The 463,218-nt window shown below is 37.4% G+C and overlaps 19 protein-coding genes across 29 annotated transcripts in view; 8 read left to right on the top strand and 11 right to left on the bottom strand.

Moving 5' to 3' along the window:
• Positions 1 to 21,626, bottom strand: part of LOC134670232 (protein spinster) — a 46,877-nt gene extending 25,251 nt beyond the window's left edge. For 2 of the 3 annotated variants that reach the window (XM_063527952.1, XM_063527953.1), the window contains exon 1: positions 21,125 to 21,626. In XM_063527952.1, the coding sequence (XP_063384022.1) occupies positions 21,125 to 21,329 (205 nt within the window). In that variant the 5' untranslated portion in view covers positions 21,330 to 21,626. The remainder of the gene's footprint in view (positions 1 to 21,124) is intronic. The other variant, XM_063527951.1, reaches the window with a different exon arrangement.
• The window catches only part of LOC134670228 (uncharacterized), a 122,206-nt gene extending 20,780 nt beyond the window's left edge, over positions 1 to 101,426 (bottom strand). Inside the window, exons 1-13 of one of the 2 annotated variants that reach the window (XR_010099033.1) lie at positions 101,218 to 101,425; positions 100,592 to 100,780; positions 100,164 to 100,474; positions 99,616 to 99,744; positions 99,356 to 99,510; positions 98,850 to 99,091; positions 98,622 to 98,771; positions 98,377 to 98,520; positions 97,966 to 98,189; positions 97,322 to 97,487; positions 93,967 to 94,131; positions 93,480 to 93,633; positions 92,444 to 92,540 (exon numbers count right to left, since the gene is read on the bottom strand). Coding sequence is in view for 1 of the 2 variants with exons in the window: in XM_063527945.1 (XP_063384015.1) it covers positions 93,476 to 93,633; positions 93,967 to 94,131; positions 97,322 to 97,487; positions 97,966 to 98,189; positions 98,377 to 98,520; positions 98,622 to 98,771; positions 98,850 to 99,091; positions 99,356 to 99,510; positions 99,616 to 99,744; positions 100,164 to 100,474; positions 100,592 to 100,780; positions 101,218 to 101,224 (2,040 nt within the window). In the remaining variant the exon portion in view is untranslated. Of the gene's footprint in view, positions 1 to 92,443; positions 92,541 to 93,475; positions 93,634 to 93,966; positions 94,132 to 97,321; positions 97,488 to 97,965; positions 98,190 to 98,376; positions 98,521 to 98,621; positions 98,772 to 98,849; positions 99,092 to 99,355; positions 99,511 to 99,615; positions 99,745 to 100,163; positions 100,475 to 100,591; positions 100,781 to 101,217 lie in introns of those variants that run through there. The other variant, XM_063527945.1, reaches the window with a different exon arrangement.
• On the top strand, positions 22,067 to 30,553 carry LOC134670226 (replication protein A 32 kDa subunit). The gene is made up of 6 exons (XM_063527943.1): positions 22,067 to 22,348; positions 22,427 to 22,509; positions 24,198 to 24,419; positions 29,394 to 29,579; positions 29,865 to 30,079; positions 30,385 to 30,553. Exons 1-6 carry the CDS (start codon positions 22,339 to 22,341, stop codon positions 30,467 to 30,469), a joined length of 801 nt encoding a protein of 266 aa, XP_063384013.1. The 5' UTR covers positions 22,067 to 22,338; the 3' UTR covers positions 30,470 to 30,553.
• LOC134669797 (LDLR chaperone boca) lies at positions 30,641 to 32,516 on the bottom strand. Its single transcript, XM_063527420.1, has 3 exons — positions 32,326 to 32,516; positions 31,996 to 32,250; positions 30,641 to 31,577 (listed from the first exon to the last, which is right to left on the bottom strand). The coding sequence occupies exons 1-3, from the start codon at positions 32,448 to 32,450 to the stop codon at positions 31,403 to 31,405; spliced, it is 555 nt and encodes a 184-aa protein (XP_063383490.1). The 5' UTR covers positions 32,451 to 32,516; the 3' UTR covers positions 30,641 to 31,402.
• Positions 32,774 to 47,398, top strand: LOC134670224 (spindle assembly abnormal protein 6 homolog). The gene is made up of 12 exons (XM_063527942.1): positions 32,774 to 32,982; positions 33,072 to 33,235; positions 33,678 to 33,834; positions 34,123 to 34,308; positions 35,455 to 35,612; positions 36,392 to 36,551; positions 36,788 to 36,856; positions 37,239 to 37,382; positions 45,022 to 45,229; positions 45,609 to 45,789; positions 47,074 to 47,186; positions 47,262 to 47,398. Exons 1-12 carry the CDS (start codon positions 32,866 to 32,868, stop codon positions 47,393 to 47,395), a joined length of 1,791 nt encoding a protein of 596 aa, XP_063384012.1. The 5' UTR covers positions 32,774 to 32,865; the 3' UTR covers positions 47,396 to 47,398.
• On the top strand, positions 49,751 to 53,918 carry LOC134670223 (leucine-rich repeat-containing protein 1). Its single transcript, XM_063527941.1, has one exon. It carries the CDS (start codon positions 50,052 to 50,054, stop codon positions 52,767 to 52,769), a length of 2,718 nt encoding a protein of 905 aa, XP_063384011.1. The 5' UTR covers positions 49,751 to 50,051; the 3' UTR covers positions 52,770 to 53,918.
• LOC134670227 (cationic amino acid transporter 4) lies at positions 64,257 to 71,962 on the top strand. Its single transcript, XM_063527944.1, has 7 exons — positions 64,257 to 64,535; positions 64,806 to 64,955; positions 66,373 to 66,621; positions 67,157 to 68,136; positions 68,268 to 68,484; positions 68,954 to 69,115; positions 69,581 to 71,962. The coding sequence occupies exons 1-7, from the start codon at positions 64,433 to 64,435 to the stop codon at positions 69,784 to 69,786; spliced, it is 2,067 nt and encodes a 688-aa protein (XP_063384014.1). The 5' UTR covers positions 64,257 to 64,432; the 3' UTR covers positions 69,787 to 71,962.
• On the bottom strand, positions 73,593 to 83,368 carry LOC134670231 (acetyl-coenzyme A transporter 1). Of its 2 annotated transcripts, none has more exons than XM_063527949.1 (8): positions 83,196 to 83,368; positions 82,880 to 83,110; positions 82,239 to 82,528; positions 80,835 to 81,189; positions 78,776 to 78,895; positions 77,940 to 78,122; positions 77,214 to 77,435; positions 73,593 to 75,181 (listed from the first exon to the last, which is right to left on the bottom strand). In XM_063527949.1, exons 2-8 carry the CDS (start codon positions 83,090 to 83,092, stop codon positions 75,014 to 75,016), a joined length of 1,551 nt encoding a protein of 516 aa, XP_063384019.1. In that variant the 5' UTR covers positions 83,093 to 83,110; positions 83,196 to 83,368; the 3' UTR covers positions 73,593 to 75,013. The 2 variants fall into 2 exon arrangements, with proteins under 2 accessions (XP_063384019.1, XP_063384020.1); XM_063527950.1 differs by having other exon boundaries at positions 83,230 to 83,368.
• Positions 84,376 to 89,447, top strand: LOC134670229 (uncharacterized protein F21D5.5). The gene is made up of 6 exons (XM_063527947.1): positions 84,376 to 84,596; positions 84,881 to 85,620; positions 86,028 to 86,297; positions 86,977 to 87,126; positions 88,196 to 88,401; positions 89,268 to 89,447. The coding sequence occupies exons 1-6, from the start codon at positions 84,464 to 84,466 to the stop codon at positions 89,389 to 89,391; spliced, it is 1,623 nt and encodes a 540-aa protein (XP_063384017.1). The 5' UTR covers positions 84,376 to 84,463; the 3' UTR covers positions 89,392 to 89,447.
• A 16,669-nt stretch (positions 101,427 to 118,095) lies between the features above and the next one.
• Positions 118,096 to 125,169, bottom strand: LOC134670204 (pickpocket protein 19-like). 2 transcript variants are annotated; one of them, XM_063527913.1, is made up of 10 exons: positions 124,996 to 125,169; positions 124,313 to 124,507; positions 123,759 to 123,896; positions 123,381 to 123,527; positions 122,888 to 122,969; positions 122,711 to 122,796; positions 122,082 to 122,281; positions 121,484 to 121,649; positions 119,153 to 119,262; positions 118,096 to 118,817 (listed from the first exon to the last, which is right to left on the bottom strand). In XM_063527913.1, exons 1-10 carry the CDS (start codon positions 125,103 to 125,105, stop codon positions 118,546 to 118,548), a joined length of 1,506 nt encoding a protein of 501 aa, XP_063383983.1. In that variant the 5' UTR covers positions 125,106 to 125,169; the 3' UTR covers positions 118,096 to 118,545. The 2 variants fall into 2 exon arrangements, with proteins under 2 accessions (XP_063383983.1, XP_063383984.1); XM_063527914.1 differs by lacking the exon at positions 124,313 to 124,507.
• Positions 125,170 to 127,349: 2,180 nt separating this feature from the next.
• Positions 127,350 to 128,339, bottom strand: LOC134670217 (uncharacterized). Its single transcript, XM_063527937.1, has 2 exons — positions 128,109 to 128,339; positions 127,350 to 127,645 (listed from the first exon to the last, which is right to left on the bottom strand). Exons 1-2 carry the CDS (start codon positions 128,301 to 128,303, stop codon positions 127,436 to 127,438), a joined length of 405 nt encoding a protein of 134 aa, XP_063384007.1. The 5' UTR covers positions 128,304 to 128,339; the 3' UTR covers positions 127,350 to 127,435.
• LOC134670200 (sodium channel protein Nach-like) lies at positions 127,470 to 158,581 on the top strand. Of its 2 annotated transcripts, none has more exons than XM_063527908.1 (13): positions 127,470 to 127,597; positions 147,157 to 147,310; positions 147,491 to 147,697; positions 147,768 to 147,933; positions 147,998 to 148,143; positions 148,409 to 148,550; positions 148,647 to 148,727; positions 149,319 to 149,571; positions 151,002 to 151,197; positions 153,580 to 153,686; positions 155,127 to 157,272; positions 157,570 to 157,723; positions 158,457 to 158,581. In XM_063527908.1, the coding sequence occupies exons 2-11, from the start codon at positions 147,222 to 147,224 to the stop codon at positions 155,369 to 155,371; spliced, it is 1,632 nt and encodes a 543-aa protein (XP_063383978.1). In that variant the 5' UTR covers positions 127,470 to 127,597; positions 147,157 to 147,221; the 3' UTR covers positions 155,372 to 157,272; positions 157,570 to 157,723; positions 158,457 to 158,581. The 2 variants fall into 2 exon arrangements, with proteins under 2 accessions (XP_063383978.1, XP_063383977.1); XM_063527907.1 differs by lacking the exon at positions 127,470 to 127,597 and adding an exon at positions 146,255 to 146,873.
• On the bottom strand, positions 151,564 to 151,988 carry LOC134669796 (acylphosphatase-2-like). Its single transcript, XM_063527419.1, has one exon. The coding sequence runs from the start codon at positions 151,929 to 151,931 to the stop codon at positions 151,626 to 151,628; it is 306 nt and encodes a 101-aa protein (XP_063383489.1). The 5' UTR covers positions 151,932 to 151,988; the 3' UTR covers positions 151,564 to 151,625.
• Positions 158,582 to 159,005: 424 nt separating the features above from the next.
• Positions 159,006 to 160,679, top strand: LOC134670193 (pickpocket protein 28-like). The gene is made up of 4 exons (XM_063527891.1): positions 159,006 to 159,175; positions 159,253 to 159,517; positions 159,984 to 160,182; positions 160,381 to 160,679. Exons 1-4 carry the CDS (start codon positions 159,018 to 159,020, stop codon positions 160,629 to 160,631), a joined length of 873 nt encoding a protein of 290 aa, XP_063383961.1. The 5' UTR covers positions 159,006 to 159,017; the 3' UTR covers positions 160,632 to 160,679.
• A 41-nt stretch (positions 160,680 to 160,720) lies between these two features.
• On the bottom strand, positions 160,721 to 162,491 carry LOC134670192 (uncharacterized). The gene is made up of 2 exons (XM_063527890.1): positions 162,124 to 162,491; positions 160,721 to 161,737 (listed from the first exon to the last, which is right to left on the bottom strand). Exons 1-2 carry the CDS (start codon positions 162,458 to 162,460, stop codon positions 160,785 to 160,787), a joined length of 1,290 nt encoding a protein of 429 aa, XP_063383960.1. The 5' UTR covers positions 162,461 to 162,491; the 3' UTR covers positions 160,721 to 160,784.
• Positions 162,492 to 164,325: 1,834 nt separating this feature from the next.
• On the bottom strand, positions 164,326 to 166,056 carry LOC134669795 (uncharacterized). Its single transcript, XM_063527418.1, has 2 exons — positions 165,755 to 166,056; positions 164,326 to 165,275 (listed from the first exon to the last, which is right to left on the bottom strand). The coding sequence occupies exons 1-2, from the start codon at positions 166,044 to 166,046 to the stop codon at positions 164,326 to 164,328; spliced, it is 1,242 nt and encodes a 413-aa protein (XP_063383488.1). The 5' UTR covers positions 166,047 to 166,056.
• A 1,585-nt stretch (positions 166,057 to 167,641) lies between these two features.
• LOC134670198 (WD repeat-containing protein 75) lies at positions 167,642 to 178,442 on the bottom strand. Its single transcript, XM_063527904.1, has 11 exons — positions 178,269 to 178,442; positions 177,987 to 178,191; positions 177,319 to 177,596; positions 176,190 to 176,380; positions 175,166 to 175,330; positions 174,351 to 174,538; positions 173,103 to 173,870; positions 172,042 to 172,183; positions 171,442 to 171,584; positions 168,608 to 168,796; positions 167,642 to 167,951 (listed from the first exon to the last, which is right to left on the bottom strand). Exons 1-11 carry the CDS (start codon positions 178,376 to 178,378, stop codon positions 167,655 to 167,657), a joined length of 2,676 nt encoding a protein of 891 aa, XP_063383974.1. The 5' UTR covers positions 178,379 to 178,442; the 3' UTR covers positions 167,642 to 167,654.
• A 465-nt stretch (positions 178,443 to 178,907) lies between these two features.
• Positions 178,908 to 186,808, top strand: LOC134670210 (ribosome biogenesis protein WDR12 homolog). The gene is made up of 9 exons (XM_063527927.1): positions 178,908 to 179,067; positions 179,150 to 179,446; positions 179,811 to 179,951; positions 180,632 to 180,807; positions 181,421 to 181,497; positions 182,324 to 182,468; positions 183,475 to 183,576; positions 184,651 to 184,780; positions 185,537 to 186,808. The coding sequence occupies exons 1-9, from the start codon at positions 179,009 to 179,011 to the stop codon at positions 185,676 to 185,678; spliced, it is 1,269 nt and encodes a 422-aa protein (XP_063383997.1). The 5' UTR covers positions 178,908 to 179,008; the 3' UTR covers positions 185,679 to 186,808.
• On the bottom strand, positions 186,710 to 407,162 carry LOC134670206 (protein alan shepard). Of its 5 annotated transcripts, none has more exons than XM_063527917.1 (10): positions 406,937 to 407,162; positions 217,499 to 217,711; positions 198,040 to 198,308; positions 197,114 to 197,172; positions 196,358 to 196,482; positions 193,668 to 193,862; positions 193,127 to 193,273; positions 192,283 to 192,546; positions 191,474 to 191,512; positions 186,710 to 191,329 (listed from the first exon to the last, which is right to left on the bottom strand). In XM_063527917.1, exons 1-10 carry the CDS (start codon positions 406,991 to 406,993, stop codon positions 191,198 to 191,200), a joined length of 1,500 nt encoding a protein of 499 aa, XP_063383987.1. In that variant the 5' UTR covers positions 406,994 to 407,162; the 3' UTR covers positions 186,710 to 191,197. The 5 variants fall into 5 exon arrangements, with proteins under 5 accessions (XP_063383987.1, XP_063383989.1, XP_063383988.1 ...); XM_063527919.1 differs by having other exon boundaries at positions 196,391 to 196,482; positions 406,937 to 407,160; XM_063527918.1 differs by having other exon boundaries at positions 192,283 to 192,537; positions 406,937 to 407,159.
• Positions 407,163 to 463,218: the final 56,056 nt, after the last annotated feature.

Raw genomic sequence — 463,218 nt, 5'->3', positions numbered from 1 at the left:
AATTTATTTATTGAGTATCTATCACAGTAGGTGAAATAGTTTTGATCAATAAAAAACAAAGTATGCTTTTTACATTCTAATAAAACTTTCTTCTACAATTCAAGGGATTTTTTTAAACCCAAATGATAAGAAAATAAAGTGGTAATTAATGTAGTGTAAAAGTGCAAGTATAGACGGAAGCAATATATAGAATGTAAGCGTGTAAATCTACTTAAAATGGTTATTTGCACCTCCATAAAAGAAATTTGTCAGAACGCAACCTCTATTAATGAAAACCTCTATAATTGACACAACGATTTTTTGAACCTCGTTAATTGACACGACCTGCTTAAATGAAAAACCTGGTTAATTGACAAAAATTGGCCGGTCCCTTGAGATTGCAATTATCCAGGTTCCACTGTATCATTATCTGTTATTTTATAAGTTAATTTATGGTAGGTACCTTTTATTTTTGGTTAAACTGACCAATTGTAGATTGCATTTCTGTTTTTAAACCATATACTTCCCAGCAAACATTTTAAGTATTTTTTCCTAGGCTCGAAGAAGATTTTACCAATTTAAGTGAAAATTACGTCCTAAGTCACCAATTATTTTACGTATTGTACACTTTTACTTCCAAGTCAAAATATAGGGATAATAAAACGTAAATTTCACTTCATAAATACACCATGAAGTCAGGGACTTAGGGGTTGAAAATAAGGCAAAATATTAGGTAAAATTAACCTTAAACCCTGACCAATAGGTCAAATCTACTAATAAGGTATTTTAGGTGTATTTGCGACGTAATTATTACTTATACGGGGACTATGAAGTCACGGACTTAATGGTTGAAAATAAGTCGTATTACTAGGTAAAATTAACTTCGTACCCTGACCAATAGGTCAAATATACTAATAAGGCCTTTTAGGTGTATATGCGACGTAATTATTTCTTATACGGAGACCATGAAGTCAGGGACTTTATGGTTGAAAATCTGTCGAAATATTAGGTAATATTAACTTCGAACCCTGACCAATAGGTCAAATGTACTAATAAGGCATTTTAGGTGTATATGCGACGTAATTATTTCTTATACGGGGACCATGAAGTCAGGGACTTAATGGTTGAAAATAAGTCGAAATATTAGGTAAAATTAACTGCAAAGTCTGACCAATAGGTCAAATGTACTAATAAGACATTTTAGGTGTATTTGCGACGTAATTATTTCTTATACGGAGACCTTTAGGTCGTCGATTTTATGTCGATTTAGCTACTAATTTTAGGTAAATGTTACTTAAAATAGATACCAAATTGCGACCATATAGTTAAAATCACTTGTAAAGTACTATCAATACCATAAGGTTGTGCCGCCATTTTCTTTCATTATAACGAGATGCTAAATATGAAATTGCATAACTTAAGTTGTTATATCTTGAATGGTGCCATCGCACGGTACTTCATTGTGCTAATATTCAAAATAAAACAATATTTTTGATCAAGTCAATACACTCACACACACAAATATTCAATTACAACACTCAATTACAAGCAAATATATGCATTTTGATTTTATAAAATGTTGAAAACTTAAATATTTCAAAAGCCCATCGATAGTTTTGTATGTAAACCTAACATACTGCACGAAAAAATTTTCTGTGCACTAGATTTCATCGTTCTTCATCAGCGTAATCGGCCTAAATTATTTTACATGACTTAGTGGCCGCCATTATCATTGCACAACTTAAAGTTGTTTTCTTGTTAGACATTTTGTTTCTGAGTGAAAAGAATATATAAGCGTAAAATGTTTGTGTCTCTTTTTCTCTTCATCGCGTCTCATCTAAATATTGCCTCGCAGAGTAATTATATGGATAAAAATATGTCGCCATCACGTCTAAAGGTGGTAAAGAATACCAAATTAGTACATTTTCACTACGCGGCACGTCGTGGCGACGTCGAATCCACGTCGGAAACATGACCTAGTGTTGACCTAATGGTTGTAATCACTAATTTACCGTCAATAAATACGTCGCCGGCACGTGCGTTTTTTCCCCATTTATGTCGCCGGCACGTGCCCACGACGTCGATTCGACGTGCCTCATTTTGGTCTCCTAAATTGTGCGACCTAAAATAGGTGCCTTTTTCGGAATATCGACCAAAAATGTTTGCTGGGTTATAAGTATCATTACGACCGTCTTTATCACTTGACATGTCTAGTCCATCTGCCGTAAGTGGACGCATGTTTTTAAAAGCACAGACCACCAACGTCCAGTCAAATGCCCAAGTCGATGTTTATTTTTAAGATAACATTTAATTGAAGTGCCATGGGAAACCGCTCGAAAACTCCATTGTATCATTTGTATCGGGTCAATGGGGACACCTGATATGAAGGGATCCGAGGGATTCAACGTGGCAGTGTAATGCTGGGGAATGATTCCGATCGCTTAACGCAGTTATTAATGTTATATCAAGTGAACCAGAATACTTGAGCTCTCCCATTACGTACACTTTATTAAGACCAGGTCAGATTTACACTGGATCGTCGCCTGAGCATTGGACTTGCCTCGGTAAGCAATTTTAATACGGCCAAAACAGTGAACACATACAATAAATCCTGGTGGAACGAGCGCAACGTAAGCCCATAAATTTGATCTGATCCTATTTGATCCCTTCATATGATGCATGTGAGCGTCCCGATTAATAATAAAGCCTGGGCTTTATTTTTAGTAAAACCAATATAATTGTGGTCTTCAATTACGAATAGTTGTTAAGGATCTAGAGGTCCAAGTTACTATGGCGAGTGGGTCGATTAGAGATTGAAATAAAATAACACTGCACGCACATTAGGAGGATCAAAACTGTGAGGGGAATAAATATGAATATTAATGTTCGACGCTAATTATTAATCTTATAGATTTATAAACCGTTTTTAATCGGCTTAAAAACAAACACAACGAACATTCTTTTACATTATTTATTGCTTTCGAGGCACAAAAAACAATGGCATTTAAGAACTCTGTGTTTTATATCTTTTAATCGCTTGTCAGACTTTTTTTTTAACATTATTAGATTATTACGTATGCAACATTTACTGGAGAGTCGTAAAAGCATAGAAAGGACAACATTTTATGTTATTCGATTATTCCACATAAATAACCAAAGAAGTTTACGAGTTACAAACCAACTTCAAGGGCCATATTCTATATTTTTAAATGACACGGCGACACATAAGCACACTTTGTCAAGTAGCAATGTCACCGGAAACTGTAAAATTTTGTCATCCGAAATTAGAAATGCTCCCGGTACTGGTTTTGTATGGCGAGAACCGGGAATTCACGGCTCCGCTACGGGACTATTCTTGCATAGAAAACCAGTACCGGGTGCACACCATCGGAAAAGCACCAAGAAAAGTTCAAGTAGGTTACTACCTACGAGAGGTTTATCCAAATATAATGTAAGTGCATACAAGTATTTCTTTTTTCTTTTGCACCAACTGTGCTCTAAGATTGGCTGGATAGTGTGAGTTTTATTATTATTTTAACAACAATATGAATAAATAAACAAACAAAAAGGCGAGGCGAGGTCACTAACTGTCAAGAATAATGTGGAACAACCCCACGTATTCAGGCGATAAAAAGCTTCATAACCGACACCCCAAGCTTCACCGCAGTACCCCTCACTGGGCAAAGCTAGCATAAGCTCTCCCATATTTTATTCATTAAAGGGACGCCCGGGCCCCGCAGTAACTTACTGAACAAATGGGGACAACCCTTTTTATTACATACACGGTGTAAGTTGTATCAATAGCCATTTAGAAAACATGACATTTTTAAGCTTATTGTAGTCCCATTTGTAGATAAAATTAATTTGAAAAAGTAAGACTAAATTAAATAGTACGAAGAAAAACATATGAATGAATAGGCAGCATAATACAATCAGAATGTTTGTATAGAAATTGAACGAATAATATTAAAGGTGGTGAATCAATCATAGAAATGTCTCTTGCTACTTTGGGGTCATCCATTAACTACGTCACACAAATTTCTAGGTTTTTTGACCCCTCCCCCCCTCCTTGTCACACTTGGTCACATTTGGCAAACCCCTCCCCCCCCTAGTGTGACGTCACATTTTTTCTACGAAATCGCCAAATCGAATTAAGTAAGTACCTAAGTATTATTAATATTTTATCAAAATATTTTTGACGATATAAATATTAGTAATTTTATAACCCAAAACTGCTTAGGAAAGAAAATTAAACGAATAAAAAGATTATCGTTTTAAAAACTTGTTATTTAAATGTACAGCGAATAAAATAATTCAAATAAATTTTCGGTTACTGATGAAGTTAAAGTGATGTCACAAAGTTTGTGTCTCCTCCCTCCCCCATGTCACAATATGTCACATTTTCTTGACCCCCTCCCGCCCCCTGAACGTGTGATGTAATTAATGGATGACCCCTTTAAAGTAGTTATGATTATATGACCGTCACAGGTAAAGTAGGTATTTACTTTTAGTTTTATTCCTAGAAATTCCATTTTTATGCATGAATAGAAATACTTCTACCAAGGCTACCTACGCAATTAGAATAGAACAAATGGGCTGGTCACTAACACTAAGGACGTTGCATAAATTAGAACATATATAATAGGGATTACGAAACATGGTTGATTTTTGTAACAAAGGATGTGTAGGCAACTTAATAAACATTCCTAAGCATAGATATTAAAATGGACATAAAGAATATTGCAATCAATAATTCAATATAAGAGTCCTGAATTTCTCGCATATTTTGGTTGATAATAAGACGCTACTGACATAGAACTGCGATTAAAAATGGCTACATGATATCTTTTGGCTGAAAATATCACAAACAGCCAACGAATTACCCAATACTGCAACTAATTACTCAACAAGTATTGCTTTTGAACTAATTAAATAGAAACAATTGAATGCAATTGTGAATCTTGAACCTACGCCTATACCTGACCTAAGGCGCTCATTAACATACATTAATATTTGAGTTAATGTTTAACAAGCAAGGAATAGGTTTTTTGTTGCCCGACATTCCATTCTTAAATAGTTATTCATAGCAACAGTATCTTCTACAGACATTAAGCTAAATAGAACACCATTTGCGCCTACTCCGAACGTCAACTTCGTGACTAAAAAAAGGTACTTGAAAATGAAAATCAGTTAACAAGCCTGTGATGTCTGGCCTTCAATAAAATACTTACTTACCACTAATATGTCGTTTACCTGACTTCGAAATTAGCATATTTGGCTTTCGTAAAAATCGCTAAACGCGATATCTGTTTAAATATGATGAAATTTTGACGGCGCGTGTTGCAAGTGACATATACGTATGTATTATTAAAATGCACAACGGGTTTTTCGAACTACCCGCACTCGCGCGGCTAGTAGATCTTGATGTCAACTTTAGCCAGTCTTCTCCGAGACCACGGGGACAACGCCGTCCTCGAAACGTCGGAGGTAAATCTTAAAACTTAAATACGCGAGTAAGTCCCATTGTGCAATTTAAGAGCGCTCTTACAAGAAAAGTCGAAATAATGCAAAATTGATGATACTAGTCGACGAAATTCAGGACTTTGTGCTCATTATTAGAAACAATGAGTACTTGTTCCAGTAAAAGCGTCTTCTTATCTTTTTAAATATCGTTGTAAATATTAGAAAAAGGACTTATTAAATTAGTAATGAATTTTTTTCTGATGGTCGTTTCCGAAAAACCCCGTGAAGCACTGAACGGCAAGCTCTTATTTGGAAATGTTGAGAAGTTTACTCTGCTAAACCTGGCTATTTTGTATTACTAATACCCTGTACTATAGGCATATCAAACGATATTTTTCCTACATACCTTTGAGAAAGAGAAAATCAAAGTAAAACGAACTCAATTTTCTCTCCGAAACAAGTGTCAATTTCTACGAAAATCTACTTAATATCGAAGTCATTTTCATACTCAAGCAATCTGCAACGTTTGCTTATACTGTTGGTATACATTAGTGTTTATGAAATTCTACTATAATTTTTTGGCAATTTTTTGAAAACTACTCTATATTACCGATGACGCGCGCTCGCCAGCTCAGTGCCGCGGCAGAGCTTGTACAGGCAGGACGTGTGTCGGTCGGCTCCGCACATTTTCAACGGCGACGACGAGGTTTTTTATCATTGTGTGCGGCGGGCGCCGTGTAAAACGCTATACTGTGTGCGTGTAAACCGCAACGAGAGACTTTGATCCTAGCACTGTTTTTATAGTATTATAATTTATAATGGTACAGTTTAATAAACTACCGGACAGGATTAAAAATATTTGAAACGACCTGACATTCTATATGTATTTATTTGACTCAAGTTAGTACTCAGGGTCTGATGATGGAGCCGGAAGGTGGTCACCGGTACCAATCAACCATGCAACTAAACCACTTTGTGTTTAGGCTCGTTTTATTCATCTCAACAAGATCTTTGACACAAGATAGTACTCAGGGTCTGATGATGGAGCCGGAAGGTGGTCACTGGTACCAATCAACCATGCAACTAAACCACTTCGTGTTTGGGCACGTTTGATTCGGCTCAACAAGATCTTTGACTTAAGATAGTACTCAGGGTCTGATGATGGAGCCGGAAGTTGGTCACCAGTACCAGTCAACCATGCAACTAAACCACTTCGTGTTTAGGCTCGTTTTATTCGTCTCAACAAGATCTTTGACACAAGATAGTACTCAGGGTCTGATGATGGAGCCGGAAGGTGGTCACCGGTTCCAATCAACCATGCAACTAAACCACTTCGTGTTTGGGCTCGTTTGATTCGTCTCAACAAGATCTTTGACACAAGATAGTACTCAGGGTCTGATGATGGAGCCGGAAGGTGGTCACCGGTACCAATCAACCGTGCAACGAAACCACTTCGTGTTTAGGCTCGTTTTATTCGTCTCAACAAGATCTTTGACACAAGATAGTACTCAGGGTCTGATGATGGAGCCGGAAGGTGGTCACCGGTACCAATCAACCATGCAACTAAACCACTTCGTGTTTGGGCTCGTTTGACTAGTCTCAACAAGATCTTTGACACTGAAGATACACAAGGTTTGATTATGGAGCTGAAAGGTGGCCACGGGTACCAGTCTATCATGTAACTGAACCACTTCGTGTTTAGGCACGTTTTATTCATCTCGACAAGATCTTTGACACAAGATAGTACTCAGGATCTGATGATGGAGCTCGAAGGTGGCGACGGGTACCTGTCTATCATGCAGTGTTGGCATCAATCTGAACTAAATCAATCTGGATTGATCAATCGAATTGACGCGTCAATCCGAATTGATCAATCCGAATTGATCAATTCGAATTGATTTAATTCTGATTGACGCGTCAATCCGATTGAATCTTTTTTTTTTTTTTATGAATGGGCTTACTCATGGCCACAGACTAGCCGAGGCGTAGACGTGGCCTACGATGGAGCGAGCTCGCCCAGAAGGTGCCTGTTCACTCTTGATTTGAAGGTTGCCGGGTTATAAGAACACGGAAATATAGACGCCGGCAGGGAATTCCATTCCTTGGCAGTGCGCATAAGGAAAGTAGAAGCAAAGCGCTTCGTGCGAATTGGTGGAATATCTACCATGTAAGGATGGAAACCGGCCGTGCGTCTAAAAGTCCGATGGTAGAATGGGGACGGTGGAATAAGCTCGTGTAGCTCTTGGGCACACTCCCCGAAGTGCAGCCTGTAGAATACCGACAGGCTGGCGACTTTCCGCCGATGGGCCAAAGACTGAAGCTTAGCCGTTAGCTTCTTGTCGCCAATCATCCTCCTGGCTCTGCGCTCCACTGAGTCCAAAGCGGCGAGTTGGTATTTAGCTGAGCCATCCCACAGGTGGCTGCAATACTCCATACACGACCGGACTTGAGCTTTGTAAAGTGTTAGAAGCTGTCCAGGTGTGAAGTATCGCTTCACCTTATTTAGGACGCCCAGCTTTCTGGCCGCAGTTTGTGCTTGGATCAATTGGAATTAACGCATCAATCCTCAATTCGGATTAAATCAATTCTCAATCTAGATTAACCTAGGGTCCCTTTCCCTTCCCTAAGATTAGTTTTCAAAGGTGTCCTTTTTAAGCACTTACTTACTGGACTTAAAGTCGATATCTGAGGTTCCCAGAGGTTCGAAAACATGTTCCTGATGTCAGTATTGACTGATGTCCCTTTTAGGGACATTTTTCGAAATTGGCCAATTACGTTCATATTCGTAATCGATGTCGACCATAGGTCCCGAAAAATGTTTCGCGCGTCAGTATTGAAGGATGTCCCTTCCATTTCGGGACATTTTTTTAAATTGATCGTTGGCACTTTAAAACGATATCTGAGATTTCCAAAGGTTCCGTAACATGTTTCCGACGGCAATACAGACGGAGTTTCCTTTTTTTTCTGGACATTTATGGGACATTTCTTCCAATTAACCGATTGCGTTCAAAATCGATATCTGAGGTGCCCAAAGGTTTCGAGACATGTTTCTGACGGCAATACCGAGAAATTACCTTTTTTCAGCAGGGTGGTATAATGCAGGTAGTAAAGTAAGTACGCGGCTAAAGTGTAGAATCTAAATATTGCCGTTGAAACCATATTTTGCACCTCAGATATCGATTTTGAATGCAATCAGTCACTTTCAAAGAATGTCACTAAAATGTCCCAAAACAGGACACCTTTCAATATTGCAGTTGAAAAAATGTTTAGAAACGTCTGTTTACCTCAGATATCGATTTTAAACGCAATCGGGTAATTTCTAGAAATGTCTCAAAAAAGGACATCTCTCAATATTTCCCTCGGAAACAAGTTTCGAAACCTTTGGGCACCTCAGATATCGATTTTGAACGCTATCGGTTAATTTTAAGGAAAGAACCGAAAATGTTCCAAAAAGGACATCCTTCATATAGCCGTCGGAAACATGTTTCGGAACCTTTGGTAAACTCAGACACCGCTTTTGAACGCATTTGGTCAGTTTCACAAAAATGGCCTAAATAAAAAGGACATTAGGTAGGTACATACAAAGTAATCGTCAATCCGAATTGACGATTGAGGATTGACCGATCAATTTGAATTAACGATTAGTAATCGTCAATCTTCAATCAGTAGATTTAGAATTAGTTTCGTCAATCGTCAATTCGAATTGATCGGTCAATTCTCAATCGTCAATTCGAATTGATTTTTTGCCAACACTGCTATCATGTAATTGAACCACTTCATGTTTGGGCTCGTTTGATTCGTCTCAACAAGACCTTGGACACAAGTTAGTACTCAGGGTCTGATGATGGAGCTGGACTGTGGCCACGGGTACCAGTCTACCATGTAACTGAACCACTTCGTGTTTGGGCTCGTTTGATTCGTCGCAACAAGATCTTTGACACAAGATACTACTCAGGGTCTGATGATGGAGCTCGAAGGTGGCGACGGGTATCAGTCTATCACATAACTGAACCACTTCGTGTTTGGGCTTCGTGTTTGGTTTATCACCTAGTGTCAAACATCTTGTTGAGACGAATCAAACGAGCCTAAACACGAAGTGATTTAGTTGCATGGTTGATTGGTACCGGTGACCACCTTCCAGCTCCATCATCAGACTCTGAGTATCACCTATTGTCAAAGATCTTGTTGAGACTAATCAAACGAGCCTAAACATGAAGTGGTTTAGTTGCATGGTTGATTGGTACCGGTGACCACCTTCCGGCTCCATCATCAGACTCTGAGTATCACCTAGTGTCAAAGATCTTGTTGAGATAAATAAAACGAGCCTAAACACGATGTGGTTTAGTTGTATGGTTGATTGGTAATGGTGACCACCTTCCAGCTCCATCATCAGACCCTGAGTACTGTCTTGTGTCAAAGATCTTGTTGAGACGAATTAAACGAGCCCAAACACGAAATTGTTTAGTTACATGATAGACTGGTACCCGTGGCCACCTTCCAGCTCCATCATCAGACCCTGTGTATCTTCAGTGTCAAAGATCTTGTTGAGACGAATCAAACGAGCCCAAACACGAAGTGGTTTAGTTACATGATAGACTGGTACCCGTGGCCACCTTCCAGCTCCATCATCAGACCCTGTGTATCTTCAGTTTCTTGTAACTTGTTTCTTGTAAATAAGCGAGTACCTATAATTTCTTTCGAGTAATATACGTTCATAAGTACGAGTATGGGGCTATTCATAAATTACGTCGTTTCAAATGGGAGGAGGGGGGGGGGGGGTCTGGACATCGGATGATGGTAGCATGACGTAGGAGGAAACAGAGTCATCCGAAGCATGATTTTTAGATGATTTGAGGGATGGGGGGGGGGTCAAAAATAGATGACGTAATTTATGAACAGCCCCTATGTACATTTGCACTGCATTTAGTATTTTCGTACTTACCAAATAACAGTTTTAGGACTTTATAAGTTAAGTACAGTTAGTGTTGTTATGGTTGATTTCAATATGCTTCGCGATGGATCAAGAATGTTTAATCCATAATTGTAGTGCGAGTGTGGTAGAAGGGATCGGAATACTGAGCTCGCACGGCCTGCCGCAGCGCGTAAAATACCTAAACTCGCTCAACCCCGAAATGTAATAGCACTCTTAATAATGTTTAAAAATCGTGAAAGTTTAAATCAGTATATATAGATGGATGAGTTCCCTATAAGATGACGAAGTTTGCGCTGTGGATCTGTATGCTATTTTTGATTTAATTTTTAATTTTTTACAGTTTAAATATGTCTGTGGTCCCTTCATATGGAGATCAGACCTCCATCATGGCCCAAAGCTACGTTTTGTCACGTCACGTAAGGTGACTATGCGTATTGTGAAGTGCATCACAATAAGGCCCAAATCGTTTGAATCACAAGTATCAAAAATACATTGTTGTTTAGGGCGCATGCCTGTTCAAATACAAGTTTAAGAAATAAGTAAATACAGTATATACGTTATTTTGTTCCGGCAGAAAACACCTTATGATTAACAATATTGTTAAGATTCTAGCAGTGATAAATACTATAAGCATTTTACGTTGAACTTAAATCCTCAATTGCAATTTTGTCATATCATATCGGACCTAACATAGTTGCCGGGAAATAGCACAAAAAAGGAAAGCAACGACGAACAGTGACGTCACAGACAAATAAATGGCTAGTCAGTTGAAGGGCGACTGGACTTGGTCAGACGGACTGGCGCGCCAAATGCACCAATGTAACTGGATATCATAAAACGTGACGTCACAACTGTGACTCACCACTCACCGAGCGTGACATAGTACGATAACCATACATCGTTATCGCGGGAGCAAATATAAATTTATTAAAGAAGTGGTAAAACAGACTGCCCGTTTAGTAAAAACAGACCTTTCTGCCTACACATTATAAGCCTCCAAGAAGTTCATCATACATAGCACGAAGTTTTTGTTGCATAATGTTCATAAATCTTGCTTTACACTCTGTTAGTAAATAATGACCCGGAATCGACATATCAAATAAATATTCATGATTTATTTTGTACAACATTATTTAATTTTTGTTGATCTTAAGTGATTTTCGTAATATACGACATAAATTTTCTCTATGTTTTCTACTCTTAATCTACTCTTAATTATACGACAAAGAGATGGATATAATTAGAGACGAATTAAAAGACGCGTATATATATGTAAGTGTTGATGAAACCACAGATGCTATAGGTCGTCAAATCGCTAACGTTATAGTAGGTGCTATGCTTGAAGATGATGTTGGAACTCCACACGTGCTGTCAAGCAAATGTTTAAATGAAACGAACAATATCAGTATAACTAATACTGTAAAAAATGCCCTGGATGATTTGTGGGGCCCTGGTCACAATAAGCATGACAAGGTGTTGTTGTTATTGACTGATGGTGTGGGGTATATGTTGAAAGCTGGCAGAAATTTGAAAACACTTTTTCCGAACATTGTCCATGTTACATGTTTAGCCCATGCTCTTAACAGAGTTGCCGATCAAGTTCGTGTTCTTTTTCCAGAAGTTAACCTATTAATTTCAAATGTAAAGAAAGTATTTCGCAAATCTCCGAAAAGAGTAAAAGCATTAAGAGAAATGTTTAATGGAATTCCTTTGCCTCCAAACCCAACAATTATTCGCTGGGGAACATGGATCGAGGCTACCACTTACTACAACAAGTATTTTGATGAAATAAAAAGCGTTATAGACACATTTCGTAATTCAGACGCACAGTGCATCGTCAAAGCAAAAAAATCTTTACTCAGTGCAAAAGTTCGAAAAGATGTAAATTTCATAGCAAAGTATCTGCAAGTAATACCAGATGCTATAAATAAACTGCAGTGCCAAAATCTATCTCTTAGTGAAAGTTTGACCATAGTACAAAATACATACAAACATATATCCAAATTAATTTTGAATAAAGATGGAAAACAGATTTTAAAAAAGTTCATCAACAAAAATTAAATAATGTTATACAAAATAAATCATGAATATTTATTTGATATGTCGATTCCGGGTCATTATTTACTAACAGAGTGTAAAGCAAGATTTATGAACATTATGCAACAAAAACTTCGTGCTATGTATGATGAACTTCTTGGAGGCTTATAATGTGTAGGCAGAAAGGTCTGTTTTTACTAAACGTGCAGTCTGTTTTACCACTTCTTTAATAAATTTATATTTGCTCCCGCGATAACGATGTATGACGATAACTAGATTACGTATATGGTTTTCAAATTGGTACATAAAGCCGACCACTGACTAACAGTCTGCCGGACGATACCGACCGGTCAGTTGTTCGGAACTGTCAAATTTTTGTTCTAACTGACAGGCCGATATCGTCCGGCTGCCTGTTAGTCAGTGGTCGGCTTGACACGATCCCTAGCTCACTAGAATATGCAACCAGACGTCAAACCAGAGATTCACCGTATTGCAAACAAAATTAAGAAAACATATTCAGCATTTTGACCGAGCATCTATCTTATCTACGCGACGTAAATAATTAGATCTTTCCTTTATGATGTGTATGGGGACATGGAAAGAGTTAAATACACGTATTTAACTAGAAAAGCAAATACTAGGACAATGAGCGGAAGACGCTGCTTAAACCACTTTCTTTGAAGAAGCTTAACACATTTAGGTTAGTTGCTCAAATAAACTTAAAACATCAGTTTAAACTACTCCCCTTCTAAAAGGCGATTAGTCACAACCTTTTACAACGTCAGTTAAGGCAACAAGGAATAGGATATTAAAATGTCTATTGACTAGTTTAGTTTTTTGTTCTATAGTGTTTAAATAGTCTCGGTGTTAATGTTAACTGTCATACAAAGGAAGATAAATGGTCAAGGTTAAAAGCAGTCACCTATGACGGTTTCAAGTATCTACGTAGGTCAGAAAGATCTTATATTTCATACTTATATAATGCATGTTTATTTTACAGTCGGCTACAATATTTCACAGGAAAATGTGTATAAAATATCGGATACCCTCTCACGTTACTTTACAGAAATATACGGATAATTAACCAATATGCGACATACATTTCACATTTCCTAAGTTTGAAGCCACGTCAACTCACTGATTCGGCCAATTTTATCATATCAGTGTAAAACAATGAATTAAGATTAGAACTTCTAAAAACTTCCTCAATAACCTTATCTCCACCGTCTCTAGCGTTCTTCATTGTCAAACCACCTGCCCTTAGTATCATTAGTCATATCTCCAGTGTTTACATTGTGTTATCCCCAAACAGCTGCGTTCTGCAAATCGAGCTTCTGATTGCTTTAAGATTTTAATCAAGATAAGGGTCGAGAGGGTGGCAACACTTGTTGAGCGCCCCTTGGGGAATCAACCCTTGTCACATACCACACACTTCATCCCAGAAACATCCCGCATGTAATTAGTGCTCCTTAAATAGTGTGAACTACCTACCGATTCACTGGTTAAAGAGAGGGTCTCTAGGGTTTTTGCTAGCGTATCTAAATGCACAGTTTTTTTTTATATTTTCACTGTGTATATAGAATATAATCTGGTTTGAAAGAGACATGCGTTTATACGAGGGTAGTCCCAGAAGTGACCGACCTGACAAAGAAAACAAAAGAAAATCTAAACTTTTTTTTATTATTTTTCTACATAATCTCCTTTTAGTTCCATGCACTTAGCCCAGCGATGTTCGAGAGCTTCAACACCTTGTTTGTAGTGAGATTTGTCGAGGTCTTCAAAATACCCATCAACCGCAGCCTCCACTTCATCATTGCTGGCAAATCTTTTACCACCAAGCCATTTTTTTAAATTAGGAAACAAAAAATAATCGGAAGGGGCCAAATCAGGCGAATAGGGTGCATGAGGAAGTAATTCGAACTTTAACTCGCGGATTTTGGTCATGGCCTTGGCACACGTGTGTACTGGTGCATTGTCTTGGTGAAACAAAATTTTTTTTTTCGCCAGATGTGGTCGTTTTTGACAGATTTTTTCACTCAATTGATGCAAAAGGTTGGCATAATACTCGCCATTGATAGTCTTTCCTTTCTGAAGATAATCTATGAAGATTATCCCACGGCAATCCCAAAAAACGGAGGCCATGACCTTTCCTGCTGATGGAACTGTTTTAGCCTTCTTTGGGGCCGGTTCTCCTCTTCGAGTCCATTGCTTCGACTGTTCTTTCGTCTCTGGTGTGAAATAATGCACCCACGTTTCATCCATAGTAATATAACGCCGCAAAAACTCCGCTTTATTGTTGTGAAATTTTGCCAAACACTCGGTCGAAATATCTTCGCGATGTATTTTTTGTTCGTCTGTGAGCAATCGCGGCACCCACCTTGCGCACATCTTTTTCATATCCAAATTTTCAGTTAATATGCGATGTACAGCACTTTTTGAAATACCTGCCATGTCTGCTAGCTCGCGTACTTTCAATCGACGGTCATCTAATACCATTTTCTGGATTTTTTTTACAGTTTCTGGCGTAGTCACTTCATTTGGTCGACCACATCGATGTTCATCTTCACAACTAGAGCGACCTCGTTTAAACTCTGCCACCCAATATTTTACTGTTGTAAACGATGGAGCAGACTCCCCCAAAGTAGAATCTAGCTCCGTTTTAATACTAGTTGGACTAAAACCTTTCAAATGAAAGTATTGTATCACATAACGATGGCCAATTTTCTCCATGTCGGAAAATTTGTTCACAGCGTTCACTATTGATGGCTACTAAACAAAAGACAAACGACGCTATGTGTTCGAATTTCAAATTTAAACTTTATAAAGAGGTATTCTGTTTTAAAAAAGTATTTACTCAAAATAAAAACCTCTTTAAGTGTGTCAGGTCGGTCACTTCTGGGACCACCCTCGTATATTGCCCATTTTATGGTCATGTCATATGACTTATAAATAATTAATGATAGTAATTTTATTTATTTTAAGTACTATTATATGTAATGACCTTTATTGGTTCCTTCTGATAATCTGTGGCTGTACTGTAGATTTCGTTGGCAATTTCCTTACCTATTTATTTGCGTAGCGTATGGGAAAAACATCACGCCATAGGATGTTTTTGTTGGTGTACTCGTTTTATAGTTTATCCTCTTCGTTATTTTCTTAGTTTAGAAATATTTTTTATAAGTAGAAGTACTTTTTGAAACACTTCCTATAGGGTATAGGCGTAAAAGTGTTATGAATGTTACGTTTCCAGCTGTCTTTATAACTATGTCTTTTTTATCTCGTTTGATCTAGCGTGAATAGTATTGCGTCCATTTTGCTGTGACGTATCAAATTTTGTACTAGTTTGATGATGATGATGTTTTCAGACAAAACTGGAGTACTGTAAGCGATTTTCTAAATTCTTACCTATCCATAGCCTTATTACATTTTAGAATAAAACTCAAACTACCTACGTATGTATTGTACTTACTATTAAGAGATGCCTTTCATTCACCGAGCTATGAGAACCCACGCACGTGAGCGCACCATGGAGATTAGGGCCCTGATTACGTGACGTCGACCTCTCCTCGCCTCTCACACTAAGCCCTTTAATTGCCATCGTAATAGCTGTCCTTACAAAACCACTCGTTCAGGAATGAATGGTTCTCAAAAATGCGTTTTACGACTCCACGGTAATTGAAAGTCAAGTAACAAATTCGTTCGATTACATGAAACGGTTTGTAATGGCACTCCTCAGTCTATGGTAGTATTATATCGTGGGAGGTGCATTTAAAACCTACGTCTATGCAACTTCTTGTAGGTAGTAAGTAGGTATTATGCCTCTGGATTATATAGGGAAGTGAATAGGGACAAAGATGTAAGAGTGATGTAGGAGTGATTCATATTGTTCTAAGAGAATTTTACACGAAATTAGTTATTATGTTACCTATTTATTTTTATTTCCATTATAAGACAATGTTTACCTTCTCAGGAGGTATTTAAACAAACAAACTTACTTAATCATAATAATTTCCGTAATAAAATTAACGAATTACTGATTTGCCTAGCTTCTATACCTGATTGTGTTCGGTTCGGTTTTACAATAGGCATTCATTCCGTTATTGTTAGATAGGTACGTTAGGTATTAGGTATAATTATTTTTATGATCTCATCACTATCTAGGTACTCTCCTGTCATCCAGTAAAGGTATAGAAATATATTTTATGAGAATCTAACAATGAGAGGACTCGATAAAAACACCATTCTCGCTTTTACTGCTGATAGATTTCTTTGAACCTTAAACCGCTTTCAATTTAATGTTTTTTTATTCAATTCAGATAAAATGTTCATGGGGCTTGAACGACAAATTTATAAGATCCAGCTTAATCTGTAATAAAATGAAACTGTAATAAAAACAAGTAGCAATTAAAATCAAATTAAATCATTGTATTATGTGTAAACTTGTAAAGTTATATGTGAGACAGCCTATACTTCGTTTTTTTAGCATTAGAAATTAGGTAAACAATCTTGATGTGTCTTTTAATTGAAAAACACATTTTAAAAATGAATTACGGCAAATATGTAACAATTATGAATCTAATAAGATCATTTATATTCTTCTGCTTTCATAAGTAATAGTTTTTGATTTTTAAAAAGCGTTTTTCAATTAAAAGATATGTCAAGATCGCTTACCTTCTTGCAAGTTCTTTCTAATGCTAAAAAAAACGAACTATAGGTAAGAAAGCACATCAAATATTTGATGTAGGTATTTCCAACCAGTCAGATTTAAGTACCTATATAATTGTAATTATATTTCTTTTATTAATTTTATTTTCTTGTGCTTTTGTAAGATTTTGATGTTTTCTGAAACAGCTATGTATTTGTATAATTTGACACACAAATATATTTGTAAATCAAATTTCTATAAAGAAAAATACTTACTGTATGTAATTGCATGAATTCTATAGTTTAAATTGTATATTTTCTTATTTTTCTTATTTGACTCGTAATGCATGTTAATTATAAGACCTGACGAGTTTGTTGCCGGTCCCATATTGGGGTACCCTCCTCCAATTGAGGGGGGACTTAAATCTTCTCGAGGCAAAGGTGTAGGGTTGGAGCCGGTGTAGTTATTTGACGTAAGCGCATTGTAATATGCCTACTTTAATAATAAACTATCTTTATCTAATTGATTGTAATGACTATTGGCTTCGTGAGTTACTAGAAAATGGCATTTTCACTTACCACTTATCTACAAAGGACCTGTATAAGGTACATGATAAGGTGATGATGATTTAATTAATTTCATTCTAGAGTCTACATGCACAATTACTTAGCTTTCATATAAAGGTAATAAACATCATAAAAATGTTTTATTCATAAACTGTATAGCATCATACAAAAGATTGTATTGTTTGTAGGCAGGGTCTATCAATTAAATTAAAGCAGCAAGCAGGCCCGAAGGGAAATTGCTTTCATCACTACAGCACTCCCGTATTCCTATATACTGTACTGTACCTACTCATTGAGTATATGTACATTATGTACAGTCATCTCCAGAGATAACAGAATCCGAAATTTGTTTGCAGGGGGGTCACCTATCTCTGCTATTGACTGTCATTTTATAATATTAATATTTATTTGTAAAGTCCACATTAATATCAGTTCCGGTGTACCGTGAACAATGTAGAGATAGACCTATGTCTGTATCTTTAAGTATTTAAAAAACCGGGCAAGTGCGAGTCGGACTCGCGCACGAAGGGTTCCGTACCATAATGCAAAAAAAAGAACAAAATAAAAAGCAAAAAAAAGCGGTCACCCATCCAAGTACTGACCACTCCCGACGTTGCTTAACTTTGGTCATAAATCACGTTTGTTGTATGTGAGCCCCATTTAAATCTTTATTTTATTCTGTTTTTAGTATTTGTTGTTATAGCGGCAACAGAAATACATCATCTGTGAAAATTTCAACTGTCTAGCTATCACGGTTCGTGAGATACAGCCTGGTGACAGACGGACGGACGGACGGACAGCGAAGTCTTAGTAATAGGGTCCCGTTTTACCCTTTGGGTACGGAACCTTAAAAAAAAGTAAACAAAATCTACCCTCAAATTGCTTCTCAAGCCAGTAGATGAAAACATTACATGATAAAATAATGTAGGTTAAAGTCAGGTCGTTCAGTGGCAGATCCAGGTGGTTTTATTTGGTTGCTTAATCAATAAATGTTATAACTACCCGACAATGTAAAAATTATTTGTTTATTTTTATTTAAGTACCTAACTTAAGATACAGAGTATAATAAGGAACCTCCAAAAATTACGTAATGAGGCCTAAAAAGTTGTTTACATTACACAGAGATTAGGAGGCTTAACTTTTTCATCCCGGGTTTTAAAGACCTTATCTGCATGTTACGCAAAATAGGAGCATGCCTTACCTATTTTAGTAAGTAATTTAGAAAGAGATTAGATTACACATTCTCATCCTAATATATGCTTGAGTCATGAGCTTCGTAAATCTTCGTTAATGAGTATGCTAAGCCAGGATACGATAACGCAAACGAATACCAGCGCTTACTCACAGGAATACCATCGAAAAATGCATTGTTCGCAACGCTTCTTGATACTTTCGCATCACTAGTGCATTGCATTCTTTGAGGGCCTATCGCAAAATCAAAAGTTTCGTTATCTGCCTCTTTATCGCTCGGATATGCTAGACTTGCCATGATAACGCAAACTAATAACAGCGCTTACTCATAGGAATACCACCGAAAAATGCATTGTTCGCAATGCTTCATGATACTTTCGCATCACTAGAGCATTGCGATCTTTGAAACTTTGAAGATTTACCGCAAAATCAAATTTTCGTTATCTGCCTCTTTATCGCTCGGATATTCAAGAGCGATAGAGAGTTAAATAACGATATTTCTATTTTCGCGGCCCTCTATTCAGAGGGCCGCGAAAATAGAAATATCGTTATTTTGATTTTACGATCTTCGAGGTCTAGTTATAATGGTTATGTAGTAATATCTCACGGCCCAGAAAAAACTTTGGTAAAGTAGCTGAAGACGCAAGATGACTTAGATGACGTAATATCACGCCACATCAATTATAAGACACAATAGGAAGATGATATTAGAGAGGACAATTACGGGGCAAAAGTTAAACTCTACGTAGGTTTCATGATGATGCCCACTTGATCATTATAATGTTATTGTGAGAAATAATAGAAGTATCAGCACTTATAATACTGCATTCGAAAGTAGGTACTTACATGTACAATATACCAACACTACATAGATTTTGGTTCAATAGTCTTAGCGTACAAAACAGAATTATGTGTGAAGCCCAAAATACTTGCTATAAAATTTTACAGAGCCGCCGGGCTACAGCCCTTAAATAGTATCTCATTATAATTCTATTCTGCATATTTATTTTGACAAATCAAAATTGGATATGTCTTAGCAAATTTTGATGGGTGATGGCTTTAGTGAGGTGTACAAATGTTTTATAAAATTATATACTGACAATAGGTATTATAATCTTTGAATAATCTAGGGATTCTAGGGTGATCTAGGAATATTGTAACTTATTATTGTACTCATATTTATTAAGTGTGAAAGATGCAGCTTTTTTTTTTATAGTATATATTTGTTTAGGTAGTTATATTTTGGTGGAAATGTACAAACTTTATTTTGTTTATTATTTTATCATGAAATTGATAAGGTCACATTTAAACAAATTTTATATGTAAGCACTAAGCATACACAATTACATTCCATTTTGTAAAATTAATAATAATGTAAGAAATATTGAGAAACATTAAATAACTTTATGACTTTCACAGCAGTCATAAAATATCAAACAGGTGCGGTCAGTAACCAGCACCTGCAGAGAAATGGCTAATTCTTATGCAGACACAATGTAGCATGCAATTGTTTAGACATAACTGTCTCACTGGTTGTGTATTTACAATTATCATAAATATGAATATTCATTTTGGCTTTGATTACAGTCGGAGTAACATAAGAATTAATTTTTAAGTTAAAAATTGACCCTTATACATATGAAGCTAAGACTTAAAAAATGGGTCGGAATGTCAGAAAATTAATAAAAGATTAAGAGCGCTATGCGAAGCTTTTGACAGAAGATTTTGTGATAGCGCCAGGTTTTAACTTTAACATTGTAGATGATCTAAAACTGTAGTTAATAATAAACTTTCATAATTTACTTTACTTACAACTAGTACTTTTTACCTGACTATGGCGAAGCAAAATGAGGATCCAATATGTATGTTTAAATAACCTGTGAGGGGTTTTTGTTTCAAGACAGGTCCTACTGAATCGTTAGAATATCATTAATTGTTGATAGGGGAATAAATGTCTATTTTGAGCCCGCCACAGTAATAACAGTAGCACATTGCTAATTTTTACCATTTCTTGTTAAAAGTAATAAGTAATTAATTAGGTTTGGGTACTTTCAATATAACTATGCTCATTATGATTACTTTAATCAAGACTTATTTGCCCTAGACTCAGGTTCTAATTTAAACCCAATTAGAAAAAAATGGGATTGTCGCTTAATAATGACATTATTAACATGTCATTTACTCCCGAGCCACCAAATTTGTATGAACATGAACGCATATGTGCATTGCCGGCAGTGAATGCGTTAATGTTAGAATCACTATCAAGGCAAAGGCAGGTAATTCCCTGTTAAATACATTAACTGCACTTACCGGCGATGGTGAATCTGTCCATATAGTTGATGAGATTGATGAAGCATAGTATCCCGACCGTCATGTACTCGACAAAGCTGACGTCCCTCAAATTCTCCCGCCTCCTCGCCTGTTTCTCTTGCAGCAGCGCCGTCGCGGAGTCATTGTCCCCGTTGCTAACCAGCTGCTGATTAGAAGTATTAGGTGTTATACCACTTTGGTCCATGGTGCTCACTACACACACTCAAGTCCTTTCAGTGATAACGATAACCGCTTTCCGATTAGGTAACAGTCAGACCGAAATTTTGAAAAAACTTGCATTCACCAACTTTCACTAATTGCGTTCGGTTAAAATATAACTAACCACTGAGAATTAGGAACGGTACTGATTAGATATTTACGAAATTAAGACAATTAGTAATTGTTACAGTATTCGTAGCATAATTATAGCGTAGTTCAAATGTACGTCAGCAACAACCCGTCCCGCCGACGTTCGTGACGAGAATAATTTTTAATCCAATTCAATTCACGTTTGACTTTGACAGTTGGAGTTGAATAGTTGTCAGATTTTTATAAAATTGCTAGGAGAAAATATTATTTAAAGCAACTAGAATTTTGACTAAAAAGCATTAATTTTACCTTTAAAATAAAGTTAAATAAGATGATATTCTAAATTATAGTTCAATATCAGGTAAATTCTTACTTTAGGCTTTGGTTGCCTCAGACTGACAACAGACGCACGGAATTTTCTGCAATTTTCTGTATGGAATAACATGTGCAAGCGAATCAGCGCTATGCATGTGTAGAGCGACGTCCCGTTCCCACCTCTCATTCCGTACGGAAACCGTGCGTCTATGGTTAGCCTTACTCTTTGCATTTGTTTTGAAACGAGCCCTAAAGTCGTTTCGCGGTTATTTGTACTGTCAAATTAAATTATAACGTCAAACTGCGTATCCAACTATCCGTTGTATTGTAATCCTTAAAATATTAAACTTTTACTTACAAGATTTTGTGTTTCCGTAGTCTTTCCGCCTTTATAATAAGTTTAAAATCTGTTAGGTCAATAATTGGAATAAATAAACCAGTCCTGTGTGTCGTGACTGTTTATTCAATATCCGAAAGTGATACCGCCAATTGCACCAGATTTAGCCATAACCCTTGTGATTCAAATAAAAATTTGAAATAACAATACTGTCTACGTAAGAAAATCAATCTTGCTAAAATCAACCGTAAATATGTGGAACGGTATGTACTTTTTCCCATTATTGAGTACCTCATTTTTAAGGTTATAATAACATTCTAATGAAATAAATGTTTTTTCAGACCAATCAGCGGCCGGAGGTGGATTTTTTAATTCTCCTAGCCAGTTTGGAAATGCAAACACACCAAACCAGCCTCAAAAAACGGTATGTTATATCTAAGTTTAATTTAACAGTTTTGCATTGTGATTCCATATCAAGACTTCTACATACAGATAATTATGCCAAAACATTACAGAAAAAAATCTATCAGTTATAAGTTATGAATCTAAACTCAATCATAAACTGGCTATATTCAATATAAATATGATTTTATATCTCAATAACAATAATATGGTCACTGATAATTTTTTTTTTAATTTTATGTATAATCAACAAATGCTTACATTAATAATGAAAAAAATATTACTTTCAAAATATACTATGGGATGGGAATGGAACCTGCCTTCGGCTTACTCTCCTCAGCAATCAGTTTTTTATAGTTTTTGTAGTGGCAATTCAACAATTCATAATTATGTTTCAATATCAGAAAATAAATAGCACTACTCTGAACAGGAGATTTAAATAAATCTGAGACTTATTATCTAACAGTTGAGGTTGAAATTTCTTTTGTAATAAACTTTTAACACTTTCGCAACCGGGCAAAAAACGGTGCACTACCCCAGAAACCGGTCGTCTATATCTGCGTACAAAAGAACCCGCTGGGCGGGTTGTCCGGCATCTGAGCAAACATTACGAGTGCCTACCAGGCGGGTTCTCGGTAGTCAAAGTGTTAAGTGCATATGGATAAGATAAGATTAGAGGGCACAGATGTATCACTTGCAATATGAATTGAACAAAAGTGAAACAAATGTCAATTTTGTGCAAGCCCAGTGTTATGAAATCATGGTTTGTTATATTATATCTTATAGTTCTTAACACATTCATTGCCACCCAGCCAAACAAGATGTCCACGTCTGGCCACAACAATTTCATTGTATAAAGCAGTACCACAATCCTGACTATTGCCTAGGAACAAAATCATAAAATACCCGATAGTTGGGTTTTCGGCACTGAATGTGTTAAGCATGTTTTCAAGCTTTTGTTGCTGATTGTACTTCCCCTTCATTTTTAGGGTTCCGTACCCAAAGGGTACCGTCTGTCCGTCTGTCACCAGGCTGTATCTCACGAACCGTGATAGCTAGACAGTTGAAATTTTCACAGATGATGTATTTCTGTTGCCGCTATAACAACAAATACTAAAAACAGATAAAAATAAAGATTTAAGTGGGGCTCCCATACAACAAACGTGATTTTTGACCAAAGTTAAGCAACGTCGGGCGGGGTCAGTACTTGGATGGGTGACCATTTTCTTTTTTTGCCTTTTTTTGCATTATGGTTCGGAACCCTTCGTGCGCGAGTCCGACTCGCACTTGCCCGGTTTTTTTTTTTTTATTATTAGGTGTTGAGTGTTTTTCTTGCCTTAACATTCTAATTGACTTTCTTAATTTACACTTTTTGAAATACCGTCTTCTTATCCCTCCATCCCATTTTAACCAGAGTGACCTTGTTATAAGTAGGAACAAGGATGGCTAACACAAACATAGAATTATTTAAGTGATAGATATGCAATTTTAAAAATCCTTGAATGTTTGGGGTGCCTCCCAAAACTAATTTGGCTTGGGTTGTCTTTAGCAGTATATAAGGCCCTTCAATTCTGGTCGAGTCATCACATACAGAGTGATTTCCTTTTCCACAGGCTGTTGTTGGATAATTTAATGCAGCCGTTACAGGGTAATTCTACTTATTTATCAGACAACCTGAATGTCGTAAAAAACATCTACATATTATTTCAGGGCCGAAGAGCATCTCGCACGGCACCCATCGTAATCCGCCAGGCACTGCACAGTGGTGACGACGGTGTGAAGATATGGGGCACAGAAATACAAATAGTTTCTATTGTAGCGAGAGTCAGGAACATTCGGATGCAGAGCACTAAAATTACGTACACAATCCAGGATATGACGGGCAGGATGAGAGCTGTGCTTTGGTTGGACCAGGAAGCTATGGATGAGGATGTAAGTGTATAATTTGAAAATACATATATGTATAATTTGAACATATTATATCTTGCCAGCGGCCTATGTCCAGCAGTGGACGTCCTCTGGCTGATATGATTATATCTTGCACAAAAATATCCAAATAGAACAGTGTTATTTGCTGAGCCTTGTCAGCCATAATCTGACACCATCAAGGCATTAACTTGCTTTTTATTGCTATGAAAGGACCTTAAACGCGCAGCCCCCTGCAGCATACGACGGCCATGCTTCACACATAATTACAGTTTACTTTGATAGTAGTAGGGCTTACGGCGATATTTACATCGAAAGCTGCATTTTTGGCAGAAAGCAAGCCGCTTTGCCCAGTGATACTAGGGACCAATCTGAATGATTTCATCCGAGGAAACACAAATTTCATTCACTAGAATTCAAGATGGCGGACCTTTTCCAAAATGGCGGCTGCAATATTAAAAAAAATTATAACCACAAAACGGCTGCACCGATTTTAGTGATTGATATATCAATCAAATTGTATTGACACCTGTAATCGAATAAAAAATATGGCATTTAAGAAATTAAAGATGGCGGCCGAATATTGAGAAAATTGTGTTTTCTTTCTTTAATTATTTTCCTTCTAATGAAAATAACAACAAAATATTCTATAATATGATCACATATTCTTTAATTTAAATGAAACCTGATAATATTATCTACAAAATAAAAAAATAATCTCAACAATCCGTTGAGTAGTTTTTGAACTATACGCATTTCAAAAAGCGCGTAACTGCCGTCCGAATCGGCCCGCTCGCGCGGCTCGCGTCAAAACTGAGAACTTTGATGATTTATAATGATGATGATGATAAAAAAAGAACTGGAAAAATATTTACTGTATTTCTTGAGCTATAAATAAATAACTAAATTGTATTTCCGCTTATTATTTGTGACCAACACGGGAAAAGGTATGGTGGCTGGCGCTTACGTCGCTTAGCACCGCAATAGTATTGGAGCGGCGTTCATAATAGCGTAAGCGCCATCCACACTAAGGTACCTATATCTGTGGGATCAAATTTATTCCTCTCTATCATCTTTGTCCGATGTGGTTGAACAGAGAGAAAAGAAAATTCGTATGAAATCAGAACAAAACATACCTAATATCATTAAATTAAATATATAGAGATGAACTACGTCAAACTAACTTCCATCTATTTCAATGTGTGTAGTATTTAAATAGTAATGGAGGGGCGGGACAGTTTGATGTGGTTTATCTATAAGTACCTTTCGTTTTTGCAGTTGCCTTTGCATGTGCTGCATTGCACTGTACAGGGTAGACCCACCTTCCGACACGTGCAGCGCATTGGTTCGCAGCCTTTTTTACAGCCGCAATGCTCCAGATATGATAATAGGTCAGGAAATGAATGCTCAAAAAACGTTGTAGAGGGAAATGCTAGGAACACAATTTTTGACTCCGTAACTTTGTTTAGACTAGTTAGGAGGTGAACATATCAAAAGTCCCCGGCTGTAGCCCCGGTGCTGCGGGGCAGAGGGGGGTAAGAAGGTCGAATTTTTCGGTTTTTCATTGATATCTTGGAAACTTTGCATCTTAGCGACATGACTACTAAGACAAACCGAAAGCTCATAAAATTAGTTACAAGTTTTATTTAATCAAGTTTTTCGATATCTTGAATAGTTTTTGAGATACCCGCTCTTGAAAGTTTATTTAGAGATTTTAATTTTATCTTGATATCTACATCAGTGATGCTGTAAGGCCGTGTTTGGTATCAATTTCGTATAAATCGGGGGTGCAGAATTCATTTATGGTATCACATTGACACTATTCCGAAGTAAAACCAAAATTTAAAAATATATATATTTTTTAAATCCCTCTTCACGCTTAAACCGCTGAACCAATTTCGTTGAAATTTGGTATGGAAATAGTTTCAGTCTCGACACAGGACATAGGATGGTTTTTATTACCAAAAGCATCTTTTGAGGATGTGAAAAGTGGGGTGGAAGTTTGTATGGGGAGTCAATAACAGCTGAACCAGTTTAGGTGAAATTTAGGATGGTATACATCTGTGATTTAGATGAAAATGATACCTAACATGACTTTAAACCTTGCCTTAAGCAGTATTAACCTCAGGAATTCGGTTTCGTCGACGAAGTTGAATTCCCCCCATACTCCATTTCACAACTTTAAAGGATGATTATTGAGATAAAAAGTATCTTATGTCCTGTCTTGGGGCTCGAAATATCTGTATACCAAATTACAATTAAATCGGTTGAGCGGTTTAAGCGTGAAGAGGAATTTAAAAAAAAAGGTATTTGTTTAAAGTTTATATGTTTTTTCTTAGGAATGCTGTCAATGTGATACCAAAAATGAATTCAGCACCCCCGATTTATACGAAAATGATACCAAACACTGCCTAGCAGCTTCACTAATGTAGATATCAAGATAAAATTGAAAGCCCTAAATAAACTTTCAAGAGCGGATATCTCAAAAACTATTCAAGATATCGACAAACTTGACTGAATAAAACTTGTAACAAATTTTATCAGCTTTTGGTTTCTCTAAGTAGTCATGTCGCTAAGACGCAAAGTTTCCAAGATATTAGTGAAAAACCGAAAAATGAGACCTTCTTTCCCCCCTCTCCCCCCGAGCACCGGGGCTACGGCAGGGGACTTTTGATATGTTCACCTCCTAACTAGTCCAAACAAAGTTACGGAGTCAAAAATTGTGTTCCTAGCATTTCCCTCTATAACTTCTTATTTCTTGGCCTATAAGTAATTCACGCCATCTCCTTGGCATCAGACCATTGCGGTTCCCAACTGCCATTAGATGACTTCAAACCCCAAGAGGATGGCAATGGCACAGAGGCATCATCAATAATAAGGGCATATCACCCCATAAGTGGCCTTCTTGATATGTGAGACGGAGCTCGTGTTTATGTAATGCTGCCGGTGTTGTTGGGATGCTGGTTACCAATTTATTTTTAGTAGCAAATAACTCCTTGTGTACCAAGTTGACCGACGAATGTGCTATTTGTGGGTCATATAGGTAGCAGGTGAACTTTTCCAGCATAGCCATGATTTCTTCAGGAAGGCTTTGTTCTGCCTGATCTTTTGCGTGAAGTACGATGCGGCCATCAGCTTCTTCCGCATGTGTTCCTATTCACAAGATCAGGCAGAACAGGGAATTAGGCGTATTTTGATTAGATCTTCCGATACAGATGTTTTGGTGTTATTGATATCATATCATCAAACTTAAATTGAGAGTGGCCTGCAAGAGCTATGGCTATTAACTGGGACTGCAAATAAACGCCGTTATGTCGAGGTTCATGCATAAAATAGCAAATACTTTGGGTCCTGACAGATCAACCGCTCTTCGTGACTTTCACGCATCGTACTTCACGCAAAAGATCAGGCAGAACAAAGCCGTCCTGAAGAAATCATGGCTATGCTGGAAAAGTTCACCTGCTACCTATATGACCCACAAATAGCACATTCGTCGGTCAACTTGGTACGCAAGGAGTTATTTGTTACTAAAAATAAATTGGTAACCAGCATCCCACCAACACCGGCAGCATTACATAAACTCGAGCTCCGTCTCACATATCAAGCAGGCCACTTATGGGGTGAAATGCTCTTATTATTGATGATGCCTCTGTGCCATTGCCATCCTCTTGGGTTTGGAAGTCATATATAGTGGCAGTTGGGAACCGCAATGGTCTGATGCCAGGGAGATGGTGTGAATTATCATATCTGGAGCATTGCGGCTGTAAAAAAGGCTGCGAAACAATGCGTTGCACGTGTGGGAAGGTGGGTCTACCCTGTACAGTGCAATGCAGCACATGCAAAGGCAACTGCAAAAACGAAAGGTACTTATAAATAAACCACATCAAACTGTCCCGCCCCTCCATTACTATTTCAATACTACACACATTGAAATAGATGGAAGTTAGTTAGGCGTAGTTCATCTCTATATATTTAATTTAATTATATTAGGTATGTTTTGTTCTGATTTCATACGAATTTTCTTTTCTTTCTGTTCAACCACATCGGGACAAAGATGATAGAGAGGAATAAATTTGAACCCACGAGTATAGGTATAGGTACCTTAGAGCGGATGGCGCTTACGCTATTATGAACGCCGCTCCAATACTATTGCGGTGCTAAGCGACGTAAGCGCCAGCCGCCATACCTTTTGCCGTGATGGTCACACATAAGAAGCGGAAATACAATTTATTTATTTATTTATAGCTCAATAAATACAGTAAATATGTTTTCAGTTATTTTTTGTCATCATCATCATTATAAATCATCAAAGTTCTCAGTTTTGACGCGAGCCGCGCGAGCGGGCAGTTTCGGACGGCAGTTACGCGCTTTTTGAAATGCGTATAGTTCAAAAACTACTCAACGGATTGTTAAGATTATTTTTTTATTTTGCAGATAATATTATCAGGTTTCATTTAAATTAAAGAATATGTGATCATATTATAGAATATTTTGTTGTTATTTTTATTAGAAGGAAAATAATTAAAAAAAGAAAACACAAATTTCTCAATATTCGGCCGCCATCTTTAATTTTTTAAATGTCATATTTTTTATTCGATTACAGGTGTCAATACAAATTGATTGATATATCAAACACTAAAATCGGTGCAGCCGTTTTGTGTCTATAATTTTTTTAAATATTGCAGCCGCCATTTTGGAAAAGGTCCGCCATCTTGAATTCTAGTGAATGAAATTTGTGTTTCCTCGGATGAAATCATTCAGATTGGTCCCTAGTATCACCGGGCAAAGCGGCTTGCTTTCTGCCAAAAATGCAGTTTCTTTTCGCTAAGCTCTATCACTATGACATTTTGAAGAGTTTGTAGACATCACACCACTGAGTCAAGTTGATTAACTGTGAAATTTATGTGAAATGCCAGAAAAATTAGCTAAATATATATATATATTTTTTTATTTTATAACATACAATTATGTTTATTTCAGGATAAATCTTCACCCAAAGTCAATGTCAATGACTACATCCAAATTTATGGCAACGTGAAAACCAACAAGGGCAAAAAAGTGGTGATGATTTTTAAAATAATGCCCATTACAGATGTCAATGCAATTACATTCCATTATTTACAATGTATTAATAATAAGGTGAAAATGGAAGCAGAGTCAAAGAAGGTAGGTAAAAATATTTTATGAAAATTATTAATAAGTATTTTGCTAACTACTTTTGGTAATGAGAATGAGGATAATCGCGCTAAACACAGACACAGCGCAGCAATAAATATTTCCTTATTTAAAATGAAACAAAAACCGAAATCTTGTTGTGAACTCATAACTCAAGTTCTTTCGTAAATATGTGTGCCTATGCCAAATCTAAGGGACAATAATGAAAATATCATAACCCAAAACTTAAGCTGGTCAACAACCTGCATATCCTCTAAAATATACTGTTTCATTCAGGAAAAACCTGTCGCCAACTCAAACTCTACATTCAATGGTGGCCTGCCAGCCAATTCTATGGTCGGCGTGTCGGACAATGGCGGCTCCGTAAACGGCCTGAACCCGCGCCAGATGATGGTGTTCAACCTCATCCGGGCCTCCACACAAGAGCAGGGTATCAGCAAGCAGGACATGTATGCGTCGCTGAAGGAACGCATGCCGCAAGTCGAATTCGAGTAAGTTTTTCGATCATGACATGTGATACCCATTTTTATTGCTCAGATGTCTCAACACTTGTTTGAATATTATTTTTGGGTAGACTTGCCTTAACTGATGTTACGGGACCCACAAATAGCGCAAAACCACACCATCATCATCACAGACTTAACACCTTCACCGCAGTAATTAATGCTAAACTCTATTCACTTGATACACTGACAGTTATTTTGCCGCTTTAACTAAAAAGCTTTAGCTAAAAGAATATGATTGTAAAAGTATGCATCTTCGGAAAATTTATTTCCATTTATTATTTTTATTTCAGAAACATTTTGGAATGGATGTGTGGTGAAGGTCACATCTACTCCACTATTGATGAAGAACATTTCCGAGCTACTGATGCTTTTTAACTTAAGTAATGATTATATATACTTTTTGTAACCCATCTGCTGTTGAACGGCCAGTTATTTTTGTAATAAAGAAGCAAGTTATAATGTTTGATTTACTTTTATACCCATACTACCTCATCTGATAGAAATAAACTAATATTCATTATTAATAGGGATTATAAAAAACAGTACTAGAAAATATAATATTTATTCTTAAATAACAATCTCAGTTCATTCATATACAGATCAATAATTGTTCTACATTTAGTTTTACTTATTTTAAAGGTGGGTGTTTAACCCTCTTCCAGGCATAGTACGATTTATCAACCACGTGTCAATTTAAGTTCAACCTTAGCAATCCAATTTACGATTCAAATTAGATTGGTTTATGGGGAAATGTGATTTGTCTTCAAATGAATCGCCAATACGTAATTATTTGGAATATATTTCGATTAGTTTGAAAACCCTTCTAGATTGGTACAACCTGGAAAAGGATTAACTTTTTGAGCTCTGCATTTATTTCAGTATAACTCAAATGCCACATGATAAATACAATATTGAACCTTATTTAAATGCAAAAAGGTTGACATTACTACACATGCAAATGGATTTTTTAATCTCTTGTTGATATTGGTGGGTAAATATCAATCCAAAAGGTTAAATGTTATTGACACAAAGAAATATTCATGCAAATATAATACACATATCTACATATATATTTTAAAGTAAATACATCTCTTCATAAAGTTTACAAATGCTTCTAGTCTTTAGAAGTTTGTTAAATCTTGCAATTGAGGTTTTCCAGTTTGATAAGCAAGAAAAGTCTTATTTGCACATTCCCTGCACCCAGAGATTGGTATATGCATGTTTGCACAGCAACAACTACTGAATTTTGTCTGTCTGTCAATGGTTGATTCAGTATAAATGCACCCTTATGATGGAAACCTAGTCATCTTATAATTCATCCCTCAGTGCAGTATTTCTGACATCAGCCTTGGTGCCCTGATATGTTTGGCTCTCCAATTGCACGTCTTTCAATTCTTCTTGTTCCAAGAGATATTTCTTAGCCGTCCATGCCTGAGAGCCATCCTTAAACATGAAAATGGCTCTGTCATCAGCGATTAGGTACCTAAAAGGAGAAGTATACGGGTCTCTATTGTTTCCCAAATACTTTTAAGTCATAGTGTATTGTTTGTCCGAATTTTCGTTAGTCATAATTGGTTTTTCTCAGAAACTCGTAACTTCTCAGGATTGCCATAAAACAAACCTAACCTAACCCATCTATAGAATAACCTTACGAAAATCCTGAAAAGTTAACGGTTTCAGTTTTATGACTAACGATAATATGACAAACAATACTTTATGGGAAGCAAAGGGACCCCGAAGAATACATTATGGTTTGGTTAACACAGTTTAAATGTCATTCCTGTGAACAAACCCAAATTCTATATAAGTCAATATGTAGTTTGGGTATGGCTGACAGAGTTGACCCACCAAAATTAGGAAAAACAAGTGTTAATTTGGTCAAATGTAGTTTGTATACTCACCTCTCTGCCTGTATATGGTTACTCCAGAGACCTGTTTGCCATATTTTGGTCAATTCGTCTGTACGCGCTCTTGAGGGGTTATTAGCCACCGTAACAAACATCATTACCGTCTGCCCTTTCTTAGTGGCTTCCAACACTGCTTCTGGATTCGACATATCCATTTTGGTTATGTCTATTGCCGGTGGCTTTCTAAGGTGTTCTGGCAATTCATCTTCAGGGAGCGGCTCTTCATCTTCTTCCCATTGATCTAGCAATCTGTAACGGAAAATAAAAATAATATTGTTAGGCCCTGATCATGTCAGGAATTTCGAAAATAAATGCAATAGGTACCTTTCCATGTCAGCTTCAGTAAAATCTGTTATATCTTTCTTAGCCCATTCTGGTTTCTTTTCGGCTTTTTTAGAAATAACACCAGATATGCATATTGCTAGTAATATACATAGTAGTTTAGCCATTATTACACACGATTTAAAAAAAAATACTAACTATACTAAGTAATAGTAGGCGGCAAGAGCCTGCTAAACAACACGTAAGTAGTTAAGTACAAATAGATGAATGAATGGGTGAATGAAAAATTAAATGTCAAAACTTTTCAAAAAATAGTTGCCATAAGAAAAATATCTTCTAATATTTTTTGTGTAATGGTGGTCAAACTGTATGTCTAGTAAAAACTTGGCGAAGTTTTGTCGTCTCGTTTTACTTGGCGCATACGTTAAACACTAGTATACTTTATCTGTAGGTCTCTATGTCTAGAAAAAAAAGAATGACAGTACGAACGGAATTGACAACAAAACAAATTTCAAACACGGCCGTTTATTTTGTTTATTTCAATATAACTTTGTACTACATTCTTGCTTTTGGTGTTTTAAAATGGAATGTAAGACATTCCATAAAGGGAAGTACTATATTACTTTTAAACGAGGATTTGAAGACAGTAAGAGAGATGTTACTGTTACTATCATGAAGATTTTCGGCAGTGACAGCTTGGTTAGTATATTATTTCATCAAATCTACATATTCTTGATCAATGTATGATATATTTGTATGTAGATCTTAAAACTGTTGTTTTGTTACAGCGAATATCTCTTTCCGACGAGGAAGACCCTACTTTTTTATGTATTCTCAATGTTTCGCGGTGCGACTACGAAGATCTGAAGAAGCAGCAAGGCCTGTTGATAGATTTCGATAATTTCCCCTCGCAGCTCGTTAGACTCCTTCAACAATGTGCATCCAACAATATGTACGCTAAATTTATTTGATATTATAATCTGATTTCATTTGATTGCATATTGTATCTCGACATTCGTCAAGGCTTTGGTTGCTATATATTATGTACCACATATTTGGTACATAATATAGCATACGCCTTTTTTTTTTTTTTTAACGTTGGGGAAATGCGTTTACGCATGCCACCTGGCCCGGGGGAACCAGGAGCGATGACGGACTAACCAGTATTAGGACTACCGTCTAAAACCACCAACGAATGCCAACTCCGCCTTGTAGAGGAGCGCCGCAGGATCACTGTCAGCATTCGACTGCGTACAATATAGCATACGCCTCCGAAACTTATATGTAGCAAGGCCCATAGTGACAAAGTGATTTTTTTTTTAATATGTATCTCCAGATTTTCTTTTTCTGTTTGAATTTGTATGATGCAATTAATTTGTATTTTTATCTTACAGGTTCCTGATCGTACAACAAACAAATCCAGTGCAATTTTATTTTGAAATTGTAGAGCACAATGAGTTTAGGCGTTTAGTTCATTTGTCATTGAAGACAGGGCCAGCTACGGACGCAGACATAAAGCAACATATGGCAGACACTATCAATAATTTAAAGGTAGCTCACATCTTATCTACTTCTGTAAGACTATTTATTTTATTAGTCTTGTCCTGTATGTACTTTTTATAGTCACTTTACAGTGGACAGTTTCGAAAAATTTACTTCACAATCTTTCCACAGTCTTAATTCATTTTTGTTTTATCCCCCAAGAAATGATTTAAAACTCCCTATAAAATCAAACCTGGGCTCTGAAGCAGCAACTGAAAATGTAACCAGGATTTATGCTAAGATGAGTAAGATGACATTAAAAACATTTTTATACAAATATTTTATTAATGTTTTCAGAATACATTGGCGTCTTGTAAAAGTTCAGCAACTAGCTGTGAAGTGATGTGGAAGGAGAAGTGCATCAAAATGGAGCAGAAGATTCAAGAGTTGACCAACAACTTGGCTGAATTAAAAGACGAGAGGAGAAAGAGTGAGAGTGAGTTTCAAGAAGCATTGAAACAGGAGAGAGAAAGGACAGCCCAGGTAGTATAATATGACCAATTCAGTGCATTTTTAGCTTCTGCCTGAGACAGCCTATGTAGAATGATGATTTATGTGAAAAAATCTTATTTCTTACCAAATTTCATCTAAATCAGTTCAGCGGTTTAAGCATAAAGAGGTAACAGACTTAAATTTGCATTTATAATACAGTGAAACCTGGTTAAGTGGGACCTGGATAAGTGAGAAACCTCTATAGCTGGGACTCATGGTGCGGTCCCGACACTTTAGCACTGAATTACCTCTGTTAGTGAGATAAAACGAAACTCTATAACTGGGATTAGTTGTTGTGATTTTATAGTCACATTTACCTCTATAACTGAGACAGAGAGTGTATTTTACCTCTTTTACTGAGACTATATTTATAACATTACATTTTCCTAATTGTTTTTTTAGAATTTTATTTGAATCACCTCTGTATCTGAGATAACGTCAATCTATGACCTCTCTAACTTGGACTTTATTGATCTATTTCCGTATTCTTACTAACTCTTAGTCTATCCACAAATTCCGCTTTTGCTTAATTGTGTCTAAACGACTTCTTTAGTTACTTTATGTAGTTAAAACTATAGAAACGAAAGCTGAAATCTTGACAAGGAACAAGAATAAACCAATTTTCATTTAATAAATTTCTAAGACGCAATGAAGTCCGTATCAAATTTAATTGAAAAAATCTATCCTTTGGAAAATCATTCAAAATTCAACGAAATATTTAAACAGACTTAAAAAATATTTAGGGACAAGGATTATTTTACCTAAACATTTAAAGATAATTACAAAATATCTTATTAACCACCTCTATAACTGAGATATATCCTCTATTCTCACCTCTATTAATGGGACCCTCTGTAAATGAGACAGAAATTTATTTGTACCTGGCTAACTGGGAACCTGGGTAAGTGGAAAACCTCTTTAAGTGAGACAAATTTGCTTGTCCCTTCAGATCTCACTTATCCAGGTTTCACTGTATTACTATGGATTGGGATAGTCCATGATTTGGATTGACTCTTTGCAAGATAGGTTTTCAAGTAATAATTAATATTTAGATTATTTTACACATTGTGTTATTATGGTAAAATATTATTAGTTCACAATTTCAGTTTAGAGTATTAAAACCCAATCATGTTCTAGGAAAGACAACAGTGGCAGAAGAATGCAGAAATTAATGCAAAAGCTCAGCTTGCAAGTTCAGAAGAAGCCTTAAACAGAAAAAACAGACAAATAGACGAGCTAAATACAATATGCCAGCAGTTAAAAGATAAAATAGGACACTTGGACAGCCAATTGAGGTGAGTATTTTAAAATCACTTTAATCGTCATCTTTATCACAACAGCCTTATTATCGCCCACCGCCCACTGCTGAGCATAGGGCTCTCTTTGCTACTTGTCCCGGTCCTGAGCATGTCTCATCCAGAAGTGACTCTCAATCTTCCGAATGACGTCCAACTATAGAGATAATGAATGCCAGGTGTTCCTTTCATCTGAAACTTGAATACTTATAATTAGTAGTAGTAGTTATATAGTAACTCTTGCATATTTATAAGTCTGTATCTGTTGCCGACATACATACCTACCTTTATTAGTGTAGCTCAGTGGTTCTTAACCTGTGGTCCACAAATTTATAAACAGAACAAACGTTTGTTGAGTTAATTAGGTATAGGTATTACCTTAGAGGATATAACCAATGGAGACGCCATGTCTAAAATTTTCGGTACAAAATAGTCTGCCGTTTTTTGCGGGGGAGGGGCACATCAAATGTATAGGTACGTCATGTCAGATAAACGTCAGTCCATACATATGGTTGACATGTGGTTGACCATTGGCCGCCTATTTTCGACAGAGGGGAATGCCTGTTAATGGCGGCTCCATTGTTAATTACTCCGAGGGTATTACCATTCAAACAGTAGGTGGTCAATTATGTAAATTATGTTGAGTGGTCCTTTTTCCATGAAGGATTAAGAACCACTGGTCTAACGAACCTAACTCTTTGTATTGACTGTTAATAATTATTTTATTTCTGTAAAGTTTAATTTATAAGATTAATAAATAATTATTTGTTTTATTTCAGTGAAAAATCTCAAAGGTTAATGCTGTTAGAGGGAGAGGTTCAAAAGTCACACATAGAAGTGGCTACATTAAAGGCAAAAAATGCAAGCTTAGACAGAGAAATTACTGAAAAAGAAAAGCAAATTAGCAACTTGAACACGAGGTGTACCTACTTAGAAAAGGTAAACAAATTACCCCCTTTCATAAAACTTTACGGGCCTGATTTAAATTATGTTTTATCCCTTTCTTACAAATACATAAGTCAAAATGACAGATAAAGACAAATAATTTGGCTGATTCAGACGCGTTTATGAACGCCATTAAAATATATTTAAAATCCTTTGAATATTATTACATGTAATATAATGTGTGACACAAACTATTTTGATATGTGTTGTTAGTGCTATCTTTGTTTTAGATTGGTAAAGAGAATGCTGATCTTGTTGCAGAGCTGAAAAACTCTTTACATGTAGTTAAAAAAGAAAAGGTAAGAACCTTTGAAGGTATGAGATGTGATAACCTATATGTCTAAGGCCCACAGTCCTAGAGTCTAAGCATGAAAAGTCTGCATAGACCTTGATAGCACTCGCAGTGCAAGCGTTATCCCAAACGTCAAACTTCTGTGAAATTATGACGTATAAAATAACACTTGCACTGCGTATGCCATCAAAATCGCTGCAGACTTTTCCCGGTCTGACTCTACCCATAGTATTAATCACTTCAATGTAATTTAAACCATTTTCAATAGAAACAAAAGAAAATATTCAATCATATTGCCTACACTATTTTTAAATTCGCCCCAACAGACCAAACCTTTTGAGAAGAGGTCTCAAATTAATGTAAAAATGATTTTGAATTTCGTTTTTCAGATAAATTTAGAAGAAAGACTAGCTCTAAGTGAATCACTGGCGAATAGAAACAATGAAGCTGCAAATTCAACTTCAGAACAACTGCTGAAGGCCAACCAAATAATTTCGAAACAAAACAATGATATCATTGAAATGAAAGAAAAGGTAAATTAATATTCATCGTTTTTTATAGTACCACTGGAATATTAAATATTGTGAATTATTAAATATCATTTCTGAGCATTTAACTGATAGACATGCTAAGTGTTAAGAGCCCTTCAACGTGCACACTAGCGCCACTACTAAATTATCGTGATTATTAAAATTTCACGAAAGATATTTAAAAAAGGAAGCCGCTACGGACTGTATTGTGTATTTAAGTACCTTTTGAATACATCTAACTAGTTTTTATGTTGCTGGATTTGTCAATCTATACGTCCAAAGTAAAAACGGCCGTTTTTGTTTTGAGTTCCTAGATCGACGAATCCAGCAACATAAAAACTAGTTTGATGTATTCAAAAGGTACTTAAATACACAATACAGTCCGTAGCGGCCCCCATTTTTAAATACCTGTCGTTAAATTTAAATAATCACGATTATTTAGCAGTGGCGCTAGTGTGCACGTTGAAGGGCTCTTAAGAAGACATGCGTGCATACAAAACTTTGTACCTGTGTAAACATAACTTCAATAGATGGCTCTGTCAAGACATGTACAGATGGGTTAAATCTGTTTCCCAGTTTAAGGTGGATGTCTAGGGATGGGATGCCGATTATCAGCCAAAAGATGGCGTCACTGTGCACGAATTGTGGATTTTCACTATTTCTCCCAAAATACAAAGTTTCATAAGATGTGTTGATATGTGCGAAAACTATAAAAAATACTACATCGAAATCGAGACATGTTCAACTCAACATTGTCTCATTTCGTTATTACCGGAATCCAACTGCAAAATATTGCAATTTCTTGCATTCACGCACACTTACGTACTTAAAGTCACCTTAAAGTCAGTGTCAAATGTCAGCAGATTCGTAATGTTACAGTAAAGTAACCTAGAGGGCGCAGCGGATGAAATGTTTATTGTTGAAAAAAGATTGGAAATTAAATAATAAATTCTAGTTTGAGCAACGATTAAGAATTACAAGGCATTCAGAAGCAACTAATGTTTTCGACCATCAACTGTCATGTGCTCGTGGCACCCGTATCCTCTATTTTGAAAAAAATCAGATTGTAGCTAAGATACATGGTTCAAACCCCGACAATGCCAATTTTTTTTTATTTTATAATTTTAGCATTCTCTTTTGAATTATTTTAAGCGTATGTTATTCTTCGAAACTAAACTTACGTGAGTAAAACATTTTCAGTATTTTAATTATTTTTTAATAATATGGGAAGATTTATAATAAAAGTATTTTTATTTTCCGGTTTTCAAAGGATATAAATAATGATTAAAATAATTTAAAAAAAGTCATGCATGAGGCTAATTAGGATCGCAGAATAGGTACATAAGAAGTCAACTATCGACGAAGTATAGCTGGTCAAGCAGATCTTGTCAGTAGACAAAGGCGGCAAATTTGAAAAATGTGGGCGCGAAGGGATATCGTTCATAGAACATTTGGATTTCGCGCCTTTTTTTACTGACAAGATTTGCTTGACCAGGTATAAAATAAAAGATTCCAAAATTTTCTTGAAATGATATACCTACATGAAATAATCAAATACAACACATTTACTTAAAATAACTTTTAAAATAAGGCATATAAAATTACCAAAAAGATGAAATAAAATAAATAAATAAATACAAAAAGAAATCTTTGTTCGTGGTTTGAACCCTGTCATACTGTTCAACTTGTTAGACTTATACTCAATAGCTAAAAGCCACTAGACCATTTGACCATAGTAGACCCGGGCGAAAAATGCCTTCTTATTTAAGTAACCCATTACTGTCAAAAATATCAAGTTTGAATTGATTTGAAATATAATTTTTCATTGTCGACTTATTGAAATCCAAACGTTGCGAGCATGTTGTACTCTAAACCATTTGGCAACGTCGCACGTTTTATATTTTGATATTTATGGATATATGAGGATTCTTCTACTTATGTTGCAAATTGATTAAATTATCGAGAGAAAAATGCTAATGCAAAGAAAACAAGAAATATCCGTTTTGATTCGGTTAAATTGTGTTCTAATGTATGGGGAAGATAAACTAATTATAGCCAGCCTTTTATGAATGTAGTATGATACCTTAGGGTATGGTGCTTTACGCACACTAGCGTCCCTTCCCCTCCCCCTGACGCAACCCCCCCTTTTTGCATGAAATATGTCCCGGTTCACAGTTTTGTACATTTTTTGAGGAAAGTATATATTTTAGGAAAAAAGTGTCAATGAAAGAAATAATCCTTAATAAATTCTTAATAAAAATGGTCATATTCATTTTTTTACATGATGCACCATATTCATGTATTAGCTTGTTAAAATTCGAAATAACATAGTTTTTACTTAGGATTCGAAACTCATTTATTATACACGGTGTAACACGAGGAAACCGAATAATTTTGACAGCGTATTCCTGATCATATTTAGATACAAAAATGTCCTATAAACTTTTTTGAAATGCGGCTAGCTTCAGAGTTAATACCAATTAAAAAAAAAACAAGTTTCTATTGTTACATAGTTCGAAACGCCTTTTTGATGGCGATGTTGTTACTATGGGATTTAGTCTAAATATCCTTATTGATATGTCAAAAAGTGACAATTAAGTAACACGTTGCAAAAACTATGTTTTACGAAAAAAAAGTAAAAATCCATGTTAACTGACAAGTTTACCAATAACATTTACTTTTTATGTACATACATATATATTCAAAAAATTAAAAAAAAAGCGGCCAAGTGCGAGTCGGACTCGCGTTCCAAGGGTTCCGTATATTACACAATTTTTAACAATGTATTTTTATTTTATTTATTTAGATATTTAATTCAGGGAACAAGGCCCATATTACAAATACCTTACAGACTAACATACATATGTATTTTATAAACTTAAAACTAAACATTATTTATGCGAAACGTGAGTGAAATCTTTAAAAAATCCGTAGGAGTCGGATCAAAAACTGTAATTAAATCCGACTCACGCTTGACTGTAGATTTCTAATAGGTTTTCCTGTCATCTATAGGTATAGACCTATTTTATGTATTTTTTCAAAATTTTAAACCTAGTAGTTTCGGAGAGAAAGGGGGGGGGGGATAGTAATTTTTTGCCTATTTTCTTGAATAACTTCTAAACTGTTTATTTGAAAATTATAAAAAATATATATTTAAGATCCTTACAATAAGCTCTTTCATTTGATATGTAACATGATATAGTTAGAATTTTTTTATTTTTGAATTTTTTCATTTACCCCCCAAAAGTGGCCCCCATGTTTAAAATTCATTTGTTTACAAACTTACATATGTGTATCAGATTTCAACTTGATTGGTCCAGTAGTTCCGGAGAAAATCGGCTGTGACAGACGGACAGACAGACAGACGCACGAGTGATCCTATAAGGGTTCCGTTTTTTCCTTTTGAGGTACGGAACCCTAAAAACAATAAAAAAAATTGTTTTCGGCTAAATTGACCTAAACTCATACATACATTTTTTCCTTCTTTTGACCTCAGAAATAAAATCTTTCGCATTTCTTGAGGACACCTTGTATAATAAGTGTTATAAAATGAATATAACTTTTTTTACTAAGAATTTAATAAGGAACTATTTCTTTCATTGACACTTTTATCCTAAAATGTAATATGTAATATGTGTTTAGGTCAATATCGCCAAAAAAAAATATTGTTTGGTTTTTTTTAATTTTATGAATGAATTTGTACATAAAAATTAAATGCTATTGGTAAACTAATAATAATAATAATACTACAAGTACTCACCTGCGCCAGTTCTCGAAAATGGTCGTGCCACGCTCTATTGGGATCGATCTATCATCACTGACAGGACTATTGTAGCCAATAAGCCTGACATCGTGCTGATAGATCGATCGCAGCGCCGGGCCGTGCTCGTCGACGTCACCATCCCCCATGATGAGAATCTCGTGAAGGCCGAGAAGGACAAATCCAGCAAGTACCTAGACTTAGCTCACGAGATAACCGCCATGTGGGATGTTGACTCGACGATCATTGTTCCTATAGTCGTGTCAGCGAACGGTCTCATAGCGAAGAGTCTCGACCAACACCTAGAGAGACTCTCGCTAGGTGGTTGGATCAAGGGTCAGATGCAGAAGGCGGTAATTTTGGACACGGCGCGTATAGTACGTCGGTTCCTCACTCTGCGGCCCTGACCACCGGCAGCTTGGGCCCTGCCCCGCTGCCGGCGGCACCCTAGGTTAGGTTTTTTATAATGTGTTTATAATTTTTTTTATTGTTTTGTAAGTGTTTTTATATTTTACTTTTATATTCATATTATAATTAACCTAACTTAAGAAGAAAAATAAATAAAGATAAATAATAATAATAAATAATAATAATAAATAAAGTGTATTCAGTAACATAAAGTAACATTTCAGTATTCATGCTGGTGCCTCTTTTTAAGTATTCGAGATACCTGTATTAAGAGACAACCGCTCTTCCACATAGGGTTAACAATTTTGAATCTTAAGTACATGACTTATAAGTAAGTAATTAAAGCTAAGTTTATACAAGGAATACTCTCGCGTGTGTGTGTGTGTGTGTGTGTGTGTGTGTTCGTGTGTTTTCTGCTGTGTGTAGTTTCAGATTATGCAGTATATGTATACCTATATATATATTTTTTTTTTTTAAACTTGTCACTTAAAATGTTTTTTTTTTTCGTAAAACTTAGTTTTTGCAAAGTGTTACTTGTCACTTTTTGACATATCAATAAGGATATTTAGACTTAAATCCCATAGTAGCAACATCGCCATCAAAAAGGCGTTTTGAACTATGTAACAATAGACTTGTTTTTTTTTAAATTGGTATTGGATGTTTGCGGAGGCTAGAGTGGACGCGTTCATTGCGATAATCCGTAAACGCACCGCCTCCCTAATGCGCAGAGTACGTGACAGTTCCAACAGTCTGCTTCAGCTCATTCCTGGAGATCCTGCTGGTTCACTCTGGAGGCACTGGAATGACCTACATATGGGATCCAGAGGCACAGTTTATAATTTAATGTAAATATGTAGATTTTAATTTAATTTTAATGTAATTTGTTGACATGTATTTTTAATTTTAATATGATAATATTTTTAATTGTAATTATTTTATTTTAATATTTTTGTATGGGTATATTTTTTGCCTGAAATAAAATTTGATTGATTGATTGATTAACTCTGAAACTAGGCGAATTTCAAAAAGTTTATAGGACATTTTTGTCTCTAAATGTGATCAGGAATACGCTGTTAAAATTATTCGGTTTCCTCATGTTACACCGTGTATAATAAATGAATTTCGAACCCTAAGTAAAAACTATGTTATTTCGAATTTTGACAAGCTAATACATGAATTAGGTGCATCATATAAAAAAAATGAATATGACCTTTTTTATTAAGAATTTATTAAGGATTATTTCTTTCATTGACACTTTTTACCTAAAATTTATACTTTCCTCAAAACATGTAAAAAACTGTGAACCGGGACATATTTCATGCAAAAAGGGGGGGTTGCGTCAGGGGGAGGGGAAGGGACGCTAGTGTACGTAAAGCACCATACCCTAAGGTATCATACTACATTCATAAAAGGCTGGCTATAATTAGTTTTTCAAAAAGCACAATTTGACCGAATATATGAAAGAGGGTCATTGTTGTTGTAAAAGGTGTGCAGGAAATGATACGTTTCTGCACTAGAGCAGTTTAGGTTCCAATTCCAAGTACGAATTTATTATTCTTTTTACAATAAGCAATTGAAATTTGGGTATAAATGGATTTTTTATACAATTTCCATTCTGATATTTGACTCCCCATTCCATAAATAACGATACTTTTGGCCAAATTGTTAATTGAAAATACCTACTCTCAAAAATACCTACTATAAAAATGTATTTAAAAAAACACATGCATTTTACTTTCCTCGTATGCGAAAAGAAAAGTAGAGTGTTTTAACTCGGGTGAAAGGCAGCATTTTTGAAAAAAACCAGGCAAGTGCGAGTCGGACTCGCGCATGAAGGGTTCCGTACCATAATGCAAAAAAAACAAAAAAAAAGCAAAAAAAAAAACGGTCACCCATCCAAGTACTGACCACTCCCGACGTTGCTTAACTTTGGTCAAAAATCACGTTTGTTGTATGGGAGCCCCATTTAAATCTTTATTTTATTCTGTTTTTAGTATTTGTTGTTGTAGCGGCAACAGAAATACAGCATCTGTGAAAATTTCAACTGTCTAGCTATCACGGTTCGTGAGATACAGCCTGGTGACAGACAGACGGACAGACGGACGGACAGCGAAGTCTTAGTAATAGGATCCCGTTTTACCCTTTGGGTACGGAACCCTAAAAATATCATCTACTAATGTTATTGTTATGCACAAGCAGAAGATATTATAGAATCTTGTTTATTTACAAGAAGATGACATTTTTCTCCACATACCTATATATTTTTGAGAAAAATATAGCTAGGTATTTTAGTTTAAAAATCATTGTTACAATAAATATAGGCTTTTCCAGAGAACATTTATATTTCTACCGAAACGAAAGCAGAATTCACAAGGGTTTTCGGTGGACGACCGTAACGCGAATTATTGTTTGGACTGACCTTTCTATAAATATATAAATGTATTTTATTGTGTAATAATCATAATAATTATTAAGTTATATTAAATCTGGGAATGAAATTATATCAGAAAGGAGATTCTTAAATGAGTAGGTATACTCGTAACATGCTTTGTGCATTAAATATACCTCCCTCTATTGAGTGAAAATAAAACAAAATACACAGGTAATCTGTGTTGCGGTTTTAAAGTGCCATCTGTTACACCTTTGACAAATTAAAAATGATTGCTTGTCAAATGAAGTCGCCATGTTAGAATTACACCGATACTATAAGCATCACTCACACAAACAAGCAATGAGGCAAAATTTTACCAATATTCAAAGGCTTTTTTCTTAATAATTTTAATCAACATCTAGTATTTTTTTACGTTAAGCGAAGACAGAAATATATATACTACCCAAACATTACATATACAAGTGAAGAAACCCTATATAATAGGAGCTAGGGTGCCAAGAAAGTTGTATGAAAATCGAGCAAGGAGAACCACCTATGTCTATTTTTGAGGACTGGCTATCTTTGGAGGAGGCCTTCACCTGCAGAGGGGTTCTTGCAAATTAAAATAGTATCAAATAATACCAATACCATCTGTACTAAATTTTATGTAAAAAAAAAACAATGAAAAAAAAAATTCGTTTTCTGTTCCAGATTAGCTAGGTCTGTATCTTTTAAGCCAACATGTGTATCGTCTGCAAATAGGGTAACCATAGCGTAATTAGGTATGCACTCAGGTAGATCATTTACATAAATTAAGAATAAAATTGGGCCCAAGATAGACCCTTGCGGTACACCAACATTGACATTGATTTCACGAGAACATGTTCCATTAATGTATACTTTTTGACTTCTGTTATTAAGATAGCTTTTTATTAAATCTAGTTCTTGGTGTTTGAATCCATAGTAATCTAATTTATGTAATCTAATTTGTGTTTTTGTAATCTGCAACGAAATAAAAGGCTTTTTATTTTATTTTATATGTCTATTTTTACGACAATTATACTTTTATGTTACATTGAACTGTTTTTAAATTAACGTTTCAGATACTATGTCGAACAGCCATAGCATTAGAACAAGAAAAAGTTATAGAGAAAAACAACAAAGAAATTGAGGAGCTCAAGTCTGAAATAAATATTACTAAACAGAACATTGTCAGCCTCAAAACAGAATTGGACAAACTCAAAGAAAAGTATGAAATAAATGAGGCGGCATTGAAGGATAAAGAAAAAATGATAAAGAATAATAATATGGGTAAATATTTTGAGTATTACAGTCAGACCAAGACAAGTCTGCAACGATTTTGATAGCACACGCAAAGCAAGTGTTATTTTAAACGTCAAACTTCTATGAAAATTTGACGTAATAACACTTGCACTGCGTGTGCTGTTAAAATCGATGCAGACTATATCTTTGTTTATGTGTCAGAGATGAGTAAATATTAAAAACGGCTGATCTCCTTAAACCATTTTGTACCTATTGCAAATCTGGAACTCAAAAAATACCTAATTTTATCTAAATCGGTAACGGACAGCGTTACATACGCATTTATAATATTGAAACGATTGAAAGATTTTTTTTGGAGGAACATTTTTTGTAAGTATACTAATCTCTGGGCTATTTTTATTGACAGTGATCCAATGGCTGCATAAAAAAATGGAAGACACTTGCGAGCCAATCAGTGCAGTAAGAAACAAATCATTCAATGGAGCCGCCAAGCACAGCTCGACGCCGCACATTCAACCAAATGAGAATTCCGATCTCGCCGAGGGCATCTCAGAAGAATCTATCAATTTCTATGCTACATCAAAATTGTAAGTGTTGAGTTGTCTATTTCGCTAATCTTGATTTTATTTGTAGGTAAGGTGCAGGAGGGCAATTTCGACTGCGGGTTAATATAGATCTAGGTCTTCTTCTTCTTCTTAGTCGGTACACTCTTGCCAGAGTGGTCGTGGTCATCATTGTAAATCTCGATGAGTGATGATCTTGCTAATACGGCGCCATTCGTCGCGGACTGCAGCTTTCCGGGTACATTCGTAAACCGAGCACTTAGTTGCGGCCTTTATCTGGTCTGTCCATCTCATTGGTGATCTACCACGTGGCCTGGTGCCTTCGACCTTTCCCTGCACTACGAGGCGCTCTATGGAGTCATTACCACGACGAGAAATATGGCCGAAGAAGGTCAGAATGCGTGACTCCACTGTGGTTGATAGGCGCTGTCTGATGCCAAGTTCTTTTAATATGGAGTCATTTTTACGAAACTCTGTCAACGATACTCCGAGCATCCGTCTCCAGCACCACATCTCCAACGCGTCAACTCTCTTCTTCTCGGTTTCACGAAGGGTCCATGTCTCCGACGCATAAAGGAAAATGGGGAATATTAGGCAGTAAACGAGTCTGGTTTTCGTGGCCTTGGTAATGTTCCTATTACCCCAAATCTTTTTCATTTTGTCCATAGCAGACCTAGTAATCGCCATGCGCCGCTTGATTTCATCTATGCACCCGCCTTCGTTGGATATTAACGCCCCAAGGTAAACATATGATTGGACAACCTCACAATTTCCTATGTGTGTGATCCCTGGTAAGTTGTTATTGACGCGGTCGACAATCATCATTTTGGTTTTTGTGCGATTGATTTTCAATCCAAATTCACGGCTTGTAGCTTCCATGTTATGCAGCAGATCTTCCATATGACGAGCACTAGTTGCGAATAAGGTCGTGTCATCCGCATAACGTAAGTTGGAGATCCTTCTACCGCCAATTACGACCCCGTCCGGCCAATCTTCCAAGGCAATCTATCTAGGTCTAGAGTGTCATATATGTCCAGATAGCGAAAAAGATGTGTTGTGTGCGACTCTAGTTAATAATGTAAAACATGGAAGTTATTTCGATTAGTTGAAATTACCCCGAAGTCGAAATTGTCCCCCTGCACCTTACTCTTTTGTTCGTTGGGGACTCCAATGGGCAAATACCAATTTTGCTTTTTCATTGCAAATTCAACAAACATTTGTTTTTAACTTTGTGTATCTTGTATCTGTCCCGAGCATAACAAAGAAGCTTAGTCGCTCTAATGTATTATAGCAAGTGTATTATTCTAGGTCTACATTTGAAGGAAGCCCTTTAACAAAAACTCAAGATAACGGCAACAACATCGGCCTAGATCCGAAATACTTAAGACCGGCGGATGACAAAGCAAACAAGACTGCTAAAGGTATATTTCTTACACATTTTGTTAAAGTTTTTCTTTCAGCCAAAGCCTGTTTCTAATAAAAATCTTTGTTTGCAGATTGCGGATCACAGAAGTCCGTAAAAGGAAAAGAAAATGACAAATTCAGTTTACCTCAAGTGGACTACAGGGAAAAGAAATCCTCGCGAAAAAATACCTATCGGGCAACACCGGTATCTGCATATTTTCCATGAAAACTTAATTCCAATGTGGTGTTTAAAATCAGCGCTACCAATTCCCTTTAGAATAAGGGTCGGCAAACTCCGACTCGACTCTTTGGAGGTACAATTGCGGCTCTTGAAGTCACCCATAAAATTAACCCTTGAGAGTTCTTATACCTCTTTGAGCATCCTAAAACTGGTGATTTCTACTAGGGTTGGCACTCCTTTTCGAAAGTTACCGACCTGCCTTAGGAAAAGGGTTACCAACCTAAAATAAAATGAGGTTGAAGGCTAAAAGCAGTGGGCCCTTCTTTTCCGAACCAGAGAATGGGTAACAGTCGTATATACGAAAAAACACACCTATATAATATTGAGTTTTTGAGAGATTTCAATCGGAGTGTCTGTTACTACATTCGCTTAAAAAACAGCTAAAAACACGGGCAAGTGCGGCCTGTGGGCCTATTTCGGGGATACCTTTTCAAGTTGACAGTTTCAAGAGGCATTGTATATTTAAAGTTAGAGGGATTTTAGTGAATAGCTAGAATAGCAGTGATAGCCCACTGTATAAATAAAGATTTATCTGATATAGTGACTATAGTTGGTCAGTCAGTAAGAACCAGAAAAACTATACTCATCCTTTTCTTTTGGGTGCTAGTACTAGTGTAAGACAAAGATAGTATGATTCTCTCTAACCTATGCTTGAAATGAGACAGTCCTTTGACGAACTATATATTATGGCCATACAGTGAAAAGTAGCGATGTCGTGTCGCCGAGAAGCCCCCTCCAGACTATGCGCGTGAATCGCGGGCGAAGCCGCGAACGCGAGTGTGGAGTCGATTTTTGCAGACAGCGAAATCGACTCCACACTCGCGTTCGCGGCTTCGCCCGCGATTCACGCGCATAGTCTGGAGGGGGCTAGAAAGAAACAAAACGTGCAGCATTTGCGACATTACCTAACGACGTCGAATATCGCTTCCGTTTTTTTTTTAAAGTTTTTAGACATCGGAATTGTGATAAAAGTTAATTTATTAAATGTTAGCTAATGTAAGTAATGCATTTAAGCCGAGCAAACTGTTGATTCGGAGACTAACCGAAAATTTGAATGGCGGCGTTTTAGTGAAATGTTGCCACGTAATTAATATTTTAGCCTGCTCGGTTAAACTTTTAGCCTGTTAGTTGTTGACGTTTTACACATGCATATTATATAATACCCAATACATATGAAATATAAATAAGACGCAAACAAAATCAAGTGTTTTATTTCCCAGTAAAGCCTGACAACAGTTTATTTAACCCTGAGACAGTGTCGCTGCAAACAGCTTACGTATGGCAATAATGTGCGTACGTCATGTATAGTCGGGGTAGTGGGCATTGGCTTCATGTTGATACTCTTATAATGTCAGAATTGTATAAGAGAGCAGTGAGACCCGCTCTTCTTTATGGCTCCGAATGCTGGCCGACACGAAAAGTGGACGAACAGAAAATGCACGTTACGGAAATGAGAATGCTTCGCTGGTCTGGAGGAGTAACGCGTTTAGATAAAATAAGGAACGAATACATACGCGGAACCTTCAAGGTTGCTAGTATTCCAGACAAAATGAGAGAAGCCCGCCTGCGTTGGTATGGCCATGTTATGAGGCGTGAGGATGACCACGTGACCAAAAGAGTACTTGCCATAGAAGAGGGTAAACAAGGCCCAGGACGACGACAAGCAACCTGGACACAAACTATTAAAAACGACCTAAAAGCTAGCAATGCAGTACCGGAGACAACCCACAACCGTGTGATGTGGCGCAGAACTACTAGGAGGGCTGACCCCAAGTAAAATGGGACAAAAGCCAGGACCAAGAAGAAGACTCTTATAATGTCAGAAACATTGCTTATAAAATGAGAGAGAAAAATCCTTGACTCCCTGTCAAAACTTGGTTTAATACCAATATAACTAATTTTATCAAAGTAACGTCTGCGAGCGATACCACAAATTTTGACCAATGGAAGAATTCATCGCCTCCGGCAAGACTTGAACCTGCGACCTTACCGGTCCTATCGCTACCAACTAAAATTGACAATAACAGTGATAACAGTAAAAAAAAGAATTGAAAATTTCTGAACAGAGAAGGCCCTACAGGAAATACGAAATCGATTTTTTTTATCTGCCTCTCTCCCGAATGAACAAGAGCGATAAAGAGGCAGATATTTTTATTCGATGTTGGCAGTGGGTCTTCTTTTTTTCTATGGAATGAAATACTAATTATTTATAAACAAACGTTTATTTTAATAAGACCGAGTTACAATTTTTTATTTAAATACGTACTTAATAAATAAAATATAAAAAGTATTATAGAAACAGTAATGAATGTAATGATGTGGCTTTTGGAACGCTGCTCTTGCCATGGCGTAAAAAAAAAGAACGAATGATCTGTCAGATTGGATAAGTATGTGTTGGGATGGGAAGGTCAATCACAAGTTTTTTGAGTTGAGTGATTCATTATCGAGGGGTTCAATTATTTTGTTTCCTGTTACATCAAATTTTAATACAATAAGATACAGTGCCATTTAAGACAATCAAGTGTTATACCAGTATGATAATAACAATGTTTTTGTACATGAGTAAGGGCTACGAGTGAATAGTTCAATGGAACGAATATTGTAAATTTGTGTTTGTGTATGGAAAGTGCCTTTCTGTACAATGCCTTTCGACTTTTTGTGTTGTGTGAGGCCGGGGGTGGAGGATGTGTGCGAGTTAGACTATTCCCACCAGTCCTTGACGGACGTTCCTACGGAAGTGTTCGTCTATGAAAGGACGCTCGAGACTCTACTGTGTAATAGCAACCGCATCAGTGAGTTGCCGCGCCAACTGTTTATGTGCCATGGCCTGAAGCACCTGGATCTCAGTGACAACGAGCTCCAAGCCATCCCTACGGCCATCTCGTCCCTGGTCAACCTTCACCACTTCAACATCAGCAGGAACACGCTCGCTTCGTTACCTGACACCATGAAAGCCCTGAAGTATTTAACATTCTTAGATTTATGTGTTAACCCTTTGGAAAAACTTCCCGATGCCATCACAAATTTAATTGCTTTGCAAGAATTATATCTAAACGATACCTACCTTGAGTATCTACCGGGTAATTTTGGACGACTTGCAAATTTACGCATACTTGAGTTAAGAGATAATTATTTAATGATTTTACCTAAATCTCTTTCTCGCTCAACTGAACTTCTCAGACTTGATTTAGGTCAGAATGAATTCCAACAATTCCCTGAAGTGATTGGAAGATTTACAAAGCTGAAAGAACTGTGGATCGACAACAACAGTCTGACAAGTATACCAAGTGTGATAAAACCTTTGGAGAACTTGATACATTTGGAAGCTAGCAATAATATGATCGAAGAGCTTCCTGTAGAAATTGGTTACTGTTCAAAATTAATAGACATCAGTTTATCAGCAAATACTCTCACTCAGCTCCCAGACAGCATCGGACAACTTGGCAACCTGACAACACTGAAGTTGGACAATAATAGGTTGTATTCTATCCCGGAGAGTATAGGCCAGCTCTCAAATCTAGAGGAGTTAATGCTCATGTGCAATTACATAGACAAAATTCCGTCTTCTATTGGTCTACTCAGAAAATTACAATATCTCAACATTGATGATAACATGATTAGAGCAATACCTCCTGAGATAGGAAGTTGTTCAAAGTTATCAGTATTATCACTGCGAGCAAATAAATTGACTAAGGTTCCACCAGAAATTGGTCACCTTTCTTCCTTAAAAGTACTAAACTTAGTGAGAAATTCGCTGAGCAGCCTTCCTCAGTCCCTACTGAATTGTGATAATCTTGTTGCCCTTTGGCTGTCTGAGAATCAAAGCAAACCTCTTGTGCCTATGCATTCTGAAGTGGATCCACACACCTATGAGCAAGTCCTCACTTGTTTCCTCTTTCCCCAAGTGCCTTTGACCCCCATTGAAAACAAATTGGAGAATGACAAATCTGAAAATGCAGAAGTACAGCCTTCTGCACGCCATATTAGTTTTGTAGACATGAAAGTAGCACCTAAAATACCTGAAAAGCCAGGTCAGTTAAGAAGAGCGCCAACACCTTATCCAAAGGAGTTGAGGGCTCTGGCCAAACACGCCAGAAATATTCACAAAGATGGTACACAAGATGTGTCGCCTCCTATGCAAAATGCTGTATTAATCAAAGCTGCTAAAATAACACCTACACTACAGCAGAGATTTGCATCAGATAACAAGAAAGAAATTGAAGATGAAAAAGATAATACAGATGGCAATACTGATCCTATGAAGGTTTCTATGTATGATAATGTTACACCGGATAATGCATATGACAGACCTCTAGATCTAGAGAAGACTTATAAAAGTGTAGACCATGCATTGTACCCTGATAACAATGATGATGAGAATAATGATTTTAAACCTGGTAATCACTATAACATGTCACAGAAATCACATTTTGGGAATGAACATAATACTGAAGTTTATTCTTCGAGACAGGAACTTGATAGGAATATTGTTCCGGTACCTCAAAATGTATATGCCCATATGGAACCTAAGAATTATCATAATAGCAATGAAAATAATTACCAAAGCAATTTTAATAGAGTACACAGTCAACTACAAAGATTAAGTTTAACCTCTCAAGATAGACGGTCAAATAACGAAACCATAATATCAACACATTTTGATGACAACACATACAATCACAGACCTGTAATAGACAATGCTAAAAATTTTGAGCCCATTTACCATAGAAGAGAACATCCCATAACAAAAGGAAATCACCATGAAAGAATTTATGAAACTGAGAGCTATGGTTATGCTAATGACAAGAACTACAGCCAAAGTAATTACGACTGTTACAGCTATCACCCTCATGGCAATGCGCCAAACCCGCGAGTACACACTATTAGCCAGGTCGTCAGCTCGACAACAATGCCTAATTTGAGTAACTACAGCAGCGCCTATCCAGGCCCCACTGTAGATAGTCATCATTATTCAACATCATCTCCAAATGCCAATATTTATGGAATGTCAGCCTCAAGTCCTACTTACATCCCTACTCAGTCTCCAGAATTGTATTCACCAACAGGGCATACAAATACTACTAATCCATACAGGATGACGAACACGCCTCTTATTTCGGATGACGGTAGTTACAATCATGTACACGCTCCTTCTACGCCTAACATGTATGATTTGTATGATGCTATACCAAGTCCGTCAATGGGAGCTCCGTCGAACCCACCGAGTGTGATAAGCCATCGCCACAGCCCAAGCAGTGCAATGTCTGAGCCGGTATACGGTAGAGGGCAGCCTCCGCCTTACCATATAGTAGCTCCTTACACGAAACACGCTCAATATTTCAATGGAACGGGTGGATAGTGTTTAATGAAAGGAAAACAGAAGATCTTACACAAACCCTGCCCATATCATCAATAACAAGTAAGCGGCAAGTGTTAGTGGTCTGATGTCTGTTTTCTAGACGTGCAATTTAAATGTGATACCTTCATATGTTGAAGTTGAAAAGGAAATACTGAGGTGCTACAAGATGGATTTTATTGTTGGAATGTGTCCAAAGGGATATTTTTATGACTGTTTCCTTAGTGCGATGTGAGTGCTTCATACGTTTATCGTGTGCTCGGAAACAAAAACCAACCGTTAGTCACTGCGATAGTGGAAAGCTGTGGAGTACAACGGCCGGGATTACTTCCGAGCACTGATCAAATTGATCATGATTGTAACTAAAAGCCAGAAAAATGTGGCAGCTGGCGTAGCTATTGTCAATCAATGCCAAAGTAGTGACTTCAGCTACAGTAGAGTAATTACCTAATTAAATTGAGTAGGATTTATGGCATATATGTATATGGCAATTTGTAAAAACGAGCACTCTAGGTGAAAGCGTAGGTACTGGTTTAGTACATTGTGTAACAACTATGTTGTTTCATTATACTGTTGAATATGATTGTTAAAGTAATAATTAAATTGATAAATAAAGCCTGCACAGAAAGTCGTGAAGCTCAGCTATATGGCAGCGTAATCGCAACAATTTCTTCTCACTGACAGCAGAGACGAGTTAATACTTAAAAACTGCAAATATTTATACAAAGTTCCGTACTATAAGAGTTTCACTACGTACGAGTAGGTATGAAAGAGAGGTCCTATTGCGGCTGTACAAAATGTATGGGTCTGAGACCTTAATTATTGCCCTGCAAAAAATATTATTTACTCCAAAGGTCTTTACCTGCAGTTATTAATACAATTGTTTTTCTTGTGCTCACACTAATTTTGATAGTTGCAATTATTAACTGCTCTGATTCAGTAAAAATTTGGCTGATAATCCGTCCGCTTCCCGAAATTGGGCGAGCGAAATCACCTAAAAACTTTTTATAAGAAAGTTTTCTGAGCAGGCATTGCATATTTACATTTTATCTAATACAATGTTGAAATGAAGGCTTGCACTAAACATTTTAAAAATATTTTTGTACAATTTGTCTCATGTGATATGATGTTTGTATTGTATATAGAACTAACTTCAAATATATATTTAATTTTTACTGTGTATAATTGGAACTAAATCTTATCTTTGAATTTCATTACTATATTTCTGTATATACATACATATTTAAATGTTTTGCCAGGAGGGGTATCAGGGTCGCAATTGTCTTTGCCAGGGGTCAACAAACCGCGACTGTCCTAGTTTAATAATAGTTATTTACGATACAAGTGCGGAAAATAGGTAATTCGAAACGAGTGGCGATAAATTGTTGCGAATTATCTATTCGCACGTTTATCGTACAACGTTTTACAGTACATAATATGGCCCTTTAAACTTTTGAAAAGCACTATTTTACGCACTAGTGCGGGAAGACACGTTGCTCATTAGTTCCTGAAACAGACTTTTTTTTTCCTTAAAAGACAAATGCGGCCATGAAAACGATAGACGCACGGTCATAAATAAAAGATCTAACTTTTTACAGGGCCTAGGTATATTTATAGAGTGCGGAAAGAGAAGAGTCGTAGAATGTATTGGATCCCATACATTTCACGACTCTTCTCTTTCCGCACAGACTATTTAAAAATCGTTCGCATTTTTTCCTAATTTTTTAATTTGTTCATAATCAACTGTTAATTACTATTAATGTAAGAAAGATGCAGCCTAGCCTTGTTTATGGTATGGTAATATGGTGGAAGTTAACCCCTGATAATTCAAATTGGCCGCTAGAACCCAATAATTAATTCCTAAAATCCATGAATGAATGATCGTACTTAGGTAACAGTAAAAAAAATATCAATGGACAACTCTCCATCTCACATTATACATACAATTGTAATTCAGTGAGAGATTTATACAATACCTATGTAAAAAGAGGTTGACTATTTATTTATTTTGGCTAAGTAAGTGACATGCTGTAATATTTATTTAAATTTAACTGCCGAAGATTTATTTTAACATGCAATTAAGTATTAAGCCTGATTTATCACAATTTGATAACGTTTATTTTTCTATAAGTTTATTTTTGTATGTAATGCTTTAATTGTAAATATAAAATTTATTATTTTTTATAAGATGACGTCGCAATAATTACTTGGGTATTTTTCAATTTTAGTGTTAATTAACATTATTTGTGCCATTGTCAAATTAACGCATGAAATTGACCTTTCCTATCAGTACCATAAAGGACAATAAAAACTTAAGTTTTATGATTTCTGAGAAGTTATCTTTGAAGTAAAGATACGGCTCTAACATAAATACATTTAAAACATACGTAAATAGTTTAAATGACGACTAAAGTATTAACCAACTCTTTGAAATATTCTAGTCAGTATGCAATTAAGTTAAACGGATTTTGGTACATAAAGCTCTAATCGAAATTAAAAACATTGGGACCATTATAAGAGCGTCAAAATTATTCTACGTTCTTATCTTCTTATTGTAATGTAAATACTTTTGTATTCTTAAAATTGTTATCATGTCCCATTAACGTGTGACACTGGTAATAAAATTTTGCCTGATCTGTTGCAGTTTCAGTTTTAAAAGGTTAAAATCTAAAATTAATAATTGAAAAACCTGATTTGTGGTGTAACCACACGATCGTGATTAAGAAGTATGTAAGTGATAGTAGAACTTGTACAGTCATGAGTAGTACATTTGCAATAGTTAAGACCTATTAGAATTGTAGGACCAACATTAAATACAATAAGCCAATTTTAGTTCAAATCATTTCTTAGTCACAAAATCTATAGGTATGTTATCCAAGATACCTATAAGTATTTAAAATTAATTGAATGTCTCAATTGGCGAGTAGTTTTAAACTATAATACGAACACATATTATTTCGAGTTAACTAAAACTGTCCATAGTTTTATACATAGTACGTATTATGCCTAACATAAATCTTTCAGACCGCAGGTTATTGTTACAGTCGAGATATGTGGTTTCATTGAAATTATACTTGTTTCAAGTATAAATATGTTTACGTATCTGAGGTACGCGTAGCAGGCATAATGGTATTAGTCATGAGTTCATGGCCTTTTAATTAGTATTTTGTTTGAATTTTACCAAAATCCCCGTCGCTTTAGAAATTAAACTTAATTCTTTATTTTGTCCCAAGTACTTAACTTTCCCTTTAATTTAATGTAATATACCTTTTTAAATGTCCTCGTATTTAATGTCAAAAAATCCGATCCATTTATTTCATTTATTAGTTAGATAGATTTCCAAATCATAAAAAGCTATTTATTTTCGTAATTAAACCTATTTTGAAACATAAATGATTAGTCTACGTTTAGGTAGCTATTAATATACAATTTATAAACGCATTTAAAATGCACATAGCTACTTTAGATTTTGCACAAAGTAAGGTGGACCTCAAACACAATTAATAACATGCATCTCTTATTCCAACAATATATTACTTACCGACTATTTTATTCCAGAAATTAAACAAAATTACCTACTTATTCCAAATATTTTACCATTTATATTACTTGTCCAAAAGTCAATTGAATTGAGATAATAGTTAATTACTTACATATAAAGTACTCTAGTAGATTGAAGACTTTGAATTATTTTGAGAGCATGTCCCACCTTTCATAAAAATTTGGGATCTCTATCTAAGTATCATTCTGTTTACCAGTAACATATAAATTATTCTATATACATCCATGTAGGTATATATATTATATTATATGTAACAGATGATAATTTTTGTAATTTAATTAATACTAGGTACATTCTGCATAATTTATTAATTTTAATACAGATGTAATACAAAACGCTACATTCTGAAGACTGAAACCTAAAACATATCATTATTTTCTTGTTTTATATTAAATAATTATGTAACTCTATAAAATTTTGTCTGTACTTAATTCTCTGGTCATTTCCATGGGGCAATATCTGCATTTATTAAAAATGTGTCTAATCCAAAAATGTCCATCTACAACTTTACTAGCTTAATATACCTACCTATATCTCTGCTACTTCTATATAGAGCTATTCATTGTCGCTTTGCATCCGTCGAAATGACCTCCACTGCAATAAAATATGTACTTAATTCCTAATTTTCACTTCACCTTGATGTTTTAATTTTTCATTAAAAATCTTCTTTCGTAGTAGTTCTTTCGCAGTATCAGCTCTTATCAGTTTTGTATCCAAACAAATTTAACTTAAAATCCTTAAATACTCGTAAATATCACGTTAGAATGTACATGCGAGAATGATAAGAATAAGGAAGTATTTTCAGAGTGATTTTGATTATATTTATTTATGCTCAATAGTATTTTTATTTTATTCCAATTTATTGTAGCTCGAACTCATGAGTATAGTTGGATTGAATAATCTAAAATGAGAGTTCTCGGATTTATCCTATTGGTGCAACCAGGGACAAAATAAGCTATATCTGATTATAATCGCAATTAAAGTGTAATTGTTATTTAGAGTATGATTTTCATAACTCATCTGCTCACTTTACACTAACATTAGATTGTTTATGAAGTCGTCTTTATCTAAAATATCTAGACATATTCACTAAAGGCAATGAATGCAATCCGATAATTGTAGATATTGAGGTTTTAAGGAACTGGCTAATTAAATTATACAAGGCACATAATAGATACAAAATAAATTGTTAAGGAGATCTTTACAAAGTAAAAAAGTTAGAGAATAAAAATGTATTACGTTTTCAGTTTTAAACTTCTTAGTGTACTTCTTAATACATCTGTCGTATGTAACTACTTAAATACAGAAACTCTTAGTTATGATTCTTGTTTCTTCTTATTCTTCTTATAATTGTACCTACAGCTCCTAAATATGGTCAAAAAGAAATTTTAATAACTTTGTTGTTGAACTAAACAGGTCTTAGGTGTAATATTTTCAAAAATTCAATAAATCTCTTATACAAAACAAAAAAGAACTTTCGTACGATAAAAATGCATTTAACATTTTTAAATGTTTTGTACCATATTTTATGCTTCTTGACTATTGAAAGAAATTTTGTGTCAACCGTAGTTTAAAAAATTTCTTTAGTATATGACATCTATTTTCAATAAAATAATTAAACTTATTATATTTTCGCATTCTAAAAAAAATACGATATAAAGGAACCCACAGCATATGCAAACAGGCCCGTGGCAATGGCTTTCATTGGGACTTACTATAATGAACGACACTAATACAAACAGTAATGTAACGTATGTTAATGGTAATTTAAGGGTTAATGTGAACTAGCTTAGTAGAAAACTACTGAGACGAGAAAAAGAAACATGGTACAATGGTAGGTACATACTACATACGTAACGTAAAACAAGTAAAATTCTGGTAAGAAAAAATATAGATCAGAAAGCTTTATCTTAATGTACCTACGTATATTATAAGATTTCTAAGAATGTAATAGTGATTTTATGAGGTTATGAAAGATTTTATTTATTGTGCCATAGATTTAATTAGAGTACTTAAAATGTTAAATAAAAATGTTCTATTTCGATGACTAATAAAATAATACTAATTGTAAATTAAATAGGTATTTTCGTTTTTCTAAAAGTTAATTGTCCCAAAAGTTGGCGGCTACTAGTTATAGCCGGTCAAAGAACTATCAGTAGAATAAGGCGCGAAATTCAAATTATATATCGATCACCATTCGCGCCTACATTTTTAAAATTTGCCGCCTTTTTCTACTGGCGTAAATGGCTTGACAGACTATACTTACAATGTTGAAATACGTTTTTGTTAATTTATCTTCATACTCTTTTATAGTGGAAGATTATGATTCGAACACTACACTACACCTCAACAGAGGTTAAGAAATGAAAAGAAGAAAATCTAAATTAAGTACGAGTATAATACAATGTACTTAGTTTTTTTTTATAAATCAATCGGACTGTTATTTCATCATGTCGAAAATGTTTTTCTTAATTATTGGGTTGTTTATTGTAGCCTAAGGATATAAAGGCCTCGGTTAAGACGCGGTTAGAGTTAACTCACGACGTGTCAGTGATCTCCCGCTAAGACGTGTTTGAATATTTGCGGAACCTAGCTATGTGTCAGAATGGTACTGCAACTATTCTAAATGATAATAATACATGATTCGACAATCCTGAAAAAGCAATTTCTAAAAAAATATGTATAGTTTATTTCATAAAATATTTTTTAATCTTTTCTATTGCTCTAAATGTAATTTTTGTACTTTCATAGGGCCAAAACGTATTACGATAATATTTGAAATTTAATAAATACATTGTTGATTTTTTGGAAAGGATTAAATAGGTAATTGCAATTGAAAATATTAAGATTAATCCAAGAATTTCTAGAACCCAGTAAAAAGAGGTTTATACGGGTATTGTACAAATACATTGCATCTCAATTTGAATTATTATGTTAAAATATTACATTAAAAATATAGTTTTCTTAACTTATAAAATAATAATTTGCGATATCTAATTATTTTATATAAACAAGAATTATTATAGTAATTTAGTTAATAATCTTACGTATTAGTTAAAAGCATAAGTAAATGTAGATATTTTGTATTTTATTTTTATTTATCAAGTTTTTATTACGCTTTGTCTGCTATGTATGATTACTCAGTGGTTAGTAGAGTATAGGGTTTAATAAAGAGTTTGAAACTGTATCTTTTTTATTCTTAGACCTCCTACATATGCATGGCATATACTTATACACCTCAGTATAAATTTTGGTAAAATTTTGGAAAACAAATGCCAAAGGCAATATAAATCTTCAGTGGCATTTCATAATAGACTGGTCATATTTTTCATAAAAACGATTTCGACTGGCAAAGCATATTACTTTTTGGCAACCGGGTTTTTTAACCTAATTAGACCCCGCTGAATCCGAATTTGCCGGTTGCTTGATCGAATTCTTGACCGGAAGCGAGATATTTGACATTAAAGGTCCCTTTTTTTCTTTTTTCGTAAATAACTCTTAAACGGTGGCGCATAGCAAAAAATGTTCTATTACATAAGTAATCTGCATAAAATTACCTACAAGAAACATTCGGTACAATTTTTCGCTAGGATCAATATTCAAAGAGATTTCAACGCGGGAAATTTAATTATAATCACTTCTAAGGTCCCGTTTTTTAGGTTTTCGTAAATAACTCATAAACGGTGGTCAATATCAAAAAATGTTGTTAGACTTTAATAATCTACACAAAATTTTAAATAAAAAAGATTCAGTACACTTTTCGCAGGGATCAATATTTAAAAAGATAATAAAGAGGGAAAGTTAATTATAATAAATTCTAAGGTTCCTTGTTTTTATTTTTTCGTTAATAATTTGAAAAGTATGACTCATAGCAAAAAAAATCTTATACATAAATAATAAACGTAAAATTTCCTACAAGAAACATTTAGAACACTTTTCGCTAGGATCAATATTTAAAAAGACAAAGCAGCGGGTAAGTTAATTATAATCAATTTTAAAGTCCCTTTTTAGTTTTTTGTAAATAACTCGTAAACGGTGTCCCATAACAAAATAGGTTTTTAAGAACAAATTATCTACATAAAATTTCCTCCAAAAAACATCTAGAACACTTTTCTCTAGGATCAATATTTCAAGCGATATTATAGGAAGAAAGTTAATTACAATCAGTTCACAGGTCACTTTTTTTTAGAGTTTCGTAAATAACTCGTAAACGGTGGCCCGTTGCAAAACAATATTCTACATAAATACTAAACATAAAATTGTCCACAAAAAAGGTTCTGTACACTTTTTCGCTACGATCAATATTCAAAGAGGTATTAAAGGGGGTAAGTTAATTATAATCAATTTTCAGGTCCATTTTTAGGTTTTTGTAAATGACTCGTAAAATAAGGCTCATAGCAAAATAAGTTCTTAATGTTCTTGTAAATAAATAATCGATATAAAATTTTCTACGAAAAACATATGGAACACTTTTCTCTTTTTAGGGTTCTGTACCTCAAAATGAAAATAAGCCGGCCAAGCGCGAGTCGGACTCGCGTTGCAAGGGTTCCGTGCATTACCCAATTTTTAACAATGTGTTTTGTATATGTGAAACGCGAGTGATTGCCTTTAAAAAACCCGTCGGGATCGGTTCAAAAACTAAGTAATGCCCGACTCGCGCTTGACTGCATAATTCTAATAGGTTTTCCTGTCATATAGAGGTTCTATTCTGTATATTTTTTCAAAATTTAAGACCCAATAGTTTCGGAGATAAAGCCCCTCCCCCCAAAATAAAACATTAAAATACAAAAAATTACCATCGGGGTGATGGTCTGGCCTTTATCTCCAAAAATACTGGGTCTACATTTTTAAAATAAAATAAAATAAAAATAGTTCTTTACCTATATAGACGAAAACCTAAAAATAGGGACCTGGAAATTGAATATAATTAACTTACCCCCTTTAATACCTCTTTAAATATTGATCGTAGCGAAAAAGTGTACAGAACCTTTTTTGTGGACAATTTTATGTTTAGTATTTATGTAGAATATTGTTTTGCAACGGGCCACCGTTTACGAGTTATTTACGAAAAACTAAAAAAAAGTGACCTGTGAACTGATTGTAATTAACTTTCTTCCTTTAATATCGCTTGAAATATTGATCCTAGAGAAAAGTGTTCTAGATGTTTTTTGGAGGAAATTTTATGTAGATAATTTGTTCTTAAAAACCTATTTTGCTATGGGACACCGTTTACGAGTTATTTACAAAAAACTAAAAAGGGACTTTAAATATGATTATAATTAACTTACCCGCTGCTTTGCCTTTTTAAATATTGATCCTAGCGAAAAGTGTTCTAAATGTTTCTTGTAGGAAATTTTACGTCTATTATTTATGTATAAGATTTTTTTTGCTATGAGTCATACTTTTCAAATTATTAACGAAAAAATAAAAACAAGGAACCTTAGAATTTATCATAATTAACTTTCCCTCTTTATTATCTTTTTAAATATTGATCCCTGCGAAAAGTGTACTGAATCTTTCTTATTCAAAATTTTGTGTAGATTATTAAAGTCTCACAACATTTTTTGATATTGGCCACCGTTTATGAGTTATTTACGAAAACCTAAAAAACGGGACCTTAGAAGTGATTATAATTAAATTTCCCGCGTTGAAATCTCTTTGAATATTGATCCTAGCGAAAAATTGTACTGAATCTTTCTTGTAGGCAATTTTATGTAGATTACTTATGTAATAGAACATTTTTTGCTATGCGCCACCGTTTAAGAGTTATTTACGAAAAACCAAAAAAAGGGACCTTTAATGTCAAATATCTCACTTCCGGTCAAGATTTCGATCGAGCAACCGGCAAATTCGGATTCAGCAGGGTCTGATTAGGTTAAAAAACCCGGTTACCAAAAAGTAATATGATTTGCCAGTCGCATCAAGAAGGAGAACGATTTTGAATATTTTTGTCTAGTCTATAAAGCGGCAGTCAGCCGAAAAGTTCATACAGGAAAACTAAAAACACTTGTAGCAATGATTTCGGTAGGTAATTATGATAAAACATGTCTAAGAACCGTCACTAGATGCTTGCAAATAAATCGCTTCGGTCAATAAAAAAAGACCTACGCATTATGTAATACTATGGTACTTATTATTAATCTGCAATACAAAATTCTTTATTACATACCAAAAAAAAACTTTATCTTAGATCAGAGGTGGGCAAATTTTCTTCATGGGGGGCCAGAAACTTTAAAATGTAAGTGGAGGGCCAGAATTGTAGCTAAAATTTATTATGATTTGCGATTATCGTGGGCCAATGCCGTATAATTACTAATTATTTCATAGGACCGGCTGCGGGCCGGATAAAATCCATTCGCGGGCCGCAGATGGCCCGCGGGCCGTACTTTGCCCACCACTGTCTTAGATCCATAACTGGATGTGATATTAAATTGTTTCACATTTTCGTGTCTGAATAGACTCTCAAGAGTCGGCTTTCACAGGCAAATGCGTGCGATTTCCACGAGAATCGCGTAGGAGTAAGTAAGTACTTATACTTACACCTACATTTATTGGCTAGGTAGATTTTGAAATGAAAATTGAATAAATCAATGGCTCGATATAATTAAATATGCTTTTTATTTTTGCACAATACTTGTTACTTATATACGATTTTGGGAAATACTTGATTAGGTACAGGTAAACTACTTAGGTACCTAGGTAACAGTTATATATTTCCATTCATTAATATGATACCCACCTACACATCATGTCTTTGTTTCACGATCAAGGCTACAAGATATGAGATCGTTGCTTCGCCTACATATCATATGTTAACTAGGTAGGTATTACCTATATACTATACGTACCTACCCATATGATTTTCGTATTAACGGGTCAGTGACTACGACTAGGTAAACATTAAAGCTACTTAAAAGCAAGTTAATGGCTGGTCTTAATAGCTATGTGCAACAGGTGAGTGGCACCGAACCTTTGTAACTATTCACAAAACATCTATCTCGACTTCAGCAGGTCGCCAGTATAAAGTTCAACTCCAGATTCATAACAAATATTAGACAATCGGGATCAAAGTTTCTGGTCTGCTCCTGTGACTGACAATGTTCGGTACAATAAATATTGTAAACATTAATTTTGTGCCCACCTAATGTGCCATGCTACACGGTCACGGAAGCTTAGACGATGAAATCATGCAGTACCTAATAAAACCTTACATCAAGAGTTGGTTTAGTGATTAATAAGCAGGGTTAAGTGGGTCTAACGTATGATGTTAGTTACATCAATATGTCCCTTTCTTTGTGCATGTAAGGAAAATAAGAAAAAGAAATACGATGCAAAATTATTTGCATCGTATTTAGTTGCACAGGATCGGGACAGGTGGCACGCTCTCGTTTCGGAGGCCAAGATTCTCTTTGGATCGCTGAGCCAAAATAGTTAGTTTTTTTTTTAGTTAGTTATGCATAATTATTTGGTCGTTAAACCTACTCTTATAGTTCATACTAGCGACCCGCCCTGGCTTCGCACGGGTTACACAAAACCTTAACAAATTATACACCTTCCTCAAGAATCACTATTGATAGGTGAAAACCGCATGAAAATCCGTTCAGTAGTTTTTGAGTTTATCGCGAACACACAAACAGACAGACGTGGCTAGGGACTTTGTTTTATAAGGTGTAGTTATTATAACACCGGATCCCATAATATGCCTATTAGCTTTTTACAGTATAGAGAAACTGGCAACTGCAAACTTGCAGAGCTAAAAACCGCAAACTAACGAGGTCGGCGAAGCTAAAAATTGTTTTGTTTTTAATTTGCATTCCGAATAAAACTAGGTCTTCCGTAACTAACATGGAGGCAATTCATCCATACGTTTCCAATTAAGAAAGAATTTAATATGTGCGCTCTTCCACTGTACCTAATGTACCTATACATTTTTCTGTTAGGGTAAACTCTTCAATTATTGGCACTTTGAGCCTAATATTATCAATTGACAACTAATTTACGTCTTTACAGCTTTGGTGATAGGAGTGATCGTATCAATAATTAGAGTGCCTACAATAGAGCTGTTTACCCTACATAGGTACTTATTATGTAAACAAGGTTGTATATGAAGGATCGATTAGATGCGCGCGCTGCGCACTTCGCTTCAGTAAGTTCCCGTAACAGCGAGCCTCAATCGCAAATACAGTCAGCTGGGGTTGAAATACAAGGTAAGTTTGTATTTTCTACGTTTGATATCTAAATAACTATCAAATGCACTTATGTACACGGCCAAAATGTTATTAAGAAAGTGCAGTTCAATTCTAAGATGTGTGCGTAACAACGATATTCAAAATTATTCAAAGTGCTTTTTTGCACAAATTGTTTCTTCATCACGTTATTCAAAAACTGTTCATAATGTCCTTACCTCTTCCATTCAGTAATCAGTGACGAGTGAAAACAATAGCTTCTTTAATTGATCGAAATTGTATTTTGCTCAGGAGCCAAGATGCCGGGCGCCAGGCATAAAATACTGGGGCACGTCCTGTCGGGATTCTGCCACAAGATGAACCGTCGCAAACCTCTGTATGGGGATGCAATGGACACTCCGCTTAACCGATGTCTTACCACCTTGGACATCACTTTGCTTGGTAAGAAAACTCTGTTACAATTACAATAAAAATGATACCTTTGTGTGTTAGAAATTAAGTACCTATACGTTTCAAGTAGAAATACCTACATTTAAAAAGAGAATTTAAAATTATCACGAAAGTTGGAATCATTATGTTGTCAACCCAGGACCCCTATTCGACAAGCGACGTTTGACGTATCGTGTTGATCTCCCGTTGGTGTGGGAAAAATCATAAGTTCTCGAATACGTACAATGTCAAAATTTGACATTAACAATCCACAGTTAGGGTGACAAGCGAACCAAACCGACCATCCTTAGTTTAGAGTGGAGTTTTGGTTGTACCAAATGATATTATCCACCGTTGATGGAATCAACACACAGTATGCGATAAAATCAACTGTTGATTTGACGTGGATGCGAAATCTGACAGTTGTACATGTCGAATTTGGCCCCTGTGTTCGCAGTAGGTACCTAATTAGTTTGTGAATTAATTTGATTACCTATAAGTACTACTGACTGCGAAAGTATACCTAAAGTTAGTAATTTTCATAATGGCAATGTTTCGCTATGATGACTGGTTTATTCATATTAAATGATCGGCAGTGGCACTTCAATGTGGGAGTGGATTAGATAATGTACATTGCACAGCACTTCTTGAATTTGATACCTAGGTACGTGCGGTCTACGTGAATTACCTAACTAAATAGGATACCTATTCTATCTCAAAAAGTAATAATAACTTTTGAAATGTAAATTAGGTACTGTCGTCTTCCACAAATCGTCCTTATCGACAACCGGCAAAAGTTTCATTTTCCCTAACTTCCTAAAAAAGAAGGAATGTCATTTATGTACAGTCACCACACGGGATTGTTATGCCAGTTAGGGTTCTTGCTAAATTGGGAATTCTATAGCGTAAGTATTGAACAACCAATTTATGTAGGACCCTAAATGGCGCATTATCTCTAGGTGCTTACTTTATTATCCAGTGGTGCAGCTAGGCGTGGGCGAGAGAGGCTTTCGCCCTCGGCCTCGCACTTATTAGGGGGGCCTCGCAAAGCCAACCATTTTATTGCCTTGGAAAAACACATTGAAAAGGGCCTCGCAGGTGTGGTTTTCGCCCACGGCTAGATTGGTTCACGCTACGCCACTGTAACTATAGTTCGTTTTTTTTTAGCATTAGAAAGAAGTTGCAAGAAGGTAAGCGATCTTGACATGTCTTTTAATTGAAAACGCTTTTCAAAAATAAAAAACGATTACTTATGAAAGCAGAAGAATATAAATGATCGTATTAGATTCATAATTATTACATATTTGCCGTAACTTATTTTTAAAATGTGTTTTTCAATTAAAAGACACATCAAGATTGTTTACCTTATTTCTAATGCTAAAAAAACGAACTATATCTATAGGTATACACAATATAATCCAATTTCCAGGCGTCGGGCACATGGTAGGCGCTGGCATCTACGTCCTGACGGGCGCAGTGGCGCGGCACATGGCCGGTCCAGCCACGGCCCTCAGTTTCCTCCTGGCCGGCGTTACGTCTACCCTCGCGGCACTGTGTTATGCTGAATTCGGTACCAGGATACCGAGAGCGGGAAGTGCTTATGCGTACACTTACGTTAGCATTGGAGAGTTCTGGGCCTTCATCATTGGATGGAACATCGTCTTGGAGTATATGATCGGTGAGTCGCTCTAAATACTCTAAATACCTTTGTAACAAGGGGCTTATCACGTGATTGATACCAGTGATACCGCTTCGGTGCACAGTTTTCTGCGGCACCTTGCTGCGTTTTCGCGGAATTTGGAGAACCAAAACCATCCTAAAAAGGATATATGTAGGCTGCCTATACCTACCTAGGTACCTAACTTTGTGCACCAAGCGTTTACAGACCTCTAATATTGTCTAACGCGACAAAAGAACCAGCCTCAAAGAAAAATAATGTTACCAAAATATGTTGTAAATTTATCCTGTTATAAACACCGCTCCCAATATCTACTACATAATCGTTCATTGTTTAACACCCCACTATGAACTTACAGATAAACTTATTACACGGCTCACTGATTGTTGAGCGATAGAGATCTCTCCGCTCCGTGTGAATGGTCGCGCTTTTATCAAATTTAATTATTTCCTGAAAAGCAATTAAATCATGGATACCCCATTATGACTTTTAATAGGACTTCCTTGTCATTAATTAATTCCTATGTGGTTTTCAGGTGCAGCGTCGGTCGCCAGGGCGTGGTCCGGTTATTTAGACGCAATGTTAAACGGTGCTATAAGCAATGCCACCGTATCTGTCACCGGAGAAATGCATGAGACTCTTCTTAGTCGATATCCAGACGTTTTAGCGTTTTTAATATGCATCTTAGCCTCGCTCATTTTAGCGGTAGGTGTTAAAACCTCTGCTTACATCAACAACGGCCTCACTATTCTAAACCTTTTGGTTATAACGCTAGTAATATCGCTAGGTTTTTACTACGCTGATATATCGAACTGGTCGGCTGCGAATGGAGGTTTTATGCCTTTCGGATTTAGTGGGGTATTGGCAGGGGCTGCTACGTGTTTCTACGCCTTTGTTGGCTTTGACAGCATTTCGGCGTCTAGCGAGGAAGCTAAAGATCCTTCGCGGTCCATCCCTATAGCGACAGTTCTTTCCATGGCTATCGTAGCTTTTGGATACATTCTTGTCGCTCTAGCTTTGACTCTTATGGTGCCATATACGAGTATTAATCCTGAAGCAGCTCTGCCGTCCGCTTTAGGTGCAGTACATGCCGATTGGGCTAAATATGCAGTTTCTGTTGGAGCCGTTTGCGGAATGACAACTACTCTTCTTGGCTCTCTGTTCTCTCTGCCCCGTTGTTTATATGCTATGTCTACTGATGGCTTACTATTCGGTTTCCTCAGCGATATTAGCAACAAGTCTCAGATTCCTATTGCAAACTTAATTATTTCTGGATTATCATCCGCTGTTATAGCTCTATTGTTTGATTTGGAGAAGCTTGTAGAATTCATGTCGATCGGTACATTATTGGCGTACACGATCGTGAGTGCCGCAGTTATAATATTACGGTATCGGCCTGCTCCTACGGTTGACGATAAGACTTTTGGAGTTCCGCCGATAGATTCTCCTGGGGACCGTGAAGATAGTTCAGCAACTGGTACACCAGCGACTGATGGCGGGTCTTCTTCTTCAGAGGTGAGAATCACCAATGTATTTTATCTTTAAGTTTGTAATATTTTCCAGAACCAATTTTTTTATTTGATTGAGTATTAAGCTATTAGAAAGAAACCAATTGCTATGAAATTTCATTTAACCCTTGATTTCAGATGTTCGAAGCTCTAACAGTGGGTCGTCTCCGCCCGCAATACGCCTGGCTCGAGCCACTCGTCGGCGGCCGAGCGCCCGGGGCGGCCGTGTCGGGCTGTGTGTACACACTGACCGCGGCTGCCGCCGCGTTGTGCGCCCATAACCACTTCGTGGCCGAACAGGCGGGCTTGTGGGCGCTGCTCCCGGACCTGGTGCTCACTTCCATAATTATTGCTTGTAAGTATCCTGCTGCCGGCTGATTAGAGACCAAGTACCTACACATTGCTTGAACCGCTTGAGCCACTCGTCGGCAGCTGAGCGCCCGGCGCAGCCGTATCGGGTCGTGTGTACACATTGACCGCGGTTACGGCTGCGTTGTGAGCCCATAACCACTTCGTAATACTTCGTATTAATAAATGGCAGGACAGGCGGGCTTGGGGGCGCTGCTCCCGGACCCGGTGTTCCATTATTATTGCTTGTAAAATTTCTGCTGCTTAAAATTCGGCGTCTATTGAACAGGGTGTACCTACAGATTGGACACAAGCTACAAGAAAAATGATATTACGGCTCATTTGCTGGCTTCGTGATGGCTGTCAGACCTGAGATTGAATCGGTCCATAGTCCGGTTCTTTGAATTAATACATGAACCACTCGATACGAATTGAATTTGATAGCACTCTTACAAAAACAATATGTATTTCCTCAGGCTTATTCATAATCTGGGCGCACCAGCAATCACCAGCGCGGCTTCCATTCAGAGTCCCGTGGGTGCCGCTGCTGCCCGCTGCCTCCGTCATGCTCAACGTGGAGCTCATGGTCAACCTCAACGCGCTCACCTGGGCGCGGTTCGCTATATGGATCACTTTCGGTAAGTTCCCCAAGTATTTCATCATATCAAAGTAGATACTTTGCGCGCACCAGCAGTTCTCAACGCGGCTTCTATTCAGAGTTCAGAGTACGGTGGGTACTCAAAGTTAGTCTACTTCGGTAACAGAGGGATGACTACATTTGACGCAAAACCACGAATTTATGCTTGTTTGAGGAAAGTAATCCAAGTCTTGACAATTCAAAGAGTGGGATGACTGGGTGTGTAGAGAAACGGATTGAGTGGCGCATTTCAACACCGTGGGGATTACCTAAGTTAACAGTTGACATGGCAGCAGTCGTCAACCCCGGCTGTTTCACACAATTTCACAGGTGCCTTCACCAAAGAAATTAGAGAAGCGAATTCGCATGCCGCCTTTTGTCCAATCTGACAGAAAAAACCAAAGTATATGTGCAGTGACTCTTCCATCAACCATCGAAACTAAAACTATATCTGTTCATATTCCAGGTCTACTCCTGTACTTCCTCTACGGCATCCACCACAGCAAGCTTGGCGAAGGCGTAGCGGGTCTCCTCTCCCGATCTGCGAGCGCCGGTCGCGGTTGGGGCGCCATCGAGAAAACTTCCCGGCGAATTGGCCGGTTCGGCCGAGAAAAAAGCGACGATCGAAAACCGATCATAAGCGACGACGAACTCGCGCGGCGGGATCCGTGATTCTAAAGTAAACTGTATGTGTTCTGTCTTAAAGTTGCAATTGGAAAACGCACGTTAAAATTATAATACTTGCTTTTATTGAAGAATCATAAGTATCTACTGTTTGAGAATAGGTAAGGTTTTTCATGACTGCACTTATTTAGATTGCAGCACTGAAACAAAAATCCTCATTGTAATTTTGGGGGACGCCGAGTCGAAAGACACCAAATGTAGGTATTGAAAATGAAAAGACACTTTTAATTAACTTTTAAACGTTGAGAAATTTATCGATATAAGTACCTACGAGAATGTCAAACGAGAAACAACAATATGATATTTTACTTTAAGTCAAATAAACCTTAAGGTGCGTTTTCAAAATGTAACGACTATAACTACTCATATAATAATTATTTAGAAATCTGTGTTCAGCTCTATAACTGTCGCTTAGTTTCTTCGTTTCAAAAGTTACACAAAAGAAACAAAGTTGCATGTGATTGTGTTGTGTTATTATATGCTTGGTTACCACATATGAGCGGCACAGTAGGCATAAGATGAGATATAATTATGTACACGGCTGAAATCGAATAATATATTAGGCACAAATTGACTTCGCATTTATGTTTCAATGGAAAATAATATTTGAGAAAATTTGTACCTATTTGATGTTTTATGCAATTGATACAGCCAGCAAAGTTATCAGTTTAGCACCCCTGCATATAAATATGTATGGAATGGTGCTAAGCTAGCTTTGCTGACTGTACATAGCCACATAGGTACTTATAATTTAAATTATTCAAGTATAAAATGACAATGCTAATTACCCGTGTCATCGTGTGACTCAACTTTTGAATGAAACTTTAACTCAGGGTCAATTATTGTAGGTAGTACCTACATACCAACGTTGAATTAAATTAACTTTAACGAATTTGACAGTAAAAATGTTAAGCGGTATGACCAAAGATCGCGCAATTGTTTAAAAATACATATTTATAAGATACAAACATGCCAAAGACTATTATTATAGCACAAAGTGAAGTCAAACTTCAACTGGAATTTCTAATTCTCATTGATTATTCAAATCTATTTAACATTAAATTACTAGAATGTTAGTAATTTTCAAGAGAGATACTTTTCAGAATCTTCAAATAAATAGGTACAACATGGGCATTTTTTTAGCTAATTAATAATTATGCGAACTGTTGTTTTATTTGTTGTGACGTAACTTTCTATTAGTGTTGCCAAAAAATGTAGTGTTTATTTTATAAAAATGGAAACGTTTTAATTATTAGTTTTTTTATAATATAAGTTATTTAGATACCTATCTTAGATTATAAATTAATTAATTTTCTTTTAAATAATCTTCCAAACCATGTGGTTTACGAGTTTTTGTAATTAATAGCATGTATTAAAAATACTCAGTTGATAAATACACTTCAAAATTGATTGATAACTGAGTATTTTTTACAAACTGCTATTAATTTCAAAAGCTTGTAATCTTGTAATTGCTTTGTGTGAACTTTTATGTGCTGGTAGATGAACATATCGTGTAGTGAAAAGGTATATCACATAATATCGTCGGGTGACAAGCAAAATTCACTAACTAACACCGTTGAAATTATTGGACAATAAACCGTGTTACAAGTGTAATAAAGTGCATTGTTACTTTAATTTTTTGACAGTACTTAGTGACTTTTGCTTGTCACCCGACGTATATTCTTTGAGTATTACGAGCAGCTTAGTGGCAGCTTTTTAAGTGCGATTCCAGAATATATAAATAGTGGTACATCATAATATGTTATTTAGCTTTCAAAAATGTGTATATCGTTTAATGAAGTTCCAAATAGGAATGAACCGCCGAACTAAACTATATTCTAAATAACTAATTGATAAAAAAAATCGAATATATGTTAATTTTACGAAGTAGTATATAAGTATTGTCCTTGTAGGTAAATAGATTTGCAGATATATCTTTTATTAAATAAAATAACTAGACTATTACATAGTAACACCAAATGTGATCTTTTAAAATGTCCAAGTACCTTTCTTTAAGATTTTTAGCCAGAATGTTATTGTTTTGTGCATACTTATAAGTTTATAGAATACCAAGAATGTTTATGAACTTCATATAGCATTGTTAATACTCTAACGACATATTTTAAGAAAAGTTGATGTGTACATAAAGCAATTATAAAAATAAGGGATTTCATTTACCTAATTTTAAACTATAATATTAGTAATTTGTCAATGAAAACACGTATTTCAGAAATGTTATCTTAGTCAATTTATTTAGTTTATAATAACTCTACAACTTCTGAATTATCACAAAGTTATTTACAATTTAAATCCACCACAAGTTGTGGATATTTTATTGAGTTGTTGGAATGATTATTTTATTTGTACAGTAATAACGCTAAATTAAACTATTTTTTAAATATTCAACAATAATACTTAAAAATAAAATGAAATGTTTATTGTACAGTCATCTGTAAAATTATGGGTGCACAATTCATCTCAAAAATATGTCCCATAGCTCTTATGTCACCGAATTAAGAACTATGGGACATATTTTTGAATAAGTTGGCTACACCCATATTTTTACAGTTGACTGTACACAAGGGAACCTGATCATAAGAACAAATCGCTGATATAGCGTAAACTATACCAAGTTGGGTTGGGTTATAATTATAGGTAGGTACCAAGTAGGTACTAAGAAACGAGACTTAATAAAAATATATATCACAACCATAACCCAAACTCAAGAAACTTAAATGTACAGTCAAAGAATTTAATTTCCGTAACATTTTGTAGAGTTAGACCAAGAAAAGTCTGCAACGATTTTGATAGCACACACAGTGCAAGTGTTATTTCAAACGTCAAACTTTTATGAAATTATGACGTGTAAATAACACTTACACTGCGTGGACTATCAAAATCACTGCAGACTTTTTTGGTCTAATTCTATCACAAGTACCTTATCACAGTGACAATCAATATAAAAGTCGCTAGGGACGTCATAGTATTGTCACTATGACAGGGTACCAAAATGGTTCTGAAATTGAATTCCTTGACTTTGACTTGTACATCATAACGAACTGTCATTCTATGAAACTTGCTAACTATGTAAACAACCGCCATGTTGAAATTGTCTCCGAATGATGAATTTACTAGTGACTTTTGTTTACATAGTTAGCAAGTTCCATAGAATGACACTTTAATGATATCTACGAAAAACGTCAACACGCAGATAATAAAATTTTGAACTACATATTTTCAAAGTAAAATTAACTAATAAAAATAAATAAAATTACGTTGTCATTACCTAACATTTAAATTAAAATAATAGATGATTGCGACATTTTTTGCGATTAGACTTTGGGGGTCATCCATTAATTACGTCACACGTTTAGGGGGAGGGAGGGGGTCAAGAAAATGTGACATATTGTGACATGGGGGAGGGGGGAGACACAAACTTTGTGACGTCACTTTAACTTCATCAGTAACCGAAAATTTATTTAAATTATTTAGTTCGTTGTACATTTAAATAACAAGTTTTTAAAACGAAAATAGTTTTTAATCTTTTAATTTTCTTTCCTAAGCAGTTTTGGGTTATAAAATTACTAATATTTATCTCGTCAAAAATATTTTGATAAAATATTAATAATACTTAGGTACTTACTTAATTCGATTTGGCGATTTCGTAGAAAAAATGTGACGTCACACTAGGGGGGGAGGGGTTTGCCAAATGTGACCAAGTGTGACAAGGGGGGGGGGAGGGGTCAAAAAACCTAGAAATTGGTGTGACGTAATTAATGGATGACCCCTTGGAGCCAGTGCTGCTGAAAATTAATACATTCTTGTATTATGAAATAAGTAACCGATCATCAAGAAAAGAACACATTAAACGATTCGGCACTCTATGTACCTAAACATAAGGTCCATGTTTGACTGACCTTAAAATAATATGGGTATACCTTTCCGTACACTGATTCCTTTTACTTAAAGTAGTTATAATTCACTAATAATTCGGAAGAGCGTTTGGGCCCTATCACACTGACGATTTGCGAGCGAGTCGCCAGTGTGGTAGGGCCCTAAATGATAAAATTGATACAAGACGATACAAAATTAAACTGTCATATATAGTTTGTTTTTTTAGCATTAGAAAGAACTTCGCAGAAGTAAGCTTGTGGTTCCAAATCCGGCACTTTTAGCGGTAATAATTTGAAGTAAATTATATGTATTGACCATGCTATATTAGATAATTCAATAATTATTAACAATTAAAGAGCCTGATAAAAACTGCACGCTTGCTTCTGTGGAGTTCTTTCTAATGCTAAAAAAAACGAACTATAATTATACGTAGTTAAGTAGAGTTGATGAAAGGAATAATATGTATACATCTACTTGACATCATGGGACGGCAGGGTGGCGCCGTACGACCCCGCTCATTAGGCGGCATTATCCGTGCCTCAACGTAACGTAATAACATCGACGTCGTCAGGCGTGGCTCACTCCGCGATTTCGTCGCTTTGCTACAGGTAGCTAAATTTACATCCGTTCGACCCCAATTTTGGGGTTTGCCATAAGCCGCGCGTGGCGCTGTCGCCACTTAGCGGCCATATCTGTGCTGATCGTGACAGACGCGTTTTGTTAGAGAGTGAGTCTTCTGTACCTAGTACTATTATTTATTCTGTGACGTCGTGAAGTGTAATGTAACTAGGGTTATACACTATCCCCTTTATTAAAAAAAAATACGGGCCTGATTTAGTTAAATTAAGTTTTATCCTTTTCTTACAAATACATAAGTCAATATGACAGATCAGGACAAACGATTATTAGCTAATTGAGGTTTGTGGCGCGTTTATGAATAAAGGGGTATGTAGTTAGTCAAGTACTAAAGTCTGAAAATCAACACCACAAATCTAGTATTCCTTGATCTATGTTGGTAGGTACTATAACTGTACTGTTTTTTTTTAACACCCGACGGCTCCCGATGCTGACAAATAATTAATTATTACATTGAAATACAAATACATTTACCTGCCTAAACAACATCAAAAAATACTAGTCATATTCCCAGTTTGAGACCTACTAATTACACTCAATGTAATTTAAATCAATTTTACTTGGAACAGAGTTGCATATATTTCCGTTCGATTGTACGACAAACCAAATTCAACTCTGTTTTCATTTCGTAAGATTCAAATTCCACTGCCAAATTTCTTGTGGGGCTATTATAATTAAAACAGTCTTATCTTAGCGACCTGACTTGCCACGCCGAGGCGGGCCGGCGCTGCAGCCTGTTGATGGTGGGGCGGCCCCACTGTAGCCAGAGATAACCCACGGCGAGGCAGATGGCCGTTTCTATGTAGAACCCGTCGATTCGGGTAAGGCAGGTGCCTCCGGCGTTTTTACACAGCTGAAAAAAAAACCTCTGTGACAATATTTCGCGATCTATACTGCAAAACGTAATTCAAGACCAAAAAAAGTAAGAAAATGTTGCCACCTTTTACTAGCGCGTCTCGTATTTATGTAAAAATAAGTAATAAAAGTAGTTTTTTAAATCGTACGAGTTAAATTACCAATAAATAAATTATCTTAGCGTGATTATTTATCAAAAGGAAATTACAATTTTACAAACAAATTGTTGCAGTGGCAACATTGTCTTACTTTTTTTGGTCTTGAATTACGTTTTGCAGTTTAGACGCAGTTAGTAAATGTTCCCTATCAAGTTTTTATTAAGATCCTTGGAAGAAGTCTATGTCAAACATATAATACACAGATTAAAGATAATGGTGAAATTTGCAGTTAACGAAACCTGGAACTTTTTATTTGGTTGTCCGAAATCTATACGGGGTTCATTGGAACCCGTATCGCACTAGAAGGCGAAATTTATTCCCTGGTCGGTACGGGGTCCCTGAGACCTCGTATATTTTGAATATACCACTTTGTTATACTTTTGACAAGAAATTCAAATGTATATTTGTCTTTATCATAGTCATAAAAATATCCAAGATACAGCTTCCGCACCAGCGAGTAAACACGATTTTTTAGTCTCCGCACTGAATGATGACATCTACGGGGCTTAAAAGCCCCCGTAACGCAGTGAACGTGTTAATCTTTATTTCACTATACATGAAGGTACAAATGGCGGACTTAATGCCTTAAGCCCCTTAAGGCATTCTCTACCAGTCAACCAATGCGTTAAACCAGAAAGATTCATAAACGTTTACTAAAGTTGACAAGCCGATAATAATCGTTTGTCTCTTTCCGACGTATTGGTATGATGGAAAGGGACAAACGATTATTAGCAGCTTATCAACTTTAGTATACGTATGTATAGTTCGTTTTTTTTAGCATTAGAAAGAACTTTCAAGAAGGGAAGCGATCTTGGCAAGTCTTTTAATTGAAAAACGCTTTTTAAAAATCAATAACTATTACTCATGAAAGCAGGAGAATATAAATGATCGTATTAGATTCATAATTGTTACGTATTTGGCGTAACTTATTTTTAAAATGTGTTTTTCAATTAAAAGACACATCAAGATTGTTTACCTAATTTCTAATGCTAAAAAAAACGAAGTATATGTGGTTGTGGTGGGCAGGTTGGTGGTGTACAATTTACTAATTAGTTTTGCAAAACCGGTTTCAATTACAGCCTAAAACGTGCCTTAAGGTTGAAAATTGCTAATTTAATAGGTAGGTATTAGTTTTAATGTAGGCAGAAAAATTATGTCATTCAAGTAAACGTGTTTATTTTTGCTGACGCAGCGATGTCTTATTCGTGATGTTGCTACTGTCTTACTTTCTACTTAATTGAGTTCTATCTGCATTATCCATATTATTCAATATATTGTTCCCAGGAAAAAGGCTCTGGCGCATTTGATCATCATTATAGTTCGTTTTTTTAGCATTAGAAAAAAGATAAACAATCTTTTTGAAAAATAATTCACGACAAATATGTCTTATGAATCATATACGATTATTTACATTCTTTTGCTTTCACAAGTAATAATTACTGATATTTAAAAAGCTTTTTTCCATTAAAAGACTCATCAAGATCGCGTAATCATTTTCTAATGCTAAATAAAACGAAATAGTAAAAGCATACACTGAAAGAAAAGCTTAGTACAACAAAAACACACTTAGAATTACAAAAATAAACTTAAACCGGGGACAAGGAGAGTTAACTAATAGGAACAAATTGACTTTTGCAATTTCTATTAGTTCTTGCAATTTCTATTATCTGTTTGTTGAAATTATATTTGGGATTACTGAGCTGTTTGTAGAAATAAACTTTACAGAAATTGTGAGACGTCCATAATTATTACTAAAACTTAATTTTTTCCCCCAGTACAGAACTGTTTTTTAATTCCTGGTGATGATTTTTCTCTCAGTGTAAGCGACTCGACCCTTTCCCTTGATAACAAAAAACATTATTTTATACTTACATCACTTTCAAGCTTCGAAGAGCAAGTATTGTCGCTCATCTCAGGCAGTGAACAGCTCTTGAAAGTCAAATGGTCTATAGCCCACAGGGCTAAAGTGTTAGGCCAGTTGGTCCCCAGATTTGATACAGTGTTGAGTAACGTCATGTAGGTGCCACCGACCGCCGGGTCTGACACTTTGGCGAAGAAAGCCATCACTGCCACAAACATGCAGTAGAGACAGGTCTGAAATGATAAAGATGAAATATCTAAAGCCGGATACTCATTAGCGAGCCGTAACCGTAACCGTTGCATGTACTGTAACCGAGGTTCGCAGGTTTGCAAACCAACCACACACTATGTTTTTTGGTTACAGAACACGCAACGGTTACGGTTACGGCTCGCTAATGAGTATCCGGCTTAAAAAAACCGGCCAAGTGAGTCGGACTCGCGCACAAAGGGTTCCGTACCATTACGCGGAAGACGGCAAAAGAATCACGTTTGTTGTATAGGAGCCCCGCTTAAATATTTATTTTATTCTGTTTTAGTATTTGTTATAGCGGCAACAGAAATACATCTATGAAAATTTCAACTGCCTAGCTATCACGGTTTTACCTTTTGGGTACGGAACCCTAAAAAGGTGTTATTAGGATGTTTGTTTTATTGTCTATTCTTGCCATGGTGGCGGAAAATGTAGCCTACCTACCTACACATATAAAAACACTAATTAGGTAGGTATTAGCAACTAACCTGGTGAAAGACGTACAAAGCCATCAATACCAAAAGGTACGAGTAAGAAGGCCCGGAGTCCCCGAGCAGCGAGGGCGTCAGGGCCACTAGACCAGCGGCCAGCGGACCCACCATCAGTCGGAACGGGAACGCGTGCAGCCATAGAGAGAGCGGCGCGGGCCCCGTCGTGTAGCGGGCTAGTAACTGGTAATTATAAATAAAAGTAAAAATAATGATTGTACAGTTGGTTAAACCATTTGTCAGTAAATAAGAACAAAAAAACTATACACATAATTTTATTTTTGGGTGCTATACTGAAAATCGTAGTTCAAGACCAAAAAAAGTAAGACAATGTTGCCACTTTTTAGTAGCGCGTCTTGTATTTTTTTTAAAATAAGTAAATAAAAGTACTTTTTTTAAATCGTAGGAGTAAAATTACCAATAAATAAATATCTTAGCGTGTTTATTTAGTAAAAAGGAATTTACTATTTTACAAACAATTTATTGCAGTGGCAACATTGTCTTACTTTTTTTGGGCTTGAACTACGATTTTCAGTTTAGTGCTAGTGTAAGACAAATATAGTACCTATGATTATCTCTGTCTATGTTAGAAATGAAACAGTCCTTTGACAAACTATATCTACTAGAATAAGCGTAACCGTAACCGTGGTGCGCTCTTAACCCTTTGAACGCCTATCGTGTGCGCTGCGTCATCGTGAACCTTGTGTGAATGCACGAAGGTTGTTATTGTTATTAGACTGTAGCCGCGCCCGTCAATGGCGGTTACAGGGTTAAGAAAGTTTTTATTGTAAGTACAACAAAGATTAGTGACAATCTATATAACAGAAAGAACATACCACTGGTAGTATAATTTGAACTGGGACTAGTGGCACGGCCAACAACGCCATGTCTTCCCTCGGCACACCAGCCTCTACTAACTTGAGACCGGAAACTGCGTCACTGGCGCAAAAACCAAGCTGAAATAGACCGTACAATTAATAGCTAGACCACATAATTTTTTTAAAATGTTGATGTTTTACTATCATTATTTTTAAAATAGGATACTGCACTTTAGTGGCGACAAATCAAAGATATCTACTAGACAAGACGGAGCTAATTTGGTTCGCGTATTCTTAATAGAAACTTGTACTATAAATTACTCAATGGGGTTGGTGGCGCTATCATAGGTTGCCCCTTTTTCTATGAGATTTGGCTTAAAGGGCTGGCATCCAGGGTATTAAAAAAACATAAATTTGACACAATTCTAGGGATTGACAGGGCAAGCTATGATGGCGCCATCTGCTAAAAATATCGACCAGCCAACCCCATTAACTGAAATTAGGCAACCCTATGGGACTCGAGTTCCATAGCCGTCCCTCTAATGCAGCATTTAATTTTATACAATTCAATTTGTTATCGCATTTCAACAAATATCTTTAATATTTCTGATATTTTATTAATTGTATCGTTTAAACTGAGAAATAATTCCTCGTAATAAACATACGTCGTAAAGTTGATATCGTTTTCTATGCAGCATAGTTAAACCAATGAAACCTGTATAGGTAATTGCAATTAAGCTGCAGTGTAAGCTATAAATGAAATTGATTTTCATCCATGTTTATACAGTAGATGTCCTTGAAATACTTGATAGGTAATAATAATTAGTCATCGTGACATACCTGTACATACATATAAAGGTCCCTGTACACGATGGGCCAGCGTGGGCCAGTCTGGGGGACGCGTTTATGCGTTAGAGGGAGCAAGTGATATTGCTATCCCATCCTACCGCACGGCTGCGTCCCTTGGACTGGCCGGCGCTGGCCCATTGTGTACAGGGGCCTTAAAAGTAAAGATATTTTTCTCAAAAATGGACGGCAAAGTCGACTTTGCCGTCTAAAAAATAGGTCGCGAAACGCGTAGTTTATGGTCAGTCAAAAATTAAAAAGTTAAAAACATTGCAGTCTCGATTTTGGGACTGCAATGTTGCATACAAATTCCATTATTTGTCGAGTTCCAAACTTTTTAAAAGTTGAAATGGCCATATCAAATGAAGGCACAGGCCCATTAAACAGCCAAACAGATGATTAGTACAGCGACTATTTAGCTGTCTCAAATAGGTTGGCGTATTTTCGGCAGAAAAATACACTTCTATTTTTTTATTAAAAAAATAAAAAGGCGGCAAGGGCTTTTTTCTGTGAAAATATATACGTAAGAACGTTGCTTTTGTAAAATATTTCTATGATATTTATGTTTCTTGCACCATTTTTGAGAAAAGCACTATATATGACTCGGCTGGAAGGCTACTTGCTGGCTTCGGATTCAATTAAACGGACTCCCAAGGTCGTCCGTTTAAAACGAATCCTCAGCCTGCAAGTAGCTACTTCCGAGCCTCGACAATAATGTACTATTAAGGCTTGGCCACACACAGAGCGCGACGCAGCGCCGCGTCCGCGCCGCGTGATGCCGACGCGAAGCCTGGTCAAACAGGGCGCGCGCCGATCGCGCCGGCCTCACGCTCTCAACACGCCCTCAAGGCGCGCGTGAACGCGGCGCGGCCGCGTGGGAACGCGGCGCACCGCTCGCTGCCTAACGTCCGATCCTACTGATGTGACCTTGCGCGACGCGGCGGGCCGCCGCGTTCGCTCGGCGCAGCGCTGCGCACGCGCCGCGCGGACGCAAGGGGCCGCGCGGCGCGGGGCGCGACAGAAGCGGGGCGTGATACCAGCGGGACGCAGTCTGTTTGACGTCGGTAACCTGTTAGCATGTGCCGCGGTCGCGCGGCGTGGACGCGGCGCGGACGCGGCGCTGCGTCGCGCTCTGTATGTGGCCAAGCCTTTACTGTCACGTAAAATCTATTAATATTTACGACCATCTTAAAATAGTAAACTAATTCGACACTAGAATTACGTAACTTACCTTGGCTGTGAATAGAACTAGCGCTAAAGTCCGAACGGCAGGCAATTTCACAATAGTATACAATTGTTTGTAGGCATCAACAATGTCACTCATTCCTTTAGTCTCGTTCTCTTTGTGATCCGTTTCTTTGGCCTCGTGTTTGAAGACTGCTATCAGAGTAGTAGAGACAATGAAGATCCATCCCCAGAAGAATAGGAAACTGGCTAGAGTGACGAGGCCGACGTCTTCTGGGACGATTCTGAGATACTTGTTGCAGAAATATGGAGATTCTAGGGCCAGGAATAGGACGTAGCCAAGAAAGAAGCCAGCGGTTTGTCCTACTGTGTTACAGGTGGAGGCATGCCCTACATTGCACCTGAAAAGAAATTTTTGTTAGCTATATTAGTGAAGCAGTAGACTATGTTATGCTGCAGAATGTTAGTTGGGGAAGGGTAGATCAATGGCGGATCCATATTAGAGGCGGCAGTCTTTAGATGGATGCTGAGAAAGTGACAGCTAGTAGTTACTACAGGGCCTGGGGCCTAGGACGGCCAACACTGCAAATCCGCCACTAGGGTAGATATAAGTCAAATATAAACATCATACTTTTTCTGAACAGTAGCAGCAAAGTCACTGATAAGGATCAGTGAAGTTACATCAACACACATATACATACTCAGATGCAAAGTTATAAATATTTAAAGATCATAATTAGGACTGATCTTAGGTTATTGTCCCTACTTATTTTTGAAATTGGTTAAAAATATGTCAGTGTTAAAATCATTAACACTCACAAAATCACTAAAATAAAATAAATAAATATTATAGGACATTCTTACACAGATTGACTAAGTCCCACAGTAAGCTCAAGAAGGCTTGTGTTGTGGGTACTCAGACAACGATATATATAATATACAAATACTTAAATACATAGAAAACACCCATGACTCAGGAACAAATATCTGTATCATCATACAAATAAATGCCCTTACTGGGATTCGAACCCAGGACCATCGGCTTCGCAGGCAGGGTCACTACCCACTAGGCCAGACCGGTCGTCAAAGATAAAAAAAGATGTAAAGATGTGATTGATACACTAGTAGTGAATAATTCTTTCCCTTTGTACTTTCACGGGAGCAAACAAATATGTAATGTTATTTCAGTCATCTCAGTGCAAAGAGTACTGAGCTTGACTAAAGTCCGAGAAAATATGATGGGAAAGGATAATTCACTGCATCTGTAGATTGGTAAGTTACTAAGGAAGGTGCATTAAGCAGGATACTGGATAATTAATTTCTGGTAAATCTTAATTATCAACCTTAGCTCTTAAGAAAGAAGATTCACATTGTAATGATAGTTTGTGTAAAGAAATTTCATCTCAAATCAGTTCTGCTATACACTTATAGTATTCTAAATAAAAGTTACCTTTTTAACATAGTCAGAGCCCAGCCATCTACTGCTATGTCTTGAGTAGCGGCCAAAAAGTTCAAAAATAAAAATGTGACTATGAGAAGTATCATGTTGGGAGATTTTTCATCAGACCCTAGCCAGTCTGTGATGCTGCTTGACATGATGATCATGACGATGCCAATGAGGTACTGCACGGGCACCAGCCAAGTCTTGCGTCGGCCAAACTTTGGCCAAAATAGTGCATCAACTATTGGAGCCCATAATAATTTGACACTGAAGGGCCAATTTACAAAGCTGAATTCTGCCTAAAAATTAAATACACAATTTATAAACACTATATGAGTCGCTTAACTTCAAACTCGAGTAAATCCATCTGTCAAATTATGCGATTTTGGTATTAAAAAAAGGTAATAGGGTAGATATTTGCTGAGAGGGTTGAATGGATTTACCAGAGTTTGAAGCTAAGGGACACATATAGTACACACCAGTGATAATTAGCTTACTTTACACACTTGAAGGAGCTTTTATTTATTCATACTTGACTTGACTGAATTTTTTTACTTATACCAAGACTAAAAATAAAAAGGCATTCAACAATAATCATAAGAATATGCAGGTATTTGTAAAGAAATGTGTAAATAACATAGCTTTCTTACCTGTTGTGTGTAGGTGATTCCCCGGTTTTGTAAAAGCATAGGCACAGCTCCAGCGAGGCCCAGGGGAATACCTTGCAAAGTGTACAGAAATAATAGTACGGCGATATTGAGTTCATCTCCTTTTATGTTACTTTGACCAGTGTTTATAGGTGCAGTACCGTTTTCAATCAATTCCTCCTTTTCGGGCACATTTTTTCTTTTAGTTACGGACATGATTAAAGCTCGTATGGCCTAAAAATAATAACAAATCACAACATAATCAACTTCCTTGTTCAATGCCTCGAAGATACGTGCAAGACAAGTTTATTTCACAAACCTTAATTTTCACACACAGTTATGAATGAATATACCTGAGGCGCTTTTTTTGTTGTCTTTATTGAAATAAATATTTCAAGTTCAATTCATAAATTGACATGAATTTTCCACGTTAGCAATGGAAAATAATTTCAAAACGCGAGCTCTCACTCTTAGCACACGTCAGTGGGATGAAATGTCAAACCACAGATAATGTATAATGTATATGTAAACTTAGGATACGATTGAAAACGAATGTTATCGTATTTATTTTAACCTACGATAAAGCGGGTTACCAAAGAATATGCGGGTTAAGCCCCCTCCAGACTATGCGCGTGAATCGAGGGCGAAGCCGCGAACGCGAGTGTGGAGTCGATTTCGCTGTCTGCGAACATCGACGCCACACTGCGTTCGTGGCTTCGCGCCGCGATTCGCGCACGAGTGTGGAGGGGGTTTACACTCTGGCAAGCAAGATTTTTGTGAGTAAAAAACTTAGAGGATATAACCAATGGAGACGCCATGTCTAAAATTTTCGGTACAAAATAATCTGCCGTTTTTTGCGGGGGAGGGGCACATCAAATGTATAGGTACGTCATGTCAGATAAACGTCAGTCCATACATATGGTTGACATGTGGTTGACCATTGGCCGCCTATTTTCGACAGAGGGGAACGCCTGTTAATGGCGGCTCCATTGTTAATTACTCCGAGGTAAAAAAGGCAGCAAATTTAAAAAATGTAGGCGCTGAAGCGTAAGGTTTGACGAAAATGGCTTGACAGACTGAAGATGACTTGAAGATGGCTTGGCTATTATCTGATATTGTTTATCCCCGACCTACGTTGAAACTTTAACGTGCATTGAAAAAGCGCTCGATAGTATGAGGCCTAAAGCCCCCTCCAGACTATGCGCGTGAATCGCGGGCGAAGCCGCGAACGCGAGTGTGGAGTCGATTTTCGTAGACAGCGAAATCGACTCCACACTCGCGTTCGCGGCTTCGCCCGCGATTCACGCGCATAGTCTGGAGGGGGCTTAACGCACAGACTTGGCACTTGGCACGACTCTATTACGAGAAGTGAAAAGTGAAATAAGGAGAAGTTTTGGAACGTTCCGTTTAACAGCTGAGAATTGTCATTGTCAGTTCTAATATTTTCTGATTGTTCGTTTGAAATGTTTGAATCAGAAATAAATGTTTTCTTTATATTGAATATATTGTAATAAGTTACTAAATTTAAACCTATAACAATTGAGTCGGACTGTTTGTTTGTTCTCATGTGTTAAAACCTGAAAAATAATGGTTCGCCAGTGCTTTTTACGATGTTTACTAGATTCGCATGCGCCTGTCAAGTTGCCGCACAACGTTGAAATCCTAGTGGGTCGAAGTAAAATCACCAAGATAAAAGATCAGTCGTGCTCTCGTCATCAATGTAAGTGTTTATCGCATCGTATCGTGTGAATCGAGATATAAAGATTAATTCAGGCACATATTGCACTAGATTTGGACTTACCTTGAAATACAGTCTTGATAGAAGGGACTTGTGACCGGTATTCATTCCGAACGATATATTTTAGGTTTTATTAGATATTTAATTTTAGTCAGCTTGTTTTAAGTATCTAATTGAAATAAAATATCCAGTTGAAATATATATCTAAATAAAATGATTGCCTAGTTAAAACTATTACATATTTGATTTTAAATATTTGTTTTCAGTGAGTTTAAAAGCAGATTGTGATGAATGTGTAGTTGAAGTCAAACAACTTGGAATAAACCCGTCCGGTCTAGATGGATTTGCTATGAAAAAAGATGCCACATACAAACTAGGACACGGTACAAAAATTGAAATATTACTAAACTTCTATTCTCATGTGATAGAGTTTGATCCTCCTCCAGAAGGGTCTGATACACCCAAAGTTAACACCAAGAGGAAACTAGAGGAAGAAGAAGAATCACCTAGGAAAAGAAAAAATCTGAAGGTTGAAGAAGAGTCATCAGACACATCTAACTCTACGAAGAAGAGTGAAAAAACAACAATGAATCAAGATATGTCAGAAGCAGCTGAAAATATATGGGAAGAAATAGACAAAGGAGAACTCTATATATTTACATCTAAAGGTGTTAAATCCAGCAGCAAAATAGCTGCTTTTGATATGGATGGAACATTAATTAAAACTAAATCAGGCAAAGTCCACCCTGTTGACACTAATGATTGGCAGATTGCTTTTCCTCCTGTGTCTCAAAAGTTAAAAGATTTATTTGCCAAAGGCTATAAGGTTATAATTTTAAGTAATCAAGCTCCAATTGGAAATGGTAGAGTAAAAATAGAGGATTTCAAGAAGAAAATAGAAAATATAGTTGCAAAAATAGATGTTCCTATACAAGCATTTATAGCTACTGGTAAAGGTTTTTATAGGAAACCTACTACAGGCATGTGGGATTATTTAGTTGAAAAGGTAAGTGTATTTATTGAAGCAAAAATTATAATTTAAAGCAGTGGCGGATTTGCCCTAAGGCCAAGTAGGCCCGGGCCTAGGGTGGCAAGATATTAGGGGCAACAAATTCTGACAAAAATTTGCTGATGATAACAAGAAATAACTCAAAATGTAGTCCATATGACCGATCACCCCCCCCCCCCCCCTTTCTCAGCACCGATGCTGAGATTACTACAGGGCCTGGGGCGGCAAAGATTGCAAATCCGCCACTGATTTAAAGACAATTTCACTGTAAAATCTGGAACATAAGAAGTTTTCTACACTTAATTGTTTGTTTTGTATTCCTTTATTCATAGAATTTTATTTGGTTAATTGTATAGGATGTTTGAAAAAAAAAATTATTGAAAATTGTGGTCTATTATTTTCAGAAAAATGATGGTTTAGAGGTAGAAATGGATAAATGTTTCTACTGTGGTGATGCTGCTGGCAGAGTAGCCAACTGGGCTCCGGGAAAGAAGAAAGACCACTCCATGGCTGACAAGCTTATGGCCGAAAACTTGGGTCTCAAGTTCTACACACCTGAACAGTATTTCCTGGGGCATTCTATTGCTAATGTGCCTTTTAGCAATCCGGAGTTTGTCTCTAAACATCTGGCCCCGGAACCATTTAATGATAATCTAATTGGTAAAGAGAAAGAGGTAATTAGACTAAGTACTGTTAAAGTCATTAAAATTTCAATTAAATAATGCATAATCCATATTGGCCTTTGGGGAAAATTATATATTACATGTGACATAACTAGCATAGTACAGTTAGGAGTGTTGCTGTTTGTAGTTGCAAACAACCATTGTGAAAAAAGAAATAACATAAACAAATGCAATGAGACAAACTGAACAAAATATACCGGGTGTGGCCTGTAACATGAGCAAAAACTTTAACTGTAGGCTGTACTCCTCATACTGACCAACATTTGTTCAGCGACTTTTAAAAATAACTTGTGGTTTGATTTTTAAGGTTTACTTTAAGGTTTATTCTGAGACGCAGTGCATTGCGATTTTTATTACGTTTAAGGCGTGACAAGCAACGTCAATAATAATGATATGAATGCGTGGCGATGGCGTCCATTGAAGATAATATTTATTTTGTATGAAAAATAGGGAGTCTAAATACTTCATAATTTTTAAAAGTTGTAGCACAAAAGTGTCATCGTTTGAGGAGTACAATCTATGTTTTAATTATTTGCTTGTGTTACAGGCCACACCCGGTATATTAACATCTTAGTTTATGGTTTTCAACACTGGCCATCATTGATCATTGATTGTTGGTTCTCTGTTCTAACCCTTAATGACTTGGTTAATGTTTTTATGTTCTTTGCAGATTTTAGTCTTAGTTGGATTCCCAGGAAGTGGCAAGTCATTTTTGGCCAAGCAAATTGAGAAAAAATCGCAGCACAAATATGTGGCAGTTTGCAGAGACATTTTAGGAACCTGGCAAAAGTGTGCCGCTGAAGCAAAAAAGTTATTGCAGGTACTTAATTATTATTATTTTTAATTTTTCATTAACATACAAGCTGAAATATATTTAGTTGCGAGATTCTCCTAATCGCTTCTCTGCTGCCTTCACCTATTCACATTAAACAAGTTAAGTCAGGGAGCATCTTACTAGTCATAGGAATTTGAACCTTGTAAGCAATAGTTACATTACATATTTTAATGGTATCGTCGCCAATAGTCGCGAGCAGTCGTGGGTTCTCACTGTTGGGTGGGGTAACTGAACTAACAATTCAAACAATTGGCACCAGATGGTCATTCCACCTTGCTGGGCTGTTGGCGAGTAAGACAGATCCTTATTTCTATGGTAATAAAGGCGTTCTACGATGTATTAATTAGGTTACTTTGGCCGTCACTATGTTTTTGATGGTCACTGTACAGTCGCCATCAGATATATCGGAGCGGCCAAGGTGCTCGCAAATATCTGAACGCACCTTAATTGTCAATGTGTTAGAGAGGGAGTTCAGATGTTTTTGAGCGCCTCGGCCGCTCTAATATATCTAATGGGGACTGTAGGTACCTACTCATCTTACGATACCTTATGTTTTCCAGTACGTGGTTGCCATTACAAAACTTTTGGGCTCCATTGATCCGTTGTAAGAACAATGTGTCCAAATACTGATTGCATTTGAAATTGGTTAGCCACCGAATCGTTAGAAATGATTAGATAAGCTGGTTTATTACCAAAAACAATGGAAGTTCGAAGTTTTAATGCTTGCTTACGCAAATACTCACATTTCCAATTACACGATAAAAATTAAGTAGTAGGCCTTGTTAGTCTTGTCAAAGAGAATTTTAAATAGAATAGACGCGGATTGACAAAGTAAATGATGTAGTACTTAAATGTACTGTTACTGCCATCTTTCGACACAAATGATCAAAACTTTTAGAACGTCATTCGACTTTGATCCTTATTCTTTCACTGATATGTGTTCAGTAAAATATTAAGAAGTATCGCCATCTACTCGACAGTAAGCCAAAGGTATAGTGCCATCTTTTCGAGCGATAAGAGATTAGTCATAAGGTACATTTTCCAATCTTTTCAGCAAGGTAAAAGCGTTATAGTGGACAGTACGAATCCCGACATCGAATCCCGCGGACGCTGGACGGCGCTGGCCAAGGAAATGGGTGTCCAATGCCGCTGCGCCCGAATGGCCACCTCCAAGGCACACGCCCAGCATAACAACAAGTTTAGGGAGCTGATGAAAATCAAGCATGTGCCCGTCAACGATATTGTTTTCCATAGTTACAAGTTAGTTCTTTTTATTTCTTTCAGTAACTGGCCACCGGCCAATAACTGGCCACCCTAAACTAAAAATGAATTTTATTCACCTATAAACAGAAATGTTGGTGGACGGGCAGCAGCGTCCCTCAAATTCGGTGTACTCGACTGCGATCGCCAACCCGCGATCGCGATTATGGCATTTACCCCCCATCAAGGGGGAGGCCTCTGTTCAGCAGTGGACGTCTTATGGCCGAGATGATAAACAGAATTCATATTTTTAGTACTTATAAGGTTTCAATAACTGGCTAGCCTTCAATAATTAGCCACCTTATACTAACATGAATTTCGTTTATAGGTGAGTAGAGTTCATTTTTAGTTTAGGGTGGCCAGTTACTTGCGAATTACCCTACCTTGACGATTTACTAAGTTCATTATTTTTTCTTGGTCTTTTTGGTCTTTAGTTCTTCTTCTTCTTCTCCTTTATTAGGGGCTATATAAGGCTCCAAAGCCTATGCACTGCGACCATTCCTGATCTATTGTGATCGCCACCTACTACAACTCTCGATCCAACCCTGCAACTTCAAATAGCTGCAGGATCTTTTTGGTTTCGAGAGACTTTACCTCCTCCGGGCGTAATATGTGTCCGCCCAAGATTAGGTCACGAGTACGCATTAGGCAAGGGCACTCTGTGAGGATGTGCAAGGGCGTCTCCTCTGCCTCCATGCAGAGTCTGCACCGCCCTATGTCACGTTTCCCCATGGTGTGCATGTGCTTGGTCTTTAGTTGGACATAGTTTTTAGCCTACGGCTAAACAGTCTTTTATATTAAAATTGTAATCTCACTGCCTCGTTTTTCTATTGTTTATTTAAGTAAGTACCTTTCTTTTGTTTCAGAAATAAATATACAGACCCCACGCCAAGCGAAGGTTTCAAAGAAATAATAGTTGTAAACTTTAATCCCTGTTTTGAAGACAAAGAAGCTGAAAAGGTGTACAGAATGCATTTGCTGGAGAAGTGATAAGATTTGTGATAAACGGGAATTTTGTGTGATAATAAAACGAAGTTGTAAGGTCAGCAGATTTTTATTGCGTAGCGAAGATGAAGATGTATGGTACATTTGTTTTGAGCAGTATAGTAATTTAGTTTAGGCCTATTTAGTAGGCCTAATGTAATATTGTTAGTAGGGTTAATAATTCAATTGTATGGTCATATCCACCTAGTAATCCAAACTTTACTTGAGTATGTTTACTTTAAAGTTAGAATTCTAGAAATCTATGTACTTATGTATAAAATTCTAGAAGTATTGTTATTAAACTTTAAAGTGCCAACAATTGAGTCATTTGCCTCATAGAGACCTGTAGATCAATGATGGACGCAAAATTCACCATCGGTATGATATCTTGGGTACGATTCGACATTGTTTATAATGCCTCGTGACATCGTCTATCTTATGTGACGCACGTGTGATGTCACGTGATGTAGCAAAATTTGATTTTCTATTTGCTATGGCTTTGTTCTCTAAATGTACCTAGTGAAATTATGTATAGTAGGTATCTAAAATACAATACCTTAGAAGTCAAATAATGTCAATGGCAAATCAGGGCTCTTCTAAAGTTTATTTGACTTATAAGATATTGTACTTTAGGTACAGTCGATGTCAAGGATATGTTTACATTTTTCGCCTTATTACAAATGAGTAAGGTGCAAAAGTGTAAACATATTTTTGACGTCGACTGTACTCTACTATAAAAATTCACTAGGTTTCATTCAAAGAAAAGGGTACATCTAGATGTAAGTTTCATCTATGGTGAAAAATGCGATCACCATCCGCTATAGTTAGAAGGATAATACTTATTAGATCAGGCAACGAGATAGTTTACCTACAGTTATTCAAGTAAGGCATTTACATAAGCGTAGTGAAAAAAATATCGAGATACAAAATATAGACTACCAATTTACAGCGAATTTCATACTTGTGTAAGGCGAAGCGTGCCTTGATGATAAATACAATGCTAAAATGGACGGATACCGTGACTCTCGCTCTCTCAAGGCTTGGCAGAACTATGGACGAATAAAACCATGTCTGTACAAAATCCCGTGTCTCCAATATTTAGCGAAAGTAACGCCACCTATTGCGTGGAAGTTGAGTTATTTTGACTAGAAGTCTGAGGTTGGCCATTGACATTCCCAACGGCCCCAAAGCACGTTCGACGTGTTGCCTCTCTGTCACACTTACATACGTAGGTATTTACAAGTGCGACAGAGAGGCGACACGTCGAACGTGGTTCGCGGTAGGCCCTTTGTACCGAACAAAATGGGCGTAACTAAACTTGCTTCAAAATAACTTCCATTCAATAGATGGCGCTGCGGAACCCGAAACCAGCCTTGCGGGGATCTTTCTCTTTTACTCCAATGAAGGCGTAATTAGAGTGACAGAGAAAAATCCCCGCAATTTACGAACTTCCATTTTCGCGGTTATAGCCCAGATAACAATCATTGGCAGAGAAACGAAACGAAACCTTATCTGTCTCTATCACTCTATAGAAGAGACAATAGCGTTATTTTTCGTTTTCTGCAAATGATTATCATCTTGGTGAGGCCCCCAGAGATCTAATCGCCCAGCAAAATGGATGAAACTGAGAACTCTGGCAATAACTTGAATATTGGAGGAATGCGATTTTGTATTAGACATTGAGGACATTGTCAGTCTTTTCTTTTATTCGTCCATGGCGAAACAACAATTAGTGCTGGTAAAGACTCATCAAGTCTTTGAATAAATAACCATATGTACAGCTGACCATAGATAGAGCTTATCCCGTTGCAATAAGGGTTACACATAGTCTAAGTCCAAAGACTAGAGTTTGTACCAACACTTTAAAACTTTCCGGACCTTTTTTTGCTTCAATGACTACAAAATCACATGATATCACACATTATCTCCTTAGTTGAGGAATCACGTCAAGCTAGCGATTGTCTTCTAATTCTAATCAGCAAGGCTAATATGGCCGCCTTTTTATCATCTCTGTCGCCATGCCTGTCACGTTCAAACAAGTACGAAAATGCGAAAGTGACGCATGACATGACAAGTGATAAAAATGAGACCATGATATCCGTGCAGGATATCTATGCCTGTAAATTTTTTTTAAGTAATGTTGAATAGTTTTGAACGCTGGCAACACATACTTATTAATTGCATTAATTTTAAGAAAGTCTTACATTTAACTTTATTTTATTAAAATTGAGAATATAGAGCATCACTGTCTTAATAATTCATAAAGCTTGTGATACGCTGCTGATATATTAACGAAATGTGTCGATTTCAGACATAGGACTCCACTTTAGGCTTGTCTTTAATGTGGCTGTTTATGCAAACTGCCTTATAATGACAAAAGTTAAATAAAGCGGTATCTTTTTCCGAAAACGACACGAGAACTAATGGAAATTCATACAATTTCATATCCTAAGCTAAAGCAATATAGGCACTAGGAGGTTATCTTTATAAATATTATTGCGTTTACGTTTTCTCAGTGTTGTGTTTTGGTACAGTTATATATATTTTTTTATTGGGCACTGGTAATTTAACACGTCTTGACGAATGACCAATATTTTTATGAAATTAACTTCATAGGAAGTAAAATTGGGTTTTAAATGGACTTCAACAATGTCAACATATAGAATCATTGAAATATTCCATTTTCATATTGTAAAGGTACGTACCTACACTGGTAGGTATATTGATTAATAGAGCTGAAGTGTTTTGAATCAACATTTACCTGGACTCTTGACGCAACATTCGTAGCTTCGCTTCGTGGCAACTGTAATGTTACTTTTAATTATCAATACAATTTTACCTACGTGCGAAACGGTATTATACCCTAGCTTAGCAGCTACCAACTTCGCTCTGCAGTCGAAAGTCGAATTCACATCATCAGATCCCATTTTCAACAAGAAAAACTCCCACTTTACTTATACACACGTAGAACTCTTACTCCGTCTATCCCGTCCGTCCGAATACAAGCGTAATCATGGTTAAACATTCACAATGATTCTGAAGATGCATGATGGTTAAAGATGATGACATCTGCTGGTCATTCGTCAGGGTCAGGCTCTTCGTCTTCCGCGTCAATGAGGTTGTCCAGACTCGTGTCCGAGTCATCTTCTTGTCATCTGCAATGAGCACAATAGAGTTAACGTTTTTGCTCCTAAAAAGCGCGGATTCTTGGTCCTTTTTATAAACATCAGCCTGCGAATATCCGCAAATCTTTGAGGTCGTCACCGTCGGCTTATTAAAAGAAAAAGAAGCAAAGATTTATGCGATGGAAATACGTCATTTGATATGTCAAAGGCGTTAATACAGCTTTCCTAGCACAAAACGGAGAGTCTTTGCTAGCGTTGGTGAATAGCAAAACAACCTTGACGACGAGCAAGATATCTAAATTCTATTCCCGAGAAGTCTAAATTTACCAGCCAAACAACGACCTTGAGGTTTTAAAGTTTAGATTCTATTTGTTGATCCGACATCGCCTTGTTGAGAAGCGTGGTTATGAGACTTATGAGGTGCCCATGTGAGCAGATGGGCGGTAAGATGTAGTCCGGCAAAGACTGCATGCTGCAGTGCTCTCCGTTTGACTGGACTAGATGCAAATGTCTTTCGGATCTGCTGTAGCTCCCTTACCCTGGTTATAAACACGGTGTTGAAGTAACCGAGATGGGGAGTAAGAGGGACGTAAACTCTTAACTGACACCGTGTGGAGCTTCCGTCTTCGAACGCGCTGCAAACTTAGTTACCTACTGTATATAACTGGGAAGAGTGAGAAGCAGGAACTGCTGTAGCTTCCTACCTTATGTACATGGTGTCGGTGTGAGTGAGATGTGCGGCCAGAGGGACGTCAGCTGACACAGCGTGGAGCTTCCGTCGTTCAACCGCGCTGCGGGCTTGATGTATGAGACTGGGAACATTGTTGCTCCCTACCTGGTTATGTACACTGTGTCGATGTGAGCGAGATGTGCGGCCAGAGGGACGTCAGTTGACACAGCGTGGAGCTTCCGTCGTTCAAACGCGCTGCGGGCTAGATGTATGAGACTGGGAACGTTGTTGCTCCCTACCTGGTTATGTACACGGTGTCGATGTGAGCGAGATGTGCGGCCAGAGGGACGTCAGCTGACACAGCGTGGAGCTTCCGTCGTTCAACCGCGCTGCGGGCTTGCTGGACGGCTAAATCACCACACCATCGCTCGCAGCGAGCGTAGATCACGACACCTGGCCAATTGGGATGCTAGGTTTTAGTTTTACTTTTGCTATGTAACCAATTTAGGCGTTTGTCTACAATAAAACCTCCTTCTTAGCAGGCTTCTTGAAATTATTGGTTTATAAATTTCATGCTCGGGAGTTGGTGTTTATTATGAAAAAGATATTTCACCATCACTGATGTGATGGTCTGATGATGTCTACCCAAATTATGTATTAGTGTAATTTAAAGGCTCGATAAAGCCAACGCCTGCCTTGCGCATGCTAAGGGCGTGGGCTGCCTGCCAGCCGCATATAAAGTTGCTGCGGATCTACACTATTGTTTAAAGGTGTTTAATGTCATACCTGCGCCAGCGAACAGTACGATAGCAGGCCAGGAGTCAACCAGTAGAGGCGTGAGGAACAGAAGAGCCGGCAACAGAGCCAATGGCGCTTGTAGCCCTTGAGCCTTGCGCATGCCCAGAGGGTGAGCTGGCTGCCAGGCGCATATGAAGGCGCCGCAGATCCAGACTGTAATGTGATTATAAAATTACTGGCCACGTTTTTAAGGAATTCAATAAATGTACCTACAATGTAACCATGGTCGATTTTTGTACGTGCCGTGATGCCATCATCGATAAGAGTGATAAAACTGTCGATTCGTCGCGGCACCGAGATTCGGCGCCTGCAAAGGGGCACGGCCTACCAATAGTCGATTATGTGTTTCTCTTCGTAACTACCCTCAAATCAAATGGTTAGTTATAATTACATAAATCAATAGTGGATTACGACATGCATCGTGCTTACATTTAGGCCAGGAAATTATGGTTGTATGTAGGTACCTACATTACGTAGGGGAGGTAAGCCCATAACGGGTAGCCCGCCTAAACCGGGTAAGCTTGTTAGTGTGCGTATAACAACTGTCAGTGAGAATGTACGGGTGTAATGAGGTAGCGTGACTGTCGTCCAATCACAGGCCGTCGGCTTCCCGCTGTGACGCAAGCGCTTGCAAGGTAAGATGAAAAAATGTTTTTTTAATGGTTTTACTAAAAAATACAGCAATTTTGTAACTTTGAATGCACACATATTGTGTGACACATATTGACTTAAGTTTTGTGTTATGAATTTGCGGGGAATGGGCTTCTAAATTTCGAAAACACGTGGTTTTCTTGCAATTTGTTTTGATGTTATGTCGATTGAAAATTAAAACGTGCTTTTTGGGCATAACGGGTAAGGGTAAAACGGGTAGATACCCGATTTGCCCTAGTATTCTAGTATGCTTGTGTTATAACTGGTCGGTTTGTATGAAGCTTTGATTAACTTGTAAAGCTTTGATTAACCAGTAAAAGAAGCACAAAGAGAAATAGAAAATAAGAAGAAACCTACTAATACTAAGCTTAAGGCAGTGAAGAAAAATTTTAACAAACCCAGCACCAACAAGAATGAATGCGGCGAAAAGAAGAAAAGTGGTGAGAAGAAGAAGTCGAAGAATGAAAATGCTTCGTGTAGCTATACCAATAAACGGCAGGTAAGACGCAAACATGGTCCAAAACAGAGCAAAGAGAACGAAACTGAATACGCTTGCTTAGTCTGTGCTGAGCTATATACCCATCCACCTCTAGAGGATTGGATCAGGTGTGATGATTGTAATATGTGGGCTCATGAAGCGTGTAATTCTTATTCTGGCAGAGGCAATTATTACTGCGATCCATGTCAAGAATGATTTAGAGAATTTTTAATTTTTTTTATTTTGGTAATTATGTTCCAAAGATAATATGTACTTTTAAGAGAAAGACTTAAAAAAGAGACTATTTAGTTATATAATAGGCTTAAATATGCAAATAGAAGTGATATTTTGTTATAAAAAAGTTACAAAACTTTAAAAATATGTTACATTTGTTGATTGATCTCATTAGTTATTCTTTACCCGTTTTGCCCAGACGATGTACCCGATTTAGGCCCCCCATAAGGGCAAAACGGGTATTTGGAAGGGTGTTCTATTTTGTGTTTTTCTAAGATTATTATAGAGAATGATTATGTTTGTTTTTATATTTTGTTTCTTTAATAGATGGACGTTTCTTTCAATAAAAATATTTGGTACTGTAACGGTTCGGGGAGCCCTATAGTGGTATAAAATAAAAGTAATAAAGAAATTTGTATTAACAAGTATATTTACCATTCCGACAAGAAATTTAAGTGGTAATATTATAATAATAACTAGCTCAGTCGTAATTTAAATAAATAGGTATTAATTTTTAGAGCACAGGGGGTGAGTCTGTGTTTCAATAGGCTGGAAGACCTTGGTAACTAGGGGTAAAAATATTTGAATATTGGGCGCCTTTATAAAATAATAAAAAACCGTCTGACCTCCAGTTAGATAAGGAATGAGAAACGAGCCCTGCAGATTCGTGGTGGTGAGCTCAACCACCCCGGTGCCGCAGCCGCCGCCTCCGAACGTCCATGCTAGTTAAGCCGCCAAGGAAGCACCAGCTCAGCGCGGTCTGGAGCACATCCTCGCCCATGCCGACGCCCTTGACTAACTAGGGGACTGAAGGGGTAAACGAAAACCTCTTCTTAAATAAACCTCTTTCTGAAATACCCTTTCTTGAAAGCCCTGCCTGAAGGCCTGCCTGAAGGCCTGCCTGAAGCCCTGCCTGAAGGCCCTGGAAATAATTTAAAAAACAATAAGTATGTGGCTTTGCCGATTCTTGACGAGAGTTAAAATTCACCAGAACGGTTGAGCAACTTACCCAATGCAGAAAAGAAGCCGGTTTGTAAGTCCGTGCTTTCATGTCGATGCATGGGGCCTTCAGAGGTTATGGTACGAGGAACATAATATTCTCCCTGAAAATAAGTAATAAAACAATAAGCACTGAACACGTCTCGAACAATTTGATACGTAGATCAAGAAAAATACTTACGATTAAGCGGTTTAAGCCGCGATTTAAACAATATGGCTCACTGGCCTTTGAAGAAAACGGATCGACATCCTACTCCATCACATCCGAAATAAAAATGACAGCTGACAGATCAAACCGAAGATACTTCCACTGCTGCGCTGCGTTTCGTTGCGCGCACGATGTAAATAAATACCGCCTCCAAAACTCGTTTCAATAAGAAAAGATACTTAATAATAATTTCCAAAAAGGAAAGAAGAAAGTTGTAAAATATTTAATAAGATTTTAATTTCGGTAAATTAATAAGAGTAAACATTTTATTAAAGAAAAATCCAATAGCGAGCTACTCACGCCCTCTGTTGATCAATGCAAGTATTAAACCCAGTATTACCAACGCTCAACGCTAGATGGCCTTTATATTAGAAACTAAATATATTAATGCCTATGAGGCTTTAAAAAAATGTTGTTACAGTACATTTACGTTTATAGCAATGTTTTATTCCACATCTCCCTTAGCTTACCCGTTATGGGCTTACCTCCCCTACGTCATCGAGCTAACTACCTAAGCAAGCACAGTTTCATCTATAATGAGTTAATGAGGATGTAATTGACTGTCTCGGTCATTTAACCGTTTAATCGTCTTCGAGAATTACGCATAATGTTTGTATTATGGGTATCCACTGAACAGGATATTGTATGTATGTGACAACCGATCGGTTGTAAATTATAAACTGAACGCAATTTACCTAAAAAAGCTATAGAGTTTTGACTTGGTCACCCTATTACAAACGCAAACATTTCAAGTGTGAGGATTTTAGACTAACCTGGTATACCAGCAGCAAACATCGGCAATCGAATGTGTTCATTGCAGAAGGCCACGGCTATCAAGGCAGCGGCTATCACTTGCACTGTGGCGCCCACTGCTGACCATCTAGCCCCGCGCACGCATGGAGGGATGGGAGCGCTTGCCTCGGGGAGAGACGTCACTACCTGCAATCATATCGGGGTGAGCTCTTAAATATTCATTTCTTATTAAACCAACCACTGCATGACATTATAGGTACTATTTACCGGCCAAGTTTTTTCTGAAATATCTAATAAGTAATATAACATCACACCGCGCGCCGGTCACGCCATTTGCCACCCTAGCAGTCTAACGTACGACGAACTTTCAAATTTTACTATTTATATTTTTTTATTCATAGTTTGAAATTAGTAATCATATATTACACAATTAACACCACCTAAGTTAGAAAGATAAAAGTTAGAAAAATATACAATTAAATCAAACAAGAAAAATACGGCAGTGATAAGCCACATTTTCAACGGGAGTGGGCGGGAAAAGAACTAGAGGTTAAATCTATTTTACTTTACACGCAATCGCACCCAATGTAGCGCAGCAATTCAACTAATATGTTTCTTGACAAGTGTATCATTAGGAAGCCGTGTAACGTTATCCGCCACTTACTTGTATCGTATCCCTGTACTCCTTAACAACAGCGTCGATATCAGTGGAGTCATCGCCAGACGAAAGGTCCGCTTCGCTAACTTCGACTTCGACGTCCGAGGGTACTTCGTCAATGGCTGTTGGCGCGATCCGCTGGTCACTGCTGCAGCTGGTCATTGGCTCGGCATCGTCGACTACACCGCTGCCGTATTCGTCGAGGAGGAGACATTCCCGCTCTTCAGTTTCTGGAAAAGGACATAGGCTTTGAGGTGGTCGTGGACATGGTGTTGGTCATAACTTTAGGAGTTTCCAAAGTAATCGTTTACTTTCTGAATTTAGGACCTTCTATTATTCAATAAATAAGTTCAAAATAATAATGGGTTATAAACAGAATAAATAAGAAATGAACTCAATGGAATTTATTAATCTTACCTTTCGCGGTTACTTTAGATTTGATGCTCTCTAAAGTTTTTGTGTGTCGTATAGCAGAAGGGATGAACCAAAGCCCCCTCTTAGATTTTTTGCCAGACGTCTTAGCTCGTGTATCTCCTCGATCTAGACGTTTATACTCGACATCTGTAAATTAAGATGAATTTTAAGATAAATATTACCGAAAACGTGGCACTAATGAATATGTGTGCTATATAATGTATATGTCTACATCAAAATAATTATACCTCCGGCTTCTTTTTGTTCGGCAGTCGGTACACAACGCATTATCATAAAGTGGTAAGCCTGTACTGAAATTCCCAGCAAGTGACTCGCGTTCATTAGAGTGATCATGTGGGAAAGTGGACAGGCGAACGCAAGAATTGCTGCTAGACTACCTGCAAAAGATACCAGATCATGTAAGATCCGCTTATGAAACAAGCCACTTTAACTTTGAGAATGTGACGTAATCTTACCAGCAGTGAACACAGCTAGCACCGGACTGCCCGTTGTTTGACTTTCGTATGTCATGGATCTAGTGAGCACCTTCCATTCAGGAGAAGCCAAAGTCACCAGGATAGAGAAGAGTATAGGACACAGCTCGGTCAGGGCTAGACTGATCCCAGCTACGGTGACTGCGGCTAACAGGGGACACACCCACGAGGGCGCTCTGGCTTCTAGTAGCGTGGTTATTGGTAAAGCTGCATCTATACTATTCCTGTACAGAAATGATGAAGGTATCTAATTAATATAATTGAAAAAAGATGGACAAATATGTATCTATATAGAAATTGATATATAATACAAGAGTATGCGCGAGCACCGAGCACCTTCAACTATTGTGACAAGGAATTACAACGTGTGCTATAAAATGTCTATAGATGTTAAGCATTAATTTAATTCCAACAAAGTGGGTTCCTTGTTTGATATCCATAGATTATCCCCTATCTATTACCATAAATTAAACTATCTCTAAACTCACCCTTTCAACATGTTTGTATACAAAAAACACAAGCCAGACAAAATAATCGCAGGCAATCCCACCATCAAAATCAGAGTCTTCTTTAAACTCCCGTTATCTTTCTTTTGCGTCGATACACAAAAAGCGTATGAGATAGGTGATCCAGCGGCAAAAAGCTGTAATAAATATAGATTTAGAATTAATCGCAATGGAAAAAAACACAAAGAACGGGAAAATACTTAAGATGAGGCGAAGGAGGAGACAATAAAAATATATGTTACCTCGTAAATAGTCATAGGTATAGGCATGTTTATATTTGCAATATCCAAATTTATTAATCCAAAGATAGCGAAGAATTGACTGAATATGTACAACAGAATCAACAGCATAAACGTGAACATCATGCTTTCCTGAAAAAGAAAACAGTAGGTATAATAAACAGTCAATTCAAAGAATAATCAATTGACACTTCCACGTTTAACACACTTATACTGAAGTAGTTAGTAAAACCCTTGTCAATCCTTTTTAGGAGTTCCGTCGTTTCTTTAATGTGCCTATCTGTGATCTCATATCCCAACAAACGTGAAAAAATTCGGTGGACTCCCTTTCAAGCAAGAAAGTCCAAACCGAATCAGTTAGAATGTCTAAAGCAGGCCACTGACGAGCCTTCCAATCCAAATGGATGCCGTTACAATGGATTCATCCAAATGGACATTGTACGTTTTTAACATTCACGGACCGATTTTGGATTGCAGCCACGCTATTTGGACTGTTGGAAGGCTAGTCAATGGCCACCTTAAGAAATGAAAAATCTGTTAGCTGTAGGTACCTCCAATCCACACATGAACATGGCGCAGACAACCATGACCACAGTAACCCCAAGCACATCAGGCCAAGGCTCGCCGAGCGCCCTGGTTTCATATCCAAAAAGCCATCGCCTCGTCCGGCCGCTCGTCACGTGATCTGCCGTCGCGCTGAGGATCCTTGCGCAGATGGCTACAGCCACCAGGTGTGAGAGGAAGACCATCCACGTTGCCATGAAGTCGGCGAAGGAGCGCAAGTTGCGCTCGCGACGGCCACGGCTGGTTCTTGCCGGTGGTAGGATATCAGCTAGTTTCTTTAGGTCTCTACATGTGATAGCTGCAGGAAGAAAAATCGGTGTTATTTTTCGAAGTGCTCTTGTTTGACGTCAAGGCGACCGCAATTGCAAAAAAATATATAGGAAATATGCTTGAATAGGTCCTATAAAGTACTCACTGGCCACTGTAATAAAGGCGGCAAGCATCAAAACAGCAGGCACTGCGCAGTAGCTCGAGTTGGCAGCAGCTAAAGGCGCCAGTAGAAGTGCTGCCAAAGTCCAGCGAGCTCCGCACGCGTCCCCGCCGCCGAGCGCGCTCAGGGTGCGGCTCATACCGCTCTCCGGCTCGCTCGACATTTTTCTCACTTCTCACAAATTACTGTAATTTACAAAATTACATGGTTTGAGACGTACTGAGACTTTGTTATTACATAAAAATCCTAAAATTATACTAAGTACCTAGGTAATAATATAGCATACTATGTTTCGTAACATTTTGATAAACTACGAGTAGTTAATTTAATAATACCTAGAGGTAGGTGGTTTTAAAGACGTCACTGTAAGTCATGTTAAGCAAAAAGTGGGTTGTGTTAGGTTCTTATTTGTTGGTTGTCAAGGGCCCATATGCTTTTTAAACTTAATAAAGGAAAAAAGGCTTTAAAATTAACATATCGCGTAAAATATTAATATATTTTGTGCAACGGAAATTATAATGATGTAATAAATTGTTATAATTACAACGGAAATTTTAAGTTAAGTAGTTAATAAAATATTGTCCTATTTATTAATTGTGTTCAGTACCTACTTACCATAATATAAACATTAACCACTCAAAACAATCACTTCACCACAATTGTTTTCAAACATGGCGCTAATGTAGGTCACCTATTTCACAAATAAACGTAAAATCCAGATGCATTGACGAGAAATTTGGGAAATTTCGTGCATAAGTGTGGATAGCCGGTAAATAAGGTCGGTTATCCATGTTTCTGCGACAAACTAGAGCGGTGCGGAGCGATGTGGGCGTCCCTGTTGTTCTGTTTTCAATCGATACAAGCCGACCGCTGGGGTGACCATTCTTATGGAAGGACGTGCATAATGTAGTAGGTACCAATTTTTTGGGTAATAAAGAAAAAAAGGAAAAATTTACCTATCTTTGAGTTTTTATGTCAAGAACGTTATTTCTATGATCTTATAGATTTTGACAATCTTTTCTCACTTGGTAGTTATCTTGATTCTTACTTATTAACTAAAAAGCTGTGCATGGTTAGTGACAACTTACACCATGAATTTTCGTTTTGGATTATGAAAGTGAGATTTTTCAGCTACCAAAAGCGGTACAATATCATTGAGAAGAAAGCTGCACGTTATTAATAAAATCAATATAATAATTACGTAAGTAATCCTGAAGTTACTATCGTTATTTTGTTCCCCTAAGATGATTTTATTTTTGCAACCTTAGCAGATTTTTATTTACAACTATTGAGGAAATTTATCAGCAAAGTAGGTACTTACATATTTCAAAAGTTTGGACACCCTAATCATGTTTCATACTAAGGCTTCACACTAAACGGTTTTCTATGGCCCCGTCACCTTGTGTAAGCAGTATTCTTTATTAAATTTCACCTATTTGTTCCGGTTCATCCATCGATTTAGACACATGCTTACTAAAGCTTATAGAGGTGGGTTAAGTCACGAACTGAAATTAAAACTAGTCGAATTCAACCCCAGGTTATGAAAAAAGTCATTACAACGAGTACCTTGGTCCATGTAGTTATTTTTGTGTAGGTACCTACGGGTAACAATAGATAGCCATTAAGTGTCATGAGATCATATTTCTCACTATTAACCCTTGGCTTGAAGTGGCAAGATGCCGGGAAATGGTTGATTAACTCAATCAATTTCTACTTTCTTTCTTCTTTTAAAAAATGGCTTCCATAAAATTTATGACGGTTTCGCCAATGGCAAAGGTGTGCTTTTAGTAAAGTTATTATATGTATTTAGTTGGACTTTACAAATAGCCATGATGGATTGCCGAGTGTTGACCAAAGAATTAATGAATTGAGAATGACTTACATTATATACCCATGGAAAATTTCAACTTTCTAGCACATAATGTCAGGGAGCTAAGCACCGAACGGGCAGGCTGGCAGACAGACGGACATAGCAAAACTATAAGGGATTTAGTTGACTAAATAACCCTAAAAAATATACAGTATACCTGTGAGTACCTATATACACCGTACTTTCCCATTTTAAATGCAGACGACCGGATCTTATTAAACACGCGCACACGAAAACGGTAATTCCATAACCTCTAGCCGCCAAACCTTGCCAAGTAAAATGAAATTTTATTTTGTCAACACAAAGTTCAAATTAGAATGGAACAGAAGACCTTTTTATAGGTCTCTGGGCGGCTAGAGGATAATCAAATTACCTCCTTAGCCACGTCAAATTAAGCCGAATTTGGGCAAGCTGCGGAAATAATTCGTGTAGTTTTGAAAATTGGTACAGGCATACCTTGTGGTGTCTAGATAAACATACTAAAAGTCCTCGAGGGTAGGGGGTGTGCTGGGGGTGTAGAGGGGGGTTGAAGGTACCTTTTTTCATATTTTTGCTCATATCTCGAAAATGTGTACGAATTGCATTATAATTACTTCGGACAAAAGTTTTAACATAAAATTTACTACAAATTTGGTTATGTTTATTTTTACTCTGCGGTCAATACTTTAGGAGCTACAGGCTGTTAAAGTTAAATAAGAGATAAAAAATAGACGGTTTAAGAAAACGTCGTATTTTCATAATTGTTCATCATAAATAAAAAAATTAATTGAGAATAAGCAAGCTAAATGACCTGCTGATAAAATATAAAAATACCGGCCAACAGCATGTCGGGTCATGCTCAGTATAGGGTTCCGTAGTTACCCGTCCGTCAAAATAGACTATTAGCAAAAACTTAAAAACTGCTTAATCGATTAGGTTCGCTATATTTTTCTCTGAAAGTCTTTACTAAGCTTTACTTTCACGATTTTTTTCATATTTTTTGGACCCATGGTTCAAATGTTAGGGGAACTAAAGTGGAAAACACAACTTTTTTTCTTTCCGATCGATTATTTCCGAAAATATTAAGCAGATCAAAAAATGGTTCTTGAAGACCCGTATTCGTTTTAAAAGACCTATCCAACGACACCCCACACTATAGGGTGGAAACGAAAAAAAATTTCATCCCCTTTTTAATGTACGGCAGCCACCCTAAAAAAATATTTTTTTCTAATTTATATTTTACAACTTTGTCAGCGTAACTGATTTATATATTCGTGTCAAATTTAAACGAAAAACTAGAATTTTTTTTTTATGGTGGTTGCCCTACATTAAACTGGGGATGAAATTTTTTTTCGCTTCCACCCTATAGTGTGGGGTGTCGTTGGATAGGTCTTTTAAAAGGAATAAGGGTCTTCAAGAACCATTTTTTGATCAACTTAATATTTTCGGGAATAATCGATCTGAAAGAAAAAAAGTTGTGACTTACCCCTTAGTTCCCCTAACTTTTGAACCATGGGTCCAAAAAATATGAAAAAAATCGTGAAAACATAACTTAGTAAATACTTTCAAGGAAAAATGTAGCGAACCTAATCGGTATAGCTGTTTTTGAGTTATGGCAAATAGTCTATTTTGACAGACGGGTAACTACGGAACCCTACACTGAGCATGGCCCGACATGCATATGGCCTATTTTTTTATATTTTATCAGCAGGTTGCTTAGCTTGCTTACTCTAAGCTAATTTTTTTATTTGTGATGAACAATTACAAAAAAACGACGTTTTCTTAAACCGTCTATTTTTTATTACTTATTTAACTTTAACAGCCTGTAGCTCCTAAAGTATTGATCGCAGAGTAAAAATAAACATAACCAAATTTGTAGTAAATTTTATGTTAAAACTTTAGTCCTAAGTAATTATAATGCTATTCGTACAGATATTCGAGATATGAGCAAAAATATGAAAAAAAGTACCTTCAACCCCCCTCTACACCCCCAGCACACCCCCTAACCTCGAGGACTTTTAGTATGTTTATCTGGACACCACAAGGTATACCTGTACCAATTTTCAAAACTACACGAATTATTTCCGCAGATTTTTCTAATTTGCTTAGGCTACCTGACTCAACGCAGTTTCTTGCAGTTCACGGAAGAATTAAGTGCTCCTACGGGAATGACTAATATTGGGACATTTGAGACTCGGGCAAAATTGAGTATGAGTAGTTACGCGTAATATGGCTGAGGTACTGCGTGGAAATCTCTAGTAAGATCTCTGCTGCGGTGTCGATTTCATATACGGAAGATTATTGTTTTGAAGTTTACTAGTTCATACTGCTTTTGTATGCCCGGACTAGACTAATCTAGGTATATAGATACATAGGTACCTATAGTATAGTTTGATATGGACAGTGTGGTAGACCGACGATGTTTATCATGACGAAAAACTATAAAGAAGGACCTTTACACATGCACCGCTCCATTAGCTTTACCCGCGTTTCAAGGCAAAGAAAACGGAGTATTGCATAAATTTTTTAATGTAAATGCACATACTCTTTTGCGGAATTTATTGAACTGATAGACGTCCCACCTATGAGTGCACTAAACAAATTAGACATGTGTAAGTAATGCTCGTAATATCACAAATGAGATATCTCTCGAACACGTAATATGGCATTACGTATCTCTCCGCGAAATCAACCAGTACTTCAAACATCACGCATCACGCGTGCCGCACCGAGCGCGCGGGCGCCAACGACCGGCTGAAGCGCGCGAAATGGATTCAATTCCAAATACATTGACTCGCCGATATGAACGGTCAGTTCAAGTCTACGCACGGAGCGCGTAATGTGTAATGTCACTTGTGATAGTGTCATGTTTGTTCGCCATGCCATGCCATCATTGCTTTGTTATTTCGCTCGCACTCGCACTCAGTGCTCGCTCGCTCTCGCTCTGCGATGCTTTCGGCTATCTTCGGAACCATTCGGATAGGTCCGCTCGGCCGATCGCCGCGGTTTAAGTTGTCACTCACTAATATTTTTTTCTGCGAATATGATTTTCTGCAATAGATTTAAAACTCTAATGCGTCCGCGTAGAGCTTAAAATGTTTTTCTTATAATACAAGAAGGACACGGTCAAATGGAGTAATTTATTTACGATTTTGAATTTGACGAAAAGAAAACCGTTTATTATTATTGTTGTGAAATGTTTGATAGTTTGCTTGACTTTCGCGGTTCGCGGCAAACTAAGTACGAGTTAATACTTGTTTATCCTTTAATTTAATTGTGAATTAGTGCATATCGAGACTGACTGTAGAAATTCGAGTTGTTTATAAAGACTGAGTGAACTAAATTGCAAATATATTTAAATTAAACTGTGAAAGGTGTAAATAATAGTTTCGTTATGGCAATATTCTGATAATGTATTAGTGCTGATGAGTAATCGCTTTTTTTACGGACTATTGGTGACTTTAACTTGATTGACCTATCAAAAAAAAATGGCTATAAACGAACCACATTACGGAGACAGAACCAAAGCGAGCAAAATGTACGCATTGTTATAGAATACTCGCCATATCGGGAAGCTCCATAGGCAATTATCTACCTCCGAAACTTACATACATATTACATAATTACATTATTTTATAATTTATAAGAATTAACAAAAAAATCTTTCACATAAAGGTGACAAAACGCAACGCGTAATAAATAGATCGATCGCCGATACGGATCCGAAACGCCTAGAATCACTAGAGTGCTGTAGATGCGCTGTGTAATGTAAGAGATAGCTGTAATGTGGCCGTCTCGCGCGCGCCCGAGCGCTGTTTCACGGTCGGGTCATGTTTCGAGTGATGAGTGATGTGATATCTCAGTGTACCATTACGTGTTCGGAAAAGTGATGTGATATAGCATCACTTTTCGAAGCACTGTTTTGCGCATGTCTAAAACAAATATCATCGGAAGTTTATAACAGCGTAGAACCCGTGTCCATCCTTTTATTACAATACATTTACATTATCTATAAGATGGTTCTCAGAGATTGCTCCATTTGATATCTGCGTGTGGCTCAGCCTCGCGACTACAAAAGAACCTTATCTTCGAGAACTTTTGTTCTTGAACAATACTAAAATGCGAAGGTAATCAGCTATAAATTTAAATAAAATATTAGGTAATTAGCTGTTAATAAACCAGGAGCCGTTAATAATTATTAGAAACAAATGAAAGAGTAATTAGTGTAGCTAATGTGGAAAAATTTAAGGATATAATTTGATTTAGTTGGTGATAGAATTATGCAAATTAAGTTACTTTAGAAACTTCAGGTAACAATAGAGCACTTGCACCCGTTGTGAAGTCACCTTGCATATGAATTTCTTATAGATATAGTTCGTTTTTTTTAGCATTAGAAAGAACTTCGCAGAAGTAAGCTTGTAGTTCCAAATCCGGCACTTTTAGCGGTAATAATTTGAAGTAAATTATATGTATTGACCATGCTACATTAGATAATTCAATAATTATTAACAATTAAAGAGCCTGATAAAAACTGCACGCTTGCTTCTGTGGAGTTCTTTCTAATGCTAAAAAAAACGAACTATAGTTCACCCCTTGTATAGTTTGTTTGTAAGGGGGATCAATCAATTATCTTTGCAACTGAATGCGGGTACTTACCTTTACCTTCGGATATTTTTTGGGAATATTTATAGAGGATCTACCTACTCCGATATTTTGGGTATAATTACAGAATTAATTAAAACTGATATGCATCAAATTGTATCAATTGACATATAATCCAGTAAATTTGACGAATTTTGTAACCTGGCTCTTTTGCGTCAAATCCGGTAGTTCTGATTTTTTGCAGACTTGTTTATGATGTTAGCCCAATGAATAATCCAAGTTTGTGACTTCGAGCGCCGAACGCAACTTTGTCAAAAATCGAATAAACCGCAATTTTTTTTAGATTTGGGCGATTATAACCCTAAAGTACTAGTTTTTGGTAGTAACTTCCTATAGTCCGTTTTTTTTAGCATTAGAAAGAACTTCGCAGAAGTAAGCTTGTGGTTCCAAATCTGGCACTTTTAGCGGTAATCATTTGAAGTAAATTATATGTATTGACCATGCTACATTAGATAATTCAATAATTATTAACAATTAAAGAGCCTGATAAAAACTGCACGCTTGCTTCTGTGGAGTTCTTTCTAATGCTAAAAAAAACGAACTATAGGGCGTTTTTAAAGTAGACTAAATTTGCTACAATAAGACACTAGAATTGTCTCTGTACATCTAATATTTTCCGAGATAAAGCCTTTCAAAATTTTATATTTAAATTTTTATATTTTAAACTATTTTTTCAAAATAGGCACTCATACATTTTTTTATGGAAAATAAATATTTTGTAGAACGCGCCGGTGATGAATTCCATATAAATTACCTACCTAACCCTTATATTATAGCTAAGAACTGATGTAAAATTATAAAATTTTGAAAGGCTTTATTTCGGAAAATATTAGATGTACAGAGACAATTCTAGTGTCTTATTGTAGCAAATTTAATCTACTTTAAAAGCGCCCTGGGAAGTTACTATCAAAAACTAGTACTTTAGGGTTATAATCGCCCAAACCTAAAAAAAATTGCGGTTTATTCGATTTTTGACAAAGTTGCGTTCGGCGCTCGAGGTCACAAACTTGGATTATTCATTGGGCCAACATCATAAACAAGCCTGCAAAAAATCAGAACTACCGGATTTGACGCAAACGCAAAATGTATAATTTTACTGTATTAATATTTCATTCATATCTGTTGTCCGTTTTTGTACTGTTTGAAAATAAATACTTGATAGACACGAAACAATAGGTACTACGTTTTGTCAATAATATTCGTCGTTCAAAACGCGTCGCGTGATTTACAAAACAATTTACCCATACCTATTCCTGAACTGATTTAGTAATTTTCGATCCGGTCTGCATCAAATAGGTACTTAGATGTAAGTAGTACATAAATAATGATCGCCAAAGTTGCGAAATATGTCGGAACACATTTCTATAATGGTAAATGGTATATTCTTCTAAATTTATTAAATATGTATATTAAGAAAGGGTCACTCACGTATTTTAAAAACGCTCGACATAGGTACCCCGACCCGTTCTTACGTCTGTGTCTCATTGAAGTTTTGTTACTAAAATTATTCTAATTTTTTTTAAGTGACTTAGTACACCTGTATGATTTTTAAGTTATGTAATAATAAAGCATTTGCAAATAAATGTCAAAAGTTAATTAGGTACGCATCAAGTCACCACTGAACACTTCAAATGTATCATACACAGATAGCATTTTCTAATCATCGAAGTGCTACACACAATGCCTGTTGCATCCACGCTCCCTAAGAAAGCGCGTGGGCGGCTCCCCTATAAACGGCGGGTCATCCCGGCGGCGCTCATTGGGACTCTGTGCGCCGAGGGATCACGATGAAGGTCCAAGTGTGCTTGGTGCTCGTGGTACTGGTGGCCCAGCTGTGTGTGGAGGCCTACCCGTTCCGGCCCGGGAATATTGACTATGTGAGTACCTCGTGTTTTTTATTAAGTACAATAAATAATAACAAGACAGCTGCTAGGTACGTACCTATATACCCAAAACATTTTTACTTGCAATAATCAATCTAGCCTTAAAATTAAAGGCTAGAGCCTTAAAATTTGGTTTTAGTCTATGGACAATAAGAGAACACCTGTATGTGATGAAAAGTTGTCGTAATACAGTTGTTCTTCTAAACGTCTCTTTAACAACTAAATATTTGTAAAATCTCTTCATTATAATAATTATTAACTATAGTATGAAAGTTATCTAGTAGAAATTATATGTATTGTGTATATTTTAATCATATAATTTTAGGGTATTTTGAGGTAAAAAATAGTATTGATACAAAAGTTATAAAGATAAACCCGGCAATGCAGCAAACTGGCAACTATTTTAACACAGAGAAAAGTGCGAGAATGTAGAGTAGAGACCCTTCACTGTAGAGCCCTTACTTATTGTGTGAACGCCTGTTGCATTGTTCACCTAAAGTACAATTGTGTTTTTGTTCGTAGGCGAAAAGGTTATAAGTACCAACAAAATATTAACCATGTTTTACGTAACATCAAATATTACGTTTAATTACCATTACTTAACTACAGTTATTATTTTATAGTTAAGCAAAAGGTGGGTGATGCTTTTCACACGACCTACGCTACGTCATTATTAATTAAGCAAGGGTGCAATATCTAATTGTTTTTGTGGTTAAATAAGGCTGTTTTAGGCAAACACTTACTGATTAAATATAATCGCATAGGTACTAATGTGGAATGTTACCCACTGTAATAAAAATATGTCTTGTATTTACTATGTACTTGGGCGAAGAGGTAAAACTGAAATTTGTGTAGGTATAGACGTGATGTGAATTAGTATGTGTTATTATTGATGTTATTGTTGAATCATGTGTATTGGCTCTTGTGGGATTCTCAATCTTCATTTTCAATACACTTTTTAAGGTACAAACTTTAAAAAAAATTCTATATAAATATGGAATTAGAAATATCATGGCTATCGTATTTAACAGAATGAAACGAATAAATTCATTAATACATTGTGACAGTCAGTGTGGCAGTGGCGGGCAGCTATTTAATCTCCATTGTCTTGTCTATTTTTAGTAAATTGTGCTTAACAATCAACTACATAATTTAAAGAAAAAAAGAGAAATTAGCTCCGGGTTACCTACCTACAGATAATTTAGACAAATTGGATACCTGTATGCGCTTCAGCTAAAATATCTGGTTGACCGAGCTTTGCTCGGAAAACATAAAAACTCAATTATGAGCGTTTTCCCAGAGATAAGACCTAGCTAGATTGATTTATCGCCCCCGAAAACCCACATATAGAAAAGTTCATCTAAATCATTAGAGGCGTTTCCGAGATCCCCGAAATATACAAATAAACAAGAATTGCTCGTTTAAAGATATTAGATTAGATATAATTGTGAAATATTCCCTTTTAGATGGAAGCTATCCGCCGCATGCAACAGATCCCGCAATGGCACTGCATGCGCTACCGGCGGTTCCAGCTCCACGGACCTTGCAGTCGGTGGTGGCTGATGCGGCGCACCTGATTCATCGGCTAACCGGGAACCGAAAGGCCCCTGTTCATATTGGGCCAACGCAGGCCAAGGGACGCAACCATGCGGTAGAACGAGAGAGCAATATCACTTGCTCCCTCTGACGCATAAATGCGTCCTCCAGACTGGCCCACGCTGGCCCAATATGTACAGGGGCCTGAAGACTTGGAACATGGCAATGGGTTTAGGAACAGTGCAGTTTTCGTTGTAGGAACGGCGGTTTTTCGATTGTGTCTGTTAATGGGTGTCGGTTAGGGCTCATTTAGACGATTCGAGAACTCCTATGCGATTTTCATTAGGTACATGGCGGGTTTTGATCGGTCGGTTGATTTGGACGTAACCAACAGTCCGCATTCCGCAATGTAACTAAAATCGCATGCGAGTTCGCGCGCCGTCCTAATCAGCCCTTACAAATGCGTATTTAATTCCTAAGGTTTTCTTGGAGTTTGGTTAGGCGAGTTTAAATTTAAAAAAATCGGATGATTGAAGTACCTAAATGAAAACCTTTCGTAGCTATGTAAGTATGCCGGCACTATCATGCTGTTATGTTAGCATCCATTAAACCATTGCAAGGAATAGGTACCTAATGTAAATTGCCTTTCAATTTTGTAGAGTGGACAGAGAAGGTTCTTATAGGTAGGTACCGAGTGTATTGACGCTTTTAATTGCAATTGTGAACATGTTAATTTTATTAAATAACTGTAGAATTGTAAAAGTTATTTATTTTGGAAACGAGTTATGGGAAAATTAAATACAATGGAATGGAATGTGGCTAAAGGCTCTTTCCACGACACCGACGTGACGAAAAAGTGCTCTTAATTGGACGGGCGGTAGGTGCCCACTTCGTGAAGTATCATATATTTGTATCGTACCGTTATATCGCCTGTTCGATAAGATCTCTTTTAAATACAAAGGACAGTCATAAATTATAGTCACTTTAGAAACCTTAGAATATTATATACTCTATTTAATTTACATTATATTTACAGATACCTTATATAATTACATATATTACATTACCTATTATAAAAATCGACTGATGTTTTTAACTTATATACCTACTAAAAGATTGCAGATACTGTTAACTGATCCGTCGTACCTAAACTTTATTCACCTTCACTGCGGCAATTTGTGTAACTCGAAACTAACCATACTTTAGCATGGGGTCTATCGACCCCCTAATGCAATGTACGTGTTAACTAACGACATAAAGACTACAAAGGCTCAGTTAGAAGTGTTACTCCTAGTACCTCCTACCTACTTTATACTAGATGTAAATTTAAGTCTCTTTAGAAACATACCATCTGTGTTGCTAATTTGAACTGATGAAATTAGAAACTTAAAAAATATGCTAGCTTTTTTCGGAAAATACTATAAGTATATCTGTAAACATATTGTATTTAGCACAAACATACGTAAGATGTGACGTCCCACGGGTAAAGGTACCTTATGGTGGTTGGCGCTTACGCCATTATTAACGCCGTTTCAATATTATTGCGGCGCTATGCGACGTAAGCGCCTACCGCCACAAGGTACCTTTTTCCGTGGAACGTCACAGATAATTATGAATTGGTACTTACATAAAGATATCGTAAAGACAGTATTTTCTTACAGACAATGTATTACGAATTTATGTTTTGTTAATTAATTTAACGTCTAGGTGTAATATTTCATACTTTAAGTAAGGATTAAATAAAGTTTCTAGTCTGATTGTTGTTTTATTGAATTTAATAAAAATACTTGTTGCCTGCTAGATAAGCTTTCATAATCAATTACTTAAACATTTCTTGACAAATAACACTCAATGTATTGCTTAACGACGCTTCAACATATCTGATGGCATGGAATTACATACATCAGCTCACTGAGTAGCTACACAGACATCGAGCACAAACATTGTTACAAAAGTCTGATATACGGCCCGATTCGGTATCGTCTTGGGTCGTCCCATTCGTTTTTCGTCAAGTTCTTAAATTAGTCCTAATCTGCTTTCGTCACTCATTCTACATTCGTCACAATCGTCGGTGGCTTTCAATGTAAAATGAGTGACGAAAGCAGAATAGGACAAATTTAAGAACTTGCCGAAAAACGAATGGGACGACCCAAGACGATACCCCCGATTCGAACTTTAAGATACGTCAGTTAACAGATCTAGAAACGTAATGGATTAGATGTGTCAGTGTCAAAAGTGATGTTTTTGTTTGAAGAAACGTCACATTTGACACTGACATACCTAATTCATATCTTTTCTAGATCTATTAACTGACGTATCTTAAAGTTCGAATCGGGCCGTGAATCTGTTATCGTTAGCAAACATTCATGGATAGAAATAATTTATTTTTAAACCCTTATCCTGGTTGCATAATATATTGATATACATATTAACAAAGCTGTGCCTTGGCCTGCGAGTAGGTTGAGGTATCCGGCTCGAAGGACCATGTACAATTTTAGACTCTGGTTCCGAAGGGAAGTTTTAATCAAACACCTCGTTTAATATAATCAATAGTATGTTTAATTGGCTCCACACAAATCACAAATAATACAAAATAAAAACCGGGCAAGTGCGAGTCGGACTCGCGCACGAAGGGTTCCGTACCATAAAGCAAAAAAAAACAAAACAAAAGCAAAAAAAAAAACGGTCACCCATCCAAGTACTGACCCCTCCCGACGTTGCTTAACTTTGGTCAAAAATCACGTTTGTTGTATGGGAGCCCCATTTAAATCTTTATTTTATTCTGTTTTTAGTATTTGTTGTTATAGCGGCAACAGAAATACATCATCTGTGAAAATTTCAACTGTCTAGCTATCACGGTTCGTGAGATACAGCCTGGTGACAGACGGACGGACGGACGGACAGCGAAGTCTTAGTAATAGGGTCTCGTTTCACCCTTTGGGTACGGAACCCTAAAAATTAAATTTGCGGTATACCTATACCTACATTATACAAGCGTTAGCTAGTTTAAGAAATAAAAAGCGACATCTAGGTACCGGGAAAGTACACTAAGAACTTGTACAGTCGCCATCAGATATATCGGAGCGGCCAAGGTGTTCACAATATCTGCACACGCACTCTAACGCCTTGAAAATAGAGGCATGTTCAGATATTTGTGAGCACCTTGGCGACTGTATATATATCTGATGGCGACTGTACCTAAGTATATTAAGCCAACTGTCGCCGAATGCAATACAGCTCGTTTAGCTCGATGCAGTTGATGACCGCTGTCTACAACCGCAATTAACCTAATACTGCATCCGCGTTAACTGATGGCTTCCTGGAGAAACGGGGCCACCTCCAGAACGGGAACTTCTTGCCGTGGTCGTCTATTATGACTTGTAGGACAGACAATTTGAAGCAGTCTGCGCAAAACTGATGGTGACGGATAACTTCGTAAAATATCGGGAAGTAAGTAGGGCATCGAAATTTGAAATTATCGTTATCTGTCTCCTTGTCACTCTAGCATTTTCAAGCCCATTCGGTGAATAATAGAATAGAATAGTATAGAAAATAATTTATTTGAAACAACACATCTTAAAATTAATACAGACAAACATGTAACATAGGTTAATGTAATTGGTTGTTTCAAAGAGGATATATACCACTCAGCATGTGTCGGAGCACTTAGTGCAACGACGCTGATTTTCAGTGGACCCTTGAACTTATAAAAATAATAAATTAAACAATACCATAAACAAATGCATAAAATAATAATGGCCGGTATAATAATAATAAATATTACTACATTATAAATGGTAAATAGCTCCCTGATTTTTATTTTATTTATAAGGTACACTATACAGAAAACATTCAAACATGATGGCTTTATGTAGGAATGTCATTCAAAATAAAATCTAAAATTATAAAAAAACAAAATATCTTAAAAACGCACTAAATAATAAAATTACATTAAATGATCGTGATATGCTAAATGGCTTACTATTGTTGTGTGGTATGAAGAACAAAATTTATTGTAGTTATAATGAAAACAATGACTGTATAGCTAGGTATTAGTTATAATCACACATCGTAAATTTTATAGCATTTTTGGTGCAGCGGAGTGATGTTAACGGAATTGGTATAGATAATTCCAATTGAAATGGTAAATTAAGGTTAACATTAACTTAATTAACGCTAATTAATCATTAGGGTTGAAATTGTTTCTAACGATTCCGTTAACACCACTCCGCTGCACCGAAAATGCTATAAAATTTACGATGTCTGGTTATAATGAAATTGAAAAAAAATCGACTCTAATACTTAATATAAACTATTTTAAATAGTGTAGGTATACCTAGATGTTATTGCTGGTGGCTACTAGAGTAATACATTTAGATTAGATGTGTTGTGTTCGACCCTTCGCGTTCAAAGGGCCAATAGGCCAATTATATTATAACATACGGGTCAGGATATACAGGACATTGCACTAACCCGGTATTATGTCGCAATAAACCCTTCTCGTGTTCCGACTGATATATTGGCTTGATTTAAATTGGGTAATTCGTTCGTAGTATGTCGTAACTCTGGTACTTACCTACGTCTATTATTATTTTATTTATTTAGTGCATCACAAGCAGTATAAACTTATACAAAGCCTAAAACTGGAAAAATACTTCAAGGTTTATGTTAGTTAAAGTTATATATGAACATAACGGACACAAACCCAAATCTTTGGTTATCATGATAAACAACGATTAACGATTTGGTATTCATGAATAGTGACACAAAACAAAATGAAATGCCATTCGATTTTAAATCTTACCAGTACCAGATAGAATATTAAATGCAATAGCATTTAATTTTGAGTTGTGCCACTGTTAATGATAAGCATCGAAATACCTAAGTTACCAACTTTTATTTTACAATACAATTACTCTACCCTACCCTACCCTAAGTAAGTTATTATTGAATAGTGAAAAACATTGAAAAGTCACAGACAGTCATACATACATACTTTTAATAGTTTAATTGGTACCTACCTAAAAATACCAGAAAGTACCCCGTTTTATAGCAACGTAGGTACATAATTATTGTAATCGTAACATAAGTACCTACCTACTTTATATACCTTCAAAATTTGGATCGTCCCAGAAATAGGGCGGTCGAGAAGGTTTAATTGTTAACTGTCTTCTTCTATTACTCGTCGAAGACAGTCAACGTACCACCCACCCTGTGTACTTAGTAGGAGAATATTGATGAAATACTGTAGTATGTACCTATTAGGTAAGGGTTATTTGCTGTCTTATCCGATCGTAGTATGCGGTGTTTAGCCTTCAATCAGACTAAAAGCTTCGGATCTTGAGAGATTTTCGGTCGTTAGGGTAGACTTACATAGTAAATATAAAGTAATTAATCAGGCAAACATAATATAGGTACATAATTACATTATATAACCATTTCGGCTTAATTATGTTACATTAAGGCGCTCTTATACTTGAGTTTTACGTTTCCGAGGGGGTGAAGCAGACGAGTGGTAGAACAGGCAGGCGGGCGCCCCGCGCGCCCCGCCGCACCATTCCCGCGGCGCACGTCTACATCCTTATTCTGGCGCCATCGGTATTCTGAATATTCTGATTTGTCAGTTCCGGGATTTTTTCCGGCAATTAATATCGAATAAGGTTCATTAGCAAATTCGTATTTTAATGAGTACTTAATGAAATTGAAATTATATACAATATGTGAGTATACCCCGATAAACTAAGAACCTAATCAAATTATACCCAATTATTATGAGACAGAAATTAGTACTTACTTACCTTAAAAATATAATAGAGTTAGACCAAGAAAGTTCTGCAACGATTTTGATTGCACACGCAGTGTAAGTGTTATTTTGAACGACAAACCTTTATGAAATTATGATTAACACTTGCACTGCGTGTGCAACCAAAATCGTCGCAGACTTGGTCTAATTCTAAAAGTCAATTTCGGGCAAGTAGGTATTGAAAATAAGGAAGAATACTCTAGTTCGTTTTTTTTAGTATTAGAAAGTACTTGAAAGAAGTTAAGCGATCTTGACATGTCTTTTAATTGAAAAGCGCTTTTTAAAAATCAGTAACTATTACTTATGAAAGCTTATTTTATACATTAGGACTTTTATTTTATATAAAATCAATCAACATTTGGCATGATGTGTCACATCCCCGTAGCTGCAGGCGTCCATAGGCTATGGTGAATGTGGGTCGTAAGCTTGCTTGCCACCAGTGTAGGTGCGCTCTCCGATAACGCGCCTTTGTTACGCATCTCGATGACACATTTTAGACTGGTTCTGTAGCGTTCGACTGCCCGGCACTCAGTAACCGAAGTACGTATTTTTTATGCAGGTGGTTGTGGCACGTGACACGAGCGGTTTTACTTAACAATAGACAATAGGATTAGCCGTCGAGCTTTATTTTAAAGCTACACACTATACCCATGTCGAATACTAGTGCAGCGTCGAGCACTAGTACTTCTACCTTATCTAATATTAAACACAAAACCATTTTAGGCATTTTTCGACCACTTCCCTTAAAACGCATGTAGGTAACTCGGAAACTAAAAGCGGTGAAATGGTTACCACCATACACTAAACACTCCCACATAGGTATTTGAATCCCGTACACATATGTTTAAAAATGATTCAATTTGATTAATTTAATAGCCTTTAATAAAATATGTTTACACAATTTATCAATCGTGACTGAATTCCGGATTGGTTAGATAGGTGTGTGCCTTTGCTTCCCAACTTGTTATAAAATGACAATATGACGGGCGAATGTCTGAAATGTCACATTAATTAAGAATTATTTTGCTTTTCTTCGTAAGTATGTTGAAAAACATTGTGTGTATAACATATTTGCATATTTATACAGTGGTTACCCATTTTATGAAACGTCCACTAAACTAGCATAGGTCCGACGCTGGCAGTGGCCACGGGCGTACTGGCGCGGGGAATGGGCGCAAGGTATTGCCGCGTAGGGTGTAATTTAGTAGGCAAAAGTTGAATTCATAAAATTATGAATGAAAAGATTAACGTATCGATAAAAGGACCAGCAATAACGAAGATTTACTTAAAAGCTATCGAATGAGGTAAGTTTCATATCCATTTTCGTCGTAGTACTTCTAAAATATGGATCAAAAGACAGCTTTAAGCATGTTTTCAACTTAAGATTCTATCGAGAAAATAATGAGCCGTTGTGTTTCTGACAAGCAATAACGTAGTTCAAGGACTAAAGTTATACATACTAGAAAATAATGCATGAAATCCTTGTAAAAGTCTGTAAATATGGTTACAAAAAAGCGTATTTTACTACACACCGCGCCTTAAGTACTTCAATTTAATTATACAAAAGATTTTGTCTAAGATAAAATTAAATTCAATTAAGTTTAATAAGTGTGCGAACAACGTACATTGAGATTGAGACAGTTGAACATTAAATTCTACCTAAAAGAAAAATACCTACCAAAATAATTTAATCCAAATTAGCTCCGTGTTATTTGCCGCCTCACCATTAGTACAATTAATAAATTTAAATAGTTAAGACATTATTATTTCTTCTTTAATATTCCTCCAAGTTTGATATTTAACTTACATAGTATATTTACAGTAACGCGTAAATGCCGACCGATACGCCAACAACTGCAACATTTCTACCCACGGCATAGGAATGTGAAGCCACGATGTAAACAATGTTTCACACAAATGAGACGTTGCAAAGTTAGAGGCAGAAAATTCTAAGCGCGCAAAAGTTTCAGCTTCTCTCAACAGAGTTATAACAACAGTTCGATCGATTGTGAATAAAATTAATTCATACTGGACACGGGATTGTGGGACTTAATTGCTGGTTTTTTTGCTTCGAAAGCTTCTTGAAGGATCTGTCTACACACAAATGTTTAAGCTACTACACTAGCCATTTTGCCCATCATCCTCGACAAATAGTTATGTATTTATAAAAAGCGGTAGGCAATCTTATGCTATTAGGTGTAACTTGTTATTTGTTACTCGATTGCGAATAAAATTTGTCATACTCTACTTGGGACTGTGGGACTCCGCTGCTAGTATACGGACGTTGTTCATTATCATTCTCTCTATTATCCGCAATCCGCACTATTTCAGTGTCTTGGGGCAGTACGGCAGTAGTTCTTCTTGCCCGCCGTTCTAGCCAGATGTTTATGCAGAACCGAATGGTGAAATACCAAATCAGTTCTACAAAGCTTATAATGCTGGCTCCGACGAACAAACCCGTTGTTCCGCCGACGGATACTAAACAAAAAAGCAGTAGTTACGATTTAATTATCATTATGAAGTCTAAAATAAAACGGCATCAAGAACTTTACAAAAAGACAGATGAAAATATATGAAAACGGGTCAAATTGAACAGAAACTCCATACATACACAGTGACCCATTTTGTTGCTCAATCTTTTTCGCTTGCTGAAGTACCTACTTAATGACCTTTATCCGTTTCTGCGACTGTACAAGGTTTCAACCTTGAATTATTCGTGGGTAAAAATACAACAAGAATGCGAAAATAATATCTATGGTAATCTTTCTCATAAATACTATGCTACAAACTAAGTAGAATTAGTCTAATCTTACCGACGAGGTCAAGGCGGCTCCTTACGACGTTCCGTTTGTACCTTTCAGTGGGCAAGTAAGCTAAGACCATTTCTACCGATGCTTTTTTCTTATCCTTCTTTGAGCGATGCCTAAAAGTAGAAATATACAAATTTTCCGGTTAATTTAAGATATACAATACACGTGGCAAGAAATAAGCATTAAAATTGACTATTCATTTTATTTTAAAACGGGTAGGTGGAATACTCGCACTAATTCGATTAAAGACCGGTTAGAGATACCTACTCTTTTGCTAATTTGATACTCACTTAGTTGATTAAAATTTAATTTCTTGGGAGTAACTAAGCTAAATTAACCTATTACACCACAACTGATCTCATATTTATGTCTACTGCCTAAAAGTAGAAATACAAATTTTCCGGTTAATTTAAGATATACAAGAAGTAAGCTAAGAAATAAGCATTAAAATTGACTGAAATTATAGTAGGTAATTAATTCATTTAGATTTTTTATGACGGGATACATTCGGTATTTCCCAATAGCCATGGCCATTATGTAGGTAGGTACATAGAGCAATCTATACAATCAAGTACGAGTATTAAGGGGTCATCCGTTAATTACATCACACGTTTGGGGGAGGGAGGGGGTCAAGAAAATGTGACATATTGTGACATGGGGGAGGGGGGGAGGCACAAACTTTGTGACGTCACTTTAACTTCATCAGTAACCGAAAAATTATTTAAATTATTTTATTCGCTGTACATTTAAATAACAAGTTTTTAAAACGATAATCGTTTTTATTCGTTTAATTTTCTGTCCTAAGCAGTTTTGGGTTATAAAATTACTAATATTTATATCGTCAAAAATATTTTGATAAAATATTAATAATACTTAGGTACTTACTTAATTCGATTTGGCGATTTCGAGAAAAAATGTGACGTCACACTAGGGGGGAGGGGTTTGCCAAATGTGACCAAGTGTGACAAGGAGGGGGGGAGGGGTAAAAAAACCTAGAAATTCGTGTGACGTAATTAATGGATGACCCCTAATGTTGAAAACCGAAGTAACATGATCTACCTAACCTTTGATCCCGCTTCACCCATTCGAATTAACTGACAGAGATATTGATACAATTGTGATTGTATCTCTCAGCTGTCTTTAGAAAAAAAATAGGTACCTAAATGAATGAATTTGCCTGAAAATATTAATTTTATTTTAAAACGGGTAGGCGGAAAGCTCGCACTAATTCGAGTAATGACCGGTTAGTTAGATACTCCTTTGCTAATTTGAGACTCACTTAATTGATTAAATTTCATTTCTAGAAATCTTAGGAGTAACTAGGTACTTAAGCTAAATTAACTCGTTAAACTACACCTGTTCTCATATATATTTTTAGATTATAAGTACTTTCCCGTTGCATTGGTTGGACTGCTCTATACAGTAATATTATTTTATACGTGCTTAGGTAAATTGTAAAATGAGCGAGAACTGGAATCTTGAGCATTGCGAGGGTTTACAGGCACGAGGGTTATCAAACAAAGTTTGCACCCGAGTTTTTTTTTTTATTTTTTTTTATTTATTTATATATTTAAATTTACAACTTAGAAACTAAACATTTATATTCTCGCCAAACTGTTACGTTTGATGGCGAGATGCGCTCAGTTTTTATACACTTAACCTATTTAACTAATTATATATTTAACGTAAACTAACAGTTTTATAGGCCACACATGTAAGTATATAATATACAAAATACAAACTATTGTTTCGTAGAAATGGCAAATAATGTAAACAAATATGTCAGTATTTGTCAGCATTTGACATATTACCTAAAATTTTCACGCAGGTGATTTTCCCTAAAATATTAGTAATTAACATATGTTTTAAAAATAAATTAGTTTAAATAAAAATATTTAAGTGTATAAATTGGTTTGTTTACATTATTTTTCCATTTTCTAATTGAGAAGATATTCTTTTAATCTAGTTTTTAACATGGATTTACTTAATTTAGGACTTTGTCTCAGTAAGCTAATTTTATTTAATATTTTTGGTACCAGGTACTTTGAGCTTCTTTTGCCATAATAAACACTACAACAATTTTTACAACACCAACGCTAAGAAAATACTAAAACAAAGTACTAAGACAAATGAACGTTATTATTAACATAATTATCATTCAAAACTATCACTTTAAAGCCAATGAAGAAGGAATAAATTTAAAATTTGCATCAAATTACCACTCTTATGGATAAAATGCAACTTTCTCTTCAGTTTATTAAATATAAAGAGAGCCTTTATGAGCTGGTGTGGTAAAAATATTTTCAGGGGTATTATATATTCGTTTTTACTTACGACGTATCAACGTCTTTAATGATGGTGATCTCCGTCTCGTCACAAGATGGGAGGCAGTCACAAGAGAGCCCCGGTCGGGTGGCCCAGTGCGGTTTGAGGGTGGTTAGATAGTTGGCGTTCGCGTGAATGCATGCGAGACCCGATATGTTGCAGCGATCTGATTCAGCTAGAAATTACAGTATTGATTAACATCGTCACAAATCATGACAGTGCTCTGATGCTTAGGCATTATTACATCTGAATTCCGGATGCGTTTAGGTTGGGGGTTGAGAAGAAATATCAGTATTACCCAAGTAACTCGTACTAGTCGTACCTAAGTAGTATCACTGGGATCAGATGTGGTGGTGGTGGTAATTAGCTAAGTATTAGGTAAAGTCTGCAGCGTTAATAAAATAAACATGCGAATATTTTTTACACTAAAAGATAATCTATATCTAGTCTAAATTGGCGTCGGACAGACATTGCCCTCACTCTTATCTCAGCAAATTTCTTTTCTCTTTGAAGCCCCGGGTTACTATTATTTCAAAAGTCATTAGTTCTACATATTGGTACCACTTTTACCTTCTACAAAGCGTACCTCCATAAGAAGAAAACTTACGCGTGCCAAGCATAAAATGATCGTTGCATTTACAAATGTCCATCTGCGCTCGTTTCCGACACAGCACGGTGCATGCACTGTAGGAATAGTGCGGGTACAGGCCGTCCTCATTCTCTTCGTGGAACCTACAAGCTCGCTGCTCTGTGGTCGTCTCTACTATTAGTGGGTCATTCTCGATATCCCGCACTGCGACTTGGCGACTGAAATATTATACTTATGTGTGCATAATTTCGGCGGACGTCGGAGAGTTTTAAGGGCGGATTTAAACGATTTTAGTTACATTGCGGACTGTATGTTGGTTAGGTACGTCCAATTCAACCGACCGATCAACCCGCAATTTAATGAAAGTTCTCTCATCGTCTAAATGAGCCCTAAAGTAATTAATATCTTGGTATTAATCTCTAAAACATAGGTAGTAAACTTTACGGATTTCGAAGAATGCTTCAAAGTAATGGTACATTAAATTGGTAAACATTATGGCTCCTCTACACGATGGGCCAGCGCCGGCCACTCCAAGGGACGCAGCCATGCGGTAGAATGAGACAGCAATATGACTTGCTCCCTCTAACGCATAAATGCGTCCCTCGGAGTGGCCGGCGTTGGGGCCCATCGTGTAGAGGAGCCATTACCTATATTTATGTCCGAGTTGAATTTTCATAGTAGATGACTGTAACGTAGTAATACTTGGTACCTCATCATTCCCCAATGTGTACATCTGTCAAACATATAAATGATTAATTTGTACAAATTGTACAAGTGTTTGATATGTTACATATGAGTAGATAACAATTCTCAGTAAGTCTTACCGTTGAGGGCAATAACAATTCGAACTTGATGCTTGACCGCTTATTTCTCATATTGCTTACCATCGGAAATGGTTTTGGTTTCCTAAAACATAGAATATCGTGTGAAAGTCTCGGTAGCTTAGTTGGCAGAGCGATGGGCTAGTGTTCAACGAGTTCAATCCTCGCCCGAAACAGAGATTTTTCCACTTCTAATCTATTTCTAAGCTTTATGGCACCGTTTGCAGAATTAATTTAATATAGAAACTGTTAGAAAAACATTATCGGAATGGCTAAAATACACTTTTATCAAGCTCAAATTATCAGTCCTAAGTAGGCGAAGTAATTCCGAATGGGAGGCTTCGCGGCTTCGCGGAATTTTAAGCCCATCGGTCCACGCCGTTTTTAAATAGCTCCTAAGCTTAAGCTTTTTAAGCAGACCTAAGCTCTCCTATTCTTTTAGGTAACAGCAAAGAAAGTTAAGCTTTAGATGTTTATAATTATAACTGTAACATACTGAGTTTGAATGGAATTAATGATAAAGCAGGTTCCCACGTCAGTTTCTATCGGCTGGAAGTATTCGCAACAGTCGAAAGGCACGTCGTTATAAGAACAGTTTACTATGAATTCTGGGCATGTACTGCGTATCAAACTGGCGTAGTAGCTGTAATATAAATATAACATAACTATACAACTAGTAAGCAAAAAAAATATTTGAGACTTTTCATGCATGTAGTTGTCAATTTGAGGTTTTATCGCTGACTACGATGTTCATAAAAAAAAAGATCCATCGCCGTGAAAACTCTTATATGTATTCTGTACTCACAGTACTCACCTGAGCCTCAACCTTTTGTTTCATTTCATAAAACATTTATCGTAACATTATATAAAATACCTGTAATTAGACAATATACACCCAGGGTCAGGCTTTTCGATAGCACATACTTCGGTGAGACTGTACGAAATTCCACGGAAGTAGGTGATGTCCTTTAAGGCGTCTTCTAGATCCAAAAGGTGGTCCGGAGGCCAAATACTGAAACAAAACGTAGAAGCGTCTCCTCAGAACCAGAGTGCTTAGCAGAGAACCTAATAAGTAGAGATAGAGGTATTTATTTACATCCAAGTAAGTACCTACGTATGTACACTTTTAAATTACATGGCAAGTATTTCTTCCATGTTACGTTGCAGAGTGAATATATTTTCACGAATTGTTTTTTTAAATCTATGGACAAGAGTAAATCCATTAAACATTTTTAATTTTTAATTGAGTACTTATTTTAATTATTTTATGTTACCACATAATCATTTAGGCATACCTAAATCTGATGACCTGACGGTCTATCATAAGTTGCGTTCTCGCGCGCGAGTCCATACTTGAAGTCGCGCTTGATGTATGGAGTCACGCGCGAGAACGTAACTCAGCAGCAGGTCAGGGTCTAGCTGACTTACGCATCACACACGCTGAAAAGTTTATCATCATTAGCGGCCTCACACACGGCCACCGAGGGCAGTTCCGTGTCCCACTTGGTGTACGTGGTCTCCAAGCCGAAGCTGATGGGGCTGTCCCGAAACGCATCCCATGCTGCTATGATCAGGATAGCGGAACCGTACCACGAGAGAATCACTAGGGCCAACCAGAACCATCTAGAATTATAAGATTATGTGACTCTATTTAAAGTAAAGTCTCTTTTTTTTCTACGTATTTTAAAAGGAACCTTTATCAAACGGGACATGTCGGCTCCGTTGGGCCTTTACATTGAAACCTACATGTTTCAAAGTTCAAAGTGAAGTCTCAATTCGGAAATCTAACAAAATTAAATAATTTAATAAGTTTGAACCTATGGGTCAAAAATTCCTGAATAGTTTGCTAGGTCTTTGACATTAGTACAAAAATTAGTACAAATAATAAAATGGGTGTGCCTTAAAGTGAGTACCTAACGCAATATTAGACCTTAATGTTCAGAGGGTGTGATTGTGATCTTTCTCCCTCCCTTTGTTTTTATTACCCCATCCTGACTTACAATGACAAGAGAACGATTTAGAGCCCACTTGCAACGTGTTTTAGTTTTCTACCATTGCTTGTAGACTATTGTAAGTATAGTATAGGTACTCTACAATATATTATAACTTACCTCTCAAACCAATGTTTCGTATCGTCAGCAATAAAGTGTACTCCAGCAAATGTACAGTTTTCGCAATAATCTTTTACAAGTGCCTTGCACGTTGTCGGCGGCGTCGTCATTTTAACATTCGAGTCTATTCAGCCATTTCGAAATATATTTTACGCTCAAATCACTGTAAAGTTAAGTAAAAATATGGGTGTAGACAACTTACTCAAAAATATGTCCCATAGTTCTTAATTCACTGACATAAGAGTTATGGGACATATTTTTGAAATGATTTGTACACCCATATTTTTACCGTTGACTGTTCAACGAGGAATGAAAATTTTGAATAATAATGCATTGTTTGGTATTTCGTTATTAAATATTTAATTTCATAATTGCTAGTTCTGATCACATAATTTCGTGTCTGTGATGTTGCACAATGACTATTATGCACGAGCATAAAAATACCTTACTCAAGGTTACACCAATCAACCAATGCCAAACAGAAATGCATTATATCGTGTTAATTTATTTTCGTGTTTTCAACACCAAGGTCGCGATAATTGAGTTTACTAACTACATAACACACTTTAAGGCGCGGTGTGTAGTAAAATGCGCTTTTTTGTAACCATATTTACAGACTTTTACAAGGATTTCATGCATTATTTTCTAGTATGTATAACTTTAGTCCTTGAACTACGTTATTGCTTGTCAGAAACACAACGGCTCATTATTTTCTCGATAGAATCTTAAGTTGAAAACATGCTTAAAGCAGTCTTTTGATCCATATTTTAGAAGTACTACGACGAAAATGGATATGAAACTTACCTCATTCGATAGCTTTTAAGTAAATCTTCGTTTTTGCTGGTCCTTTTATCGATACGTTAATCTTTTCATTCATAATTTTATGAATTCAACTTTTGCCTACTAAATTACACCCTACGCGGCAATACCTTGCGCCCATTCCCCGCGCCAGTACGCCCGTGGCCACTGCCAGCGTCGGACCTATGCTAGTTTAGTGGACGTTTCATAAAATGGGTAACCACTGTATAAATATGCAAATATGTTATACACACAATGTTTTTCAACATTCTTACGAAGAAAAGCAAAATAATTCTTAATTACTGTGACATTTCAGACATTCGCCCGTCATATTGTCAATTTATAACAAGTTGGGAAGCAAAGGCACACACCCGTCTAACCAATCCGGAATTCAGTCACGATTGATAAATTGTGTAAACAAATTTTATTAAAGGCTATTTCAAATTGAATCATTTTTAAACATATGTGTCCGGGATTCAAATACCTATGTGGGAGTGTTTAGTGTATGGTGGTACCCTTCGAGCAACACCGGCTTCCGAGTGGTACCTAACCATTTCACCGCTTTTAGTTTCCGAGTTACCTACATGCGTTTTAAGGGAAGTGGTCGAAAAATGCCTAAAATGGTTTTGTGTTTAATATTAGGTGCAGCGTTGTGCACTAGTACTTCTACCTTATTTCCGCCAAGTCCGTACCGTGCTATATGGAAATTTATTCCAAAAAATGCTGTTTATATACCACACTGGTGGCAAGCCAGCATACGACCCGCATTCACCATAGCCTATGGACGCCTGCAGCTACGGGGATGTGACACATCATGCCAAATGTTGATTGATTTTATATAAAATAAAAGTCCCAATATATAAAATAAGCTTTCATAAGTAATAGTTACTGATTTTTAAAAAGCGCCATTCAATTAAAAGACCTGTCTAGATCGCTTACCTTCTTTCAAGTACTTTCTAATGCTAAAAAAAACGAACTACAGTATTCCTATTCCTCCTTATTTTCAATACCTACTTGCCCGAAATTGACTTCTAGAATTAGACCAAGTCTGCGACAATTTTGATTACACACGCAGTGCAAGTGTTAATCATAATTTCATGAAGGTTTGTCGTTCAAAATAACACTTGCACTGCGTGTGCAATCAAAATCGTTGCAGAATTTTCTTGGTCTAACTCTATTATATTTTTAAGGTAAGTACTTAAGTACTAATTTCTGTCTCATAGTAATTGGGTATAATTTGATTAGGTTCTTAGTTTGTCGGGGTATACTCTCATATTGTATATAATTTCATTAAGTACTCATTAAATTACGAATTTGCTAATAAATCTTATTCGATATTATTTGCCGGAAAAAATCCCGGAACTGACAAATCAGAATATTCAGAATACCGATGGCGCCAGAATAAGGATGTAGACGTGCTGCGCGGGAATGGTGCGGCGGGGTGCGCGGGGCGCCCGCCCGCCTGTTCTACCACTCGTCTGCTTCACCCCCTCGGAAACGTAAAACTCAACTATAAGAGCGCCTTAACACTTAAAAATAAGTATAGGTACATGTAGGTTAATGGGCTACTATAGAGCAATAATTGCTAAATATGGTTTACTTTGAGTCATAATAAATAACCTATTGATTTCATAGCGGATATCTACAAGCGTTGTAGTACATCTGGGTTGGGGAAGAAGGGCGGGTCGTGGAACACCGGAGGGCTGTGGAACTGTGGCGCGTGGAACTGCGGCACTGGCCGGAATTGATGGAACTGGCGATGCTGGTGGAACTGTCTCGGTACCAGCCCGGAGTGAGTCAGAAGGTTGTATATCTTGCTGCGAGGCACTTTGTCTGATTCTCTTTCGTACACCTGTTGAAAAAAAAAACAGTTAACTCTTTTTTCGTTTTCATAACTAAAAACTCGCTCTTAGGCAGGACAGGATACTGTACTACATCGCATTTCTCACATCAATTGGCCGAATAATGCGAAGGAGAGGAAAAAATTCGAATGGTTCATTTTTCGTTGGAAACACGAGATCACTAAATCGGTTGATTGATCTACTTTATAAGACATACATAGAGCCAGTCTGAAAAAAGAATACTAGTCTTGTGAAATAAGCTCATAAGAGGAAATATTTATTTGAGCTGAGGTGCTGCAAGTTAGTAGAGGTGAGACAAATACAGTAAAGGTACATTCTGAAGGTGCTGCTGCCGCTGCTGGTAGGAATTCCTCTTCCCGCCTTGTATGGGGGATGCACGTTGCACGCAGCTCAGTCATTCTCTCGCTATAGATTTAAAACAATTATCCTATCTTTTTCAAATTGTCATCTTACCAACTGTTCTCCACTGTGGAGCAAACTCGTCAGCGGCAGGACTTCTCTGAGGTGAGGGTTGTAGAGGGCTCTGCTCCGAAGGTGCTGTGGTAAAAACTCCTCTTCCCGCCTGGCTTGGATCACAGAAGGGTGGGGGGGAGGCACACAGCTCACTAGCCATGAGCTTGCCAGCACGAAAAATAATGACTTCCACATTGTGTCTGAAATATAAGGAAAATGAAATTATTGAAATCTAAAATTACTTAGGTACAAAAATGACCCTCAAACTAGACTAAGCCTGAAGGTACCTATCTTGATTAGCTAATAAGGAGTCTAGAGATGTTACGGAGGTGGCTTTACCAGAGCCGGAGCTGGATCCGGAGTTTCTAAAATTTTTTAACGGAGTCGGATCCGGAGGCGGATGTGAAGTAGGAGCCGTTACTAGATCCGAATCCGGAGCCGGATCCGAACGTTTATCGGAGGCGGAGCCGAAGCAGAGTTGCTTTTTGCGTCAAAACTTGTAGACGCGTGCCGCTACCGCAGCCAACGCATTTCTTTCAGCTCCTATATAACTCCGGTAAAAGTTTAACGGAGCTGGAAGTACGAAATTAAAATACCGGAGGCGGAGGTGGAGGCGGAAGTGTAAATCCAAACGGAACTTCCGGTATATCGGATCCTGAGGGGAAGCTCCGTAACATTCCTAAACTATATTCTGTTTTTGTTTAGGTTAACCCTAAAATAGACAAAAAAGACGAAAAGAAGGTTTAAAAAAAACGTAAACAGAAGACTTTCTTATTAAGACAGTTAATCTACTCATTCTCGCTGTATTGATCGCTCTTTTGTTAAAATAAACAAAAGGCTTCCTAGCATAACAGACATTGTTTTGTACACTTTGAGCTTATGCCACAAGCCACACCACAACTTGACTATGTGGGTCAATGTTGTAAAATTACGGTCTCACAACGTGCATGCAAGTGTTTAGCCATCCTTTTTTATAGAACGTACACAACAAAGACGCACGCATGCGGACAAGTATTTAAGATGCCTCAAGATGCGTCCATGTCCCACGCAACACACCGGACAATGACTTGGTTAAGGTCAAATTCACTTTCAAACGAGTGCGTACATCTTACGATCGAGTGACTGGTGACTGTTCTTAAATCTTATTGCAACGAAATAAGACCTACCATAGGTTTGTGAAGTGATTTGTTGTTAGTACCCAGAGGCGTAGCTAGAGGATATGGCGCCCGGGGCAGACACCAAATTTGCGCCCCCCCCCCCAAACGAAATGAACGTAAGGTGGTCACTGACAAGCCTTCCAACAGTCCAAATAGCGTGGCTGCAATCCAAAATCGGTCCGTGAATGTCAAAAACGTACAATGTTTAAATGTTTAATATTAGGATGCCGTCCATTTGGATGAATCCATTGTAACGGCATCCATTTGGAAGGCTCGTCAGTGGCCTGCTTAACGAAACGAAAGGGTTATTTTTTGCTTTAATAAGTTTACTTTTAATGTAGACAAATACAGTGTAGGTACCTATGTTTTTTTAGTACATCGGTGGCCAACAAGCTTTCGACCCACCTGATGGTAAGCGGTCACCGCATCCTATGGACGTCTACACTCCAGGGGTGTTACATGCGCGTTGCCGACCGTTTTAAAACTTATAAACTTCTTTTTTGGAGATCTCTATTCATAGGTACAGCGCGGCTTTGGACTGATTTGAAGGACCCAAGGCGGCATCCAGGTGCTCCTGTCCAAAGGTGACAGCAGTACTCAATATATGGGATCAGTCTACCCCAGAGTAAAGTATGGCGGTGGCCTCCCTTTATTGAGCACACCGAGTTTTTTTTTGATACGAGCGCAGCCTACCCGGCAAGGTGGCTACGAAATTATTGGACGTCACTGATGGAGATGTCAACACCGATCGAGCTAGGCTCCCAATACTCCCTGACATGGGAAGGGTTGTGCCTTGAAAAATGAGGTTTTCTTAGCGGTAAACGCGCAAATTTGAGTCATGGTAGGATTGAATCGGATTAAATTGTCCTGATCCCACACCGAAACTCTGGATAGAATGCCTCGATACCTGACACAGTTATTTCTACTATTATTTTATGGGGTCACTTCCCCATCGCTATTTCAGTTCAGTCCAGTTCAGTTATCAGTGCAAATACCACGAACAATTATTAGAAGGCAGAAAAGCAAAGCAAAGCTTCACTCCAGAATTTCTTAACAAAAGTTATAAGTCTCGAAAACTACGAAAAATCGGCTAACATCTGGTAAATGGGGTATATTCTGATAACCCATGACGAGGATTCTAAAAAAAATTATGGGCGTCAAGGTTTGGACCAGCCTGTAGGTATACAGGGTGGCTAAAAAATAACTGCATTTTCGTTGCCAGGCAGGTTTTTGGATTATACTGAGCAACTTTTACTATTAGTCCAACCCCTAAGTCGCGAAAAAAAATTTGGCTGTTTCCTACATTTTGGCTGGTCCATTTTCTATTAAACTTTTTTTTTTCGCGATTTCGGGGTTAGTCCCGTAGTAAAAGTTGCTCAGTCCCAAAACCCAAAACCTCCCTGGCAACGGGAATTTAGTTATTTTTTAGCCATCCTTGTATAGTACTGTCGTCCGCATATCGATGAATGTCGTCGATTGACAACATGTCACAGATATGCAGCAGCTATTGAAGCAGCCGGCCTAGCCAAGGTTACAATCGCTATCGCTTCGACAACGAAAAGCATTATGTCTCTCTATCACTCTTCCTTATTAGTGTGACAGTGACAGTTGCGTTTCGATCGCTACAGAGCGTAAGCGATTGGCATCTTGGCTACGCGGCCAGGTTCCGTCTACTACGGCTCATATGCGCCTGCCGGACAAAGGGCTAGCGACCCATTCGCATAGGTAGTCTCTTGGAGAGCCCATAAGATGGTAACTTCGACAGGAGACCCCTAACGGAAAAGACGCGCTAACACGGGACACAACTCTGAAGCACTCGGCCCGCTCGCCTTATAAAACGAAAGCATAGCAACTCCCGCCTTGATGGAAGTTTCTTGCATAGAGTATTCGCACTGCGGGATGGTGGGCGGTAGGGCGCTACCGTCGTCTGTCAAGGTCGAGTTCGAGGCAAAAAGAGTAAGAGTAAAAGATCGGCTTTCTCTTTTGCGCTGTGGGCCAGAATACCATCCGCATTTCACACTTCACAGTGGTGGTAAATATGACTGACAAAAGTTTCCCTGCTGCCTTTTAGCAAGGCGGAGAGGTACAGGTCTTTTGCTCATTTTGGCGCCCCCCCCTTGGACGGCGCCCGGGGCACGTGCCCCCTCCAACCCCCCCCTAGTTACGCCTCTGTTAGTACCTAATACATCGAACAGAAACAAACGTTGGTCAACGCTCTCTAGAATGTTCTTGTAAGTAACCTTTATGAGTACCGCCTGTAGCGTTACTGGGGCTACCCTTGACTCATCAAAGATTATAATGAATGCGAGTGGCCGAGATTAATATTAGCATGCGTCAACGTTCATATTTGAACGACCGGTAATCTTCCACAATAGAAACAAGTTACAAGAGGAAAGAATTATAGAAATACTGTTTTTGCGACACTAGAGTCTGTTTGGAAAAATAACAGTCGTGGAATGTATGGCCCAATACACGACATTGTATTTTATTATGTAAGTAATTCTAACTCTAGGTTATTTTCATGTATGTGGCAATAAACCATTCTTATTCTTATTTTTATTCTTATTCTTATGACAAACGGATATTTCGCTTAAACTTAAAAGCACGGTAAACGGTTAGAATTGTTAAATTGTGTAAAATTAATTAATTAATAAGTATTCATACTTAGTTAAATACCTATGCGTATAAAACCTGAAAAATGAAGTACATACTTACATAATTTCTAATCAGGTTAGTTGCGATTAACCTTTATAGCTCTACTTGAAAATAGTAGATCCGGGGGAAAGGGTTTATATCGCTATAGTAGGTAACTTAAGTTAGAGACCTAATAGAGACTTATAAATACTTATATCGTAATGGTAATAAAATAGTCTTGGCCCAAATATAAAAACAAAATCAAGTTAGGCCGTAACACGGAACATTTTTACGTTCTTGACATATGTCTGGTTTAGCCTATGGTTGACTGGCGGAGAATACGATTTGGCATTAAGTCTGCCATTTCTACCTAGTTGTACTTTGTGCAATAACGTTTAAATAAACACGTATAGGTATTTTCTATTATGCTGCTATACATATTGTTGAATGCATATAAAGGATAATTAAGTAATAAATAAAACTCGGTTTTTCATAATCTTCATAAGCCCAAGGTGAGACAGCGTAAAGATCTAGAAATTATTGGTTCATACATAAATATGCATTGTTAAATTTGTGCAATATCGCATTTCCACCCACTAACTGGTCATAATAAAATTTAAATTTACTATAAGGCGCGGTCAGGCTTCGTTGTTCTAGCTTAATGGATAATAAACATATAAATAGGCGTTCGATTTGTAGCTGTACGTTAACGTTATACTTGTACTTACTTATACATGGTGTGTCTGACCATGGGGCTTTAATTCCAGGGCTTAATTTTACTCGCTAAATTGAGCTACTTTTACTATGGGACCAACCCTAAAATCGGGGAAAATTTTTTGGCTTTCCCATAGAAAACGTCGACATCTGATCAGCCAAAATGTATAAAAAAGTAAGTAGAATCGAGCGCTGGATTTAAAGCCCCAAGGTCAGACACACCCTGTATATTACTCAAGATACGGCTTGCTTAAGATACGAATATTTATTATGAACTTGGGGTAAATTATACTAGAAAAAATATTACGGTAAATTGTACATATAAGATAATAATATAAATAATTCTTGTACACTTTGTGAAGTCGAGGTCTAACAAACCTATGTTTACTCTTTTGTGCCTTTTAGGCACTTCTTTATAATATGGCGAAAAATTTAATCATACATTTTTGACGTTGACTGTACCTACTACGTTCGTTCAAACATTAGACTTCGGGCTTCGGGCGTCTAAGCCTATTGAAAATACATTATCCTCGTAATTAATGTCTTATAACCAGATATCGTAAATTTTGTAGCATTTTCGGTGCAGCGGAGTAGTGTTAACGGAATTGGTATAAACAATTTCAACCCTAATAATGAAATAGCGTTAATTACGTTAATATTAACCTTAATTATAATTAACCATTTCAGTCGGAATTATCTATATCAATTCCGTTAACACCACTCCGCTGCACCAAAAATGCTATAAAATTTATGATGTCTGCTTACAACGCTTATTGTTATAAGAAATAACACAATTGAAACTTAAAAATAGCGGTAAAGGAAAACTTCGCGAGAAAACCGGACTAAAGGCCTAGTTTCTCCCTTGGGTTGGTGTTCGCTTTCGTGAAAACTTGTGCCTTAATTTTTGTGATTATAGTTGCCATACGGCACCCATGGGTTATCGCAAAAAGCCGGAACTCTGGGGCAAAAACTTATAAAATAATGAATAGCAACTCATATGTTTCTTATGTTACAAACATTTTGTAAATCCTATGTCAGTCCGAAAAGATATATCCATGGTTAGTTACGTTACGCTTATTGCTGTAGTACGAGTACAGTTGATTGTTATTTTACTTATTATCGCCATGTAACTGTTGTGGCATTCAACACTACCTACTACATTGTGGGAGACGTGAGAGGTATTGGCAGCTACCTTAATAACCTGAAGAAACGAAACGGCTCCTGAACGACATCAGTAATATTTTATATCAATACAATGTAGATTATAATGCATATTAAATATAAATAAATTGACTTTATAATTACCTTTAAAATTAATTAATTGTATAGGTACATATAAGTAATCTATTTATCCAGACGAACGGAAAAGTTAAAAAAATCCATTCACTGACGTAAACACAAACACATTTCACGTCACTAAAAAGTTTTTTTTATATTATTGAATATTTAGAGTATCACCGGTCCACACCGTGGTTGCCTCACATTTGAACATGCCTCGAGCATCAAAGAACGCTCACCACCACTGTTGCGTTAGTCCCACCATTGGGCGGATTCAATTATATGTAAGTATATAAATTATTATTTTATTATTACACTGTTTACTGAATTGCACGGATTGCAATCACTGAATGTGTACATATGTAATGATTTAAAAATATTGCAACGGAATTCATAAAATTATATCCAATCTCGTTCTTTAATTAGGTACCTAGTACCTACCTACAAAGTACGAAGAATTTCACGACGAAGCGCACAATAACGCCTACGAGTGCCCATTGAAAGTATCGAAATATTTTGAAAGGACAATAGGGACTTACAAAAACGATATAAAATTCAGTCGAGAGAAAAAATGTGCTACATAATTAAGTCCTATAGGTACTTACCTACTTAAAAATAGAAGTGTTTTTAATTGATAAGTAGTCTCGATTGTCGTACTGGTCAAGGACTAATACCTATTTGAAATCCGTTTTTTAAACGTTTAGTAATACCTCATATCCCAACAAACAATTAAGCGACACTTAGCACTTATTTTATCACTTAAAGACATAAAACGGCTGTAGAATAGCTACATATTCTAAGCTTACAGGCTCTGGTGACATCAAGGTCTTTAAGAGGTCCATGTATAGCTTTAAGATCCACAGTAGCCGTTTTGGCCGCTATAATGCGTCGTAATCGTCGTAGTGTTTATAGCTCAAAGTGAATTCTACCACCTTAATATCTAGATGAGTAATAAGCAGCTGCAATTTTCACTTAAGGTTCTAAACAGGCGATAAAAAGTCTTTTTCTCAAAAATGGACGGCAAAGTCGACTTTGCCATCTAAAAAATAGGTCGCGAAGCGCGGAGTTTATGGTCATTGGTCAGTCAAAAATTAAAAAGTTAAAAACATTGCAGTCTCGATTTTAGGACTGCAATGTTGCATACAAATTCCATTATTTGTCGAGTTCCAAACTTTTTAAAAGTTGAAATGGCCATATCAAATGAAGGCACAGGCCCATTAAACAGCCAAACAGATGATTTAGTACCGCGACTATTTAGCTGTCTCAAATAGGTTGGCGTATTTTCGGCAGAAAAATACACTTCTATTTTTTTATTAAAAAAAATAATAAGGCGGCAAGGGCTTTGTTCTGTGAAAATATATACGTAAGAATGTTGCTTTTGTAAAATATTTCTATGATATTTATATTTTTTGCACCATTTTTGAGAAAAGCACTATATATGACTCGGCTGGAAGGCTACTTGCTGGCTTCGGATTCAATTAAACGGACTCCCAAGGTCGTCCGTTTAAAACGAATCCTCAGCCTGCAAGTAGCTACTTCCGAGCCTCGACAATAATGTACTATTATAGCTCCGTGTATCATAATCGCTACTTAACCCTCTTGTATCACTTACAGTCGAAAAGAGAAGTTATCAGTCACCATTATCGATCATGTAGTCGCAGACGAGCGGTATTCAATACCTTAGTACATCTTATACTGTTATTAGAGTCTTACTTAGAACCTAAGCCTATAGCGCCATGTTAAGATGACCGATGAATCAATAAACAAAGCAAAAATTATTAATTAGAACGTAAATACTTCATAAAAATCGATACTTTTACTCAATATTGACCTAATGTTAGTATTGTTATATTTAAAACCGGACTTCACGTATATTGAGTAATTTTTCGAAAATTAAATACGGTGGACCACAAATAAAAAAATATTATAATCAGATAAATATGCAAAGGATCAGAGGCCCATTAAAATTTTGTTAGTAATACATATAGTTTTTGACAGTGTAATTAATTTCGCCATCATAAATCCGCAGATAACTCCTGCATCAGTGAACTAAAATAATTATTTGCTTTTAATTATCCGCCATTACATTTCACTTCAAGCTGTCACAGAGCAAGCTTACGAATAATAATACAAAATGGAAACATCTGCAACCAAAGCAGATAGGGTTAAGGAAAAAATGTGCAATTACCTTCTTGAGTGTTACAAATATTGACTTAAAATGCTAATATACCATCTAAAGCTGAAAGTATCATCTATATGGTCCTACACTACTACTCAAATAGTTAGTATTCGCTTATTTGGCACCCTTTTAAATACTAAGTACTTAATCAACGCTATTACAACACTACTTTAGCGCTCTTCTACTACAACAGTTTGTAGTCACCTATATGCAACCCATCTAGCTCCTAAAGAATTAATTAACACTATTGTAGCTCCACTATACCGCTCTTATGTCTCTTTTTTTATCCGCTAACCCTACTGTAGCACTGTTATAAATCTTATGGTGATAAAATTTGTGCCCAATCCGGGGTTAAAACGGGGTTATAGCCGGCTATAACTCCTATTTTTAGAGTACTAACAACACCTAAAGAGTAAATAGGCGCTTATATAAATCTCTTCTAACCCTTAAATTTAGCGCCTAATGTTAAGTAGTTGGGATATATTATATATATGTATTTAACTGATACAAATTAATGAAAAATTCTCTGTCCCATATTTATAAAAAAAAAAATGTAATTGGCCGGACCGTGAATATACCTACATATAAAACATCCACTTCCTCGGCCCATGTTCTGGGCACATATTGTGTACTTCTCATGCATCAAAGGGGCTTAATAGCTCCCAAAGCGTCTTTAAATTTCTGTGCACACTCTTTTTTCTTAACTAAATGGCTAGTGGTCATCAAATGACATTTTGTACAATAGGTACAATATCCATTCACACGAACCAGAGTTCAAAACCACGACTTTTCGATATCTAATAATTAAAAACCTGAATCACTTGACAATCTTGACATCACCCGCTCAAAACAAAATAGCGATGTTTTTGGAACCATACTTAATTAATTATTATAGGTATCTCAGCCATCTGAAAAAACAAACAAATTTTTTGTCCCTGTAATAGTCGGTTACGACATTTACCAACAGTTCATTGGTATCTCCTATTACACCGGTCAAATCTTACAATAAAAAAACAATGCGTGATGTAGTTCTGTATTTTTTGTATATTGTTTATAGTCCTTAGAGGAATGTGAGACTATGATTTGCAAGCAAAAAAAAGTTATGCTCTCTGCGTAATTTGCGAAAAACTGCAAAAATTTCGGACTTTTTTCAGATTTTACAGTTTCATCATAAAACTATGGGTTTTTGGTCAAAACTTGCTATGTAATGTTGAAAGAATATTAAATTTGGAACAATTTAAGTCCACTAACAGCGCCGCATGTCAAATAGTTCTTGAGATATGGGGCTTTAAAAAAAGGGTATTTTTTCCTTGGAATGAAATTACAAGTTTTTCCTATATTTTAAGACAAATATCGGCACAACCGCTCATGCTATGATATATATGGCAATGAAAGTTATAGCAAATTTAATTACCTTTCATTTAAGTGCTAGAAAAAGTCAGTAAGTCTTACAGTACTGAAGTTATCGTAAAAAAATGAAATTGCTATAATGGGGAAGGCAACTAATGTATTGTTTTAGGCATTATCAAAATCCCTTCAAAAGGCAGTACCATTGTCGAGAACGACGAACTTCTACTTTCCTTATGCGCACTGCCAAGGAATGGAATTCCTTGCCGGCGTCTATATTTCCGTGCTCTTATAACCCGGCAACCTTCAAATCAAGAGTGAACAGGCACCTTCTGGGCGAGCTCGCTCCATCGTAGGCCACGTCTACGCCTCGGCTAGTCTGTGGCCATGAGTAAACCCATGCATAATAAAAAAAAAAAAAACGCAATCTACGATTATCTTTTACCGGTTTTCCCCGATAGCAGTAGAGCGACGTCGGAGATCAAACATTTTTAAAATGCACTCACGCCACTCACCTCTTAAGCACTTCTTTCACTCATTAATGAAATCAAGACACAATCTGTAGTTTGGCTTGTTTCTCGGCTCCACTTTTTGGTTGTAGCCGTAGATTTCATGATGCCAATTCTGATTTTACAATTTGTTATGGTTTTGAACTTGTTTTAATACGACCGACCTTGACAATAGTTCACGGTAATCGGCGTGGTGTTGGTGAAACACACTGAAATTACTGGAAGTCATGTCATTAGTATCTAGCTTGCGCTCGCTTATTGTTGCTCTTGAGTGTACTCTGAGTCGTGGTAATGGTAATACAAGATCACGATAAAATCCTAACCATAACAAATTGATACATCAGAATCAGTTACCATTACCCACTCTAGGTATACGTTTGTGTTATAATCCACGGGTTTTAACTGGCAATATCCTGTTACTACTAGTCTTTACTAGATAGGTGTATAAACTGACAAACCAAATCATTTATAGAAAAAGAACTGAACGAAACACGTAGGTAAGTATAGATAAGTGTGTGTTAACATGATGTGCCAAGCCGGGCGGATTGCATACATTTGTTTCATATCGGTAAGCTTACATACCGGTTTCTTTAGCCCTTGACTCGTATAAGCGATATTAATAATGAACTACAGCATCATGTTGAGTAACTGGCGTGATTGGCGTTGGGCGAGATTTTATAAGATAATTAAAGAGAATATTAATTAAGTTAAGATTAAAAAACCCGTTTTGAACACCCTAAATCCGATAAATTTCCGAATATTTTTAGTTAAATGCCTATATCTACAATCAGAAAAAAGTTTCACTTGTATCGTGGTTTCATAAAACCACACAATTACTTGTTTTCTATTGATAAATTGACCCATTTACTTTCCAATTATTTTTATTTTTTTACTATAAATACATTTATTTTATACAGTAAATACTACTAGTGAAAGAGGTATTGCTAGTTACAACCCATGGATTGACAACTCTCTGAGCAGTAGCACCACATTCATTTCAGCCTTAACAACCATTGGAAATGAATTTGTAATTTATTGTGTAAATTCGGTAAACCATTGAAGAAGTTTTGATATACTGGTTACATGACAAGACTGAGTCACATACATGCCCTATAACTAAACGTTTACCTAGAGTGGGTAATGGTAGCTGATTCTGATGAATCATTATGTTACGGTTAGGATATTATCGTGATCTTGTATTACCACGACTCAGAGTTCACTCAAGAGCACCAATAAGCGAGCGCGAGCTAGATACTAGTGACATGGCTTTCAGTGTGTTTATCCAACACCACGCCAATTGCCGTGAACTATAATTATTACCGTCAAGGTCGGTCGTATGAAAACAAGTTCAAAATCATAACAAATTGTTAAATCGGAATCGGCATCGTGGGATCTATGGCTACAAGCAAAAAATGGAGCCGAGAAACAAGCCAAACTACAGATGGTGTCTTGATTTCATTACTGAATTGAAGTGCTTAAGAGAGGGGTGCACTTTAAAAATGGTTGATCTCCGACGTCGCTCTACTGCTATCGGGGAAAACCGGTAAAAGATAATCGTATATTGCGTTCTCGACGATGGTACTGCCTTTTGAAGGGATTTTGACAATGCCTTAAACAATACATGAGTTGCCTTCCCCATTATAGCAATTTCATTTTTTTACGATAACTTCAGTACTGTAAGACTTACTGACTTTTTCTAGCACTTAAATGAAAGGTAATTAAATTTGCTATAACTTTATTTATTGCAATATATATCATAGCATGAGCGGTTGTGCCGATATTTGTCTTAAAATATAGGAAAAACTTGTAATTTCATTCCAAGGAAAAAAATACCCTTTTTTTAAAGCCCCATATTTCAAGAACTATTTGACATACGGCGCTGTTTATGGGCTTAAATTGTTCCAAATTTAATATACTTTCAATATTACATAGCAAGTTTTGACCAAAAACCCATAGTTTTACAATAAATCTGTAAATTCTGAAAAAAGTCTGAAATTTTTGCAGTTTTTCGCAAATTACACAGAGAGCACAACTTTTTTTTGCTTGCAAAACATAGTCTTACATTCCTCCAAGGACTACAAACAATATACAAAAAATACAGAACTACATCACGCATTGTTTTTTTAGGAGATTTTTTTGTAAGATTTGACCGGTCTATATCAATATTTTGAAATTACGGGCCATCGTAGAACCTCGCAATTAGTTATTGACATTGCGACATGGTTCCACCAAACTGCGTGTATATAGGTATTGGTACTAGGTAGTTTTCAGTCACCTGCCTGAGTATTATTTTTAACCCCCCAAGCAATAAGAGAGGTACAATAAGTTTGACGCCAATGTCTGTCGTGTCTGTGAAATCTGAAAGCGAGTTTCCTTTTACTTTTCTGAGCTATGTTTGACAAAAATTGTTCAAGCAGTTTGAAGAGTTTACAAAATGTAAGGCAATTTTGGTGTAAAACGGTTTCTTATTGTTCAAGTCATATTTAACAAATAGGATACAATATGTAGAAATAGACTATTTTAACAAAGCAACTAACTCTCTTTATAAAATATTATCACAAAAAAGACAAATAACTTGCTCTATTCCGCAGGGCAGTGTTTTAGGCTGCATCCTTTTCTTAATTTATATAAATGATCTGGCAAAAATAATAAACACCGAATATACTAAAAGTATCCTATACGCCGATGATATTTCTATTGTATTCTCTTGTTTAAACAGCAAAGATCTAACTCATAAATTAAATAGTACTCTTGATACCGTAATACAATGGCTCACCGACCATAATCTACAACTATATCTAATAATTTTTAAGAAAAAAAAACCGACTTCTATGGGGCCCGGTGAAAGATTATGGTAGATGGTGCACTATGTAGAAAAGGAGGTAAAACCAGTACTTTCTAGTAGCATTTCGTTTCCGTAAGGGTCGTAGTTCTAGCCTAACCTAACCCACTTCTCTGATAGCAGTTCGGTTCTGTGAGGATCGCAGTTCGAACCTAATCAAACCCACTTTTCTAGTAGCATTTCGTTTCTGTAAGACTCGCAGTTCTAACCAAACCTAACCCACTTTTGTTCGGTTCTGTGAGGATCGCAGTTCAAATCTAACCTAACCCACTTAACGGCGCATGCGGTGCGGTGTACGGGAGTTTGAGCGGGAGGGGTTTGGCATCATCATACCCACATTTTATGGTAGGTAATCATAGTGGTTTATTTAGTTTAGGTATCATAGTGGTTTTCCGGGTCAAGGTCCGGGTCTCTGAGTCAGAGTCCGGGTCCGAGTCCCGGACCGAGTCCGGGTCCGGGTCCGAGTCCGGGTCCGAGCCCGGATCCGAGTCCGGGTCCGAGTCCGGGTCCGGGTCCGAGTCCGAGTCCGAGTCCGGGTCCGAACCGGATCCGGGTATGAGTCCGGGTCCCAGTCCAAGTCAAAATCGAATTTCGAAATCACCAAACATGTACTATGCGTCGTTGAAGAGTTCTGTTCTGATCATCATCAGCAGTTCCACTTCATCAAATGTCACGTTTTTGAATGTATATGCTTGATTTGTTGATAAAAACACAAAAATCACCATATGTATGCCTTTAAGATTTGAGGAGTTCCGTCGATTCCTCATGGATCCCATCATCAGAACTGGATTTTGACAAAAACGGGACCAATCTGTATGCATATACATACAATCAAAAAAATAATTTTCAAAATCGGTCCAGTAATGACGGAGATATGGAGTAACACACATAAAAAAAAAATAAAAAAAAAAACATACAACCGAATTGATAACCTCCTCCTTTGGGATTTGGAAGTCGGTTAAAAAAGACAAATTTAATCCAATTCCGACCCCATCAGCGGAGTCCATTAGATGTTAATTTTACTTACCTAAACGACCCAATTTTACCCGTAAAAAACCGTAATCTTCTCGGTATAAATATTGACGAAAACATTAATTGGAAAACACACATAGATAAAATTAGTTTAAAAATATCATGCTTTGCTTATGCCCTCAGAAATATTAAAAAAACTTCAGGCTTGAAAACAGCTCTTAGTGCTTATCACGCATTTACACAGACATGGCTCCAATACGGGATTGTATTATGGGGTAACAGCACAAATAGTGTAGATTTGTTCATACTGCAAAAAAGGTGTATTAGAATATTAAGTAACATAAAAAATCCAGAAAGTTGCAGACCTTACTTTAAAAAATTAAATATTTTAACTTTACCATCCCTGTACATCTTAGAAACATGCAAATTTGTACGAAAACATCCCGACCTATATATGAAAACTAAAGACCGTCATACTAGTAACTTGAACTTAAGAAATCAAAATAAGATTGCCCTTCCTGCCAGTAATTTACAAATGAGTAATAAAAGTCCCTATAGCATATCTATAAGAATTTTCAACAATCTTCCTAAAGAAATAGCAGAAGAATTTAAATATGAGAAATTTGTAGGTCACTTAAAAACTTATTTAATAAGTAATTGTTTTTATTCTATACAAGAATTTTTCGATGATAATAAATACCATAAATAGGCATATGTTTAACTATAGTTAACTATAAAAAAAAATTTTGCGACTAATATTTGTTGTGTATTCTGTAACTTGTATAATTGTTTTAAGTGTTAGATAACATTGCAATACCCTTACAGGGTGTCATATTGTGGAACATTATTAGTTAAGAACATCTGTATAAACACCAATATGAAAGCAATAAACATATTAACATTATTATTTAAAAATAATTCTTGAAGAATATGACCGTCTGTACAATAGACGTTTTCATTTGTATTCTGCAACATCATCAGTCCACTCATTTGCATAAAACATTTGTTCTATGGCGTATTTTGTGCTTTATAATAAGCCCATAACTTGGAGCATCAATAAATTATTTTACGCGGCGGGAGCCAAAAATAAACCTTTTGTTGTGCAAACTGTAGCACAAGATTCACGGTGCTCTTCGACTATTATTAGCCCTAAGCTTATTAATTATTATTTTCATTGTTTATATAAAATCGTTGCGGTCTACCGTGCTGTCGTTTTGCGTTCTTATAACGTGTGAGGTATGAATAGTTAGTAGCGGTAGCGGTAGGTAGGGTTACTAGTACCTATCTTGCTTTCCGTTCCCATCCCCGGGAATTCCTAGACCATTTCTAGACGAATTTTATGTTATTTTTGTTGATTTTGGAATAGAAGGCGACAGGCATCCGAGCAGAAGAACCACCTGGTTAGATTCATTTTAGCCCGGGAAAAAGCTATATTTTTATAAAATTTAATAACTTAGGATGTCACATTGAATAAAGAAAGGAAGTTTCGATTTTGGTAACGGAAAAATGTGGATTTTGAATTTTGTCATTTTGGAATCTTTTCGACTTTCAGGCCATCAGTGGAAGTAAGTTAATGGGTAGCCTTCGTCGAAACATAACCAGGCTTATAATTAATTACTTAAACAATGATTAAACGTTAGACTTACGACCTTGTGAAATCGTAGCCTTTGTTAATGCTGTTGCTTCCGAAACACTGGAGATTGGGAATGTAGATTAGTTTGCGCAAAAGCACGTGACGGCGGCGCCGGCCGGGGAAAGGTGAGAAGACCTCGGCTGTTGTTACATTCGCTTACACAGCTTTCGTCTTAGGCGAGTTAGGCGGTCATCCGCGGATATGATTCGATAGTGGTTTTGTAAAGGATCTCTTAGTTAATCATGCTCGTTTTGGGGCCCTAAAGTTCTTAAAAATAATTATGTAATAAATTAGTCTCTGTTCCTTGAAAAAAACCGGGCAAGTGCGAGTCGGATTCTTCGCGCACGAAGGGTTCCGTACCATAATGCAAAAAAAAAGAAACAAAAAAAAGCAAACGAAAAACGGTCACCCATCCAAGTACTGATAAGCAATGAATAAATATTTTTAATTTATTATTAATTATACAACATAAATGTTTTTAATTAATTTATTTTATTGTCGATGTTAAATTTAACCACTTGTTAACTAGTCAAACCGAAAACTATTTTTAATAAATTTTAATTTTCTTAATAATTTTCCACTACAAAATCGTGTCATGTTGCATGCCATATAAAAATTAGGTTAAATTTACTGTAGTATTAAGTTTTAGTTAAGTACTTACATTGCTATGTACCCTAACAGGGTTCATGTGAACACTAGCTGTAAAATGCTCTTTGTAAGACCTTATGTAACACATGATTATAAATGCAATAAATGAATTATGAATTATGAATTACTGACCACTCCCGACGTTGCTTAACTTTGGTCAAAAATCACGTTTGTTGTATGGGAGCCCCATTTAAATCTTTATTTTATTCTGTTTTTAGTATTTGTTGTTATAGCGGCAACAGAAATACATCATCTGTGAAAATTTCAACTGTCTAGCTATCACGGTTCGTGAGATACAGCCTGGTGACAGACGGACGGACGGACGGACGGACGGACAGTGAAGTCTTAGTAATAGGGTCCCGTTTTACCCTTTGGGTACGGAACCCTAAAAATGTCTCTCTTTGGTTTAAATTTTCTTTTCATTTTAATAGCGTTGGGTAAAAAAGTAATTTAAATTATTTAGTTCTTGTCGTATTGTTTACCTCTTATATATGTGTTCTCGCAACTGAGGGTCAAATGTAATGTGTCAGATGAAACCAAAGACTTTTGCTCTTCATGCCTTCAGAGTCATTGAATTAGAACGAAATGGGTTCAGTAAAGATATAATAAGTAGGTATGTAATGTACCTAATATAAGCGGCAGTCCAAGTAAAATCCTTCTTGTAGCAGTGGAACTTATCTGAATCTGCTGCTTAAAGTGGTTCATCTGAAGCGAATGCTTGGTAAGCGGTTATAAAAAGAACATTCGTGATGGCCGTCCGAGCGCCTGACCGGTAATCGTTGCCCGAAATGTTCCTTATGTGAATTGCCGTTCATTACATAATTGTATGTAATGTAATGCACTAAGTGTACCAACCGAGGCCGCATCATAGGTTACAAGTCTGAACTTAGTCGACCGAATTATAGTAACAGCACCAGTCATGGGACATTTAAGAGGGAATTTGGAGTATTTGTGATATTTCCCTAATACATGTGAATGGTCTACCGCTTAGCGTATTGAAAGATGAAAGTCCTACCCGTCTTTCATGTTTCAGGCGTGTTGTATCAAAGATACTGCAATGAGTTTCCACATACTTAACAAATTAAAACTATGCTATTTTTCTCCAGTCATGGACACCAAAGCTCCAGTAATGGGCCCCCCAGTAATGGACACTGCTCTATCAGTATAAAATATTGAAATAGGTCATCAGATCTGGTCCATGTTATCATAATATTGCATTATTATCCGATTTGCATATTTAATTACGAATACAAAATTTCAACTCAATCGGAAAACGGGAAAGTGGCTCAAACTCGGCTACCAAGATTTGACCCACACTAAAAAACGATATTAATTTATCCGAAGTCCGAGCATACCTCCTGGTTGACATATTTCGTAACTACATTTTACTTCTGTATTGTTTAAACATGAAATGATGGCATGGCAAGCATCATTATGTAAATTGTCCCATTATAGGAGGTATGCAGTTTTACAGCTCCTATAATGGGATTGGGTCAAATACCACTATTTTTTTACATCTGTGGAGTCACAACATAGTATGTTGTATACCTTATCTCATGGTAAATGCAATTAACAAAACACATTCTAGTTTTCATCAAGTATTAATTAATTAAAATTTAATAAATTAACTCACCTCTCTTAGCGAAGTTGTTAAGAATTCGTAGTGGTATTTTTTTTCAGTGACACGACAACTTTTGGGTTGACGCCAATTTCTTAAAAAACAACCAAATTTAATAAAAATTTAAACTGAAACAGCTCTAGGACTCTTATTTATGATAATATACAGGCAGTGTTTATAAACTACTTTTAGACACTTATTTTACAGGATTTGTGGTTTTTTGTCCCATTACTGGTTCCACGCCCATCATAGGGTACACTACTATATATCTATTTCGACGTTGGCGATTGGCAGAATAGGAACGGCTTTACTACCGGATACAGATGAGCTAACAATTAAATACTAGTAAGAGTAGTAAGGTAAGGCTCTAGCTCTAGCTAGACTTACTTCTTGTAATTTATAGAGTTAGTAATGATAATTGCCCTGGCTGATCTTATTACCCATAATATCCATATCCATACAATTTGCATCTCTCATCATTATCGTTATAAACTTGATATAAGGATCTGTTAAAATTTCTAAATATTTTCTGTCTGATACTTTTCCTCGGTAATTAAGACTAACCGATTTAGATAGCCCAGACCGTCTAGCATGAGTAGGTAGCGTTCCCGCGCGCGAGTCCATATCTAGGTACTTGAAGTCGCGCAAGATGTAAAGTCGCGCGCGAGAACGCAACTCATGATATATGATGGACGCAGGTTTAGGAGGAAGGAGTGGTAAATTAAATTGACCGTCACAGCTAGTGCAAAACATATGGGTCTTGATTAAGTGGCCCATGGTGTATTGGTGTGTTTTGTATGGAGATTGACAGCCTTTATCATTTACTTGTCACTGTTGTCACTACTAAATGTGTCAGTTATTACCAGACATCGTTTATAGCATTTTCGGTGCCGCGGAGTGGTGTTAACGGAATTGGTATTAGCAATTTAAACCCTAATGATTAATTAGCGTTAATTACCTATTAACCTTAATTTACCATTTCATTTGGAATTATCTATACCACTCCGCTGCACCAAAAATGCAAAAAAAAATACGATGTCTACTTATGTGCAAACTATGTGTATAATGGGAGCAGTTTATACCGCGATGCAAGGCAAAGCAATACTCGAGAGAATGTGGGTGGTTACGAAGATGGTTGTTTTTGTTTGGCAACCAGTTTTGCAACTGGTACGCCGGACAGGGCACGTGATTAGTTGGAAGCTGTAATTATTGCATGTGAAGATTTGAGTAAAATGTTCCTACCTACTAAAGATCGATTGGAATAAAATGAGCTTTTTATCAATCAACACGAGAAGAATCGATCAATCAAAACAAATGACGGCGTAAAGTAGCGGTTTGATTTTATCACAGTAATCGAATATTTAACTACTAGTATGGCTGGCCTATACGCAGTACGCTTTGAAAAATCATTTGTTCGAGTGTAGTTCCAGTTTTTCTAATGATTCGACCCACAGGTTTATATTTCGAAGAAAATAAATCACGAAATATGAATATAGAGCAGTCCCCTTACGTTTTAGCATATCGGCGTCGTTATAGAAATAATTCGCAAGAATATTCCAAATATGAAACGATAAAAAATAGCATGAAGACGGTCGGGAAAGAGTATTGCTCTGAATCTTCGATTTGTGGACTTAAACATCTAGTAAACGAAAGCACGACGCACATGGAGAGGTAAGGTCCGCACGTGAAAGTACTTACTGATTACCTGTTCGTTTTAATGCTGATTGCAAGTTGTTTTTAACTTGTTTGGGTTACTGCGAGCTTAGACTCGTTTGTCGTAATTACATATTTGCAGTATTGCCTCTATTACGCAACTTTAGCACTATTATGTCACTGAACTTATGTCCACAGGATCATTTGGGTCATAATCTTGATCAGTGCGTTGATCTGTTCCGCATCCTTGGTCTGGTTTACTTTTAGTAAGTACTATAAGGCGCCTTTAGTGACCACTCAAATGCCTGAAGGTGTCTCCGTTAGCACCATCATCTTCCCAGCTGTGGGAATCTGCTCGAATAATAGGATTAGCAAGCGAGCCGTTACCGAGCTTGCTGACAACTTGTAAGTTTCAAAATCATTAGTACACGTTAAAGCAGTCTCACTTAATGTAACTCATTGATTTTTTACTCAGACTTAAAGAGGAACGTAACAAGAAGTACAATAAAACGGAGATGATGTCGCTCCTTTTTGGTCTGGGTCAGTTATACAACTTGCAAGGCTTAAGTGGGGACAATACACAAGCGAAGCAACTCCACATCGCACTGGGTGATTACGACGTCACGGAGCTAATGCGAAATGTGGGTATTATCACATTTTCAAACTATGGTATGGTCCACGTGTAACTTAGGTTTTTGTTTGCAGCTGACCCCGCGTTGCGAGGATTTGCTGTTGCGATGTGCCTGGAACGAGAAGGCAGAGGATTGCAATCACCTGTTTAACTTCCGGCTGACTATGAACGGTTTTTGTTGCACGTTCAACTATCTACGACAGTCCGATATTTTTGAAGAGTATGCTTTAGAATCTTTAGATAATACTCACCTTCTATCTTCTCTTTTCTTCTTGAAACAGTTTTGCACGACTTTCCTGAAATAATAAACATGATCACTCTCTGATGATAGGTACATAAGTCAGAATTAGATATAAATATATACCTCTATCGTGACCAATAATAAAAGGATTCTTATACTTCATGTATTTCTGATACTGGGTATCTATCGAAATCCAAAATCAAAACAAAATATTAATGTTCCCGACTGACTCTCTTTATTTCAGCAGAAACAGCGGCCATCGAAGCATGGACATGTACAAGTACGGAAACAAGTCCAGTTTTGACTTCGATATGGGACTCAAAGTGCTACTTAAGATAGATGATAGTGACGATTTTTACTACAACATTCCATCTCTCGGTTCGACTGTAAGTTTTTTTACTGTTTTTCTTCCGTTTTAGAGTCAATACGAACCTACTTAGTTGCCGCTCTTATATTATTTAAATGACATACCATGTTTTCAGTTACAGTTTTCAGATGCTTATGATTTTCCTGATGCACCAAGCGGAAGTTTTTCAATGAAAATAATTAGCCCCAGCGTTCACGTAAGTTAAACCATTACGGTTTCAAAAATGGATCAGCAATTAGTTTCACATTGTCTCCCAGTTTATTTTTTTATAATAACTATAGGTACAGCTATCATATACCTAAAATCTAATTTTCTGATCACCTATGTTATAAAATCAACATAAATTTGATAATATTTAAACCCACAAGCTGTTAAAATAAGTAGTTGGCTAAGATTACCCTTACAGTCCCAAATACCAATACTAGGTACGTATGCAAAAACTCCTCATAATTAGCAAATCTGAATCGGAGCTTAGTGTGGGGATCACTCTAATGCCTCTACTGGAATGTAAATTTTTTGAAATAAATATATTTAGAATTTTTATTAATTAGCTAAAATGCAACAACTAAGTTGTTACCTAAAATCCGTTTGAATTTCTGCCTACATACTTGTAGTACTATCATTAAATTTTAAGGGTCTGTGTTGAGCCTGTTGACACTAATCAATGTGTAACTCTTAACTCGCACTGAACACTGTTCCAGTGCTAATTAGTTTGCTGCTAAACGCAAAGTAGCAAATGTATGAACTCTCACTGAGCAGTCGCACTTAAGACAGCACATACCCACAGATGACAGTAATGGTAACAGCGAGCTTCACCGAAGCCTCCCGCGACATTCAGCACGTGTCCGTTAAGCTCCGCAGCTGTCTCTTCTACGACGAGTCCTCGTACCTGCCCTTCTACACGCACAGTGACTGCATGCTCAAGTGTCGCATGCTCTTCCTGCTGCAGAACTGCAACTGCACGCCTTTCAACATGCCCAAGATCAATAATAGGAGGACGTGTGATATGCGGGATATACCGTGCCTTGGGATTTATTTCGGTAAGCTGAGTGATGATTCTAGGGGCTTATTCTGATTGTAATAACAGGTTATGAATTTGTTATGAATATGGATGTGATTTGTCAGTTGTCAACAATGGCAGCTAGCAATCTTTGAACTAATTATATCAGACATTTCATTAATGTCTTCAAAATTATTGACTTCTTGGGCTCATTACTCAGAATCATTTGTACATTCACGCCTCATACATAAAAAAATGTGTCCCAAAATTTTGTATTGATAAATATTTTTCCAGTGCGTCACGTTCATACAAATAAAAAACCTTTTTTTTTAATACGCTCATGTATTACAATCTGAACCCTGAGTATGCTTGGCAATATACCTAATCGTCATGCACTGCGTACGGCTCAGTTTGTCCCGTGGTTTGTACCTAACTTTGTTGTTAGATACATGTTACCATTATGGTTACCCTGATTGGTCGGATCTCTAAGATCTCTTTTAATTGTTGATAAATGATGCACAGTCACCTGTTATTGTAATATGTTATACAACGAAGGCCGCAAAAATATCTGATACGATCCTATTTGTAGAGCCATAAGAACGTATCACATAATTTTGCGGCCTTCGAAGAGTAACATAATATTGACTGTACGAACGTACAGTGGCATTGAAAAGGTCTAAATCGTGATTTAATCCATCAAATTCTAACGTGCACATTCTAATGATCACTGGACTAGGCGTGAATTCTGCAACACAGTTTGGAATGGTAACTATTCGTAGATCAATCATCGTCAATCACTGAATCGTTGCAAGGTTGAAAATGTTGAAATATAAATTAAATATCACCACCGTAAACTACTCATTATTATTTCTGTAGGTATTGGGCTGGAGTTTGACCCGATGGTTCAAGTCTCAAGTCCTTCAACTCTTTTTCAAACATTTGAAATTAATAACCAGCATGAGAATCCTGCCATTTTATGAACGACGGGATTTATTTTCAATAATCCCTAATATTATAAATGCGAATGTAACTCTTTAAGTGTATCTATTACCTCGTAAGTAAACGGCTGAACCAATTTTAATAAAATTTGGTATAGAGATTTTTTTAAGGCCCGGCGAAGGACATCGGGTAGATCTTGTCAATCATCACCATCTTTCCACCTAGACAAAGTCGCGGGAAGAAGCTAGTGTGACAATAACTTACGGTGAACGACATTTATTTGATAACTATAGCAAATCTTTTCAGTAGAAAAAGGCGTGAAATTAAAATTTTCTATGAGACGATATCCCTTCGCGTCTACATTTTTCAAATTTGCCGCCTTTTCTACTGACAAGATCTGCTTGACCAACTTTAAGTATTGAGGCGATCGCAGTGGGTAGGTGTAGCTGTAGGTATCAAGAAATTTTGAAATGCATCAACTTATCTACAACCGACTAAAAACTGAACAATGTAACCCCATTTTGTTCTCAGCTCAATCCATCACCGTCCGTCCCGAAGTGGACGAGATACCACCAGAGCTGGAACTCGACAAGGTGGGCGGAGGGATCCCCTGCCCCATGTGCTACCCTTCGTGCTCCAAGACCCTGTATTACTACGACTTTAACAACGTCGTCATATATCCTAGCCACTTGAACAGCGTGCCGGATGAAGATAGAGAAAACTGGGTGTAAGTAGTAACTTTTGTTCTGTGTTAATGTTATCAGGAATCAGGATTCAAACTATGAATGAAATCTACTAAAAGTAGTACTAGAATTAGTAGCCGGATCCATAGTTCCACACAGAGCGACCGATCTCGGTCGAGGCGGCGCGCGCGAGGCACTCTACACTGACCGTTTCGTACGCGAGGAAATTGCCTCGCGCATATGCTCCTGTGTGGACGGTGGACCTGGCTATTGACCTACTTGATGGTGTTGCAGTGAATTTGTATCGATTATTTTGTGTCAGTTTGTCACCCTCGTCCCCTTATATCCTGCCTATACTAGTAGAAAGAAAGTAGTTAATAGTAGGTGTACAAAAGGATCAAATGCACCGGTTTACAAAATGTGGAAAAATTTATTTATTGAGTAAAAAAAGTTATCGATAAAATTATACACACTAGTGACGTATTTCAAAGGATTTAAAGGCATAGTTGTTGATGGGGCTTTCGTTTTTGAATGTAGTTTTCTCAATTCTGGACTTCGGACTACCAACCTCTTGCAACCAGACCTTCATGTCTTGTAGTGCTTTAGGCGGTCCTTGGAGTTGTCCGACCACGGTTCCTTGGGCGGTGTTCATTACCCAACCTTTCAGTCCTAACTCGAGAGCTTTCTTCTGCGTGTGTTTCCTGAAGTAAACGCCTTGCACTTTGCCGAAAACTTCAAAATCGGCTGTTCCCAAAGTCACAGCTTTGTTGCTCGCCATCCTTCAATACCTTTTTCTTTACTTGTTCGACGTGTTAAAATTTTTGTAGGCTATCGTGTAAAAATACGAAAAATTTGACTTAAATATGTTTTGTTGCTTTGGAAACGGCATTCGTTTAGGTTTTGTTCAAAAGCAGCGAGAAGGTTGCTATGCAACATTTTTAGGGCGCGTTCACATTATATACTCAGAGCTTGGCAGCTCCCGTTAATTTATCATTCAATACATGTTTAGATTCAGTTTATTTACACCCTAAGTTAATTATAACAGCGCCAAAGAGAATATAATCACTACGTTTTAAAACAGCGCTCTCTGACCTTTTCCACATGGAATGATTTCGGAAACTTCTTACATTTTGGTATAGGAATCGAAATTTTTCATTTCCAAAATGAAAGTTTTCCTTGATTCCTGTGAAATTTTCCTCCCTCATATTTCCTAGAAGTCTATTCCAACTTTTGTATATTTTCCGTGACTTGCACATCTGTAGATACTTACCTACAAGTACGTATATGGTTCACTCGTCTGAGTTTCGTGGCTAGAGTCTGTGCGGAAAGAGACGAGTTGAAGAAAAGACGAAAGTGTGTATTGGTTCCCATACATTCCACAAGTCTTCTCTTTCCGAAGAATCTCTAATAAATAAAATCAATATTACTTACCTCCGCTACGTTACGAACGTAAAATTATCGCCTTCACTTGCTACTGGGTATTTGTCACCCGTGGATTCCTATCTTTACTGTTGTACTAAGGCTTAGCAACTTAATTAATACATTAATTGGTACCTAATAATACAATACTTTAATTGGTACCTAAGCGAAGATTCATATTATATAAACTATTACCGTAAACTTCCTCAACATTGCTTGCCTACCATGACAAAAATTACCTTACTTGAACAAACAATGGTTCTGTGTCAAAGCCAGCCAATGTTTGTCATGTTGACCAAATTTACTGTACCTACTGAAAATATAAAAAAAAATCGATTAGTGAGTTTCACATGGACATTTATTATGCAACAAGCCACATTTAACGGCGTATCGTAAAAGTTTGAAAGCTACAATTATTTATCGGCCCTTCATTTTTGAAATCAACCTTTCCGATCTTGGATTTAGGGCTCCCTATCAGCTGTAGCCAGCTCTTCATAGCCTGCACCTTCTCTGGAGCACCCTGCAGTTGGCCAATCACGGTGCTGTGAGGACTGTTCATCACCCATCCCCTTACCCCTAAATCCATGGCCTTTTTCTGGGTGTATTTTTTAAAGCAGACGCCTTGCACCTTTCCGAAAACCTCAAAATCTGCATGGTGAACTACGGGCGGTTTTAAATTTGGTTTTCTTGGCATTATTTATTTAATTTTATGTATATTAGAAGAAAAAATACGTACTAGTTTGAATTTTGCATGAGCTGACGTTTGTTTGACATTCGCCCATGGTTTCGGGTATTCTTGTGTCGCAAAGAGAATATAACCAATGATATAACCACTAAGTATATTTTACCTGTGTTGAAGTAAAACGTAGTGATTATATTCACATGTTCTTGTATTATAACAAAATGCAACAGGGCCTACGTTTACAGAAGTTAGTCCAACCACGTTAACAACAATAGCAACGAACTAAGCTCAGTTCGGAACCAGTATTGTCATGCATTTGTTTCAGAGTTGGTGCCAACTACACTGGGGCGTCGATTGTTCATGTGAAATACGCTAAAGAAGTGGCGGATTGTTACGGACAAAACGTTATTATGAAATGGTTCGATTTAATAAGTAAGTACCTATCTACTACCTATTTAGTTTTAAATACCTTACACCATTTTGTCTTTTAGAAAGCAACTTACCCGACTACGACAAAGCCAATAAAATTACGCGGTTATCACACTGATGCAAATTCTCACGACGCTCCGGTGTATGAGCGTGACAGCCCTATGCGCGTATATTGTATATCGAGGTCTCGCTCGCACGCCAGACAACGTGCGAATTCGCATCCAATATGGCGACCGCCAGGACCTATGTAATTATATAGGACAAGAAAAGAAATCTATTCCAAATCACCTGTCGTCGAGAAATCGAAGACCAGACATGAGACAGACAAGTTATAATATTTACTTAGTCACCTAATCTGCGGATTAATATTTTTAAAATTTTTACCCCTTGGAAATTGTTAATGATTTACCAAACACTTTTACAATCACTTACTTACTGTGTTTTGGACTATTTATCGGATTGATTACCTAAAAAAAATTATTACATGAAGACTATAGAGTTGCTTGGATCCTAGCATAGAATTTTTTGTAACATTATCAAATTTCTGGCTTTAGTCTGCTATTTTTGATTGAACGGTGCGCTAATCGCTAGTGATAGTGACTAAACTAACAGGTTTTATAAAACCTATGCTAAGACTAGAAAGTTCGAATAGTAAACAGCTTGTCTGGGATCTAACAGACCGAACCTGACGTAACTTTTTCACAACCTGATCAATTAATTAAGTCATTTATGCTTATATTCGCCAACATTTTGATATTTTGTGTCATCATCATCATCTCAGCCATAAGACGTCCACTGCTGAACATAGGCCTCCCCCTTTTTTGGGGGGTAAATGCCATAATCGCCACGCTTGGCAGGCGGGTTGGCGATCGCAGTCGAGTACACCGAATTTAAGGGACGCTGCTGCCCGTCCACCGGTGGTCTTGGACGTAGTTTAAGGACATACCCGGGTCCTGGACGTAGTTTAAGGACATACCCGGGATATTTTGTGTAACTAGGATGAATTATTGGCAGAGTTCGGACAATTTATCGCAAAACTAAATATTGTATGGAACATAATCCAATTTTTTAACAATTTTCAACTGCAATTTTTTAAATAACCTGGGAAATTTTATAAAGATGCTGTGTACTTACATAATATGACTTTAATAAACCTCCAGTAAATGTTTTTTGATGGTTTTGCGATGATTTGTCCGATCACTGATTATTTGTTTGCCTGGGTTACAATGTTGGACGCGGATGACTATTTTGTGTTCTGTGAGAAGGCATAAATTCCGACACAGTTACAATAAAAATATCTTCTAAGGACGAAGTTGAAAATATCTTATTACCTGATACAACAGGTATTTTTGCCACTGAAGGAACAATTTAAATTATACCTACTCATTTCTTGGACTAAGTACTTAATAGCTCTTAAGCGATGTTCATAAACATGCACTGCAGGTAATATAGGATCAACCTGCGGCTTCGTCACCGGCTTCAGCTTCGTATCCGTGCTCGAATTCTTCTACTTCTTCACCGTGAAGTTGTTCCGCGAAGTGCACGCGCGCAGACAACGGCAGAGGCAACAATACCTCACCGCCATTCAACCCCCCACTCCCCACTTCAAGCCCATCACGAGATATCGGCCTATTTACTGGAACGAGCTGGGGAATAATGTGCAGAAAAATCAACAGGAGCATCAATAAATAAAAGATAAAGAAATCGTGAGGTGACCAAATCGATGCTGTAAGACGAGAATTATTAATTGAGGAATGAAGGGTTTATTTGCTTGAGAATTTGATGAATATTAATTATATCACAGATGTTTGGCTTTTCCCACAGTTAAATTGTAGGTATTCGCACGGGTCACTGCACGGGTGATATAATCTGGCTGGCCATTATTTTCGTTAACAGTAGAAGCAAAAGTCTATAAGTACCTATTATATCTATAAGGTTATCTTATGAGTGATTTGAAAAAAAATTGTACATAATTAAGCGCAGTAAAAAGCAGTGATTAGTCTGAATTTAATTTATTCTATTTAATTAATTTTCGTAAATCAATGGAATCAATTAAGTTTTGACTAATTTCAGCTAGGTCAAAGAGTATATAGTAAGTATATTGAGCTAGGTCCTTAACTATGTACATTTTTTTCTGTTATTCAAATTTTAAGTGATCGGTTGGAGACGGAGGTCAGACGGACCCGACAAAATTATAAGGGTTTGTGTCATTTTGGCTGCGAAACTCTTAAAATAATTTTGAAGGGATATTGATAATGTTAGCATAGGTTTATTACGTCTAAGGTAATTATTTGTTATAAATACAAGATTACAATTTAATAATACGTAAATTACGTAATTACAATTTTGTAAATGAATTAACAAAACGTCCATGCAAAATTATAGTTTAACCAAATCGCCTTAACCAAAAGGTTCGAAAAATTTCAATCTATTGTTAAAAACCGCACAGACCACCTTTTAAACACATACCATCGTATTAGAACAATGTATCTTTAATATTTGTAATTAAAAATTAATTTGCGAGTAATCTTATCAGAAATAAATCAAAGCGCACGCAGAAAGGCATTGTAATGACGACAGATAAATCAAACATCTGCGTAGTTTCCACGCTGGCGATGGCGTCGATAAAATCTCTTTGTACCAAGCTTTGCCATGGAATGGGATACGCAATTAGTCTGAATTATTTATTACCTTATCAAGGTTCAAGATCGCAAGCTCGGACCACGCTATTAGGTTTATTCGATATTATAATTATACTGGTGAAGAGTAGAGTCGAAATTGAGGCTTTATCATTAGTATTGATAAGAGTTTTCGAGAGTTATGCTTTGTAAATATCTAGGTTATAATAGCCATGGAGTTTTATGGTATGATTTGACGCACTAATAAAATAATTTGGATGTGAAACGTTTTATTTTGAGTTCAGTCGAGACACGTGCAACATGGATATAAAAATGAAAAGATATGTCGAAATTTGGTGGAACGGCATCAAAAGTTTGCCTGACACTACCTCTATACACGGTTTCAGATTTATCGCCGATTCTAAGCGACATTGGGTTGAAAGGTAAGATATTTAAAATATCTAATGCAAAAGAAATATCTCCTGCCGTAGAATTTAAGAGTTTTTCCTCTTATGGAGCAGTATGCAGTATGGAATTCTTTAATAAGGAGTGTACTTACAGATTTTTACAAAGTAGGCAACACGCGTTTAACACCTCTGGAGTTGCAGGCCTCTATAGGCTACAGTAACCGCTTACCATCAGGCGGACCGTATGCTTATTTGCCACATAAGTAGTATATAAAAGCAATTCCACTGTTGTTGTTTATTTCAGTGTAAACATTATTTTTGTTGTGTGCTCTAAATATTACTTATTTCTGGTGCTTTGACATATCGCAGGATTTTCTGGTTAATATTCGTGGCAATGTCCTGGTACGGGTCATCTCTTCTTATAGAAGCTCAATACTACGCCTTCCAGAATAATCCTATTTCTTTTGTGGTGGAAACTACGTACAAAGACTGGCAAACTCATTTTCCATCCGTGGCGGTCTGCGAACATGATAATTCCGCACGTATTGAACATGTTTCTGATATGTAAGTACTTCACTAAGTACCTAAACGTAGTATTTTTATGTGTGAGATGTGTAGCTAAGGCGGTACGCGTTTATCAAAAATGAATGAAAAATAGAACATGAGGTAACCCCCTTAATTTGAGTAAAAAGGTAGGTATCCGCTATCTAACGTGTGTGAATTACTTAAGGTTACTTAACATTAATTAAAATGATAATTTTAAACTAGTGTGTAATGTGTATTATATCATATTTTATATGTGGAATGACGACAAGCAAGTAGGTATTGTAAATTGTTATTATACTTAACATCTTATTTAAGGGTCTGGGGAGAAGATCACGATTTTAACATGGAAGAAGTTTTAAAAGAACTGGCTTATTTCAAAGGGATAACTTATTACACGTCGCAATTCTGTGGGTTAGAGGACCCCTTGCCAGACTGCGTCAAAAGCAACCTCAGTTACTACGCCAATCTGGTAAGAATTGAAACAATTCTTCTTAGTATTTTTCGTCACCTGGTATCCGCTCAGCTGAAGGAAATGCCACGTAATTAAGGTAGATGTAGACCGCGCGTCTATCGGGTAAGACTGTGTACATCAAGCTCTTTCGTCGCTTCTAACTCTTGCGTTTGTAAGTACCTACTCCATTTACAGAAGGTCGGTAGAAGAGAAGGAGCTCCTTCTCTTCTACCGAGAGCTCCGCTAGCGGAGCTCTTCCTATCTGACTGCGTCTGAGCGAAGTACGTATTCAAATAGGTACAAGAGTTTCCATGTGATGGTCTTCCCAATCAAACATTTTATATGTCGATCTTATCCACATTGACAACTTTTAGGGAAAGTGTCTGCTTTGTAATTATTCTAGATCTAGACATTGACGGCAGATACTAGCTTAAAACGGATATTTTTAGTGTTTTGTTTGGATGTAAATGCACCCGGACCCGGACCCGGGTATGTCCTTAAACTACGTCCAAGACCACCGGTGGACGGGCAGCAGCGTCCCTCAAATTCGGTGTAGTCGACTGCGATCGCCAACCCGCCTGCCAAGCGTGGCGATTATGGCATTCACCGCCCATAACAAGGGGGAGGCCTATGTTCAGCAGTGGACGTCTTATGGCTAAGATGATGATGATGATGATGAAATGCAAAATGAAAAAACACTGACTTGAGACAAGTAGGTATTTATCCAAATTCAATGAAATATTAATTTTAGGTTAGGACTCCTTGTGAAGAAATGTTGACCAACTGTTCTTGGAACGACCAACCCTTCAGTTGCTGTGCATACTTCAGACCATTGGACACAGAACTTGGCACATGTTTTGCCGTTAATACAATACAAGGAAGGCAAGTACTTAAATATTCAAGTAAAACTAGATCTCTAGACCCTGATTACATTACACATTTTCCTACTTTCTGTTGCTCCCGTACATAGGTACTTATTGTATCCAACATCGTTTTTAATTATTTTAGATTCAAAGTAAAACCTCCCAATGATAACTTTTAGGTTTCACAGAAAAAATACTATAACCAGTCAAACGAGTTTGTCAGTAGAAAAAGGCGCGAAATTAAAATTTTCTTCGATAACCCTTCCCCTAAATTTATTTAATTTGCCGTCTTTTATACTGACGGAAATTGCTTGACAGAGTATATGAATAAATATATATAATATAAGTTCTAGACAGTTTATCTTCTGTATTATTACTTAGGCTGTTAAAACTAGATACACAAACTTGATTAAATAAATAACTAATGTTTCAGAGATCCCAATCCGCCTATGTTCCCTATGATAAGCAATAGAACCACTGGCCCGGGAGCTATTAAATTTAACGTGATGGTGAGCGCCAACGTGTACGTTTTAAATGCAGAAGACGTGCCATCTCAGACGACACTGGGCTCAGACGTTCTGACAATCGCTCCTGAAGTTTCCCAAAAGTAAGTCTCGATCGCATTATAATGTACGAATGTCAAGTTATAACGATTATTTACGAAGTTGTCAACTATAATTACAGACGCTACATTTCAATAAGAACCATTGCTAACGACGAGGCTGCTCGCTTCATTTCTCCAGTAAAAAGGAAATGTCGGTACACAGACGAAAATTTCTTGGATGTCTACCGCCACTACTCCTACAGTGCTTGTACGGTTCAGTGCAGAAAAGACGCGCAGATCAGATTCTGTAATTGCACAAATTATTTCACGCCTAACGTCCCAGAGCATTTGAAGTGCGACGTCAATGGCATCATTTGCCTTAATAACCACATTAATGAGCTGTCGGTAAGTTTCTTTTCCAAACTTCGTAGTTTTTTGTGTCGGTAAGTTTCTTTTCCAAACTTCGTAGTTTTTTGCCACACCAAAGTCGTGATTAATTTTACCCTTTTTCAATTATGACTAACAATTATGGAAGACCATGATTCGTGCCAGGAATTGATTAATCTGCTAGCTCCTACCCGCGACTTATTTTTGCGTTTTTCAAGTCTACCCCCCTTTCCCTGTCCTTCCCCGGGCCTCACTATTTCCATATCATATTTCATCTAAATTGCTTCAGTAATAGTTCAGTTTAGGTAAAGCCAGACATATAGTAACTTTTGCATTTATAATATTAGTATGGATTTAATATTCAGTCAGTCATAACTTGCTCTGACTTTTACAATAAAAAAATTAAAAAGATCTTACGACTTGCAACAATAATAAAAGTTCTGTCTACTTCCAGTCGTTAAAATAATTGTTATCTAACTTCTAGGTCCTGAAAGCCAAATGGTCAAATCGTCCTGGTTTGTACTGCGACTGTTTACCATCATGCACAGAGGCAGAGATATCTGTCGTCAAAGATTTCAAACTCACCGCCTCAACGGAGTTTGCTGCCGTTCATATCGAACTAGCTATACTACCCAGCGAGCGATATAAGAGAAACGTGGTCAGAGGCATACTGGATCTTGTGGGTAAGTGTGAACAGCATGGATCTCCACAGCAAATTTTGCTCGACGATTTGTCTTCTTCCAATTTTTTTCGTACCTAAATAAGCTACATACGTGCATGCTAAGTTTCATGCTTCCTGTCAGAACGATACTTTTGAAATGTTGTTAGGAGTAGGACTATACGCAGAAAATTCTCATATGTATTTGATTTTCCATTTTCAGTATCCACGGGAGGCACAGGTGGACTGTTTCTCGGCGCTAGCATCTTGAGTTTTGTGGAATTCGTCTACATACTATTGCTGCGTCCTTTTTGCGATATTTACAGCCAGAGGGGCGTCGACCATTGGCATAGGAAGTTTGGTAACCGTCGGTTGGAAGACAATAAGTTTGTACCCAACAAGGAGTGGAGCTATCATGAAGGGAATGTTGGAGCTGGCTTGAACCAAGTGAAACGTCGGGTTTTAAAAAGTTAGATTTAATCAAATCTGTATTTAAAACAGTGACATATTAATCCCTTACACAAAATATGTTAAAAATTAATAATAATGCACTATTATCGATATATGTATTAGCATAATAATATACCTATGTATAGTAGCATAATAGTCATTTGCGATGATTATAAGTTAATCTTCATTTAGAAGATAGTCTTCAATAAATTCTTCAAATACTTCCATCAGAACCTTCTTGAAACCATCATCCTTTTGCATTATATTTTTAATATAAGTCGCTTTGTCTTGGTACATTATTTTATGAAATTGTGCGGACTCCGCAAAGGCGTTTGCCGTCACATCATCATCCATCCAAAATATTTGCACTAAACAAGCGTGAGTTACAAGACCCCATAGATTTTGTTCTTTGGCTGAAGTCATAAATTTTTGCCTGCTCATAATATCCAGGATATCAATATTATTATTTTCCAGTATAACTTGGAGTTCATCGTAGTAGTAGTTCAAGAAAGTATGAAGATTGTCTTTCCGGAAGCGCGGATTCAGATTGCAGTGAAGAAGTTGCATGACGTCGCCTGCAGGGGGCATACAGCGCGCTGCCACAAAGTCCACAAAGACACAATCATCAGGCACAGCACTATTATCCTCTAACTTTTCGTAATGAAATAAAATGTTATTATTCCACAAATCTCTATGACATATAACGTTACGGTGTTCTGAAGAGGCATCTGCTAAAGATAAAGCGGAGTTAAAAACGATACTCCAGCGTCGTTCAATCACTTCCATGTAATCTACATTTAATCTATACTTTGAGAAGGCTTTTACGGCTCCTAAGGCAGCGATTCTGCATTGAACGAACCAAGGATCGGTTTCTATGTATCCACCTCTTCCTAAAGTTTCCTTATATTGTTCATTGACTGTATAAGGACGCTGGTATTCTTTAGTTTTTGTTTCCTCAAAGATGGTAGAGCCAGCATGGAATCTGGCCAGTGCTTGAAGGGCTTGCATGGTATGTTGTTTATCAAATTTTTCATATCTACTCCTCATCTCGTATTGTAAAGCCGATAAATCTTCGAAAACCACAGCGTCTTGTAGACGTGTTACAAAATGTGGACTCCATGGTTTCAAACCTGAAATTAAGATATTGAAGAAATAAAAACCTATTTCTTGATTCGCATGATCCAACCCCCCCTCCCCTAGAACCACCCTTGATAAGACCTTACCAGGATGCGAACCCGGGGCCTCCTGCTTCGTAGGCAGGGTCACTACCGACTAGGCTAGGAGATCGACAACATACAACTTTCTTTCTATTTATTTATAATTATACATAATGGAATTGAATGAATGGTTAGTAGTATAATATGTAATATGATGTATAAATAGTAGCTACCGCCAAGTTTCATTTCAACCCTATTATTAATTCGAGTTGTTAAGATACCTAATAGACACGAGATAATAAAAACAAATGAAACTACCCAGTATTGTAAAAAAAAACTAGTAGGTATTTTCAACTCACCTGGTACTGCTAAATTCCTTTTGATAACATCATAAAATATTATTTCCTTTTCAAGGGCCCCAAAATCCTTAGCCATATTCGCTTTAGCCTCATTTGTCTTAGATATTGCTTTAACGAAGAAACTCAACAATTTTCGTGCACCGTTTGAAGTTACAGATATTTGTAGTTTCAAATAGTCTGCCACAAATCCGATCATTTTGTCACTTGCATAGTGTACGTCGTATTTTTCAATGGCAGCGTCTCCGCTTGCATATCCATATTTGGTAACAATCAATTTGATGTCCTCTTCAGTTATGTACTGAACGGTGTCGCACGAATTTTTTTTAATATTCTCCATTGTGTTAATTTCACATAAGTAGACGATTACTTTAGTGTTCTCTCAAACCTTTTTGTTCATAATATGAAATAGACACTGAATTCTTACTTTAGTTTGATGCTTATCATAAATAATTAATTAAGCGCAAATATTAACTCACATTGTATGTAACTGATAAAGCAAAGGAAAGTACAGAAGATAAGTTGCAGTAAACGTACTAGTCTTCGGATAGGAATTTAATAATATACAGTATGGCGTTTCTTTTCATAGCTGGCATTTAAATAGTTGTTTCAATTCTAATAATGCTGTAGGTATTTATATACAGAGGAAAGGCTTGTCTTTCAGTTGGATACTCACAGATCCTTAATTTATCTATAGGCAAGATTTCTTGCCAACAATCAAAAGCCCGAAGAAAACCGCAATGGCGTCATTGGAAGAATTGAAGTCGGAATCAGGTAATATGATTGTGCAAATCATTATATTTGTAACAGTATCTATATTTTAAGATAAAAGTAACAACACATCACAACAAATTTCCTGGATACAACTTTCGTATTTTCCAGTGCGCTAAACTTTGGTGCAGCGAGCTTGAACAGATTATGAACGGAATTTATTCATAAAGTGGCAATGCATTTTTGCGGCTAGGTTCAAGGGCGTCACTAGGAGGCTACAGAAATCCAATAGGGGTCACATGTTTGATTTTTTTTCACTCATCAGATGCTCGTTTACCAACGAGATGGTCACCCCTTTGCACACTTCAGCTTTCTTTAAAACAAAATGTTAGCGGGATAATAAATCTTATGAATACCGATACACGATACCTACGCAAACTGGCTGATTGGAAATTTACCTATTCGATCTTAAGTAGGTCTAGGTACACATAATATATGTATATTATAATTTATAAAGTACCCTACTAAAATTAAAAACACTGTATAACTACACTCTAAACTAAATGCACTGAAAACTAAATCTATAAGTATTCACAATCCACAAGTAAAAACAATCTAGTGCCTAAAAATTAAATAAATAAATAAGAGAACCTACAATAAGTGCTATATGAGTACGACTGAGCCCATGGCTCACTTCAAGTATAAAAAGATGATTGCATAGCCGGAAGTTTGGATTGAGTAAATTTAAGGTGCCGTAGGTTCAGCCAGTAGTTTTTGAAAAATGGTTGCGCTTTATTAGATTACAACACCGTTGCCAAAACTTTAATTACCTAGTTGAGGCCTCTCTCTCTTCTCACGCACAGTTACACAGCCATCTCGCACACGCTTAAGCTCAGTGAGAGTGAGAAAAGAACGTGGACCCATGGGGCCTTAATGAATAAATCGTGGCAAGGCAAATGGCTTAGCTATAATACTTTCTGCCGCTGTTTGTAAATTCATAAGCGTCTGTCAAAAAGAACAGACGCTTATGAATAAAATACATTTTAAACAAATGAATTTATTACTTATTACATAAATAATTTTATTTGAAAAAAGTAACATTTGAGACTTTTCTTTTACGTCTCTAAGGTAGGAAACCGTTACAAAGGTAATTTGATTAATTACATACTACAACTTTTTTTGGTACTACCACAGGTACCTTCAAAGACAAGTCTAAAGATATCAATATCATAATATTGTTACTATTGTAGGACATGTTTGTTTTTGTCCAAATATTCTCGAAATAGTACGCCGGCTCCGTTTTGCCGCGGGTTTAACACCGTTACTCGAATATTCGTATATGATGAATATTCTACCTAGTTACCTATTCGTAGGATGCGGTCACTCTTTGGCGCTAGAACATGCTTGCTTTAACACAATCCCTGCCCCCGACGCACATGCGCGTCCACCGTCATACAGTTTGTTCCTAGGCCATGCCCCCTGGCAGTGAATGCGTTAAGCACCAATTTTTCTGTCTTCTCTGTTTAAAAGATAGTAGTATCTTTCAATGATGTCTTCAAACAGCTCTGTGATTCTTGAGTTATATGCTGCGTCTTCTTTAGCCACGTCCAATATCTCCTGACTACGCGACACGTTGTTTATCCTATCAATAGATTCCGGGTCACAGAACAATTCTTCTCTTTTCTTCACAGACAGTGCTATTATAGGCACTATTATTGCCGCTTGAGTCATCCCAAATAGAATACTCTCATCATAAGACTCCATAAACGTAGGTTTACTTAAAATCGTTGAGAAATCAACGTTAACTGCACTTTCCACTTCTTTGGATAATTCTTCGTAGTAGACATTAAGAATGTCATCAAGGTATTTGTCTCTGAATTCTTTCGTAGTGTTAAAGTATATAAGTGAAGATAAGTCCAATGTTGGAGCACTGTACAAGACTGTCTGGAAGTCAACTATCAGAGCGTGATACTTCTCATTATCGGATTTTATTAGTATATTGTTACACCAGAGATCGCGATGGATCACAGTATTCCGGTATTTTGCACTAGGTTTCGTTAAGTTCAAAGCATCGTCGAATAAAGAGATTATCAGTGCCCTGACATTCTTAGAAAAGTTTGATTCGGTTTTGCGTTTGGAATTGACTTTGAGAAATTCAATGACAGCGTTTCTGCCGGTATTGCGCCAACTGAGGTCCTCGCATTCTTTTAAATGTTCGCTAAAATCTTCCCAAATTCTGTAAGGTTTGTGCAGTTCTTGAGACTTTTTTTCTTCGTAAATGAACGATTGAGCGTGAAACCGAGCTAACGTTTTCACTATAGTATTAATTTCCTCGTAATTTAGTATACCTTCTTGGCGAAGCATTTGATATCCTACTTCTTTCACGTCTTCAAATATAAAGAAGTCTTTTTTTATCAAGAGTGTTTTCGGACGCCATTTACTTCCTGGAATAAGTGATAAACATAATTAATTTTATACGCAGATAAAGCTAATGAAATAAAACAATTTAAATGCATTACACTGCGTACTTTGAATTTAAAATAATTATTATTTCGTTTTGTGAATAACAAATTATAATAATTTATGCACCAATAACATTAAATTATTCCCTAACTTAGTATGTACACGGTGTTTTCGTTGAGTACAGTCACCTGCAATAATATGTTACACAACGAAGGCCGCAAAAATATCTGACACAATCTTATTTGTAGAGGCATAAGAGCGTGTCACATATTTTTGCGGCCTTCAATGAGTAACATATTATTGCAGGTGACTGTACTCTACCTTTTAAATCTTAGCCTAATTAAAAAATCAACGTACTTGTTTAACTCATTTAAGAGCTGTCTAAGAGTTATTAATATAGAAAAGTAACTTATTTTAAACAAATTTTCTTCATGTTAAGACTAGGTTTGATTACACTTACCCCCATTTTGATCAAATTTTACAAATAAGTCACTCAACATCACGTATTCTTTACGGAAGAAATTCGATTCTATCAGAAACTCTGCCAGCCATTGGTCTTTCGGCATGCACTTCACAAAGAACTTGTATTCAGAATGAACTCCATTTGCTTCGACTGTGACTATTAGCTTTAAATGTTCTCCTAAATAACCGATCAAGCTGTCGGAATACTTAGAAATCGTATAATCAAGTACTTTGAATTTCCCATATTGCTTAATTATTGCGTTCACTTCCTCGTGATTTAGTAGCTTCATCGTAACAATATCTCGCTTCAAACAAAGCAATGAAATCGTCAGTACGATAAGAGCTAACGATATTTGTATAACACTTAGTTCCTCTTAAACTAAGGGCCGGTTGCACCTATCAACGTTTGCAAAATTTTTATTGTAGGGAAAAATCTTTAAGTTCTAACCGAGTATAGTCAGCAGCAGAAGTTGCTAAGCGGGCCAGGTGTTCGAAATGATCTTGACGCGACTTTATTGTTAAGAGAAGAAGAACGTGTCAAGGTAATTTTGAACACCTCGCCCGCTTAGCAACTTCTGCTGCTGAATGTACCTAATAGTTCCAGCAACTGTACCGTTCCTGGTGCAATTTGACCTAAGTAGAATCGGCTAAATATTATTTTTAAAATACAATACTAGCAGAATACTAAGAACTACAAGGAGTTATTCAAGCAAGACAGTGCTTTTATTTGTAAGTTTTTAATAGTGTTATTATTATGTTATAAAAATATTAATAAATGAAGTAGCAAGACAGATGTCTTCAAAATACGGCCCGCGTACCGGATCCGATCCGCGAACGACGAACGTATACCTATTCGGAATCCGAAACAGGTAGAGCGAAGGCCCAGGGGTCAACAAGTTTGGAGACGCCTAGAACCTAACTAGGCCAATGCCCACGTAGATTCACATTGGTAACTTTTACCATTGGTACATTGGTACCTTTTACCATTGCCCTACACTTGGCGCTCAGTAAACCTCGATAAACCCCATAGCTCAATCAAAAAATCTAAGTAAACAATTATTGAGTATACTCACAAAATTTCACAAGTATCGGTTGAGAAATGCGAACTGTAGAGGAGAACATCCGGACAGATATGCGAAAGAATCTTTACCCAAGTTGAAATAGAGATCTTCGCTTCGCTCGGCCAATTAATTAACAGTAAAATAGTCACAGAGAATATAATTTGCAACAATTGGTATACCACTTTACGTAAGGAGGTAACTGAACGTGTTATTTATTTTGTAATTATTTTATCACAGACAAATAGTAGTTACCAATGAAGAACGTCGTGTGTAATTAGTTATATTATGTAAACAACCTTAATGTCTGGCGAGACGTATGGATTTCTGTGAAAATATAAATATATTATGTAACAGCAACTTTATCAGATAATACCAAAGTCATATACCTAAAATATTAAAACCGGGCAAGTGCGAGTCGGACGCGCGCACGAAGGGTTCCGTACCATAATGCAAAAAAAAACAAAAAAAAGCAAAAAAAAAACGGTCACCCATCCAAGTACTGACCACTCCCGACGTTGCTTAACTTTGGTAAAAAATCACGTTTGTTGTATGGGAGCCCTATTTAAATCTTTATTTTATTCTGTTTTTAGTATTTGTTGTTATAGCGGCAACAGAAATACATCATCTGTGAAAATTTCAACTGTCTAGCTATCACGGTTCGTGAGATACAGCCTGGTGACAGACAGACGGACGGACGGTCGGACGGACGGACGGACGGACGGACAGCGAAGTCTTAGTAATAGGGTCCCGTTTTACCCTTTGGGTACGGAACCCTAAAAACATGCTCGAAAATGGTAGTTAGAGAATAAAATGAAACCACGAAATACACTAAAAGCTTTATTTACTTAAACCGAAAACAGCCCCCGCCGCATCCTCTCGAAGCAACGGCGTCGTAAGTATTTTCTTTAACCGTTTCTTCTTAATCGCTTCATAGTTCGGCGTCCATAGTTGCGTCTTGGGCTTGTCCTGTTCTTTAACTTCTATGTCATCGTCTGAAGATTGAGAGTCTACTTCCATGATACTTTTGTCTGTTTCCTCTGGGTCTTCGGCGGTTTCTTGCCCGGATATGTGTTCGAGGAATTCAGTGCAAATGAGACTGACTGGCGGTAGCATGTGTGGCGCGGCTGACAAGAACTGGAACAAAGATTAACTTATTTTAGTGACGTTGAACACAATCCCTTTTATGTTCGATTTTATTATTATCTTATTAAGAAGACTTTGACAAAAAAACTTTACTTTTCCAAATTGTTTTAACTTCGACGTAATAAGTAGTAACAACTAGATTATTTTTATCTCATACTCGGCTTTTATATAATGGTTACGACCTTTTAAGAGTCCGCAGCAAACTCGGTTCTACATACAATCGTAGTTACGCTCTCATTTTACGAAACGACTAGCTAGATTGCTCTGAAACTGTACTTACAATAGGATAAGGTACCTATATCCGTAGTGATTTAATTCTGTTTGCCTATATCTAGTCCTCTAATTACTATATGAAGCTTCAAATACCATAGTTAAAAAAAACCAGCAAAAGAGCAAAAAAAAAACTTGTTTTTGCTCTATTTCGTTTGTTTTATAAACTAGAACTATATAAACTAATTGCAGGACTAGATATACCTCATGTCATTGTATGTGCAAAGTTTCATTACAATCCAACACGTAGTTTTAAAATGAGAACGATTAAGAGTCTGAGCTTGCTGCGGACTCTTAATAAAATTTTTTTTTTAAGAAGTAACTGTTAGGTAAGTCAAAATATACAAATCCTTCGGTCAAAATATACAAAGACATACCTGTTGTATGGCTCCACTCCCCAAAGCATCTTGGTTAAGTTCTTCCAATTCCCCTGCTTGCGCGGGCGTGACCTCGGACACCTGCTGTTCAGCCAGTAGGGCTCCAAAGTTGGACGTGGGCAGGTTCGCGTGCGAGATCACTTCCAGCTGCCCTTTTTTGGTCTGCTCGGGCTCGAGACAGTAGATTTCCTGAATAAAATGGTAACTTCATACATTAGGGCTGATATAGATGGCGCGCGAACTCGCATGCGATTTTAGTTACATTGTGGACAATGGGTTACGTCCAATTCAAACGACCGATCAAAACCCGCAATGTAATGAAACTCGCATGCGAGCTCGCACGCCGTCTAAATCGGTCCTTATGGATAATAATAGTGATAATAGGTTAGTATTGTTCGTTACAGAATGCTTTTCCACCAAATTATGGGGAAGGTACAGTCAGCAACAAATAGAGAGCGATGGCAGAAGTGGCCAAATATGTCGTAACACACCTTTATTTTATCATAGAAATAAGGATGTGTTCCGATATATTTGATACCGTACATTGAGAGAGGCCTAAACTAATAGCAACACAATACTGCAATGTTCTGCCGCCAGAGTGCAGCACTTAGCTAGCTAGTAAACCATAGATTAACTTATACATACTGTGCCTTAAGCTGTTTTTGACAGGTTTTCACAGACAATATGGCGGTTTGTTAACAAGGGCCTACCGGGAAACGCGAAACTCAAAATTTAGTTATCTGCCTCTTTATTGCTCGAATATGCAAGAGTAATAGAGAGGTTAGATAACGAAATTTCGATTTTCTTGTTTCGCGGTAGACCCCAGATTGTGATGGGTTGTGGTAGTAGCGCCCCCTACGCAATTTCGCGTAATATTTCCTATTGAAACAGGTTTTCAGAGCTGAATGGAAATAAGCCATTTCTCATTATATTTCATATTATCAGATAAGCATAAGCACAGTACAAGAACAGTAGTGAATCTTCATAGAAACGTGCCGCTGCCGGCTTGAATGTTTGCGTGCGCGCCGGGCGCCGTGTACGCGCGCGCTGCCACGCACACATTAGCATAATATACGGGGGAATACGGTGGCGGCAGTGTGGGCCGTACCGCGACTGTGACTCGCATTTGTCTGCTCTGACGGTAGGCCTCAGCCAGCACATGTGACACCCTTAATATAGGAACATCCATTGCCTGCGAATACCGCTTAGCGTTACTTGTTAGTCTCCATAGGCTACGGTGGCTAAAATCGAGAAAAAAACTGTTTAAAAATTAATTTAGCAAGGAGCAAGTACCAGGGCCTCATGAGTTACGAGAAGGTATCGTTGACCAACCCGCCGTTGGGGCGGCGGCGGGGGCACGTATCAGTATGAAGGTACAATAAAAGTGACAACCCTAAGCGCCAACGCAAGAGTAGGCAAATAACTTGCCGAGCGGCCTTAGATTCACTACTGTTCTTAGTGTACTGTGGCATAAGTCTGGTAGAAAAACAGACTTTCAAGTACAAATATTTTAATGTACTTTCTACATTACGTCAGGTCCTTTCTTATTTTTTCCCTACTTTTAAAAAACAAGGTTATATAGTACATACGAGAATACTTACGAGCTTTGTTCTTCGAAATTTCAGTATGTATTACACTTTAAGTCTTGAGTGAAATATGACTTCAATGTCACGTTAGGTGGTATTTTTTATAGGCAAGTATTTCATAGCGCACAGTTAGTACAGTAAAATACCTGGCAAGTGCGAGTCGGACTCGCGCACGAAGGGTTTCGTACCCTAAATGCAAAAAACGGTCACCCATCCAAGTTCTGACCCCGCCCGACGCTGCTTAACTTCGGTCAAAAATCTTGTTTGTTGTATGGGAGCCCCACTTAAATCTTTATTTTATTCTGTTTTTAGTATTTCTTGTTATAGCGGCAACAGAAATACATCATCTGTGAAAATTTCAACTGTCTAGCTATCACGGTCCGTGAGATACAGCCTGGTGAAAGACGGACGGACGGACGGACAGCGGATTCGAGTCTTAGTAATAGGGTCCCGTTTTTACCCTTTGGGTACGGAACCCTAAAAATTAGCATTGACACAAATTGGCATTTTGCCTTAACCTTTTGAACGTCACGCCTATCATATGGCTGTCAAAGGGTTTAGTAAATATTTGCTTAGATTTTTATTAATATTTATGCACAAATAGGTATTTAGACAAAAAAGACAAATATCTTAAAGTGTAGATATGCTACCGCTGGTACAATCCGATATGAATATACTGCCTACGGCTATAGAAATGTTGATTGACAAACATTTTAATGTTTATGTTTATGGCGCTATTTATAGCGCCATAAACCTTTTTTATGGCGTTTGCAGTTTTGAACACAATACTGAATAAGTAGGTAGATTATTTTCACGAGATCAGTTCAAAAGCTACAGACTATATCTAGGTATGTAGAAATGCAGGCAAGCTGTAAATACAGTTTTGCAGGGATCTGTATAGTTTTAAGCTCTGTACTGTGTATTAGTATAGTACATTGTGCAACATGGGGCGTAAGTTGAATATTGCAAACGAGAGTAAGTTAAATCGCGACGGCTTGCCGGAGCGATTTATAGATTCGAGTTTGCAATATTATTACGCCCCGAGTTACACACAATGTTTTTCATCACACTTGCGATACAAAAATTAAGTATAAAGACAAAAAACTGTTAATTATGGCACTAGAAACTTCATAACTCCCTAGGGAGAACGCTTTTTCTATAACTCCCGCTAAACCTGCTTGCAATTCCACATTTACTGAGCGAGTGTGATGAAAAATAATAAAAAAATAATAATGTCAAAGCACTTACCGAATCATTCCTCATCAGGTAAAGACGCGCTTCGTACTTCGCCGACTGAACGAATGTGCAGACGTTGATCACGCCCGTCTTGGGGTCCAACACTCGATTTTGTTTCACGATAGGCGAAGAACTATGCGGGTTGAATACGATCACTGAAAATATAAATAGAATTACCCCCTTATTCATAAACGTTTACTAAAGTTGACAAGCCGATAATAAGCGTTTGTCCCTTTCCGACGTATTGGTTTGATGGAACGGGACAAACGATTATTATCGGCTTGTTGACTTTAGTAAACGTACTTAAATAAGAGGGTTAGTCTTTAATATCTCATTATGTTGTTTTAGGTATTTCAAAGAATGTTAACAAATAAAACGAAGTCGAAGCCGGCCTAGCCAACATGGCAATCGCTTACGCTTCGCAGCGATCGAAACGCAACTGTCACTGTCGCAATAATATGAAAGAGTGATAGAGAGACACAAAGCGTTTCGTTATCGAAGCGATAGCGATTGTCACCTTGGCTAGGCCGGCTGAACGTTACACACAGTTTGAACTTCAACTTGAACAGTTTGCTTAAAAGTCATACTGGAATCCAATCGAAATCGACTTACCATCATTCTCGTCGGTAACTATCGCCATCTTGTTGGAGTGGACGTCGGCGACCAGACAAGTGGGTCTGATCCGCACCAGCCACTTGACGGACAGAGACAGGAGACTGAACACCGCCAGGCAGTTCTCAGTTGTGCACACCAGCTGAAAGTAATGCCATATTTGTGAATGATAAAACGATTGAACAGGGTCGATCAACTATTTCTTGTTGTTATTCTGTCCCATCAGCCAGGAGACAATAGTAGCATAGTTTGTTAGAAGAACTGCTGTACCATGTTCTACCTATAAACGTGCTGAGTAGGTGTCCCATAATGGAAAGGCCTTATAACCACCAACAAATTCAGGTTTGGTTCATTTAAATACGAAAAAACTAGTATTTTAGGAGTCACCCAGGAGACCGTAACCATGGCAACTAGTGACAAGAAAAAGTTGACTCACCCAACAAATCAAGTAAAATAACATGGAAACAACAAATGGAAGAGGTATAAAGTCTTAAGTAAAATTCGTTCATCAAATTCGATCCCGTTCTTAAGGCTCCGTCACACAGGCGCGTTTTGCGGGCGGCGCGTGAGCGGGGCGCGCCGCTTTTACATATAAAACGCTCACGCCGCGCTCACGCCCCGCCCGGATAACGCGCCTGTGTGACGGAACCTTTAGATAGCGCAGTATTTTTCCGACAGTATGCGGTAATTTTGATTGTTGAAAGTTGACGTTTAACAATTCAGTTACTTATGTTACTACGAAAAATATATGGCACAGTATAGCGCCATCTAGTTTGGCTGTCAAACTCAGGTGAAATTTTCTCAGTCTTTACCTTCTTCTGAAATTAATAACTCGTTAATGCTAGGTAATCGCCAAAAAACTGTTATTCTAGAATGTATATTTCTGACTTTGTGATCGATGTTTTCTATGGAAGTGCTTATTTTAATTAGGGTCATTCGCCAGTAACTGGCCATTAAACTAAAAATGAATTCTGTTTATAGGTAAATATAATTCATTTTTAGTTTAGGGTGGCCAGTTACTGGCGAATCACCCTATAAGATTAGTGCTAAGATATACTCACATAATGAGCAGCGTTGTGGCTTCCAAACTGCACATGCTTCCCCTTAGGCCTCAGCGCCGGGTGCGACAGAGTTGTCTTCATGTTGCACAAATGCGTATCCCAAAGCGTCAGTTTACAACCAAACCAAGCCGCTATAAGCGAGCCGTCCTGCGATATCGCCACTCCACCCATTTCCGTCTCAGAATCAACCTCTACCGATTCCCTTTTTTGAGTCTCTGTAGTTTCTTTGTGCATATTCATAATCCTCAGTATAAGATCGTCTTTCTTACCAACCGCCTTCATATAAGGCAGCTCGACTTTCTCAAACAGATTTCTCACTTCGAACCTTTTTATATCATTATAAACGCTGCTCGTCGAGAACTGAGCGACTCCGGACGAGTAATAACACGCCGTGAAACAGTACCATGATCCCTTTGGCTTATTGAAAATTTGGATTTGTGCTCGCTTCCATATTCTGAATTTCTGATCTGCGCCTGCGGTGACGCAAAACGTAGCTTGGCCATTTAGGGCGATGGATACGACTTTTGATCCACCGTGGGATAGGTTAACGCAAGTCGCAAGTTTGAAGGGGACGAAGCTGTTCGGCCCCGTCTGGGCTGCCCAGAACTTGAGTCTCTCCTCTGGGTATAATACGCCGTCGTGTCGGTATTCTGATGTTACGAGCCAGGTCCCGAGCGAGTTCATTGCAGCGCAAGTGACCTCTGTTTCTAGCGGGATAAGGTTGTGTTTGGATTCTGATGGAATGCTGTTCGTTTGTGTTATGTCAAGCTGAAATTAAATGAATACAACTTTTGGTTGTTTGCAGATTGTCAAAAGTCGGTACCTAGGATGATCAAAGACACTAAAAAAACACTACACTACAGCAGCGGTCGGTAACCCGCGGCCCGCGGGCCGCGCATGCGGCCCGCGAACCTCTCACTTGCGGCCCGCGATCCTCCCTGGCAATTTTATATGTAATATTAACAAACGACAATGTCTGATAGGCATAAATATTAACAAAGTGCGGCCCGCGTCAACGTCGTTAACTACTAAGTGGCCCTTGGCTGCTAAAAGGTTGCCGACCGCTGCACTAAAGGAACTAGAAAAAAGCATTAGACAAATAAGTCACTAGACAAACAGGGCACTAGATAAATTCTATAAAAGTCAAGAGTGAGTATTTAATGGAATACCTCTCAAACCCTCAAAAAAGACAGAACATTTGATTCTGGCTAAAACAGCCGATTGCAGGTAAAAAGAAAAAAAACTTACAGTGAAGAGCATTTTGTCTGTCTTGGTGGAGTACATCTGCAGGTGCCCCGGCCGTCCGCCCATGAACAGGCAGCCGGTTGGCTTCTGGTAGACTAAGGCGCCGCCCGTGGATCGAGCTACAGACGACAGTCCGCCGCACTCTACAATAGTGCAGTGTACCTGCATTTGGGCGTTGGCTATTACCACCGCTGGAAGTTGAAGAGTACATAGTTATAATATGAGAATATCAGTCGCTTAACTTCAAACTCGGGTAAATCCATCTGTCAGATTATGCGATTTTAGGATCAAGAAAAGGTGGGGTATATATTTGCTGAGAGGGTCGAATGGATTTACCCGAGTTTGAAGTTAAGCGACACATATAACCCACCTTACAAAAAACATTGGCAGTTGAATTTGAACCAATAGTGTATGCAATAAGGTTGAATTTGTAAAGGAGATCGAAACGGAACAAATGCAAGTCTATATCAATTAAAAATGATTTAATTTTCTTTTTAAGTAACTACTACTGTAGCGATTTTGACAGCACAGATTGTGCAACTGTTATTTTAAATGCCATAATTTAATAGAAGTTTGATTTTAAAATAATACTCGCATGGTCCGTGCTATAAAAATCGGCGCAGAGTTAGCTTGGTCTGACTCTAGGACCGGTTGCATCAATTTGTCACCATCAAATAATTCTTTTTTTATTGTATGGTAAAATTTCATAGTTGACTGCTGACCGCCATTGATTAATCAGTCAATTTATGATTGGTGCAACTGGCCCTTAACAACAAAACTTAAATTTTTAAAAAGCTTTCATCAGTATGGTTACTTACAGTTGTTAGATAGAGTAATAGCAATATTGGAGTGGCTGACGGCGATGTATCTAATGATTCCCGGCAGCCTGGGTATTAAGTCCTTTGCACCAGCTTTGTTGGACAAGTTAGCTATGGTCCATTTTACCAACACCTTCTCCATGCCTCCCGTTAGCAAATATCCACCTGAAAAAAAAAAGAAATATTAAAAAACACCAATTTTAACAAAAGTTACTATTATTTATTAGGGAATGCTTCTGCTACTGAATTTATATGGCAATAATTGATATTCCCTTCTGGTACTGCTTTTGTTCATTATGGCTCTATAAAATTCTTTTTAGGGTTCCGTACCCAAAGGGTAAAACGGGACCCTATTACTAAGACTTCGCTGTCCGTCCGTCTGTCTGTCTGTCTGTCACCAGGCTGTATCTCACGAACCGTGGTAGCTAGACAGTTGAAATTTTCACAGATGATGTATTTCTGTTGCCGCTATAACAACAAATACTAAAAACAGAATAAAATAAAGATTTAAATGGGGCTCCCATACAACAAACGTGATTTTTGACCAAAGTTAAGCAACGTCGGGAGTGGTCAGTACTTGGATGGGTGACCGTTTTTTTTTTTTGCTTTTTTTTGCTTTACGGTACGGAACCCTTCGTGCGCGAGTCCGACTCGCACTTGCCCGGTTTTTTCTGTACTTAATTTATAAACAATAATTGAAAATTGTGATAATATTGGTTTTTTGCGCCTATTTTAAACGAAATAAGGGGCCTTACTGTCTACCTAACAATTTTACTTGAATATGAAAAAAAATGTACCAAATACAAAATAAATAAGTGTTCCGTAAACAAAGTTTTGTACGGAACACTAAAAATGGTAGATAGTAGTTTATATCATGCCACTTCCACAATAGAGCCCATACAATTATCATATACTAATTCCTAAGCTACTAAGACTATATTAGACTCAAGACTTAAGACTAGACTTAGAAATCATTTCTCTTCCTTCTCCCAAAGTTAGTAAAAAATATCAAATTAAATTATACCTGATGTAGAAAATCGCACAGCAAAAGCAGGCAAGAAATGCCAATGTAACACTTCCCTTGCCACTTCTTTGTAGTGGAAGAGGTTGCCTCTGAAGATGAAAGCTCTTCCGAGGGTATCCACAATGGCCACCGCAGGCTCGCTGTGGTGGGTGGCCACATCCAGAATACGGAACTCATTGTAGTTGGAGTGACTGAAATTTGTGAAAAAAGTGTAATATTACAGGTATTACAGGAGATATCATTCCCTACGGATGGATACCGCTCAAAACAGAGCAACATGGCAAAGCTTGGAGGAGGCCTTTACCCAAACAGGGACCATAAAAAATTAAAAGAAAAATATTTAAGTATGTAATTTGAAATGAAAAATTTAAATTTGTGGAAATAAAAAAGGCTAATGTTTCCCTATACTATTAAGGGCCAGGACTGCATATTAAGAAACATCCGTTAGAGGACCACCAACAAGTATGCTTAGTATGAGTGTGCCACATTAACTTGCGTAATAGATTTCCTTTTCCTAAAAAATACCTAAAAGAAGAGGGTAGTCTATCTCGCGTGGTAGGCTATTTCCTAATAGCACTGGTTTCTTATGACTAAAAATGAAAATTGAGGATTGTTTTTTAGGATTCTGTACCCAAAGGGTAAAAAGACCCTATTACTAAGACACCACTCTCCGTCTATCTTGTCACCAGGCTGTATCTCATGAACAGTGATATACAGTTGAAATTTTCACAGATGATGTATTTCTGCTGCTACTTTATAACAAATACTAAAAAGTATGGAACCCTTGGTGGGCGAGTCCGACTCGCACTTGCCTGTTTTTTTTTCTTTTTGGTATGTTTAACAATCAGGGCCCTTACAGACGAGCGACAGTACGCCAGCGACCGCCCGCGACAGCAATACGCCGCGGCGATCGCTGATGTCGCAGTGCACACTTGTCGATTTGTAGTTTACTATACACACACATCACACACACACACACACACATCGAGGAGTGCGCGCTGCGACACGATAGCGATCGTCTGTAAGGCCCTTTACAGTTATAAACTACTTCAATTGGAGTTAAGCGACTTGAGACTTTATCAAAAATTTTTTTTCTAAACGTATAAAAGTATGTAATTTAAATACTCACAAGGCATGGACGTGTGCTTTATCCAAATTTTGTATGAATAGAAATTTGGTTAAATTAGATATGGCAGCAAATCTGTCTCTATTACACCATCCTATGGCCACCCTGACACTCCCAAAGTAAGGTATGTCCCTGCTATTAAATTCTGCTTCTAATACACCTATCTTTAGATAGTATGTTGCAAGACATATTTTATTTTCTTTACCAACTGAAGTTATAAAGCATCTCCCGCTGTCGAGTAAATCAAATGTGGTGACTTTTCTATTGTCAAGTTTCAATTTCTGAAATGATAAAAACATACAGTATTAAATAAAGCGCATCAAAATTATTTATAGGATTCTTAAGTGTCTTCATAATAAACGCCAATATTTATATTCATATTTATTTAACTTATTCTGGCTTAAAAGAACATAAATAAATTCATAAACTCTATAGACTTCACTGATAGTTTTATTCTGCTCATTTAAATAGATAATTCATTTAGATATTAGTAAAGTCATCTTGATGCTTTTTAAATAAACATGTAAATATATTCAAACCCTGTTACATATAGATCTAAAAGAAATTTATCATCATCATTATCAGCCCCTTATCGCCAACTGCTGAGCACAGGCCTCTCTAATTAAAGGAAAAATAAGCTATCTAATATTCTAGCAACCAATAATACTTACAAATTCCCTAAGCACAGTCCCACTTTCCAAAGTCCATGTTATAAGCATACCACATCTAGAGCAACCGTACAGATTGTAGCCATCCTTGTCGAAACAAATGCCGATCAGCTCATCTATGTCTGTGTCAGCTTCAAGGGTTCGCACTAAGTCTCCTGTCTCAACACTGTACACCCGAACGATATTTTCTACTATTACCACTAAAGATCTGCGAAAATAATTAAAAAACACGATAAAATAATACTTTTATTAACAGACACGTACCAATAACAGAAAAAGACTTACTTTTCATCAGGCGAAAATACAGGGGCATGGTCAATAATACTCCTCCCGGCCTTTCTAGTCAAGGTATATTTCGTAGGTTCTTGATTAGGTTTGTGTGTCTTCACTACCATTTTGCTATTTGTTATTTATTTCCCACAAATTAAACACATGCTTCCTAACCTAGCAGTAAAGCTAAACTCAGCATTGCAATGCAATGTCAAACTGACAACTGTCAGTTTTCATGCCTTACACTGTTTGAGTTAAATTAATAAACTCAACTTTTAAAAATCCTGCAACTTGGCAAAAAAATAAAATGCCAAGTGGACGTTTTATAGTTTATCCCGAATATTTTATTAAATTTGTTTAGTATGTTGGTACAAGATCCGTTCAAAATGCTATTAATAGTGTTCCTAGAAGAATGTTTAAGAATTATTTTAGAATGAAATAGAGAGATCTAAAACTAAACAAGAAATGATGCTAATACTGATAAATGATTACATTTTTCAAGCTAACAATAAGTTAAGTTTACTTTGTACATTAATTGGAACTTGGAGACGTAAATAAATTCTTTTACAACTAGCAGTAAGTAATTGAACAGATCCCTCAGTTGTCAATGTCAAATCTGTCAAACCAAAGGCGTAGCTTATGCTTAGACATGTGTCAAATATTTTATTGTTGTTCCAAGCACCTCGACACGTGCGTGTAAATTATATTACTTAGTCTATTTATACTTAACAGTCCTAGCTAAAGAATAAATTATCATGGACGTCGATACAACGGAGGCCCAGTTGCAAGTCCGATTCGTTACTAAACAAGAACAGTAAGTACCCACGTTCATCTGAACAATTTTGCCGGTCTGGTAGCGTTAATGTTCCATGTGTATACCATATCTTGTGTTTCAGATATGCGGTTCCTGACAGTCCCTACGCCATACAAAGCAATGTGCAACCTGCAGACCTCAACACATTGGTCAATGCCTTGCTCAAAGAGGCTGACAGCTCAGCAAAGACAGTTGAATTCGATTTCTTAGTGTGCGGGGAACTCTTGTGCTCGGCTCTTGGTGACCATCTTCAGGAGAAGGGTGTGTCTACGGAACAGACTTTGGAGGTTGAGTATCTGGAGAGATTCCCGGCTCCAAGCCCACAGGACTGTTTGATGCATGATGATTGGGTTTCTGCAGTACAGGCCCATGGAAATTGGTAAGATATGTTAATAGTGTAGTTAATTTTGAGTGCTGCTTTAAAATTATTTATTAAAAACACAGAATAAATAATAGTACATACAGAAGGAAACTTCCTACAAACCAGTTTGACAGCGGCTCACTGTCAAATCATGCTGCCCCTTTCTAATATATGTCACTATCCCTTTTGGCTATTTAGGGTTGTCAAGTCATTATTGTATCTGTGGTTGTGCTTGCAAAGGGACATCATGTCAAGCCTAATAATAGCTCGGAGCCGAACGGAGCCGAGTTTGTTTTGCACCCATGGTAAAAACTCTGATTAGGTATTAGTAGCCATTTCCAAAGAAGAAAACTTAATTGAATTTTTTTTTATTACATAACAGGATCCTATCGGGCAGCTATGACAACAGTCTTCACATCTGGACCACCAAAGGGCAGCACAAACTGGCTATACCAGGTCACACATCTCCAATCAAAGCGGTCTCTTGGGTGTCCGTTAATGGTGATCAAGCAGTTTTTGCTAGGTAAGAAGCATTAATGAAATAAGAACCAATCTTTTGGAGAAGATGAAAAAGATCACATTGCATAATGCAGCATTGGATTTGAGGATCTGATGCTAAGTATCTTTAAATATGTTTTGCTGCAAAGTGAAGTTACTAAAAGTCTGAGCATAATAATTTTAGTTAGAGAATTGTATTTAACTGATTTTAAAACCTTTAGGTTTATGGACATAGAAGTTGCACAACTGAATAATTTCTCAAGTATGTTTACTGCACTTTATTGTAGGGTAGTAAGACATTTTTGACCCTTTACACAGAATAATTAATAGTACTACCGTACTTCTTCGTAGTCGAATCCTCATGTCTGAGGGTCATGACCACCATAAGTCGCTCTGTGCTGTAGTGCTCTCCATCCTGGCCGATTCATTGCCTTCCTTAAGGAACCCTGGAACCCCTCGCGTGTAACATCTTGAATGGCGTTGAACCAGCGTGTGGGTATCCCTCCCTGTTTTCGATGTCCTTCAACAGGGCCAACTAGCAGAGCCTTTTCCAGGCTACCAGGTTCACACCGGGCCAAGTGCCCAAAAAAGCCAAGCATTCTCCCTCGGCAAATAGAAGAAAGACGAGTCTGGAGTTTCGCACCCCTGCCCTTTATCATATTTTAGAGATTGCTGTACATATAACTGCATTAATATTATTTCTAGCGGTTCCCATGACCAATCAGCGATGCTGTGGGTGTGGAACGTGTCCAACAACTCCGTGGACTGTGTGGTGACGTGCCGGGGCCACGAGAAGGGAGTGGAGTGCTTGTCCGTGTCCGCGGATGCCTCCAGACTGGCCACTGGCAGCTGGGACACTAATATATGCTTATGGAGTGCTAGTGAGTAGACATTTGTATTTTTTTTTGCCTTTTACTCGGACAATACATTTCTTGTTCATATATTTCACTAATTCCATTTTTTTTTTGTGTGTCCATTTGCCAGGTGGCAAAGGCCTCCTCCAATCTTTATGTTGTTGTTGTTGTTGTTTTCTATGTTGTTGTTGAGTTATTTGTAATCTATGATAGTTTAAAATAATATCTGTGTACATAAGAATATAGAGCATAACCAAGGAAAGGTAACTAGTGTTATATCATATCCCGAATTTTGTTGCCTAGCTATCACGGTTCATGAGATACAGCTTGGTGACAGACAGACAGATGGACAGCAGAGTCTTGGTAGTAGGGTCCCGCTTTTAGCCTTTGGATACGGATTGCTAAAAATCTCAAAGTTACTCACATTGTACGAAGTTTATTTTTTATTTTTTGTAAAATTAACTAATACTTGTTTATAAGAAATATTATAGGAATATAATAGGAAAGTTGAGCATACCTTCTTTTAGGTTTTCCTGTAATTTAATCCAATTTTAAGGCCAGTAAATTTAGAGACTACAGGTAATGGTTAATTTTCTTCTACTAACTTAAATATTTACTAAATTATAATTTTGGTTGATAGGTCTTTCTGATGAAGACAATGTACCGGCCAAGAAGAGGAGCAAATCCGACCGCGGGCAAGATCATGGTAATACACGGGTGAGTTTTAAATAGAGATGCAACGGATAGTTGTTTGGCCGGCGGAACTATACCTACATTTCGGTTTTTCAGGTGCGCATTCTGCAGGTTTGACCTGTTTCCTAGTAAACGTTCGCGTGGACTCATTTCTAGGTTCGAAATGAGTGCACGTGCAGTCGTGCAAGTCAGTGGAATTATTAAATTGTTTTAAAATAATAAACAAGTACGATTATGACCGTGTCTGTTTCTTAAATCCAATTTGTTTACTCCGAAATCAAGCAATGTTACTATCCGGTATCCGGCCGGATAGGTCACTATCCGGTATCCGGCCGGATAGTAAAATAATGGCCGGATAGGCCGGATACCGGATAGTAACCGGATATCCGGTGCATCTCTAGTTTTAAACTGTACTTGCATTGTGTGTGATGTAACCAGAGTACTTCAGTCATTATCAGCCCATGGCATGCAACATCTGTGCCTGATGTCAGCAGTTGACCACGACAGTCAGCAAAGAGTATAACAACAAAGAAGAAGATGATTAACATTAAACACTCTCCTGCGCATTCAAACAACCATTACGTCCCAAGAAGCTTTTGATCCTTCTGTCCGACCAAACCGAGTCTCAAATCCTGTCGTCCCACTCAAACGGATGATACGTTCCCTTTTTTGCTTGAAAATAATAGTAGATTTTGCACAATACAATTTGTATGCGTAGTTTTTGAGAAGTTGTCAGGTAAACGTCAATCTCGGTATGTATCCCTATTCGCCCCGTCGTCTCCATTCGCCCTGACATCTCTATTCACCCCGGTTGACGTCACATATTTTACGACCTCCGGTTATTTCTCAGGAACCACTGGCAACGTTAAAGGGGCATCGCGAGGCGGTGTCCGGCGTACAGTGGATGGATTACAACACGGTCCTATCCAGCGGCTGGGACCATCTGCTCAAGATATGGGACTGCGAGCTCAATGGCATCAAACAGGAAATTGCCGGTTAGTTTACTTTTTTTTTCTGGCTTACTCCCTGCAACGGTATCGTCTTGGGTCGCCCCATTCGTTTTTCGTCAAGTTCTTAAATTAGTCCTATTCTGCTTTCGTCACTCATTCTACATTGAAAGCCACCGACGATTCTAACGAATGTAGAATGAGTGACGAAAGCAGAATAGGACTAATTTAAGAACTTGACGAAAAGCGAATGGGACGACCCAAGGAGATACCCCTGCAACTCACACAGGGTGAATTAGCCAATGTCGGTGTTGACTTTCACACGTGAGGAGAATTTTCGGTATTTATTTTTTCGGTATTGTAATGTGGGGTTAGTAGTAGTAGTAGTACCTAGTAAAATACTTTATTGTACAAAAAGAAACATAAAACATGAAAGAACACACATCATTAGTACAAAGGCGAACTTATCCCTTCCCTTTAGTTTACTTTCTTCAAAACAAGTTTTCAAATGGTCACACCTAGAACCTAGAGTTGTAAGTGTTATGTATTCTCTGAAGATAATATAGGTTTTTCTTTACATTTTCTGACTTTCATAAGTGTGTTATAATATGCCTACTGTACTATACTATACATATATAACTACTTTTAACGTTTTACATATGTGGTACTTTTAAAAAAGTTAAAAAATCCAGAGATCTTGTATATTTTTGAACAGATATACCTACTTGTGATAAAAAATTTGATGCTATTTGGGTTTGTCATTAGTAGGTAAGCTTCTGCCACAGAGCTGAAGAGTTGTAGAGCTGAGAGTAGAATAATATCACTAAAGACAAAACTGTGATTTACATCGAGCTGATTTCGCACGCACACATACTTATTTGGTTTAAGCCAATCACCGATCGCCCTCAGGTTATGAATGTACGAGTGTCACACCTAAACATAACGAAATCGGCGTGTTATAAAATCACAGTATCGCCCCAGTGATTTCTTCTTTGCCCATCTTTTAACTCTATAGTTCCTGCATATGGCTGTAGTTTGACTGTGTGTATTTCAGGCAACAAAGCATTTTTCGACGTGGACTGGTCTCCGCTCAACAACACCATGATAACCGCCTCCGCAGACAGACACGTCCGGCTATATGATCCAAGATCTCAAGGTAACAACAGGTCTTTTTCTATTTGCCTTTGGATTAAATTTATATCATCATCATCATCATCATCTCAGCCATAAGACGTCCACTGCTGAACATAGGCCTCCCCCTTTTTTGGGGGGTGAATGCCATAATCAGGTCATAAGGTAAATTTATATAATAGAGAATATTACGTAAAACTCTGCGTAGAGGGCGTCACTAACTCAATCACACATGGCCTACCGTGAAACACGATAGTCGAAAGTTTGGTTTTCGCGTTTCACGGTAGGCCACCTGTAAACAAACCGCCTTGATGCATCAATGTCATAGTAAAAACTTGTCAAAAAAAACTGTTTAATGCGTAGTATGTATAATTTACTCTATGGTTTACTAAACAAATTAGTGCTGCACTCTGACGGCAGAACATTGCAGTAATAATATGAAGCCCTATAAGCTTTTAGTCTTCTTACAGTTGACGCGCAATTTCTTTCGCGTCAACAGGTTTGCCATCTTGTGGCCTACATACAGGGTGTCCCAGAATTCGACGTCAAGCCGTAAACGGATGATAGACCAAGTCATAACAGTTATCATAAAAATACAAAAAAAAATCCAACTCAAGTTCTTTAAAAATTATGGTTACTTTAAAAATTCACAAAAAAATCCACACCCTGTAATTATTCAAGATTACACAATAATAAAAAAATTAGAATAAATTATGGAATTTGTAGTAACAAGAGTTAAAGAACCATTACAGGGTGTGGATTTTTTAGTGAATTTTTAAAGTGACCATAATTTTTAAAAAACATGAGTTGGATTTTTTTGTTGTATTTTTATGATAACTGTTATGACTTGGTCTATCACCCGTTTACGGCTTGACGTCGAATTCTGGGACACCCTGTAGAAAACTTAACATTGACACTTTTCGCTTATTTTGGTTTTGATTAATAAGGAACTCCTGTGCTGCCCTGAATTAAAAAGTGTCAACACTGTAGTGTCGTCCCGTTTTCTTATACACATTGGTTTGAAAGGGACGACACTACAGTGTTGCCGCTTTTTAATTTCTACTCTCTTGCCAAGCTATAAATTCGAATTCCGTTCCAGAAAGCATAGTAAAGACGACGTTCACGTCTCACACGGGATGGGTGCAGTCAGTGCGCTGGTCGAAGACACGGGACACGCTGTTCCTGAGCGCCGGCTGCGACGGACAAGTCAAGCTGTGGGAGACTAGAAGGTTATTGTCAACTTTATTACAAAGCTGCTAGAGTCTATTTTTACGTGTTTTTTTAAAGTCGGTCAGTCTCTGGTTGGAGACGCCTCAACGGTATGGGTGTGGTCAGTGCATATAGGTCGGCTGTCGGCTGCGACGAAAAAGTCAATCGGTGGCAGACTGGATTTGCAATTATGAACTTTATCTCAAACGCCATAGAGTAGTTTTTTGCGTGTTAGTCAGAAAACAAACACTAAATGTGTGCAGCTAAGGGCCGGTACGGTACAGACAACCCAACTCAACCAATACAAGTTGCAGTCTGTCTGCACTGTTTTTTGCAGAACCCTTTACTAATTAGTATTTCACCTGTCCAATTTCTATGTCCAATGTCATTGCCTCTCTCTCATTACAGCAAAATGTGAGACACAATACACGTTGGACAAAGAAATTGGATAGGCAGAATACCACCCTAACTTAGTCATATATTTTCATTTATTTGTGTGATGAACACTAATATTTCTGTGGCCCTAGTGAAAAAGGGTACAAGTAGTAAAAGGGCACAGGTGTTACTTGGAACTTATACCCATTTACAACCGCGCTGCCCGAGACTTATACCTTTTTTCACTAGGGACACAGATTTGTTCCTGAGTCATGGGTGTTTTCTATGTAATAAGTATGTATATCGTACAAGCCACCCATAGTACAAGCTTTGCTTAGTTTGGGGCTAGGTTGATCTGTGTAAGGTGTCCCCTAATATTTATTTATTTATTTATATTCCAGCCCCCGCACCCCGCTGTACGACCTGAGCGGTCACGAAGACAAAGTGCTGTGCTGCGATTGGTCCGTGCCGTCGCTGCTCGTCAGCGGCTCCTGCGACAACACGCTCAGGATATTCAAGGCCAAGACCGCTCTGAACGCTTAAACTGTACACAATGTTACAAGAGTACACTGAAAAAGGTACGATTTAACCCTTCTGACGCCAAGGAAATTAAGTGCTGGTAGCACCGAATCGTAAGCGAACGCGATTACGTCATAGTTACTGCTGTTTAATATTTTAATCAAGCCGTTCGGGTCGTGAAGTGCGTAGCGGGGGGACAAAAACTAAACTAAATTTGGTAAACATGTGAAATTTCGTGTGCATACATTTTCATAACATTTGACAACGGTTAACTGTCAAATAATTAATGTGGCGATGCATTTTGGTCAGAAAGTCATGGGTTGTAAGTTGATGCGGCCATGAGCACTCTGTACACTTGTAGGTATGTACATAGGATTCATTAAATATGTTTTTGCTAAGTTGTAAGCATGTAACATGTATTTGTAGGGCTTTGAAAGGGTTAACATTGTCCACAATATTACTATTTGCAAATGCAATTAAATCTTAAAATTTTGAGTGTACTCTTAAATTAGCAATAGCGATTCATTTAATAGTAAATAATAATAGTGGTATCAATTTAAAAAGGGACTGCTATAATTCCACATAGATTTATTCAGAAGATGCGTTTGTCAAAATGAGTAAGTTTCCGATTTTCTTGAGGGTATGTCCGTCTATGTATGTATTTTACTATTCGTAATTGCTCACGGTGTTCATAAACTATATTAGGATAATGATTATCAATAAACAATATTGTCCACTTATTTAATCTTTTGAACGCCAAACGGCGCATCCATTTGCCGTGCCACTGACGCCACGCGGGTAAAATTTAGTATTGTGAATAAATAATGCCAGCCTAAAAGTGGGGTATTTTTCAGTAGTATTTTCATCAAAAATCGATCGACGTCAAATGCCGTCTTTGGCGTCGTTGTCACGATTTTGCGTTGACGTCAATAGCCGTCTGTGGCGTTCAAAAGGTTAAATACCTCTTACTAAATAAACAGTATGAATGTATTTCTGGATCCTTGACTGTGAGTAGGGTGGGGCGTGTCAGAGCGTCATAAAATAAAATGATGAACTAAATTTGGTTTCGCTTGTTTTATTCAATCACTTGCTCTTACAAAATATGTTCAATGCAAAGGAACATGACTCGTCACAATAAAACATGCTTCTTAGTACCATTTTGTTTTATTTATATATTATTTTAGTTTCCATTCAGCATAACTATAAATAATGCGGGTCACATAAAATGCTCATAGCACAATATAGAAACTTGCAAACACTTTGTAACAAAATAGATACATAACTTTCCTCTGTCTTTTCTCTGAGAGAAATGCTTACTATTATCATAGTTATGCCAAACCTCACGTCATAACACAACGAAGCAACATGTTCCTTAAAAATATTCTTTCTTACCAACAATTTCATTTCTTTTTTTTTACATTTTATGAAGTTTTATTTTCGCTTTTCGTATTTCTAGGCTACCTAACTAAATTTTTAACTAAACTATGCTACTGTCTAGACTAGTCTGCCGGGTAGAACACCACGCTATAATAATACACATTGGACAAATACAATCGTATCGACACTTCAGACAGATTTTTTTGATTAACTTTTCTTTCTTTACACTTAGTCAACTACATAACAAAAGAGGTGAAAGCAAACGTTGTTGAACGGAAACTTATTCGACGTGTTCGCTAATTCTCCGAGACTTACGCTACGGCGCGCGCGGCGGGCGCCGCTTCAGTCCATTCAAATTAAATTATTTAATAAACTAATAAAGGAAACTACCCTAGAGGGGCGCCGCGCCGCGCACGCCCGAACATATATTAAGCTAGGGCTCTATTCTATCTATCTTAGCGTCGAAACATTTTTTGCTATTCTATCTATCTATAGTTAAGCCTAGACCTAAAACTAGCCCTCTGTCGCCCCCTCTACCCCCCACTAGTCGCGCTCTCTTACATTAACACTTACGTTTAAGAACATTTACTTACACGAGCTAAGAGTTCGATCTATTCACCGACATGGTATTTCTTCAAGTTTTGGTTTTATTAATTGGTTCCCCAATACCTAACATCGTTTGTGCTCATTGTTCTGATAGTTCCTCTGCCTATACATAACAAATGATCCGCAACCTGCAATACACCTTAAGTAAAGTACTTATCATATCACACATGTCAGAATGTTGAAGTGAGTTAACTAGGAACATCTACGATTTCATCCTCGAGTTCGATTTTACTCCATGTGTGGAAATGCAACGATTAGACAGCCACATTATCTTCTATTAGCCTTTAATACAAAACTTTTAAACGTCTTCTTTACATTAAGTCTACGTTTATGATTACGGTAAGTTCTCTATTACCTGTAAAAATATTGTGTAAAGCACAGTGACGCCACTGCAGTATGTCTCTGAACATCATTACTTTAAAGGAAGCTGAAGGCACTACCATCAAATTAAGTTATTGCTTCAATGGAAGGAAAGCATTAGAAAAATAATTTCATGCTAAAATATTCTATTTTATATCGACGACGGGTAGTTCACAAAGGTTCTTGCCGCTATGTCATATAAAAGTAAAGGGAGTGGATCTATTCTAATAGTTTATACTTCACCATCGGGGAGACATCGTGGAATGAAAGTAAACCCTATATCTAGCACAGGTTAACATCAACCTTACGCATATTACACACCTACTTCGAAACAATCACGGTGCACGAAAATGATAACAAAATGAGGCGAATCGAGTCGGGTTATATCATATACGTTGACATCAATTTTAAATGCAAAGTTTAGCGGAAATACCTATCGGAAGACTGCAATTACAGGAAGCCACAGTGTACGTCAACACTAAACAACCCAATACACGCAACATCTACTTAACTAAGTACCACGACTCGCACGGTACTACATTGCACTTCATGGTTATTCAAATTTCACAAGAAGTAAAGGCGGTTTCATAATCAGTTCCATTGATTTGGCTCGATCAGAAATTATACGCACATAACACTGATCTACGGAGTATTATGGTTTGAATGTAACACTAATAAAAATCTCACTTTCCGTTAGCCTTTGTGATGTGAGTTGAGTTGTACGAACCGATATGAGGGTAGTAGTGAGTGAGGCAGTCAGCTGCGACGCCGGCCGCGCAGCGCGCTCCGACCGTCGCTTTGCGGAACATTACAAGTTCAGCCGTTTACACGAAATCAGGAAACTAAACAGATACAGATCTACTTATTCAGCTTCAAAATCTACGTAATTCATTCAAAACCTGCTGCCAGCTAGTATCTCTGTTCCTGTATTGTTTATCAAAAGTCGGAGATTTACAGGTTTTGAATAAAGAGGTCACGCTTAATCGTCTGTTAAAATACAGTTAATATATCAAACATTTAACTAGTCTTCAGTCCCTGGATTGTATAAATATTTTCCTACTTCTTACTCGACTTTAATGATTTGTATACGTTGGTTCTGATGAAACTCTTGACGTGCCAAAATAGAATTAAACAGTTGCGATATAGTAGGCTTTTACTCGTACCCATCAACAATGTATATACATATCCATGTATAATTTATATATATTCAATATAAAAATATCAAATTTCATATAAAGTCATAAAGTGTACCCAAAACCTACGTGATGGTACAAAAAGTGTTCGTTTACACCAAAACGATGTTTATACTTTGGATTTCAAATCCGATACATTTTATAATGTGGAAATCAATCGTGGAATTTTGTTTGGAGTTCTCTACTGGAATGTGCCGACCGCCTACAAAATAACAACTACAGTTGACTTAGTACATGATTCTCAAAAAAGGATCACTCTATCACGTATTCGAACATGAGTTTCCGACGACGTACAAAAATGTGTATAGACGCGTAAAATGTATATATAGACTACATACAACTGCTTATTGCTAGTTCGCAGCAAGGGCAAGCGAGCTCTCGGCTCCGCCGCGCCGGCCAGCGCATCAGTACGCGCGAGTACAGTACATATAAATTAATTCAGTCTGTTCTGGGTTTGGCAACGACGTCGTATTTGAAAAGTACGTATTTTGAATTAATATAGTTATCTTTTATACTTACTATTGTCTACGGCGAGAAATTAAGAATGAAAAACTAAGCATACCTTCTTAAATTGCTTATGATAAAAGGCGAAAAGTACACACCTAGTTGTGGCGTAGTGAACGTTGTGATGAATTAGAACCGGGTAGGTAAGAGTGGGATGGTCGTCGTGCCATCCTTGTCGAGGGTTTGCCGAGATCGAGAGGCACATAGTTTCATTAGCGTCTACTTATTACATTCTCGTATAACACAAACATTAATCTTTAAAGTTAGGTAAGTATTGCGATCCTTGGAAGACTGCACCGGTATATGAATGTTTTAAGGTACATAATACTGTATAATAGGCAGGAATAGTGCCACTTTTAAAATAAAATATTAAAGCACCATGCCAAACACATTAATAACTGTCGAAAATTTTGATAGAGCAAATCCTACAAAGTGATAAATAATATTCATGGAACTGTATAAAGAATCTTTGAAAGAATGAAATAAAACTAGCAGAGACTAAGAGCCCCCGCAAGTGTTTGCTCTATCACAATTTCATCTATATCCACCGTTCCGCTGTCCAACTACGACTTGACATCATAAACGTTTCTTTTTCAACTGTATTTTAAAAATACTTAGCTTGGAAGATTCTAAATCTTCGGCATTATTATCGTACAAAACCTATTCGGTGTTTCCACCCTTCTTAGCCAATACACACATAACTTTCTTTAACAATGGTACTCTTTACAATACATCGTCCGTAGACGTATCTAACACTTTTGATTCCACATGATATGACCTTTTCATATTCCTATCCAACCTCTCGCAGATATTGCTCCGATGCTAACGGTTACATAAACTATCCGCAAACAAATAATACCTCCTCGCAGTCACGAGACTCGTCATACTAGTATACGGATTGCACGGTTTCTTGTGATTCTGATTTACATCCGATTTACAAACAGTCCGGCTATCTTATAAATTCAAATATGACACTGCGTTAAAAATTAGGATTGTGAATAATGCCCGCCCAGAGGACATGTCTAAATTTAAAAGTTCATCATGAAATTATACTATGCTAAAATAAATACCTAACTATCTTAAATAATCTTGTCAACATGTTCAAAACCTCCGCCTAAAATCTTAAATTTGAAATTTCATAAAACAATAATAAAATTATAATGTAAAAACACATTTAAAAATTGCAGCTATATCTATACATCAAATCCTCTCGTCGAGCCGTCAAAAGACCTCATCAAAACATCACAGCGAATCGAACGATAGCACTAAGCCGAGAGGATGCCGGGCCGGCCGCCGCCACCAAATAAATACGAGAGACGACTCCCAAGTATAAGTCAGGCTTAACAACTAGAAAAAGCGCCGGCGACGGGAGTCGCGCGAGCGGAGCTTTCGATGAAGTCTATAACGGCCGCAAATTATAACTAAAACAAATTAACATTGTAAAAAGTCACAGTTGCTTTGATTTTTGGCTCGTGTACAGCACGGATTGTCAGCATGTCGGGTCTACTTGGGCGGGTACGGCTGGTAGGCCTCGTCCGGGGACGCCGCCGTCGACGCGTGCTCGCTCTCCATCGGCATCTGGATGATGGGCGGCGTCGGGCCCGCGAAGTACTGGTACGGGTGCGACGCGAAGTACTGAAACACAACCGACATACGTTACACACTGCACGCACGTCCACCTGCCAGACACAGCGAGTGCGAGGGTAGCGGGGCGCGAGTGGGCACAGCGGGGCAAAGCATAGGATACGGCTCTGATAGCAAGTTCATATCGACACTCACGTATAATTCATTATCCGGCCTTAAGCTGTCCCAGTTTACCTGGAAAACAGAGAATTTGCATCAGTCTCGCTTTCACTTCGACTGATTTCTCCATTCCTATATTTCGTTTTTGATATATAAAATCGGCCGTTGAATCGTGTGTGGCTGTGTATTTTTTGTCTTAAATTTCAAAAATGCTGTGTAAATATACATTAAGATAAATAAGTACATGTATATTTCTATATTCAAAGATAATATTTGATTGCAATTAGAGTTCTGTTTCTAAATCGATAAAATAATATCCTCCTTCATTTTAACGCCGTTATACTCTGCGCTGGATCGAGCATTACGATGAAACATAAAGGAGGCTCCCATGCATCAGTGATCGGACGGTATTCAGAATCAATCAGTGAATAAAGGAATAGACTAATTTTACTAAGCAGATTTGTCTGCTAGGGGTCTCTATTGTTTCCCAAATAGTTTTAAGTCATAATGTTGTTGTTGGTCCGAATTATCGTTAGTCATAATTGTTTTTTCTCAGAAACGTGTATCTTTTCAGGATTGCCATAAAACGAACCTAACCTAACCTATCTACAGAATAACCTTACAAAAATCCTGAAAAGTTAACGGTTTCAGTTTTATGACTAACGACATTATGACAAACAATACATTATGACTTAAAACTTTATGAGAAACAAAGGGACCCCGTCTGCTAGAGATATTCCAGGAGGTAATTTAAAGTCCGCGAGATCGAATCTTGCCCGAAACGGTCAACTTTTCTATTTAATTAAAAAAAGGGATATTAGTTAGTTGTTAGTATAGGTACATACGTATTGGCTAGGCACAGAGTCGATGGGTATGTGCGTGGGATGCGCGGGGTGCGCCGCGTGGTGCGGCGGGTGCGCGGGCGGCAGCAGCGCGGCGTAGGGCGCCAGCCAGGTGGCGGGCGTGGCGTGGTGGTGGTGGTGCAGCTGGTGGGGGTGGAACGCCGCCACCCCGTACACGCTGCCGCCGCGGTACACCCCGCACTCCCCGCCCGCGCCCGCGCTCACGTTGCCCGCGTACACGCCGCCGACCCCCATCGCCTGTAAGTACTACGTGATCAATGTTTTGGTAATCCACGGTAGTAGCAGGAGCTTTAGGCGTCTAAGGCCCACTTTCACCATTTCACTAACTCTGATTTAACCGGTTAAACCCTTACCCCAGTGTCAAATTGTACTAATAACCATGGTAACTAAGGTTTCACCGGTTAACCCCGGGTTAGTGAATGATGCAAGTCTAAGCAACTAGACACCTGTTTCTGAAAAATGTGAGGTCACGTGACCTTTGATTTTGCAATGGATGATGGATGGACTCGCTAAACAATCGAGTAGCGATAGATTATAACCACAATATTTGAAAATTTGAAATCCTGGCATGGTCGCCATATGAAGTTAAGCATCAATGACACAACAGCTAATATATGTAACTTATATGGAAGAATGTAAAGTGTAGGTGTGGCGATGCAACACACTGCTGGTTTATAGTCTCAAGTTAAAAAGTGGCAATACCGTAGTGTAGTCCCTTTCAAACCAATTTATATAAGAAAACGGGACGACACTACAGTGTTGCCAATTTTTAATTTCTACTCTTTTTTTGTCAGACTGTATGTCTACCTAAGGTGTTGTCTAGTACCTGAGTGAGGGAGTCGTTGTTGTCCCGCCACGCGCGGCCGTTGTTGCCGTCCTGCTTGTTGTAGAGCGCCTTCTTCTTGTTGCCGCCATCTGCGAACTTCACCAGGAGGGGTTCCTTGGCTCCGGGGATCGGGTTGCCGTTGAACATCTGGAAACATGGCGATAAATTGTTACAATAATTGTACCCTTCCCTTTTTAAAATAAACTTCTTGATTGGTTAGTATGACCACCAGCCAAATTGAATCACAAATAATGAAGGCATTATTTGTGATTTAATCTGGCTGGTCTTTCCATTCCTCAACTTCTTACAAAGTTTCCCTCCATGATCTTTTTAACTGTTCCGAGTGACCTATCATTATCAATCCTGACATAGTTACATGTGTTTCCCACTTCACGATTATGTTTTGTAAAATTGTATTGATGATAATAATGATTACAAAATAAGCCAAAATAGAAGCAATTGGTAAGCAGTTAATTACGTAGCACCTCCATTTAAAATCACTTATGAATCTTATGATATTCATCAAAGTAAAAGTGTTTACCTGTATGATCTGCTCGCACTTCTCTCTAGACTCCATGCGCGCGAAGCCGACACCTTTGCTGTGTCCATGCGTGTCGCGCAGGATCCTCGTGGACACCACCTGTCCGAATTTGGCCAGCAGCTGGTCCACGTCGTTCTCCTTGAAGTGCGGCGGCAGGTTCGCCATGTAAAGGTTCGTAGGGTCCTGCTCCTGTTGCTGTAAACGGAAGCCCCGAAGGGAATGTGAAGAACCTGACCGCTGAAGAGGGAATTAAGCCTGTACACACAGAATTCTAGAGGTTACGGTGAAGATTTATTTAGGTCTGAGTCACACGGATTTAACGACGACAAGATACATCGGGCACGAAATATTCCGATTGTATGTAACTATTGATCGCCCATAAGTATGCAGGGTGGCTAAAAAATAACTGCATTCCCGTTGCCAGGGAGGTTTTGGAATTATACTGAGCAACTTTTACTATGGGATCAACCCTGAAATCGCGAAAAACTAATTTACCCTCCCATAGAAAATGGACCAGCCAAAATGTATGACACAGCCAAATTCTTTTTCGCGATTTCGGGGTTGGTCCCATAGTAAAAGTTGCTCAGTATAATCCCAAAACCTCCCTGGCAACGGGAATGTAGTTATTTTTTAGCCACCCTGTATAGCCCTCGCACACGCGCATCTTTATTGACTGTATGCAAAAGCAGTAGGTATCAATGTAGCAGATATTTGTAGATAGTTTCAGTTCAATGTAGGTACGAAACTTTTCGTGCTCGGTGGGCGCAATTTACCGAGTTATGTACTTATTGCGTCATGTTAAACAGTATAAGTTTAATTCCCGATTATGGATACTTGATACCGATGCGGGCTCAATCTAGACCGTATCCGGTGTGAATTCGATGTGAAAAGGCTTTTTCAAAGCGCGATTCCAATTACGAAAGTAGCTCTTTTGAAGCAGGGCAGATAGAATTTGCTCCGGGTTTTGCGAAACCGTAAATGTTTATTCGGATGTAAATTTCATGACCCCATAATTCCTTATGAGTAATTTTATACATCGACTTTATAGGCAGGTTGTAAGGTGCCGTGTTGAAGGTGTTAAAACGTTGTATATCCTCCGGTGTTATAGCTTAGAGGCTTTATTTAATCGCTTCACTTTGGTAATTGAAAACGCGCAAGTAGATTATTTAATTGGCTTTACGTTTGAGAGTTTAATGTCATTAATGTGATTGTAAATTGTAATTCATTATGAGTTCCTTTACGGCACCGGAGTGTTTCAAAGTGATCGAATTACAGTCAGCGGCAATGCGAATTGGAATCTACTTTCTAAATATGTAGTTGTGTTATTGTTATGTAAAGATATGAACGGCTTCCATATTTGTACAGAAAGGTATGTAATGGCGCTGACCGCATACGAACATGATATAAACTGTACATCGAGTGGGCTGTACCGCACGATACTGATACTCTAAGCATTGATCGCATGTAGTCACAGTGAAGGGAAGGTTGTTCCAAGTATGTTAAAGTTAGCTTGAAGCCCGCATAGATTATCTAGACACTGAAGCCAGCGTTGACGTAAATCAGCAGATAGATCTAATATGCTATAGGAATACGTAGTCGAGATGGGCGTTAGACATCAGCAAGAGATTATCAAGCTAGTTAATTTGCATACACATATTATTGCTAGTTACATATTGTAAGCATAGAATACCCAGAGCCCAGTAGCGACATACTATTGTTAATTTTAACGCTGAAGCATACGACGTACAGAATCGAAACAATGTTTAAAATAGATTAAGAAAGCGTTAAATTGGCGTCGAAATGGCGTACCTCTGGAGGGATAAGGTAAATACTCACAACACATTAGTGTTACATGGGTCTGTTCGAAAACGCTGACTGAAACTACTGGTCCCAGTGCCACTGGCGGATGAATGATAGAGGCTATCATAGGCACAAGGGTCACACAACGGACACATTCCAATTTACGCGCACAGTTATCTAAACACAGGGCCTACTTCATCTAGACAGTTCAACGAATCTATTGAATCAAAAAGACATAGGCATTATCTTGAATTTTACAGTTACACTATTCACCTTGGTCAAGAAGGGTAGGATGCTGCTACTATGCATTTCAAATCTAGAATTTACAATGGACAAAGAACACGACTTTACTTTAAAATGCTTATTTTAAAATGGTATCAGCATTTGAAATAGACAGGGGGGTAAGTACTCACTAAAGCTATAAATAAGGGTAGACGGATCGAAGGGTCGGACCAATGCTGCAGTCTTAGGTTTGATTAGTCAGGATGCGGGAACACAGATTAAATAATACTACAAGCGATACGCCACTCTTAAGCAGGAACGGGATCATTCATTAATGGCGTCATTTATTAGGTACCATAATTCTACTTATTTATATTTCTATTGTCCTCATATTCTACCAGTTTATCAGTTGGAAGTACAATAAATAGAGCAAATATATCAATGATGGCAGGTCGCGAATGACCGCGGTAATCATAATTCGGGAACGTAAGTTATCCAGAGTGTCGTATCCTCTATAGAATTAAACAACCTGTGACAGGAGAGCGGAGAGAGTCGGCTAACGCTGATGAAAGTAGAAGGTACAGTCGAACGGAGCAGAAAGAAGGATGAGACAGCGGAGTAGGAGCAGGCGGTTAGTCATAATAGTATTACTTGCATGCACAACGTACACGGTTCAGTCTACGCAGGAACCAGATACCCACTTTAGCCATCTGGGCCTGAACACCTTTGGCTTGTAATCCTTTTACAGCTGCCTCCGCAGACGCGATTGTCTCAAAATCTACAAAACCGTAACCTGTGGAAACAAAAGTGAAATATTTCTATAGTAAATGGCCTGCGCGAAAAACTTATCAACATTATTTTGACAGTGAATCATGCGTGGTTATCATAGGTATGAAAAGTATTAAATATATATATGAAATATGCAACCTATGATTATGTAACTAATAACATTAATTGCCTACTCGTAAGAGCGAAATGAAAATGCAATTGTCAAATCGAGGTGAGAGTAAAACATCTTGTGCGTTGAACGTAATCTGTATCCATCTGTGCTTTGTGCATTATAGAATATAAAGATGATGAACTACAAATAAAATAACACGTATGTGAAATAAACATATCATAGTATGAGAACATTATAAATATGAATCAAATTGAAACTAGTGTTCGTGCATATATTGGAAAAAAGTCTCACCATAGATGGCTTAGGTTAATGAGGGTATATGGTATTCTAGAAAATAATATTATATTAAATAATTCAATCACGAATAGTTCTCTTGATGCACAATCTATTAATTTTAATATAGAAAGATATAATTTATATACATACGTGAAATAACTATGCACAGACTTTTACGATAGGTACGTACAATAATTCATAGACTATGATAGTGTAAGAAAAGACGTACGGAATGAATGTTGTTTACCTTTACATTTATTCGTATTTTTATCCAATATTGCTTTAGTCGAGATTATGTTACCATACCTGAAAAGAAAGCCAACATTTAGGGTTCGTTTAAGTAATAAGATTAATAATCAAAAAATCCCTCGTTGAAAAGAGATATTAATTATTGCAGAGGGGCGGATGCCGACGCTAATCCAGAATTAGTGAAGCTTTAAATTTTAAAATACGGCGTAGGCAAGCAATCCAACCGGACTGGTAATGGTACATACAGGAAAATATCAAATTACCAGATGTGAATGACAAATTGTGACATTACAGACGTAGTGCATAATTGTTTTCCATCGTATTTTCTCGGAACTTGTATTTGCCATGCTTCTCCAGTCAACCTCAGTACTTTTTGTACCGAGACTGACTGAAATTGCAAGACCCGTTCGTACGTTTCTGTGAAAATATGATTGAAAATAATGATGCACATCCGTAACTAAATAGGTATGCCATTTATTTTGTATTTTGTAGACTTTTAGAAAATTTATAATAAATGGTGGCTACTATTAGCATGGTAGCTACTAAATAGTACATGTAATTCAAAATACAGAGTTTTCATCTATCGCAGAGCTCTTGGTGAAGGACGATGATAACTATCAGTGATAGTCTATCATTGATAGTCACTATAGTCTGTATCTTTAGGTATTTAAATAAAAGTAAACAAACAATTTGTAAATTTTCGGGTAGTTATAACATTTATTGGTTAACCGACCAATTACAAAACCGCCTGGATCCGTCACTGAACGACCTGATTTTTAACCTACATTATTTGATAGTGTAATGTTTTCATCTACCTTCAACTGGCTTAAGAAGCCATTTGAGGGTAATTTTGTTTACTTTTGTTTAAATAGGTACCTAAAGATACGGAGTATAGCTAGCTTGTGAATGGTATATCATGCTTACATCTGGCACATTTGGACTAGGTCCTTATCGGTGGTGTTCTGGCTGAGGCCGCGTATATACAGGTTGGTGCGGCTGAGCTGCTCGCCGGCGGCGCCGGTGGTGGAGGCCGACGAGGCCGGCGGCGGCGGCGCCGTGCTGAGGCTGGTGGAGCGCGTGCCGCCCGCCGAGCCCGTGTTGGAGGACGACGAGGACGCCGTGTTGGCCGGCGACGCCGCCGTCGGCACCCGCGTGCCCGTCGCGCAGCCGCCGCCTATCGACGCACCCGTGTACTGGAACAAATACATTTTATGTTATTTGATGATGTCAAACTATAACTTTCATAAAATCTTAGGGTTTTCCCAAGGCTCTAAACTAAAATACCTATACCATACCTATGTCATATACTAAAGAAAAACCGGCCTTGCTGCGCCTGAACAGGCGTGGCTCACTGCGCGATTTCGTCGCTTTGCTACAGGTAGCTAAAAGTCCATCCGTTCGACCCCAATTTTGGGGTTTGCCATAAGCCGCGCGTGGCGCTGTCGCCACCTAGCGGCCATATCTGTACTGATCGTGGCAGACGCGTTTTGTTAGAGAGTGAGTCTTCTGTACCTAGTACTATTATTTATTCTGTGGCCTGAGGCCTGAGGTAGTGGAAGAGACATTGATTTTGATAGTTCAGATTTCTGATCATTTATTCGTAAATACATATAACATAACTATAAGTCACATAATAGGTATTAGATACCTACACACAGTTCATAATAAATCAACTATTTACATTATGTATGAAGTATATTATCTTAAAATGATTACATTCCTTTGTTTTTAGTAAAACATTCAGGTTAAAGTTACTTATTGAAAAAATAAATCTTAACAACATAGTCGTAGGAGGTTGTAACAGTATTTATTTTTTTAAATGTTTTCATACTAAATGTTTGCGTAATTGGGCTGTGTGTGATTTATACACAAAGACCATATATCGTCCCCTTTATCCCACAAAAGAATGCCTAAGTGTCCATTAGTGGAAAGCATAAATATAATCTGAAACTATACCCAGCATTAAAAACGCCCCCATACATACTGATAAAGAGTTTATGACGTCATCATTGATATGTTATCATGTGTTAGCCTAACAACATAATCATAATGTAACTTTGCACACGGTAAGGTTTCGCTTTTAGATACTTCAAGTATGGCCAATTTTTGAATTAATTTCTCGCAGTAAGTACATGTGACTTTCATGGCATAGTAATTTTCGTGTAAATTGAATTTCACTAACTAGCAAATAATCTTTTTCTAACCTATTTCATAATCGCTTACTTAATTACGTAATTTCCACTCCTCTGAAACATTTTCTGTAAAAAGGTAAGTGCTTAATTTTCGCCTGTTACCATGCCTGTTTCATTCAAAACAAATACCTAACCTTCCACTGTTATTTCAGGCCTCTATCCTGGATATGTTTACTTGGGTACATGTTTTTCTACAAATCAAACCCTCTTTTCGATTCGATCCTTCGCCTATTACTGAAGTTTTCACTCATCATATTACTTCAACAACTTTTATCAAGCAGAGAGTCCTCTAAGTTCTGTAAAAGTGCACTTCAAGCTTCCTATGGAATTTTCTCTAGATAAACAAACTCATATATGTAGACGGAACGACTATCCTTAACAGGAATGAGTGTTAATAATGTCCTCATCTCGACTCGAGTCGCGGAACGATCCGGACGAGGCGATTTCATTGAAAATAACTGGTCTCTCCGAGACGTGTTAAGTCGTGGCCTATTAGTTATTCAGCCGCGGTAATGAATAGGGTGGAGTAATGAGCGAATGCCGATTCCGAGCACGCACCCTTAATCGACTCGCACGCTGTCGTGCGAGTAGTACGATCTAGACTTGGCCCGGCGTGGGTCACTCAGATCAACAAACACCGTGTAACTGTATTGATGAAACTCCACTCAAATTTAGATAAAAACACACACCCAAGTAGCAAAGAAAAACGGTATTGCTGTATTCTTAGGTGAATTTTTATGCCAATTTAATGGGGTTTAAGAATATATTTTGGCGAAGAAGAGAAATAACAACTATAGGTACAGTTTTGTACACTACGGTTCATGTTAGATTTAATAACGTTTGTCTTAGGTAAGCGGTCAGCTCAAGCTATGTAATTATTTTAATTGGTTCTCCTGTTACAAGTCACATACCTATACAAATATGAGATTATCCTGTGGCCCAGTTATGTAGATTAAATAAAGGGTGTCGCGTTTCTTTACCCAACATTTTTAATATGTAATATTGATACGCTTATTTTACCCGTGTGGTAGTTTTACATTAAGTCGCACGTGCATATAAATTTCATTGGGTTTATATTGTCTTTATTATCTGTTAACAAATTAACAAACTAGTTCCCATCCCTGTATAATACAATTAAGACCGCTTAGTTGAGCATCGACACATATTTAAACCATAAAGTAGTACGTTTATCTACCTGTGCCTTAATTAAACCCGTTATCAAGTGATAGTAAGCTCAGGTAGCGAAGGAAATTCGCAACGTGTGCCTACGCGATAGCTGTGTTTTGGTACATATGTAGTGATGTTATTTACATTTAGTTAACATATTAAAGCCATAAATTGCGTGGCGTTGACACGACGACTCGCTCCGCTTTAGGCGCAACGTTACGTTCGGTAACGATAAAACTTGTGAGGAAATTAAACTACAAGTTAATTACTGTAATTTGTGGAATGCCGTAAAATTTAACGGGTACTAACTAGTTGCATTCGTTTGGAATCATTTGGGTTTCCAGTTTATTTAGTTCAGTATTTTTTGTGTCAAGTAGCAGCACTTCTTATCTCTTTTTATTTTATTACATTTACAAAGCTTGCTCTCGTCCGAATAGCTCAAAGTAAATATTAATAATAATTTCTTTAAGAAAATAATATTCCCAAGAAAATGCTCTAAGAGACTTATTCTGACACTAGCTATTCATTCTGTTCTGTGAAGATGTTCGAGGAATCCACTAGAGAATTCTTACTAAGTCGATATTTACTTTTCTGTCTAGCATTTACTTCTAAGAACGTCTGCTTTAAGCTTGAAATATAAATAGGTTTAGTCGAAAGCAAGAAAATAGGATAACGGAAACGTTCCGTCCGTATTAAAAATCGATTTCGAAATTCCATGCAAGGCTGTTGCCATCTTCAAAATTGAACTTTTATGGATGAAATTGGAATAGGTACCTAATGAATATTGTTACTGTGTCTAAGTTCATTTAAGTTTCTTTCTAACAAAAACCCGTTTCCCTCTTAAGTTACAAAACATTTATACGATTTTCCTAAGCTATTAGATAGATAAGATATTCATGTAAGCGGCTCAACCTTGTTAGCAGAATGCGGTATTTTAGCGAATTCGCTTCGTAAACCGATTGGTATCCTGTGGAGTGGAGTCCGCAGGCAATTGTGCCAATTTGTGTAAACTGCCGCAATTTCGTGTTAACGTCGCTAATGCCGCGCCGCAGAAAGGACGCGCTGTTGACTGGACAGAATAAACATAGCTGTGGATTTACTGAATTACCTACGAACATGTGGTTAAAAAATGGACCCTGGTCAAAATTACGTATAGTTTTAATTTATGATATATATGAAATCGGAACCTAATTCAATTAGTCACCTTGTTATCTACTTCTATAAATAAATACCTATGTAATTAAAATTAATAAGTGGATGTGTACGGTGTGGTACACTGATAGGTACTATTTAGTTATTAAAATTTCATACATTTTTAATGTCAGTGTAGTTTTACATAACCCAACCCAAATGACATTAAAAATGCAGTCTACGTAATTAATCCATTATCAACTAAATACCATTTTGAAGATACGCACTTTAAGCGCAAAAACACTGTAAAAACAGTAAAAATTTAAAACGCGCTCAATAGACCTTTGAAAAATGCTTTAGCTATTTTAACATGATTGCAACAAGCATTTTTATTATAATTGCATTGTCCTTTCAAACTTTTCATAGCCAGTTAACCTGAGCTTTATTAGAGAATATCCGTATTCCGTCGCTAGTAATATTAAAAGCACGTAGAGCGCCATAAAAACGAATCCTTCCTTTTACTTTGTTGTCCAGATGACATTGTAAAATGTAATTGACGCACTCCGGCCGCGAAGCCTCTCGTTATAACAAGTATGAAGTGGCCGTAAAAGTGTGAAATGTGTGATTATTGCCTTTAAGCTCTACAGGGGACGGGTTCACACTGTCATTATATCGGTCACCTGACCAATTGACTCTATTAACTTTATTGTACTTTAAATTACTGAGTAGGTTTCGACCACAACTAACTACTGGAACGTGAAACACGTCATATAGGTGAACGGGTATACCCGTGTACATATTGAATTAACTTTACTGCATTCAATGTTATGCGAACTTAATACCAAATGATATTTTCAACTATCAGTCAACCATTTTATGGTCAAGCAGTGACAGAAAGGCCACTAAACATACACCTTTATTAATACATATTTGGATGTTGATACGCAATAATGTGTCAACCCACATTTATTTTGCAATAAGATATCAACTCAAAAAAAATACGCTTACAGTTGACATTTTATTGAAAAATTTATGTGGGTTGACACATTTTTGCTAAACACCATCCATTTAAACTTGGCAAAATCGGAACACTGAGGGGTTCGCGATCACCTTACTGTCTAGTGTCTGTGTTCGTCTGTTAAGGACGGCTTTATAAAATACTCAACACTTACTTTAATTACAAGTGATCTGCAACCAGTAACAAAGTTTTTGGTTTGTAGCCTAAGTCCACGAAATAATCAGGGGCGTTTAAAATCATACGGACCGACATGACAAGAATGGAACCGTTTATTATCGACCTGCAACCGGCAATAACACAAAGTAGCCGGCTGTGAAGTACGTGTCCGTTTAAATGGAATACTCTCCGTCCTTGGTCCCATAATTAAATACGACAGACGGCCGCGGCCCCGCGGGGCCAGTGTCGGATTTAAGTTTTGTTACGCGGAGAAATACCACTCGGTTTGGTTAACGGAAACTCCGCAGTGTAACCGAGATTTATCGTCAGATAGTTCCGAGTAGGGTAGCCATAGGTACACAAGTTTGGAAAGTCCTGACAAAATTTTGTGTTTAAGAAAAAAATCTATCAATTTAGTTTCCTTCTCAAACTATATTCTTAAGCCCTCACTGTCGATCACTTTGGTAGCAATTTGAATCACATAAGTGTCTAACTCTGTCCGTCTCCCAACAGAAGATTGATAAATTTTCTCGTGCGATTAGTACATCAGGTAATTTCGCTATAAGGCATTTTTATAGAAAACCAAGTATACATTTCAGCTATATGTCAACAAATGCTGGACAGAAAAAAAATATTTTAAAAACCATCCCTAAAAGTTTCTACGTTTATTTGATAACCATCCCATAGTATGTATATAGGTACACCGACAGCATTTCGTCCCTCGCGTAAAATTGTGAAAATACTACGAAAACCTAAACGCCTGGTCAGCCTGGTTACTCCGAGAGTTACTTCGTTTACGATCTTTCGACCCATTCCTTTTAAGAGGTGGTTCGCACTTTGTCGTAACACATTTTGTTGCCTGCATCATTCCGGACACGGAACTGTCAATCCGATGAGACATTGTTTCCGAAATGATTGTGTTTGCATTGCAGATAGTGGCATTTGTGCGGAGTAATAACGGAGGACCACGTGTGCCGTGGCGCAGACATTTGTGTTATTTGCAAGTAAAATGGGGGTCCCAATCAGTCTGGCTTAGTTCGACAGGTGTCGGGGGCGGGTGCCAGCTTCTTGACGACTAATCATCACGTCGAAAACACGCTCAAACTTTTGACAAAGAACCTACCTATATTTTGCATACTTAGTACGCTCCGCGTTGTACGTTCGCGGGTAATTTAAATTCTGACGTTTTTCTCCCTCGTCCCTGTGGGTTTGGGCATAAATATTGTGCGGCGACATTTTTACGGTGGTTTTTAATTTGTTTAACATAAAATCACTGAAGGTTGTTTAACATTTCTAAGAAAACAGTTGTGTAGACTACCTAATATTGCTAATTTGAGTGAAATACATATAATATTTACTTAGAATAATTACGTCGTGGTAATATTGATGAATGATGATACTCGTATAACTATGGTAGGAAAACCCTTAACAAAACTAAGCAAAAAATCTTTGGATGGGGGCAGCACACGACTAGTCGTGGTGGAGATCCCTCGTCCAGCTAAATAATGATAATGTTAAAAACGTCCCTTAATCGGTTAAAATTGTATACTTTCATGCGATTAACCATTTTTATACAAGTTGGATTAACAGAAATATCTTCGGGAAGGCACTCGAGATAAATGGATTTTTATTTGTATCAGAGAAGGTACGCTTGCAAAGGGAAATGCAAACATCGCACCGGGCGAGTCCACTTGACAAAAAATATAAAATGGAAATTCTGAAAGGTCGGTACCGGTACCGCTAGAAATAAACGTCAAAGCGATTCGGTGAATTATTTGAATACTGCTTGTTTCGTACTCCGTACCGTCAACAACGCAGGTGATGCCTAATTTAAATGTTAAGAGAACGTTTGTTCATCGTGAATTTAATATCTTGATATTTACTTTTAAATAATGATACTGAACTTGATTGCTTTCCTTGCTCACAAACGGAATTTTAATAATGTTGTACAGGGAAATAAGGCAATATTAAGCAGAATAGGATCTATATTTAGATACGAGATTTGATATTGTTAACAAGCGGATAAACAACCGGTCATTGTGTCATCTGTAACATAAATACCTACGAGGGACGTCTGAAAACTTATAAGCCTAAGGTATTTCGAGGTTGTATATGTGTTTATGATACTGGCCGCTAGAAAGGCCATTTAAAAATAAATTATTAAGAAAACAATATGTCAGATTTTTATTATTCTGTTTCGAGATATTCAACTAGAAACTACATAATGTGTGAATTACCAGCGAATATTACGAAAATTGAGCATCGTGCTGTAATTAAGTTCCTTACAAAAAGTGAAAAATCACCGCAGTGTATTTTTGAGGAAATGGCTATTATTTACGGTGCTTCTGGGCCTTCTTATGCCACAGTCAAAAAGTGGAGTCGCTTATTTAAACTCGGGCGGGAATCCATCGAAGACGACCCCCGCTCAGGGCGGCCAATATCGGTAGTGACCGAAGAAAACGTAGCCAAAGTCAAAAAGTTGGTATTGGAAGATAGAAGAATTAAGGTTTGGCAAATAGCTGAGGTCCTAGGTATAAGTAAAGAACGAGTCGGAGAAATTTTACACGAACATTTGCACATGAGTAAAGTTAGTGCTCGTTGGGTGCCGAAAATGCTTACTGCCTTCGATAAAGAACGTCGTGTTGAAACTTCCCAGGCGTTTTTAGACTTGTGCGAAGATAATATAGACGAAGTTTGTTCCCGAATAGTAACTGTCGATGAAACATGGATCAGACAGTATGACCCGGAGTGTAAGTCCGAATCAATGCAGTGGATTGAGAAGGGGGAACGGCCGCCGAAGAAATTTAAAGTGCAAAAGTCGGCCTCTAAGTTAATGGCTACGGTGTTTTGGGACTGTGATGGTATTCTTTTAATCGATTATTTAGAAAAGGGTTCCACAATAAATGCACTTTATTATGCAGATCTTGTAAGACAGGTACGACAAGCAATAGTTGAAAAAAGGAGAGGTAAACTAAGGAAAGGAATTTTGTTTTTGCAAGACAACGCACCCGTCCACACCGCTCATGTTGCGAGGCGTGCTTGGAAGGAAGTTGGCTTTGACGAAATCGACCACCCACCGTACAGCCCCGACCTAGCCCCTAGCGACTATTTTCTATTCAATAATTTGAAGAAAGAGTTGAGGGGAAAGCGATTTACTAGTGACGAAGAGATGAAGGCGGCCGTAGAGGAGCATTTTGAAGGGCAAAATAAAGAATATTTTTTTAATGGGCTAAAAGCACTATATAAAAAATGTAAAAAGTGCATTGATTTGGGAGGAGATTATATCGAAAAATAAACAGTGATTTACCTTTGAAAATTGTGTTTTTGTATCTTAGGCTTAGAAGTTTTCAGACGTCCCTCGTACCTACTTATTTAAAATTGACGATTCGCTGATGACATTTTCGTCATGTCACAACCAAAATGAAAAAAAAAAAAACGTCATCCATGAGCGACAATTAAAATTACAATAACAAGTTTAAAGTGTTTACTACATACAATCTAATCCACGATCGTATCCATTTTCATTTCCGCCTCGTAAAAAAGCCTACATACTAATTTTCAGTAGGTACGTGCTCATTGTAGAGTTAGCCCAAGAAAAGTCTGCAGCGATTCTGATAGCCCATGCACGCAGTGTGTTATTTTAAACGTCAAACTTTTTTAAATTATGACGTATAAACAGCACTTGCACTGCGTGGGTTATCAAAATCGCTGCAGACTTTTCTTGGTCTAACTCTACCTACGTTATTACCGCACACATACGTACGTCCATGACGTCACGCGCCCCCGCCCCCGCGGCGCAACAGTTGGTCGCGGCTCGATAGCGCAGCGCGTGCGTGAACGCCACGTCACATGGTGCCCACCACGCTGCCCGCTTCATTCCCACTTTTTAAGTCGTTTTGTATTATGGTACCTACTTATCTGACGTCATTCGGGAAAGTTATGTTAACAGTAACTTTGAGCTATCTAGTCGACGTAGTGACGTAAGCTGTAACTTTTGAAGAACATGAAATGAAAAGTCAACCCAAAATTATGTCAATCACAATATTGGGTAGCTGTATAAACCAATCAATTCGCTAACAATAAGGTATGTTTATTATCTTAATAATAATATTATCATGCATTGAGAATCTCGTGAAGGCCGAGAAGGACAAGTCCAGCAAGTACCTAGACTTAGCTCACGAGATAACCGCCATGTGGGATGTTGACTCGACGATCTTTGTTCCTATAGTCGTGTCAGCGAACGGTCTCATAGCGAAGAGTCTCGACCAACACCTAGAGAGACTCTCGCTGGGTAGTTGGATTAAGGGTCAGATGCAGAAGGCGGTAAGTTTGGGCACCGCGCGTATAATACAGTCAACAACAGAGCTATGAATACAGGCAAAGTGTCAAAAATATGTATACAGTACTTTACTGCCTGTACATTAAGGTCGTGTATACATATTTTTGGCACTTTGCCTGTATTCATAGCTCTGTACGTTGGTTCCTCACTCTGCGGCCCTGACCACCGGCAGCTTGGGCCCTGCCCCGCTAGGTTAGGTTTTTTATAATGTGTTTATATATTTTTTGTAATGTTTTGTAAGAGTTTTTATATTTTACTTTTTTACTCACATTGTAAAATCCTAACCTAAGACCCTAATTGAATAAAGGATTCTAATATTATCATGCATGATAATTTTGCACATCGTCGAAAGCGTACCATTTCAAACGTACCTATTGAAAATCAATTCATACCGCTGCCAAACTATGCGCAAACTGTAAAAAAAACGGGCACGCGTTAGACCAACAGCTGCGCGCGGGCGAAACATTTCCAATTTAATTAACTATAGACAGTTTGCAGATGAAATTCCGGTTTTAGGGAACCACTTTGTAATAACATTCATTCAAAATCCATCTGCTATTCACGCTAAAGCTCACGGAATGAAACATAAATCCATTCAATCTATTAAAATTGAGCGCTCCATTTGTTTTATCGTTATTTCAATCAGCGGATTCATCTGCAGTTACTATGTCTGTTTCGATGTATAATATACAAATATTTAGGTTCAATATTTGCAAAAAAAGATAGTACCTTTATTAATTTTCACTATTGAAATTCATACATCTCGATACTATCTATCTATTGTATTGTGGAGAAACCAGTCGCAAGCTGCCGGCGTATTATGGATGGCTTTATCCATCTTTATCCACGTGATAAAATAACTGTCACTTTTTAACACAGTGCGATAGAAAATGACGACCATCATAGTTTACCCATCCGTACTGCACAGCTTTTTTGACAGTTGCTTTTTGATCGCAAATGCTGTGGAATTGCAGACGAATTGCCAAATATGTCCACTTCAACGTTGTCTATTATTGCATTATGTATTCGTAATGCATTTACTATTGTAAAACCATGAGATTTAACCCAACCAGTTCTCCAAAAATTTACCACAATGTCATGATACCCATGCCTATGCCAAAAACAGTCGATTACTTCTTCTGTTCCTCTACCGTTACGATATGTAGTATTGACAGTCTCCGTTTGACCCAGCTCGAAAATGCAGGCGTATACTTAATATCGCTTTGATAGCACAAATAGGAAATCCCATTCAAACATTAACAGAATTAACGGATATAATTGGATTGATACGAAATAATGGGAGGAGAATTCGGGAGCTCGCTTCTAATGGAATAGCAGAAATAATTAACTTAAGTCCGCACCTATCGCTCTATTTCTTATTGCGCAATGTTAATTGATGCTTTGGACCTATTGTTAAACTTTGCGAGGCTTCCGTAATTATATTAAATCATAGCCCCCTAGGAGAGATGATACAGAAGGTTTGAAAACTCAACTCGGGGTAAAACCTTGTTTTTTAATTCTAATATGAACTAATACATGATTTTAAACATAATTTGTGAGTAACAAAGTTTATATTTGGTCAGAGGTCGTTAATCTACGAAAGTGTTTAAAAGAGATTAATAGGGGCCATCAATTTATCGTTCGCAGCGTATTTAGAAGAAGGAAAAACATCGGTATTTAAGGGCGACAAAACAAATTGTCAGCGACAAAATACGGGCACCCTCTGTTTTCGCCTCGTAAAATGGAGGCTCCACTCGAACACGGCTTTGGGTCAAGCATTTCCAAAAAAAATCGTTTACCAGTGCACGGGCGTATTTAAATATCGGTAGCGGCCCGGCCCGCGTCACTCCCGGATTAACATAATTCAACAAAAAAAAACACCCACCCTTACGGCAAAAAAAACAAAAACCGTTTTTTATCCGTGTGTGATGGACCCGAATCGCGGTCCACAATATTGGACAAGTATTGTGAGAGAAATTACGTTAGAATTCTTATGGGACGCCTTGTTGCGGAAATGCGTACGGGTGTTGTACTTGAAGAACCTTTACTCACTTTTCTGAGCCTATTGCTTTGCTTTATCAAGTTTAATACACGATTTGGCCATTGTACCTAATATGTATCTATGTAGTAGCAATAAAATAAAACAACAACTCGAAAAGTAAAGGAAGCATTGATAAAAAGACAAACGAGTCTTCAGATTAAGATCAAATGCGACGGTCCACACTATATCCTGAAAGTAAGCATTATCTCTTCACAAAACATTAGCCGAAGCATGTATCGTCGCGTCACGAGGGGCTAGGGTCCTTCACCTTCCGCCAGAGCCGAAATAAATCTAATTCTTCGGATGACAGATATCAGCAAGCCTTGTTTATTTATACTTTCACCCTGAACTATTCGGGGGTCGTGCACATGTGCCGCGGCGACCGCTCATTCAACCAAAATAAACTACGTTCTAAGTCAATAAGCTTCGTAAGACGGAAACCTCATACCAAATCCAACATTCATCATCAACATTCCTCAAACCCAGCGGAAATTTAAAGGAACAATGAATATTTGATTGACCATGATCATGAATAAAATGAAACATTTTGCTAGAAATATTAGGGGGCGCCGTAATGATTCCGCTCGACATTGAGAAAGGACTCAAAGAAAACTCCTGAAATAAATGTGGTAATTTCATCTACAAAAATTTTCCTCGTAACGAATACATTTAAATACATCAGCATAATCTTTAAATGTAATGTGAGTATGGAGCCAGGAGGGTTAAAACCTGAAATATACAGGTTGCTATAGAAACCGCCATAGTTTACGGTATTAGCGATGTTGACGATTTGCGCTTACTTATTGTGGCAATAATGAGTCCTTTTGTGGACCTATTATATTATTTTCATACTACATAGGCCAACTATATAAGTATATCATGAATGCGTGTCATAGCCGTCATCCGGAAGCAATCGGTCGCTTACCCAAGATATGTGGCTACTTACCATTTATTCATTAAATTCATACTTTTTACGTTACCACTGCGAAGTTACTCACGTTCTACAAGGGTCGAGTTACGTAGCAGTAATACACAAAGTTAGATACTACTATGACACTGTTTTTCCCCTTTATTAAAGCTAATGTAGACTCATTGTAGGTTTTTATAGGTAAGTAAAGATTAATTTCATGGGTCGTTCCGTACAAGGGATAAAGTAGCACTTAACAAACAAAAAATGGTTAGTCCCTTTTTACCAAAAAAGCGAGGTCTATTTAAGACTCGCCGCGAGAAGGGCGCGACGAATCTAACAAGCTCCGGAATTGTGACAGGGCCGACAGCTGACATATTCTCGTCATTAATCAAGCCGGCGGGAGACGCCATATTTTGATTCGAGTCTTGTCGAAAGTGCCGAACCCCGCTGCTGAGAACACGTGCCACCCTACATATCGTATGACGTTTTTGTAACACATTTTTTTCACCAAATTAGTATTTAAATCTATGTAGATTACGGATCGCTCAAAGAGTTCGCAAGCGTCTAATTTGCACGTCAGTGAAATTTCTCCGCAAAATTAAGGTCAGAAAAATGTGACATACTTATATAAGGACTATAATAGGTATAGGTAGATACGAAGATTACGAAGGAGCGAATCTCACCAGCTTGTCTAATTTTCAGACAGTTGTACAATTTCCTTTGAGTTCGAAGAGAAAAGAAAAGCCAAGTTAGCTTCGGCTTACCTAGTTGGTAATTTTGACGCACCGCCACTGGTACGTTACCAGACGTTTTATCTCTTTCAAGTAAGAAGATCGGGAATGTATACAATTAAAACTTAGGTTTGTTTATTTACTAAAACCGAAGGGCTGAAGACGCGGGCTCGGCCCACAACTGTAGTTTACTGAGTAAACATTATATATTAATGAAAGCTATAACATGGTAATAAAGATGCTGTTACTTTGCTGCTTTCATAATACACTTTGCTTTTATAGAAAATAAACTGTATAATAAGCATAACAAGACTATAATGTCTCGGCGTCGTATTTTTAATCTTGATACCTAGCAGGTTATTGTCATTATTTGTTATGAAGACTTGTTTATGTTCCTCAAACATTTATTTTATATGTTGAATAATTGCTTTAAATGTTAATGGCGTTATTTATTAACCTCTGTCAAGTGTAATAAGGTGATGATAATCCGTAATCTCACATAAATTTTAACTGCAGTTGGCAAGGGTTTATAAATATGGGGGTTAAAGTTTAACTACCTACCTATCGCTGTCGGGTTTATTTTATTTTATAAATAGATATCTACTTATTATTGTGTTGTGTTGTGGTGTTCGATTTTAGCAGCTACGGCCCTACAAATATTGTACAAACAATCAATATGGATATATGTAATATTCATACAGAAATGTTTACAAATTAAAGACGTTTTGTAGTAAACCTTGCGTGAAAATAGAATATTAATACATTTACAAGGACTTTTTACAAATATTGACAAAAGTGTATTGGATTTAGCTATTTAAGTACCATTTAATAGTATGCCGGTTATTGTTCGTGTGCCAAGTGAGTCGTTACACAGTTGCAAAAGTTAGCGATATAATAGCGAAGCCCTATTTGATATTCCACGGGGCACCGGCACTCACGGAACTACAGGACACTCGCCCGATTCGGACGCGCTATATCGGGTAAAAACGGAACTGGACGATTTATGTTCATTCATTATTAATTAGCTTTATGTGAAAGGAAACTTGCGTAGGGGCTATTTGCTATATCGATCTAACCCATGATTTATGCATTAGGTATTTAGTCACATCGCTGTCGGCGATATTAAAGTTACAACTTCCTATAAAATATGAACTACACTATATCAGGCGTGTCTCACTCCGCGATTTCGTCGCTTTGCTAGAGGTAGCTAAAAGTGCATCCGTTCGGCCCCAATTTTGGGGTTTGCCATAAGCCGCGCGTGGCGCTGTCGCCACCTAGCGGCCTCTGTGCTGATCGTAACAGACGCGTTTTGTTAGAGAGTGAGTCTTCAGACTTAGTAATATTATTTATGCTGTGACTATATCTACAGGTAAAGTGTAAATATAGTGTACTTAAAAAAACTGTAAAAAGACGATATAAAAGTCTAGTTTACTTCTCTTCCTACGTGCGGAAACACTTTTAGTATCCACGTTATAAATGTTTCTCAGCGATAGCGGCAACGTATACAATCTCAGCGTCTAGTGTCTCGGAATTACACGGCGAATAAAAAACAACGTAAGGAGCAAACAGATCGCATAAGCGGAATTCTTTACAGAATCGCGAGTAAAAAAAGAGTTCAGCATCGAAGGCGACCATGAGATAAATCCCGAAGGAGAGGCGTTGTAATAAAACACGTACGACGCGGCCCGCTACATTTTATTTCAAAAAGCGATAAGGGCGCGAACGCAAAGAAATTCCTTTTACGAGATTCTTGTGGGGGGTGGAGCGATAGATAGGTGGTAGACTGTTGGCGGAGACTCGGAGGGCACGCTCGGCGACATCTGGTTTGTGTTGGCGGCGCCTCGCGCGTGAACCCTCCGTGCCACCACCCAGCTACACAAGCCGTATTATCCAAACCCGATAGCTATAGTCAAACCATTGAACATGCACCCGAATACGACAAGGTGTACGATTAAAATCACAAAAAGGTGACGATACTAAAATACGCAACTTTTGGCATTATTTTTGGCAAACGGATACGTCATAAAAATATACCAGCACTACAAAAAAAAATGTGTTCATCAAAAACTGTTCCCAACAAACGTTTAAATAGCAATCCAACAATTCCTTGAAGCATTTTAATTTAACTCTGTAAACATCGACTAAGCAAATTTACTTAATAGTTTAAACCACTTAAATTTAAGTGAGAAGTTTAATTTGTTGAGCTATTGCTCCAATATTTATGTTTCCAAGTACGAGTTCATCTCAGGCCCAGTGGGGATTAGTTGCTAAGTGCATTTAGGAGGTGAACATTGTGGTTTATTGGCTGGCGTTGCCAACGGCACTTCAGTTCGTATAAAGGAGGGCAATATCGCTTGTTGTCTCGTCGCTTCGTTCTCCAACGCTCGGCACTCGCCTCTTAAATTTTGTTTATGCAACAAACACATTTTCAATCTAATCTTATTTTGTCAAATAAATTTCAGGTCAGACTTTATGATCACGGATAATGTTATGAGCCCGTCGGCTATTCGAGTGTTCTTTGTGCATAATATATTTTTAAGATAGATTTTGTTAGTGAACTACCAGTATCGTACAATCTTTTCTAGGAGATTACTGCGTTGTGGTTTATACCTAAATAAAAATCTATAAGATTTGTAAAAAAACCGTTACAGGTCTGTATTAGTTCAAAATTTCACATCCTGGACACCTTAAACTTTTTAGAAAATATTGATCTTTCTATGGTTATGGGCATAAAAAGGCATTAATTTGTTTGTTAAATAGGTTATTTACTTATAGACCACGAAAAAAGGCACAATACTACGGAATTATGGAAAATTACGTCTAAAACAGGTGAAAAAGAATGTAAAAGTAAGTTTTCTTAAGTATTATATATCGCCAGGATCACAGCGACAATTTCTAAGCATCACAATAATGAAAAAGGTCTCTTTAAGCTGTCTTAAACCAGTTCACATTTGATTTATCGAGCGGGCTTGCTCACAAAGCCGCAACTACTCACGGCGCTTCGCTTTATTTGCACTGTGTTAGTATCAAACTTGTACATTAATTAGTTTCATGCAAATCATGATCCGGTGGCACTGCTTGCGGTCGAGAAAAGCATTAATCACGTAATATTGTTTATGTAATGCATAACGAGCAAGAGCGGTCGGGGCGCAGAAATTGATGGAGTGCTGTCGACGCGCCAACTTCTCGGTTAATTATCCAGGCCGATGCTGGTCGAGGATTCCTCATGCTTGCCGATTTTAACGCTCATGAAAACCATCATAACAGTGATGTCAAGTTCAACAAGAAAGCAAAGTTTATTTACACTGGTTTGCTCAAGCTTTCGATTAGCTGGTGCTTGATGAGCAATTAGAACCCACGGAGTGGAGCCACGGCCAGGCACTGCAATCGACCAACAGCACACATAACAGCTAAATAGTACGCCTATAACATTTTATCATCCTTACCAGAATACGTACGAGTCTCTTTTCACGATTTCCTATTTAGGTAGTTAATATTTATTATATTGGTATACATATAGTACTTATTGGTCCGAATTAGTTTACAACTCGCATTTGATTTAGGTACGGAAAATATACAATTAGCGGGTAGCGGGTAAAATAGATTTATTAATGTTTCAGATATTATACTGTTTTCCTTCCCCAAAACAGGAAACCACGTCAGGCACTTTCCGCTCGTAAAGTTTCGTTTGCAGTTGCAGTTCTTAAGCGGCTTTATAAGCGGCAATCCAGGATCTATCTACAGCGAAAAGGCCTTTTGAAGAGTGGATATTTCACCGCCAGTCGACGCTCTCCGCTTTAGCGCCTGGATCAAAAAGAATTTCTACTTCTTATGTTTGAAATACAAGTTGCAGATTCGAAAATAGAAACGGCTTTAAAGGGATATACTGTTGTATATTTAGAATTGCTTACTGTCTGAAGTTCTCTTGCTGATTAAAAGCAACGCAACGATGCCTTCGTTTGTGAATTCTTATTCTTTTTCTTGTAGTTTTGCTATTCTTAGCTGAATGGTAATTGTTATTAATAGTAATAAGGCACAACCAAATAATAAGGCACTGCCTTATTATTTGGTTTATATCTTCAGGTAAATGCAGTTTCCAAACTTACATTGCAGACGGCAGCTAACTTACCCAAGCCCCAAGCTAAAGCTCAATGCACATATATACGCTCAGCATACATCTGATTGAGTTTGTCTGTATTCAGTTGAAGTTTAAACAACACATGGAGGTAATAAGTAATTCTCTAATTTCAAATAAATTTAACAAAATGGTAATAAAAAGTGTAAACTTGGTAGAGGGTTTTTCCGATTATAAATTAAGTACATTTTACATATTAAGCTTTATTATAGGTATACTTCATTGCAAGAAACTATATTGCTGAACCGTCAATGTGTTTTACTCGTAATAAATAAGGTAACATTCGGATTCAGACTGCATAGAGTTAAAGTGTTATTCTATGGAACTTGCTAATTATGTAAACAAACCGCCATACTGAAATCATCATTCAGCGACAGCAGTGCGACAGCCGACCGCATTGCTGTCAAATAGTATCAATCCAGGACATCGACATTAGCTTTAATATTTGCTGCAGCAACGCTGCACTGCAGTACTGCAGACTGCACTGCTGCTAGAATGACGTTCTTGCAGCAATGCTGCACCACATTAGGTATTGCAAAGTGCATTGCTTCAAAGCAGTAACGCTGGTGCAGTCTAAATCCGAACGATACCTAAAAAGTGTTATGTATACTTAAAGTGAAACGCTGTAATCACTCTACGTGCCGTAAAATAGGCTCTAGCGCTCATAAAGTGCTCTCATTAGACGCCGTAAATGATGCCGCGGATAGAGCTAGTAGTGTATAGTAGCGCTTTGAAGTTGAAATGATATAAAACTACCTACTTACATCTTAGGTCAGGAAATGAATGCTCAAAAAACGTTGTAGAGGGAAATGCTAGGAACAGAATTTTTGACTCCGTAACTTTGTTTGGACTAGTTAGGAGGTGAACATATCAAAAGTCCCCGGCTGTAGCCCCGGTGCTGGGAGGTAGAGTAAGAAGGTCGAATTTTTCGGTTTTTCATTGATATCTTGGAAAATTTGCGTCTTAGCGACATGACTACTGAGACAAACCGAAAGCTGATAAAATTAGTTACAAGTTTTATCCAGTCAAGTTTTTCGATATCTAGTCCTAACTAGTCCAAAGTTACGGAGTCAAAAAATCTGTTCCTAGCTTTTCCCTCTATACCTTCTTATTGCTTGGCCTTTCTAACGGCAGACATGTTCATAAGTTGTGGCGCAATGACCTATGACCAATTTACAAGTAGGTATTGATTGTTATTGTCAAATGCAATTTTTTCGGTACAAAACAAATTAAGTATCATCTCGCGGAAATGAAAACGTGAATTTTATATAAGTACCTAATATAATTTCACGGAATTATTGATTTGATATTATTGATTATTTACAACATCCTGATCTCATGAAGAAACTTTACTATTTAGTGAACTTTGCACTTAAAAAACATCATTTAATTAGAAATTTAATATACCTAAATGTAATAATTTACATATAGGGTGATTTCGGGGTCGTGGAGCAAGAGAGCCAGACATCATACAGAATCCAAAGATGAGCCTAATGATGTTGTTAATTATTGTTTATCACCAATAATGATAATTATTTTCCAGATGACAAGTAGGAAAAAAATTTTTGCATACAATTTGGTGACCCTACTCAATGTGACGTCTTGTCGCTTTCCATACAGCGTATGTCAAAAGTCATAGGGTGACCATAATTACTTAGTATAACATTAATTTTCCTTGAAAAATAAGAATAATTTAAGTAAATATCTTTTAATCAAATACTACCATATGACAATGTGGATCATTTACAGAGTCAGAAAAAGTGGTTCTGTCAAAGTCCAGTATTAGTTCCCATGTTTTATGAGTTTAACGTATTCTATAGTTTCATATACATATAATCTTTTTAAAGGTCTGCAATATTGTACTGTGCTTCTATTCTACCCACATTCGGTAAGTACAAGTATTTAAATTGAAAGAATGTGTAATTTACGAGTAGAACGAGCTGATATTACTGACCTCGCTCCTTGTTTGAACCTGTGATTAATTGACGAATCGACGAATGGCTGTCGAACTAAGGGGATCTATTGACGTAGCAATTTATTGTTACCTAAAATCGATAGGGACGATTCTATATGTATAGGCAGTTAAAATGTTGTAGCAATTATTTCATGGTAGTATTAACGCAAGAAATTTTCAATAAAGCGTTGATCCTTTAATCTATAGGTTTCAGATTGCCCGCGTGAAAATTATAGGTAACTGAGAATGAAAATTAATGATGTAAGACAGGTCATGGCATGAATTTTCAAGAATCTCATGTCTCGTGACTAACTTAAAAGTCGATCTGATTGGCATAAACTTCCCAGCCCCTCAAGTGAGGTTAGCACACCTGGAACTATTATCATAAATGCTGTGTTGGGAGCAACACAGCATCTCGATCGTTCAGTGCCGTTGCTCAGTAGGAGGAAGAGGAAGAGTACGCTTTAGAATAATCACTCAAATCGGATCGGACCGCGGGTCTCGAAATAATCGTGAACCTGAACATACCTACATAAAAAAATGCTATAAGTAACCGAATACAGAACTCCTTCTTGAAATTGAAGTAGGTTAAAAATAAGATGGGCTCACCTGGTGCGGCGTATAAGGCTGCTGCTGTGCGTAGGGCTGGGGCTGCGGCGGCGGGTACCGGCAGGGCTGCGGGTACGCGGCGGCCCACTGCTGCGCCCCGCGGTACTGCGCGCCCGCGCTCGCCATGCGCGCCGCGCACGAGCCCGCCGCGCCTGCGCTCGCGACCGTCACCGCGCCGCCTGCGCCGTGAGCTGAACGACAACCGCCGGTGCTCTGGAATATGGAAACGTCTTCTTATTGATGTGTTACAATGAAACTATGTTCTGGAGCGAATAATGGCCTAGCTGGTGAGGCGGGCTCAGCTCAGCGAGAAGCTATTGATACGACTAGGATAAAATGAATGATCATTACAATCATTCATCACTGACCCATCATATCATGTCCATTTCACGCAGCGTTAAATTTTCTCTAGGTGCCTTCACATCACATCAGTCAAATAAACTGAAAGAAGCGTGTTTTGAGAAGTAAAATAATCTTGGAAATCGATGGGGATATGGAAAGAATTTTGCATTTACAATAGACTTAACTAGTGTACTGTAATTATTTTTTGCAATGCAATTACCTCAGAGACTAGACTAAGAAATCCTACAAAAGGACGTGCGATTTATAATTTATAATAATTATCCTATTAGTATCAGCTAGCAGCGGGGTTAGTATTATAATTTATGAACATCTAAGGTGTATTAACACAATAACTTCATCACGAGGAGAGGTTAGAGAGGTCCTCGCGGCGTTTAAGACAAATTAAACGCTCGCGCCGTTCACACGGAGCGGCGACTTTCACTGGAGTGCTCATTTATTTACTTAGTTAACATACGCCGCGAATGATAGGGGCCGCTCTAAGAGAGTGAAGGCATCAAATTACAAGTCGTTGTCCTCATAAAGTAAACAGTATCTACTACTGCCGTGCAATCTTTCTATAATTAGTTTTAAGGCTCGTTATAAAGATCCGTTAGGCCTCAAGCCAAAAAAAATATTAATACGGTCTTACACTTTAAGATTTCTTGCTTCTGGTATGTCGATGTCGGTACAGTATGGTCCAAAGGGTCATTATACCTTGTTGGTGATGATAGAAAAAAAAACCGGGCAAGTGCGAGTCGGACTCGCGCACGAAGGGTTCCGTACCATAATGAAAAAAAAAACGGAAAAAAAATGCAAAAAAAAACGGTCACCCATCCAAGTACTGACCACGCCCGACGTTGCTTAACTTTGGTCAAAAAACACGTTTGTTGTATGGGAGCCCCATTTAAATCTTTATTTTATTCTGTTTTTAGTATTTGTTGTTATAGCGGCAACAGAAATACATCATCTGTGAAAATTTCAACTGTCTAGCTATCACGGTTCGTGAGATACAGCCTGGTGACAGACGGACGGACGGACGGTTTTACCCTTTGGGTACGGAACCCTAAAAAAAGGCAAAAGTTCCCGCATAAAGTCAAATAGGTGCCACTAAATCAGGCACGGGTCTCTATTGTTTCTCATAAAGTTTTAAGTCTTAATGTATTGTTTGACTACTTGTCCGCAACCGCATTTTCGTTAGTCATAATTTGTTTGTTTCAGAAACGCGTAACTTTTCACGATTGCCATAAAACAAACCTAACCTAACCTATCTATAGGACAACCTCACGAAAATCCTTAAAAGTTAACGGTTTCAGTTTTAGGACTAATGATAATATGACAAACCCCGATTCGAACTTTAAGATACGTCAGTCAATAGATCTAGAAACGATATGGATTAGATATGTCATTCTCAAATGTGACGTTTCTTCAAACAAAAACGTCACTTTTGACACACACATCTTATCCACATCGTTTCTAGATCTATTAATTGATGTATCTTAAAGTTCGGATCGGGCCGAATGACTTAAAACTTTATGTCAAACAAAGGGACCCCATCAGGCACACATATATGTATAATGCTGAGTAAAACTCTTAGATGTAATAGTACCTACAACGTCTTGCAACAGCGATTGCGATAACAAACACTTGATGCACTTTTGAAACATGAAGCAACACGCGAACGCCCTTAAAAGTACTAACACATGGTTTTGATACACTGTAGTCAGGAATCAGATAACTTCGCATGTGCTAGTACGCCTAGTTGCATCACATCTTTGACGCAGACATATATATTACTGTAAGTGCCGAGAGCCGTGACTAAGCGTGTCTGCACACTTTCGCAAACCTAGTCTATAGCTAACGTAGATAAGTACTACATTAGACCTATCTACTAAAAAGCTATCTACTCGACTTAAGGGGCTCCCCCACGCCAATGACCTTCGATCTGAATCCCTTAGTTTTCTAATGCTTTTTGTAGCTTATCATATTAAAAGCAACGGCTTTAAGCAATATAGTATCCCATATTTACTTTAAAGTTCATTGTCTTCGAGATATTTGGCATCAAAGTTGAACAATTTTAGGCTAAAAAACTGGTTTTCTGGCCATAACTTTTGTGTTAATTAGTTTCAAATTAAAACCTTGGACACGATTTTCGAGACATCAAAGACGAACCCAAATATGTAGACTTCGTACATATACGAGTATGTACATGTAGGATCATAATTACGATCCTTCACTGCAAACTAGATACGAAACAAGTGTTTTTTTTTGACAATGTTTAAAAAATTCATAAAAAAATAAGTATTCAATTTTTTCAAAATCCGGTGGACAAAACCGGAGATAAAAGATTGAAGAACCGATAACCGTTTGTCTTATAATTCTATCTGTAGTGAAAAAAAAGAAGATACGATTCAAAACTTGTCAAAAATCGATGAAAATCTCGGGTAGCCCCTTAAGGATGACTCACGTTAGACCGGGCCAGGGCCGGGCCGCAGCTTTGTTTTCTATGGAAAGCACCACGTGATCAACGGTCAGCTGTCATAGGAAATGACATGCCGGCCTCGGCCCGGTCTAGCGTGAATTCATCCTTTGTCGTTCCTGTTATGTAATATTAACTAATATACACAATTACACATGTTCATTAAATATGGTTCATAGATATAGATCTATTTATTTCATAATATGAAATTACAATATAAATTATTTTACACTAATCTAAGATACGAATTTATATCTGCATCAAATTGCGTAAGAATATTTTCTATAATACTAATATCCAGGGAGGAGAATGGGGACTACGTTTGTATTAAAAGGCGGTTTCACGCAGTCGTCCACTTTCGTCTTGAAGCATTAAACTCAGGGTACACACATACATACATACTTTTGAGGGTAAATATTTTTATTTCAATAAATTATTTGTAGTTAATACATTTATTGTTTAACTTTCAATCGTTTTAGAATGAAAGACACAAACATCCATGCAATCATATAGACATCCTTTCCTTACTAAAACTATTTATCTCATTTAAAGTATGTGAGTAAGATTGATGCTTCTATTTACCACAATCAACTCCCTCATCTACACCGGGGGTACATTATTTGTTCATATAAAATGTTTTCATACGAATCGTAGGTATGCTTTGTCATAATATTTAAGATTTTGCTGCAAGCTTGTTTGACATCAATATGAATATTTGCTCTCCGTCTTTATGTAGAGGGGTGCAAATAGGAGGGAGAGAGGAAGGCGGTAGTTGGCGACTAAAACCATTTGAACCCTTGGCTTTTAGTTAGAACAGCAAGTAAATAGTAAGACTGGCAAACTCTACACAAGTTGTGATTGTCATTGATGTTGCGTTAAGGATTGGCTTTTATTTTTGGTGCTAGCTTGGACTTTTTTATTTTAACATTGTAGGGTATTTTCACTTAACGTGTACCATTAACGGCCCGTTAGCAATCGTCACAAAACTGACTATCAATATCAAACCCCATAGGTACATCTTGTCAGGAATGTGACGGTCAGACTGAAACACGACTTAAGTCATGTGCAAAATGCCCATAGCGCCATCTAGAATTCGAATCAGTTCACTTAATGCCCTAAGGTACCGGGTTAAATGGAGGTCTATATTAGTTGTAGATTGCCACAATACAAAATAATATAGCCATGACGAGTCTGATATTTCTCAGTGGGGTGTGTTCGCAAAGGCATATAGCCGTAGATCTCAAATTGAAATTAAATTGCGGAAAATTATTTAGTATTTTTCACAGTATTATGTTGTAGACTTAAATTTGTATATGTCGGCGGCCGATCGTAAGATCAGGCAGATCGTAATGTTCCTGTGTATTGTTTTGAGGATAGTCACATTAAACCAATATATAGGTAAGATAGGTTCGTTAGGTTGCTTCAGATGCCCGAAGGGCAAACTGCCCACAAATAGGAGCCCCGTCGACTCAGGGAACGAGTCAAAAATTTTTTTTTCACGATATGCCTGAACTTACGATCGGCCGGCGACATATACACATTAACAGTCTTAAACATTCAGTATCTATTGGGTCAGGCATAGGCCAATGGGTTATGAAATTCTTCTAGTGTAGGTACTTGTCATTCTGTGCGGGCGCGTCCGACGAAAATGAGATTTATAGCGGCAATAACAATGTATAATTTCACCCGGCGACCCCCATCTTCGGACTTAATTATTTGAGTCACGGAATCCGAAAAACCGACTAGGAAAGCCTCAGGGATCAGAGCTTTGTTGTCGTTTTTCTACAACGTCCATTATTCTTTTATAACCTCTTATTTTTTTGCTAGAGTAAAAAATAGGTGAGTAGTATGTGTGTAAAGCGATAAGCCGGCAATCCGCTTAGCGAGTGTGGCACTATCCCGCGAGGACTCATGGTAAAATGAGGATTCTTAACTATGACTGGTGTCTTGTTGCCGTACAGGTTAATACAAGGTTATCTTAAAAATTCTGGACTTAATCACGTTATTTTTTTTCCTTTTTCCCTGCGACTAAGAAAGTAAAACCAATATATTGTTTATAACTAGTATCCTATTTAGTCTTCTTAGGCCCACTTGCACTATCCCGCTAACCCGGAGTTAAGCGGTTAATCTGTTAACCCAGTGTCAAATTGTACTGGTAACCACGGTAACTCCAGGTTTAACCGGCTAACCCCGGTTTAGTGGTATGGTGCAAGTGTGCCTAAGAAGACTAAATAGGATTCTAGTTATAAACCATTAAATCGATTTTTATTGCTAAATGAAAATATTTTATAAATTATAATTAAGTTCGCTGAAGCTTACTTCTAAAGTACAACCCCATTATTAATGTTTTGTTCACTTAAAGTTCACAAAGGGTTCGTAAAAGTTATTAAGCCAGTGTTTAAAAATAGTTGGCTGTAAAATCTTTATGGCTCATTTAAAGATTGACGATAGCTTCATTTTAACCGCCCCTCCTAAATAGAAGGTTGTTTTGGCCGTATAGAGACGAGATGGGCCGTGTCGTGTTCTGGGGTGCAATTTGACATTGTTTTTACACAGCTGATGACATCGCATCCAACATATTATTTGAACAAAACAAAACAAAAACAAAATGATGTAACTTATATTAAAAGTTACACTGAATCAAGTCTGGACCCATATTACTTTAAAATAACATGCAAAACTGTGAAATCAAAATATGAACAATTACAAAATGTGCCGTATGTACACATACCTACTTATGTAATTTTCTATTGCTGGTAACCGATGACATACATAGACATCATGCGACTAGCCGTTATTAAAATAAGTCGAATTTGCCACCTAAACCCACAGTAGTAATCGATTCGCATGGCATTTGTCATTGTGACAATAAAAGTTGGGTTACTGCCTATTGATGCTACACATGTGCCGCTTATCGAGTAGGATTTTATTTTTGGATGAACATTTGAATTGTCAACCCGATCTTTGCTTCACACACACACACAATGCACAACCACAGAGAGGCCACACTGACACTGGTTGAACTGAGACGAACGTAGTCCTAGACTCATTTAGCGATGGTACTAACAGCTGTGTAGGCTGTCGAGTGTCGAGTGGGATCACTGGCGACGGCGGGACGAGACGTCTCGGCCATGCCAGCTTATTGCCTCCCTCCACCCTTTGGACCTAAGCCCTCAATTACATGTAAACGGAACAGCTATTCTGAAATTAGAATACTTGACGTCAAGTTATTAACCACCGACGCGAATGGCGTGTTATAAGTACATATCAATAACACGTATCGTTTGAATGATTGCATAAACATGACTGTTTTTTTTGTTTTCCCGGTTGAGTGAAAGCAATATATAGGATCACTACAAATTTTTTTTAAGGAGAACTATATTAGGTCAGGCTTGCCAACCGCAGCTCCAACGCAGAATAGTTTTTTGCACTAAAGTTGTGCTGGTACCATATTCGTTTTAGTGAAACATAACAGAAAGATAACGATAGTTTAGTTAAAAGCGCAAGGAGGCCTTTGCCCAGTTGTAGAGCACGGTGGGTTCTAATAAATGATAACATTACCTATATTTCCAGGTTCAAGTATTATATGAAACTACGAGGACACGACACGACGCTTCGGCCAACGCAGCTTACTGTCCCCTGCCACCCTTTGGACCTAAGCCCTAAAATTATAAGTAATCTGAAGAGCTATTCAGTAAATGGACCTTGTCATTCGGCAGTCTTCTTTAGAGTTTTCCGAAAGATAGAAGTTCTTAGATAATGATGAAGTTTGACTTTAGAAGTTATAATTGTAGGTAATTTTGTGTTGGAGTAAAATACATGAAAGTTATAGGTATTCCTGTATTATTTAAAGTTGTACACAACGGCAACTAGTCTGCATGCTAGCTAATAGTTAACTACATAACTTCTTCTATGTATTTAAGTATTTGTATATTATATATATATCGTTGTCTGGGTACCCACAACACAAGCCTTCTTGAGCTTACCGTGGGACTTAGTCAATCTGTGTAAGAATGTCCTATAATATTTAACTATTCACAAACACAAAGTTAGATATAGTTCAGTTAAACTTCTGTAGGCGAAAACCAGCTAGCTGGTGCAAGATTAGTTCTCTGCACCTGGTAGGTAGCTACTATATGACTATTAGGTACCTACCAATCAAATTAGAAATTTTATATTTACCTTGGAAATTATTACGTTTAAAGTAGAGACTTTAAACATAAAAGTAAGAGAACTCTCCTGTCTTTCCTGTATAATAAAAATATACTTTTGTTTGCTATTATTTCGTTAAAACTACGTAGGTAGTAGGAGCATTTCGAATAGTAGGTACAATCTTATTAAAAATAACAACATTAAGTAAACGTGTTGTTACATTTTGGTGACGTGACGTAATCATGATATTTTCAGTATTAATTCAGACTTTTAGGTTTTAATTTTCTCAGATAAGATTATTCATTATTTCTCAAGCGAGACTAGCGAGAGACACCTACGAGTACCTACCTACTTATTAAAATGATGTTGCTGTAATGAGATTTATTTTGATCATGACAGATACCAATGACTCGTTTTAACAGTCAGGTCTTAAATAGTCATTTCACAAAGTTCTTGTATAGGGACAAGAAAGTAAATTTAATGTCGTCACTTTAAACGCCAGCCAATAAGAGGCAATAAAAGCGTTGCTACTCCCCGGGGCACGGCTCTTCGAGATATAGTAAGAGCAACTGGGCTTGAATAAAGTGAAGATTTAAGGAGCGGTTGCCACGTATTTTACACTCGCGTGCTTTTACTTTATCCTGAGTGGCTTGTTCTCGACCTTTTATTGTAACTCGAGCGAGCGCCTCGCTTTAAACCGCGACGCAATCGATTAGCGAACTCAAACACATAAATTGATCTCAAGCTTATCGCTGTTTTAAATTGTTTGCACATCAATAAATACGAGTAGGTACCAAATGCGTAGCAGACTGTTATTAACTTAAGTAATCCCTAAGGTAATTTACTAATGGACAGTTATATAGTAAACAATGGACAATAAAACCAATTTCGATCCAATAACAACAATCAATCAAAAACAATTTAACGTTTCATTTGGCACTATCTCTATTTGTTAAAGAAAAGGTCAGTATCGGCAAAGGTACGACGAATATCTAACACAATGCCATTTAATTAAGCAAAATTTCTTAAGTCTCCTCAAACTACTCTATGATTTGGTACGAGCAATCATCTGCAAAAAGATATCCCTGTAATTTAAGAAGCCGTTGTTTGTAATGAAAGCTGCTAGTGAAAACCGGAGCGGAGTGGGCGACGGGCCGACGGCAGACGAGGTCAATCCTTCGAGCGGCTCGAAATTAGGACCAGCCTCAGACGTTTCTACAACCACATCTTTAGACTGCCCCCTTCTGCCCCCATTGTCTGATTGCCAACAGCTCATAGTAACCGCAAACAATACTGCGACAGACTTAGCTGTCTAATCGGAATGCCGAATAGCGCGCCGTCTGCCGAATTGTTACCCTGTCAAACGATGTAAGTAATTTGTGCCGTGTAATCTGTGTCAGCAATGCGCGCTGCAAATGAGAATCAATGTAAATGTAAACTAATAATGGATTACTCAACGTCGTACAAAGTAAAGCATAAATATTTATAATGCATTTTAAATATTTTTCGTGAGTCGAGACCTATTTAACTTATAATTCAGGCAAGTGATACATTTGAAAAACTTTAGAAAGTAGAACACAAAATAAATCAGTACAGGGTATATAAGTACGTACATCAATCCGGGATTTGATTTATTCACTAGTTAAATAAAGTGTTCTCGGCCTTTTTAGTTAGATCTCTTCCAAAAATATTGCTGGGATAACTTGAAGACGATAAATAAATTACGTTACATTTATTGTAAGCAGGGCTAGGAATCTAGGGTGTACGATCAATTTATCAGAAATGTGAAGATCATTTATTTTATTCTTCGATTCTGTTAACGTTATTCGTTCGATAAAGTACGTGCACAATGGAAGGTTCAATAAAACGAGATATAGCTTGGAGATGCGAAACTTTTAGACACTGGAAAATTATGCACAACGTAATTTACTTTCATCTACTGCAACAGTCACACACGCGGCCACATGCACAGTTATGTGTGCTCTTACGGTTTGCGTAGAATGTTACCCTTGGCGTACGTATTTTGCATTTAAACTACGGACACTGGAGGCCTCGGACCGCGAGGCCGTTACATCTATGCACATTTTCTTGTTCGGCTATGGCATGATGTCATCCGATCCGTAACGGTGACGCAGTTGGCACATGCCGGCATCGGCAACATGATCCGGAATACCGATCTGCTCGTATCATGAGCGGGAAGCGGTAATGCGTACGCTTTTTTTACAAAATTGCCTTCCTATTTTTCCCCGAGTATTGTACGGGATGAGTTTGTGAAATGCACAGCGTGCCGTGACTGCATCATTACGTGTGGTACATAAAGCTCGCTAGAACATACGAGTAGGGGATATTATTCAGCAGTTTTTGCCGTGGCGACCGCCGGCACATTTGTATGCGATTCGCTTCGGCGTGGCGACGGGTGCCCGCGAGATTAGCGGCCACCGCAGTAAATGCCTGTGATTAAACAGAAACTGTTTGGTGGATAGATGTATTTTGTGGACTATCATCACGTATATTGCGGGTTAGAGGATAGGGAACAGTTACTGTTATTCCTACGCGGCCACTCAAACAGCCGAAGGCATTTTTAGCTTAATACGCCGTGGCTTGCCTTATCTTCAAGTGTTTTAGCATTAGCGTAGATGCACTCACTCACACAGGCGCAGGTAGCGCGTGTAGGTATGTGTGTCATCTCGAGTGTGTTGGTGCGGCGTGGAATGCGGCCGCGTCCTTCGCCGTACTCGGTTCATTTGCCGACAGGCGTGCAGCGGTTCTTATCCAGACAAATTTATTGCTTCCCAATTATTGCTTAGATATTGCCAATTATTCGCGTTTATAGTCCGCGGCCAACCTTCGGCCATATTTGTTAAAGTTAAATGTCATTACAAACTTGGGTGGGTGAGCCGAGTCTACCTGTCTGTACAATTGTACATAGGTATATAGGTGGCCTACAAACACGTAAATATAATTACCTAGCCCTCGCCGTGAGACTTACATTAATTTTTCAACATTCCCTAATGAACAATTTTAGTAACTTGATTAGATTTTACGATACGAAAATAAATAATCAAAAAGTTAGTTAATCCAAGGAAAACTTATTAGGTCAACGGATTCTTTATCACTCATTATGAGTTGGTACCCCATCTGGTTTTAGTATTTTCTACTTCTATGTGTATTTAATTTTTGTTAGAAAACTTTGGATCGCTTATAATTCAGCAGCTACAATTAGAAATAGCAATTTAGCAACAACGCCTTCCGATCTATTAAATCATTTTCTCATTCGTGCACGTAAGGATCTCCATAACATAACTCTGTAACTAACGATGCTGCTAAGATAATGACGAGAAAAACTCCCCTTTACGTTACTTAGTATGCAAGCATGGCGGCATATATGCACGCCATTAATGTCTTACTTAATGCACTATAGAACGCTACACTTATCGTTCATATTGGAACATGGAATGAAAGCAATATATTGCTTAAAAGTTTGAACAGGATATATAAGGAGGAGTTTGAGGATTGAATAAGTTTCTCGTCATATTTTTTTATAACTTGGATCGCCATCTGTATAATGTTAACTAAATTAGGGTAACTAATAATGGGTTCCGAAATATGCCTGGCAGCTTCACTGTCAGTGACTACCTCTAAAATTTGATGAATTAGTTTTAAGTTAGGTACTTAAATACTTGTTTATGAACAGATAAGTGGAAGTGCAGGAAATACTCGTTTCAGTAAAATATGTTGTCTTGAACGTCTACTTAATGACACGTAAGACTTTGCAGACGTGACGTTAAAATTGTAATATTATAATATTACAAATTTACAATTTCACGATATTCGTCGACTATGTGTCGGTTCAGTCAGTTGCTCTAACAGTATCTTCAGAGAAACCGTATTTTATGAATAATGCTGACTAACAGCTGCTGTGCGTGTGTGAAAGCTGACTCAGACTGTCGACGTATCCTTCATTGTAAACATATTTTTATCAAATCTATAAGTACATACATAATCAATGCCGATGCCGTCCTCCATTTTTAAAGTAAAAGGCTATTAAAATTGTCGATTAACGTACAAGAGCTATAATATATTTAAGCATCACCTACCTATAAGTTCATTAAAGGACGGCGAACTTTGCAATCTCATGCAGGGAATATGAGCAATGGGCGACGGTTTCCACCGCAGAGTAAGTACGTTGCCGCGCCTGCTTGAAATTTATACCGCTCTCGTGTGCAGCATGCAGTACCTAATGGTGACCGTACAACGCCAAACTATCGCAAGAACGCTCGTTTATATGAATATTACAAATTCGCTCCGCTTTATTGTAAAGTGTGTTCCCAAATTGTTAGTTCAAGATTACGTAAGTTTAATAATCATATTATAGCGTTAAAAAACGTAGAAACAATTCTGTTAAAATTAATAAGCTTCACGAAAACAATCTTCATACTATAATTCCATAAATCGTTGCTGATATTATGATACGAACGGAACGCATTATAGTGCAGGCAAAGACCCTTTTTTGGACTGAATATGATCATAGGAAAGTGGGGCGCGCGGTATCAAAATGAAAGAACCTATCCGACTATGTGATCAACAAGGGTATATTGTAGATATCGGTGAGCCTAATGGATGAAATCTCTTACTGTTATTAAATATTCCATTATGTGATACGTCATAAATCCTTAGAAAACGGGTGAGTCACGTAAACAAATCGTAATGTTGTCACAAACGTTCAGATAAGCATAAGCAAGTGCCATTCCGTTATCATCTATATAAATAAGTATTGCAAAAACGGAAGCGTTATCATTAATGACTAACTTGTTGTACAGAAATGAACTCGTAACGCGTACATTTGCACTTGTGACGTCACAATGCGTTGAACAAAACATGCTATCTTGTGGTCGTAATTAATACCTACAATATAATCCAATCGCGTAAGTTAATATAAAGTTTGAGTTCTCTTAGTACATTTGTCTTGTGGAGGCCGTATAATGGTCTTTGTAGGAACCATGTGCATCCAACGTGATTCATCGCTCGGGCGATTAGTCAGTGTTTATAAAATTAATTTTATATGTTTTAAAGCTTCGTAAACATCCATTTTAACAAGGTGACGAGATCGGGCTGGTTTTATGTCTCGTTATGGACTGTTTACGTATACGCTTTTGTTTTAATTTGCTCATGTATGACACATAGTGTGACGAAGGGAAACTAGGACTCCTATTCGACAAGCGACGATTGGCGTATCGTGTTGATCTCCCGTTGATGTGGGAAAAATCATAAGTTCTCGAATACGTACAATGTCAAAATTTTACATTAACAATCCACATCAGTTAGGGTGACAAGCAAACCAAACCGAACCACCCTTAGTTTAGAGTGGAATTTTGGTTGTACCAAATGATATTATCCACTGTTGATGGAATCAACAATCAGTATGCAATAAAATCAACTGTTGATTTGACGTGGATGCGAAATCTGACAGTTGTACTTGTCGAATTTGGCCCTAGTCTGTCATACACAACTGTCACATTAGGTAGTTTTAAACAGGAAAAATCTATCTTCAGTTTATTACATTTGCAATAAATTATCCATCATCAAAAGGAATCATTAAAAATTCACCCGCCTTTAGAACGTGTCGTGCGTAAAGGAAAATTAATCGTTCGTCATCATTCAATCGGAAGCATTTGACAGCACAAAACAAACCTCAACAGATGGTCATTAAAATTAACCAAAATTTCAAAGGGCAGTGCAAAAAATATGTCCCCCGAATGATTCGTGGTAGGCAGCGTAATCCCAGCTAGTTGGGATTATTGCCAAACTAAAAGCGGCACAATAGATAAGAGCGGGTGGCACAATGAAAGGAATAACAATGGCAAAGTGTAGGGCGATTGTGACAGTAGTTATCGATTTCTAATCATCACACCCCCGCGTCGCGGTGTGGTGTCGTGTGGGCTAGGGTCTGCTCGAATTACCTCAGTCGCGACGAGTAAAGGATGAATCACGTTAGACCGGGCCGTGTCCGGGCCTTCCGGCGCTTACTTTTCTATGACATGACAGGTGATCACGTGATGCTTTCCATAGAAAACGATGTGTCGGAAGCACCGGCCCGGACACGACCCAGTCTAACGTGAGTCATCCTAAGGCCCACTTGCAACATCCCACTAACCCGGTGTTAAGCCGTTAAACCGTTAACTCAATGTCAAATTGTACTGGTAACCAAGGCAACTCCATCTTTAACCGTTTAACCTCAGGTGGGCTTTCATGAAGTAACCCACTGATGTCTACCAAAATGTACTTAATAACCTCATGAAACCCTTTAGGCTTTAGGCCCACTTGCACCATCTCAATAATCCAGGGTTAAGCGGTTAAACCGTTAACCTAGTGTCAAATTGTACTGGTAATCATGGCAACTCCAGGTTTAACCGGTTAACCCCAGATTAGTGGAATGGTGCAAGTGGGCCATAAACGCGAAACGCTTAAATATGGTCCTTAAGAAATTATAAGAAATAAAGTGTATAAGATAAAGCTATCAAACTCTACTAGCGAAAATACACAAATAACTTTAACGACTTTACTTTCACACCGAAATTCGAGGAAACGGTATTCAATTTCTCAGTGCGGATGTTTATGACTTTTTAAAACTTCCTATAATTGCACTCCCTGTTAAATTTCAAACTCGGAAACGATCCGATGAAGTTTGTTTAACTTTTCTTACGTGTTCAAAATGATGGACGTTTTTACAAAATGCGTGAAAAACTGCCGTATTCGAACTTCAAGATATTCACAAGAGACGACACGTACTAGATACGTTATAGTTTAGGTATCAGCTAGTTCTCTTTTGCAGCGCGATTCGGGCAACCAATGTCACTTGTTACGTTAGATAGAGTAAGATATCTATTAGATGTGAATTGGATCTCTAAGTCATAATATCCTGTGGAAATCGTTCAAGAGTTCTCCAGAATCGCGCAAATGTTGACAGGTTAGAACTTAAACCTATCGTTATCGTATCTTGGTGATGTCTAATAGATATCTTATAGATGTCTATTTCAAAATCCGAATCGGGCCCACAGAACTGACGGACCATTCAGTCATCTCATAATTAGGACACCAGTGATTTACAAAACGATTAAACGTAGGTTAATCAATAATTATACGCGCAGTTGGAACGTTTAAAACTTAATTAATTGGAAATTTGATGGGTAAATATGCATGTTAAGTATATATTTAGCCAGTGCCTAGGTAGGTACAGTCAGCTTTATAATATGCTATTTATAGCACCCAAAGTATTCAAATAGTTCGGTACTTACGCCATATGATTTGAATGTGGATGTAGCCGTATAAATTTAATAATTTTCTAAGGTAATCTTTATGAATGGAAATAGATGAAGGAAGCCTATCTAACAGGACAGTTATGTTTAGACATATCAAGCGTCTGTTCGCACAGTCAAAGTCAAAAGTAAGCTTCGTCATTCTCGGTAAGTGCCTAAGGGAATTAGAATTATGATATAGAACATTTAAAAACTACATCTTTGTCTTATTTGGTCTTTGTGTTATTGATAGATATAAAAAGAGTGGACAAATGTAACTATCGTAGTAGCGGACAATGAAGAAACACGAATAATGGTGTTAGCAGTTTACGAATCCTAAATCCTTATTTCAACTTTTAGCGTGTATCAATTGTTAGGTTGCATTATTTTGCGACAAAGCCATCGTTATGTACCTACCTATGATATTACTAAGTGCGCACGAAGGGTTCCGTATTATTACTACTATACGCAAAAAACGGCAAAAATAATCACTCAATCACTCAATCAATCAGATGAACAGACGGATAGTGGAGTCTTAGTAATAGGGTCCCGTTTTTACCCTTTGGGTACCCCTTGGTGATGTCTAAAAGATGTCTAATAAATGTCTATTTCAAAATCCGAATCGGGCCCCCAGTCAGGCGTGTCTCACTCCGCGATTTCGTCGCTTTGCTACAGGTAGCTAAAAGTCCATCCACCTAGCGGCCATATCTGTGCTGATCGTAACAGACGCGTTTTGTTAGAGAGTGAGTCTTCTGTACTTAGTACTATTATTTATTCTGTGCCCCAGTCGACATTGTGTGAACGACTGCAAGAGATTACCAATCTACGTCTATAGTACGAAATCGTTACGGGGTATCTTTACCGCGAAACGAACAGAACTACTTATCAGACTTTGGGGTACGATATGCGTGGGGCGTTTTGACGGGGTTATATTTAATGCGTGTAGATTTCTACGTTCACCTGTAATGTAAGGGTAGATCAGTCAGGAGTGCGCAAGCTATGCATTTCTATTACCTGTAGGTAGAGCAAGACTAGGGAAACCAACGCTTAAACCAGTAAAATTAAGACCTCAAGTATCTTAAAACTGTGCTTAGTCAGTGTTCGACTTAATCTGGCTGTTTTGAACGTTCGATTCGCCTGCGGCTCGGCAAGGGTTTGTAATGACACCCCCCAGGGTGGGGAAAAGGGGGCGAAGGGGCTGTGATTGATGACGGCGGTGCGTACTCTGCCCATTGTCCGAACAACGAGGAACGAAACAACAGGACGCTACAGAAATGAGCCCTTTTATCGCCCTACGATTAGAAGACTTTCCGCTGATTAACATTCAACAATACCTATAAAACAAACCGCACAAACACATCGAAAATGCTGCAATGTTTTCACAACTCATAAACAATTCGTATGTAATACGCGTTATGTTACGTAGCAAAGTAACAGTGTACAAACAAATAAACGAACTGGAAAGAATTTCTCGAGAGGGTAGATACAAACACGTGAAGCGAGCTAGTGTGCGGTTGCGACTTGTCGATCGTCGAGACCTCGCATGAAATGGGTCGGAAAATAACTCCATTCCCGCGGGCACGACTGCGATTCAATCAAGTCTGATTCAGAATTTTGGAGTTCGTTTACCGAGCTAGCGAAGCAGGGGAGTATATAAACGGGGGAAATGCAACTACAAATAAGCGAGAGCGAGAAACGCAAGATCCAGTCGGCTCTTGGTAATTGTTTTACTCGTTCCATCGGGCAGATCATCCGATCTTCGGTCGCAGCTGACGGAGGCTGCTGGCATGGAGAATCAAGTTTAAATCGCTTGGGATTTGATTTCAATTACCGCAGTTCGGTAATCGTCAATGCGACATCAATTAAGAGGGGGCAATGCAAATGTGTAGGTTTTTATATTTAATTTATTACACGTTTCGATCAAGGGTCCGATGCAATCAAAAAAATCACATGAAAACTAGGATATATTTGCAAGGGCAGAATCTAATCTATCCAAAATCATAAAGGTGTATGTCCATGGCAAATGAATGAATGAATGAAAATATTAATTTTGCAGGCAACTATTGGCCCATAGATAAAACTAGCATACATATAATAAATAAAATATATTAAAAAAATATATCTAAAAATAAAATATATCTTAAATCTAAAAAGACAATTATGGCTGCGACGATGCAGTTCGCAACCCCGCAATGTCAGGGAGCCGGCCGCGGAACCGCCGGAACTTGACACTCTTCTGCCAAAACTCCTTGGTGAAGGTTGCTAGATGTTCAGTCGGAACGCTTGTCAGCACAAAAGAATTAAAATGCACACTGTGTCGAGATTCCAACTTCAAGAGCCTCAAGATGAATGCGGAAAGGAAATACTTAATATAAAACGGTAAACTTGTAATTGTTACAGTCGCCTTTCGCTGATCTCTTCAGTAGCGTTCTGTAGCGTAAATTCAAGTAGGTACATCAATATGTTTAGAAGGAAAAATAGATGTGTGCTCGTCCCAATTTAGGTAAACGGGAGAGCAATATTTGTTTAGCGTATCTTCACGCTGAATTTGTAGAAAGAGGAGTATTGAGTTTCACTGAGAATTAATGGACTCTTTATTGTTTGCCTGATACCTTCAAGTTCATCGTGATGTTGATAAAGCGACCATCACGGCTACCATCAGTTTGGCATTGACATAAAAGCTATATCGTAAACGTAATTTACTTTCAATAGGTAATTTATCGTTTATTCGTACTAATTAAATAATTATTCTTGCTCTTTTTTTTAGTATAGTTAGAAAGGGACAGTATCGCTTGGAGTGGAGTGAAGTTAGGCACATAAGACCGTAAAGAAACGTAAAACGTGACGTACGGCACGTTTATTCACTGAAAGTAAGTGAAAAATACTCTGCCAACTGATGGTAGAGGTACCTATGTATTATGTACACGTTTTCTGATGTAGGTAACTAATAACAACATACATTCTTTGTCTCTTTGTACCTACCTAAAAATGTTAACGAGCACTGTTGTAATAAAAGCAATTAATAATTAGAAATAGAACGCAATTTTTTGATCCTAATTATTCAAATGTAGTCACTTATTCTAGTCATACTATATTTCGCGAACATGAAGATGAAGTCAAACGTGGGTGTATGTGTGTGTGCGTGTATTTGCGTTCGTCGACTTCGAATTTAGGCTAAGAGAAGTGTAAATATATTACATATTTCTGTTTAGCGTATCTTCTGACAGGATTTTCCGTTGAGAGAGGAACATCGAGTTTGGCTGAGAATTAATAGTCTCTTTTTTTAAGAGTGCCTAAATTAATCGAGTTCATCTTGTGTGAGACAAATGTTGTTCGATATATGTGTATTTATTTTTACAATCACACTTTGGCCAATTAATTATGACAACAATTTCATAGCAGTCGTTATGCGATATTTTTCTACTGGGAGTATCGTCTTTTTAAACTAAGATTCCATGGCCTTCTAGCATGGTCACCCTGCCTTCAAAGCTATATGTCCTTGGTTCGAGTTCCAGTATTAGGTGTTTAATGTAGTTTAGTGTTTATGAGAAGCATTTGTTTCGGAGTTATCTATCTATGTAATGTAATATTCCTTTTCTTATGTACGAAAATATCATTTGATATTTACCAGTTGCTTTCCGGTGAAGGAAAACATCGTGAGGAAACCGGACTAATCCCAACAAGGCCTAGTTTCCCCTCTGGGTTGAAAGGTCAGATGGCAGTCGCTTTCGTAAAAACTGGTGACTACGTCAAATCATGGGATTAGTTGTCAAGCGGACCCCAGGCTCCCATGAGCCGTGGCAAAATGCCGGGATAACGCGAGGAAGAAAAGAAGAGAGATTCAAACTTCCAACTGTCGGTTTCCGTCGCTCGTCGTAACGGGTTTGTTCCTTGGTACATAGGTATAATAAAACTAAGTATCTACATAATACCTAACGGTGGATCATGCCCTAAAGCACAGAATAAATAATAGTACTACCGTACAGAAAGGAAGCTTCCTACAAAACCGAAGTTTGACAGCGGTTCAGGGTCGAATCATACTATCCCCTTCTAATATATGGCACTATCCCTTTCGGCTATTTAGGGTTGTCAAAATTTAAGTGATTATCTTATCTGTGGTCGTGCACGCAAAAGGAAGTAAAGTGGTGCCAACCCTAAAAATTGCTCGGAGCAATGCTGAGCCGAGCGGAGCCGAGTTAGGCCGAAGTCAGGAGCTTCGCACCCCTGCCTAAAGCACGCATTCCTTACGATATTGAGGCAGACAATGTTAATAGCATGCATTCTGTGAACATCAACAAAGGCTCAGGACCTCACGCAGACGTAAATAAATTCGCTGAAGCATTTTAGGGACGGCGCACTTAATGGAGTAAGGTCGCACGTCGCATCTCATATTCATTTGTAAAGAATAAATTTACTTAGTACTGTACTCGTATTGTCTAATTTATTTGCCTTTTTCTTCTTGTTGATTCGATCGAAGTAGACCAGCTAAATGTATATAATACCTAAGTTGTAATGGGTAGTGGGTAGTGACCCTGCCTGCTAAGCCGATGGTCCTGGGTTCGAATCCCAGTAAGGGCATTTATTTGTGTGATGAACACTAATATTTGTTCCTGAGTCATTGGTGTTTTCTATGTATATAAGTATGTATTTATCTATATAAGTATATATATCGTCGCCTAGCACCCATAGTACAAGCTTTGCTTAGTTTGGGGCTAGGTTGATCTGTGTAAGATGTCCCCAATATTTATTATTATTTATTTACCTAAGTTGTAATAGGTAGTCCATATCTATTCCTTATTAGTATGAGATATCGCGTTTTTTATGGCATACTAGTATAATATAACTTTGATTGCACATCTTCTCTGCCGCAGAGGTTGAAAATTTTAGGCGCAAGATACGTACAACTTTGTCGGTAATACTAATTACCTATGTAACCGAGACTGATGGCCCGATTCTAACTTTAAGATACGTCAGTTAATAGATCTAGAAACGATATGGATTAGATATGTCAGTATCGAATGTGACGTTCCATCATACAAAAACGTCACTTTTGACACTGACATATCTAAGCCATATCGTTTCTAGATCTATTAATTGACGTATCTTAAAGTTCGAATAGGGCAGAGAATCATAGCACTACATTGAATCGATCAGAGTTGGGCAAAAATTAACTTGAATAAGAATAAGAATAAAAACAGAAATTTTATTCTTATTCCAATCGATTTGAATAAGAATTATTCCTGCACTCGTTATTTTAGAATAAAATGAAAGTGAATTAATCATGTCACTTTTATTTTAAAATAGGAATAAAAAACGGAATAATTATTCCAGTTGTAGGATTATTTTAAATAACGTTTCATTCAATTAAAATGTTATTCTGAATTAAGTTAACTTTTATAGTACAATTGGTTATAGTTTGTAAAATGAATTTCACCCCTTTTCAATGGTCGGATCTTGATTTTTTTAGCGTAAAAAGATTTTATTGTGATAGATAAGTAATTTTTTTTGGTGCCTTCGAAACGGTGATAATAATTTGATAATGAAGCTACATAGAAAGTAAACTGCGATATTCTAAGATGGTTCAATGTATATTCCTTTGCGTATTAAGTACATATTCCTATCAACCTTAAGCCTTGAGGTCTTACGTATGATATGTCTTTCACACCCACGGAAAGTGAAAGAGATAGTAAATTACAGCAGGTAAGAAAAGAGCCCTACGCTTAGCGCTAGATTTGCAGAAAGTCGCAGGTCGCAGGTCGCAGCATGAATTGTATTGTATTAAGCTTAGAATAAATTTTAAAAGTGGAAAAATTACTGTCTTGGGTGAGACTTGAACTCACGGCCTCTGGATCGATACTGCTTGTTAAAAATTAAAAATTAGTATGGGTAGCACATCGTAACTGGTGAATTTCCAATATGACTTGGAACTCCGGTAGCCGTTTAAGAAGTATAACACTCTTACGGTAGATGTCGCTAAGGGTCCCCTTGACCTATAATATGGTGGAAAGATTTGCTGGCTAGGGATGAGGTCTTGGTGGCTCAGATGGCAGAGCGCTGGAGTATCGATCCAGAGGCCGTGAGTTCAAGTCTCACCCAAGACAGTAATTTTTCCACTTTTAAAATTTATTCTAAGCTTAATAGCATCGTTCGCAGACGTTTCTGCTTGTTAAAAATTAAAAATTTGTATTGTATTATTTGGCGTGTTTCCACTTGAGACCGTCATTTATTACTCATTGGCAATAACAATAGGATTAAGTCGTGGCGTGGTGAATTGTCAGCATTTGCTAAACACGTGCGGCAGGCGGTGTGTCAAACGATTTTAATGCCTACTTTCATTTCCGTCTAATAATAAATGCAAATATTAAATATCAGAAGGACTTTTAAAAACACCATAAGTCTCGGTAGAGTTAGACCAAGAAAAGTCTGCAGCGATTTTGATAGCCCACGCAGTGCATGTGTTATGTATACGTCATAATTTCATAGAAGTATGACATTTAAAATAACACTTGCACTGCGACGGGCTATCAAAATCGTTGCAGACTTTTCTTGGTCTAACTCTAGTAACTCGGACCCTGAAACTACTAAATATAATTCGAAAACAGAAGAAAATCATGAGTGTTTTCCCCATTTGTTCCTACCCCACGTGACCGCCGCGATACACGAGGCGGAGACATGGGAATAATTTGTATGAAGCGCCTATTCACATCTGTGCCCGGCGGGGAGAAATAGGAATACACCATATCGCGCCATTCCTCATCATACCTTTAAAAACATCTTTTTTTAATTGTTACATTATTTTAGGTACATTGAGCCATTCAAGAGTTCCGCTATCCACCATCCGATCAGATCAGCTGAATTGTCCCTGATGATTTAGTTATCACATTAAAAGCAATACGGGTACCAATACCAATTACAATAAATTTGTAACATTTTATTCCATAAAAATCGGTATAAATTAGAGAAAAAACTACTCGTACTATCATTTACTTCTATCTATACGTAACGCCTAAACCGCACTCAGACTAGATTTTTAATCCAGGAATATTATCTAGAATATAAAATCATGATTACATTTATTTGATTAAGAATAAGATTATTCTTATTCAATTTTTTCACATACGAATTATTCCCAACCAAAATTATTTTAATAATTTTGACGGGAATAAAATCAGCATGATTTTATTCTTAGAAATTCTTATTCAAATAATGATTTTATTCTTGAATGCCCAACACTGGAATCGATAAACATTGGTTGGTATTTTGTCGCTTATGCCGTTTCTCTTTTGGCCACATTGGTTTGGTTGGACGGCCTTGCGCCGGTCGACGCCCGCGCCGCCCTCGCCCTATAAATAAATACGGCCCAAAACGTAGTTGCACTCAGAGGGCCTACCGCGAATCACGTTCGACGTGTTGCCTCTCTGTCGCACTTGTAAATTCGTACGTAAGTGTGACAGGGAGGCAACACGTCGAACGTGGTACGCGGTAGACCCTCTGCAACGTGTGTTCAAATATATTTTAGTATTCCTTTTGCAGATTGATTTATTTACGATGGAAAAGAGAAAACAATTATCTCGCTCGCCGGTGCCATTTGCATTAACGTTTTTAGTTGCATGTTTATGTCGAGAAATGCTTCAAGCTGTCAACATTGTAGTTGAGACGGGCATGAAAAATGTAGAACTAACAATATCGACTCTGGGGATGCTGTGACACTGACAAGATTTAGTGTATGTATTTTACAGTACAACAGTGTCAGGAAGTAATAACACGTGTTTTTTACTTATCGTTATCAACTTATCACGCTATAAGCACGACCAGCATGTGTATCTTCTTGCTAATCTATATACATATCCTCCTAAGGCCCAAGGTCCTCCTAAGGCCCAAGGTCCTACATATAGGACCTCTTCAGTTCGATGAAATTTAAATTCTATTCAATTGGAAGAGAGTCGCTTTTGCTCTGTTTCGTTCAATTTTCCAACAACGCAAAATCAACTCTATTTCCTACACTATAGGTTCAAATTTCAATGGCAAATTTTGGATTTTTCATTTTATGGCTGGGCCTTAAGGAGGATATAATATACCTAGTACCTACATTTAACAAATGCAAACTAGGCTATGCACAAGTCGACAAACAAGCCAACGAACCGTAATGTTTTGTATTTGTAGATAGATATATAAAATACTCTTTATTGGCACACCTCAGTAAAAGTAAATAATTTTTAAGAAAAAAAAAACCGACTTCTTTGGGGGCCGGTGAAAGATTATAGTAGATAGTACACTATGTAGAAAAGGAGGTAAAACCACCCATTTTTCTACTAGCATTTCGCTTCTGTAAAGGCTCCTCTACAGGATGGGCCAACGCCGGCCACTCCAAGGGACGCAGCCATGCGGTAGAAAGAGATAGCAATATTACTTGCTCCCTCTAACGCATAAATGCGTCCCTTGGAGTGGCCGGCGTTGGCCCATCGTGTAGAGGAGCCATAAGGGTCGTAGTTCTAGCCTAACCTAACCCACTTCTCAGATAGCAGTTCGGTTCTGTGAGGATCGCAGTTCGAACCTAATCAAACCCACTTTTCAAGTAGCATTCCGTTTCTGTAAGGCTCGCAGTTTCAACCTAACCTAACCCTTGTTCGGTTCTGTGAGGATCGCAGTTCAAACCTAACCTAACCCACTTAATGGCGCATGCGGTGCGGTGTACGGGGGTTTAAGCGGGAGGGGTTAGTAAGATTGGCATCATCATACTTTATACCTACATTTTATGGTAGGTAATCGTAGTGGTTTATTTAGTTAAGGTATCATAGTGGATTTCCGGGCCAAGGTCCGGGTCCGAGTCCGGGTCCGAGTCCGGGTCCGAGTCCGGGTCCGGGTCCGAGTCCGAGTCCGGGTCCGAGTCTGGGTCCGAGTCCGGGTCCGAGGCCGGGTCCGTGTCCGTGTCCGGATCCCAGACCGGATCCGAGTCCGGGTCCGAGTCAGGATCCGAGTCCGGGTCCGAATCTGGATCCGAGTCCAGGTCCGGGTCCGGGTATGAGTCCGAGTCCGGGTCCCAGTCCAAGTCAAAATCGAAATTCGTAATCACCAGACGTGTACCATGCGTCGTTGAAGAGTTCTGTTCTGGTCATCATCAGCAGTTCCACTTCATCAAATGCGACAGTTTTTAATGTAAATGCTTGATTTTATGATGAAAATACAGAAAATTCTATACGTATGCCTTTAAGATTTGAGGAGTTCCCTCGATTCCTTATGGATCCCATCATCAGAACTCGAGCTTGACAAAAGTGTGGCTTAAAAACTTAACTTGCTTAACGAACATAACGAAGAGGAAAAATCGCCAAACATGAACTATGCGTCGTTGAAGAGTTCTGTTCTGATCATCATCAGCAGTTCCACTTCATCAAATGCGACAGTTTTTAATGAAAATGCTTGATTTTCTGATGTAAATACAAAAATCTCTATACGCATGCCTTTAAGATTTGAGGAGTTCCCTTGATTCCTCATGGATCCCATCATCAGAACTCGAGCTTGACAAAAATGTGGCTTAAAAACTTAACTTGCTTAACAAACATAACGAAGAGGACGAATCGCCAACCGTGAACTATGCGTCGTTGAAGAGTTCCGTTCTGATCATCATCAGCAGTTCCACTTCATCAAATGTCACTTTTTTGGATGTATATGCTTGATTCGTTGATAAAAAACCAAAAATCACTATGTGTATGCCTTTAAGATTTGAGGAGTTCCCTCGATTCCTCATGGATCTCATCATCAGAACTGGGTTTTGACAAAAACGGGACCAATCTGTATGCATGTACATTCAATCAAAAAAAGAATTTTCAAAATCGGTCCAGTAATGACGGAGTTATGGAGTAACAAACATAAAAAAAAAAAAAAAAAAAAAAAAAAAAAAAAAAAAAAAAAAAAAAAAAAAAAAAAAAAAAAACATACAACCGAATTGATAACCTCCTTCTTTGAGATTTGGAAGTCGGTTAAAAAAAGAACCAATTGATTAAAAGGTTATGTACCTATTGTATATTATGGTTATAGAGTATAATATGTTTAATTTAGTTAGCTGTCAGTTGTGTACAGTCAGCAGCAGAAGTCGCTATACACTCCAGGTGCTCAAAGAGAGGTAAACGTTTAAACTGTCAAAAAGTTGTTGACTGTCATGGTAGTATTTACTTGTGAGCGCTCAACATGTCACAAATATCTAAACAGTCGCTATTCATTAATTTCTACACTTACAACAAATCATTGATACCTTAGCTGTCAAAAAACCACTGGTATCTAAGCGGTCAACGTGTCAAATATATCTGAACAATATGGAAAAATAGACGTTTAAAGCATACATGTATGGTCGTATATTGAATGAATAATAGCTATTCTAATTTCAGGTAAAGCGTTTTGACAATCATCGAAAGCAGTACAGTCTTGTCACCACATACATCTATCTCACGTTTTGCTCTTCAGCCATTGACAGGGGCCTGTCAGTCAACTTACTGCAAACAATTTCTTTTATATAATAGAATCATCAAAACGAATGAGTGACACATAGCGAGAGCTAACTGAAGCTGAATTTAGAGCCAATTGTCAAGGCACGTTGTGGTCTTGTTACTAAGGCGTTTGCTTTTCAAAGCAGAGACCGCGGGTTCAAATCTCAGTCGGACGCACCTAGAGATTACAGCTTTTTTTTTTTGGGTTTCATTTTTATTATTAATTTGTGGTTTTATAATAATTTCGCATAAGTTTATGTTTTTTGAAGATATGTCACATGTAGCGTATGTACGACTTTCTAACAGGACATTGTAGGTTTGAACCCGGAGTGGGCGTTCCTTAGATTACTCCTGTGCGGAATGCCATTTGATGTTTAGTGCTAGGTTATACTAACAATAAGTTCAAAGATATGCAGTATGTATCAGAACGAAAGACCAAAAACGAGACCCATTAATGTTTAGGTCATACTGAACAACTTTTACTATGGGACCAACCCCGAAAACGCGGAAAAATAATTGGAAGTTTCATACATTTTCTGGTCCGATGTTGAAATTTTCTATGGGAGAGTAATTTTTTTCCGGGGTTTCGGGGTTGGTCCCATAGTAAAAGTTGCTCAGTATATGACCTAAACATTAATGGGTCTCTTTCTTGGCCTTTCGTTCTGATACATACTGTATATAACTCCGTATACTCTATCCTCTCTGCTAAGTTGTAAAAACAAAATGCGTCATTCCTATGGTCAACAGTTAGCATATTACGTAGTTATATGCATGGCAGTGATGGTTTTATCGCATAGGTACATCTATAGAAGAGGAGGCACCGTTCTTGCGATTGCGGATCATGAGTCCAGCCAACAAAATAAAGAGAGGAGTCATAGGATATGCTTTACTGCCCGTGCTCCTCACGTGGGGCCACGGCTAGCCTCCATTACAAAGCCATAAGGTTTATATGTCAGATTGGGACAGTGAACGTGTTAAGTTTCAATTCTATTATTTTCTCCTTCCTTCTTTGATCGATTCGGAGCATCGTATTTTAGTACTACATAGTATATTTTAGTACAATAAGCGGGCTAAATAAATATATTAACTATAATAATTATAATTAAATATAATATGCTCTACGGTTTGGAAGAACGGCCTATGACAGTTAAAATAAAAAACCGATCATTCTCGTAGAACCTAAGTACTTATTTATTGTCTAAGTTTGACACTTGACGATAAAATACTTCTTTAAGAAAGGAGGTGTCAATTCGTAGCTGCTACAGTATTTTTGTAAAAAGTTAACCAGATAAAACGTTGATGCTTAGTTACCGTTGAAATAACAACTGCTTAGCAACTGGTGGCACCCTGGCTGCTGACGTACGTGATTGGCAGTGAGTGTAGGTATTAATGACAGCAGCTTGAATTTGAGTGCTTAGTTACCACTGACGTTCTAACCGTTATTGTCATTTTGATTAAATAAGGGTGTATGTGTTAAAGAAAAACTCAGAAGTTAAGATATATGTGACGAACTGAAAGCCTACGCTAAAATGACAACTTAGATGTCCTTATTTTTGTGACGATTGAAGTGTATATGTTTTCTTGGACACCTTGCCCGCTCAGGTATATCTGCTGCTGACTGTACAGAGCTTTTACAATATTTGAATCCAACTAAATTTCACTAGCCAAAAGAGTTAAATGCCTACCCCGCTTGTGCGGCTTTTTATTTACTGATGGTTGTATTCCAAAAACATAACTTGTAAAAAAGAACACAAAAACAAAGCGTTAAAAATGATTTAGCATTTCACATGACAATTAATTTAAAAACTGTGTAAAATCAAGACGAGTAAAAGGAAAGCAGATAATTAACCCATTTCCCTCAATTAACACGGGACGGACAGAATTACTTAAGCATCTGTGTAATCAGTGCACCGCATTTGTGTAAGAAGGGCGTAACCGACTAGAATTTGCTATTTAGGCGCGCCATTTTGAGAATTAGGGTCAAACAGCGCGGGGCGGATGCGGCAGGGCTTTTGGCTCCCATGACTTTCTGTGCGCAGGCCAGTATAAGTATGACTCCGATTACGGGTAATTAGTACGGAAGTCCGGGTCATACTTCTACTGGTAGTTTTGAGGTGAACACCGTGTATGCGTAGGGAGTAGCTGGGAAGCTAATCGCGCGGTGGCACCCATTGTACGACGCACAATAACGCTGTTTTAGGCGATCCACGCGATATTTGGACAAAACATACCCCTGCAATTAACAAAACCAAACGTATAAGGGCTTGTGCACAAATCACGCGAGGTTCGATAGGGGGTGGGGGGGTCACGAAAAAATCACGATAGATCACGTTGGGGGAGGGGGGGTATAAGGCAACCTCACGTTTATTTTTCTACAGTGAACGAAACTATGAAAAAAACACCTACCACATGAGTAGATACTTTTTCTCGGTTTCGTTAAACATAAATCTTCACTCTGCACTTCAAAATAGCAAGTCTATTTAACGAAAATAGAAAAATAAACAAGAAATTCTATATACATTACAATTTTTCTTATAATTAGGTCGAATGAAAAAAGATCAAAAAAATACACGTCAGGTTGTGTGGGGGGAGGGGGGGTGGTGAAAAACCTCACCAAATATCACCAGTGAGGAGGGTGGGTCAAAAAGTAGCCGAAAACACCTCGCGTGATTTGTGCACGGCCCCTAAGGCCTTTAGCTACAACAATCCGTTATAAGTTACGTACGATACGTACGTAAAATTTAATTGTATGGGAAGCTTGACATTAAACGAGGCGTAAACATATCATTTGTCTAAGTAATTAAGCGAAGAAAGATGGCAGCGTCATTTTTAACGTTAATCGGTCCATTTAATATGGTTGATGAATCTTGCATTCAACCGGATAATTTTTAATTTACCATGTGTCGGTGCTATGAATACGACAGTCTTTAACCTTTTTTTTAAATGTTAAGTAAGCTATAGTCGTTTCATTTGGTTGTTCTACAAGTGTAACTTTTAGTTTTCATTGCATGTATCATATATTATAAAGGCGTCATAATATGTATGCGAATGTATAGTTCTCTATTATTGATTTGTTTCATAACGTATCATCATATGAATTACAGACTAGAAAGAGTTTTAAAAATGTAGCGGATGTAAACTAGACGGCGGTTTGTGACAGCCAGGAATGATTCTACTCCTTTAAATCTACAGTTTACAGATATGTGGTAGAGTTATTTAAGAGCCAACAGGAGTGGTCATTTCTCCATACAAACGTACTCGACTGTTTCCTCCGTGGGTTTTGATGCTAGAGCAATGATTTTTTCAACACAGATTAATATTGTCAATATCTGTGTCGGATCGTTTGTTTTTTTTTTATATTTTTGTTTTTTAAGGCTAGAGCCTTTCAAAAACGGCCAAAATTGCCTCATTGACTATGCCGCAATGAGAGGCGTAGTATTCAAAACTGATATTAATTAGCCAAAAAAGCAAAACGGTCAGGCACAGATAATTTCATAATCATTTAGATTTCCAAGTTTGGTTAGGATTGGTTAAGTTTTGGAGGAGGAAACAGTCGAGTACGAAACCTCGATTTTTGAGATTTTTACGCGGGATTTTTCGCCTTGTCCTTATCGCACTAGTTTTAGGAGCCGCTTCCGTTAGCGAGACGGGTAGGTATATTTACCTAAAATATTTAAAACTCAGCTCCTGTTTTGTCTTAATAAAACAAAATCACAATCGTGCAGATAATCCTTGCGAGCGCGGAAACGCCGGCTAATGTAAACCTTTGTCTAACGCACAATAACACTGCTTTCGGTGAGTGGGCAAATTTACACGTACCTACATATGCTTTCCACGCTTTTGTTTTCAGAATAATCGGTCATTCATGCGGCACTATTAGCAGTGTGTTAGCATCTAAAACGTAATGATAGCGATATTATATCGTTTTATAAGCCCGATTTAGACGATGCGAGAACATTGCGGGTTTTGATCGGTCGGTTGAATTGGACGTAATCCACAGTCCGCAATGTAACTAAAATCGCATGCCAGTTCGCGCGCCGTCTAAAGGCCTGTGCACACCGGATGCGTGTGCGTGACGTGCACGTGCGCGTGCGGCGTTGTAGTATACAGATCCTTATGAGAGATGGCACACCGCTTTCGTGACGTGTGCGTGTGCGGCTCCAACATTTTAGTGCACGCACACGCGCACGTCACGCACACGCAAGCCGGTGTGGCTCGGCCTTAAATCAGCCCATATTGTAATAACGTACGAGATTTAATAAACAGCAACATGCAGTTTGCGTGATACTCTGTTAATTGTGTATCATATGGTGGTATAAAAGCTATTAAATATGTAATTCGCTCTTAAGTACTTTCCTCTGATGTCAGTTACAATAAAAATATGATGTGTTTACGTTAGAAACTAAATAAAATATTTTATTACTGCAAGTAAATACACAATGTTTAATTTATCAAAATCAAGCGTACATTTCAGGAAGTTCAAATGGAGGGCATATCGAGGGCAAGTCTTCCCCTGGTTACAGTGTAATAGTTAATGATTTCTTTCATTACCCCCGGCGGACTCCGTGGTTTGGGGTGAGAGAGATTGCGTGAGGGGTGTTATGTGGGTTACTATGACACGTAACTTCCTTATACTCAGTTTAACAAATCCTTTATATAAAACATAAATACAATTTTTATACACGCTTTTATTACCAACTGTACTTTTCAAATGTGACAATTAACATAGCATTGATACATTAACGAGCCTGAATTATTAGAAAACACATATGGCGACCTTTCAATTTCAATTCCTTTAATATCTAGTCTTGTCTACATTTCTTAAGTATACTATATTTCAGCGCAGTTGAAACAACTTGCAGATCAAATATACGTTATGTAATAAGATTACTCTGTTCTAATATCATTTCGTCACTAAAATACAAGATACAATTGATATAAGGTACAAGTACTAGTGCTCGACATGCTAATGCCTAATAGATGACACCCTGCTGTCACCTCTATTGACAATGACTTAAGTTTCAAGATGACATGTACTGGGACCGCGTCGAGCACCAGTATTACGTTTACCTTATACAACAAAACGGATCATATTTAACCTTAAATTAATACTAAAATAGAAAGCTAAGTATTGAAAAATTAAACTAATATAGAAAAAAATACCAATCGATTATGAGCCCCCCCCCCCCCCACATCTAGCGTCTTTCGAGCGTCGGCGTCTGGTCAGCGCTATGGAAAATGACGTCGCTGCGTAGTTGCGTCGACGTTGCGCCGACGTTGCGTCGAGCAGCGGCCAGAGTTGTAACCGCCGACGCTCGAAAGACGCTAGATGTGGGGGGGCCCTAATAGCACAAATCCTTTCGTTTCTTTACTCACTGGCAGTCCACAAATTAGCTTAGAATCAAAAGCCTTTACAAGAGTTCGATTGAATCGCGAGGGTTTTAAAATGGCCACGGTGCTTGTACGGTCAAAGGAGCCGTTTCTTTCAAAGCAATTGGCTCGTAGTGGTGAATTGGCAGTACCTAATAAAGTCAGGAGAGTAACAGCATTTCATTTAAGAATGAGATTTGAATTTTGTATCAGTAGTTGTTTCTCTTTGCGAACAAATAAACCCACCCCTCTTTATCTTGTCGTACATTATATTCTGAACTAGATTCTGCTACGAAGTTAGCTTCAGTATTGTTCAGATCAACTGATGTGTTACATTTTATACCGGGTGTGGCCTGTAACACGAACAAATAATTAAAACATAGATTGTACTCCTCAAACGGTGACACTATTGTTCAACAACTTTTAAAAATTATGAAGTATTTAGACTCCCCATTTTTCATACAAAATAAATATTATCTTCAATGGACGCCATCGCCACGTCATATCATTGTGATTGAATACATTGCGTCTTAGAATAAACTTTAAAGTGCAAATCAAACCACAAGTTATTTTTAAAAGTCGCTGAACAAATGTTGGTTAGTATGAGGAGTACAGCCTACAGTTTAATTTTTTGCTCATATTACAGGCCACACCCGGTACATGACAAAGGAATTAGAAAGAGCACACCATCTGGAAAATCAATGTACTGACTGATCATGTTCAAAGTGGAAGGGTAGAGGAAAGGCGTTCCGTGGAAACGATCGCCGGTGTCAGGCCTGTTTACAAACAACGTTTAATTGAGGCAGGAATTCCAAACACCGCCGGTGTCAAAGGAAAACAACAATCTCCCCCCGGCCTTTTACAGTCTTAGGTTAGAGGCGTGCTAAGGTATAAATTCGCAATGCGTGATATCAAGCATGCGTGACTTGTTGGACAATACGGTTTTCTTTGAGTTCGCCTTTCTAGTTATTCTAGATAATTAACGTTGTTTCAATGTGTTTAATTATAAGGATAACACAGTTTTTTTGGACGATGACTTGTGGGCATGCGTACAATTTTAATAACAAAACTGCTCACAAACAATCTACATTTTAATGTCACAGGGTAAAGAAACTGTCAAAAACAGTGGTCTACAATATCTATTTATAATATTTAAAACTTTCGCGTTTTGAACAGATATTAACTCACATTTATAGACGGGTCTATCGCGAATTTATTTTATTGCCTTTATTTACCGACGTTTCGACACAGATTTCACTGGTCGTGGTCGCGGCTGAGATGTCCCAGCAAAATGTCAAAACAGAGATTTGTGTCTGAAAAACGAAAAACCTGACGAAAAGTGTCTGAAAAAGTTTGGTTGTAGAGGTTTCAAACCATTCACACTACACATAATGTTAATTATGGTGAAATCTGTGTCGCAACGTGGGTAAATAAAGGTAATAAAATAAATTCGCGATAGACCCGTCTATAAATGTGTGTTAATTAATATCTATTTAACCTACATTATAATTAAATAGTAAAATAATTACGTAAGTACATATAAAGAATTAGTTGAACCAAATAACGAATTGAAGTTTGTAATTCTTGCCAAAATATATCTTTCACAGTATTGTTATTTATTACTTTAAAACTGTAGAGCGGAACTGTAAAACGGAAAAGCAGATGAAAATTAATATTCAACAAAATGTCACAAATCTCATTTAATACGATGCGCCAGCTTTATTCGCGTTACCACGGGATATATAAATAAGTTTCTTACACAGCGGGAGGCTCTTTTATTTATAATGAAGCCTGTCATAATGCTTGTAATGACCATTCGCTTACATTCTTAGCAGCATTGTAGGGATCCCGTATACATATATTAGCAGTAACAAGAAGTAACACTTATAAGAAACAAGTCGGTACACAATGTACATTTGTTTTAAATTACTTGTAATGATAATACATAAACGAGTGAAGATATTTATCAAATGTTGACGAGTCGTGTTCCAGTTGTTCTAGCGTACTTCACAAGTGGAAGTATGATAAGATACTCATGTTATGATTATGTTAAAGTCATTGTAAGTCTGTAAAGTTCATTAGTAACAAATGTAACAATGATAAAGTGCTTCTCCGTATATAATTCATCGGGGGCTCTAGAGCTCTTAAAAATAGGGCTCAGTGCAAAATAAATTGTGTTTAGCTTTATCTCTTGTTGAAAGATTTATGGGAGTCAGACGTCGGGGATTGTATCTTGCAAATTCAAGATAACTGGTGTCAGCACTTCTTTGAATATTCATTACAGAAGACTTAGGAAGTAAATACTGCATCTGATTAGGGAGATATTTGGCCTAATTTATTCTTATGTTAATTGCACAATACAGGATACATAAGTCATTCGTTGGGTTAAACAAAAAGATTTAGTTGGCCTACAATCTTTAGCCGCGATATTTAGTACAGGAACTGAGCGAGACACCGATTTATTTTCGGCGGAGACATTAGGGCTTTTATATCGCATTTTCTGCCATTAATACAGTCACGCGGGGAATAGCAATGGGCATTTTTGATTCAAAAAAATGACAAAAGTGACGTGGCCGCATATGAGAGACTTGTGTCAAAGGTTATGTGACGGTCGAATTGTCTAATTTTGCAATTTGAGATAGTCTAGTCGTCTTGCAAATGTTGATAGTTGAAATGATAGTACCTCTTTTGAGTCAAAAAGACCCCAGTGTTACTCTGAATTGAAGCAAAACTGATAATTCTTCGTCACATTTGATTAGGTTCAATAAAAACATAGCCGTTACTGTTTGCCAAGTAAAAACTATCGCGGTTGCATCACTTCCGTTATCTCATACGTTAACGAGCTATAATTGCAGGCGCTAACACTAGCTTTGTTATATCGTGCGGTCAATCGTTACATTGTAAATGTACCGTGGGTAATAAGAAGATAGTGGAAGACCATTTCTCCACATACGCATCTGTATATAACAAACCCAATTTTAATATTTTAATTACAACCCTGATTGTTTATTTAATGATTTTTCTTTTTTTTTGCATATTCAGAATTCTTAAGAATTAGTTTAGTTAAATTTCAGACTTTCGCCTATTAAATTGTGAGAAATTAAACAAATGATCAGGAACAGTAAAAGTCTATATTTTAATGAAATAATGGTCACGTTTCAAATTTTTTTGTAGGGAATAATCCTTTTAATACTCGCAATTATTACATTTAATACTCACTTAAACACCACAACTAAACGTATAAGTCTACTGCTGTCGGCGGCTAATGGCGGCTAATAAAATATATTTTGGCGTGCGCGGTCCGTCTGCTTATCCCTTAGCCCTATCGGCCCAATTAGACATTTAAGATACGTCAATTAATAGATCTAGAAACGACATGGATTAGATGTGTCAGTGTCAAAAGAGACGTTTTTGATTGAAGAAACGTCACATTTGACACTAACATATCTAATCCATATCGTTTCTAGATCTATTAATTGACGTATATTAAAGTTCGAATCGGGCAGCCTGTCTCTATTCGAGCAAGTTCGGCCTCGCGGCACAGCACTAAACAAAACTGAAACCGGCGCGCACCGCACAAATCCGCGAGAAAACTCCGCCGGCGAAAGCCGCAGACCGTTTTAGGTAAAATATTAAATGCGCCGTAGGATTTGTTCATGTTCTGGTGCAGCTGAGTTTAATATTGAATGAAGCTCGCTGCCAAGCGGGGACGTTTTGTCTGGCCCTTAATTGCGGAATGATGCGTCCGCGGCGCAGATCACATGTTTACTAGATGGACTAATTGGACTACGTTACTTTTTTGCCGGGCCTCCTTGGTGAGTAATAAATAATAATATTTCGTGATACCATTCAAAAATAGTAGAAGTAACAAGTTAAACGTCTACACAGATGTTTGATATATGTTGGGAAATACGGAAACGCAGGTTAAATACTTCTGATATAAAGGTGACTTTTGAGTAGACATTTCCTAGACGGTGATTTCTCCAAAAATATAAAACCTGATGAATGGCAATGGCAACCATAACTTAGACCTGTGGTCATACTTCTCTCTCGTAGTCATTTACTATGTAATGTAATACTATTATTTTACAGATATCAATAAAGTTATAGACTTACTTAGATACAAACAGCTTTTGTAATAAAAACTAATGTAATATGCGCGAGTAATGCGCGTACCTATAAAGTGGGATTTTATTTGGTGGGTGAGCGCGAGGCTCTTCGTCCTCGTAAGGGCCCACTGATTCACAGTCCGCCGGACGGTATCGGCCTGTCAGTTAGAACAAAATTTTGACAGTTCCGAACAACTGACAGGCCGATACCGTCCGGCGGACTGTTAATCAGTGGGCCCCTTAATACGGAGTCTGTAAGAGGTGATCATTGTCCACCAACTTGCCCGCCGAGAGGAATACATATTAAACGGCCCGGAGCTCCCCGGCTTACTCAGCGGACCGCCTGTTTATTGCCCGCGAGGACGTTAATACCTATAAATTTTATGAGTGTCCACGAAAGGCGCTATAAAATGTTGTAATATCTTTAAATCTCGCTGTTTTTCGATCGGATTAAAGAAACATTTTAGTAGTGTTTAAACTTCAGCACATATAAGTTTAACGACTAGTTTAGCTTACTCGGTAGTGAGTGCCCATGCCTGCTTGCGAAACCTACACACAATTTAATAGTACCTATGTACAGAAAAACATTTGCTCCTGAATTAATGTGTTTATTTGTATAAGTATGTACATCTATCGACCGTCGTCTAGGTCGAGTCGATCTACATATATTGGTTGTCATATGTTTTATTCCGCAATCTTGCTCTATTTCACTGGCAACTTCATACCTATATAACAATTGACAATTCGTTTCCTAAATATATCGCCAATTTTCACAAGAATTTCTTAAGCCGACTACTGTCTAACAGGCCGCCGGACGATATCGGCCTGTCAGTTAGAACAAAAATTATACAGTTCCGAACAACTGACCGGCTGATATCGTCCGGCGGACTGTTAGTCAGTGATCGGCTTTAAAGTCACAATATTAACAACTGTCATTAAAAAATCGAACACCGCCCTTGTAGGCGTTCATTCAATCTACTGTTCTTGTGCAAAAATGGCGACACATCCGGGGAGTATGTATTATGAGCATAGATAGTCGGCTGATTCTAATTTCCGCGCGGATGCGCGTACCATCATCTAAAGCAATTAATATATCCGGATCCGTCTCGGCCCCCTTTCAGTTTGGGCTCGTGGCTGAAAAGGGGACAGTCATATGCTCAATGCCAACGGCATATTTTGTTTTAACGGTTTTATACAGTTATAACAACTTTAAACAGCTTGATTTTCAACTTGTAACAGAGTAAGCAGATGCCTAATTAGAAAATGACATTAAGGTATCATGGCACGCGATGGTTATGCATAGTGGCTAGTTTTGTAGCGATCTCATAACGACAGACTATGATGCTATAAGGTTCGGCTACCATCTACCATGGACCCGTTTCTCAAAAGCTTGTAACTTGTAATACAAGTGGAAGTCCTTTTCTAACAAAAGCTGACAAAAACTAACATGCGCTTGTATTACAAGATTTACAAGTTACAAGCTTTTGAGAAACGAGCCCCATATATTATAGTCGCCACATCACCTTTTATCACTTTCGCAAGTCTAATTTTTAACCGACTTGTAGATTTAAAAGTAGAAGTATAATACATTTGGTTAAATGTATGTTGCACAACTTTAAATAAGTAGTTAGCCTTTTGTTTTTTTTATGTTGCAATATTTTAGTTTAACCTCTTCCTTATAGCGGATGGTGCTGGAGCTAACATACGGCGTTGCATGAACAAGATATTTCCTTTGGCAGGATTGGTCCTTAGGACCCAAGGATGGATTCAAGAAGTGGAGCCACCGAGATTTTTGATGTAAATTTTTAGGGGGGGGGCTCTCAACTTGATCTTGATATCTGTATCATTTAAGCTACAGGCCAAGTTTGGTATCGTTTTCGTATAAATCGGGGGTGCCGAATTCATTTCTGATATCATAATGACACCATTCCGAAGTAAAAATACATAAAATATGAAAAAAATACTTTTTTTTAAATTCCTCTTCACGCTTAAACTGCTGAACCAATTTAGTTAAAATTTGGTACAGAGATAGTTTGAGTCCCGGGGAATAACATAGCAAACATTTAATCTCAAAAATCATCCCTTAAGAGTGTGAAAAGGGAGGAGGAAATTTGTATGGGGATTCAATAACCGCAGAACCGATTTAGATAAAATTTGGTATAGATATAGTTTGATTCCCGAGTAAGAACATAGGATAGTTTTTATTCCGAAAAAATACCTTAAAAAATGAAAGGTAAGGTGTATGATTGTATGGGAAATCAATAAACGCTGAACGGATTTCGATGAAATCTATGTCTATATCTTTGATTTAGTTGAAAATGATACTAAACTTGACTTAGAACCTAAATTTAAAGAATTATTAACCTCAGACGTCGCAGACGCTTAAAAACCCCCCCACCCCCACCTGCAGCAAAAATCTGGGTGGCTCCACTTCTTAATTCCATCCTTGGGTCCTAAGGACCAATCCTGCCAAAGGAAATCTCTTGTTCATGCAACGCCGTGGTTGACCTTTTTATGCTCTGAGCAAACACAACTATTAGAAGGTCAAATGAGAGTTCACACAGTATGTGAAACGTTCGTTCAAAAGGACATTGCTCCATACAAATACCAAAGTCAGCTTGTTAACCCAGTAATTGGGCAATAATGTCGAGTTGGAAATATTGGATTCACTCGGTATAACCGCATTTCACATTCATCAGTACGCACGTATATGTGTGTACCTAGTTCCGCTAGCCGTAGCTGTTTTACTTCGTGGTAATTCATCAATTCGACACTGAGGATTGTTCATTAACAATAGTGTGAGAAAAAATACTTTACACCGAAAAACGATGAGTACCTACCGTCGATTAACTGACGCTAAAAAATTATCTGGCGGACTAAGCGAGAATACAAATGTATATTATAAGCGAAAAGCAAGAGATTCGTCAATGGTGTTAATTTAATACGTATAATGTTTAAAACTCTCGCGTTTTGCGTGTTACTAAAACCTGTGGTCAGTAAAACCTGTGTCGCAACGTCGGTAAATAAAGGTAATAAAATAAATTCGCGATAGACCCGTCTATAAATGTGAGTGTGTTAATACAATGATTGTATCGTTGTAAGCATCTCAGTGAACGTTCTAATGTGAAATCGTTAGTGACATTGCTAAAATCAGAATTTATATCGCAGATAATTACCCTATTCCAAAAATTAAAACTGAGCTAAGGTAGAAAGACCCATCAGCCTACTGTAGTAGATTCGGATCTAAATGTAACCCCACTGTTTTTTCCTAAACCCCTTCTGAAGTTCGTGTTTCACAGAAATTGATGAATACGAATGGCATGCGTGGGTCGCCATCTGTCAAATTTATCCTCCATTTTCCTCTTTATGTTACCAATTTTGGTTCATATATGCAGTGGCGAATTTGGGATTTGTCACGTCAAAATGTGTTTAGATTTTGTTATTATAAAAAGGCATTTTTGTATATATGTGTATATATGTCGCAGTAAGATAGATAAAGCCGTTATATAGTTATAACCCTAGGGATATAATTATATGACGTAACATAGTTATATGAAAGCGTTTCATTACTATCTTACTAGGTATATAACTATAATACGGCTTTAGTTTAGTGATATAGTTATATTACTGGATTACGTTTAGTGATATAGTTATATTACTGGATTAAGTTTAGTGAAATAATTGTAGGTAGGAGTGCAGCGGTGCGGCGGAGGTATAGTTATATCCCTAGGGATATAGTTATATGCCGTATAATACTTTTTAGCAATATTACGTAAAAGTACAGGTCCATTCACGAAAGCTGGCGCGAGATTTCTACTGAGTGACAGCTATTTTCATTGAAATTCTGTCAAATCTCGCGCCAGCTTTCGTGAATCGATCGCAATGCCTCATAAACCCTTAAAAATAGCAGCATGAAAATATATATAATAGTTATCTTACTAGGAATATGATTATAATACGACATATAACTATATCCCTAGGGATATAACTAAACCTCCGCCGCACTGCCGCACTCCTAATACCTACAATTACTATCTTACTAGGAATATGATTATAATACGTAGTTACGTACTATACGGCATATAACTATATCCCTAGGGATATAACTATACCTCCGCCGCACCGCTGCACTCCTACTTACAATTATTTCACTAAACTTAATCCAGTAATATAACTATATCACTAAACTAAAGCCGTATTATAGTTATATACCTAGTAAGATAATAATGAATCGCTTTCGTATAACTATGTTACGTCATATAATTATATTCCTAGGGTTATAGCTATATAACGGATATATCTATCTTACTGCGACATATATATATTCTGACCACAAATAGATTTACACTATGTAAGAGGAAAGGAATATGTGACTATAGTTATGTTATGCGGTATACTAGTCGCTTCGTTTCGCGAATATAATTATATTTATGATAGCGTCTCGTCTTGTGTTTTAGAGATTGCTATCTAAAAAAATCACGTTTGTTGTATGGGAGCCCCATTTAAATCTTTATTTTATTCTGTTTTTAGTATTTGTTGTTATAGCGGCAACAGAAATACATCATCTGTGAAAATTTCAACTGTCTAGCTATCACGGTTCGTGAGATACAGCCTGGTGACAGACAGACGGACAGACGGACGGACGGACGGACAGCGAAGTCTTAGTAATAGGGTCCCGTTTTATTTTGGGTACGGAACCCTAAAAACAGACGAAAATCGTGAGCAGGCACAAATTGAATAGCAGGTAATCACTGCACCTTATAAAACGAACTCCCCGCCACGTCTGTCTGTTTGTGAGTTCGTGATAAACTCAAAAACTAATACCGAACGGATTTTAATGCGGTGTTCACCTATAGTGGTCCTTGAGCAAGGTTTATTAAGACTAGATAAATAATAACTTTGACTTTGTTAAAACCAACAGCTGAATTATAAAGAGTATCATTAAATCAAATCGGCCGTTATGTCAATACCGTAAGCAAACTGTCATCAGTCTCACCACGGTAAATATTGTTCTAATAACATTTTCTACCAAACTAATGGGCAGATATAACAAATCAGTGGGTCGGCACAGATTTACGATTGTAACGTAACAGCCAGTTTGATGGGTACAAGAAACAAACAGGCCACGCGCGGCTGGCTTCAATTACGGCGCGCGGTATAATATGTATGTACGTGTACGGTTCTAGTCGTAAAGACCGCGCAGCGGACATAGCAACAGTGCGACTACAACCCAAAAACGCAGCAATTCTCGGTGGGTCGGCACAAATTCATGGTTGTAATCTAACAGTTGGATGAATCCAAGAAACAAACAGGCCTTGAGCGGCTGGCTTCAATTACGGCGCGCGATATAATATGTATATACGTGTACGGTTCTAGTCGTAAAGACCGCGCAACGGACACAGCAACAATGCGACTACAACCCAAAAACGCGGCAATCTTCGGTGGGGCGGAACAAATTCATGGTTGTAATCTAACAGTTTGATGAATCCAAGAAACAAATAGGCCTTGAGCGGCTTACTCAATTACGGCGCGCGGTATAATATGTATGTACGTGTACGGTTCTAGTCGTAAAGACCGCGCAGCGGACACAGCAACAGTGCGACTACAACCCAAAAACGCGGCAATCTTCGGTAGGGCGCCACAAATTCATGGTTGTAATCGAACAGTTTGATGAATCCAAGAAACAAATAGGCCTTGAGCGGCTTACTCAATTACGGCGCGCGATATAATATGTATGTACGGTTCTAGACGTTAAGACCGCGCAGCGGACACAGCAACAGTGCGACTACAACCCAAAAACGCAGCCATCTTCGGTGGGGCGGCACAAATTCATGGTTGTAATCTTTGATGAATCCAAGAAACAAATAGGCCTCGAGCGGCTCACTTCAATTACGGCTTTCGGCGCGATATATCTATATTGTGTAAGGCTCGACTCGTAAAGACCGCGCAGTACACACAGCAACAGTGCGATTTCATGAAATTAAATAAAGTCAGGCAAATCTACTTAAAAAGGGATTAAAATGATAAACGGTTAGGTAACAATAACTATGATAGCAGTATTTTTTACGGTTGCTATTTAAGCCGCAGTCATATTGTCACGTACCTAAATCGTTCCGGGCCGTTAAATAAACAAGTGTATTTAGTTCTTTTGGTACCTGGTGAAGTTATGTAGACAAACTACTAAAGATTTGTTAAGTGAAGCATTGGAAAAAACTTGAGGTCGCAGTAGTTAATAGTTTTTCATTTGTGTAGGTTAAAAACATTTGTGTGGGTTCAAAACATAGTGAATACCCTAATACAAAATCACAAAGACAAAATCAACTCACAAATGTAAACCCCTAATCCTAACCCCAGTGTTAGCTTAATATATTGTAGGTATATATAAGTATATATATGTATTTTTTTGAGGAAAACTAACCTACTGTATTGTGTGCGCTAGTCGGTGCCGGGAGAGCACACACTATACTCGAGATGCGAAGTGCTGGACGTAATTGGAAAAGCCACGTGATTACGCACTTCGCATTGCCGAAACCCTTCGTCTGAACTTTATGACATTCGTGAAGATTTACTCATCGTTCCCTCTACTGAGTCTTATCTTGCGCTACAATCGCTACATGATTAATAGGTACAATGATTAATTAACTTAATTCATGCGGGTAATTTTATGAATATACGAATGTATATTTGTTTGATGCTTGAAAACTGGCTCCACATATCAAAATAATCGAGGTTTTACGGTGTATTTATTGACGATGACTTATGTTAGACCGGGCCGTGCCCGGACCGAGGCGTCCAACATGTCATTTTCTATGACGGCTGATCGGTGATCACGTGGTGCTTTCCATAGAAAGCGAAGCGCCGGAAGCTCCGGGCCCGGCTCGGTCTAGCGTGAGTCATCCTTTAGTAGGTAAACAAGTTCAAAGTAAAACTGTTAAAACTCTTTTAACCTAAAACTATAGGTAAGTAATTTCGAGTTATATTTTCACGCCAATACTAAACGAGCATTATTGAAGGACACACAGAATTTAAGATTGTTTATAAGAAGTACAAATATGACATTGCAATTAACGAGTTCTACGTACGTACTTACGTAGATGCAGTTACGATTCAGGCAAGAGCTAATTTTATATAATAGTAAAATCAACAATATTGCACGATTTGCACGAATGTAACTAAATTATCTCGAATTTAAACGCTCGCAATGGTGACGTGATAAAATCCCAATGGTCAATTTACCACTTAATTGCTTAATTCAGTGAAAGTATACAGTTAACGTTTTGCCGGCCGGCCGGAATTTTCAATCACAATGGAAACTTTCGATAGAACCTCACATTTGAAGAACTACAGTTATAGGCAAAATGATAGGTCACTTGATAAGACACGACACTTTCTTTAAAGCTATATTAGAAGGAAAGATCGAAGCTAGGAGGGGAAGAGGAAAACCACGAGCAAGCTATACATTACAACTAAAAGCAAAAGCAATGTTGTGTCTTCCAGGGACCTAAAGAACCTGGCCGAGGACCGCGAAAACAGGCCCATACTCCACCGACAAGAGCCATGCTCTTAAATTATGATGATGATGATGACAGTTATAGGTAACGTTAGTATGAAAAGGCTCTAATTGTTGTATTTTTATCTTGCTAGACAAACCGTAAATGGTTTTATTTATCCCTTTTAAAATAAACAAGGCACTACTATATGTATATGCGTTTGCATTTGTTGTCAGCACTATTGCCCCATTAAATATTTTTCAACCACACATATGTATTAACGATATTGACAACTGTATTTTCTGCATGTATTTGTAAACTATAATTTGTCGAATGGTTTCATTCTCGGAATGGCATCTAAGTGTATGCTTTTCCATTCCAGTGCTCCTCAATGCAGAGCCGCCAGTGCTTATTTCTTCGCCTGTCGTGGCGCCAAAGGCTGGTAAAAGTATTATTTATTGCTTTTTAACAGGTCGTCAAATAGAAATCCATTAAGTTGAAGTACTTATATTATAGTCATTAAAACGTGCAACTATAGAACAAGCTGAACGAGATTCAAATTCACTGCGACACTCTGACGACGCCGATGTTGAAATTAAATATTGTTTTAATTATATTTTCATTTAATACGAGTATTAAGTTATTAAGACGCCTTCTCTGTTTTAGAAACCAGTAAAAAACAGACGTAATACAGAAATAAACATTTTACAGTGTGAGTGAGGGCGTACATTCCCAGCTAAAGTAATATAAGACAGATAAGGTAGAGATATCGTAAAAACACTTGAAAAGAGTTGTGGACGTACACTAGTGTGAGAGTTCATTGTTGCATGCTGTCAAGTGCCTGTTCCCAGCGAAATGCATAGATAATTCGAGCTTACTCAACATCGCTCAAAAGGGTAATTTATGTGATCCGCAATGCACGCGGGCACTAACTTACCCGCCTTGTAGTTTCGTGAATAATGGCCCTCAGAGGAAGATTAGTCGCTCTTGCTTACCTGAAAGAAAACCAGATATTAGAGATGGAACGGAGCTCTATAGAAAGAGGAATTCAATTTGCTATTACATTAACAACTACGTTAGGTATAAAATGTACACATATTTTATTTTACATTCGGTCTAGTGTTAACAAAGAAATAGTTATTGTGGCATATTGGGTAGGTACTTAGTTTCTTAAAATAAAAGTAGATACCTACACTCAGCATCAATAGTAGCGGATGAAACAACGCCGCACCAAAAGTATTTGCCACCCTCGAGTACTTTTCCAAATAGAGATAGTCGAATTGTACTACTTACATACAGAGATATTTAACGAACTGCACTGAGAGAAAAGTACAACAAAAATACACTTAGAATTACAAAAATAAACTTAATCCGGGGACAAGGAGAGTTAACTAATAGGAACAAATTGACTTTTGTAATTTCTATTAGTTCTTGCAATTTCTATTATCTGTTTGTTGAAATTATATTTGGGATTACTGAGCTGTTTGTAGAAATAAATAAACTTTACAGAAATAGTGAAACGTCCATAATTATTACTAAAACTTAATTTTTTCCCCCAGTACAGAACTGTTTTTTAATTCCTGGTGATGATTTTTCTCTCAGTGTGTCTTCACTCTTAGTCTTAAGTGTTGCTTTTTTGAAAAAAAAAACTCTTTTTGTTAAGCAATTAAAGAATATACTTTTCACGCATAGTCTGAACCACAATTTTTTATGTTGCCTGTACCAAAATTATTAGGCAACATGTTTGCAGTGAGATACGTGTGGCTTTGGCCAGTCCGTTATTATATAATTTCGAATGTAGATATTGTAAATGTAAAACATGCTAAACCATATTTGAATTGCGAATTGTGATAATGATCTAAGTACAAATTTAATTCTGTATTATTCTACGGCGGTGTATTTTCCTTTAGCACTCATAAACACAATAAAGCGCTCACTGAGCTCTCTCAGTCTATGTTTTGTCATTTAAATAGTTTGCATGTTTTAATACGTAATGCCCACTAAAACGCACGGCAACCAATTATGTTTCATACAGTTACTTTGATTATAATTTCCTCCACTATGCCACTCGGAAAGTATTTTTAGAGTGTGCTATTTATTAATTAGCAGCGAAACACGCTGCAGTGAGCACAGTTCAAATAGCTGAGTGGAATAAAATAACGTTTTAGGTGCTTTCAGATTGAAGCCTAATTTAAATCTAGTTTTAAATTTGAGTGGTTTTACTTCGAGTCCTCTATAGTTCGTTTTTTTAGCATAGGAAGAAGGCAAGCGATCTTGATGTGTCCTTTAATTGAAAAACGCTTTTTAAAAATGAGTAACTATTACTTATTCGGTGAAGGAAAACATCGTGAGGAAACCGGACTAATCCCAATAAGGCCTAGTTTCCCCTCTGGGTTGGAAGGTCAAATGGCAGTCGCTTTCGTAAAAACTAGTGCCTACGTCAAATCATGGGATTAGTTGTCAAGCGGACCCCAGGCTCCCATGAGCCGTGGCAAAATGCCGGGATAACGCCAGGAAGAAGAAGAAGGAAGTAACTATTACTTATGAAAGCAGAAGAATACTGTACTAGACTTAGATTCATAATTGTTACAATTTTGCCGTGTCTTGTTTTTAAAACGTGCTTTTCAATTAAAAGACTTTTTTCTAAAACGAACTATAAATCTAAAACAAGTGTTTGATAGCACGACTAGTGTTATACGCAAATAATGTTGTTGATATTAATGTTTTATGTGGGTATATTAAAGTAATATCATTTATATTTCCCGTTATTAGCCGTCGCAATCATGTTTAGAAACCCGTTGCCACGGCGTGATGACATCCTTCTATTGATCGTAAGGCATCGCCTTGGACTGGCACCTTACAAGAATATACAAAGCACATATGCTAATATCGCATTTGCAATTAAGATGGCAGCGACGCCCACTGGGGGACACCATTGTTTCGCACAAATCGTATCCCATGACTTAATATTAATGTATAACAAATATGATCGTAAATATTGTATGCAGCCGTAAGCCGCAGAGGTAATATGATATTTTATTTAATGCCGGCTTTGTAGCACGTACATGCCGCCGTTTGAATTTGTTGGAAGATAAATTCCCAAAAATACACTGTTAGTGAGCCGCGCAAAGGCAAATGCTGCTAATTTCAAGCTTGTAGGTTGAGCGGTTTGGCTTTGCTGATGAGTCAGACAATGTTTCCTTTACACTAAGAGACTAATCCAACACAAAGTTAAGTACTTACTAGGTTTAGCTACCTAAAATATATATAGATAGGCATAATACAAAAAAATGGGTGTTTCATACATTTTGGCCGCCAATTTTCTATGGGAGGGTAATTTTTTTCCGCGATTTCGGGGTTAGTCCCGTAGTAAAAGTTGCTCAGTATAATCCCAAAACCTCTCTGGCAACGGGAATGCAGTTATTTTTTAGCCACCGTGAACATAACTTTGAAGTTAACGTTGTGATTTATGTTGTACTTACATATTTTATTTATATAATATGCAACGTTGTAGGTGCTTAATTATTTATGCAAATTTTGTAAACGACACTGGCAGTTAATGTCATCCATGGTCCATGAGAATATTCTTACATATCCCTTTAACCGCACAAGACATCATAAATGATTAACCAATACTGCAAACAATGTAAATTTAGTAATAAAATATAAAGTTTATTGACTTTGCTGTAGTAGGTAAGATTTGCATGATTTGTCTATCTTTGAAACAAACGGCTCAAATAAGCGGTTTATAAATCTCTTTGCAAAGTAAATTTCACCACTGATACTAATGAACGAATTTGCGAAGGGAAACTTTGGCAAGAAGCAATCTCTCGCCATGGAAAGTTGGCGTATTTTAGGGGCCGTGAGCACCACCAAAAGAATGTAATAAGACACAGGTGCCGTAAGTTCTTTATTGGATTTCGCACGTTCCGGCCCGACGTGTTTGATGGCCGGAAGATTCTTGCTAAACTCTTTGCTAGGTATAAATTCCCTCTCAAAACGATCAATTGGGGCGGTCGGTCCGTAATTTATCAACTTTTGGAATGGTAAGAAAAACGATGGCAATTCAGAGAGGAATATTTTTTTGTAATAATTATTTTACAATTTTATTCGCTGGATTCGTTTAAAAGTAGCCTCGATTATAGTTAGGTATGGGGCTTTATGACTGTTAGTTAATATTTATTTATTGCTAACTTAGTTATATTATAGGGTAAAGTTTGATTTTGAAAATTAAATACTTAGATACTACAAGCATTAGATGGAATCCAAAGAACATTAACAATAGCAAAAAAAAACAACTATAAAAAACAAAACGTTGGTTCCAACAATAAAAATAAACAACAAGGAATCCCGATCTTGTAAGTCGTAAACACGAATAGTAAATTGCATTCCACGTAGACACCTGAGTAGCCGTGACTGTGACTGTGTCATGAGGTCAACCCGAAAACTGTTTCACGGCGCGCCGTCGGCTGAAAGGAAAAGTATAGGCCGCCACAGCCGCCTGCAGACCGTGTCAATGACACATGCAAATCCGAACGCCTCGGTGCCGGGTCATCGAACTCCCCATTCAATGACTGTCGAAAGTTGTCCGTGAATTCAAAATCGTAGCCTACGCGGAGCCCCCGCGGCTCCTACACGCGAATATAGTATTTAAAAGCACCCATAATAAAGTGAACTTACCTCGCCGATCGTTCAACCGCCGCCTAAAGGAGAACAACTGATTTATGTGTCTAGTTTTACGTTCCGATATTGAAATCGCCAGTTTCGCGCTACATAGAGACTTAAAACGGGGTGCTAAGGTCGACTGTTTGAATATTTACGTCGTGCATTCGTCAGATGCGACGCTAACACAAGGTGCGTCTGGCCATTGTATTATTAGCAATGCGAATTTCAACAAGCGCTCATCGCCATTCGAAAACAGGGACGATTGGTATTATGCAAATCCCCTCTGTTTGAGGCAAGGCATTTCGACGGTATGATAGAAATTCCCTAAGATGCCTACGGGCAAAACCTGACATAGGTATTTTGGTATCCAATATATTAAATGAGAACATCTTCGTGCCAAGAGATATAATATTTATGTATGTATTAGGTACGTCGCATATGAACAAAGCATAGAGCGTATGCGGGACGTCCCGTCCACATAAATACACTCTGTATTGTCAACACTCGCGTTATTATGTTTGCGGAGCGAGTAGATGGGTATTATAATACCGCGAGCCGTCGAGATAAGTGACGTCCTTGTCCTAAACAGGTACTTTCGGATGATGGACGTGAAATCTCTCAAATTGACCTTAAACAACGAGGGACGTAATCATGATCTGAATATTATTTTGGCAAGAGATAGCGGGTGTCGGGTTCATCTATCACGTGGCGTTGTGAGTGACATCGTGTCACTACAGCCTAATCTGCTACGCCCCCGTGCCAGACAGGCGAAGCTATTTTATAACCGCGCAATATTACTATTTAGGTATTAATGTAAGCTAGACGGGTAAAAGCGACAACGTTCTTTACCTACATCTACAATGTTTAAATAGGAGATAAACAATGCATCAAAATTAACGTCAACAATAGCCCAGGAAAAATAAAAGATAAATATGTTAAGGTGGATGTCTAGGGATGGGATGCCGATTATCAGCCAAAAGATGGCGTCACTGTGCACGAATTGTGGATTTTCACAATTTCTCCCAAAATACAAAGTTTCATTAAGATGTGTTGATATGTGCGAAAACTATAAAAAATATTACATCCAAATCGAGACATGTTTAACTCAACAGTGTCTCATTTCGTTATTATCGGAATCCAACTGCAAAATATTGCAATTTCTTGCATTCACGCACACTTACATACCTAAAGTCAGTGTCAAATGTCAGTAGATTTGGAATGTTATAATTATTAAGTTATATTAAATCTGGGAATGAAATTATATCAGAAAGGAGACTCTTAAATGAGTATACTCGTAACATGCTTTGTGCATTAAATATATCTCCCTCTATTGAGTGAAAATAAAACAAAATACACAGGTAATCTGTGTTGCGGTTTTAAAGTGCCATCTGTTACACCTTTGATAAATTAAAAATGATAATTTTATTTTATAAAACCATAAACATAATTAAAAACAAACTTAGAATAAAATTAACCTAAAATTATAAAACTACCTAAAAATGATTGCTTGTCAAATGAAGTCGCCATGTTAGAATTACACCTACACTATAAGCATCACTCACACAAACAAGCAATGGGGCAAATTTTTACCAATATTCAAAGGCTTTTTTCTTAATAATATAACTCAAATCTAGTATTTTTTTACGTTAAGCGAAGACAGAAGTATATATACTACCCAAACATTACATATACAAGTGAAGAAACCCTATATAATAGGAGCTAGGGTGCCAAGAAGTTTGTATGAAATTCGAGCAAGCAGAACCACCTTAAGTCGTACGTCGTACGTACGTCGCACTCTACGTATAGATAAGTAGGTAGGTAAATTTCCTACATTGGTTATCGAGATATTTGTAGAAACCTAACAGCGGTGGCCATTGGACACTTTTTTCGGGATCTGCTGTCGACCCATTTCACATTTCAACAGATTGAAAAGAAACGGCCATTTGTGATGAATGAACGGAATTTTTTTCTCGTACACGAAACTCGCAATTTTTTTCATAATCGTTTTCTCACGCAACAACAGGTTTTGTTCTGTGATAGCTATTAGCTGCAGTTAGGGCTACCCCAGATATATGATTTTTCCTGACATGTCAGAAATTTTGGTCATTTGTCACGACTATGGCCGGAAATCAGAAATGTCAGGAATTTTTGAGGATATTTAAAACGTAAATATATTTTTACAACTCCTACTCCTGTCTGCCATAATAAAAAATATTTTTTTTCCAGTAAGAAGATCATTAAAAGTATAAACAAGAAAATGAGCATAACAGTAAACAGGCCATACCAAAACTTACCTTCAACAGTTTTAGGTATTGACGTGCCATATTTTTTTAAGAATGAAATATGCAGGATTTTTCTCGGCTTTAGACCTGAGGTGGCAGATTCTTTATAGGGTTATAAATTTCAATATATTAAGGACAAATTTAATATTTTTGACGTTAAAATTTGCGTTGAGTTTTACATATTTTGGAGGAAAATTTAATTGGAATGTCTCTGTTTGAAGACGTACAGTCGACGGCAAATATATATGTATTTACACTTTTTCACCTTAGTTCTCTGTAATAAGGCGAAAGATGTGAACATAATATCTTTGACGTCGACTATACTGTACTGTATGTCTTAAGAATTTTATTTAGGAATCAGGGATTATACAAGGACTTTCTTAAAGACGTCTGGTAACCCTAAGCTGCAGTGCAGTAGGATAGACCGTACGAGACATGAGGCAGACGGGCGCGGCGGGGCGGGGGCGCGTTAGAAGCTGGCCGGTGGCCGCATTCCTTGTAGTTGAAAGTAACACGGCATCCGGCTGCGAAAAATTATCGCCTCGCCTAGCCAGCCAGGGAATTATTATACGATATACGTGAAACGTTATTTGATTGTATAATGCACTTGCATCATTGCTTAAAGACGTCCTATACGAGCTACGCGGTATCCGGTGGAGCTATCACAGCGATTAAAGTCGGACTAAGAAAAGTCTGCAGCGGATTTGATAGCCCACGCAGTGCAAGTGTTATTTTAAACGTCAAACTTCTACGAAATTATGATGTATAAATAACACTTGCACTGCGTGGGCTATCAAATCCTCTGCAGACTTTTCTTGGTCCGACTCTACTGTCAATTGTTCTACTAGTAGTGGTCGCATAGTTCAGTCAGCATAATCATCGTATCGCATTCGGACCGCTTTCGTCGTTCAATAAGGACAATAGGTCACAGACATGCGAGATAAAGCTTCTTTCTTTCGCGGAGCCGTCCCCGATACACGATCGTCCACAAACATATAGGTATACCTTTTTCGCCGTATTACAAATGAATAAGATGCAAAATTTACAAACGTATAAACATATGTTTGACGTCGACTATAGCAACTGTACCTATACTACCCCGTCGCCACAAATGCAAATCGTTTCCTGTCTACTGGACGTACTCAAATACGCAACCAGATCTTCGCAATAACGCAGACTAACTTTATTTATTTTATCACAACGCTGCACATCGTCAAATAGTACGCCTTAATGACAGCAATAATGGTTGTTTTCGAACGCCAAGCGAATCGGCATCGCCAGCAAAGTACGTTTGTAATAAAAAATACCCATCAATTTTATCTTGATAGATTATTTTATAGACGTGTATTGATCTCACAATGACTCGGTAAACAAGTTCGTCGACCCCATGACGATTGGCTCGCGTGAAAGCAGACATTAGGGTCATTGAATGGAATTACAACAGAGGACGTTCAATGCGACGAAAGAAATTTGCGAGGAAGAGTTTAGAGGGGGATCTTAAGCGTGTATGGGACTGGTTTTGATGTTTGCTTACCGTCTAGCAGTACAGTGCTAACGCAGTAATCCGTACAAATGCCATTGAACTTTTTTACGCTAAGGGTGTTACAATCGTGCCTCTTTGGATTGTGTTCGTGATAGGGGCTCATTTAGGTGCAGCGCCTATGCCTAGCGCGGTTGGTTTACTTAATACGTACCTACTTATGTTTTTAATTAAGAGACTAACGACCCGCCCCGGTTTCGCACGGGCTATCAAATTACCGGCTCTGGACCGATCAAAGTGGCGTGCTCTTGTATTGGAGGCCAAGACTCATTTTGGGTCACCGCGCCAACAAAGTAAGTAAGTAAGTATCAAATTATACACCGAAACCTTCCTGAAGAATCAATCTATTGATAGGTGAAAATCACATGAAAATGCATTCAGTAGTTTTTGAGTTTATCGCAAACATACAAACAGACAGACGCGGAGGGGACTTTGTTTTATACGGTGTAGTGATATATATGTTTTGTAGAAATATTTAAAACTACATCAGCAACATACGATGTACACTAAAGTGCACCTATGTTCTGTATAAAATTACAAGTAAATCCAAGTAAAATAGTCTCGTTCCTCCAGTCTGTGCCACTGCCGAGGTAAAAACACGACACTGCCGGAGCCACGCCGCTATTGAACAGCAGGTGCGCACAAATCTGTACGTTTTAATCTCTTGCTCACTTGCTGAGAAATGAATAACTCTTTTGTATATACAAATGTACCGAGAAAGTATTCGGTTCTTATTAGACACGTGCGTTGTTCTTATACAGGCATGAATGAAGAAATGGAAGAATTAAATATATGCCCAATAGATTCTACGAGTTGGCGCAGATGATTATAATTAAACGAATCTTAAACGCATGGAAAATTAAAAAGCTCTTGTAACAAAATAAATAAGTTAAATAACATTTATGGACATCGTACCGACATATAAAATATATATATGTGGTCATACTTATCCATACTTTTTTTTCCTAACCTATTTGAGTGTCCCACAGCTGGGCAAAGGCCTCCCCCCTTAATTTCCATGACTCCCGTTTCGGTCATATCCATATTTATTGTACGTAAATTTTTATTATCGCTAAATACTTACTAAATAAATACGAATGAACAGTGAACACCGGTTAGACCAGCATTAATATTAGCCCAATTATTCGCCACATCGTAATTCCTATATCAGCCATCAATTATTTAGTTAGGTGATTACAGCGTCACGTACCAGCCGACAATAGATAGCAGATTAATATGGTAATTTAAGCCGGTGTTTGGTCAGCGAGATAGCGGACGTAGTGTGCTCTGTCTGGCGACTGCCTAATTGAGCGAGTTTCGGTGGTTTCTGGCTAAAAAGTAGGTACGTTTCTAACAGCCGACATACAGGCCTATTTGGATTATAGATAATCACTAGATCTAGAGACGATTTAGAGATCAACTAGATCTACATTAGATATCGACTAGATGTGACTTGGATATCTAAGTCATATCTTGTCGAAATCGTTCAAGAGGACCTCCAGAATCGCGGAAACGTCAAATTTGACATATCTATCTTACAAATATCTTTAAATTATCCATATCGTAACTTGTTGAAGTCTAGTAGAAATCTAATTCATTTTCCGAATCGAGCCGTCTATTCATTGACCGGTTAGAAACCGCTGTGACGCATTTTCGGTATAATTATCTGTCTGTCCATGTGTCACGGTCATTTTAGAGAAGTTTTAAATATACTGATGAATTTTTATGCACAGTATAAAACCTCCAAACCATATCTGGTCCAATACTACTATAACTATAGTCATAAGTTCAACGATTATTACCAGTTACCAATACTAGTGTTATTTTTAATATTTTATGGGTGTTTTTTTTTCATAACTATATTGCCTCAGAACTAAGTATCTAATTCAAAATATTTTTTTATTGAATAAATGTTTTTCAAATTCAAAATCCAAATATCCAATTTTAAACCAAGATGTTCGAGTTAGAATCGAAATTTCCATAGTTGGTAGATTTTGGATTAATTCCTAATTGGGTGGTTTTACGTACGTAGTGCACTATACTTTGCCGAATAGTTTAGATCGTACGTTTAACTCTGGTTTATTTCCAGGTCCCAAATATCTAGGGCAAGCGGCACATTGATTAGTAATCGGAGGTTAGATATTGGTTTGTCGAGCTTAATTGAGTTGAGCGTTTCAGCATGGTTTATTGCCTCTCTGGTAATTTAATAAACCCCTATGTTTGAACTATGAATAAAAATAATGGACGTAGGCTCAATTCTAACCGAAAGTGAATTAAATATACCAGAGAGCCTACCGCGAACCACGTTCGACGTGTTGCCTCCCTGTCACACTTACGTACGAATTTACAAGTGCGACAGAGAGACAACACGTCGAACGTGGTTCGCGGTAAGCCCTCTGCTCTAATTTTCATACATGTTGCATGTTTCCTATGTTGCATTGCCCTATAGGATAGGATTTATTTATTTCCACACATACAAATAATTGACACAAAATAGGTACCTACCTACAGATGTAGTGCATAATTGTTTTTCATCGTATTTGCTCGAAAATGTTCATATTTATCATGCTAATCCTATCAGCCTCAGTACTTTTTTTATCGAGACTGGCTGAAATAGCAAGACACGTTCGTACGTTTCCATGAAAATACGAAGAAAAATGTGACGTTACACGGCAAAAAACGGCGCTTACGTCGCATAGCGCCGCAATAATATTGAAGCGGTGTTAATAATAGCGTAAGCGCCAACCGCCATAAGGTACCTTTACCCGTGGGACGTCACAAATAATTATCCACTACATCTGTACCACAACTCAGCGTGGGTATTTATCCGGCATACCTCGCCTTGAATCTGACCCATAAATGATTGGCCCCATGTCAAACTGTACATTTCGGGACAAAGAGGCATGTCACGCGATGGTTATCGCGCGTTATCTCGTACCTTCTATTTTGCACGAGCATCATCAGTGTATCGTATCCATAGATCACTTGCCTACTAGATAGAGCATTGTAGTGCTCACCATATATGACGCACACTCTCTCACATGAACCCTTTATATACCCTAGCATACGTATCATATATCAGAATAAGCATATACTACTGAGATAGTGTTTGTCTTTACGTCCCACACCAGGATCGCCATGTGAGGTTGGGCGTTAATGATACAACCGATAGGTTATAAGTAAGGCTTTATTCTGGATAATATAACATATCACTCGTACATATATAAAGCTAAGCTAAGAGTGTGTAAGTGTAGCGTTGCGCGCACACTATAGCATCTTAGTCTAAGTTATAAAACTTATAAATAAGGTGTTACCTAAGGGCCACCTCACACTAGCGTCTTCCGAATGTCAACGTCTAGACAATCCTATTAATACAGTCATTATATGTTTTGAGACAAACAAATTAATATAGTTTTCAAACCTGTGTGACGTGATACGTCTAGGTGTACTGTTTAAAATGCACCACTCTCCCCCCCCCTCCACCTGACGCTCGACCCCCCCCCACCTTGAAATGTGTCCCCGTTGGTAGTTTTTTGGCATTCTCACGAAAACTATAATAGATATCAAAAAAGTGTCAAGGACAGAATTAATCCTCATTAAATTTAGAACAAAAATGGTCTTATGTGTTTTATTATAAGTTGAACGGTATTCAAGCTATAAGTACTTGTATAACCTTAAAATAACAAAATAACCATACTAGTATGACGAAATGCAGAATATCTTCAAAACGGCTAGACCGATTTTAATAAAATATACCTAAAAAATCACCGCAGTGAAGCCAGCTATCAAACAAAAGAAACTACATCAAAATCGGTTCATCCGTTTCGGCGTTACGAAGTCACAGGTAAACACAGAAATACAAATTTTTTTCAACTGCACCCAATAATTTTGTAAACCGATTAATTTTGATCAATTATTTTAATGAGATCATGTCCCTTGAAGTTTTAGCTTTACGAAAAGTTAAAAAACATGGAAAACGGCCCAGTATTTTTCAAATTATCGGCATTTTCCCGATTTGTGAGTGGTTTCGTGTTATCACGCGCACGAGTTGCCCTTGACCCCTATAAAACGGGGGGTAGGGGAGGGGTTGTTATCAGTCACTTATCAGAAGTTGACCGGTACACATATCCGCATATTTTCCCGTAAAGAAGACCTGTGAGAAATGGAAACCACTGAAGCTGAAGTCCGCCAAGTCGTCCAGCTCAGCTCCTGCAAGAGGGGCGTAGCCAACGTTCAGTAGCTGCCACGCTGAATTTAAGTCAATCTACAGTTTGCAGAGTTTACCAGAGGTTCCAACGGACTGGATCCTTTACTTCAAGACCAAGAAGCGGCCGCAAAAAGTGTACATCAGAGAGGGACGACCGCTTCATTGTCACAACATCTCTCCGAGATCGACACCTGACAAGCGTTGCCATCCAGCAGCGTCTGCGTGAGATACGAGGAGTGGCTGCCAGTGAGTGGACAATAAGAAGAAGACTTAAGAAAGCGAACTTGACACCCAGGAGGCCTGCAACGGGGCCCAGATTGCTGGCGCGACACCGTACAGCCCGAAGAGAGTTTGCAGAAAATCATATGGACTGGACCATTGAGCAATGGACCCCAGTTCTCTTCTCGGACGTGTGCAGAATATGCTTGAATGGATGTGACCGAAGAGGAAGAGTCTACAGAGGGCCAGAAGAACGGTTCGCCCAATGTTGCTACTCCGAAAGGGTTGCCTATGGCGGTGGATCCGTGATGTTCTGGGACGACGTTTCCTACGACGCGCGAACAGAGCTGGTTTTCGCGCCTGGCGGGGGCCGTGGCGCGACTTTCGGAGAAGCAACATTGGGCAAACCGTTCTTCTGGCCTTCTGTAGACTTTTCCTCTTCGGTCACATCCATTCAAGCATATTCTGCACACGTCCGAGAAGAGAACTGCGGTCCATTGCTCAATGGTCCAGTCCATATGATTTTCTGCAAACTCTCTTCGGGCTGTACGGTGTCGCGCCAGCAATCTGGGCCCCGTTACAGGCCTCCTGGGTGTCAAGTTCGCTTTCTTAAGTCTTCTTCTTATTGTCCACTCACTGGCAGCCACTCCTCGTATCCCACGCAGACGCTGCTGGATGGCAACGCTTGTCAGGTGTCGATCTCGGAGAGATGTTGTGACAATGAAGTGGTCGTCCCTCTCTGATGTACACTTTTTGCGGCCGCTTCTTGGTCTTGAAGTAAAGGATCCAGTCCGTTGGAACCTCTGGTAAACTCTGCAAACTGTAGATTGACTTAAATTCAGCGTGACGGCTACTGAACGTTGGCTACGCCCCTCTTGCAGGAGCTGAGCTGGACGACTTGGCGGACTTCAGCTTCAGTGGTTTCCATTTTTCACAGGTCTTCTTTACGGGAAAATATGCGGATATGTGTACCGGTCAACTTCTGATAAGTGACTGATAACAACCCCTCCCCTACCCCCCGTTTTATAGGGGTCAAGGGCAACTCGTGCGCGTGATAACACGAAACCACTCACAAATCGGGAAAATGCCGATAATTTGAAAAATACTGGGCCGTTTTCCATGTTTTTTAACTTTTCGTAAAGCTAAAACTTCAAGGGACATGATCCCATTAAAATAATTGATCAAAATTAATCGGTTTACAAAATTATTGGGTGCAGTTGAAAAAAATTTGTATTTCTGTGTTTACCTGTGACTTCGTAACGCCGAAACGGATGAACCGATTTTGATGTAGTTTCTTTTGTTTGATAGCTGGCTTCACTGCGGTGATTTTTTAGGTATATTTTATTAAAATCGGTCTAGCCGTTTTGAAGATATTCTGCATTTCGTCATACTAGTATGGTTATTTTGTTATTTTAAGGTTATACAAGTACTTATAGCTTGAATACCGTTCAACTTATAATAAAACACATAAGACCATTTTTGTTCTAAATTTAATGAGGATTAATTCTGTCCTTGACACTTTTTTGATATCTATTATAGTTTTCGTGAGAATGCCAAAAAACTACCAACGGGGACACATTTCAAGGTGGGGGGGGGTCGAGCGTCAGGTGGAGGGGGTGGGAGAGTGGTGAATTTTAAACAGTACACCTAGATGTATCACGTCACACAGGTTTGAAAACTATATTAATTTGTTTCATTTTCCCATACATTGATTACATAGAATGACTCAATTATATAGCGCGCTGCTCGACGCAACATTTTGGTGCAACTGTGCAGCGACGCCATTTTCCATAGCGCTGACTAGATGCCGACGCTCAGAAGACCCTAGTGTAGAGTAGCCTTAAATCCTAATACATAAATTAGTTCCAAGCATGTGCGTAATTACTTTCAAATTTACGATCTGTAGGCGTTAATTTAAAAATATTACTTACTAGTTCCTAGTTAAATATTAATACTTATTAGTGGTAAGTATAGACTTTTTTAAGTAAAAGTGCGAGTATGCGTGGTAAACGACTAATTTATATTTGTATTAATGGGGAGTCTAAAGGAGGTGTAGGTACCTAGTCTGTGCTGGTATCATAAAAATTATAAAAGCCGCTTCACAACGGTCGTGAGATAACATTATCTGCTATCAGAAAATGTTTTGGCGATTGAAAGCGACAGGTTTGCATTCGGTCGTAGAACTTTGTAGGCTAAACAAACCGATACAACAATACAGATAATTTGTAATTGGGTACCTACCATAATATTTGTCTGTTCTGTCTATTTGCATTCGACATTCCAAAAGGAAATAACACTCACAGCAATTTAACATTCGCATATTGAACACATAGGTACAGTCAACTGTAGGTAAATATGGGTGTAACCGACTATTAAAAAATATGTCCCATAGTTCTTAATTAGCTGACATAAGAGCTATGAGACATATTTTTGAGATGATTTGTGCACCCATATTTTTACAGTTGACTGTACTAAATAATAATAATGTTTTTTTAAACAAAATTATTTAACACGTTAACAGATCCACTGCTCAAGCTTTCGTAGCGCTACGCTCGTTGCCGATCCTAGCCTTTTCCCGCTTTGTAGCGGAAAGCGACTAGTTACGAGCGGAGAGCCTACCGAGCGGGTTCCCGGCACCAATGTGTTAAAAAATATAAGCTTTAATTTATATAGGTAGTATTTTCTCACAATGGTCATCGTGATTGCTATAGGAAGTCAGTCGTCACAAGTCACAAATCACAATTGCTATTGAGCCTGTCAAATGACGCGTCAGCGCCTTCTATGCGCAAGCGCTGATCGAGCATAGGGTTGCCAGACGTCCGAAATTTGCTCGGGTATTTTGATCATTAGTGAATACTACGTCCGACAAGACAAGTTGATTCTGTACTCAAGTTTTATCATTTTTAGACACACGAAAGCGTCTTAAAATAATTACAGATAAGTATCATATAATCATATATTAATGTCTATCAGCAGTGTCAAGAATTCCGTTTAAGAATCAGAGCTTTTGTCAAAATTTTGGAAATTGCCATCTGGTAACCCTGGCCGGACACCGGTTAACGGTCTCTGGCGTCATACGCCTTAACGCGGTTTTACATGCCAATTAATATTACACTAATTACTTGGCTACGGAACGTAACTATGCTTTATGAATGCTAAACAAATATAAGAAGCGCTTTTTTACGAGTTGATTTACCTAATTAGATTTCTGTAACAATGTTTGAGCGTTTCTATATGAATTCTGTGGAAATCATAGTTTATGGTGTCGTAAAAATGTAGTACTCCGTTATGTCTGCTTAACGAAGTTACATAGAAATTTTTATGTGTCAAGTTTATCTGATAAATCTGATTGAGCCGTTATAAAACGTCCAGTAAGCCCACGACCGATATCATATTGCCATTTCTTTCACTCCTGCTACGACTATGCAAGTGCGAATGAGAAATTTACGACCCCGGTTGTTAGTTCCAGCGGCTTCAAAAATTGCGCCCTAATTAAAAAGAGCTGAAATTTTACAAGCTTATCAGTAACACTGGCAAAGAAGGCAAAGCATAGGGGAAGCCCGCATTAATGTTGCCGTTTAGGTGTATTAAAATAAGTAATGACTTAAAAAAAAACGATTCCTCAAAAGAAATTAACGTCACAACGTGCGTTTGAAAACGACAAAGTAGGTATATTTTGACGTGCCGTCGCTGTGCGGAGACGTCCGGTGTACGATTGAAACGGAACGCGCGTGCCTTATACAAGCAGTTCCGGCGACCCGTTCCGAGGGACTGATGACCGTAAGATAACGGGCCGCGGAACCACCGGCCCGCCCTCGCTAGGGATGTGCGTATTTGTACTATAATAATTTAAGAACCATACATATCGCGTGTGGCCAGTAACACGAGCAAATAATTCAAACATAGATTGTACTCCTCAAAAGGTGACACTTTTGTTCAACAATTTTTAAAAATTATGAAGTATTTAGACTCCCTATTTTTAACTATTTATAAATATATTAATAAATATATTAATTACACAAAATAAATGTTGTCTTCAATGGGCGCCATCGCCACGCCATATCATTGTGATTGACGTTGCTTGTCACGCCTTAATCGTAACAAAATTCGCAATACATTGCGTCTTAGAATAAACTATAAAGTGTATTAAAAATCAAACCACAAGTTATTTTTAAAAGTCGCTGAACAAATGTTGGTAAGTATGAGGAGTACAGCCTACAGTTTAATTTTTTGCTCATGTTACAGGCCACACCCGGTATAAGTTAAGAACAGTTACGCAAAACAAAAACGATCTAGAACCAGTTAGTATAGACGTTTTTTAATTAAAAATATCCCGTGTTATAAAGACTTGTACATAATTTACAAATATGGAACACAAATAGAAAATACATTACAGATCTTTGAACAGGCCTTAAATACATACTTAGTTTCGTTAATCAGACTCGTAACTAAAACTATTAAGTAGATTTCGCTTTCACCACCAATTTTGTACTAATTCTGAAAATGTTCAAGTAATGTGCCCTTACTCAAGAGTCCACCTTCGATCTTAATTTTAAGCAATATAGGCCGTCAACTATTGGAATTAGGCTGTCAAACAACGGGAGGTTTACCTTGCGCCACTTTTACTCGTCAACGTTCGTTACTGCCGCCTTAATAGCACTATTTGGAAGATTGTGTGTGCCTAATCTTCCATACCTACTTATTATGTCGATGGATATGTATAAAACGTGGTTTGTACCAAAGTTTGATTGATTGACAGTTAATAGCGTGGGAGAAGGTGCGAGTATTGAAACGGGAATTCGTAAATTGTGTGTTATATTAGCATTCCAATCTGATAGGCAGGCAAAGTTTAGGTGTACTTAGAGGTACCGAAGGGATGGGTGATGCTATAATGACATGCTCATAATGTGATATCACAGATTAGTCACAAAACATTACAGAAATATAACCAACCAAATTTGACTTTCAAATAAGCTCAAAAGATGCTTATAAGATTTCTCAAATTAAAACACCGAGGAGCGTCTCAAATATTGCTAGAGATAATCTGATTGGTAATATATTATAAGTCCTATCTATATTCAGAGAGAAAGTTACGTGAAAGACGATAAAATTATTCTCATTCTATATTATGTAAGTAGTAAATGAATTACGATATTATCGTTGTCTATTGAACGACCACCTGTGAAGCCTCCGTGGTTATTGAACGATCTTACTGGTACTTATAAGAAATAAAAACGAAAACATTCACTATAATTATTTACCGTTTGCTGGTTTCATTATTGTAAACAAATTATTTTCATTTAATAATTATTTATATGTAGCTTACCTACATTTACGGAAGTCGACTGTGCGGCGGCGGCGTAGGACTAATGTTTATTGAAAGAAGTGAAAGAAGTATATTAATCAAACATAATGGGAATACAAGTCGACCAATATAACATTGTTTAGACGGAATTATTTATTTTAATCATGAAAACTGGCGAGATAATGCTTGACTACATTAAAAATGTATTTGTCAATTTACAATAATTATCAATATCATCTGAATCATTAGATAGTTTTTAATTGAAATAATTACTATCTATATAATAGATATGAGCGCCGCGCCGGCGCGCCGCCGCCGCCGACGAAATTTTCGCGCCGCCGCCGCCGACGCTGCGCTATCGGCGTGGCATCGGCGTGACCTTGTTAGATACTACTACTGTCAGAATCAGATTTTATCTAGTTTAGATCTTTAACGGCGCCACTCTGAATAGCTTATAGACATTCAAAAGGTAGTTTAGGTCCATATAATTCAAAAATATCGAAGGTAAATTCAAACTTTTCTGTCTGGTAACCGCGCTACTAGTCTTAGGACAACGAAATTACAAATTTTGCCAGCTGGTTAGGTAATCCGTCATTCACCGCGAAATTAACCATTGCAAGCATGGCTGAATGTTTTTAAAATGTGTAAAAAGGGGTTAATTTCAGATATTAAGCGTTTTCACGTCCAAAGGGCGTCGGAAACATAAAGGGCTCTCATTTAAACTTGGCCATTGTTCATATTTCAAACTTTGCTCTCTCGAAGCTCAATCTTTGGCCTCGCATCGCTCGCATGGAAGTATGCCGTTATCTGAACCACCAAGTTTTCGGCTCTGTTTGGAGCTCAACTTTCGGCCTCGCATTTAAAATGTTTGGTCATTGGTTTTTGTCCGATCTTAGCTCCACTGCAGCACGGCCTTTGGCCTCGCACGAATGCGCCTGCATCTCCAAGTTTTTAACATTATGGCCTCGGTCTTTATCGGCCTTCGGACTTGCTTACACTGGACCACTAGTTCACTTCTAAGCTCTGCTCTCTTGCAGCTTAGTCTTCGGCCTTGCACAGAAGCGCACCGCAATCGTCGCTCCAGGCATTCGGCCGTGAGCCAAGCTCACAATTGGCGTTCGATTCTAAGCTGTATGCTTAATACCAGCAGCTCAGTCTCTGGCCTTGCATGCTCACATGGGAAGGCGTCGGAATGAGGTCTTCGGTGTTAGGTGGAGCTCGGCCTCGAGCCTCACCTTAAGACATAAATCGGTTTTGTTGAGTTGATTTTGGTTAACGACAAAGCTTGATTTTCCTCACTTCGGCTCTTTAGAATATCGACAAGACGTTCCTGATGATACAGTCAATCCGCTACTTTTTAGTTACCTCAAAAGATAAGGGCCTCGCAAAGATCTTCCGGCCAGGGCCTCACCAAGATTAAAACCGGCTCTGATGCAGCGCGATACCGTTTATGCGAGTGTTTATACTATATAAAACTATTTTCGTACGTTTATTCAATAATGTATCATTGAAATTGAAAAATGCACTTATAAGAATGCGTTTATAATGAGCATAGCCAAGGAAATCGAGGAGCACTCGCTTAAGTATTATCATGCCGCGATCAGAAAGGGATTAGAAATAACAGATTTCCATACACTTACGTCTAAATCAATATGGATTGACAGCTATCTCAATCCCTTTTTAATTGCGATTCAGTAATACCATACGCGTGATCTTTTTAAGAAAGTCCGCATCCTCTGTAGGGAATTTAAGCCTAAAACGTAGGTCATTGAAGACAAGGATGGCAACCCCATCCATGAGTTAGACTGTGTTGCGGAAAGATGGCGCGAATATTGCGAAGACCTGTATCAGGACACCACCCCTGACCCACAAGTAGCGAATAGTTTTGAGGTTATCAACCTTGAACCTTCTATCTTGCACTCGGAGGTAGTAGCGGCTATCAACTTGCTTAAAAATAGAAAAGCTCCCGGTCCTGACCAGATTACGGCTGAGATTTTGAAAGCATTGGGTGAGAATGGTGTACACATTTTTCATAAAATTTGCAATTACGTATGGACACAGGGTAAATGGCCGGACGACTGGGCCGAGTCGACAATAATACCACTGCATAAAAAGGGGTTCACTAGGATATGTGATAACTACCGAACTCTAGCCCTGATATCTCACGCAAGTAAAGTCCTCCTACACATATTAAACAACAGAATTCGCCACTACTTGGATTGGCAAATTCCACCTGAGCAAGCTGGTTTCGTAAAGGGAAAGGGTACTAGGGAGCAAATCTTAAACATCAGGCAACTGATCGAGTAGTCCTACGAATTTAATACCCCTTTGATCCTGTGCTTCATCGACTACAGCAAGGCATTCGACTGCGTAAACTGGAACAGCCTGTGGACCGTTATCGCCGAACTAGGTGTACCCGAACATCTTATCTCCCTTCTTCGGTCACTATACGTCAATAACCGTGGAGTTGTGAGGGTGGACCAAACCCTTTCAAGACCATTTATGTTTGGCAAAGGCGTGAGACAAGGATGTATTTTGTCTCCCATTCTCTTCAACGCTTACGGGGAATATATCATGCGGCGTACCCTTGAAGGCTGGGAGGGCGGTGTTTCTATCGGTGGAATCAAAATCACCAATTTGCGCTACGCTGATGACACCACAATTGTAGCAACTGATGAAGCTGAGATGAAGGCACTGCTGGAACGTTTGGAGCGCGTGAGCGGAGAACTTGGCCTATCGATCAACAAGTCTAAAACCAAAGTCATGGTAATAGACAGAACAAAGCAGCTAGAGCACAGTGGGACACTCGATCTTCAATATGTTGACAGCTTTGTATACCTGGGCTCTACCATATGTAATGATGGGTCGTGCGAAGCGGATGTACGAAAATGGATTGGTATGGCAAAAAGCGCAATGACTCTACTAAACAGGATTTGGTTAGACCGAGCAATCTCCAAAAAAAACAAGATTGGACTGGTGAAGACTTTGGTGTTCTCGATCTTCACTTACGGCGCGGAAACTTGTACCCTCAAAAAGGCCGACAGAGCTCGCATTGATGCGTTTGATATGTGGTGCTGGAGGCGAATGCTTCGAGTGCCATGGACAGCCCACCGCACAAATGTGTCCATCTTATAAGAAGTGGGAGTTACTGTCAGGCTATCAACCATCTTATCTGTATTTCTTCTATTAATTTTATCTTAAATGTATTTCTTCATCTTAAATGTATTTCTTCTATTTCTTCTTCTTCTTCATCTGTCTTCGTAGAATTTTTGAATTCTTTGGACACATAGCCAGAAAGAAAAATGACAACCTGGAAATGCTTCTGGTAACGGGGAAAGTCCAAGGAAGGCGACCACGTGGAAGAAGCCCAATGCGATGGACAGATCAGATCCGCGAAGGCACTAAATCTAAAGTCCACGATGCACTGCACACTGCTGAAGATCGCAATAAGTGGAAGGAGTTAGTCCACAAAATAATTCGTGGAGGCCACGACCCTCAGCAATGAGGAATACGACACAACGAGGAGGAGGGATTCAATAAATTATCCTTGAAATTGAAAAATGCACTTAATCTATAACTTTTTTACAGCAAAAACATGTTTTTTCGGTAAAATTTCGATTTGAATTATTTTTTCATTAATCAAAGGTGTTTCAAGGCCACGCCGCCGATTCGCCGCCGCCGCCGACCGATTTTGACCGGCGCGCCGCCGCCGGCTAAATGCCAATCGGCGCTCATATCTACTATATAATCACATCAACTTTTTTTAGTGGGAGTGTACAATTATAAGAATCCACGAAGGCGTCGAAGGCACGCTCCACTGCTTGTGTCTTGTATTGTAATAATATTAATATTACTTAAGCAATAAGTCCAGATATACGAGTGGGGCATGCCTATGTCGATGGCACATTTGTATAGTTATTATAGGTACAGTTGGAAGATTTTCATTTCAATTTCATTGAGTGAACATCCCTGCGTCCACACATTCTTGGTAATCACGCCATTCATTTTAGCGATCTCACACACGCTGCGTAAACTTAGGGCCGTTAACAAAATACAGTATTCTGGCTCATTATAAACCTGTTTGTCGAAATAATGGCCGCGTTCGTGGTACTCCATGGGAGCCCAACAAATAATGTCAATGTCCCATTACTGTAGCGGCAACTAACAAGTTCCACATAGTAATCAATTAATGCAGACATGGTTTTTCTCAAATTTAAAGAGACTTCAGAAAATAACTTTGATACCGCATCGAATATTGCTTTTTAATGTTTAGTAGGACAGGATGCATAAATAATATATTTTAGAGAATTACAGTGAATGATGAACAACGCCTAATTGCAAAATAAATGTTTTCCTAAAATTCAGACCCGTGATCACAAAAAACAAGTTCCAACAAAGCAGGAAAATCACTATCCGGTATTAACGCCAAGAAGGATTAGAAGTCTTGAGGGCGATGAGATAAAAATACTGCCTTCCTCGGCGTTCCTCGAAGCAAACCGCGAAAAAATAAACAATGAATCCGAGCTAAGGTCGAAGGTAAAAAAATAGCGGGTCGTGTAGAGTACGGGCGACACCTGCGCGCCAGACGAGCAAAAAATTCGCGCAAAAGCTCATACCTACCGACCAGGGATGTTGCGGATGCAGATTTTGTGACATCCGCGGATGCGTATGCGGATATTTAAAGCCTCACATCCGCGGATGCGGATGCGGATGCGGATGTCATGATTTGGTACTTAAAAAACGTCAAATTTTACATTTTTAGCATTTTTTATTAATAAAAAAAAACGAAACGTTTAGTATTTGAGCAAGAATATGTGCGTTTTATTTGATAAACAGTAACTTGGCCGGCTTTTCGGGATCTAGATAATGACGAAATTACCTAGCACTTACGCCGCCGGCGCCGCCGCAAATATGTTCCTGTTACCGACTTAGGTGACATCCGCATCATGCGGATGCTCCGCATCGATTTTATGCGGATGCGGATGTTCCGCGGATGCGGATGCGGATGCAAATATTCGCAACATCCCTGCTACCGACTACCGATCGGCTGAGTCCCGATACCCGCCTACGGGAACGGAATTGCAGACTCATTCCGGTTGCAACGCGTCCCGGACCATCACGGCACTCATTTCGTTTTCGCTTTTCTTTCTCGAGCTCGCATTTAAAACACAGATGGTACAATTGCGGCGTAGTCATTTAACAGTTCACTAACAATTCATACATTGTGGAATTGTGGATGCTGATTTGCTGATGTCCAGTTTTTTTTACCGCTTCATGTAACATTCGAACATGTTTGTATTTGCAAGTTCTGTTACTGCTATGTAGATAAACTTCTATGAAATTATGATGTATAAATAACATTTGCAGTGCCTGGGCTATCAAAATCGCTGCACTTTTCTTGTCTAACTCTAACATGAATTCTAACGTGACTACTTAAGAGATTTATACATTGTATGACGAATAAGGAATGTCAATCACCATACCACTATTGCTCAATTAAGTATTACTAATCATAAATCGACTTTAAATTGTATCTTAATAAATTCTAAGCGACACAAAGGCGCATCCTATAACAAAGGAGGTTAAGTTAACAAAGGAACATGATCGTGAACAATAAAAATCAATGGTCGATGGACTCTAGTTTCATTGAACACCTATTAATAACACATTTCGATAACGTAAGTGAACCGTTGTTGGCTTATAAAAAAGATACGGGAGTGAGGACGGCAATCGATTCAATCAGAGCAATTAATACATTATTTTTTCCTACTGGCACCCGTATACGTTACCCGTCGAATTCGATTCATTCAACACTAATCGACGGCGCTATTCACTCGCATTGTGTGTGTAAGGGACAACACTATTAAAGTCGTTTCTTTAGTGCGTAGTTAGTAGTAGGATTGTGGGAATGGCCATTGAAGGGAGAAAAGGTACCCATTGTGGTAGTGATGTGAAAAGTAACTGTATTACGCGTGCCCACATTACACACACCACTAAACGCGAGCTGATGAAAAATCAATTAACTTCCAATAAATATTTAATAAGTCCGTTTTTATTCATCGATAATTTTCTTGAAAGGTGGTGTATAATGATAAGTTTAACACGGGTCTAATTATCGTTCGTTACGTTATAAATACGTCGGAAAGCTAATTAATTTTTTGATATGTTTTTTTTAGTATCTTTTAGTATTATATATATATATATAGTATTTTTTAGTATTCGTAATAAATGCCTCTTCATGTAGTTAAGTGGTTTCTTCTTTATTGGTTCAATAAAATCAGAAAGTTCTCGTCACAGCCGCTCAATTTTTTTACTCATTAGACAAATCTAATTTATAATACATTGGTATAATAGTTATTTGTTTTACAAGGGGGCAAATTTGTTGTTTAACTGCTCGTGCTAATACTTATTGATACCCGAGCAAGCGAAAGATACCAGAATTGAACTTTGCCCCCTTGAAAAATAAATAACTATTTACTAACAATAAAATATAGGTATATCATGACTTATGGTAACATTCCATTTCTAACCGCAGCTGCACTACTATTCATTTTACTATGGAAATTGACAATGACAGCGACGCGTTCAGTACCGGTAGTGCAGCTGCGGTTAGAAATGGAATGTTACCATTAGTCATGTCAAATATATATAAATTTCTTATCATTTCTGTTTTTTTTCCACACGTTCAATTATTACCTCTTTGATTAAGAAACCTTTTCCTAAACCGTATCCCACACATGATAAAGCCGAGCACCCAATTCTTTCCATTTCCTCGAGTGGCATATTGATTTACCTCGAGTGCTATTCTCCGGCAGACCTTTGCAAATAATGTGAGGCGGATAATGCGGCCCGGAATGCAAATGATTATTTGTTTACAGCATTAAGAGGTGTAGCAATTAAGGAGGGCGGACGAATGACGAAATTAAGGGATTTACCTACATTTACTTGGAGCCGTCACTGCCGTATTCGGAAGACTAATTTTATAAATCAATTTGTTTTTTTCTTTGTAAAAAATGTTTTAAAAAATTTATTTTTATCACCAACATCTAAACAATTTTATCGTATTTTAACGTGTAGCCGGTGTAGAATATCGTTACACTCGTATCATCAGGTCTATAATATTAAAGTAAGCTGTAGAAATTTTCTTTTAACAGAACCTACTCGTACGTGTTCAAAAGAGATCTATGCTCAAAACACAGCCTTCAATTCAATACTTTTATTGAATAGAAATTTAAATTAAAAAATGCAGCATCACGGTGAGTCGTTGCAATAACACGCCGTCATTATATTTTTTGCTTTCGCTTTTTTCTTTTCATCCCTCTTTTCAAGGCGATAACGCAGTCTCGGCTCGCTCGTAAATTGATTTCATTAATTTGTTTTCTCTGTTTTTAAGTGGAGATGTTGATCTCATCATCTTCGGCAAAAACATTGTAAAGATTGTTGCATCGCGAAACGTTTTGCGGGGAAAATTTCTGTTCAATAATATTGGGTACTTTCTAATACGAGCATTCAAGACGGAAATTAATTGGGGTGAAATTTTAAGCCAAGAAGCGCATAATTGTTATATAAAAATTCTGATATATCTTCTTTTTTCTTTGTTAGAAATTTTACACAAACAATACTTTTAAATTACAAAATATGTATAATAATGACACTAAGTACATTAAATATTATTACATTAGGGTGTATGAATAATAAAATCAAATCGTGCAAAACGAACGGCTAGATATTGAAACAGCGTCATCAACTTAACGAAGTTAAATGATCTTCAGCGCAGAGAATGTCAGACTGTAATTAAAATAAAGGTCTCGGCTAGGCAAAAAGTATTAAGATTTATTAGCAGGAATGTGCAGAGTAATCCAAGAGTTGCGGCGCAACGAGACGCCGGCGCTCGAATATCACAATCGTTGCAATGTCCCTAATTGGCCTGTCATTAGGTGGTCCAACATCTACCCGGAATTAAAAAATAAACCGTACAAATTCAGGTTCGTAATTTAAGAAGATAGTGAGCACAGTCACAGAATAAATAATAGTACTAGGTACCGAAGACTCACTCTCTAACAAAACGCGTCTGTGTCGATCAGGACAGATATGGACGCTAGGTGGCGACAGCGCCACGCGCGGCTTATGGCTAGCCACCAAAATTGGTGTGGAACGGATGCACTTTTAGCTACCTGCTGCAAAGCGACGAAATCGCGAAAAGTAGGAATAGTCAGTATCTAAATACATAGAAGGTAACTAAGGTTTTAGTTTGGGCAAAGAATGGCAAAGCGTAGCAATAGATAAAGACAGATGGAAACAGCTGGAGGAGGTTTTAACTAGGGATTGCAATCCGGTCCGGCGGATCCGGTAATCCGGCCGGATCCGGCACATTTTTCATGATACCGGATCCGGCAAAATTCACCGGATCCGGTCCCGGATCCGGTAAAGTGAAATAAAGCGCTAAAATATAAAATAACAGCTTAAAACACTGCTAAAATTTAAAAGTTCTCGCCAGTATTCGAATTTTCTCGCTCGCAAACAGCAACACAACAACTTGTTTGTTAGTTGACGCCCGTCTTCTAGCCGACGAAATATGTGTCGTGAGATTTCCGTGCACCGTAAGTACTGGATTGGTTTATATTCAATTTATTGTGTTGTTACATTGTAATTTAATGTACATGTTCTTTCGTTTTATTTTGTACAAACCATTTTAACCTACTTATAATAAGTGTTACCTGCATTTAAAATATATTGAATAAATATTTATAAAATTAAATAGAGAAATATATGTTGACTTTTGACGACCGGTCTGACCTAGCCAGTGGGTAGTGATCCTGCCTGTGGAGCCGCGATCCTGGGTTTTCGAATCCCGGTAAGGACAATTATTTGTGTGATGAGCACAGATATTTGTTCCTGAGTCATGGTTGCTTTCTATGTATTTAATTTTAAGTATTTGTATATTATATATCGTTGTCTGAGTACCAACAACACAAGCTTTCTTGAGCTTACCGTGGGGCTTACTCAATTTGTGTAAAAATGTCCTATAATATTTATTTATTATTATTATTATTTATATGTTATTTTGTTATTATTATGCTACTAAATGTACTTGTATAGGTATACACGTTTATTGATTTTGTTTGCTAAAACTAAAATGGTTGAATTGAGATCACCTTTTTGTTGGAAATGTGGGTTGGGCTATAGATATTTTAAGAGAAAAAGAAGATTTTATTTGTGGTTAAGTAATGAAAACGTTGTTTTTGAAACTTAAAACAGCCGTCATCGAATTAAACTGTTGTGAGACATACTAACATTGAATAATTTACGGTTTAGACTCACTTGTTTTTAGTCACTCGCGCGACATGTTTCGGAGAGCCTAGGTCTCCTGTTAAGACACCCGTTTTATTAATCCATTAAAAAATATCCTTAACTTCGCATATAACGCTAAAAACATGATAAAATACGTGATTTGATGAATTTTTTATCCGCAATACCAATCCGGCCGGATCCGGCCGGATCCGCCGGATTGAGGCCAAAATCCGGCCGGATCCGGCCGGATTCAAAACCAGTCCGGATTGCAATCCCTAGTTTTAACCCAGGAGAAAACAAAATTGTATCAGATCTATAATAATTCTCAGTAGAATAACGAAAGCTCTGTTAAATAAATAATTGCGAGGACCAAAGAAAACAGTTTTTGAAGGTCGAAGGTATTTTTGTACCTATATAAATACTTATTTGCACATATCATCTAACGTTATTTAGTTTGAACAATTACGTAATTTACGTAGGTGTAATAGACATTGTGAAGACAAATTACATTTCAGAGAAGCTCATCTGAGCGTCTCAGCTGATTGAATGTATCTGGTAACCATTTGATTGGTTAGAGATAGTTGTAACTACCTGAAGGATTATAATTGGTACAGTGTTCTAGGCCATTAATCCTGTCCTACACCCTGCTTGCAGGAGCTTAGGATACAATGTAGGTATTAATAAATGACTCGATTCCTTGCCTTTTATCTTTCTATATGTAATTAGTAATTATATATTGCTGGCGTCTTCTGGGCAGTAAAAAATTCTTGATGTAAATAAAAACAATCGTTAACAGTTAAGAACATTGAGTAATAATCTCTAATCTGAACGGGAATTTTCTAAGTGGAAACTTGCATGAGAATTTTCTCATCTCATAGAAGTTTCCAATGTACTTATCAGAAGAAATAAGTTTTTGGCAAAAATTTCATTTTTGGTACAAGCTTTTATCGCTGACTGTACTTTTTTTTCCACAGGCAATTAATACTCATCGAGACAATTCTAAAATCCCCAAACACAATTAGGTTTCGTTGTTTTATCACAGAGTTCCTATGGCTACCTCTGGTCTCCATCATCAGATCAGCTCGATGACACCATACTATTGCATTGTCACCCGACTAACGTATGTACGTACGTACGTATGAATGCAAAATTTCAGCTCAATCGGAAACCGGGAAGTGGATCAAATTTAACTTGCAAGGTTTGACTACACACAGACAGACAGACAGACAGACATACAACGGTCAGGTGAAAGTAAATAAAATCTTGTAATAATATAGGTTGCAAAAATCTAGACAAAATTAAACTTACAATTCTAATTTCAGATTCGCTGAGTAAAGTCACTGAGTTCATTAATATGCACATCAATAAGGACAGGCCTCTTATAATTTTATACTATAAGTTCATAGTACTAAACAAGAAATTATAATTTAGTTCGAAATGGATCGACAGTTCTGAATTCCGAAAGAGGTAGGTGCACCAATTTATACTCACCTTAGAGCATTTAGTACCTAACTGGAGACGTCATGGCCGTCATTTTCTGTACAAAACAGTCTACCGATTTTTGCGGGGGAGGACGTCAAATGTAATGCTATTTCAACATGATTTCTACGTAACGTACAAATAGCCATGTCAGTCCATACAAAAGTTTGCACAATTAAGCAAGGTTTTCGGCAGAGGGGCAAGTTCTTAAAGGCGACTCCAGTTATTAAATACTCTAAGCCACCTACTGATTGACGAAAAGAAAATCCCATCAAAAACATTCTGTAAAAAACTAGCCAAGTCTCGATGGAGCTGCTTGTTTATCTCTAAAAAGTAATGAAATCTAGACAAAGTCGTGCCAAGTCTAAGGTTCCTTACTGCGATTTCTTTATTATTATAGTTAATGTTGTGTGACTTGGCCGTTGAAGGGTACACAAGGGTACAAAACCAGGTGCTCCATGACACCATTGCACCAATCTGTCGCCAGAACCGCTACCCATTGACGATGGAAAATTGCCACTTGGAAAACGTTGATTCAATAACCAGTCAATTGTAGGCTTGATAAAGCTGCGTATTTCAATAATACTTATGTATGGGCGAGCCTGAAACAAACACTTCTTTTTGGTGCAATGGCAGATTGGTGCAATGGTGTCATGGAGCACCTGGTTTTGTACCCTTGTGTACCCTTCAACGGCCAAGTCACACAACATTAACTATAATAATAAAGAAATCGCAGTAAGGAACCTTAGACTTGGCACGACTTTGTCTAGATTTCATTACTTTTTAGAGATAAACAAGCAGCTCCATCGAGACTTGGCTAGTTTTTTACAGAATGTTTTTGGTGGGATTTCACTTCTTTTTGTAGAAACGTGGGCATATTGATTTATTTTATTAGATTTTCTTATTTAACACATTTTTATTTTATTTTTAGGAGTAGTTTTTTTATTATTACAAATCTTTCTTTTCTTTTTTTCCGGTTCTGATTCTTGTACAGTAGCAACAGTTTTTCGTATTGCCCATTCATTAAATCTAATAATTAAATAATAATCAGTAATCCGTCACTAATCATCATATAATGACTTGGCAATCGCACATAATGCTTTACTCGTACCGTACTCGTAAATATGTGTAATGCTCAAACTGCAATTAGCGCTAGCGTTATGTTCAATTAGAATTATTTTTAATAGGTGACGATGATCCTTTTGTCATTATGCAGCCGTGCGATGGCCAAGTGATTATACGTATTACAAATTAAAGATATCTTATTGATACGGTTTTAACACCCCCTGGCACTGATTAAAATAACCGACTTGGTTTCACATTACATCTCAAAACTTTTTTGTAGTAAAAGCGTTGCGAGACTTGCACCTTTTTACATGTAATGTTTTTGATGGGATCTCATCTCTTTTTGTAGGCAGTCCTTCTTTTCGGGTACTCATACCCATACTATGTATACACATATCATAACTAAACATATCTTCATTCATACTCACATCGTACATCGTAGTGTACCTTTACTTTACTTTACCTACTATTTGTAGGAACTGCAACAGTAACTTTGTAATATCATATATTTATATGGGATTACAAACTTACTTATGCAGTTCTTAGATCTTTAAAACGTGACTGATATTGCAATATTTTTAGGTTTTCCCTTTATGTGGCCATGAAACCCTAACTCTGTACCAAATTTCAGCTCTCTGAGTTTATGGGAAGTACTAGTTCTATTCTGATGATCATGAGTGAGTTTCATAAATGCGAAACTTTGCTTTCGCTTAACTTCGGAACTAAATGACCTACAGACTTGAAATTTTGGATTTTAAGTATGTGATTATAGCTTACTGGATGACCAAAATTTCTGCGTTCTGGTCTTATCCAGAGGTTCTCAAATAGGGACCTGAAAATGCGGCGAAATGGTTCCAGTAAAGGATGGTACGGCAGTGTTTGCTTCGCGCTCGACTTGGCGGGGGCACTGCCGTGCCCCCCGATTCATTTACGTAAAACGGCACCCATTTTTGTGCTCATAACAACGTAAAGGGTACAGTGTGGGTACAGTACAGCAATGTAGGATGCGTCACAGAACTTGTCGGTTGAATTACCCCTTCGGTTTGAATTGGCAACAGAGGCGCGTCGCTAATTAGGCGCAGTGGTGCATTGGTCCACGGCGTTTGGGATGCGTTGCCCGCGCAGCTAATGAGTGGGCTTTCTGCTTTCCACTACGCACTGCTAGGTCTCACGGCCCTCTACAGTCACAGAACAAATACACAAACGCAAACTTACATGCAGAAGGTCCACTTTTCAAATGACCGGGCCGTGACCAGGGTAGCAATCGTTGATCGACAAAATACTAATCAAAACGTAAAAAATATCGGGATGACAAAAACTAACGTAACCTCACATGATAATTTCCATACATAAGTTTTGATGAACGTATTTCTATAAAATTACTGTCACTTGGACCGCAGGTCTTTGACAGGAACTCATTCTAATTTAACGCATATTCCGATAAAGCTAGAAGTTACATCATATATGTAGTTACAGGCCTATTGGGAGTGCACGAACTTAGTATTCACGATTTCAAAATAGGCTATTTTAACTCTTGCTCAGTGTTATTTTACCTTTTAGCAGTTTTTTTGGAAATTTGGAAGTGTAAAATGAGTTATTTATAATCACAGTTTGTGAGTAGGTATAATTTTAAAGCAACGGTAGAACCAACAAGCAAATCACAGTTACATAAATTTAATATTCTATATCTACCTAATGATTGATAGGTATAATACCTATCAATCATTAGGTTTAACTAAGCAATCACTTCTACAGCAATGTAAGTACTTCATAAATTTGCATAGAAATTAAGGCCATGTTTTAACTATTAGAATTATTTGTCTAGCCCAGATGTTGGAAAAGCTTTTCTCGCGAGAGTCACTAGTTTCTGCCCGAATATGTGAGCATGTGAGTATTGCGCCGTTGCATTGTTACACGTCTCTGACACATCTACGTGACTGGTTATTTTTATCAGTGACACCTATTCAGGGACCGTTACCGGTATTCTGACTACAGGTTATTATTGAGGTATAACCGGTGTAATTTGAATTTGGGTATTTATATCACTTAAGCTCCGAATAGAGGTATTCGAATACCGGTATTCAATAGTGTTATCGGTTTAACCAATTGACAACAAATACCACTATTTGATAGTTTACTCCTAAAGCTATTACCGGTAATAAGTAAGTGCCAATACCGGTTGTAGTAGTACCACGATTCGTTCCTTCGCTACTCGTCAAGGACGTTGTCCGGCCCGCTTGTAAAGTTGTAAATACTTAAGATTCGGATCTTAGAATGCCCGTTTTCATGTTGCTGGTGAAATTAGCTGTTAGGTGATGATTTTGACGAATACATTTTTAATAGCGTTCATTTGATTCTTTTAATTGTTTTTTAATTGTTGATTTAATTGTATTTTATTATGTATGTAGTTTATAATCTCACAGATATGAGCGCTGATTAGACGTGCGCGCCGCCGCCATAAGGAGTACGCGCGCCGCCGCCGCCGCCGGTAGTTTAAAATTCGCGCCGAATATTTTTTTATAAGACAGTATTATGCAGCGTTAAAATATGTAATAGGTTATAGTCCGATAAGAAATAGTTGAAAATTATTGCGGGCGCCACTTCCTACGTAACTCTCACATTTTTGACGTAAAATACTTACTTAAAAATGGCAATAATTACGTACTTACGGAATTTTTCTGGTTATATAATTGAATTTCTACTATTTTATGTCGCACCAACACCATACTAAGTCATTATTTGTCTTATTACAACGTAATGAACCAAATAGATAAAAAAATATTATTACGGATTTTTTTCCTGTGCGTTCATCAAGACATCAAGAGACAGACCCGATTTCATTTAAGAAAGTTCTTACGAAAATATTGATAAAATTACATGCATTATTGTATACCATTGTTCAGATGTTGCTGCATCCTACGATACCCCGCTAAGTTTGATTTAATGTTAATAAAATGACGCCAATGACTGGTAAAATTTTACCACCTACGAGCTATAAACTTTTTGGAAAAATATAAAAATAGTAGGTTTTACTTTAGTTCATAAATTCATAACATAAGTTGACATTATCAGTAAGTGTATTTGTAATTAAAAGCAATTATTCTATATTAATTTAAAAAAAAACATGATATTGACAAAAAAAAAAACCTTATGCATATAAAGTACTGTATATTCGGCAACGTCCAAAATACTAGACGTCTTTTCATTATGCAGCTTATCTTTTTATTTACACCGAATCTGGCAACATCCAACATATTTGTCATACCTATGTTTTTTTCGAAACTATTATAAATAGATTTTTTTCATGATTTTTCTACAATAAACAACCACATACCTAATAAGATAATAACACCGAAAAAATGATACTAACACAGTTTTTTAAGATTTTTTTCCCTTGTCGATTTAAGGGTTAAGCATGACTTTTCATTATACGTCTTAATATTGAAAAGTTGAAAAATTCCACGCCGCCGCCGTGGATTTTTTGGTGGCGCGCCGTTGCCCAATTATTTTCGACCGGCGCGCACGTCTAGCGCCGCCCGATAGGCATTTAGCCGGCGACGGTTCGCCGGTCAAAATTGGTTGGCGGTGGCGGCGAATCGGCGGCGTAGCCTTGAAAACTTGGTTTATGCGAAGAGAATTCAAACCTTTTAATTTCAAGGATTATTTATTGAATTATGGTAGGAAAAAAGTTTTTCATGCCATGAACTGTAGATAAGCAGCACAATGAACATCTTTATATTGTGAGGTTACTGTTAATTGAATTTATCACTAATTCACTACACCTTATAGTCCGGGAGCCGGCTGCATGAAACAAACCTCATCAAAAAATAGAATATACCTACCCTGTAGAGGTACCTGACATTTAGTAGATTCCAACGCACTTGGTCGGCCTAGGCTTAACCTGGCAGATTTTGTACAAATGGCAAAAACGTTGGACAAAAATTCATCAAAAAAAACCTCATCGAAAAATAGAATGAAACTTGTATGGTTGGATACCTGACCTTGAGGACAGTAAAAAAAAAGTGGTCGGCCTCACCTTAGCCTGGCAGTTTTTGCAGTCCGACCAGATTTATTGGGTCACGTGAGAGCTACAATTTACCTCATCGAAAAATAGAATGAAACAAACGGATTATAATAGCTAAAATAAGCCTGTTGACGTATGTCTTGGTCGGCCTCACCTTAACCTGGCAGTTTTTGCAGTCCGACCAAATTTATGAAAAAATCATCAAAATTTTTTTATCGAAAAATCGTATGAGACTTGTATGGTACGATAGCTGCCTTTGAGGACAGTAATAAAAAAATGGTCGGCCAAATCCTGTGTTTGCAGGTTCCTGTGTCCGACCAATTTTGTGGTACCACGTGAGAGCTACAATTTACCTCATCGAAAAATAGAATGAAACAAACGGATTATAATAGCTAAAATAAGCCTGTTGACGTATGTCTTGGTCGGCCTTACCTTAACCTGGCAGTTTTTGCAGTCCGACCAAATTTATGAAAAAATCATCAAAAAATTTATATCGAAAAATCGTATGAAACTTGTATGGTACGATAGCTGCCTTTGAGGACAGTAAAAAAAAATGGTCGGCCAAATCCTGTGTTGGCAGGTTCCTGTCTCCGATTAATTTTGTGGTACCACGTGAGAGTTACAATTTACCACATCGAAAAATAGAATGAAACAAACGGATTATAATAGCTAAAATAACCCTGTTGACGTATGGCTTGTTACGGGCGGCTTTCATAAATTCAATGTGGCAGTGTGCGGCAGAATCCACTTGCATCAAATTTGATGCAACACATTGTGGCTGGACATTAAGAGATGAAATGTATAAGATCAAATGGTTTGAAGGACACATAACGCCTTTGCGAGTCGAAGAAATAACAATAAGATAATCACTTAATATATGTGAGGTTATCTTGTGTATTTTTATTTATTTATATTTATTGAGAAGTTCAACAGCGTTTACATTAAATAATATACAAAAAACATGAGAACTTATAGCATAGCCAATAACAGAACTTCCTGTAATTTATACATAATAAAAAATCATCTGTGGGTAGACTTGTAACTTGTGCTGTACAAGAATCGTAAATATAACTTAATTTTGTAAGTCTTTAAGGTACAAGGAAAAAGAGAAAAAATTAATAATAACTGTAAACTGGAAAAAAAATCTTAAAATAGTAGGTATAGCTCTAATTTTGCGTAAACAATAAATAAAAAATAGTAAAATAAAAATACATACAGTACCTACATAAACGAGCGAATCTATTAGTTTGTATGCATTTATTGGAATTTATGTGTTCGTGTGTGTGTGTGTGTGTGTGTGTGTGTGTGTGTGTGTGTGTGTGTGTGTGTGTGTGTGTGTGTGTGTGTGTGGGTGGGTGGGTGTATGTGTGTAAGTGGGTGTGATAGTGCGTGACTACCAGGAAAGTTGCTTTGCAATTTGTGATTTGAAAACACGTCTGGAGGAGAAGAAAGGGTCAATGTTTTGGAACGATTTATTATAGGTACGTGCGATTCTACTCAGAATTTAATAGAATAGAATTTTGGCCATAATTGGTACGATGACAGGGAATATGGAATAGTGTGGTGTGACGAGTTCGGCGCGTGGGAGCGCGGAGCCCTAACTGTGACAGCAATCCAACGCAGTCTAGATGCCCTTTGAGAACATCGTGGAGGAACATTTTACCATTTATTTAAATTTTGGAAGGATCACGTGCAGTTTTTCCTCTTATATTACAAGTGTTCGATTGAAAACTAAGCTTTGGTGTATACCTGGATCACCTGCACGTACAAGAAGGCGTTTCATATACGCCCGCCCATCAGATAGGTACACAAAGTCATGATGCGTATGGAATACAGCATGTGTGGTCCTATTCTAGCTGTCACGTGGTATCACAAATTTGGTCGGACTGCAAAAACTGCCAGGCTACGGTGAGGCCGACCAAGCCATACGTCAACAGGTTTATTTTAGGTATTATAATCCGTTTGTTTCATTCTATTTTTCGATGAGGTAAATTGTAGCTCTCACGTGGTACCACAAAATTGGTCGGACACAGGAACCTGCCAACAAAGGATTTGGCCGACCACTTTTTTTTTACTGTCCTCAAAGGCAGCTATCTTACCATACAAGTTTCATACGATTTTTCGATAAAAATTTTTTGATGTTTTTTTTATAAATTTGGTCGGACTGCAAAAACTGCCAGGTTAAGGTGAGGCCGACCAAGACATACGTCAACAGGCTTATTTTAGCTATTATAATCCGTTTGTTTCATTCTATTTTTCGATGAGGTAAATTGTAGCTCTTACGTGGTACCACAAAATTGGTCGGACACAGGAACCTGCCAACACAGGATTTGGCCGACCACTTTTTTTTTTTACTGTTCTCAAAGGCAGCTATCGTACCATACAAGTTTCATACGATTTTTCTATAAAAAATGTTTGATGATTTTTTTATAAATCTGGTCGGACTGCAAAAACTGCCAGGTTAAGGTGAGGCCGACCAAGACATACGTCGACAGGCTTATTTTAGCTATTATAATCCGTTTGTTTCATTCTATTTTTCGATGAGGTAAATTGTAGCTCTCACGTGACCCAATAAATCTGGTCGGACTGCAAAAACTGCCAGGCTAAGGTGAGGCCGACCACTTTTTTTTACTGTCCTCAAGGTCAGGTATCCTACCATACAAGTTTCATTCTATTTTTCGATGAGGTAAATTGTAGCTCTCACGTGACCCAATAAATCTGGTCGGACTGCAAAAACTGCCAGGCTAAGGTGAGGCCGACCACTTTTTTTTTACTGTCCTCAAGGTCAGGTATCCTACCATACAAGTTTCATTCTATTTTTCGATTAGGTTTTTTTTGATGAATTTTTGTCCAACGTTTTTGCCATTTGTACAAAATCTGCCAGGTTAAGCCTAGGCCGACCAAGTGCGTTGGAATCTACTAAATGTCAGGTACCTCTACAGGGTAGGTATATTCTATTTTTTGATGAGGTTTGTTTCATGCAGCCGGCTCCCGGACTATTATAAAACAAAGTCTCCCGCCGCGTCTGTCTGTAACTATATGAATGTATGTTCACGATGAACTCAAAACCTACTCAACTGATTTTCATGCGGATTTCAGCTATCAATAGAAAGATTTTTGAGGAAGCTTTAGTTTAGGTGTACAATTTGTTAAGGTTTTGTGTTATCCGTGCGAAGTCAGTGCGGGTAGCTATAGTCAAATATAATAGTTATTATATGTACGTATCGCCAGGAGAGGTGAATGATTACACACACTGCTCGCACAGAGTACCTACTAATCGCAAAAATAGTATGAATGAATCAATGAGTGAATGCGACTTAAACGTACGATATTAAAAGCCTATAAAAAAAACCTTCAAGAAACTTTTTTACAGTTGATATCAACTTGATATTGGTTCGAAATACGGAAGCCTAAAAAGAATATTAATTTCAAAATCTCACTGTCATTACATGATTTTGTTGTTGTGTGCGTGACTTCAACTATCGTGCTCATACCTTTACATTCAATTGTTGAGGATATGTTCTGGAATAGACGTATTAGGTTAGACTCCATATCACCTATTTCTTATTCATTGACATTGCCTGGCCACCGAATCGCTAACTACTGCCACATGTTTAGCTTAAGCATAGACAAGAGAAAGCATGCAGTCTAATATATATTAGCCAAAAAAGTTATATATCCGAACTTAATATAAGGTGCTAACAAATTAGCTACCAATATTTTTACAGCTGATAATACTCGACTCCTGGAGTATATTTAAGTATGAAACATTTAGGTTTTATGATGTTCTTTGAGAAAATTGGAAAACAAATTTGCTACGTAAAAACACCCTGTTAATGAGATAATTAAATGAGACCTCTTTTTAACTGGCCACTTCACGTTGATAAATGAAATGACACGTTGATGATAATGACATTTAACACAAACAATTGTTGGCAAAACAGAAAGTGTTATACATCTTGTCAGTCAAATCATAGACAAATATAGTAAGCATAGAGTGCTCACTCCATACATCAGTTTTGGTACCAAAAAGACTATTATTTTTGTAATTGACATTTAGCATCGAGTAGCGGAATTATCAGTACCGCTACTTGATACTAGATGTCTCAAATGTCGCGACTCACGAAAATTGTATTGAACAACTATTTACAACTAATATTAAAGTAGAAGGAGTTGAAAATAAGTTACAGTTAATCCTTGTTTAATATTCGCTGAAAGTTGTTGAGCATTAGACTTTTCGGTCGGTGCAACATCTATTGTCAAGTAGCAGTAATGATAATTCCGTTACTCGATACTAATGTTGACTACGAAATGAATAGTATTTTTGGTACCAAAACTGATGTATGGAGTGAGCATGAGCACTCTATGTATTTTTTCTTTATGTGGTTAAATGCACGTAATGATTACTTTTAATTAATTTTATTAATATAATTTTAATTTATTTTTTTGTTCGGTAAATAAAACAAAAATATGATATGAAAAGTTTTCTTGATTTCTATTTAAAGTTAACTGTTTTTATATAAAGTACCATCTCTTAAAATATCGATACCTACAGCTTGGCAAAAAAGAGTAGAAATTAAAAAGTGGCAACATTGTAGTGTCGTCCCTTTCAAACCAATTTATATAAGAAAACGGGACGACACTACAGTGTTGCCACTTTTTAATTTCTACTCTTTTTTGCCAAGCTGTAATTTGTTAGCACCTTATATAAAAGCAATAAATTCCCGATCAAACTAATCTGCATAGCATTTGCAACGACAACGTGTGTAAATATCATCGTTAATGTCAAATTTCTATGAAAATATGACGTTTATATTATAATAACACTCCCTCACTTTGTTCTGTTCAAATCGGTGCAAAGTTAGCTTAGACAGACTCTAGTATCTAACAAGGTCACGCCGATGCCACGGCGATAGCGCAGTGTCGGCAGCGGCGACGCGAAAATTTTGGCGGCGGCGGCGGCGCGAAAATTTTGATGGCGGCGGCGGCGCGCCGGCGCGGCGCTCATATTTCATATGGAAATGTTTTCTGGGGTTAATTCTTTTCATTAATTCATTCATTAACCTCGTGCTTTGAAACGGTCGCAATTTCGAACCACTTGCTACGCTCGTGGTTAAATTATGAAATATTTCGCTTGTACTGCGATCAATATTAGCATGAGGACTTAACAACAACTTTAACCTCTTGTCGCAAAGTTTTTGGTTACTCTTTGATCAAGTGCAATGAATACCGGTATTAAATACGATAACCATTACCGGTATACTGAATACCTGTTATTATTGAGGTATTAATGAATACCGGTATTTCATTATGTCAATTAGTGTAGTTTAGCGATAAAGACAAAAACGGAATGACAGCAATACCTCTAATTCGAATATAGGTATAACATTTTAACCGGTATTCGTTTGACAGTTTATATACAGGTATTTAATAAAACCGGTTATACGGTCCCTGCACCTATTGCAATACAAATACAATTTAGGTATACATAGATAAATTACTGGAGTTGCCAAACAACAGTATGCAAAAACTATGCCTAATGCTAATAATAATAAATAATAATTCAGCCTATATACGTCCCACGGCTGGGCACAGGCCTCCTCTCAAGCGCGAGAGGGCTAGATAGACCCCACGCTAGCCCAATGCGGATTGGGGACTTCACATACACCTTTGAATTACTTCGCAGATCTAATGCGCCTATTAATGAATAAAAAAAATCCATATTGCAAAGTCATCTTGATAATGCATGTTTGCGAATAGAAACGAATAGTAATAAATATCGGTCGTGCGTTACCGTGCAATGCAATAGAACGGAGCTAGCTCATAGTGCAGCGCGGGCGCAGCGCACGGGCGGGTGGCGCGTGCGGCGCAAGGTCAATGGCACGCGCCTCTCCCACTCGCACACCGGAATTCCATATTTAAATCTCGTCTGCAGAAAAATGGCGGTCGGCTCCATTCCGCGCCGCACCGTGTACCGAGAATTAATAAAACATGCCTTCTTGCTTTTTCTCGACGTTTTTTCCGAGTATCGTTAACAACTTAGTAACAGTGTGCAGTTACCTTGCGCCTTCAGTAACGTTTACCTTTTATGAAAGAAAATTAATCGTAACTTTTAATAACGGAGCACTTTTGAAAATGTTTCGTACTTGACCGCCGGTGTTATTAAATGTATCTCGTCTGAATAAAACAACAACTGAATTGTGATGCGGTGATGCCGCATAAATTATGAAGTAAGTACATACATAATAAATAAGTAGGGATGCTAAGATAACAATTTATCTTATTAAGCCTTCTCGGAAACGAGGAGCTAACGCAAAAGTTGCATAAAACAGAAACAACGCTGAAATAAACGAAACAATTCAGATATTGTTTCAAGTTTGCGTTATTCAGTTTGCTCGGAATAAATTCGTTAGTGCGTAGCGTAGCGGTATAGCAACAACGTATAGCTCGTAGCCACTACAACTACATTCCCCGCTACGGTCTTGTGTAAATAAAATACCTCTAGCTATACAGTGGAACGCAAGTACAATTACTTGGCGAAGTAAAAGCAAGTCATCGCATCAGTAATCGAACGAATGTGGTTCGGCTTTAGCACAAAAACCGACGGGTATGTTAAGAACTGGAGCAAAGAGAACTGAATAGAACACTCGCTAACAAAGACACAGGATACCGATGTTATTTTATTACGTTTGTTTTACTCGGAAAAGCAGGAAAATAAAAAATCTTTTACTGAATCAAATGCTGTAGAAGTATTTAGTTTCTTTTCTACTAAATTCTACTGTAATGCAGTTATCTTCGCGCTACAAGCCGATAAAACCGATAACAAAATTAAGACTTACCTACTTTTAAATTTTAATATTTACTAAGCGAATTATCGCAAGGCAAAATAATAAGGTGTCTTTGTAAGTATTGTACTTGGACATATGTCCAAGTTTATTATGAACTCCGCAATTGCCATTCAAGCCGAGAACGAAGGACAAAAACCAAAGTCACACTCACTTTTAGCATAAGAACAATGTGGTAAAATTAATTAAGGTCCCCTTGGAAGCGTGTACGAACGAAGGAAATGTTTTAAAGCGGCGCTCCACGGAGGGCTGCGAATGCAAGTCATCGACGCGCCGGGCGGATTTACAGCGCAATAAATTTTAACCGAGAAACAGAGCCTTATCTGCTAACAGCTCAAATGAACTGTCTCGCCGAGCAAGAAATAACACACCGCCGTATCGCTAAATGCAGTAAACACGATCGCCGACGCCGCCCCGAAAGCACAAGTTGCGCCAACTTATAATTTCTAACGAAACAAAAGGCAATACATCAAAAGATTTAGCAGCATGTGAATGGAGCCGCGACCGAGTCGCAGTTTGTTACACAGTAGTAAACCTCATTCGGCGCGGACCGGGAATATGGTAGGTAGCTTAGGTAGCAATGTGTGCCTATCAATCACTAACATTGTCTTTGTCCTGCAGCGTGCAGCGCTCACACGAGACTATATGGATTATGACGCTGTTTATTCAATTAACTGTTAATAGCCTGTCGTAAGATAGCGTCTAGTTTTATGCTGTATAACATATACGCTATCTAGGTACAGTTCAGTGAAGATGACGCAATATCCCATGTTCTAAAGAAGATTAAAAATTTCCTGGCCTAGTTGCGTAGTTGCATGTCCCTCGGGACTGGCCTCATGTTTACTGATGTCAAATGGCAGTGACATTTAGATGAGCGGGTTATCCTTTCCGTGGGCGCCGGCCTCGTCGGGCCGGAGGGTAATGAAGTGTGTCCGCTCAGGAATGGGTGCGCTAAGTGAAACGATACCGGAGATGAGACGAGCATGCCTGCGTTCACATTTCATCGCGGAGCTGGCCGGCCGCAAAGCGAACCAGACCAGCCAATACTCGCCCGAATGTATTTTGGCTCTTTAGATTTTTTCTGTTACGTATTTCTGTAATGTTACGTAGTCATTTTGTAAATATTTAACAATTTTCATTGAGTTACAAAATTTATACAAAACTAAATTCATATACCTAGTTATACAGGATGACATTTAGTTTTAATCAAATAGTGTAGGTACCTAAAGTAGTTTTTTACTTTTTTGCTTCGTATGTAAAACAAAACCGTTAATACCTAGTTCAACGCTCCCACTAGTGCTCCAACTCCACGTCAAATCCTTTCCAGGGCAAAGTCACAAATGGCATCTTTTATACGTAACTCTGATGACTTTACCGAGCGCTACGGAAATGACATCTGACACCGAGGAGCGCAGACAATATCAACTCCCCGAGCGACGAACTTGTAAAATATTTACATTTTGATGTGTTTAGGTACGTGCTTCCGTATGAAAATTGAAAGCAAACAAGTTTTCGATGCGAAAATACTGTTACCTACTAATTAAATTTCACCGTATTAAGTCTGAAACCTCTTTACAAGATTAAGACCGCGGTCGGTAGTTAATGTGCCATGTTCCGCTTTTCATTTCCATTCATGCACTCTCTTGCCTTTGTTGACGGAATAAAAATAACGAGTATATGCGCGCATTGTAGTGGCACACATTACATATTTACCCACATGTACAAAGCCTTAAGGTGCCTCGGAAGCGCGCTTAAATTAAACGCAAACATTGTAGGTACGCATAAAAACAGCGCAAAGAATTTTAGAATGATTTACTTACGGGCGGGTTTTGAAAAGAAAAAGAAAATGTGTTCGAAAATTAAAAGGAAGACGGGGTCCCTTGGGCGCGGGGGAGGTGAGGCTCAATCAGAGCTCGCCGATGGATGGCAACCTTAAATACCAACCTTAATTGAACTGCTTCCGGGTAGCGCTACATAAATACACCGCGTGGCATTCCTCCACCGCTACCTACCTATCCACCTACTAAATGCAATTCCCTTGATGACTAGCAAAATAGTACCTACCTAATTTAAAGGACTTTTTGAATTATCTGTGCGCCGGAGGGCGTATCAACATAAAAGGGGATTATAATGTACGTTTCCGATCATGATACAATAAAAACTGTATTCAACTCATTACAGAGCTATTATTACCAACGATATTTAAGGTATTATATCTTACTAGGGTTAACAACCTATACAACACATCTATAAGATATAACTGTAGTTTTTTTACTATTTCACTATTTCTGTGACATGCAAAAGTTTTAACAATTTGAATTTTCAATGAGTCTCCGGTATTCAACGTCCTTCTACGTACATATTATGCTGTATTAAAACATCTAGCTCATTCACAAAGTTTTATCTATTTTTATTTTTCATTTGACAAAGGGGAGGTTTACTTGATAAAAACATTGTCTGTCAGGAGATAGCGTTTCGCATGTTAAAACGAAGTCCGCATTATAATGTAGCGCAGGCAGAAAAGAATAAAAGATGTGGCTCCAAGTAAATCGTACTTTCGTGTTTTTGGCTCGAGGCGGTCCGTAGCACGCATACGGATGCTGAAATGCTGCTATAACTCTTCAGTAGCTACAATACCTACTTATGCAACTAGGTACGTGGGTTTCTTTAGTTTAAAACTTCCTTAAGGCGTGTATCTTAATGTAACTGGGAAAAAATATCTTCTCGACTACGCAGTAATACATAAGAATATTATGTGGGTGAAATAATTTTTCATCACAAAAAGAGGAAATTGCGAATAAGATCCAACTTCAAAAAAATATAATAAGACAATGATTTTTCGTCCTGACAGAGGATAAGTAGGAATTAATGTTCTGGTCTTAGATGAACACGAGAATTCGAATGTACAAGATATATTATATGTAAAGTACGAGATATAATAGGAAATACTCTCTCGATGATAAATAGCGTCGTGCAATGGAAATTACAATGTTGAAATAAATCTTCTTTCGCAAAATTAATCCTCGAATGAGTATTTGAACGAGCATGAAACTGAAATGGTGTCGTGCGTTGGGAAATGTAACGGAAGCTTAAAATATTTTGGAGAGCGAATGTCAGGCAGTCAGGCGCCCGGCGGCGCCGCCGGCCACGAGCCCAAGCCTCCAGGAAATGAGGCATTCTGTCCTTCGGGAAATTGTTCCCCCAATCATGACGCTTAGTCAAATTTCTTTGCTTTCAAAGACTTTAAAACTGATGAAAGTTTTATCTTTATAAGGGCATCTCGAGGGAACCGTATCAACGATCGTAAATGCGGTTAGAAAAGACCTAATGATGTGTGAAATAAAGAAAACGTTAAACAATTCATTGTTGTTGCAAATAGGAGGAGCATTTCAATTATTGAAAGAAGCTAGTTGCTTTACAAAAGATAGCTTTGGTCGGGCGAATCAAAGCCACCTTTGATCAGGCGATTTCCCGAAAGGTTTGCGATGAGGCTGATTAGCCGCAGCGCGAGCCGCGCGCTGTGGTGCCTGCCTACTCAAAAAGAAAAAAACTACAGCGTTTTCTTAGTATGTATAATATTTTTATAATAATATAATATTTTATATTTATATGCTTTTTTCCTTTTGTTTCATGAGATTATTAAATTAATTGCAATAAATTTCAGCTAACTTTTTACGTTTTAGACGTTCTAGACTTAGTTTTGACCGGAAAGCGGTTAATTGTATAGATTGCTAGACTGCTAGTTAACCTGACTACAAAGGTTAATAATGCTTATCTAATTGTCTTGCACTATTCAAAGTTTATTGTTATCAGAATAAGGGATCTAAATCGATTCAATTGAAATAAAACGTGTGGGATATAACATTAAAATCAACGACCCTAAATCGTCTCGTAGGAACAAACATGTCCAGTAAATCATGACATCCCCTCTAATAAATATGAATAATATATCAATCAGTTTAAATGCGTCGTAGCTATTTATAGTTTCTTCAATGAACTGTAGGGAAGCGCAGAGGCGACATACGGTCGGCGCACACGGCTCACAAAGGACCAATTGACGGCTGTCCAATGATGGGTGGACTCACAATGCGTAACATGATTTCCATTTCCTATGACACGTGTGTCGACCACGGTGCCACTTGTGTAAAGGTACCGTACAGATTCAGACTACACTGAGAGAAAAGTACAACAAAAATACACTTAGAATTACAAAAATAAACTTAATCCGGGGACAAGGAGAGTTAACTAATAGGAACAATTTGACTTTTGCAATTTCTATTAAGTAGTTCTTGCAATTTCTATTATCTGTTTGTTGAAATTATATTTGGGATTACTGAGCTGTTTGTAGAAATAAATAAACTTTACAGAAATAGTGAAACGTCCATAATTATTACTAAAACTTCATTTTTTCCCCCAGTACAAAACTGTTTTTTAATTCCTGGTGATGATTTTTCTCTCAGTGTACACTGCTGCTCCAGTAAAAGTGACATTCCATTTCCAACTGCAGCTGCAATACTGTTCATTTTACTATGGAAACGCGTCGCTGTCACTGTCAATTTCCATAGTAAAGTGAACAGTATTGCAGCTGCAGTTGGAAATGGCATGTCACCTTAATGCTGCCGACTACATTACTGCAGTAAACGTCAATAAAAGTCATCATATCGAGACATTTAAGTTAGACGTGTAGTCTGAATCCGAACGGTACCTTAAGTGAACATGTAGAATTGCAGCTTTGCCTAGATTAGCATTCAAGATCAACGAGGAAGAATAAAACTGAAAGAAAATGTACAGCAAATGAGACAATATATTTAATTTTAAATTGGACTTTATGTACTTAGACATATGTCAAAACGCGATTTAACCCCGATTTACGGTAGAGCTTCTAAACTTTAGTAATAAAACCTTAAGGAACATAAAAGTTTTCAACAAAATTGGTTTAACATTGGACTGCTTGGAGGAACTACGTGACAGGAAGAACCGCGATCGGAGCGACATGATTGTCAAACTTCAAGTTTTCGATCTTCGATCGGACCTTTTAACAAAGATTAGGACCGAGAATTTGTAAAGGCTTTAAAATATTCGTTAAAGTTTAACTCGTATCAAACTTTAACATTTAAAATAAAATAGCATAGTTTATAAAATTTGGGGAATGTAGCAGCATGGCCAGCACTATGGGCACCCTTCCGCAGGGATCGGATCTGGGGGACTATTTGTGTTAGTAGTAATTTAGTTTTTATTTAATTGTAAGTTATTTTATGAGTTTTATTTGAGATCTATCAATATGTTGAAATGTATTTGTTTTTGTATTTTGTGATTTTACATATAAATGAAATATGTTACTAGTTTATAAAATAGAAAATATGCGGATATAGACTTTTTTCCATTCACGAGTATACGTTCTATAGATAATCTAATGATTCGATTGCAACAGCGATACGTTAGTCTTACGAGAGGAGTGACGTTGACAGCTGGACTGGAGCCTTGTTCCACGAGCTAATTTATCGTAGCTAATGAAGATAAATCAACTCACGCAACTAACCCAGCGTGACTCCACTATTTACTAATTCGTTTCAAGGATATTATCAATATTAAGTAACTTTTTACTCCAAGAAAACCACCCAACTAATAAAAACGACACCGTCACTAAATATATATGAGCCAATATCCAAGTTAGGCTGGGGGCGGAAGTTCTATTAGTTATTACATTAACGTCACACCAAATCTGGTTTGTCCGAACTAAGTCCCATCAAATAATAGCGCCCGCAGCGTACAACGGATAGCGATTTCGTCGAGCAACCGGGATGCGCCCAATTCTCGCCAATAAACATCTCCAATATATCGACCTCAACGTACGCACCGGGCAGGCAATCAACACCTCTATTTGCTTTGTGGTAAGAGACAGAATCGGTTAAATTTATTAGTTCACATATCCAGTACCAGATGCCCATGTACGCACTGATCTCCATAGAGTGATGGCGGTGCGATCACATGAATGTTCTATGTAGGCGTTTAAGATATTGGGCTCTGAAAAATCTAACGTGAGCGCTCGGCACTTTATTTATTCATGGGCAATATCGTTAAAGGTTTTTCCGAGTTTATTTCGGGGAAGGGACGCATCGGTAGCGTATCGTGGAAACATTTATCGATGAAGTAGTCATAGGCAATGCAGTAATAATGACGGCATCGCGAAACCGCGCGACCTCAGGACCCGCGGAGCGGCATGATTCACCGGCGCGTCGCATTCCTTCTGCGGCCGCATAGCTAATAGGAAATGCCACATTGCAATAAATTCGTGAGGTCTAGCCCACGTCTATGCTAATAACTTTGATGTACATTTTTGACATTCTTAGTGCTTGATGGCCTGATTGGCGTCGTGTTTTATTCAAAGTACGACAGCTGTTTTTAATTAACCTAGACTACGCATGAAATCGCCAATGAATTAGAACGATATAAAATTGTTAAACTCTCTGAGATACTCGTAGATTGGTGTAAATACGTTTTAAAGGCGGGAGAAGACCAACATATTGTTTGCGCGTGCGTGGGGAGACCGAGTTCCGACTGTTCCGAGCGAATTCCGACGAGGCAAATCAGCATGTGTCCGCGCAGCTTTCGAGCGCATACTGAGGCGAGTAGTCGGAATCGATCACGGACCGTTTCATCCGATTTCAACCGTTGATTCATACGATATGAATAAACATTGGCGAGATGATGTAGTGTAATTAAAAACTGCTATCAACGGTGAAGCGATTTAACGATACGGTTATGAAACTTCAATTAATAATCAATACACAAACAGCGTTTATGTGTTTGTTCCTTCAGTTGTCACGTTTTCCTAAGTGTTGTATAAAAAGCGGCCTTTATAATACAATAGTAATAAGATAGACATCTAACCGCAAGGGTAAAGTGACCCGTTTTATTTATCCACTTTGTTTACTGAGCATATTTGTCACAGGAGGAGGAAGGATAACCGTTCTATTGCCAATTTTAAAAGTACAGAATTGTCGACAGAACAAACTTATAACCAGGGGTCGTACAAAAAGTGCGGATGACGTCAAACCACTTATAGGATGATTTCAAATAGTATTTTTGATTTTCATAAACAATTATCACTTATCATTTATCAACCTCTTTATTAAACGATATCGCCACTTGAAATGAGTAAGTACGTTTTTGACTGACACATTGTCAATCAGATGAACAATAAATTGTATCTTCACGATTATATTTAGCTAAAATTTATATTTACTACCCAAGTAGCATGGAAGTGTCGGCAACATCAATATACCAGCCAATTTAGAACTTAGAGTGATTTAAGAGACGTATAAGAGTGTCAGAAAAGATTTAAGCTGTATAAAAGGTATTTTACAGACATTATACAGCTCAAGCTGTATAAAATCATTATAAAGGATTCTGCGGAATCATGGGGTGCTTTATCAGAATATAGAAAATCTACTATAAAACTAAAAGTGTTGTGAAACACTACAAGCTAATTTTATCGTAAGAGCTGTATACAGGCTGTATTGTAGTATCACTTGGCACTTGTAGCTGTACAAATGTATCTGTCAACCCCGTTTTAAAGCTATTTCTTATGGCGTAATTTTACTCTCCTATAAGAATAGTAGCTGTATAACTTCTGTCTGTAAGGGTATTATAAAACTAAACGAATAAATGGCAGCTATAGTACAGCTTTTTTCTGTATTACTGACAGAGTCGCTTATTTCGGCGTAATTTTACACTCGTATAAGTATATATTTCGACCACGAAAATAAAAAATTGTAATGAACAAAATTAATAATTTAGAAAATTATGAAATGGAACGAAGAATAGACCAAATACATTTGGACCTAAGGGTTTTTTTATTTGTTATACGGATCTCTAAAGAGACTTATAACTTATGTACGGAGAACCGAAATACAGCCAAACGAATACAAATCTTCTATTCTAAAGCTGTTTTAATTACAAAAGCTGTAAATGACACTCCATTTATTACACAGCACAGCTACTAAGATTATAATGCTCTCCAACTATCCTGTAAGCTGTTAAAAAATTGTCGCCATTTTCCAATGAAAAAAAAAAGTATTTGTAAATATAATTAAGGAAATACTTGCAAATATTAAGCAGACTAACATCGTGTTATGATTACCAGCTAAAATAAATTAACTTTAGCCTTAGAATTAATATTTATAAAACTTTTTGTTAAAAACAAACACTAAATTTACCGATTTTTGATATTTTCCTTATGGTTTCTCTTTGTTATTTTGCAGGCGCGTGAATATTTTGCCAGAAAAGATACATAGGTTCACAATAAATAATAATCGGCACTTACAAATAGTATAATATTCCACTTAAGTCCTCTATAATATTTACTTTTACTTTTACCGTCCACTATAACACTTTATTGTCGCCATTACTATATTACGAATGAACAAGATTAAGACATTTTAGTTTCCTAAATGATTATTATTCTCTTGTAATCATTTTTAAAAACTCATTTAAAACTCATATTCTTATATCGTACTTATAAGAGATTATCTGTAGTGTTAAGGTTTCCTGTTACACCGAAATATAGCTGTAATGCAGCTATTATGCAGCTTATGTATTGCTTATACAGCTACTCTACAGCTCTAATAACGCGAAAGGCTGTATAATTTGGGCCCTTTTTTAACTTATAAGGGCTGTATAAGCGCTTATACAGCCTTTGTACAGCCTAACTGTACAGCTTATAGTATACAAATAAACTTCAATACAGCTTATATACAGCTTGCAATGCTACTTGGGTAATGTATAAGAAAACGCTCTAAAATGTCATCTTTACTCGAATATTGTGGCAATTTTCCGTTTTTGGAGGTACGTGACACGGAAGTTTAAATACAAACTCAAACATCATCCTGTGTGCAAGATTACGTCATTTTTACGTCATCCGCACTTTTTGTCCGACCCCTGCTTATAACTATAGGTAGATATTCAAGTTTCACCTTATTTCGTATATTTCGTAATTAGTCTAGCTTGAACGGGCGCGCAACAAAATAGATTAAAAGGTTTGTATGAAACGCACGCAGCTACCCCCTTAATTAGTGTAGGGGGGTGGGGGGGGGGGGGGTGACCGGACTGCGCCTTGCAGGTAAGTAGCAAGTAACTAAAATTATTATACAAACGCTTTTGAATTTTAAATACAAATGTGAGGAAATTCAGAAGAATTAGCTTTACTTACACAGGATTTTTTGTACCGTTACCGGATAGCTTCGTTTCCAATCAATCATTTATTTATTAAGTGTCCCTGTTATTATTCATTAAAATAAATCGACAAACACAATGTAACCAGTGGCGAGCTGGTGACCGACCCATCCACTGTCCAAATAATTGCCGCCTTCAATCTTAATTGCAAGCTACAGAGGTGATAACCGGGTTGTCAACTATTGGAATCAGTGTCAAATAGGACATTTATAAAAACGAATTGCTCTTTTTAGGATTTAGAATTTTTAATCACATTTAAGGATCACTCACGCTAGTCCGGGTCGGGGCCGGGGCCGGAGCTTCCGGCGCTTCTTTTTTCTATGGAAAGCACCACGTGATCACCGATCAGCCGTCATAGAAATTGACATGTCGGACGCCTCGGCCCGGGCACGCCACGGTCTAGCGTGACTCATCCTTTAGCCGGTTGTGGGACTTCGACGTTTTATAAAAGAATATATACTTATTATTTATTCGATATAAAAACCTTAAAAATAATCCAGTCTTGGTCTTCGAAATCCAATTGACTAGACCCAAAACAATGTACTTATAAGAATATTCATACATACCAGTGGCGGCGCCTCCATAAAAGCCGATTCCCACCGGCTTGCCTGTTTTTGGACGTTTGAGCAGAGTTGTAAAGTAAATATGTAAGCCAAATTAGCCCCAGCTTGCCTATGGATATGTTTGACGCGCCGCCACTGATACATACATAATTTATTTAACTTCATTTTCTCAAACATGGAATGAAATATTGATGTTATGTTCCTTATAATAGGCTGCGAAGTATGACGTTTCAGGTGCGGCTAGGACAAACGGTCGTTAATGGAATTTCATACACATCTTGCAGGCCTAGGCCGGCAAAGTCCTCTTTTTTAATTTTCATTTCACAGATATTTGTGACACAGCATCGTGGCATTCATCCATTAAAAAAAACTAGAGGCAGTATTTGCTTTATGGTTCGTAATGACACTCTGCCACTACGCCTATAAAAAAAGAAACAAAAAACAATGTTTGCTATAATTTGCAGTTTTATTTGTATAAAATCAACATGAACTTAATAAATAATACATTCTATAATTTTAAATTATAAATTTAACTACACAAATAAAAACATTTAAAATATTTAATCTAAACGTTAGCGGTAAAAAGGTCTACTCAAACACGCGTAGTTATATTTTTTAAATTGTTATGGAGGTAAAGTTGAGAATATTCATTCTGTTTTATTGGATTTATGGTGCGTTGTTGATTTTTTGACTTTAATATGAGTTCCGATGAAATAATGAAATTAATATTAATTGTAATCGTAGGTGTTGGAATTGGCAGCGTAAGCAGAATTGATTTTAAATAACTTGCTGCCTCCGCCGCCAAGTCAAGGACGAAGTATGAATATGGTTGCTTATGGCAATTTTATTATTTGAGAAACACAGTTTTGTGGCATATTTTAAATGAATGTAACTACAAATTCGTCAACACTGTCGAAATTATACTTATTTACTCCATGCATAAAGCAACGATGTATGTGAAACATGATATCAACATGAAAGACTGTAAACTTATGTGACGAAAACGACAGTCAGACGGATACAAGGCGAAAAAATCAAAGATACATGAAAATATACGGGTAGTAAAAATTCACGACTCGTGTAAAACATACGCGTGATAATGATATAGGTACGTGTTGGTTATATTTTGGGTGTAGTTTACTTTTAGTTTTTCTAAAAATAAAACTTGGGTTTCGTGGATTTTTTATTTTATTTATTTCATTGCATGTTTGAGAAAAGCACTATACATACCTCGGCGGGAAATGGGGTTGCCCGCGCTCAGACCTATCCGGCCTCGCTTCGCTCGGCCGTCTATATGTCTTCGGCCGGCAACCCCTTTCGTCCCGGCCTCTGTAGTAATGTACTATTTTAAATTGGGAATATAAGTATGTAGTATGTATGTTTGGTGGGTTAGATTTTCTTACTAACACTATTGCCGTTATTACCTACTCTTATGTATGTAAATTAGAAACTTGTTAACAATGCTATTATGTACGTGAATCATATTCATATATAAACGACTAGCCACATAAACTAATGAGTATTTTATCTCGCTCTTAGTATGAGTTACAATTGCATAGTAATTACGAATGTTTGCACTATTACAGTTCATTTATGGATATTTGACGTTACAGTAACATAAGTATCTACTTTTCTACATTATACACCTAGTATATACCCATATAGAGGGTAGCACTTTGTGGCTTAACACACATTTTTCGGAGAAAAAAAACATAAATACTTAATTGCTACTTATATAACTATAAGTAGCATTTATTTATATAAGTTTGTGCATTTGTCTTAATTATTTCGTTACTCTACCATCGTATATTTCCATTAAAAAAATATGTCCTCGATTCTTATAATCATACACAACTCAACCCCCGACATAATTCGGATTTTCGAAATCTTTGGCCGGAGACAGCGCGTCACTGCACATCATTCTACTCCATCGACGTATTATATCTAAGGACTGGCCTTACGGGCACTAAACATGGTACTAGTTGTGTGGTGTCACTCGCGAATTCGAGCCAATCGTGCAGCCTCGCAACCAGTTGCGACCAATCGCGCGCGAGATGCGAACTCATCAACCAATAGCGTTGTAGCGGTGTCACACCGCTGTACTGGCCCCATAAAAGCGGGATTTACATTACGAAATTAGTGTCATGCATGTTGAAATCGGTTTCACGAAAGTAGTTTCGATATATGCGGAAGTAATTTTGTGAAATAATTAGTGTCGTGAAATTCACAGTATCGCAGTGACCATAGCCATCAGCATCGAAGCTACACATCCGCAAAGCGCAGACACTTTCGCGACACTAAGTTTTCACGTCGCATTTACACTACGAAATTAGTTTCATGACACTAATTTCACCAAAAAATCGCGCAGAGCACGAAACTGATTTGCTTTCGTGAAATTAATGCATGCATTATGAAAGTACTAAATTACACGTGAAACTGTTGGTAAAACTAATGTCAACGAAACCAATTTCATGACACTAATTTCGTAATGTAAATTCACCTTAATTCCCCATTCTTATTGCCCAGTCCTTAGATATTATACGTCAATGGTCTACTCCAATTCAAAGGTCTTGTTTCTCCCGAAATAAATTATGGTAGCACTGCTAAATTAATTGATAATCGGATGAGTACACGGTTAAGCTAGTTATGCACATTACGCAATTCAGCATTGTGTCAGAAATATATTGGAAGAATATACCCATATTGTTAACCAAGGGCCGAAATGTTGACTTTAACCCGAGTTAAACAGTTTAAACACCCTACTTCTTTGTTTTGTTAATAATTCAACACTGTTTCAACGTTACAACACTTAACTTGAAAATCCTGGTTTAGGAAGTCTCCCCACCGTCGTGAAACGTGAAAGTATCCTGTGTTTTGCAATGGCTATCGCATAGCAGTCAATAAGGTCGGCGATCGGTTGCCGATCAAATATTTACGCCACAAGATGCAGCGTGATGCGGTCGGCGCAAACATGACACCGACGCCAAGCTCAGTGGCGTCTGTGAACTTTACTATCTATCTAGACTGATTATATATAAATAAAGCATAGAAACCAGCCTTTTTTAGCGCTACCAATAATATATTAATAATGGGATATGATCCTAAATTAAACGACTATAATATACTTACGCGGGGATCACTGGACTAACAAAGCAATGATCGGTCGGCAACAGGCGGCCCGCGAGCCTCCCTGGCTATTTTGTATGTAAAATTGACAAACGACAATGTCTGATAAAGTCATAAATATTAACAAAGTGCGGCCCGCGTCAACTTCGTTAACTACTATGTGGCCGTTGGCTGCTAAAAGGTTGCCGACCGCTGCTTTAAACGACAGAAAACAAAGTTTTATACAAAAGGATTCTAAGAAATATTGCTGATAAAAATTCCAGGCTAAACTCATTCGAGCAGAGTCAGTATCTTTTATTACTTCCTTGTTTCAGTCCCTGTCTATATTGAAATAGTGATTTCTACCATGACCTCATTTCTATGCCCCATTGAACACCTCATAGTCATAAATTATTACCGCAATTAATGCTAATAATACAAGTCCATTCCATAGTTCATTACTAATATAATAAATCATCGGGTAACATGCATTTATTAATTTTGCAAGCCAATTTAAAATTAGAATTAGATATACGTTGCATAAAAAATAGTTATAAATTCTCAATACGGCGATATCTATATCAAGACTAAATAAGTCTTACATTTATTAATCGCACAAGGAAATCAATAATCCTATAGATAGCCATTGCCTTAGTACGTTGAGTAAGCCTCTCACACATGGTTCTGAATAGCCAAAATGAATGGGTGCGCAGGAGCCCTAAGCCCCGTGATTGGTTGGTCGGTCTGACAGCGATGCGGGTCGGGCGAGGTTATGAACCCTCTGATTTAATTGAAGATTCCAATAGGACATACCATTGTCTGCGTAAATAAATGACAAATAAGCTGACGTGTGATGATTACAATTGATAAAATAATTTAGATTCCAATTGGTACCAAAACAAAATGAATTAAAAAGGTGAATCACTGAAACTGAAAATGTCTACTTCCAATATTATGCTTCCTAAATCTAGGCATAAAACTATGACCACACCACAGGTTTTATTAAAAATTATGATACCTGGTAAGTAGTTAAGTTGAAAGTAAACAAAACTTGTACCCCGTAATAAAATTGAGTTTCACCATTTTCATGTGTAGAAACATACCTGAAACAATAAAGAAACTATTTTTAGTTCATAACATTTTATCACAGTAGCATTTCAAATAGCATAGAACAGAAAGTATGCCATTCGACTGGATATATGCTGTGTACAGCCATTTCAGTGTAAAAGATGTAGACCCATAGCGCGGAAGACAGGTATCTAACAAGAAGTAGTTCCAAAGCTCTTTCCAATAAATGTCAACGAAAGGGAATTTTTAAATCTCCAAAGTGTTAACAGTTCGACTGCGCCCGCTGACACGGAAACTTGGGAGAAATCCCAGGTGACTTAACACTTCGGATACCTCCCCAAGACTGGCAATCACGGTGGGACTTTAAGGACGCTTCTGACATGAATTTTATAAGCCCGCATTGCTACCTTATTTTAGAAGGTCGTCAGTCCCCATTATTAATGGCGATCATTACTGGAAACGTTGTTCCGACGTGAAAGGCTACTTTGGACACGCAATTTTTATTCTCACGAAAAGAAATGTTCCAGCTAAGTATTCGTTTTACACGATCGATCCATTTTCCAGCACTACTTGTACCTACTCTCTCTTACGTTATGCTCGGAAAGCATGCAGCATTTCGGGTTTAATTTCGCTTTGACTTTGTTCGGCGGCATTGTTTAAGGCAGTATGTTATGCTTTTCGCTTTGCAGTCTGCTGGAAGGTGAAATAAGTAATATTCTTAGTAGGTATAAGGCGAAGGCTTCTAAATAATTCGCCGGCAGCGGGCACCTGCAGTCGACGCCTAATGGGCCCAATTATCGACTTTGCCACACGCGGAGAGGCCCATTACCCCTCCCATACCCTCTTTCCTGCCTTTACGATTCCTATAAGCGATCATGGAAGCATTTGACAAAGCTGGCCGGTAATGGCTTTTCGTATTAAAATATAGCTCTTAGTACTGTTTCGTCGTACTATAAGTTTTCACGATATTTAAAAAACATAGGTACCTATATTTTATAAGTTTGTAAATTTGTAAGTTTGTAAATTATTCTTAACTCTAAATCCACCGCATACCTTTAAACGCAATACCTACTAATACCTACTAACACCAACTGTCATAAAAAGTTTATTCATTTAGAAATCATTGAATCAAATGAAGTTAAAGCAAAACGTTTGCGGTTTATGAGACATTAATAAAGATAAATATTAAGACAAGTTTGTAATGAACTTTATAACCGTTATCGGCAAAAGACGATTTAGCGAACACAACACATATGGCACTTCAACCACGTCAACAAGACAGTCTTATATACTTACTGTACATTGTTTTGTTATTTTTGAACCGGTTATATTAGAAAAGGCATCATAAGGTATGTCCATTTTGTTATTTTGTCCATAAGTGTTTTCAATCATAGATTACGGAAAAATGTATTTAACATATAGTAATACGGGATGGTTCATCGTTTTACCCAACTTTCGTAATCGGTACCTACTTTGCCAGACGCGGGGCGATCATCGCGCGAGGAATTGAATCTAACAAATTTGATATCTCTTCCATTCCACAGTAATGAAAGATAAGGAGAAATTCCCTTAAGCGACTTCTCGAAAGAATTACTGCCAATTCCGGGTCCGGGTGTCCCGGCTTCCGGGTAGCTACGACATAAATCTCATAACTTCCATAAAATGAAAAATTGTTCAGAAGTTTAACATTACTTCTCCGACACGTATTGATTTGTTTCATGAATAGCGTAACCATTTTTCCATTTTATGGTGTGACAATGTTAAAGAATGTTTGAAGTAACATTTCTGTAAGTGGTTGTACTTTGTAGTTTGTTTTGTACAGTGGTTGTACTATGTCAACTATGTGACAGTTGACAGACATCACATTATTCTTTAGCTAATTTATTTATATAAGTATTTAATGCATACATTCAATCGTATTTATTGAACATTTCAAATCTACACATAATATTTCACTTGTTTTGGCTATTAACCCTCTTTATCGGACAGGACTCACGTGTAACCCGATTGAGGCAAAATATACATGCAAGTAACCAGCGATTGTTATTCACGTTATCAGTGCTGGGTAAGGAAAACAAGCGCAGACGCGTCGTCGCACATGACATTGTTGAGAGTTATCAGTGACATCCGCACGCCGCGTGACGAGGGCGGCGATAGATAGCGAAAGCCAACCCTACGCTTCATTACAAATAACTTAAATTACACAATGTCAACTGAACCTTGGAACTTGCAGGGTTTCCTTCGTTAGCTAATGTCAAGTGACGTGAGTGTTCAGGGTGTGACGGACGGCAACAGATGATTCAGAGCCAAAGTGAACGGTAAATTGTTCAGCGTTACAGTCACGAATTCGCTGTCTCATCGATACAGTTGCACTGCGGCACTATCATCTTTTTGTGGATATAATCGATTCAGTAGTGGGTGCTAAAATTCGTTGTGAAACTTCGGGTTCTTTAAATGTAGTATTTTTTTATAAGTATAAGGTAACTATTTTTGTGAAGCAGAAAATCACAGAAATTACAATGTCAATCACACAGTTGTCAATAAAAATGACTCATTAGCATTACTTTACTATTACACAAAATTGTATCACTAATCGGCACAATACTTCCTAATTTGCAGAATGGCCGCATGTGATTTGCATTTAAAATTGCTCAAAATACTCGGTTAGTAAAACTACAAGCTAGCGCAGATTTGAATTCCAGCGTAGGCAACTAGTGGGGCTTTCAATTCTCATAACAATTTTAGCGGGCGTCGAGCAACATGTCATGTCCCACACAACGACTGTAGATTTTCCAGCGACGAGAAAAGTTTATAGGGAAAAAAGCACCTAAAAATAGAAGCAACAACTATAAATTTGGTTTAAACTGTGTAACTGTAGTTCAGCTTTAATCAAATCCAGTTGTATTATAACAATGATACCGAATACGTTGCTGTAGGGCCACACAAGCAAATCCCTGCCTAGCAACCAACACAATTCTTATCTACATGCTTCGTGGAGTACCTCTTATTTTATCGTGAATTGCAATAAAATATCAGATAAGAAGTAATAAAAGGTTACGTGAATAACGTGTGACGTCAGTAAAATTATTCAGAAATCATGACTTATAAAATGATATATTGCATTGCGTCATGTATGTATTGTCTACCATATCACCCAGATTGATGAATCTGAACGTTCATAATTTACAAAATTTATCAACAAGAAAGCTTGACATGCCCCAGATGAAACCTAGACAGAAACCTTAAAGAATTCACAGGTTTAAATTAGTAATTATTGTGCTATTAATTCTTAATTTTTTTCTATGCAAACCTATTTAATGATTATTCCTTTACTCATGCAGAGTAACGTTTTGCACTCGGTGCATCGTTATGGTAACATTCCATTTCTATGCGCTGCTGCATTACTGTTCATTTTAGTATGGAATTTGACAATGACAGCGACGCGTTCAGTACCGGGAGTGCAGCTGCGGTTAGAAATGGAATGTTACCATTATTCGGAAAAATGTGTGCAAAACACATGATGCAGTACGGATATGATGGTCGTTCTTGTCTATATCACAGCGCGATAAAACGGTATCAGTCACATTCAATCGCGCTCTGTTAAAAAGTGACGGATATTTTGTCACGTGGATAAAGCCACCCATACCCAGGTCTGCTGGTTTAGGTTAAGTTGAGATTGGTCATTTATATATTTATTCATATTATGAAGTATGCAGTATTAATGACTTCAAACTCCTTGGAAATCAACGTCAAGTTGTCCCAATAAAGTAGTGGTGTAGTTTGCTGGTATCACATTTTAATCATCGCCTAGTTGATAAAAGAAGTCTTTCTAGTCTAAGGTTGTCATAAATATCGGCGGTTAGAAACGAGTTTCCTTAAATGTAACATCCAGTGCCTCTAGCTACAATATCTAAATTTAATGGTATTTCATAACAAAACTTGCAAAACTAAAGCAACTGAACTCTTAAGGAATCACTTCAGTATCTGTATATTATACCTCCGTCTATCAAAGCCGTTTATGGATGATGTTTTGGTTTTATCGACTAGTTTAACCAAAATCCAATTTAATTTCTTGCCTTGCTTGCGTGTTCCATGCTTTGAAGTTCTAGCTTCGTAATCAAAAAGCGTTCAGCAAAATGTTTCGCAGCCCTAGTGAAGAAGTCTAGATACAGTGAACCCCGACAGAGCAGCGATCAATCTGGGCTTTAATAGAGGCGGCTGACCCAGCCGGCGCCGCGGCGCGCCGCCGCCGGCCGACGCACCCGGCCCGGCGACACCACTCAGCACTTTACCCACTGTCTCCCGCAATCTGTGTTGCCATGTATACATTTTAGGCCAACTATACAGTTTACTACATCTTGTTTAGAACCCCTAGTGTAAATTTCATCATTTGATAGCGTGACGAACGTACACGTTTACGTTAAGTCTCATTTTATTTATATGGTATTTTGAACAGCGCGCCATGCGGGACGTTTTGAAAACTCAAAATCCCATACAAAACAGGTACAGCTGTTGAAACCCATTCACGCTTTTTTCTGAGAACTGCGTAAATACGAACGTACGCAGTTTTCAGAGGAGTCACCGGCGTCAGACTAATCTAATCATATATATGAGATATGAGAGTAAATATACATATGTATAGGTAGCCAAAGAGCTGCAGTGCCAATCACTAATGTGAATTTTTGTATGCTGATTGGTCTACTGTGACTTTTGGGTGCTCATTTAATAACAATAACCGATTTTAATCATAAGCGCTCATTAATGGAGTTATCCATGCTAGTGCAATGTTTCAGAGTTAAATACAGATTTTCACACTTTTTGGTCATGTTTGGCAGCATTTGCCTAACTACATATACAAGCCAACATAGATTCTAACCAACCGATCTTAATAATTACTCGTAAAAATAAACACGAAATTCATTTCATCTAAAGGTTTGGGGTTAATATAGGATTACGTGGTATTTGCGGAAAGTAATAACTCCAGTCCATAAAGGCTCATCGGAGCGTTGAAATTAATTTTATTTAACGGTTCCAGCAAAATTGTTTCTCTTAATATCGAATTTATTACGCTCTTTTTATCTAATTTGCTGCTTATGTGCTTTATCATATCGTTATATTTATCACACCCACTTTATAGCGCTGGGAAAGCTTAATATGAAATCATTTTGAATTCAGCGAGTCGCCCCATCTGCGACTACATCTTCCGATTCACTGCATGCGCTATCTTTCGCCTCAGTGCTTCGGCTGAGTCGAAAAGTGCGTCGGCTTAACGGATACATTTGTGAGGCGGAACTGAAATTGCGGTTAGGTATGCGCGTACGTGCCCGCCGGTGCATCCTCGTGAAGTTGGGTGAGAGGCTGTGCGAGCGCATCGGAGCTGTGACAGCGTGGTTGCGGTAGGTCAGACGGCGGGCGGCGTCCGGCGCTGCACCTCGGCTCCCACTAAATATAGCCTGCGCGAAGTGAACGAACGCGGCGCGCCACTCGCGCGCACCGTTGTCGCACAGTTTGCACACTATTTCAATTTGCATTCAAGCTACAATCTAACGCCTACACTACGTACAATACAATTTCTCCTCTCCTCTCTATCGCCACCCACTCCACTTTGAATCTCCTGAGACAAAAAATCCATTTCGCATGAATATTATCAATCCATATTGTTTGATTTTCTTTATGAAGTATCGTCTTGCCTCGATGTAATTTAAGTTGAAGTTTTACGGTCTTTAACTAACATTCAGCGGCATAAACACTCAATAGTAATTAGAGTTGAAGAACTGGTTCCCTAATAACTTTGCTCACATATGAATCTAACTAACGAGACAAACTTCCAATGTTCAACCGCTGCACAAAGCCTTTGACACTCGAGAAGCATAGGTACTCATGTATGTACGTTTACTTCAGAAGCGGTTTGCACTTGCCTAAGTTGACAACTCAAGTTTACTCGTGGAACTTGTGTGGAAGCAACGTCGACGTCGAGCCAAGTCTCTAGTCGTTACCCGGCGGTTAGTGCGAGACGGGCCGGGGCCGCCTGCTCCAATCATATCTCGAGTACAGTAATTTGGGAGAAACGGGATTGCAATGGAAGGTTTGTATTCCAGTTGAATTTGCATGGTAAATTGATTTCCCGTCACATCACTTGTATTACAAATAGGCGAAAAATAGAGAAGAATGGGATGTGCGTGTTGCATGTCAAGTAAAAGCGGTAAGCGTCCTGATGGTACTGACTCGGAGAATAGCCATTTATTTGCTTATCGGACATTATATATAATGCGCTAGCCGCGATAACGGCACAATAAGTGTAAACCGGCCGCAAGATACCACACAAGTTTACACTCAGATACGGTTATCTCGCCATGTCAATACTCTTTTGTACCTCAGATACGGGAGCCTATTTGCCCTTAATGCGTTGTACGCATTCCTCGATGTTGAATAACCCGCTGACAATGGACTGACCCATTAGCCGAACATCGGTGGAGCATATTTAAACTTGGTTATCAACGAGATATATTTGGCCGACACATAAATAGCTAATGTTTTAAAATTCACTTCAGTTTTATCATACTTACATAACAATTAAGCGTTATCTGTGTTTTGTCGTTCAGATAAGAAATTCATCGTATTAGCAAACAATAAAACTGAATAGGTATTTGATCTTTGCCCCTAATTGTAACTATTTAATTGCTTAGCTGGAAGACATTCCGAGTAGATACTTAACCCTATTGTAGCTTTAAATAGGAATCACCAACTTTTGCTCGAAATTTCGTTTTCGTAGAGCTCTATTTTACCGCTTAGAAATTAATTCAGGGATAAAAAAAAATCTAATGTTATAATTTCTCTACGTGCCACATTTCATCCTTTGTTCATACATTTTGCGTGAAATAGTAACAAACAAATATCCACGGTTATAATACAGTGAAACCTGGATAAATGAAATCTCAAGGGACGAGCAAATTTTTCTCACTTAAAGAGGTTTTCCACTTACCCAGGCTCCCAGTTAGCCAGGTACAAATAAATTTCTGTCTCATTTACAGAGGGCTCCATTAATAGAGGTGAGAATAGAGTACATTTAAGTTATAGAGGTGGTTAATAAGGTATTTATTAATTATCTTTAAAAATAAATAAGGTAAAATAATCCTTGTCCCTAAATATTTTTTAAGTCTGTTTAAATATTTCTTTGAATTTATTTTGAATGGATCTCCAAAGGATAGATATTTCAAAATTAAATTAGATAAGGACTTAATTGCGTATTAGAAATTTAATAAATGAAAAATTATTTTTTCGTGTTACGTATCAAAATTTCAGCTTTCGTTTCGATAGTTTTAACTACTTACATAAATTAACTAAATCAAACTTGAAGTTGTTTAGACACAATTAGGCAAATGCGGAACTTTTGGATAGACTAAGAGTTAGTAAGAATACGGAAATTGTTCAATGAAGTCCAAGTTAGAGAGGTCATATATTGACGTTATCTCAGATACAGAAGTCAATTCCCTATAAAATTCTAAAAAACAATTAGGAAAATGTAATCTTATAAATATAGTCTCAGTAAAAGAGGTAAAATACACTCACTGTCTCAATTATAGAGGTAAATGTGACTATAAAATCACAACAACGAATCCCAGTTATAGAGGTTCGTTTTTCTCAGTAACAGAGGTAATTCAGTGCTAAAGTGTCGGGACCGCACCATGAGTCCCAGCTATAGAGGTTTCTCACTTATCCAGGTCCCACTTAACCAGGTTTCACTGTATTAACTAGTAGTAGAGGATGTCCTCAACTTCCTCTGATGAGCAAAAACCAGATATCTAATAATCCGACAGTGTCAGTGGGTATCGGGTAGCTGTCCTACATTATCGCACACTAAAGTCCCGTCACTGGGAGTTCCTTACTCCAGTAATTGAACAATATATGGTGGTCGGGTTGCTGAAAGGATTATACCACAGGACGCGGCAGCGGTTGCCAGCTTCATTACTCCGTGTAGTCAAAGTTCGCCGCTGCCCATTTAATTAAGGATGCGAATATTGCTACTAAAATTGTGCTCGTGTTAAATTGTTGCGTCATGTCAGTTTCAGAGATGCCTCGGATGAATACTAGTATGCTCATTATGTACTTAAATATAATCCGATAGTGTATAAGTTTGGCCTGGCCAGCCACATAAGAGCTTATAAAATGAAAAACCCTTGATTGCTGAGGTCGCCCTCATATAATCCGATATTGAAACTAGCATTCAGAAGCGCTATTTGATGTTTTATCTCATGGAGACCAAAGATGTGGACTAAGTCTTATAAAATTTCAAATGCAACATTTGATGACGTCGCCCGTTTTCTCTAAAGTGTCCTTATAATATAATTGTAAACTCACGAACTGTAATTAAAAAAGGCGTATAAGCTCTTGGCTTATTAAAAATAATTAAGAAATGTAGAGTTTGTTTATATTTTTAACGGCTGGAGCGTTTAAAAAGTATTCAAGTCTAACCATATTTTATCAACCTAATATCATTTAATTCGTTAATGAAGTTAATAATACATATACCTGTGTAACGGTACCTACCCCAATGCATTGACACCTTTCCATGAATTGACTATAGCGACGCGTACCTAACTTCTATTGTTTTGTTAAATATATTGATAGGTACCTATTTTCATAGTCAAACGTGTGCCAAGGTAAGCATGTTTTTATTATTTAAGTTATTCAAAAACATCACCTTTTTCCTATTACACTATTCGTTTTAATTCTTTATCTATTGAAAACAAGAGAGGGTACCTAATGTTTACCGCGTATACACAGTGGCGTGCAGTGCATACAAAAAAAGGTAGGCACTAGGGTAGGCAGTCCATACAAAATGACCAAAAAAAAAGTTGCCGATTTTTATAGTTTGCGTTACATTCCTTCAAGAATGACTCTTCTAGAGCCCGATTTAAGTCTTATCTCCACTGCACGCCACTGCGTATACATATATATTATGTACATAGTACATATTTTTCCTTCATTTGGCATGACTTACAGCCAATATGGTTTGCCGAATTTTAATGTGTTAGGTATTTAGATTCGTTTCTGCCGAGAGAGTAAGTATATATAGGTACAGTCAAGGAATTTAAATTCCGACCCATTTCGTACTTTGTCACAGTGACAACCGTATGAGGTCTCTAGCGGCTTTCATATTGATTGTCACTGTGACAAAGTACGAAATGGGTCGGAATTTAAATTCCTTGACTGTACCTACTCGTAAATAATATCCCACCAAAAACATAAATGTAAAAAAGGAGAGCCAAGTTCAATACAAAAATTATGCTTGGCTGTGGGGCTCGCCGCAAAAAGAATGGAGATCTAAATGAGTGCCACTGCCAAGTTCTATGCAAAATCCAAATATGTATTTATATGAACAAAATAACATTATAAACAAGTATTAAACTCTATTTCTTTGCTTTATTGGATACCTATAACAATTGCTGTTATTTAAAAAAATGTGAGATCTTAAAGTAGGTTAGATTTGACTTGGCCAGTTTTCATTATATCAATCATTTTATAAATATTGTAATTCTGATAAAACCTGGCCAAGCCAAATCTAACCTACTTTAAGATCTCACATTTTTTTAAATAACAGCAATTGTTATAGGTATCCAATAAAGCAAAGAAATAGAGTTTAATACTTGTTTATAATGTTATTTTGTTCCTATAAATACATATTTGGATTTTGCATAGAACTTGGCAGTGGCACTCATTTAGATCTCCATTCTTTTTGCGGCGAGCCCCACAGCCAAGCATAATTTTTGTATTGAACTTGGCTCTCCTTTTTTACATTTATGTTTTTGGTGGGATATCAATACTTTTTGTAAAGAAAACTAGGCAGGTATTGAGATTTAATGTTTTTTCTTGTGTTTCCGCTGTATGGTTTTTACTTCTGTTCTTTGTATAATTATGTGGTGCCGCGCGCCGCCGACGACACACCGTTGGCCGGTTGTTTAGAGCGTATTACAAGTTTTTTGTATGGGGACACCACTTATTTTTTGACTTAACTTTATTTTAATATAGCAAATATAATAATACATATATTGGGGTAGTTTCAAATATCTGCTTGTAACGGTTCCAACGCTACAATAAAAAATATTTTTTTGTATGGGGACCCCCCTATTTTTTAACTTTTTTTTATTGTTAGATTTTTCCCTACGCTTACACACAATAACCGAGCTGGATTCCAAATTTCATCCTTCTAGGTCATCTGGAAGTAGGTTAGGTTTAGGTACTTATATGTCAGTCCCAATAAAAAATGGTTTTTTTGTATGGGGACCCCCCCTATTATTAAACTTTATTTTATTTTTAGATTTTTTCCTACGGTTACACACAATAACCGAGCTGGATTCCAAATTTTATCCTTCTAAGTCATCTGGAAGTAGGTTAGGTTTAGGTACTTATATGTCAGTCCCAATAAAAAGTGGTTTTTTTGTATGGGGACCCCCCCTATTTTTTAACTTTATTTTATTTTTAGATTTTTTCCTACGGTTACACACAATAACCAAGCTGGATTCCAAATTTCATCCTTCTAGGTCATCTGGAAGTAGGTTAGGTTTAGGTACTATAAGTCATAAGTCAGTCTTAAAATTTACGACTTTTTGACCTTCATATCTTTATAACCGTTTGAGCTAGCTTCATGAAATTTGGGCTTCTAGATGTCCTTATGGATATAATTAAACACACGTAGTTTTATGTGTTTACGTCAAAGATGTTTTGAGTTATAGAAGGGTCAAAAGTGGCACCAAGTGGTTCGTGTAATATTACACTCGGCGCTGGCTAGCCAGTTCCTTTGCTTGAACTTGGCTTGACACGCTGCCGCGTGTCTAGATTTATGTTACCAGGCGGGATTTTAAATTATTATCACTTATCAAGTTAACTTGTTAGCAAATTTAAATTATTTTAGTGTTTTAGTCCCGGTAGAGAAATGCTTCCAATGTGCAGTGCCGCTGAAACTTATCTTTTATCAGAGCGACCTTCGTAAGAGCAGATTGATAAGAGATAACGGCAGTGTTACCGTGCTCGTTTCATTTTATATTTAGTGCTGCAATATTTCTGCTACCTGCATGTACAGTCGCCATCAGATATATCGGAGCGGCCAAGGTGCTCACAAATTTCTGAACACGCCTCTATAGTCAAAGCGTTAGAGTGCGTGTTCAGATTTTGTGAACACCTTGGCCGCTCCGATATATCTGATGGCGACTGTACCTACCTAAGAAAAATATCTTAAATCAAAGCAACTAGCAGGAAACTTAATCTTAGGAGTTAGATCAAGAACAGCCAGCAACAATTTTGAGAGCATACGCAGTGCAAGTGTTATTTATACGTCATAATTTAACATAGAAGTTTGACGTTTAAAATAACACTTGCACTGCGTGTGCTATCAAAATCGTTACAGACTTATCTTGTTCTAACTCTATTTAAGTTTTAAATCTCGATTAGGGCCTAAATTTAATTTGTCTTATGTCATAATCAATTGAACTCTCAGGCCAATTTGAGCGTACACTGACATCTGTGGCCTATCCCACAAAACTTACAATTACAATTTTACAAGTGTCAAGTTACAAGTTTGTAATAATACAAATGTGCGTACCACAAGTAACAAATTTGTAGTGGAAAATTCTTACAAATATGTAAATTGTATCACAAGTCTACAATTTGTTGTATCACAAAACTTTACATAATACGCTACATATCTTTTCCGGAAAATGTACAAATTTGTAGCTGACATTTGTTTTGTGCTACATTAAATTGTAGTAATAATTATACATATATGTAGATTTGTACCTACAAGTTAACAATTCTCTAAACGTGTGTCGCACCCTCTTCCTACAATTGCTACTATACGAATACTAGTAATTGCAGTAGTATCTTTATCATATTTAGCGATTCCAACCCTTTGTATATATACCTACGATGAAATATTTAGTTCAAGTAGCAGTCATAGTGATCCTAAGTAGGTGTCATGAATTTCATATATACCTACATATATAATCCCAATTTTACCTAGCTTTAATTTAATTTACGAAATACTCATATACTTATACTGGACAAAAAATACGTATACTCAAATTGAGCTTATCTTCGTACGCCTTTTCAAATTTTGCCACATAGTGTCCCTTAAGTATTTCCAATCTTTCTCCATTATTCCTAAATCATTTAATTTTTGCGCTTTTTCCTTCCATTTGTTTTACATAGTGTGCGTCAATTTATCACTAAATTTACTAAAGTTTTTGTTTTCATTTGTGAGGTTTATAATATAATGTTCAGTTTAGCTTGCAAATCCATTGTAATGTCAGTTGGTATGTAAATGCTCGTAGATAGATCAAGATCACTATATAATAGTACATTTCGATGCTAGTGCGGAAGGTATGTCATTACTTCACGAGTACCGAGATATCTTGCCACGAGCCGCAGGCGAGTGGCAAGACTCGGGACGAGTGAAGAATGACATTTCCGCACGTGTATTGAACGACGTTTTTAATACAGTTGCGAAAAAATAAGAAAAACATTGTTAATCGTACACTAAACAAAAGTGGTAACAGTGACAGCTCGGTTAGACGTCGTCTTTAAGTATATTATATCTATGGGCGTTTGGCAGCTATTCCGTTCCATTCAGTCAACTTATTAAGAACGGAATTTTCAATATTGAATATTAAAAAATAAACGTGTTATAATGATGAAGAGGTAAGTAATTAAATATGAAATATGTAATATTTTTCGTATTCTTACATTAACGGTAGGTTTTTATGCTGATTACGACGTTTAAAGGAAACTAATATTAACACTCATCAATAAGTAGTCGTGAATTGGAACAAGTATAAATTTAAAAAAATTGGAAATGTAAAAATCACTAGTTCGAGATAACCAACTTTCCGCACGCTAAACAGCTACGTAAAGTAGCACTTTTTGAGCAACTGTATTAAAAATATAATTGATGTAATTCTTGCGTATTGCGTATAAAGTGAAACTACCTTCAACATTAAAGAAGCAAAATAAATTGTTACATATTTGTAGTTGTAACATTACAATTTTTCGCTTGTATATTTATAAATCAACAATTCTACAATTATGTAGCTGTCGTGACATACCTTTATTCTTTGTGATACGCTTTAGCAATAATGACATATTTGTATACTGCAGACTTGTAATGAATACATATTTGTAATTATTGTGGTACATTTTTTTGTTTACAATTTAACAATTTTGTCGAATTGTACACTTGTAAAGTTTTGTGGGATAGGGCACTGAATGACATCTTACTGATGATGATATAGTGACATAACCGAATGCGGTTATCGTGGATTTCGCTCGTACTTGTCCGTACATGTATTGGCGCAGGCGAGACGCACGATGACTAAATAAGAAATCACGCCATTCAGATATCATTTTGATGTCAGTGTACGTTCGAATTGGCATGTTTGTTGCATTTGATTCCGCTGGACTTCTCGCTCACTCGCATTTGATTCACGCTCGCAGAAGCGAGAGCACAAAGCACATAAACCAATACGATTCTAATCTAATACCGGTACGTCTTATTCTTATTTAAAAATGTATAATATGGCTGCTGCAAGTCTTTCATACCTATTGTTCTAATAATTCATGACACACAAAGCTTGTGTGTGACGGCAGCTTTTGAAGTTCATTTGAATTACTTGACAGTTGCCGAGGTCGTTTTAGGTAAAGTTTAAAAACATAAAGGCGAATTAGCCGCTTTTTGACTGTAAATTGATGTTTACTTGGCAGTGACACCACTAAATACCTGTGTACCTACCTAGGTATTTATGTTTTGCTGATTAAGTTATTGGACTTTTTACTAAGTTCATTATAATAAGATAAAAAGCTATAGCCGCTATAGGGGCCAGTTGGGCGGAGCAAAAGATGTATTTTGCGAGTGCGAGTGCAACGCGACGGGAAGTCAGCTGGCGGCGGCTAACGATCGCTGTGGATGAAGTGCGACCGCCCGTCACTGACCCAACTGATTGCATCCTTTACCCGCTGGTAGGCATCCGACAAATCAATCCTGTGCCATGTCAATAATGTCCACAAATTCTCGATACCCACTGAATCAAGTCATAACATGGAACAATCCACAAACAGACAAGCGAGCCGTTCCATAGCTCATCCTCACAGTAAGCCGACACTGTTTATCAACACGGCCGCTACCGCGCGCTCGACACTTGAAAAATGGCCGCAATTTCGAAGCGAAATCGTCGAGCCATGCCAGCAACTGGTGATCTGCGAAATGCGTACATGCGATCGAGGGCCGAGTTTCGCGAGCGACTCGAAATAGACACACATAAGTGGTGTAGCGCGTGCATGCAGTGATCGATCGCACTCACCGTGCGCTCGCGATGTACCGCGGCGGTCAGCTGAGCCGTCGGCTCCGGCGCGCGAGACACTGGCACCACAATCGCTGGCTCCTGGCGGGCACTCGGCCCGACCGCAAGCACTAGCTGGAGGCTGCACACTCGGCTAGGAAGCTCCGGCTTCGGATCACGGAGGGCACTCACACACGGAACGCGAACGACTGAATGAGTCAAGCGTAGGCGACGTGCATCGCGTCTCTCGCGTGTTAGCGGCGAGAGTGTCGGCGAGCGACTGAGAGTCGCGCGGGGGGCGCCGGCGGCACCCGCGCCGCCCCTCGCCGCCCACTTCCTCCGATGAATGACAATAATGGAAGACGTTCAACTCGCCCGCAAACCGAATATGAATCATTGCATTAGGGTGCAGCCCCGCCCGAGTCCAGCCCGCGAAACTCCAGCTCGCGCCTTGCCGCGATAAATATTCATGAAGTGCTTAGGCACGGTCCTCTTACGTCTCCGGTGAACAATGATGGACTTGAGGAACGCTCACCACATCCTTACGAGGTCGCCGCTGCAGTTTCGTCAAAGATTGATTAATGAAACCGGCAGAAGCAAGCGCTTATGTGAAGTAGGTAGTTACTGCAGTGTAGATAGAGCTGGCAATTAGCAGATTCACATGGCGGAGGCTGCGGTCGGAGCTCCGCGACACGCTGCGACGCTACTTAATCTTATCAGCACTAATCTAATCCAACACGACGCCCTCTAGTGTTTTCTTCCAATTGTGTCCACTAAAGGTAAATTAGAGGTTTTCTACTGGGAGTTTGCAGCACAATGAACTTTGATGCTTTTAGAAAATCTCATTAAATTGCCTTAAGCTTGTGCAATTTTATTAAAGGAACGAAGTTAGACTCACACGAGGAAGCTATTGTTGCAATTTTATTTTAAGGCTTAAGAGTCTGATCCAGCGCGGGTTTCTCGGTACAAGATCTCTTATGTATGCGAAGGACTCTACAGGCTTTTATCTCGGCCGCTTCTATGTCCCATTGGCGATATTAAGTTGCGGCAAATATTGCGCAGTACGAGGGCTGGCCTCCGTCGCGGTACGATCTTTTATTTTATTTAGCTGGGTCCTTAAAGTTCATCTCGTCTAGACCGGTTCGCCCACGCCCACGCCCCGCACAGATTTCTGCATCTTGCAACCGACCTGCCATACAAGTTACTTTATTCCCCTTTTTATCCTTTTGCAGTACGCCGAGATATTGGCCTCTCCATCGCCTTAATAGCGAAACGATTCAACCGCAAAAAGAAAAAATATCCTTCTAAAATAATTCCCTTTCAGACCGGTTCCGCTGCCCCTTAATTGATATTGATCTAGCGCCGACTCCGTCATGCTAGTCATGCTAGTTCTCGTTGACAACACAATTCCAACCGTTTTCAGAAGCAATGTGGGTGAACGCAGTGGAGCCATTTGGTGTCTAGTCATAATAATATCAGCTACCAAATGACGTCATTACACCGCAGGACCATTTCCTCAATTCCATCGTTGTACCTTATTTACGCTAAATATATATATGTAGTTCTTTGATGTCATTTGCCATGTTTGACATTTTAGATGATAATAAAACACGTCGTAAAATAACTTTATAATGTAATTGGTAAAGTCAGCTTTGTTCCCGCTACAAAAATATAAGAAATTGGTCCGGAAAATTTACACCTACTACCAACATAATGGTAACATTCCATTTCTAACCGCAGCTGCACTACCGGTACTGAACGCGTCGCTGTCATTGTCAATTTCCATAGTAAAATGAACAGTAATACAGCTGTCGTTGGAAATGGACTGTCACCTTAAGAGTTACGGTGACAGTCCATTTTCCAACGACAGCAGCACTACCATTCATTTTACTATGGAAATTGACAATAACACCGACGCGTTCGTACTGTTAGTACCTAGTTGCAGCTGCCGTCAGAAATGGTATGTTACTCTTAAGTAGTACCCGAGTATTAAATAAAAAGGAACACTAGTTATTGACATCGGTTTTCAAATGGTCGTTGACAGTATGGAAATTAGTTCTTAGTTCAGCGGTGATTCCTATGCAGAGCGGACAAACTCAGAGGCACCCAGTAAATAGTACCCGATAAAATTAAGCCATTACGTCCATATTAGGTATTTACTAGTTAGAGTTAGCAATCCCTTTGTGGTTTCACGGCCAGCTACCCGTCTTTTAACCTTGTTATCACTGAAAATAGAATAACAGGAAAAACGTTAACCTTTTCCTTTAGCGGTCAAACACCTTCTAAACATAGGTAATAGATGAATAAAAACGGTGTTGCAGAAATCAACAGTAAAGCTTTCAATTTACTTTATTACATATTAACTCCTTTCGTCCTGGTGGTCATCTATACCAGCGGTCGGCATCCAGCGGCCAAAAATTGTATAATTAATAAAAATATGTGACACGAGTTAAATAAAAATGTAGAAACACAGTAAATACGCAAAGTATGTTTACTAAATAAACAACTAACATTAAATGCGAGAAAACTATGGCAGGTACCTGATCATTTAATCAGAATTTTAACTTAAAAATTTGCCTGCCGGCTCTACCAAAATATTAATATGCATTGCTAGTTATTTGATAATTCAATTATTACTAATACTATTAAATTGTAGACTCACAAGATTTAACTTTCGCTACACAATTCGCTGTCATTACTATTTGCTAGTAAGTACAATAGATCCCCAACCAACCACTTCGCAAATAACATATAATAATATGTATATGTATGTACCTAAGGTCCAAGAAGAGAAGTCCACATGTTTTGCATTTTTTTTACACTTATCAGTACAAAACTGGTCGGCAATAACGCCGGAGCAACATCTATAGAACCTGAGGATAATCCAAACTTTCAAATCGTTGTCAATTTCATATCATTTTGACATCAAGCACTCGCTCGTGCATCTTGTTCATTACTTATACCGGGTGTGGACTGTAACATGAGGAAATAATTAAACCCTCATTATACTCCTCAAACGATGACACTTTTGTTCAACAACTTTTAAAAATTATGAAGTATTTAGACTCCCTATTTTTCATACAAAACAAATATATATTATCTTCCATGGACGCCATCGCCACGCCATTATCATTGTGTTTGACGTTGCTTGTTGCGCCAAACTCGATCGCAATACATTGCGTCTTAGAATAAACTTTAAAGTGTTCTAAAAATCAAACCACAAGTTATTTTTAAAAGTTGCTGAACAAATGTTGGTCAGTATGAGGAGTACAGCCTATAGATTAGTTTTTTGCTCGTATTACAGGCCACAGGCTGTATTTGTGCGCGCGACAACAGAAACACAGTCACAATTTTTAAAAACCAGAATGCTGCTCCAATAAGACCATGAATTGAGTCTGATTATGAAATAGTGCAAGTTCGCAACACTACGCGGCACCCTGCAGGTACAGTAAAGCGACAATGTAACTCATTTTAATCCGCAAAAGAATGACGCTTGCTTTGTAAGTCCGGAACGAAAGGGGGTTAAACGGTTTTATGTATTTCATGCTCGTGAGTAGAGATGCAACGGATAGTTGTTGGCCGGATACCGGATATTCGGCCTGACCATCAGTCGAATATCCGGTATCCGGCCGCCGGATATTCGGGCAACGCAACTATACCTACATTTCGGTTTTTCAGGTGCGCATTCTGCAGGTTTGACCTGTTTCCTAGTGAACGTTTGCGTTCCGTGCAAGTCAATGGAATTATTAAATTGTTTTAAAATAATAAACAAGTACGATTATGACCGTGTCTGTTTCTTAAATCCAATTTGTTTACTCCGAAATCAAGCAATGTTATTATCCGGTATCCGGCCGGATAGTAAAATAATGACCGGATAGGCCGAATACCGGATAGTAACCGGATATCCGGTGCATCTCTACTCGTGAGATGCTTACGTGCGCCAGACTTGAACGTGGGAGAATAAATCACGATTATATTAATAATTGTTTATTAAAATTTTAGTTCATACATTGTTGCAAAAGCAAATGTAGGTTTTAGGTACAGACGTAGTGCATAATTATTTTCCATCGTATATTCACGGAAACGTACGAACGTGTCTTGCTATTTCAGTCAGTCTCGGCGCAAAAAGTACTGAGGTTGACTGAAATAGCATGACAAATACGAACGTTTCTGAGAAAGTGCGATGGAAAACAATTATGGACTACATCTATAGAGCTGTAGCAATTAGTGGTGATATGTACCTATTTAACTAGTATTTATTTTTCACGGGATGGGTATTTTTCAGCCCATAGCCGAATTTTGCGAGGTATGGATATAAAATATATAGGTCATACTGAACAACATTTATTTATATACTATGGGCTATTTATTACTATAGTATAGTATAAATTATCTCAGATGATTTTTTTCGGGCTCGGGCGATAATTTGTTAAACAAAAGCCTTTGTTTCTTTTAAGAGCGGTCTTCGGCACGTGCCAAAGCAACCATTTCGTTTAAAAAACAACTATCGTGATAGTATTAAGGTTCAAATTTATGTGACAACACATTCAGAGAACAATCAAGGTGGTATTTTCTTTGGAGATAATAAAACGTGTTATCTCCGAATGGGCTGTTTCATGAATTTCAACCATATAAATATAATGGTAAATTTGCTTTTTAAACAGGCTTGTTCCCGTCTTATGTCGGGGCAATTAGCCGTAAGCACATAATAAATAATAATACTAGGTACAGAAGACTCACTCTCTAACAAAACGCGTCTGTTACGATCAGCACAGATATGGCCGCTAGGTGGCGACAGCGCCACGCGCGGCTTATGGCTTTCCCCAAAATTGGGGTGGAACGGATGTACTTTTAGCTACCTGTGGCAAAGCGACGAAATCGCGGAGTGAGCCACGCCTGCCGTAAGCAATGTAACCACTGCATAAAGGAAACAATAGCTTTTGTTTAACAGATTAGGCCCGAGCCCGAAAAAAACATCTGAGATAATTCATACTATAAAAGCTGCTCAGTTTGACCTTGTATATTCACCGCGCAGAATATGGCTTTAGGATGAAAAACACACTATTAAATTTGTTAATAAAGTATGCAGAATATACGTGATTTATGTTACAAGTATTTATTGTCCTAGATATTAGCTACTAAGTATCCCTGCTTTATTTCCATCAGTCTCTGTATGCTGACAACGATTATAAGATAAAAGTTTATCAAAATTTTAATATTATTCGGAATATAGTCGCATTGTAGGCTTAGATAATTTCTTATTATTTTTATCAAATTGCTCTACATTTCATAGAAAACACACGGCCAATACAAATACAAAAAATAAGTAATTTTACGTACAAAACCAGTTATCTCAAATGGGATAGGAGAATCCCAACATTCCAGCGCCCATTTCGGAGACAGTCCCAATCAGTTTTTCGGTACTTAAGTACGACAATTTATCACTCAGTTTACGGCGTAAAATATCGTAACCTGCGCGCTCTGCGTAATTTTGTTTGTAAAACCGGGCAAGTGCGAGTCGGACTCGCGCAAGAAGGGTTCCGTACCATAAAGCAAAAAAAAACGGAAAAAAATGCAAAAAGAAAACGGTCACCCATCCAAGTACTGACCACGCCCGACGTTGCTTAACTTTGGTCAAAAATCATGTTTGCTGTATGGGAGCCCCACTTAAATCTTTATTTTATTCTGTTTTTAGTATTTGTTGTTATAGCGGCAACAGAAATACATCATCTGTGAAAATTTCAACTGTCTAGCTATCACGGTTCGTGAGATACAGCCTGGTGACAGACAGACGGACGGACGGACGGACGGACGGACGGACAGCGAAGTCTTAGTAATAGGATCCCGTTTTACCCTTTGGGTACGGAACCCTAATAATAGGGCCCCGTTTTACCCTTTGGGTACGGAACCCTAAAAACGTTGAGAGTGGTGACATTCGCCCGTGCCGTTCCGGAAATCAGATTATTCGTGGAAGCATTATCTTTAAGCAAACCACTTGCTGTAGATTGGATTCTGATTGACAACCCTTTTGCAAAAGGGTTTAGTAACAACATATACTGACCACATTCCGATACCTATTTACTAAATTAATACCTATACGAGAGCACCTGTGTGGTAACCGAGAACTTCCTAATAATACTCTATCTAATACCTAGTTGATGAACTTTAATAAGATCTGTACAGTCGCCTGCAATAATATGTTACTCAACGAAGGCCGCAAAAATATCTGACACGAACTTATTTGTAGAGCCATAAGAGCGTGTCATATTTTTGCGGCTTTCAAAGAGTAATATAATTGCAGGTGACTGTACGTCGTAGTTCAGAAAGATTTCAGTAATTATAATATAGTCTCTGGTGTCAATCAAATTATTAGATGAGAAGACAGTCTGCTTATTACCTCTACCTCTAGCTGTCATAATAATGTTTTTATATCATAAAAAAAAGCATTATTTGGTCAAACAAATACATAGTAAACACGATAAATAGGAATGACATAGTATGTGACGTCCCACGGGTAAAGGTACCTTAAGGCGGTTGGCGCTTACGCTATTATATTATTGCGGCGCTATGCGACGTAAACGCCAGCCGCCATAAGGTACCTTTTGCCGTAGAACGTCACATATATGTAAGGAGACTGTTATTATTTTCGCCCCTGATCCGTTGCATTAGGTGGCCTCATTTATCTTGCCTAAGCCAGGACCATGCCGTTGACATATCGTTCATTTCTCAACTTTAACTCGCAGTTTTATCCAATAATAAATCTACCTAGCGGAAACTTTTAAATGTTCCGCATTCAAGATGGTGTACACAAATTCGCTTATTACCGGTTTATGGGCCCATAAACTGGTAATAAGCCGGTAATAAATACAACAAATTATGTAGGTATGAAAAATTATAAGTTAAAAAATGTTTTAATCCCCTGGAACGGATTTCAGACTTTAACATCTTAATATTGTAATACCTAGTTTCAGTGCATTTTATTCACACCAATATACCTACATATTTACTTAAATGTGAATTTACTTCACTTTGTAAAATATTTATAACACAAGTGATGAATATTTTAAAATAAAACTGATTTAGTAACAGAATATTTGAGAATGATATAGGACTTATTTGTATTAGGTATCTATATACACAAATGATGTTACAAGAAATATAAAAGTTATATCAATTACAAATTGTATTACAAATATTAATCAAAATATTTTAACACAAATATTTCGATACTAACCTTTTCCATTAACCCGAAAGCGATAACAATTTATAAATAGTTGGAATGATTATTGCTCAACTTAATCTTAATTTATTCCCACTTAATAAGGCTTTCCATGAATTAATTCTATAAAGTGAATCCAGTTAACAGCGAAATCAGTCGGACGAGAACTCGACTTGTACAGTCGACGTCAAAGATATGTTCACACTTTTGCACCTTACTCCCTTGTAATAAGGCGGAAAATGTAAACATATCTTTGACGTCGACGTACTGACCCTCATTATACGCCGCCTTCATGCTCCAGTTGAATTGGTTAAACAAGTGTATTGCAAGAATTTGGGAGACAGCCATTATAATTTTATAAAGAGGCCTATATGTATTAACTTTGTAATTCGGCAAGTTAAGGTACCTATCGTCCTACTAGTACTAACTAAAGGAAAAAAAAATGAAAACTATAAATTTATAAAAAAAATAAAAATAAAAGTTAAAAGTGTACGGAACCCTCGGTGGGCGAGTCCGACTTGAACTTATCCGGTTTTTTTATCAAGTAGGTACTTATTGTTCTATGTTTATTTAATTTGGTATTAACATTAACTAATCAACCATGCGAATAGTGCCTAGAGTATAAGTTTAATTGAAAATATGAGACTGCGTATAATATTAAAAGTCAAATGATTAGAAAAGATAATCTTCTAAATTTCCTGGACGCGATAACAAAGCCGCGAAATTGGATTTCATGATAGCATCTGGAGTTGGTAGTGACACGGCCGACGGTCGGCCCGGCGTCTAGCTTTCGACCTCGGGCTTTTTCCATGTTTTGCTTTTAACGTACCTACATAATACGGTGGTATAAATACCCTTAATTTACAATAAAGACAAATTACTTATGAATAATAGATAAAAATGTAACAATAATCGACGCGGTCCCAGTACATATAAATATCATCTTGAAACTTAAGTCATTCTCAATAGAGGTGACAGCAAGGTGTCATCTATTGGGCATTAGCATGTCGAGCACTAGTACGTTTACCTTACTTATAGTTATCCCAAGTACCGAAAAGGCCAAAAATATTTAAAAATAAACATTTTTTAAAGAAATAGGTATTTCAAGTTAAATGGAGCTGCTTCATGTTTTAATTGGCTTTAAAACGTTAAACTATTTATTTGTTCTTTTGTGTGAAACGGGTTAAGTTAATAAATAATGACATAAGTAATTTATTCTTCATTCATATGCAGTGTGAATATGCAATATTTATGAATTCCTTTATTAGGTAGTTACCTATTTAAGCATTATAAATACAATGACATACCTTCTTACAAACTATATGATTTCTTATAACTCTACCCTGATATATGTAGGTAACGAAAATGTGACACGAGTGTGAAGAAGTAACAGTATTGCGACCCCGACGAAAATTATAGCCACGGCCCCTGGTAAGTAAAAACTGGTGGACCATTAACCTTTTCGACACCAATGACGGATATATCCGCACCGTAGGTCCAACGCCAAAGACGGATTAATTCGTCACAGACCATAGAGCGACATAGACCTATTATAATGTGACAATTATAAGAAAGCAGTATACTCAATTAATAATAAATATTAGTTAACTTCATTGTTTTCCTTTTAATTAGTAAAATCCGGTAGTGATTTGCCTATCGCACTTACAATCATAATGACATGTTTTGACGTAAATGACGTAAAGCATGAGTTTGTACACAACGTCGCGTGACGTTCCAGCTTGTGACGTCACGAATAATTAATAGTGGACACGAAAGGGCTTCGGCCAACCAATTCAATGACATATTTGTACTTAAGTACGCTAGCCCTTTAAACTTTTAACTGTCATTTTTCCTCGACACAGTGGGTACACTTTATGAAATCGTAACAAAATAAACTTAAAAACCTACAAGTTTAAAAAACTGCATTAGGTAAACTGACTTTTCGGTGTGTGAATGGCATTCGTTAATTAAATACGAGAGCAGAACCTACTTTCAGTTCTACCTATCAGCGAAAATAACTGTCAAGGAAATTAATTATGATGATATAGTGTTTCAATTTTATTAAAATTATAGTTTCTTTTTCTGACACCTACTGATAGAAGATGTTTTGATTTGCATTGATCACGAGCTTCTACGATAAAAAAAATCGAATTCTTAATTTTGCAATATTATTACACAACACTGTATGAAGGTAATACATTTTTCATAATATTGGTTATCTCCTCGTGCGATTTCTCAGAAACTATCCACGGCATCGGCCATTTAGATGATAACCGCAGATAACGAATAATGACTTTAATTTATCATTATCATTGGGTTCGTCGACTTTGGTATTTAATTTCGTGCTATCTTTTTTAACTTATGGCAAATCTCGATAATCACGTAGTTTAAAAACTATTTCTTTACTTCATCCTGTTAAATGTTGCAAAGTACTTACCACTTGCTAATGAATTTTTTAAATGTATTTATTCTCGAATGGAAGATAAAACGATTTTATTGCATTAAAAAAATTACGCACTGGCAGTTAAGACCAAATTTAGAATTGCTTGAAAACTTCGGTTAATAACTTACGTCTGGTTACTGTTTATGGTTAAGTATATCAAACATACACACATTATTCATTTTACTTTGTAACTTTAATTGCCTCTTGACTGTGCTACATACATATAATTATTATCTACAATGTATCATGTACACGGTAAGGCTCGAAGGAGTTTGTCCTTTGCAGACTCTCTCAACACATACGCACCGCAAATAATTTAATTGCATTGCAAAAGCACCATAATCCGATACGATCTATTTAAGGAATCCTCATACAAGGCCTTCGAATCATTCATCGTCCTTTTCCTTCACTATTAAAGAAAGAAAGACAGAAAGATAAACATTAAAGATCACTCTGATTATTTGATGCTATTGTTGTTTTGAACATGTGTGTTCACACCAGCGTGTGATTTGATGTGATACGCGATAATTGTTATTTTAAACGGCACGTCAACTGTCTTCGTTTTTATGTGAGACTGGATGGGCTGGGGAAGAACTTAGTGCTTCTTTTTCGGATTAAAAATAATTGTTGTTGCTAGTATTTAATAAATGCACAGGTTATGATACACATGTACATATGTAAAAAGTTTGTTCCCATGTTCTCTTTTCAAATATATACAGTATATGCAATCATGCATAGAAGAGTAACCAAATATTACCTACTAAGCTAACTACGACTATTAAAAAAATATAAGTAAAGGCGCTGATGCATTCCTATCACTTAATTATAAAAAGAGAATTAAATATTTATTGGAATAGAATAATCATACTAATACAAATTACAACTAAGACTTACAAATAAAGTATTAAATTACTTGTAAAAAGAATTACAAGTAAACAATCGCAATGTCACAGAATATACTAGGTAGAGTTTAATGAACTTAAACATTAAGTCATGGTTTTTCTAGTAAGATTAATATTGGGTACACAACAAGAAAACTGCAAAGAGTACTTCGTCATTTAAAAATGTTATAGAAGCCTGAGGAAAGCAAAGTTTAAACTTCACAATTGCCAACTTGCAAGAGATTAGAGATTAAATTCTCCTGCATCGTGTACCAGCTGATCTTAAACTTCTACAAAGCTATCGAATGAAAGCAACAAACTTGAGAAGATTAAATTCATAATTTTGAAGAGTTAGGTACGAAATAATTCTACGTTGGATTGCCAGGAAGAGTAGTACCTATCGTAATTCTAGTTAATCTTGCAATATTTTATTTTTTAAGGATATAAATATGTACCCAAAATATTCAGCTGTATTTCTTATATATCTGGCTCAATTTGACCACGAGCTTAGTATTTAGCTTACATTTTATTAGTAGTACTAATTTTCTTAACCTTCATGATTTTGGGTGGCGCAAAGTAGCCATAATATTACTTAATATTTACTTCAAAAGAAATACTTTCGCTTAGTTAGAGGTAAAGCGCTTATTATTTTAACTTAATGCATTAACTTGATAAACCCTTTCCCAGGAATACGAGACGGATGTTATCAGATGTATTGTAATGCACTTTTTTCGCACTATCGGAAGCAATTCCACGTTCTGTTTTAGTTCGGCACCGCTACTTTGCTGTTGTATGCGAAAAAACCTACAAGTCTATAAGTTTCATATAGCTTTAGTATCTTTTTCGATTGGACTGCAATCTCGGTTGGCAGTAACGAGTTTTCTAAGAAGAATGCAGGCGACGCGCATGCCTTCCCTAGGAAGGTATCCTCCTTGCCTACAACTTAGGTGTCAGCATAGTTAAGTACTGTAAAGGTGGGTACTTAATTATGCCAAGTGCGATTGCCCGCAGACAAAAACTATTGACAGCGAACTTATGCACAAAATATGCAATTGTGAATCCGTAGTAATACGTGTGAGTACGCATTCGTTCAAAGAAATGCCGTATACTGAACATAATCATTTGGCTAAAATCTCAGGGCTTATGGCGAACAGAGATACCTAATCCTTTAGATAAGTTAGTATGTAGTAAGCTTGCCATAAAACTACACGGGTAGGGTAAGGGTACGGGGTAAGGTTAGTTAAAGACCCTTCCACAGTGACGCCACTCATTCCCGTCAGGTAAGAAATATATGTGTCTATGTCTATAACCTTTCATATTAAATCGGAAATATGTATGTAGTTACACTTTTTTTCAGGCGCACATGCCTCACAGCCATATTCGAACTTTAAGATACGTCAAATAATAGATATGGAAATGATATAGATTAGATATGTCAGTGTCAAACAAGTGTCAAAAGTGACGTTTTTGTTTGAAGAAACTTTTGACACTTGTTTGACACTGACATATCTAATCCATGTCTTTTCTAGATCTATTAACTGACTTATCTTAAAGTTCGAATTGGGCCGTCATACAATTTTGGCAGGCGTACACCCGCCCCGCACCTTCCGCGCCACCCTTAGTCGTCATACCCCGTTACCCCCTTTCCGCGCAGGCGAGGACTCATTTAAGCGGTCGGTCCAATAGTCGCGTGGTCATTATACTGGCCAACAGGCTGTTGTTCGAATAATTAAAAAATAATAATTCAAAGATCATTCAAACAAACTGCCCGTTCTCTGATGATACCGAAAAACAAAATGTACCTATATGAAGTTCACTCGCCGATTAGGATTAACTGAAGAGCATTACAGTAAGCTTAACTCATAAAATTTGACGTAGGTATTGGTATTAGATTGGACTCGACCTTGCTCTGGTCCTCTCCGAAAATTAATGTTCAGATGTGCAACCGATAGAAAATCACAATAAGTATATTGGTATTCGATTTGGATCGGGTTTAAAATAAGATAAACAAAATGCGGAATTGTGAAATGGAAACCTTGGACGTATCTATTTTCTAGTGAAGGCTCCTTGTTATCCCGAGTTTCCACAAGAAGGTCGAGAAAACGTTGAGAACGGAAGTGCCTTCGTATTCAGTGTCTTGTTTATCCGCCCCATATTGGTGTAGTTTGCCCTTCTGAAGGATCCATACTGAAAATAAGAGGGTATGCTATGTGTAAGACTAAATCGATCTGCTTTTGTCTGTTATTTAGTCAGCTAATATGACTTAAGAACTGTTTAATTAAAATGTAGGTAGGTTATACCTACATACCATTAATTCTCTGATCATTAGCTTATAAACTTTGTTCTATCCGTGTTATTGTTACCTATATAATTATGTACTCATTCTAAATTGAAGGAGGTAAATAATCACTATAATCAGGCCGATTCGAACGTATACTGATATCAGAATGGTATGGTGCATTTCGGTCGTACTTGTTTTGGCGCGAGCGAGACGCACTATAATAACTAAATTCCATATAGATATGATTGTGATGTCAATGTACGTTTGAATTGGCTTGATAGGCTTATTCATAATTACCATGATAAAGACCTGATATCAGTAGGTATCATTACTTAGAAATATGTAGACTTTGACATACCTAAGTAAATAAATTGCATAATTTAAGATGATTTACCTACTGTTCAAGTGCCAAATATCAAAAGAAGATGTACCTAGTAATGAAAGTAGGTAAATTATGTTGTATGAAATTACCGGAATTTAAGGACCTAAATAAACAGGAGGTAAATTATGTTGTACTTATAATTAGCGAGAAGTACTCTAATCAAGAAAATTCTACCTTACTTTTAAAATACATTTATTAAAATAATTATGTCAGCGTTTATAGTACGTTACGTACATAACATACTCGGAACCGAAGGTGAGGGCCAAATATGCGATCTGGGGCTTTGCGAATTACCACCCGTGGTTTGTCTTAACTAAAGTTTTACGTCTTGCTTTGGCCAGGAAGGCAATCCCACTTACGGGCCTAGGCTGACGTAAAATTTATTTACTAGCCCCCTTATTCATAAACGCGCTACAAACCTCAATTAGCTAATAATCGTTTGTTCTTATCTGTTATTTTGACTTATGACGACCGGTGTGGCCTAGTGGGTAATGACCCTGCCCATAGGCAGCCATAAGCCGATGGTCCCGGGTTCGAATCCTGGTAAGGGCATTTATTTGTATACATGATACAGATATTTGTTCCTGAGTCATGGTTGTTTTCTATGTATTTAAGTATTTATATATATTATATATATCGTTGTCTGAGTACCCACAACACAAGTCAATTTGTGTAAAAATGTCCTATAATATTTATTTATTTATGTATTTGTAAGAAAGGGATAAAACATAATTTAACGAAATCAGGCCCGTAAAGTAAGGGGATAAGTATGGTAATGTTCACAAAAAGCCGCGAAAAATCCTTGTTATGTGCATGAATATCTATATCTGTACAAGCAAATACTGTAAAATAAACTTGTTCGTGAAACAATAATGAGAAAGTTGCTACTGTGGTTAAAGAAACCCTTAATATGTGCGTGTCAATTAGCTAAAGAGTAAAAACATATGTTATGTTTTTTTGCGCAAGCTTGATTACACAATTTAAAGGCGTAATAAAGCAATTTATTGCCATTGTATGTTAACATATTTCCAAGCATGTGATATTTCCATTAAAAGGAATTACGTTACACTTGCGACGCGAGCTTCGCAGGTGATTTTCTAGCGTTTATTAATTCCAAATTGGCGATATGAAAGTGTCATGCAAAGTGTTTGTTCCTTGTCAGCTCGTGATACATTGACTCGACCGTTTTTTCGAAATGTAACTGACATATGACGAAATTTCTGGCACCACATTTTGGTCGTTTGTTTGACCATATTTGATTCCGATTTCCATTTGCTGCGTTTTCCCCTTTCCATTATAACACTATAGTGAAGTGGAGTAGAGTGAAGTGGTTGTGGTGTCATACTTATAGGTCCGTACATTTAATATGAAAGAATTGCAATGCTCCCTTTGTCCGCGCCCATCTGGTAAGAGACGATAATGTGCAATTCAGATGGGTCATATCAATAAAGATCCGCGCACACCTGTGGCACACTTGGGCTGTTTACGGCATACACGGTGCAACTTACCGTTTAGGTGTCGGGTGAAATCGACTCCGATTATTCGATTAATTTTTATTACCGTGAAATATAGATTAGCTCCTATAAGATGGCATAAAAGACGACTTGCAGCAATGACTTATTGGCGCGATTCTGCTTATAGAATACTACCACGCAAGTGCGTATGGTTCAGTTGAATAACACACCTTATTTAATGGACAAATCTCTTAAACGAACGAAACTAAATATAACAAGCGGTAGGAAGTATTTTTTAGTGGTGATAGTGAAACAATCACTACATCTTATAAAACAAAGTCCCCCGCAGCGTCTACGTCTGTCTGTTTTTGTGTATGTATGTTCGCGATAAACTCAAATACTGCTGAACGGATTTTCATGCAGTTTTCACTTATCAATAGAATAATTCCTGAGGAATGTTTAAGTATATAATTTGTTAAGGTTTTGTGTAACCCGTGCGAAGCCGGAGCGGGTCGCTAGTTTATACTTGCAATAATATTAAGTACATCCAATAATGCGATGCGACATGTTGTGGGGGTTATCTATGCTGCGAAGATAAACGATTAATATAATAAGTAAAAACACTTATACACGATCACACATACACACTAGATATGAGCGCCGATAGGCATTTAGCCGGCGGCGGCGCGCCGGTCAAAATCGGTCGGCGGCGGCGGCGAATCGGCGGCGTGGCCTTGAAACACCTTTGATTAATGAAAAAATAATTCAAACCGAAATTTTACCGAAAAAACATGATTTTGCTGTAGGAAAGTTATAAAATAAGTGCATTTTTCAATTTCAAGGATAATTTATAGAATAAACGTACGAAAATAGTTTTATATAGTATAAACTAGTAGTCTTATCTCTTTCATGTGTGCGATGTGTGTGTGTGTGTGTGTGTGTGATATGCGTGTTACTTAAGTATATGTTTTTACTACATATCTATTTGCGAGTTCCTGTAATTGGCTCTATATATCTATTTATGATTCCATTGTCATTTAGTTAGCTGTTGGATCTCCTTATGTAAATAAATAAATAAATAAACACTCGCATAAACGGTATCGCGCTTCATCAGAGCCAGTCTTAATCTTGGTGAGGCCGTGGCCGGAAGATCTTTGCGAGACCCTTATCTTTTGTGCTAACTAAACAGTAGCGGATTGACTGTATCATCAGGAAAACGTCTTGTCGATATTCTAAAGAGCCGAAGTGAGGAAAATCAAGCTTTTTCGTTAACCAAATCAACCCAACAAAACCGATTTATGTCTAAAGGTGAGCCTCGAAGCCGAGCTCCACTTAACACCGAAGACCTGATTCCGACGCCTTCCCATGCGAGCATGCGAGGCCAGAGGCTGAGCTGCTGGTATTAAGCATACAGCTTAGAATCGAACGCCAATTGTGAGCTTGGCTGACGGCCCAATGCCTGGAGCGCCGATTGCGGTGCGCTTCTGTGCAAGGCCGAAGATCAAGCTGCAATAGAGCAGAGCTTAGAACTAGTGGTCCAGTGTAAACAAGTCCGAAGGCCGATAAAGACCGAGGCCATAATGTAAAAACTACGAAAGCGCCTGTATCTCCATACAGGCGCTTTCGTGCGAGGCCAAAGCCCATGCTGCAGTGGAGCTAAGATCGGACAAAAACCAGTAAGTGAGTGAAAACATTTCAAAAGCGAGGCCGAAAGTTGAGCTCCAAACAGAGCCGAAAACTTGGCGATTCAGATAGCGGCATACTTCCATGATTGAGCTTCGAGAGAGGAAAGTTTGAAATTTGAACAATGGCCAAGTTTATATGAGAGCCGTTTCCGACGCCCTTCCTTTGGACGCGAAAACGCTTAATATCTGATATTAACCGCTTTTTATACATTTTAAAAACATTCAGCCATGCTTGCAATGGTTAATTTTGCGGTGAATGACGGATTACCTAACCAGCTGGCAAAATTTGTAATTTCGTTGTCCTAAGACTAGTAGCGCGGTTACCAGACAGAAAAGTATGAATTTACCTTCGATATTTTTGAATTATATGGACCTCCACCCACAAGATGGACGGACGAACTTGTTAAGGCCGCCGGAAGACGCTGGATGCGGGTCGCTTCCAACCAGTACGAATGGAGGTCCAAGGGGGAGGCCTTTGTTCAGCAGTGGACTGAGATGATAATGCTATGGACCTCAACTACCTTTAAATGTTTATAAGCTATTCAGAGTGGCGCCGTTAAAGATCTAAACTAGATAAAATCTGATTCTGAAAGTAGTTAGTATCTACCAAGGTCACGCCGATGCCACGCCGATAGCGCAGCGTCGGCGGCGGCGGCGCGAAAATTTCGTCGGCGGCGGCGGCGCGCCGGCGCGGCGCTCATATCTAATACACACACACACATAGCAAGGAAGAAGATGTGCTAAAATTTTACCATCTTTTAAAAGCCATACACGTCGAAATTTATTACATTATCCCCATTCTGTACTCCAAGCTCCTTTCCGCGATTTCGTCCGTAAGTTTTTAAACTATTCCCCCACAGGGATAAGTTCGCCTTTGTACCTTTATTTCTGTAAATATTGTGTAAACCTGTGTACAGTCGACGTCAAAGAGAAATTTACAGCCAAAGTAACAAAAAAATGTTTACACGACCTAAATGTAAATAAAGTCGTGTAAATAATTTTTTGTAACGTTAGTCGTAAAGATCTCTTTGACGTCGACTGTACAATAAAGTGATTACTACTACTACTACTGTTAATATGACAGTTTGGACAGGACAGGACAACGTTATGACAATTTTTAATTAGTCGAATCTCTGACTATGGCCACATAAGTCGTCAACTTAATGTAATAGTATCACTGGCAACGCTCCTACAGTCACCATCCGAATGTACCTTATATCTTCTTAGTCCATTTCTTGAGTCAAATAGGACCTCTGACGCAAATATTCCAACGCGTAACTAAAAAGAGAGTACGTATCCCCGCAGACCTTCGCCGCTATCATTTAATCCTCGGCTTATCGCATAAGTGACCACATCCATTCCTCATAATGGAGCTCCCGTATGGCGAAATCAAGACTACCTCGGTAATAGGGTTACCATGATACGCTTAATAAAGTCCTACAATCTTTGATTCCCAAAACAAATTCCTGACGCAATATGTTAGAGGTTAGAGGCTCCTTATTTACCGTTGCGTTCGTTGCTTCTGACCCCTCTCTTGGTGCCGAAAAAAATCTATCCTTGAAACATTCAAAAGCATTTCGCACCTCTCTTGCAGTTTCGCGAGGTCTCCCTACGAGAGCTTGTTCAAATATGATTGACAACTCCTAATCAAATCCTAATCTGTCCTAATGTTCTGTGACCCGGCGATTAACTATAATTAGAATTTCTTTGATAGAAAATTGACCAGTGCCTAAGAGTGAAGTAAGTAAAGTAGTTTCGTAAGTGAACTCTATTTCGGTTTATATATAATATCTGGGAGACCGAGCTTTGCTCGGAAAACATAAAAAAATATTGGATAGCATTTAGCTAACTCGCGGCTGTGACATCCGAGTATCTCTATTTTTTTCAAATAATCATCAATAATCCCACCTATCTGACCGTATTCCAGTCGAATACAAAACATCTGACATGTCGCAAAAAATCCTGACGCCTGCTAACCCTACTCGGTAATAAACGCGGAGACTGTTCGGGATTCCGTTTGGCAGCACGCTATGCGGTCACTCAACCGACTCTTGCCCGTTACGTCAGTGGCCGCATGCCACAATTAGATCACATGCGAATAGGCTTTGCACGCTTCAATATTTTCCTGGATAATGTCGCGCGAGAAATGGGTGAACGATGTCTCTTTTGTGTGAGTCGTGTCCGTACCTCTGAAAGAAATGGTTTTGGCTTTTGTAGTTTTCCGTTCTCTTTGGGCGGGTATAAAAGTAGGCTTCTGTAAACTGTGCCAAAACATAAATTTAGGTACAAAAAACTCGCTTCCAGTCTTTGCATTCAGCAAAGAAAAATCACCGTTATATATGTTTTATTGACTAGTTCTTTAATAAATAAATAAATAAATAAATAAATATTATAGGACATTCTTACACAGATTGACTAAGTCCCACAGTAAGCTCAAGAAGGCTTGTGTTGTGGGTACTCAGACAACGATATATATAATATACAAATACTTAAATACATAGAAAACACCCATGACTCAGGAACAAATATCTGTATCATCATACAAATAAATGCCCTTACTGGGATTCGAACCCAGGACCATCGGCTTCGCAGGCAGGGTCACTACCCACTAGGCCAGACTGGTCGTCATGTCAGGCTAATTCGAACGTATACTGCCATCAGAATGACATCTAACTGATGTCATTCATTTAAATCGTACTTGTCCGTACATGTATTGGCACGGGCGATACGCACGATTGATTACTTAATGACATCATTCAAATATCACACTGCATTCGAATTGGCCTGAGTGTCTAGCTCACAGACATATGCACACTTTATTTTAGAGCAAGCAAGCGTACACTACCAATAAGTTTCCTTTCAATCAAAATTGAAACAATAAATACTAAGTGATAGACTTATGTCTGAGTATATTTATAAGACAAAATTAATCACAGCAGCAAACGTACTAGACTGGAATGATATCTTATATTCCGACCTTCGTCAAACATCAGGCATGAGAGAATTAGAAACCACGTTCGTCGCATGTCACACATATCTGAATACGTAATTAGTGCAACATACTGCGATTTCGCATACTGAGATCGGAAACCACTGCACCCGATTGCTTTATTGCAGATTTCAAGAATCTGAGGAAATTAAATAGGAGAGTAATGAAAACTAGTCCATTTAAGACATGTGACCTTATCTTGTCTTACAAAGTATCAAGACGAGAATCAGTTGTGGTAGGTATTAGTAAAACACTTTAATGCACTAAACAAGTACATAATACGGGGAGACTACATTGAATGTTCACTGCAAAATCTTATACCTTTAAGGAATTTCTTTCAGCTAACCTTTAAGCAACTGAGAGATATCAGTAAGAAGAAATCGTGCGTAAGTACCTGCAATGAGAAATTAAAAAAAAACAAATGACATTATAATTAAATGTATGTAACTAGGGCTTCTTTGCACAAGAACAACAAGTAACAAGGTACCTAACCATTTGATAGTTTTTTCCGTAAAGTACCTATTCTCTATGAATAGTCTAAGAAATGGATTAGTGTAAATTGATGACAGTGTACATTCGTAGTGTTGACAAACTGCCGTATTCGAACTTCAAGATATTCACAAGAGACCACATATAAATACTAGATCCATTCTAGATACGTTATAGTTTAGATATCAACTAGTTCTCTTTTGCAGCGCAATTCGGGCAACCAATGTCACTTTTACGTTAGATAGAGTAAGATATCTATTAGATGTGAATATCTCTATAAGTCATATCCTGTGGAAATCGTTCAAGAGTATCTCCAGAATCGCGCAAATGTCAAATTTGACAGGTTAGATCTTAAACATATCGTTATCGTATCTTGGTGATGTCTAAAAGATATCTAATAGATGTCTATTTCAAAATTCGAATCGGGCCCAAAGCATGGTGAGCCTACACGCAAAACTTGCAGCTCCTAGACCAGACGCCAGCATAGCCGCATGATTTAGAACCGTTAAAACTAGAGACAGGTAAATAATAAAAACTAAAGTTTCTCACTAGCCGTTCTCTTCATTGTTTTATAAGGCCGCCCGTCCTCAGATATAGAAATGGAATATAATAATTATCAATCTTTATTCGCAACATCTTTATGTTGCCCTATATTTTTCATTTGAGACATCATTTTCAACATTGCTGACTCTTTATGGAGATTAACTGTCTTTCTTATTTTCTTGTATCTGGTTAATAGTAACTTTTTCTATGAACCGATATCTGACTTTCTTAGGCCATGGTCGTTCAATGTTAACGTAGAGACATGCATAATGTACCTTGGGTATTTGAAATCTTATCTCAGTCGTGTGTCAATGTATTAAATTCGCGCTACTTATGGAATTTAAAGTTACCTAGACTAGACTTATATCGACCGGGATATGAACCGTGATTAGTGATTACCTTTTGTATTGTTCCTCCAAACCGACAGTTCCCAATCAAAACTGCCGATTTTTATTGTTCACTATTAATCTGTTAGGTAATTTTACTTTTTTTCGGCTACTTTTGTATACCTACATAATTTTGTTTGCGTTTCATTCCAAATTCGCAAAACTCTGAACTTATTAAAATCTCATGTACTCCTGTGCATGATTGTATACTTCTGCGTCTATAGTGCTTTGAACAAAGATCTTGCATTTGAATTATTATCTAGTACTTTGCGGTTAGGCTGAGGCATGTGAACGTAATTTAAACCTTTAGTTATATTTTTGTAGGTAAGCACCTAGAGACGGGAAAAGATAAGATGGCCAAAGGAAAAGGTGGCGAGACATTTTTACCCTACGGGTTGGGCCAGGCTGGATGCTAAAGGCCAGAGAAAGGAGATTGTGGAAAGAAATGGGGGAGGCCTACGTCGCGGAGGCGACTTCTACCTAGTCGGAATATTATGTGATTATTATAAAGTTCAAATTTATGGTAATAGAAATAAAGGCTTTTTTATTTTTTTTATTTTATTTAGGTATTGCCTACAATCAGCCGTTCCCCACGCACAATGCGGTGAAGTTGTATCCTCCAACAGGTAAATTAGGGTAGCCAGAGAACTTTTTAATACGCGCTCCGATCGCCCAACTTTTTCTAGGCCACGCGTTTGTGGCAGGCAGAATGTTTGCCAGAGTTTCATGGGAAATTAAAAGCTGGATAAAATTTGTAATTACGTGCAAAGTTTTGAATAAAACAGATAAAATAATACAACAAGAATAAGATTAACAGTCAAAAATGTCATTGATATAATCTGTTATAAAAAAATGTACTGGAAGACATTCAACAAAAAATTTCAATGTATTTTATAGACATTTGTTTTTGTAAAATATTAAAAATCCTGATCCGAGATAGAACTAGTTTTTTGGGCGTTTTTTTATATTTTGTTAAATATGTTACCGGCAAAAAAAATAAAAAAGGCAATTGATGTAAAAAAACTGCAATTACAATGTAGACAATATTTGAGTAATATTCGTGTAAAAGTAACTACAAGTAATGTCTTTATCTTTTCTTCTAGTTAGCTATCCAGAGAGTTGAACTTTTGAACAGTTCTACCTTATCTCGGCTGGTAAAGTTACTCTGTATCATTAGAACACAATGTTAATTTACGACAATCTCGACAAACTTCGTAATTGTCTACATTAACACAATTATTTATCTTTGTAACATCATCGTTTAATAGCGATGAAGGTAAGCATGATGGTAAAATATGTAGGTAATTAAAATTATCATAATTACTATTTCTGACTTTAGATATAGGTAAGCAATTTTATGCAGCATTACCAGAAACATAACCGTACACAAAGGACATTTTTTTGGGAGAGTTCGTTATATGGTACCAGATTTCTAAAAAATGATTGTTTTTTATATGACTAAACAGATGGCAGTCGCTTTCGTATAGACTATAGTGTCTGAACTATAGTCCGTATCTTTCGGTATTTCAATAAAAGTAAAGAAAATCTACACTCAACTGGCTTAAGGAGCCATTGAAACATTACATGATCAAATAATGTAAGTTAAAGTCAGGTCGTTCAGTGACTGATCCAGGCGATTTGTATTCGGTCGTTTAACCAATAAATGTTTATAACTACCCGATAATGTAAAAATTGTTTGTTTACTTTGATTTAAATACCTAAAGATACAGACTATAATTCTTGGTAGTATTTATTACCAAATTGGATCCCGGGCTCATATATTTTAACTCAGGTTAAGATGGTCGCACCAAAACAAATTTTACTTTTATATTGAAGCTGTTAAGAAACTTTGCATCTAAGTAGAATTAGACTAGCTGTAAACATTTTAAAACCTATTTGAATACGAGTGTAATGTTAACGAGCTAAATTTAAAATGCAATTTAAAGTTTCTCGACAAGTTTACATTCCCTTTGGAGTGCGCAGAACATCTTAGTTCTGCGGTGATCCGAAACTCGCTTCTTTGTTGATGGCTTTACTTCACTTAAACTTAACGCTAATTGGACTGTGTTTAGAATCTTAATCGCTTTGAAATGCATTTAAACCTATATATTAATAATGCTAATAATGTCTTTCAGAATTATTAATGACAATTTTTTTAAACGAAGAAGTAAATCTCTAAAAAAACTTAGCTACATTTTATACGTTTTAAGGAACTTTAAACACTATTGTATGACTAGTATGAATTGTCCAGTAAGGTCAGATATTTTTTTACGCAAAAAATCATGTTAGGTTTATTTTTATTTCTACATATAGTACTTACAATGACACTGATTATGTGCATTAGTTTTATCGCTCTCTTATTAATCGCACCTTTTTTTTACTACTGGAAAGACGTCATTGTCAATAACCTTACATTTTATGAACACCTTCGCTGTGGCAATAAGTAAACTCATAATTAAGCATTTTCATGAGGCCTTTTCACCCTATCTCGCGGTGAATGAGTTAAAGTAAAAGTATCATGTAAATACATTTTATTTCTATGAAAATATGATTTAATAACTTCATTCCATAATAACGCTAACCACTTATTTATTTTCATATCCAAATTGAATCATTTTCATAAATGAGCCACAATAAAATTCCAGCATTTTAAAACAAGTGACGATCACTCTTATTCACCCACTGAATTATTTGGCAAAAGCAGAGCAGAAAATAGACTTGTAAATATATTAAATGAACCTGACGGGAGAATATCATATTTTTGGTATAAGTAATTTGTGCGTCAAACAAAATTTGAAACAATTTAATTACATTCATTTTGATTACTTCGATATTTTTTGCAACAAATGAAGTAAGTAAGTACTATGTCGTTTTACGACTGAGTATTTTGCCCGAAGATGTATGTCTATTTGTTTTAAAATTCGGTATAAAATCCTTTAAATATTCGGAGAAAGAAACTATACGCAATAAATACTATAGTTACTTACAGTATTCCGATTTAAGCAATGAGTTAAATGTTTTTATGCGATTTTTTTGACGCTGAGTGTATGATCTTGTACGATGATATAAATAAGAAACGGGTAAGGTACCTACTTGCATAACAATTCTAATCTGTATTTAAAAATCAGTATGAACAATATTTACCTATAGCTCGTAAAATAAAAGAATTTAAATAAATTAAAAACATTTAGAAGCGAAGGTACCTGAAGGTAACCTATTTAAACGGTAAAATAGTATACGAATCGAACGAAAGCAACCGAAAAATGTTGTACACACAATATGTATTTTTAACATCGGTATACGTAGGTAGACAGGCACGTAGGTATTTATGCATATTTATATAAATATAGTTTTCAGTGTAACCCGATGGACCCATTCTTCGCATAGCGTTCAAAGGCTAGGTATTCGAAAGAGGTTGGTTAGTACAAAGCGGTATTGAAGCACTCGGATGCAGGGCGCTTGTCTCAAGGGCCAATACTCGATCGGCCCTCCCTTCCAGACCTACTTTATCCATCATATCTGGCCCGTCTATCTATTCATTATGCCTGTGTTACTTTGTTAAGATATTTCCAGGATAGGTTGCGATATAAATCTCAGTGAGTAGTGAGTTGCTTTTAAGACGACAATATCTTGCTATACCTACGACGATTTTGAAGGGACACTGTATTTCAGGTCTTAAATTATTTACATAATTTACGGAGCTTAGAGCTTATTACCATGCGTCCACTGAAATAGACTGCTCTACGACTACAACCATTGAATATTATATATGTAGGTATGTAGGTACATTTATTGTTGGTGATGTGATGGTACAGTCACCTGCAATAATATATTACTCTTCGAAGGCCGTAAAAATATGTGACAGGCTCTTATGGCTCTACATATACCTATAAGAACGTGTCAGATATTTTTGTGGCCTTCGTTGTGTGACATATTATTGCAGGTGACCGTACAACAATATCAATTTTACATTAACATAACATTACACCTACCTACATACTAGTTTGTGTGCCCACAGTGACCAGAAGGCTTCGCTATTTAATTTCATATTGAGCACATCAAAGGTAACCGCAATACGTTCCTCAACACATCGCTATGACAATGCGGTACATTTTGAAGACCACCCAATTATTTATCAATACATTATTAGCATTCAATGGCGTTGCAGTGCCAAATATCTTAATACTACGTCACAAAACAGTGCGTCACATTTCTTTGAACTGTAAATCGTTTGGAAAAGAATTGACATAGATTAAACACACTACTCAATACATTAATGAAACAGGAACTCAGTTCGTAATAAAAATAACTAGTTCAATCGGTTCGGTGTATAGGAAGGAGCATTCGAAAAGTACAGTAATTTATTTTTGTTTAAAACGATATGTTTTAGTAGGTAATACGTACTGCAGTTAAATATTTCAACAAGGTCCCTTTGAAAATATTAGACGCGACAGGTTATCAGCAACTATCATACGGAGCCTCTCGAAAATAATTATAAGAAAGGGTATCATATCGACGCAGGCCGGTTTGTCGATCTAATTAATACACGACACTTTACATTCTTTCTATTTAGTCTTACGTAAGTTATTTTACAAATGTGTTCTTTGGAAAAAGTAACTGTTACTCCGTGAAGATAGCATGTGCAATTGTGCCGAAATATTGGGAACTCATAAAAACAAATATATACGTGGTATTTACCGCGTTAACGTACACGGGGTATTTTTTACAACACAACTATTATTTATAAGTATACTGTCTTATGTTATGTGTCACAAAACTTTAATTTCACAGTATTGTATTGTGTTGTATCTATAGATTTAGAGAAGAAAAATGCAGACTTCCATTGAGGAATATTTATCGCTTACATGTTCAGCAAGTTGCATTCCGTAGAAAGCTTATCTTACGCCGCCTGGCTCAGGCTTGCAACTATCATTTTATCTTTTATATTTTACCTCAAGAGCAGATGCATACCTACACATTTTTGCAAAAAGTAACATACTCGTAATCAGTCTCGATTAAACTGGAATTAACACAAAAAAGTGTTTAGATATAGAACACATACAATTTTCCAAACCGCGTCATGTCAAAATTTAACAATCAGCTAATTGATTACAAACTGCATGTACATAAGGCATTCTGTTTTCTCAATATTGAAAAGTCACGGCCGCATTGCTCATCTGAAGCCATTCAATATGAATTGGTAAAGATCTGCAGACAATTTGAGTTGCAAATAGAAGTCCATTGAAAGAAGGAACGCGAATGCTGGATGCATTGCGGGTCGTCGAGAGTACGTTACGAGGTACCCCTGACAAATATCCCTGATACAATGAGATGGCCATTCTGCACAATCCTACACATGCGGCTATTGTGCGCGGACAAAGCGTCACACGGCGAGGACTCTAGAACCGAGAACTTAGACGAGAAACTTGAAAAACTTGAATGGAGCTATTCCAGCAATTTCTTCGTAGGCGCGGTTAAAATACTTCCATTGCACAATTTATATTCGTTATGCAACGCCGTGCAGTGTCAAAGTTATATTTTTACACAATTTATCACAACACCAGCATGTTCGGGTAGATAAAAGCCCCAGGTTTTCTAAAGAACTTCTTAGATCAGTCGGCGAAGTGATTTTAACTGGTAAAGTTTTCTCTTTACAGTATCATTTTATGGGACCTGAACTACTACTGGAGCGACTGTAATTACGTGCAGTTAGGGGATGAGTCAGCGGCCGCGAGTGACCTTATCGTTACTGGCAATGGATATGGAAGAAGGTACTTATTGTAGTGCGTCATGTCGGTAGAATGTGTATAATGAGATGGAACATTTCAGTGTCCTTTACAGCCGAACAAAGAAGTACATAATACGATCATATCAAACATGATTAAAACACTTGTATAAGTGCAAAAATATTTGACTAAAACTGGTTTGAGTTAGAATTTTCTGTGGAGTTAGATATATTATTGTTACTAGAAATGTTTAGTTAGTGAGTGAATCTTATTAATATTAGGTAAACGGAAACACGTGCCATTCTATTTAGTATTTCAAGAAATCAACCGTAGGTAGAGGGGTGGAGTAAAGGTTACATTGTCTTTCATTTTATTCACTGACGGGCAGTCAACCTATAAACCAAATTTGTCCAATTGTATGAACAATCCAGGCGCGCGAAATGACTCACTTAATAATGACAATGCACTCAATTTTCGGGGACGCGCACTTAATATACGGGTCCTGTGAACGTCTAAAGTGGCTGTTATTTTGGTCGCATGTTTGGAAATAGACTCGCTCAGGCCAGGATCGATTATCTAATGAGTCACACTCGACATGGTACTGCACTTGGCGTCCCCGACTCACACTGACGGAGGGATGACAAATCGCTTTTAGATCCCATACTACGTTATTCCTTTTGCCGCGTAGGTACAACAATAATTAAAGTCTTTTTATACCACTGCAAAAGCCAGCGCTTTTACTCTTTTGTTTTTCAACGGGTTGTCATTTTTCAGTTCAAATACAAATTTTTCAGTTCCTCGTTTACGGTCAAAGCACAAGCTAATATTCTAGGAAGAGTAAACATTATAATATAAGAAAAATCTGAGCTGCTTTCAAACAAAGTAAAAACTAAAAGGCGGGAATAACGACATTGCTCGGTAGATACCTAATTAAAATAACATGACTCAAGTCATCCATCGTCTTTGAGCCATGAAGCTACAATTCAGTTTTAATATTGTCTTTAGGTACAATATTCGACACTCTTACAAAAATTCGAAGTAGATTTTTTTAAATATTCTATTTTCTGTCCCACTGCTGGGCAAAGGTTCCCTTTCATCCACCACTCATCTCGATTTGATGCATGCTTTCGCCAGTCGCTGCAAGATGCATCGAGGTCGTCCCGCCATCTCTTTTTTGTTCACCAAAGTTTACAGTGAATTTGAATGTATTGGGATTGTATTGTACCTGCTAATATGCAGCCACGGGACTTGCATGAATGTCCTCACTGTATATGTAGGTATTTGGATTAAGAAATAAGAAGCGAGGAGATTTTTGACGCACACGTGACACAGAAAACCGTTAGATGAGGGGAGCGCACGACAGGTCGTTAAGGGAATTGTAGAAATCCTGTTTCAATCAGTGGACGTTTCCACTTGACACGATGTATAGTGCCTGTTTTTATTTTCATTTAAAACTTGAATTAAGTAACAATTTACTCTTATGATAATGGTAAAGACAGCATCAACAGTAGGTAACGGATGAAACAATGCACCAAAAGTGTCTGCCAGTCTGCCACCCTAAATTTTCCACATAGTGACATATCTCGCTTTTTAAAGTGTATTAATTTTACACATAAAACTTATTGTAAAGCTTTTAGAGAATAGTATATTGTATATACATTTGACACGTAGTTTAATGCTTACTATACCACCATTCTTTGGCATTCCCCGCATGTAACTTGCACCATCTTCACTAAGTCAGTCGTGCAGTGCGAGTATAGAAACAATGCACCCACGTCGCAATGCCACTCGCAAGGACTTTCTTTCCAACGTTTGACACGGATACACACAAAGAAAACGTCATTTGCAACAAGGTTTTATACGGTTATAATACAATTTACTTGAAACCGCTTGAGACATAAACGTAGATAGGTACCTATGTTGTTTCTTCAATCGCTATGAGCTATGAGTACGGTTTGTGATGTGACTGCCGCAGGGTTGCATGTTCGATGCAAAAAAATTAATGAATCCGTGACAGTTACTGCAATACGCCATTATGGGAAAGTTAATGTAACCTCATAGCTCAAAAATGAAGTCAAATGAAAGTAAATAACATTAATATTATTTAGAAGTTATTTGTAAATAAAATCCGCTAAAGGTACCTACTTACAGTATTAATGTTGAGATTTAACCACATTTCAGAACGCTTGCTTGTTTATAGGTAGATAAAACCTTAGTGCGGAATGGGCAGCGCAATCTTCCTTTATTTAACAAGCCAGACAGTTCGGAATTCAATAAAATGGCCGAGAAAAGGAAAGCGTGTTTTCTATTTGATAAAGTGAGAATTATACTTGCCCAAAAAGAACAGAAAACTAGCGGCATTCCGTAAAGTAGGGATCCACTGACGTAACTTTCCTTCGAAGGGAAAGGGAAATTACTTACGACCGACAAGGGGAAAACAAACTACAAAAACAGTTTAGCATAACGTGTTGTTTCATGGAACCCTTTCCGGGGTCCCGATATACAACGGTGTGAATTGTAATAAATAAGTAAGACTGATGCTTTGCATTTTCCTCTATATCATGATAGTTTAAAACGAAACGTTTACTAAAGAAGAACCGCAATTACCAGTAAAAGGACGAACATGGAGAAAAACCGTTTGATTCTACACAAGAAACGCAGCGTAATCCGCAAACTGCTCCTAAAGCACTGCAAACTCTAAATCCGGGAAAGAAAATCCTCGGAAAAACTGGTGCAAACTCGAATTAAATAGTCGTATCAGGGTGGCGACAGTGGGAATCCATCAAGGGCCTCGATCGCAGCGATAAACGCGCCCCGCTCCTGCGCGAGCGGAAAAATCGCAATTTGATGGCGCCATCTAGCGATCTGAACCCGCAATCAGCCTGAAGGACACGACGTGCTTAAATATATTTGTTAACTGGCGATGATGACACGTTCTACTGACATTTTTATTAGTCGGGGTGGGCTAGAGTTGCCGGTTGCTTCTGTAGCTACTCATTTTAACATAAAGTCCGAATTAGGGTCGGATTAGATTGCGAATCATTAACTGGAATGAATAACATTTTAGTAGCAAAAAATATACTAATATAATTTAAATTTCTATAATGGAAAATCTCCGACAAGAACAAAGGGCATTTTCACTTTTCTAGGAAAAATTATAAACTTTCACGTCTAAGCTTCATAGATCAATCTATATTTTATATTATTTATACATTGTCCTCTAATTTGTATCTTATATATTTAGAGGTTATATTATATAAAATAAAATATAGATAATATAGAAAAAGAAAAGGTAATGCTGTATATAGAGTAAACTCAGAATATCGCAAATTCTTCATAGCTGGTTTGGGTTATTTCCCAATGGATATGGACTATAAATTCTACTCGGCGACATTTGGTCACAGATTCAAAATTGTATTGCCACGAGTGTAAAAGTTGTCTGCACAGCACATGTTGTATTTTTGCATACTCTATAGTTCGTTTTTTTTAGCATTACAAAGAACTCCACAGAAGTAAGTGTACAGTTTTTATCAGGCTCTTTAATTGTTAATAATTATTGAATTATCTAATGTAGCACGGTCAATACATATAATTTACTTCAAATTATTACCGCTAAAAGTGCCGGATTTGGAACCACAAGCTTACTTCTGCGAAGTTCTTTCTAATGCTAAAAAAAACGAACTATAGTGTTGTGAATAACGCTCATTTCGAGGCTTAAAGACTCGAACCCTTAATACTCTCGAGGCTTAACGCGTCAAAGCGGCAAAGACGATTTGTTACATCCATACGCGTAAAATAAATAAATACGATTCTCAAATATAGTCGAGTCTTCAAGAATTACGCGTCTTGAGGACTGGAGTCTTTAAGCCTAAAAATAAGCGTTATTCACAACACGAGTAATTTCGCATGTAAGTACTTATATACCTACAAGTGAGTGAGTGTTTAAATCTGCGATATCTCAGGTCAAGTGACTAAAAGTTATTTATGTAATAAGAAAGTAAACAACACCAAGGTTAAGGTTAAATCAGTACGTGCCCTTACATATATACAATGTTAAAATGAAAGAGTAATAAATAGTACCTACAAAGCGTGGGCCTTCGCCCCGTGGGCGTAGCTGGATAAAGCGTACCGTATCTCGCAGGCTATATTTAACCACCACACCACCAAGCTAAACTCAGATTGTACATGAAACTATCAAACTGATAACAGTAATTGGATAAAAATATATTATTTAATCTAATAAGGTTTACTCTGGTAATTCCGAATGTCGAAAACTTTCGGATAATTCCGAAAAGAGACTTTTATTATGATGAAATTAAGGGTGATTTTCATCTGAATTTCGGAATTATCCGACATTCGGTATTACCCGAATACACCTTACATGAACTTCTTTGTTATTGTTTGAGTTGTGTCGTTCTTGGAATAATCAAAGTTAGTTCTACACAGTGCAGTGCAAATGTTAAGGTCTTCGTTGTGCAATGCTTAACTGTGCTAAAATGTCATAAGGCCGAAAATTATTTTAATATCAAATAATTTGTGCGTGTATTGTTTTTATAAGTGCTAGAAATATTCTTTGGGTCCGATGCTTAGCTCCGATGGTTTTAGTGTTCTCACTCTGATAGTAAGTTTGTCGTACCTGCAAACTTACTGCCGTATTCGAACTTCAAGATATTCACAAGAGACGACACGTACTAGATCCAGTCTAGATACGTTATAGTTTAGATATCAACTAGTTTTCTTTTGCAGCGCAATTCGAGCAACCAATGTCACTGTCAGTAAGATATCTATTATATGTGAATTGGATCTCTATAAGTCATATCCTGTGAAAATCGTTCAAGAGTATCTGCAGAATCGCAAATTTGACAGGTTAGATCTTAAACATATCGTTATCTTATCTTTGTGATGTCTAAAAGATATCTAGATGTCTATTTCAAAATCCGAATCGGGCCCTTAGCTTCGTACCTGAACGAAACTTTAGGTAGGTATTTGTTTTGTTGTAGTAGTCTTAGTAGTAGCAGTAAAAAAGTTGATTGTACAAAAATCAAAACAAAACAGGAAAAATAATATTCGTCATTAGTACAAAGGCGAACAGATTTGATTTTTATGTATTAGTTGAAAAAATAGTCACTAGTCAAAGGGAAAACACTATTAAGGAGTGTACCTAACAAGCCATGTTGTAACATAATATATGTCCATAGGATGTGTAGGTATAGGCTGTTGACGATCACTTTCATATTCAAAAATATGTCCAGTTAGCTAAATAAACATTTGTTTCTTCCAAATGGGTAACTACAGGGGCTTTGCAACAGTTTCCGATACTCATAAATTAATATAAAATGTTGCGCCATTTCAGGAAACTTCTCTATATTTTTCCGTTAAAACATATGGAAACATATGCGAGCTAGCGTTATGCATATACCTATCTCCGTATAATATTTATTCAGACGGCATGCAAAAGCGTGGGTATCAAGTCTATCGCCATGTACACCCGGCAACCCTTTTATAATAGCAATAAGGATAAAAATAGGTTACAACATACAGTGCGCCGTTAGTACCTACGTCATGTCCTCAACGATATTGGATCATATACGCGCCTGATTGCAACGATCTGCGTTTCTTAGCAGAATAGATCGTTCTTGTCTTTAGAACTGGGGATAGAAGATTTGTACGTTCAAAGCACCTAAGCCTTGCTTGATAAGAAACACTCCGAATACGTTTTTTTTATTTGCATTGCAATAATTTAGAACAAAGTATTATGTCAAAAACCACGGATCAATCTGTTAAAAGCAGTCTCCGTTTACCGTACCTAATACCTGTGGATTCGAATACAAAGAGAAATATGAACCATTATAGAAGGTACATTGTTTTTACAAACGAGGCCCGTTTTAATCCATCATAATTTAGAGTTTGTTTTAAAGAAATACGGAGTTTGCATAAACTAAATAACCGCTCGGTTCCCTTTAATAAAGCCAGTGAAGTTAAGTAGGTCAGACTGTCAATCTTGTGCTGACGTCACGAGTCAGACTATACAATAATGGTAACATTCCATTTCTGACCGCAGCTGCACTACTGGTACTGAACGCGTCGATGTTGTTGTCAATTTCCATAGTAAAATGAACAGTAGTGCAGCTGTCGTTGGAAATGGACTGTCACCTTAAAAGTACACCTACTACAGTTAGGTAGCTCGAGTTTATCTAGTGTCCAAGGAATCTCAACGCAACGATATAATATTGGTTAACATTTTAGATATTGTGAAATAAATAGTCTTTTACGGTTTACAATCTAACCGTAATATATTTCTAACAAATAGGCGCAAGTCGTTGTCTAAATCATTATAGGTAGGTAGTTAAAATTAGAAGTAATGTAATCATGAAACACTTACTGTTTCATGATTACATATTTATTTGAATCTACTAGTTACTAGTAGGAATAGAGGAGTAGAGGGCGTGCACCCAGTAGATAGTCAGATGTGGTCCAAAATATTACCCAGACTTCGCTCCAGGCAACGATGCAGTTGGCCGAAGATCGAGAGGCCTGGAGAGCAGTGGTAGGACGAATAACCCATAGGAGTCACGTCCCTCAGACATGAGGTGACGACCACGAAGAAGAGTTACTAGTAATGTAACAATCGGATAATCGAAAACGATATAATTAAGTGGACGTGAGTTTGTTCAGTCGTTTTTAGGGTTCCGTACCCTAAGGGTAAAAACGTAATGTTTGCGTAATGGTACAAAACCCTTCGTGCGCGAGTCCAACTCGCACTTGGCCGGTTTTTTAAATTAATGTGAGCGGTATTCGAAACGAAATTCATTCATTTGTAATTGACATGTCGATCGCTTTGTTTAGCAGGAAAAACGGTTTAAATTGTCGTCTGAAAATTCCAGATGTCGTCAACCCCCACGGGCGTAAATACGTGAACTTTTCAGGGGTGATCAGGTTCAAGAGGAAGGTACCTTTGTTGTCTGTGAGTTTACACGAAATCCCTAAGCCTGTGCGAAGGGAAAACCAGGTTTGCATCTGTTACATTCTAGACGAGGGTAATGGCTGATTTAGACGGAGTGCGAACTCGCATGCGAGTTTCATTACATTGCGGTTTTTGATTGGCGAGTTGAATTGGACGTAACCAACAGTCCGCAATGTAGCTATAAAATCGCATGCGAGCTCGCGCGCCGTCTAAATCAGCCCTTTACTGAAACTCTAGAACTACTAAACTTAGTCTAAGCGCTAGGATTTGATAAAACAAATCCTCAAAATATACTTACTATATTTAGATATATTTTGTTTTGTACCTAAATATCATAGCCATTTTTAGAACTATTTAAAAAAAATATGTATTGCGATAACATACCCAGCAATTTAAAAACAAATATCATAAATGAAAATAAAATACAACAATATTTCGTAACTACCTAATTAAACTATTATGATACGATACCTCATTACTTTTAGCAGAGTACTCAAAGAAAACAAATGCCAAGCACTTAAATAATTCGCCGACATAATGCTAGCTATTCTGGTGCTCGAATTACCTTTCCATAAATCTTTCGAAATATCTCGAAGACACTGATGACAAATAGCCCATACAACCATTTCCAGTCGCCGTTACGACACGGTGTAGACACATCTTGTGTAGACACCGTCTGTTTCGGTCACAATTCCAGTCGCAGAGTCGTCGCCGTGTCGACACAGTTACCAGAAATGGGGAAGGGTCGACACATGACACAAAGTGACATAAAGTGTGGTCGCCGTGTGCACACATTGTTTCGGGTTTGCGACTACTTTATGCCAAAATCATTCGTTCATTCGTTCATTTTGTTCCTGTCAAATGGAAACTGTCAGATGGAAAAATAGTTAAATAAAAATAAGTGACATTAATACGCCATCTCTAAAACGGATTACAAGACGTAATTATATATTGTTTGCATTTATATTACAATAGGACTTAAATTATTATGGGGAATTAAACTGCTCGAGTGATTTGATAAACTAAGTGTAATATAATCAACGCGCCACCACATTGTTTTAGTTTAGCCGGAAAGGAAATTGTTTACTTCTCAGTGCTTGTGTTCATAAATATATTATTTGATGCATTTTTAGTACTTCGATGCGTATACTATACTTAAATAACAGAAATAACGCTTTACATACTACGAAACTTGTTAATTATGATGTATAAATATGGTTTAAGGCTGAGAAATATTGCAGTCACAAAGTAGTCGCAAATGTTTCGACTTTGTGTCGACTCTGTGTAGACACATGACACGCGCTGTCAAAAGTAATAACAAAGTTACTGGATTTGCAAAATGGCTCCTTGTGTTCATTTGTTTTCAGATATTCTCAAAGTGTAAAAATGACGTGGTCAGAGATGGGACTTAATCGATTAACTGTTTATTCGACTAATTAATGGAATAAAAAAAGTTAATCCTCAAATTTTAATCACGATTAGTTTAGTCGACCTAACATAGATTGAAATTGAATTAATCTGAACATTAATCGAATAAATTATCGATTAAATCTCGGTTGGAAGTTGACAGGGGGCCATTTTTGTACGTAAAAATAATAGAAATGTCTTGCATGCAGATGGTAGCCAAACACTTTGTCATAAAAGTCGAGATGGGTGTCTATTTATAGGTTTTAGGGAGTGCCGATTTCGAAAATGATGACCATTTTGGAATCCAAAATGGCGGCCATGCACTGTGTCATAAAAGTCGTCATGGATGTCGTTTTATACGTTTTAGGGGGCCCCAATTTTGAAAATGATGACCATTTTGGAATCCAAAATGGCGGCCATGCACTATGCCATAAAAGTCGTCAGGGGTCTCGTTTTATAGGTTTTAGGAGGCGCAGATTTCAAAAATGATGACCATTTTGGATTCCAAGATGGCGGCCATGCACTATGTCATAAAAGTCGTCATGGATGTCGTTTTGTAGGTTTTACGGGGCCCCGATTTAGAAAATGATGACCATTTTGAAATCCAAAATGGCGGCCATGCACTATGTCATAAAAGTCGTCATGGGTGTCGTTTTATAGGTTTTAAGGGGCGCAGATTTCGAAAACGATGACCAATTTGGATTCCAAGATGGCGGCCATGCACTATGTCATAAAAGTCGTCATGGATGTCGTTTTATTGGTTTTAGGGGGCCCCGCTTTCGAAAATGATGACCATTTTGGAATCCAGAATGGCGGCCATGCACTATGTCATAAAAGTCGTCATGGGTGTCGTTTTATAGGTTTTGGGGGGCGCAGATTTCGAAAACGATAACCATTTTCGATTCCAAAATGGCGGCCATGCACTATGTCATAAAAGTCGTCATGGATGTCGTTTTATGGGTTTTAGGGGGCCCCGATTTAGAAAATGATGACCATTTTGAAATCCAAAATGGCGGCCATGCACTATGTCATAAAAGTCGTCATGGATGTCGTTTTATAGGTTTTGGGGGGCGCAGATTTAGAAAATGATGACCATTTTCGATTCCAAAATGGTGGCCATGCACTATGTCATAAAAGTCGTCATGGATGTCGTTTTGTAGGTTTTAGGGGACGCAGATTTCGAAAATGATGGCCATTTTGGAATCCAAAATGGCGGCCACGCACTATGTCATAAAAGTTGTCATGGGTGTCGTTTTATAGGTTTTAGGGAGTGCAGAATTCGAAAATGATGACCATTTTGGATTCCAAGATGTCTGCCGTGCACTTTGTCATATAAGCCGTCATAGATGTTGATTTATAGGTGTTAGGAAGAGCAGATTTCGAAAATGATGACCATGACCAACAAAACTTGTCGTTGGTGTCGTTTTATAGGTTTTAGGGGGCGCAGATTACGAAAACGATGACCATTTTGGATTCCAAAATGGCGGCCATGCACTATGTTATAAAAGTCGTCATGGATGTCGTTTTATAGGTTTTAGGGGGCCCCGCTTTCGAAAATGATGACCATTTTGGAATCCAGAATGGCGGCCATGCACTATGTCATGAAAGTTAACATGAGTGTCGTTTTATAGGTTTTGGGGGGCGCAGATTTCGAAAACGATAACCATTTTCGATTCCAAAATGGCGGCCATGCACTATGTCATAAAAGTCGTTTTATAGGTTTTAGGGGGCCCCGATTTAGAAAATGATGACCATTTTGAAATCCAAAATGGCGGCCATGCACTGTCATAAAAGTTGTCATGGGTGTCGTTTTATAGGTTTTGGGGGGCGCAGATTTAGAAAATGATGACCATTTTGGATTCCAAAATGGTGGCCATGCACTATGTCATAAAAGTCGTCATGGGTGTCGTTTTATAGGTATTAGGGGGCGCAGATTTCGAAAACGAAGACCATTTTGGATTCCAAGATGGCGGCCATGCACTATGTCATAAAAGTCGTCATGGATGTCGTTTTGTAGGTTTTAGGGGACGCAGATTTCGAAAATGATGGCCATTTTGGAATCCAAAATGGCGGCCACTCACTATGTCATAAAAGTTGTCATGGGTGTCGTTTTATAGGTTTTGGGGGGCGCAGATTTAGAAAATGATGACCATTTTGGATTCCAAAATGGTGGCCATGCACTATGTCATAAAAGTCATCATGGGTGTCGTTTTATAGGTATTAGGGGGCGCAGATTTCGAAAACGATGACCATTTTGGATTCCAAGATGGCGGCCATGCACTATGTCATAAAAGTCGTCATGGATGTCGTTTTGTAGGTTTTAGGGGACGCAGATTTCGAAAATGATAGCCATTTTGGAATCCAAAATGGCGGCCACGCACTATGTCATAAAAGTTGTCATGGGTGTCGTTTTATAGGTTTTAGGGAGTGCAGAATTCGAAAATGATGACCATTTTGGATTCCAAGATGTCTGCCGTGCACTTTGTCATATAAGCCGTCATAGATGTTGATTTATAGGTGTTAGGAAGAGCAGATTTCGAAAATGATGACCATGACCAACAAAACTTGTCGTTGGTGTCGTTTTATAGGTTTTGGGGGGCGCAGATTTAGAAAATGATGACCATTTTGGATTCCAAAATGGTGGCCATGCACTATGTCATAAAAGTCGTCATGGGTGTCGTTTTACAGGTATTAGGGGGCGCAGATTTCGAAAACGATGACCATTTTGGATTCCAAGATGGCGGCCATGCACTATGTCATAAAAGTCGTCATGGATGTCGTTTTGTAGGTTTTAGGGGACGCAGATTTCGAAAATGATGGCCATTTTGGAATCCAAAATTGCGGCCACGCACTATGTCATAAAAGTTGTCATGGGTGTCGTTTTATAGGTTTTAGGGGGCCCTGATTTCGAAAATGATGACCATTTTGGAATCCAAAATGGCGGCCATGCAGTATGTCATTAAAGTCATCATGGCTGTCGTTTTATAGGTTTTAGGGAGCGCAGATTTCGAAAATAATAACTATTTGGGAATCAAAGATGGCGGCCATGAACTATGTTAAAAGTCGACATGGATGTCGTTTTGTTTGTCATGGTCATCATTATCAAAATCTGCTCTTCCTAACACCTATAAATCAACATCTATGACGGCTTATATGACAAAGTGCACGGCAGACATCTTGGAATCCAAAATGGTCATCATTTTCGAATTCTGCACTCCCTAAAACCTATAAAACGATATCCATGACGACTTTTATGACAAAGTGCACGGCACACATCTTGGATTCCAAACTGGTCATCATTTTCGAAATCGGCACTTCCTAAAACCTATAAAACGATATTTATGACGACTTTTCTGACAAAATACGTAGCGGCCATCTTGGATTATAAAATGATCATCGTTTTCGAATTCTGCACTCCCTAAAACCTATAAATCGACATCCGTGACGACGCAAGTTATCTTTATTTTCAGATCTAACAAATTGCTACAGAATACAAAGGACAAAAAAAGAAGCGAGGAGGTAATGAAACAAGCAAACATACAGATGATTCCTCGACGCAATTGGATGCTTCTTAAATTGTGTCCAGATTTATTTGTCATAAAAGTTTTTATTTTTCACGTATTACTGTCACAAGTTCCGTGACATTTCGACCTTGTAATTTTTTAAGTAAATGGTTTTGTTTATCTGTGAGGATCTCACTAGAATAATATAATCAAGGTATGTTTATATTTGATAATTGAAATAGTAACGCAAAAAAAAATTATATTTGTGTCTTATAATCCTACCGAAGACTTTTATTTTTCCTTTTCCTTCTACACAAGTTTGGTCAAGTAATAAGAATTTAGGGCTCTCAATTTTATTTTGACTTCTACAACAGTAAAGCTACGAGGCCATGTTTGGTATCGTTTTCGTATAAATTCGCAGTACCAAATTTAGTTATGGTATCACATTGACACCATTCCAAAGTAAAAACATATAAACTTACTTTCTCTTAAACTCCTCTTCACGCTTAAACTGCTGAACAGTTTTAATTTAAATTTAGTACACATATATTTTGAGTCCCGAGACAGGACATAATAAGTTATCTCAAAAATCATCCTTCAAAGGTGTGAAATGAGGTGTAGGGGGGAATTCAGAATTGACTTCTTGAAGTTAATACTGTTTAAGTTTAGGTTTGAAGTCATGTTTTTTTTATCATTTTTAACTAAATCAAAGATGTAGACCTTCCCAAATTTAATATAAATCGGTTCAGCGGTTATTGATTTCCCGTACAAATTTCCACGCCACTTTTCACACCTTCAAAAGATGATTTTGGTTATAAGATCTATCCTATGTCCTGTTCCGGGATGCAAACTATTTCTATACCAAATTTCAACGAAATCGGTTCAGCGGTTAAGCGTCAAGAGGAGTTTAAAAAAAACCGACCAAGTGCGAGTCGGACTCGCGTATTAAGGGTTCCGTACATTAAGTCCGACTCGCGCTTGACTGCACATTTCTAATAGGTTTTCCTGTCATCTATAGGTAAAGAACTATTTTGTGTATTCAGACAGACAGACATACAGACGCACGAGTGATCCTATAAGGATTCCGTTTTATGCTTTTGAGGTACGGAACCCTAAAAAGATTTTTTCATCACACTTGCTCGGAAAAGATGTATTTACACGTAGGGCTTGCGGGCGGGAAATTGAAATTTTCGCCCTAGGGCGGAAAAAATCTTTTCCGAGCAAGTGTGATGAAAAACACTTATTTACACGTAGGGCTTGCGGGCGGGAAATTGAAATTTTCGCCCTAGGGCGGAAAAGTGTTTTATACAGAAGTTTGTTTTTATTAATTCTCCTTTTTTTCCTTACAAGTGTGATGAAAAACATTGTGTGTGCCACGGGCGGTAAAGAAATTCCGAACTCGTGAACATTTTAAGCCCTCGCTTCGCGTCGGGCTTAAAATTGACACTCGTTCGTAATTTCTTATTTCCCGCCCTTAATACACAATGTACTATTTTAATTTTGTGGAATGGTTTCCATGTTAAATGGATTCAGCAACCCAGATTTATACGAAAACGATACCATACACGGCCTAGCACCTTCACTGATGTAGATATATCAAGATAAAATTGAGAGCCCTAAATAAACTTTCAAGAGCGGATATCTCAAAAACTATTCAACATATCGAAAAAATTGACTGAATAAACTTGTAACAAATTAAATTAACTTTCATTTTGTATAAGTGGCCATGTCGCTAAGATGCATAGTTTCCGAGATATAATCGAAAAACCGGAAAATGGGACATTCAAAGCCCCCTCTCTTCCCCCCGCTCAAGGGCTACGGCCGGGGACTTTTGATATGTTCACCTCCTAACTTGTCCAAACCAAGTTACAGAGTCAAAAATTGTGTTCCGAGCATTTCCCTCTACAACTTTTTTGAGCATTCGTTGGCTGACCTAAGTAGCTTATTGCATTTCTTTAAAAACTTTTCTGTAAAAGGTTGACGGGTGTTGGGTGTTTATATGGTTTTGGTCGATTATTATCATTTGCATCGCCCATGATGACTTACTAGAATTACTTACGAGCACACGAGACACTAATAGTAGTTTGACAAACCTTGGTTTTCAAGAGGTATTTTATATTGACATTTGCTGTCACAAATTTGCTGTCAGATTTAGTCGCAAACCGCACGCAAAGTGCACACAAATGTGTCGACACCTTGTTACGGAAAAGTGTACACACGGCGACGACACTTTGTTTCGAAACAATTCTAGACACATTGTGTGGACTCTGTTACGACACATCTGACATTTAGTTACCACTTTGATGATTCTGCGACTGGAATGGTTATATGGGAGGAGCTATCAGTTAAACGAGTTAAAGGCGTTTACACACAGATCCTTGACCCTGGCGCAGTGGGTCGCTGCGGCCAGACAGTCGCCGGCGCCCTTCCAGAACCAAATAAATATCGGTAGGTAGGTAACTATATACGTACTTCTACACTGCAGCACAGAATAAATAATAGTACTACCGTACAGAAAGGAAACTTCCTACAAAACCGAAGTTTGACAGCGGTTCAGGGTTGAATCATGCTATCCCTTTCTAATATATGGCACTATCCCTTTCGGCTATTTAGGGCTGCCAAAATTCAAGTGATTATCTTATCTGTGGTCGTGCAAGCAAAAGGAAGTTAAGTAGTGCCAACCTTAATAATTGCTCGGAGCAATGCTGAGCCGAGCGGAGCCGAGTTTGGCCGAAGTCAGGAATTTCGCACCCCTGACTGCAGTAGTACACTTGCCCCATTTTAAAAAACATCGTCTCTTTCTAACAATTCACAAACGTCAAAGTGACAAACGGACATAAGTGTAACCTACATTAGGTACAACAGGGTTACCCGGCAGACTAAAATAGAATTGGGAAACTTTTTTGAGTAACGACAGTCTACAGTACGGACAAATCACGAGAATGATGTGAGGTTAGTACTCTCATTCCGCCAAATTCTTTAGATGTAGGTACTCATTTGGCAAAGTTGAAGGAATTTCTATGCAAACTGTATGCGTTTTCATTGCTCCCGTCCAAGTACAGTACGGTTCAATACCTACCGGTCCTATACCTTATTTGTTCACGGTAAACAATAAATGACTTCTATTCTATTTTATTCTATTCTATTCAATAGAAATTGCGAATAATGTACCTATGCAAACCAACTAATTTACAAACCAACTAATTTATATCTCGCACTTTTGAAGGGCCAGTTTATCGATATTTTTTTTATTATATTTAATTGCTAGTTATAATATTTCTTTGACAAATTTTAGTTCATATGTCAAATGCAAACAAAGTCTGTCATATTTGATTACATTATTTTCCATTTCTATAGAACTCCACTTTAGTTAAGTTACCGCTTGTTTCATTTCAAGCACCTGTCTTATAGTACCTATGCGTGTGCAGCAGTATTCCGCGAAATAGATCATTTTAATGGATATAACAACAATGCATGTTCAAAAATATACCAATTACACTATCAGTCTATTACATACCTACATACTTACTACTCTTATACTCGGACTAACGTAATGATACTAATAGTACCTATCCAATTACAAATGTCATAAAATGGTAGGCTGTGCAAACCAACATTACAGCTCCTATAATATTTCACTATAGCATACCCGCTATTCTTTTCATCGCCCTGGCATTCTACCAAGCGTCTTTTTATTCAACAACAGGGTGGGGGCGCAATCAATGTTCTACAGAAAGATCAGAGCCTAAGCGATTTTATTTTTCATACGACTATTAAACTCCGCGACCCAATGTTTTTTACGTCCTATCAGTTCCCTTTCTGTTTTTGATAACTACACCTATAAAACGTGAATAACGCGGGGAATCATTTTATTCTCTTCCCTCGTTACTTTTTTATGATTTCAACTGTCATGACATCTCTTTTACAAGCCATTGTCGTAATAAAATTACAACGCACGCATACTAGGTAAATTTGTCGTAATTTTAACTCACATTTATAGACGGGTCTATCGCGAATGTATTTTATTATCTTTATTTACCGACGTTTCGACACAGGTTTCACTGGTCGTGGTCGCGGCTAACTGATGTCCAAGCAAAATGTCAAAACAGATGTTTGTGTAACTACCCGACGAAAAGTGTATGAAAAAGATAAATAAATAGGTAAATTCGCGATTAGGGTTGAAAACACCTGGAAAAATTCCCGTTTTTTTCTAAAAGCCATGTTTCTTTAAGTTTTATTCGCTAACAATGCTTATTCGTTTTTTTGAAAACTAATATCACTTAATTTATATATTTTCCGAAAAAAATACAAAAAAAATCGGAAATAAACGAAAAAAAAACGCACTTTGAAAAGAACTTTTTCCATTTATATTTAATTCATAGAGGTAACACCTGCTTAGTCGTGTATTTGTGAGCATTTTTCAAAGTCAATAGATTGACTTTGACGCTGTCGTTATAGTTTAAAAAAGTTTCGGTTCTTTCCCAATAAAACTGAAAAATACGGAATAAACGAAAATTTCAAAACGTCCTGTGAGTTAACATGTGTTCAAAACACGGAAGGTTTAATTTTTTCCTACGGAAACCAACAAAAAAGTTCCTTCAACCAAATAACGTCCACAAACTTGAGTAATTAATGTTTTCCCGAGAGTTTTCCGCCCACGTAAGAACGACTTCGGTAATATGGGTTATCTCAGAAAAACTGTGACGAAACTTCCGAACAAGTTACCGAGTGCCACCGGAGAATGTCATTGACAAATTGTTGAATAAAGTAATTCAAATTTATGCTCCCTTCGACCTTAAATGAATCCTTGAAAAATGGAAATCTCACTCGGTGCTATGTAATTATTACTTGTTAGGTTCACTTTATAGTCTGAGCTTGATAATGAGGCAGCATGTTGTAGCCGCTACGGGTTTGCAGAGAGGGTTAAGTATAGGTACTCTAATTGCATGGTATTGCGGTTTATTCTCAAAGAAGTTGCCATAACTTCTTTGAGAATCTTCTTCCTCGCGTTATCCCGGCATTCTGCCACGGTTCATGGGAGCCTGGGGTCCGCTTGACAACTAAACCCATGATTTGACGTAGGCACTAGTTTTACGAAAGCGACTGCCATCTGACCTTCCAACCCAGAGGGTAAACTAGGCGCCATAAATTCTTTGAGAATAATAGTCTTATTTATCCGACAGCGCGACGCAAAGGATGGTAATGTGTTTATCAGTCTATGTACATGTATGTTTGTTCCTTTGTAGTACTACAGAGACTAAAAGTGTAGGGAGACCTAGACGCAAGACAATGACAGTAACAACTAAACAATATGGCGATAATCAGATGCCATATTCTGCAAAAAAATAATGAAAATGGACATACATAGGTACTATCTAGAGTGGGGTATCGTTTTATAGGGTTCTTAAAATTACCTACGAGTATCTTTAGATTTCTTATAACATTTTAATTTGCAAAATGAAAAAAAAGTTTTCGTTCTAAAATAGACTTTCATCTTTTAAAGATAGTTGCAATAGCTAAAAAGATGTATTTCAGATTATTTACATTATTTTAGCAATACAAACACAACAGCCGCAGTTAATTGAAAACCCAGAAAATGGGATCAAAAAGGTCCGGAATCGTCTTTCCCCGACTTTTGATCTTATCTAAACTGCTTTCTTGATTTATATGTCAGACCCTGCGTTTCAGTCTGTGTTTAGAAAACAAAAATAAAATGCGGCCGCGATATTTAACGTGGAAAATAAAATAACTCTAGCAGTGTGCTATGCAACTTACAAAAAACACATTCTAGGTACGGTCAGCCAAGAAAGTGGTCTACCACTTTTCGACTCCATCAATCAGATGATAGAGTTGAAAAGTGGTAGACCACTTTCTTGGCTGACTGTACTTACTTATTTCACACGTGCCAACCTTAAACATTTTAGTCGGCGGAACTTAATTGATGTAGGAACTACTAGGTGCCTAGTTTATTTTAATACGAAGTGTGTTCAGGGTTTTAGGCGCAATTTCTCAGGTCTCAATTATCCCTCTTTCTATGTCATTAAAATGCATTGCAATATTTAAGACGCATACCTATTAAATACATACAAAAATAATACAACACTAACCTACGTTTCTATATTTTTCTATTACATCGTCTATGATGTAGTCTTATCGCAAATATGAAAGTTTATTATATTTGGACATTTGTGTTACCTACTTCAACACGCAAAAACAACTATCTAAACATATGTGGGGTAAAATACTACATACAACAAATAGCCTGTTCATTTATAACCCCGATTAGCATGCAGGTAGGATATCTAAGATATATTTACACCGGGAATAATCCAATAAAGTCTGAAAGTTAGTGCGGGATGGCACTATAGGTGTAGTGCCTAGTACCGAATTGTCAATTAAATAACTTAACTGCGCAAATAAAGTCGCGGGCAAGCACTAGTGAGAAAACGTGGACTATTTTAACTTTTACTGCTTGCAATTAAGTCAATATATTAAATATTTCGGCTTATCTTAGGACTAATCTGGCACAAATGACCGCATTGCAAGATTTGTACAAGTCAGTGATAAAAAAACCGGCCAAGTGCGAGTCGGATTCGCGTTTCAAGGGTTCTATAATTGTTTTTCCAATTGTTAACTTAACCTATGCAAATGGCCTCTTACACGTACACGTTGCCCGCATTATACAGGGTGCTTCCTGTAACAGGAGCAATAAATTAAACTAAAGGCTGTACTTTGTACTAGTGTACTCCTCAAACTGACCAATATTTGTTCAGCAACTTTTAAAAATTAAATCCTTTAGACTTCCTCTATTTCATACAAAATAAATATTGCCTTCAATGTACGCTGACATCAGTGTGTTTGACGTTACTTGTCACGCTTTTAATATAACCAAATTTGCAATACATTTCGTCTTAGAATAAACTTTAAAGTGTAATAAAAATCAAACCATGAGTTATTTTCAAAAGTTGCTGAACAAATATTGGTCAGTTTGAGGAGTACAGCCTACAGTTTAATTTATTGCTCCAGTTACAGAAAACACACTGTATAGGAACCAAAAATTTGCAACCCGTTGAAATTTACGTTACACAAAATTAATATTGCGGTTGCACTACACCGACCGACGCGTCACTCACAGGGCCGGCGTAAAGCCGCCGAAAGCTCACATGACCATTTGATCACTGGAACGGTAAGGGCTTATACAAAATTGTAGTATTTATATTGAATTATAACATGTTTTAACTAATGGCAAATATCGAGTAGAAATTCACACGGACACATAATTTTAAATTTACCTTAAAATATAAACTTATTATAAAGTTGTCTCCATACAAATTTAACGTAATATTTTTATTTTTAGTGTACCTTGTAGTGTAAGACGATTACTTGCCAAATTCGATAGTTCATAGGTCAACGGGAAGTACGCTATTAATTTGGATTCCCTTTAAGGCCTGTGCACACCGGCTGCGTGTGCGTGACGTGCACGTGCGCGTGCGGCGTTGTAGTATACAGATCCTTATGAGAGATGTCACACCGCTTGCGTGACGTGTGCGTGTGCGGCTCCAACATTTTAGCGCACGCACACGCGCACGTCACGCACACGCAAGCCGGTGTGGCTCGGCCTTTAGTGTCGACTGTCGAAATATTCATTTTTCGTGGCATAAACGGCCGTATTATTTTTTTGCGCTAACTTAGAAGTTTTTTTTTACAGCTTCAAGGGGCTGTAGACTGAGTATATGATTTTAATTTCAACTCGATACACAGACAGACAGACGGACGGAGGAACAACAAAGTAATCCTATAAGGGTTCCGATTTTTCCTTTCTAGGTACTACATAACCCTAAAAACACGAAAACATGTCTGATTGTCATTATATTTCAGTTGTATAGGTATTTTAGCTACAGATGTAAAATAGCTAGTAATAGAGCCAAGCGACCCCCAGTTGTTCGCATGAAATAAATTATGATCCCTACTTATTTACTCGTACATAACGTAGATTTCGGAAAATATGTCTTTTAATCCAAATGACGCGTACTTACTTTTAAATTAATTTTCACTCGGTTGCCATCGGTTGGAATTAGGACACCATCTTTTATTTATAACAACAGGAGTTCCTAAATAATTACGTCATTGTCTTTACTTTATACTTGGTATTACTAGCCAGATTTTAGGTCTAGCTTCAACATCGGCACGTAACCTTCACATCGTACTGAGTCGTCATATTTAATATGCGTGGTAGATGCCAAATGCGAATATTTTCTACATCGGAGCATCTAAGAATATTCAAGAAAAATAAGTAGATAGATAGATACCTACCAAAATCGTAACAAATTCGTTAGATTTTGCAATTTTTTGTTTCTGTTTATCTGGATCATAAGCAAATGAACGATGAATGGATGACTGTAAGTTTATATTGAAATAAATAAATGAAATGAAATGAATTGCCCCGACAGAGTGTCGACGTCATTCCGCCGTGTGGGTCTGTTTAAACCCTTGAAGCTGTTTAGAATTAATATTGACACCGAATATTTATTAAGTATACAGATTGTACAGAATTATATTTCGCCATCTAAATTGATCGACCAATTCAAGCCTAATTCTACCCACTGCTGCCGGGTGCTGCTGAGTCATATGTAACTCATAACATAAACCGTTAAGGTTTTTTTCACCGTTTGGTAAATATGTCATCTGACTATCGAATCGGTGACCTGGCCGCGTAGCCAAGATGTCGATCGCTTACGCTCCGTAGCGATCGAAACGCAACTGTCACTGTCGCGCTAATATGGAAGAGTGATAGAGAGACATAATGCTTTTCGTTGTCGAAGCGATAGCGATTGTAACCTTGGCTAGGCCGGCAGTGCTGATCAACTTCTGCATATTTAAATTGAGTAATAATGTGAGATAAGAATAGTTACATCCATTATTATCTATAAATAATAGATCTTTGTAATTCGCCCATAGTGTGTGACGTTCCACATTGGTTCAAGAGCGGAATAAAGTCCAAATTTTACAGGTCAGCTTTAGTCATTCGTATGTCTTAAATCTAAAAGTAGAATACTTGTGTAGGTCTATCGTGAAAGGATTTTAATTTTGGTGTATTATTTATTAGTAAATTAATAGACCAAAGTACACGATGCTGTACACATGCCAATGTTCCCTTAAAAAACTTGTTTATTGCAGGTCATATATTTCTGAAATCAGCTCTAAAGTATACAAAATATTTATTTTAGTTACAGGAGCATATATTAAGCTATTTATATGTTATATAATATTAGTGACTTTGTGGCTTAATTTGAGTATGGCTTGGGCGAAAACGACATAGTCATTATTTTGCCAATTTTCATTATTCAAAAGAGTATTACTTTCTTCCGCCAGCGTCCGCTCCATCGAAAAATAGCACAAATGATAGCTTAAGTATCTGAGATAATTACTAAATTGATTCCAACTGCCGGGGCCTGCAAACATTTGAATAATGACCATATAACTAATGAGCGTACTTAATGTAAGGAAACACCTTAATGAGGTTAACACCTTAATGGGGGTGATTAATAAATAAATATCTTGATTTTGGGAATAAAATGCATACATTATTTTCTTCTTCTTCAGTTACAATTATCGATTCGAGAAAATAACACTGTTTTTTTTTGCGTTATTGTACCTACTTAGTAGTTATGGGAAGTTTCAGCATTTCACATGCAGAGTTAGTTGAAATTGCTATTTCAAGTGACCGAGATGTGCATAAGTGTATTGAAAGCTCATGGAATGTATTCTACACATAGCCTACAACAAGTCATTTTGTAAATGGAGTACAAATGCAGTCACACGGCCACAAAAAGAAGCAGAAAAGAATAGAATTCAAAAAGAGTTGTACGAAAGATTGGGTTTGAAAGTTGACTTCGTCAAGCAAGGTATGGGGTCATCTAATGATGGTAATAACTCCAGGAGATTTTTCAGTAACCCAAGTTTAGTTGCAGAGATTACAGGGGTAGAAAGAACTGATTCACCGGTTTTCAGTAATATTACAGGCAATTAACTCTGGTGCCACAATAGACGCTGAAAAGTTTGGAGATTACTGCAATAAAACAGCTGAAATATTCGTTGGCTTGTACGAATGGTACTATATGCCAAATACAGTACACAAAATACTGACCCATGGAAGTAAAATAATATCCGCTGCTGCTCTACCGATTGGAATGTTAACCGAAGAAGCCCAGGAAGCGCGGAATAAGGATTATCGTCGGTACAGATTGTACCATTCGAGGAAATGCTTAAGGGAATCTGCGAACGAAGATATCATAAACTTGCTTTTGACATCTTCTGACCTTTTTATTTACAGCTTAAGAGCAAATAATAATTATAAGAAAACAGGACGAGAGCACAACGAAATACAACAATTTATTGTAGAAAATTATTAATTTAAAGCCTTTTTTATTTATTTATACTAGTAATTATTTTTATTATATACTCAATTTATTGCAATTTAATTCTGTAAGCCATTTTTGAATTATTATAATTTTGTATTTTTAGTATATTTTTGATGATTTTAATATAAATTTCTAATAAACAAAACAAAAATTTATTTATATTATTTATTTTACCTATTTCTATCGATAAAACCACATTACACACGTTTTATAATCCCACCTATTCTTAAAAACAATTAATTCCGCGCGCCCATACAACCCGAACCACTGTGCGTTCCTCCGCATGTTTTAATCCTGCCGCCCACACTAACGAGTGCTCCGAAAACTCGTCGCTCGCGTGATCGACTCACCGGGCCGCAAGATCGGTTCGTTTTCATTAAATGTTATTTTAAATCGATGTCCTGTCTGTAGGTAAGTCAATGTAACAAACTGAAAGTACATGGCTGGTTTTACCTCATTTGATAAGACAAAAATAGATTCGTACCGAAAAGTGTCCTCACTTTTAGATATTACCTTTCAAAGGACAGGGCTTCAAGTAACAGTGATTAGGGCTACAGAGAAAATTTTCTGACTGATGCAATGTTCTAGTTAGCGATAGTCCCTTGAGGTAGTCATTTAGAATTGCTTAGAGACTAACGGCTCGATTCGGGAAATGAATTAGATCTCTACTAGACCTCAACAAGTTACGATATGGATAATTGAAAGATATCTGTAAGATAGATATGTCAAATTTGACGTTTCCGCGATTCTGGAGGTCCTCTTGAACGATTTCTTCAAGTTATGATTTAGATATCCAAGTCACATCTAGTCGATATCTAATGTAAATCTAGTTGATATCTATATCGTCTCTAGATCTTGTGATTATCTCGTTTCCCGAATACGCGTGTAAGTATTTGCAGAAGCAACTTTTAGATATATCAATAGACCCACTAAGTACCTACCTGTCTACATCTATTGTTCTCATCTTACTACAGATACCACACCAAGTTAATTCCAGTTACGTCCCACGCAACGGTAAAGGGCGATGCATTAGACGTCACCCGTGGCATTTATGGCTGTGTCTCGGTTGCAAAATTATTTAAAAACTCTTGGAGAATTATCTTACTACAGACAGTTTGACGTATCAACATAATCTCAGCTTCCACGCATAGGTTAAGGACGATCTACTCGCGTATTATTATGGATGTATATCTGCTACACTACTGAAATACACTAGAAAAATACCTACATCAACTGGCCCCGCAGACAACATGCAAATCGCTAACGCTCCGTACCGAACGAAACGCAACTGTCACTGTCTCCCTAATGTCCCTAATATGGAAGAATGATAGAGAGACACAAAGCGATTCGATGACGAATCGCAAGGCCGGCTGTTCTTAAAATACTTCATACAGACTTTTCAGCTTAGTCCCAGAGCTCCATCGAAACCAATGTCACAGGGCGGACACGCCATACATCGAAAATCATTTGCGTTTATTATTTTTACGCAAAAGTATAGCCTTATTTACTGATACATATTTCGTCTCTTTGGAAAACTATATTATTATTAATTTCTACAATAAATAGGTATCCGTACTACCCGTACATCGCACAATACACCGGCATTTTGAACGTTGCGTCATCGCGTCGCGGCGTCGCTAGCCGAACTGAGCGTACGTCAGGAGTCCGTCAGAAATCAGTCGCGGGTCGAGGTAATCCGAGTCGGGGCGGGGCGGTGCGTGTCCGTTCTGTATGATAATACTATTACTTATTATGTGCCAATGTTAAGGAGGATTCGTAGTCAAATTAATTTTGTAATATCTGGGGCACCGAGCTTTGCTCGGAAAACATCTAAAAATAAGACCTAGCTAGATCGATTTTACGCCCCCGAAAACCCGCATTTAGCAAATTTCATCGAAATCGTACATATAAATAAATAAATATACAAGAATTGCTCGTTTAAATATATAAGATAAAATTTATTTCATAATTGAGGAAATGCTGCAAGCATCATGGTCACCTTTGCACCGGGAACGGCAGGGAGTGGTTTGTATTTTTAAATTTATAGTTTTAATTTTTATTTGTAAGCCTTAGTCGCATGTAATTTGTATTATGATTATTTTTCATAATTAAAATAATAAAATATATTTGTATTTAAGTTCAGTTTTCAATTAGTTTTATGTTTAGTTTACATATGTATAAGATTATTTCTGAGGATTCATAGTCTTACTGTGGACACTTATGGACGTATTTTCGCTGCCAATGAATACATTGGCATCAGATCAGTACCTACACTAAGAGAATATATCTTCTGATAATACTTTATTTCAGACAGCATAACTTATCAACATAGTCCCAGCTCCGTACTACCATTAAGGGCGACCCATTGTCCGTCCCCCATAGCATTACGAGTATGGCTGGTTCTCGGCAGCTAATGTATTGAAAAACTCTACGCTACGGGCGTCCGTTTAATGAATGAGTTTGTACGTTTAACTACTTATTCATAAATGTACCTACAGAAACAACGTATAATTAATAACTTTTCTTTTTTTAGGGTTCCGTACCTCAAAAGGAAAAAACGGAACCCTTATAGGATCACTCGTGCGTCTGTCTGTCCGTCTGTCCGTCTGTCACAGCCAATTTGCTCCGAAACTACCGGACCAATTAAGTTGAAATTTGGTACACATATGTAAGTCTGTGACCCAAAGACGGATATCCCATATAACCATTCCAGTCGCAGAATCATCAAAGTGGTAACTAAATGTCAGATGTGTCGTAACAGAGTCCACACAATGTGTCTAGAATTGTTTCGAAACAAAGTGTCGTCGCCGTGTCTACACTTTTCCGTAACAAGGTGTCGACACATTTGTGTGCACTTTGCGTGCGGTTTGCGACTAAATCTGACAGCAAATTTGTGACAGCAAATGTCAATATAAAATACCTCTTGAAAACCAAGGTTTGTCAAACTACTATTAGTGTCTCGTGTGCTCGTAATTCTAGTAAGTCATCATGGGCGATGCGAATGATAAAAATCGACCAAAACCATATAAACACCCAACACCCGTCAACCTTTTACATAAAAGTTTTTAAAGAAATGCAATACGCTACTAGGTCAGGCAACGAATGCTCAATAAAGTTGTAGAGGGAAATGCTCAGAACACAATTTTTGGCTCTTTAACTTGGTTTGGACAAGTTAGGAGGTGAACATATCAAAAGTCCTCGGCCGTAGCCTTTGAGCGGGGGGGAGAGAGGGGACTTTGAAGGTCCCATTTTCCGGTTTTTCGATTATATCTCGGAAACTATGCATCGTAGCGACATGGCCACTTATAGAAAATGAAAGTTAATTTAATTTGTTACAAGTTTATTTAGTCAATTTTTTCCATATATTGAATAGTTTTTGAGATATCCGCTCTTGAAACTTTATTTAGGGCTCTCAATTTTATCTTGATCTCTACATCAGTGAAGGTGCTAGGCCGTGTTCCACAAAATTTAAAAACAATTTTTTTAGGGTTCCGTACCTCAAAAGGAAAAAATTTAACCCTTATAGGATCACTCGTGCATCTGTATGTCTGTCCGTCTGTCACAGCCTATTTTCTCGGAAACTACTGGACCAATTAAGTTGAAATTTGGTACATATATGTAAATTAGAGACCCAAAGACGGACATATAACGTAAACAAATTGATTTTATACCCAAAAAATGACCATTGCCCCCCCCCCCCCTTTATCTCCGAAACTACTAGGTCATAAATTTTGAAAAAAATACACAAAATAGTCCTTTACCTATCACGATTATTAAGATGACAGGAAAACCTATTAGAAATGTGTAGCCAAGCGCGAGGCGGACTTAATGTACGGAACCCTTAATACGCGAGTCCGGCTCGCACTTGGCCGGTATTTTTTAAACTCCTCTTGACGCTTAACCGCTGAACCGATTTCGTTGAAATTTGGTATAGAAATAGTTTGCGTCCCGGAACAGGACATAGGATAGATCTTATAACCAAAATCATCTTTTGAAGGTGTGAAAAGTGGCGTGAAAATTTGTACGGACAATCAATAACCGCTGAACCGATTTATATGAAATTTGGGATGGTCTACAATTCTACATCTTTGATTTAGTTGAAAATGATAAAAAACATGACTACAAACCTAAACTTAAACAGTAAGTATTAACTTCAAGAATTCAATTCTGAATTCCGCCCTGCACCACATTTCACACCTTTAAAGGATGATTTTTGACATAACTTATCATGTCCTGTCTCGGGACTCAAAATATATGTGTACCTTTAAATTAAAACTGTTCAGCAGTTTAAGCGTGAAGAGGAGTTTAAAAGAAAGTATTTTAATAAGTTTATATGTTTTTACTTCGGAATGGTGTCAATGTGATACCATAACTAAATTTGGTACTGTGAATTTATACGAAAACGATACCAAACATGGCCTCGTAGCTTTACTGATGTAGAAGTCAAGATAAAATTGAGAGCCCTAAATTCTTATTACTTGGCCTAACTTGTGTAGAAGGAAAAGGAAAAATAAAAGTCTTCGGCAGGAATATAAGACACAAATATAATTTTTAGAGTTACTATTTCAACCATCAAACATAAACATACCTTGATTATATTATTCTAGTGAGATACGCATATATAAACAAAAACATTAAAAAAATTACAAGGTCGAAATGTCACGGAGCTTGTGTGAGTTATATGTGAAAAATAAAAACTTTTATGACAAGAAAATCTGGACACAATTTAAGAATCATCCAATTGCGTCGAGGAATCATCAGTATTTTTGCTTGTTTCATTACCTCCTTGCTTCTTTTTTTGTCCTTTGTATTCTGTAGCAATTGGTTAGATCTGAAAATAAAGATAACTTGCGTCGTCACGGATGTCGATTTATAGGTTTTAGGGAGTGCAGAATTCGAAAATGATGACCATTTTATAATCCAAGATGGCGGCTACGCATGTTGTCATAAAAGTCGTCATGAATATTGTTTTATAGGTTTTAGGACGTGACAGGTCCAACAATAGGGTATATTACTGCAATGTTCTGCCGCCAGAGTGCAGCACTACCGACTCAGTAAATTCATAGACTAACTTATACATACTGTGCCTTAAACTGTTTTTTGACAAGTTTTCAAAGACAATAAAATATGACATTGATGCATCAAGGCGGTTTGTTAACAAGTGCCTACCGGTAAACGCGAAAATCGAAATTTAGTTATCCGCCTCTTTATCGCTCGAATATGCGAGAGTGATAGAGAGGCAGAAACCGAACCCTCGATTGTCGTGTTTCACGATAGGCGATATGTGACTGACGTAGTGACGCATGTTTGTTTACTGTATGTGTACTACCTACGCAGAGCTTTGCCTAATATTCCCTATTGTCTACATCACTGTAATTGAAGTCACAGGCCTCCATGGACTACGGTAAACGCTTACCATCAGACGGGCGGTGTGGTTGTTTGCCACCAACATGTTAATTAAAAAAAAACTCCACCATATCGCCAGTTAATAAGTACTTATTTTGCGAAGCTAATGACATTTGTCACAAGAAATACGACAATTGTCACGAAATTCCGACACAGAACTCAAGAATTACCGAAAGTTCTTTGAAATCTTGTGACAATTTCCATCATTATCATCATAAACATCGCAAAAGAAATACATGTTTTTGCCGATATAATAAAGTTTTAAAAAATAATACAATGATGGTGACAAACAGGAATACGGCCCGCCCGATGGTAAGCGATAACCGTAGCCCATGGATGCCTGTGACGTCAGCAACAATGAGACTTGTCGAAATGTCGGATCTGTCACGTTACGTCACATTGTCACGCCAGGGAGTACATCTGAAAATTGTGTGTTCCCATTTGTCCCCATACCGATAAGGTGGGAAAAAATGGGAAATATTTACATGCAAATCCTATTCCATCTGTTCCCTGCGAGGATAAATGGGATTACATCCAAAAATTGTGTGTTCCCATTTGTCCCCACCCCGATAAGGTGGGGAAAAATGGGAAATATTTACATGCAAATACTATTCCATCTGTTCCCTGCGGGAATAAATGGGATTACATCTGAAAATTGTGTGTTCCCATTTGTCCCCACCCCGAAAAGGTGGGAAAATTGGGAAATATTTACATGCAAATCCTATTCCATCTGTTCCCTACGGAGATAAATGGGAATACATCCGAAAATTGTGTGTTCCCATTTGTCCCCACCCCGATAAGGTGGGAAAAAATGGGAAATATTTACATGCAAATCCTATTCCATCTGTTCCCTGCGAGGATAAATGGGATTACATCCGAAAATTGTGTGTTCCCATTTGTCCCCACCCCGATAAGGTGGGAAAAATGGGAAATATTTACATGCAAATCCTATTCCATCTGTTCCCTGCGAGGATAAATGGGATTACATCCGAAAATTGTGTGTTCCCATTTGTCCCCACCCCGATAAGGTGGGGAAAAATGGGAAATATTTACATGCAAATACTATTCCATCTGTTCCCTGCGGGGATAAATGGGATTACATCTGAAAATTGTGTGTTCCCATTTGTCCCCACCCCGAAAAGGTGGGAAAATTGGGAAATATTTACATGCAAATCCTATTCCATCTGTTCCCTACGGGGATAAATGGGAATACATCTGAAAATTGTGTGTTCCCATTTGTCCCCACCCCGATAAGGTGGAATAAATGGGAAATATTTACATGCAAACTTATTCCATCTGTTTCCTGCGAGGATAAATGATAAATGGGATTACATCCAAAAATTGTGTGTTCCCATTTGTCCCCAGCCCGATAAGGGGGGAAAAATGGGAAATATTTACTTTCAAATCCTATTCCATCTGTTCCCTACGGGGATAAATGGTGTTACATCTGAAAATTGTGTGTTCCCATTGGTCCCCACCCCGATAAGGTGGGAAAAAATGGGAAATAATTACATGCAAATACTATTCCATCTGTTCCCTGTGGGGATAAATGGGATTACATCTGAAAATTGTGTGTTCCCAATTGTCCCCACCCCGATAAGGTGGGAAAAAATGGGAAATATTTACATGCAAATACTATTCCATCTGTTCCCTGCGAGGATAAATGATAAATGGGATTACATCCGAAAATTGTGTGTTCCCATTTGTCCCCACCCCGATAAGGGGGGGAAAAATGGGAAATATTTACATGCAAATACTATTCCATCTGTTCCCTGCGGGGATAAATGGGATTACATCTGAAAATTGTGTGTTCCCATTTGTCCCCACCCCGATAAGGGGGGGAAAAATGGGAAATATTTACATGCAAATACTATTCCATCTGTTCCCTGCGGGGATAAATGGGATTACATCTGAAAATTGTGTGTTCCCATTGGTCCCCACCCCGATAAGGTGGGAAAAAATGGGAAATAATTACATGCAAATACTATTCCATCTGTTCCCTGCGGGGATAAATGGGATTACATCTGAAAATTGTGTGTTCCCAATTGTCCCCACCCCGATAAGGTGGGAAAAAATGGGAAATATTTACATGCAAATACTATTCCATCTGTTCCCTGCGGGGATAAATGGGATTACATCTGAAAATTGTATGTTCCCATTTGTCCCCACCCCGAAAAGGTGGGAAAATTGGGAAATATTTACATGCAAATCCTATTCCATCTGTTCCCTACGGGGATAAATGGGAATACATCTGAAAATTGTGTGTTCCCATTTGTCCCCACCCCGATAAGGTGGAATAAATGGGAAATATTTACATGCAAACTTATTCCATCTGTTTCCTGCGAGGATAAATGATAAATGGGATTACATCCAAAAATTGTGTGTTCCCATTTGTCCCCGCCCCGAAAAGGTGGGAAATATTTACATGCAAATCCTATTCCATTTACGTACAAAAATGTCCCCCTGTCAACTTTCAATCGAGATTTAATCGATAATTTATTCCATTAATATTCAGATTAATGCAATTTCAATCTATGTTAGGTCGACTAAATTAATCGCGATTAAAATATGAGGATTAACTTTTTTTTATTCCACGGCATGGCTCTTACACTTTGAGAATATCTGAAAACGTATGAACACAAGGAGCCATTTTGCAAATCCAGTAACTTTGTTATTACTTTTGACAGCGCGTGTCATGTGTCAACACAGAGTCGACACAAAGTCGAAACATTTGCGACTACTTTGTGACTGCAATATTTCTCAGCCTTAAACCATATTTATACATCATAATTAACAAGTTTCGTAGTATGTAAAGCGTTATTTCTGTTATTTAAGTATAGTATACGCATCGAAGTACTAAAAATGCATCAAATAATATAGTTATGAACACAGGCACTGAGAAGTAAACAATTTCATTTCCGGCTAAACTAAAACAATGTGGTGGCGCGTTGATTATTACACTTAGTTTATCAAATCACTCGAGCAGTTTAATTCCCCATAATAATTTAAGTCCTATTGTAATATAAATGCAAACAATATATAATTACGTCTTGTAATCCGTTTTAGAGATGGCGTATTAATGTCACTTATTTTTATTTAAGCATTTTTCCATCTGACAGTTTCCATTTGACAGGAACGAAATGAACGAATGAACGAATGATTTTGGCATAAAGTAGTCGCAAACCCGAAACAATGTGTGCACACGGCGACCACACTTTATGTCACTTTGTGTCATGTGTCGACCCTTCCCCATTTCTGGTAACTGTGTCGACACGGCGACGACTCTGCGACTGGAATTGTGACCGAAACAGACGGTGTCGACACAAGATGTGTCAACACCGCGTCGTAACGGCGACTAGAAATGGTTGTATGGGATGTAACATCAACAAATGAATTTTAGACATAGGGGCTACTTTTAAACGATAAAATTAAAAAACAAAGTTTTGAAAACTATATCGTGTTACATATCAAACGAAAGAACTCATTTTGAGAATCTCAAATATATTTTTCTTATAAATTAACAATAAAAAGTTTAGAAGTTATTCAAGAAAATAGACAAAAAATGACCATTCCCCCCCCTCTATCTCCGAAACTACTGGGTCTAAAATTCTGAAAAAAATACACAAAATAGTCCTTTACCTAAAGATGACAGGAAAACCTATTAGAAATCTAGAGTCAACCGTGAGTCGGATTTAAGAACAAAAATGCGGTTAACGTTTTTTTAGGGACACAGCCGCGATGGTTTAAGACTTAAGTGAAACGTGATGTAGACAGCTATTGCGAAGGCCCTAGGCCGATATCCGCATAAGGCCGAAGGCCCGAAGCGTCCCAAAGAGGCGTGCCTTTAGCTTCAAGCGTGAGTTGGACTGAAGACAAAAATGCGACTAGGCTGTATCTGGCACATAGCCGCAATGGTACTTGTAGTACAGTCAACAGCAGAAGTTGCTAAGCGGGCGAGGTGTTCAAAATTACCTTGACATGCTCTTATTGTCTTAACTATAAAGTCGCGTTCAGATCATTTTAAACCACTCGCCCGCTTAGCAACTTCTGCTGCTGACTGTACTGATTGATGAGGTTACTATTGTCACGTGTTTTAAAAAGCACTAGGTATACAGGGTGGCTAAAAAATAAACTAAGTGTATTCCCGTTACCAACGTGCAGCCCTGAAACCGCGAAGAAAAATTTAGCTGTTTCATACATTTAAATCGAATGTAGTTACTTATAATATACTCACTCACTTATTTATTCGAATAATGCATGTTGTTAGCTATTAAGTAATGTAATTCCAATTAGCACGTAAGCTTGAACTGTAAGTGTTAATTGTATGCAACAAATAAACAAATAAACATTTTGGCTGGTCCGTTTTCTATGGGAGGATACTTCTTTTTTCGCGAGTTCGGGGTTGGTCCCATACTAAAAGTTACTCAGTATAATCTCCCTGGCTACGGTAATACACTTATTTTTTGGCCACCCTGTAGGTATTATCTCTCTTCGGCCTTCGCTTTTAAAACACTTTCGGAAGCTGTAGGAAGCGCGACCCGTCGGACGCTCGAGTTTTCAGCTCTACGCATTTGGACACTTCTTGTACTATTGTTCGGCGTTTAATCTTCAGAGATGTAGAGATATAAGCCACCACGCCAGAAAACTTCATGTTACATCTGGTTTTTGATTGACCCATTCGGGTTTTTCAAGACGTTTCACTCACTTCACGTTTCACGTACAAAAAAAAATGTTGAAAATTGTGTGATGTACGGAACCCTTGAAACGCGAGTCCGACTCGCACTTGACCAGTTTTTTAAATAATAATTTGATGTGAACTTATTTTAAATGTAAATACTGTTTTAATGTATATTTGCATGTATACTTGTATACTTATAGCAAATAAATGATTTGAATTTGAATTAGAACGTAGGCACATTATTTTTCATAATACCTACTTTACTCTTTTTACACGAATAATAACATTTTATTTTTCAAATTCAATAACAATTCTTTTTCTTTTTTCGAGCTTCAAATATTTGTTCCTGATGGTTGTGTTCTATGTAGGTATTTAAGTATGAATTTACATATTATTTATATCGTTGTCTGAGTACCCACAACACAAGTCTTCTTGAGCTTACCGTGGGGCTTAGATACTTAGCCAATTTGTGTAAAAATGTCCTATAATATTTATTTATTTTTAAGTATTTTTATTGTAGTTGTAAATAGTAAGATATAAGTATGTATATGCCATTTGTCTATTACCTATATTACTTAGACTGATTTTAAGTAACCATATTTGAAGTTGTCATAAAGAGTCCAGATTTTACTTTAGGAAGATGTAATAAATAACGTCACTTTTGAAATAGTTTTTAATCAATTTAGTAATTTATTAATACAGTTTCTTCACTAAGTAAGTTATTTTTCAATATAGTTAAAGAGTTTAGTGTTCGATGTAATTAGTGCTGTTGTAAATTTAGCTCCTTCTTCAATATGAATTAAGTAATAATCGATAAATTGTTTTCATCATATTTATTTTAAAGAAAACTAAACTATAGCTTACTTACCTAACGAGGTAAGTTTTATTTATGAGAACCTTGAGCATTATGCAACAATAGTGAGCTTACGGAAGGCAGGCCCCGGGCTTGGGGATAATGACGACTCGTCAGTTACGGCCCTATTCGAACTTTAAGATACGGCAATTAATAGATCTAGAAACGATATGGATTAGATATGCCAGTGTCAAATGTGACGTTTCTTCAAACTTCACTTTTGACACTGACACATCTAATTCACGCCGTTTCTAGATCTATTAATTGACGTATCTTAAAGTTCGAATCGGGCAGTTAGTGACGACTCGTTACTCTGTCTGAAGGAAATGCTTAGAATATTACATGAATATGACGATGAACGTGAACTCGAAAAAAGGGTAAACTTACTTTCTATGCTGTTTTAAAATCATCAATTTGGAGAGTTATGACAATATTTAGGTACAACCAAACTGCAGAACTCGTAACTTGGAAGCTTTGGCAATCAGTAGGTACCTACGGCTACCGCCAGTTTAGCACTGACATAAGGCTAGTGTGAACTCAACTTACGAGTACTTTCTATGCATCTCGCTCGTACTGGCATATTAGTGCGAGTGAGACGTATAGAAAGTAACTATGTTATATTTTAAGAAATTAAGCGTATGCTAGATTTTATCGTAACTCGATATCGGAAACTAGTTCAAATTTTGCTTACACCTAAGCAAACAAACTCAAAGAACCCACAAAACAATCTTTATTGCGCTTCTTCTTGATTTGGTTTGATTTTGTTTGATATTTTACATTTAATATTTGCTTCGGGTTGGTGTGGTGAAAAATTTTGTGTTTCACTCAGGGGCAAATTTTGTTTAACCCTCGTGTTTTAACACCCTGGCATCGCTCATGATTCCATTTTTCGAATCACGAGCGTAGCGATTTTGGAATCTTTCGTTTGCTCGGGTATCAATGTTAGCACGAGCAATTAAACAACAACGTTGCCCCCTTTTAAAACAAATAACTATTTAATAATAATAATTATATCGGATTTAAAATGCAAACGCACGTTTTGTCTATGCAAGCGTGGTGACTGGGTGCGGGTGCAATTACCAAACGCAACGCGCGTCAGCGGCTCGCTGGTATCAATTCATCACCCGGGACAAGATCCCGGCAATTAGTGCGTGTCACAGACTTACCTTATGTAGACTTCTCATTATGCGTCTGCCTATGTCGGCGGCCGATCGTAAGATCAGGCATATCGTGAAATTCCTAGACATATCGTGAAAAGTGAAAATCTTTGACTCGTTCCCTGAGTCGACGGAGCCCCGCTACGCGGGAATCCTATTTCTGGGCAGTTTGCCCTTCGGGCATCTGAAGCGCAACCTAACGAACCTATCCTACCTATATATTGGTTTAATGAGACTATCGTCAAAATATTACACAGGAACATTACGATCTGCCTGATCTTACGATCGGCCGCCGACACATACACTGCGTATTGTGGTTGCAATCAATTGCACGAACCCAACGCGCCATCAAACTAAATAGTATTAAGTAGTTTTAGGTACCTATTTATTATTTTATATATTGTACACTAACATAGATATAGGTAGTTAAATTTTATTTTTTGTACTAACACTATAATATATGGGATCTGTGCCTGAAATAAATAATTTCAATTCAATTCAATTATGAAGTGTATTATATCATATTTGTAATTTGTAATTTATTGTGTAATAAATTAAAGCTAAGTATGTACAGCACATTAAGTACATTAATAACTTATATACCTAAAATCTTACCTTTTCAGGCATTTACACATCTCATAGTTCATCTTAGCCGAAAGATGTCTACTGCTAGACAAAGGCCTCCCCGAAGGATCTCCACAGCGAGCGGTCATTCGCTGCCCTCGACCAACAGACTTTAAACAGATCGTCGGTACATAAATGTAAACGAAACTATAATTCAGTGCAGTCAGATTAAATAAAGTTAGCACTACTTTTGAGGTTATAAAATTTCTAACCCGAAAAAACGGGGTAAATAAATAGGTATATTTATTATCTCATCTCCTATACCCTACCGAGTTAACACTTGGAACAAACAATTGTTATTTCTTATAGGACATAATCATAAACGTGGACTGTGCTTGTATATCAAATTAGAATATATGGTGTACCTATTTGAAATGTGTGAAGTGATCTATGGTGCACATGAATGCGAACAGACAATACTAATTATTAATTACATCGATTCTGTGGTCCGCATGCACATGTCAGCTGAAAAATTATAATGATTCATTTGTCGAAGTAAAGTTGAATTAAATACTTAATAAGTAAAAATTTTTTCTATAATCTTAATATCCAGAGAGGAAAATGGGGACTAGGTTTGCATGGAAAAGCGATCACGTGACTTCGTCTCCTTTGGTCTAAATTCTGCCTTCAGTCTAAGTTTTTTTTCTCTGACTCTTACCCCTCGCGTTGAATGATGGTCCCTATATCACATACAATATTTTCTATTCTATTTCTATTCTATTCTATTTTCTACATAGCCCATCCACTACTAATTGACGTTGACTGTACCAGTATCGTATTCAACGTCGTTACTCTCAGGGCCACTTGCACCATTAACTAACCCGGGGTTAACCGGTTAAACCTGGAATTATCATGGTTATCAGTACAATTTGATACTCACTGGTTTAACGGTTTAACCGGTTAACCCCAGGTTAATGGGTTGGTGCCTTGGTGCAAGTGGCACTTAACGATACGAGATTACAAACATGGCCATCAAATAAGTTTTATTTTAATATGCCACTGTTTAAGTTCAAAAACTTATTTGAAATTCTAACCAGTAAAGATTTTATCAAAGAAATGCGTGTTTTCACCCAATTCCACCTAGGACTATCATATTTAAAGTCATTAAAAATAAAAACTTAATGAAGTAAAGCTATTAAAAGATATTAGACGTTATTAACTGTTATTAAACCAATTAAAATTAGACTTTGCGTCACCCTAAATTGATATGAAACCAGTGAACAGTGAAGATTAAATTAAAGTACATTTAAATTTCAAAAAATCAGCATAATTTTAATTATAATTGCTATATTTTATCAATAATACTGTTTTTTGTAATAAAAAAATAAATTTACAATCCAAATTGTAGCAATGAATATTAGCTGTAATCATACTAAGATTAACCAAATGGGTACATGTATAGAATAGAATATAAATAATTTAATCGTTACGTCAAACACATAATACAGAGAAACATAAGGAGATAATGCCACGAAATGGTCTCACCTCAGCATGTTGCTGGCGACTTCCAGCGCTGATCTTCCGATCAGACCAACCAGTGAAAGAATCACGATAGGTAACCAGAATAACATACAAAATACAAAGATAGTAATAAGTTAAAAATACATTACAATTACTATAATAATGGTTGTATTACGTACAGCTGTTATATCGGGCCAAACTCATCTTGGCCGTACATTACACTTGAGATTAAGTACCTACAACTATGTGACCTTTCTTATTGTATTACTAATCATATTTCACGTATACCTAAAAGAGAGTGTATTGTGCTATATGTATAACAAAATATTAGGCCATTAACACAAAAATTATCGAGCTTAATGCGGTAATAAATCGATGCTATAATTGCTATATATTAATATATTTATCTTATAATGGTCCATTTTTAGGGTTCCGTACCCAAAGGGTAAAAACGGAACCTTAATTACTAAGACTCCGCTGTCCGTCTGTCCGTCCGTCTGCCTGTCACCGGGCTATATCTCATGAACCGTGATGGCTATAGGCAGTTGAAATTTTCACAGATGATGTATTTATGTTGCCGCTATAACAACAAATACTAAAAACATGATAAAATAAATAATTAAGTAGGTAGAAAAATATGGGAGCCATACAACAAACGTGATTTTTTTGCCGTTTTTTGCGTAATGGTACAGAACCCTTCGTGTGCGAGTCCGACTCGCACTTGGCCAGTTTTTTCATCTACAACATTACTACTAGAGAAAGAAAAGGCCAATATTCAGACTCGTCTCATAAAAATTCTGGAAATTCATCTGCATTTGCCATGCATCTCCCATTATCGTTTGCAACACATGCCTGTTTCTATTAGCTTGTAGTCAGAGGTTGATTAATTAAAAATTTCGCTTGCTCATGTTCGTTATTCAGTCCCCAGCTGCAGTATTTTGCAGAGTGAATGATAGTAAATGAACCCTCGCTGTATCCTCATCACTCACCGCACAAAAACTGTTGCAGGGATATTCTTCCGATTGTTTATCGAGCACAGGCGACTCTCATAAACCAGTATAAGTATACTTACTCTAAATTATATCGTAACTCGAGGTATAGTATTATTTTTTAACTGAGCTTGTTCGTTTACCTACCTGTACTAACAATTGCATTGTTTTATTACAATCTTATACCTGCTTTTGTTCTCGTAGACGCCAACCAGTTTACTTACAAAATAAGTTAGAAGTACATTGCATGTATATTGAATTTTTAACCTTATTCCTTGTTGAATGGGGTTAAAATGGTCTGAAAAGATAATATCATATTCGATATTTTGTATAGTCATATCCACCTTAGCCACGACAGGGAATTGGTTATAATCTGCTTTTACTACGAGATAGTTATCGTAATTTGTGGTTTACCACTCAACGGTATTGTACTCGTATTATTGAGACTCTTTGAGTAAACTAGCTCAGTTCAAAAGATTTACACTGTAACAGTTAAACTGATTTATATGAATAAGACTCGTTAATGCTCTCGGAATACTCGGTACAAAGTTTTGATAACGCACATCTGGCGTTAGTAACGTTCGTCAGCGGCATTATCGGCACGAGCCTAAACACAAATACCCATTATTCTAACTATCATCGTTGATTACTGTGATTTGTTTTCATTTATGCTACGGTTTATTTTTGCTTAGACTTCGACACGGATGCGTCCTTTTTAACAGTATTTGTTTCATCTTACATGTTTAAGCATAGTGTCCATTTTTAACCGACTTCAATAAAAGGAGGAGGTTATGTTTACCTACATTTGGATGCATGTACGCCTCTATAGCGATAGGTATAATATTTTTTATGAATTGTTTTTGTTTATCATCTCTAATTCTATCTACAGCTTTATCTTCGACCCAGACGAGACGCGTAGGCGTGGATGTCGTAATTCACTGCCACTATAATAATACACAAACAAATAACAAAAATCGTTGCTGGCACTAGGAAATGTAGTTCTGTTTTGCTAAATGACGAATACTAAGAGACAGGAGATATGTCATTGTCATATTTATTCAAAAGTTTTAAATTTTAGTTTTAATTTTAATGTTGTTTTTATTATAACTTTATTTGTTATTGGTAAATAAATAATTTCAAAAGTCAAATATACTTTATTCATGTAGGCCTAATAACAAGCACTTATGAACGTTTTACATAATAATATATATATTATCTTCAGCTAATTATCAGAGCAATTTATTGATGTTAATATTATTCCTAGTCATTCACGATTGATCTAAGCACTAAACCCGTCAAAATACTAACAGCCGTATTCGAACAATGAGATACGTCAAATACTAGATATTGAAACGATATGGATTAGTCTAATGTCAGTGTCAAACAAGTGTCAAAATTGACATTTCTTCAAACAAAAACGTCACTTTCGACACTTGTTTGACACTGACATATCTATTCCATATCGTTTCAATATCTAGTATTTGACGTATCTCATTCTTCGAATACGGCTGTTAGGCACTTAATAATACTGGTAGCCTTACGCAGAAAGGTTCAAGTAGATAGTAGCTAGATACATCTACGCCTCGCATTCCTAGAACCAATAGCTAAAATAATATACGAATTTTAAGGAGGTAACTAATTCCTTCTTGGAATTATGATCAATTTACAAAAGTAACAAGTACGAGGTTAGGTTAGGCAAAAATATTTTTGGTTAGATAATATTATAACCGACCGAAGCTGGCCAACTTTATTGTCACACGTGCAATAGAATATTTAAGACCAAGTTCGGCCTGGCCAGCCACATAAGAGCTCACGCCAGATAGAGGAGGACTATATATATTATTGATAATTATCTTCTAATTGTCGTGTAAATATTTACCACAGAAAATATACCAGAATCACCACATTTATCTCAGCTAAATGGAAATAATTATGTTGAACTAGTGATTAATTTCCTTCCAGACACGAGGTAAATAAATGGCTTATTATCAATACGCGTTGCTCAGTGTTTACATAAGGGCTACTGTCAATGACCATAAGAGCAATATACGTGTGTACAATATATGTACATAAATAACTATACCAACTATTACTAGAATACATCCTACATAATACCAAATCAGAGTGCTTGGGGAATCTACCTTGAAATAAAACACAAACTTAAAATCTAACAAGATTTTTCAAGTTCTTAAGATGCACTGGCCCCCTAGCCAAGGTTACAATCGCTATCGCTTCGACAACGAAAAGCATTATGTATCTCTATCACTCTTCCCCATTAGTGTGACAGTGACAGTTGCGTTTCGATCGCTACGGAGCGTTAGCGATTGGCATCTTGGCTACGCGGCCTGTACCTATACATGTACGCCTAAATAGGAACATTAAAAGCTGATATAATCGAGAGAATAGGAAAGAACAGACGAGACAATCATAGCGAGGTGGAAGATCAACGAGCCAACGAATGGGAGAATTTCGCTTCATTTTCACCATTTGAAAAAATAGAATATCTTGGCAAAAGTCCGGACATCACCCTAAAACACTGATTGAACCCAGAACGCCGTACATTTCCCCGAAAATCCTGCCAGTTAAAACCTACCGTAAGTATTACCCTAATTAAGAGTCACTAATGAATTTAAGGTACTTTTCGGTAAAGGAAAACATCGTGAGGAAACCGGACTAATCCCAATAAGACCTAGTTTCCCCTCTGGGTTGGAAGGTCAGATGGCAGTCGCTTTCGTAAAAACTAGTGCCTACGTCAAATCATGGGATTAGTTGTCAAGCGGACCCCAGGCTCCCATGAGCCGTGGCAAAATGCCGGGATAACGCCAGGAAGAAGGAATGAATTTAAGGTACGTAAATATGCTATTAACAAACTTGTTCGGACTCCAGTTCAAAAATAACAGGCAGCTCAGGACTTATAACCATAACAATAGGTATAAGAAATATCAAACACCTACCTACTTAAGTGTGATACTTACCTACTTGTAAGGCAAACACAACTATGGCTACGCACGATACAGACGATACGTGACAAAAGTATTACATGATTTAATCTGGAGATCTCATCACTTACCATGCAAGGCTTTCGATAAGCAGTCATACCATTATGGTTACTTTTAAATGGTATAAACTGCAAAGTGTCCAGTACTGCAAAAGCACGGGTAAATTGAATTTCACTAACTCGTATTGTAAAATTTACAACGCTACCTTCCTATACACCAAATGGGTAAAGAAGCAAGTAAAATAAACAAAGTGTAACCATTAAACTGTTCCAATGCTCGTTTCACGACATTTATCTTAAAGACTTTAAACGAAAACTTGACATATTAAACTCTGCCAGTCTCAAAATAACAAATTGATGCCCCAGCCGTCAGTCGCCGCCCTAATCTTAGCGGAAACAGGCGCGTCAGAGCTGTCGCCTCTTGGGCATAAATTAAAAGAATGGAATGTTATCAGGCATCGAGTGGTCCGAGGCCCAGTGCAAGTACATAACCTTATCATTATTCAAATTAATGTAAATATATGTATGGATATGATTTTAATTTCAAATTAAAGGGAAAATAGGTATTCGCATCGGTAGACCTTCCATCGTATACGAACGATACGATACGTACGTAAACGTAATAAATAGGTAAGTAGTGGTCCTGTAGGTACAATTCTACACACCTACGAGTATACACTACATACTAGATGTCATCATAATCACTCTGACCCTTTTATGATTCGTTTAGAGTAGTTTGTTTAATAATAGGTATACTCCGTCTTAGATCAGTCTAATTGATTAGCGTATGTCATCGAAACACATGCAATGCACAAAGGTTTTATCACATAGGAAAAGTTGAAAATGCATTGAACTATTGTAACAATCAATTTACGAACGCTCCTCCCGTGGCGCCTCAGTTCAATAGCCGGCCGCGATCGGCTTTACATCGCTATTTATACACAAATTAAATACGTACGTTTTTGGCACGTACTTTCATACGTAATAGTGGCCCAATAATCAATAGAAATGCATTAACGTAACTCATGTCCCACATTATTGCGATAGTACTTGGCTACTACATGGAACACGTAAGCGCATACATTAGCCGGTTCAGCTTAGGTAAATGATATCACAATTTCAAACGTTATTTAGTATAGAAGATGTATATAAGTATGTAAATAGGTAGGCAGATACTTTACATTAAAGGGCTGAAAGTCCATTTTATCTATTTTGCTACAAAAGCTAAACTTACTAAAGCATAACTAGTTAGACAGCAATGCCTATGGTTAACGATAACCATAGCTGATGTGGCATAAAAACTTGACTTAAAACTTGACGTAAAGTAAGTAAATATTACTTAAGTACCTAATAAATGAAATACTCGTATCGTCGCAAGAACTTATAAAAAATATAAAAATGACAGCTTATTAATAAATGAAAATGCAAATAAATTAAGAAATCTAAGAGACTTTTCGTTTCAATAAAGTGATCGACATCGTGTGCAGCCGAGCGTTAAGTACCTACTTGCACCTTTCGTGTCAAAACGCAACGCCCTTACTCATTATGAGCATTTAAGGTCCTAAAATAAAATTAATACTCATATTTCACTTCTGAGTACTCGCAATTAGCAGTGTTCATTAATTATTTCCTTTTTTTAATTAAGCAAGAAATTTAAAGGGGAACAAATTGCAGCCAACATTTTAAAGAATGCCTCGATTTCTATTCATGACAAATATGACAGGGCGTTTTTTATGTTTTTTAAACCATTGAAACAAAATAAAGTAGCAAGCATTACAGTACCTAATGACCAATGAAATTTAAAATATAATTTCCATGGATTATTAAGGTAACGTTCGGATTCATATTGCATACCTGCAACTGCATTACTGCCGCAGTACCTACTGCAGCGCGACGTTACTGTCGACTGCATACCGCCGGAAATGGCAATAATTGGGACGACAAGAGGGTTTGTTTAGATATGTCATTATACTACTTCTATTACGACTGCAACATGCATGTAAGTAACCATACGTTCTAGGAGCATAAGGGCATTGTCACTTAACTGATGTGTACCATTAACGCCCGGTTAGCAATCGTCACAAAACTGACAGTCAATGTCAAAACCCATACATTTTTTCAAGAATATGACGGCTAGACGTTACTGAAAAGTACAAGTTAAAATGAAAATGCCCATAAGCATAGTGTATAAAATAAGTTTTTGGCAAAAAAAATATTTTTGGTACAAGCTTTTAATGCTGACTGTACTTTTCTTACGACACACAACTAATACTCATCGAGACAATTCTAAAAATCTTTAACACAATTAGGTTGCGTTGTTTCATCACAGAGTTCCTATGGCCAACTCCTGTCTCCATCATCAGATCAGCTCGATGGTACCACAATATTGCATTATCATGCGATTTATACATGCATGTTTTCAATCGGATTTTCAATCGGAAACCGGGAAGTGGATATTACTGTCTGTCTGTCTGTCTAACACACAGACAGACAGACAACGGTCAGTAATGTAATGATGTAAATGTAACTGATTTTTTCGTGTCCCGGTACAGTGCTCTGGGAGAGTCTGTGGGAAGAAGTCTGAGTTAACCTCTCCGACGAGTCAAGTGACGTAGTTTCCACCTTCGAGGACCGATTACTTCCACTTCAATTGGCTGTGATTCACAATATTGTCTCCTATTCTGAACTTTTCTGAAGAAGAAAATACGATGGAAAATAATTACTTATGCACTACATCTGTAATCGATTTCGAACGATATGCCAGTTAGGGCCGATTCTCGTTTTCCTTTTAATTAAAAAAAACTACAGGTTGAGTGACATTTACCTTAGGTGAATCGCTTGGTAATATTTTTGAAAATCAACCGTCTTTACGAATGATCGATAGTGAATATCTCAAGTATGCTACAGCTATTCTTATATATCTGTTCAACGTACGTTTAATTGACATTGATTTAAAGATCATTTGTCTTTATTATTTCAAACTTGTATTTGGGTCATACAGTTACAGAACAAAAGTTACCTCTTTGTTCTAAAATGTTAAGGATATGTTTTCCACATATACATATAAAGTTTAAACCTGAACCAAACAGACGTGTTTCATTAATATCGTTAGTTCTATTCAACTAAACAAACAAAAAATATCTTCAAACCATCTATACATACCTATTACTTAAATAAAAAAAGAAGTTTGAGTGATGGTTAACAATTAATTATCATACAATTGTTAAAAATGTGCATTAAGGTGACAGTCCATTTCCAACGACAGCCTACTGTTCATTTTACTATGGAAATTGACAATGACAGCGACGCATTCAGTACCGGTAGTGCAGCTGCGGTTAGAAATGGAATGTTACCATTAGAGTATGCTTGCTAATTTTAATTTTCACTTAATCACTAATATTGTTTGTTTAGTGATCTCCTTAAATACCAAAAAACTTCGTTTTAGTATGTTAATTATTCGCAGTTACTTTTCCGAACCGTACAACAGGTTTATTAAGCACTTTCAAAACAAAATCGCAACCAGTAACAATAGAAACCTACTAAGACCCCGTCTCATAAATCAAAGTTAGAGCAAGTTTCGGACGACAAGACGCACCTAATCCAATGATCGTTAAGTAAACCGAATAGAAGTTAACTTTAGTGTAATTCGATTCACTGTCCGCTTTCTCCACGTTGAGGTTTGCCATTTCCACATAAAGATCGTCTTGGGTCCAATTCTCTCTATTACGGGTTGATCGTATTCAAAATTCATTACTGGGGTTCGGGCTTTTCATAATATTTACTGTAATGGTGCGTATAGTGGTCTAAGCAGGCAGACAGAAATTAGGTACCTTAACATACGGAAAACTAAAAGTGATAGGTATCAGATTAAATTATATCTCGTAATAAAAACAGAAAGGGAAACATGTCGGGGCACCTAATACGTTATGATACTTACATAAAGTCTATAATTGAATGAAGAATAGAAAAACAGAGAGGCAGTGGAAGACCGACCGACCGACGTACGTTTTTGGACCAGGCCAAAGAGAAAACCAACGTATATAGTGACGTATCAGGAAAAAAAGTGGCAGAGAGAAGAAAGGAATGGCGATTACTCCACTGATAAGAGCCAGACTCTTAAGAATAATGATGATGATGATGATGATGAACAAACTTTACTAGTTTTACTAGGTACCTAATACATTTGGCGATCACGCTGCAAACGGGTGGTTAAAACAAATTTATATTAGCATTTAGTGTTTGTAGTATAGATATACATATGTTAATATAAGAAATGTGGTATTATAGTATTTACCGTTAAGTTGGCAGCTATTGCACGTGGACAGCGGGCAAAGACCTCGTTAAGAATGGACCACACAAGTCAACGCCTCTTACCGCATTGTATCAACAAATTTATTCAACAAAACATGTGAATTATTAGCATATTTGAGAGTTGCTGGGAAGAATTCGTTCTCTTTTCTTACCCTACAGTCGCCATGAGATATATCGGAGCGGTCAAGGTGCTCGCATATATCTGAGGACGCCTCTATTGTCAAGGCGTTAGAGTGCGTGTTCAGATATTGTGAACACCTTGGCCGGTCGGATATATCTGACGGTGACTGTACATTGTTCACGATCTCGCCTCAAATGAAAGATAATCTCGTTATAGGCACCAATAGTACGAATTATAATAACTCTAAGGTCGTGTGGGGTCATGTCCACAACTAGACGAACAATCCAATATACCTTACTGACATACATACACATATTTCTTAGTTAGTTTTTTATAAACTCTATAATTTCCATTAGGTAAGTAAGATTTTGATGAATTAGGTTTTGTTTTGTCTACTATTCAAGTGCCTTCAAAGTGATGTAATATATTCTTAAGCCGACCACTAACTATCAGGCCGCCGGACGATATCGGCCTGTCAGTTAGAACAAAAATTTGACAGCTCCGAACAACTGACAGGCCGATATCGTCCGGCGGACTGGTAATCAGTGGGCCCCATTACACATTCGTAAACTAAATAAGGTCGAAACCTATCCTCGTCCTAAAACAACGCAACTACCTACGAGTACCTAATCAATTCCTTTAGAGGATCAGTGGGCCTACAGCTAACCACGCTCGACGTGTTACCTCCCTGTCACACTTACGTACGAATTTACAAGTGCGACAGAGGGTCAACGTAGAGAACTAGCGTAAAATGTTGGCACTCCCTTGAATACAGACAACGGTTTTATGTAATAAGTCGTTGATATTGACGTATAGTAGTGTACCCTATGATGGGCGTGGAGCCAGTAATGGGACAAAAAACCACAAATCCTGTAAAATAAGTGTCTAAAAGTAGTTTATAAACACTGCCTGTATATTATCATAAATAAGAGTCCTAGAGCTGTTTCAGTTTGAATTTTTATTAAATTTGGTTGTTTTTTTAGAAATTGGCGTCAACCCAAAAGTTGTCGTGTCACTGAAAAAAAAAACCACTACGAATTCTTAACAACTTCGCTAAGAGAGGTGAGTTAATTTATTAAATTTTAATTAATTAATACTTGATGAAAACTAGAATGTGTTTTGTTAATTGCATTTACCACGAGATAAGGTATACAACATACTATGTTGTGAGTCCACAGATGTAAAAAAAATAGTGGTATTTGGCCCAATCCCATTATAGGAGCTGTAAAACTGCATACCTCCTATAATGGGAAATTTACATAATGATGCTTGCCATGCCATCATTTCATGTTTAAACAATACAGAAGTAAAATGTAGTTACGAAATATGTCAACCAGGAGGTATGCTCGGACTTCGGATAAATTAATATCGTTTTTTAGTGTGGGTCAAATCTTGGTAGCCGAGTTTGAGCCACTTTCCCGTTTTCCGATTGAGTTGAAATTTTGTATTCGTAATTAAATATGCAAATCGGATGATAATGCAATATTATGATAACATGGACCAGATCTGATGACCTATTTCAATATTTTATACTGATAGAGCAGTGTCCATTACTGGGGGGCCCATTACTGGAGCTTTGGTGTCCATGACTGGAGAAAAATAGCATAGTTTTAATTTGTTAAGTATGTGGAAACTCATTGCAGTATCTTTGATACAACACGCCTGAAACATGAAAGACGGGTAGGACTTTCATCTTTCAATACGCTAAGCGGTAGACCATTCACATGTATTAGAGAAATATCACAAATACTCCAAATTCCCTCTTAAATGTCCCATGACTGGTGCTGTTACTATAATACCCTTTAGAATTGTCCATTTGTCCTTTACTGCGCCGAATTTAACTTGCGCTGTCAAAAACAAATAGCAAATGCCCAGACGCTCGGCAAAATGAGAGTGACAAGGGGCTTAGTGCTCTATCAAGGCAAACTACGCTCCTAACAAATTGCACTCGTCAAACCCTTGAACAGAACTAACTTTCTTAACTGAACTGAGACACTCCGACGTTTCGGAAAGCTTTAAGTCAAGTATAGCAAACCAGAGTGGGTAATGACACTCCGGTCATGTTTTCCGTCTAATTGAGGCGAAAACAGGCCCAAGTTGGCTGGCAGTGCTCATTAAGAACAACAAACAAGTGGCTAAGTACTGTGATGTCGCCGAGAGGCAGTCGCGAGCGAACTAATCGGCTTTCGCGCTGGCTGCTACCGAAACTCCGAAAAACCCCGCATTTACATGTTGTTTGCGTCGTTTATGGAAAACATGTGTTTCATATGGAATAACATGCACGAATTGGGGAAAACATGTTTCCGCTATCGAGCTCGATTTTCCGATGTGTTAGGAGCTATAACGTATTCAGTAGGCAGTATGTACAGTCACCTGCAATAATATGTTACTCTTTGAAGGCCGCAAAAATATGTGACACCCTCTAGATTACGGCTCTACATATAAGATCGTGTCCGATATTTTTACGGCCTTCTGCCGTATTCGAACTTCAAGAACCCTTCGTTGTGTTAGTTGTGTAACATAATATTGCAGGTGACTGTACCTACATGTGCGATAATCATACTATATCTTGTCTCATAATATTGATCTAAAATTCGTTTGTTATACCTACCATAATTTTCAAGTTGCACAGTGGTCTCAAATACGTATGATATGGATACCTATTCGTACGGGCATTTTTGTGACGTTCTAATGACGTGTGATGACACAATTTGTCTATTTTTTCTTGTATTTGTTTCCCAATTATTGAGAAAATAAATTACTATTATTTTCCTACAATCTAGAGACCTTTTACTTTATTCTGTAATAACAAATGTCTTACATAACACACACAAAGAAATGTAAGTATTATGTGTGAAATGTATCCGAAATGTATTATGTAAGACACACGTCTTACATAATACATTTCGGATTTGAGACTTAAATTGCTACGATTCGACGTAAAATTTAATGTTTAGTAGGTACGTGTAATATGTTGCAACTGTTATTAAGTATATTTTGTCTAACGTTAATTGGTATTATATGTATTCGTATTCGTACCCTAAGTTACGGGTAGGTAAGTACGTCGGTATATAACGCTCATAATAATTATTCTGTTGTTTACGTGCCTACTACACCTCTTGTTAAAATAAACTTTTTAAATTAAATATAAATAGAATGCGACTAATACGCGTATTATCACTACTCATTTTAAAGATATTACGTTCTACGCTTCTTCTTCCTCGCGTTAGTTATCCCGGCATTTCGCCACGGCTCATGAGAGCCTGGGGTCCGCTTGACAACTAATCCCATGATTTGACGTAGGCACTAGTTTTTACGAAAGCGACTGCCGTCTGACCTTCCAACCCAGAGGGTAAACTAGGCCTTATTGGGATTAGTCCGGTTTCCTCACGATGTTTTCCTTCACCGAAAAGCGACTGGTAAATATCAAATGATATTTCGTACATAAGTTCCGAAAAACTCATTGGTACGAGCCGGGGTTTGAACCCGCGACCTCCAGATTGCAAGTCGCACGCTCTCACCGCTAGGCCACCAGCGCTTCTATATTACGTTCTACGCATTATTTAATAATTTATTGTTTGTATTATTAAATAATATTACGTTCTACGCATTATTTAATAATAGTATCGTATACAGGAAAGGCGTGTAAATACGTTTTTTTTTGTTAGTATTCGAATGCGTGGGTTACCGAACAACTGTTATGAAAGGGAATCTTTTCAATCCCGGGGCATTTCATAAGGAAAGGTAAGGAGTGATTTATGTGTGTTCCTTTTGTTGAGAACACCTATTGAATGCTAAAAATACTTAACAGTTACGCTTATGTGTAAGTAAAGAAAGCTATAAATTATTATACGGGCTAATGTTTCCCTTTAACGGTTTTCAGCACGAAAATCTATCGTTCTTGACGCGTTTTATATGTGTTACGTCCGAATACCGTTTTTTGGTTAAAGTTACCTTGTAGATAGTCAGCATTTGTGAGTAATTAACGATAAGAATTAGTAGATTATAATATAGTAAAAGCAAAACGAGCGAGACGGTCTTGACATTGCATGCGAATTGGTAAGCCACTCCGGTGTGCGCAGGGACATCGCTACACACGCACACAGTGCTGCCACGCTCATATATTGGAGATCCGTTCCGGAGAACAATCAATATTGCATCACTGTAATAACCTTGTAATACAAACAAGATATAATTTTAAACAGCAGCTAAACAAAAGTACAAAATCGTTCCCTGTTCCGTGATATTAATCTCTGTTAAAGTAGAAGAAAATAACTTACATTAGATTAGATGGTTTATTTCATGAAAGACAATTACATAATAAGTTTGCATTGATGTCGAAAATATAAGAATTTCTATCATGATCGTCAAAGTAAAATAAAATAAAAATGAAAATAATAACAATAATAACCCCGCGGGGGCAGCTTGTGGCTAGCTGGCGGTTAGTGGCGACACCGCGGACCCCTATTCCAGAGGGCCCTGTCATCTGGCCCTCGCCTCTGTGCTTGCCTTGATTGGCCGGCCAGAGTGGAGTCGCAAGAGCGGGACCTATGCTCCAGGTTGGAAGTGTAAAATGTCATAACGCCGGCGGCCTGCTGAACGGATTACCAGGATCTGGCTACCGCAGACTCACATCTCGACAACCTCACAGCCACTCCAAAGTGTTGCCCTGTTGTCGCACTGTGCGTGCGGCCATTGCGGGGCCCACTCAATGAGTTGGCGAGTCACCACCTATCTTATACAATTTTGAGACTAATTGTCACGGCAGGTGTCCGCTAGTCTCCTCCCATAGCCCGATATCCAGTCCGTCCAACATTCAAATCTATAGCCTATGCTATGACCTTAGTTCCCATCGCAGCACAAAAGTGCTGCACTGCAATAGTCTTTGCACCTGGCGGGGACTATCACCGGATGTATCACATTGTGCGTTCGGGTATGGTAGCCGCCACGTGTATCCCTTGCCTTTAGATTAATTTGTCTTAAAGGGCCTCTGCGCTGTTGGCTTCGGCCCCACGCACGCCTCCCAAAGGTCCGGGACCCCATGGTCCCGAGATATGGAAAGACAGACAATAATAATGAAATAAGATTATAGCTCCAATAAGGATTGTCAACACAATTAGAATAAGAGTAAGTAGGTAAATACTTACAAATCCAAAATATAAATTCACAAATAAAATAAGTAAATACAAATAATATCTCCTAATAATAGAAACCGTAGATTAAACACCATCACTTTATTTCCATGGACTGGTCACAATTAGGCTTTCCTCGTATAGTAAAATAAAACCAGTAAGTGCGCAACAAAACCTAATCTCATTACGCCTAATACCATTGACGACTTCACAGATAGTAATTGTAAGCAGCGAACACACTAGCTCGTGCCAACCGTCCTTTAATAAAAGGGGCATTATTTGTTCCAATTACACGGCAGCCTACACAGACTAGTCGAACTATCAGGAAAACCAGTACCAAGCGTTTTCTGAACGTGCATAAGTTTTAAGGATGTAGAGATCACAGTTATTCTGATATGCCCAAACGTTTGACTCGTCTCTGCATAGGAATACACTATAAGGAGTGTGGACCCTTCCGAGTGGGTTCACTCGAGCGCTCACCTTGCGTGTACGGGCAGGAAAGAGGCAAAGGATTTAACACAATCATCTAATACAAAAGGGCACTACGAACATACGAAACCCCTTACACACGTACCTTTTTTAGCTACAGTTTGGACAGCAATAAGTAATAAAATGCGTTTAAACGGAGCATAAGCTGCCAACATAAAGTGTTTTTATTTTGCTTGCCGTTACGCAGAGTGGAATGTGTGTACCTGCCTACTTGACTCTAAATGGGTTCTTGTCTGGTGCGTCGAAATTTTCAGCTTAAATTGCAATTGTAGAGTAAACGTTTTACCCCTGCGAGACTTTGCTTTTATTGCCCATTAGCTTTTGTTCGTGTATATTGAAAAATTTGCATACATTGAAGTACTCCGCCTGTCAAATTAATTCGGTGAATAATAAAATTAACCTGTATAAGCACATATATCTGGAGATCAAACATAATTTGCCCTTTTACGGTAAGATAATGAATATTATTTGATATTTACCAGTCGTTTTTCGGTGAAGGAAAACATCGTGAGGAAACCGGACTAATCCCAATAAGGCTTAGTTTCCCCTCTGGGTTAGAAGGTCAGATGGCAGTCGCTTTCGTAAAAACTAGTGCCTACGTAAATTTTTGGGATAAGTTGTCAAGCGGACCCAGGCTGCCATGAGCCGTGGCAAAGATCCCGGGATAACGCGAGGAAGAAGACAAGATAGTCGAGTACCGACCCATATTTGCATAACTAATACAGTACTTACATTTGTAGACAATCGGCACTCGCCATGGCTCAGAATTGAGTGGTGGATATCTAAGTGTCGCCTGTCTGGAGGACCGACATATTATTCCATATGGAAAGGTTTATGATACTACATCACGTACATACCTGTGGCCAACCGCAACAAGTACTCAACAATAACACATACTTAAACACTAGTGTAAACTTATCTGAACCTGAAATTATACCTATGAAGACTAAGTTAAATTATAACAACACCGAAATAATCAAATACCTACATATTTAGAAGCCGTCAAAGTGTTTCATAATATTCGAAATCTTACAAACTCCACAAATTGATGTTCATATTTATATTCGAATTATAATTCCTTCAAACGTATATCTTCACACATCTGTAATAATCCCGACACTATAAATTACGTATCCTTTGAAACTTAGGGAACCTTTCAAGTGTGTGGAGGCGTAAAGTTTAATCATGTCGTCGAATCGTTTCCATCTGCCTAACTCCTATACGGTCACTTTAAACTAACAAATTAATTAGGTACGTACCTACATTGAACATCAACAAAACATTTATTTATGTATAACTTAAGTAACATTTTATTTATTTACCTGTTAGAATTGTTACATGACCGAAAAGTAAGATATAATGTGTACAGATTAAATCGCTCAGTAAAGTTCGACGGTAGCCGGCAGATTGTAAGAGTTCTCCGTAGCGCGTAGGCTGCACGCTACGCCGCCGTAGGAGCCACCATATGTTCCGACCACGCGGCCGCCGCCGATCGATACGATATGCACTTACCGTGGTCATCTTGAAGTTCAACTTTCGCTGCAACGCAGTCTCGAGGTGGAGAGCCATTGAAATCTCTTTCACGAACGGTTCACCGGATACCGAGCAAGCACTTATGACATAGTTCGATAAGCGCGCGTTAAGTAATAACTTAGCGTAAGCCGTATATTAACTTGGAAGCGTGGTAGATCGCGTGTTCACGCAGCCATTTTAGCGGCCTGTCAAAACATTCCAGTTTCCACCGCGCCGCGGCGCCACGGGCGCAATCGTTACGTCTGCGCGAAAATAGCGCGCGGGTCGAGGGAGGCGGGCGGCGGGCGAGGGTACGCGCCACCAAAATACCGCCACCGGCTTCACACACTTTTCCGCCACCAATTGATTTATCACTAAACTTGCAATGAGATTAAACTTATACTTCTAAGTACAACTTTATAGGATTGTTACAGATAAAGTTTTGTAATTGCTTGTCAATTAGGGGCTAGAAAAACATACGATTTATAAACTTCTTACAAAATAATTCAGATAAATACCTATTCAAATACAGCAATTTTCTAGGTACAAAAGCGAGCCATTTGGAGCATCTTGTCAGCCGCAGTGCGCGACAAACAGCAACACAATAGGGGCACTCGTATAGGACGCAGCAATATATTTTGATTAGCACAAAACATATTACAGGATAGACATCAAAAACGAATTACTCGCACTGTGACATTATTCGAGTGACGAGTCGAGTTACTGACTCTCCACAATAAAGGGCCGACGCAGAAAGTGCCTGGATGAATAGCTACACATTTTATAGCTCAGAATACGGGTAGGTACAATCGAATTATGTCTTTGAGAACAGAGCAGAATTTAGCAAGGGTTCCCGAGGCGTTAAAGTCGCATTTTCTATATTACATACTAGCGACCTGTCCCGGCTTCGACGGGTTAACAAATTATATTGATACCTTAACCTTCCTCAAGAATCACTCTATTGATAGGTGATAACCGCATGTAAATCCGTTCAGTAGTTTTTGAGTTTATCGCGAACATACAAACACAAAAACAGACAGACGCGGTGGGGGACTTTGTTTTATAAGGTGTAGTGATAAATCGAATACGTATGTAGAAATTTTTAAAATTAAAGAAAACCCGACAGCGATATACATATGATATATGATCAAATGTTTTGTCATTTGGTTACCTATTTCTAATTTGAAAGACATTTCCTGCTAGAAGAAATTTATTGCAATTTTTTTTTGCAAATACCATAAATCCAAATTTAATTATGTATGTATATGTAGACGATATTATAACCAAATAAATCGATATTGAAACTGACTTCTTTGGGACCGTATCCAGTGGAGAAAAGAAGAGGTTAGGAAAAAAAACTCGTAAGCAATTGTCAGAAAAAGCCTATCAAATTGTACCTCCGCCACGCACCACGACACATGTAGAACATGCTTACAACAAATAAATAAACTTTCATTGCGTCGCATATAAATTTCAATGGGATACAGCTAGTTACATTTATTTGCGTGAAGCATTGCGTCTAATAGCAATTGGAACGAATAAATCTCCTTCGTGAACGTGCATGCAATGTAACAAGCGGGTAATTTAGCAACACATTATTATTCCCCCTCCGCTGACTTAGACCGTACTGTAGGTGTGCTAGGTTTAATGCCTAAATATGCTGATGGTTAAACCCGGTAAAACAATGGTCTTGGTCTTATCATATTAAATAAGCGTTTTTTTATACTTAGTTTCGGAGGATAGAAACGCGCTTAAAAAAACTGACAGTCAATATCAAACGTAGGTATACGTTTTGTCAGAAAAACTAACAGGCTGTACCAAACGTTTTCCTAATATTACTTACATACATATTTAATTATTTTGTATAATGTTGTGAAGAATAATTAAATTACTATTGTAACCTTTAAGAGAAAGTAAACGAACTCCCACGCACAAGCTCTTGGAGATTTGATATTACGGTCTTTATAAAAATCACGACATTACTTTCTATCAAAATTAACAAAGAAATAGTAATGTGAACTACTTTGTTAAAGAGTAAGTAACTTTTTTTACCAAAGTTTTAGAACTTCTCCAACTTTTTGGATACTTCCCGTAACTTGCACATCGGTAATTCCAAAATATTACCTAGATAGATTCATAATAATTAATTTACATATACGCATAATTCCAGATGTTAATGATCGACAACTGCTTAATTTAATAAGGGGAGTCAAAAATTGGGTCAGCGCGAGGGGAAATCCCCTACGGAATTCTTACCAACAAATGTACAATTTATACATAAGTATGTGAATGAATAATTAATATTTATTTCAGGACGAGTCCCATATTATATTAGTAACAAGTAAGGTACTTAAAGTTAGTTATACTATAAATATGTGATACGTTTCAGCAAAATTTAAGTAGATAGTACCTATATCTATATAACTAAATAGATAATAGGAAGGTACATTTATATTGTGCAGTTCCTCACAATTTCGTAGCTACTTAGGAGAATAATCTAATTATGTCCATCGAATGTACAAGTAAGTAAGCACACAACAAAGTGCTTTATGCACCATTAATATCTATCTACTCAAGGATGAACGTCGACTAGCCCCCCTGAATTTATATCGACCAATTATTTAAATCCTACTTTGTTGCCTGATTGATTTCTGTCACATATTAGGGTTGGCTACTTTACATAGTTAATATAGTTATAGGTATCCCTATTGATATTATAAATACGAAAGTAACCGTGTCTGTCTATCACGCAGCCGCTGAACCGATTAAGATGAAATTTGGTATGGAGATAGTTTGAGGCCCGGGGAAGGACAAGGATAGTTTTTATCAATCGTCATCATTCCATTGCCGCGATAAACTTTCAAATAAAAAAATAGGTATATCTACGTCAAACGAAACGGTCTCTGAGAAAACGCATTTAACTTATTTGCGAGACCGAGGTGATCCCATAAGTATTCCGCGAACAGTTTGCGCGTAACACTAAAATGTAAAAAAAAAACAACGGGTTGCACTACGGGAGTACCGGCAGAAGTGAAAACTCAATGACATTGTAACAGTGTTTCGATCAGGTCACGTGTCCGTCTTACCGTCATACGTCTTACGAATCTTACGGTTACGTGACCTGTCGCGAGTTTAACATTTTTTCCCCATCACAAAAAGTGCACAGCGCCGCTAAAGAAGTTTTCACTTCAAAAAACAATCTAAAAGGTATTGTGAAATTAATCGGTTTAAGTATAGACATAATTCATAGGAAGTATTAAAAAAAACACAAATAATGCTTCTTGCTACCACATATGCGTACGGTTACCTGGTTATGTTATATATTTCACGTTACGTTATATTATTGTTACGTTATTTCGTTATGAAAGTGCTTTATTCTCGCGTTCCTCACAAATTCCCATTAATAGTTATTCCGAGAGAAATATGTGCGAGATAAACACGGAAGCTAATTTTGCTTAAGTTCAAAGCTATATAATTAAGCAGTTTTCCGCTCGGAAACGGGGCCCCAGAGTTTTCTATTTCAACACCTACAAGAACACCACTAAAAGCTTCTAGAGTTTCACTACTTATTTAATTTGATATTACTTATTTTCTCACCGTTAAATTAGAGAGTATGTAAATAAGCTTTTGTGATTTTGTGGAGAAGCAGGTTGTTTTCGTCCACTTAGCAAAATTTTTCGAAACGAGTAAGTCATCATCATCATCATCATCATCATCTCACCCATAAGACGTCCGCTGCTGAACATAGGCCTCCCCCTTTTTTGGGGAGTGAATGCCATAATCGCCACCCTTGGCAGGCGGGTTGGCGATCGCAGTCGAGTACACCGAATTTGAGGGACGCTGCTGCCCGTCCACCGGTGGTCTTGGATGTGGTTTAAGGACTTACCCGGGTCCTGGACGTAGTTTAAGGACATACCCGGGTCCACGACCCGGGTCCGGGTCAACGAGTAAGTACTATCAAATTATTAGGTTCCCTTTGGTGTTAACCATACAAGATTTTCCAAACATTTCCAAAGTCACAACGGGTCAATTATAAAACCGGATACAAATACTTACCTTCAAAATATTACTCAATAAAAGCGTGCAAATTTTTCTATTGTCTACAATAATTTGCACCTGATTATAATAAGCTAGACACAAAGCTATGTAAATGGCTCTACGCGAACAATGGGCTTTAATCCTGAACAAACACGGGATGATGCTTCAACACCAAGCGTTATACCTACATATTCACTAACACGCTATTGTTATAATACATTAGCATTATTCTGAATCATAATCATCAACTATTACTTTAAAATTAGTAGCTTTAAAATACTTGAGAATGTTTCCTTATAATAGTAAAGATTCTTATTACCTTGCGACTACCTACGGGAAATAGAGCCTTGGAAATACCTCCTACAAGTTGTACCCTGACGGTCTGCTGAGGATCACAAAGTAAAAGAAAGACAGAAATTGAACGAGGATTCTTCGAACCTGTTCTAACACCTTTTAGTCAAGCTAATATGATGAATAGCGCAACAAAAGAAGCAAAACTATAGTTTTTCACCTAAAATTATACGAGACTAATGATCTGACCGACTAGCCGACTAGTCGGCCGACTAATCGGCCATTCGAGCGCCGATTAGTCGGCTAGTCGGCCAAATGAATAGTCCGTACATCACTAGTAAAGAAACTTTTGCTGCATAAACCTAACCGATAATATATGAACAAATACTTAAATACAAAAAGGACCTCCAACTCATTTGTGGTCATCAAACATATGTAGTACATATAAATGCTGGGATTTGAAACCACTTTGAAACCATCGTTTTTCACGCTGAATCGTTAACCTAGCTTAAACTAACTTTCAAGTACATACATACATTGCATGGTACCTGCAATACGGCCATCTTAAAATTTATGGTTTTTTGAGAATAGACCTTATTTAAAAAATGGAATGCCTTACCGGCGTCTATATTTCCGTGTTCTTATAACCCGGCAACCTTCAAATCAAGAGTGAACAGGCACCTTCTGGGCGAGCTCGCTCCATCGTAGGCCACGTCTACACCTCGGCTAGTCTGTGGCCATGAGTAGGTAAGCCCATTGAAAATTAAAAAAAATAATAATTAAGAAATCCAGTTTTTTTAAGCCTTTTGTACCCATTGTGGCGGTATGGCCGTAATGCAGACGACATACGATTATGTTTAGATTTTTATGAATCACCGAAAATCAAGTTTGATACTTGGAGTAAAATAAAATTAATGCCTTTAAAAATTATTCGCTTAGGAAAAAAATTACGACACGCCACAGTCGCTTAATCGTTCATAAAGAAAACAAAATATCCTCCCTTGCGTTATCTCGATTAGAACAACTGAACATAAGTGCTTTCCAAACGGCCTCGGGAGGAACAATACACACACTCGGCAGCCCTTCATTCGCCGACAACAAATCTTCCCTAGCGACTGTAGTTTGCTCATTTGGAAGAAATGAAAGAGCCCTCGTCGCTGCCGAAGCCTACTCTTTTGTTGGGAACGCGTTTGTTCTCAGTGGCCATCCCACTAATTGCGACCACCTCCATTGTCTACTCGCAAATTAGACGTGATATTCGGCATGATCTCGACATTTTAATTGGTTCTGGAATAATATTAGTTGCACTCGTTGAAACAATGAAAAATAATTACGTCAACGCCATTTTAACTGCAATAATTGTCGTGGCATAAAACAACACGTTTCAAATATTTCGTTAAAAAAATTTGTTAAATGTAGTTTACACTCTGTCGAATGGCGAGTTTGTTAAGCCGTTGCAAATTCTCATTCGCAACATTCTATTGGAGCCGGGGATTTAAAAATATGGATGGAGCGGCATTGTGAGCCTGGAGCGATCCCAAACTTCATATTCCCACTTGAATACTTATAATATACCGTCTCGAATGTTTACTAACTCCTCCAGTCCTCATCTAGCCTACGCAAACGAGTTTCATGTTGAAATCTAGCAATTTTTCATACAGTTATATTCCGTTACGGAAGGGACGCCTGCAAAGTGCTGAAATGTTTTAATGCTGCTGTTAAATACTGCATTAAGTCTGCAGGTTTTTGATACGTACCCACCAACGATATTAAAATGACGTCAAAAGTTTCAACCTAGCATAAAACATTTAAGTATGTTAAACAGACGACGCCATTTTATAGTTAAAAATGCATGTAAAAATTTCACAAATATCTCTATACATAATAGCTTCGTGACGTTATTTCTTCGTGGGTTTCCATGGGTCAAGTTACCCTTATTCATAATAAACTAGCAACCTTTCAGACGGATGTATTATATATCAATTGTTTGAGGATCTAAGAACTAGCTTAGTAATTAATATGAAGATAGCCAGAGTATTTAATTATTTAACTTTATCAAAGTACCATTTAGGTTCATATTTATAGTTTAAATAATTTCGGTTTTAGTTGTTAGCGTTTAGATATTAGTTGTTATTGGTAGCGATTTTATGAATATTTACTCTTGATCAAATATTTAAGAGTTTTGAAGAGTACAATGTAAACGTGATGTTATACATGTGTACGAGACGAAATTATATTAACATCAACGCTTTTGCAAACCATGTATTTTACTTGGCTGGTTTTGAAGTTGGGTAAACATGAATGAAACAAATTTCCACGGTATTACCTTAATTGTATTTTTAAGCAGAGAGTTAGGAAATCTTTGCAAAGGTCTTTTACCCGCGAGGCTTCGGAATAAGCTGATTTAAAATTAGGGAAGTTATTAAAAACAACTCGACTCAATACGCCGCGCCGGAGACTAAAATAAAAATACTGTTTTGTTAAATTGAAGAACAAAAGCCTAAGTTAGGTACTAAGTTATCTGCAAAGAAATATGAGCAGCTTTTAACGTTGTTACAATTTATAGATATTTTTATTTGTAGTTGTGCTAAAAGCTTCCAACCAATTATTGGTACGCGATACGAAGTGATTAAAGTGAGCGAAGGCAATTGCGTTCTGCGGGAAATGCAACTCGAATTATATTAAGCTCTTCATTTCACATTTAATAAACGTGTACAATAGATGTAGAGTTTATAGAAATTTCTATGACATGATATTAATTGTAGTTTCTGCAAGAGGTTAAAGTTTTAGTACTTATTTATCATTCGACTATTTAGCTTTAAAATGGAGTATCGAGAATATCCGGAAGAAATGTCATGCGAAACTCATACAGCATAGCACAGTTAGCTAAAAGAAATAGTAGCCAAGCAATTCTTATGCCTATATTTTTTTAAGTATTTTGGGAGTTTTGGTAACATACTATAACAAGGGAAAACAAGAAAGTTTGTGCAGAGAATATATTTACAAACTTCCCCTTCTTATATAGTTCCTTACAAAATAAACCCCATATCCGTGTAAATTGTGATTTATGATTTATTCTGCCGTCTAAGCTATATTAATGGAAAGTTTCATTAAAATACTTTCAGGATTTTTTTCTTTTAAGAGGATCAAACACCGACATAGACTTTCACATTATTAGGATATGGCATAACGGGTAAATACACCTAAAGTTGTAGATTGCACTAAATATTCATAAACTGATAATATAATATAATAAAACATGTGTTATCTTACGCTTTTAAAATAAAAATAAACGGACTTAACCCACTAATCATTACGAAACTTTTCTTAAGAATGTCTTAATAAATTAAATATCGATAATTACCTTTGTACTCTTGTCTCAAGGTACCTGAGAGCAATTCGCCGATTTAGCTCCAGTTGAACGACTCTTTTGTTAAATGGAATTGAACTTAACCCGTTATCGATTAGGGTATTCTTATCTGCGAGGTAGGTTTTATAGGCTTCGCAAATTCATTACGGTTTTTGCCTGGAATACGTTTTGTTCATTTTTAGTGCTTAGCGTAAGTTTCCTCGACTAGTCTCCAGATTGACGAAGACATTTTACCGCTTGGTTAAAACGAACTTAATTTTCTATTCATTGCGTTATTTCATGTTGTATGGCAACGAAAAGTTAATATATAATTAAACATATTTTGCCGCTAGTATGTAGGATCCCCATCTTAACCCACGAAGGTTGTCTAAGCTCGGATCAGTGCGAATTAATTCCTATAGTTCTTAAATAAAGAAAAGCAGATTATTATTATTCATTATCTTCGGCTACCCATCGGGTATTTTTGACACTGAGGTAGAAGTACATAAACAATATAAACATAAACAATTCATCGGAATGTACCTACTATTACACATTATTAGATACACGCGATATTAATACCGTTTCAATTTTTTACTTAATCTACTTACACTTTATTTGGCTTGCGCGATAATCCAATATAAATCTTGGCTCCCAATATTTTTAATAAAAATTATCGACTAATACGCTCGCCTAAAGATCGAAGGATTCCCATTAGAAGTGTTCAAGAATTTCAAGATATCTTTAGGTTTATCCGTCGGCTCTATCAGGGTCTCGCATCGTCTTATCCGATCGCGTGCAATGCGAACTTTACGGATTTCTAGCCCTTTATTGGGTACCTACATATAAAATGGAAGAAATGTTTTATCGTTGTTACTTGATTTTGCACGGCTTTAGAATTCGTTGCGGATATTTTTGGGCTAACCAGGGCTCACGATTTCATTAAACTCAGTCTGCTTTGCGTCAAAATAACTTATAATTTGTGTAAACTATAGTATGTATATTTACGTATTTAAATAAAGCCAGTTGAGGGTAGATACAAATATTACCTACACGATCAAATAATGTAGGTTAAAGTCAGGTCGTTCAGTGACAGACCCAGGCGGTTTTGTATTAGGTTGGTTAAACAATAAATGTTATAAGTACCCGAAAATTTACAAATTATTTGTTTTCTTTTATTTAAACACCTAAAAATACAGAGTATATATAGGTACTTATGCTCTTTCTGCATATTATGTACTAGTGTTTGCATGAAACATCGTTCGTGAAACATCATTTTTAATCAAACAAACAAACCCCCACCAATTGAACCTCATGTATTAATTCGGTTTCAACACAATAGATATGTGACCGAAAACCTGCATTAAATATAAAGCAAAATCTTTTTTTTTTTTCAATCATCTATGAGTACCTATTAAATATTTTTGAAGAATCAATCTATATAAGTCCGTTAGCTAATAAGGATTGGAAGAACACCATTGAACAAGACTTCAAGCCATATTTAGCTAAATCGATGTCTCTTTCAGTGTCTTATCAGCAGCCTCTATAAGCATCATGCCTTTGGGCCCGATTCGGATTTTGAAATAGACATCTATTAGACATCTTTTAGACATCACCAAGTACGATAACGATATGTTTAAGATCTAACCTGTCAAATTTGACATTTGCGTGATTGTGGAGACTCTTGAACGATTTCCACAGGATATGCCTTAGAGATCCAATTCACATCTAATAGATATCTTACTCTATCTAACGTAAAAGTGACATTGGTTGCCCGAATTGCCCTGCAAAAGAGAACTTGTTGATATCTAAACTATAACCTACCTAGAATGGATCTAGTACGTGTTGTCTCTTGTGAATACTTTGAAGTTCGAATACGGCAGTTTATCTAATTGCATGCAACGCCAAAAGCAGGTACGGGTTCCAATCCTTAAATAGGTGTAATTTTTATTTGACATTTTAGACTAACTCCAAGATGAATGTAAGTAAGTAATAAATTAAGTTCTTGAAAACGGATGCTTTGAACGAACTGAAACTGATTTCCAAAGCCTAAACCTTTGCCATGCTTATACTCGTATATATAGACCAATAATACATATCTTGAATTCGGAGTCATTTGAGATAAATACCCTACAGCATCGTGCTATCAATTTAAAACTGAACTAAGTGCGGAGTTGTAAGCGTATTTACCGGAAGCGGATGCGTCGACAGCGGCCGTCGCTCGGCATCGCACGCTTTCATTCATCCCGCACTTACCACCTTCTTCCATTCACGTCAGTTTACGCTGAAACTCTACACTCGAACAGTCCGCCGCTCTTCCCTCCCTGTCGCCCGCGCCGATCTGATGGCTGATAGAGAGGAATGAGCGAACAAAATCAATACTGTCTGGAACACGCCCACCGGCTCAACACAACTGCGCTTCCTAACTGGAAATTCAATAAAATAAAAATGAGTGAAAATCATTAAATTTCTATTTAGAAAATCTCTCGACCGCCTCACTATTATTTACCATTTCATGTTTTTTAACGTACAGGGGGTTGTTAGAGTGAGACGGCACGTGTTTCGCACGTGGCGGATCACGTTACAATGTTTACCTGACGGTCAGGTGAGAGCCGCTGGCGGCACGCAGCTGATGTGTATCTACCTACAAGTGTATGTAAGCGGAACTCCAAAACGTAAAAGACAGGTCAATGATTCCATTGAGTTTGGACGGTTGAGGTTGTGACCGAGTAAGAAGCCTCATAACGTAACCATACATAATTGTTTCCCAAATTACAAGAAAACAAGTACAAGTAGGCTAAAGGTTATTCTGAGTTGCTGCTTGGCTTTATAAGGTGTTGACGCTGCCAAGTTTAGCTTGTAAACATCTGTACCTAGTGTCCTTTCAGGGGTCTAGACCAATGTTTGATAGGTAAGGAGCCCGATTCTGATTTTAATTTCTTGTTCTGAAACTGTTATGGTTTTGATCTATCTGTGTCTAGTGAAATTTTTGCACCAGAAGTGTCACAATTGACAGCTGACAAGCATCCATAAAAGCGCTTACATTCCTTACTTAATTCAGTGACTGACTACAGGGACGCAGCTTTACGTTAGATCTGTGCAGATTTATACTGTACATTGTTTGTTAGTTCAGTCACAGAATAAATAATAGTACTAGGTACAGAAGACTCACTTTCTGACAAAACGCGTCTGTCACGATCAGCACAGATATGGCCGCTAGGTGGCGACAGCGCCACGCGCGGCTTATGGCAAACCCCAAAATTGGGGTCGAACGGATGGAGTTTTAGCTACCTGTACCAAAGCGACGAAATCGCGGAGTGAGCCACGCCTGGTTCAGTGTCTAAGGTGTGTGCCACGCCTGGTTCAGTGTGTAAATAAAGGAACTAAATAAGAAATTCTCGTGTAAGTGAATATTATGTATTCTTATGGGAAATAATGATCTTTAAACCTAAATATGTATAGAATATCTATTGACTTGCTACGCCCGGCGTAGCACTTCGTTCGTAGCAAAGCATTGCCAAAAAGGGTCATTGGGCTCGATTCGGATTTTGAAATAGACATCTATTAGATATCTTTTAGACATCACCGAGATACGATAACGATATGTTTAAGATTCTGGAGATATTCTTGAACGATTTCCACAGGATATGACTTAGAGATCCAATTCACATCTAATAGATCTAACGTAAAAGTGACATTGGTTGTCCGAATTGCGCTGCAAAAGGGAACTAGTTGATATCTAAACTATAACGTATCTAGAATAGATCTAGTACGTGTCGTCTCTTGTGAATATCTTGAAGTTCGAATACGACAGATTATCTACCCATGACTAATACTTAAAAGTTGAGTCGATAATCAAAGGAAGATAAACCAAACAAATATCAGACATTGCTGTCAAAGTTCAACTTTAGCAACACATTTATATTATGTGTGAGTGCAAAGACGGAGACTTTTCCTAACTTACATTATAAGTAACGCCCAGCGAGCCAGTGATAGGGTAGGAATATGTATGGACATATATCTAAACAGATGTCGCACAGTTTTTATTCCCAAACACCAAAGCGAATTAATTTCTTCTTGATGTGTCCGTGATTTAGTGTCAGACAAATTAACCTACCAGGCTGGTTAAGCGTATTTCTCGCAAATCGAACGGCCCTATTCCAACTTTAAGATATGCCAGTTAATAGATCTAGAAAAGATATGGATTAGATATGTCAGTGTCAAATGTGACGTTTCTTCAAACAAAAACACCACTTGACACTGACGCATCTAATCCATATCGATTCGAGATATATTAATTGACGTACCTATCTTAAAGTTCGAATACGGCAGATAGACTACTTTTGCAAACGCAGTTCCTTAGTTACCTACGTTGAAACGCTGTATCTTACGGAGCTGAAAAATAAACACCTCCAAACGGGACTTTCTTTTGGGACGATAGTCTGACCTATCATATGCGCAACAAGACTGGAGCGCGATTAAGCTAAGACTAATCACAGCTTCTTAACTGCGCTTGATTACGTACATTTTTTTTGCAATTCACTCGTATAGTGATCTATATAGAAACTATATGTCCGTGGATAGGAAGTAGAGATACTCGCGCATCGGTACGGCAGCCCGCGCCCGCAGGCACGGTTTGCATTTTTATCAACCGACGACAGCCAACATTTTATTTTGCGTGCCATAAATATGGAACTAGTGAAGACGAACACACGCTGTATACATTTTCATGCAAACTTATCTGAAACTATGCATAAATAAGCAGCAACAAAAGGCTCTTCAACCTCTCTGTAAAATAAAGGTCGGCAAATTGTTATTTCTTGCTGCTTCCTGTTCGCAAAGCCAACAAGTATTTCGCTTAAAGTTTTTTTGTTGGGAATGGTTGTTATTTCGGTTTACGGGGAAGATTATCTCTTTCAGGCAGGTAAATGGGGCCTTAGAGGTAATTTTAGCTGCTACGGGAAGCTGTAATAGTAATGCTAGAGGTTATTGTTGTTTGTTGACAAAAGATTAAACTATTCTTAAAATTATCTGTATTACGGTATGTTACAAATTTATTATAATGAGTTGAAAAATACCTATGTCTCTTTTATTTGGTATGCAACTTACAGTTTTGAACATAAGTACCTACTTACAAACAAACAACTCCTAAAAAATCCAAAACACTGATAACGACAACGTACTGGAAGGCTACCTATTCTCTAGCCGCCCATACGTCAAACCTTGCTAAGCAAAATTAAATTTTATTTTGTCAACACAAAGTTCAAATTAGAATGGAACGGGAGACCTTTTTATAGGTCTCTGGGCGGCTAGAAGTTATACAAAGACAGAAAGAGTTAGCGAGAGAGGAAATCAACTGCTTAGCTACATAGAGTCACTAAAGTATATCTTCAAGAAACCATTTATTGTGCTACTTTATGTGCAAGTATAGTTATTTTCCTGATAGTGGGTAAAGCAACACTAGCTTAAGGACCCTGCATTGTGTTATTTGTTGTGTTGAACGCGAATCTGCATTCTGAACCAACTAAAAATCAGCAACATATATACAGCTTTGTAGTTGCAAGTGCTCGTTTGTCACCGTAGAGTCCTAAAATACCGGCTAGGAGCCGGGATCCATATGGGTCCCCGTACTCAGTGTAGGGTTCCGTAATTAGCCGTCCGTCACAACATGATGCCTTAAACGAGATTATTGGGTATCATGTACAGTCAAGTGTAAAAATATGGGTGCACTCATCATATACGTACTCAAAAATATGTCCCATAGCTCTTATGTCGGCGATTTAAGAACTATGGGACATATTTTTGAGTATGTTGTATGCAGCCATAATTTTACACTTGAATGTACACAACAATCAATAGCAGCACTTGTGCATCTTTCTACTAAGACTTTTAGTGAAAACTCCAAAACGGTTTTACGAAAAGTACTGGGTAAACTTTATTTACCTACAGTCCTACAAGGTCACTGTCAGTGACAGATAGGCAGACAGACATACAGACGGACATGGCAAAACTAAAAGGGTTCCTAGTTGACTACGGAACCCTAAAACCGTGATACATGAAAGGGTCTCGCTAGCCGAACCACTTGGCCGCAGTTAGCAGTTCCGAAGTGAGTGTAACAAGCGCCGCGGCCATTTATTGCTTCCCGACTAGTTTCGTCTAGAACATAGCAATTATGAGGTGAGTGTAAGTGATGAGACATCGCGTTTTATGTATACCAGTGTTGCCAGGTTACAATTCACATTTTTCGTGACTTTCAGCCCTCATCTGTGACATGTGCGACAATGTGCGTGACTTATACACCGTGTTTTTTTTGATTTCCGTTCATTTCAAGGGTGCATTCCTGAGCTTAAATCAAGTAACTTTCTCAAAGACACCGATATTCTAATTAACTCCATTTCGGAGATAATCAATAATTTATTTTTTTCCTATAAGGCCTCTACAAGCATGTACACTTGCCTTAGGGCCGGTTTACATATTGTTTAATGTTTAGAATGAGTTCATACATTTGCTACTAAACTTAAGTACAATCTCGGTCGATCGATGTTCGAAATGACATTGATATGTCACAGATTTCAATTGTTTGGTTGAGTTAAATGTAATGCCCGTGTTACAACAACGCTACATGCTACATTTAATTACTTTTTAAACTTAAATATTTTTTTTAATAAAAGCAAAAAAAAATTTTTTTTTTTAAATTAACTACGTCATTTAGTTCTCTTAAACGTATTTAACCGTACCCCGAAGTTAACGGAATTCAATAAAAACACGGTGTATAATTTGGCCGCACTTTACAGGTTTACTTTGCCTTATAGGAGCGCCTTATTTTTAGCGCGCATGATGCTCATGCACGTCCAATTCTATGTTTTTCCTACATAGCAGTGGCGGCGCGTCCATAAAAGCCGATTCCCACCGGCTTGCCTGTTTTTGGACGTTTGGGTAGAATTGTATAGGAAATATGTAAGCCAAATTAGCCCCGGCTTGCCTATGAATATGTTTGACGCGCCGCCACTGCTACATAGTGTAATAAAATTGCAACTGGCTACAACGAACATCATCTACGTGGTCACAAAAATATTTACCAATCTTTAAAAATTGTTTTTTTTTTCACAATTTTAGTAAGTAAATATTCCAACATTCAGTGGCGGATTTCCCATAAGGCACAGTAGGCCCGGGCCTAGGGCGGCAAGATATTAGGGGCGGCAAATTGTGACAAAAAATTCGCTGATGATAACAAAAAATAACTCAAAATTAGACCAGGCAACAAATTCTCAAAAAAGTACCTATAGAGGGAAATGCTTGCAACACAATTTTTGACTTTGTACCTATTTTTATTTGAACTATCTAGGAGGTGAACATATCAAAAGTCCCCGGCCGTAGCCCTTGAGCCAGGGGAAGAGAGAGGTCTCCGAAACTGCCGGACCAATTAAGTTGAAATTTGGCACACATATGTAAGTTTGTGACCCAAAGATGGACGTGTAACGTAAATAATAGTACATTGTACAACATGGGGCGTAAGTTGAATATTGCAAACGAGAGTAAGTTTATAGGCTCGAGTTTGCAATATTATTACGCCCCGAGATACACACTATGTTTTTCATCACACTTGCGATACAAAAAATAAGTTTAAAGACAAAAAACTGTTAATTATGGCACTAGAAACTTCATAACTCCCTAGGGAAAACGAATTTTCTATAACTCCCGCTACGCCTACGTGCAGTTCCACATTTACTGAACGAGTGTGATGAAAATGAATTTTAAATATGGCCTCCATATTTTGGGGGGTAAATAAGAAAATTTAAAAATAAAGTTTTTCTAACTATATCGTGTTACATATCAAATCAAAGAGCTCATTGTAAGAATCTCAGATTTTTTTTATAATTTTAGGATAAATAGTATAGCAGTTATTCAAGAAAATAGTTTTTAATGTTTTTGTAGGTACATGAAAGTCAATGTTATTGGTAAAACTGTCATTTAAAATGAATAAGTATTTGCTTATTTTTTTCATAAAACCTATATTCCTATGATCATGTCACAAGTACGTATAGTTTCTAAGATATAATAAGCGAAAAACCGAAAAATGTGACCTTCAAACCAAACTTTTGATATGTTCACCTCCTAACGAGTCCAAGTTACTATATAAGTAAAAAATGTGTCTCAAGCATTTCCCTCTATAATATATCTTTCCGTTGCCTGATCTAAATGTAGTCAATATGATGGGTGCTGATGCTGAGAAAGGGGCGGCTACAAGGCTTGGGGCCTAGGGCGGCAAAGACTGCAAATCCGCCACTGCCAACATTTTTTATTGTAGTAAAGTTTTCTTGACTCTGCGTGGAAAGAGAAGATTTGTGGAACGTATTGGTACTCATACATTCCACGACTCTTTTCTTTCCACACAGACTTCTATAGGTACTCAATCAAAAGGGCAACACTTTATTGTTTTTAATATTGCTTGTTTGGATAGGTATAGAATAAAATAGTTTCTAGTTGTGGTTGTTAACTCTACTAATTTCAATTATACATAATTTTGTATGTACCTACACAAGTACCTACCTTACCTGCTTACATATTTACTTACATTTAAATATTTTTGCAGCATGGGAAAAAGAAAAAGGAAAATATATTCGAAAATAAAATTTATATAAGTCGCATTGCGGAAATGTGCGTCTGTATTTTGTTGTTTTCCAAGTAAATATTAATACAGGCCTAATACCAGTCGTACCGTTCATAGCTTACACCGAAGTATTACGCCATTCGCAAACCAAACAAATCACTTTAAATGCGCTACGTTTGCTGCATTGCGCTTAATATTATTTGTTATGTCGAATTTATAATTTCTTCACTCATTTTAATGTTATATTTAATATTTATTGCATATTTTAATCCTGATACCTGTACATTTTCAATCTCTAGGTAACTACCGGTATTTATTAGGGTTCCGTAGCCAAATGGCAAAAAACGGAACCCTTATGGATTCGTCATGTCTGTCCGTCTGTCCGTGTATGTTTTATATTACATCCTGTCACGGTGGAGTACCAATCAGGCTCAAAAGTTTATTCAACCTTGATACACGTGGTAGGTCTACTACGTCAAAATCTGAGATTATTTAAAATTCTCGCCCATATATATTTTTTTATCAATAATAAAAAAAAGAACATCCTAAAAAATACCCGTACAATTCGTTCTTGTAACTAATTACAGCTCAATTCGTAGGTAATAAATCACCGCAGTCTTATCACGTTTAGGGTATCGTAAGGAACAGGCATCATTTCAAATTCGCTTCACATACTCCGTACTTCGCGAAAATGAGACACGACGCCGTACACTTGTAGATCATACTCTGATAAAATAAGAGATAGGTATTTCTGAGATCAGCGTAAGATACATTTTAAAATTTATCTGTTGGACGATGTACCTAAAATTTGACCTGGTTGCCTAGCCAAAGTGACAATCGACATGACAACGATTGGCATGTTGGCTACGCACCCTGGATAGAACACAGAGAGATATTGATATATGTACTTAGCTAAGCGAAATCGTTAACGTACACAATCACTTAGCGCTGCAAGATTTTAAAAAGTAAGAATTCGTTGGGCATTGTATACTTCTGCTCCATTGCAGATTATGATTTCCTAAGTTTGATTTCCCTTAAGAATGCTAATTAAGTTAAAACTGGCACAATACGGATATAATACAGCTCCCTTTCATTAAAAATCCTCCGTAAAAGTAATAGCACGTTCTTGGAAATAATTATAAGACAGCATTAATTACCTACGGGCTTCGGAGCATCGCATGAAACATCTAGCTCGCGATATTTAACACTCGGGCACTTCTAGTACTAAAATAACATATCATTTTAATAGTGTTTTTCTTATAAAGGTTGTAATCGTTAAGTGTAGCCAGGTGATACCGGGTGACTTCCGTAAATATAACAGATATCAGAAAACTTCAAATTGATATCGAAAGTGCGTTACCCAATGAGTAAAATTACATTAGTAACTATTTTAAAATAAAAGCAGAAATATCCCAAAAATTTACTTCAAATCTCCTTAATAAATAAATGTTTGATTTATTATTTCATAAACGGTAGTTTTATTATTTTCTTACAGTTTATTATCGCAAATAATGAATCTCAAGCAGTTTTATCTCTTACGACACCGACGTTCTTTGAGAGGTGAGTCGTCTTACTAAAAGTATGGGAGAGTTTTATTTACGGAATATTTGTTATATTTACGGAATTATCACCTGGCTACTCTTAACGATTACACCCTGTATTGTTACTTGTTAGGTATTCGAGCGCTTCCAGGACATAGTTTATTTTAATGTTATAACGATATTGTTGTCATAATATCTTGATTAACATTATGAAACTCTCTTGTATTCTATAATATCTAAATATCTGAAAAACGTTCGTACTCATGCAGAATATTTTGTGTTTGTATGGGCGCAATTACAGCGTGGTACGCTGTAATGCCGCACTTAAAAACGTTTTAGTGTTTCCTAGGGCCCGGCCGAGGACAAACAAAGCTCGAAACTGTACAATACAGTCTAATTACATGGGATTATATCGAGGAAATTTAGAAAAACAGGCTTTCAGATACAAGGATATTTAGGATATGGGTTAAACTATGCCGATTGCAGGTAAGGTTAACTATAGTATATGAGTTGCAGTAAACGTGGTGGAGGAATAACTTTCAATCAATAATGTAGGTGGAAATGTGTGGTATAGGATCATAATTAGGTTTATAGTTCGTTTTTTTTAGCATTAGAAAGAACTTCGCAGAAGTAAGCTTGTGGTTCCAAATCCGTTAGCGGTAATAATTTGAAGTAAATTATATGTATTGATCATGCTACATTAGATAATTCAATAATTATTAACAATTAAAGAGCCTGATAAAAACTGCACGCTTGCTTCTGTGGAGTTCTTTTTAATGCTAAAAAAACTACCTATAGGTACATCTCTGTGGTCATAGAGTATAAATTTCCGTTTAAATTCCTCTCCACAAGAGATTATTTATTATTTTCTATCAACTAACTAATTACTTAACCTAACCTATGTAATAAAATCATTTAGGTACTTATAATGCACATACCTAAGCTGTTACGCGTTTAGCCTCGTGTTTGTGTATAATAAGAATCTTGACCTAATTTTTAGACATTTCATTGCATTTTATCATTCGAGAACAATTTTTACTTCTCTATACAGCACAACCGAGGTTTGAACTTTGAACCCTCGGTTTTTAACCCCACCACACACATATTAAAGGTTAAGCAAATAACTTTTAAAAGTATTGAATATTATAGAACAAAAATACACAAAATACACCGAGGTGATCCCATTCAAACACTAAAAAATACAAAGACTAAGTTCATCAGCTAGATCAAACGCTAAATCCTACTTAAAACTTACTTCTAAAGCACATTTAATTTCAGCACCTACGCGCGCGGGAAAAGGTCCGTGATTTCTTTGACGAGATGTTAATAAATGGGGTGCTTACACCTTATAATTGGGAAAAACTGTCGCGTCGCCTTCTCAGTTACAGATGGGAATAAATCTTTATGTAGAAGGGATCCTTGGTTCCGTCTAGTGATGTGGGTTCGTCGAAACCTTCTCTAAGCGGACATTTTTCGGTAAATACCTGGAACATTTCCTCGAGGGAATAAATAAATTTAAACTTAATAAAATCAAATCACCAATATTCCCGAGGATATTTTTTTGTAGATATCATAATTTATTTACAACCAAGTTAGTTAAAAATATATTATTCAATTAACAATAGACTTAAGACAAACATAATGGAGATATTGACAAGGTTTTCAAGAATTAATTTCATAAAGCATTTATTAATTCCAAGCCAACACGTATTTAAGGAAAGTAATATAATGTGTCATAGGAGGTAGCACCCGGCAGGCTGTGAGGATGGTTGCTAGTTGATGGAATCTAAAATGTAAGTACCAGGCTATTAGGTGAAAGCAATGAACTACTTAAATAATAGGTTATGGAATGAAAACGGACGCCTGCTTAATCAAACGCTATCCAATTTTAACAGAAATATTTTTTATTCTCATTTGATATATTCCCGAGTGTAAGAAATATTCTCGGGAACGAAAGTATTCCCTTGGCACACCACTAGTACCGGCGTCACGTATTCGAGGCACGCGCCCGCTCTGTCCTCTGAATATAAGGAACTACCTTGCCGTCCTGCAGCCTTACCCGTGTACAGGCCCACAGGAATCCTACGCGTTATATTATTAGTTCCAATAACTAGCGAAGCATATTAGGTACAGTCAAGGAATTTAAATTCCGACCCATTTCGTACTTTGTCACAGTGACAATCAATATGAAAGCCGCTAGAGACCTCATACGGTTAATATTATGTACGAGTACGTATAATATTAAAAATATTATACGTACTCGTAATGTAGTGTTTAACAGATAAATTAAATATTAATTTATAACAAATAAAACCGGTCAATTGCGAGTCGGACTCGCGTTCCAAGGGTTTCGTACATTACCCAATTTTCAACAATGTATTTTTTTATGTGGAACGTGAATGAAATGTCTTTAAAAAACCTAGGGGTCGGATCAAAAACTAAGTAATTGAGTCCGATTCACGCTTGACTGCACATTTCTAACAGGTTTTCCTGTCATCTATTCTATAGGTAAAAAACAATTTAGTGTATTTTTCAAAATTTAGACCCAGTAGTTTAGGAGATAAAGGGGGGGGGGGGGAAGGTCGGACAGACAGACAGACAGACGTACAAGTGATCCTCTCTCTCTGTAAAAAACCGACTACCTACACCACACATTTTAAATTAAAATTGTATGGTCTTTATCAGCAGTTCCCCTTCACCAAATGGCGTTTTGGACGAGCGAAGTACAGCTAGCTACAAAACTGCAGTCCCACTTTATGAATGGAATTCTGCATCTAAAGAGTGTACTACGAGTTACTACAAAAATACCCAAATCGCAATAGATGTACCTAAATCAGATACAGAACTTGTGGACTACGGTGTCCCAGTGGTCATATTTAAGCTCCATTATTCATTTATTCATCGGCGCGATTCGGGAAATGAATTAGAGATTAACTAGATACGATATAGTAAAGATATGTGACGTCCCACGGGTTAAGGTTCCCTATGGCGGTTGGCGCTTACGCTATTATCAACGCCGCCCCAATATTATTGCGGCACTATGCGACATAAGCGCCGGCCGCCATAAGGTACCTTTTGCAGTGGAACGTCACATATCTTTACTAGTGAGTCTCTAATTCATTTCCCGAATCGAGCCGCATATGTATTGGTATCGTTTCAAAGTCAACTAAAATTCTGATATCACATCTAAGCACAACATCCGTCCAGCGGCTACGACAAACTTCGTCCTAGCGCCACATTCAGAAACCATAACTTGATACCAATGTAAAACCAATTCAACGCGATGCGATCGTGACGGTTAAATATTGGTTAACTTCTTAGATTTTATAAAGACGAAGCCTGTTGCGGATATCATCCTTGGTATGTTTGGGACGAGGCATATATGTTGCTGATTTGCATTTGTAGCCACCGGACGAAGCCTGCGTGTAGCGTGAAGCGTGTGTGCCTGTGTGTGTGTGTGTGTATTGGAAACATATGTAAGTACTTACATTAAGTTTATAATATAAAAAAAAAACTAAGAAATAAATTCAATGCGAATGTCATTGCGTCACGCTCACATATTACATCGATGTGTCATCTAGTCAGAAACAAAAGTAGAAAACGCTAGCGCAATGGGTTCGAATTATCAAATGTGAACATTCAAAAGTAAGGATCCTGTTAGTGAGTTTAAGAATTATCGCGTTAAAAATCGCACGAGAAACTATCATTCTCTCTAATTAATAAAGATAACGGTTGTCGCTACGCTCGGTTTTAGTCACCTTATCCGAGGCTAAGAATTAATTAATTGAAAATTATGCATTAAAAGTGGGTGGCTCACTTGCTCTACATGTTTATTTAATTTTCATTTGGCCAGTATAAGTTATAATTATAATGCAGAATTGTATTCATATTGTACTGGAATGATACTAAGTTATACATGCCCAAAAAAACTGAAGACGATAGGGCGCAGTAACACTTGTGCAAGCGAAATGCATCGCTCGAAATCATATTGGTATTGGATTGCTCGTTTAAGAATAACCCTCCTGCAGCTGCACGACAAAGTTGGGCCAAGTTCGCAACTTACGCCTCGCGCTATTCGCGTCTCGTGCCCAGCTGGGACGTTCGCTTTTTATTTCTTCTAAACCAAATTACGTCCGATTTGTGGGAGTAAACAACTTTTAGTTGGAGTTTGTTAAAACTGTTAGTTCAGTTATGAGGTTATGACATTTCCAATGTACCCAATGGCGTATTGGATGCACCATGATTGTTAGGAGAGCAGGTTTTTGACTTACATACAAAAATAAATGTTAACAGGTAGATACATATTTCTGCCAATACTCAATGTGGACGTTGCCAGTTAATTAAACTACCTCATCATCATTAGGCCTTGTGCATCTTTACAGATGATTTAAGCAGCATCTATGACTTACCTATGTTATCTAGCGACAGCGTCGCTCGTGGCTATATAGCCCGATCCTTGAACGGCACAGTCGCCCACATTTGTGACAAATAAAAGTGCATTGAGGATCCGCATCGAGGTGACCCTCATCGCGCATGTGTTTTATTGCCCGTTTTCGGGTCAAGTCTTGAAACCAGGACCTATCATGGGTTTCGCGACCTCTTAGAAGGCCGTTCCTCCACTGGGGACTCCAGTTGATGTTAAACGAGTGGGGACTCCAGTTGCTGTTAAACGCAACCATGTCGCGCTTTGCGCAGTCCTTACCTAAACTACCTACTTGTGCTTTAATTAGGTATTTACATGAGTGAGTGCTTAGGAGTATTTCGCCTGCTACCAAGACTTCGAAGTTTGTTGTTTTATTTATATACAAATGTTGAAATTGTAGCAGTCTAAAAATATATACTAGTATATTCCCCAGTCCTCACATATACAAAATAATATATAAATCACATATTATTTTGCTCACGACCGCGATCTTAATAGGGTGAAAGGTGTGTGCGAGCGTGGAAAACAAAACTGAGACGTGGCACTTGACAAGTCACTGTGTTAAGAAGAATATGACATACAAATTTAATAAAAATGCAGACATATGATATAGGAAATGATATACATTATATTCAACAGTACAATAAAATAGAACGAAATAAAACGAAAAGTGTAACTTTTGGAAAGCACAAGGTCTTCGTATAGCCCATTTTAATCGCAAAATGTAACTATTTAACTGGATGAGTGGTGGTGTGGTGGATTTCCTTACCCTACAGGAAACTCGCAGATCGAGTTAGATTGCTGTCAATTTGGAAAATAAAATTGTGTTTTTGTTGGCAATCCGTGCAAGGAAAAGAATAACCTTTAAGACTAATAGTAGAAAAAAAGTTACAAATACTTCTTGTTAAAAGTTTCAACAAGTTCCTAAAACCGAGTTTTTAAGTTACAACTTTGCAGATTTTTGTTTCACCTAAATGCATTCAAGCTAATTATTATTTCAACATACGTTTAGTGCTGAAATAAGTACCTACATATTTATCTCAAAAAATAAGATTTCAAAGTCAAGAAGGCGGTCAAACCGCGAAACATCAAAATATTAATCTACTTACAAATATCTTCAAATATCAAGGGTACAGAGAAAAACCTTTAAACATATCTTGTGTCGAGTGAAAGACTTGAAGGTTGAGATTTTATTTATTCAGTGAAATTTTAATAAGGCGCAAACGCGCAGGTTTATAAATCCACCCTGCCCCACGTGTGATACTCCACACCAGAAATTAATAACAATAGACGCCGCGATAGTAATTATTACAATGCAGCGTAACTTCGTATTCATTTGAAACTCAGGCACAATGTAAAAACGGGGCGGCAGTCTCTGTAGCCTTAATATCCGCTGTTTCAGACTCGTAACCGGCTAACAATATTGCATTGCGTACGCCACGCGCTAGTTCCGTACTTATCGCGAAAGTTTCAGCCGCGCCGGGGGGCCGCCTAGCGTGGGGTGGGAGGCGCTGCAGTATCGATCGCGTCTGCTGCACGCTGCACCGCTGTCTTCCGCAGATCAGCCCTTATCGTGCGCCGGTTGCTAGACTCCGGCACTAAAGCTTTGCACGCACGCTGCCGGCCCGCACGCCGAGCGTGCGAAGTCGCCAGGTTTCACAGGATTAAGTTAAAACATTTTATCTGCCTCGCCTCCGAGCCTTTGCGTTCGGATATTGGACAAATCCTAGTTTGAAAGTCTATTTCTGTTACCACCTGTTAGTTTTATTACATAGCTATTTTAAACAAATTATATCTGCGGTATTTAGCCACGAATTATATAAAATAGTGTTGGAAATTAATCTTACCCTCAGACATATTTTAAGAGCGAAAAACTTTTTGAAACATTTCCGATGAGTTCTATGCAAGGTATCTTACTATATTTAGTGCCTAGTAATAATGACTTTGGACACTAAACACCTGCGGGTGGTCGTAGTCGTGCTAACTTTCCCTAGGAGTACTCCGATCCAATAGTTGCGAGTAAGCGAAACTTTAACCGCAGTTCCTAATTGGATTAATTTCAGCGAACAAACAAAAAGATGACAAATAAATTTAAACCGCGCAATATCTCGTTACAGTACCGAGTCGCACTACAGCCTAACTATGAAATTTATAACGATGGGCCAAGTTGAGAGTTGCCGGCGTTGAAAATATTGTAAGCCGCACTCGTTTGGGGCAAATCACAGATCACTTGCCGAATAGACAGAGTATATCAGACAACTATCAGCAATCACAAGCTCACGCGTAGAGGAAGCATCTCGTAACGAATGATACCTAATAAAATAGACATCACTTTTATGAACATCTAAAAGAGTGTAATTATGAACTCGAGCATCTAAAGAGCCACGCAACAAGTGTGACAACTTCTTTTTGAGAGAGAATTTGATGTCTGTTTATGCCTAGCTTCGTGTTAAAATGGAAATAATTTCACTTTATTTCCAATTTTAATAGTGGGCATGATCATGACTTTATGTTTATTTATTTAAATTTACAATATGATCATTGACATTTTAAATACAAAAAACATATGGAATGTTTATAGTTCTCTGCTAAGTGACGATGATAGTTGTTAAGTGAGAAGTATCAAGTATATTAATAAAAGTATAGAAAATACCAGGGTGCTTTTTGATGATTCTGCAGTATCATCAATAAAGAAATTAAACTGTCATCTTGTTAGTATGTTGTGTATATTGTATCGGGTGTTTGATGTGTGATTTGACCGCTAAGCAGAGTCTATAGGAGTAAGTCTAAGGGCAAAATTAAATGAAAAACGAAGTTTTCCCGCGTGGCGGACAAAGTTGGCCACTCAAGTTTTCTGGAGAGCTGTAGCCTGCCTCCGCCGCACACTATTTATTTACATTGCCACATAACACCCATTCGCACTAATCTATATTAGAAACCGAGATTTTATTGGAAATTTAGATTTTAACAAAGTCAGGGAATACTTAATCACTACACCTTATAAAACAAAGTCCCCCGCCGCGTCTGTCTAGTTGTATGTCCGCAATAAACTCTTAAACGAATGAACGGTATTTCGTGCGGTTTTCACCTATCAATAGAGTGATTCTTGAGGAAGGTTCAGGTGTATAATTTGTTAACCCGTGCGAAGCCGGGGCGGGTCGCTGAAATAGGATCAATTAGGTGTATTAAATAAAAGTGACTATTGCTGCCTTTCTTATGACATAATTTGCTAGTTGGGTAAGCCCTCTAGTGACCGAAGCCGGATTTAAACTGGCGTCTTTAGCTTTCACGGTAATCATCATTTTATTCCCTTGGGAAAAAAGATTTTAGGGCATACTTGTCAAAATTGGCAAACAGTGATTACTTACGATTCATTTATAGAGCTCCGTAGAGACCTGGGGTTCTATTTGGTACATATACCTAGGTAATATTGAGTGTAAATAGTAACATTTTAGATCAGTGTAATCTTAGATTAGGTCTAATTGTATAAATTAATTACCAATATTCAATACCTAATTAGACTTTAATAATATGTATTTATTGTAGGTTTCTATTTGATCATATTACTTTCTTTATCAAATATTAGAGATACTTCCTTAGGTACACATACACTAAACATACATTTTACAATTTTAATACTAAAAGCGTATTCGTTTCCTAATTCGACTAGAATTTCCTAAAACGATTTGATCCCAAAATCCATAGCTCCACAGGTTATGTTATTTCCATGTTTGAAGAACGCCCCATTGATTCGAGTCACAAATCAAAGGGCACGAACACAAACAGGGCAACGGCAAAAGCCAGACTGCAGACTGTTTGTTTATTTAAAGGAAAGCTTTGAACCTCGTGACACGAAGTTTATACAAAAACTCATTCCGGCGAGACGACAGATGATTTTGTGTAATTAATTCGACGCAGATTGGTCTGTTTCGGTATTACGGATTTTGAAATGGTGTTTTACGGAGCATAAAATAGGTCTCTTGGCAACGAAACGTGAGCGTGGCTACTATTGTATGGCTGTGGTTGATGCCGGTTTTCTGGTGCACACTTTGCACATTGACATGTAAATAACGTATAAATTTAGGATACCATAGTTTTATATTTAATTTTATATTAAATGTAAAAGCGGCTTGTCTTGCAGCGACGAGGGAGTTTATTTTTCACCACACCAGCTTGAAAAAGCTTGAACAAACAATAATTGAATTTTATATTAAGATAAAATGGGACATTATATGCTTTTACCATGGTACTTGTACGAAAGTACCTAACTTACATAAAGCACTTACTTATATATACAACAACACAACAACACACAACAAGATCGCTTTAGAAATTACGGATTTCTGAGATAACAAACATAATTTTTTTTTTAAAAACATACTCAACCTAATTCAGTCAATACCTCTCCTTTTGGAATTTGGAGGTCGGTTAAAATATGACAGACTTGGAATCTTATCCTGGACTTGGAACCTTGGAATCTCATCCACTACTTACTCATTCACTCACATATTCCACTAAGCAAATAGGTAATAATATATTGCAACTACTATCAAATGCTGTCTATGCAGTATGCAATTATACAACCATTGCATTGTATATGTGTTTATGACGTCAAAGTGTTCAATGCAACATTAATTTAGTATGAAACAGAATGGTTGGTTTTAAGAAGACTTTGGAGCCTCGCCAGATGGCCCTCGCGAGGAGCACCCTCCGCCAACTGACTCTAATTGCTAACTCTTTCCAATTATCATAATTATACCCACACGATTATTAACGACTGTTATTCGCTCTATGGAATACTTAGATATATTATCTTGGAGCTTATGGATGTACCTACATATAACAGTCATATTAGAGAAGACCTAGACGAGTTAAAACAGAGGTATTAGGTTGAAATAATGTCAATTTGAGACATCTATAACTGTTACCGAGCTGAAAATAACGATATTTAGCCGCGTGCCACCGTCCGCTAATCCCTCATTTAAGAGTATGCATCCTTGCCTCAAGACTGTTATAAATATACCGCAACCTGGCCTCGGTCTGACTTACATGGGAACTTTTGGGACTGGGACTGATTGGTATTATATGTTAATTAAGTCAAAATAACTAGTTTCAGTTCCAAAACTAGGCACTAAAGTACTTACTACTTTTACTAGAAAATCACCGAAAGTTCTTTACCAACCGCCTGAGTTGGAAAACCTTAAATGATACTAGCTCTAAAACCTCCTAAAATGCCTACAGTCCTAGATAAATAATTCAAACCTGATGACTCTAATACCGGGTGTGGTCTGTAATATGAGCAAAAAATTTAACTGTAGGCTGTACTCCTTATACTGACCAACATTTGAACAGCGACTTTTAAAAATAACTTGTGGTTTGATTTTTAACACACTTTAAAGTTTATTCTAAGACGCAATGTATTGCGAATTTTGTTATGTTTAAGGCGTGACAAGCAACGTCAATCACAATGATATGGCGTGGCGTCCATTGAGGATAATATTATTTTGTATGCAAAATAGGGAGTTTAAATACTTCATAATTTTTAAAAGTTGTTGAACAAAAGTGTCACTGTTTGACGAGTACAATCTATGTTTAAATTATTTGCTCGTGTTACAGGCCACACCCGGTATAACAAACTCTCAGGGCACTAAAACTAAGCTAAGTTAACGTAGCAACAACTGTTCTATTCCAAGTTACGTTATGTATCCAACTTTGTCGTTGCCTTCAAGATTTGAGCTGCATGAAACAATTTCACCTTAGTTACTTGTCCTACAGAACAGGCGTTTCCCTATGGAGTGTCGTCAGAGTAGAAGATTTTGAAGTAGTCCGCCATCAAAATATTTTCGCGGGCCATGAAAAAAACTACTTAAATACGAAAGTCACTCACTACAAGGGCTCAACTAGCCTGGCCTAGTAAACATGTTAAGCTTTTGTGTTCTTTTAATAGGTAACTATATTATACTATAAGAACACCTGCCATGTTTTGTATATTCATGTTTTAAGTATAAGTGCAACTTATTTCTCTACCAGAACTTGAACTATGTGTAAACATTATCCTCTTATTTTTTAAACTATGTAAATAAATAAACTTTTTTATTTACAGGTAAACAACCATTTAAAATCAATAATAATTATTTTATTATATAGGCATCTTGTATTCAATTATCCACAGTTTTTTTTCTCAAAAACGAAATAACAAGATAAGCAGTCATTGGTTCCTGAATTTTATCAACGAATAAGAATTATAAGACATTCGGAAATAGGACTGTATTTAGTCATTACAGTTACATATTTAAGATTAAGATGCTATGTAGCTTGTATCAAGGGTAGGTATAACAAGATGAGTAGCTGGACAAGTTATTTTGTATTTTGTGTGCGAAACTCAAAACAGGGTACTGTTATTGTCCCTGTATTGTGGTGTTCCTCTCTTGCTTGTTTAGTGAAAACGACTTCAAGGGTCCAAGGATAACCAAAGGGAATACTTCGGCTAAACTATTTGTTTACTGTGAATACGGGGATTTACTGAAAGATACATTGAAACCTTAGCGGCGATCTTTTAACGACTTCGAAAGGGGTAAAGAGAGATGGAAATGCAACTGGCTTAATGAGACAACTCGTCTTAAATAATCAGATCGTTTTTTATCCAATTAGAAAAGTAACGAAAGATTTAGAATGTAATCAGTGCAGTTACGACCTTACGCCAAGTAGGGTAGTTTAGCCGGTTTACCGGCCACCTCCGGTTCTCGGCCACTACGTAGTAAAACTGTAATAACATGACAACTTTACCGTATTTATTGAAAAAATGAGGGTAGTCGGATAAATTAAGTTGACATTGACATATCCTAAATTTGTTAGCTTGATAACGTTTTGATTGGCTCGTCAGTGCACCAAAGCAATTTATCAAGTGTGGATGTTGGACAAATTTGTAAAAAAAATTGTGATTCAATATTTTTTCAAGGTAAGTAAAAATATTGTTTTCGTGGGTTTGAGACCATTATTGATGTTAATGTGCATGTGAGATACGTAGTATAAAAACAAAGATCACACTTACATTTTTACGAGATGGTTCACTTTTGCTAAGCTAATACGTACTTATATCGAAATAATAAGTTAGAACTGCTGTTCAATAACACAACTACCCTCCATGTATATTTCTTGACCATAACTGTCAGAACATAAGTAAGGTAAATAAAGTATTTTATAATAATAAGCCATGATATTAAATTTGTATTAGTTTGCGTTAATTATTCTATAATAAATTAAACTAAATGCAGCAAATACATTTGTTGAATTGAATTATTATAATAACCGGATGTGCAGGAAACATCTTACTTGTTATTCCCACCAAAAAGTGGTAGAAGGGGTGAAGTCTAATCGAATATAAGCGGGTGTCTGACAGTTGTGGGTCACTTCTCAGTTGGAGAGCTACGACGACGAACGAAGTTAAGTGTCAATTTTATTTAATTGTGATTTTATGACTTGTTATAAATTTCTGTATGTTTTCTTTGTGTTATAGTCTGATGGTATGTACGTTACAATCTTTAATGTGAATATAACCCTTTGATGAGTTTTTAATAGTTACTATGTAACGTATATTCCAACTGATTACGGTGTAATACATCATGTGGCTTATTGCTCGATCTTTATTACTATTTTAAACTATGCCAAGTGTGTACGTTAAGGTAGCCAGTACTAACTATTAAGCCACCAATATTTATTACGCATAAAATAATATTTTTGTGAATGATGTGATAATAAAGCCGATTAATTGTTCCGTAAATCTACAATATACTTTTACTTACAATCTGCTTATATAAATATATTACTTAAATAATGTCTACCATTTTTCATATTCTAAACCTTGTAGTTGTCGCTATAATAAATACATTACTTTGAGCAATAATTAACTAGTCTTAATTAAATACTGCCTTACATCCTTATTTCCTATTTTATCAACGATAATATTAAAGTAAATCTGACATCAGAAGTGGGATGATATTACACACATTCTATGCCTACAAAACTAATGTTTCAGGAGCAGTACGAGTATAAGGACTGCTTATGCTAGTCAACAGCGGGACGCCATCCAACTCCAAACAGACACTGTAAGCCGCGCTATCCTGGACACAAGGACACTGGTGTTTCACTTTCAGTGAAAACCCCAGGTGAAACAAGATATTTGGTATACTAAGCGTGATGCTTTTTATGGAGAACCGCAGCAAGCAGCTCAAAAGTACTTCGCAAAACAGAAACTGCCGCACCTGTGAGACGCTGCGGAGTGGCGCCTGTCTGGAAGGATGACTGATGAATGATGTTGTTTCTGGTATGTTAAAATTTGGTTACACTTAAAAATAGGACTGTATAGGTATGTTTAGATATCGAATCACATCGAATAGTTACAGAGTTAGATAAACGTAAACGTCTGTCCTTTTCATAACCTGTTATGTAACCATAATGACGCATAAATAAATATTTTCTAATCTATACTATTCTAAATGACGACTTAGTTAATGACTGAATCGAATAATAATAAAAAAAGAAGCTATTTCTGAAATTGGATTTTAGGAAAGCAGTTTGGTTTGAATAAGTTTCCAAACGTTGGAATAACGTTATTTATGGCCTGGATAAATATTTTAATCGTGATCAGTTAGCTACAACTCGAATCTCATTATAAGATTTTGAGGTCTGCATTAAAGACTACGTTGGAAATTTTAGGCGGTTAATAACAATGGGCATTTTAATTGTAACTTACCGCGTGTCTTAAGTTAGGTACGTTTATCAAGTCAGGTTCAGCTGTCGGTTTAGTTACGAATTTGATACTTAATTTAATTGTCGCGGTTATGATATTTGTCGTCAGATTTGTGACTTTTCCTAACCGGCCGTTAACGGTATACAGTTAAGTGGAAATACCCTTATACGTCCTTTGAATTTTTTTAGTCGCATTATTTCTTATTTTTGTTACGATTGATACGAATAAATATTTATATAACACCAGTTACTTAGGTTCAATAGTCTGATATCGAAGGCACATATCTTAAAGATTCTATCTCACCGATCAGGATCTTATCAAGGAACTATTTCAATAAGTATAAAACAGTAAACAATATTAAACTGTCAGGTCGTTTTAAAACTGTAAAGGATAAAGTCAACACGCTTTTGGTTTTCAGTTACAAGCCCCTCGTAAGCTTATCGATATTAAAACAGTCGGTGGTAGTCGTGATACTTTCATAAATAGTAATAACGGCTATTTACAATTTTGCACCTACAGTGCTTATTGCGAGTTCTGTGTACAGATAGTAATACGCGTTTGGCATAAAAGCGTTTTTGAAAGTATGCTTCCAATTTGATAAATTTACTGATTGATGGATATTAAATGACTATAAAAAAAAGGATATCTCAGTGACAACCTTAGACAATTACGTCATACAAAATAGTAGACTAGTCAGTATTGTTCTTGTGGTAATCAGAGGTAATTCAAGTCCCGTGTTAGTAAATTATGTTTTGAAACCGTGAAGTTGAAAGATTTTTGCACATGCAAATTAGTCAGTAAATAAAAAGCACATATTCTCTTGGTAATAAAAATACTTTACAAAAAAAAAGGGGTAAATATACAACATAGAGTACAATAAATGTGTACAAAGTAAACGTATTCCTTTAGGACCATTCATCTAGGTGACCTGTAACTGGGTTGCCAACTTTTTTTTGGTGGAATATAGTATTTTCCAGAATAAGGCATCAAAAATATAGACCATTTCAAAAAAAAAATAGTACTTTTAGATAAAATACTAAACATGAGTGTAATATACTTTTTATCGGAAATATAGTATTTTAGCGTACTATATATTTTTCCAAAAGTATATAGTACAAAGAGCCAAAATATAGTACAATACGATATAATATAGTACGGTTGGTAACCCTACCTGTAAGGAATATAAAAAATATATACACGGTGTAACATGAGGGGGCCGAATAGTTTTAGCAGCGTATTCCTGATTATATTTAGAGACAAAGTCCTTTAAACCTTTTTGAAATTCGCCTAGTTTCAGAGTTCATTTAATACAAATACAAAAAAAATAAATAAAAAAAAAACTAGTTTTCTTTTTGATGACGATGTTACTACTATGGGACGTAGTCTAAATATCCTTATCGATAGATGTCAAAAAGTAACAAGTAACACTTTGCAACAACTATGATTTTGAAAAAAAAAATTGTAAAAATGCATTTTAAGTGACATGTTTACCAATAACATATACTTTTTAATGTACAAGTACATTAAAAAAAAAAATTTTTTTTTTTGGGCGAAATTGACGTATACACATATTACATTATTTTCTCTCTTTTGACCTCAGAAATGCGTGGTTAAGGTCTTTCGCATTCCTTGTGAACACCATGTATATACGATATTTTAAACTGTTATATACTTTACCAGTTCTCGTAGTAAACTCGCATAAGCCCTTGGGTATATGTACCACCATTTACCTGGTCTGGCGGTAATTAAATATGCTGCGGTAATAAAATGCCTATAACAATGGCAATTTTGTACCTATGATCTTCTGGTTCATTTTAATGTTTGTTTTAATTTTGGTACATACAAGAAAACATAAGACCACCGGAATACTGATAAAGCCAAGTGGAAGGTAGATAGGTGAATTAACCTTTTGGTGCCACTTGTTGCTATGAGTGAGCTGTTCAGGAATAAAACGAATCGTATAATCCTGATTCTATAGTATTTAGCAAACATCAATTTTTATTTTTATTTATACCTAACCTATTGCCATAATGAAGCATGACTGATATAAATAATATGTCTTCGAATTAATTGTGTCCTACCCAGAAGCCCAAAACATCCTAGACCCATCCTAGAGAACAACTTTTGTAAGATGAATCCGCCTTTGTACGATAAGTTAAGATTCAACTAGAAGAATATCGCGTTATCTCCTGCGGTTTAAGGACAGTTACGATGGAAGCTCCAAAATACCATTTCATAAAAAGAAATACGTTGCCTATTATTTGTAACCACATTTTTATTTTGCCACCGAAGCTTCAGCTAAATAAAAGATAGATCTATACATATTGAATAGATTATAGATAATACTGATCACTGACTTTTAAAATAGTTGTTTTGTGGGATGGCCGAACGGAGTTTAAAATTCTGTTACATTAGGTTTATATAATTCATGGGAGTGCCCAACGTAGGAAGTTCTAATGGAATGAAAAAAAAAAAAAAAAAAAAAGAACGAAAAAAAATGATAAATGTTTATTTCTGTTAAACGATTCAGGTTAATTTATAAAATTATTAGGATTAAGAAGTTTTATATACTTAAGGTAATTTATGTATTAAAAAAAAAAAGAGAAAAAAAAGAAAAGTTTATAAAGTTTACTTATGTGAATGAGACATGAGTTGATTATCGATCGATTGAGAACTTCCAGTGTACATCATTCCAGTGTAGTTAAAAAGCTTATTTGACAAAATAATAACCGATTAATAATTGCTGCCGAGCCTGCGAGCTCTCGCTTGATGTAAGTGAAAAAGTAGCAATATAGGGACCTGCTGCAGAGCCTGTGTGCCCCACTTGATGTTATAGGTGGACCAGTAGCCAATTCAGGGCGATACATGCTACCGAGGCTGACTTGATGTGATAAGTGCCCGTAGCATGGTGGTTGTAAGTAGGATAATTGCTGCCGAGCCTGCGAGCTCTCGCTTGATGTAAGTGAAAAAGTAGCAATATAGGGACCTGCTGCAGAGCCTGTGTGCCCCACTTGATGTTATAAGTGGACCAGTAGCCAACCTAGGGTGATACATGCTACTGAGGCACACTTGATGTGATAAGTGAAACAGTAGTATGGTGATTGTAAGTAGGATAATTGCTGCCGAGCCTTCGAGCTCTCACTTGATTAATGTGATATGTGATATAGTATCTGACTAATAAAAAATAGTAATTGCATATACTAAGTTTAATATAATAAATAAATAATAATAAATATAGAAATAAGGTACTTCGAGAACGAAGCACCTGTCAGTATGGCCGTGTGAGATACGTAGTATAAAAACAAAGATCACACTTACATTTTTACGAGATGGTTCACTTTTGCTAAGCTAATACGTACTTATATCGAAATAATAAGTTAGAACTGCTGTTCAATAACACAACTACCCTCCATGTATATTTCTTGACCATAACTGTCAGAACATAAGTAAGGTAAATAAAGTATTTTATAATAATAAGCCATGATATTAAATTTGTATTAGTTTGCGTTAATTATTCTATAATAAATTAAACTAAATGCAGCAAATACATTTGTTGAATTGAATTATTATAATAACCGGATGTGCAGGAAACATCTTACTTGTTATTCCCACCAAAAAGTGGTAGAAGGGGTGAAGTCTAATCGAATATAAGCGGGTGTCTGACAGTTGTGGGTCACTTCTCAGTTGGAGAGCTACGACGACGAACGAAGTTAAGTGTCAATTTTATTTAATTGTGATTTTATGACTTGTTATAAATTTCTGTATGTTTTCTTTGTGTTATAGTCTGATGGTATGTACGTTACAATCTTTAATGTGAATATAACCCTTTGATGAGTTTTTAATAGTTACTATGTAACGTATATTCCAACTGATTACGGTGTAATACATCATGTGGCTTATTGCTCGATCTTTATTACTATTTTAAACTATGCCAAGTGTGTACGTTAAGGTAGCCAGTACTAACTATTAAGCCACCAATATTTATTACGCATAAAATAATATTTTTGTGAATGATGTGATAATAAAGCCGATTAATTGTTCCGTAAATCTACAATATACTTTTACTTACAATCTGCTTATATAAATATATTACTTAAATAATGTCTACCATTTTTCATATTCTAAACCTTGTAGTTGTCGCTATAATAAATACATTACTTTGAGCAATAATTAACTAGTCTTAATTAAATACTGCCTTACATCCTTATTTCCTATTTTATCAACGATAATATTAAAGTAAATCTGACATGCATTGTGGATAAGTTGAATTTAAGTTATTATGATTTAAATGTACGAATTTTTTTATATAAGTCAATTAAATGTGATGGTCGGGTAACTAAATGCGATTTCGCAAAGATATTTAGTTCTCGGCCGCCCGGCCGAGAACAGGATTGAGGCACGTAATTTTTAATTGATTATCTTCCCTATTAAAAGACAGCCAACAAAATAAATATTTCAAATAATACTTATTTGTATCCACGTAATTCATGTAGTTAGTTCTCGGCCGCATGCTTATTAACAAACAATTGGTTAAAATCTGCTTTAAAATCTTTTGTATTTGGCGGCCAAGAACAGGATTATAAAAAGTTAGTTTTCGGCCTAGCTAACTTAGGACGGCCGAGAAACCAGTAATATTTATTTTGTTTTCGGCCCTTGAAAAATAAATAATTTTTACACTATTTGTATATTAACAAGATGCTTCAAAAAGAAGATGAGGTTTGACTATCAGCGACGAAGAATTTTCGTTATTTTAATGTAACGTCTTCATGATCTTCCTAGCATTGTCACGAATCATAGGAGCCTAGTTTTTACGAAAATGACTGCCATCTGACCTTCCACCTATGTGTATATTGGAATTAATTCGATAATGGTAAATATTACTGGTGATAAGTAGTTACCGTAGCCTATGGATGCCTGTAACTTCAAGGGTGTTACCGACCCATAAAAACCTCCGGACTTACGCACGCTACTAGTTAGGCTACAAAATGTCTTATTTTAATATTTTGAGTATGTTTTGGAAAACTCTTTACGAGATGTAGGTACCATAAAAGTTCCTATTAACGTTCCTTAATGTACTTAATACATTGTACCATTGAATATTTGTTATTTTATGCAAAAATAATTCCTATTGATAGTGAAATAAGAGTCATTTAAAAACATAAATAACAGTGGCCGACAACTAGTTAACAAGCGGCCGAGAACCAAAAAAAGTGTCCGAAAACCAGCTAAATTGCTACTTTTTCATATTTTTAATTATATAAACATAACGTTGTAATTAATAACGGATTTTGATACAAACATGGTAAGTGTATTATATTTTTAGTCTAAAAATCACAAAATGACAAAGATTGGTCGAATATATTGTTCATAAAATACATTTGAATTCGAAATTTTGCATAACTGGCCGACAACCGGCTAAACTACCCTATAATATCTGCACACAAACAATGCGTCAGCGGCTTACTCGTTGATTAAAGGACTAGTTGGATACCCACATCAGTGTCATCGGGAATAGTTTGACGTCATACTCTCACTTCGAACAATGCTAACAGTGGTGTGTGGCGACACGACGGTATGCGACTGAAGTGTAGAATAAAGCCCATGTGTTGGTCTGTTCGCTTCGGTTAGACCACTTTAAATACAAACTCCATATCCCGTTAAAACTACGCGTAATCTGAGGCTAGCCTTATATGGTTTACCTGACAACAAAAGCGTGTGCGGTAAATGGAAATAACAACCCAGCCGTTCGATGCTTCCTGACGCCACCACTATTTTTAAACTCCACGACAATGATGAACCGCACAAAGTGCATTGTTCGTTCGTTTACTCAGAACTGAAAACACAAAGCCCGTGCCCGTTTCACGAAGATTTCATTAATTTTATCGCACCCATTCATTCCAGTTTTACTTAGCTCTCTCGATCAAAACTATAAACAGTCTAAGGAATATCACGACACTCGACTCGAGACGTCGAGCCCCGCTGCGCTATTTAACGAAGTTTCAAATAATATTACGTCTATTGGGCATGGAATATCAAGCCATATCCGAGCTGTAAGCCCGTAACATTGGACTTAAGCCAAAACGCAGTGTTGGTGCCCGTTACATCCCCACGAGGGATGAGCCCATCGCTGGTTATCAAAGCGCCCGCACATTCTCTATGTACCTCACGTCACCCTGCTATTGAACTGTATCATTGGAAGCTACCCAGCAGAGTAGTGTAGGTAGCAATTATTTTCTACGGCTTTGTATCTGAGGAGGATTAAACACACCTGGAACGGCATTTGAGCTTTATAAGTTCTGATATTGATTTGTTATTAATCATATCATAGTATATTGTTATTGTATAGACGAAGTGTCGAATTACCGCTAAAATCAATCTAAAACTTTCGTGTAATTAGTATGAGTACTATAGAAACGCGATTCTACAATTAAATGTGACTTACAAAAATGAGATACCGATCCGAACTCTAGAGTTTAATCCTTATACACCATTCCACCGATAACGAACACCTATAGCGTTATTTAATGCCAATTTTATGATTTCGATATCGAGCCCGTATATTTTTATTCAGCCTATGTAATAAAAATCCTATTAAGACTACACGGAATGTGCAACCCCACGGGTGTTGCCGGCCGGGCTCGGTACATTTACGTAAAATAATGTGTTCAGGGGTTTTTCCTTGTCCCTTTTCTAGGTTCCCGGAAGAAGTTTAGCAATCGACACGTGAAAAGTTCAAAATAGCAAAGGTGACATGCTTTTTAGTAGATTTTACTGAAAATGTTATGGCAGCAACTAGCGATATGGAACTAGAATTTAGAAGAGATCTCCTACTGAATAAAAATAGAAGTATATATCTGAACTAATTAGTACCTACCTATTGGAATAAACGTGATTCTAATAGGTAATATTTATGATATCTTTAATTGAGACAACGCAACAAGATATCGTTGACACAATGATGCGTTCTGAAAATTCTTCCACATTTAAAAGTAACTGTACCTTTCTTTTCACGTAAGTGGAGCAGTATAGTGGTACTGTAAGGCTACAAACGAGCACTATCCTGTCCTGGGTTCGCAATAATCATAATAAACAGTCAACAAGCCCGAGATCAGGGGCTCAGGGCTATTCGCCGGGAACACAATAGGAGCGCAACATGTGCGTTCGCTTTAAATAAAACGCAAGAAAAATACTAGGTATTATAATCCCTTCTTCTTATTGTGTATACGTACTTTTATTATACAAAAGGGATCTCCCGAGCTTCTGCGATGTCTGGTCTGGGATGGAACTACACTAGTTAGTATAATCTTACGGTATTAATGCTACTAGCATTTTCGTAGTTAATTATACAGAAATAGCAAGGCACGTGTCATTATATCTCTAGATACCTTATATAAATTAATTTTAACAAGGTTCGATTAGTTCAAAAGGAGTTTGTCGTGGATTAATTTATTTATCTTCAATTCCGAAGTTTTGGCACGAGTTTAGCGATAGATCCACAACATACACCGCATAAGTAGGTACCATAAAGGATGACTCACGTAAGACCGGGGCCGTGTCCGGACCGGAGCTTCCGGCGCTTACTTTTCTCAATGATGTGATGCTTTCCATTGAAAACGATGCGCCGGAAGCTCCGGCCCGGACACGGCCCTGTCTAACGTGAGTCATCCTTAACTCGTAGCTTAAAACATCGCGTTATGACTTCAATTATAGTTGACACAAACTGGGATGTCGAGAGTCCCGAAGTGATGCTTGTATGAGCACAAGCACACCAACTAAAGTTAATGCAGTAAGAATTGATGATATCTGCTACAAGATGTGGGATGAAATCTTTATCGAGTATAAATTAGGTGGTTTTTAGTACCAATTAAATAAAAAGAGAAAAAAACAAACAACGGGTTGCACTCATGGAGTGCCGGCAGAAGTGAAAACTCAATGACATTGTGACAGTATTTCGATCAGGTCATGTGTCCGTCTTACGTCTTACGAATCTTGCGGTCACGTGACACCTGTCGCGAGTTTAACATTTTTTCCCCATCACAAAAAGCACAGCACCGCTAAAGACGTTTTCACTTCAAAAATTCACGATTTAAGTTGCTTAAGCAAGGTCAATGCTTTCAGTCTATACAGTTCGTCATATACGTGTATATCAGCTTGTAATTGTATCTGTCGTTTTGGCAGCGGTCCGGGCTTATTGCGACATTTTATGGGCCAAACTTTACAATGAAAATCAGGAAACGGGTTCTTGTTTAATCTTAAAAGGGGAATAATCGTGGACAACGACGCTATATACCGAATGTTCCTATGTATTTAACAGCAATAGCAATCGCTAAAGTTTAAATTAGATACTGCAATATGACAAGATAACGGGGTGAGAAACCTATTAATCAAGTTATTTCTACCCCGTTATATGAGTACCTACTCGTATACCTAAGTAGGTACTCGCCTTATTTATTATTGTAAAATTGAAGCTTCGTATGCAAATTAGTTTCCGTTTACCGGAATAGTATATACATTACATATACGATTACCTATTCCAGATTACAGCTCCATTCGTCTGCGTTTCAGTTTTTGCGAGATTTATACTTGTACACGTTTGAGTAAGTACCTATACAAACAAATATAATAAAATGTCATAACATTTACCCATATTAAAATGAATGTCTAGTAGGTACCTACTTATATAAGTTTTCATCCTAGCGGTCTACATTTAGCTTAAGAATATGCATTTAATTTAAATGACAGCAACTCCCTATACTTCATTTTTTTAGCATTAGAAATTAGGTAAACAATCTTGATGTGTCTTTTAATTGAAAAACACATTTTAAAATAAAGTTACGGCAAATATGTAACAATTATGAATCTAATACGATCATTTATATTCTTCTGTAAGGCTATGATGGTCGACTGGATAAATGATATGGCTGTATAAATGATGATAAAACTGACATTTTATCCAGTTTTTATTGATTTGTCGTCTTTTCCACTTTTGACAGCGATAGTCGTTAAATGATTAACTGCATAACATGGTCGTTGGATAATATGTCATTTGTCTACATTTCCAACTTAAACTTAGTGGATAAGTGGATAAGTTAAATGATATAAATGCCACTTGTCTAGATTTATACAGTTTTATAACATTCATACCGTTTTGTCCACTTGGACAACAATACACGGTAAATGGCTACGATTGTTGGATAATTAGACATATAGTCGATTTTTGACGGCTAGCCTTTGATTAATTTATCGTAGTGCTCACTGGGTCACGATAAGCGCAGTTAAGAAGCTGTGATTAGTCTTAACTTAATTGATTCATTTGTGTTACGAAAATTAACTATGTAAATTGTATTGTTTGTATTTTATTGTACTTAAATCGTACACATATAAGTCTATAGCATTCGGTAACACACTTTCATGCATCTAACTTAAATAGAAATGGCTTAACTGTGGTAACACAATGGAATCAATTAACTTTGGACTAATTACAGGTGCTTAACTATGTACAAATTTTTTGCACTTCACTCATAAGTCATAAGTGCTCTTGTGGTATATAAGTGGTGAAAAATGCAAGTTAAAATATCAGTAGGTAAGTTCTCTGTTTCTTTGTTAATAGGAACTGTCTAGGTAAGTTATCTGTTTTTTTTTCTTAAATATAATATGTATATACAATTTTAACTTTGAATTAAATTTGAAATTACTTACATATAACATTATCAATACGTACATTATTAATACCATTTCTTCTTGGCAGCTGCTGCTATCGAAGAAAAATAGCATAGATAACTCCAACGACGGGCCATTAAGGGCTACATGCAACCCATTTCATATGCCCAGCGAGGAGTTTCGGCACATAAATATAGAGTGCGCAAAGAATTGGCACTCTATTTGTGTGCCAAACTCGACGCTGACCTCAAGCCTCAACATGGCGATGGATTGCCGGCACATTTTAAAGTAAAGATACTCGTATTATGTTGCACTATTCCTCAAATCATTCTTGTCACCTTATTTAATAACGACATACCAACTTACAACTCTTTGTTTTAGGTTCTAACATCACTGCATCTACTGGCTGACGGTAGTTATCAAAGAGGAACTGGACAAGACCATGGAGAAGAAGTAGGAATAGTTGAAGTTGAAGAAGTTAGAGAAGTTGAAGTTGAAGAAGTTGGAGAAGTCGAAGTTGAAAAACTTAAAAAAGTTGGAGAATTTGAAGTTGAAGAAGTTAAATAAGTTGGAGAAGTTTAAGTTGAAGAAGTTGAAGTTCAACAAGATGAAGATGTTGGAGAAGTTGAAGAAGGTTAGGAAGATAAAGAAGTTGGAGAAGTTAAAAGTTGCTTTTTATTTATTCTCCATACAAACTTCCACCCCCATATCATCTCTTTTTCACCCTTAAAGGTAGGTATGGCTAATAAAATTGGTCACAAATACATAAACATTCTTTATCACCATACCAAATTTCAACTAAATCGGTTCAGCGGTTTAAGCGTGAAGAGGTAACAGACAGACAGACAGACAGACAGACACACTTTCGCATTTATAATACTAGCTTTTGCCCGCGACTTCGTCTGCGTGGAATTAGTGACAGCAGCTAAAGTAGGTATAGCGCCTGGTTAATGCTAATAGCAATTATTTAATTCACGCATTGCTTACTTCATTTATTAGGTAATTCATTAACTCTTTCAATTCCACCCCCTTTGATTTTTTCCTTCCTTCCTTTGATAATTTCCGACATAAAAACTATCCTAATATAATATGTCCTTCCCCGGGACTCAAACTATGTCTATTATTCTCTATAACAAATTTCAACTAAATCGATTCAGCGGCTTAAGCGTGAAGAGGTAACAGACAGACAGACACACCCTTTCGCCTTTATAATACTAGCTTTTGCCCGCGACTTCGTCAGCGTGGAATTATTAATTTAGGTACGTAGCTATTATTTTGTTCAATCTGCGTTTTGTTGATTCCCCATACAAACTTCAACCCCCCTTTTCACCACCTTAAAGGGTGACTTCTTGAATGAAAACTACCATTTGTCCTTCCCCGGGACTCAAACTATCTCCGTACCAAATCTCGACTAAATTCTGCACCAGCGCCGGTCCTACACCGCGCGGGCGGGACAGTTCCTATTGACAATGTTTGTTGTGCAGTTGTTGTTTAATTCCCCGTACAAAATTTCACCCCTTTAAGGCATGAAATGGTAGGCCCGTATTTTTTACATGTTTATGCAAGTAACTGACGGTCTTTCCACCGCTATACAACCGGCTGGCGGTTTTTTTTATTTATAATAGCATCTAAACTATCATCTGGCAAAGTATCAGGAGGCGATGATTGAAAAAAAAAATTTTTACATGTTCATGTGTTCAACTGACGGTCTTTTCACAGCGATACAACCGACTGACAATTTTTTAATTCACGATAGCATGTAAGAAACTATCATCTCAGACAAAGTATTAAGCGGGAGGCGATGACTGACGATATTTGCTCCTGCCGCAACATATAGGGCTAGTATAAGGTGACGCTTACGGGAAAGGGGCTGTGACCCTCGCTCTGGTTCTTTCTTGTCCAGCAAATATCACTGGCCATTTAGCGAGGTAATGCCGCCAGTACTTTTGGCACATTACGTCCGGGGTACAATCCGAGTGGGGGTAATATTGTATTTGTTAAGTCATTTAGTTTTACTTATTACTATAGTTCGTTTTTTTCTGCATTAGAAATAAGGTAAACAATCTTGATGTGTCTTTTAATTGAAAAACACATTTTAAAAATAAGTTACTGCAAATATGTAACAATTATGAATCTAATACGATCATTTATATTCTTCTGCTTTCATAAGTAATAGTTATTGATTTTTAAAACGCGTTTTTCCATTAAAAGACATGTCAAGATCGCTTACCTTCTTCCAAGTTCTTTCTAATGCTAAAAAAAACGAACTATAGTACATATTATTCGCTGGGTCGGAGAACCACGAATCGATCGCAACGCGCACCGTGGCCCAAAAAGAAACTTTCGGCAGACCAACTGTCACTTTTTACTAGCGAGGTTTACCTACGTATCTGTGCATTTAAAGTAATAATAATAAATAAAGCACCAGCTTTCATTATTAACTTTAATGCTGACTCTCCCTTCAATTCCAACATGTAACGGCAAAGGATTACACCTAATTTTCTTTGCAGGTGCATACATTTCTTCAAAGTACTTAGGTATTTCCCTTTTGAGTTATTTTCATTGGCGAACTATCTGGCACTAGGTCTGCCCAATTGCTGCTCTTTACTGGTTTTTGGGAAGTTTTCTTAGTAGTTGATGTAGTACATCAGAGCCGCGATATGTTTACTCCTAACGTACACACAATCACATTTTCCACTCGTAACATAACGACTAAAATCAATCTGTAAAAAATAAATTATTTCTTTACTTTCTATTACATTAATGGATCATAATATTATGTATGTACTACGTCAAAGATTGCAAAAACAGAAAAAAACACCTTACATTCAAGGACGTTTGTCACTGAAGTTTGACGAATTAGGTACACGAGCTTCAATGGTGTGGCTCTTATGATCTTCACATTTGATTTCTTTTAGGTACATCTTGCACATGTTAAGCCAAAACTTATTATTATCCCTTTGGAAAAACACGAAAAGTCTGCATTATTAACGACACTACAGTCATATCTAATACCTTTAAACGAGCAATTCTTGGATATTTATTTATTTATTTCGGGGATCTCGGAAACGGCTCTAACGATTTCGATGAAATTTGCTATATGGAGGTTTTCGAGGGCGAAAAATTTGATCTAGCTAGGTTTTTATATGTTTTCCGAGCATAGGTCGGTCTCCCAGATATTTAGTTACCTATATGAAATGCGTTATTCGATTTTTATTTCTTTACTTCTCGTAAAGTCAGCCATGAGTAAGTCCGTGTGTGTGTACTACCTGAAATTTATTGATTGTGCCATTTATTCCATTTTAGAGGGGAAATGAAGATTTACATGTTCGAATAGAATATGTATATGTAAATTACAATATTTCATTGAAATTATTTGTTCTCTTCGTAATGACAGCCAGCCATGTGACACTTCAAATTCCGCTGTCTTATCGCACCCAGCGAATAGGTTATGTTTTATTTTCAAAAAAACGATTTCTTTTTCTAAACTGCAACATTCCTAACTGTAGGTACATCGGTGGACCTTATTTCAAAAGGCATAAAGTCCACCGATGTGCAGTTAACAGTGTGGGTGATTGTACAATTCGGCCGTGCTTATAATAAGAGCAGTAGAGTCAGACCAAGAAAAGTGGGCAATCAAATCCGCTGCAGACTTTTGTTGGTCCGACTCTAACTCATTTTGAAGTATCATTCAATTGGATACTTTGTACTTGTACAATATTATGTTCACAATTGAAAGAGATTTCAAAATGAGTTACTGCTCTTAATAAGCACGGCAGAATTATTTATTTGATTTGACAGATCACCGTATTTTAGGTTAATAAGGTCGACTACTCTCCTTAAAATTTTGTATGACATTGCAAGCAAATATCAGCCTTTAGTCCGATAATGTATTAGCTTATTTCAAAGACTATGAATTCTAAGTACTAGAAATAAAGTAGATTTTGCGACATGATAAAGACGGTTAAATTTGAGGCGATGGAATAAAAGATTCACTTTAAAAAAAAACCTTATATAAATTCAATTAGAATCTATATTTCAAAATCTTAAACCATCCAATAACTTTTAACTATCAATGCCACATGTGCATAAGTGGTGTGTGCGGCATGTCATTTAGCCTATTCATTAAAATACGCTTTAAGTAAACTTGTTTAGAATTGATTTTTCAAAAGCTCAAACTATGGATAAATTTAACTGTCAATGACATATCTAGATAAGTGGTAGAATGTGGTTTCACCATATTTTCTTTAAAATACACCTTAAGTCATCGAGTATAAATATGATTTTTCAAAACCTCAAAACATGTCACGCTATCATTAGTCACATATACGTTATCCTCGCGAACTATTAATTAAAATACGCTTTAAGTAAACTTGTTTAGAATTGATTTTTCAAAAGCTCAAATCATGGATAAGTTTTAACTCTCAATGACATATGTGGATAAGTGGTAGAATGTGATTTAACCATCTTTTCTTTAATATACACCGTAAGTCATCGAGTTTTAAATTGATTTTTATAAACCTCAAAACATATCACGCTATCATTAGCCACTTATACGTTATCCTCGCGACTTTTTACCGAATTATATCATTTATCAGATAGTCGTCATATCATGCATTAAATGATTAATGATACGGTGACATAACCATCATAGCCCTCCTGCTTTCATAAATAATAGTTATTGATTTTTAAAAAGCGTTTTTCAATTAAAAGACATGCCAAGATCGCTTTCAAGTTCTTTCTAATGCTAAAAAAACGAATTATAACTTCGTTAAATGCAGGCTCTTAACTAACCTAAATAATAACATTAATAACAAATAAGTATTTTAAAATCATATGGTACTAAATACAGCTTTTAGCCAGCGCAAAGTGGTAAAAGATACACTCTCGCAGTACAAAAACGTTTAGACGTTTTAAAAGTGGGTACATCTTTTTATTTCTCTCCGTGAAGGATGGAGCCTCATCCCACTTCAGAGGCGCACTTGACCGCAACAGATGGCTACGCTAGCCGTCTATCCATCTACAAGTATACGGTGTTATTGTGTGTGTAGCTAATAGCTGCTCAGTAGCTATTATCTATACCTACAGTGGTGTGCAGATTGGACATTATTGAATACCAAATACAATACCAGTACCAATCCTTGACACCTTCAATACCAGGGCTAGAGATTATTAGAACTATGCGAACAATAGGTAAGCTTTCTGACAGCAATCAATAAGCGCGCTAGATTTCTATTGTAAGGTGCATTAAAATATATCAAGAAAGATGCTAAAGTGTTCAATTATATAGCAAATTTTAGTTTAAGATTTGCTGCTTCTGAGTCTCCCAAAAAAGAGTAGGAATAAAAAGTAGCAATACTGTAGTGTCGTCCTTTCAAAACTATCTATATAAGAAAACGAACGACACTACAGTATTTGATTTCTGCTCTTTTTTGTTACACTGAATTATGTAATTATAATTAAGAGTTAATACTGAGAGCGCAAAAACTTTGCAGCCCAATGGATGTGTAGAAATAACATTGCTTTAAGTATGCACTTAAGTCGAACATCCCCCTCATTGTTACAGAAATCCAATTACGGTAATGACGGAAGATAAAAACTGCGTTCTTTTATTTATTAAAAGTCTTTCATTTCAGCCAGCAATATCTTGAATAGTCGATAAACGTGCCTCCCATTGTGCCGTTGAAGTATGTGGCTAGGGTATTCCAATCGTTTTTTGAATGCTTATTCGGGACCAGTGTATGTGGACTCCTTTTTTTACATAGTAAGTTAAATAGTATTGGCTCTGTGAGCTAGACCTCGCTTCTGCCAATTTCGAGAATTTGCCGAGTTTTTGGCATAAAAGCATTTTTGCGCAAGCTGAAACGGAAACCTTTTGTTTCGCTCGATCAATTAGCGTACTTAATCTTTTTTCGCTGTCTTTATCAAGTTTGTTTTTGTCAGAATCAAATGGCTATTGGAGCTTTTCCCTGTTTACCTACTCATGTTGTCGTACCGAATTTATGGAAAACACGTAAACTATATTTTTTAAATATTTTATTTGTAATATATTTAACCGTTTGTATACCGAGTTTTGAATTTGTATTTAAACTTCGAGGTGTTGTATATTGCATTCATTATTTTTTATTATTAGGTACGTCAGTAAAAATAAAACCACTACACCTTATATTATACCTAAAACAAAGTCCCCCACTGTTTGTTTGTATATGTTCGCGATAAACTCAAAAACTACTAAACGTATTCTCATGCGGTTTTCACCTATCGATATTCTTGAGGAAGGTTTAAGTGTATAATTTGTTAATCAGTGCGAAGCCGGGGTGGATTGCTAGTGTTGCTACTATAAAATTAATCATATTGATCATACCTACACCTCTGTTGTCACCGATTACGAGATTGTGTTAGACTGGTTGGCTATTACTCGCGTTCAGTCGATCGGGAAGCAATGGGAAAACTGGGATGGTATTGATATTGAGCAATTCGAGGCGAGATGAAGGGCAAAGTTCGCAGCGCAACTGTCACTACGTCACTAGTTTTGTATTAAACACCTGATGTGACCTTATTACTTCTCGATGGATGTGCTCAGTAGAAAACAATATATGAGGATTTGAAAATGAGACTCAATTTCGAAAATATTAAGAAAAACCGGGTCATTATTGGATATCAATAGCTCAAAACCGGGACTAGTGGTACTGATGAACACTTCAGAGGCCTATGTTCGCCTGGGCGACACGGCGATATAATCGATTCGTGATTTATCACAAATATCACAATACGATAAAAAGTATACTTTCATGTAAAATTTACTAAACATACAATTGGTCAATAAATATACATTCAGCAGAAAAAAATCAGAGTATTACAAATAGGTCACTAAAATCTCATAATAACCTAAACCGAATCCCACTGTAACCCAAAAATATCCCGATGTTACCATGAACAATTACCAACAAGCATACAGAATACACAAGACTATGATACAAAAACAAACAGGTACAAAGACATAAAGAACGGGCAGGCCATCATAAAGTTAACAAGGAAGAGCCACGTGGACTACAAATGCAACACGTTCCTCATAAGGACCACAGTAAAAAGACCTATTCTATATAACGTGATTTCATCTCCAATAACAACGCGGCCTTACATAAATCGTTCCAGTTTTAATATAACAGGCAGCTCCATAATCTTCACACTTTGGTTCGCATGCAATGGGACGGAACGTTCAGTGGTGTGGTTGCAATTGCTTACCGAGCACAGACGAAAGGTCAAGCACTCACCGAACCCACTTCGTGAGTGACGCCGAAGCAATTAGCAAGGCACCACAATCGCAGAACGGTTTCACAGTTTTTGGTCTGTCAATTGTAATTTTACCATCTACGTAGGTACCTAGTTAATTCTGTTAATTATAATTATGTATAAGAAAACGTAACCGCATTAAATATGTGCCTTATTACAAAAGTTTAGGATATACCGTAGTCTTATCTTGTATGTTTGCAAAGTTTCAACCACTTTGTTGCGGGACAAACCGACAAAAAAGATGGAAGAAGGTGCGAAAACGTGAACAGTCAATCGTCGCTGCACTTACTTTTAGCGGCTTCGCGCATGAATTGTGTACTAAGTCAAATGAGCCATTAAGTGCGCTCTCTAATTAATCAAATTATGCATATAAAGTTCATAGTTACACTTATCCGTCTAAAACTGAGAGTCGGTTAGTGATAAGAATGCACGTTCTGTGCCACGCAGCCGGCGGCACTGCATTTCCTAACGCATCTTCGTTCAATATCCGCGAGGATTGTTTGTTCCCCCCACCGCCCTCCCTCTAATGGAAGGGGTGTCTTGTCTAGTTTAGAAATATATAGACTTTCCTGATGCCTACCGTAGGCACGAGTCGTAATATGTATTTATAGTTAAGACTGAGTGTGTTCTCTAGGTTAGTTCCGGTTCGTTAAATAATATTGCTTGTAGGTGTTGGCTTTCGCGATTACGTCATTTATGTATCTAGATTCTAGTCTAGACCAAGAGATCCCAAGCTTTTTTGCTTCGAACGTGATGTACCGACGAGTTTTTTTATATTGAATTGACATTTAATTAAGAGATACTGCTGTTAAATTGTCTGTTTAGATTGTCTGCTATTTAGACTTTATTATTTGTACTTTTGTGCTACGGGCCGATATATAAATCTCACCATCTCCTTGTATATCTACAGTAAACGTTCTTGCTACATGGACGCACTTTTTCCAAAAGTAACAATATTGTTTTACGAGTATATACTAATACTTAATTTATGCTATAACTTAATTAGTAAAAGAAAAGTGCGAAGAGCTTACGGAGCAAAAGGCGAGGCCCGCATACCGTGGCGTGGACTCAATTACTGCGCGTATATTGCCTTTGACAGACTTATTTGCTTCTTATGCACAAAAATGCAGATCCATATAATTTATATAAGTTTTATGATTGAAACCAGTAATTAATAAGAAAAATATATGAATAATGAAGTAACGCTAATAATTAAAATAAAGATCAGCGAAAGTAATATAACAAAAATTAGTAGTAGGAATAGGGGCTGACTGCAGGATTAAAACTGTATATATACTTATAACATCTCTCAAGTCTCCCACAATTTCATACTAAATATTTTAATTGTAGCTTAGAGGAACAATTTGTTTCTCACTAATGTAAATTTAGTAACTAAGTTGGTATATAAGTACCTAAATCTTTTTTTCCTTCACTGAAAAGTCAGTGGAAAATAATTTTAATATAACCTTATTGTTACTCCTGAAACTCATTGTTAAGTTTTAAAGTTCAAACCCACGACCACCGTTATGAAAGTCTCACGCAAAGCTTAAACTCTCATAACAAGACATGAAATAGTAATATCTAAAAGAAACTAACAAACATAGCAGACGTCTAGCAAAACACGAAGGAAAAGTTTGTCGCATTTCTCAGGCCAAAGCATTGACTTATATCTAAGGACTGGCCAAGGGCAATAAGATTGATACGATTTCAGCGGTGTCACTCACGCATTTTAGCTAATCGTGCAGTCTAATGCAACTAGAGTCAAACCGTGAAAAGCATGCAGCGATTTTGATAGCCCACGCAGTGCAAGTGTCATTTTAAACGTCAAACTTCTATGAAATTATGACGTATAAATAACACTTACACTGCGTGGGCTATCAAATCCACTGCAGACTTTTTTTGGTGCGACTCTAGTTGCGACGTAATGCGAACTATTCAACCAATGGCGTTGTAACGGTGTCACACCGCTGCACTGGCCCATGCCCCATTCTTATTGCCCGTAATGCCAGTCCTGAGATATACGTCAATGGGCCAAAGGAATAAAATAGCACGTAAACTTTCCTAACTTTAGACGCCCTAAGCGGTTTTTCCATACACGGCTTGTGCATTAACAGGCCCGGCGGTTGTTTGCCCATCACTTGTTGCGACGTGTTTCATATAATGACACCTGTGAAACCGTTAGTGAAACCCTCACCTTAATGCGCTGAGGTAAATAATTAGAAAACAATATACGTGCGTAAGCTGGCATAAATTAACATGTGTTCAAATATTGTGGTATTCTAATGATGTCTAAAGTTAATTAATTAACACATTCACTGCGAGGAGCCCGCCTAGTGGGCCCTCGTAACTTTTGCTTAGATGTCAGACAACCCACTAGGCTGGTTGTTGCTGTAGGTAGCCATAGATGACAAGAAGCCGAAGAGCTAAACTCGGCTTTAATAGTTTACAATGAACTCCCACATGCTATCAAAAGGCTTAATATTCTCCAGCAATATTAAGGTCCGCATTCAACAAACTAATACTATGAACTCCAAACTCGATGACAATACGCCTATGTGACTTGAGCGAAGTACGAGTAGATAGGTATACCTAACCTGTCACGTTGTTCTGTCTGGCACTAGTTTAAACACCCGGCGTTGCTTTTTGGATTTGGGATTCGGAAATCGATCACGGTACTCAATTTATGTAGGTTGTCCATCGCAGTCCAACGCGGCAACGCAGCGAGCGTGGAGGACACCTTTGCGTCGGGGGCAGCCAGTTTATATTTTTATTGTTTAGTTTTTAATAAAAATATAGGATAGTACATTTATTCATATATATGGTATAAAAACAAGTCAAAAAACAATAAATAAAAATAACTTAAAATTAAACTAAATACAAACTATTCTAAAATAAAATAAAACTAATCTAAACTAAATCTAAAAAAGGCCCCTGTGGCAAGGTCCCCAAGATGTTGGCTGCGTTACCCCGCTGAACTGCCAGACTAAAGCGTTAAGCGTTTTTAATTAGTTTTATGTTTAGTTTATGTATTATTTTAATGATGAAATCTGGATGAAATAAATTAGATTAATTACTTTAGAAATGTAACATTAATATAGATATATTTCTATATATCTACATAAATGCTACATTAAAAGTGACTTCTGTCACTATAATAGAGCTATATTTATACATATAATTAGCCTCGGCTTCGCACGGATTAACAAATTATACCTACACCTAAACCTTCCTCATGAATCTCAAGAACTCTATTGATAGGTGAAAACCGTATGAAAATCCGTTCCGTAGTTTTTGAGTTTATTGCGAACAAACACACAAACTGACAGACGCGGCGCGGCGGGGGACTTTGTTTTATAAGGTGTAGTGTTAAAAATCAATAGAGTGATTCTTGAGGAAGGTTTTGGTGTATATTTTGTTAAGGTTTTGTGCAACCCGTGCGAAGCCGGGGCGGGTCGCTAGTACTTGTATAGTGGACGCTCTTGTTATCTAATGTTTCTCCAATCTTGTGGCTCCTTTACACGATGGGCCAACGCCGACCACTCCAAGGGACGCAGCCATGCGGTAGAATGAGATAGCAATATCACTTGCTCCCTCTAACGCATAAATGCGTCCCTTGGATTGGCCGGCGTTGGTCCATCGTGTAGAGGAGCCATTAGTAATGAGTATTTTATTTGACCAAAGCGAATTATGAAATCTTATCTACAGCTTGCATAAAAGAGTAAAAAGTGGCAACACTCTAGTGTCGTCCCGTCCCTTTCTAACCAATATATATAAGAAAACGGGACAACACTACAGTGTTGCCACTTTTTAATTTCTACTCTTTTTTGCCAAGCTGTACGTTGCTTTTAGGTAAAATCTAACAAACAAACAAAACTGTTTCAAGCTTTTAACGCAAATGCAACTACGAATACGACGAACATCAGCAAGTTACTCTCGGGAGTTGAGCAGTTGCACTCAATTTCAGAACTCCTCATGTCACTTGATACCTGAAGTTGCAAACTGTAACTGAATATAGCCCGGTTCGAGTGTATCAGATCTAAGTGGAGCGTTTCAGGAAATTATTCAGTTTGGTATGGAAACCAGAACGTTATTGCGAGACGGGGGTGTCCAACTATGTCCAGCAGCTAAGTCGTAGATGACGAGAAATACCTACCTACATACCTACGTGATGAAAATAATTATGTATCAACAACATCATCATTTAGAGTGATAGGGAGGCTACTTTACTAACTTTATACATTTTATAATCTATGCGTAGGTACCTAATGAATCAAAAATAACCGCTGAAAAGATTTGTGTGACATTTTGTACCTTCAAAGAAATCTTATAACCTGGAATAACTTATAGATAGGATAATTTTGATCCCGGGAATAAGGAGGGGAAATGTAGGTTAAATTGTTACGGAAGTACTCCCTTAATAATTAACGGGAAAAAGGGGTTCTAGGTATTACGCATTACGCAAACTATATACTCGTAAGTTTTGTAACAAAGTTCACTTACGTTCCAAATACCTAGCATATGTCTATTCTAAAATTAATGGCATAGTTATTAGATATTGGAATATGTCAGAGGTAACAAAGGTGTCCTATATTAAGATAATATTATCTTAATATTTGTCCTACCGACTGCGCCATATAATATTAAGATTTTAAATAAATAACAACCATATCTTGTTTGGTCGAAGAATTTTGGTCTAAGAATGATTAATTAATTCTTCTGTTCAATTATAGACACAAAAACATAAAAGTCAAAGACAAAGTAAACATACTTACTCTAAAATTATACTCAAAACTTACTTATTATACCTAACCCAGAGAGCCCATGTATACCGTTGTAGTTGTAACGTAGCTTTAACAATGCATTTCAATTTTCTCAACGTATACCGGGTGTGGCCTGTAACATGAGCAAATAATTAAAACATAGATTGTACTCCTCAAACGGTGACACTTTTGTTCTACAACTTTTAAAAATTATGAATTATTTAGACTCCCTATTTTTCATACAAAATAAATATTATCTTCAATGGACGCCATCGCCACGCCATATCATTGTGATTTACGTTGCTTGTCACGCCTTAAACAAAACAAAATTTGCAATACATTGCGTCTTAGAATAAACTTTAAAGTGTATTAATAATCAAACCACAAGTTATTTTTAAAAGTCGCAGAACAAATGTTAGTCAGTATGAGGAGTACAGCCTACAGTTTAATTTTTTGCTCATATTACAGGCCACACCCGGTATATACGTTAGATTAAGTAGAGTCTGTGCGGAAAGAGTTGTTGAATGTAACTAATCAATACATTCTATGATTTTCTACGTACTCGCTGAAACCAAAATACAGTGGAACCTGGATAATTGCAATCTCAAGGGACCGGCCAATTTTTGTCAATTAACCAGGTTTTTCATTTAAGCAGGTCGTGTCAATTAACGAGGTTCAAAAAATCGTTGTGTCAATTATAGAGGTTTTCATTAATAGAGGTTGCGTTCTGACAAATTTCTTTTATGGAGGTGCAAATAACCATTTTAAGTAGATTTACACGCTTACATTCTATATATTGCTTCCGTCTATACTTGCACTTTTACACTACATTAATTACCACTTTATTTTCTTATCATTTGGGTTTAAAAAAATCCCTTGAATTGTAGAAGAAAGTTTTATTAGAATGTAAAAAGCATACTTTGTTTTTTATTGATTAAAACTATTTCACCTACTACAGGCTGTGATAGATACCCAATAAATAAATTAAATTCTGGATGGAGATATAAATAAAATGATCATTGCTATTAAAATATTGTTTCTGCTGTATACAACTACATTATTTCAATTACAGAGGTAATAAGCAAGACTCGTTTCAATAATAGAGGTAAAAACAAGAGCAAAAATAACGGTTTTTTTAGCACAGTGTCAATTATAGAGGTCTTAAATTGCGATGTGGTCAATTATAGAGGCAAAAATACGAAAAGCACTAAAATCTAAAATGCAATTATAGAGGTTCCAAAATTTCAATTATAGAGGCCTTTTGGTCTCAAGGGACCGGGACCGGACTTTTGGTTGCAATTATTGAGGTTTTCCATTTATCCAGGTGCCAATTAACCAGGTTTCACTGTAAATGGCTACTATTTTTATTATTACCTACCTACTTTAAAAGTAGGTAAGCAAAACCTAAAGTGCTTACAATGAACCTAACCTACCCCAATCTCAATTTCGCCGACCGGCAGCGATGTAATATGAGATTTGAGTATAATTGAGAAGTATAAGTTTGAATAAGGATAATTATAGCTATTGATGTTTCGCGTTTTGCAGCGAAAGCAAATACCTATCAACTGTATCATTAGTGAGAAGAAACGACCTTCCAAATCGATTTTATGACGTTTAGGTACTTATATCAGAGTAGAGCATCGAGCGTCTTTTATAATGCCATTAGTTTAAAATCGGCAACGATTTTAAATACGGCTACTTTAAATGTGTTTACAAGCACCGACGTTGGAAGAACACAATAGGAAGGAAGAATAAGACATAGGTAAGTTATGTGTAGAATACCTTTCAGGTTTTTCGAGTGTACTCACACTCACTAGAACTGGGGAGTGCAAAGGGTATTATATATAGGTACTGTATTTAAAATAAATAATTTTTTCACCATGCATGAAAGCACCACATAATTATTGAAAAACACAGATACCTAGAAGTTATTTTTAAACAAAAGTTCTATTTAATAAATCGGATATAAAAATAAAAACCGGGCAAGTGCGAGTCGGACTCGCGCACGAAGGGTTCCGTACCATAATGGAAAAAAAAAACAAAAAAAAAACGGTCACCCATCCAAGTACTGACCCCTCCCGACGTTGCTTAACTTTGGTCAAAAATCACGTTTGTTGTATGGGAGCCCCATTTAAATCTTTATTTTATTCTGTTTTTAGTATTTGTTGTTATAGCGGCAACAGAAATACATCATCTGTGAAAATTTCAACTGTCTAGCTATCACGATTCGTGAGATACAGCCTGGTGACAGACGGACGGACGGACGGACAGCGAAGTCTTAGTCTCTCTAGTCTTAGTAATAGGGTCGTTTTACCCTTTGGGTACGGAACCCTAAAAATGGTGCGCTGGTGGCCTAGCGGTGAGAGCGTGCGACTTGCAATCTGGAGGTCGCGGGTTCAAACCCCGGCTCGTACCAAAGAGTTTTTCGGAACTTAGGTATATACGAAATATCATTTGATATTTACTAGTTGCTTTTCGGTGTAGGAAAACATTGTGAGGAAACCGGACAAATCCCAATAAGGCCTTAGTTTCTCCTCTGGGGTTGGAAGGTCCGATGGCAGTCGCTTTCGTAAAAACTAGTACCTACGTCAAATCATCGGATTAGTTGTCAAGCGGACCCCAGGCTCCTATGTGAGCCGTGGCAAAATGCCGGGATAACGCAAGGAAGAAGAGGGGGGATATAAAAAGAAAAAAACCGGGCAAGTGCGAGTCGGACTCGCGCACGAAGGGTTCCGTACCATAATGCAAAAAAAAAAAACAAAAAAAAGCAAAAAGAAAACGGTCACCCATCCAAGTACTGACCCCTCCCGACGTTGCTTAACTTTGGTCAAAAATCACGTTTGTTGTATGGGAGCCCCATTTAAATCTTTATTTTATTCTGTTTTTAGTATTTGTTGTTATAGCGGCAACAGAAATACATCATCTGTGAAAATTTCAACTGTCTAGCTATCACGGTTCGTGAGATACAGCCTGGTGACAGACGGACGGACGGACGGACGGACGGACGGACAGCGAAGTCTTAGTAATAGGGTCCCGTTTTACCCTTTGGGTACGGAACCCTAAAAAATATATAAAAACCGGGCAAGTGCGAGTCGGACTCGCGCACGAAGGGTTCCGTACCATAAAGCAAAAAAAAACGGAAAAAAATGCAAAAAGAAAACGGTCACCCATCCAAGTACTGACCACGCCCGACGTTGCTTAACTTTGGTCAAAAATCACGTTTGCTGTATGGGAGCCCCACTTAAATCTTTATTTTATTCTGTTTTTAGGGTTCCGTACCCAAAGGGTAAAACGGGACCCTATTACTAAGACTTCGCTGTCCGTCCGTCCGTCCGTCCGTCCGTCCGTCTGTCATCAGGCTGTATCTCACGAACCGTGATAGCTAGACAGTTGAAATTTTCACAGATGATGTATTTCTGTTGCCGCTATAACAACAAATACTAAAAACAGAATAAAATAAAGATTTAAATGGGGCTCCCATACAACAAACGTGATTTTTGTCCAAAGTTAAGCAACGTCGGGAGTGGTCAGTACTTGGATGGGTGACCGTTTTTTTTTTGCTTATTT

Source organism: Cydia fagiglandana, chromosome 13, assembly GCF_963556715.1.
Source record: "Cydia fagiglandana chromosome 13, ilCydFagi1.1, whole genome shotgun sequence".
Classification (NCBI taxonomy): Eukaryota; Metazoa; Arthropoda; class Insecta; order Lepidoptera; family Tortricidae; genus Cydia; species Cydia fagiglandana.
The sequence above is the reverse complement of the archived record's forward strand: the minus strand, read 5'-3'. Positions and strand labels throughout refer to the sequence as shown.

What these genes read in the sequence shown, in the direction of transcription:
- LOC134670226 (XM_063527943.1), top strand. An exon ending in CAAACCAGCCTCAAAAAACG is followed by an intron (nt 22,510 to 24,197) that starts GTATGTTATATC and finishes ATATTATTTCAG; the next exon opens with GGCCGAAGAGCATCTCGCAC. An exon ending in AGGAAGCTATGGATGAGGAT is followed by an intron (nt 24,420 to 29,393) that starts GTAAGTGTATAA and finishes TGTTTATTTCAG; the next exon opens with GATAAATCTTCACCCAAAGT.
- LOC134669797 (XM_063527420.1), bottom strand. Translation starts at nt 32,450, where the DNA reads ATGGCTAAACTACTATGTATATTACTAGCAATATGCATATCTGGTGTT. An exon ending in ACTGAAGCTGACATGGAAAG is followed by an intron (nt 32,251 to 32,325) that starts GTACCTATTGCA and finishes TTTCCGTTACAG; the next exon opens with ATTGCTAGATCAATGGGAAG. An exon ending in AACCATATACAGGCAGAGAG is followed by an intron (nt 31,578 to 31,995) that starts GTGAGTATACAA and finishes TTCTCCTTTTAG; the next exon opens with GTACCTAATCGCTGATGACA.
- LOC134670224 (XM_063527942.1), top strand. Translation starts at nt 32,866, where the DNA reads ATGGAATGTAAGACATTCCATAAAGGGAAGTACTATATTACTTTTAAA. An exon ending in CACTTGGACAGCCAATTGAG is followed by an intron (nt 35,613 to 36,391) that starts GTGAGTATTTTA and finishes GTTTTATTTCAG; the next exon opens with TGAAAAATCTCAAAGGTTAA. An exon ending in ATGTAGTTAAAAAAGAAAAG is followed by an intron (nt 36,857 to 37,238) that starts GTAAGAACCTTT and finishes TTCGTTTTTCAG; the next exon opens with ATAAATTTAGAAGAAAGACT.
- LOC134670223 (XM_063527941.1), top strand. Translation starts at nt 50,052, where the DNA reads ATGCCTTTCGACTTTTTGTGTTGTGTGAGGCCGGGGGTGGAGGATGTG.
- LOC134670227 (XM_063527944.1), top strand. Translation starts at nt 64,433, where the DNA reads ATGAAGGATCGATTAGATGCGCGCGCTGCGCACTTCGCTTCAGTAAGT. An exon ending in AGCTGGGGTTGAAATACAAG is followed by an intron (nt 64,536 to 64,805) that starts GTAAGTTTGTAT and finishes TATTTTGCTCAG; the next exon opens with GAGCCAAGATGCCGGGCGCC. An exon ending in CTTGGACATCACTTTGCTTG is followed by an intron (nt 64,956 to 66,372) that starts GTAAGAAAACTC and finishes TCCAATTTCCAG; the next exon opens with GCGTCGGGCACATGGTAGGC.
- LOC134670231 (XM_063527949.1), bottom strand. Translation starts at nt 83,092, where the DNA reads ATGTCCGTAACTAAAAGAAAAAATGTGCCCGAAAAGGAGGAATTGATT. An exon ending in GAATCACCTACACACAACAG is followed by an intron (nt 82,529 to 82,879) that starts GTAAGAAAGCTA and finishes TTTAATTTTTAG; the next exon opens with GCAGAATTCAGCTTTGTAAA. An exon ending in GCTCTGACTATGTTAAAAAG is followed by an intron (nt 81,190 to 82,238) that starts GTAACTTTTATT and finishes ATTTCTTTTCAG; the next exon opens with GTGCAATGTAGGGCATGCCT.
- LOC134670229 (XM_063527947.1), top strand. Translation starts at nt 84,464, where the DNA reads ATGGTTCGCCAGTGCTTTTTACGATGTTTACTAGATTCGCATGCGCCT. An exon ending in GGGATTATTTAGTTGAAAAG is followed by an intron (nt 85,621 to 86,027) that starts GTAAGTGTATTT and finishes TATTATTTTCAG; the next exon opens with AAAAATGATGGTTTAGAGGT. An exon ending in AAGCAAAAAAGTTATTGCAG is followed by an intron (nt 87,127 to 88,195) that starts GTACTTAATTAT and finishes CAATCTTTTCAG; the next exon opens with CAAGGTAAAAGCGTTATAGT.
- LOC134670204 (XM_063527913.1), bottom strand. Translation starts at nt 125,105, where the DNA reads ATGACGACGCCGCCGACAACGTGCAAGGCACTTGTAAAAGATTATTGC. An exon ending in TGTATATTGTCTAATTACAG is followed by an intron (nt 123,528 to 123,758) that starts GTATTTTATATA and finishes TTTATATTACAG; the next exon opens with CTACTACGCCAGTTTGATAC. An exon ending in CAACTCGGACATAAATATAG is followed by an intron (nt 122,282 to 122,710) that starts GTAATGGCTCCT and finishes ATAATATTTCAG; the next exon opens with TCGCCAAGTCGCAGTGCGGG.
- LOC134670217 (XM_063527937.1), bottom strand. Translation starts at nt 128,303, where the DNA reads ATGTGGAAGTCATTATTTTTCGTGCTGGCAAGCTCATGGCTAGTGAGC. An exon ending in TCCACAGTGGAGAACAGTTG is followed by an intron (nt 127,646 to 128,108) that starts GTAAGATGACAA and finishes TTTTTTCAACAG; the next exon opens with GTGTACGAAAGAGAATCAGA.
- LOC134670200 (XM_063527908.1), top strand. Translation starts at nt 147,222, where the DNA reads ATGAAGACGGTCGGGAAAGAGTATTGCTCTGAATCTTCGATTTGTGGA. An exon ending in TCACGGAGCTAATGCGAAAT is followed by an intron (nt 147,934 to 147,997) that starts GTGGGTATTATC and finishes TTTTGTTTGCAG; the next exon opens with CTGACCCCGCGTTGCGAGGA. An exon ending in GAAGATAGAGAAAACTGGGT is followed by an intron (nt 151,198 to 153,579) that starts GTAAGTAGTAAC and finishes CATTTGTTTCAG; the next exon opens with AGTTGGTGCCAACTACACTG.
- LOC134669796 (XM_063527419.1), bottom strand. Translation starts at nt 151,931, where the DNA reads ATGGCGAGCAACAAAGCTGTGACTTTGGGAACAGCCGATTTTGAAGTT.
- LOC134670193 (XM_063527891.1), top strand. Translation starts at nt 159,018, where the DNA reads ATGTTCCCTATGATAAGCAATAGAACCACTGGCCCGGGAGCTATTAAA. An exon ending in GCTCCTGAAGTTTCCCAAAA is followed by an intron (nt 159,176 to 159,252) that starts GTAAGTCTCGAT and finishes CTATAATTACAG; the next exon opens with ACGCTACATTTCAATAAGAA. An exon ending in ACCACATTAATGAGCTGTCG is followed by an intron (nt 159,518 to 159,983) that starts GTAAGTTTCTTT and finishes TCTAACTTCTAG; the next exon opens with GTCCTGAAAGCCAAATGGTC.
- LOC134670192 (XM_063527890.1), bottom strand. Translation starts at nt 162,460, where the DNA reads ATGGAGAATATTAAAAAAAATTCGTGCGACACCGTTCAGTACATAACT. An exon ending in AAGGAATTTAGCAGTACCAG is followed by an intron (nt 161,738 to 162,123) that starts GTGAGTTGAAAA and finishes TCTTAATTTCAG; the next exon opens with GTTTGAAACCATGGAGTCCA.
- LOC134669795 (XM_063527418.1), bottom strand. Translation starts at nt 166,046, where the DNA reads ATGAAGCTACTAAATCACGAGGAAGTGAACGCAATAATTAAGCAATAT. An exon ending in AAAATTTGATCAAAATGGGG is followed by an intron (nt 165,276 to 165,754) that starts GTAAGTGTAATC and finishes CACTTATTCCAG; the next exon opens with GAAGTAAATGGCGTCCGAAA.
- LOC134670198 (XM_063527904.1), bottom strand. Translation starts at nt 178,378, where the DNA reads ATGGTAGTGAAGACACACAAACCTAATCAAGAACCTACGAAATATACC. An exon ending in GTATTTTCGCCTGATGAAAA is followed by an intron (nt 178,192 to 178,268) that starts GTAAGTCTTTTT and finishes TTATTTTCGCAG; the next exon opens with ATCTTTAGTGGTAATAGTAG. An exon ending in TGTGCGATTTTCTACATCAG is followed by an intron (nt 175,331 to 176,189) that starts GTATAATTTAAT and finishes TTTTTTTTTCAG; the next exon opens with GTGGATATTTGCTAACGGGA.
- LOC134670210 (XM_063527927.1), top strand. Translation starts at nt 179,009, where the DNA reads ATGGACGTCGATACAACGGAGGCCCAGTTGCAAGTCCGATTCGTTACT. An exon ending in CATCAAACAGGAAATTGCCG is followed by an intron (nt 182,469 to 183,474) that starts GTTAGTTTACTT and finishes TGTGTATTTCAG; the next exon opens with GCAACAAAGCATTTTTCGAC. An exon ending in ATATGATCCAAGATCTCAAG is followed by an intron (nt 183,577 to 184,650) that starts GTAACAACAGGT and finishes ATTCCGTTCCAG; the next exon opens with AAAGCATAGTAAAGACGACG.
- LOC134670206 (XM_063527917.1), bottom strand. Translation starts at nt 406,993, where the DNA reads ATGGCTCTCCACCTCGAGACTGCGTTGCAGCGAAAGTTGAACTTCAAG. An exon ending in CTAGTCCAAATGTGCCAGAT is followed by an intron (nt 197,173 to 198,039) that starts GTAAGCATGATA and finishes CTTTCTTTTCAG; the next exon opens with GTATGGTAACATAATCTCGA. An exon ending in ACAACGACTCCCTCACTCAG is followed by an intron (nt 192,547 to 193,126) that starts GTACTAGACAAC and finishes TTGATCACGTAG; the next exon opens with TACTTACAGGCGATGGGGGT.